This window comes from Pelecanus crispus, chromosome 7, assembly GCF_030463565.1.
Source record: "Pelecanus crispus isolate bPelCri1 chromosome 7, bPelCri1.pri, whole genome shotgun sequence".
NCBI lineage: Eukaryota > Metazoa > Chordata > Aves > Pelecaniformes > Pelecanidae > Pelecanus > Pelecanus crispus.
In genome coordinates this window covers 42,139,897-42,628,545 of record NC_134649.1, presented here as the reverse complement: position 1 = coordinate 42,628,545, position 488,649 = coordinate 42,139,897, and the positions used below count along the sequence as shown (strand labels likewise).

Sequence of the window (488,649 nt, the reverse complement as noted above, 5' to 3'; positions counted from 1 at the left end):
CAAACGTGTTTATAATAATATATTGAATATTTATTTCAGTAGATTGTAACCATAATTTACAATTCCTCTGTTTAACAATGGTTTTTATATATGTCATGTCCATTGCATTTTGACCAGTAACTGCATGTCCATCAGCCCCCCCCCCCTCCAGAGCTATTACTTTCTGTGTAAAATAGTGATCCATCTTGCTTTTTTTGCCTTATACAAGCCGACAGTTGTAAAAGTGTGAGAACTGTGGCTTCTCAATAAATAACTATTCAGATGTCCTAAGAATAAATTATGGAGTCTTTTTATGTCTGCCTTAGGAAAAAAAAAAAAATACAGGCTGAGATGTAAGAGCCCCCACCTCTCAGAATAAAGGCATTTTCTTTTCTCATGGGTGTTTTTACAGTTTATTAATTAAGAAGATGGTTTCCTGATTTGCTCCCGAAGGTCAGGGTGGGACCAGACTGTATATTCCCCAGGTACAAGGACATTTCTGCTGTCACCTCCACGGTTGTTTCCACCGTTACCTGCTCTCTACATCCTATGAGCTGTCTCTGGACGTCCAATTGATGGTCTGCTCTGGTACAGCCCCTGTTGTTACATGGGAATCAGCCTTGCCTGACGCTTACCTTCCACCAAAAGGGCTCAGCTGCTATTTTAACTTCTCCCAAAGCAGCCAACTGCAGCAGCCTGGAGGGCACTTACACACACGGGGCAGACACCTGGCTGAAATTAAAAAGCAGGCTGCTTTGATGGGAAGCATGTTAGGTTGGGAGTTTTCTAAGAGGTTTTGCAGTCACACCCTCCCATCAGCCAGTTCAAACCAAAAATGACTCTCGCTAGCCCAGGTTTCAGTCATTTGAGAGAGAAGCAGAAGAGCTGATGTCCTTCACCCCCCCAAGCACAGCAACCTGTTGCCACCCTGGGGAATGAGGACAAATGCTCACCACCCACAAATAAAAGATGGGCAAATGTTGGAAGAACATCCTGCCTGGATGGACCCGCCTGACAAAATGAACCATTGAACTAAACCATCTTCCGGTGCCCAAGAGCCATCAGACACTCCCTGGACATATCGGGGGAGGAGGGGACCTCTGGAAACAGCCGGTGAAAGGGGTGTTGACTCCTAGATGGGACTGGGATAGTTATGGAGCCTGGAGCACATTCACCTGTAATGCTGGATTTTGGGTCCCTTCCCTCTGTGGCAGAGTTTACCACCTAGCTCTGGAGGTGCTCTGCAGCCCCATCTGGATGGTCATACCCTACACATTCAACACCACCTACCCGTGGTGATCTGCATGTACCACCCCCCTTGCAACAGGAACCTGTAAAGCAGGGGCTTTACTTTAGGAGCGGGCGGTAGGCATGCACATTTACCACCATTTACATGTTGATAAGCCATTTAAAGCACTAGCATTGACAAGTTTTGAACCCTCACTGTAGCCCAGCAGACCACTTCTTGGTTTTTGTCTTGCTCCATGGTGCTGGTAGAGGGAAGCATGGCCAAGAAAAGCCACCTCTGAGGACTTAAGCAGGAACATGGCCCTGTGGCCACTGACACAGGAAGCTCTTCCCCCTTCTTACCCATCCTCCAGCTGTGCAAATACTTGGTCCTAAATCCCCAGAGGAACTGAGGTAGCAGCAGAGTGTTTAAGTCATACTGAGCCCACCAAAACCAGTTCAGGTGCCTCTGCAGGTCTGTCACTGCGACACATACAAAAACTGTCTATATCCTGACATCGTTATGCTTGGAGCCTTCAATCACACCCTGAAGCCCTCACAGGACTTGCCCGATAAAACAAGCCTCACAAGACATAAAACAGTGAACAAACTGCAAGCACCACCTGGTCCCTTCTTTCTAGGTGGTTGAGAGCCACTTGAAACCTATACACATACTGATGTATACGTGTGCTCGTGCCCTCTTCATCCTCTCCCTCAGCTGTCCCTCCAAGAGGAGGCACTGGGAAAGCCTTATCTGGGGTGGTCCCAAGGCTGGTAGCGAAGAGCACTGGGGGAGACCCAAATTTGTAGCTCTGCTCCCAGTCAGGCAGAGAAGAGATGGAGAAATAGTTTGATTCTGCTCTGGAACTGGCTCCCCCTCCCCCTTTTTTTTAAAATGAAATATTTATTGGGTGAAAACACAGCCCACTTCCACCTGCCACCTTCCAAAATAGTAAGCCCTGCTCAGTTTTTTTGAATGAAAGAGTGTGGGCGTAGCCTTCAGGAGATGATCCTTGGCTGTGCATCATTAACACACATAGGTGCCTCCCTGAAACGGCAGTGATGGGCACCCTTGTCTCAGTTTGCCCGTCATTACCAATGACCCTACAGCTTGTGACAGCTTTTCCTGTGTCCTCAAAGCCCAATAAAGCACCCCAGAGACTCCGTAACAACCCTGAGGCTTGACCACACATTCAAAACAAGGAAGCATCAGCCAGCTTCCTTCTTTTAAGGAGTCTGGACCCAAATGATGAGCTTCAAGTTTCATACATTAGTACTAGGGAGAAGAGCTCGTGTGTAAGCAATGCTGCAAAGCAGGATTTAACGTCCCACTCCAGAGCCTGCAGCCTGTGGTGAAGCAAAGGAGCGTGTCGCACCCTGATCCCCACTGCCTTTAACCCTGCAAACGGTTAAGTGGGTGCTGGCAGCCCAACCCTCTCCTATATGGGTGCTGCACCACGGTGCCAGGAGCGAGAAGTGCCAGCTTGGGTTAATCCTGCAGAAATGTTGAATCCAAAATGGTTTGGTTTTGTCTGAAAAACATCGATCTGGTTTAAAGCCCTCCTGGCCACCGACTACACTTTGGACAGGATTCAGGCTACCACAGAGCACAGCTACACCTCGGGCAGCGTCCAAAAGGGCTCGCTGATGGGTGGGAGCACTCCGGCAAACCCAGCCGAGGAATGCAAAGGTCCGCTGCTGGTTTTGCTTCAACCCATTGCTGCGATGGAACGAGCTCCAACAGTCAAAGGACTTTCTGCCAGTACAACTGCACCTAGATGAAGAATCTGCCAGTACAGTTATGTCAATCAGTTTTGGGGAAAGAGGAAAATTTCATTCTTCTGCCAGCAAAATTTTAAATGCTAGATCAGGCCAAAACTTCTCTCATATTTACAGGGAAGTCCAGCGAAAATATCCTTTTTTTGACAGACTTACTTAAAGCATGTGGCATGGAGACTGAAAATGCTATCAACTATTTGACTGACAAGTGTCAGCAGCTGTTCATCCAATTTGTTTTATATTTCAGCAACTAACAGATTCTTTCCCCTCTGCTGTAATGCATGTCTCTTGGCCCATAGGCATCTTAGAAATTGCTTTTCTGCCTCTCTAGTGACCAAAACGTCAAAAATATTAGAAGACAACTTGTGTTCAGAAGCATAAACAGGCACGCAGCAAAGCAAAGATGATTTTGTCAACGTTCAGGCTGTGTTCTTTTGAAAAAAGTCACAGCAAACCTAAGGCAAAAAATTACTTCTCTAAGCTTTAAAAGAAAAAGCTAAAGCAAACAAAGCGCCCGATAAATCAGCACAGGTTAAACCATCAACTACCAAGGGAAAAAGCACTCATCTAACGGCCAAACCAAACCGCAGCTGAGCCGTATTTCAACCTCTGCACTTTGGCTGTGAAGTTCACAACTCTGCGCTACCGCTGCCGTCACCAATGTTTGCTCAAAAACCTGCTCCGTGGTGTCATGATTCAACAGAGCCACCGCTGCGCTGAGCCGAGTCCAGCTAGGGGACTCCCTTAAGTCATTCACAAAAACCAGCCTCCTTCATCTTAGGTCTAGCAATGCTCTCAGAAACCCTTTGATCCCTGACCGCATATAATATAACTTACAATTATTGCGCTTGCCACCCATTCTGAACTTGCTGGACTAAAAAGCCTGCATGACACCTCTCTCCGGTGAGCTGTATTCAGCCGTATTTCCTTTATGTGAGCACGTTTAGGCGCTCGAGCTAAACCTGAAGTGATATTTTCCTCAGCCTTTCTAAAAGATGCATATTCCATTTCAAGTTGTAAATCTGCATTTGTTGTAACTATGCAAAATATGGGAGAAAAAAAGTGCAGAGATTATATGCAATCTGCCAGCAGAGTTGTGTGCCATGAGGAAAATGCCTCACAGGTCAAAACAAAGAAAAACACTGAGCAACAAATTAGTTGCAGGCAGTAGCTAATATGGAGATCAAAAGATTAAAATCAACATGCAACGATGAAATCACTGGAATAATAGGAGCACTTAAGAAGATTAAGTCAATAACAGAGTCCAGTAGTACAAAAATAAGATTTTGATTATGCTGTAAAATTTGATATTGGGAGAGCAAAAGCAATTACAACCACGACGTGCTTCGCTCTCCCCGCCTTAGACCATCTTGGCTCATTTCCTATGCAAGGAATACAGTTGTTGCAATAAACAGAAATGTTATGACTCAAGTGCTTGATTCAAAAACAAACCAGGTGGTCAGATCAGATTGGGGACTGACAAGACAGGGTCTGTAAAACGAGGACTTGTTGCAGATCCCGGAGGATACGACAGCTGGGGGGAACAAAGGCCACACCGTTTAGGACTGCTTTCGGCAGAGAGAGCTCCGCAAGCAGCTGATCTCGGGGGGCTGTCCCAGGCTGTCAGCTGGAGAGGAGAGGCACGCACTGGAAGGGAGGAAGGAGGAGAGAAATAGCTCAAAGGCTTGAAGCGAATGTGGTGGCGAACTCTGATAACAGGGAAGGCTTTTTTCTATCCACCTAAACCAGCAAAGATCGCAAGTTTGGTTCTGCGATGTGCATCAGAGGCAGAGCACACGGCAGCCTATCCGGACCCTCACCTAAGGGACAGGAACACGTCCCATAGCCGTGTTCACCAGTGACTGAGGGTCACCCAATAGCACAGCCCAACAGGGATGGGAAGGAAAACCTGCTGAGGGGCAGCTAATGCTCACCACAACAGCTAATCCCTTGGTCAACCCAGGTGTGTAAGCAGGAAGAGATGAACCTGTGCCTCCAACACATGCTGGCCGTGGCCATGGGACACCAGCCTCATCTGTGGACTGCGGGGCCGAAGGCCTAGAGCTCCCCAGGGAGAAACGGTCACCCCGCTGGGGACCTCCTCACCCGAGAAGTCTCCGAGCCCTTGGTGGACTCCGCAGTGCTCTGCGTCTCATGAGGAAGAGCTTAAGCAGCGCCCTTGCTCCCCAGAGCTGATGATTCGCTTGGGCTTTTCTCTAAATTGGTTTTTCAGCATCACCAACTTCAGCCCCACCCCCACCCCAAAATCACAAGCTAAGCTCATAACTAAATCAAATAAATACATTATCAGCTATTTTTACAGAATTTGTGGGTGTTCTTGAACATTCAGGGAATACTTGGGTCGTGCATTGAAGATTTTTCCTGCAATAACAAGGTCTGGATTTTCAGTTTGGGCTCTGATCGTTGGGGGAGATTTTTAGTGGTTCTTCCAGCTCACATCTTCTGGGGGGAAATTGGCACTTTTCTTGTGCCCGAGTGGCAGAGCAGCAGTTTCACCAGTCAGCCTGGGAGTCCTGCCAGGCTCTCTCCAACCCAGCCACCACCACCACCATGGATAGGGACGCCGCAGCCCAGCCGGTCCCGCGTGGCCTGGAGGAAGGAGGTAACGTGCTGCCGTCCGCCGCCTCGCTACCTCGCAGCCCGTGGAGTCCTGCTCTGCGGCGGATGAGGACATCTGGGATGACAGTTCAAACAACGGCAAATACAAACCTCAAACGACGTAACATGTGGCTTAGCTAGAAAAGCTGGTCGGCACAGAGCGGGGAGTGAGTTGCAAAAGGACGGTGGAAAGATTGGCCTTGGAAAGATTCTTGCTCTTATTTGATTTTATTCATTGAAAAAGCAAGTAGTTTTGAAAATGAGATGTTTTGCTATCTCATTAAGGGGAGAATAATTCAAAACACGTGGGGTTTGTCCCACTTATTTTTTTGGCCATCCTTCTTTCAAGCAAAAAAAGAGAAGGAATAGAAACACAAAACTGAAGTGGGCTTCTACCCGTTTTCACTGCTTTTTGCTCCTTTTTCTGAAACGTTTTCAGTAGGAAAGTGAGAACAAGGCCATCCCCCCATTATATTCTCCTTCTCTACTTCCTCCCACCTTTTCTCCTAAATAGAAAATAAGGGGAAAAAAACCACAAACCCAGGAAAATTTAAAAGCTCCCACTCTTTCAAAACAAAAAAGTACAACATTTCAAAACATTAGGAAGGGACATCTTTCCGTTTCAACCTTCAGAAATGAAATGCAGCATTGCTCCATTACTGCAACGTGAAGAATGACGATTTCCGACAATGAGGATGGAGAACAGCAGCTCACCCCTTCAACAATTTCTTGCTTGCCTTAGTGGCCGGGTTGACTTCAGACATGACGTGGACTCTGCCAACTCCTTGACTGCCTCCTGGGCCAGACCGGTCTCGCACCAGGAGCTAGACTTTGCCTATGATGTCCCTCTCCACTCCTCAAAGGCAGGCAGTGTTTTTGGGGCATAAAGCCTGGCTGGGATCGAGCTGTTAGTTACCATTCCTGTTGACAGGCAAACTAGAATAGGCTCTGGCTCACTTTCTCCGAGCTGCGGAAGGAGGAATGAGCCGAGAAAAGAGTTCATTCAATTGCTTCTGTTTGGCAGCTCTGCAGGACTCTCCGCATAGACAGAAAGAGATGTGGCAAGGAAGGAGTTGCCATTTTTAGAATTACATAAGCCAGTTTGGTTGCCATCGAGGCACTCTGTGCAGCTCCTGCCACGGTGCCCTGCCGGTTGCTCTGCAGTGGGGCTACATTTCAAACAGCTTTAGGAGCAGGTCAGATACCAGCTCTTAAAATTAGATTCAGGTTAAAAATGTCGATGTTACTCTTGCCATCACTGACAAAGTCGACAAGTGCAGCCAGGCAGAGACTCTGGGCCAGCACGCTTCCAAAATCCCACTAACTGCATTTGCTCTGGGACCCATGCAGTGCTCCAAAACCTAGCTCCCCAGTAGTGTTTCACTATGCCAAAAAGAAAATCTATATAAAATAAATTAAAATTATCTGCTTACGTATACGCAGTAATGCGTGCATAACTCGGTGAACCCGATGAGAATAGTCTGGAGGGGCTCAACGCCTCTGCTCCAGCCAAGCTGGCCTGGCCACGCGCTGCCCCTGCCCACGCACAGCCGCGTTGGTCCCCGGTGGGTGACACCCCAGCGGGGTCACCCCACCGCCCGTGGGGGCCGAGGCGTTGCTGCCGCTCCCGTTACAGGAGGTACCGTAGGTTCAAAGGGGTAATGGGAAGCAGTCAGATGGGCAACAACCCCCCTTCACCCCAGCCCCAAACTTTGCTATCCTGATTTCCCCATCCATCGCTTGCTAATTTGTCCAAAAAGTGTCGTCTGTCTCTGACCACTGCAAACTGAACTCTGGCCAAACACCGTGGGGCCATCCCCGCGCAGCGCTTTGAGGGCGGAATTGCTGCCGTGCACCAAACCGGACCCAAACCCAGCAGGGTGGGAGCGGGACCGGGACCAGGGCCTGGGCAGCCCCGCTCCTCTCCCAGCCCGACCCTGGGCCCCTCTGCTGCACCTTGCACCGGCCACAAAGCTACGGAGCCGCCTCAGAAGCTGTCCCCCCCCCCGGCTCACAAAAGGCAGCCCCGTCCTAATTGCCTGGGCTGGTGGCTTGCCCGGTCGCCCATCACCTTCTGCCATTAAAAAAAAAAAAAATATATATATAAAATACATATAAAAAGCAAAGCCGCATAGGAATCAAAGCCACCATTTCAGAGAGATCGAAGCATAATGCTAATAACTTTCGGCAGCTTCCACTGCGGAGTTTAAGCAGCTGCCAAGTTGAATAAGGAGGAGGATCCCAAGTTACCTTCCAGTGGACCGTAAGTGCTCAGCGCCCACGGCCCGGGCGGAGGCGGCCCGGGGAGCCGGGCCGGGCCTGCGGGGCCCTGCGCTCCCCGCCCGCCCGGGACCCACCGGGGACGCAGCCCTGGGAGCCCCTCGCCGAGCGGGTCTGGTTACCGGGGGGCGAAAGGGAAACCCCCGCCGGTTTTCGATGTCCGCGGCCGGGGAGAATTTGGGGCTGGGGCTGCCGGGCGCCTACGGGACGGACCGACGGGGAGAGGCGCTGGGTGAGCCCCGGGGCCAGCCCGGCGTGTTCCGCGCAGGGGCCGCGCCGCCCCGGCCCCCCCGGCCCCGCAGTCGTTTTTCTGGGGGGGCAGCGGCGCCGAAAGAACCGCAGGAGCGATCGCGGCTGCGTTGCGAGAGGCTCCGCGGCGTGCGCCTTCCAGGGGGAAAATCCGCAAGCCCTTTCTCCCCTCCGAACGTCGGGGGTGGGACGGGGCGGGGGGGTGCGAAGGATTAAAACCCCGCGGGAGAGGAGCCCCCACGGGAGGGGCGGGAAGCGGCGCCCCGCAGCCCGCCCGACGTGCAGCCGCCCCGGCCCCCCAAAGCCGGGCCGGGCCACCCCGGCCCCCCAGCCCCGTTCAGCGCGGAGAGGGGGCGAAGGCGGCGCGGCGCGGCCCGGGCGGCCCTCTGGAAGTCGGTCATTTGCAATACGCTTGCCGGAACCGCAGAAGTCGAATCGATAGAGACAGCCTCCAGCTGTGCCTAAACCTGCGATTTCAATTAAAATCCTGAGCTGCGGCGCCCGGGTCTTTGCTGGGGTCCCAAAGCGCCGATGCGCAGGGCCCGCGGTGCCCCCGGCTCCTCGCCGGCCTCGGGCTCCGCGGGGGCTCCCGGCGGGCAGGGGCGGCCCCGGGGCTGCTGCGCGGGGTCCCCGCCGCCGCCGCTCCTCGCCCCCGGGAGCCCCGAGGCCTGCGGGAGCCGCTGCCCTGAGCGGGGCGGCCGGTGCGGAGCGGGGAGCCGGCAGCCGAGCCCTCGGCCGGGGAGGGACGGAGGGAGCCGGCCCCGAAAGCCCCCGGGCCGGAGAAGACCCCGGCAAAGGACGAGGGCGGCGCGGGGAAGCTGGCAGCGAGCTCCCGGCCCCGGCTCCGCAGCCCTCTTTTATCCTGCCCGAAATCATCTCGTTTACAGAAAATATTTGTTTGCACTATTAGTTGGTACTGGAGTTAATTACTCAACGTGTGAGCGGGGAGTAATATGGATAAAAGCAGCCCCAGTGTTTATTGTGTGGGTGAGCTGTTGAGCGGTGCTTGAATAAACTGCAATTAGGGTTAGATAGAGATTAATTAACATGTGAGTGGCAAGGTGTAAAATAGTTCCCAACCCTCCACTCAGTATAATCTGCAGGCGAGGAAAAGAAGTTTGTGGAGGCTAATTAAATACTTTGCTAAAGCCGGCGAGCCCCGGGAGCGAGCGGAGCGCGGCTGCTCGCTGCCCGGCTGGGTGCGGGCTGGGCGGGCAGCGCGGCTCGGCTCGGCTCCCCGGGGCTCTGCCGGGCCCTCCCGCAGCCCGGCCACCGCAGGCGGCTTGTCCCGGTGCGTGCGGCTCCCCGCCGCCCCGTCCCACCCTCTCCCCCCCCTGCACCCCAAAAGCGGGAGGGTTTCCCCCCTCCCTCGCACCGCTGGCCCATCAGACCCGGGAGGATGGAGCGGGCAGGGCTGGGGGGACGCCAGCCCCCATGCTCCGGGCGGAGGGACCCCCCACCCCACCCCCAAAGCGGGGTGTTCCCCCCCCCCCCCCGGCCCCGAGCGCAGCCCCGGGGCAGGGCGCTCCCCCCCGCCCGCCGGCAGCCCGGGGCGGCCGCCGCCGCTTTCAAAGTTTGTTTCTGGAGCGTGTTGTGGTTCGCAGGTGGAAAAGCCTGTCTGCAAACAGCGGCCAGCGAGCTGCCCCGGCGCCGCACAAAACCCCCGAATTCCTCCAAACTTTCTTAGGCGCGCTCGGGAGGCGGAAAAAAAAAAAAAAAAAAAAAAAATATATATATATATAGGGGCCTTTTCATTGCTTGCTTTACCTCTGGCCAGGCTCAATCTAAACCCTTCGCTCCCCCCCTCCTCCTCCCCCGGATAATCCTCCCCTTTATTTTAGAAACACACAAAACCAGGTTCCACGCAGCGCTATAGTGGCTACAAGTGAAAGAGAATTGAGCGCCCTGAATCGCTGGGAGAAAATTGGTTGGGCTGAATAGCCCCGGCGAGGGACGGGGCGGCTAATCAGGGCCCGGGGAGGTGCTGCCGCTGCAGCCGGGCCCCCCCAAAACAGGTGGACACGGGACTCTCTCAATTACCGCGTCCTCGCATCTGAGGGTGCTGCAAATCCTCCCCTCCCGCATCAAGTCATTTTAATTAGAGAGAGGAAGGGATGAACCCCCGGCATCCAGGCGCTATAACGTAGCGTCGCCTTTTTTTTTTTTTTTTTGGGGGGGGGGGGGGCACGACCAGGGCTGGAAGGGGAAGGGAGAGCCGCCCGGCTGCCCCCCGGGAAAGCGGGCACCTTTCGGGGTGACAATTTGCAAAACTCCCGTTCGCAGCGCATGGGTCCTTTTTTATTATTATTTATTATTATTTTTTAAAAAAAAAGCAGCGAAAACCCAGCCCTGGACTCGACTCCCTCCGCGTTTATTTAAGGCTAATCACCAGCTACCCTGAGAGGGGAGGGGGGTGGAATTAAACTTAGTTTAATTAACATTAATACACTGTCCTAATTAATGGGTTGGCTATTAATTTATACATGCTGGGGAGGCTCGCAGATAAGTGACAATTTATTAATTATCCTCCAGCTCGGTTGCAACGGAGCTGATTGCAGATGGGTTGCCAAAATAACTCGAGCATGGTTGCGTGGTAGTTGCTTCAGGAAAAAAAAAAAAAAATTCATTCTCCCCCTTCTTAAAAAAAAAAAAAAAAGAAGAAGAAAAAAAAAAACCCTCACGCTCACTCGGAGTGGTTCTTCTAACCCCAGCAAGAACTGGAGCACTCTTTTCCACCCAACTTGTGAATCGCACTTGCCTTCTAATTTGCCACATGCAAAACGATTCCTCTGCTTTGCAAGTTGCTTTTTAAGAAGGGAGAGAGAGAGGAAAAAAAAACCCAGCTCGCACACGAGCGATTTGTGCGTCTTAAACTGGAAGGAAATTGTGCGTGGGGAGGGGGGGGGGCTTCTCTTCCTCTCTCTGCCCCAACCCACCGCGCTCCAGCCCGGCGCCTCGGCTCGGGGAAGATCCATGGTGGCATCCCCATGTCATTCTGCTCGAAGTGACTTCATGTGATGTCAGCTTTAAATGTACGAGACCGTGCTCTGACGCTCAGGAAGATGTTTGCTATCAAAATGTGACTGTGGCCACCCCGCGCTGCTCGGATGAGCCTCGCCGGCGCTGGGCAGAGGTAAGCGAGCCCCGGCGAGCCCCGCCGCGCCCCCCGCCCTGCCCCCGCCCCGCGGCCATCGGTGGGGCTGGGCTGGGTGGCGTGGGGCCGGGGGAGCTTTTTCTTTCTTTCTTCTTTTTTTTTTTTTTTTTTAAATACTAACAGGGTCTAGCTCGCATGTTACTTTAGCGTGTTCCGCTTAATGAGCAGTAATCTGGTACCCTACGTGCCATTGTTCTTGGCTATGTTCATTTGAATGTAAATAGGGAGGGGGTGCCGCTGGGGGGGGGGGGGGCTGGTGGTGATGGTGGTGGTGGGGGGAGAACAAGGTGCTTATTAAATTGATTTGTCTCCTGGCTTTTCTGGAATGCAGAGCCGAGAGCGGGAGCGAGTCGCTGCTCACACCAAGTTCCCGCACGGCGGAGCGACATGGCGAGCTCGGGGACGCTGGAGACGGTCATGCCTTCCTCCTGCCCCCGGCACGACGGCAGGGCCGCCGCCGCTAACCCCTCCAAGACCCTGGCCTTCTCCATCGAGCGGATCATGGCCAAGACGTCGGAGCCCAAGCCAGCCTTCGAGCAGAGGCACGGCGGGCCGGGGCCGGAGCCGGAGCCGGGCAAGAAGCCGCTGAGCCTGTGCTCGCCCCTGCCCTGCGTGATCCCCATCCCGCCGCTGGGCTACGAGGTGCCCTCCAAGACTCTCCTCAACTACTCGGAGCTGTGGAAGAGCAGCCTGCGGGGCGGCGCGGGGCTCTGCAAAGCCAACTGCGGCGTGTGCTGCAAGGCAGAGCTCGCCCTGGGCCAGCCCAGCGGCCGGCTCATCAAGCCGCAGGTCATCCACCAAGCCGGGGCCGTGCCGGCCGCCCCCCGCTCCCTCTACTACTTCAACTACCTGGACGCCGCGTACCACCCGGCCGACCTCCTGCACGGACAGCTCTTCCCGGCCGGCCTGCTGGGCGCCCCGCCGCCGGGGGGGCTCTCGGCCCACCAGAAGCTTTTCCTGCTGGAGAACGCCAAGCTGGCGGGGCTGGCGGCCGAGAAGCTGCCGCCGCCGCCGCCCTTCGCCCACAAGGAGCGGCTGCCGGGGCACCTGGACCAGGTGATGAAGGAGGCGGCGGCGGCGGAGCGCGGCGGCGGCCCCCCCCAAGGGCCACGCCAAGCTGGGGGGCGGCGGCGGCGGCGCGGCGGAGGGCAAGCCCAAAAACTTCACCTGCGAGGTCTGCGGCAAGGTAAGGGGGGTGCCGGCTCGGGGGGGGGGGGGCGCGCGGGGGGGGGGGGGTCGGCCCCGCCGTGCCTGACCTTCGCCTTCCCGGCGCTTCCCCGCAGGTGTTCAACGCGCACTACAACCTCACCCGCCACATGCCGGTGCACACGGGGGCCAGGCCGTTCGTGTGCAAGGTCTGCGGGAAGGGCTTCCGCCAGGCCAGCACCCTGTGCCGGCACAAAATCATCCACACCCAGGTAGGTGGGGGGGGGGGGGCAGGCGGGGTGCGGGAGGCGGCGGCTCCCCCCCCCCCTCCCCGCAGCCCCCCCTGACGGGCCTCTCGCCCCCCCCGGTGCAGGAGAAACCCCACAAGTGCAACCAGTGCGGGAAGGCGTTCAACAGGAGCTCCACGCTCAACACCCACATCCGCATCCACGCCGGCTACAAGCCCTTCGTCTGCGAGTTCTGCGGCAAGGGCTTCCACCAGAAAGGTGAGCCGGGCCGGGCCGGGCCGAGCCGGGCCGGGCCGGGGGCCCCCGCGGGCCCCTCGCCCATCATTAGCGGGGATTAAACGCGGCGAGCCCTGCCCGGCTGGGGGACGAGAGGGGCGCGGGCAGAGCCGCCGCCGCCGCTCCCAATTACCTTCCCTCTAAGCCGGGCCGCATCGCCGGGCACCGCTGACGGTTCTCCCTAAATGCTTTTTAAATGAGAGGTGCCGGGCCTTGGTCCTAATCCAGAGCCCTCCATTTGCCGCGGGTCACCGGGCTGACCCTGCCTCTCATTTGTGCCGTGCCACTTGCGCGCTGCTCCGCCGTGACGGGCACCGAGTTTGACAAGGCGGGCGGGGGGGACACTTCCTAATGCCCCCCCTGCCCCGCCCTGCCTTACCTGTGCGGCCCGGGCACCCTCGGGTAACCCCCTTTTTCACCTTTTTCCTCTCTCGCAGGCAACTACAAGAACCACAAGCTGACCCACAGCGGAGAGAAGCAGTACAAGTGCACCATTTGCAACAAAGCCTTCCACCAGATCTATAACTTGACTTTCCACATGCACACCCACAACGACAAGAAGCCCTTTACGTGCGTCACTTGCGGGAAAGGATTTTGCAGAAACTTTGATTTAAAGAAGCACGTCCGAAAGTTGCACGACAGCGTCTCCAGCGCTCCGCCGCCACCGCCGCCGCCGCGGGAGCCTGGGCGCAGCGGGCAGAGCTAAGGGCCCGGCGCACCGCCCCACTCGGACCTGCTCCACCAGGCCAGCACTATTTATCCGAACCAGCCTTTCCTTCTCTCTCTTTTTCCCCAGCGAGCTCAGCCGCCGGTAGCAAGCCATCCCGAGCCGCAGTTGTATATAAGAGGAATCTTATTTAACGGCGCCTTGCGCCGCCGGGAGGGGCCGGGCTGGCCGCCCCCCGCCAGGACAGCGCTCTTGATACGTGTCTGTAAATCTCCATTTTAAATGTACGCTCGAATAAGTGAGGAATATATATATATATATCTATATATATCTATCATGGGACAATAAACCGGCCCTTCGCAGGTCTCTCATTTCCCACCTCGGCCCCGCTCCGGGCGGGGACCGGGCTGAGCGCCGCTTCTTTCCGCCCCCCCCCCCCCCCCCCCCCCCGGTGTGAACGCGGCTTGCGGCGCGCCGGGAGCCGGGCCGGCGGCGGGGGAGCCGGGCCCGGCCGCTGCAGAGCCCGCCCGGGGCCCCGCAGGGAACAAAGCGAGGGCGGGAGGGGACCGGGCGGCTTTGCGAGGGCTGCTGCCCCCCGGGACCGCGGCGGGGCGGCCCCGGGGCCCCGGCCGGCGTCGCGGAGGGCGGCTCGGGCTGTCCCAGCGCCGCTCGCCGGGGTCGCTTCCTCCCGGCGTGTCTGAGCCGCTGCTGGCTGCCTGTCTTTCCCCGCATGCAGATGAAATGATCTCACGCTTGCTTTCCGAGTAATGACCCAAATTAAGAGAGAAAACACAGACCCTTCAAACCGCATTACATTAATTTAATCACTCCCAGCAGGCCTCAGAAACTCTTTTTGATCAGAATATGGATAATCAAGCACTTGGATTACGCTAAATATTCCCTTCTCCTCTCCCCCCCTCCCTCACTTCTAATATGCGAGTGTCTATTCCGGCCACGTCGTTAGGAACAATATTATTCTAGCGGAGAAAGGAGACCGAGCCGGCCGTGCGTGTGCGTGCTGCCCGGGCCGGGCTTGCCAATGAAGAGGGGAACGAGCGAGACGCCAAAATGCCTGGGGACGGCGGAACGGGGAGTTCACCTTTCCCCGCTTAATTGAGTGGTTAAACGGTGGGAGGCGAGGAGGAGCACAGCTCCCCGCCGAGCGCAGGGACGGGAGGCGACCCCCGCGCTCCGGCTTGCTGGAGTCGCGATGCGGCTGCGATGCTCCGCGCTCCCCCGGGAGCGGGCCGGGGGCCGGTGGGCCCCGTGCTCCCCGCTGGAGGGACGGGGGCGATCTCAGAGTTTCTCGGGGGTTGCATTTTTAAGTGCCAGAAGGAGCGTTTTGACGATTGGGGTCGGAGCGGGAAAGGATGCCCAGTGATCCCGGCAGCGGGGAAAGATCGCGTCAGAATTTGTTAAAGGATTTTGGGAGAGTTTGAGGTTAAAAGGGAATTTTAAAAAAGAAAGAATGAAAGAAAAATGCAAGCCCCGTCGCCGTAAGTCACCGCTCTGGGAAACCTTGTCGGGGGGGACCCGTCCCCCAAGCGAAGGGGCTGCCGCCGAACCCCTCGCAGCGGGTCGCGGCCGCAAGCGCCCGCCGAGCCCCGCTCCCCCCGCCGCCGCGACAGACGGGGCGGGACAGCGCCCGGGCCGGGGGGCAGCGGGAGGGGACCCCCCCTCCGCGGGGACACTGTGCGGGGGGCAGGCCACGGCGGGACGAGGTGCCGGAGCAGGGGAGCGGGGCGCGGCGGCGGGGCCGGTCCCGCTGCCAGGCCCGGGGAAGCGGCGCTTCCCCCGCCCCCGGGCGCCGGGGAGAGGCCGGGGCTGCCAGCCGGCTGCGGAGCGGGAGCCGGGCGCGGCTGCGGGCCGCACAGGCTGCTCCCCCAGCGCTCCGGCGGGCGAGGGCGACCCGCTGCCGTGGAGGGAATGCAGGGAGCGCGTTCTTTTCGCTTTTTTTTTTTACATATATATATATATATATAAAGCGACGTTGTTTGCAGAGCCGCCTGTGAGAAGGGGCATCCCCGGGGCACCCCGAAGGGCCACGCTGGCCGGGTTTGGTCACCTCGCCCCCCCCCGGGGGTGGCGGGCAGCCCGCCCCGGGCATCGCTCCGGCCTCCCCCGACCTCGGGCTCCCGGGGAAGCGGCCACCGCAGCGCGCTCGCCGCCGGCCGGCCCGGGGCCCGGCCCCCCCCGGGATCTCACCCGGATCCCGGCACACACAAGCGGCGGATGGCGGGGGAGGGGCGGCTCTGTCAGACACACACACGCCAGAGACTCCAATTATCTTCTCCCTCACAAGATGTTTCTGCTGTCCACGACTGCTCACACTTCGGCACCCTTGCCAGCAAGCCTCAATAATAGCACAAAACCCGCACAGAACCCCCTCTCCCGGCGCCGCAGCCGCGCACACAACAGATTGAGCGGTGCCGGTGCCTCGGGGGGGGGGGGGGGGGGGTTAGAGGTGCCTCCGTGCAGCGGGGGCTGTGCCAGCACCGCCGGGCTTCCCCCCTCGGCCCGCCCGGCCCGGCCCGCCGCCCCCCCGGGCAGGCGGCACCCAGGTGCGTCCCGGCGGGGCCCGGCAGCGCGGCGGGCACCGGGAAGCGAACAACCTCAAGGCAGCTGCGTTGCCCTTTTCCCTGCACTACCGCTCTCCAAACGTCTGAGCAACCAGTTTGCTGCTAGAAACATGTTAATTGCCAACGGAGCTCATTAAGGCATGCACATGCAAAACACAGCGAGGGAGATTAAATGGACAAAAGCGCAATAATGAACTGTCAACAATCGGACCCATCTACACGACCAGGAGCACTCAAGAATGAGGCATTTAGAGGCAACAAAGGATTGTCTGGGACAGGAAGAAAGGACGACCTAGACTTTTGTTTAGTCAACACAATTGATTACAAATGAGAGATTAACAGGATAGCTTCAGAGTTTTTTTGAAGGAGGCAGAAGAGAAAAGTCCAATTAAGTGCACCGAATGTTAACTACATTGATTTCCACGGCCAGCCCTAGAGAAATTCTCATTAAACCATCCCTGGCGATCCCTTTTGGAAAGTAATTTGTCTCCCTGATGGAGCAGAGAAAGGGAGCCGTGTAAAGAGAAAGAAGCGCTAGTTCTTGGCACAATGAGCTTAGGAGACACACTGGAAAGAGCCAAAGGGGGAGTTAATGAGCATCTGACAAGCCGCTTGGACCCGGGCCTGGAGAGCAGCGATGAAAAGATGGAATTGGCCAACAACTATTCTTTATATCAAACATAAAAAGGCCAATCTGAAACAGGGCTGCTCAAAGCTGGTGGGGAAGAAAAGAAAGGCCCCCACTGGGGGGTGGAGTGGAGGGCTCAACTGCCCCATCGGGACGGGGGAAAAAAAAAAAAAAAAAAAAAAAAATGCACTGGCATGTCCCTCCCCCGAGCGAGCGGAGCTGCCGGCCCTCGGCACCACCCCCGGGCCGGGCACGGCCGAGGGGGCCCGGCAGCCCCGGCAAACCGCGGCCACGCCGGCCCGGAGGCGTTTGCACAGCCCGGCCTCACCCCACGCCGCCCCCCGGGACGGGGGTCCCCACGCCAGCCGAGCCGCGTACAGATTTAAGAGGTTACCCCGCAGACGGAGATCAGCGGGCAGCCCAAACCACAGCGGCCCGGCTCTCCCCAGGAGCCAGCACCGCCCTGAAAGCCGCCGCCCTCTTCCTCCTCCTCCTCCCCCCCGGGGCTGCCTTCGCCCACCGGCGCCGACCCCTCCCGCTGCCCCCCGGGGGCCCGGGCACCGCGGAGCGCAGCGCAAGGCGCCTCCTCTCCCCTCGTGTAGACACGGCTCGCTCGGAGGCTCTTAAATCAGATTAGAGCTCGTTAATAACAATTTTGGCTTAAGTCTGTATTGACTTAGGTTTAGGAATGGCTTAGCACTTTCGCTTAAGTCAACACTACGGCTAAACTGACACATGCCTTTCCCAAGCCGCCGGGTCCCCGCAGGACTCGTCCTTTTCCCCCGTTTTAAGCCGTTTCACGGCAGCATTCGCATGATTTTTAAGCGAGCCCGCCGGGCCTCGAGCGTGCCAGCCGGCCCCCGCGTGTCGCCCACGAGGGTCCCCCCACGGAGGGGCTTCGCGGGCCCCGCACCTCCCCGGGCCGGGGCGGGGGCAGCGCTCTCCTCGGGGCTCTCGCCCTCCCCAGCCCCCGGCCCCCGACGGCGCGGTCCGTGCCCGCTCCCTAAGGCCCCCGCGCCTCTCCCTCCCCCCCCGCCCCTTCAGGTTTGGAGCCCGGGTACCCCCCCAGAGAGCCGGGCTGCGCTGCCACCCGCGCCCGAGCTCCGCGGAGAGAGGCAGGGGCCGGAGGCGGCACGGCGGGTCCCGGCGGGGGCTACCGGCCGCGTTCGAGCCCGGGAGCAGCCGCAAGCGGACGGGACGCGGGTGGGCGCCGGGGCTGTGCCGGCGGAGGGGGCGAGCGGCGTGGGACGGGCACCCGCGCCCGGGCTGGCAGCCGGGGCTGCTGGCGACACGGCCGCCCCCTCCCGAGGGCTCCCGCGGGCGGATCTCACACCGGGGCCGGCTTTGCCCCGCACCGTTCGCCCCCCGCCCCCCCCCCTCGCTGCCCACCTGCTCCCGCACCAGCGGCCCGGCCGCTCTCCGGACTTTGCCCTGCGACACGGCCGCGGCGGGGGCTTTGGGAAGACGCGTGAAAAGGGGGCAATGCTCTCAGCAGCTCGCCCCTACCCCCCTCCCGGAGCCTCCAGGCGACCCTTCCCCACCGGGTACCCCCGCTCCCGGCCCGCTCTCACCGCCAGCACCACCCTGGCCGAAGCCGCAAGCTCGCGTTATTCGTATTTATCTCATTTATCTCTTGCAACTGCTTAACTGACTGAATCACGGGCAACACGTGCCCTCAATTTAAAAAAAAAAAAAAAAAAAAGTGCATTTGGCTTTCCGTGCCCTCCGTTTTGGGGCAGGCTGCGGCCGGGCCGTGCGGCTCAGCCCGCAGGGAACCTCCGTGGCACCGGGAGCCGCGGCCGCCCGGCCACGAACAGCCTCGGCGTGGGTGCTGAAACTCACCGGGGCTCGTAAAAATCCGCTTTAAAGCGGCTCCGGTGTTTTGTCATGGGAAAGCCTTCTTGTCCCCAGCGGGGATGGGGACAAAATGCTGTCAAACACGGAGCGCAGAAAAAGGGTCTGGTGCCAGAGTTTATAAACTCAAAACAACACGAAACTTGACTTTTCCTACAAATGCTTGCATCTCTGCCGTCCTCTGCGTTTGCAGGAGACGCAGGCTGATGAGCAACTTTCGAAGTGCTCTGGTCCAGCGGCAGGAGCGGCGCCAGCCCATGGGGCAGGAGCGGGCACCCCGCCGGACCCGCAGCACCCCGGCTTCGCCTCCCCCGGCTCCTCGCCGAGCCTCTCGGCGCAGCCCGGCCGGTGCAAACACACGGAGCCACAGCACCGCTTGGGAGGGCTCTGCGGCGAGGACCGAGGCCGCAGGAGCCCAATTATTTCCCCCAAATCAGCACCGCTGCCTCCAGCGGGCACGGCTGTCTTCGGAAGGGCGCGGGCGTTTTAAATCGCAGAGAGCGCACCTGAGAACCCCTGCAACCGCGTTCCCGAAGTCCCGTTTACTGCCCGGTATTCCTTCTACTGTCTTCCTCACCGCTGCCAGTTGCCAAGATATTTCACATAAATAGAAGCTTTCTGATTTATAATCAGCCTCTTCCTTCTGATTCATTATGTTAATGAACTGCGATATTACCAACATTGGATTATCGCATCACTGAATGAATCCAGCAAAAGAAAGCTGATTATAGAGGAAAAAAGCCTCTATTAAAAAAGTACCCAGAAACTTCATAAAAAGAAACGTCCGGGAAACAGCGTCAAGCGGCTGCAGCAGTTCGCGTGTACGAGCCTTTGCCCCGTGGATTTCGGGACGCGTTTTGCACCCTTACGGTCATTACCGCCAGCGTTCCCACGGACCCCAGCCCGGCGCCCAGGGCTCCCCGCCGGCCGCCCGTCCGTCCGTCCGTCCCGTCTGTCTGTCCCCCCGCCCGCAGCCGTCTCATTCCACACCGGGAAAGGGCAGAGACACGCTCTTCCCCCCCCCCCCCCCCCCCCCCCCCCCGGGCAGGCTCGGCAGCGCGCAGGTTTAGACCGCGCTTAGCCAAGGCGCGGCCGGGCCGCTCCAGCAGCCGATCCTCCGGGAGCTTTTGTGGAGCACCAGTTCGGGCACCGCGAACGAAGCTACCGGGAACACACACGAACTAAACGGGTACCGAAGTGCTGGTCTGGAAACCAAAATTACATGTCCAAGCCGCCGCTGTGAGGCAGGTAGTAATTTACTGCGGCTTCCAGCTATGTAATTAGTCAAGGAGACTGTAATTTACTTAAAGGAGGGCAAATTTTTTCCTTTTATTAATTTGCAATATATTTGTAAAATAATCTTACGGCAGCTGGCTCTGCTTGAATCTGTTTCAAAAGTGTCATGTAAATACCGTCTCACACTATTTTGTTGCCTATTAGGGCTTTCTGGTAGGTGATACGACTGAGAGTAAGGAGAAAGAACACCACACGTTTATTTTTAAGAACATCATCACTAGTGATAAAACTTATGGGAAGAAGCGAGCATACTTCCTAGCTGCACGCGTTAAAAAAAAAAAAAGCGTATGCAAAGCAACTCGAATGAAAAAGATACAATTGGAAGACTACGTACACAGCGGGTACAATTTAGGGCATTTTCAAGAGCTGTTTCAGCTGTGTTTAAAAGGAGTAGCAAATTCCCAAATTAAATCACCCTATTTATGGCAAAGACAAAGAGCTTCACGCAGCAGGAGGATGCACTGAAGAACCGTTTTGGGTTTGGGGTTTTTTTCCACCTGTTTTCTCTGCAAGGGTTTAAGTACCTCTATCCATATCTTGCTAGTAATCACACATCTGAAGTAATTTAGCACACAGTTATCGTGAAACAATAGGAAGAGTGCAAACAATCGATCTAGGATGCAGCACATTTGGATTTTTCAGCAAATAAACTTCCGAGATTCTAACCTTCACTCAGCAGATTAGTATTTCAGATCAGTGTCAGAGGAAAACTGAGGAAAATAAACACCAGACCTAAGCAAACTATTTATCCCTGGAGTACTCACTGTCCACACACTTGGCTACAGCAGGCACCGATTTACATCCAACTCATACATGCAATGTAACACTGAAATCCAAGAGGCAGTGACTACAGGATCAAAGCTTTATTTCAACTGTAGCACAGTATATCCGTGGATTATAATCCTTGAGCAAACAGAATATTACAGTAATGAAGACCTCAGCATTACAAATATGTTAAAACAGCTTGCATTTGTGGTGATATTTAAGGTCAAGTTGTATCTGAACACAACTATTAAAATATTATGAAAACTACCATTATGGAGTAAATAATGTTTTCTTTCAGTTGTAACCTCTAAAAGTACATACCATTTCAAATTTGGTTTTCCTATTTTTCAGTACCAACAAGCTCAAACCGAGCACCTACATCCCTGGCCTGCTCTATGTGAATGAAAAAGAAAAACTATAAGCTCAGCCTAAAACCTAGCTCCCAAATTCTATGAAAACACAACCCTGAATAAATACAATCAAGAGGATACCACAGTAAGTGTCAAATTATCGTGCATCTAAACCCTCTTATTATGTCACATATACTCTCAAGTGAAATTAATCGGCTTGAGAAAGATTCTGCAGAGTAAGAAATTTCTTATCCTAGGGAAAGCTAACGTGCCTTCTGCTCCTGCCCCCACAGCCAGAATAACTGAGAAAGGAAAAAGCTCAGGAATGTGATGGTAGAGGTGGCAAGATGGGTGAACAGGCTGTGCTCCTGGGTTAGTACTGCAGTTACTCATCTGTGCATAAACCTAAAAAAGGATGATTAATTATTTCTTCTTGTAAGATACCCAAAGATTAACTTGCAAACAGGCAAAACCTTTGGTTTTCCTTACTGCTCTTCTCTCAATTGCTTTCCCCCCCCACCCACCAGAAAAGCACAACAAGCAACAGGCTCTTAAGACCACTGCAGCTTATGTATACATATATTTTAGCACAAAAGGGAGAGCAGCAAGTCAAGAATGCAGAGTAACAGGTTATGTTCTGAGGGAAAGAAACACTTACCCAAGATGGGTAGGAAATTACATAAGAGAGAGAGAGAATGTAATATATATAAAAATATATATATTTTATATATATATATAAAAGCTTGGGATAAGATGGGGTGTAACTACATAGAATCAATATCTTTGAAGTAACAGCCTTGACTTGGTGAAGAATACTCATTCAAGGACTCATTTAAAGCTGATAATCAGTCTGGGGGATTTAAAAATTTTTTTTTTTTTTTTTGAAACACACTGAAGTTTAACTAACATTTGCTCTCTCAAATTTGTATCTATAGAAAGGCAAGTGGCAAGCTAGCTCAGCCATAGCAAATTAAACTGTGCGCTCAACAAATCTAAGTATAAGAGGAGATACCATATGATTAAGTTCGCTGCCACTGCTTGCCCTGTGGTCTGTGCCAAATGAGGAAATGCTGGCTCCTGTGCCTTACCGGCCCTGCTGTGTGCCTCCCTGCCCCTACCGCTGGGCTGTTTCACAGTCATATGCAATTGCATTTATTTATATCAGACCACAGGCCGACATGAAGGCTCCTGTCTCAGAGAGCAGTCACCTATACACATTTCTGCTTTAAATGTTTTCCTTCGTTTTATCATTTTCTGGACATGTTCCTATATAGTTTTCCATGCACTAGTTGTCCTATTGCTTCTAAAGCTACGCTGCAGAGAAAAAAAAAAAGTAATTTCCTTCTTTGAAGATAATTTCATTTTAATCTTAATCTCTTTGCCCAATAACAACAAAATAATCAGAAACACAGTATCTGAGCAGTTAACTGCAGCACAAAAACTACACCATCGCTGCTTGCAGGTGCCTTTCACAGCACGCTACAAAATCCGCACCCATCCAGCTGCCATGCCCTCACAGTCCCCACGCTTTGCTTTCCTTCCATGGGAAATCAAAAGGGGCAAGGAGATAGTGAGCATCTGCATTGTGTCCCAGTGTTTAGGCGGAGCCCAAAGAGATAAAGACCCAGATTATTCACATGTATAAAGTACTTAGGGGCCCAGATTTTAGTTTAAGTGATTTCCCTTCGGATGCAAAGACTAGGATGAACCCTAGCCTTTGTTAGCAACTAACTGCTCACCCATCCCTTCATTCTGGGCACCATGTGTAATAGCTTTTCGCTTCTTGTCTGCTCAACTGGTTCCAATTATTTGCTTTTTAAATGTGAGCTCTACAATTCTAAGATCCATACACGTTCCCGCTAAATCAGACTGAGCGCCACATTGCGATCTTACAGAAGAAAATATTACCAAGTTGTCTTTGTGACAGAACACCGAGTAGGTATAAAATTGCAACGGTCTCTATGCCAGGTTTTTTTTAAGCTCTCTGCTTGTAAGATGAAAGCCTAATTTGATATTTTTGTAGTTATATAACAGTTCTAATATTTTGTGACATTTTGTATTGTGACACTATAGATGAAATTGTCATCGGACTGACACCCTTTACTGTTTATTCCTTAATTACAACTGTTAACAACACTGCAGAGAAGCGTGCTAATCTGCCATCACATATTATGAAAACAACGTTATTGTTACAAACACCAACACCCACTCAACAGGATATTTCTAAGATGGCAGTTTCTGTAAAAACTTATCAGTTTAATGGACACTTCAATAGAAAAAGTTTTAAATGAACTCTTAATATTCCCGTTGAAAACATACAACAATTTCATACCGCAGCTGAAGTTTTGATTGTATTGTGGCAGTGATTCTTCTGCTAATTTAAATTCAGACAAAACTGAGTGCCTAATTTCACGGAGAACAGCATCTGCAGATGTTAGTTCTTAAAGACTACCCAGACTTCCTACAGTTTTCAGCTGGAAGTTAGTCCCCTAGTTCCGACTGGACCATAATCTCCCCACGAACAGCTAATCAGTGAATAACTTAACTATGTTTAATTAGCTAAATGAACACAAGCCTTTTAGTGCACAGATCCAAAGCAGTCAGGACCTTTATGAGAAATGTTGCTAAAAAGTACCTCAGTTTCAATAAAAGTCATTAAAACATCCCTACCATTAAAAAACCCTGTATCTCTATGTAGCATGGAGATGCATAGATTGCTAGTAGCCCAGCAAAATTTGTAATCATTACATTTTCATATCCTCAAATGCGGGCAGAAGTAAAATTTTTTTCTCCTACTTTCAGGTGGGGGGTGGAAGTATGTTGTTGTATATGAGATTAAAATTTAACAATATATTGACTTAAGGCCAGGTTCTTAATTTAAAAAAAAAAAAAAGATTTTTTTTTTCTAGGCCTCCTTTGCTTTAGGAAGGATTAAATTTCTGCAGGCCAAGTCACACACCTGGAAGGATCTTCCACTGAACTGTTACTTTAAAAAGCACTGCACTACAGCAGTGAAATTTTCATACCGAGTTCACTCACTGTACAATGAAAACTCACTGATACTGCACCTCTGTAGGAGGAAGCTGAGGAGCTGCTCAATGGCTGAAAATGAAAATATTATGTCCTCAACATGTATATGTATTTGGTTGTTTGACAGCCACTGCCAGCTACCTTTCAGTTTGCTGCTTTCAAACTTTTCATGCCTAAGCAAAACTTCTCACTTGTAGATGATGTCAACATAAAGAAAACAGCATTGAGAGCAGCCTAGAAGTAGCAAAAAACCCTAGAGATTTGTTTCCTTTTTCTTGTCTTCACCCACCCATTAGACAGGAAATACAAAGTAGGCAGCAGGTTGTTGGGAAAAGCAGCAGTGGTTACTGGAGTGAGGCGTAAAAGCAGTGAAAGTAGCAATGACAAAAATCAGGGAAAGCAAGATGCGGAAATTCAAGGTGTTCCTTCTACAACTGCTCTCATGAAGGTTTTTACACAGATTTCTGGTGCTAAACCAAGGCTACTCTGTCTGATGCAAACAGCGTGCCCTTCCTGTTAACGGTAAAGTCCTCCTTTCTCCCTCACCCACAGAGAGACATACAGCACAGATGACTGCAGTGAAGAAAGATAATGCATGGATCTGTCTTTACTTATCGCACTTATATGTAGAAGCAGAGGATTAAAAATAACCTAAAACTCTTCTCATACTGAAAAAGCAATTGCCTTGGTGGGTTTCTATACACCAGTGTTTCTCACTTTTGATCCTGAAATCCCCTTTGAGGATTGCTTCTCTACTACAGAATAAAAATAAAGAATGGTAAAGAACGCAACAATGGAAGCAAATTATCCAATATAGTTAATTTTCATTGAAATGATTTACATGATAATTTAATGGCATGCTATTCTGTTGCCTGATCTGGAAGCCATAAAGTACAAAACAAAATGAAACCAGAATGTTTATTTTTGTGAATCTTCTTCTGGGTAGCTTATGTTCTGTTTTGCTGTTTTCATTTTCTTAAAACCAATAGGAACTTCTGCTCTTCCTAAAAGAAACTGTTCCCACTTGGGAAGAGATTCTTTTACTGATGCCCAATAGAGAGTCTGAGAAAGATATAAGAAAAAATAAATTTCAAAATCTGTGTCAACCTGTTTAAAAACAATATAGATATGCAGTGCATTATTAAATCTTGCCTTATGAGTGAAGCAATTCAGAAAAGAACAACGTACTTGCACAAGAAATTTCAAATCTCTTGTATGATACAAAATACCAGCCTGGAAAGATTTCATTCTGCAGCATGAACTGTGAAGTGACTGAATGTGCCCTCTTGTGGTAAGCAACAGATAAGTTTAGACCCTCAGAGTACCTTTAATAAAATATTTTCCATGATAATAAACTTTTCCAAAAGCAGCTTTTATATTTAAGCACATATGTTAGTGGAATTCAATTTTGAAGTGGAAAAAAAATTGTTTAGTGTTATAAACAAAAAGTGCTATGTAAATTGGTTATCCTAGAAAAGTTTGCAGTAATATAGTTCAAAATATTCAAGTAAAATTTTAGACTGATGAAGTAATCGGTGCCGGTATCTGGATCACAAACGAAAAAAGAAAAAAGTGTATAGTTATCCTGCGGTCTAGGAAAACCACTATGGGTTATCTAACCCTTTCTCTGCGTTACCCTGTGCCACTGAGTAATAAATTTTTGTGTTGGTATCCTAAGGATAACTTTGTTGTTTTAGGATTTTGAAGAAAATTTTAAGTGCCATGTATCTATCATTTTTTACCACAAAATACTGTGATTGGAGAGCTGTGTTAAGCCAACACTATAAGCCATCCACCAATGTAAGTGTAAGTATTTTTAGACATTGACGTCCATTCAGAAAAAAGTAATTTTGTAGTAGAAAACATTTATGATACATATGTATTAAGCCTTTTTTTCTTTACTTAAGTATATAAAGTAGAAGAAGCGTAGCACAAAACTGAATATCTCCCTGCAGAGTATTAGATTCCTGGCTAATCATTTTGATCCTTATATGTAACTCAGATATAACTATGGCTCTTGCAGATTTACAAAAATATTTTCTTCAACAGATTTACTCAAAGAATCTTTTTTGACAAGCATATGTGCTGTCACACAAAACTACTCCGACTTAGCAAGCTGGGGATCCATTATAGCCATAACTTTCAAAGTATATTAATACAGACACATACATGGCTGAGTGAAATATGCTCAGAAGTGTTTTGGAACAAAGCACGCACAAGAATTTTGTACCATGAAAGAAAGTTTTCTTTTTCCACTATTTATAGCACTCTTCTTCAGAAGTATAAAAAAGGCTGAAATAGGATCTTCTCCTTCAAATAGTAACTCTGTTCTCTCTAAAATTCAACCGCTGCTGCAGAGTGTAAACATCTCTGCAGCCACAAGCAATTGCTCTGCATTCTCCAATTTGTGCAGACTTTGGTCTACATTCCGCAAGCAGCTTAACACCTAACACAGGACAGAGGGAGAAGCAGTCCAAAACTGATCCAAACAACTCTGGAGGTGCCTTGAAAGTCCTCTAGGAGTCTAAAGCTACTTCTGAACACAGTCAAAATAGGTTCGATATTAGTAGCTTGGCATCTTAGCATCATTCAAGATGTGCAGGTATCCAGGAAAATATGTACCCTTTTGCCTAAAATCCCTAACAACAACAACAAAAAATCACTGAATGGGCATACTCAGCGTGCATCCTGTCGCAGTGATAGGAGTAGGCTATTTACAAAATGCAATGACAGACAAAAACTTTTAACAGTAACCAGAAGTGATGCCTTTCATTTAAGTAATGGCCTAAGCATTAAAACACTTGCCCAGCAGGTGTGAAGCTAATGTACAATACACTTCTCTTCACAGGCTGACAGCGCTAAAATCTATACCTTTCCCCCCCTTTGACAGGACCCCAGCGCACAAACTACTGCGGGACACTCCATGCTACTATGCCTGTGGAAACTAAGCCACCATACAGCAAAGAACCCCCAAACCATTGGTACAAGAAACACACGTGGGAATCTGACTTGGTGGCCTTGTGGTTAAGGTATTTAGTTTGCATCAGGAAGATGCTCCAATTCCTGTTCCCGGGACTGTTTCTGTCCTCATCATTCATTCATCACTGCATAATACTGATAAAACAGTCTTGAGACTAGGGAACTGAACTTGTTACATTGTATCAGGATAATATTTAGTTCTCAGTAACTAGCTGTTCAAAATCTTAATCTTTAAATAATGTTTCAGGGACTACAGGTAGAAAAGTAAAAATCGAGTGTTCCTGCTGTAGCAATGTTTTTCATAAGCTTCCATACAACCATAAGATAACTCTGAGAAGTGAAAATTTCTCTGTTCATGCTGATAAACTGTTGACCCTGAAATGTAAAAATGACAATCTGTGGCAAACTGAAAATGGGATGACCATATAAAACAAACTAAATAGCTCTGACATAATAAACACAGTAATCTTCTGATATTCACAACATTCATTTTTTATATTTGACTTCGTTTTTAAATAGAAGTTCGTATAGATCTGAAAGCTGCTAAATATTTCCACTAGAATGCTCCGGAATCTAGGGACCTTGCCCCAGAATTTAGGTTCAGCTTGCTACACAGTACACAGGCCTTTGGCTATACCAGTCAGTGGATTTTAAAATCAATTATTTTCACTTTAAGAACATGCTTCAGGGGGGGAAAAAGCAAAATATTTGGTAAACAGCAAATGAAAAGACAGAGTTCTAGGACTTACTTCTAACTTAACAGTATCAGGATGTGGAAGTAAACAGACTCTTTCTTGCAGCTTTTTTTCTGCTGCTTCTATATCCTAAAACACAGGCAAAGTACATTTTAAAAACAAACACTGGGAATATTAAAAGGAAAATGCATGCTCACATATAGACATTTAATCAAATGAACTCATTACAGCTAAACAGCATTCAAATAATAACACTGAAGTTCAAATCTTTCTGTTTAGTCATTCTGAAATCCAACTTGTACTAGTAAGACTAACATCCTACAGTTTCTAAATATGTTTGCCGTACCTTTTTGACACAAGAATAAATTTCATTACCACATAAGACTGTTCCTGCAAAACACCATTATTCTTTCTGGACACCAGTGTAAATTACAGTTAAATTCTGTTCTATAAAACTTAAGAAAATAGAGGAGAACAGAATGGTTTTCTCTGTGCTGCATGAAGACTGAAGTATGTATTCTAGCTACTGTAACTGTAAAGTAACTAGGCAAATTATGTGCAAGATCTTTACTCCTCAAGACAAAGATGACTTGCTAATATGCATGCATAACATGTGCACAAAAATGTAGAGCTGCAGCAAGCTGTTCACCAGACAAACTTGGATGACAATGCACCTCACATAGCTTTCTTACAAAAAAAAAAAAAAAAAAAAAAAAAAAAAATCAGTATTTGGGTTTCTGCTTGTCCAGTGGATGCGTGCTGGATTCACAAAGGCCTAAATAAATTTTTAAAAAAAGAAACAACCCAAAAACAACAGCAACAAACAAATCAAAACATCCCCCCAAACTAAACGCCCTCCCCCTCTAAAGTTCTGACCCATTCTTGTGGGCTTAGTTCCATACCCAAACATTGAAGAGATTGAGTGGTGGGCAGATGAAGAGAGACAGAAAGGGACGTGGGAGTGGGGTGTGAAGAAGCCAAAGCTGAACAGAGTGGAGGGGGAAAGAAAGTATAGCAGATGGCAGAGTTGGGAGCAGAGAGCGGGTGTGAAGAGTACAACAGAAAAACTAAATGAGAGAGGAAATTCCCCAAAGGGACTTCCCAAATATTCACCACCACTGCCGCTGAAAAGAAGAGTGAGATTCTGGAGGAGCATATCCACAAGAGAGACCAAACATGATTACTCGTATTGAATAATAGCCAATCTGAATACATCAATAAGTAAACAGTGCTCGACTCTAGTTTAGTTTGGAAAATATGACTCAAATTCAGTAGAGAATGATTAATAAAAGCAAAAACCAGCCTTACTGTTAGCTGAAGTTCAACTTAGTGATACAGATACACTCAGTTCATTCAGTTTACAGTGTTCATCTTATTCCTTTTACAGCATGACTGTATTCTCTTGTACATAAGTACAAACCAAATCCAAGCAAAACTGTTCTCCCTTTTCTATAGCAAAGCATAGAAAAGCTTTCCATACCCTTGTAGGAAGCTAAAAGATGTCTGAGAAAGAGCAAACTAAGTCTCAGATTTAACCAAATCCTCAGAAGTAGCAAGTGGCTGCCCCTTTTCAGGTGAGAAAACACTAACAGGAGAAACATGTAAGGGGGGAATATGGGCAAAGATGGAAGCCACTTGAAGTCACAATGTCAAAATAACAGAGGACGATACAGACTTAACTAACCTAAGAAAGGAATTTCTCTGTTGCGTGTACTTAGAACAGATACACCACAAATTGCAGCAAATGAAGCTCATATCAGTGTGGCTCAGACCAAGTCTTGAGAAGTTACCACCATAGTGAAAAGAAGGATCAATCAGTAATGCTCACTTCATATTCTTCCACAGGATTTTCCTCCTTTCTGATTCCTTCTTCCTAATTCCTGTAGGAATTTTCACAGGAAGGAAGAATACCAATCAAGATCATTATTTCTTTATATACTCAGCTAAGTCATTGGAATGTTTACAGTGGTGGGAAATGAGAGTCTTTCGGGCAAGAAAGGAGACAGCAGTTGTGCATATATGTTTAGTAGAGAAGGTCACTTTGGCATAGCCTAGATTTTGGATGTGTCTTTTCGTTGCTCATTCTAGTTTGTATGTTGTGCAGTCTATTGTCATTCAGAATACTGATTTAATGACAGACAGTGAAAGAAATTTTTGCTGGAAGGTGTAGTATGCATTAGAAAATAACTGGAACTACTGAAAGATTAGATGGCACTTCTTGTGCATCTGTACCATTGGTAAGCTTCGTAGGAAGAAGAAATCCCCATCATCAACATAAAAATAAATACGTCAGCAGTGTAAACTTCTTTGGAAAAAACCAGCAAATCTAATATGTCACAGTACTGAAAAAAGAGAGCATCTTACAACGCTTCCCCTAAAACCACAAGGACTGGAACAAAAACAATTCAAGACCCTTCCCCAGAGGTAAAATGGAATGCATGACACATGCATCACTTTTAGGGGACCAAATTCAGCTGTCACTTATATTGATATCAGTCTGGCAGAATCCCACTTAAATAATTCTAGAATTACATGCCTGTGAAGGAAAGCCAATTTGGTCTAAATTACCTTCCCAATGGTATAGCATATTCTTTATTTTCTATTTCATGTTATAAGCTGTTGCACAGTCATACATATTTCTAAAGACAAGAAATATTACTAACAAACAAATGTCATAAATTAGATTATAAATACTAGTCTAATTTCTGCTTTTATTACAACAACATTATATAAGTACCAAGTAACACAGATTTCCCTAATCTGCAAGCCTCCCTCCAAAGACATCAAGGAAAATACTATGATAATTATGTTAAAATGCTGAACAAGTGCTTATAATGTTAAAATTTCAATTAAAACAAAATGTTTAGTTCCTTGCTTCCTACTGATTTGTAAATAAACTAATTTTGAAATGCTTTCCTGTGCATAAATATCAACTAGCACAGAGAAAGAAAAATGTCTTTTGCTATGATCACATACTGAAAACAACTGATTTTGCTTACACGCAGAAAAACAGAAATGCAAATAAAAAAATAACACTTCATCATGTCCATGTATTTTTGAGTAGGCCAAATCAACAACTCTCCACATGGTAACTGTGAAATGTACAGTGCCTGGTATCAGGAACAATATTCTGAAGCTGGCACATTAATCAGTCTTGTTTTCAAGCTTCTCATATATTATTCTGCATAGATTTTTTTTTTTCCTGTTTTCTTCTGTTATCAGAAAGCATCTGCAGGAGCGCATGCCTGTTAAAGCTAGTATAAAATTAATAGATTTAAACTGATTTATGCTATTTATCCTGCAACAGAATTTGTTTTGATACATATGTTTTTGCTTTTTTTCCCCGTACAAACACCAACATTTTTGACACTTGAAAGGAACAATTTCGAGGATGTGACAGAAGATGGCAAATATCTGTTTAACTGCAAAAATATTTACACTCTGTATATGTCTGAGCTATTGTTAACATTTTCAATACAACAAGCTTTCAGCATGCAGAAATATACCCTGCATTTACTACATTCACCTGTATAGGTTAACTGAGAACACATTTATGAAATACAAATAACATATAAAAAATGTATTTATGAAATAAAAATCTATTATAAAATGCATATGGAAAATGGGAGTCATAATGGCTGAAATTACTAAATCAATGGAGCCCGAACTATGGAAAAACTAATAAATAAACCATCCACCTCTCCCCAGCCTCCCCCTGAAGCACCTACACTTGTCTATATCCACTACAGCGGTATTTGATTGCCCCAGCCCAGAATGCACCAGTTTATCAGAGTCCAAGTTGAAAAATCTTGCTTGCCACGGAACAGTGAAGAAGGCATCCCTGATTAACTATTCTGCCTTGTCTGCCACTCCCTAAAATATAGCTGCCATTTAAATACAAAGAGGGCCTGCAATAGAATTATACCCACCCAAAATGCGAACATTTAAAATCTTGACCAGGCTCTGCATGAAGAAACAAAAAACTTTTGGTGACACGAATTAATCTTGTAATTTTCTAGAGTAAAACTTATTATTTCAGTAAACACAATACATGCAATATGGACCCTTAATAAGTAAGGGTTTAAAGAAAATGCACAAGAGGTATGGTTTTCTGCTGTTTCCTGAACAACAGACAAACATTTTTCAAATGCATGCTCATGTCAGTGGTCAAGTGCAATCTCTTCAAATTCAGATGCCTAAGCTAGGGGTTCCAGAAGAGGTTTTAGCATTCCAGTCCCTCCCATCAAACCTAGATCTTTTTAATTGCCCATTCTCAAACGCCTGCTGAATTTACCTAGGAAACACAAATCTTACCTAAATATGACATATGACAACAAGTACGTAGAACAGCTATTAACATCATTAACAGTATCACCACTAGGAAGAGACAGAAATACCAAACACTGCTCTTACAGACTTGCAAGTAACATTCTTGAAGTCATTCACCTCTTTAAAGAAAAACATTAAACTGAGAACTTCTTCCACAACTCCACACAACCACAGTGAGAGAATATTTCTTACCCTGGACTAAAAGCATTACAGGCTGGTCAGCCCCTATTTCCAAACATACCCCCATATCTTGAACCAAAGTGTAAAGGTGCAGTGAGTCTTGTCAGACTAAGTTCTCTTAGGCAAGCATGTAATAGCATGTGTTGCATCTCTACATGTACTTAAAAAAAATAGTAGCAGCTGCCACCACGAGGCTCATATAAGAAGGGCATGGGAAATAGGTAGTGATGCCATCAGATAATAAGGACTTGTCATTTAATACTTTTGGTCAAGTTCCAGAAAAGGGAACTGTATACAGGAGAATTCAAACGATAACTACAGAGCAAACACTTTTTTTTTTTTTTTTTTTAAATTCTCTAAGCTACATAACCATGACATTTCAATGCGGCTCCTGGTAGTTGCAGAAACTTACATTTAAAAGTGCTGCATTCCTTTTATGAGCTGCATCAGCTGCTTGAGTTTGCCATGTCTTTTTAGTCTTTTTGTCTCCTAGATAAGTCTCCATCTGCTGTAGCAGCTCTGATCTCTGAGACAGTCTACAAAGGAAAACATTTTGCTAAGTGGGTAGAACATTTTGCTCAGGAGCTAGAAAATAACCTTTTTACCTTACCCAGTTTTCTCAAAACTATGGGGCTAATTAAGCCGGCTGTAGGGTGGGTGTGCTGGGGGAGGGAAAAGGTACAGGCAGACACCACCTGCTGTGCTTGTATGAAGCTATAATGTTGCAACCAGCAGTCCTCATATGCTAAGGTGCTTAGAAGCACTGAGTCTCCCAGAACAGGAAAGACAAGGGTGGGTTGGGGTGACTCGATCAGTACTACTCTTGCTCATTGGCAAGTACTAGTTGTTAAAAGAAAAGCAGATTTTTCTGAATCATTACTGTATTTGCTTCACAATCTGAGTTTACAGGGCAACAAAGAAGCAATTCTATAATTGAGGCATAGAGTGAGAGAATCCAATTACCTTCCCCAAATAGGAATTTAACAGTGACAGGAGGTTAACAATAGAGATCTTAAACGAGTACCACCATTGGAAGTAAAAAAACCTCATCAACCTGAATATGGCAATCAAGGATGCTAATTCCAATAGTTCATGAAGGAAGAGTGCCACCTCCTGGAACACCAACCCCTTGTTGAAATACCACTGCTCTGTACAGAGCTCAGATTCACTGTTCACAGGACGGTCGTGTGCAGTGAGGGAGGTCCTGCAAGACCACAACACACACTGCTGTGAGGCAGCCCACAGCGCTGAAACGATTACTTACATCTCTTCATGTCTTCTAGCAAGGTGAACCTCCTGAGCCAAATAGGATGACATTTTCAGCTGTTTCCCCCAGTTTTGTCACTCTATTAAAGGAAAACCAAGTGAAATTAAAATCTTCCAAAGACATATATGAACATACACTTTTCAGTATTAAACAAATCCCTGTTAAAAAGTTGCACGCATGGTACTTGTATATCAGCTAGCTACACAAAGCCTGCTTATAAATTTGAATATCCACAAGACGCTGTTACATTATGCTTTGAATACATGCACTCTACTAATGTTCACAATATGTTTTAGGAAAATCCTACTGTATTCTAATAATTTATGAGAGAAATAAAATTTGACTTTCAAGTTTCAGATTTAGTGTTTTCTCAAGTTTGTGATGCTTACAACCCCACACGCAAAAATACGCGTTTGCATAATTTGTGTATTACTGTTTATGTTAGTGATTTCTGGCTTTTGTCATGTTACTCTGAACACTAAGTTACACTCGTAAACATTTATAACTACCTCTCACAGATACGGTCCCCTGTTCATAGCAATCTATGTTTAAGTAGAGGCATGATTAAATAACTTAAGCTACTAAACCAATTTTTCAAGCACTCAAAAATTAAACTAAGTAAAAACTTCTTGAGCTCAGCTTTTCAGTATTGTAATACAGCACATGACAGAATACACAGCTTAAATTGTTTACATCTTACCGAATTTTTTTTGAGATATGAAGATCAACTGCCTGCTGCATGCAAATCAAGAACCTACAGCACTTTTCAGAAGGCCGAAAGTGTTCCAGTCTAGTATTTTTTCACAAGAGGTGGCTGCATTGTTGTCACATTAAGTAAAGTTCAAGAAAATAAAAAGAACCGATCACGTTCACAGCGTTGAAGTGTGGGAGAACTAAGCGCTCTCACCAACATTAGGAAAGGCCTCCTCTGTGTCAAGAGATTCACACATAACTTTGACGCAAGTTGTTTACATGTGTACTCTTTAACTTCAGCAGAGGCCATTTTCTAGGGATGCGCGTTTCACCACGCTCTGAAAAATACCTCCGTGCAACTGGCCTATCGCTAACGCTTCCCCTTCGTCTCGTAAGGGGCACAAGCCCTCTGCGCTCCTTCCCTCGGCCGGGCAACTGCATGCAGTTGGCGAGACCAGGCGAGACCTCCGCTCACCAGGCAACGCCTTTACTGGCAACGGGAGAACCTGAAGCACGGGGAGGGCAAACGCCCGCCCTTCGTTTCCTGAGGGCAGCCCCGCCTGCCAGCAGCGGCGACAAACAGCCCCCGCCCGCAGCGCCACGGGGCCAGCGCCCCACACGCGGCTGCCCGGGGCGGCTGCCAAGGCGTGAGGCCAGGCGGGCTGGGCCGCCGCACGCAGCCCCCCGCGCAGCCCCTGCCCCCTCAGCAGCCCCTGGAGGCAGCCGGGGCCGGGGGCATGGCCGGGCGCTGGGCCTGAGGCCGCCCCGCCACAGGCGGGAGAACGGCGGCCACGGCGGCGCGCGCCAAGGGGCACGCAGAAGCCGCCCTTAGCCCTACCATTGGGAAAAGGGGGGGGGGGGAGGGATCTACGACCCCGTCGGAATGTACCATTCTGTAGGACTGAGGGAGAATAAGGCGGGAAAATAAAAAATAAATAAATACGCAGACCTAGTTTACCTTCAGCCCCGCCGGCTTCGAAAAGGAAAGCAACCACCCACCATGGTCCCCACGACGCCTTAACCTTCCCCCCCCCTCCGCTGCCATGGAGACGGCCGGAAAGGTGGAGCCTAGCCGTAGGCGCTGATTGGCCCCGTCACTCCCCGGTAGGCGGAATCAGGCGAGGTCGGGATCCGCCTTCGCCACTGGGATTGGAGGAGCGGGAGGCCGCAGGGCCCAATCGTTGCCGGCGGGCGGTCTCGCGTAGGGACCGTTACGGCTGAGGGGCGGCGCCGCCGGCGGCTGTGGCGGGCGGCGGCTCCTCAGGCAGCGTACGAGCTGAAATCCATCGCTTGGGCCACCCCTCTGCCCCACGCACACGCACGCCAGATTTGGCCATAGCTTGGACACTTTGGGCTCTGCAGCCCGCATACACCGAGGGAGAGCGAACCGGCTCTAGTGACGGCGAGTTGTTGCTGAGGGTTAGCGTAGCCTGTTCTCGCTCCTGCCAGGGCCCGCTCGTCCCGGCGCCATCATGTTCTCTAGTGAGGTAGACTTAAGGTTGAAGCCAATTGTTCCTGTTCTGCACAAGGCACAGCATTACATTTTTGGCAGGGGAAGTGTGCTGGGAATGCCAGCCAGATTCTCCGTGTGCATTTCCAAACCCTGTGGTGTGATCTCTCTATATTTGAGAGCAGAATTTCTTCCAGGCCTCAGAGCTGAAGAGTTTCTGAGGCTGACTCAAGTCCTTTATATTAAAATTTTTGTCAAAATGTACTTTTAAAAAAAGACACAATTACTCGACTTTTTTTGGTGAATGTTTTGTTCTTTGCAGAAAACATAAACCAAAGAATTCTAAGCCAAATACAGCCGAAAGTTCATTTTTCTTCATTTTCTTCGCTGTTGCCTGATAGCTTTGTGCACATTTGCAGCCGCAGGTGATTTCTAAAAGCAGCTCCTAAAGAGCTGCTTCCCTGTTTCCTTTCTAAACGTTCTCTGATCCTAGTGTTCTAAGATGCCTCATCACGAGCCTTTCTTACTGCTGATCAGAAGTTTTTTCTTGTGATTCTTCAGCTCTTTATCTTTTCAATTTTTTCTTGTATTTCTGCAACAAACTCATTAATTCACTTTATGACATATAATTAAGTAGAAATTCTTTAACGTACTGTCAACTTACGCCTGTTTATTGCAGCAGTCAGGATAAATAGTACTTAATTTTTTTTACTGTTGTGATTTAAAGACAAGACTTCCCAATAAATGATATGGAGAAATAGGAGCCTCTCCTCATTTCTAATGGTGTGAAAAACTAATGGTTACGATCTCACTAAATTTAACGGAAAGCCTAAGTGTTTTGCATATTCTACTTTGAGCTACACCAGTTCTCTGTAATGGCGGTGATCTTTCTTTCCAGTAGCATTTAATGAATTTCAGAAAGAATAGAGACAAATTGAAGTTTGGTTTACATAAGCCATTATATATGCCATTTGTGGAGAGAATGCAAAGAGCATTTTAGTTAAGCTACAGATACTATCAAGTGTTCAGTCTTGCGGAAACAGAGACAGGATGGAAACCATAATTTCTTAATGACTGCTTTATGTGACAGTGGATGAAACACTCCGTAAGTTCATAGCTAATGAGGTATAAACTCTGCATTTAGTTTTTCAGTATTAATGTTCTTTTTTCATTAGAAGAGCAACCTAACCTACATCAGTTCCCAACTTGTCAAGAATATAAGCTTTAAACTTACTTTTAAAAAAAGAACACTGCTAGTACAGCCAGAAACCCCCAGCAGCAGGCTGGTTTGAATAGGTGGTTCCTTGGATCTGTGGAGCGCCCACAATGAAGTCGGCGAGGGTCATTGCAGAAACAGGGCTTTATAGATAGGAGTCACTGACATGGGGAAAGGCATTCTGTTGCATATCTTAATACACTGGCATCTAATTGTAGCGTGATCTATAGATTGTTATGTCATCCATCTCCTCACCCCCCCCCAGTTTCCGGTTATACTGTGCATCTTACAGAAAAAAGTATTTCAAAGTTTTTATATGTGTGTGTCTTCTTTAAATACTTCTATCATTGTGTGAATTTACTGTTGGATCGCTGGTATAAAAATTTGAAAAACTGTATTTACTGTCCAATTGTGCTAATATGACGGAGGGTATGCTTTAACAGCAGACTAGTCTCTCTCTTGCTCGGGCGCAGTCTGCAGGAGAAGTGTTACGCATGAGATCGTGTACGCTGTGAGTGCCTAAATACGGATTAAGGACTTGCTGTTAGCACCGAAATGTGGGCATTGTAACCCGAGGTATTTCTTAACCCTGCAATTTGGTTTTAGTCTGAAAATTTAGGAGAAAAGGGTTTTCTGAGCGAAATTGGTGAATTGTAACACTAGGTGGCACTTAAACACAGCTAACAAAGACTTTTAAGTCTTGCAACACACAAAACCAGTCCAACACATTCTGTTCTAACATGCAGTTAATTATATCCTCAAAATGATGTCTTGGATTGATACTACTAAACAAACATGTATAAAATGTAATTACAGGCAAGTGAAATAAATACTGTAGGCTTATAATTGCGAGATATGTTTTTTTCTTGTAATATGCTACACACCTGTGCATAGTTTATATAGCTAGTATTTTATTTTGTCATTTTTACTAACATTTAGAATGGCGCGATTTAGCTTTATGTGCTTTTATTTACTGGTACCAATTTTTGCCATATGTCAGTTTTTAAAAAATTGAATGTTTTTATCTTCTGGGATTTTAAACCAGCAGTATTTCAAAGGGAAAACAATAATAAGGGATTTTTTTATATGAAAACACTTCAAAACTTTTTTTAAAATGCATATATTTTATTTTTTTTGTAATTGCTTTGCTTTCCTCTTCTTTCTTTACTTGCCTTTTGGAGCCTCACCCCTATTGCTACGGTAGCTTGGTATCCACTTGGAGGTCCAAAGTCTATCTGCTCATAAACATTTCTTAAGCGATACCATTGGTAAAATATACCAGGCCTACAGGACGGTCTAAGAGCCGTGAAATCCCATCAGAGCAGCTTTTGGCCATCACCTTGGGTTCTGACAGGTTTTCCTGTCAACTGCAGAAGTGGTCGGTGGCATTTTGATCAACTGCACAAGCCCTGTGCGAAGCTGCTGTAAGTTACAAGCTAAAAAGGCGAAGGCGTGCAAGGAAGTGTCCTCCCAGCACGGGAGTGAGCTAATAAAGCATCACACCTAGAAAGTGTAAAAATGGGCTTCTAGTTCCTTTGTCCCCTCACATTCCAATATTCAGGGAGTTGCTCTCAACCTTACTGTTGGCAGGTCCCATACCATTCTCTGTTCAGGGTTACAAATAGTTGTCTTCTCTGTGGTAGTAAGAGTAGAGCTAAGATGAAGCTCCTAAATGGTAGGACAACCCAACACCATGTTCCTGTATTTGCATTTTGTTATTTGGCAGCTAAAGTTGTGTATTCAGTGTGGGAAAGACTGGTACACGTGTGGAAGTCACACTTTGTTGAAAGAAAATTGCCGATGCATGACTGTACGCTTAGACAAACTAACGTGAACAGTCTGTGCGTGCTTGTTGGAATTGCCCCCAGACATCAGGAGACCTGTTTCAGGTGAACTAGGACCCAAACAACAGACCAGGATGGGCTGAGCACCCATCAGCCGGTGCAAAAACAGTTGTCCAAACTGGAGACAGTTGGGTCACGTTCAGGAGACGAGTTGGAAGACCTGTGGGAAGAGGAAGAACCGACAGCTGTGAGGGTGAGGGCACAGAGGGGTGGAACTCCCCCTGGTTTGTGTGCCTGTGAAAGCGTGGTATAAAACTGTGGATCAGGCCAGGCCAAACTGTCTGATGTCAAAGAAAAATATAATGGTTGTGGCAGAAGGACACGAGGAAGAGAATTTTTTCTTTATGCTTCAAGTAGAGATAAAAACCTGGTAAATAGGACAAAGCTAAGAAAATCAGTATTCAGCTGCAAATTATTTGATTTTTTTTTTCCCCCCTGCTTTTGAGAAAGATCCTTTTCGGTTCTGGAACAGTCTTTCCAGGCAGTAGTAGTAGATACAGCTGTGAAATGTAAACTAGCCTAGACAATGCTTGAGACAGTTTACTGGTACACCCATGCAGTATCGTCAAGGGGATGCATGCCCTAACAGGTGCTTTCCATCAGTAGTTTCTACGGCATAGCTACTTCTTTTTGAAGAATGCAAGAAAATAGTTTGGCCCTTGAGTAATAACATTAAGCCTTTTCTTAAACCCAAAAACCTACAGGCCTCGACCGACTTGAACAGAAGTACAGGTAGTAGAATGTTTTACAAGTAATTATAAAAAACTATTTACAGTAATTAGCTTGAATCTAATTGCTTCTCAGCGTGTTAGGATAGTAAATTACAGCTTTATTTCAAACAACTCCTGTTGTCTGTTTTCCCTAAACTGAATGCAGGAAACCCAACAAAAACAAACACTTGGAGAACCACCATTCTCAGTTCCTGTTTGAAGTATGCCGAATGGGGATACTTAGCTTTGATCTTACAAGCAGCACTTCACTTACCTGTGTAGGCTACAGCTTTCTTCCCTTGCACACTGCGAACGTGCTCCTCCTGAGAGCGACAAGAGGATGCATGTGAACAAGAGGGACAGAAATACACCTTTTGGCTCTTAAGTGAGAGAGTCACATCAGATGATTTATACATGAGAAGGCCGGTTTTCCTAGGCTGCCTCCCTAATCAGTGCGGAGAGACAAGCTCTCCTTGGCAGTGATGCAGAGCACGAGGCTGAGCGTTTGGAGTCGCTCTGAAGGACCAGAGGTATCCTTCTCTACGGCCTATATGGGGAGCTTTGAGAAACTGGCTGCCCCAGATTGGTGCCTGTAATTACGTACCTGGCCAGTGCCTGATCACCTGCTTCAAAACCAACCTCAGCTTATGTCTATCACACCTTAGTGGAGGTTCACTGGACTTCCTCGAGGCTGGTCTTGCCAGCTACGCCAACAGAAAGCAAGTCAGCTTTGGCCTGATTTGAGGTTCCTACTTGAAACCGTAGCAAGTTTACTGAGGAGCAAGTCGGTGCCTGCTGATGTTCATGTGAATCCAGTCACATGCAGGCACTGCTGGTTCTTTAAACAGTCTTCCGACTGCTTTCCCACACCGCTTTGAACGGACTGGACTATTTAACTTTGTGTCCAGTTTTGCTCTGGGATGGTGATAGACACCATCTTCAGTTTTAGTCCGTTCGCACTGGGTGTACAAATCAGCCTGTAACTTTTATCCACTGTAAGTAATGCTATTGCCATCTGGTCTTACATTAAAATTGTCTTATTCTGTAATGATGATACATCTACAGAAGCAAAAAGTACTTTGAATTTTAATATATGCATTTATGTGACTGTCAAGATGCCTGATATTAATAGCTTGACTTTTACTGTAAGCAGAGGTAGAAGAAATAACACCACCTTCACAGTTCTGGCACAGTTTCCTTATGAGCTGAATTCTCAGACCATAGTTTGTGTCTCTGGTTTTTGCCATACAAACCTGAGCAGGAGTGTTCTATTTTTTTCTATTTTTTTTTTATTTCAGTTTAGATTTTGAATGCTTTTATTATGAGTTTCTTCAATCCCTGAGAGAAATTAGAGACGACAATGCTTCTCTTATTGCATAACACCAACATTTATTGACAATAAAAAGAACTGAACTTGCACAAGAAGCCAGTTTCTAATAAACCCTTTTACTAGGTTGTTGTTATGAATGTTGAGCTTTCCATTTTTTACAAAAAACCCACTCTTTTTAAAGAAAGGTCAGTCAATCTTTTTAGAAAGATTTAATAAATGACTTTTCCCCTTTACCAAATTTAGTCTTTTGTTGAATTGTTTCAGTTCCTTTTAAAGCTTCACAAAAATGTACCTTCTATTATATTTCTTCTAATAGGTTTCTCAGCCTTATAACTGTAATAAATTTGTCAGTCTAGCTTCACTGAACACCGGACTTGAAAATCCTACCACAACAGATTATAACTATAACCATTTCTAAACCCTTTCAAGAAGTTTTACCCTTTCTTTCAACACATTTTATGTACTCAGCAATTCAGTGAAAATAACCTTTCAGAGTCATTCTTTAAACTCTCTTTCTTGGTGATAGCACAGTCGAGTCATTTGATCAGTCAGTCAGAAAACCCAAGTTCTGTTCCCATCTCTGCCAGGGTGGATTCATAGTCTGAACCAACTCGCTTAAAGCCAATGTTTTCTTAAGTGTTCATTTAGAGGAAATGACCAACTTGACCCATATAGGGCCTGATTTTCAGAGCAGCTGAGTGCTCAGAACTGCAATTTAAATCATTTTGAGTGGTGCCCTTAGCACTGCTAAAAAAAAAAAAAAAAGTCTAATGGCATCTTGTTAGGTAACCAGAAATGAAGACCCTCAGAAGTAGCTTTTATAGCAGCTTTTAAAAGATATACAAATATGGTTTTTTGCCTAATCTCTTCCCCCTATTTTGCTTCTATGAAATTTGGTGGATTTGGAGGGTTTTTTTTGTTTGGTGGTTTGTTTTTTTTTTTAGGCAAGAAGTTACATTTTTTTTAGAAACACAAAATACTGTTTTGATAAATAGTTCTCTTCAGGACACATTTTAAAGTTTGAATGAATGAATGTACACAGAATGTAACAAAACCCTTAGAACATTAATAACCATACTAAAAGCAGAGAAGCAAGCAGCATGATCACATAAATCTAAGAAAAGCAAACAGAATCGAAATATCTCAAGCCCTGTGTCATAAAATGAATCAACTTTGCTTTATAACACTATGTAAAGAATAAATAGCAATGCATCATATTTGCTTTGTATGGATGAATGGGAAACAGAGGCAAGGGTTATCTAAGTAATATAAAAGCGTAATTAATGACTACTTCCAAGGGACACAAATAATCTGTACTAATCCTAAATTACAGCACATACTCCATCCTTCAATTTAAACCCCCATCTCAGGTTTACCCATAATCAGCAAATGGAGGAAAAGATGGACTACCTCACCCCTCTTTCCTTTTGAGAGAATTGTCCAGCTGAGCTCCTTGCAAGCCCGTCGTGGGTCGTTCTACTTATTTGACCAGCTGTGATGGTTATGGTGTGTTTCTGGTCACCGGAGTTTGAGAGAAATGAAGAGGTATATAAAAAGCTTTTAGGATGATCAAGATAGTGGAGTGAGATTGTTTTGTGAGAAGATTTTAAAATGTTTGGCTTATTTATCAAAACAAAAGCAGGAAGAGTATCTGATTGTTTTCTACTAATATGCAGGTAGTGTTAACATCAGAGAAAAAAAGCTTTTTTTAGCAAAAAGATAGAGCTAGCAGAAGGACAAATGGATGTAATGAATAAACCTTCTCTTGAACAGAGGCATTTGAGGAAAGCTCTTAAGCGTCAGACAAGTGAACTTCTGGGACAGGCTTCCAGACAGAATAGAGGGGGAGGGAGAGCAAGAAAATGGATTCATTTTAACACAGACCTTCATCAGATTGTGACTGGGAGTCTGAGACGCAGTTTTCTGCATGACCTTCAGAGGGAAGCCTGACTTGCAGAGCCTTTCCGATGGCAAGTCTTTTGTAGCAGCCGTGTTCTGCTGAGCAGTGCTGGTGAAATTCCAGAGTCACATCACCAGCATCAATATTGTAATCAGCTGCTAGTCGTCTTTGTGGGAAAACTTGGAAATTAAAGCTCCAAGTCACCTGCTGCTCTGTGCCTCTGGCTATGAATACTATTGCAGAGGGAAAATCGGCAATAAACCATGTAATGCAGAACTTCTGCAGTCTGCTTGGCTTCGCCTGCCAAGCCAGCCTGCTTGCAGTTGACACCAATGCTATGTAGGTGTGTGGAGTATTGCCGCACCATTCCGGCATTGGAAGGAGAATGTTTTTAACAAAATATCTCCGTGTAGTGAAGATCTTTCTGTCTGCGTAGGCTTCCTAATGTAAACTGCTATTTGCTGTGATCTCACTGTGAGCTTTATATTACAAAGTCCTACATGACATAATTTGTAGTTAGCTGTTTGTCTGAACCTATTTCATAGCCTAAGGCACAGAAAGGCAGGTGAATTTAAATTTTAGCTTTCAAGTTACTTTTCAAATGCTGTCAGTTTAAAATATTAAAATAACAGCAAGTTCTAACCACATTCTCAGATTTTCTTGCCCAATTGACTGTCTTTGCCTTTACTGAACAGGGGTCTATTTGTGATCAGAGTTATGGACAGCCCTGTAGAGTCCGGGCTTTAAAATAACTGGGTAAAAATGTCAGTGCTGCCATTGACGTGAAGAGGGTCAATGCTTGGTTTTCTGTCATTTCCTTTTCAGCTTAGCAATAATGTAGCAAAGGAAATTTTCTTTGGAAAGATGAAGCAGTAAGTTCAGTAAGTAATCTGAGAAAATAAATACATTCCAAGGAATGAGAAAATTACTTTCCTTAGGGAGTAGCATTTATTTTCTTCATTAAACCATATCACGGAAGGATATCGATTGATGGTTAGCTCTTCACTTTCTGAAAATGGACATGACTGGCAAAAGCTGTAGAGTTACAGGAGTTTATATCAATTTTCTTAAAGAGCATTTTTTTGTAATTCAATGAGGCTTATGCAGTCATGCTCTCTGTGTGTACACAGCTGTGCATGCATGTATGGACACATCTTTCACATCTCTTTTTTCAGTAATTTTTGAAGTTGACCAGTTGCAGCCAAATTCAACACCAAGGTTACTAGTCCCAAAGACATTGCCGTTCTAAAAGTTTTGTGAAAATAAATGGCTATTCAGAGAAAAAGAAAGGCCTTAAGGAGAGCTTACCACTTGCTAGATGTCAGAGGGTACATGTAGGATTTTTTCCTACCAACTCAAATCTGTAGGAAACCGGGCTCCTTGGTTCTGTTATTCATAGAGCTGCTTATCTACTTACAGTTTTTCTGTATTTAAAGCAAGTGAAATGAAACCAGTTTACATAAGCAATCAAACGAGCTGTTGCTAAACTATGGACTGCTGTATAAATCAAGCCGTTAGCGAGATGCCCTAAATTTCCTCTCTGGAAATGGCTCTCTGTAATTGGCTAATCTCTCAAAATAATTTGTGATACCTTTTTACACATTGTGCCAACTGGAATAATCAAACAGGACTGATTAAAATTATGCTTCCCCAGTTCTATTTAAAAAACGTGGTTCATAACTTTTATATACTTTGAATTGTCTTAGACTGTTACAGACGCTGAGAAGGGACTGTTGTCTCTGCACTGGAAGATGCATAGCCAAGTGAAGAAATGGTTATTAGTGTCTGTTCGTGTATGAGAGACTGTGGGTGTTACCTGTAGGAAAGATCATGAAAGCGTTATTGGGATCCATGGGCTAAATCCCACACAGCACGCTGTAGGTAGCAAGGCACATCACCACAAGGGGTGCTGAAGGTACCTCCCAAAAATGTAATTTCTGGCAGTAAAGGATCACTTTCAATGTAACCTGAGTATTACTTATCAAGCACTTTTGAACACTAGAGGAGTAATTTCTGGGGCACATTTCCCACTGTAGATATAGTGTAGAATTAGGAGTAACATTTGTTTAAAATCAGAGACCAGATGAAGAAAAGAAACTATAGGAATTCATTCTGAAAGGGAACTGAGTATTTTTAAAAAAATAAAGAGCCACTTAATTTGGGACAGTAAAGCTGGAATTATACAAGTCAGGAACTATTCAGTCACTGAGTCTTTTTAGAGATGCACTATGAGAGAGAACCAAAGTGAATCAGTAAAGTGAAATTTTAAAGGACTTCAGCTCTACTCCATTGCTTTTGGCTTTTCAGCTAACTGAGCTTTTCTGTGTGCCTTCAGTCTTAGCCAGCGGGGTGGGAGGAGTGGCAAAGAGCACGCACACCAAACCAGAGACCCACGCCAATACCCGCAGCCCATGCTGACCAGAAGCTGCAGCTGGTGATCTGCTTTGTCATTCCACACCATCTCACACTAGTGTCTCTGTGATAAAACCAACATATTGCTCTTGATCTTCATCCTTTTTTGTGCTCTGTATAATACCCAAACCAAGGGAAACCTTACAGGCTAAGAGCCACCAGTACAGTGCACAGCAGGATGTACTTGGGACCACAGCGTGGGCAGCCTCTGGCCAGGCAATCCCTGTTCCTCTGTGGGAGTCTGCAGAGCTGAGTGTGTGACCCCAGGCTGTGTGGCAGTGTCAGGAGCAGCTCTCACCATGCACTTGAACCAGAAGCTACTGCAGAATTTGCGCCTCTCGGCTAAGAGAGCATTAATTGCTAGTGTTTAGAATAGAGCAGAAAGGAAATAGCCATCTAAGGATGTGCTCTCCACTTTGTTTTGACCCCCTGCCCTGTTCTTGCAAGCTGAGGTGCTTTTACCGCAGAACCTAAGTGCTCCTGTCTCAGCCTGATAAGTAACCATGTATAAGGAATTATCTTCTAACGAACCGTGTGTTTGCAAAGCCCACACAAGTTCTGAGAAAAAAGGAGGTTTTCTTTCCCCCTGTAGTTTATTGAGAGTTTTTGTTTGTTTACTTGGTCTTGTTGCGTATGCTTGCAAGAGTATGAGGAAATACAACCCTTGGAAGGCTGGGAAGTTATGATAACATATGCCTGCCTTCTCATCATCATCCTGGTGTAGTCTGTGTTTAGATTTCATTCACTTGCTTATAGAGAAGCAATTGGATTAGTTTTACAAAAGGCCTCAGCATGATATGCGGTGAGGAGGAAGAGAGACAGTGAAAGATCTGACAGCCACAAGATTGACATTTACAATAAATGTGGCTTGGGAAAATTATTTGTTTACTTTGAGTAAAATTTTTAAAAGACATTTCAATTACTAGCTACTTTCTAGGCCAAAATACATGTCTGAAAATCAGATTAATCTCAGTGGAAATGCTAAGTTAGAAATGGCATCATTCTTTTTAAGCTGTCAAAATGTTCTACAAAGCCCCATTTGTAGTTATGGAAAAATAAGGCACACATCATAGAAGTGCTTTAGAAAGAACCATCCATTTGCAGTCAGGGTGCAGGATTCAGATCTGTTTGCCACGACACCACTGATGTTCCAGACAGATCTTCCCAACATAACGCAAGCAGAAAATTCTGTATTACTGAGAGTGTAGGAATATTGGTTCTGTATCCTGTTTCTAAGAAGGGACAATAGAGGATATCCAGGGAAAGTGATAAAGAGCAACAGACATTAATTCTTACCAGGCTCCGACAGTCTGTAGACTAGGCACATCCTGAACCAGACATCATATCCACATCTTCGTGTTTACTCCTCAGTTTAAACCCCTTTGCATAAATGTCTGAGGATAAGGTAAAGAGCAGCATACATAAATAAAGAGCAAACCTGTCTCTTTATTATGCATCCACACACTGCTACTGATGATGCACATGGGTCCACAGCTAAGGTCCCAGGATACTACTAACACAGAATAATTACTATTCATCATAAATATCTTTGTCAGAAGACTGAAATAGATATGCCTAAAATTGCTCAGGAAAATATGCAGTAATGCTGAAAGCCAAGAGATTTAGTGATAAGGTGACAGTAAAAACTTGGCTCCACTAAAGTCCAAATGAACTTTGCCAGTGGCTTCAGTAAAGCCCAGATTTTTGCCTTGAGATTCTGCCCAGGCCAGCTGCTCTTCCTGGATGTCCTGAGAGCATCTCCTGCCTGAAGGGGCTCCAAGGAAAGGTGCGCTGTCATGAATTCAGAAAAATGGATTTTAACAAGCATGTGCGCACCATGAATGGCTATGCTACTCTTTTTGTGAACAGCCTACTCTTTCCAGTTTTGCTATTAATTTTCACAATGTCAGATACTGCAGCTGCGCACTCACGGTTGTCAGTGTTTGCATTCCACGTTGTGAGAGAGAACTGGCATAAAGCATTCAAGTACAGAGGATTTTCTTAAAAAAATGTTGGCTTGCTATTTAGATAGCACTGGAAAGTGACTGCTGTTAAAAAATGAAATACTTGAGCATAAACTACTTTCTTTTTTTTTTTTTTCGCCAAGCTTTCCATCTTCTGTACATACAAATCTGGAAAAAAACCCACTCCCAGCCATTCTTTGGCAATTTCTCCGGCCATTTTACAGCAAGTGCTTCTGCTTGTAGGTTTAGTACTTTATGCTGTGGCCATTTTAGTGAAATAAATCTATGAAGAACATGGCTGACATGGACGGAAAACACAGTTGAGTGTACTGGTGAAGTTGTATCTTCAGGCACTAGACAGAACTCCTGTGAAAGGAGGACTGAAGGTACCAGCTCAAAATGGGGATGACAGTAGAGATGGCCATCGCTGTGGCCTCACCACTGCACTCAGACCCCCAAACCTGTGTAGAGCTCTGCTGACTCTGAAGACTGTTAGCAAACTCTTGGTCTTCTTCCCAAATCTGTCTGTACCGATACAACAGCAAGAGCTAACTAAGCTTCTGCTACAGGCATCAGTTGCCGTGTGGGGAAATGCAGTACATGGATTATTGATAACCACGTCCTAGGAAGAAGTGGAGCCCTCCAGAATATCAACAGCATGTGATAAAATCTAAATGAGGAATGCATAATGAAGCTGGGATTAGCGGCACTGAGAAACTTCTTAGTGCTTGAGTGCTGCCTGTTTGTGCTGTAATCTGTCGCAGTCCATACTATAACCTTATAATGAGGTTAGTTTATAAATTATTGATAGATAATATGAGCACCTAACAGGTAAGAATAATGGGTTACAAGTTCATCAGCAGATAATGCTCTACTACAGTAACAATCAACCTGCTGAACTCCGTAATCACCTATAACAATTGAGACCTATTTGTGAAAATATTAATTCTTACTAACTATTATAAATGGAAGTTTAATACAAAACATGGCAGTAATGGGCATATAATATCAGATCACTTTTTTAATACTATTTTGTCTTTCAGCACTTGCTTATGCTTGACAAGATCCATCTGTAAATAGGAAATGTGTCAGCTAGAACTCAGGTGCGAGGGGAAAGAGAAAACTATTTTTCTTCTGCTGTTGCATTGTTAGAAAGCTCAGGTTTTGAGCTGGGCAGAGGCAATAATGGTTTCATGGAAAAAAAACAGTTTGTTACAACAGTGCATAGAACAGCTGTGCAGGTAAGTTGGGTCACATAGAAATGACATCCTCTGGAAGTCACCCCCCTGCAACAACTATTCCGTATCAATCAAACTGTATCCCCTAAGTGTAGGTGGGGAGCCGGGTATCTAAATGGGGCAATGGCCTCCTGTGCCAGCATGGTCACCAAGTACCTCATACCCACCTTGGATCTCAGGTTCACGTGGATATCTGAGAAAGACTTTGGGGTTTGTGTGCTTAACAAAAAAATCATCATTGCAGGAAGGCTGAAATTCCACTCTCCTGATGCTCATTACTTCCTAAATTCCCTCAAGTCTGGGACTCAAAATAATGTTTTTGGGAAAGCAGGATGTAAGCTAGAATAGTTGTAATGACATGGTGCGAAACCGATCGTCATCCATTTTACACAAGTTGCAAATGAATTTTTAAAATCCACAGCAAGAATTTAAGAGTAAAAATAAAGTATCTGGAATTCTTTTATCTGGAGGTCTGCTGCCATTTAGCTCAGGAAGACTACGGGTGTCCCCGGTGCTGTGGAGGTGCCACCCTAGAGGCGCTATGGATTTAGTGCCACTATTTTCCAAGCCTGGCATGGAGGAGCTGACTATATAGTTTTACAGCTATATGTATCTTCTCATCTCCTGTGAGAAGATGAACTGCAAGGATGCTACCTGCTCTGCACTATGGCTGGGACAAACACTTGGCAGTGTGGATGCAGCCTACCTTTAGTGGAATAACTGCAGGTCTGTCTTCATTCTGCTTTGCAAACGTACTTTGTGTCCTTCGCCGGAAACTGAAGTCAACAAAGGAATGGATAGGAAGGATTTTAGTGAATAAATTGGCTTATCTTCTGATATGATTATAGCAGTAGATAAAATTAAACAGAAAAAAACCCAAACCCACAAAGAACAGGACAAATCCCTTCCCCCAAGCAATAGCATTTTCAGTCATTATACTGGGAATAATATGCAACAATAGGATTATGATGACTGCAAATGTACCATATTGAAATAAAATTAGTTTAAAAGGTAGGAACAATATCATCATCATCAGGTAGCTTTCTTGCAAGGTGGAAAATAGCTTTAATAACTTTATTGTTGGAACTAGTCTAAAAAATATAAAGGCTCTCCCCCACCAATACAACAGAGATTGTGTTAAAAGCAAGACCTCTGGGTCTGGAGGGCTCTTTTCATGTTCCCAGTCTATGAAAAACAAGGGCTATGGCATGCAGCTGAAAATCAGCAATGCAGAGCGATGAAATCTCATTCAGAGATGGGTGTATTTCAGCGTACAGAACCAAACAGGAATATTCATTATATGGAAAGTTAATGCATCATGCTGCCTAGGAAGGATGCTGAGAGGTGGCACAGGAAAATCAATAAAGATTGAAGTCTCTATAAGTGCAGGCAGAATGTGGAATAAGAGCTCCAAAGGCAAGGAATCCGATTGCCAAAGTTAATACTGCTTTTTTGGGGCATGCTTTTTGGACTTACCAAGAAGGAAATAACATAATGGGACTTTGCTCTCTATTTTGGAAAGGAACCACTGTATAGGTGGAGGAAGAAAAGAAGGTGAGAGGTGATTCAGGCAGAAAATTTGGGCAGGGGTGGCTGCATGCTCAGGAAGACAGCCCTGCTCAGGGCTGTTCATTACTGAGGCTTGCCTGTTAATAATAAATATCTGGTCAAAGCACCCAAAGTGGTGGGTTTTGTGCCAGTTGTGAGAGAACAAACTTGCCTCATCTGGTGTAAAGTCTGTGGGGATACAGCTGCCCCAAAACAAATTTTTGAACAAACTGGAAATCGTGAAGAGGGCATTGGACTGGGTCAACATTTTGTGCCATGTGTCTGTGACTTTGTGATCATTTGCAAAATTAGCTTTATCATATTGTGGAGCATGGGCTTCTTCCCAGACACACGCAGCAGCAGGGGCATAAAACCAGCAATCATCTGAAAGAAATAAGGGCATAAAAAGTGGGGGCAGGGGGGCACTACTAATATCCCTTATTTGCGAACTTTGGTGTAATTTGAACAACTTTATGCCATTTATATTAAATCACCATGTTCGCTTGTCATTTTGGAGCTTATTCTTTTTCTTTTTGTCATACCTTTATGTGACAAACTCCAGCTTAATATATTTTTTTGACAGTTACATACTTAATCTTCCTGATTCCTGTGGATACCAGCGCAACAATGTGTTTCAGAAACTATTAAAGCTGATGAATCAGAGACCAGTCATTGATCTTTGCTGGCAACTGGAGGGTGCTGAGCCCTGGCTGATCAGGCGCCCATGACTCAAGCTGGGGAATTAGGAGGAAAATTTTGGCAGACAAACTGTGTTGCGACAGGGCTCTGCTTAGCTGACCAGGTTAGGTTGAATCGGTTGTTCTTCCTACACAGTCACAAAATGTTCTCCCAGTTCACTGGGTGAATGTGATGAAGATCTAATGACCTGAGAGCTGGCTATGGCACTCTGCTCTTGTGGAGTTGTTATGATGCAAGAAAGACACAGGACATTTTTTAACATATGTAAATTGTAAACACAAATAATGAGATAAACAAATGTAAACCTCTTTAAACTGATACCCTACATGAAACCAAGTAGGTATGATAGGTGTAGAGACCTTATCACACTCTACAACTGCCTGAAAGGAGGTTGTAGTGAGGTGGGTGTTGGTCTCTTCTCCCAAGTAACTGGCAACAGGATGAGAGGAAATGGGCTCAAGCTGTGCCAGGGGAGGTTTAGATTGGATATTAGGAAAAATTTCTTCACCAAAAGGGTGGTCAAGCACTGGAATAGGCTGCCCGGAGAGGTGGTGGAGTCACCATCCCTGGAGATGTTCAAAAAATGGGTAGACGTGACACTTCTGGACATGGTTTACTTGGGTTGACGGTTGGACTAACGATCTTAGAGGTCCTTTCCAACCTTAATGATTCTATTCTAGTTTTGCTTTCATTGAAAAAGAATCCAGCCACCAAGCCAGGAAACATGAAGTTAATTATTCCTCTACCCTTAATTGGTTTAGTGGTGGACTTGGTAGTGTTAGGTTAATGGTTCGACTGGATGATCTTAAAGGTCTTTTCCAACCTAAACGATTCTATGATTCTATGTTTGTGGTGGTCCTTTTTCTTTCCAAACACATTACACAGTAGACTACTATGACATATGTAAACCTATCAGATGAATAAAACACTGCCTATTGCAAATGTACTTGTGATGACAACGAACAAAGATTGAGAATAATTAAAGTTTTTTGTTACCCCGTGGCATTATTGACGAACACAGTCATCTTAGCTTCACAATATAAGAGCCTACTGCTACAGACCTCAGGAGCTACGTCATTGCTAGGAGGTCAATAAGATTTCTGAAGTGCATACAGGATCTATAATCTGATGGTAGACAAGCCTGCATCTTTTTATTTCAGAAAAAGAAAAGAAAAGAGGGAAAAAAAAAAAAAGAGCAAAGATTTACTTATGGCCAATTTCACAGGCTGCAATCAATTTATAGGTCACTAGGAGACTTTCAGGCAAAGGCATAACATATGCCTAACAGGCTCAAAGTAAGAGGCTATCTAGAAAATTGGATTTAAGTAATAAGGAAGCTTATTTAAAGCACTAAAATTCAGAAGGCAGAGCCTTTCATAACCTAAGTTACTGAACTTTTAAGAGTTTTCATGATGTTCCCCACACACACTAATGGTGTTTTTCAGCTTGAAGGCTAGTATTAAGCAAAACTAAGGACATTCTTTGCTAGTTGCAAAGTGTGGTAACCTTTCTATACCTACCTAAATAAGGTCTGAAATAGCTTAGCCCTTTTATTCTGTGTCACGTATTTTTATACAGCTTGCTATATTGCAGCTGCAATAGCCAACAACTTGTTTGGTCACAATCGCACCCATGGCATTTGAACACACCGGACGTTCTGCCACCTGACGTTCTCTACAAATGTCAATTCACAATGTCATGAATGAAATTATATTTAATTTAAATGACATTACATGATTTTTTAAATTAAAACTACAGCTTAGAATCAGAGTGTTCTTCTGATGATCGGACTCAGAGTTTGTCCAACAGTTCTGACACTGAGCCAATACCGTCAAAGATAATGATTTGAGCCTGTTAGGAAAAATTCCTGGAGGGCGAAGCTGTGTGGTGCTGATGGTCCCATCAGACTGCATGTAATGAAGGCCTCAATTTACTGTTTTTCTATGGGTTTCTATTCTTCTTGATCGTCTGCTGATGAAACCTGATAAGCACCTTGTTACAGAAAATTGCTCATTTATCTAGTACATGCAGGACACCCCCATTCTATCCCTCTTGTGCACCCATGTAGGAACCTCTTTGCAGAGAGAAAACAGCCAGGCTTTCTTTAAGAGATCATAATTTTCCTCCCGTGCATTGGCTGAGAAAATGCGAAAGATCTCATTTTATCCTGCAATCAAGCTCGTCAGCTCTCCCCTCGTTTTTCCTTCTCAGCAAGGAACTGAAGAGAATTGCAGTCTTCCCCTCTTGCAGAAAGAAGGGGCATGCAGCATCTCGGAGCTCTGGCGCTGAACAACTGAACTTGCTGTGCCATGTGCCAAATGGATTTTATTCGAAATAGAGTTCTCCCTCCCTTAAGTCTCATTCTACAAAATTAATGGCGATTGTCACTGTCACCAGTATTTCCTGCCTGACTAAAGATCTGTGTGAAGGAAGCACCTCAACCAATGGATGAGAACACGCTGACCACCGTAAGTGACTGTGGGGCACGCTGATTTCTTACTCTAGCAGACTATCAAGTCTTCATCTATGTCCCCCATGCAGCCTACTGATTACCCGCTGTGAAGCTAATATTAATCAATAGAAAATGGGCCGGTCAGATGTTGCCGCTGTTTCCACCCAAGTAGTTGCTGGAGCTGTCACACGCTCCATAAGAGCACACGGAGATGTGACAGGCAGTTGGGCGATGGATGGTGCAGGGAGGGATGCTGGGTCTGTGTGATGCATGGCTGGGAAGCCACAGTTTCTGTATCAGGATGTGAAAATATTTTTCAGGAGTCTGTACTAGATTTCTTACAGTGTCTCGGTTTCATTTGGAGGTTCTCTCTGTTGTCTTAGTGTCTCATGCCCCTGGCTCTGCCTTGTGAGGGCTAGTGTGACACCAGCTAACAAGACTGCACATTACCTTCTGCACGCACGTGGTACCTACGACCAGAGCAGCAATACGTTTTATGGAGCAGTACCAAAAGTAGCCATCAGCAGTCTCAAACGCATACTAGGCCAGATTGATGTGTAGGAAAAGCTATAATGCTCTATTCATTCCTGGCATCATCCCCTGATGGACCCAGAGAAAGCTGGGACCCATAGGCCCTAAACAGTGCAGAAAAACATCTCCATAACATATGAGCCTGTGCAATCAGAGCCTGCTGGCCCTCAGCTTTCAGATGGGACATCATTTCAGATCATAAAAACCCAGCAAAACAGCTGGTGGGGGGTTGTGCCACATTCCCTTCTATCAAGCCTTGGGCTTCCAGCCAGTAATGCTATCCTTCCAAGACAAAACACACATACCTTCTGGCTTTCTTCTGATGTTGACTCAGAAACTCTCTCTTTCAGCAGCTCCTTAGATATAGGAACAAAGTATTTATGATTAGATACTGTGCAAGAATATCCTGTGATATGGGAGATACGACCAACAGGGTTTGAATTTGGGAGTGACAGAAATTATGAGCCGTACAGAAAGCATGGCTCACAGACACAGAGACAGTGAAAAATGAAATATTGGAAACCGCTCCCGTAAGAGACATGGAACTGAAATGCAGAATCTTTTCAAAATTCAAAAATGTAACATAAAACACCAGCAAAGCAGGCGTCAACTCCTAAACACGGATTTCAAGACATAAGGAAGATAACAACTTTAGAAAAGAAAAGCAAGCCCAGTGACTGTCAGATTAATTGAACACAGTGTCAGGAAAGATTCCTTTGTGAAGTGTTGCTTCTTAAAGCATTACAAAGTCAGAAAGACATCAGAAACATTGATTGGCAGCAAAGGGGAAACAGAAACCACAAGTGATCAATAAGGCAGCTGCCAGCAGGTGGGGGTGACACGTCAGTGCATGAAGCACTTCGTGGAGCTTGAAGTGGCTAAGTAATAGGACTGGGACAAAACCATTGATCAAAATTATTTTTATGTTGCAAAAGGTCTTGAAAGTACACCTTCTGGCATTTGAATCCATTTAATAAAAATGCTGCTGTTATTTGTGCCTGCTTAGCATGAGTGCTAGCAGCCTCTGGAAGCCTTAAAGGCTAAACTCATTAGCTATTTATTACAGAAGAAGTTGGGATCTCCTGATACCACCAATTAATTCGGGCGTGTTGTTAGTAGTGGGAAGTGCTGGTAAATCATATCTTTGTTGCCAAACCATTAAACAACTGCTTGCTACATGCTTCCACTGGAAATAGGTCTCAGCCAGGCCCCTTCCACAGCACAAGCACAGAAATCCAGGCACTTTCTCCAAGGCTTTGCCTTTCCTCCTGTCCTCCGCTCCCGCCTTTGTTGCTCACCACGACGGCTCGGGAGGACCAGGGACTCAAACGCTGCACTGCCAGAACAGCGACAAGGTCTGTGGTGGAGGGGGCTGCTGCCGAGCTCGGCTCAAGGCGAGGGTAAGTTAGAGAAGAAGAGCCAGCCGGTGTCCTGCAGGGAGCTCTGCCCCGTGCGCTGCGTGTGCACACGATGGTCTGGCCAGCGGCAGGGTGGGGGCTCCACTTCAGAGCTGCTGCTGCTATCGAATGAAAATGCCGTTTTTCATTTAAGGGGCTGCTTTGGGTTGTCCTGATTTCTGTCGCTGCTACAGCCAAATCTTTGTTGCATCACTGTCCTAGGCGACGTTCCCCCTGCCCAACCCCTACCTTCCCCGTGGCTGTTCAAGCTTTCTCTCGTGTCATATCTACCAAAGATGTAGGGAGATTACGCCCTTCGTTCAGCAGTGGTGTTCTAAATACCAGGAGACACTCTCCCAGGCTGCCCTCTCCGGCATTTCACTAGGCAACATCCCGTTTCACCCCGTCTTTGCTCACAGGATTTCCAGATTGCTGACCATTCCCGTTGCTCTCCTTTTGCCTGTCTTCAGTGGGGTTTCACTTTTTTCCTCTGTGGTTCTCCCTCCCTTCAAGGCGCACTTTTTAAACCCACTGTGAGCAGGACGGGAAGCTTTCCTTACCTGGTCCCGGGTTGGACCTGCCAGGCCTGCATTCATCGTTCTCTTGCAGCAAGTGGTGTTGACTCCTGTTCAGCTTGCCGGCAGCTCCATCGGTCAGGCACCTCCCAGACAAGCGGTATTTAAGCGGCTTTCTCACGCTGTTGCTGCGCAGTGCTACCTGCCCGCCTACCTGTGCGTGCAGGGGCTGCCGTCTGCTCCATGGGGATACGGCAGCCAAGCTGGGCAGAGGAGCCCTCTCCGGGTGCCCAGCCCCGGCTGCCTGCCCCAGCCCGAAAGCCATGCGGGGGCACTGGGCTCTTCTTGCCGCTGTAGCCTCCCCCAGGGTCAGGGCAGGCAGGGGAGCCGCTCCCTGCCCTCCCACCTGCGCTCCCCGAGCAGCGAAGCAGGGGAGCTGGCCCATGGGCTGGTGTCGGGCTCTTCCTGGGATGCAACATGGGGCAGAGCCCTGGAGCAGGGGCTGGAGGAAGCATGCTGCGAAGGCAGGGGCTTTGCAGGAGTCAGCGGCCGCGCTGCTAGCGCTGCGGTGTCACCCTAATCGCAGTCCCCGACTAGCGTCCCTGGCTCCCTCTTTCTCCCAGTCAACCAAAATATGGACCTTAGAGGTGAGAATGCAGCAACACGAAAGAAGGCAGTTGCACAGTGTATTGATTTTAACCAGCAATTTTAGGCCAACAAGCCATTTCAGTTATTGATGCTGTTTGTCCATGTGTGGGTACTGCTCTGGAGGCTGCGTGTGCCCAGTTTCCGAAGGCTCCGGCAGCCCGGGCAGCTGCCGTGCCCCCACTGCAGGCAGGCGTGCCTCTGCGGCTCGCGGCTGGCAGCGGATCTGAACGAGAGCGTATCCACAAACCCAAGCGGTTTCCCCACAAGAACAACAAAAAAAAAGCAACACACGCACTCAGCGCAGAATCAGCGCGGGAGGCGGTGTGCGGAGCTGTCGAGGTGTTGTTGCAAAACACCGAGCATCGATGGTGGAACGTGTGCCCGTGTCAGTGACGGCTCCTGGCTCAGATGCAGCGCGGGTACGGCAACTAATGCGCTCCATGGGGAATACTGGCTGATTTATCTCTAGGATTTGGAACATCTGTCCCTCCCGCCCAGTCTGCCTGAGATGGGGATGAGTACTGTTGCTTTTTCTACCCCAGCTCTGGGGATAGTTGAGCAGTGAGTAGAAGCAGGTTATCACAGTAAATCAGGTGACGGTGGCTTGGTGGAAGCCCCTGTTCCTCCCGGCAGACATCTACCGAAAAACCAGAGTTAGAGCTAAGGAAGGGCACACCCAAAGGAGCCGGCAATAAAGCTCAGGCTCCGAGGACCCGTTCTGAATGGAAACAATCCCCTTCCAAAAGGGATTCTGATGGGTCACAACAGCCTGGGGAGGACTGGTGGTGGAGAGCGAAGGGTGTTGCTGGCAGCTCCCTAATAGTCGGAGACAATTAAGAAAGGAATGGTGATCACTGTCAAGTGACTGAGAGACAGCTCCCAGCTGAGTACTGCTTGGAAATTTGAGATCTAATTAAAGCGGGCCTTGGATCTCATCATTCTTCCTGCACGCCTGGGACGATGAAATACTGACTCGCGCATCTGTTCTGTATGTGTGTTTGATGCAAATAAGGAAGAAGTCTGTAAATACATCAAAAACCATACTTTATTTTATGTATAGCAATACAATTTACATATTAAATAACACTATAATAGAATGATTTGATATAGTTTAACATAACAAAAAGAAGATTCTTCAAGTTACAAAAAACCCCCAAACAAAAACCAAAACAAAACGAACAAAAAATCTCCCTCGAAATACTCCCTCCCACCCTCTCCCCAAACCAAACACCACATTTTTTTTTTCTTCTGAATGGATCAATGAGACAAACGTATCCAGTGACTGGCTAAGTCTAATTCCTATTGCACACACTGACAATGGAATCCAAAAAAAAAATCCAACTTTCACAATCACTGCCCCAAAGAAATGACATGTGTGGAAATCTTTTTTGGAGTGTGATGATGGTGTCTCACTACCTCGAACACAGAAGGTATGTATTCACATAGCCACCACAGAACTAGGAAGGAGGTGAAACTAGAAAAAAATTAGCTTTATATGAAAATATAAAATTCTATGATTATATACCATAGATACAAAGTTCCCAGAAGATGCTTATCCAAGCAACAAAATATTTACAGTTTTAATGACTTTGCTATTTTAAAAATGAAGGAAAAGAAAATAGGAGTACACATGAATGCTTCGGTCTTTAGAAACAATGGCTGCTTGCTAGTTTCAAATGTTCTAACAAAACAAAAAAAGTCACTACCCCAAATGTTGGAGAGTTGTGACATTGTATAAAATCGACTATCTCCTCTTTTGGAGACGTTTATTCTTAAAACTCAAGACATTTTTCTTGAAATTAATTATCCTCTGTAGAAAATGCTTCCCTTTGCAAATAGTTAACAAAAACACTAAAAACAGTTTAACAGCTAAGACAAAGTAGAGGCCAAATCTCTTCATTACAGTTCCTTCTCTCTCTTTATTTTTGCATTCCTTCTCCTTTGATAAGTAAAGCCAATGTAGTTCACATTGTTAGAATGGCAACAAAGAGAAGAAGAGCAAAGGGGTAACAGTAAGAGTTGAATTACTTCTGTAAAAAAAAAAAAAAAAAAAAAAGGAAAAAGAAAAAGAAGAAAAGCAATGCAGTGGATTAACAAATAGGCATTTTCCCTTCATATAAAAATTCACTGGCACCATTTGAACATAAACTTCAGAACGCAAGATCTGATGTCAGCAGACATGGATTTGAGAAAGACTGCTAAATCTTTAAGACAAGTACGTTTTAATTTTTTTTTTTTAAGTTGGTTTTGTTTTGAGAATTAGTAGTATGTATCTTTGGTAGAATCAATATCTGTATTTTTTAGCTTTCAAATAAAACAGCTTAAAAAATGATTAATAAGAAGGCAGTTGTGCTGTCATAAAGATTCTTCTCCTAATGTTCCAATGTATCACTCTGGGCTCAAGCAGTCAAACTGGAAAAACAAGTGAAATTTTGCAGATCCTGTAAATGATTCCACTAACCTAGAACAGACCCACCATACAGAAACAGTCGCACCCAAGAAGTAGTTTGGGATTTTTCTTTTTCCTGTTTCTAAATTCCGATTTGGAAACAGACACGGTGAAATACTAAGGACAAATGCTGTTTAAAATGAATGTTCTTTAGAGCTTGGTCCTGCAGAAGAATCAGTGCTTAGCCCGCACGCCTGAGCAGTCCTACCGGCTCTCCCAGACCTGCCTACGGATGCCAAGTTCACGTACGGGAGTGTTTGTAGGATGGGACGTCCGGCTGAGACTGTCACCCATTTTAGATGTTAAGATGACACAGCAGCTTTCCAAGCATTCCCTCTTGGAAAGCTTGGCTGCTCTTATGGGCTCATTGCACAGAAGTTTTTTATGTCCTTCACATGCTCTGTGGGCGCCGTACACATGCAAGACATGGGGAAATAGTATTTTCTAAATGTAGACACACACATGCACGTGTACTTCAGTCCTTTATTTCCTTATTTCTCAGGGCTGGTGCTGAGGACCACGTTTTACAGCGATGGGATATACTCAGGTTCTTTTAATTTGCAGGCCTGCACATTGTCTGGGAACTTCTGATGCTTGAAAGACATCCCGGCTGAACGCCAAGGAGTGGTTACAGCGGGGCGGGGGGGCCGGCGTGGCAAAAGCAAGGTTGCGATGCACAGAGCGGGGCTTTGGCCCGAAAGCCTCACGAGAGCATCCCAGCGGAGCTCTACGAGTGCAGACCTCTGCACACACACTCGCTCCTCCTGCCAGTCTCGCTCAGTCCCAGGGAACGAGGTGCAAATCCATGTAAGAGAGCGGAACTGCAGCTGCTTACAGCAGGACAGATTTGGCTCTTACGCGTTCTCATTCCTGACCTTCACATGCAATTCCTAGCTTCATCCACTCCAAGCCTAACGCGCCATTACCATCTATTGGCTATCTGCCTGTCAGCGCGGCACTTAACACATGGCTTGAGCCCCCTTTAAGAAAAAGTCCATGGAGAACTCATAGAACATCAGTGTAAATTATTTGTCCATGGATTAAACCCCAAGCAAGTATTTCAGGTGTGGGAAAATGCCAATGCAAACGCACGGATTTCCAAAGCACCTCCCAAAGTTCAACCCCCACAGCCTTCTTTCATTGATTTTTAAAACTTGTGAGAAGGTAAGGGATTAAACCAAGGATATTCAGGCAGTGTGTCACGAACCACAGTTATCTTCCATCACGCCAGTGAAATGAAAAGTAATCAGCTGAAAGCACTGAACAAATCCAACCCTCTTGATGCCTGCAGTAATCTTTCTGTCACTTAGCTCTTGTCAGGGTTTGAATTCTTAACTTCTCCCTACACCTCCCCAGGAACTTGAATTCTTCAGATGGAACTGATCCAACTCATCAGAGTCCCTTCGTGCTACCAGCCGGAATTGCCTGAGGCCAGGATCACTACTGGGGGCACAAGGGGGGGTCCCCAGCCTCTAACGCGGGTGCGCACTGGCCAGCAGAGCACTCAGCGGAACCTTCCAGCCCTTGCAGGCAGCAGTACTTGAAAATTTACTTAATTCTTCTTACTGGGCTGTAGCGACTGGAGAGCCAGTCTTAACTCCTACCAGACATTAACTGACTCCCTCCTCGGTGACGGGTTGTCCCAGTGCAAAGGGGATGCAAACTACAAAGCAATCTGTTGAAATATTTTGCACATTTTTTATTTGGACTAGCTGGTGCTGGGCATGAGATTTCCGTACTGAAACCATGGATACATGACACTGTTCAGCATTAGCAGTTACTTGGATCACTTGTACGGAGGGATTCAACAAACTGAGAAGTAAAAGGTAACTGTGGAAAAGGTTGCTGATGAATTCTTAAATACTTTGGTGTTGAATTAATCAGGTGTATCCATACTAAGAAATCTTTCCCTTATTAAAAATAAAAGGCCAGATGTTAGCACATACCAGTTTGCATAGCCCCTCTGCTCAGTGAGGCCGTATCAGCGTGGACCCCGTGAGGCTCTGAATCAAAACACCTACTCTCAATATGGTTTCAAGCAGTTTGCTTTCAGCTTCCTTGCGTGTGAAAATGAACATAACCTTCCTCTCAGCTAAGCTTCCTCCCTGCCCTCCCCTCCAACAAAAGAAGCTGGGTTTTGCCTTGCCAAATGTCTGCATTTCAGCAGGACTGGACTGGCAGAAATTAATAGGTTTATATTAAAATGGAAAATACACTGCAACATTTTGACAAGTCCTGAAAAATTACAAAGCATGTTTTGTGCAGTTGTAATTTAAAAGTAAAGAAACTAATGCCATATATAAGGGATAGTGCCTTTAACCGTATACCAAACGTCAGGATAGCTGAAATGACATATTTCCTTTTCAAGGCAGATTCAATAACCCTTCCCTACTCAGCAGAGCTATGAATGACACGATTAGCTTTAATTTTCAGGAGAATTAAGTACGTGCTTACTTCTTTTGTTAAACAGGGGTGGACATTGTTGAATTGCAACCGAATACAAAGGAAAAGGGAGCCAGTGAGGGTGTATACTTAAACGCTCCAAACAATAATTCAATTATTTGTATAATCTGGGGGAAACCATTTTATTGGTGGGAGGGAAAACACAGTAAGCTAGGTTTGTGCTAAAGAATTAGTCTGGCAAAAAAAAGAGGGAGAATGTAACTTTATAGGTAGTTTTTTTTTATTAGTTTGCTTCACCAGTAAATATGGATCAGTACTTTATGTTTTAGCACTAAAGTATGAAAATTACACACCTGTAAAAATGGCATCTAACAGTTATGAAATTAAGAAACGCCTGTCATCATGTAACATACCATTAGGTGTGAGGTCATATTCAAGAAATAGTAAGGAAATTAATGTGTTTAAGATATTGAATAGCTTAGTAATGTAAAATATTGCTACCTTCAATATATCTGAAAACAGGTCTGATTTTGGGTTGTAGTAGATTTCTCACTGTATTGGCTCTGATGAGAATAAAACAAAAATACTTTCCCATCATAGGGCTGGTTAAAAACTAAAATCAACATTTTTCTGAATACATGGGGAAACTTTGAAATTGTAAATTTAAAACCTCTCACTGCGTCCCACATATGAATTGCATCTAATTTATAATTATATAGTATGTAATTTATATATTCCATGTGAAGCAAGTCTTAGGCCTGTAAGTGTACAAAACAGCAATTTGAAACAATACAGAAATAATTGTTTCAGCTCCACAAGGCTATTACACCTTCACTGTAGCTAATAATCACCTGCCACGTTTTGCCAAGAAAGGATGAACACCGCTCATCCACTCCACTGGAATGCGGAACACCGTTACCAAAACTGTGACATGATCATTAAAATAATAAATATGGTACGAAGGGGTACAGCATCTGTCGTAGAAAGAATCCATCTGGCCTAGCATTCAAGATTTAAGATTTGAGGGTCACTGTAGTTAGCAAAACTTCACTGCATTTAAACAAAACAGAAAAAGCGTACGTTTGTTGTCATGGAATGTCACATCAGGGCTTGTCTTGTATTAGAATATTATAGGCAGTAACACTGATCATATAGTGCAAACTAGATAAAATTGCGTTTCACTGTGTGAAATAAACAGAGGTGCAAATGCTCAGTAGGATACCATTAAGACATAAAATGGCAAAAAATAAATATCAAAACTTTTATCAGTGTAAAAAAGTAATTGGGTTATTGTATAACCTAGAGTCTGGCAAAAAAGGCCTCAAAAAAGTTCACTCAGTCTTCAGAAGTTCTACAAATTAAGTGCCTTTTCAGGTTTCCAATTAGACAAGAGACTCCATGCTTTCTGCGGGATCAGATTCGTCACTGGCCATCACAGCACCATTTTTGTCCAGTGCCATGGGACCGTTTCCATTTTCCTTAGTGCTGACCAAGCTTAGCATTGCCTTATAAAGAAACTGGTACTGTTCCTGGAAAAGAAAAGATAAGTTATTTCAATCCTTTCAGTGTACATAAGCCAGTGGCACTTAAATTTGGCATTTCCAGGGAAGGCCACGGATATTCATTACCATAAGCATACACATAGCAAAGAAAAAGACTCTGTTAATCTAGTTTAACCTTGTCAACCCAAAATTCCAGTTTTGGGTAGATTATATTATTCCTTGTATGTTATTAAACACTACGGGAGGGCAGGACAATACCTGAGCCCAGAGCTCAGCCCCAGGTTGTTCCCTCGTACCGGCAGAGCCACGCACACTGAGACAAGGGTGCCGCTCTCGCTGCACGCTGAGCAAAGAGCCGCTCTCCTGAAGCTTTATCCCTCTGCAGCTCTCCCTGCCCTGCTGCATCCCTTCAGATCGCAACGTGCCAGCTTTAAATAGCACCGCTTAACTTAACAGGGCTGGCAGGGGGATGAGGACAAGCCGAGAGGTCCTCCTCGGCTAGGGCTGCCTGTACGGTGGCCCCCTAACTGTATGAGAAACAAGCTTAACTGCAAATCAGAGACTTACAGTGTGGGTTTGAGGTTTATAAAAAATGACAACTACACAAAAAAAGCCCAAATGCAAATTCCGCTTGGTAGCAGATGCAGTAGGGCTTGATAACATACAGAATGTGTGGTTTAGTTCATGCTTTTGGTCTCAGATGAAAACCTTGCAAACTATCTGTTTATATTCCATTTAAAGACTTACAATGTCTGTAAATACTCCAGGCCGCATAAGATTTATCATCTTTGCCACCTGGAAAACATCGACAGCATTTTCATTCTCCAGCTGCTGGGACAGAGTGGTAAGGGCACATAGCGTTCCCGCTGACACAGCTCCATACCTGAAAAATCACACCAAAATGATAAGGTACTCAGAAACATACCTGGGCATTGACACAGAGCCATGAAAATGTTGATATAGCCTTATTTGATTACTGTACTTCATCTTTGTATCTATTAAATGCTTGTTTTATACTGGCTGATTTTTAGTCATTTTCATTTACAGAAGAAATTTGATGGTACACCAGTCATCTCAGGATATCTGCAGTATTCAATGCAAAGAACTGTATCAGCAGAAGAACGTGAGCCATTTAAAAGTACCTGGCCTGGAGAGTGTAACACTGAAATCAGTTCTCACATGCCACATGTACTGAAAGCATCTGCATTATAGCTGAGCGTATTCTAAATTCATTAGTGGGAGCTCAAGCAAAACATAAACGATTAGAAAGAAATGAGAATTTGCCTCTTCCTCCACATCTGACAATTGTAGAAAACTAACATGGATATGAGGGGCTCACAAGTAAACGGGGCACATCTCAAAGTCTTCCTTAGGTCTGATTCATCGGCAAAAGGCACCATCCCCGAGTTGGGCACCCCAGAGACATTAGGGATTCTGAAGAGTTGAGCTGTGCTGTCACTTAATAAGAACCCCAGCAACAGTTATTCGTCAGCAGCACGAATCAATGTGTCCTTGAGATACTGGTCAGGTAGAAATCTTCCTGCTGCTGAATCTGTGGGTGTACTTGAATCATGCAAGCAGTTGGGGGGCATGGGATAGAGGATCCTAAGCAACAGGGGCTCGTAACTGCTTCTGAGGAGCCTCAACTGTCCTCTGCTCTCCCACCATACCGGAGACTGGCTTTGCTATGGGCTTGCTCTGTGACTTTGAGAAAGTCTGTGTCTAAATGTCCCCACCTGTAAAAGGGGACATTGGTGCTGACTTGCTCTGTAAACCGTTTGGAGAGTGGTACATGGAAACTTAAGTAATCGGCAAGTGCTGCAATGCCATCTGGTATCGTAAGATTACCGCTAGGATTTTTTTACAACATTCCTGTGGAAACTAAGACATATGCTGAGTTAATTTTGTATGATTTTTGCAAAATCAATTTGCCTAGAAATGGGAAACAGAAATCAGATCACAATAGATCTGCTCTATTTGATGAAAAGTCTGAAGAAGAAGCAGCAGAGCTTCTGCAGAGCTATATAGATGGCTGTGACTGACCAGCTACAGAGGCAGTGGACAAAGTGGCCAATGCTTGTGCCCGATGGGACACAACTCAACGCCTCTGAGGGTCTAATGGCCTCATTTTTACTTGCGCTGATAGCCTCCAGCTCCCAACAATCTGAAGGCTTTTCTCTCGGAAAATTATGCAGCAAATCTTTATCTAGTTGCCTACATATGGGCAGTTATATTTAAAAATCTTGACAACTGCCTTGAGTTGGAATTTCTGAACTTCTTTGAAATGTTGTTATCGAGTTCATCCCACCATGTACTTCCTAAATACAACACGCATTTAGTATCTGCAAATTCATATATTTGGAATTAATCTGCAGTTGTAATTATTAGTGGATTATGTGATGTAGTTGTTGCATGTAGTAAAGGGAAATTTTCATTTTCAGCTACATTTGCTTAGGCTCCAATGAAAAGCAGAATCCACATTATCTATTAGGCATAAAAATAAAATCATTGAATACGACAAATAAACCAAAAAAGCAATTTACAGAAAGAATGACTCAGCACTGTTAGGAATGCGATTTTGATTTTTTTTTTTTTGGTCTAGCATGAAATGCCCAAATCAATAATAGTTCTAATTTTGTAAAACATAATCTTAAATACTGCAAGAGTAGCAAAACCTCACTTCAGACTACCCAAAGCATGAATATTAAAACTAGCCTGGAATTAATCAGTGCTGGCAAAAGGCAACAGAGCTTACACTGTGCATTAGCAAGGCAGGAGATGGTGGGAGAAAAACTACTTGCTGCAGCCCAAGGCACCATTTGCAGGAGTCTGTAGGGAAAAACCTGTTGCAGCAGCAACACACCGATGTGAAGTGAAAGCTCTTTCAGCGGCGGCAGATACCAGCATGCAATCGCACGTCAGCACAAAGGCCGATCTGACCACTGAAATACCAGACTATGGTAATGTTTTTGCACAAAAGGTGAAGATTTCCAAGACTTTCCCACTAACTCTGTTTTGCAGCAATGACAAAAGGTCTAATGGACTTGAGTAGGGGGGGTTGCAGGTATAGCAGTTGTTTATGCTGGCTTGGTGTTTGCTCTAAGAGCAACTCAAGCAGTGTCAGAAACTGGCCTTCCTTGGGATTTTAACAGCAGAATGACTCCAGGAAGCGCTCTGCCCGTCAGGAAACAGTCCCTCCAAAGAGATCCTGTTAGACCCAGGCTCCAGCTTCACTATAACGGCATTTTGCAGCTCCATAATGTGTGCAAAGTAATAATATGCAATACAGTATTTAGCACCCTTTATAACTGGGCATTCAAGCATAGCTGGCAAGACAATACTCACCACTGCACTACAAAAGAGACAAGTGTCGGGGCATGCCGGCCCTGTCTTAGCGGGCTCCCTCCCTCCCACTTGGCACCATATGGGCCCCCTGGAGTGTTTTTGGGGAAGCAGGAGGAGGAAAAATAAATCTGCGCTTAGAAAACCTGGGCCTTTTGTCACAAGATACTTCTGCTGCTCATCCTGAGACACAGCTGAGCTGAGCTTGTTCTGCCTTATGTGGCACATTAAACCTGAGCTGTTAGGAGCTCAGGGCTGTTTTGAAACTGGTTTCCATAAGCCCATATCAGGCTGCTCAGAGCCTTATCTAAACCAGGGCTCTGCTGGATCCTGACACAGGTTGTAGGATTTGTTTGGGATAATTCCAGGTGCAGAAGAACCCAAAATGATTACAAAGCAAACACAGCTTCACTTTCTGAGTCCACCTAACACTACAACCAACGTAAAAACGACACTAAGCAAAATGTATTTGGCCTCAGATGCCAACTGAAACCTCCTCCCTGGAAGTTTAAATATTCTGATCCTGTTCCCTAGACCACTAAACCCCATCCACTCCATGCAGGAATGGACATCAATCCTAACAAGTGTCCTGTAGCTGAGCAACTCCTTGTACAACCTGCACAGAAATGGGAGAAAAGAGATGACATACTCATCATGAACTATGGTGGGGCCATCCCTTGTTAAGGCCTCTTCCTTGATTACATTGATAAGCTCAAAGGTACTGCTTATGGGAGCATCTGGGTTTGGCCATTTAGGACACTGAAAGTGGCGGACTTCCAGAACGTAGTCATCCTGCAATGAAAAAGCAGCCTGGGCATTAGCTACTTTAGTTTCACATTTATCTACTCCAGGTAGAAAGAGGGAAGAGCCTCACGACAAACTGAAGAGATACTTTCTTCTTCCAAAGAGTTTACATAGAATGAAGAAGACAGATGCACAGCTCTAGCATCCCTGTAACAGTGAATGTGCTAAAATAATACAACGTAAACAAAATGTTTAACTGATAGATTTTGTATTTGAATTCAGGGCTCATATTCACATAAACCTTCTCTCAGAGCTCTTACAGCTCAAAAGTCAAACAAGAGAAGAGCAACCAAGGAATTAAAATTTAAAAGGGCTTGCAAACTAATGTTTTCCAGCAAAATCCAGCTGCAATCCTGACAGCAAACTAGAGGCAGGTTTATAGCTCAAAAGAAATGTGCTTAAGTAAAACCCCTTAATTAAGACCCCCAAACAATTAAACTATAAATGCTGAATTTTGTAAGCAGAAATAGGACAATAAATCTTGGTGTACTTCACAAAGGATAATTCAATCTACTTGTATGATTTCAAAATGAAAAACGAATGTTTTCACTTTCAAATAAGACAAACAATCAATACTATGGTCTCACTAGGTAGAGGAATCTATCTGGAAGTAGAGGATGTGAGAGGGAGAAGGAGCCAACAAGAATACCTTTCCTCTGTGAGCAACATGCATGCACATGCATTTACAAGTAAATCCTTTTCAAAACTGTTCCCAAACATTTCTTCGTCCATATTTAAATGACATCAACGACATTTTGCGGAAAAGCCAAGAGTTTTATTTTACCTGGGTAGCTTCAAGGATAAAGTCATGGATGATAATTTGCTCTTCGTTAGAGAGGCACAGTCTGTCTTTGCTGATAAGGGTCACAGTAAAGGCCTCACAGTTCATGGATTCCTCGCGACTTGGCCAGTACACAAACTCGTCTTCTGCCTGGAGGAATGAAACAACACACTACTGCAGCCTTTCAGATACCTTGTGTGTGACTGAAAAATCCAGTGGATCAAAAAATTGGTTTGATAAATAGAGAGGATCAGGAGCTGACCTTTAAAAACCATTTCCGTCTAAAACAGATTTACTATTACAGTAGGCAGTAAGCCTGCCAGATCCTTCCTTTGTGTGTCCAAACAGGTAACGTCTGCTTTTTAATTGGTTTCATAGGGAAATGGTTACCTTTGCTCGCTCATACTTAACCTTTGTATTGTATCCCAGGCTTTATTACCTCCTGCCTACACAGTTTTGCATGAAAGTCAGATATCTGTTTAGAAAAAAACTCATTGACCTTTAAAAATTAATTGCTTATTATTTTTAATTTGTATTTGTTGTGGTCTAATCCAAAACTCAACAGTATCAGTAGAAGGTCTGTGGATCAGGTCTAGGTAGAAGATTGATGCATACTTACGTAGGGGTTGAATTTTTAGGAGCAAGAGGAGGAGTGAGGAGAAAGGAAGAAACCCAGATATTCTTAGCCTTGAAAAAACCACTGGCTTAACTTAAATGCAAATTCTCCAGCAAAACTCATCTACTGAAGGGACACTATAAAATCTCAGTGAGACTGTGAGTGGTGGAAGAAGCTCAATGCTAAAGTAGCCAAACTGACAGGGTGTAGATAAAATACTGTCAAAGCTATTCTTTAAAAAATAACTGTGCATTCCTAATTCATTGCAGAGAAGAGAAATAAGGCTCTGTCATCACATACATGCAAAGCTTGTTTCTCCTTCTGGCTTCAGGGATCTACTGTCCCTGCAGCTTAAGCACAGAAGCTACCCTGACAGCATGCACGGCACCGCACGCCTGTGTCTCTGAACAACCCGTGTTTTACTCATGAGAAAACATGAGCTACGAGCCCACTTCATCCCACTGCGGCCATTGGCATGTCTCTAAACCCAGGCTTATCTCTGTGGGCCTGGAGCCTTGATGCACATGATGTGCAAGATACTGGTGAGATTTGGGCCTTAAATGTTTATTCTGAAAATGGGACTTAGGGTCCTAGGTCCTCTGAGTGCTTTGAAAATTCTGCCCTCGGTGTGCAGAGATGCCAGCAAGCAGTGTAATGTTGCTGAATGCCGGGGAAGTGACCTGTCCTGCCAAGTGACAGGTCCCTGTGCAGCAGTAGTGTGCATTATCATCTCATCCTTTGGCATTACACATTCAGCACCTTGACACAGTCTCAGTCCCATGCCACCCCTCCTTGCCAGCCAACAACCCACAGCAAACACCGAGCCAATGCATGGATGCTACTGCGCTGCTGGCCAGCCTCCACCCTGGGAACGGTGAAGGTGAAAGCAGGGACCAGGAGTCCTTGCAAAAGGTGTGGCTGAGTCCAGCGGTCGTCCTTTACCCTTTAATCACTATTGTTCTGCAGAGCTGTTTCATGTACTTGTAAAGACAAGATCAGCCTCTTCATTTCCACCTGACACACTTTCATTTCATTAGTGCTTTCTGATTCGATCGGATTTCTCTGAATGCTCTTCGCCTTGCAGCGCCTGCAATCCCTTTCATCGCGCCGCACACAGGAAGCGTTATCGACTGCTGCCTCTTTAGTAGCCCCTCATGACTGCTATTTTCCTGCTGTAATGAAGGCGGTTTCTCTCCCACTCTCAGCTACAATCGTCTATTCACCTCAGTGATGCGTGCATGAAAAAATGAACCGTTTAGTTCTTAATCCTTTTCAACGCGTCCTCTTGAGACGTGCTAGTAAATCTGGAAGTAGTGATTAGCACTTCACCTGTGTCTCCTTCTCTCTCTGTCTCATTATTTCCACTTAAATTAACATACATGTTTGCTTTTTACTTTCATCAAAAATAGCATTTGTAACCTTCCACAGCCGTAGCCTTGCACAGCCTGAGCCTGAAGCCCCCCGGCAAAAAAGCAAGTATCCTACGGTCCCTGCTTTGCATTTCTGCTCCGTTCAAAGTCCTTACCCATGGCCCTGGCCACCCAGTAACCTCAGTGCCCTGCACCCCACCAGCCAGGCAGCCCTCAGGAGCTTCGCAGAGGTCGTCATCACCAGCATGCTGCCTGTGAGCACTGTGGTCCCTCCAGCTCAGGACGTCTTTCGCGGGGGTGAGGGCAGAAGGGGAGAACAAAAAAACCCACGCCCCACATCTCAGAACTTGTCTTTTTGTAACAAGCTTATGGCAAAGTTTGAGAAGGTGGCTTAAAAATTGGCTTTGCTTTCAACCAGAAAATAGCCACAGCGTGCAACTAAGTGACCCTACGGTGGTGCCCAGCTGGGCTAAGTGACTGCGGTACCGCGCCGGGAGGGCCGCGTTTAACTCACCAGGCTCTGGTTGTCCGGCAGCATGACGATGATCTGTGCGTTGTGATCCCAGATCATTCGCCAGAAATCTTTAGTCGTATGTGGCAGTGGATGTTGGGTTATGATGAACTCGTTACTCCTGTAGTAGCCCTTTTGCAGCAAAACAAACCACACAGTTACTTACTGCCTTCAATACTTCTAAAGCATTAATTTCATCTTCGGGGACACATAATGACCCTATTTCATTTTATTCCACAATATTTTCACACAGACTATAATTTTATAACTTCATTTCCATTCTGCAGAGTCCCTGTTGTTTTCATTTACTCTAAATCCCAGTATTTATTTGACTGTATCTCATGGAAATACACATTCCATCTAAATGTATCTTGTATTTAATTTTTTTAGGCAACAATCTTTAATAAAACACAGTTAATAGCTTTACATTATGGGGAAGGTGTTAAAAGCTCATCTGTTAATACACAGCCATTACATACAGAATTAAGACAATTACAGGCATCTGGTATTTAGCACCTTAAAATTGATTTTACTTTGTAATTAGGTGTTGGCTTCCTCACCATGATATAAGAGGCATTAATGTAATCTGTTCCCTTCATTCCAGGCAGTGGTGCCAAGCCCACTCTAGCACGTTCAGCTATAAGATTAAAAAAAAAAAGGGAAAAAAAAAAAAAAAAGATCAAAGTCTGGTCATGGCACAATGCAGAATGTAAGAATTTCTCAGACGTTAACAAACCAAACACTGTGCAGCTCCCATCTCCCGCAGGAGCAGGCCAGCACTTTAACTGCGTTAAAGCATTGCCTGCTAACGCAGGATATAAAAGAGAACGTTGCACAATATTCCCACAAGGACAAAGTAATTTCAGGAATCAAATTTTACTATAGCAAAGATTTTCACAGCAGGCTGAATTACCAAATAACAGTATATGCAGTGATAACAGGGGATTTCAGGTAATTCTTGACTGTAGTGTTCCATTTGTCTCCAGCAGCACACAAACCCAGCTGATTTATTTTGTTTTCCCTACCACTCCGTAGCACTACCATCACTCACTACTCCCAGCTGGAGGGTGAGAGAACCTCCAGAGACAAAACCCTTCCCTAACGGGTAACCACCCAGAAGCATGTGCGCATTCTTCAGCAGATCTACACTTCTCCGTTTTTGAGGGCTGGATTCAACAACATCCTCAGAGCAACGGACAGGGCCCAAGCGCCAAACTGAAACCACTGCAGCGACATGACGCTAAGTGCAAAGTCGTATAGACTATGTCTGCCCTGTTCACATTTGGTTTTAAGATATATCCTGATGACTTCCCTTTTTATTAACAAACCTCATGACGAACCGTATCTGTGCCATTATTATTTTGTGCTAGCTTGGCTATCATCTGTCCTGTATGTCCTGTACTCTGGGTAATGTGATGGGAATGACGTTGTGCCCATGCTTGGTCTGGTGCAAATTCATACTGATTGGCAGCCATGCGCAGATTCCGTATTAATGACTGTGAAAATGTGTCCTCGGGCACTAAATACCCTCTAATCTGGGGAAGGCTCACACGCAGAAATTGAATGTCATAGCTGAATTACAAACAACTTGTGCCAATCGCACTGGGAGATCTCACCTGAGCTGGGAGTGGTATCAAAGTAATTCTCTCAGTATTCCATAGATTTATCCCCTACCTAATTATTCAAATTCTTAAGCACTTCAAATTAACATTTCACTTGGACAGTGTATCTGGCTGACACTGTAACTATTTTCTTTTGTTCAGTTTCATCAGGCTAATTCTGAAAGACAAGATAGCTTGGTCTGAACAAAACACTGCATTTCTCCTTCCTCGTGGCTATGCCTTTTCATGCATAACACCAGGAGAATTCAGTACAGAAAGTTATGCTACGCAGTAATCAAACCGAAGATGTGATCTTACACGGCACGACTGATGAGTTCCTGTTCTTCTCTTTGTTGCAGTCTTTCTGAGCACTGAAGCATTCCACGTATTTTGCATTACACTGCGTAACCAGCTGAAAGAGAATAAAGTAATAAGTCAGTCCTCACAGCGCTCTAAATGAAGAGAAGAGGTTTCTTTGCCAACTCCTGCGAAGATGCATCAGTAGAAGAATAAACTGCATTGTTAAACTTGTTTAAAGTACTCATGATGCCAATGGAGATCATCCTTTTCATACAACATGTTTAATGGATAAAAAGATCTCTGCAGCTCTCAGCTTCGAAACATCCTGAAAATGGAGTTCCATCAAAATGTATTTCACAGAAGACGACGTTTAGTTATCTTTGAGAATACATTTCAAAGCCTTGCAGATATGTTCAGTCAGAAGCAGCTCTCAAGGAAGAACAGCTAGCAAAATAAAACAACAACAAAACTTTTATGTTTTCTTCTAAAATAAAAGCCAGATCATTCCTGCAGCACGTCTTTTTCTGCCAGGCCTTCGGGGAACCCACCATGCCGGCATCTGAGATCCGAGGCCATGGGTAACACTCTCTGGTCTGCCAAGTTCATTCTGGGCTGCTTATGAGGCACGAAGAAAAGTCAGGGAGGCAGATTTGTGTTTGAGTGTTTCCCCAGTGTATAGGGAAACTCTACCAGAGCTAAGAGGGTAAAGGTGGCTTTTTCATCTCCTGCACTAGCAACTCATTACTCAGAGTAATTTTACTCTGAGATGGTTGAATGTAAGCTATTGTAGTAGGGAATGAGCACAAGTTATTTTCTGCTGGCTCTGTGGTAGCAGCAGAAACAAGAGAAAGATTTAATAATTGCTACTGGCCACATCCCAGTTTCACATGCACTCTAAACAAGATAGCACTCAACTCATGTATGTACTGGCATAAGCCCCATTAGAAGTTACAGCGTTTCTAAATACCTGTGCAACGCTGGTGGAGAAAGTAATTTCTGAAAATGGCACTTAAGTTTTTGAAATTTTGCCATGAGTCGTCAGAAAACATCTTTATACATATAATTTAATATTGTTTGTAAAAGCGCAACACTTTTTTTTAACAAGAAATCTTTTATCCTGCTGCATTTAGTGTGCGTGTGTGCGCACTTGCGCTTGTTTCTTTAATTTAGTAATTAAGCATCTGGAATGTCTTGACTGATGGAGAAGTACTGAGATTTCTACAAGTGAAGTCAGAGAAGAGTCTGTTCATTTTTTGAATAGCTTGGCACCCGGTATAATTTAACAGTTTCAGTTCCTTAGGTAGTTATTAACTGAGCTTAGCTATGAAAACAGATGTCACGTATAATCTTATGATACATAGTCTTACAAAATATTTTTAAATGCATTCAATTAAAATGCAATCAGAAAACCTTAGGTTTCAAATAGGAGATCTGAAAAAAAAAAAAAAAAAATTACTTTGGCCAGGATGAAAGCAACTGTGACATAGCAGGGAAAAGCAGCAAGCACAGTTATTGGCAATGAGAAAGGCATATTGTGTTTCCCAGTCTTAAAACATTTTTAATTCTTTATCCAGTGCTGAAATAGCAGGTGGTGTTAAGAACCTCATTTCATGTCTTTCTCCATATATATGCATGAGAGCCACAGTTTGGAGGAAGACTTCCAGCCAAACTAACCACAGACTCAGGAATATCCAAGCCCCCTCGGGAACAGGGAGACCAGCAGCACTCTCCAAACCAGTGCTGGCGTCCCTCTCCTCACCTCTGACTTCAAGAGTGTTAGTGCTGATTTCCAGCAGTGTAGCTAAGACTATTGAGCACCAAACTTGTCAAGATGCTGTGCTGTGCTAATCAACTGTTCTGGTTTGGTTCCTTATCTATGACAACTGACAGTGAAGACAGGCCATACAAAAGAGAGTAGGGAAATTAAGTCCCTCTGGATGGCAGTGATAAGCCTTACCTTGAACTGTTTTTCTAGTCGTGTCTTCCCTCCTATGCCAGGTATCAGGATGCTGTTAACATAACTGTGCAGCTGGTTTGCAGATACTTCAGTCTCCTTCCCAAGGATGGCTTCCAACAAGGCATCATGAATAAAAATGTACTGCTCCTAGAAAAACAACAGCATGTCACGTAGGCACTTGGAATAAACTAAACAGCTGGCTTTAACTGAGGGGTAGAGCACACTAAAGGAAAGGGTGTGCAAAACAAGCCACCCATGCAAATAGTTCCAAGTCCAGAATAAACATTTACAAGTGTAGCACGGACAACTGAATAAGCCAAAACAAAATCTGAAGTTTTTGGTCTAGAAGAAGAGAGACATTCCAGTGCAAAAAATGCCTGGCGATATACTCAGTTTTTACAGGGATATAACTGAAAAATCCATTTTATTTTTGATTACAACATGAAAATGAACATGGCTTTAAATTCAACCCCACTGCAATCTTTACCTCTGTCTGGACGAGGTAGTTGCGCTGTGTCCTGATATGTTTCAGGAAACCCAGGACATTAACTGTGCTTTTGTCTTTTATCTGTTGCAGCATACTGTCTATCACAATGTAGGTACCAGTTCTGCCAACACCAGCACTACAGAAGACATAAGAGAAACCCATATAATACAGCTGGACCAAAGGAAATGTTCACAACAGCAGAATATAACTAAGCAAATACTCCTGTTCACAGACTTTCATTTGCCTGCTAGCCCCAACCATGAAAGTTTCTAAACAAAATATTTTGGGTTTCTGGGAATTTTACCAGGTGCATATTTCACGATCTGAGACTTGGCTGTCCTGTCTCCACTGCTGTTGTTACTGGTGTTGGCTAGAAGAAGCCGTATAGAGATCCACCCTATGCCAAACTGTTGCTATCCCGGACCACCAAGGTTGTTCCAGGCTGTGGGGCTGTCCTGGTTGGCTTCAGTCTTGAGGTGAGGCTTAAGCTTCACAGTGGAGCTGTAATCCTGCTCTGGAAATGCAAGTGGTACCAGCACTATGGAAAGGCATAAGAGCGGGCTAATCCTGTGCAGGCAGGACTCCTTGAAGGGGAGGAGGGTGGTCCTGGGCCCAACAGAGAGGGCAGAGAGGGGAATTCTTCAGAGCTTCTCGATTTCTGCTCAGGAAGGAGCTCTAACCCCCAACATCCCCTCCTCTTCGCTATGGTGCTGTACAGCCCCCTCACACACAGTGATGAAGACCACATCCCTTAACTCATTTAAGGGAAATCCTCTGTTGACTGCAAGTGCTGGTGAATGTGAATGTGGTTCAGTGGCAATTGCATGCCCAGGTGTCTGTCTATTCACATGGTTTGCTGCCGGCAGAGGTAATCCTGCCCTGCCCACGCACTGCACGGGCAGGCTACAAACAAGCTTCGAACAAGGAACTGCCCGACCACATCGCCGCAATGCTCAGCAGCTCAGTATCATGACACAGGGTTTTGCTAACGCAACTGGGAAGCTTTTGCATTGGAGCTGTCTTAAGATGTAGGCAAAGCAAACTCATGTATACCTGCACTCCATGGGGCTGGCACACTCCTCCTGTGTTAGTAACTTACGGCATTTGTCTTAGCTGGCGTGTAAGAGCACACGCTGTGCACTGGGTATGCTTGCCCTGAAGTTGTTAATCACACCCATCATACCTGCAGTGCACCACCACTGGTCCCATGTCCGGGGTTCTGGCTGCGGAGGATCTCCTAACGAAGGTTAGCACGGGCAGAGCGTACTCTGGCACACCCATGTCAGGCCACTGAGTGTAGTGATACTGAATAACTGTTCTCTCGTTCTGCCGCCCTTTGGGGTTTCCTTTCTGACCCTGTGTGCAAAGTGTGTGCAGAAAGAAGAGAAAGATTAGGGAAGAGAAGCATAGAAAGATACTCAATCCTACTGGCTTGCTCAGCTGAAGAAGTGCTCGACTCTAACAGAAGAAATCTTCTGCAGCTCTGCCTCCTGCTAGGTGGAGACAGAGTTCAAGGAAAAATACATGTGGGAACAGGTAATAACAGCAATAACTGTGACACCAAAGCAGCAGTGAAGTTGAGAAAAAGAAATACAGGCTAAACCTTTCACCAGGTTCCTTTTAATCCTGGCTTTGCTTACTTATTTCCCATCCACCTGCTACTTCAAGTTGCCTATGCAGACGCCGGGTTTTTCTCCTGTGTGCCTTGCATCTCACACAAGCCAGAAGGCATCTGGATGAGAAGAGTGAAGGCTTTACTCACCTTTTTCATCTTTGTGTTCCTGACTGTGAAGCGGCGCACAGTGTAGCAGGCATGGATGTTTGTGCTCTTCAGCGTGACGATTATGTTGCCATACTCCTCGCTGTTCTCTGATGGCCAGTACTGATCACATTTTCTCTGAACAAAGACACAGGGACACAGGTGGGTGGGTTGGCTAAGGGTTTGAGCTGCTTCTTTATATTTGTATTTAGAGGTTTTTAAAAAAGTAAAATCATGGCTAGCTATGTATCCCTCTGTTATGTTAGTTATGTATTATACATCAATATATATCATCCCAAACCATCTAAAAACTAATTTTGCCCATGTGGTTCAGGGAGGTGGTAAGGAGCAACACTTGCTAACTTTGCTAACAAACTAGAAAATCTCTTACTCTTCCTTTTTCAACCAGGTTTGTGATCATGACAATGATTCCAGTATTTTGTTCCCAAATCATCCTCCAGAAATCTTCAAAGGTAGACTTTAAAGGTCCCTGGGTAGCAATGTAGGCTTTTGCTTTGTTGTAACCCTTCAAAGAAAACCATAATACCAAGTGAGATGAAAGCAATATCGCGGCAGACATATTAATATTTTAAAGGTATCAAAGAAAGGTGCCTTTCTCATTCAGAATAGTAAGGACTTTGTAGCAAAATTATCAGGTGAAGTTGGAAAACATGACCACTTCACAAGTGGCCATACTTCCTCCTTGTGGAAGGATTCAGAGTTAGAGAAGAAAACACAATTCAAACAACTTACATCAACATAATTAGCATTAATGTAGTCACTGTGCTTAGAATCTTTTCCTGGTAAAGGCCTTAGCTTCACCCTGCTGTGATCATCTGCAGGATAAAAAACAGAGCAGAGAAGCATTAAAGAAACACAGTGCAGAACTGGAGATAAACATCCCATTTCCTAGGTATCAGAGCAGCCCTTATTAGTGCATGCAAGAAATTGGCCTTGGGTTGGAGTCAAGGGGGAGGTGGGAGTACGTGTTCTTGGTCATCTGCTCATGGTAGCAGGTCCTCAGGCTTACATCCCTTGAACTATGTGGTTTGTGCTGGGACAGCTTCTCTTTAAAGGACACTGGAACGTCAGGAGCACAATCTCTAGGATCATCCACATCACACAGTGCAGTGTGATTCAAAGCGCCGGCCACCCCAGAGGTCTGCGTAACACCATGCGGAGACACCGGCTCAGCTCTCGCAGGCAGTAATGCTGCCTTGGCTTGGCTCGGTGTCCGAGCTCACTACCCTCCACTCGCTGCTGGGCTCAGACAGCTCTACTGGCGCTGGGAGCTCAGTGGATGTCCTCACTCCTTCACCACTCTTATCACACCAAGAGGATAGACTTCAGGCTACCCCCTTTAGCTCCTCTTTTTGTTCTACCCAAATGCTTGATTTCAGCTTAAATGAGAAAAAAATTGCAGTCCTTCTCCTGCTCCACATTTCCATCCCAGACCTGTAATAATCTGCATTCTAGAGCAGAGTCCAGATTTGCAGTTCTCGGAGGAATACAGGCAAAGCCTGCACTGTGCTACAAAGATCACTTTGTCCAAGTCGTACACACAGCTGAAGCAGTTTGAAATACAGCAGATACACTCTGTAAGATTTAGCACCTTTGGGATTATAAGGGAATCCCCAGGATCATCAATAAAACTCTTTGCTCCACCACGCACTTCCCTTAGGCCAGTTTTCAGACATTAGCAGGCAGAAGAGCTCTGATCATCAATTTATCTCAGTTATTCCTCCACAAAATTTCATACCAAACTGACACTTCTAAAATGACACTAAAATGACATCAAACTGCAAAATATTTTAGACCAAAAGCTGGAATGAAATCCTGGCTCCAGAGAAGTCAAAACGTCCGCTGCCTTTAGTAGGGAAATGATGTCCCAGCCACACTTCCACGTTTTTATTAATTACTGTGCAATAATGTAACTTGAAGCCACCTGCCTTTTCCAGTCACACACAGACACACTGTGAGAGGAGAGCGCCTTTTTGGGTTGATTCATTGTGCTTACTTACAGGCTAGGATGTTGATGTATCTGTTCTTGTGCTTGTTGTCGGGGTGGTTGGAATGCTCTGCAGTGATGTTCATGTCGGCCGTACAGCGCTGCACTTCCTAGGCATAAAAATTAGTCGAATGGAAAATGTGTCAGTCCAAAAAATTTAAGCTTTACCTCCTTTTACAACAGCTTACAGAAACCGTGTTTAAAATACCGGTATCTTCATTGTTGGATTGAACACAAAGTCCTTCAGTATTGTCCTGTATGACATGGTCTGCTTAAACTGAGCTGTGTTACCTGCTCCCTGGTGTGTGGTTATGCTTCTCTCCACGGACTTGGTGATAGATGCACTTTGGGCACCCTGAGGGCCGACTGTCCCCTCTGACCAGCAGTCCATCCGTCTTCTGGACTGCATCTCCTGTGATGCCTCACTCTGTCCCCTCTTGGGAAGGGAAGACAGAGTCCCTCAAAGGCAAGAGTGGCCAGTGCAGTCTAAGAAACTAAGCACAAAACCCGCTTCAACAGAAGCCTTTGACCGCTGGACAACTTACCTGCTTATAACCTCTCAAAACAGGGTTTCTGACATTTACGTTTGGCACTGACCTTTTGTTAGTTCTCTGCAGAGAGATGCCTTTTATAAAATATAAATACAATAGATCTCTGAAGATAACAGCGAGTGCTTTAAATACCACTGCTTGGACACCGATTAACAGCCCACGATATAGTGAAAAATATACAAGCTTGTATCCACATCTACAAAGCAGAAAGAGGCCAGGCTTGCCAAGGTGTTCATGAAGCTAGAGGTGCAAATTTCTGTCTAGCTGAGGCTGTAGGTTAGATCCCTAACTTGCATTGATGTTTTTAGTTCTTAACCTACCCCTTACTTACACTGTCCAACAACAGAATACAGGGCTATTGAAAGGGGGCAATGGAGGGTCTTTTCTCTGACCCTAGAGAAGAGCAGCGATTCCCCTTGGCCATACTGTCCCAGAGAATTACACACTTCAGAGACTGTCTTGCAAACTGCATCGCTAAAACTCATCTGCAATACCACCTCCAAGATGTGGGTTTTTTGTATCTATTTAACCACAATCTTCCTGAAAAAACGAAACCCCTTTTTATCTCTAGCATAAATATTCTTAGTTTAAAAACACATTTTTGAAAAATATATCAATGTTTGGAGTTTACAAAGTTGTGGAAGAAACTGCATTTATTCAAATCTTTTGCGAGTCCCAGAAATCGCACCAAACAGAACCAATTTCCCCCAAGGATATAGAGAGAAGTGCCAAATTACTTTGTACTTCAGGCTTTAAAAATAACAGTATAGAACCTGCCTAAGAGGGAAAGTCATTAGGAGCTCACAGCTGCTACAAAGATCACAAGCTAAGTGACAGAGAAAAATTATCAAGAGAAATGCTATACAAACAGCAGATGTAACAGAGTTCAGCATTATGCAGACATTTCACAAAGGACTTGCATAGCAATTTTGATATCTTCCCCAGCACTTACATTTTAAAAGTGCAAAGTATACTAAAACCTTGAACATTTTATAGCTTTTATATCCACATGACACTCCCAAATAACAATTGCTTCTCTCTCCATTCCCCCCTCTCCATAGGGAGAAGCATACTACATTCAAGGAGCTGAGCTGAGCAAAGACAAAGAGAAATCAAGCAAAACTCTCAGCTGGCCCTAATAGAATTTTCATACTTCCATTTCTATCACAGAAATAAAAAAACACATTAAAGTGTGCGTTTCCCCTAATTCTGCCTGTCAGCTCCAGTAGGCAAGGGACTTCTGATTACACAATGGGCAGGATCAGTTCAGCCTAAGTCATAACTGGAAAAGCAGCATTGCTTACATGTTAGGTTGATTTAATGTAATTTCGTTTTACCTTTTTTTGCATTTAGAAATCATATAACATCACTGCTGTACCATTGTAGGTCATTCCTAAAAAATAACCCCTCGCTTCTGAAAAGCCTCACATCAAACTCTACATCCCTGCATCACTACAGAATTCTTTTCAGAAGTTATTAGCATTGAAACATTTATGCCAAATGCCACAGAATTTAATACAGATGAATCCAATAAGGTTCTGTGGAGAATACTCTAAAAAGTTATAGAATTTAATAGGGAATTGCCTCCCTGCTAAGGAATTTTCTCTGACAGTTTAAATACTACATAGTAAATGTATCACTTTCTATTAAATTCTATAGGATTTTTCCATAAGGAATTGTTGGTGAGGTTAATCATTTTAATTAACCTTTTTATGCTGATGCTGACTGTTTTTTTCAACTGTACATGTTCCCAGCTGGCCAATATAAAGTTAATAGAAGAGGAAGATTAAGCTAAGATGGTGAAAAACACAGCAAGGGAAAAGAAGGTCTGATGCTGTGAGAGCTGATCATCTGAAAATGGCTTTTCTTAACACGTAATATTCTAAATGATTTTTAATACTCTGGAAAGCTGCTATAACGGTGGATTCCTATGTCTGCACACTGCAAAAACATAGCAAAAGGAGACTGTTCAAGAAAAGCTTCCCCCTTGCCAACGCACCTCAACTATTTTTGTCTTTTTAAAAATCAACACAGAGCAATAAAAGGCCAGTTTGTCTTCAGCTCTGCCCCGCACCCTCACCGGTCCAGAACACAACCAACACTCTTGAACATTGAAGTTGTCCAACAAGAAGGGGCCTGAGGACATCCTCCAGCTCTGTGTGGGCCACTGACGATGTCTGGCTGTGCTGCATGGACAGATCAGGTTGAGAGCGGAGGGTGGTTATCCGTGCTCTCTTACCCTCCTACATTCATCTCTCCAAATTCTAGTAGCGAATTACTAAACTACAGGCTCACCCCACCAGACAGTAAGGCATAAGCTAACATTCCTTTGTTATTAAAGTCAAGGTGGTTGTCTTTCATCAATGCACAAAATGCTGCAAGAAGACAAGACCAGCTGCAGCCTGTTATCGACGCCTCTCTTCAGAGTATTATTTACCCTTTGGCAGAAGAGGACAGCCCAGTGTTAAAAAATATCATGCTGGAGAAAGTTCCAAAAAGTCACCATCCTAATTATGCCATTTTACCACATTTATGTATATTACATATTTACTTTCCCAGCGTTTTCGATTGCTTATGCAATGACCACCCTGGGATTTCTAAATCTTACTGGCTACCAAGTCCGTCATTTGCATTTAAAACATCACCGTGATTCTACTATTATTACAACTCAAGTTTGCAGGCAGAGCCACCAGGTCAGGTCTGATACGAGGCTGCTCACTGCAGCCTAAACAAACTCCTCTCTAATTACCACAAAACTGCTACTGGCACCTCGGAGTAGGACAGATAGTATCCATACCACCACATCCATCATTCATCCACAAACTTTTCAGTTCTAGAGTCTTTTCTTTGGCTTTCCTTAATCCCGCTTAGTCTCTTCCACTGGCGGCTGGCTGGCACACTGCTGCTCTTCATGTTTAACTTTGCAGAACACATTACTGTCCAAAGATGAATGGATACAGGCTCTTATTCTGTCCTTTCAACTTATCATTGACAACCGAAGAAACCAAAGTACATGGTTTCAATTGACCGTTAGTTACTGTAAAAAGTGTTCTAGTCTATGCTATTATGGCTAATTTACCTTTTAATTATATTGTTCATGCTAATGCTAATTGGAATTTGATACACCCAGGTTTAACGACCCATTTTCATTGCCTTTCTGAAACAAGTTACAGATTAGTTTCTTCTAAACTTCAAAGAATTTCCATTTAAGTGTAAAATCAAACTGCTCCAGTGTCTTGCTGGCAATATAAGGTTCTGAGCAAGAATTTTTGCTACAGTGACTGAGCAGGAACTCGGTCTCTTGATTTGGCCTTATGCAGTGCTGCTGTTGTTTCCCATTACTTCAGTCTGATGTCCTAACAGGGGCTGAACTGTGAAAGCCTATGAATAGCAATGAGGAGGAATCATGAACAAAGAAAAGATCCTAATTTGAAGGACTAAATTAGAGAACATAGCTCTGTTTTGATATTATTGTGATATTTTTCAGCATGAAAGCATTGAGTTCATCCACCCCTAAAATCATTTTTGACCTATTATTTTAATCCCAAATTAGAGAATTCTGTGGTAGTGCTCTTGCTGTTTGTTTTATCACAGCAAACATGAAGGCGGCATACCAACAGAGACAGCAGATAGTATTTGAAGATATCCCACAGGAATAGTGTAGATTTTTGCAATAATTTAGCCCTAGTATAAACTCTCCGAAGGCACTCAAGAGAGAGGTGAGCTGGGGACAGCCTAGAAAGAAGGGGAAAATAAACAAACCAAAAGGACTCAACACAGGAATAACAGAAGAGGACTCATGAATAGACAGCTAAAAATTCATGTAAATGAATGCGAGAGGAGAGGACAGTGGAGGGCCATTTGCTTGTGATATCCCGCCCTTCATTAGGCAGGGAGGTGTCAGAGCCTGACTGAAACCTTGCATTGCCCGTGTCAGGCTACGGCTCCTCCGATCGGGGCTTCCAGGCAGACACTTTGAGTATGGCTGCGGTACTATGGTTAGTAACAGAAAGCCCAGATACATGAAATTCTTTTATTGCTTCTCTTCAACTTTACCTCTTAATTCAGGTAAATGCCAATTTCTTAGCGTTGGTCAAGTGGTGAGATAAGAACAGAGAAATCCAGGAAGACCCTCTTCTGCAGCAATCCTTCCTCCTCCAGCTTCACAGTGCTGCTTCCCTTCGGTTTCAGCACAGCGACGTGCAGGCTGAGAATACCTCTAATTATGGCAGTTTTGGGCCAGGGTTATAAAACATTTCCCAGTGCAGTAATGTCTGCTAGCAGCAAGCTTTTGAAATGGCATCTTTCTACTGCCAAATTCCTTGGTGTAGATGCAGTTATAAGCATGTGCTTGGTGTAAGCTGAGTCTAATCTGTAAGGGATGCCAGTATAACTACACAGTGTTTTTAGTGTCTCAAGAAATGCGCAAAGTGCAGCGTTATCAGTCTTCAATGCAGCCCTTTGCTGGAGAATAACATTCCGGGGTCACCGGTTAAAAAGAGCTAGTGACCCCTGCCCTAAGCAGCAGCAACCATGAGAATAACGTTAGCAAATCCCTGCCACATCACTGAAGATACAGATTTATGTTATTTTCTTACATTTCAGGACATTTAGAAGAAGGTGCCACTGGAGTATAAAGATATTTTCAATTTATGTGATGAGGGAGCTAGACAGCCTGCCTCCAAGTTCAGCGAGCCTGTTCAGACGCCAAATTGGCAATGAATCATTACACTCACACGGCCACAGGCAGGAGAGGTCTGCGGAGATTGCATTCACCCACTCTAATCGCTCCTGCAGCAGCACTGACCAACCCACTCCAGAACTAGGGAGGAGGGAAATAAAATTGTCTGATCTCAGAAATCCAAACACTGCATTATACTATAAAAATTCACAGTTAGCTTTGGGGATGGAGGGTGATTTCTTGGCTTAGTGTTCCTTTCTTAGAGCAAAAGGATAAGACTACTCAAAAAACTTACTGCGTTATTCCAGTAACCGGCCAGGGGGAAGGAGTGAAAAGCTTTATCGTGGGAGGTGGTGCTTCACACTCTTTTTGATACAAGAATTTGGAGGGCACATGCCCTATATAGTCAGGCTATCAGGGGAATAGAAGATGACAAATGTGACATCGGTTTTTAAAATGAGATCCAGAAGGGATTTCAGGCACTACAGCCCACTAAATCTGACTTCTCTGTGGGGCAAAGTGCTAGACGCTGTAATAAATAGCAGAGCTAGTGAACGCCTCTAACACACTGTGGAGAGGTCCTTGAAGAAGTCCATAGGTAAGAACAGTCTGGGAGAGAATAGCATATTTGGATTTCCAGTGTTTGTGAAATGCCTCCCAGAAAACATTACTTTAAAAACTGATCTGTCTTGGAGCAAAAGTAAAACTCACCTTGTATACCAACACTTTAACAGTGGGACTCACCGCCCAGGAATTGTCAGTGTTCAGATTTCACTAGGGGGACCTTATGGGAACCTAATCTGTTCACAAATGGACTGCAGAAGAGAATTATTCAGGATAATTAGAACAAAAGCTGTTTGTGAAGGGAAGCAGAGCAATCTTGCAATACTGAGTGACTGAGTGATAAAATGGCAAATGAAATTCAATGTTGATAAATGCAAAGTGATGTACTTGGGAAAAAAATCCCAAACTATACATACATACTGACAGGTTCCCAATTTGCTATTGCCATTCAGTGACGAGACCTTGGGGTCACAGCTGATAGTTTTCTGGAGGTGTCAGCTGAGTGCTCAGTAGTTGTTAAAAAACAAATAGTGTGTTAGGAAGGAGGAAAGTAATAGAAAACCAAACAGAAAACATCACTGTGCTCCCGCAGAACTCTGCAGTAAACCTGCTCATTAAATACTGTGCACAGTTTTGGCCTTCCTATCTCGAAAAGGATATGGTAAAGGCAGGAGAAAAGGTACAGAGAGAACAAGTCATCATAAGTCTAGAATGGCTTCCACAAATAAACAAATTAAATAGTTTAGACTTCTTCAGATTTGAAAACAGATGGTTAAGGGGGAATATGAGGGAGGCAGACAGAATCACGTGAGGCGTTTAAGTGAACAGGGATGTACTTTGTAATGCAAAAAGTAGGAGGCACCAAAAGAAGTTATTAGGCATGAGTTAAAAGCAAAAGGAAGTCCATTCTTGTGGAACAAATTGTAGAATTCATTGCCATGGGATGCTTTGGACAGCAGAAGTCTATGTGTGGAAGAAAGATCTATCAAAGTCTAATAAACATAATGATGCCAAGAAAATTCTGGCTAGACAAGGAGTAGATATAATCTCTGGCTGGGGAAGCCCCTCCATCTCTGCTAGGTCTTGCCACCAAACCCTGCCCCAGTGCTGCCCTGTAAAAATGTGGTACCTCACCCTGTATGCCATAGCAAGAGGGTGCTGGAACTGCCCGAGCACAAGCCAAAAAACCTCCTTGAACTTTTTTCAGTGTTCAGTTGAACAAATTCCAAGGTGGAATACAAAGAGTTGTATCAGAGACCAGCACTGGCGATGCAGGATCATGGACTTTATTTTAAAAAGCTATTTGTTGTTTAGTATTAAATTGGGCCTTATATTTCCAGTTTATATCAAAAATTGAAAATTCATAGGACTCAAAGGAAATCTTAACAATCCTGTATATACAAGAAAGCCCAGCCATCACCAGACAATAAAGCTGGCTACTTGCACTATGATTACCCAAAGGGAATAAGGATTCATTTTGGATGTACTTTCCAAGGAAAGATTTGTGAGTTCAAAGTCATTTTTTTTCCTCTGCACATAAAACGCTTCCTAAGCACATTCACAAAATATTTAGCTGTAATTACAGCTCGTTTTAAGAGGAGGAGGGAGTAGTCACACAATTTACTTTCAAAAGAATCTTCTTCATGTAAAAACCAACTCAGTACAACCCCACAACGTGTTGCCAAAAACACAAGAAGAGACACCAAAAACTAGCAACAAACGAATGGAGAGTGTTTACCTTCTACATCGGGCAGAGTATGTGTGCGCCTAGCTTCGTCTTTCCTTTCACAGGTTCCACCATAAAACCTCCTGCCACAGAAATTACTGAAAAGATTTTTGATCCTTTTTTCCTTGAAAAAAATCCTATGCGCTGGCTATCTTTGGGAAGATTTATTTATTCTGTAGTATTGATCACATTTTTTCAGCGTCTCGTTGCCATCCTCTTCTCTCTTCCTTTTAGATGTAAAAAGCAGATTTTTTTGTAAAAAGCCCGTATGACTGCAGAACCTAATGCCTCTTTTCAGAAGTTCCCCAGGCATGAAGGGGTTGGAGGTGCACTATTGATGCATACTGCCCAATCCCTCAGCATGTGATCTAGATTGGGTATCAGCACACAATCCTATTTTTGCTAAAGCAGCAAGACCTCACGATGAGAAGTTCATGCTGCTTTTATGTTGTTATGTGCAAGAACGGTAACAGTTGCCCATGGCAGAAAGTTAGAGAGGTGTGGGCAGACAATATCTGGTCCTGGGTGAAGTCTGCTGGCACAGTGGCAACCTGCTAACCTATTTGAAACAAATTTGAGCGTGTATCATGAATTTGCACCCACCCTGCACTTAGCATTATGTGGCTGTGCACCCAGGGCTAGCACCCCTGTAACACCAGATTTTCTGTTGCATCTGGAATCCTACTTTTTCTCCATAAAACGTTAGCTAAGGCTTCATGCTAGCTGGCAGATACAATGCCAGCACATAGACCATGGCTGGATCTGACCAGACGTGAGAAGTTACACCACTAGCCACTTCCAATAGCTGCTGTATAAATGTAACCTCAGGCTCCTCTATCCCTCAGCCACTTTCAAAACTGGGATTCTGATCTCTGAGTCACTTTAGGCACTTGAGAAACATTCTACCTACAGGGTCTGTGAAAAAGCCTGGGCTTCACTCTTCTGTCCCATCACTGTGAACCATAAGGAAGAAAATTAGGCCCACGAGGCATCAGCAGGGCAGAACACAAGCAATGAAAGGGAGCCAGATGGTTTATCCCAGATAGTGATTGTCTTGTTCCTATTCCTTCTCCTTACTCTAGAAGGAAATTTCATGTACTCTTTAGGAAGCCGAGACCTCAACTATGGAGAAATGCATCTGCAGTAGCTATACTGACTTCAAAGGAGACACTCCAAATTTTAAGCCAGCACGGAGAACAGAATTTGGCGTGTGCAGTGCAGTGCAGTTGGAGGAGTTTTACTTCCCTTCAAAGGGGACCCCACGTTCCCCAGAACAGGACTAACTGGCCAAATCCATCTCTCCGACTGACTGCCACGGCGTGGCACTCGCAGCAGGGAGCTCCAGGAAGAAGGGAGAAAATAGGCCTATTAAAGAAGTGTTTTTCTTTGCTAAAACACAGGCAGAAGGTGTCCAACATTTGTTAATAGCAGTGATTTTGTGACAGCTGAAGCAAAGCCTGCTTAAAGCCAGACCAAGTTTACAGATGTGTTGCTTATTATTTTGAATAATTAAATGGTGTAAAACCCAGCTGTGATGAATAGCACTGGGGTCGCAATTCATAAATAATTGAGAAGAGTGAGTCGCATTTGATCATCCTGATCAAATTCTACTCTCTGGAGAATAAATGTTTGTCCTGAATACCATCAACATTGTTAAATGCCTCAATATTCCTGCTCAGCCATCCAGCCAGCAGTCAATTGAACTAAATCACTTTAACACCTTACACATTTGCCTTCCTCATGAATACAAAATGTTTCTAACTTACACAATGGTTTTTGGGCATCAGACAGAGCAGCCACTCTTTATAGACAGTAACCAAACAGCAACAATAAATGTTTTAAATGATCCCATTAAAAACAATTCCTGAATACAGTCTTGTCTTTACTGCAGTAAGTGAAGAAGCCGTAGATATTAGGCCACCGATTTTGGTTCACTGCCTTGTTTGTAAGCAGAGCTGCCTCTCTGATTCACATGCAGCACACAAGCACACCTCCTTTTGCTGGTAGGGATGCCAGTAGCACAGCTCCATGCAATTTCCTGGGGCTCCTCCTGCTTCTCAATACTTCCAAAAGTTCAGCAGTCACTGTGATTAGACTGAATTAAATAAATGCCTAAAAACTAGCCAGAGAATACTGACTTGAGCTTATTAGGGCCTGACTCTGCAGCCCATCCTCATACTGTGTGATGTCTACCGTGCTTGCACAATACAGGTTTGGTAACCCAGAGGTGGAAAACTACTTTCACTTCATTGGGATCACCTCCAATTTATCACACGTTTATAGGCCAGAATCTGTCCTAAACAGGTAACAAGATGCAAACCTTAAAATAGTCACATTAGGTAAATACACGTTAGGTAACTAAATCCTGAAGCTTTCCTCCTTGTTTTACTGGAACAAAATAACTGATGACTTCAACAGCAATCTTTCCTGGCTGAACAGAGGATGACCAAGGACTCCAGGAACTGACACATAGTTTGGGTTTTCATAGAAGACTGAATTCTACTACTCTTACTCATAGTGAGCACTATTTTACCCCTTTTGGGCTACTCAAGGGCTATGTGGCTACTCAGTGTGACTAAGAGGAGCAAATTCTGGGCCAATAAGAGTAAAATAAGCTGCCGATCAGAAGAAAAGCCTGGAGTTAAAAACAACTGCTTGTATCTTCATGTCATTCCTGGGGGACTGCAGGCAGCTTTTCCTCTTTAATAAAAACCTAGAAGGGCCCCCCCTTAAAGGCACCAAATCTGTGGTGGTTAGAATCATCTGTAAGTGTCCAGTCCCACATTGCTCATACCTGGTGACAAATTGGTATTTCCCTATTTCTTCTGATACATTTGAGTATTGCATTTACCGGACGTGACAGCATCACACAGATGTCGCACAGTCCGTAAGTATTAATACACAATTAACTTTAGGAAAACAACATTTTATTGGTGGATTATTAAATCGTACCTCAAAGTCTTCCGAGAACCCATGCTGGTTATTAGAATACAGCTCACTGATGTGTTTAACGAACTGCTTGACTGGAATTGCTTCCATATCATCTGTAGAAAGAAAGATATATTCAGAGTTGCTATTCGTCTCATACATAAAACTTCAGCTACAAACTCAGGAGGGAAAGTCTTCACTCAACATCACTTAGATCTGAGTTCCCAGGGGCACAGCTAGTTCAAGATGTGGTAATAAGAAATCTTGATGAATCTGGCCAATTTTGAGGTAAACGCTTCATATTATATTTCTAATTCTAAGCATTGCAGTTACGAATACTGAGAGTCTATTCCCCACAATGATAATTTACAAAGTCCAACTGAAGTTCAAGGATCGTTTAGTTCTTGTCTGCAGTTTGAAGATGGCTGTGGATGGGATGAAGAGGCCTCCCCTCCTTCCACATTGTATAAAAAGAACAGAAGAGACACAAAGTATGGAAGTAGGGTTGATAATTGCCCCCAGTAAGTTTTTGCCAGGCTGAGCAGATACACAGGCTTTTCTCCTCAAAGTTAGTGACTTTTTCCTTTTTACACAATGATGCAGAATCCAAATGGACTTATCATGAAACGGTCTCCAAACAAAAGAACAGGCAACACAACACCCACACTAATTTGAGTTCTCTCTCATGCCAGACACTATTCATAACATTGAGTATGTATTCCACTGGACCATTTGTTCTTGCTCAGCACAGTGCAAATTCCACCCAATATACTAATAAATCACCCACAGACGTTTTCTTAAAAGAAAGAAGTCAAAGGCTTGAATTGAATTAAAGACAAACAAGACTGTTTCGAGCACCTGGGACTCCGGACAGATTCTGATAAGGCTGGGGTGTAGGATGGCTGCCTTATTTCTCTCTCTTTCTCTCTCTCAAAAAAGGCCTAGATGTTGTTATAACCACCACTGCAGTTGGTAGAAACACTGTGCTTGCCAAGATTCATTAGTTAATATTTTCAGTCTGGCATTTAGAAAACGTAAATTGCTATACAACTGTGATTACTTTCAGCATGTGAAATAATCCATTGCCTGATGGCTACTATTGTCTGATTGCATGATTTTATGGCAATACTCTGGTATTTATATATTCCATTTAATATTCTTCTGAAGATAGCATCCAGTTTGTGTTTACTCCGAGTAATTCAGTGGTGTATTTTTGCTCCCATTTAGCAGCCATATGGTTTGGTGCTACAGCTGCATTATAATCTGGATTCCTTTCCTTTTAAACATCTACATTATGATAGAAAAAATCCAAATATTTCTACAGATACTTAGCAAAATTTAACGATAAATAAATAGATGTGACATTTACTGTATTCAGAGTGAAAGATCTTTGGCAGCTAAAACCTCTAAGCTGTCACATATGCTTTTCTTAGCAAAGGGTATGAAGATCTGTATATGTAAATGAGGTTCTACTTTGGCAAGAATTTTATAGATCCCTGACAATCTGATTTCCTTCCATCTGATGGCAGTTAATATTGACCATGTCATTACTTCTCTACTCTTTATTTTATCAGGTAATGCTCTAAGGTGACTTTTTGCATCTATTGACATTTTCAGATCTCAATCAGCTCCCTTCTATTTTATTTACAAAAGCCAATTGTTAAAGATATGTTTGCAATCTGATCACCTCCCAGTATAGTAATGCTACTTTAATTAACCACATGCTCATTTACTGAATAATACAGAATTCAAAACATTTGACAAGTGTATGCTCATCTTAGCAAAAAGCTGCAGCATGCAGAAATGCTGGCACTTTACAATATTTAAGTGATAACATTTATTCTATGTAATATTGAGAACATCATCATCTCATAACAACATTTGTATTAATATTTTTGCAGCCAAGACACTTGAATGGAATGATCAGCAGTCAATAGAGAGAGCCTGTAAAACAATCTTTCCTCTCCTGAAAAATAACCCACACATCCTAGATTTCCTTGAAAATAACTTGTGCTGTGATAGCATTTTCGCATACTCTCACAAGAAAAGTTCCATAGTTATCATTTGGCTTTTTTCTTGAGTAGTCTAGCTCAACTGAGACCAACTGAGATCAAGGATTCACTGCGGCAGACCAGTGTGTCCAATTTAATTTTGCAGAAGGCAGAATTTAATTTTAATTGTGATCTGTGAGCCAAAAAATACATTACAGATAACGTGCTCTCTGGTCCATTGAGTTCCCACCAATTTCAAGGATGGGCCTGCACCAGAGATCCATGGCAAAACATGGTTAGTTTTCTTTTTACCATCATCACTGCATGGTGGCAGTATGTCTCCACCTTTATAGCCACTGCTAATTCACTTCTCTGTTGTTCACTACCCTTTCTTGTTTCTCCTCCCTTTTTTCTCTTCTGCATTTTCACTTCTGATTCCCCCCAGAAACCTTAACCCAATGCAGTTTCTTACCCTATTTGATAACATAGGCAACAATTAAACAAATAAATTAAATAGGAAATACTGTTGACATATGAGCTCACTGGGTGAGAGGGAGCTTATGCTGCTGAAGCTGCCCATAAACTCAGGAAAACCACGTTGGAGCAAATGTAACTGTTTCATATTAGGAAGATTAAAATCAGAACCACAAATGTTAGGAACTCAAAAAACCACTTATGATTTCCAGCTTTCAAACTGCTGGGTTGGACTGGATGATCTTAAAGGCCTTTTCCAACCTAAACGATTCTATGATTCCATCATAATGTGGTCCCACTGACCGTGCAAGATCTGGCAGCTACGGCGCAGAAGCCAGGTGAAGGCCACCGCCTTGAGGGACTCGCGCAGCCCCGGGGACAGGCGACCCGCAGCTGCGCAGGACGTGGCTGCTCCCCGGCTGCACGGCCCGTCTTGCCCCCTGCTGATAGCCACGAGAAAGGAGCTGTACGTAAGATATCATCTATTACACTAACCAGCGGAAGAGAAAAGTGTTGAAGTAATTTGGGCCTGTATTTTTCTATTCATGACCTCCAACTCCAAACTCCCGCCCAGGAACACAAATTACTTTAGCTGGCGTATATGCATGCTTAGCCGTGGGCAGCTCAGACCTCTGGTAAAATATGTACTAATATACTCAGCACTCTTGAATGGTATCTGCTCTGACGTTATCTGAAAATGGCTGTGACCTTCTCTAAGAAAACCAACAGATGTAGCTAGATGCACAGAATATGCTTTTCCTTGCACTATCGTCAGTCCAAAGGCTTTGGTTAAGCCTTCTTTCCCTCTTAAGACAAATAGACTTCAATGACTATAATTCTTTTAGTCGATTGAAGAGATTAATGGAATCCTATAATGGCTAATTAGTAGCTCTCATAGTCATTCTGCGCATATTCCCTTTTGCACCATATACTTTTTCCCATCCAGAAGCTAGAGTGACGTTTGATATTGTCAGTATGATGCTTACATTTTGCAAGACCTACACATTATTCAAAGAGACGGAAATATTTTAATAACATACCTTCACCTCTAACACTGCAGATATAATTACAGTTCTGTCTAGCTTGGGTTTAGCCATCTGTTTTATCAATGTCAATAAAGTGATTCTGGATTTACGTCACTACAAAATGTGAGCTGAATCTGGCACCATACTAACGTACCAACCCTTTGTGTTATGCAGAGAAAGAAGTAACCTTAAATGGACAGGGGCAAAGGTCTCTGGAACTTTAAAATAATTGCACATATATTTATTATTATAAATAATATAACTTATAATAATATTCTTTACAATCAGACACTACTGAAGCTGACAGGTGGGGGTATGTTTAGTTACTATGCTAGATATTTAACACTTTGGTGGAGTTCCCATCTTCGCTTGCTGGTCCAAGACAAGTGTCTGAGAGGATTATCAAAACCACAAAACTGAAGGGGACCACAACGGAGCTCATTTCCTGCCACAAAGGGAGAATGCCAAGAAGAAAGTCAAGTTTGTTTAAAAAAAAAGATAGAAGAGGAAAACCTTCACTTACACCTCATTTTCTAAGAAATGGCAATTGACAATGCAGAATACTTAATACATTCCTTCAGAAGACAGCCACCTTCAGAAGAAGCCCAAAGTGTATAGAAGCAATAAAGTTAGAACAGGGTTACATTTGAAGTTTGGGTAATTAGTGATCCTACCAGGAAGGATTTTCCCCTATCTCCCACTTAATAAGGTGCCTTTGTAATGTTAAAGCAATAGGGGCCAATTTCACAAGAAAAATGGGGCATCATATCAGAGATGGCATTTCCACATAGTAAGATCTCAGATTCATTTTGATTCATTTACAGCCTGAGAGCTCGCTGGATAGTTTAGTGGCATTGGATTGGAATAGATGGGTTTGGGTCAGGAATTAATCCAGAAGGTCAAAACCAAAGTGCTTCCTCATGTTACCTTTGTCTAGTTTGGAGTGTTGGTGTTTCTGAAGACTAGATGTTTGACACACATCAAGAAGTCTCGGTAAGGGAACTCTCCCATGTCTTTCATTCTGCTTGTAAATGCTTTCTGTTTTTCAGCTATTATCTTACCCAGTCTACTAAATCCAATATACTCCTTGTACCTTATGCCTTACTTCTAATGTGAAGGCTTATTCCATTTGTTTGTTAGTCACTGCACTTCAGTCTCTCATTTGCAAAGCCACCTGGATTCATGTGCCATAGCTGTCACGCTGCTTGGCCCATCTGCTCCAACAGCAGCCACTTACTGCACTGCTCAGCAGCCCTGTGCCATCCCTTGCACCTCAGAAGCACCTCCATCAATTCTCAGCGTGCTCTTCACAGCTGGCTTCAGCCAAAGGACAAGGGGATTCTCCCACTCCCTTTGCCCTGCCTGCGGGGCTGAGCAGTGAACTGAATCAGCCTGCTGATCTGGCTGATGACTGAAAGGATTAATTGATTTGTGGAGAAGGGGAAGAAGGATTAGTTGTCAGTGGGGTAGATGGGTTGATCCTACTCATTACCATGAAGAATAGCGAAGTGACAGGGAAACTGCCCTTTCTGAAGGCAGCACAAACCTAACCTGGCTTACGACAATCATGAAGCCGGTGACGTTGTTAGTGACATTAATCCTGGAGAATCCACTCTCAATAGCATATCCTCATCTTCTGCAAAAAAGTTTTCCCAACTGGAAAGAAATATCTACCAGTAGGATCATAGTAGGACTGGATTTGACCTCTTAACTCACTGAAAAATAACCTATCTGACAAATGTTTTCCCAGATCCCTAGCAAACAAGCACCTTTCTGTTCCCAGCAGCACTCAACCCTGGGATGTCGATTCATCTTCCACCCCCTTATCATCCCCTGCTGGAGAGAACATTGAATGCAATCCCAGGAATTTTTTTGTGAATATTTATTTTATTGTTAACCACATTCAGTGGGGTTCATGGGGTTCTCTTTTTTACGGAGAGGGATGGAAAAATTCTGCGAGCAGCTGGAACACCTAGCACCAATATACCTAGCATCAATATTTAGGATGCACATTACTTAAAACCGAGTCTAACAGCCATTCCATAAGCTACAATGCATATCAGAGTGAAGGCTGCAGAGCTATAGCAAAAGCTTGACTTCACATGCAGCACTGCAGCAGAAGTAACCATGTGGAGTGCGATTCCAACAGATTCACTTCCACAACAAGCAGGGACCAGAAACTTCACATGCAGCTCAAATTTTGGCACTGATTGAATTCAAAATGTTTGAGCAGGCAACTCCACAACCAGATCCTGCCCTAACTCACGCGAATACTGGACTCCACGAGTAATTCCACACGTAAAAAAGGGCGGTGCCCAGCTTTCTTCAAACCATTTTAGATTTAATGCATTGGAATTATATACATTTATATAGTCAGAGTCTTTAATTCTGCAGTATACTGGCTTTCCTTGCTTAACTATTTAAAATAAGAATGCAACTGAAGCCATTGTATTTCATTTGGAATAATTAATTCTTATGACTGTGTCACATTGCTTGCTGTATAAAAAATGGCCAGAAATGTAAGAACAGTTTTATTTGCATAACATGAGTATCAATTAATTTATGATAAAACAAAGTCATTAAAAAAACCCTTAATATTGAGAAGGTGTCTGCTTTCTGTGGAGACCGTATCTGCATAAATATTAAAAAGGCAATACAGTAGGTTTCATTCTAGGAGATTAAACTACCTGCTGAAGCCCTTAAAGGCTGGCATCCTCCTGAAGTCACTGACCTCAGTCATTAAGACAAATTATAAATTAAAAGAAATTGAGATAAATAATAAATTACTAAAAGTTGATTACTGGGGACACTATTCCTCATTAATGTTCACATTTTTGTAATAATGCATTTATGAAGTACTGTTTTTAATAAAAACCGCCTTTCAAAGTGAAAAGGCACAGAAAACACTTTGAATACATTTGAAAGTCCTGGGTAGGTGGGCATGTTGAAAGAAAAACACAGAAGTCCTTTCAGCAAGATAATTACTATCTATTTGTTATAATCAAGTCAAATGAACACAAGGGCAGGCTTCTGATAAAGGGGAGACACGTGAAAAAGCAGAATATGAAAAATCACCTGTGTAATATTGTAGGTACATTCATCTCTCTTGCTTCAAGATTTAATCTACTACAATGCTATTAGCCATGTGTCAGTCAGGAATATAAAGATGTTACTGATAAAATTTTATATGTGTCAAAATAAGAGCTCAGTTTAAATCTGCTTGTACAAATCTTAGATTAGGTTATCATTAATTATAAATGTAATAGCAATACACTTCTTCCCTTTAAGCAAAAAACCAATTTCAGTCCAAGAGAATGAAATAATATGAATTTTCCCTTAGCACAGACATTAAACGTGATCTTATTTGGTGCTGCATGCTAAGGAAGACAATTTTCATCTCACACATTTCCATCCTCAGGTCCCAGTCGTGCCATCAATTACATACATGCCATACATTTAAGCACATGGAGGTTCAACTCCAGGGCTCTACATCCCAGTGTGACAGCTCTCAGAAAAGGATCTATCCGCATGTCACACGGCCACCAGGAAAACATGTTTTTGGGTTATTTAGCCAACTCCTGAAGCCTCCATTACAAGTACCATGATTAGATATCACACCATAAATTCTTCAACATACTGCAGGAGCAGGGTTGGTAGCAGAGAAAAAGGAAGGTGGATGTTCCCTAAAATACCTTGATATTTTCTTGGCTTCAGAAGATGGCTGTGTTTGCAATATTGCATTCATGAATTTAATTGAAGCTGAAGATAGGTACAATTCACAATATGGTGCTGGAACATAAATCTGCAGGGAGCAGAAAGCAGAAATAAAGTCTTAAACAGCTGAGAAGCACTACCTCTGTGCTCAGTGAAGAGCTTCGTGCCCTTGAGAAATAAGGCCTCAGCTGTAGTTAGCACTTTTCCCTGTACCTCGCCAGTCTCTAGCACAGAGGATCACTGTGCTCAGTACACTGTCACTGTAGTGGCCACAGACATGTCCTGGTGCTCTGCTCTTTAGCTATTGGGATGCAACTTGAGACAGCTACATCTTAGCAGAAGACACTAAGATACCAAGCCTCTGTCGGGAGCCTGCAGTTTGCTTCTCAAATGAGATACCTCTTGTTACAGTCTCTCAAGAGAAATGATTTGTCACAGGGTGGGGATGCCACCAGAAGCTGTCAGAAGTGCAGGAACTGAGCTTGTAAGAAACACGTCAAGTCTAACCACTGATGTTCGTCAGGAAAGGTTCAAGGCGACCGTGGTTATTGAAGGAATAAGGAAGAAGGTTTCAAAATTCCACAGAGATTTAACAGAAGCTAAGAGTTAATAAGATGGACTCTTGATGGGACTCCCTCTTCTAACCATGAGAAGACAGAGGGAAATGAAGGAGGGTCATGGCTGCACTGGCCTTCACACCCTCACACGACTGCATGAGGCGGTCAAAATACCTTTTCACTGCAATGTACTTGGCTACTCCACTATTTCCTGGGCTCATGCACCCACACTGAGTCATTCTTGAAGAAGCATGAGAATGTTCCTTCATCAGATTCTGCCACTAGTTATTTTAAATACACTATTCATAAACTCCAGTACTAGTTAAAAAATTAATGTACTGCTATTTAAACCTAAAACTGCTTGCACCTTGATCCAAGAACTGGGAAGTGCTCCTTAGTCTTGTAGTCTAGACACAGCTGAAGTGACTGGCATCACATCTGAGACATTTTACTTATAATAAAAATGGTGAAAGACATGTGGAATTACATGCTAAATGAATCAGCTGCATCGGCCGGTTGTAGTGTTCTTTATGAGCCATGTTTCTCTGGACTGTCGTCATGACTACGCAGAGTTTTGAGTTTTGCCATAGGGTCAAGCCTCAACTATCTGTGCACTGATCTCACAACAAGTCCCGCTGACATCAGTGCCCCAGCGTCCGTTGTGCCCATGGACTGGGCACGGAACCAGTAAAGCCACAGCAAGCTCCAGAACAATGCAACACCCAAGAGCAGGAAAGCTCTGAAAGAAAGAACAGGAGGAGGAAGGTAGAAGTGGAATTTGTGCTAGATCCACTACTGGATGATATCTAAGCTGCAGAGGTGCACTTCTTCACTGCTGCTGTGGAGCAGGTCTTGCGATGAGAACAAAAGAAAACTGACGGGGATGCATTTTGTTTTCCAGTGCTGAAAACATACAGGTCTGCAGCTATGACGCTGCTGTTATTCTTACTTATCCAACTCTACTGAAAAGGATCACGTCCAGAAACATTTTAATCAGATACTGACCCAGCTATGGAGAAAAAAAATCCAAAACCCAGACAGGAACAGGAGCTGGTTTGCTGAGAAAGAGATCTTGCCAAGACCAAATGTTACAGTGAAGAGATCCAGGCAAAGATGATATGGACGTGGCCAAAATTAACTGAGTGTGGAGGCAAAGAGAGAAGATATGGAGAAATAATTTTGTTGGGCTGAATGGCAGGGGACTTTCAGAAATCTGCCATTGATTACAGATGCATTAGTGTCAGGCACAAGGCTTATGTGAGTTTAGATTTATACCTCAGTTGTAATATCCAGTGGGTGACTCAGTTAATGATATCTCCTTTGTCCTGTGTTTCTCTAGATCAAGCAGTGCAGATAATTATGAATAATGATAATGATTTGGGTCTCAGAGCAAATTTGCACAGACAAACACACGCCTATGGGTGATGTGGCTTCATGCACAATAATTAAGCGTGTACGCCATGGGAAGTGAAATAGAAAATGGGTAAAATCATTCCTTTACAAGAAGATTTTTTTAGATTTTGGACCTGAAAAGTTGTACTGTGTGCCTATTGCAGGTAGCTGGCAGATTGATTTTAGAGTTCATAGACCTGAGAAAACAGAGGGTTTGCCTAAAAAAAAGAGCAGAATGTGGCGCAGAAATAAACACAAAAGCTACATCTGAGCATGCTGACACATCATGGAGCAGAGCGGTGGCATGCAGAGACACCAGAGCCTGCTTCTGAAACCTCTTGAGCTGCGTCAGGACACCGCTGCGCCTGGCTCCCACACACCTGGCAGAGCCACCCCACACCTGGGCCAGGACCAGCCAACCCAAACCTGCTCAGCTTCCTCCGACCCGCAGCTCGCTGCACGCTGTAGGTGGGCCCTGGCAAATCTACTAAACGTCTGCAGACAACGCTGCTCTAAATTGCCATCCGTGTGGCTGCTTGCACGTAATTGAGAGTAGAAGTTGGTCTGCTGAACTGTAGGAGGTAGATGCATGGTTCCACAGGGATCTATTCAAATATCTTTTGTAAGGATAGGGTTTCACAAGTTAACAAGGTTACTTTGAAAAACTTGCTTTTGTGAAAATGCCACCTATATTTTGCTTCTAGGATCAACACGGCAAGTAAGACTTTCTCACACCCTCTGGCAGCTTCCAGAAGAAAAGTTCAGAGGCTTATCATTTCATCAGTTGCAATCAGTTCGAAGGAGAATTTTGTCATTTAATTTTTTTAAGGCATATCAGTGGGCTGCCTATGTGGGAGCAGCAGCTGACGTCAGAGAAAAGTGTCATTTAGCAATAGGTATATGGGGGAAAACAGGCCTCTTCTGCATCTCCAAACAAAGAAAATGTTTAGGAGAGCTTCCAGATCTTTTCAGGCAGTATCTCCCATCTTTGGATAAAGCCAACATAGCTGCACTTTATCTCTACTAACTTGGAGCCTCATTACAGACTCCCTGTACAATTAATAGTTAATACACACAGAGAGGCACCTCCAGAGGGTGATTTGGCTTTTGATGGCCTGAACAGCTTTACTGTCAGTGCCAAGATCTTCAAGTTCATCAGTTCATTCTCTCTTAAGACCTTCTGGGCCTGATTCAGCTTCAGATTAAGGTACCTCCATTTGGATGTCTGTACGCAGGTGACTAAATGTCCATTATATCGACAAAAATCTTGTCATTAGATTGGGAATTGGAGGGCTGGATTCACCTTTGCAGCGTACTGACTAAACCTCCGTTCTTCACGTGCCTTCGAGCTCATCAGCAGTTCTTGCAGATTTTGAGCTACAAAGCTTCTCGAGGTGTCTTGCAGCACTTGCTCAGCAGGTGCCTTAATCCACAGTGCCCGTTATCAGGGGTGAGCAGCTCTTTCTTAGCATTACTGAACTGAGCAGACCCCAGCGTGCACTGCAATGACAGTTGCATCCTGTCAATCCCAAAGCTGCTGTGGTCCAACAGCTTGGCTTGCTCTAGTCATAGGAAGATGTCCCCAAAAGGCAGTGTTGTGCTGTTCTCAGCCACTTCTTGTTACGTGCTAGAATGGCTGCTGGAGAAGCATTAGTGTATGTGCTGGCCTTATAGTACCTGCCACCTGAACAGTTTTAATGGAGCTTCTTCAGCCTATATTACATTTTATATGAATGCCATCCAGTCTTTAATGGACTAACCATCAAAACAACCCTGTGAAATAGGGAAGAACCACTGTCTCAACACCACAGATCACAGCATGAAAAGAAGGAGCTTTTTCCTGGTTTCTTTATCTAAGAAAAATTTGACTCAATTACAGTAAAACACCCTATACACTGGCCAAAGACACTTCTCTCTGAGGTGAGAATTTCTCTCCTCCCACTGCCTTGTGTTCATAATCCCCTGGGTTTTGACACTGCCTTGCACAGAGTCCAGGTTAGCCCACCCTCCCCTTCCTCACAAGCTCTGAGAAGGTATCACATGAGAGCAGGCATGGTGGGACCATTAAACTGCCTGCCAAAAGCAGCCCCAACAGGGAAGTGCTCCTCCTGGTTTTAGAGTAGGAAGAACAGAGTTCTCCAACTATCTAGGTTATTTTGTGAAAATTCATCGCACGATGTATAAGACTAAAACCTCTGTCTCATGTAACCCTAAAGAAGGAGGAGGAGAAGGGTGGCTCCTTGCTAAGGAAGTGGCCAGGACGTGCACTTAGTCTGCCACAGAATGAGAGGAGATGATAGCATGTTTTCTTTTATTTTCTGTGGCACATCATCAGACTGCAAGGCCTAACATTTTCTGTAGGAATGTAATACCTAACCTTTCATATTAGTTCCATGGGTATTTTGAAAAACTCTTTCTAGAAAGGATAGCCACACATCTACTGAATAAAATCAAGGAAAATGTAACTGGATTCTTTCATTTTTTCTAGGACACCTGTTTCTTCAGTGTCTCAGAGATGGCTTTGAATGCTTTTTGGTAAAACAAATCTAATTAGCTGCAGATTGTATCCTAGACCAATGACACGTTACAGAATACGACAGGGAAACTTAAAACACCTTGAAGGAACAAGTACAAGCATTTGACAGACTGAGGTCAATACAACATTTTGGGTATCTTATTCTGCCTATGAAACTGAGCAACATCAAACAAGGCAGCGGCTGCAGAGGCCACTGTGACACCAAGCTGCTCTCTGTCATCACTGCTTAAAGGGAGCTGGATCCTGCACTTAATAATTCCGAGGGGAAATGCCTCATGAAGAGAGAATAGTGCTAAACTCTGCTTCCGGCTTCGCTCTCGGTATAGCTGAGGGGAGGATTTGACCTTTGGTAACTTGATTAATACCAAGTTAATAGATGGCTTTGGACTTACTTGAGATTGCTTGCTTATCCCTGTGTCTTGCTTTCCTCCCCGAGACCCAGCAGACACCACGTCTGCACACGCTGAAAGTGGGGGCAAGTCCCCCGGTCTCGAGAGAGCAGTGGAGCTGCATATCCCTCGTCCACAACCTGCCCTGATGGAGCAGCTGGTTTCGCCCTGGATGCAATGCCTTAGTGTTTTTAAGAAGTGTTGCTCATGTTTTTGACATTTTACAAAGGTTATTCTGAAATTTCTATTAAAACAACGTGGGAGAGGTGCCTATGGAAAAATACAGCATCGGCACTCAGCGCCCCATTGCAAAGCACCTTAAATTATATGAAGCAGCACTGATACAACAAATTTCTACGATTTATCACAAGCATAACCTTCTCTTTATGTAATTAAAACAGACTTCAGGTAGCACAAACACAGGAGATTAAGCCCGTCTTACCTGGAATAGGTATAATGGGAATACTTTCATTGGGAACCACACGCGGGGAACTGCTGTCCTCCACATAGAAATGGGCAGTCTGAAAACACTTTCTGTTAAAGGAAAAAGGAAAAAAAAATAGATTCAGGGTGTGAAAAACTGCCCTCTGAAAAAACAGCCCAAAACTTTTGCACATGTTCTGCTTCTCCATTTCTGTTCCATTTCTGCTCCGTATTTTCAGACGTTACAGTTCTAAAACATCGATGCGTGAAAACATATGTGCATTTTCCACAATTACAATCCTAATTCCAGATTCTGGTGTGCTCTAATTCATTGACATCTGACATCCACCCATCATAAATGCCTCTATATTATTGTTAAGTACTACTGAATATGAAATTATACTCACAAAAGTTAGTGGTTGCAAAACAGGTTTCAAATACATCATTCAGAAAGAAACTCTGCACACAAGAAACATATTCAGCATACAGTTCAAGCCAAAATCCACCTAAGACACTAGCATTTCCAGGGAAAATACACTTACTGTAAAAGTTTCTGCTGTGTAACAGCTGACAGACAGTAATACAGCATCTGTAACTGCTGCATGTCGTGACGTTCTGCTATAAAAGTCATCCTTCAGACATTACAGTTTTTTGTTTGTTTGTTTGTTTTTTAACACTAAAGCCATATAACCCTCATCCCATCCTCCTCCTGCAAACTTGTATTACATATGCTGCTACAGAAAAACGCAACAGACACTTAGCTTGGGCCCCAGGACTCCTCTCTGAAAAGGCCTAGAAAGAACAGGAGAACTTAAATCCACGTGACTCTTTTTTACCTGTATTTAATGCAAAGCAGAGAGCACAAGCTGGTCATCACAGAAAAGGTACTGAGCAGAATAACATCAAGAGATCCGAGGAGACTCTGCATGGTGATGTTAACTGAGGCAGGGTTTTCCAACACCAGCGTCACTGCTCATTGCTGACTTAATGAGCTGCTTGAGGCTGGAACTGAATATTTAATGAGTCTTGCTTGGTGTGAGCAGCTATTGTGGCAGGAGAAGGGTCTGCTCTCATCTGTCGGGGCGCTTAACAATAGCTTCCCGTTGCAGAAAGATCCCCCTCATGGCTGCCCTTAATGAACTGCTCCTCAACACCTGGGCAAAGTTTGCAGGCGGCCTCGTGAACTGTGCCTTTTGTCCAGTTGCCGGTTCCCTTGCCGAAACATATTTGCACGTAGTGGCTTATAAGTTTCTGCCTTGCAGTCTGCTCCTCTGTAATTCGGGCATTGTGCTCTCCATAGAGAGCCCACTCCGCAGAGCCGGCTTTGCTGACTTTGTCAAAGTAATTTGTGCTCCCTTTGTTTTCACCATCCATACGTGCCAGAGAGAAAAAAATCAAACCACTCTCTTCGGCAAAACCAGAACCTAAAATAATCATGGGTGCTTGCTTTCTATGCATTTGTACTTTCTGCTGCACAGTCACAGTGCTTTATAATGCAAGCACATGCTATGGCAGCACAAGTACAACTTAAGACAATACAGAAGCACGAGAGAGAGGATTTCACAGCATGGAGTAATTGTCTCGGAGCAGCTTTCTATTTTCAGGCACGATGTCTTGCATTGTGCTGAAGTTATTTATTTAGTGAGCATGCTTTTGTTAAGAAACACCATAAGGTGAATTCACACATGAGGATGCAAGATGTGCAATAGTCTCACAGCATTTAAAAACATCGGTTGAAGTCCCCCTCCGCCCTTGCTCCCTGTTCTCATTTTTTTTTTGGCAGCCTTTATTTTGGACAATGCACACCCTGGGGGCACGCAGCAGAATAAATCAGTCACACACAAAGAAGAAACTATGAATATGAAACAGGCAAAATGTTCCTGATTTTGATGTATTTGGGGCTCTTTCCCTTGAGTCAATACTACAAAAATCCTTGAACGGCTTTTCCCGGTAATGAAGGCCTTAAGAAGGTGTTTGATAAAAAGACAGACCTTTACATAGGGATTTACAGGATTTTTTTAAGCAGATGATACTTAAGAAAAGCAATTATTTTTTGTAATTTGTTATTTTATACTCTGAGCGGTTCTGATAGGCTCGCATTATGGTTTTTTATGCAGCCATAAGACAGCTTTTTCTTAATAGCCTCAAAACATGTAATTGTGTTCGATTGTGTGGTATTGTAGGGCCCATCATGGTGATAGCTGAATACCCAGTCCAGCATATCTCTGCTGAGCACAATGTTGGAATAACAATGTATTAAATGAATATTTCACATACTAAAGTTTTCTGCAATCATTAGTGTCATTAACAGTTCTGTATTTTATTCCTGGAAGACTTTCTGTAGCTGTTTTAAAAAGGCAGTCACCATGGAATTTGACTAAAGGCTTTCTCAAGTCACAAACATAATGCTGAAATACGTTCTTGTTTTATGTATATACATATATAATACAGCATGCTCATTACTTTACAATGCTGGATACTGTCACATTAGGTGAAGACATGCCTCTCAAACTCTTTTTTCACTTGCTTATAATTGCTGTAAATATTCCAAGTTTGGCCTCTACAGCTGAGCTTGCTGCGCACAGGCCATCGCATCCCTGTCCTGGTGACTCCCTCCATGTTTCAGGGGCTCCCAGTGACAGCAGAAGGCACCACTGATGGGACTATGCATGCTCAAAATTGTAAGCAGGATAAAGTGGACTGATCTTTAAAAGACCTTTTATGATAGGTTTCACAACTCGCTGGATGAATGGCTGGTGAAGGGTCTGGAGAACAAGTCTTATGAGGAGCAGCTGAGGGAACTGGGGTTGTTTAGTCTGGAGAAGAGGAGGCTGAGGGGAGGCCTTATCGCTCTCTACAACTACCTGACAGGAGGTTGCAGTGAGGTGGGTGTTGGTCTCTTCTCCCAAGTAACCAGTGATAGGATGAGAGGAAATGGCCTCAAGTTGCATCAGGGGAGGTTTAGATTGGATATTAGGAAAAATTTCTTCACCAAAAGGGTAGTCAAGCACTGGAACAGGCTGCCCAGAGAGGTGGTGGAGCCACCATCCCTGGAGGTGTTCAAAAAACAGGTAGACGTGACACTTCTGGACATGGTTTAGTGGGCATGGTGGTGTTGGGTTGACAGTTGGACTGATGATCTTAGAGGTCCTTTCCAACCTTAATGATTCTATTCTAGTTTTACTTTCATTAAAAAATAATTCAGCCATCAAGCTAGGAAACATGAAATTAATTACTACTCTACCCTTAATTGGTTTAGTGGTGGGCTTGGTAGTGTTAGGTTAATGGTTCGACTGGATGATCTTAAAGGTCTTTTCCAACCTAAACGATTCTATGATTCTAAGGCTACGGAAAGGCATTTCAGACAGTTTAGTATCTGCCTTCTCCCCCAGTTTAGGATGCTCCTTTCTATCTCCCGGCATTTCCCCTACCCATTACATTTCCCTCAGTATACAAACCTGAAGTGGCAGCAGTTGCTAAGGCTACAAGAGGCTGCAGTAAATCTGTGTGCGTATATGGGGAGGGCTGGATAAAGGAAAAGGATAAGACCAGAAAATTGCTTGTTTCAAGTCACTGGAGAAGCAGTCATGGAGAGAGGCAGGAGTGGATGCAGGGCTAGACAAGGCGCAAGTCTACAACTGAGCACTTCAGCCTCTAACTTTTAACCCTAGTGTGTGTACACGTGCAGGTGTTTGCACCTGTGTGCCCATTTGCTCAGGAAACCAACACCATCACCACTAAAAAGTAACAGATTTTTTTTCTGACAGAAGCAGTCCTTAGTGAATAAGCAATCAGGACTTGTCAATGGCATAAATGATTGTTAAAATCTTAACAACTGAAACACTAATTTTAGAATGATTCTTGCATTCTGCGGCACTGGTTGAGGAAAAGGAAATCACAGCCTTGATTTCACTTCCAGAAAATTTCAGAGAGCCCACATCTTTTCTGCAAAATACCAGAGTCTGTTGTCTCTGAAACACGCCTGTGTGCAGTGAAGCACACCGTTTTCTCTAGCCCCATATGTTTTTTTGGCTCCCTTTCCCTCGGGTACAATAACTGTGCGAGATTGTGGTGATCAGACACACAGTTGTCACATATGGACCAAAATGCGGGAAGTAAAACACTGCGAGATTAGCATCTCCCCGGAGAAGGAGCGAGGCAGGGTCTGGAATGCAAAGCTGATGTGAGGGAGAGCATCCCCCTGCCCAGAATCTTTTTGCAGAGATACCAGCAGTGGGTTGTTAAAGCAAACTAACAGGATGCAAAGTCCAGAGCAGAAGCACCTTATTATCAAGCCGGAAGCATAAAAATATGCCAAGAGATGGTCCTGATTAGCTGGGTTAAATGCTTGTTCCATCTCCACTGAGCAAAATACCAGATTAGCTTCTGTAGAAGAGATGCCTCATGAGATTTTGACACTCAAAACAGGTTTTCTTGGTTATTAAGTTAATAAACCTCAAGCAGCTTCTCCTTTATACTCATCTAAAAGCAAGAGGGAGAACCAGATCACATAATGGCCTGAAAGCGTGGATGCATTTTATTTTCATGTAGAAGACAGCGCCTTAGTGTTTAGTTAATACTGGCTCCAATACAAACACACAGCACGCCCTGCAGTTGATGGGAGTGCTGGGAATAGCTCCGAGGGCAGCGTTTGGCCTTTACTCCTCTGTACTCTGTCTAGCACGGGCAGCATCCCCTGATCTGTGCTGACAGGCGAGGGATCTGCGCTGCTCCGGAGCAGCTGAGGCAGGGAGAGAAGGAGCAGGGGATTGTTGCGATGGGGCAAGTGATTGCCTCCGCAGTGGCTGGCTGAAACCACCAGGACAGTGGCTGAACACAGGAAAAATCCAAGGGGAATGCTTCATTTTCTGGGGACACCAAAGAGCCGTGTCCTGCCTCACACGCTGAAGTGACAGGCACATTCATTGCTCCCTTGTTCACTAGGGATCTGCTCCTTCTTCCAGGCATTTCTGTTGGCTGGAGCAGCATGTATTCCCTCTCCAAGGTAAGCCAGATTCATACTACTTTATTTCTGCAATAGCATCTAGGAGCTCTAGGCTCCCGGTTTCTTGCAACTACTCTCTCCTTGGGTCATTACCTCCTAAGGCAAGACCAATTTGGGGGCAGATGGCTTGAAAGGGTCCTGGAAGCCTATTCACTACTGTTGGAGCAGGGCAAACCTTGTCCTCTGGGTACCCTTCCTCCAGAAACAGCCTCCCACAGACAGGAGCTCTGCAGAATGTACATTTATTAACAAAGAGGCCAATGGTCCCTGCAGCCACCCTACTTGCACACACAGTCCTTAGCTGGTGGGCAGAACAGGCAAGATCGAACCGCAGTCAAACCAGGATCTATAATGGACCTCTAAACCAGGCTGCACAGGACACGGCTTAGTCTTTATCAAATGCAACCTGGATACAGGCGTTCATTCACCATGCTCCTCCATCGTGGGGACATCTGCAAATAACTCCCAAACAAGGATCCAAAGACAGGAAACGATCCCTTTCACTACCTCTGCACATTCATTCTCACTTTCAGTAGAAGAAAAGATGCTTCAGATTCTTGTTGAACTGTTTTGCATGTTTTCCAGGAGACACAATTAAGACTGGTTTCTGCTGGCACCAAAACCAGAGTATGTATGCAGTCAAGTGTACTAGTAGCACATGGCTCTGCACTTTAAACTAGCTTCACTATTCCTTGGCAAGCATTTGTCACTGTCAGAATTGGCAATGACTCCTCAGAAAAGAGCCGCAGACTACGGAACAACAGAAGCACTGCAAATCACGAGCGTGTCACCAGCAGAGCAGTGGATGGGAGCCTGGACAACAGCTGTCTTCAGTCTGCACTGCTCTAGCTGGGGTCATCAGTCACTGATTTTTATGAGCAATAAAACTGACTCAAGCGTTAAGAAGAAAAAGAGAAGAGAAAACCACACGAAAAAAGCTGGTCTTATGAATATGAGTAAGTGACCAGCATGGAGCAGTGATATTACGTTCATTGTATCAGAGGGGCATCTGCATTTACTCTTTTTTGGCCAGAAAATGGCTTACATTGCCCCAATTTTCTACAATTATTTTCCTTCCCCGGTCTTAACGCTTAATGATCAGAATTCAAGAGCCGAATTATAAAAGAACCTATGCTACGCTGGAGCGGTAAGGCAGTGAAGGCTGATCGAACTTGAGCTACGGGAGGATATACAAAGCAGGAATGCATAAAAACCAAGAGAATAAAGGAAAGCTGGAAAAGGAGGAAAATTTCCCTACAATAATGCTGATTCTCCTGCATATCCCTCCCAAAGACAATTCGCCTTCTCCCCAGAAAGCAATTTCTGCCTGTAATCTTCTTGAGCGGTGTTAAGCATTGCACAGATATGATAACTGCAGAGCTCTAGATGGTACACGGATAGATTTCAGAAGTTCACAGCATGCCAAGTCCTTGGCATCCTTTCCTAGACAGAATGGTGAAGAGTAGACTGACCCTTTCAGGGAAATTCCTCTGGGCAAGGAGAAATGCTTTTTCACATTAGTGAGTTGTTGCGCACCCACGCAGTCCCACAAAAGCTAAAAGGATCCAAATGCTAATCACCAGTCCAACCACACATACTTACAACCACACATTCTGCAGTATCATAGAGAAATAAAGACAGAAAAAAGGCTGGGGAAAAGCCACATGGAGAAAAAAAAAAAAGAAGCTGGACAAAACTCTGAGACAGTATTTGTGATGAAGAACACACCACTAGTAAAATTGTCCATCTGAAAACCTAATCTGCAGACAAGACTAGGGATTTCTGACACAGGAAGACAGCTAATTTAATATTTATGGCCTAAATTTGCCAGCTGACTACACAGCCCTCCACAAAATTAAAAATCCTCTTCTCCTGATCCTCTGAGACCCTATCCTGCACCAGGGACTAGACACCCATTTGCATCACATACGGTATTGAACTCAGACATTATACAAGAAATAATAATTTTTATAAGGGTATTCAAATAATTAAACAGTTAAGAAATGACAACACACACCAAGATGAGCTGCTTTCAAGTCCTCCCCCCTTCATCAGCTGTGCTGCCATAAAGCGCCCAGGTGGCCAATGCAGAAATGTGCTTAGAAAGCTCTTTAACCGCACATTTTAAGTGGATAAATCTTAGTTTAACTCAGCACAAACATTTTCCACGCTTCCTCGTCCCATCTTCCTGGTGTCCCTGGAGAACAGCGAAGGCGATGGTGAAACCTTATTTGTGATGACACTTGGCCCTGTAGCACTTGGTAGCTAATTACTCTCCTGGTGACCTCTGACAGGGCTAGCAGCCCCAGACCTTCCCCTCCTGCTTTAATCAATACTCACAACAGCTGTGTTGGGTACACTCAGCAATTTTACAGATGACTGAATGGGTTTACTCATCAGTATTTTCTATTGCAAGAGAACAAGCTCCCTGGTTATGTGTGTTATCACTCAAAACTTTAACGTCTTGAGGCAAAAATGTTCATATACACCTATAGGTGTATCTTAAAAAGGCTTAAAAATTAGGCACAGTTTTAAAAACCAAAGGGAAGCCTTATGCATTCATTTCCCTCTCCCTGAGCCAACTATTTATTTAATGCAACATTCATAACAAAGCCTAGAAAATCACAGAGGAAAACAAAGACATGCCTTTTCCAATCAAATAATACCTTAGGCAGTTCCTATAAAATGTGTACTTCCAATGCCCTAAACATCATGTAATATTAAAAAGGAGCCTAAAACTTTCTCACAGAAGGAAGCTAAATTTAACCAAGTGAAGGGTTGCTCTGTAATCACAAGAACTGCAGCAATCAATGAAGATTGCCTCTTACTAGAGAGGAGCTTTTAGTAGCACCTCTAAGAACTCAAAATTGGGCATACTTGATATTATCATTTCAGGACATGAATTCCCTTTGGGATGAATGTCAGGAAAGGGAAGAATAAAAACAGGGTGTCACACTGGGAGGTTAAAATACAGGTATTTTTAAACACAAAGTGTAATTCATCTGGATTGAAATTGTGTTATAAGAAAAACAATACAGAGATGATCCCACCTAAGAAAGGACAGCAAAAACTGGGTCTCTCTTTGGAACATTCACCTAAATGCCCCTAATTACTCCCACCTTATTACTCTCAAAATGGAAGAGCCCTGCTCTTTCCTCTGCAAAAAGATTCTTTCCTTCCTCCAAATAGGACATCAGGACATTCAATTGACAATTATTTTAGGTATCCCAAGCATAACACAAAAATGTGCTAAAAATTTAGGCACAGGTTTTTTCCTCTGTTTTGATGGCCCTGCCCACCTGCAGGCAGAAATGCCAGTTTGTTAAATATAATGAAATACTCAATGGGAAGCTCCCTCTTTCTCAACAGACATATCCACGTGCACCTGGACTAAGGCTGCATGGGAGAACTAGGAAGATTTCCCAACACTGCTGGACATATTTCATGTTTAGCTTATTTGAGGCCAGGATAAAATATTAAAAGTGTGATTATTTCCTTTCTCTTTTCATCACCGTGTATTTAGAGGGTGGGCTTTTTTCATTGGCCATTTCAAAAAGAAATAGCTACTTAAAAATTTTTATGGTCTCTCTGTTAACTCTGTTTAGAACACAATTAGAAATGGCACAAAAAGATACATCTGGAAGCACAGCACAAAGGAAAAGAGCAGCTGGCACCAAGAGCAGAGAAGCAAATTATTTAGTACCTGGCAGATAATGAGAACACTGAAAATACACTACTTAATGCTAGTGCTCTGACAGGGCTGTGTACATCAGCTCATCATGCTAATACAGACAGACCGGGTGGCAGCCAGCTGGTCCTCCTTCCCCACCCATCTCCCTGAAAGCAAAGATTTGTAAGCCGCCAAATAATAAACCTGGACAGAAGTCTTGAGGATCATTAATCTCGCTATCAATCAACCCATTTGGAGATTTGCTTCTTGCTGTCGCTGATACTAATCTGGTAGTGACTCGAGAGCTCTGGGGAAGCCTGGAGTATGCATGTCTGAGGAATTGCTTTAATGAGTTTCTTGCATTCAAAGGTTAACAAATGTGACAAGGAAACACAAATATCGGAGACAATAAACTACCATCCACTGAACCAAACCACTGAGAAATACCATGTTGTGTATTCTGCTGTGGTATGCTGAACACATCTCTAACTAGCTCTGTAAAAATACCCGAGTCAGACCCCAGCGACCTATCTCAGATGCCAGGAGACATTCAGGCATGTTAGTGTGAGCTCTGCCCGCTCCAACACTCCTTATCTGCTGGGCTAAGTACCTTAGGCATAGCTCTGCATTAACAGAGCTATATACCACAGAGAAGCAAGTTGTATTCGCCGAAGTGGTGTTCTGGTTAAATGGGACAATCAGTGTGGTGTGAACATGGCCACTGGGCTCCCTTCGCTAAACACAACAGGCCCACATCAATTAATACATCAGAATAAAAAGCCCCTGCATCAGTAGGATCCTTCCAGTAGCATTTGCGTTGAACCGCGCGGTATTTTCTGTGAGAAAGTTTCTAAAAAATAAATAGCATCAACAATAGCAATAATATCAAACAAATCCCAGGATAATTACTACTATAAGAAAAATCTAATTAATACCAAAAAGCAGTAAGCAGTATTAAGCATACTTAGGCATAATAAAGAAGCACAGAAAATAAAAACAATGTATGTTTTAAACTACCATCTCCACAGACCAAATAAGCCATAAGAAAAACAGTAGAAATATTATAAGCAAATAACGGCGGTAGAATCCAGTGCACCATGAGGGGACTAGAAGGATGATCCTGAAAGTGCTTGAAACGAAGTGAGGAAGAGGTCCCTCTTTGAAATGTTTACTAAGAAAAGGACGCCTTTGAAGTTGCAGGCCTACAACCCATTCAAAGCTCCTTGAATTTTAGTGTCAAAGAATTATGCATTTATTACACAAAAAGGACTCAAAGTATGAGGCATACCAAAAAGGTTACCATGAAGTCTATTAGCAGGCCCTCAATTATACAGAAGAGTCAAGAATTGAAAAATCATAAAGTAACAGATGTAGAAGAGACTTTGCCTTTAAGAAATCAGTCAAAATTATTCTGAAAATTAGAAACTGCTTTCATCCTTATGACAAACTCTTTTTCATAAGTATACACTCGGGCAGATAAACTATTGCTTTCCCTTTGTCTTACTCAGTGTGCAGAAACATCTAATAACAAAACTAATCACAGGAGGAGAACATTTTGATTCAAGAAGAAAGTTCATTGCAGATAAGTGAAACAGGAGAAATTCAGTCAACCTATGTTAATTATTAGATCCCTCAACACCAGATACAGTTTAATATATTTTCTATTTATAGACCATTCTCTTTATTTGCACTGTTTCCAAAGCTTTAATCTACCCTTTATTAAGCTCTTTATAACCTTTCAGTGTTGATAAATGTGGGAGTGGGGAAAATGAGAAAAAAGCCCACAAGAATTGCAGTTTGCATCTTAGCAAAAACATACGAATGCTTCTTAACGTATGAAGAAATGCACCTGGATCCATCAGGCACTTGCTCAGAAGCAGACATGTAAATTAAACACAAGCTCTTGGCTCAGCATTTCCTTTTCTTGAAGCTCATGAAGTGACACGGCTGCACAGGCAGACACTGTCCTCAAGGAACACAGGAGATCATAGAATCATAGAATGCTTTGGGTTGGAAGGGACCTTGAGAGATCATCGATGTCTGCTCCTAGGTGGGTTGTTCAGTCCTGACACCTCTAGCAGTTCAGATTCATTTTCCTCCTACTGTATTTATGCATTTCATTTCCGTGTTCTGGCGTGATCTTTGGTGGTGGTTTTGCTGCCGTTAGTGCAGCAATTAGTAAGCTTGGGAGCAGAAAAGACAGCGGCAATCACCATGGCCAACAAGACGCGTTCGGGCATGAGGAGATGTGCATTGCAAAGGGAGATTCCAGTGGGGACCGGGGTCCTGCTGTTAGATCCACTCCAACTGTTTTCATCTCTGCTTGTAACTGGAAACCGTAGTAACAAGTTCCTGTTTTATTCCAGTATTTTAATTCAAAGAGTTTTGTGAGCTAAAAATGTTTAAATGCAGACTAAACAGCAGAGTATTTTGCCACTATTTCTGGTAGTTTTGTCCCAGACATTTGGTTTCAGATCTGTGATTTCCTGTCGAGAACACACAAGTGTGAAATACTTGTTGATCCGTTTATTCATTTGCCTCCTGGCTGATTGTAGCCATTTTGACAGAACGGATAAATTGACTTGCTCCTTGTTGGTGTTTTTTTTTTTTTCACATGCATCTCCATCAGCCTGGAAGCACTGCCCCAAATTCCCCGATGGTGTGCTTAGGTCTTTATCACTCCTACACCCTCACTTTACATCGTGCACTCTCCTTTTAGAGGCTTGCTAAGGCAATTTCACACAATACCCAGGTTGTCTGGAATGCCACAAACAAACTCTCACTAGAGCAGCTTCTGCAACTCTATCTACCAGATGAAAATGATACATAATATTTAGAGAAACCATTCTTGAACAATTCAAACCCAACAAACACTTTACATCGCTCTTTAGGACATGAGATATATCTGTGACAATTGCACTTGGTTACTCCAGGCAGCATTTAACTATTTATCTATGACACGTCTCAGCCAATCATCTGGTTTTCCAAGTCATGAACAAACACTGCAATTTGGAAAGGGAACAACTCTTGATCATTCTCATTGAGGAAATGGCAAAGGTAACAGCTTCAAGTGATCAGGCAAAACCCTGTAACATCAGCTCAAGATTTTCAATGCAAAGTAATTTCAGCAGGCTAAAAAATGAGTCACTTTTCTCCGACAGACGTGTAGCAGAACACAGTGCATTTAATTGATGTGCCCTTTCATTGCAAAACATACTGTCTCCCTCCGGTTTGACTAGAGCAATGGGATGCAGCATTGCCAGGAAAGAGCTAAAGAATGCAAACTTGGCACCACAGAGTAACTAAATGTTGATTCATAGAAATTATGAGACATTCAAGAGGACAGGTCCCAGGCTCCAAATTATGCTCCACTCTTGTATTGCCCCCATGTGATTGTAGCAAGTTTGCTTACAATTTGCTGCTCACTCTTCTAATTGGATTCCTGCAAAGGGCAGTTTGCTGTGCCACGAGCTTGTCACTTTACATCCAGCTTTAACTCCAAACCACTCAATTAATATTAAATTCCATTTATTACAAAAGCACTTGTTTCTATCCATATGATGCTATCAGCAGCCATCTCATTAATATTTATTTCCACAAAGCAGCCCACTGATGTTAAGATCTCAGATACAGCTAGTAACTTCAAAAGGAGAAAATATGTGAAGCCAAGAAGGTCAAAACAGAACATGAGCTGTAACAGAAAACATCCAACTCATATGAATTTAACTCCTTCTTTGCAGAAAGCTCAGTAAATATAGTAAGGTTGGTGGAGAGCAATGACAATGTTAAAGTTAATTCAGTCACCAGAAAAAAATGAGGAGTGAGGTTGCCAACGCATCTCTCTCTGGGGTGGGGAGTTGCTGTCTGGCACACCAAGGAAAAAAGATGCTGGAAGGAGAACGCTCATCTGCTGCCTTATTCCCCTGCGAGTTGAGCTGTCTACTTTCCAGGCTTCAAAAAAACCTGGGCAACTGTGGATAACCTTAAACCCTGGGCTAGGGTTGGTTTAAAGCCCCTTTTCTTCAGCATCCTCTTCTGTGCTCAGCACACAGGGAATTAGCACAGCCTGTCCTGGCTTGACAATGCAAAAGTCAACGAGACCCCCCACTCATCACCCAAGGAGTGAAGGAGGAGAGGGCTGCAGATGCTTTAAGTGTTTCAAAAAAGCTGGTATAAAGCTCAGGGATTCTGTTGCATACTTTCAGTACAAGGAAGCATTGCTAAAGAAAGAGAGAACATCCAAGTGCAAGCTCAAATCCTATAGACGACACTGCAACCCACTGAAATCTCAGAGTCGCCATAAAACACAGACTTTTCATTTCCCCGTAGGTCTAGCTGCAGCTTGGATTATCACAAGTGCTGGTGAAATGGGAGCGTTTCTTGTATGTTCAGAAGCGCCCAGCTGCTTCTCATGCAGAATGCTCCTGAGAGTGAGATTACACATTCAGACATGGTGAGATGAAGCAGCTGCTGAGAATGTATATCAAATACTGTGATTTCTTCTCTTCTGCTCTCTTACTCCGTGCACCTCGAATAAAACTATGCTGCAGGGACAACAGGTCTCTTTCTAGTAGTCTCCACCTATTCCTTTAAACTATACAACAGGGAGCTTGTTCCATGTAGCTCTGTGGATAACAAAACCAGTGATGTTGAACTCTAACCTTCTGCTACCACAAAGAGCTAAATTAATTCCCTACAGCACATCAGCACTACTTTTGAAAAGGCCCAGACTCTGCAAAAAACAGATGGAAACTAAACTTATGGGCCTTTAAAGATGTCAAGCATTTCCTCGCAGTGATGGCATAAGAATCTTTCTTCTTCCCATCAATTTTTTTATTAATCAGAGCACACATGGCAATTCCCTGTGTGCCACCGCTCAGGGCTCACCCCATCAACATAAAACCTTGTGAAATTATCACCTCGGGTTTACCACTGGGATAACAATGCTTTTATACCTAGAATTAAAAAGATGAATTGTCACAGCCTGGCAAATCAATATGCAACAGCAGACACCTAACTCCAACACTATTTTGTTGGCCCTTTTCTTCCCACAGATTGTTCCCACATTCGCTACAGGATCTGGCTCAGAGACCCAGAGAAAGGACTGCTATCGCACTCTTGTCACCTTTGTGCTTTTGCTTTCAGGTCCGCTGCTTTGCAGATTTTGAAGCACAAATGCATTTTGGACAGCAGCAAAGCCAAGCCTGCAGGCTCCTGCTTTGACAGCCGAATATACTCCAGAGAGCTGCAGAGCCCTTGTGGGTCCCCAAATTCTCATCTCCACCACCACGTTATGTAGAACCGAAGATTCTCGATCGCCCACTTTCTTGAAGCTGTTTGTGTGAGGACCGGAGTCAAGTTACTCATTCTCCCCCAAAGAGCTGAATTGGCATTTTTACCATCAAGAGATTGGTGCGGTTGTGAAGTGCCCAATCATTTCTGAAGAGACATTGGGGACCTGGTGCCAGGTCCTTATTCACAGATGACAATCATTACCGTAAGCATAAGAAAAAGGGTTCTGCCTTCCTGACTGCAGCCAAGTGCTCCACATGAGTTGGCTTTGCAGTGATAAATGTCACGTTTACAATGGGTTTTGCAACATGAAAGTCCATAATTTGCTTTCCAGGGACCTACGCTCGATTATCAGGAGAGTTAGAAGCATTCACTGAAGTCTAATGAATAGAATTAACACATCATTTAAACAGGGACTAATATGTATGCAAATGAGAAAAAGTTAAAAATAAAAGTTCAAGCCATAATTTCAGAAAATGTAGACTGCATCCTTATGAAATATGAATGTTTCAATTCACCTCATATCTTTATGTCTATGTTAGCTGCTTTGCATGTGAACAATAGGGTGCATCAAGCCCATTTTGATTTTTATATTTGAACTTGGACTTATAAAATGGATTATTGAAACATGAATAATATATATGCTAATTAAAGACTCCATTTAATGACACAAATAAAGACAAAGACCAACATAGGCTAATTTCCATTTGCAAATTTCCTAATTACTATATTTTCCTTTGGAAAGCAGAAACTTTATTTCCACAGTCTCAGAAAAAAAGAGAATATTTTCATTGCTCAAATTATTTTAACAATCTTTTCAACTTTTTTGTTCATTAGGATTGATCTCCACAGAGATACAATTGCTTTGCCTAGATAGGTTCAGTATTAAATATCACCCAAACCAAACTATGGTGATTTGTGCATGCAAATGGTGTTAATTATTAATTATTATTACATTTTTCTCTAACAAGGAATTATTGTTGATAAATATAAGGTGTATACACCCCTCAATAACACAAAGCATGTTCAGAGTAACTCTGGCAGATGTAAACCAAGTATATGCCCTTGATGTTTGATAGGCTGTTCATCTCTCTCTCCCTTCCTCCTCCTGCTCCCCAAAATCAGACAGAACAAGGGCGCAGGACAAGCGTATAGTTGTGGGGAGACAAGGCATTAGCAGACTACAACTCCTGTCATGCAAAGCCTACAGGAAAGCTTGCTAAGAAGAAACAGATTGCAGGAAAAGCCCTTTCGGGTTACAAGGCTTGTTTTTACCTGTAACAGTGAAGGAAGTGGTAAAAAATAGTTCATTCAAATGAATATGAAGTCTGTAATGATAGGGCCAGGAGAATCTTTTTTTGCTGTTGTGTAAATGTTGGTTATGCGCATAAAGAAGCCTAGATTCAGCCTTAACTCACAAAACCAGCATTTGCAGGCTCTGAAAAGCAAGCTGCAAAGGAAACCCATTTACTCCCTGATTGAAATAGCACCCTGAATGCTTCAAAAATAAGGAGCTGTATGAATGGGAAGAGACTAACCATTCTGGTACATTTATGTCCTAGGCTTTTATTTAAAAAAAAAAAAAAAAAAAAAAAAAAGGACAGGTATGAAGACTGCATCTTCACAGCTTTCACTTCATGTCTGTAATACCAGCTGCTATTACCAATGAACACTGAAATTTAGGAAACCTATAAGATTCTGAAGAGTAAATGATCACCATTTTGAGTTGTGATGTGGATGGAAGTCCTCGTGCCCTCAGTGCTGCCAGCACTGTACAACGGGTGCAATATTGATCCGTACCTCTGCTGCCAGGGGAGCACAGCCTAGCACTGCGGGAGAAGAGGCTCTCCCCGAGGCCTTCGCAGTGCCCACCGCTCCACACTCCTCCTCCCAGCATTAGTGGAACCAGCCGGGGGAAACAAACACCTTAAGAAAACCTGGAAAGCAGATGGAAAGCTTGCAGGCCAGTTTACTTTGATCACTTCTCTAACAGCGTAAAATCCTCTTCACTGATGAACCACTCAGCTCCTAATAAACTGTGAGGTTGGCAGATGTAATTTCCCGTAACGGTTTAGGAGACGCACTCCCTCTGCCTGCCTTGCAGAGGGCTATTCTCTCACCCCCATTCAAAACTCACATTTATGCCAAATATCCATCAGCAGGGATAAACTCCATTCCCTATCTCCATCCACTGCTAGTGAGGGATTTGCTCCAGCTGAGGAGCACCTGTATCACCAGCCTCGTGCCTGTGCAAAAGGAAAGACGTCCCTTTATACATGACTTGGAGAAGCCCCATCCACAGGGATTCAGCATCATCCAGCCTGTGGCATGACAAAACATGCCTCGATCCATAACGGCTTAAAACGTATTTGACAGGGGAGTGAATGAGATAAGCTCGTGCTGCTACAAAATGTGAGGAATTTTATCAGCACTCAGTGGAAACTTTCTGATAGTGGTTAAAAAACGGTTTTAGAGAGTGAATCACTGCACAGAAATATATCCATTTAACTGATAATTTGATCAGAATGAAAATAAAAAACGAATCTCAGTCTTCACGGAATAGAACATCTGTCATTACTGGGAAATGTTGTAATTTCTTTTTTTTTTTTTAAATTAACAGCATTTAAAAAATTCAAATTGGGCTTATTTCTATTACTTTATAAATATTTGTAGGATATTTCAAAATGTTTTTTTCTACTTTGGAAAAGAGAGGATTTCCAAAACACGAAACAACCCACCAAGGGAGACCCAGGCGTACCACCTACACCTGTTTCTTCTTAAAAGTCAGAGCTCAAATGGATTTTAACCTGTAAGTTGGTAAAGTGAATACATGCTGTTCATAGCAATAGAAGAAATGTTTGCTTTTAAACAGACAGACTCCGTGTTCTACAATAAACAGAATGAATTCACATACTTGCAACATTTGTAATAGCAGCACGACATGCATTGTGCATTCCAAGGCGCTGGTTTTTCCCGAATTGCACAGGTTTTAAGAAAAGTAAAATTAAGTCCACCCCTGCTTGTTATTGTTTTACTAGGCTGCCAATTCCTAGTATTTATCCAACCAGTTAAGATCACAGAATTGATTTTATATTCTTACCCTATAATTTTACACTCAGACCGCATCCTGCTGTGAAATAGCTAGTGCTAATGTTAGTCCAAATGCTGCTGTGGGACTTAGGACAGCACAGGGCCCTTCAATAGCTATATTTTATGGTTACAAGGAGAGAGAAAAAATATAATTTATCTGGTTGCTGTGGTTAATTCACAGTTTCACAGCAGAGGTATACTGTTCCCTCCGGGTACATCCACTTCTATTATAGGATATTTCATTCACAGTTTGTCCAAGACATTCCTCTAGCTCTGAAGCTACCAATTTATTGAGAGGGAATCTACTCCAGAGATACCTGTATACACTTTAACACATACTCTTACATACCAAGAATATTACAGAAAAGATATAAACTAGCAACAGATCAATAGAAAACATAAACTAGCAACAGATCAAACAACTACGGGTTAATAAATTGTTTCTTTGAGCTGCGAAGGGGAGCAGAAAAAGAATGTACCCATCTTCTTAAGAACTAGTCTTCTTTTGTTTTTAAAGGGATTTAATTTCACAAAAAGCATTTGTGAAATTTGTTTCTCTTTTAAAATACTGATCATAACTTTAAAAGCCAGAGTTCAAAAATTTTAAAGTTGTATAGAAGTTTCCTGTAGAATAGCTTACAAAAGACCTAACAGATGAGTAGGAGAAGCCAGCGGTACCTGGCATCCTTTACTGCCTTTCTGCTTACCAGAAAACACATAATCCTCATGGCACACTATTTCTCAGCACCTACCAACCAGTTCTTAATGGAGCTTAACTAGAAGACTTGAATATTTAAAAAACATTAATTCAAATTTACTACCTTTAATCCAGTTACTGCACAGAAAAAATCTTGCTCTTTTTTTCAAAACCTCACCATTTCAGCAGCACTGGGGAAGGCATTTCCAGCAAAAAAAGTCTGCAATTAATCCATGTAATTAGTTCCACAGAAACAAAAGAGAAAGATCAATTGCAGCCACACCACAGATCCTTCCTTGCCTGACCTCAGCTGCCCTTGCCTGCTCCCCTTTGCTCTCTCTGCTGAAGAAAGTATTTACAGAAATGTTGGGGAAATGTTGTTACACCTCTGAACAAAGCGGTGAGGAGTGTGTCAACGCAGTTTTCCAATTTGCTGCCAAGATTTTTGCATAAACTTCATCCCCTTTAATGAATGGGATGGCTTGTGTGGGTCTGTGGGCAAAGCATGGCCTAAATATCTCCACTCTTACGGGACACATCGTATAGCAGATTAAAAAAAAAAAAAAAGTAGACTTTTTTATTTGGGAGTTTTCAGGGTCAACAACATGATATTAGAATTCTAGCCTTCTACAACCGAAGCACGTATTCTCCTGTTGTTTGACTTATGATTGCATGCTTGACATTATCTGTTAAAATAAAGGTGATGCAGATCTGAGCTCCCACTGAGTTCAATGGCCACATCCATAAAAAGCGCCTGCAGAAAAGACGTTCACACAACTGACCCACATGGTACGAACATCCCAGGAGCTGAGGAACACACACGTTTCAGAGTGAGAGTCCTCATTTAAAGGTGCTGTTAAAAATAATCACAATCCAGTAGGCAACCAGGATTGCTGGCGCTGGGACGCGTGGTTTCACGGCTGTGAAATCTTGGTTCTTTGAGCAATCACCATTCCCCATCTCCTGTGCAAGAAAATACTTTCACATAACAGCCTCTCCAGGGATGTCTAGATTCAGTCACCCTGGGTGCTTTGCTCACCAGAGTCTTTGCCCTTGGCACCAGGGGTGGCCTCATGTTGGCACTCACTGCTGATAATGGGGCAGTGTTGACACGTGCAGTACGGATGGTGCCTTAGATAACCCACAACGGGGGCAACAAACCAACCCCTTCTCCCCTGTTGTGTTTTTAAACCTCAATTCATCATTGTACTCTTAACTCTTCCCTACTCCTAGGCTCCCCGCTGCAGGAGAACAGATGGAACAAAACTCCAGACAGATTTCTTTTTCCACCAACCTGCGGGTCTCCTGACTCAGTTGTCCTCTGCAAGCTGCCTTTGCAGTTTCTTTCCTGCCCATTTGTATCTTCCCTTCACTCTCTCTCCAAAGCTAGAGCCCTCCCGCTCTCCTCCCCCCAATTCTTAGATGTGCTCTTTTATCGGCTTCACATTATTCACTTTAAACGTGATGCATTTAAACTGTGTCTTCCAAATCTTTTTCAGGCTTCTAGTCTGTGATTTACAGGACAATTTATCACACTATACCATTCCTCCTCTTTTCTCACACTTCCATGGGTGCTTTGAAGCTCGCAGCGCAGAGCTGTGGAGAACGGGCCTTGAAGCTCCCGTGCAGGATCAATGACTCCTGCGGTGCTCCTGCCGAATGGCTGCTTAACCTTGTTTTGGAACCTAGAAATTATGGAAACTCTGTAGACCACCACTTTATTGTCTTTCCTATCATGAAGCTTTTTCTAATGTCAAACCTAAATTTCTCTCTTGCTGCAATTTAAGCCAAAGGCTCCTCATCCCCAGCACAATGGGTGCAGAAGATCACTATTCTTTGCAGACCCCTTTCATGTACTAGAGCACTTGCTTCCCCTCTCTGCTAACAACGCTGCCAGCCCATCTGGTCTAACCGACTTCCTCATAGAAAAAGTGTATCGCACAAGAACAACCATAGTCCTCTCTTATTTACACCTGGAGATACACCAGCCTGCTATAAATCTGGATCTGCTTTTCATTTACAGGACAGCTGAGAGGAGAACATTGCTTCATGAAATTCAGATGAAGGCTAGACATGTGTGACACAGAAAGAAGCTGGCTTCAAATACGTGGCAAGAAGTAACTTGTTATTGCAATTGCATATTCTCGAGAACCCACACAAGGTGATACAGGTTCTTCAGTCATGCGGACTCAAATTCACAAGGGCAAGGTCTCATTTAGCTGATACTGATTATTCAGGAGTCACTCTGTTAACGTCAATGGGACTGCTCAGGTTTAAACCTGAAGGAAAATCTAGACTGTGCTGTTTCCTTGAAGTGGGTCAAAGTGTGCTTACTGATTTTTGATGCTGCTCCTGATGCTGTATAATTAGGAACAAAAGTACTGTTTTCTGAGGTTTGTAGATATCCCAATAGTTCTGGAAATCACCACTGATCTGCATTTAAGCTTGGCAGATCCCTCTCCAACTTCTTTCCTTTCTCAAGACAAAAATTATTGGTTTGTAAAGTGGCAGCTCACTACTGGCCTCACCAGTGAGGAAACTGAAATCTTGCAGAATTCTGGTTTGCAAGAAAAAGTGAAACTAGTGTTAATTAAAGAAGAGTAAAAGTAACAGGCATATAATGGGAGAACATGCCCCTTTCCACAGTGTAGCTCTTAACAGATCATCCAACATGCTTAAAAAGCAACTTTCCATCTGCAAATCTGTCTCTCTCTCTTTTTTGTCTAATGAGCATGAGTTAGTCTGTTCAAAAGCCCAAATGGGCATCTCAGGGCCAATTCAGCAGCAGGGGGTCCGTTACTATAACAACTGACGACAACTGTGATTTCTGAAAGGCCCTCAAGTAGCCATTTGGGAAACGGTTATTGAGCAAGGAGTTGCGAAGGAATGGCTGTGCAGGGTGCTGCGTCCCGGCCTCCCCTGCGCACAGCTGCGCTCACCTACCTCAGCCCTTCATGCACAGAGAAAAACCCAGTGCCCCACCACCTTTGCAAACAGCCGGGACGGATCCTTGCAAGAGGAGAGGATGAAAGCCCACAAGCCGCCAACGGGAGGAACAGCAGCGGCACGCTAGGATTTGGTGTTAACTGTTCTCCTTCTGGGCTTTTCCCCCCTTGCTCCAGGCTTTGCATTGCCAGATGAAAGAGCAGAGATGCTGTCAGAGTAGTTTTCATATTGATTTTCCTCGTAATGGAAGAATGACAAGCGCTCAAAGAGCAATACCAACAGCTAGAACAAGCAACCGGCAGCTGCCCTAAGCTTCAGGCTTGAAAGCAAGCTGCCTGCCATCGGCGCAAAGGATGAGCTCGGTTCCCCGTGCAGGATAAGAGGGAGCTGATCACAGGCCTGCTCCCCTTTAATGAAAGCGAGCAGCGCTTTGAGATACAGCACACAAAAGGGCCCAATATTTCAGTACCTCTACCTCCTTCACTGGCAAAATCAAATATAACCTGGATCTTCTGCAGTAAAAGCTGAAGTGCTTTTCCTGCATTGCCTGGGTTGAGGCAGGGAGATCAGAGGGCTCCAGATCAGGCTGGGCTGCATCCCACTTGCCAGGCAGTGATCTGCCCCATCCCCATCCCTCTGAGGCTGTTTGTCATCATACAAGACAAGACGTGGCTATTCCCAGGGGAAAACGAAGGCATGCCCTGTTTGGCATGAGCCGGGCATACCTGGTTGCTAAAAAGGAGGTGGAAGCTGCAAGGGGGTTCAGGCACACCCGCTCACCTCCACATTTCCCCTCGTCTCCCTGTGGCATTGCCTGTCTCCCAGCTCAGGGCATTTCTTGCCCCTGTCAGCTAATTCTCCTCACTGCCTGCGATGACGTGGGTTGTGCTCTGGGGCACTGCCATCCCCACGCTGAGCACAGGTGCCTCTGTGTGCTCCTCAGGCATCACTGGGGGCAGCGTCAGCGTGAGCATCCCCATCCCTCCTGCTCATTCCCACCTCGTGCTGGTCCCTTGGTTATGCTGGTACAACTTTGTCTGGTTACTGTATGAACCAGACTGGGAGCTAATCTGGTTTCCCCTCTCTTCTTTTTCTTTCTTTTTTTTTTTTAAAATGTGGATTATTTCTCCATCCAGCTCCTCACATGGTTATACAAACATTTGCATCGGTATCACAGAGGGCAGAACAAGGGCAGGAATGGAGGAGGCTGCTTGAACTGCTGCTGCTGAAATAAATACTCACACAACTGCACCCGAGGCATTCTTAAAATCAACACACAGGCTCTCAGAAAGTCTTACCACCTAGCATCCTTCATGAGTGAGAAAATGAGCGGAATCACGAATATTTTAGAGTAAGCTGAAAGCAGCTTTTATCATTGTAAGCAAGCAATTTTACAATGGTCTGTAAATTTGCAATGTTCCTTTTTCAATCAGTACAGTAGATGAACAACACATTGTATACTCATAAAATAAAACCTAGAGATAGGTTCAAATAACAATTTCAGCACTTTTTACAACCTGCTACTGGCAGAAGTTCTTCTGTTTTTCCCCAATGAAGTTTTAACACTGTCTTAGCTATAGAGCTGTGCAAGTTCCCCAGAATTTAACACCAAAAGGCAGTTTTCCAAGCCATGGTTATTAGACATGGTAACTACAACAGTTCTTGGTCTGATGTTGCAGCTTTCATTTCTATATTACAAACTGATTTACAAATACGGCTCACCAACCTTCTTTGGTGCTATTTTACCGGTGACAGAAACTCAGATGCTGAAATATTGAGCACCTGAGCTTGCTCCCAGTGAGGTCTTTGCCACTGAGTTCAACAACAATACTGTCAAACCATAAGTGACTTGGCCCCGGGTCACACAGAAAATCAATGAGTGAGTTAGAAAAAGAACCCACATCTCCTGGTGCTCAATGTCATTTCTTCTGCACAGAAAGGTACTGCCAGAGAAGTACGAGGCTCTGCCACAGGACCCGTCCCAAGAATTCTGTTAAATTCAACAGGATGCTTAACAAAAACCTAAGAAAACTCTTACTGCCTACTAAATTCTATAGGGTTTTGTGTAAGGAAAATTAAAGGCATCTTTTTCCCAAGCTGTCTCGTATACACACATGACTATAAACAAGCAATGCAAGCTTGCTTGCTCTTTGAAAGGCAGCAGCTGTGTTGTTCCAAAAGTCCCTCCTGAATGTAAACATATTAGCACTGTATAAACAGCTTGATTTAATAAGAAATGCAATACAATATTCCTGCTTTGTCTTTAGGATCACGATGTTGATGGCGGCAATAATTCAGAGGTGAATTATGGTATCTGCTGAAAAGAAAGAAAAAGAAAACTCTCCAGCTATAGTTGTGAATTAATTTCTTCCTTTTAGCTGAAAATGAGAAATGGCTATAATTTAGTTCCCATTTAAAAGTTGCTGTTGGCTAAACTCTAAAATCTTAATTGCTTCTTAATATTCTCTGCGTATTTTTCCCTTTGAAACCACAGTCTATAGCATTGTAGTATTTAGATTAAAAATCAGAATGGAAAACAAACACTGGAAGGTCACCAGTCACTCCTAAAATATAGGTTTTTCTCTAAAATGACAGAAGTTAATGTGCATTGAAGTATTTTAGCTGATTTCCCAACACTAGTCACCCTTCTGCACCTCTGTGAAAAAGAAAGTGGCACTGACCCTGGGTTTCCCTTAAAGTGTCAACACTCAGGACTTGTTCAATTTGCAACAGAATACAGTGGAAGTGCTAGAAAAGATGTTTCAAGCCATATTATGGCTCAGCATGCTATAGGAACTCGCCTTGTTGCAAAAAAACTGAAGTCACACTCAATCCCTAAATAGTTTGGAGGTCACTACCAAACACACTCTGCAATTCTCAGAGCTTGCAGAAAAGGCTGTGAGAATAACAGTGGCAAAGACTGCAGACAATCCAAGTCAAATTTTAAACTGACCTTGAAGAACTGCAGAAGGATCTCATGATACTGAGTCTGGGTATAAAATCGCAGATCCAAAACAAATGCCCAGAAATGCAAAAATAATGTGCTTGGGAAACTGCACCTTACAATGCACATGTTTTAACAGGCTCTAGATGAGCTAGTAGTGCTCCAGCAAAAGATCCTAAAATCCCAGAGAATAGTTCTCAGAAATACTCAGTGGTTGTCCCTACAGCAAACAATTTCAGGAACAAATATGAAAGGAATGAAAGCAGCAGAAGAAATACCATTGTGCCACAGCAGAAGCAAATGGTGAATCTACATGTTGAGTAAAATGAGGATCTGGTGTCCTCACCTTTTCCCTCTGCTAAGACTCAAATTCCCTGATGCTAAAAGAAATCCATTTCAAGCACTAGATGTCCTGGCAGCAACAGTCCCCTTTATCATGCCCACGACAGCTCTAGGATCAGCCAGGCCAGGTTTTCCTCATGAGGAATCAAACATGCACAGAAACGAACTTAAATTACAGCCACCATTGTCCCTCCTGCCCAGGAAGCCCAACTATCAACCAGCTCCAGCCAACTTCCTGGCTCCTGGTCATCCCACGATGGCGCTCTCCTCATTGTTCTGGGAAAAGAGGCAGTGCAATTTTTGCAGCTTCATTATGCTGACCTAGTTTATTTTCCACTCTACCAACTTAAAATCACATAGCCCTCTTTACAGAGCAGTGCCATTAAAAGTACTGAATGCAGGAAACTTTAGTAGAAAGGTAATTCAGAGCTGCTGCTTGCCCGCAAGTTCCCATCCCTTTTCATTACTGAAATGGCCATCATCCTAAACTGACAGAAGTGACCCCTTCTCTTCAACATCAATCATATTTTTTCGCCATTTGTCCAGGATCCACATGGAAAAGGAACTGAGAATAGCAAATTACCTCTGCAAATAAGGGAGTCTCGTTCAGAAATGGCACAGATAATTTCCAAATATATTCAATTACAAGAAGTCTCTAATGAACACAGCATGGAAGCTCAACAGATAAAGAAAGGAAAAGCTTCATCAAACAGTGACTGCTTCCTATCACTCTCCTTTTCAAATAAAGGGAACAGAAAATGACGCTTCCTTACAACAAGACATCATCACAAACCTTATTTCATTGCTGTATCATGGAATGAGTTACGAAGGATCCAAACAGAGATAAACGCTTTGTCAAACCTTCACAAGCAACCTCCCCAACTCCTTATTTTGGTCCCTGGATAATAGGGCATCGATGCAACGCAAACAAGCAGAAGGCTTTGCTCTGCTTCATTGTTCTACTTATGTCACCTCTGGTCTCAAATCATCTAATCCCACAAATGCTCAAAAACGCAAAAGTGAAAATATCATTTGTTTTACCCTCAAAATGTATTGCCAAAGGGTAACTATGTCTCTTCTGCATTTTTGAGTTCTCTGGGTTTTGTTTTGTAATGTTTTTTCTCACACCAAAACAAAGAACTGCTGTGCAAGAAAAGACCCCTTGGTCCAACGCGCCTGTCCCCTGGAGGGTTATCCCTTCATAACAAGTGTTTCTCTGCTGTGCACTTCAATACCATGTTTCCCATACTGAAAAATCTGTCTCAAACTCATTCGCATGCCATTTGCTTTGATGGTGTTATTTAGCAAATTATTCCATATGTTGCCCATTACAGTTTAAGCTAAGTATTTCTTCCTGAAAATCCAGATCACTGTTCCTTTCAAACTTGTAAATTAGACTCTGCGGTGTTTGGGGATCTGTTTTTTCCTTACTTTAAAAAACTCACAGAGATAAAAATTTTATTTTTTCTACAGAAAGCTAATCACACTGAAAAGGGCACACAAAATGCTGTGTTGCCAGTTCAGTGACATGGTCTGCACAACGTGAAACGTTACTGTGGATGATTTGTGTTCTAGTTGCTTGTTGATTTATCCTAAAACACACGTTGACTTTTTTTTATACACTCTCTTTATTTGTTAAAAAAATCCTCAGAACTATGAAGGTAGAGGTTATTTTGAAACTCTCAAGTTCGTTTGTTGTTCCTCAATTTGTTGCTTCATATTTACCAAAAAACTTTGACTGCTACATGACATACTTTCCATGTCTATATTAATTTTTAATCTCCACCTTTTTTTTAGTATCAGTTATACACAGAAAAATGGATCCACTGCTGCCAGGGGTATTAATGTCAATGCTCATAATTTTACCAAAGCTATGGATGAATGTTAACTCTTCATGCCTATTATGGAGAGCAGATAAGAAACAATTGCTGTCCATATGCAAAATAACAAATATTACTGGAAAAGTAATTTGGTTTCAGTCAAAGTCCTTGTTCATGTATCTTCCTTGATTCATGTGCTTGTTTGTTATTACGAAGGAAATAAAAATTTTATGAAGTGGATGGTTAGGAATTTTGAAGATAAAAAGTATTTAACTTTAATTAACATATCTTAATTTTAGACTCAAGTAATATTACGATTTATAATACAAGCCAATTTTTATCAAAAATTAGTCCCTAACTATTGGTCACTAAGCCAGTACTTTCCAACTTTAGTATCTTCTCAGGGACGGTATTGTTACTCTTTGAGCAAATTAAACACTGCATTTGCAATTATTTCTCTCAATCCATTAGTGAAATTGCAGGAAATGGAAATGTTTTCCAAACAATGAGAGGTACCAACATTCTTCTTGATAATAGCTGCTAGCATTTTATTTCAAAACCTTTCCTCCTTAGAAGAGCTATTTGTATCAATGCAAGAAAAATATTACTAACCCCTCATTAGAGTGCTTCAGGATATACCATATCCTTCAAGGGCTTGCCTGGTGTGAGTGTGACCAAGTTTAGTCCTTCAAATGAAGAAAATATATATTGAAGGACAGGACACTACACTACACTACAATGGGATCTTCAGAACCTTTCCAATTTCAGCTTTTGTGCACACATCACTGCAATTTTATTCATTGTCTTACTGCAATGATCTTAATTACCTGCAAATGTTAATAGAAATGAATTTCACAAGACTATTGTCATCTATTTATTAATATCCTTTCAAATGTTCCCAGCCTCACCAATTTGGCCAATTAATTGTCAGCGAAATTGGTGTACTGAAAAACAGGTTGGTAGTTTTTTAATTGATTCTGCAAATATAATGATCAATGGACTGCTATGTCTCATCAAAGCTACTTTTCTGTGTCCCATCTAATCAGATTTTGAAATAATTCCTAAGTACATTCTATGAGGCTAATCCCTGGTTAATTTTCACTACCAGACAAATGAGGTGTCTTTGGGTTCTGGTTCTGGCACAAGAAGGTGCTGCAGGTTTTAATTTACTCTAAATCAAATGGAGGAGGATTTGTTGATGCCAATCCTAGTCTCCCCCACGGAATCAATGCCCACTGGTGTAAAGGGCAGCATCTCTTTGTAAGAGGCGATCTTTACTTTCAAAACCTTGCAGATAGCACTTCGAACACTTCACCAATGCTAAAGAGCTCCTACTCAGAGCATTGCTATGTAATGTGAAACAAATTTACCCCCCTTTCTTGAAGTACAGTCAAAGGAAGAAAAAACTGCTTAAGATCACACACGAGGTCTGTGGCAAAGCCACCCATGGAGGCAAGTCCAGTCTCACTGGGCTTTTCTCCCACAACCACCCTTCCTGAAGGCCAAGACAATGACACCTTTTTATAACTATATTAGAGGGACTGATTGTGAAAATATTTGTCGGCATTACAGCTGGCTCTACCATTGCTAGAGCTCCACCATGCTCATTTTCATGAAACAAAAATCAATATTTAAGACAGCTGAATAGTTAACCAGCAGAGCCGTTCTAGCATCCAGAGAGTTATCTAATGCATCTATCACCATAACATCTAATAAAATAAAAACCACAGGACCACATTAAAAAAAACCCACCTGAAATGCGTTTTAAATCATAATCAGTTTCCAATCAAAAGGAAACAGGCTCACCTCCAGTAGACAAGCACAGCAATGAGAAGAATGAGGCACACAAAGGTCAGTGCTGAGACCACAATAAGCGGGATGATCCATTCCATTTTACCAGGAGAAGGTCTTGTGGCCATGCTGGAGCTGTTCTTGTCAGCTGTGTGTTAAACACATAACAAAAACAATCACTGAATGGAAAGAGAATTACTGTGTGGAACAATGTATAAGCAAAACAAATAGCTTGTCCGTTTTACGTGGTATGAGTAAACAGAGCAAAGATCTTCTAACTGCAGGGTGGGACTCCATTTGTCTTTAGTCTGAGACATGAGAGCACAAAAGTGTGGTGTTTATTGCCACATATGGCTTGGATTTTACTAATGCCTGTAATTACAGTCTTATAGACAATTTTAGGACTCTGCGGTGCAAGCACCTATTATCCCATGTGGAGTACCCCACTTTGCTCACCACGGTAAAAAGGAAACGCTTTGCTCGGTCATCAGCGTTTGCAGACAAACGCGCTCTGTTTCTCAACACTAGAGGACAGCCCTGTTTGCACAGCTCAGTGTAATACTTTGCTTCAGAAATAAATTTCTTGGTAACTATCTTAAAAAATCCTCAACATGTTGGGTGTCATGTCACATCATTTGCGGAATTGTCACAATCTGGTGAGTTACTGCATACGAAAGCACTTTTTAGCATATGGATTGTCAAGATGGATGGATGAATGAATGGATAGGATGTGTTGTAACTGACAGAAGAAATCATTATGCCACAGCTTTTGAACAAAATTAAAGTTGGTCAATATCCTGAGATCTGTCCGAGTAACTCCATTTCACTTTTCACATGACATCTCGTTAAAATAACTGTATCACCTATAAGATGAATATCTAGAGGTCCTGCAAGTACTGGAGCCAATGAGCATAGACACCGTGTCAAGGTATTTCAAAAGACATCTAATCTGTGCAAATTCATGTAGACTTGACAAATAAATTGTTTTAGAAAAAATGATAAAAGAAAAATACAGAAGCGGATCTTGTATCTTATTCATGTTTCCTAACAAACAGGCGGTAGTTGATCAATGCCTGTCAACAGAACATAATGGGAAAGAATTAGTGTAAACAGCTTCAGATCTGAACAAGGATTGAAATGTACACACTTGACTTCTACTTTTTAGCCTACGTGAGTTTTTCCTTACCAATGTGCTTCCTTGCCCTCGTTCAGGATTGTATTATCATATCTTCTGAAACTGCTGCAAATCCTACCAGAAGAACATAATTGCCTTTTCACCGTAGGCAGGCAAAACACAGATAATTGGAAGTCACCAGATGTCACATAATATGAAGTCATACTCTATTTTAATAGCATTTAGATTATACTCCTCCATAGGCAGGAGTAAAATTCAACTAACATGGAAGTAAAGGTTAATTGTAAATGCTTTTGCCTGACTGCTGAAAACAGAGCAAGGCTGCAGGCTGCTGCAAGCCCAGCAAGAAATCTTTCTAGTTTTAAGAACTAGGCTGATGGAGGTAGTGCCCTTTAGCAAGCAGCCTAAATGAGGTGCTAATCAGAGGGATGTTTGGGGGAAGTGGACGTGCACTGAGTATAGAACTGATCAAAAGAGAGATGAGTAGCCAGTTGTCTCCAGCTCCAGTAAGAAAGGCTACTGAGGTTACCAACAGTGCCACTTTGCAGAATAGGCACACAACGTTGCACCTCGAGCACGCGGTGAGCTTTCGTCTTCACAGCGTACTAATGATATACAACATACTAATGACATACAACATACCGTTTTTAAGGCAGGTCTTTGATTTCCTTGACTAGCAAAGAATAAGGAAAAGAAGAAACCCAAAACTAGAGCAAAGGCTTATTCTCTGCATTTGCCAAACTTGCAAAAATCGTAAGCCCTGAGGCATCAGTTTTTATCAGTGCATTTCAAATCATTTAACAGCATGAAAAAATTAAGCCTGTGAGGTAAGTGTTGCTAATCAGAATGGTAAAAGGGACAAAGCAAAAACCCATGCAATGTAATAAAACTTAGTAGGAGAGCCAAGCAGACCCACCACCTTACATCCATTAGGGTGTTGCTTCATTTCTCTCCAAGGACGGTATTCTGTTTAGTTTCACCTCCACATATTTCAACACAAAAGCATATGTTTCTGTTTGCATGGGAAGAAAATTAAATTCCATTGTAAGCACAGCATGGGCTGGAGTCCCAATGCAAACTTATTAAATTCTGCAGTGCTCACGATGCTCCTCTTACTCATTCTACTGTGGAGAACACACTTATCTGACCCTGCCAACTCCCTATACCACCAGTGTGAGGATAAGAAGGCGTTCAGTATGCTGAGTGCCAGAATAGCAAATGCCATTCCCACATGCTGATGGCTGGCCCTGAAATTCCAGTTGGGAATGCCCAAGCAGTGATATGCTTCAGAAAAAAAGAGACCGTTCCTGCACTGACTTTGAAGAAAGTCTTAAGTGTTTTCCACTGCTTAAGTAAAGTGTTGAGAGTGCTTAAACAAACCAATGCCAATAAAAATTGTACTAGAACGACAGCTGCGGCCAGAAGTACAGCAGTACAGCTGGAGTGCTGGCGCTGGTCTCTTGAGTGTCATGGCAGAAGACTCTAAGAAACGGCAGCACACTGGGTAACTTGGAAAAAGGGTTGAAGAAAATACACACACAAAAAAAGACACACCTGGGCCTTCACAGCTTCCTGTTCTCCTACATAACAAAATATTACAAAATAAAAAATAGTCAGCATTTCACTCTTTTCCAAAGCAAGAATGTTGAGCCTTGGTAGTATCAACAGCATATCCTTGTAATGGTGCCCACCATACGCTGTACTTCGGGGGTGGGGGGGAGGGAGGATCTTAAAAAATGGACCAGGAAACTCCATTTTTGCTAAGAAATGTAAACAGTTTCCAGTGGCATATGCCTTCGTTGAATTAATTCAGTTTGCCTTTTACTGGCTTGGAATTCATCCCAGTAGGAAGGAATAAAAATTATTACAGCATATCTGCTTCAGGAGGTCCCACATGATACAAGCCCTGGCACTGCTAAATCCACTCCTGCGTCTGGAAAAATCCGTAACTCCTGTGCACCAACTATTCAGCAGTTCCATCCAGGCCATGGATGGATTAGGCCCTGGCACAGAGAGTATTAGAGGGCATTAGGCAGCGAGGGAGGCTTTGGCAGTGCAACTCTTGCACAAAAAGGCAAGAAAGAGGCATTCTACAATTTGTGAAATATACTGTTTTTCTGTGTATTCTTGTGAATTGGTTCCTGAGAATAGAAACATGTTTATTTCTGTTACGTAGCACTGCTTGCTAAAATAAGCAGCCATAGCTGTAATATATAACCTATCTACCTTTATCATCCATTGCACAAACTGCCGGGACAAAGTCTGTCTGTTATACTGTTACAGATACTGCTAACTATGACAATACACGTGTTCTGCAGGCCAAAAGAAAGCCCCTGCTGCTGAATTGCCCCAGATCATCCGGTCACTTAAAAGAAAGTCACCTGCTCATCTTTCCTTTGAGTAAATGAAATTATGGACTTTATACAAAGGTATCAATTAAATCTGGAAAACAGTATTGGCCATATTATCAAACGATGAAAAGGTAAAACCATGTTTTTAAAAGAAATATTACCTTTGGTACAAGCTCATGCCATTGTGCAGCTATTTTCTCTCTATTTCTTCAAAGGCATTCCTGCAATAGTCATACTTACAGGCTGTGCACAGCTAAGCATGGCTTTTCACTGTTTTGTAAATGGATGCCAATCATATTTAATCCTGATGTCAGCTATCTGAAATTCATACTGTTTGCAAACATCAAATAATTCAATCCTTTTATTTTCAAGCCACTCTGCTGTTGGCTCCTGTAAGTTGCCATGCAGAATGGCTCAAGTGCCACATAAAAATACAGCTTAATAATGCTTGCCACGTATGGAGAAAGAAAGAATTACACAGATGTTTAATTATCTTAATGAGGTTATCTCCAAAAGGCTTTTGTAACCTCAGATCTGGCAAAGACTGTTCTAAAAACCAAAATTCCGTCTCTACTAAAAGCATACACCAGGCTTGAAATTTAACCCCACACATCACAACCTCTCTACAAAGCTCTCTCGTGGGAGGAACTCAGCAGAAGTGGGTGAACGCTGAGTGATGGGAGGACCTGGCTGAAGTTCAGATCAAGGGCCAAACCCACGTCTCCGTCCTCAGTCCCAGCTCATGACTCAGGCAAAAGCCTCAACTGGACATCTATTACTTCGCTCACAACAGCCCATTCCTTATCTCCTGTCAAATACAAAGGATCTGCCTAACTGTCTGGCAAAACAAACCAAAATTCTGTGAGATAATATCTGCTCTAGCCTGATTAAACTGAATCATGATAGGATTTTTTTTTTTTTCCTCCTTTTTTTTTTTTTTTGGTAGAGCATCATTCTAATTGCCGTTTTTCTAATTTTCAGGTTTCAGAGTCGCAGACAATGCTGAGCAGCTGCGTGTGTAACAGTAGCAGATCAAAGGTACAATTAGTCTAATGTGGGCACCAAAACAGAGAAAAGGATGATCAGGAAAATGAAAGAGGAGAATGCAAGCAAGCGTTCAGTGACAGAAGAAAATCATTAGCGTTGGCCAATACCACCAGACAAGAAGAGGCCAATGCCATTTGGAAAATAATGACATGGCCTCAGGAGAGGTGTGTGTGTATGTGCGTGTGAAATAAGCACTAAAAGAAAATGAGCCTTGCTGTACTAATTGGCCTCGCACTTTCCCTGTAATTTCTCATGTGTTCCCTGTTCTCCTCTAATCATCCACACTCATGAGTACTTTCCCATTCAGTTATCTCCTTACAACTGCTAATTTGATGCTATATAATTAATTTTACAAGTGTACATTGTTATGAAACAATTTTCTACTCTTTAAAATGATTAAACTTTCTTCTCACAAAACCACTTTTGAAACCTTGACAGCTTTTTAAAAACTGCTTTCCTGGAGAAAAGATGCATCAAAAAAAGTTTCTGCCTTCTATGGGACACAGTAAGCTGCAGGGGCTCTTTCTGCTCACTTTGGAAGTGGCCTTCACCCTCTTTTCACTGTCCTGATGCTCAGGAATGCTTTCAGACACTTCTGGCAATGTCCTCTTGGCTTCGCTAGTTGTTGTCTTGATTTCAGGTTACCTACTTATGGAAAACCTTTAAGGCCCTTTCTCATAGGAAGAGGTCTTGCTTATGTCTGGAGTTTCACTGAACTCAAGTCCTTGCATGAGCTAGGTCAGGTCTGTCTGTATGAACTGCAGATTTCCATACTACTGTGGAAAACAATTAAGCTGAAGCAACTAGTCTTAGGCTCATGCTAGTGTTTGATTGATGGGCAAATTCACCAGCTGTGGGTTTTGCTGGCATGTGTCTTTGGCAACGCATATCCAGCCTGGAGGAAAGCTCCTTCTCCTGCATTCCCAAGAGTCTTCTCATAGAGCTAGCACTCCCAACAGGCCAGCCAGGCCTTATTCAGACACATCTAGTAAAATATTTGGGCAAATTCCGGGTTAGGTAGACCTCAGCTATCCACTGCAGAAGCGTGGTGACACAAGTAGCAAAGAAAAGAAGGACTTGCCTGAAGAGACTTTGAAGGACAAGGTCCTCACACCTGGTACAAAGAGATTCAGGCTGAAAGTCTCTGTCCCAAAGCCAATAAGAAACATCTCCAAATGTTCTCAGAGTTGAAAAACACTAGCGCTTCCCAGTGTCTGGACAGGGAGTCACCAGGTTTGTGACCAACCTAACTTCTTCCATCTGGAGGTCAAGGACAGGGAATGAACCTCTACCCCAAGGAAAATGGCATAACTGGGCCCTTTTTCATCTCTGAATAGCCTTTCCCAGCCCTTTTGCCGCTGAGTGTCCTCTTCGGTACGCTGAGGGGCCTGGGAGAGGCTTGTCTGGGAAGCTGAAAATATGGTACAGTTCCTTCTCCTCCTCCCGGGTATGTCACCAGAGGTTCAACTAAGATTTAAATAAGGTTAATTTGGGTGAAGCAGGCAACTCTTTCACTTATCTTTTCCCCCAGCTAACACATGCTGGTTATTTCAGATGTCGTTTCCTACACATGGAAGCCATTTTTGTAAGACACAGTGATCTTACTAAGTTATCCTCCCTCCATATATAAGCATGGAAAATGTTATTTGCTGAGTCCTTTCAGGACTGATCATCTTTGCGTGCAGTCTTCAGGCCTCCCTTCAAGCCTCCAAGCCTGTAGGTGAACAGAGCTCTTAAAAGAGGTCGTCTAGTAGGAGGCTAAGGTGTATTGAACAACTTTCAGTGATAGTTCTCTGCTCACTACAGACTAAGGGGATACAATTTGCAGTAACTAGTAAGTACGTCTTAGCAATATTAACAATATTTCCCCATCTCATTGATTTTCATCTTCTTCACCTTAACTTCACCACGGGATAAAAACCAATCTAATAACAATCCCTTTGTCATGAGCTAAGAAACAAGACCAACTACCCATCTTTCCTCCAATTTATTAGGCTGAGAATAAGCCATGAGGCCCTTTCTAGGTCTTATATAAGGGATATTGTACTCGGGCCATCCAAGAAACTGGCACGTGAGAAATAGGGAAGCAGAAGGCAGGAAGAAATGAAGACAACTATTTCAAAGGCAGGTTTATGCAGGCAGATTGAATTGCTGGGCTTTGAACCTGAATGGTGCTGAATGCTTACTCCCAACATTGCAGTGCATGGCTAGGACAAGTTCCATCCTTCCTGATAAAAAGGTGATTAGGGCAAGTCACATGTTGAGACCGCCTGGCAGGCATCTCCGACCATATTCAGTGGGAGCACTGGACTTTGAAGACTATTTCCAGTTGAGGAGTAAGAAAAACAGCAGTGTATTTAAAAAAAAAATCAGCACAACCTGCTGCAGGTTTCTTGGCTTCCGCATTGTTAATCTGTTCTCTTACAGAACAGTTATGATTCACAGCATTAGAGTCAGGTCAGCATTTCTGTAACAAATGTTATTAAAGATTGGATTTAGCTTTGTTTTTTAAATTGGTTCTGAGCTATAACTGAGTGCACAACGTCTGCATTTTTGTGTTTATAAATGTAGGGAAAAATAAATATCTAAGGTTTTTTCACAGTACTCTAACTCTAGAGCAGCTTTGATGGAAAAACAAAATTATAAAACAGTCTATAGATTAGCAAAATAAACAACAACAGTAAACAAAAACAAACAAAAAATGTGCACTATCTTATAAATGCTGTGGTAATACACATAATCACTCAGATAAACTCGTTGTCCTATCTACATCTCAGCCCTCACTCTGCAAATAAATCCATCCATGTGCATGTACTCCATTTGCTCCTTGCAGTTATAAGATCTGTTTTTCTCACCAGTGCTTGGAGCTCCCCAAGCAGAAACATGTGCATATGCACTGGACTTTCTGTACGAGGAGTTGGGAGCACCGTGAGATACCTGTTTGCATAGGCCTGTGCAGCAAATCCTGACTACACAGGGTTTGGTGCACATGCAGACCACCTGGGCATGCTTCCAAAAGGTCATATTTGCTGTGTACATACTGTGGAGTTGGTACATACTTCCAGAGCTGGCGTGTACAGGAGCATCGGTAATTCTCATCAGGACTAATACAGAAAATACATGAGCTCGGCCTGGTGTATTGGGTTTGCGTGGCAAGGTTTTGGTAGCGGGGGTGGGTACAGGGGTGTCTTCTGTGAGAAGCTGCTCTGTCCGATAGAGCCAATGCCAGCTGGCTCCAAGATGGACCCGCCACTGGCCAAGGCCAAGCCCATCAGCCACAGTGGTGGCGCCTCTGGGATAACATATTTAAGAAGGGAGGGAAAAAAAACCTGTGCAACTGCAGCCAGAGAGAGGAGTGAGAATATGTGAGAGGAAGAGCCCTGCAGACATGAAGGTCAGTGCAGAAGGAGGGGGAGGAGGTGCTCCAGGCGCCGGAGCAGAGGTTCCCCTGCAGCCCGTGGTGAAGACCATGGTGAGGCAGCTGTGCCCCTGCACCCATGGGGGAGCAGATATCCACCTGCAGCCCATGGAGGACCCCACACCAGAGCAGTGGGTGCCCAAAGGAGGCTGTGACCCTGTGGGAAGCCCGTGCTGGAGCAGGCTCCTGGCAGGACCTGTGGCCCCATGGGGAGAGGAGCCCACGCTGGAGCAGGTTTGCTGGCAGGGCTTGTGACCCCGCGGGGGACCCACGCTGGAGCAGGCTGCTCCTGAAGGACCTCACCCCGTGGAAGGGTCCCATGCTGGAGCAGTTCGTGAAGAACTGCAGCCCATGGGAAAGACTCACGTTGGAGAAGTTCATGGAGGACTGCAGCCCATGTGAGGGACCCCACACTGGAACAGGGGCAGAGTGTGAGGAGCCCTCCCCTGAGGAGGAAGGAGCAGCAGAGACAACATGTGATGAACTGACCCCAACCCCCATTCCCCGTCCCTCTGTGCCGCTTGAGGGAGGAGGTAGAGAAATCAGGAGTGAAGTTAAGACCAGGAAGAAGGGAGGGGTGAGGGGGAAGGTGTTTTAAGATTTAGTTTTTATTTCTCATTACCCTACTCTAAGTTGGTTAGTAATAAATTAAACTGATTTCCCCAAGTCGAGTCTGTTTTGCCCATGATGGTAACTGGCAAGTGATCTCTCCCTGTCCTTACTTGACCCATGAGCCTTCTGTTATATTTTCTCTCCCCTGTCCAGTTGAGGAGGGGAGCAACAGAGCGGCTTTGGTGGGTACCTGGCATCCAGCCCGGGTCAACCCACCACACCTGGCTAAGATTTTATTTTTTTTCACAGGAAAAAAGAAGGTAACCCTAGTGCAAAAGGTGCCTTGTCTTGGAAGATCAGAGCGTGTAGGTTTTGTGGCGAGAAATAAACCAGCAATGATCCCTTATTTGGGAGAGTATCTCAAAGCCCAAACAGGGAGAATCCTGCAGATAAACTAAATTAGCTTACAGCATATATAGCAACCTTCCCATGAAACACCAGCTCAGCACAGCAACCGCTCTTCCAAATTAATTTCACAGCTATAGTTCACTGCATTCCCCCCCGCCTTTTTTTTTTTCTAAACAAAGTTCTTAATGAAGCATGTTGGGGGTTAACATTTTTCCAAATTTTCTCCTCTAGTAAGCTACAAGGACCATGAATCTGTCTCAATAAAATACAAGGATGACCCTTCCACCTCTTCTTCCCCAAATAACAATTTGTGGGTTGGGTCCTGTGACGACCTGCCCATCAGATGAAGCCAGGCACCACAAAAATGTTGTATCTACTGAAAATCAGTAAGAAATTTGGATTGTGTCATTTTCCAACAATCTTACGCTGGTAAAACCAGTTTCCCTGGAGGTCACTCACCTGGGTTAATGGTGATGAATTTGTTATCTGAGGGGTATTCCTCTGGAAACCTGTCCTCCTTCGGAGGAGTTTTTCTTGTTGTCTCTGGTCGTCTTGGGATCTTCCCCAGGTAAACTTCGTTGGTGAATGCCGGCAGCACTTGGGTGGAAGGGAGCGGCTGGGGCTGAGTGTCTGCTTCGGCAAAGCTCTCCTCCGCGGGACCTCCAGCCGTGGGGGCAACGTTTTGGTTTGGCTCTTCACCCGATATGGTTTTATTTCCTTCCTCCTCGGCAGTCCGGCTGGGGGAAGCCGTGGCCACACTGGGCTCTGTGCTATTGCGTGCCTCCATGGCCGCCGTCGCCCTGTTTTTCTCCTTCTTCTCGGCATCCTTTTCTTCCTCTTCCTCATGCTCCCGCTCCCCATCCTCGCTTTCGCTCTTTTCGTCCTTCTCCCCCTCCTCAGCTCCCTCGCCGTCCTTCGTCAGCGCCGAGTCCCGCTCTGGCCCTGGGGAGGCGGCAGCGGCGGCCTCAGTGGCAGCCACTACCAGCCGTCCCGCCTGCTTGCTGGGGGCGGCCGCCGCGGGGAGCCGGGTGGGCCACACGCTGCTGGGGAAGGAGGAGATGCCACCACCGCTGAAGCCCAGCCCTGCCAGCAAGGTGCTGGTCACCACTGAGGCCACGGTGGCCTGGCTGCCGCTGGAGGAAGGCCCCATCCCCGTGGCCATGGACACGAAGGAGAAGGGGAGCCCCGAGGAGGTCCAGGTGGAGGAGCCGGAGCTGATGGGAGCCATGTCAGCGGAGGAGGCAGGAGATGCTGTGGGCTTGAGGAGGCCACCGGCAGCAGAGGGGAAGAAAACACAGCAGAGAGCATCAGCAGGGGCCCCAACATGCTACCTGGGGTCATTTTTCTTCTGCCTTTCCCTCCCTTTCCATATACATGCCATTCTGCTTGCTGTTCTCTTAAAATGGGAGACTGACACCAGCTGGGTGCAGGGCCAAACCAGGAACGGGACATGCCACAGAGCTACATGGCAAACCACGAAGGGAGGAAACCCCCCTCCATTCACCACTTCCAAACAATCATTACCATCAAAAAACTCTTTATCCTTATCTTTATTTTACGGAGGGACCTTCTCCACCCACATCACCGGTGACTTGTGAGTAATGTTTCCTCTCAGGGATGAGGAGGATGTAAAGGATTTTCACGAGTTTAGCTGCATTACTCACAGTGCTTTAATCCTCACAATACAGAAGTTTAAAAATACAGTGTTACATAATGGCTGTCCCAAAATAAGGGCTGTGCTGCCAACGTGAGCATCCGTGGCTGGTGGGCCCGCTCTGACAGGGAACTCTGGCTCTTCCCACACACATTGTGAGGGCCTCGAATGGTACTATTTTTATTTCCTTAATTTATCCATCAGCATTATTCGTCTTAAGGACTGGTGCTGCAGTGAGGTATCGCTCTCATTAGAAAAGACCTGCAGCACGGCCAGCGGGCACTCATGATGGACTTGGAGAGCATCAGGAGCCCTTCAGCAAGTCACCACGACCTCTACCAGGGCCACCACGCTGCGGCACCCATGTACAGACCCAGCTTTCCCCATCCGCAGGGCTCTCCCTGGCACCACCAGCGACCCAGGGCCAGGGCTGGCACTGCTCACTTCCCTCGGGGAGCTGAGAGGAAACAGGGAATGAACCATGGAATTTGCATCCTCTGCACCCTGCCACGGTTACTCTAATGTCAACCCAGTGCATGCATGCTCGCATGTGGGTCTCTGTGAACACATGTGTATGCTCTACCGGAAATAAAAACCCCTTGGTATATACTTAAAGAACTAGACAAGTCATTCCCCTTCCTGAGTTACACATGGAAAAAGACACTGAAGTGAGCTGACTAATGACAAGGAGTAATTCTGTGGAAGGGCTGGGGTCAGCTTTTCTGCCCGCCCAACCCGACCATGCTCCCTCTCTGACTTACTGAAAATGTCTCACATTACTGAGTTCATCAGCAAGAGGAGCATTAGCTGGGAAGGTACGCATCAGACAAGGACAAAAAAGGGTTAAATAGGTGCTACTGAATGTTGAACGAAACTGTAAAATGTTTATTTTTGGAACTGAAATTTATAACTTAACAGTATTTCTGCATTTCTCTGCAGTTCCTGGTTTCAGTCAGGCCGTGTAGTTGAAATGCTGCAGCAAACCAAGAAAGGCTGCTTTCTCATGTTATTTTTGACCAGCTGCAATCACAGAAAACCTGCGATCTCAAAAGAAAACCTGTGCTTTAGAGATTTCAAGTGAAAACTTTAAATAAGCATCTAAACTTTTTGGATACTTATCAGTGTGAATCCCTAAGGCACTGTGAGATTTGCTTTGCGCTGGCATGTACAGTCTCAAAGCTGGACTGAGTATTAAAATCTGACAGCAGATTTTATATGTCTAGAATAACTCTATACCTCATTAAACAAACATTAATCATTCAAACTCAAGCTTTGTATGTGTTATTTGCTTACTAGGGAGTATATCAAACTGGAACAGAATAAAACTAGAAGCAATGTACTTCGAGTAAAATTCAATAGTATGAATTCAGTCCATAAATTTGACTGAACAATTCAGTACACCGAATGCCAAGAAATTTAGGTTATGAATACTCTATGTTAAATAACCTAATAAGGTGCTTTCAAAACTGAAACAGTGTATTCCAGTTTTACTGTACATGTATCAACATTTCTGATTCTGGAATAGAAAAGTCATCTTCAGTGACTCGTTACAGTCTCACCTGAATTAAAATTAAAACAAAGAGCTTGTTAAGGCTTTATTCACACAACAGCAGGCATGCTTAAAGCACTGGAAGAGCAAAGATGCTGTGCGTGAAGCCTTATTCCTGTTGCATACACTTCTGGTCATACAGTTAATAAAAGACATTAAATTTATTTCCGCAGTCATTAAGATTACAAATCCCCTCTGAATGGGTTGAATACATATTTGGGAAGATTTTTTTAACGCTTGATTCTCCAGTGGTCAAAGCCTCTTGGAGCATGACGCTAGAAAACGGAAACCCTTCCAATATTTTCGGTATAAAACCTTTTGTGGCGGGTTTGAACCACCACCTCCCCAGGAAAGCCCGGTCCTGCCGCAGATTTCCAACATCGTGCTGCCACCTGGTGGGAATGCCGCCCCAAATTACCGCTGCCCATCCGCGCTCCGCAGGGATTTATGACCACCACTTACCACTCCTGTTTTCACAATTCTGGTCCCCTCGAAAATTCGAGTAGTGTTAGCTGAGAAACAAAGAACAACAGCGTGTCAGCGGACTGGGAAGGGAGGCGTTGCTAAAATTGTTAAACAATTGCTGAACATTTCTACTACAAAATATGTATGCAGGTCTCAGTTTGGAGTAGAAGCAACTCTGGTTTTACTCACCTTACTTTGTAATTGCGTCTAAATACAGATTTGTTTGTCTTTAATTACTCAGGCCTGGCAAGGCCGGCTTAAGTGCACTGTCAGAAAATATGCTCTCCTTCAAACCCAAGTTGGATGAAACGTCCTGACTTACACAGGAAGCAAGAGCAGCTGAGGATAATAGTTTTTTCTGCCCTTATGATAACATTATCATTATTTATTGCTATTTATCCCAACTACAACTATAATCAGCCTCTGAAGAATGTTTTGAAAGCTCAAGTGGATTCTTTTTCTAGGTTAGGTCTCAGCCAAAGATTAGAACAGCTGCTTTTTGGGGAGACATGGAAGTTCATACTTTGAACTCTGGGCTAGAGTACCCAAAGAGTATCCAGCAAAACTGTCAATAATGATAACGAAGTTCATATCACTGTGCTGAGACACTAAGAAACTGAGAGCTACATATGAGATATTTCTTGGATAGGACATTTCTTGTCCGATCCCTGCTCTCCCTCAATGCTGCTAACACTGTGGCATGACACCGGAACAGAACTAAATTGTGTCCACAGCCGGAACAGAACTAAATTGTGTCCACAGCTTGATACCCTTCAGATGCTAAGTGCTAACAGAGTAGGACTAAAAACTCCACATTTTCCAAAAACCACACTTAAAAATGTCTCTCTTATTTTGTTCCATACCGAGCGTCAGACCCAAGTGACTTAACTCTTCGCTTCACCTTAAGGATTTAAATTTTTAACTCTCTGCTTGTTTTGTTTTTCCATTACCCATTCCAAGGTTTATAATATCTGTAAACTGGAGTGGGAGGGAGTGCTCTCAGCAGAGGTGATTTTGCCCTACTTAATAAAAAAAATTAGTACTAAATTCCTAGGAAGGAGCAAAACTTCAGCACTTAAAAAAAACTCAAAAAGCATCAAGTTCAACAAAATCTCAGCTTTACCAGATTTCTCCAATAAACTTAAAAGGAAATCGATAACAAAGGACAGCTTAGCATCCAGTTCTTTAGCTTTCATTTAAATATGTATGTTTTGGAAATCACTGAGGTTGTGTGCATGGTAAGACCTGAACATCTCCACATGTGGTTGTCAAGGCAGGACTGATCTCCTTTCCTCTTTACATAAAACAGACACCGATCAGACTCATATTCTGCTATAGCTGTGCCTCTGATGCATAAGCAGTCTCTGATGAATTTGTTTTAGAAAACTAGTACCAAGAAAAGCTTTGAATCCTCCTAAAACCTGACAAACCCTGCCAGCAGAGAGGTGTAGGCAAAGCCCCACCACTAGAAATAGGACTCTGATAAAGTCACTGGCCACAATCTGAAATTAGCATTGTCTACATGCATTCAAACATCTTCTGAAATCATTCCACACCATATTGCACTCTGCAAAGCAAATGTTAAACACACAAAGAGTCATAATGTAAAAATATGTATGTGGGTTTTTTTACCTTGAAAGAGCATAGTCTGGCTAAAGTCACTACGCATTTCATTTCGGCAAACTGCTTGAACTCTGAACAGATAAAGGATGTCAGGTGAGACATGGCTAATGATGGCCTTCTGTTTAAAAAAAATAGATATTATTCAGTTTTTTACCCCCATAGTACTGTCCACGATCAGTTTGAAATATATAAATCATTGCGCTAACACAGGACATTCCTGCCCTATAAGACAAACTTATTTCTAAGCAGAAATATTCGCTGGTCCCCTGGAAGAGGGCAAGGCCAAGGTCAAAGGACTTCCCTGGGGTAAAAGCGATGCACCCAGACTCTGCTGACTCTGCCCACGAGAAAGAAATGAACACATCCCACATCTACTCCCATAACAGTCTTCATGCCTGAAAGTCTCTGCTCTCCTCAGAAAAAACTGAACTCCAAATCATCTGGCCTTACAGGAATTAAAGTGAGATTTTTATAGGTGGAGATCCAAGTCCCAAAACCTGGAATAAGCCCAGAAAAGTCACTGTATGTTCAAACTGACTATTTATTTTGCAACAAACTGGCTGTGGCGATTTGATGTTGATGGCCTGTGTAATATGATGGCCTGGCACCCTGGACTGGGATGTCCCTGCGTACTTTTACACCTGAGACACTGCCTTGCTGCCTCCCAACTACTCTTCTGTGTTGCCTTAGTCCATGATCACATCAGTTCACGTCTTGCAGCAGGTAGCAGCAGTAGCTGTATGGGTCACTTGAAATACCAGTGATCTCTAGCAAAACACTTTGTCTAGCTCTGTTTCAAGACGGGACAACCCAGCTGCCTCTGCCAGAGCACTAAAAGCAAATTGCACTTTCCTCTGAAAAAGAGTTTCCTCCTTCTTTTGCCCCTAAAATAGACTAAGCTGTCATTGCTTTCTTAACCTCCAAGCTCTGCTGCACAGCGCAGGGTCTCATTGCAATTTATTTCCAAGCTATCACTCCATCACATCCCCTGCACTTTTAATTATTTCTTTTACATAAAACAGGATGCTGTCACTGTGCCCACCTCATTTTTGCTGATTAAGGCTCTCCTCCTTACACCTGATTAAAAAAAATCTCCCTTAAGCGTGTGAAGTTATGACAAGAGAGAGGTTACAATACATCATAACCTTGGGTGCCTTTCAGTAGATTCCTTTCTGATTTCATGAGGCACATCGTTCCCTAATGTGACCCAGATAACAATGTCTAGTGGGGAAATTGAAAATATAAATGGAAATGAAGTAAAGAATCTTCATCTAAGGGAATAAGAGAAGTATTATTCTATAACTGATTGAATGGGCCCAAAGGACTGTGTATTTGAAAAAAAAATACGATAACAGTCATTAGGAATAACACTCTGTGCTGCTGCATTTTTCATGTGCATATACAATTACTGATTTCATTATTCTAGAGGCTTTCTTTGATTAACAATAAATGGAGGCCTTTCAAACCTGAATATGTCACTTTGATTTTATATGCAGAGAATGTTAAAGACCAGTACAATACTTGCTTCCACTTAGACAAGAATGACAAGCAGACCAAATCCTAAATGGAGGAGACAGATTGGTGTTTCCATCTGTGCTGGAACTGTCTTGCTCTTCCCTCTTTTTCTCCCACTGCCAGATGTAGGCAGTGCTTGTACAGGGCCACTGTGCAATAATCTTCTAGCCCTGACCATACAACTCCTACTGCTGGCACCACTTACTGCCAGAAACTGCTCCGAAGACTGCAAGGGGCTATGCACACTGAAAAGCCTGAGCCCAGGAACGGATTTTGGGGGATCGGACTTTTAATGTGAAAATCTGTGAGCTGAACACAAGCCAAAAGGTATTCAGAGCCTAACTATTTCCCGAGCCAGCTGCTTCTCAGCAACAGTATATGAAAAAGTGTCTGCAGATTTAGTCCTTAATGCACTCACATAAACTATAAATTCACACTTCAGTGTTTTGGGTAGTCTGTTAGGCAACGTTCAACTAATGCTGAACATTTTAATAGCAATTCATTGCGAGTCAAACACTAGCCTGTCTATAAGGTAACAACTGCTTTCCTTCTCTACAGCCTTCTACTGAGAAAATAACAATATAAGGATAGCTTGATACATATGTCTGGGGTTGATGCTGTGGTTTTACCAGGTCCTTGTCACTGTCCTTGGTGAAAGTCTTCTCCTTTTCGTCTTCATTTTTAGTCCAGCTATATGAGATCATGTAGTTCATGATCGGAGGGTGGTAGATGGTTTCTGGTTGGTTCCAGGTTACAAGTAACGCTGTCCTGTTCACAGGCTGCACTTTCATGTTGACTGGGGGAGTGCTGCAAGCTAAAAAACAGAAGGAAAAAATATGAAGCTCTCCTAAATAACTGAGAGAAAACAAACAGGAAGAACTGCGCCTCACTCTAAGAGCCAGGTTTTTTTTCTTTAATGCCCTTGCCTACAGTAATAGCTTAGACTGCAATCCACCGAGACCAATGGGATTTAATACCACCTGCAGCTGCTTTCTGCTCTCCAGAGTAAAGGGAGCGAGAGAATCCATTCTCTGCAGGCAGGTTGCTTAGTTCTCAACTTATTTTCAGTCCTGACATTTGCATGTACACTTTAACTTGGTCACTTAAGAGCTCTGCTCTGGAACATTAAAAAGTCCAATCAACCTGAGCTCCAGCTTTCCTGGCCCACAGTCTCCTGCCATGTGAAGGGGGTAAATACTCCAGGCCCTGGAAATAGTTGGAACCTCTGAAAATGCGACACTATTGGGTCAGTAAGTATTTTCCTCTTAACCTAGTACATTTTTGCACGCGAGCAGGTTAGTTTATACTCTTCTTTCTATATATTTTCCTTCATAGATTCTCAACTGTGTGTCAGTAATGTATCACCAGCGCAGGGAAGGGTGGCACTCAATGGCCCTTGGCCATCTCATAACAGGCAGGGGAACCCTCCAGCCAGCCTCCGAAAGCCGTGCCTTCCTAACCCTGCCTGCAGCTGGGGAGCCACAAGTTACTTCTCACTCAAGCTGAGGTTGGTGGGGACATCAGCATAGGAGCAGCTTAACCAAGTGGGCAAGAGAACATGGCTTCTGCTTCCTGCAGACACCAAACCCCAAACTTCTCCAGGGAAGACCAAGCCCAGGCGCAAACCCAGCCCGTACACTTCAGGAGTGGGGTGTGCACAGCCCGCTAGCAGCTGCTGAAGACATTGCTTTTCAAGCCATTGAAATGGAAAGGTCAGGGTACTAATGAAGAACACTAGATGGCACTCATATGCTATCGAAAAAGTACATCACGCACTTCCCAACTGTAAAGAGTTTAGATTTTTTCCAAGCTTCAAAAATCATGTTTAAAATACACAATTCAGGACCGATTCTCACATTCTCTTTCCCAATATAAACTCTGATCCAAGAAAAATCACTTGCAATGATACCTAAACACATGTGCTGTGGCAAAGGAGCTTGTCTCTTCTGCCAGGGAAAGTCAAAGTGTCACCCAGCCCATCATGCTGACGCTGTTTGCAGAATTATTTTTCCCAATACGACTTTTCCATTTAAACCAAACACATTCAGCTTGTTTGCACTCTGCAGGTATGTGACTGCACGTATACTTGGCCATTATTTCAATTCTAAAGAGTCCTGGCAGCACTGAAGGGGAGAGACGTCTATTCTTATGCCTGGGCTTGCAGGTTGGTCGTGTAGCTCTGCTGTTACATTACTGAAATAGCTACAGTTCCTAAATAAAAATGATTAAATGCTGTAAACACCAATATTACCAGTACAATAGAAAAATACCTGTCAAATGCATTTGTGCAGTTATAACTCACATTTTGTAGCTAGCCTGAACAAGAGATCATATATTGCAGAAATATGCTTGGGCAGGAAAGATCCCTGGTGTTTGCTCCTGCCATGAGTGGTGACAATCTTGCAGTTTTGCAGTAGATCCTTCTGCTCAGCCCAGAAGGATGATCCAGCAAAGCAAACAAACCCTGCAGTACCTCAAGTTCTTGAAAAAACGAATATGAGTTTCTATTTACACTGAGTTGAAGGGACCAAAACGGCATTCTGCTGGCAATGCCACAAAGCCAGAAGCAGCACCTTGGTCTGCTGTCTGCAGACCCCTTCCCTCCTGCTCCCTCCCGGTCTCCGCAGGGAGCCCGCAGAGCCAGGGTGCTGTAGAGCACAGCGTGAACGCAGCCAGGACCCAGCTGAGAGGGCACAGCTGAAGGTAGTTGCTGTTGTCACTATTTACAGAGCTTCACGATCCTTGGTATGCCTCTCGATGCTCACCTCTTTCCACTGAGATAGTCCGATCAATTCTCACTGACATCACTGCTTATTGATAGCTGCACCGATAAATCATAACTGCCCCCTTTGAAGCTCGTTGTCATCACAGAATTATGCTTCAAAATGCCAGGCCAGCCTTTATCGCTCCACCTAATCAAATCCTATCAGAGATAGGAGCCCAGGGTGAAGGACTACCCAGACCTAAAAGTCTTATCCAGTCCTCCTCCAGGAGAACATGCAGAGATTTATATATTTAAAGTAATCATGCATCAAATTGTTTTAGAAATAATTCACCCAGGTAACCTTCACAAGAGACAGAGAGACCTACCTTAATTGCAGTACCCCCCTGAACCATGACTAGCCAGCTGGTTTGCAGACAAGGACCCCAAGCCACCCTAGGGAGAGGGGACTGTCACACCCTCTGTTCCATGCCACTCTCTGCGGCCAGCTTTGGTGCCATTCAGAATAGCTCGTGCCAACCAGAGGAAAGAAGCGGGTATTTCCCAAGGGTAAATACAAGACTCACAGGCTCAAAGTTAGGAGACCCTCCCTGACCCTGCACCCTGATCCAAGAAGGTCATGAGCACTTTTAAGCAGCTCAGTGACTCTCCAATGGCTTCACTGAGACAAGTTTTGACAAGGACAAACCTCATTCACAGCTAGCTAAAAGGAGACTGAATTTACAATACTGCTATTTCATAGTAAATACTACAAAATTTTCATGACTTGGTCTGACTTTGTTCCAATTACTCCAAGGCACATACATAGCAGTACCTGATATAATTAAGTAATAACCAACCTTTTCTGTTCACCCACTTTTTTTTTTTTTTTAGCAGCTTATGAATGGGCAAAAAAGAAATCTTTTTTATAAAATGAAACATATGGTTTTATTAATTTAAGCAAACCTGCTCAGGATACAATGGAATAAAAAAACATTTGATCCAATAATTCAATTTGATGATTTAATTAAAGTGATACATAATAACGTAGCAAATGTCTGAAAGGCAAGAAAAGTGTAATGATTTGACCATCTATAAAACAACTGGCATTTTCCAGAGATCTAATTTTCCTTTCAATACTCTGTGTGCCTTGGATTTTTGAAAGAAGATTAAAAGAACCGCAGGCTTCTCCCTTTTTTTTTTTTTAGATGCTAATTTTGCAAAACACGCAGCTGAAGGACAAACAGAAATGCAGAAAGAGGTTGGGACAGGGAGGGAGAAGTTTTCTTCTTCCTCTGAATTGAATCAGGACACACTGAAGAGAAACACAAGCTTTTCTTTTTCTTTTTTTTTTTTAAACAGGCTAAATAAGCAAAAAAAGCCCGTGAATTCATGATTGCTTGAGAAAAAAGAACTGAAACCAACAACCAGCATCATTTCACATTGAAATAGCATCTCAGCTATTTTTAGAAAAAATATTACTAATGCTGTCTTTTAAATGCAGATCCTAAGGGGTAACAAAAATATTGAGGGGGCCTTCAGGATGTCTTTCTGTGGTGTAGTGGAACACCGAGCAGATACCTGAACTGGCCCTCCTTAGGTCTAGCAGGACACCAAAGCCACTATGTCCCAGCTGGCAGACAGCCCGTGCCAGGACTCCTGGAGGCAGAAAAGCCTCGCCAGGGCCGCAGGGCTGCATCTCGGATGCACTCAACAGGCACGCGCGTTTGCAGTACCAGGGGCATGCCTCGCAGCAGGCAGCAATGCCCCGAGCGTGGCACGCCTCGGACCTGTCGGAGTGAAAAAAGCCCCTCACCCTCCCGTTGGGGATGACCTGAACTGGGAACCGGGCAAACAAGCTGGCTCTGCCTTATGGAAAAGTCCTGCAGAAGAGGAAGAGCTGTGTGGGTGCATCTGGAGGAAGCCCTCTGACCTGACACAGGGCAGCCTCAGCTGGCGTTTCCAGCTGTTGGCCATGTGCGGGGCTGTCTGGGAGCTTGACAGAGTCTTTTCTCTGCAGACCAGCCCGCTGGGGGAGGCAGGGGGCAAGCCAGCATCTTGGCTAGCCTTGTCTTCCAGGGCTCACTCAAGCCTGGAGAAAACCTGTTTGCTACTCGCAGACAAATGTAGCATGCTAATACAGTCCTAAGTGCTGGCCAGGCCAGCCGTACAGCAGAGAATTATTTTCTTCATGTTAAAAACATTCCAATGGGCTGGAACAAACAAAATTAATTTAACAACTCTGCATTCATCTCTCCCATAATTTGATTTGTATGTTGTATTTGGCTACGTAACCTCCACGAGGCTTTCCTAACTGAAGCCTGATAAAGCTTAATCCAAAAGCTCCTGGCAGCTCCATTTCAGAGAGCTGAAAGACAAAAAGGGGGCTTATTGTTTTGCAAAAATTAACCACTGATATTAAGATACACCCATGAATGCAGAAAAGGCATGTAAGAGAATATTACAGCTTTGTTTTGGTTTTTTTAAGAGCAGCCTACATTTCTCTTTCAAAGACAGAAATGCAAAACCAGCCTAACTTTCCGGGTTTCATCATGCTTTTTGCATATACTACCTGCAGTTATAAAAACAGCTATTTAGGGAAAGTTAGAAAGAGCATAAGAACCATATATTTGGTTATTTCCTGTATACCTTCTCCCTGTAAAACAGGTGCCTCATATGATGGATCCAGTGGCACTGGGCTCAGAGGGATTTATAAAATCCTCTAAAAAATGTTCTAAGTTAGATCTTCCACGCATAAAAATGTCGCCACTTTAAAGGCAGTTATTTCTAGCTGTGCTATGCCCTCTTTTGGAAAATCCCACTCTCTCCCTCCTGCTGCATGTCTCAGCAATGCAAAATTGCCGTTCCTCTCCTTGGTACCGTGGGATACACGTTGTGTGATGAAACCCTGACAATTTTCAGCACAGAAAAGCAACATGCCATGAAGTCCTGAATCCCTCATGGTGAGGTGGGCAGGGATCTTCTGAGGCAATTCACACGTGGAGGGAGTAAACATCGGCACCAGGATGTGCCCACAGACCATTGCTGGACCAGGACTGCTCAGAGGTAGCTAAAAGACAGGGACAAGGGCCTTGTCTTGCTTTGGGCGGCAGCTTCTGGCCGTAAGGTGACAGGGGCTTCACTTCTTTTTCCCTGTGCTCCGGGTGTGCATGGGACGGGTGGCAGGGAACGGTGTTTGTCCCTTACAAAGGAGGAGCACAGAGGACGGTAGATGGGGCATTTCTTCCCACATGCTCAGCAGGAGAGAAACTGAGAGGTCAATATGGGGGTTTCATGCCTTTCTTCCCCATAAGGGCAAACAAGTTGGTGGCCAAACTCTTGGGGGAAAGAGGGTGTTTCTTTCCGCTCTGCCCCAGCACTGGGAAGGAGTTGGAAGGGCCAGTCCTTCAGGACAGACGGACCACTGGCTGCCATTGCTGTAACAATGCCCAATGCAGCCACAAGTTTCCCAGCTGATTTCAGAGAAGCCTGAAAACTGTCATCGATGCCTGTGCTATGGGCAAAATACTGCACCGAGTTCACTCAGCCCTGCAGCCCCCAGGAACCCGACTGCAGGCAAGACAAATGCGATGCCACCAACAGAGAAGGCAAGAAAAATGCTTTCAACTATCCCTCTCTCTCTCTATGCACACACATATATATATTCCTTCTCATTATTAGACACTCAAAACTTCAAATGAGCCCTGAAATGCAGAAATACGGGTTATACTGCAATGAGAAAACTCACACTTGCTTTCAGTGCCATGCCATCAGTGTCATGGTGAGGGAAGGGATACAGTGCCAGATTTCAGGTACCTTGCACTGGCTGACTCAATGGAGACGCCTGGGAAGAGACTCCAATCCATAACAAACAACAGGATTCTTTGGGCTGTCGGATTCAATCTCAGCGTTCAGTGAGGGCTATGCTCCCAAAGGATAACAAATAGACTACCAGGATCATATGCAGAGACAACACAGGCTTCAATACACAGAAAAGTGCTAAAAGGCATACTTACAACATTTTCCCCCCTCTCCTTTTACTAAATGTTTGCAATTTTTTTTCTTTGCTTTACTGTATGTTGTTAACTTCTCGGGGTGCTTATAAATGACATTATTAATATATAAGGATAATTGCTTTAAAGAGAAGCACGCATTTTTCCTTTACCTTTGCCTGCACTTTGCCAGCAGGCATTTGCAGGCTCCAGAGCACGCTGTACACACAAATATTTGTGTTGATCTACTTCAATCCACAGGCAGAACGTAGCTAGGATACAGACTATTTATCTTCCCTGCTCTTACCTTTCACTATGCTTCAAACAGACAGGGCTGTTTCTTAAGGTGTGAGGGACATCGACAGACCCCACGCTTGTTTTATGAGCCCTGTGAAATAACCTCACGAGCAAAGCGGCACGTGGGGCGCTTCCGACGGCGGGGCTCTGGGCAGCCTGGGTTTTCCCCTCTGCTGCCTGCCCATTTCCCGAGGTGAACGCACGACCAGCGTTGGGATTCATTCCTGTATGGCTTTCTTTGTAGCATGTGAGTTTCCATGGCATCACAGCAACAGACCCTGTTTTACTGAAAGGCATGGTCTGTGTGTTTTACTACGTTGTGATTGAGCCCAAATATTTCATATATTTCACAAACACCATTTCTACAGCTGCAGCCTGAATTCTCAGCGGGTGCACATCAACCTTGCTCCGTCAGATGCCATGCTGGGCTAAACTGACGTCTGGCAAGGATCCGCCTCACAAGTTTTGTGTTTATATTGCACACATGCACACACAGAGGGCGATTTGCGTTTAAAATGTACACCTGTGTCCTTATTTATACAGCACATCTGATGCAACGCGTGTGATCGCATTCAGTGGCACGTGCTGTGTCAACAGGGGGAGAAAGGAGGATATGTACGGATATCCTGCCAGAAGACACGTATTTGCCATGTTAGCCAAGCCGCCCTTTCCACTGTCCTGGCGAGGGTTGCTTGGACCGGGAAGCACAGGAAGAACGAGCCAACAGGGCATCCCGCTTTGTGCCTGAGGGGTGCCCAAAAACAGACCGGGAAAGCAGCTTCCCATTCACAGCTTCTGGAGGCTTTTTCCAACACAAGGGATGAGCTGCAGGCACTCATGGTCCAAAGCACTGTCGAGACTGAAACTAAAATCAGGACTTCTCTGGGCCAAACAGCTAGATCGGCAGGTAGGCAGTGCAGAAAGGAATTCCCTGCAGGTGTAAATGGAATAAATCATCGAGTTCCCTTACAAGTACTCAGCTCTTCCAGCTTTAGCAGCAGCTGTGAACCCAAACCATACTTAAACTTTCACACTGAATTCCTCCTGCTCTTTTGGTTTGGGCCCTTTATAATCTCTGAACAAGTGCAAGCAGTTACTTACTGTTTATTAATAAATCTACCGGTAAGCTGTCCGCTACATTCAGGCACAGACACATGCGCTGCTCACATTACAACCACACGGAACTTACTACAGGTGAAAACAGAAGCCTGCAGAACCCAGCCACTGCGAGGGGAAGCAGGAGACCTATGTCAGGCATATGTACCATTTCTTTTTGTACCTGATTCACCCTCAAAATGGGTCAGTTTTTTTCCTGAACCGCTTTGCCTTCCACCTGACTGATGTGAAACACTTCGGAAGGCAGCAGCCTGCCCTTCCCTGCTTTTGCACGACGTGCTCCTAGACGACTACATACACGAGGACCCAGCGTTGCAGAGCAAGACACGGAACAGGTGGAAGAGATGAGATACGCAGAAGGAGCACGCTAATTTCTGCCTAAAATGTGACTACAGCAGGTACTCGAGGTGCACGTCAAAAGAGACTCTTGCAGCAATAGGTGAGTACATTTACTTGGAGCACTGAGGCATAGTGGCAGCTGGGCAGGTCTATAGTACAAAGAGGATGCAGGGCAAGCAATTAGCAGCACGGTGTTACCACCCTCAAGTGCAACCTTTTGCACTGAGCCAGCCTGCTGCGCCAGCAGAAATCCTAGTAATGATACATAGATTCATCTGCACCAGCACACAGTAGTAGGGTGCTGACCTGGTTAAAGGGGAACGGAATCGGGAAAAGATAATCTTCATAACAAAATAAAATCAAAAAGGAAAGCAGGAAAAGTCCGGTTATCCAAGGAAACTGGGAAGGAGTTTTTAATCTATGAAGAAATCAACCTGTAAAACAGATTCTTCTGAAGGACAAGAACAATCAGCTGTAATGGTAAGAATATTGTAAATTAACTAAAAAAGGTTCTTGCTTATTTTCGTTTTCCCTAAGATATTTAAAGAAAATAAATAGTTATAATTTTGCCTTAGCAATTCCAAGTTAAGATGACAATAATGTATCATTGTAAATTTACATTTACAATGTTGTTTTGGATAGATTGCTCTTATTGCTATACAGTATTTTGTGGTCATTTAGGTTTGACTAAAAGATATAAACACCATTCTGTGAGAGTAGAACTTTTCTGCCTAACACCCTTTTTGGCCTCCCAGAGAGAACCCGAGGGCATGAAGAGACTGCAAAGTTGTTTTGAGAGAGTTCTCATAAAACATGGGCATTTAGAAAGCAAAAACAAATTACTGGGAGTAATAACGGAGGCTATAAATGAGACAAATAACTTGTCCTCATTCAGAAACACTGCTGCCAACGCTCTGAACTATCTGCCTCAAAATGATGATGTCACTGCGCTGAATCTCCAGAACTCAGACTTTGGGTGATGCTGCAGTGGAGACGCGCTCCGCCGCCAGGACGCCGCGCCATGCAGAAAAGGCAATACCTTCGCAGGAGGCCTCAGCTTCAGTGCTGATGCCAGGAGCTGTGAAATAGTGAATATGAACTAGACTGCTTTGCTTGAGCAGTGCTGTACCTTTGATTGCAGGTCGATAGCTGGAGCCATGCCTCCAGCGCAAAGCTTGCGGGAGGGAAAATCCAAATCTCTTCTATCCACGTTTTAGTGGCATTAAGTTACAAGGACTTCCAAACTGCGTCTCACTACTGCTTAACAAAGAACAGTAAGGAAAATGATCGCCTGTACACTACTAGAGAAATGTCCCAGCCGTTGATTTGGAGTCCAAAGCTAAGTAAGTTTTACTAGAGTGAATTTATGACTGCTCATTATTTAACTTAGTCTAGGATCATAATTAAAGACAGTACTCTAAGGCGAATTCCCACTGATGGGAAACAGCATCATTTGAGACTCCAGCAAAGAGTAATCAGACACCTTTGGGGAAGTAATCAGGCATCTGCGAAAGAAAACTCTGATGTCAAGAGCCCCTCACATGGGATGCTTGTTTAAGTGTTGCGAGGCTTGCAGCACGTTTAATGAGACAGAAAGGTTAAAGGTTTTTTTTTTTCCTTCAGTGTTAAAAAACATAAAGAAACAACATCTGATGGTCCTAATCAGCAACATACAATGGGCAAATATTGTTGCACCTGGAGTACAACCTAGAACAAGGAAATGAAACATTTTTTTCCTCCTGAGCCTCAATGCCTACACCTTTACTGAACCAGGTAATGTTTTGTAAACACATCCTTGCTTGATGGGACAACATGTGAAAGTAGAAAGGGAACATGCAGACTTGGGTCCTTGAACTGGATGGACTTTTATGTAAGAATTCTGTGTATTTGTCCCTAAAGAACAATGTACACTATTAAACTGATAAATAATCAGGAATCCCTCTAGCATAGCTGCTTGAAAGCAGCCCACGAAAAGGCAGGAGCACAGTATGTGATGTGACAGAGCACCACAGTCCTGAGCCACAGAGGACAGGCCAGAGAAGGAAGCAATTTTAACAGAGATGGTCACGTGCAAAATATCAAACACTGCCACTGTCACTGATACTTACAGTACCTGATGAATATTTTACAAATACATTCCCGGTTTAATATGTCTGTACAGAGAACCTCTAACTTTGCAAAACTTTATATAAATCAGTACCGTAACACTGGTGAGCCCTCTTGTTAAAATTTTACAGGCCTGACGATCTGCATGATTTAACAGCAGGATCCACTGTATATCTTGAACCGCTGCAAGTTTCATCTTCTTAAAAAATATTGTTGTATGATGGTTTATTATCAATCCACCAGCTGCTACAATTGCACAGCTGAACAGTATTTATCCTGAATAGTATATTTCAGAAACAAGATATTTAAAGATGATCTGTATGCTTTCTTGAAACAGCTCCAGGGTCAACTTAAGAATTAAGCTCAGCTCATGGACGCTGATTCAGCAAAAGTCGTACGTGTATGCTTTTATTCCAGGCATACAAGCAGTCCTCAAGAGAACTGTTTTAAATCAGCTTTTGCCAACAGGAGGAAGGAATAAGATAATGGAACCAAAGAAAACTCTTCTTGCTAAATACTAACACAAAAGGAAAACTCGAGTTCTCGCTCCCATGTGAAAAATTAGCCCTCTACACTATTTCAAATTAGCTAAAATATTTTCACCATCTTGTATTCTGATGATTGAAAACACCACCCCTCCCTTCATTGTCTCTTTAAAATTAAAAAAGAGGAGGGAGAGGAGAGCAACTGCAGAACAAAAGGCTGGTAACATTCATATTGGCTAACAAACTGGATCCAAATGCACTGACAGTTTTGGTTGACCTAAAAATAGCCTCTCCCAGAAGATGTTTTCTTTAGCAAATGCCACCACCTACAGGGCTTTGCTAAGGAAATACTCAGAGGACTGGCATAAAGTGAGAAATAGTTTTCCTCCAGTGTATCTGCAGGTTGTGCTACTGGTCACGGTTCTGTGACCTGAGATAGCTTTGATAGCTGGGAGAAAAGACATTCCTGTTTGGTGCCAAACTGTTTAGGATAGCACGTTTGTCAATGGACAACTGCAGAGCTGCATCGCTTTGTGCTGATCTGAAATTCCCTATTCACTGGGGAATTCTGAAAATTATTCTGAACATTATGCAAATTGTTCTGGGCACATTTTCCTGCAAAATAAGAAAGGCTTACATAACGAACGCTACTATGTTTTCTAGATTAGCAATACTGCCCACAGACTTAATAGAGTGTGACAGAGGAAACAAATTGCAAAAATTCACACCGACAAACAAATCCAAACTTCCCCTTCAGAGCTGAAGACCATCACAAACCATATCACCTTGCAGCAAGTAAAAGACACGTTTTCATGACCTTGCCTTTTTCTACAACACACAAATCTAAGCACAGGGAGGGTAGACAGGAGCCAACATGTGACAGCCATTGGGTACATTGCTTAATGCAACGTGGAAAGCATCGAGATGCAACCATGAGGTGTGCAGAAGAATCTGCATAAAACGAATTTGTTATGCTAACCCTACACTCTTACACTTGTATGCTAGACTGTCTGGCTGAAGAAGCGCTCCGTGCACTTGGCTTCTCAGTACTTTTGCATGAATGACACTATATAAAGAGGTACTGTATTTACTAGCTGAATAAACAATAGGTTTTGCTTTCACTCAAGTATTATGACTTCAACTCATTTTATTTATATGTCAGTAGTTCAGAATGTGCACTGGACCAGGCACATCATCACTGTTCACCTTTGTCAAAGAAGGGGCCAGAAACATCCACGTTGTTATATCCCTGGAACAGCTATAACTCATCCCTGTAACCTTTGGAGGATACACTACAATCCATTTTGTGTTAGCAACACTGCAGCAACCTATTTATTTTTAAGTTCATGAAAAAAAGGCACCTATTTTCAATGTCCCCTGGTGTGCGCACAACCCAAAAAGTGACAAGTTGACAGAGCTGGTACAAAAAGACTGGCTGCCCAGCCATTAGCCTCCTATAGCAAAAGCTCAAGGGAAAAAAAATCACTGACTCTAGCATCATCCCTGCCATTACATGGCATGCTGAATGTTGTCAGATCACGGGAAAGGGGGGAATGCGTGCCCCCCACCTGAGGGTCTGCCTCGAGCATGTCGTAAGCTCAAATCCCAGGCAGGCATGAGTACAGAGCATTACAGTACCTGGACTTAATGGGAGAGGACCCAGAGAGAACCTGCTCAGGAAACCAGTCCCCCAGCATGTAAGGTGTCAAGCACCCAGGCACCAAGCTATCTAAACGTGGGCTAACATTTGTGCAGCTCCCTTGCTCCTGTAGACTGGCTCACATCATGTTAACTAAGCCATGTGTGCTTGGTTGAATCTGGGCCTTAGAGTTCTTAAAGATCAAAGTCAATGCGAATTTTTCCAGTTACTCAAGAGCTCCTTTGGTATCAACACTTCCAACTTCAAGATCAGCCCATTAACTACAGACCTTAGTGTTTGTAATGTTCTGTCAAAACTGTGGGTTTCAGCTATTTACTGTGGGGGTGAAAATCACCTAAAGCATTTTTATAATCTTAAAAACCATCCAGTGAGGCAAGGAATATGCAGGCATGTGGCCAAAGCAGTAAAATCTTCTTGAATATTATTCCACATGTACCAGAGGTATCTTGGCTGCACTCAAAATAAAAACTAGTCAGTTTTGTCACTTAACATAATGTAACCTATTAACTTTCATCACTGTTCTGGGTAAGTAATATGTACACCGGATATAACTGAAGAAATAAATATTGACACATGTTGCTGTTAAAACACTGATTGAAAACTGCAGGCCAGAGCATCAGAGCGTAGCAGGGTTTCTTCATTCCCAAGATCTCCTTCTCACTTCTGATGTAAATTCTCCGTCCCAAGGCTGCCTTTAATGTACATGAGGTTTGTGTACGTGTATATTATTTATATATAAAAATAAGCATTCTCGCAGAATAATGAGCCCCGAGAAATACACTCTTCCAGCACTCTCCTGGGAGGGTGAGGTTGCTGAACGCAGCTGTTTTCATGATTCACGTCCTCTAAAAACTACGCTTTCTGTGCCTGGCCAGGTGAAAATGCCAGGTACGAAAGGGAAGCTTGTAAATCTGCTTAGCTGTTTCCTTCTGGCAAACTGCCCCCCTCTTCTTTACCTCTACCCAGAACTGGTTAAGCACCGAGCACTTCTCGAGACTGAAGACTGGGAAGTATACCTCATTCCTCCTACCTATAAATAACACCATTCAATAAAATAAAGGTAGTAAATGATATTTATTTCTAGACCTATTTTATCCAGTATACATTTCTTTCAGAATTTTTGATGTGCTCCTCTAGCCAGGCTGTCTGTGTGAACATGACGACTGCAACCTCCCTTCCACCCCCCTCCATCCAGCTAATTATCCAGTGTCTGACAGAAGCAAAGCGCCAGCTGCTTTACAAAAAGGCACATGAAACACTTCAGCAAGACGTTAGAAAATCACCTGCCTATAAGGAAGAGGTTTTTTTTCCCCAGCACCATTACCAACAGATTGATATGAATGTTGAATTAAAAGGTCGATGCTTCTGCACAAGTCTTGTTACTGTAAAAATGAAACCCATAACCACATCTGGATACTCTATTCCCGTTCAAACACCCAATGAGTCAGTGCTAATGGGGCTGAAATTTTACCTCTCACTTTGTCCCTTCATGTTTCCCTTTTCTCAGGCATCTCTAAGGCCCTGTAGCCAGTTGGCAGAAACAGGGACATCACCAGTTTGAGACTCACACATTCTGGGGCTTTATTGCCATGGCACCTTGAGACAGCGAGTTTCACAAGTAATTGCGGGCACACGCAGGGTTAGTTAATCTATTGACACATACCAGGAAGGAATACCTGCGTACACTGTATTATTTCTTCTGTAGCTCATAGCTATCCTCGACACCATTTGATGACAAAGTAGACAAAAAAAAATTTCTCCCATTAGTCGAGCACAAAATTTCTAAGTGTAACCTACCTTTGGAAGCTTCTGTGCCGAGTGGATTTTCCAAGATGTCTGTCATATCTTGGCTCCAAGCATCCTTCACAGCAGACTTCGACACCTTCCTGTTGTTCAGTCTTTGCTGTGGTCGGAAGTTATTCCTCAGGTACTCCACGGACTTGACATGGTCTTGCTGTTCAGTGGTGAATATGGAGTAGAACGCCTCCAGCTGATCACAGGCATCATGGCAGGGGAGAAAAAGGACATTAATTAGAAAAACAACGTGGTGAAATCCGGGTGGCTGATAAGAAAGTAAAATGGCAGGAAGTAAAATGTTGATGCCAAGACTGATAAACCACATGGGAAGTCAGGCTGCCCACTGAAATCACTGCCAACCGTCTTATCTCGGCACAGTGCTTATCCTGCCCAACAAGAGAGAAGGCCTTCTAGCAACCCATGGATGTCTGTCATGGGCAAGAAAACATTTGCCCTCAGACCCTTGTCTGGAAGGATTTCGTGTGCGACACAGCCACGCCAAACCCTCCTCACCACTGGCACTGTTTTGTTTTGCAGTATTGCGTCAAAAAGCGCTTCCAGGTCATTCCATCCCAAGAGCCTTCTCCAGGACAGGGCAACGCCTCCTTATCTCTGAATGCCTTACGAAGTTTAGCTGCCAGGCTAAGCTTCACAAACAGCTCTTGCGGTACTTCCGCAGGAAGGTCACTGCAGTTGTCACACCTTTACGGGATGGACACCCAAACCCATGAGCTGGCTTGCCCAGGAGCAGGTCAGTAGCAGAGTGGAGCCATCTCAGGACTACCAGCTCCAAGCGCCCTCACCTCCCTACCAACCACTATTTTCTCTGATACCTAACTACAGGGTGAGAAAAAAATAACACAGAATAAACGTATTTAGGCACAGTTAATATATACTCCTCTGGGAATAAGTTTCCTCTGTTGGATTCAGATCTGAGCTGTTTTTAATAAAATGTATTAACTTGTAAGAAAGAACTGTAATTGGAAAACTTTTCTGTTACTTCGTATCTTAGTATTTCTTAGAAAGAAATTTCTAGCAAACTAAGGTGAAAGTATTTTCAGCTGATGTTTTTCTCACAGCTATCAAGGTCAGTACAGAATTTACTAATAGCTTGTTACCATTCAGGTCAAGAACTAGAATTAGTTATGTTGCTGCTGGAAAGAGTGAGCAAGACAGAGCAGAGAATGATTTAGTCCTGATATTGTTTACATCAACATCAATTACATATATTGATAGTATGGATTTCGGGAGCACAGAATCTAGCCCAAGACTTTAAAAAGGGACTTGAATTACACTCACAGCCTAATGACAGGTCACTTGGACAGCTACATCCTTTTCCTTAAGTGCATCTGCTCTAAAAGCTACAGAGAAGTGTGTGAGAGTCCTGAAACTTCCATCTGGGAAAAATTATCATTGTAGCCTTAGTTGATAGTACTGATAAAAATAAGCAAAGGAAGGTGTAACAAAGCAGTTAAGCATCTTCCACTGAACCAAGAGGTGCTCACTACCATTATTTAATTTCCTTTCAAACCAGCAGTCCGAACCCCCTTTTGCTGTTGCTGTCCAGCTCACACAGTCTGCTGGGCTTGACAATCCTAGTCATCAAGCTTAAATCTGTAAAAGTTCTCTGACCCCCAGGGCAGGAGAGAGTCAATTTTTACACACTGCATTTCAAACGTAAGTCCCCTTGGAGTGGGTGGTGCGTTGAGCCGGCTAATGGAGATATATATAGGAATGTTATCGCTGGGAGCAGCGCATGGATAGTGGGAGGGAGAAAGGATGGACCACACAGCTCTAATCCTGAGTTTGGCAGCTCTGCACTAAAACACAAAACCAGGGGAACCGAGTTCCACTACAGGCAATCACCTCCGAGATAACAGCACAACTCAGGCTTGTACAGTTTTAGCAGTAGCTTCCCCCTAATCACAACTACTTTTACTGTACAAGCAGGGAAACTGAGGCAGAGGGCCAGCAGGTGACCAGAAAGGAGGGGTGACAGCAGGGACCAGTTCCCATCGCAGGCAAGGTGCTCAGGTACTGCTTCCAGTCTTGCAGGTACTGATGGTGGGATTTGGATCGTAATTTTTTTTGCATCTCAGATGAATGCCCTATTCCCTGGTTCTCAACTGCAATTCTCTCTCTGATTCTTCAGAGAAACATCTTGAAAAATCTTGAAAACAGTTTCCTAATTACTAGCAGGAGCCCTTCAGAAGCACTGATGGATGAGTTAAGAAAGGGGTAAAGGGACTATTATCTTACACTTTTGTCTTAAGAAAAAAACCCAACAGATGATCCTGCTACATCCTTCTATGAAAGCACAGACCAAAACTCTTGTGAATGTTTATGTATCTTTTGCACTTCATGCACTGGAAGCAGTTTTGATGAAGCCAGCTAATAGGGCTTAAGGTTACTTTAGAAAAGCTCAAGAACTTTGGTAGCAACTGCTCCTCTGAAGTCAAGTCTCTGGGCTTATACTTCCATGACATTAATTGAATTTTTAAACTTTCAGAGAGAACTTTTAAAATATTTTCTTCTGCCATGCTACCTTGGGGAGGTATAATTGCATTTTAACAACTGCCAATTCACATATGATTTTTAACCTTCCCCTTTTTATGTGTTGAAGTATATATAAGTCATTTCAAATTCATTTTTACTATAAAAATATTATCTACCACAAATGAGAAATTAATTTATCTATAGCCAGGAAAAAAAAAAAAAAGACCTGCAGTCAAGGAGCTACATTCATGCTCTTCAAGGAGCACATGAGCTCCAGTTCAGAAAAAGAAATGAAAAGCTGTTGTAAGACTATCGTAGATACAGGGAAACCTGATCTAAAACTCCGAGTCATGTAATTACAAACCATTAAAGCCTGATGTGCACAGTTTTCTAAGGGCTGGATATACAAATGGCAATTAAAAATACTGAAACCGTAATAAGCACAATGAGATACTCTGAGGTGTGCATTATGAGAGATAATGCCATGCTTTGGGTCATTGAATGCACTTAGCTTTACAATGCATCTGCAGGGTGACACAGCTTGTCCTGTTTTGTTGTCTAATTATCGGGAAAGATGACGATGATGGAGCATTGAGAATAAAACAGAGAAGCCTCCACAAATGGACCACTTCAGTACTGTCCTTTTTACAGCAAGGTATTTTGCACAGAAGCAAGGATTTAATTGGAACAGCAACAAAGCTTAAACAATATCACTATCCTCCTCTGGGATTACAGACTGCTTCACGGGGTTTGCGATAAAGAAGGTTAAACTATGGCAATGGATTATGTTGCGCTGTTTCTGTTAGAGGAACAAATAATAATCATAGCAATGGCAGGGTGGCAGGCTCTTAAAATACACCCATCTAGAGCTGCCAAGGGGAAGAATACTATTATTTATTCCACATGTGTTATAGTATCAATGAAAGTCTGTCTACACACAGAATTCCCAGCCCTTCAACCACACATGCATACATAAAGCAGCACAATGCCAAATTTTAAAGGCTTGACTTGGCACAGTTACTACTGTACAGCACAGGAAAGAAGCTATGCCAGGATAAAGTACCTTTATACCATGATAATGATGGCCATAATTGGTATTTACCAGTTTATTTGCATTTGTTAAAAAAGAAAAAGAAAAAAAATGAAGTCATGACCCACCTGATGTGTATACAGGGTATAAAACTGAGCGTGGGCCAGGCCTCGCAGCTACCAAATAATAAACAGTAAACTTATTGATGTAGTGAAAAGCTACAAGGGATTGCAAGTATCCTGCAGGCAAGGACAGAATTCAAAATGATCTCGACAATCAGAGAAATGGCCTGAAAAAAACAAAGGGTCCGATTCAACTGGGACCATGTGCAGAGAGTCCCACGCTTCAGCCAGAACCGTGGGCTGCACGAACGCGTGGCGTGCCCAGCGCTGCCAGGGAGCGCTCTGGGGAAAGCCTCAGCAAAGGGGTTCCTGCTGACCAGGAGCTGAACACGGGCAATAACGTCACGCTTCTGTGAAAAGGGCAAAATAACACCAGCACGGGTGGCTGGATGCACGAATCCTGCCATGGCCCTCAGCCTTGCGAGGGCCGCAGCTGAAGCACTGTGACCGCTTCTGAACACAGCACTTCAAAAAAAGGTGAAAAGTCCACGGGAGAAGCAACGGGATCTAGAAAACATGAAAAAAAGCCTGGAGCAGGGCCATGGTGATTGCCTACCACACTTCTGAAATCGCTGAGAACCAGCATCCGTCAGTCACGATCACCCAGTGAACTATTCACTTATGCTTTAAAGAATTAGTGTTTTTAAAAAGTTTGTTTCAGTGGCTTAAGCCAGATGAATAAAAGGAAAGACTAACTTCAGCAGGATGGCTTTCTAAAGACAACAAACAATGTCAAAATACACTTAACTGGTAAACATCTGATTCCATCTAGCCATTATTTTATTGGGAGCATTCTTCTCCAGACAAATCCCAGACATTGCATCTATTTGCCTTAAAAGCTGCTATGTGCTAATTTTAAAGATTTGTGCACCAGCTCTCTAAGCACATAATGGTAGCTTTACTGTGTTATAAAAACAGTTAAGCATGGAGAATTAATGGAGGGACGTCTTTTCTAATGTAATTAGTTCAAATTACTAAATCTGAGCAGAACTGAAATCACTCACTTCACTTTGAAAAGAAAGTTTCAATTAAAAAGAATAAAAAGGAACTCCATGTAAATATTTACACCATAGCCTAATTTAATCTTAACAAAAACAATACCAAATAAATCACTGAAAGGAAACTGGGTTTCATGTTGTACTGTCTTCTTAAGACTGATGGCTCACGTTCAGAAACAATATTACTTAAGAGAAAAAGAAAAAATCACCGACACTTCCTTTTTTGTCAACAGAAACATTTTTGTTGTCAAAATTAAAAGGGTAGGTTTTGAAAACACTGTCTTAAAGAGTGCAAATCAAGAGATGGACTTCATTAACAAAATAAACACACCTGATGGTAAGAAATGGGAACGGGCTTCCGAAAAACGATCCACTCCACGATCTCGCTACACGGAGGAGTAGTCAGAGAACCTGTGTAGCGGTAGTAACTCCCCAGCGATGTCGGCAGAAGGTCCCTCAGCACAAAGGGATCCAGAAAGGTCTCCTTCTCTGCGGGGAAGATTGACAAGCAGAATTACACTTCTTTTTTTTACGTGTCTTTAAAACAGACATCACACTGATAGGCAGCCTAACAAGGTGTAATGGCAACAACATATTTTATCATATATATATATATAAAATGAAAGATGAAAACACCCTAACAGGAAGGCTCTGTAAGAGTTGATGTGTTGATTATTAAAAGAGCAGCCAAAACGCTAGTCAAACCTATACCGAACACGCGCGCTCCTATTTAGAAGGTGTGCAGGTGTGAAATGCCCTTGTTATCCCACTGGTTTACGTTAGCATAGAAATAACACCGTATCCAGTGGTTTCAGCGCTCAGTAAATGGCTCTTCAGCTTGATGGCAGTGAGTGTTCACCAAGACCCGGCGAGGACACAGCCGAACCCCCGTGCTCCCACTTGCTGCTGCCCAACCGAAGAGCATCGGGTACTGGATCCGTCCCATCCCCACCAGCGGGGGAAAGGGATGTGGGATTGGGGTCAATCCCTCCGCAGGTTGCTGAGATGGAGGAGGTGGAGCCATGCTGCCCAGCCAAACGTCTCTGGGAGCTGCTGGGGGGACGAGCTGAAGAGCAGGGCTGCAGGGCAGCAGGGCACCTCTGAGGTGGAGCTCCAGCTCAATGCGGTGCTCAAAGCAGCGTCCAAGCCAGTGCTCGTCTGGGACTGCCTGCACCCAGCCATGCAGGCATTGCCAGGGCTGCTGCTGCCTGCAGTCAGCACAGCACCAGAACCGTGTTTCAGAGGTAAAACCGCTGCCCTTTTCTCCCTAATCCAAGAAACTCCTTCCCAGGGTCCAACAGTCTGGAGAGAAACTCTTTCCTCTGAGAAGCTACTTGGACAGCCTGGAATGCAAACCTGAGCACTGAAAGCATTTAGCTTCAAGTAACAGTGACAAGCTGGTAATATTTAACACTGTGAAGAAAAATAAATAAATGAAAGGAGGGAATAGCTGCAGGCAAGACAATATCCCTGCCATCCCTGAGCATTTATCCTCTGCAATTTATGTTGACTCACAGGCCGAAGCTCCCTCTCAGTCTGTGCAAAGGTGCTCACTGCCTCGGGGCACGCTGACACGCAAGGCTCTCCCATACATCTCTATTCCTCACTTCCTATATTCTTCGTGCCTCAAACTAGAGTCCACGTTTGGGTAGCAGGAACTCTTCTCTCTCTGTCTCATCAGAGCTGCCAGGCAAGCCCGCTCCCCCGGTAGCAGAGCAGAGAAGCAGGTAGGCTGGTGATTGACACACACATCTTCCAGAGTCAGAAGGAAAAGAAAAAAGGATGAAGTCTGCAGAATTCACTTCCACAGCATCTCACAGTTTTCTACAAGTCTTGATCAAATCAAGAGTTGCCTATACCTCTGAGCAGCAGTCTGATAATCAGGGGGATTTTCTCTTTCCTCCACTGCTGCTGCAAGATGCAAATACCCAATGCACTTCAGACATCTTCTTTCTGTTCTTCTGCACAATATCAACAGGTGTGCAATGTTTTCATAGCCTTCGTTTAGTGTTCCAAAATGTAAGTAACTCTATTAAAGTCAAAGTAGACATTGTAACAGAACGCTGCAATCTCTTCATTACCAATTTCTTTCCTTCTAATCCAAGCAGATATCAACCACTTCTGCATCCCCAAAAAGGAAATAAACAAATAATAAAACACATTTTTTCCTCTTCATGGCATACCTCTGGGGAAAAAAAAAAGTGTGCTTAGATAATAAATAGTAAAATATATATGATTGGCCAAAGTTCAAAGAGATTCTAATCAAGAAGTCATAATCATAGCAAAAGGTCGTATTTAATTTGATTGGCTTATTTTTATGCAGGAAAAATTGGTTAGAAAAACTGCAAACTCCGTCACAGGATTTGATTTCCAAATGCGGCACACATACATCTTCACAGCGAAATGACATGGGTTTTCTATTTAAGAAACTGTCTCTCTCTATATGGAAGCTGAGCACACAGTGGACTGCTATGAATCTGAAAGCGTATCTGAACACGCAAACTTCCTCTGTGCTTAACAGCCAATATGAAATAGATGGGAGGTAGAGGCACGTTTTGAAAAGAGCTTTCCTCTTGTATTTAAGAAAAAACTTTTCCGTTAAAATTAACATTTTAACTATTTTTAACTTTTATAATCTTTTATTTAGAATGATGGAATCACTTAAGGTGCTGGATAAACATTCTGTGAGAAACTGAGAATATGGAGTGTCCCTTTATCAAAGGATGGCAGGAGAACGAAGCTCATTTTACACTTTCAAGGATTTTTGCGCCATATGCTGACAATATTATATTTTAATAATTAATTGTTCATCAAAGGAAAAGATGAAGAACAAGGATGCTAAATTCAAAGTTATTCAAATTGCAAAAATGAATAATGCATGACTTTTATATTAAATACACACTGTATTAAGTAGTCTACATTTCATCCAACTCTGTCTTTCATTTTTAAACATTTTGAACTGCAATATGAATAATCAACCAAGGGAAGCTTATTTAGACAGAGAAATACCTTATTTGAATGCAAACTGGAAGTATCCGACTATGATTAAATTTTGGTTATCAATTAGGGAGGGTTTTTTCCTAAGCATTTGGAAAGTCAGAGTCAGCGGTAAAAAAGAATATTTCTTGAGGAAAAAGTAGCTTTGCTAATACACAGTTTAAGTAGGGCAGGGTGTACTTGATCTAATTTTTCATGGCTACAAGCAACGCTGTAAGTTTTCTTTAATGAATTCCAAAGATTAAAATAAAAAAATACATATAATTGGATTAAAATGACTACTAAAATAGATGATAATCAATTGATTATGCTTTAATAACCTAACACTTTTGAGAACAGATCATTCATTTGTATCACTTTCATCTAGATGCATGGTGCAGAGTTTTAGAAGCCAGAGTCACAAACAGATCTTCACATGAAGCTTAAAGAAAAAGGGACTTAGAAATTCAGGAGTCTACCTCCCATATCCTTCAAGAGCATATAGAAACAGTAAACGCCATGAAGTTATGTTCCTAAGAGCTTGAGACATTTTTGAAAGTGGGATTTTGAAGTCATGTCACTTAAAATTTCAACCTTAAATCGGTTATTGTTGTTGGTAAAACTGTAACAAGAATAACTTGCAAGCTAAGCAACAGCATTCACTGAATATGGTAGAAATACTTTATATACATACACACATATGTGTATACATATAATTCCTACTAAATGGGAAAGAACAAGGTTGGAAATAATATCAACCCTTTCTTCACTGTCTTTTATGACCAGCTCCTATTTCCCATTTTCAGTGCTCGGGATGGGCAAGAGCTGTGAAGGCTGGGAACAGACTGAGCAGGGTCCGGAGCTTCTAGGAGGGAGAAAGCGGACAAGGCTGGGAGCTACGTGATCTGCAAGACAGCATTTGCTGACAGGTACTACAAAAATAACTGGCAGACAAAAGCAATATAATACAGCAGCGAAAACATCTGTGTTCATCTGCAAATACCTGTGAACCACCGCAATCAATGCTGCGAAACCGAACCATGAGCCACCTACTCGTTCTTACACATAAACCGCAGCCCCACTGCAGAGCGGTCTCTTCTGCTGCTCCTTGTCCTACTCCCATCTCAGCACCCGAACGCAGATGGGCACCCAAGCAGAAAAATTAACAGCCAGGAAATCGGAGCCCCAGAGATCGTGCCCCTAACGACAGGCCCTCGAACTAGTGAGCATTCCTCTGGGAAAGCAGCAATAAACATGCTGCTGTGGCCACCACTCCCAGGCAATGCGGAAAAGAGCAGCACCCAGAACATCCACTGCGATGCCCCAGCAATGCAGCACAGCCAGTTTTAGCGACAGTTAAACAGCGATTCTTTGTTTACAGCACCAAGGCTTGTAAAAAAGTGTTCATTCTAGTATTTCCAAAGGAAAAATTAGCAAGTACCGCAGATTGGTTGTTGACAATTAAGACAGTGAATGTGACATTTAAACTACTGAGTGTTCCACAGCAAAAAGGACAATATTGTATTTTAACTCTTACATTCACCAAAAAGATTTAACAGAGCCAGCTGGTAACATTTGACCTACTGATACACCATTCACGTCTACCTCTTGGTCCTTCTCCCGTAACGGCAACGTGAAAAGTAATGCCCAGTATTTTCTTTGTTTGGGCTGGTAAATCTCCCCACTGTTTTGCATGGGACCAAGGGACATGTTCTGTACAACCCAACCCAAAGACAGAGCAATTGCAGGCATGCTTTAAAAAGCTGACCTATTTACACTCTTTATTTGTCAAGGCATCACCAGTAGGTGTGAACTAATACTGAATTGTGCACAATAGTTTTCCAAGCAGAGGAAAAAATCAGGTCTTAAAACAGATACTGGTAGTGGATCTCCACCAACTACTGCAGGTTTCACAAGCTGATGCCAACAAATATTGCAAGAGCCATCAGCTGAATATTTTGAGTTCAAGGTCTGACTTGCTAAAAATATATTCTGTAAAATGCTGGAAAAAGATAGACCTGAATTTTAACCAAATCACTGTAGAGTTAAGAGGCTTCTTGAGATATGCAGGTAAACAGCATACAACTATCTGTGATCAAACCCCTTTTTAAATCTAACAGGAACTTGGACTGTAGATCACAAGAAAATAATTACATGCCAAGTCCATTTAAATCTCATGGAATGCTTTGGGACTTTCATCATGTTTTTCTGTAAGAAAACAGGAACTTGGCTGCATTGAAAACAATATCTTAAAATGAGCTTATTTCCAAAATTAACGTATGTGCAATGCCTGATAGGTGGAAACGTTACCCAGCTACACTTTGAATAACTGAAATCTGCAATACCAATATGAAGAGCTTTGAAAGTCTCCCAAATTTGTTAAACAATGTTACTGCCAATTTCATTTTCACAATGAGCCAAGTCTTTCTAAAGCTTCTGCATTCAAACATTTAAAAAGCAAACACACAAAAATAATCAAAAGGACACCATGCTGCACACCTACTGAGCCAGAACTTCCCAGATAAAACAGGCTGCACACCAGAGCCAGGGACCAGACTCACGGTGGTGATTTTAAAGATGAGATTACAAATACTATATGTTACTTTCACTGAAAAGATCAGCAGATGAGTTCTTGCTGCGTAAATCCAGCATGAAGAGCAGTTTCTGACTGAGTCCTCTGTACTCAGGGTAATTCTTGTCATTTATTGTGCAATCATTTTTCTCACTCTTATTTAGTTTTTTAAAAGCCAGAGCCTCTGCTGAACAATGTAAGGAGCTGTAAGGACACAGAAAGCACAGCATGGTGGGGAGGAAGGGAATGAGATAACACCACTGTCTTGCTGACTAATTTAATCCAAGACAACCAGTGAGTGGTACAAAAACCAGGAGGACAGAAAAAAAGCAAGTCTCCTATGCAAAAAAAAAATTGAACATTTCCATGCCAGGTGTTGGTCTCAGGCTCAATTTTTCTCACTCCCTCTCTTAAAACAGCTTAGGAGGAAAAGGTTTAGCTGGGGAGGAGAGGTCTTGACTCTTTAAAGAAGTCAAAAATAATTCTGAACCTTTGATGCTTAAGCACTGCTGATGAAGAGCTTGGCAGAATGGCTGTTGCCATCCCAGACTGGGATGAGACTTCTCTACGTTTCGCAAAACCTAACTGGAGGCAGAGGTATATGTGGAGACAAGGCTGGAGGGACACAGAAACCAGGAAATACACAATGGGCACCAGTGGTAGGAGGAAAAAGAAATTGCGACAAGGAGTTTAGAGAAGAGGATCCCTGGAGCATTCTGGACCCTGGCAGAGGTAGGGTGAAGCAAGGCAGAAGCGGCCAGAGGAGCGTGGGCTATTCACATCTGCTCCAGCGGAGCCAGAGCAAAACCGCACGTTCTCGGACTTCGCCACCCCTCTCTTCTCAGCAAACGTCCTCAAAACCCACCAGCAAAGCACCCAGCTCCTTCTCCCCGCAGGTCCTTTGTTCACATTCACCATCAACCTTAATTCTTAACTTTCAACAGCAGCAATCTTCTTTTTGTTAGTTTGAATTAGTTTTTCTGTGCAATACATTAATTCTATGTCAGCTCACTGGTCTTTACTCAACCACGACCAGCACTGCTTTTATTTAGAGCAGACAGGTAAAGGACCAGAGATTTCCAACACTTCCATCATTTATTCTTTTAAATGATACAGACCCCTGCAGCTATGCACAGAGCTGCCCTACATAAAGGTGTGAACTTATCACCTCTGCTCTCATCTTCATTTCCCACTTCCCTCCTCCTCCCTTTTGCTCCACAGCAATCGTGTCCTGGCCCCTTTCACACGGCTACTCTGACTGTGAACGCAAGAACAGATCAGAAAACAAAAGAATATATCCAGATCATCCCTGAGGAAAAAGAAATGCTCCTCCACATTTCCTTCTCAGTTTAACACAGCACACTGCTCTCCCTCTGATGGCCTTCCTTGTTCCCAATTGGGCTGCTGCTTTCTTCAAAGTTTTACTTTAAAAGACAGCGTCCCATGGTATCACATCTCACCCTCACCCCTCTCCCCCGCCTTTCTTCTCTACAACCCCTGGATATTTGGTGCAGAAAGCAAACAGCTTGTCAGGCGGTGTTATGGTTAAAGTTAAAAACAAAAGAAAAAACCTGTCATGCCACTAATGGTGTTTTCTTGTTTTTGTGCCTTCTGGTGTGATAGATCCACAGGGTAACTAACACTGTCTGGATTGCTTCCTTTTTAGTGCTGATATATTTTAACAGGTTATTCCCTGCCTTTTTGCCTAGGACAACTGGAGAGATGTGAAACATATTTATTCTCTATCCTTTTTCATTATTAAAGCAATTCCGTTCCCACTGTATTTTGGTACAGTCCCCCCAGCAGCCCCTGAAACTTTGGTGGTCACCACCAACTTGCCTGAACACCTCTCACCCATCTTGAGACCCAAGATCACACTCTGCTCCATGCTGAGCTTAAGTTATGGCATTTTAATATACAATGGCAGAAGAAAAAAGCAAGATTTTTTTTTCCAAACTCCCTTTTAAATAAACAAAGGCTCCTCTCTTCCCCTCACCCCACCCCACGTTCGCAAACAAGCAACAGATGCCATTGATTCACTTTGTACCTAAGCTTTTGATCTAGCTGCACTTTGATTTTCAGTGCTCACTTTTGACAAGGAAAGGAATAAGAGCCCCATTTTTGTGACACTAATAGAGGCTTTTCTGCTGTGGTAATTTATTTGTGCTCTGCTAATAATTTTCTGCTGATCCATGTAGATTCTCGGTGACAGATGCAGAGAACAGGACAGAGTGACAAAACATGGTTTCCATCACCGTGAAAGATTCCCCAGGGGCCTGGGGTAGTTTGGGCTGCTGCTCCCTCTGACAGCCATTTGCCTGCATGGTGAAACGGGACTGCGCAGAGCACCCGTGCCCAGGCTGGGAGAGAGCAAACGCCGTGCAGCCTCCAGCACCCAGCGCTGCCCTCAGGACTGACATCGGGGAAGGAGACTCATTTCAGTGCCTTTCAGGCAGCTGGTAAGAACAAGGAAAAGGCATCTCTAAGAGGCTTACATACAAAACGGTACTAAAAAGGGCAAGTCAAAGACAGCAGAGGTGGGAAAAAGCAATGTTTCTGTGCAATAGCTCCATCCTGCTAGGTGCTCCTCTGAGATCTTGCTGAAGCACGTGGCAGACAAAAGCTTTAGTAGCCATTTTAATGCAAATCAACTGTATAAGACATAACCTGGTATTTCACGTTCCCCTGTTCCCACAAGTGCACAATCACTCTCCCTGAGGTCTCAGGAGCTGCCTCAGCCCTTGCACAAGAGCATCTCCGTCCTGCCCCGTGATCCTCAGCACCATGAGGAAGGAGCAGGAGCAGAGAGGGGCTCAGGGCAGGGCACCCAGCCGAGCACACCAGCAGCAGAACAGAGGCAGAAGTCGGATTTGCAGCACCATGCCTGGGCAATGTGTGGTGCAAGTGCAGCCAGGCACTAGTGACTTTATTACTTTACCAAACGATCCAACTTCAACTAAGGATGTGCATCATTCCCACCAGCACCAGCATTGCTGGAGACCTTTCCCATCAGCTTTCGTGATGAGAAGAGCCTTTGAAAAGGAGCTAAAAAAGACCCCTGCAGTCAGAGCTGAAAGACACCAGCAAGCTGGCATCAGAAAATTCGTTATCACGCCTGCCCGTACTCCATCCCTTGTGCAGAGAGAGGGCTGCACGCTCCCAGCTGTCAGTCCCTGGCGGGCTCCGCGGCAGACGCACGCTCGCCGTGTGCTTTGCGGCAGGGAAAGCAGGAGTGAGAATAGCAGGCACCTCGCTGGCGGGAGGTGTGACAAATCCTTGGCAGAGCACAAAACTGAAAGCAATTTTAAAATCAGCAACAGGCAACTGACAGCTCTGAAAAGAGCCTCCTCGGCGTTCGTGTACCTTTGCAATGCTCTGCGAGGGCAGATGCAGGAGTTGGGGAGCACTGACGTGATGGGAACGTACTGTTCGGCAGGAAGATGCGGGGCAAATCCGAAAGCATCATCATTGATCCAAACGTTGTTCGGCTATTTGGTACACCACTAGTTTTCCTTCCAGCTAAGAAACTTTCTTTGGCGGCTCACGTAAAATTAAGCTTAATGTGGCATTAAGATTCTACAAAATTATGCCTGGAGATGAGGAAACAAAGTGAACTCTGAGTAGCGACTAAGCCTGCATTGATTTTTATGCGTGCACTTCTCCATCATTGTTACTAAGCTGGTGACACTGTGAAGGGCACAATTATTTATGTTCCATCAAATTAGTAAGTAATTCAAATCCCTGACGAAATCTCAAGCAAAAATTGCTTTCACTTCCACAGAAAGTCCTTCTGACACTTAAATTGTTCACTTACCCCTGGAAGGGCACTGTGAGAATACAAGAACTTCACAGAAAAAATGAAAAGCTGTGCAAGAAAAATGAAAAACCAGCTCACCGCCCATCAGTACCATCTCTACACCTAACTGAGGGTCATTGGATCTGTCACCATCATGGGGACAGGCCAGTGTGGGTGCCCTATACAGCGTGGTGCAGAGCAGAGTCCCCACATAGGACCAGGCTTTCTAGTACCACCACAAGGCAAATGAAGAAATGAGGGTGAGGACGAGTGTTTGTGTGGGTGTGTAATTTCCTCTTTGAAAACTGAATGATTGCGAGGAAGCAGTGACTGTCCAGCACAACTCGAGAAGGATGCTCTGCCGGTTAGAGGGAAAGGGATACAGAAAACCAAGGAAATCTTACTTAAATAGGCGTCTTGAGATGAGGCATACGGTAGGAGCAATGCTGAGGGGCTGGTGAGCTCTCCAGCCAGCAGAGGATATACGAACATAGTCTAATTTAAAAGCAAAGTAGTTATCTCAACATTCATATGTATTCTTGATTCCTACATTATCGGCATGTGCCTCTGCATTGTGATGACCACCTAAAAACAACGTGGGCACAGAAATGTTATAAAATGCAAAGAAACTTAAGGTTTCAATTTTCCCTTTCTCCAGCTCCTTTTGTTGGATCCCTGCTTGATCCAACCACTCTATCCAAAAACCACAAGAGTTTTCCACTGTATTTCAGCCAAAAAGTCCGTGTTGCCTTAGGGTCCCAGTTGAATGCAGCCAAATGGAAGGCAGGAAGAACGTTTTCAGATAAATTCATAAAAATGTGCTCACATAAGACGCAAGTAAATTACATCAAGAAAAGAAATGAGTGTGTCTGGAATAAAAAGCTCACATCTGTACTATTATTCTATATAATAGCATTAAAAGAGAGACGCGATATGAGAATTCTTCACTGAAGCCTTCCATCAATATTTAACTTAAAGAGAACAATTTCTTTGAACAACTACTTTGTAGGAGGAAATTCCCTTACTCTAGCCACCAAAAGAGCCTCAGAAAAGGCCTTTAATCAGGGCCTTTGAAACAGGAAGGAAAGCAAGATTTTCCTCTTTTTCTTCCTTAATGTTTTGAAAAGGAAACAAGCTATTGAAATATATCAAGCGATTTCCTTTACTTGAAACACTAGCTGCCTTCTGTGCATTGTGAGCAAAACAAAAATAAACGCCTTTTATCCACCCAGATTTTGCTGTGGGTAGGCAGCACCAAGACAGACTAATCATCATGTGGTCAGGGAATCACAACCTCGGGACCGTGTCACATCCTACCCAAACAATTATTTTTGGGAATGGAATAATACTCTTAGGAGACACCGGTATGATTATCCACTAGTGGCTATTTCAGCTGCAGCAGCACGGAGTAAGAGAGGGAGCAGAAAAAAAAGTGATGAGATGGCTAAAACACTGTTGAGCTTGCAGGGGGTAGAGAGTCTTGAAATAGAAGGCAGGTAGCAAACAAAGCTAAAAAGAGATCCTGGTCCAGTTCATGGCAGCTTGACTTCAGTGTCAAATTACTCAGCCACTGAAAAATCCGTACAGCCCAACTCGTCTTCGCTTTATTTTTGCTGGCCTGTTTTGTTACCCAGTGGGAGCTAGATAATAACATCTATTTTTGTGGAAAACAACACAGTTTTTCAGCTCAGTGTGTTGTTTTTACTTCACAGCAGAACACTGCAATTTATAAACAGCAAAACCTATGGAAAATTCTCTAAATGAAGGACTTTTTGCTATATTATCATTTAACCCCTATTTTTCACTTTCATTGGATTTATTGGTGTTCCCAGTAGCAATGTTAAATGACTCTGAAAGTAGAGCAATTAATCCAAAATCCTATTTGTTTTAATCTAACACTGTCAACTAGTTTTAGGTTTGCAGTCAAGAGAAAAAAAAAAAAAAATGTTTATTAAGCTCTACAGCACTAGCTAATGTCTAAAGACAATCCTCAGAAAAGGTGCAAAGATGTTTTATCACAGCACTATAGATGGGACGGAGATTTATTATAGTACCTAGCACCATTCCAGCAGATGCCTTTTGAATTACAATGAGATTATTAAAACTTTACAAATCATTATATTAAAACCTGACAAGAGTACTTTGGGAACTGGAGCATCTCGATGTCACTGCTAATGATGCATTACCCATGATAAGGTTTCAGGAAAATTCCTAAGTAAAAACTGGTTATAAAAGTATAAAATATATTAATATTTATTTCAGTACCTGCTATAAGTTCAAGGATAATAGGTTTATATGCATCAGAACAGCCGAATGATCGTATTTATGTCAGCATTAGAAAGATGTTCATCTGCTGCAAAGTTTAATTAATTTTCACAGATAGTTAATTTTCTGTTTCATTATCAGCTCCCTAAATTTGAAAGACAAATAATTTATAAACAAACAGAAACTTCAGAGTGGAGTATTTTTAGAGCAAACGGAAGATAAATAGCAGGAGTAAAGCATCAACGCTGCCTTCGAAGTACCAATATGAATGATATATTGTAGTAGGTTTTGATTGATAACTTACGCATTCTAGAGCACTGACTGAAAAGAAACAAATTGTTTACTGTTAACCCCAACCCATTTTCAGGTAACAAATTACTCCGATCTTTACCAATCAAATAATGGCTTTGATGCCCTTAAACATCAGTGAATGAGGAATGTGCAGGCTCACCACGTCCTTCCCGGGTTGACCTGATCCCTTAAGGACAATATTCCTGCCCTTCTCCCCTTCCCGGCAAGAAGAAAGTTTAAGCAGCTACTTACCGTGATGTACGACGCCCTTCAACCCATGGATAATAGGATCCAGTGCTGGATTGTCCCTCTGACTGACCTACACGCAAAGGATACAGGATTGGTTACATCTATTCTAGCATCAGGCAGAACAGTCTCAGTTTAATCTTCTAAAGAGAAAAAAAAAAGATGGTATCTAACAAGCTGCTTAGTTCTCACATTTACAATGGCTCTTCACCAAATGCCAAAGATACATGGCGTAATAAAATAAAGAAGGTTAAATCAAAAAAAAGCATCCTCTGAATTCATTACAACATTAGCCATATTATCACCCCAGCAAAGCCTAAAAACAGAGAGATGATTTTTCTCCAGCTACTTCCACTTTCCTAGGGGAAAATTGCTGTGATAAACAGAAGTTATCTCAGTCCATCCCTCACCGATATGGGAATAAATCTGGTGCTGCCACTGAAATCAGTGAAGCTGGACCCCTTTCAGCTGTAATAGTGTTGGGCCTTGGCATCTTTTTGCTATCCATATTTTTACATTTATTTAATTTAGTGTCACTTGGACAAGGGAGAGGAAAAAAAAGCTTTGTGAGACGATCTAGAAGAAATCCCTGATTTTTGACAATGTGATTGCCTATAGTGCCAGACCAAAAACTGGTATCCTGAAGTATTTCTTCTATCACGCAGCAATCACCCATGTTCTCTGTAGTGGTGACGCCCAGCACCAGAGATAGGAGGGGAAAGCAGCAGGAAGGATTAACCCTGTTGAGCTCCACAACTTCCAAATTAAACCCATCACTTCAGTCACTTGTAACACAGCCAAGGAATTTACAACCAATAATGCAATTTTTTTTTAACCTTTTGCCTCTTCAGAGGTATTGAAGGAGTAACTCAATTTCTGTGAACACGTTCCATTATTTAAGATACTTGCCAATTTACTTTTGGGAAATAAATACTGCCATGTACTTCATTCCCGTGGTACATTTTCCCTTTTTTGCCACCAGTCAGTACCAGAAGCCTGAGCAGTGTTGATCATTTTTGGATGGACTGCTCCCAACGGGCAAACATTGAATGCAAAAGAGCTCCTGTACTTTGCTGCTTGCCCGTGATCTCAATGTCATGAGGAAAAACAGAGTTTAATCACTTTATGGCCATGTATTAACATATGAGGAAAGGAGTGGAGACAAAAGAAGAAATCTGTGAAAGAGGACCCGGTGCCCAACAAGGAACATACTGTCACGTGAAGCGCAGAACCGGCTTGGAGCACGCTCTTAGGAAGAGGACATCATTGACCGCAGCATATCAAAAAAATGTGTTATTGTAAAAAAATCACAAATTCTAATGGCCTGAGGAGAGAACTGGAATCCACTGGCCCAAGTTTCACAAGCACAAGCACGTCTTCTCGTCCTTCCTCCCCATGACTAATTAGGAATCTTAGAAACCTCATTATCTTCTTAGCCAACTGCATTGAAAAAAACCCACAACAAACCACCTTTCTTTTTTCTGTTTATTTGGCCTTTGAACTGCTCTGCTGTGTTCAGGACACATTTTCGTGCTCTTGTCTAGAGACAAAATAGTTTGTTTTGGTTTGGTGTTTTAAATGGAAATTGAAGATCCTTTTCTCGTCACAGTACTTCAGAACTTGCAGTGATCAGGTAGGGCAAGATACGCAATAAAATTATGAAAGTAGCAACAGCAGCTTTGAAATATATACAGCTTAGATGTTACTGGCAATAATATTATTAGCCCTGAAGGCTGTAAGCTCTTTGAAGCATGAACTTTTATATGCCCAAAGGGGTGCTCCGTACACTTTGGATTCTGTATAAATAATAATCACAGTACACTGAATCCAATGACCCACTTTGTAAGTTCTGTCTGGCTTCTGGCAAATCAACAGTAAACACTAAAAATGCAGAGATGTAGCAAGACGTGTTCCTGCATCTTTTCCATTTATTCAGGTTCCTCCAAGCCATGGCTACCACTAAAAAAAAAAAATAATCATTAAAAAAGCTACCAGCAATTTAGTACAGACTGCAAGAAAAACTTGCACTGGACTTGAACAATGTTTTATTTATTGCTGCTTAACCATAAGTTGTGAAGAGTTTTATTTCGTTTGCTTTGTTTTTATTCCTGGTGACAGCTGCAATCAGTTTGAAGAAAGCAAATAGATGGAAAGAATCCTAAAGGTTAAAACTCTTCCTTTTGGGATTTTCTGTCAGAGTAGATCAATTCTTAACCTCAGCCTTGGCAGCACCCTTTTAATCTGCTGAGGTGGTATGCCTATATAGATCCAGCTACGCAACCTTTTTGATAGCATATTCTGCAAATGTGCTGTGTTCTTCAATAGCATGAAATCAACAGTCACATTATTTCTTTGGGGGCTGGAAAGCAAATGCTCCATGCATCTGTAATCAAGTTTTCTCCAAGGGTATGGGGAGTGGGATCTCATGTTTCTTTAAAAAATCACATGCCAACAAGTACCACTTGCGGAGATGTCAGTTCAGACCTGTATGGGATATCGTCTTATTTTCCTTCCAGATGTTATTCCCCTTTTTTCCTTATGCTCACATACTGTTCTCCCACACCTCACTACAACTGTTTCAGGATCTTGGCAAGACCATTAGAAAAGTGCCCCAAAGTTTCCTCATTTTGTGGAATGGTTCAGGCTTCAGAGGAAAACTTTTCTTATATCTTTCTTTCTTCAAGTTCTTAAAAAAACCCCACCTTGAATTTCCTCTCTATTTTTTTGCACTTCCCTGTATCCTTTTTCTGCCTGTGTTCATAGAGAAAAGGAGGTTTCTGAAACCCAAAATGTCAAGTTCTATCCCCATTGCTGTACATCTCTGGTTTAACTGGCCTGCAGCTACCATGCTGGTTGAGATCAGAGATTCACCCATACAAGAATCCTGTCTCTGACAACAGCTGATACTTAAAAGAAAAGGAGGGCAAAAAAAGCAGAAGGAAAAAAAAGGACAAAAATCTCTAGAATAAGAAGTGTCCTTCTGACCTCCTTTATGATTCCATGTCACGAAACTTGAGCTTATATCCTTCTACAAACTGTTGTTATCTTTCTCTGTTATATAATCTATATTACAGCAGTGTATTTTTTATTATCTTATGAATATATCCTGAAGGAAAACAGTAATGAATTTTTCAGATTGACTTTCCATGCCACATTTCTCACCATGCCTTGGCTGCAGTGGTAGAGAAAGACCACACATCTGTAACTGGGTCTCAGCACTGAGGCTTCACCCAACGCACGCCTGCCAAAGCTCCACAAAGCTTTTCTTTTCCTATGAGAGAAGAGCAATGAATTTCCCCCTCCTCATTCAAGAGGCTAACACAGAAGAAACATCACGAATGAAAATTTCTCAAGCACAGGAAGGCATAAACACAAACCTGCTATGCTGCTGGTCATGAGTGTGCTGCACAGCAAGTATTAATGGAACAGATGGAAAACCATCCTGAAATTGCCCTAAAATACCCACAGTACCACTCCTACAAATGTCGTTTCCTGAACAAGATGCTTTTGCTCAAGACTGACTAACACTCTATAGGTCTGCAGTAAACAGGATAAATAATGCTTGCGTGCATCATTTATAATTGAAAAATGCCTGTAATCCTCTTCAGCAGAAATAAATAGGTAACTATCATGCTAAGCACAAGGGAAAAATAAACACAGAGATATCATTAAGCAGTTTCCTGTGCTAACAGAGCTCTCACCATAGGGTAAATATGGGATGAACATGACATGAGGAAGTAAAATCTCTTTGTTTATCATACCCTTTGGGTGACTTCGATACCTGGTGCACATGCCATTCCGAGTAGAACGAACGGCTTGACGTTACCGCAACGAATAAAACAAGCATTTGCAATGTAGGAAAAGGTAATGCACAAGTGACCCCATTCTGTAGTCATAAAACAGAGATGTTCTTCAAGTGAAGTCATGGTGGAAATCATTACCCTAGACAGGTTGCATTTACTTCCAGCTCCCGCATCTAATGTGGAGACTGAGAAATGATTCATTCTTCAGTGAACAACAAGGTTGATCAGTCATGAACTCTATTGACAACAGCATTAACACCTTTCAACGGCACAACTTCTTGCCCCCTTGCTTGAAAATGCTGTTCCTACAGCCTTACCCTCAGAGTCAACAGGGTAGGAGGCAGGCCGGGGAGCTAAGCACCTTCTCACAGTAATGTTATTAATACTCCAAAGAAGAAAGTTCCAGCAAAGGAGCAGAGCAGGAGTGTGACAAGAGGACAGATACCACCACAGCCAGGCTGATCATGCTAGTACAGGCACCAAGCCACAGCATGTAAAAATAGACTTTACTGGGCAAGGTACTACTGTATAGAAAGCCCCTGTGTTACAGCAGTACTAAGCTCAGCATGTCCTAGTAAGTTAAAAAAACCCAACCAGTTCTCATTCTCTATCATTCATTGCACATTAAGTAGCCAAAGCTCTCTGCTCATCTGATTATTTTGTAGGACAAACCCAGAACCTCCTGAAGTCTCTGATTTTACAAAAATCAGCAGAGTGGTAAAGTGTTAAAATTTACATCACATGCGATATAATTTAAACCATATGCTAAAGTCATACAAGTAAACCATGACCTGTCTTTCTGCTGGAAACAGTTCTATAAAGCAGAAAAAAAAGTGTCTCAGGCAAAAATTTTGAGCTTACAAAGGCTTTTTTAGGAAAAATAACAAATAAAACCAGAAAAACAGGGGAACCCCCAAATAACCATTGAGGCAGTTGGAAAGGCCACACAGCAACACCAGATATTACCTCCGAGACCCATGCCCAAAGGCCCAGTCTCCCCCCATTTCCCATTGCTCTGGGCAGCCTCGCCAAAAGCCAGGTTATCCTCCCACCAACCAACACGAGAAGGGCTGGGGGAAGCACCACAGAGCTCGCTAATGATCCCTGGTACCAGTCACCTTGTGAAAAGGAGGTAAACATTAATAGCTTGAACAGCTCAGGAGTAAGGAATACACTTTCCTTTTAAATCCATGTTTAAATAGATCTATTGTATTGAAGAAAAGGGTGTGGGGAAAAAAGAACAGAAGAAAACCCACCTATTGGGAGTGATAAGAAACACAAATTTCTCTCTCATTTCCACCTTAAAAAAAATCTGGCATTTCGACTTATTAAACTGTCATAAATTTGCAGCAACTGCTTTCAAGCTCATTAAATGGGCTCACCGACAGTATTGCAAAGCATCTCAAAACGAAGGAGAATGCCGTAGTCGGCTATATTGAAAGGCGAAATGACATGCATTTTGTGCAAGTCAGAGGAAAATGAATGGCAACAATTTTGTGATACAGTACCTGAGCCTTTCCCCTCCGAATAGTGATATAATTTACTTTTCTCTCCCACTGCAACATTTGGCCCTTGACTTGGAAACTAAATCTTCAATCTATCAAGCCTTACCCATCTGCTAAGTAAAATGGCCAAGACAATCTGCATGCCTTGAATTCGATATAGCCAGCTGCTCCCAGAGTGCTGTGGCATTAACATCCAGAGGCCATCCTCTTGTGCTGTAAAGGACGGTGTCTGCCAAGGATGAATGACTACATACTTAACCGTGGCAGCTGAAGCCAGTGACAATGGCTGACACAGAGAGATGCCAATGTGTCAAATTCTACTTTCAATTACAACGGTGAAAGTCAGGGGTAATGTTCCCCCAACCGCGTGCCTTCAGCTCCCGTTCAGCTTGCAGTTAAGATCTACAGCTCACCAGCCAAATACTCAAGTCTCCAAACACTCTGTACAAACAACTAAGAAGAAAAAGAAAACTATTATAAATTAACTAGGTTGCAGAGATTAAATTGTCCTGTAGGGTTTCAGGACAATCAACATAGTTAAACAATTTATTCTCTTATCAGCTCAGTAGCGTTGGACAGATGCCAGTCCTCCATCTCTACTGGAAAGGACCTGATTTTCACTGTTTTAGAACAGAAATGAGAAGAATCCTATTAACATGAACATTACGCCACACTATGTATTTTAACATCACAGCAACAGCATTTCAAAGAATCCAAGATAATCACAGTCAAAAGAAACATACTTTTCTCAGCAACGGGAAATTACTTGGCATATTGCTTGTGACACTCTTCAAATTCACATCTTTGGGGCCAAATTATTTTAGAGCTAGCTTACAGTTTGGGTAGGTCCTACTCCTAGCCCTTCTGAACGATGATGTTTTAACAGTGCATTGGTCTGCAGCGTTGAGAAAGGATACACATCCTGGCTTTGTGGTATGCTCTCTTTTGCTCTGCACAAAGTCCATTGTCTCACCTCTCTCTTCTCTTCCTTTTGAAGTCCACATTGTAAAAGCTGGTTGTGGATAAATATGTCATTTCTTAAACATTTCTGAATAAAAGGCAGTGAAAGATTTCAGCCAGGTCTGGGAAGTGGATGAACAGATATGAAAAGTTTACATGTGCTTTGCTTTGAAATACAGTAGGAAATATTTATTTGGACCTTTTCAGGAGAACTGATGGGTGAGAAGGGATACTGGTCAACACTACAGCACACTGAGCTAACTGTGAAGGCAAGAAAATGCCTACAGAGCTCCCAACACAATGATAAGCTAGATTTGGTGCTCTAAGTTTTTCACCTTCACAAGTACTAAATGATCCAAGAATGATATATTCCTGCTCTTCCACAGATGATATTTTCTTCCATCTCCCCCATATATGCTATAATTGCACATCTCCTGTGCGAGTCGACGCAAAAGGACAAACCTGGCCAAGAGCCTGCAGCCTGACAGAGGTGAGCCGGGAGACAGAAAGCATTTGCTGGGTAATGAATGGACTGCCCAAAGTAAGTATCCTGCAGAATACATTTGTAAGGGAAAACAAGAAATGGGAACAGCCCCGTTAATACTTCAAGTTGCTGCTCATGTGTAAAATCAGAGCGGATAACAGGTACCCAGACAAGATGTGACACTGAACCTTATGCTGGCACACGCACTATTTCACACAGATACTGCCATGACCTTTGGATTTTTTAAAAAATGTGCATTACAGCTGAGTTCGCCTTTGCCTATGGCAACGGGTTTCAGGTTCAGTGATTTGAAGGCAAATTCTGTTGAGTTAAATCTGGGTTTTGGCCTTCAGGTGTTAATAATCCTGCTATGAATGAAAATATACTGAAGTCACAGAGGTGCATATGCTGGCGGAGGGGATGTTCCTAGATGTCTCATTCACTATGTTGTTTGAAAAGAGAGGAAAAAAAAGTTAATGAGTCTTCCAATGATTATTTTAAATAGAGTAATGGGTGTGCATTGATCCTTCTAGCTAATTCCACTTTGAATAATACATCATTCTGACTGAAAGCTTGCTAGTGATGTATTAACTTCATATTTCATCACAGCTTTGGAGGGTACCTACAGTGAGATATTAACTATCAGTGCCAAAGAGGAAGCTGCACTTTTTCCTTTTTTTTTTTTTTGTAAAGTCCAAAATGGTTTTAAAAGCTATTGAACTGACTTTGGGGTCAGGTGTTCTGGCTGTCCCTCATTTTTGGTAGAGTGCAATGTAGCTGCTCACAACCACAGCTCCTCTCAGCCTCAGCTCACCCCCTCCTTCATTTTGTCCATGCTGCCTCTGGACCTGAGTTAGTTACAGACATCCTGGGACAAGGATGGTACATACCAGCTTATAGGTCAGCAACTTCCACTTTCATTATGTCCAGTAGGGATGCTTGAAATGACAAGAAGCATCAACAGTCACTTTTACACCAAAGGTTGGCTGAAATATCAGTGTCAGAAAAAGAGCAAAGGGACAGCACAGGCTTCCCCAGAACATCATGCAAAAGAATTTGCACCAGCATAGAATCATAGAATCATCGAATCATCTAGGTTGGAAAAGACCTTTAAGATCATCCAGTCCAACCATTAACCTACACTACCAAGCCCACTCTAGACTAATCAAGGGTAGACCAGACTAAACCATATCCCGAAGTGCCACATCTACCCGTTTTTTAAACGCCTCCAGGGATGGTGACTCCACCACCTCTCTGGGCAGCCTGTTCCAATGCCTGACCACCCTTTCCGTAAAGAAATTTTTCCTAATTTCCAGTCTAAACCTCCCCTGGCGCAGCTTAAGCCCATTTCCTCTTGTCCTATCGCTAGCTACTTGGGAGAAGAGACCAACACCCACCTCACTACAACCTCCTTTCAGGTAGTTGTAGAGAGCGATAAGGTCTCCCCTCAGCCTCCTCTTTTCCAGGCTAAACAACCCCAGTTCCCTCAGCCGCTCCTCATAAGACTTGTTCTCCAGACCCTTCACCAGCTTCGTTGCCCGCCTCTGAACACGCTCCAGCACCTCAATGTCTTTCTTGTAGTGAGGGGCCCAAAACTGGACACAGTATTCCAGGTGCGGCCTCACCAGCGCCGAGTACAGGGGGACAATCACCTCCCTGCTCCTGCTGGCCACATGCTAATATAAGAGACTATCTCAAAAAAAGCAAAGAGCGTGAAACTCAAAGGTAGAGTTAAGTACTGCTTAATAACTCAGCTCAGAGTACGTTCTGTTTGTGCACACTGAGTTTCTTTGTTAGCGGATAGAAACATTGATCGGGTATTGTACACATGTTGGCAGCTGACTGATCAGCTCACCCGGCTGAGGAAGACTTTGCGGCCTCCCCCCACAGCATTACCTCCATTCACTAGCACAAGATTTGCAACCACCAGGATGGTAAGAAACAGCCAGCAATGTATTTTCCTTTCTTTTTGTAAGCCACTTGTTTGCCCAAGCTTTGACTCACTCCATTGATAAGGTAGGCATTAATTTCCTCAAAGTATTCTTGCACTTTGAAAGCACGATGCAGCTAATTTACTGCAAGTGAATAGCGCGTTCAATTAACAAATTATTGAAAGAACTTAATAAGCATATATCTGAGGAAAACCAAAAGATATCTGCAGCCCAAAAGCACAATCTGATTAGTAGCAATAGAATATCTAAGATACAAAGTTCTGTAAAAGACAAAAATGTAATTGCAACACAGAGGAGACAGCTTCAGTGGCAGATTCTCAAAGCTGGGAAAGCTTGATTGATAGACTGTACCATCTGCAGCTGCGCAAAAAAGGCTAGAGTAGCTGCAAGTTTATTTAAAGCAATTTTGCTGCACTGAGCCTACTTGTTCTCCTTTGAGAAAATAATATGATTTCTTCATAGAGCATGTAGTCTACTTATTTAAGCAGCAGTGTGCAAGATCTCTCAATCCTACCAGCAGTTCAGCTGGAAAAATGACACACCAGGGGGTAACATTTTATCAGGATGGAGGCTATTTTATAAAAACTGCCATCAGTTATAAACTGTTCTCACCATCTGAGTTTAAAAAAAAAAAAAGGAAAAAAAAATGCATTGGGTCTCTTTTAGAGTTTCGACAATGTGCCCAATTTACAGGAGTTTTTTGGTAAAAATAACCATTTTGACCTAAGTAGGGAGGAAAATGAAATGGTGTAATGAAAAAAATATAACGAGCACTACAGCCAGATCATCCCACAGCACCCACTCTTTGATATACAGCTTCACACATTTGGAGAGGCTAAACTCAAAACTGTGAAACCAAGAATGGAAGTGAGCTTTCATTTTCTTCTGCTCCTGGTTTGAATCTGGTACAAACATGTGCAACTGAGAAAAAAAACCCTTCAGTTTTGTTTTTTGTGTTTTTTTTTTAATAAAACAATGAAATCTGGTGGCTAAACAAGAAAATACAATGTGCTGGGCAAGACGTGAAGGGTGGAAGGGAACAGCTCAGATAGGCATCTGGAACCCCAGCATTTTGCAGGGATTTGTAATTTAATTGCTCCAGCTAAGCGTGCCTAGGATGCAGCAGAGATTTCCAGCCTTTTTCCTCTCTTCCAGCCAACACAAAGGATTTTGGTAAGCGAGGTCACAACAATCACCCCTTTAAAATGAAGAAAAGGAGTCATCTCAGCTTCCCAACATCTTTCATTCATTCTACATGAAAAGTCCTCGGTTTTTCTCTCCCAGCATTGCCCTTGTTTCACTTCCCCACAACAGCAGCGGCTCCCTCCAGCCCGCCAGTACAAGATGACTCAAGCCAGCATCTATGAGTCACAAACACAAAGGATGCAGAAATGTCAATTAAGTTACACAGCCACTTCCCCAATGACAACCACACCTCAGTTCACAATTAAATTAGAAATCCAGTGAAAACAAGTTGTTGTAGGGCAGAATTTTTATCTCCTGCTTTGAAATGTTGAACTCCAACGTAGTTTGCTTGCCATTCCCTTTGCCTCATTTTTAAGGAGGTTGGTATGAACCGATCTACTGAAACTGCTGCAGGAGTTTTTGCTAGACCAGTGGTGTTCATTAATAGCTTTCTGGCACAAGAGGACAACTCTGTCAACTATGATACATTTTTGTATTTGCAATTCTCTTTCAAGCAAGTTCTTCCATTTTTACTTATCTTTTGTAAATTTTCAGTGTCATTTAAGTTCTTGCAGATGTGTGCAGTTTTGCAAAATGCCATGAACTTGCATGGTTCAGCAGTCGTGGTACCTACAGCAGAAAGCACCAGCTAATCCCCAGTTTCCTCACTTCTGCCTCCGCTCTCATTTCTGAGTTGCCTCCCTCTTCCATCGCCCACCTGCCACATCCTCCTCACTCTCTCTTCCCACCCAGTGAGCTGTTTCTGTCTCCTCCAACGCTAGAGCATCCTCTCTTCCCAAACCGTTCCACACACCCCCTTGCATGACTCTGCCACCTTCTCCTCTCCACCCCCTGCCTCCTGCATCACCAAGGAAGTCCCTGTGCCCTTCCACACTCACCCGGACGTCCCTCGCGGAGACAGGGAAAAGAGGTAGCCTCGGCTACTGAGGGTGGTGAGTGGGCTCATCCAGGGGAAACCTGGACATCAGCAGACAGGGTGCCAAGGACTCCAGCTGCAGGACCACCAAGGACTCCATAGCTAGTGGGCATGAAGTGCAGGTGCACTGAGAGCCAGGTCCTTGAGCCAGGGCGGGTACCAGCAGCAGGGCAGTCGCAGCAGCAGAGCTCCGAGAAGCAGGCAAGATGAGGCAGTCCTCATCTCAATCTCCTTCAAGCCACTGAGTTAAGAGTGGCAGGATGTGGCCTGCAATTTTCTTCTCAGCTGCTTCTAACCTACTCAAGTTCCTGCAGCAACAAAAGTACAGCTCAGAACCCCCCTATTTCACCTGGTGTAACACTACACACAACAGTGAGGATCATATGTCAAGCTGTTTATTTTTCATTTGGTTAGAATGACCCAACAACTCACTCGGTTCCTTACAAAAACATTTCAACAAGTATCATGGCTTGTGTTTAGAGGAAAAGGGGAAATTATTGTGCAGAAAAAACAGCACTTGGAACACAAGTGCATTAAAAGCCTGGGAAACATACAGTTTGTGGCAGCAGTCTCTTCCTCTTGAAATACAAAGAAATACAAAAACTAACATGACATGTGTGCTTGTTTCAAGATGTTCTACATTTCAGCAGTGGCAAAGTGAATGCTATTCAATCACTGCAAGTAGATGATAGTCTTAAAGCCACAGAACTCCTCAGGATGCTCTACCCTTCATGCCTCCACTCCACGGGCTTCTTACAGCTTTCCGGTGCTCCTGTGGAGCGTGACCCATCTATGGAGCGGGTTTTCAAGCTCTGTCTTTGGTCAGGAAGCCCTCCTCCTACACAGGATGTAACTGCAAAATTGCCAGAATCTCAAAATCTCAGGGAAAGGTATGAGAGAAGAAATAAAATGCAACGGAATACGATTTAAAACAAAACTTAAAACATGGTTAGAACAAAAGGTGCTCTTTGAACAAGTGTAGTCTGACCCAGAGCAGTGAAGATGCTTCCTGCAGGTGGGTGCATAGAGGAATGCTCTCGGAAAGAGTCTTCCATCTCCTCTCCTCTCACACACTCTCTGAATCTGCTTGCCAGAGAACCTGCCTATTAATTTACGGTGTTTATTTCCTTCTTTTTAACCTCTTCTGTTCACACCCCAGCACTTTAACTCCTGGGTGTCCACAGATCCTGTACACTGGGTATGATCCTATCACCCACGCTGTGGCCAGCCAGCTGGACCACCTGGCCTCCTGGCACATGCTTTGCCGTGACCCCAGTTTTGGTATCCGCCTCGCTAGAAAAGTTTCTTGTCTCTCTTCTCAAAACCTGGCAGGCTGCACGGTCCTTTGATGGCACCACCGTCATATGACCACCTGCGACTGACACCACAACCTACGTTCGGCTTTCCCCTGCCAAATGCTTGAGCTGGTACGGAGCAAGCTAAAAAGCCAATGCTCTGTAAGGGCAATCCTCGGAGGCTTGGCACAGAGGAACACGTTCGCTGCCAGGTTGCACAGGCAATTCTCCTCAACATGCCTGAGACCCAACACAGTTTGAATTCCAGCCCAGCTGTAACATGCATACGAGGAGCACTGCACTGAGAGCTGCTGTGAGGATGAGAGGGTTTCCAGATCTAACGGCAGCAGCAACCAGCGCTTGAAAGCTCGATGCGATAGCATCCCATGTTCTCTGCAGACTGGCCTGTAACCCCAGCACGCTGCTAGGACACACCTGCATTTGCAGCTCTGTCTACACTCAGATTTAAGGAGGGCACCAAACAGTTTAATACATGGCATGATAAGGAAGGCATAAAAAAAATTTCTACTTTTTAGGGGTAAACCACCAATTATATGCCTCAGATGCAACGCATGAATGGAATGAAGGAAGAAAGAATGTAATGACGGAAGAAAGAGGGTATTTCCTAAAAGGCAGGCACAGGCTGGACACTTACAACATGAATGCAGCATTAAAAAAAAGAATTGCTTCTGACAGAAGAACAGCTGACAGAGATAATCTCCATAGATCAGCATGAATTTATATAGCCTTTCAGAGACTCTATTAGACAGGTGTGGTAGCAGCCAGCTGTACTGCATGCACAAACCAAGTTTCTCTATAACCCGAGTGCCCATATGGCCCTGCAGCACACCGAGGTGGTGCCACCTGCCCGGGCATCACCCCCCTCTCCCACCACCATCTGTCCGTAGAGAGGTATCCGTATCGACCCGAGGGGTCTAGATAACGAGCGAGTTCAGACTCAGAAATGATGGATGTTTCCATCCACAACGCAGGGACCACCAAACAGCTCTACCTAGACAGGTTTAAAGGCCAGCTTTACTTCTGGCCTTTAATTCTCTGCCCAAGTTATGAGAAGAGGGAAGTCTAGCCATAAGGTGGGGTGCGCCGCATGCTATTAGAGAAGGTAAGCTTATTAGCAGAAATACAATAAATCTCTGTAGATATCTGGAATAGCAGAAGGCAACAGTTTGCTTAGCCATATCACTGGTAATGAGTTGGCAAGAGGAGAGCATTCCAAAATGTTAACCTAAAGTTTAATTTGACTGGTATGCACTTTGGGAGAGTACTTAACAAGAGCGGTTCATCCAAGATGGGGAACTATCTGTCTGCTCTTGTCTTCCACAAAATGCAGCAGGATATAAAAGCATGTGTTTTTAGCAGTTTAGAATACAAAATGCAGAAAAAAAAAATCTCTGAAAAGTGATTGATGTAGTCTAATCATGTTTCAGACAAGAGCATTTCAAATTATGTTAGATGTTTTTATAGGATCTAGATATGATAAAGGTTTACCAGCTGGCAAGGTAGGCAGCAGGGAGGAAGGAGTAAGAAAATAATTTTATGTTGACTGCTTCTAAAACACAGGCATGTGCATAATGCCATACAAGCCACAGATAAAATACACACAAAAACTTACTAGCTTAGCTGTTAGGGTTATGGAGCTTTGCTTTCTAATCAACGCTTAGCCATACAGCTGTTTTTAAATATTGATCTGGTAGCATGATCCTCAGGGAAAATAAATATCAAAGGGGTGATTTAATTCAATCATCCTGATTCCTGCATAACATGATCCTATTTCTTCAAAAACCCAGACAGCAGTAACTTAAGTGAAGCTTACAGATCAGCTAATACATTTACAGCCTTAAAATAACATGAGACATACTATAAAATACACTGAGATCCAAAGTTAATCTGTTTTAGCAATATTCTTCCAGCAAGTAAAGATGAATTTTACGCTGAAAAAATCCATTTTATCAGGAGCAAGACTGAGCTTTCCAATAACCAAGCTACTTTCTAATGTGGTACATCATTTTACTTTACTTACAAGGAACAGTTTGCCAAATCTCCAGTTAGGCTTCATTTGATACTGTACAGATGTTGCAAAACCAATACCTTCTTTCAGAAAGTCTCTTCACTCTTGATAATGACTACATTACAATGCATTTTTGATGCGCAGAAATGGTATGGTTACAATCAGCAGCTAAATACTTTTCTGATGGTATCAGCCAGGCAGCTTTTCTTTGTCTTCTCAGTGCTCCCAGAGCTGTGAAACAGTTGCAAACACCGTAAGCTCATAGGAAAAATCCTGCTCCATCTTGCAAGCCTCTGAAAAATCACTGCTCAGAGGTGCTGTGAACAGATTTAAGCAATCTTTATTTAACACACATTTCAATTTTCGGCATAGAATAAGATAGTGATTGGCATTCTTGACTCTCATCTATCTCCAGTAGAGCTTAATGTGCATAAAAGCACATCCCAGCTCCTTTGCTGGTTTTGTTCTGGGAACTCTGATACAGGCACACCTGAACTTAAAACAAAGGTGGGGGGGTGTGCTAATATTACTCAAACCGGGACCATTTAGCTCATTTCAGACTCATCACCTCAGCTGGATTAGTGTGCTTTTCAGTGAATCTCAGATGTAGAAGATACATCTGGAATCTACTAAAATTCTATTGAAGAAGGGTTCCCAGGTTTACACACCCTCATCTCCACCCTATGAACTCAAAGATTTCTGATTTAGATTCACGGGAGGTAAAACACCAGATACAAGGATTGCCCTGGGCAAGCCACCATCTCGGCTGCAGAATTATTTTGGGTGGTGATATGCCATCAGCATTATCAGTTAAGCCATCACCCATACATACAAATGCCTACCTCTGTACAGAGACATAAAGAAAGGGACCAGACCAGACTCTGATTTACTTTCCTTGCCTTTCTTTGACCCCTGGAAAGAAAACCACTGGCTCAGAAAACCCTCGATAATCATCTCTCCCACAGTTGTCCTGCAGCACAGAAACTAGAGATGACAAAAGCCAGCAACAATTCAACCCTCTGGCAGTAACCTGTAACACTGGATTTACAGTAATTTAGGATAGATTATAATTAAATTACTGAGGGATAGTTTCCTGCATGCTTGCTCTGCATCATGTGTAATGTATAGGAATCATACAGGAAACCACACATATCATTGGTAATAACTGGGGAGGTGCTCACATGGACACACCAGCCTGACACCAACCCATGCTGTCCCCGAAAGGGCTGGGCAGCACCCTCTGCTCCCAAGTGTTCCTGTTCCCTCCCTTGCGTGCTTCCACGCTTTCACATCACATACGATCTGGGAAAAACATGCTGACATTTCAGCCAGACCTGTTCTGTGACTTGGCTAAGGATGGATGGGGCGCGCAGCGCAGATGAAGGCAGAATTAGGATGACCACGTAACCACCCCACTGATCGTACAAAAATGACATGTTCCGTTTATTTGTACAACACGAGCCCTAAGTGATTCTTACATCTCACAGCAACCTATTAACAACAAGAGAGTTTGTGAATGGAGTATCTGGGTAAACACTTCAAACAAATACATAAATTATGCATAGTCGGTATACTTTTTCTACCTTAGGGATCAAACTGAAATGAGACTAAAGAATTATGTTTTATTTGTATTAAAAATGTATTAGCTGCTGTCCGAGAAGGTTTTCTGCAACATTTGGTATGCTACCCAGGAAATTCTGTCTGAAGCTTGCATTGTTTATTATTGCCAATACTAGGAGAAACTTGGCACTGTTATATCCGAGAACTACAGTAATCATTTTACAGGCAGAGCAGCTTAAATTTAATAAAAATAACTTTTTCATCTGAGCCAGAAGTTCTAAAGGCAAAGGAAGCCCCAATTTTACCCATCTATTTTATATATTCAGACTTCACAACCAATCTCTCTTTTATGGCACAAAGTGAAACTAGGCAATCATTTATGAATAGATCCTGTGCTCACGTTCACTTAAAACGTGCCATAACACTAACTGGTAACCAGAGACATAAGAAGACTCTACAGTCTCATGGAAGATACGGAGGATGAAAACAAGTGTAATTTTTCTAAGGGGTACACAAATCTTGTGCAAAATCCTCCAGAACTGGGCAACATGTGGACTGGAAAGCTGGAGTTTCCTGATTGAAATGTTAAGATTTCTCCATCTACATCCCATGAATGTAAACCACATGTAATATACTTGATTAGTCCTCCGAGAGACAAACGGGGTACGAGTCCTGGATGGCTACAGAGGATGGTTTTTGCAGAAAAAGAAACTGAACTAAATTTAAAAAAGAGGTAGGCAGACAGGCATAAAAAATGATCTTCCTGGAATCCAGGCTGGATGTTCAACAACAGGGAGAAAGCAGGGACTCAGAGGCAGCTGCTGTGTTTGGGAGAGAGGAGAAAGGAAGGGAGATGAACCTACAGCTTTACGCCTCCTTTGATTCTGTATGTAAGACCAATTCTAGCAAAACTCTCTCAAGACTTGGATAGCAAAAAATAGACACTTTATTTCCAGCTTCTCTCTCTCTCTCTCTCTCTTTCTTCTCTTTTTCCTAAACAAAAAAGGTCAAGTCAAAATGCACCAGATTTGGAACATGTAAGAAGGATGGGAATGAAGCAATCGTTGCTATCGCAGAGAGGAGAAAAGGTACTTGCAGCAAAGAAAACAAGACGTGTTCAATGGCTTCTCAGTGCTCAAAGGCACAAAGAGAGACTCTATAAGGGGCTGTTGTCCCTCCCCTGCAGCAGACAACAGGCAAGCGACAGGAGCCTGCGTGAAGGCTGGGGGTCCCTCCACTTTGAGCCTGCTCTCATGGCACCCAGCTCTAGGTCTGCTTTGTGACGTTTGATAAAGTGATGCATCAACAAAGCACGCCAGAATAAAATGCAAAAAGCATTACTGTAGTTGAAGAACTAATTTGTTTTTCAGTCTAATGGTTATAATCAGCAGACTTCCTGAGTATCAATCTTCCTGAACCACAGAGGGGGTGAGATTATAGACCGACGACTGTAATTTTTACATATTAGACAACTAAGTGTCATTTTCAGGAGTCTAGTAATGAAAACTCCACAAGATATTTTTCTATCAATTTCAAGATTTTTACGGCATGGCTACAAAAGTGATTATTTATTTTTTTAAGACAGGATATTTTTAAATCACAGCGAAGTAAATTACTGTGTTTAAGATGCTGACATTAGACACTATAAATATTCCTAAACTGACTCCACTTTTGAACATCAAGGGTGAGAGGAAGGAAAGGGAGGCAAAAAGAATGCACAAATGAATGCTGGTCAAGTTATTCAAAGAAAAACACTAAAATATAAGGGGACAATTATGAGAATTAAGGCTAACAAATTGGTATGTAATTTAATGAAGCAAGTTAATAATGGCATCCCGCTTGGGATTAATCGTAATACATTAATCAATTAAGAAGCACTGGGAAAGCAAAAAAGCTGCAAGTCAAAAACATTTACAATGCTGTAAACTGAAAGATAGCGATCCTGACATTCAAATGAACATTAAACTAGAGGAGTGCAGAGATCTATTCCCCATGCAATGCGCAGAACCAGTTCTCGTTAATGGTTACGACAGAGAGCTCAAGATATTGAGGAGAGACCCCATAAAATACAGAGAGAGTATTTTTCAAATTTGTAGTGTTGCACAACTTTGGAGTCCAAGTCCTCCTAACAGCAAGAAAGTTTACAGTTCCTTCCTAGCATCAATAGTTGTGATGTTTCCATTAAATAAATTGGAGCAACGGACTGTGATTGATCACAAAAAGCAAAAGACACTTGATAACCCATCACTATTGCTAGCCACCCACCTTGCTACTGCATCCAAACCAGAGAAGTGACAGCACAAGTCCTGAGTCACAATCTCAGACTTTGCAGTTAAGAAAGCATTTACAGTGCATTGCGGGGGGCGGGGAAGCATCTGATTTTTACCTTCAATTAAAGTTTTTTCCGACTCTTTGGAAGTTGCATTTCTGTAGATATAGCTGAGATTAAAGACAAAATAAAAGTGAAAGACTCTCTGTGCATTCTGGTATTTCGTTCTGCACTGTAAAACGAACTGCATGACACCGCTTTCTGTACAGCCCATATCCTTTAAAACTCAACCTAACAAAAAGGCTTTAATTGGAAGTATTGCATTCTGGAGGTCATCTGACATAAAATCTGGCTTCCTGCTCTTCTGCCTTATTGGAAAATACCATGAAGGAGTTCATAGAGCTGAAGAGAAGGAGGGAAAGGTCTTCCTGATTGCTTGGGCACTGAAGAAGATAAGCGCACATAAGGTAGATTATCTTTCTACACTGCACAGTCAGCCTGTGGATAGAAAAGTTTCAACGCAGCAGGTTGCAGCCATCATGATCTAGAGACTGCAAATGCCTCTTGGCAGAACACAGGCAAGCAGAAGTGGAACGATGTGTTTGCTTCCAAGAACAATCTGTTTCAGCCGCCCTGTCAGTCTGTCTGCCTCCAAATCCAGCCCCCCTTTCGCTCACGCATTTGTACCTCATTCCTCCAAGCACGCTCGCTCAGGATGTTCAGGCTGCTGTGTGAACACCTCTGCTCTTAGCCATCCTACATTTAGCCACGTGGGCTCCTTCTCATGGATAAGCCATGACAAATGTACAGCCATGTGAAGGAGAAAACCTGAACCCACGGTACCCTGTAAATCAAGAGAAATTTTGCTCGTGTTTGTACAGGATTTGAAATGAGGGATTACCAGGAGCCCAGGCTTTGCACAGCAACCCCAGCAGCACAGGTGTCTACCAGTGCTGCTGTTAATGGACAGAAAATTTCTAGTACTGAAGATTACTCAATGCTGGAAACCCCCCCCCCGACACATGAAAAAAAAAAAAAAAAGCCACAAGGGCCAGTGTTTCTTCGATGCAATTCAGCTCACTAACAAAGTCCTCGCTCCCTGAGCCTAGCAGCAGTGCGCGCACAGCCCCGACCCCTGTGCTCCCCAAAGCGCTCGCGGCTTTTGCCCAGTGAAGTCCCAGGGCTCGCCCCAGCAGCCTGCCGCTGCCTTACCTGCTTCTCAACGATTTTCAAGCAAGGGATGCAGCTCTGCCCATCTCACTCCACAGCTAAAAACATTTTGAATCTTCTCTATTAAACTCAAGGCTTCATCAGGAATTGTTTGCTTGCTACTCTCGAGAGTCAGCCTACTCATTTATGTACTAAAATAAAGGATGAAGAACCTTATTACAAGAAACCTTTATCTTTTAAAAAATCTTTGCCGTAAACAGCGATTTTACTATTAAACAACATCTGAAACATGACCATTCTGGGCAAAGGTATGGATCAGAATAAAGTTAAAGTCTCATTGTTAAGCACTTGAAACTCAATAAGCACCAAAATTGAAACTGGCTATATATATATATATATATATTTTTTTTTTTTTTTTACTCAACAGAGCTATTCCCCATCTGTTCTCCCCTTTCTTCCTTCTTTTACATAAAATATTTAAAAATATTCATATTTCCCAAAGAAACTTTCAACAGAAGTTGAAATAAAAATCTGAATTTTGGGCTTGGTTTAAAAAATTATTTTTGTTTTCTTTAATGGAAAGGTAGAATATATTTTTTAGAAACAGACACTTTCCATGAATTTTTGTCTTCCACCCAAACCCAAATTCCAACCAAAAGGGTTTCAGTGCAAGTTTTTTGTTCAGCATGAATACTTACTATTAGGCAACCCAAACTTGCATGTTTTGGCTAAAGCGACCACCTTTGGAGGCTGTTCAGGGCCATTCACAAACTGAACTCAACCCAAATCTAACAGACTTCAAGAAGCTCTCACGATTTTATATTTAAATTGTCCATGATGCAAAATCACTTTTGTCTTTTGATAATTTTATCTCCATCTATTTACTGGAAAATTAGGAGAAACGTTTTCTGCTCCAGAGATGCTTCATATTACTATACACCATTACAAGTATTGTACAGGGTGTTTCTCAGAAAAATGTACTCTCAGTGCTGTACTGACCTATGTACCTACTCTGACTTGCTCCTCTTTGTATGTCAGGGTAGCTACTTCGTATGTTTATATTATTCTTCAACCATTTAAAGGCCCTAGTACTGCTTTTATTAGTGGCAACCGATGGTTTTAAACAGCTGTGACAATTTCAAAATGCTGGGAAAGTGGACTTGGTGCGTAAGAACACGTTTCAAATAGTTTTGCTTGTCTTCTGCCGCATGGAGAGTTACTAGTACATATGCATACAGTTTGACAAATAAAAATCATGCTTTCCAAAAGCATTGAATAAGTAGCTTTAGCCTGCACACATTTCCATGTTATGAAGATAATAAAAAAAATACCTGTACTAATTACTAAATAATACTGCTAATCAATAAGAATAGTCTTATTATTCATAAGCTACTATTAATAAAACACCATGGGTTCTAATGTAACCATTAAAAGAATTAATACTGTAATTTAATTTTAAGGTCTTTACATGTATCTGAAGCCTATTAAAATAAATGAAAAGCCTCTCAATGACTCCAGATGATGCCCTGCATGTTAATGATGCTATATGTTATTTGTACTACTGCAAATCACCTTTAAGATATTGCCTAAACACTGAAGCACTGATTATGGTTCATGTAGGTGGATATAATGCTTCAGGAAAAGTGCACACTTCCCCCTCCATTCTTGTTTTCAAAATCAAGCTAATTTTGCTCAGACTTTCAAAAAGCATTATAGTAAGGGGAGGTGGAATTACGGAAGTGCCACAAATTGAGATGGGGACTTGGGAACCTGGTCTCCTACCACATACGGTTTTGTCAACAGCTACTGTATTTAAAGGACTTACTGAATTTATTTGGTTATGATGGCAAACACATGAAACAGTTAATGAAAGGGAAGAAGAGGGAAGAAAAAGGCTTCCAGGGAAGTTAAAAGCTGAATTCTGTTATTTGAGAAATATACATTAAAAAAAAGCATATTTGTGCCAAATATTCAATGGCTTTGATGGTGTTCCACTGATTTATTCTGTGTTCAGCTCATTTAGGTTCCTGTGAAAAGTGAGTTATTGATCACCTTCACAAAGCACACCAAGAACTACGACAAAAAAATCTTACAAAAAGCAAGGGCACAATTACTATTTGTTTTACTGGAGAACAAATCTCTGCATACATGAGTTAGTAGTAAATGTAAAGACATTTATGCACAAATAACACACACACAGATCTAAAAGTTAAAAGCACTACAAAGTACTTTTTTCAACAAGCTTAAAAAAATGTTAGTATTGGAAAAGAGAATTAAGAATGGCATCCCAAAAAGCAGCTGTAGAACCCTTGATTTTTATCTCACATAATTTTGAAAATACCGTTAGTTGCATATTTGCTGCCAAGAACCTAACTACCTTTAAAAAAATCTAGCCCTGCACTGCTAAAGCTCTTGAGTGATCGAGGTATCAACATCAGTCATCATTATGAAGATAATTTTAATGATGAAAGCATTGCTAAAAGTTATTTTAAAATTCATTTTTACTTTAACTTCTTTAGAGATGATTTGTTTGAGTACCTGAGATACAAAAACTAATCACTGATGGTTTTCTTTGCAAATAATAAAATAGATTTATATGCCCTCCCTGTAGGAACAAGAATTCCGTCACCTCCTCACGAATTTCTGAGCTATCGAATATTTGATGGCTGCTTAGGGAATCAGTATTGTGTCTTTACACAGCAGTAATCAAGGAATGAAGTATTCTCTGCTGTAATGAATCTACCGCAGGCCCAAAAGATGAATATTTCAAATGCAAAAGCAGTATGTTTGTTTTGAACACATTTAAGTTTGGCTTTAATAAAGCAAGTAGTGAAGTGTGCAATGAATTATATTGTTAGATAGTTAAAACCGAGCCGTGCAATATGTCTGAATGCATTTAATCCAAGTAACTACTCGTTTTAAATGCAACTTGTAAATATGTGTTAGATGTACGTATACGAACGGATGACTCGGGAACCAGTGAGAGACCCGGGCCTTCCCTTCCGCTCCTGGCTTGCTTCAAAACCAGCTCAGCCTCACAATTAACCGAGGCCCGGAGCCAGAATATCATTAAGTACAAGTCGAACCTCACGAGGGCCGAAATTAAGCACATGCACCAACTATTCAAGTCAGGATGATTTAAATCAAGACTGAAGTGCCCTGCTGGACTGGGACCTGCTAGGTGTTTCAGCAGATCGGTGGGGCTCAACGCGCGGCCACAGGCAACTTTTGAGAGGTCCTCAAAGCAGCGAGCCCCCGCAGACGGCCCCGCCACCGCGGTGTTACTGTTTGCAAATCCAGAAGCCTTTACTGCACACCAAGAGGATACTGTTGGTGGGAGGTAATGGATATGTGAAGTTAAACGGCTTCCACTAGCACTGGTTTCCCTTTGAGAAACATCAAGTAACCCCAATACTGACAGGAATGGCCGTATTTTTTTCCTCCTGAAAAACTTGTCAGAAGGCAAAGAGAAATCATTGGCATTACCTCATTCGTCTCCAGAAGATTTGGATTTTTGCTAAAATAACAAGTGAGTTTTCTTTAACAACAAAAAAAACCAAGAGCTTTTTGACTCACATTGCTGTTTCATACTCTGATCCCCCCTCCCTCTTGAAACGTACTGACTTTTTTCCACAGACATTCCCACTTTAAGAAAAAAGCCATTTTTCCCATTGATTCCCCCACCCTCAGGGAAGCACATTTAATGGGCTTTAATAACCATTATACCTGACACCAGTAGGCCGGAGTTCCCTTCTTCCCTTTTCAGCTCGTTCCAGCCGAATAGCTTTTAAAATAATTTGAACTGAAAAGATCAGAGGTTCCTAAGTCACTTTGCTCCTCTATTACACTCACTGTGGCCTCAGTGAGGACAAGAGAGGATCTTGAAGGAAACACCATGGCTGTTTGGTTTTTGCAAAGTGAGGCACCTCGTTCTGCCCCAAATACAAAGATACAGAACAAAAGTCTGCAGGAATTTTCAGCGGCACTCCCCTGTACGTACAATAGTCCCCAGCACGATGCTTGAAGTGATGCTATGGTCAGAAAAGTATCATGGGACCCTTTTCCTCAACATACCTGTTCACTTTACAACTTGTACTCCAATGCAAAAATCAGCTTTCAGAGCCCATCTAGAGATTTCAGGCCAGCCCATCTCATTTGCAAATTGAGAATACCTGCTGCAGAGTCCCCACAGTGCTATTTTATGCAAGACCCCCTGAGTGTCTATCCACAATGAAATACAGAGGTGAGCAATTATAGCAGTTTGTATATGCAAGAATTGTTTCCTGATTTTAACTAGTAATTTTTTTTTTATTTGTCAGGTCAACTGACCTGCAGCATGCAAACTGAAATAGAAGTTATCAACAGAGTTTACAATGAAATCAATGGGAATAGCACAGATTTAATTAGCAATCACAACGAAGTTCCAAGTGCTTCAATTATCCAAGTTGAGAACCAATGTACTTTACCTGGAAATTGCCCCTGAAACAGTGAATTCAATAAGGAAAATTCTTATATAGTCCAAGTTAAATTATTTAAAAAGGAGGAAAGAGGGTTCTTAATTATTTAATGTTTCACCAATAATTATATAGTTCAGTATAATGTTCACTCACTGGAGAACCTGATTTTCAAAGGAACATTTGTGAACATCAGTCAAACAAAAAACACCTGCCAGACTATAAATTCAGCCAGTGCAGTACACATTCATTCCAACACAGCATTAACACATTAGCAAAAATTCAAGTCTTGACTTAATGGCAAATCTATCCAGTAATTTCTGTGTTAAAATATTTACACAGAAAAGCATGCACTATTCAGTTTTCTAATGTATTTGTAAAAAACAGCATGACCTCTATTTCTACCATTTTTAAAAGCTGTGTTCTAGATAAATGAGTTAGAGCTGGGACTACAGCTCTGGAAAATAGCAAACTATAAAATTAGTACTTGAATAGTCAAAGCTGCCAATCAGAATGCGGCCATGGACATCTTAGAGACATCTCATTCAAACGTTACTAAGAATCAGTTTTAAAAGACAGCTTTTAAATTAGTTGCACGAAATACTAGCCACGGTAAGCTTATCCGCGTGGCGTCCTGGGGAGCAAGGCTAAAGGAACACCAAGTATTTCTGAACTAAACTGCCTGTAAAGGTTTTTCCCAGTCATGATTCACCAGCTCCAGCACACAATACGCAGCTGAGGGAACTAAAATGGCACCTTGGTCAAACACAGTATGGATCTGCAAAGGATTATCACCATCAATTAATAACCCTATGTACAAAAACTCAAGTTCTATGGGACAAACTCTGGAAAACCCTCCTGATGGCCAAAATAGCAGTTGCCACTCTGAAGTCCTTCGAGACAGACCAGGATTCAGCACACGCCCTTCCGGAATGGCGAGTTAAGGCTCTACAAATCTTCCTTGGCAGCTTTCTGTCTCGGAGCAGAGCTACCCAGAAGGAAGACCTGGTACACTCAGAAATTTAATGGCATGCCGCTGATTTATCATTTCCACCCAAAGGCAAGGAAAAAAATACCAAAGAAAGAAAACCATTTCCTTGCAGCCGCAAAACAGGCTGTCCCTGCGTCACTTTGCCAAAGCATTATCTTACCCCCACTCTCTGGAAGAGATCAGAGACTGTTTATCAGTAACGGCTTCAGATTTCATGGCTCCTGGAGCACAGGAGCCCGCGCAGCTGCACCATCATCCAGACTTTACAGCCTACTGTCCTGTGGCCTGCAGGGCTAGAAATGATGAAAAGTATAGATTTCTGCTTCCCTGAGGGGACCGCAACACTCGGTTGTGGTCTTAAAGAGCCTGAGGTCTCTTACAATCAAAGATGGTGGTTTTTTAACAGCATTACAGACTATTTTTAGGTTATTTTTAGTGAGTTTAATGGCCCCCTCGGAATCGTGCAAAGTGGGACTCGCAATAAGTGCAGCACCTGGCTTTGCAGGTGGGGAATACAAAACACAGTCCCACTATAATTGTTAAGATCCTCTAAAAACAGGGTTCTTGGAATAAATGTCATATACAGACTAAGAAATGGTGCAACATGGGGCAATGCTTCACATGGCTTATATGAGGCACATCAGGGTAATTTAGCAATTAAATTCCAGGCTCATGATGCCACAACATGTATTGCCCACCATGGCGTAACACATGCTCCTTCTGACACGGCACACGCACGTAATGTGCAGCTCTTCACTGTGGTATAAATCAAGCAACAGTGCCTTTGGTTGTTTTGTTTCTAAACTTCTGTCTTGTAAGGCCAAATTCAATTTGCCCAAATCCTTCCCACAGCACATCAAGATGAAGAAGTCTGGGGAATCATCCTGCTATGCCGCTGTAAATTATCGCAGCTCCACCAACTTTACCCTAACATGAAATGCCACAGAAGTGCTCAGAATTCAGCAGTGATGAATTTAACATGCCTACTCCCACTAGCCTGATGTCAGCAGAGCTACAGCAATTTATGCAATACAAGGATCTGTCCTTTTCTCCTTATCAAAGCATTTGATCAAAATCAGTGACATGGAAAAAGACAACCTTACTTAATTTGAACAGGAGAGTCAGGCTTGTCATTCTAACATCATAAGAAAAAGGGAGGTATTTACATATGGGTACTTGCATATTCTTTTCTATTTGACTTCACAAAGATAACATTTTCTTCCACAGTAAAAACTACTGTGAAACCTCACAGAGGACCGGCATTTTGCCTTGCTCTTCCCTCCCTCCTTTCCTCTCTTTTGAAAAAGCAACACCTTGAGATATTTCAAAGTCTTCATTAGCCACTTCTCTGCTTGTGACAGCCTGGTGGTATGGAGTTGCTCCAACTCCCCCTGTTCAATTCACCCTTGAGTCAAAGGAAAAACTCCATTTCTGACGCAATATGACAGAAGGCCCACATTGCTGAACGCCACTGCCACGTCGCTTGACCTGCCCCATTGCAAGCAGCAGGCTCTACCCCATGCCACAGTTCTCGAGCATGCCGAACCAACAAATGAGCTAACCAAGCAGTCACGCTCCTGAGGATGCGTTTTAGAAAAGGGGATGCGTAAATTCACTCATTCGGAAACCTGGTCTGTTCAAGAACTTGTTACTATGACAATTTAGAAGAAGCTGCTACAGATAAGATTGATGAAACTTATTGATTAATCTTCTCTCAAGCTACGTCTGAATTTTAAGTTTTCTCTAAACAGAACCAGTTCACGTCAGTTTGTTAGTATTCCAGGGACCCCAGCAATGTACTTCAGCAGCGAAGGAAGTTCCATGATAAATGTGTTCTCCAATCTGCATCTGTAAAGTAGCTATAAAATCAGAACAATTCATGCAAATTTTTTCATTACGTTTCTAAATATACTTATTTACATTTTAAATCACACTTAGACAATATGAAATATCTTTCACTTAGACAGGTGGGAACAAGAAAACAGATGCATCCATTAAGCTTGAAACAATTCAATGAATTAAATAGTACTTGGTGAATGCTTTGGTTTATGGATATAGTCCTTGCTTAAACTTACTTGAAAAAACACGGCCATGGCTCCTACTAGTCTGTTTTCTAGAACTGCTGTTCGAAAACTGTCAAAGTCATCAGGATTGTAGAAGTAAATCTGCATCTGTAAAAAATTAATAACAACAACAAAATCACATTAGTGTTGATTCATACAGCTTTCAAATGAGGTAACGCATACACATCGTACGTAAACCCAGTGTTATGAACCTGAGATAAAGGAATTCTGCTGAACAATACTGTTTAACTAGCACCTTGATTAATAGCATGACTGCCCTACTGGGACAGTAACCAGGGAACAGAGTCAATGCAATGCATTTTAATAACAGACCCAAGGATAAACAGTATGGCCAGTCTGTTTAGATGGTAAACTTTGTGCTTTCTGCCAGGATCTCTTCATTTCTTTGCTCACTGCAGGCTCATCTCCTGCTCTGTTAAACGTGCTAAACATATTTATCTCAAAAACCATAGAGAATTTTTGAAAAGGATTTCAACGTTTAGTGTTATTCCTTTACTCCTAAAGCAATTTGTAAGATAAAAGTCTGTCTCTGTAGCAATGCATTTTTATGAGCCTCTGATATTCAGGACTATCAGTTAGGGTCAGACTTCTCCCTGACTTCAGTTAGATTTCATGACTTTTATTTCCAAAGCATTAGTACTCAAAGTATCAGTGAGACAAAACCAGATATTTTGATGTCATTTTAGGACAAATTATAAATATTAATAATTAGGCAAACCCAAAGTGAAAGTAGGTGAGAACAATGATTATCCCAAAACAGCAAACAGCCGAGATATGCGAATATAGCAGGACCGAGAAATAGCTTCCTTCCTATGCTCTGCTGTTGAACAATCCCATGTCACTACACACAAGCCATGAATAAGGGCAACTCAGAGAGGCTGTGGGCGTTACTTGCTTAATTTCCTGTATGGTTCTTGTTCCATTTACTGAATTAGCTGAGCTCCCACTTCTGCAGCCGTCCTTACACACTGCTGCTTCTCCAGCAGTTGCTCAACCTCTCCATTCCCAAAGCAGCCCCTAGTGTTAGTCCATCTGTATCAGCTATGACTTGCTCCAAAGGATCTGGTTTACATCCAAAATATACAACGCTCCCTTCTCAACATTACACCATGCAGGTGTGTACATTTTCATAGAGTAAATTCAGTATTGGTAACATTTATTGTACGTGTGCTCTACACATTGCAAATTAAAAACATGTGCCTGATGGTAACAGCCAAGCACAAGAACTGGACTTTGCCGTGGTTGCTCTTGGGGCCATTCAGGGATCCTCACCGATGGATTTCACAAGAACTGGACTTTGCCGTGGTTGCTCTTGGGGCCATTCAGGGATCCTCACCGATGGATTTCACAAGAACTGGACTTTGCCGTGGTCGCTCTTGGGGCCATTCAGGGATCCTCACCGATGGATTTCACAAGAACTGGACTTTGCCGTGGTCGCTCTTGGGGCCATTCAGGGATCCTCACTGATGGATTTCACAATCCGAACCAGCACCGGCACATCTCTGGGAGCAACACTACTACAGGACGGTCGGCCAACGAGTATGTTCACTCGTGCACATTGACTGCGGCAAAAAAATCTGTTCCTCCCTATGAAACGAACGGACACATGAGGCTTCTCTGCCACTGGCCTCTTGCCTGAACCTGTGCATCCACTCCTGCTTCTCTGCTGCCTGTCACCTGACCTATTCAGGCTTTTCACAGCATTACTAGGTGATAAGAAATAGCCACATGGTGCATAGTTAAATGGAGACGTCAGGTCTAGCTGAGCCTGTCCACACCTCCCGACACACTGCCAGTCTGACCATCGCTCCCTCCTGCAAGTCTGTCTGCAGGCAAATGCTCTGCTGGCACCGATAACTTGTTTGGGGCTGTTTGGGGTTTTCCAAGATTGTGCTGCATGACAAATCCTACCATATTCACAAATGCAAGTATTTTTCCCATATTCTGAAATTTTGTATATTGCCAGATGAGATGATACCCTTTTATCTTGCTCAGGTATGTTCCTACTCATATTTACTGATTCCTAGGCTTCTGACTGTATATATTGGCTGTAATGTATAACACTGGCCAAGTACCTATACATCTAATAAAACATCACCATATAGAGAAAAGGCCAAGATGAAGATCAGTCTTTTCACAGGTAGAGATACTTTTTTCAGCAGGAGGATAAAATAAGACCACACTCCAAATGGCTCACAAAAAATGAAAAAATTGTCTGGCACTCAACTCTAGCTTCATAAAATTTGAAAGCAATTTTCTTCCCCTATTTTGGCCTTCCTATTCCCAGTGTATTCACAGCACGCACAGATGCTGGCAATATCTCACAAAGTTGGTGGTGCCTCCAGGTTCTGACAACTCGTGCTTTGAACAAATGTAGACCGAGGTGGAGCCATTCATTGATGTAGAAATTAGAAACAGTTTGTTTCAGGTAGAATTGCTTAAACTTCAATTTAGCTGGCACAGACAAAGCTCACAAAACACTCACAAATTACAATTTACTCCCCTTTAAAATGAAGCCTAAAATTAGGTATACCTTATATAAAACACTTCACTATATAGTCCTCACAGGAGTTTATGAAGAAAAGTATCACTGAGTGAGTTCAGCATATGTCAAAATCATTTTGGATCAATTTTGCTCATGGCATTTTAAGGAATTTAATTTTTACAATACACTTTTGGATAGCAGTGCAAAGGGCCTTGGTAAAAAAGTGCTTAATTCAGATCCCTCGTCTCAGCAGTGCAATTTCACAGACTAATCAAGAACCACACTCTGCCTTGATTACCATACACATTGAAACATTTTACCACTGCTCCCTGGTGTTTTTCCAGAGAGCGTGGTTCCTCTCTCTGCATCCATCAAGTCAAGGGGAACTGTCTGGTATGAAAAATTATCGTCATCTGTCATAGAGTAGCTTCCTTATGTGTTCATACAGCTAGAAGGAACATTTTAGGAGTAGAATCTCCCAGGAATTGCTATTATATAATTTACACACGCATACACTGCAAAAACAATGTTAAGAAGATGGAAAGTTACATCCTCAAAGCTGCATGGTTCAGGCTGCTCATAAAACCACACCTGGACACTGCTGAGCATTAGTATTATGACAATTTTCTAATTATGTGATCACATATTGTTCTTTTCCATAATACAGTCTCATCTGTTTTCCCCAATTTACCATAAAATGTAAATGTACGTAACGTATTTTTGTTCTTTTATACATAATATACATAATCTTGAATGCATTTATCAGTACATATTTAATTTAATATTTTCTATGGATCGCATAATGTTCTTTATGTACAAATCAGGAATAAGACAGTTAACCATAAAATTAATTTTGCCGCATACTTAAGTGGCCTAAACACGCTAAAAATTTTCATTATTACTCCTTGTTATATAATTAGTATATACAATATATGGTGCATTTTGCATATAAATGACTTCTTGCTGTCTCTGCCTGGTACATACAAAGCAGAAGTACAGACTGCAACAAAGGGGCATTTAAGCTAAACAAAATTCGGATCTTACGCTATTTGTGAAATGCAGAATGGAGCATCATCCAAGCTTGCACATCCAACCTGAATTGCGGCACTGCCTGATTTCAGCACCATAAGCAATCATTTTCTTGCACATTTTTGCACGTGACTTCACAATAGCTTCTATTTTCCAAAATTTAAAGAAAAAAAAGATTAAAGGCTCTGAATCCCTTGGCAGTGGGAAAGCACGAAATACCCTTCGTAGTTTCTGCAGCGTGACACTGTCTGCAGTCAGAATGCTCTGTTCCACACATCCTTGCTGACAGTGCCCCAATAGCCTTCCCAGTGGCATAGGTCTCAGAGGGCATACGAGTCTTGTTCTCCGCGGCACGATATACTAGGTTGATAAGTCTTTCACATCTAGCCCCGTTACAACTAACGAGGCTGGGAAAGGCTTACGCGGACTTCCTTAACTTCAGATGTGCAACACAGCACTATGCTTGCATGTATCTTGTAAAGATCTATTATAAAAAACACGTAGTGTCCAAGCAACTCGAAATTTTCAGCATTTTGATAAGACGGAGACAAACCATCCCTAGCGACACAAAGGCACTTTTCTTGCAGCAAGACACTCCAACCTAAAATGCTACCAACAACTACTGCAGCTACAGAGCTCTACCAAGGCAGGGAGAGGGCAAGAGTTTGCTTTGAATGGAAAAACTTTGTGCTTTGACACTCTTCACACTCTAAGAGAGCAGAATTGCTTTCACTCAAACTTGAGAGAGATTTGCTGTACAGCACAGATTAAGCCTGAAAAAATCTCACTGAAGGGGAAAATCTTCAGAATGTTACAAGTGCCTTAAAACAGAGGATTAGAGAGAAAACCCTCACTCTGCCATAACCCAGGAGGTAATTGCCAGTCACCCTACAAAACCATGCCATGTTTCCTAGTCTATTCCGTCCAGGAAGATCCAGTGCCCAACCGTTACAGTTTCCAAGCACTCCAGGCCTTTTTCCAGCTGTCAATGCTTACACAAATGAATACACCACATACATCGAACTCCTGAGTAATTCCCCAGCCTGGAACATCTTTGCCTCCATGTTCCCACCAGCTACCACAGCCCTCCACCATGCCATGGGGCAGGCAATCCCCTCTTCCTCTGGGTCAACCTACGCTCTGCAGAAACACCTTTCTTCAACCGTGTTCTTCCAGCCTCTACAGAAATCTGCTGTTCTCCAGAGCTGGCAAAATGTCAGGCCCTGCTCCATGCTTAGGAGATTTTGAGTCAAAACTGGGCTGCTACCACGCTGATCTTGTAAGCACAGGCTGTCCAAAATGTGCATGTGTATTACTGAGAAATACTGCCCACCAGAGATCAGTTCTGATTTTATTAAGTACAATTGCCTCTGAATGACTAAACCCTTTTTATGAAATGTCACTGGCTTGCAAAAACTGAGCCTAATTCAAATGAATTACTTCTCTCTGCCACAAATAAAAGGCTCCAGCTCTCCGCTCAGATGCTCCTCTGCTTGGCAAGACAGACATCCAGACAGAAATCACCATTCCTGTGCATGACATCTTTTTGCTCTTATTACCCCACTACAAAGACAGAAAGTTTACATCCAATACAGACTATCATGGCTAAACCCATTCAGCACTTATGAGAGAAAAGCCACAATGAGCATTTGATAGATCCCAGAAGATGTAAGCGAGTTCAAAGCAATTCTAAGAGACTGGAAACCAAGCAAGTACATTTTCCATAGACAGATGCCAAGTATTTTAAAAATAAATAATTGAGACTTTTAAGAGACTAATTGAGACTGCTATCACCCTGTGCAACCTCCTACAGCAGATTTCTCTTTAGATTAAAAAACGAACAAAGGCTCATTGTGCTGTCACAGATGTGAAGTACAGAATATTCAATAGTATCAGGAATTCTGGTGGAAGGGAAAAGATCATCAGAATTAGCTTTCCGCTCATTTCCTTCCAGCAATCCAAGGACTACCATGCAATTTAAAGCTTAAAAAAAAAAAAAAAAAAAGGTTTTATAGGCCAGCCAATTTTTTGATGAATCAGGCGGCAAGACGCAGAGGCAACAGATATATGGTTTATTATGTACTGCTTTAGAGACTATTTTCAGAGGAGCAAAACACACAGGCATTTCAGGTAGATTGCAAATCTTTGCAAAGTGGCGAAACAAAAATTTTGAAATGTTTGCTTTAAACGATGGAGTTAATCACCGAATATACTAATTCTTAATTAGTACCTTTGCTGCTTGTATTGTAAGAATAAATTCTTCTCAGCCACTTTTACAGCTGGATTTAAAACCTCTCGCACAAAAACAAATTCTGTGCTAAGATTATGAATCATACATGGTTTTTCTTAATTGAAAGCCCGTATGTAACTTACTGCTGCTTTAAATATGTGCATAGATTTGTAGCAAACTGGATGATGTGATCCATTTGGCTGGAATAAAAATTTTCTACAGACATAATGTAATCTTCACTGCAGCACTGAAAATTCAGAACAACTGTCCTGTGGTCTGTGTGTTTACTGGAGTGTGAGATGTACACTGGGACAATACAGACTGACGTTTGACTTCTCATTATATTCTCTTTAAAAAACCCATGAAACTTATCATTTATAACATATTCTAAATCTGCTTAGAAAAGGCGGGGGGGAAGAGCGAATCGTGATGTTTTCCAGTTCTCCTACTAGAGCTTGATGTAATAACATAGAGTATACTGCATTCTTTTTCAAAGAGAAAGTTGAACAGGAGCAGATAATGGCATGTTTTTCCTGCCTAGTCTATTATTCATCCGTGAATTTTTAACTGTAGTTAGGCAGGTACAGAGATGTATTTTGAATGTCATAACTTAGTGTTTTACAGTGCCTAAAAGTGTGCTGGGTAAATTGGAAAACAAAGAGTCAGACAGGGTCTTTGCCCTGAAGTAATTGCAACTTGATAATGAATACAATGTTAGGCTGAAAAAAATGGAAGGAGTTGAAACAACAGGAAAAGCAAAGATCATACAAGTGAAATAACAGAATTTAACTCAATTTAGACATTCGCATACCTTAGAAGTATAGTAAATTTCCCTTTAATCTTTTTTAATACTAAACATTAATTATTGCTTTGTTGTCTACAAACAATGCAGTAGGTGTATCTGTGTTGTAACTCGAGACTAAGCTATTTCATACTCATTTTCAACCCGAAAGTTCGTAGTTGTTGCACGTTCTGCCCTTAACTCCGAACAGTGTTGAAACCTGTGAGCGGTCCAGTAACAGCCCAGTAGGAACAGCGAGGCAACACGATGCTCGTAGGGTTGCCCTGGGCTTCAACGCATTGCTGGATCGCGGCCATATCACTCAGTATCTTGAGTGTTAAGTCCTGAATGTTAAGAGAGAAGTACCTTGGCAAACCAAAAACTTCCCCGATTTCTACTGCTAGAAACAAATAGCCCTTAGGCGTGCTCCCATCCCAAACAAGAAAATCCATCTCATGTATATACACTGAGTCATTACACAATGAAGGCATATTTGATGCTAGAAAGCTGTATGTTGCATTCATTTGTATTTCCGTAATATGAAAATAACGGTTTCAGTGTTTATGCTTTCCATAACATGAAACTTTTTTGCAATTGCTTTGTACCCCGAGTAACAGCCATATGATTCACCATGAAATGAAGTCTGGAAAATCGTTTTGGATAAATGGAACTATAAATTCAATAGAATTTCCATGACAACATAGATTGCAACACTCTGCCACAAGTAAAATGTTATAAATCATTCAAAACCAACAAAAAATCAGCAGTAAGTCTTCTCTTTCACAACACACAAGACCCCTGAATTATAGAGCTGTGGTTATTACCTCCCCATGCAGCGCCTCTCATTTCTGATCCTCTTCCTTGTTACAAGTGTTGTTCATATCTGACCTCCTTCCAAACACAGGAAATTATAATACCAACACTTTAATACTAAGATGTAAACAAGAATTGAAGCATAATGAGCAGGAGGATTTTTTGAACCTTTCCTCCTTTTCTCATCTTCTAAAAATGTTTAAATATCTTCATCCTGTGGTAATTATACCTGTGTATCCAGATAAATCACAGCATCTTGTTAGACTCACAAATTTAGGAGGCTCTTTTCCTGGAAACGTGGGTGGTAAGTGTACAATAGGGTGCTCAGTCAGCTCGTAAAAAGGATGTGAACCACATGTCCAAGGGATGGAAGAGATCCAAGGAGAGGAGGAGGTAAAAATAAAAAAGGATAAAAGATTACACCACACAGAATTGCTCATTCGTACCCCTCCATCAGAGGGTTCCTGACGTACGGTTTTTCACTTAAAGTCCAAGGATCTGGACTGAAGTGATTCCAGGAGGACCTTCACTGCAATTTAAAAATCACTGCGGCTGTTGCCTTCACGCCTGCAAGAAAAACCTTGAAAATGCAAAGCTCCTTTCCTCCCAAAAAAATTAAGAAGCCCATAAAACCAAATGAGACAAATAGCTCAGGATTCTGATTTTTTGGTAGAAGTAGCAGTATTTCTTACAAATCAGGTCTTTTGGTAACCTGAGAAGCAGCAACCTTCATGCAATTGAAAAACATGTGAAATAAACTACCATTTGGAGTGGTGTTGGAGAAAAACTTTGGGGTTGCTGTTCATTAGCTTGATATTGCATTAAGGAGGTGTCACACTAGTACCTTGCCTCTTAATACTGGTACCAACGTCTAAACAGCTCATATCTGACCCAGAGCTGATGCCGCGGGAGTTCAGCGCAGACACTTACTGCAAGGCACTGCATCCACATACCCCCGAGGGCATCTTCCCAGGCTCCTGGAGGTCTGCTGGGCTCTTTCACTGGCCTTTAGCTCGGCTACCAGACTCTGACTCTACCAGAGACTTTTTGATTTATTTATCGACTAGTTCTGAGTCTCACCCACAGTGGCGTTGTCTAATCGTGGCATATTCCAAACAAGACATCAAGCGCGTGCGTGCGGGAACACGCAACGCTCAGACTCCCATTTCAGCAAGAGGCAAACTTTGCTTTCTAAAACTGTCCAAACGGAAAAATTAGAAGCAATACTTAGCTGCTGGCGGGGATGAAAAACTGAAACAGGCAATTTAGGAAGTGGCTAAGCACCAAATGCCACAGCAACTGAAAACAAGCCGGATGGACTGACTGTATGAACAGAATAGCTCTGAACTCAACCCAAAAGTGACTGTTTCAGATCTCTTCTTCATCTGTTTCCCATTGTCTTCCTACAAGGAGAACTAAACTACTGAAGGGTTTTAAACGCCAATACCCAAACTATCCATACTTCAGTTCGTCTTTCAAGAATCCATTTACTTTCTTAAATATCAAGAAGTGCTGCCAGAATGGAGAGAACTGCTGGGATTTCCTAGCAAAAACACTCCAGCACTCTTCAGGGAAAAGAAAGGAGCTGCACTTTAAAAATAAACCCTACAAAAGCACACTTTTCCTAGCATGTGTGATTAATACAATTTCATATCCCATTCACTTTAAAGATGCACTAGCGCAAGTATTCATTCCTCTGAGAGCTCACATCTTAGCACAAATTATTCTTTTTGTACTGTGGAATTCAGAACATCCTGTGTGGTTTATTTGTTTTTTTGTGTTTTGGATTATTTTTTTTTTTAAACAGGAGAAGGCGAGCTCTTCCATGAGGTTTAATGATCTTCAAAATGCCTCAGAACAAATTTTGAGATATTTATAGTTTTGTTGCAACTCTGGATTCAAAGCCATGCAGCAGATGGGGCACGTTTTCAGAAGCATTTTGCTGGGCAAAAGGCCATTCCTATCTCTGAGGGGATGTGAAATCCTCCGGGCTGTACACTTGCAGAGTTATTTTTATTTATGAACTGTGAAATGTATGGGCAATTACAGCAGAACCAGCCCATGAGAAGAGCTTACTTAGAGGGCTTCATAACAGAGGGTAAAAATAACAGGGACTTTCCCATATTTTGCACAATACACATCTAACGCAGCATTGTAATCCCAAATATAAAGCAAGCAGGGTGCTCAGCATCAGAGGTCTCAGTAGCTACTTGCAGATTACTGGAGGAAGGTGGGACAGCCCTGCGCTGCAGGGACAGCACTAGTTCTGCCCCAGAATTCCTGTTTGAACACAAGAGGGATTTTTCCAATGCAGCTGTTTAATGTGGATGTTTTACTTCAGGTTTCTCAAAAGGGCTTAATATGCAAGGAGTGGGTACACTATATCCTTTCTAAAACTCGAGATCTCTTGAAAATATCTCAACTTGAAACACCCCACCACCACCACAGGGTGCCTACCCAAATTCCCCAGCCTCTTGGAAAACCTTGCATGTAATATCTCTGTATTCTGTCTCTCGTTTTCTTGCATGCTGCATAGCTTTCTTTACCCTTATCCTCTGACTGTTTCACCAGAGTAGAAAGTGAAGTCTGCACGCATCCGAAGTGCAGTGTTAAGAAATTTGTAAACTTCTTGTCTTAGCGACTTTGTGTACAGACACACACACAGAGTAGCTGAATACACCACCCTAATGGCACCAGCTCGTTAAGGACACGATTCTGTATTAACAGTACCAAATCAAAAAGAACTGGACTTCAGCATAGCAAGAAGCAAAATATTCAAGCAAGCAGCAAAATTGACGGAAAGGTTAAAGTGCTAGAAATTGCGTAGCCTTTTAAAGTTAAAACCTTGTCCACTGTCACAACTGCAAACCCATTTGCAAACACATTCTGTAATGGTCCTTCGCTAAATGTCAAAGTTATTCTTCCGTGCCTATGAAACAGAAACACAAATCTAACTCTCACCCCCTCCCACGCTGGTACCTCTCTGCAGATGCCATGTCGAGACTCCCCTGGTGCATCTGGCTCTGCTGCTCGCTCCTTGCATCACCTTATATAATGTGAATAAAACAACCCCCCAGCTTTAACACTTCCAATTTGTTAAGGGCCCGCTGATGTTGAAAGAAAACCATGTTGAACTTCTTTGGACTCCTGATAAACACAACAGTGCTACCAGATTGGCATTTGAGTCCAAATTTCACAGGTTTTGGTTCAGCACAGCTTTCAGTATGCAGTCCTTGTGGGAGGCATGCACAGTTATGTCCTTGCTCACCCAGGCGCTGTGCCAGCTTCGTCCCTTGCCTCTACTCTGCATTTTAATAATAAAAACGAGTCTGAAGCCAGAGAGTCCATTTCCACCCTGGCTCACATCTGTGCATTTCTGAAAGCACCTCTTCTGCCTCAGCATCTCACATTCGAACAATTCACCTGGGTAATGGACACCAGATAAGTTCTGGTTTTCAGTATGACAGCTGCTGGCTTTTCTCCAGACTGTGGGTGTCTTTGGCTCTAGAAGTGCCCAACCAAATTAATTCTTGCTCATGCCACTGCTGTCTCCACCAGCCCCAGACACTTGGGTTGTGCCTGCAACCATGAATGAATCTGGAAATGCTGCAAAACGGTGCAGCCTCTCCCTATCACATAGCACGGAGACCGTGCCCCACGCTGCCTGGGGCCGGGGCTGGGGCTGCAGCGGGCAGGGAGGGTATCACCTGCGACACAAACCCACACCGTTGTACGCGTTACCAGCACATTCGCCTCTGCTGGCGTTGTTCTGTCACAGCATGAAATGCCTCAATGGAACTTCTGAAATATGGGAGTTGCACAAGTAAAGTCTTTATCATAAATCTGATAATTAACCTGCATAACTGATTTCCCTTCTGGCAGCAGGCATAGGTTGGAATAAATAGCCTATTCAATACCTACTGCGAGAAGATTCCTCTATTTCGTGTTTACTTTAAGCAAGTATAAAAAACTAGGGACAAAGGGCCTTAAAGAGTCAAATTCCTTGCAATTTCAACAGAGTGCCCTGAATAATACATAAAGCAGCTACGCTCTTATCCCTAAAACCACAGGTGTGAACCAGATGTCATGCTTATCTTCTCTTGAGATTACAGCAAACAATTGCACACCTTCAGAATATAAAGTAAGCTTTGGATCAAGAAGCCCGAAATATATTAAAAGTGTGGCACTGAAGTTAAAAATTCAAATATTAACCTACAAATCACTGATTCATTTAAGAGTCTGTTTATAGCCTATGTTCTATAAAAGTTATATTTCTTTTATTTAACCTTTTTATAACAAGATGTATTATGAATCACAAATCTGAGATAAAACTACTTGCATAAACTTCAGCCTTGGTCAGCAAGGTATTGCCAAACAGATTCTTCAAATATTCCACCACTTATTTAAAATACACCATGGCTCAAGGAACAAAATTAAAGCCTTGATTTAATTTTTAAACTTTCCTATTATTGTAATAAAGGTTTAGAAAAAGGTAAGGAAAAGCTGCATGCAAATACTGAAAGGAGATTAGACCCAGAATGGTGTATCAAAGAGAATTTTAAAGTTTACTTACTACATAGTAACAAGACATGGTGCAAATGGTGCTCTAACCACACACCTTTGATCATAACCAACCACCTAAGAGTACATAGCCAGAGGATATTCCAAAATGTCCAGTTTCAAGAAAATAACTATTTTGTCACTCAACTAGCGAACGTCACTAATATGCTACTGTTTGTTACTGGAGGCGTTTCAGAAAAAGAACAACAGGGTCCTCCTCACCAGATGCACAACACAATCGTGCCCCAGTATGTTTTAAAGGTCATATTGCAGTATTTTCTCTCTTAAACTAGGTTCAGGCACCACCTGATCCTGAGTCCTGTGATGACACCGCAGGAGCAGCAGTGCTTGCTGCAGGGGGTGAGGGTCTGTTGCCTCTGATAGATGGTTCATGTCCTGTTTCAGTTTTTTCTTAGCTTTCCTCTTCCACCCTGGCTAGCTTCATTCTTTAATCCAGTGTGCCTGGTTTCCTTCCACGGCATCCCCTGTCAAACACACACACTCCAAAAGCTGTCAGCATCTAATGCTAACGATTCACTAAAAGAAGTCTTCCAGGTCAATTTATGACAGAAATATTGCAGGTTTGTAATTAGAGCCCTAGATAAGAAAGCCTTGTGTTTACTCAGTAATCCCCATATTCACTTAATAAAAGCATGCATCTCACTCTCATAGCTGTAGAGAAAAGGTGGTGAATGCGACCTGAATCCAACAGCTGTAATGTCATCTGCTTAATCTTGAGGGAGTTGAACTGCCCTGTTCATGTAACAGTATTCACCAGTGACCCAGAGCCTTATTCTGCCCTCCAGCAGCGGAGCCTGTTACTCCAGGGGAAAAAGCATCGAACATCTTGGCTCACTCACATTAAAAAAATGGAGTATGAAGAGTCATAGGCTAAGGTGTTAACATGACCCTGTCTGTAATGCTGAACCGTCAAACTTGGTTTGAGTTGAGAGCACAGACCCAGGCTGCTCAGCTCCATGGCAACACTAATGATTTAAACATCTTTATAACCTTTTAATAAAGATATAGGATAAAAGTTAAGGACAGTACAGAAAAATAAAGAATTTCAAATACAAAACTAATAAGTCTTCGAGCTTCACCGTATGTCTTATCCCCACCTCTGTTAGCGAATGGGTTTTTCTTACAAGGAAAATCTTTGGATGGTATTAAATGTGGTGACAAATATTCTTCTTCAGAAAAAACAGGTGAGACAATCTAGAGCTAGTTCTGGAGTCCAGTCTTAACTTCTGCAGAAAAAAAAGTGTAACAACGAGAAGAAAAGAAGCGCACAGGCAGATAACACAGCTTCTGCAACTGATGATTGCAACTTCATTACCGTGGAAAACAGGCAATGAAAGCGGCTGTTATCAGCCACTCCAACACCTGGTAACGCCTGTCAGGTAGCACAGGGCACAGCTTTTCCCTGCCTCGCTGGTCATGGGATCACAGCAGTGCTGTGAAAGGGAGTGTGTCTGGGCTCGCTATGCCAGGCTTGTATTAAACAGAAGGAAGAAAGAAATAGGAAGGAAAAGAAGTGAGATGGAGGAAGAAAAGGACAAACAAAGAAGAGACAGCATCCGTATCTCTCACGCCAAAGGCTGAAGATTTAGGTGAAGTCAGTGGCAGCTCTGGTAGCTTCCCACACTGCTCTGAGCAGGTCAAGTCACATTCAGGATCATGACTGTCTTCCCAGAATACCCAGTCACGTGGTGGTTGGTGTGTTGGTATTATAGGGTCCTGACATCCCAGGAGATCAAGAAATTGCAAGCATTGTATTTTATCTCCTTCCCTCCATCAATACATCATCTGGCCCTTTCACTCTCAAGAGCTTCCTTTACACAGACTGCCAGCCAAGGGCTACGGATGGCACGAGTGTATCCATTAATTACATCCACCAATGATTTACAAAACAACAGTTTTGATCTGCTAGTTTCCAGCTCCATTCCCTTCTCATTTAAGCACATACCTCGGAAGGTATCTCGATGTTTTTTAGATTATTTCAATCCGCCCTCTTTCTGTAGAGTTTCTTAACAATGCCACACACTGATCTTGTCTAGAGTAGTGTTGCCATGGATGTTGTCTGATACCCAAGGCTGCATTAATATAGCGCTGGAGAGCCCTCATAAAAACACTTGGTTCAGGCCACAGGTGCATCTAGCTCTGTACCCTGTCTCAAGTACCAAGCACTAACAGAAAGCAGGAACAAGACAGTGCGTGTTTACATGGACAAACAGCCAGTGTCCCTTTAGCTACACCCCTGCAGCTTCCAGCAAGCCTCAGAGGCCATTCTGAGCTGGAAGCTGCAAAATGACCATCCTTTGACTGGTTCATCCAAAACTCTGTTAAATCCTCTTTCCAACCTGTATTTACTACTGACCACTAGACGATCATTTCACAAGGGGTTCCACGATTCATGCACTTCGATGCCCTGCATGAAAAGTGTTCCCCTCTGTTGAATGCGCACCTTCTGTCTTTCTGGGCTCAGACCCTTAGTTATATCATGAAGCATAACAAGTAATGTCTATTTGACTTCTTTGAGATTTCATGGACCTTTGTAATCATGTGCCCTGAGTCACATTTTCCAAGCTGTCATGACAATTATTTAGATTCTTGTCTCATGCAAGGTGTTTTGTATCACTGAAGGTCCTCTATGTTTTTGGGATGTACAAAGCGTTTTTGAGGTTGGGCAATCAGAACTGCCCAAGTCATATGTACCATGGAGTAAAGATTTTTCCTGTTGATCATACTCATTTCCTAACAATTTCTTATCTTCCTATTTAGTTGCGCACGGAGCTCAGGTGTTCAGAGAGCTCTCTGTAAGGACTCCAGCAACACTTCCTTGAATGGCAATAACTAATTTAATGTTCACTACTATATGTGCATACTTGGAGTCTTCTTTTTAACCTAATTAAACTAGAAAATGAGATTTATATGATCCTGCTTTGTGTGTGTGTCTGCATATGACATGTTCAGTCCCTTGTAATAGCTTTAGAGCGCATTGACCAATTTCATCAAGACCTGAATGCCCACTCGGTTTCTCAAAGACTTTACACCCATAAAAGTTCCTTTGCAATTAAGTGGCGAAGTTAAAGAGAGACCCTATTAGTTTCACCGGTATGGATCAAAATATTGAAGACTCTCCCTGTCCTCCTTTACAAAGCACTTCATCATCACATCTAGCATGGGCAGCAGCCATTTCAGCAGCTGTCACGTTCCCTCCAAACTCAGGAGTGCTGTACACAGGTAAGCTGGGGCTTTTTTGACTTGAGAGTTGTACTGCATTCATTTCTGCACCCAGGAATGTACCAGGACACACAACGTACCTACTTGCTTTTACTTGGTGGGATTGACGTCAGTAGGTGCGGATTCCCATGAGTCATTGAGAAAATACCAGCATTTGGATCTAAGCACACACAATATTAATGGAAATCCACCATTCTGTTAAATATTGTAATATGGTAACTTTAATCATAAAGCCTCTCAGTATTTAAATTCTTCAGGCACTGTAGACATTTATACAACTAGCAGTAGATGAATTTTCAAATAGATACTTCTGAGTAATTATCCTCTTGAGACAGCACCAATTGCTAAATAATGCCTCAGTTTAATAGCACATAGCTCTTAAGAAATGAACAATTCTGGGGACTATTAAATCTCTCAGAAACGTAACAAAGATGGTGATAAATACCTTGCACTCCATTTTAGTCCTCATGTGGATGAGGAATAGGCCATTTTTTTCTCACCTGTTAGCTGGACTTCAAAGACGACTCCTGAGAAAATTAAGGGGCAGTGCCTCCTACTTGCTCTAATAAGGCAGGGTATGTAAATTTGCTCTTCCAGACATTGGCAAAGGTTCTTTACGAGCAAAATTAGTACTCAGACTCACAGGGAAAACTGTCTTAGAAAAACATATCAGAGGAAGAATAACTGGATGGGATAGCTGAGTGGGAACTCCTGAAAATGCCATAATCTTTACAGATTAACTGACAAGGAATAATTGGTCTGTCCTTCCAGAACATCCCTCTGTCGTTCCAGGGAAGAATTGCTGAGCAGAAAAATACAGGGAACAAAAAGAGAATTCAATCCAAACTCACACCAGTGAATTGAGGCATGACTGGGGAGAGACTTTTCAGACGAACCTGCTTTTATGTAACACACAAAGGTCTAGAATATCAGGAAAATGCAGACCTCTTGTTCATATAAAATTCTGGCCTTTATTCATGCTCCCTAAAGATGTTTTTCCTAAAACTCTGCCTGCTTGCATATTACTTACTGCTAATAAAAGAGCCTAGGGAAAGAAATTTGCATTCTCTGGTCACCAGAGGTCTGTGAATAGAGCAATTCAGTGTGTCGCTCCATAGAAAAGAAGGTTTCACAGTCAAGAGCAAAAAGATGGAAGCAAAAGGCATAAAAACACTTGTCTCCTCATCCTGACACCATTTTACCTCTCTGGGCATTCAGAAGCCTTTAGAGATGACGAGGTCTCCAAAGCAAACCATATCAGACTGTGTTTACCTTCATGCTAGTTCACTCAACGTCCCAGCTTCATTTCAAAAGCAGCCACCAATAACACACAGAAGAGGCCACCTCCTTATGCGGAGAAAGCAGAAGTTAAAATTAGTGCAATAAAGCCAATTTGTAGCAGCTGACTATCTGACCCCTAGTATCAAGTAGTTTCATCATCATTTGACCGTGCGTCATGACATGCTCCTGTACTTAATTCTGCTTTGAATGACGAATGAAAATAAGATGAATGATTTGATAACTTGGTGATCAAAAATTTCCATTGTACTTTCTTCCTCGTTAGAAAAAGTTACATTAAAAAAAGAGAAAGATTAATACAGAAGTGCCAGATTTTAAGCAATGATGGAGGACTTTACATAAAAAAGCTCAAAAAGTAAGGACAGTGAAGTATTTTTAGGTGTGCAATAAAACACAGCATTTTAATATATATATATATGCCACTTCGGGTTCAGCGTGCGATAAATTTCCATTAGTATCTCACTGACAATTGAAGCCCGCCTGAATACTAAATAAAGCCGCATAGCTGTTCTGCCGAGTCCTGTTGCGGAAAGGAAGGAAGGTCTGAAAAAACATAGGAAAACCAGTCTGTGTGTGAGGTTCAATCACAAACACTTCCTCTATGGCCACTCCAGAATTAGAACTGGAGGGATACGGCCACCCAAGAGCAGGCTCCCACCGCGTGGTGTAATCACGTGCCTGGACTTAAATGTGGCCTTGCCCTTGGCCTGTGAAGGGTTTCCCTCCAAACAGCTGTATCACACCTCGCTTCAGTTTCTGTGGGTCAAGTCATCAAGAGAAACAGAAGCAGCAAATCCCTGTGTTTGAATGTTTTTTAATTTCCATCATAAAAATTATTTTTTATTAAAAATTTATTAATTTTTATTAATTTTTTAAATTTCCATCCTGAAATTAACTGAGATTTAATAAACGCATAAGATCATTTTCAGAGCCTTACGTGGAAGAGGCTTCTAGAGCGGTTGTGCTGAGACCTGCTGGAACGAAGCTCCGGTGCATTCAGATGTAAGTTTGTACAGATAAAGTCTCCTTCGAACGCTATCTTACGATTTCAATTAATGATGGTTCAGTAAGAGAGTACATGAAGGAAGACTACGTCCTCAGTGAATACAGTGACTTTATTATTCTGACGTCTGGACCCACCCTGTGAGGTTTCAGACCTGGGATTCCTGGAGTTACAGGCCATTCCTCAGAAAGCCACACTCCCATCTGTAGATGTTCAAAAGCTGGTAGCACTAACAGCTTCCACACCAAAAACATCATGCTTGCTATACTATGTGGTATCAAACTTAATCTGCTAGACAAACGCAGGCGTGTTCACGGACACATATACCGAGTCCTGCCTCTATGAAATCACCTTTTCAGAACGTAAAGCATCTCACCAGCGCAACCTGACAAGTGCCAGATGAATGCATTAAGTTACCTCTTAAAAAAGAGGCAAGAATTACGTGGATTTTCTCTGGCCTAACTAGGCACGCAAACATGTCTGGGGGAAGACGGTTTCAAGAAGACCTAATGCGTAACATAACAAAGTATTGGAGCCGACTTAACTTTGGTGAGATTTCCTCCTCCTTCCTTCCACACCACAACCTGATTACAGCCACGTACAAATCTGAGTTTGTAATCACGATCATCTTGCTCTTTTCCATGTTAACAGCAGCAAGGCATAAATAAGGATGAACTTTCCTCCACAATAATAATGTCAGGCATTTTACTAAATCCGTGATATAAAGACATTTCACCCACTGTTAGATCCTCTTTATCACCTGCAGAATTTTGTCATATCTCACCAAGAAATAGTAGCTATATGCATACGGTTCTATAAGATTCAGAGCTTCCACATAAACACACACAAACGTATGCCTACAAGCTTAGGGAAACAATAGATTCTTTTTCAGCAGGATGCTGTGAAAAACAATGTTTATTTCCCTTTAAATGTGTGAAATTACAATAACTGATTGTCAGACCACTACAGTCTACTTATAAAACTCTGAGAAATTTTCGCTGTTTGCAAACTAGTCTGGAATGACTTCTGAAGGCCTTTGTTGGCGCCTGTCCCCAGAGAGGATGGAGATAATGCAGGCATCCCGCCTGCCGCAAGAACAAATCAATATTTTAACATTCTTACTGGATACTGTTGATCCAGACCTCACAAAGAGCCACCAGGAAAGTTAGCTACAGCATATTCTACAATTGTAAACCTGTCACAGACCAAGACTTTGGTTATTTTTGCCTGTATTTTCCTAGCATATTTCACAGATTTCAGATTTTAAAAAAGCAGTGACAGGCAGTCATTTGTTTGACCAGACCTTAACTCCTCAGATTCCAAAATTCGGCTTTTCTGGGAGTTCCAATTACTGGGGGCAAGAACTGAAATGAAGTTGTCAAGTGACAGTAATGGGCTCTCTTCCTCCTTTCCCCTCTTCCCCAAGACTGATGCTATTCATTTAGAGAAGGTCTATACACAAGACCATCTAATCTAATCTGCTGAAACCTCAGTGAGACCTGGCAGTATCTCAACTGGAAAATAGTTCTAAAATTAATAATAAGGCGACCTTTCAGTTTAACGCCTTGGCTATCACAGATACCTAATGGTGCACTTTGCACGAGTCACGCTCAGGCACTGGCAGCAGGAGAGGAACAAAGACAAGAATTAGAGTAGATTCCTCACTGCCATGCAAACGCAGCCGCTTTAAATGCAGAGTTACATACCAAGCAGCCAATTTTATTTCACAATACATTCCATTTCTGTGAGGCTTGATCTCAGTCTTTGCTCATGTAAAAAAGTCTCAAGACAATTCAGTGGGAGCAAAGGCTCCTTTTCCACTCTGTGCATACAGATAAAAATGAGTTGAGGCTTGTCCAGGGACTGCAAGACTGAGGTGACAGGGCACCACTTCTGAACCCCATCATTTCCTACTAAGTAGGAAGAAAAAAATTAATATCTTAATTTGTTAAATTCCAATTAATTATAATTCAATTTGGCAAGCCCTAATACAGGAAAATGTCTTTACTTTCCCATCTTGTAAGTTTTTAGGAGAATGTGAGACTATATGACTGATGGAAGGTTCCAAGTTTTTAAGTAGTGGATACTATAATATTTTCCTTAGATAAATGATTTTCCCAATGTTAAAATGTTAGTTTTAATGACATGAAATAGCCTTAATTGGTTGTGATGGGAAGTAAACCCTGAGACAAACATTGCATAAATAATTCACATCCTTCCATCTGGGGAACTTCTTCCTGAATTGCAAAGTGTCTCCAAACTGAAATGCAATACACATTATTTTAGCAGCAACTAAAAAAAAAATGCAGACTTCTTCCAATACACTGCATCTGGAGTGGAGAACATCTGCTATTCTGGAGTTGAGTGCATATTTTGAGACATAGTTTAGGAAGTTTTTTTGATTCTGGACTAGAACATTTTCTCCTAACACATGGTCTTCCACAGAGCTGGTCTCCGCTGTAACTGGATCTAACTCTAACACCTTGATCTATCTGTGGAAATCCACATTTCCCATGCTGTCCCAACTGGAATATGTAAAACCTTTTCTTCTTTTTCATCTACACTGTGCTGTGGCCAAGGCAGCATCTAAAAGACACGTGGAGACAGAGCTGTAGCATTTTTCATACTGGATTATGGTATATGACTCTAATGGTCTTGTATTGGCACTTACTGGTTCTTCATTTTAAGAGTTGGTTTCCTGTCCCGGAACAGCTTCAGGAACAACTTTTCCCCTAAGGACTTGCTGAAAGATCTATTGCTGGCAAAGGCACGCAAGGTGGGCCCCCTTGTTGTAACAGAAAATACATCTGATTGCAAATTCTCTGCAAAAGTTGTGGCAATTACTGCACCCTGCACAAAAAATGGGGGGGGGGGAGCCGCAGGGATGATGACACATGGAAGCAGTGAAACCACAAAACTCATTTACACTATTTGATACTATAAAATTCACCATGAAGAATGTAAGCAACCATATAGCTTCTATGTGGTGATCTTCCGGGTGTTCTGCAACTGAAATCTAATCATAGAATCATAGAATGCTTTGGGTTGGAAGGGACCTTGAGAGATCATCGAGCCCAACCCCCCTGCAGTAAGCAGGGACTGAACCTGCGAATATCACATCACAAATAATTTTGTTCTGATCACGTCACTTATTCAGGACAGCTGCTGACTTTCCCTGTGCGCCTGAAGGAAACTCAGACATTTGTGCAAGCCATGAAAAGTAAAGGTTTTCTTTAAAGGAATTATTCAGGAAAGATCACTGCCTCTGATGAAAATAGTGTTGATTTAAAACATGAATGTGTGAAACAAATCCCTCCGAAGTGAAAATATACTATCTATACATAACTTTTTTAAAGTGTGTATATATATTTAAATCAACAATAATATTCTTAAAAAGGGAAACTGCTGGAGACATACTTATTTTTTCTGCCTATTATACAAAATAAATATGGGAGCATAATGAAAGAATATATTATGCTTGCTTGTGTTCATTGTCACAATTTTTATAGGATCAAATCAAACAGACAATGGAAATGAGTTTTGCAGTTTCACTATGCCTCCTGGTTATCAAGTGATAAGTTCCTAGCTGACGACCCTTTTTTTTTCACTTTTAATGCAGATTCCAAAATACACAATTCCAACACACAGAGTGAAACTTTTAAAAATAGATTTTTCTTCTCTCTCTGCAAAAGCTTACAAACAATCGCACTTACAGAACAGGATATAATTTTTGTAGAGGATTCACTTGGATCATCTCCTTTTCACACAGCAAAGCACAAGATACCCTGGGACTGGACTCAAAAGGCAGAGTTTCCTAAGTCTGCCCCCACCCACTCTGAAGTCTGCTACGCTTAAAAGGTTTCTCCAGGCTTGGGTAGCTCTTAAACCTTGACATGAAGCGCTACTAGATGAGTCACAAATCATTTAACAGGATTCTGCTCTGCTTCCAGAGACTCACAAGCAACGCTCGCAGCTTTTTATACCTATCAAAGAGCATCAGAAAGGTGCTGAGATTCTCCACCCAAGAAGGGACTAAGAAAGGCAACAGGGATTTGACATGCCAGGAATTTTGCTTGCTTGCTTGCTCCCACTGAAGCCCACGGAGAAAGGCACCTAAACCACCCGAACCTTTCACGTGTCACTCCATGTAATTAGCAAAAGGCAGCCTGAATTAATTTCTCTCTCATGCGACATGGGAAAGGGGGAAAGACAGGAACATGTGATTTTCAAACCACAACACTGAGTCAGGGTGACTCGGAACAGGTACCAATTAGAAACAGCCAGTTCATGTTTTGAAACTGCCTCAATTCCGCTTGGCAACGTCTGTATTAAAACAGCTTGCTGAGAGAGGATGTGCATGGAGTCTCTTTTATGTTTCTTCATTCTCAAGATCTAAATCTTCAACACTCAGAGCTGCTGAGCAGTTTAAAAAAAAAAAAAAAAAGAAGAAGAAGAGAGGAAAGGAGAAAAGGAGAAAAGGAGAAAAGGAGAAAAAAGGAGAAAAAAGGAGAAAAAAGGAGAAAAAAGGAGAAAAAAAGGAGAAAAAAAGGAGAAAAAAGGAGAAAAAAGGAGAAAAGGAGGAAAAAAGAGAAAAGGGGAAAAAAAAGAGAAAAGGGGGAAAAAAGGAGAAAAGGAGAAAAGGAAAAAAGGAGAAAAAAGGAGAAAAAAGGAGAAAAAAGGAGAAAAAAGGAGAAAAAAGGAGAAAAAAGGAGAAAAGAAAAGAAAAAAGAAAAGAAAAAGGAGAAAAGAGAAAAGAAAAGAAAAAGGAGAAAAGAGAAAAGAAAAGAAAGCCTTCCATGCTCAAGAGTGATTTTGCAGAAAATCCCCAAACCACAGAAAAACAATTGCTTAGAACTTACATTTAATGTTAAGGGCTATTCAGGAAATGCAAAATGTCCTTTTTTAAAATGTTTAACCATATAAACAGCGACTGAGAAAGCATTTCTTATTAAGCATTTTTATGGTTACAGCTACTCTGCTGCTGAAAAAGCAACTACTTATAAAAATAAAGCTAATATTTATGGGCACTATAGCTCAGGAAGGGACCTCTTTTATAAGACATTTACTGCAGCAGCCATCGCAGCTGAATCATGTTATTGCACAAAAATGAGGGTTTTTTTTAAACTCAGGCTAACATTTAACAACTTTAAGTAAATTATAACATATGAAATTAACTTCCAACAGTACTAAAAACAGAATAGCAAGGACCAAATCTGTGAGGCGCTGATCATCCTCCCACCGTGTAAGTGCTTGCAATGGGGCCAAGAAGAAGGGAACACTGTGACCACCACAAAAACAGATGATTTACAGAGCTGTGCAGACGATTAACAAATTACTGTGCACAGGACACCTCTCCTTGAGTGGCTGCAACCCTGACGAGTTCAAAACTCCCCTCCTCATTACTCTCCCCCAGTGTCAAGCACTGGATACAACGCATCCTGTTTTACAACCATCATGAAGTCTACAAGGAGAAAACCCCACCACCCCTGTTCTCTAGGAGTTACGTCCTGATGATGTTCTCCTCGGTAACTGCAGGCAGCCTCATTTGTGAAAACTTCTGTTCTACAGCACTCATTACACAAAGACCTAATTACAGAAGTAGGGAGTTACCCTTCCGGACCTAGACGGCATGACCTTTAAAGTACAAGTTCAAGGTCATACTTCAGTTCACCCAAAGTTCCCAAGATGGTTATTTCACAATGTATGCACTAATCAAAGCCATGCTTTAGGATTTGGCAGACAAGCTGTTCTGTCTATCAGAATAACTCACAGATGGTATGTATGTGACACAACATATTCATCATGTTATATTCTTAGTATATGCAATTTTCCCCCTTGCTAAATTTTCCGGCATTCAGCAATGGCTCTAAGAATCTGCTGGTGCCTGGGAAGAGATACCCTTCCAGCCTTGTTGTCTTTAAATTAACTGAATAAAGAAAGAATCTAAAGGTTGAAGAAACTCATTCTCCTGTGTAATTGTAAAACATATTGAATTTGATTTCTTACCTTAGGTACTGTTTTTTAACTTCTATTTTGTAGCTCATGTTTGTTTTCTGCTCTTCAGTTCACATATTGTACTTTCTTTTTACTTGATGTGTGCCATATTGTTTTAGCTTTTGCTCTTACTTCTGCTTATTTATGATCCTTTTTTGACCAAAACCTCAGTAAGATTTGCTTTAGGGGCATTTTTTAATCTTTTTTTTCCAGGTAGTTGCATGCATAAGTGAACCATTAAAATTGAATCAGTTCAGTGAATCAAACTGAATGACAACAAACTAAAATGAGCAGAAACATGCCTAAAGCAACAAGCAGATTACTTATTTTACTTATTTGTAATGTCGCTTTCTTTTTTCCTCTCCTCTATTTCTTCTGATGAAGTACAGAACCACATATTTTTTTAAATACTGGGATGAGTTTTCAATCCTGAATGCCATATAGGTTGTATACAGGAAAAGGCACAAAGGGAAGATGCACCCACACAAGGTTAGGTTTCGGATGCTGGCCCAGCAGCCTATTTTAAAGCTCATCATCTGGAGGAGTTAACCAGCAAGCGCGGGCAAGAGTTCATGAAAATAAACTTCCCGCTCCCAATTTCTCTTGCTCCTATTACATCTGTCTGTCATTTACTCCCACTCTGCTTGTGTTTTAGAGCCTCAAGAACAAAAGTCACCTCTAACGCTGATCTTTGTTTTGTCCAGTGTGCTGGGCTTGGATTAGCCCTTGTTAAATGAGGACAAGAGTTGAGAGAAAAATAACTGAAAATTAGGTTCTCTGCCTTGGAAAGAGCAAACCAACAGGCCAGCACACCACCTACTACACTTTCTGTTATAGAATGATAAATGTCACTGCCATGGTCAGAATTTTTCAGTGGTTTTCCGTGTTTTAGCTTTTATGCTGAAAGCCAAAACATTAATAAAGCAATTGAAGTAGTAGGCATATAAGTCCATGAATGTCAGTAGCAAGGTTTCACATATGTCACTTTGCAGTAATAAAAGACTTCATATATAGTGCTAGGACTCAATGTTACTATTTTTATTTTTTATATGAGGAACTAAGGACAGGAATGCAAGCAAATGGAGGAGAAAAATGAAAGCAATTCCAATTAATCATTTCCCCTAGTGACATTTTAATGCATTATTGTTACAATTATTCTAAAATGTCCTCAAAGGATCATCACACCAGCTTTTTCAGACTTCATTTTTCACCGAGTGAAATTTTAACAAGGGGCAATACCCATTCATCCCTCTCCCTTTGTGGGAAACAGGGCTACCACATGCACTGAAATATCAGGTGTGTTACGTTACAAGGGCCTCTTTTCATTTCCTTATATTTTCACTGGCTTGAGGTTTTCCCTGCTTTGGTTTCTTTCTTATTCACTCCCCAATTACCTTCTTAAATTCTGCATTTTCAGAAACGGACTTAAAATATGGCAAGACAAAATGTATCAGCTAGGCTGTGGGGGGATGGAGGAGAGGTGGTGTGGTTTCTTTAAGCTATAAAGTTACTTTAATATTTTTTCCATTTTACAACATATGAGTAAAATAACCTCTTCTGTCTCAGCATAATTAGTTCCCCAGTCCTGGCATGCCTAAAAGCCTCGTGTTGTTTGGGGTGCTGTTTGCCAGGGAACACTTAATATTCTCATCTATCACATGAATCAATAAAACGCAACCCTGTTTTTCACAAGGTGGCAGTGTATTAGGAAGAGTCATATGGGCTGAGTTAATTTAAAAGTAATAGACTGAAATTGTCCACATTACTTTTATTGAACTGACAGAGCAGGTCCAGTGCTGCTAAGAAATTAATCCCATTTCACGGAATCACAGAGCAAGGCCGTAAAAGTTACTGGTTTATCTTAAAAAATAATAAAAAAAACTTAAACTCGGGCTCTGATTTTTACTTCCAGAACATGGGGATTTTTTTAAAAGAGATTACTCAGGAAGTGAATAGGGGAATTAGAGCTATGCCAAATCAACCATATAGCCATTGGGTTAAACTCATGTTCATCGGGAAAAAAAAAAAGTCTCCCTGCTGATTGCCAAGGAGTCAAAGCTTGAAAATCAACTTCAGGCACCTTCAACGTGCGTGAAGGCGAGGAGTAAAGTTCCCATAGATTCCCTTAATCCTCAGTGGAAGGAGAGGGCCCCTTCAGAGGGCAAATGATCCCAAGGGCTCAGTGACCTTTGGGAAGGTGCAAGTCATCACTGAATGAAGAGGAAAACCAGGGTGAGGAGTCCAAAGTTAGGGATGTTGGTTTGGGCCACCTACCTGAGCTGGTCCTAAGAGGACAAAAGCCCAGCCACAAGTTCTCCCCCAAATTGCAAGCAGGCAGGATGCTCAGTGCCATATCATGTTGGGGGCCTTCTGCCTGCAACGGTAACTCAGTCCCCCACCCCAGCTCTGTTATGGTTTGTTAACATTTTTGTACCTTTAACACGTTTTAAGGTTTTGTCCTGAACAGATTTCTACAGCGCAAGAGACAGAGGAGGCACAGTGCCAGAGAGGAGCGTGGCGAGCACTGCAGGACAGAAGCATTATCAGGATCTGTGTCAGCAAAGCAGGTTTCACCTTTGGTAATACCTGTTTTAGCATTCCTGGACCCTGGATAGGAAGCTACCAGGCAGCAAACCTTCACTGCAGCATATGGTGATGCACTCATTATAGCTGCATCCCCACACCATGCCCTGAAACTTCAACCCTTGTTTTCCTACAAGTTTAGTCCTCAAATTGATAAATTTCCTCAGACGTGAAATTAAAATCTTCAGCACCAAAATATATTTGCATCCAAGGATACATGTCATTTCTCATATCCTGCTATTTAAATCATTTGACTTTGAGTGAGATATGGGAGAAATTTAAGTTTCAGTACATTTTAGTCTCCATCTTGTCAAATTTACAACCCCGGAGTAAATCACACTGCCAAGACAAATGTCTTCACTTAAATCAGATTTGTTGCTTCCTTCCATACTTCAGAACATTAATAAAATTGGAGTTCTAGTTCATAATAACAGTTTCATCCTCACTGTGCCAGGAAAACCACAAGAAGTTCACAGGAACCTTAATTCACCCTCCACATACTCACTTTGCTAGGTTAAGCAATTATAGGCCCTGATTTTTATTAGCTATGTGAACGCGCGTGCATCTGACTCAAATTCTTACAAGTGTATCAGCATGCACACAGTCGGTCCAGATATACTAAGATTTGCTTTAAATGTCTCCTTTAAATGCTGTTCTTATCGTCAGACTTCCTGAAGATTGGAGGCATTAAAAACAACAAAACAGCTCTCTGGGAAAGGGGCAAAGGCACCTGAAAGCAAGCAAAATGGCAGGAATGTTTCCAGCTCACTGAAATTACTTGAAATTTCTCCCCTAAGTAGAAGAAATTTCTAACAATTGTTTTTCACTGTCATCTTTCCAACACTTCTTACATCTGCACTCTCAAGATAATCAAGTCCCTCTTCCACTTCTGCATCTGATGAACAATTATAGGAGCTACTACCGATAAGCATCACAGAGCCAGTCCCTCCCAGTCAATGCAGAGGAGATGATCGGTTTATGTTTCCCCATTGCAGCAACACCCTCAGAGTCCAGTCAGAGGCCAAAGCACGTCGCTTTAGTCTTTATGCGAGATTAAAAAGCAGACCCCCGCAGAGGCACGCAGCAATGAGACAGGGGTGGCGACAAGGGTATAAACTGCGCTCGTGCAACAGCAGTTCACAGAGCAGAAATCTCAGCACATAAAAAAAAAAAGGACATCACTTGAAGCTGGTTTTTTGACCCACCGCTTGCCTGATCATTATTCCTAAACCTAAAGACTAACATAGATGGGGTGAGTGGCACAAACCCGGATTTCTAGCACGGAGTAAGGAACATGAATGCATCTTTCTAATTGCCACCCATCGAAAGCCCCCTTGACACATGTGGCTCCAGCGTTACATATGGCTTGTCAAGACCCCTCCGTAATGGGAGGCACATGTCAGTGGAATGTTGCTGGGAGCTCTGTGTGATTCAAAACGCTTACTGCAGCATTATTACAGTAATCTTTCAGCATGCTTTTACTCCCCAACCTCTCCCCATTTTAACAAAACAATCCTAAGCCTGTATTAACAACAGGGTTTAATGAAAACCATACATTTCGTGATGAGTGTTTGGTCATGCATGGGAGATTTGTTTGGAATCAGGATCACTTCTCTCTAGGAACATGACAAGAGATTAAATCATTAAAAATGTATAGTCTGTAATTAGTTTATCATTGCCAGAATTGCAGGAATATTTTCCAACATAAACCCGGTGCCACCAGCAAGAGATCATTTTGAAAGATCAATGTTGCTGAGATATCAGAAAACAAAGTAATTAGGAGACAGCATGCACGCTGTTCTCCTCTGTACTTTTTTTTTTTTACATACAGAGACACACACACACGTATCTATATAAAAACTATATAACCCCCTCCTCATAAATCCAACCAGTTATGGGATGGATTCTGTGAGCCACAGAAACAATATCAGTGATTGTCTTAACTGACGTGGTGATGTGAGATTATTCTGAAGCACCACCATCTTCTGAGCCTTGAGGATTTATACTAACTGCATATTTCTGGAGAAAGCAGCACAAAGCACCACAAACAGGATCTTGGTATTAGTTAATTATGGCACTGCAATATTTTCACCGGAGGCATTTTAGAAATAAACTGCAGTACAGTGATGCTGTTTGTATTGCAATAGTTAAGGTGGTTTCAGACCATAAATTATAAACCTCATTTTTCAGAGTTTATGACAGGGCTATAAAAAAGGAACCAGCCCTAGCCAGTTTGCTTTTATGACATAAAAAAATTAGCTATTTGAAAGCTATACATTTATGCATGAGTTCAATGGTTTCAAATGATTTTTTCCCCTCCCACACTCTCCTGTTTTCAGTATGCACAAAGCCATGGTCACATTTGATGGCCATTCTCCTCTTCCTCCATACTGTGCCCTATCCCCTCAGATGTATTACTGCTTAAAATCAGATTATTGTGTTTTTCAGTGGGAATTAGCAATCTTATGTGAGTCAGCATCCCTGGACAACTCTCTGTAAGTATTTAGTAAGGAAATATTAAAGCTGTCATTTTCAATATGAGGTTCACAGACCCCTGGGGGACTAATTTAAAGGGGTCTGGAAAAGATAATTAAGAAAAGTCAGTCTACTGTCAGTAGGCTTAAATTCACTGAAAAAGGGCCTACATTTCAACAGGAAAGTGTTTAGGAGACTCACAAATAAAAAAAAAGTTCAAATCTGCACTGAAATACTAGATTATTTTTTTCCAAGGAGAATATGAATTTAAAGCAGCATAGAGGGTTGATGTCAGCTTCCAGCACAGCGAGTTTTATTCAAGAGCAGATGTCAGCCTTATAGGCTCAGAGCTTATATGCAGCAGTCATAGCAGCACATGCCAGCAGCCTTCAAATGCCAGCTCTGCTTCTGAAAGGACCGGTGAATTTGCACCATACCCACTCCTCCACTGCCAAGGTCACCACTTCACCAAGCTGTCACAGAGCACTCCATCTCCTGCTTGTATATACCAGCAAGCGGAGGTAAACATGTCAGCCTAACGCCCTTTTGAATTGAAATGGAGTTACTTTCTGGATCTCAGTTTCCTTGGAGTCGCGTATCAGAGGAAGAAAATGTCCTCCACTTTTAATAAGAAACAGACTCTGTCCTTGTCTCATCTCACCCATCCTTTGTCCCTTTGGACTGTGGTGGGACAGGCTGCCTGGAAGAGATCCTTCTCTTTTTAGATACTTCTTTGCACAAGACAGCTAGGCTATGAACACAAATGCATACCAAAAGGGTGCACGGTGCCAGAAGTTGAGATCAAGTTCTTTCTGGACTAACACTTGTGTTGATGCTTGTGGGCTTGACTTTCAGGAACTGAGGAAGCCACAACATATCGACCTGAAAGCATTCAGAGCCATGTGCCAAGTCACTTTGCAAATGGGACACAGGATCCTAAGTCACTTACACACTTCTTTTACGTTCTACCCACTGCTCATTAATATTGCCAAAGAGCTCTATGATATGCAGTTGGAAAGCTCTACAAATGCATAATGTTCTATGATAATCAAGCAAGTCTTTTAGCATGCAGTTTGGTTTTACACGTGCTTTTCATGCTCATAGTGTTAAACAGCTCCAGGCAGCAATTAGTTTGTTAAAGATAAAACAGTAGGTAACAGTAAAAATATAATCATTTTTCCTGACCCAAAAGCTGATCGCTAAAAGAAACCAGTTCAGCTGAGAGCTTGGGAACCCTCTTCTGCTGAACTGGGATGAAATGCAATAGTTCTCCTTCCTCGCAATTACACTTCCATAGCTAAGTACTCTTTGCCATGGCCTAATCCCGGCTACCATTATATACTCACACGCGGGGGTGCAACTGTCGAGCCTGGCCAGCCTTTCACCCCCAGTCACTCAATGGTTTCTTAGTGTGGTGGTAAATCACTACCAAAACAGCGTCAGCATAGGTAAATGTTGTATCTTCACCTTGCAGCAGTAAGCAACCATGCTCAATTGTCTTACTTGCTCCTCTGTCAGCGGAGACCCTGAAGACCCCTGGGGGGGTTCTGTTTTCAGAATTTGGCATACGCAGCAGTGCCAGGTTTGGTGGCCACAGCGGTGCCCTCCTCTCCTGCCTGCGGGCCCCCCATGTTCAGCAGAGCTCTGCAAGAAAAGGTGCTTGGCAGATATTGGGGGAATCAGCTTGTTTTGAGAAGCCAGATCTCTGCTCCCACTCCCTCAGCTGGTTACCTAAGATAACGTGGACATTTCTAATAGGAATAACTGAAGCCATTAGTCAATTTGTGGAAACACTTGCAGTTAAAAAAATTTACACTCAGCAAGAAAATCCTCCTCCCCGTTGTGGCAAACGCATGACTTCCATTAATCCCAATGAGAGTCACACATGCTTTGAGAAGGGTGAACCTCTGAGTGTTTGGCTACAGCAATATCCTATCGCTGTACGGATACACAAAACTACAGAAACTGTAAAATTTACCACCCCAGGCTGACACTGAATGTGTCACCAAGACTTTCTAGGTGCACTAACATCCTTAATTTGTATATGATGTATATGTATGCATATATGAATGAGAGAGAATGTAGAGCAAAATCACTTATCAGATATTGGTCACAACTTCTTGAAAGGGATATGGTATTTCTGTTTGAACCACACTTTAAGTACTTTAAATGGAGATACCAAAACCTCTTCAACATCATTAACCTGGATTGAAAATAATCAATAAATAATCATTTTGCGTGTAAGTATGAAAGGCAAATGTCTGATACATTAATTGTGAAACCCCTTTCTGTACTAATGGTTGCCATAACCTAAGGGATCGATTCCATTATGGATATTTACACAGTGACCTATTAGGAATACACGGAAGTATCATTTTTTTTACATTGATTATCCATCCTTAAAACAGATAGTAATGTATACTTAAATGCATGGATTGCAAAAGTCATTTTTAACCTTTATTACGTACTCTTTGTTGAAAAGGAAATCGTTTGAGCATCATGGTATGAAGGACACAATTTCAATTTATGTCTTAAGAACAGAGGACAATTATGAATGCATGTAAGGAAAAAAAAAACCACCCAAACCCAAACAACTCTTCTTTGTAATAGTTGGGCAAGTGAGTGCTACGTAGAACACAAATGTTTCTAATCTGAACCCAAGCAAACGATACAGACATTGCTGGGGAACCAGAAAATAAATACAATTTGTAAAAGTTTAATACGTATTGCCTTTCGGAAATGCCTGAAGCAAAATCCCCCTTCTGAATAGCTCCAACATAAACCAGCATAAACTCTAATAAGTATGCCTGACGCTGGAGGCAGTGCTTTTTAATTTGACAGACTTGTCCTTTGTCAAGTTTCCACGGTAAATAGCAGGGCTACCGGGGAGATAACTGCAAATCCAACCAGGAGCCGCACAAGCGGCCTAAAGGTTGCACAGAAACGCACCTGAGGGAAATCTCACCTCCAGCCTCGGCCATCTGCCGCCCCGGGCCACCGCGCCTGCCCGCCCTTCCCGCCCTCCGCCTCGGGGCCCGCGCCGTGGCACCCGGCGCCTGTGCCACCCGGGAAGGGGAAAACCTCCGCTTTGTGCTCCCAGTGGAGGGAAAGCCCATGGGCTACAGGACCAGCTGGCAAAGAGCAGCTGGAAACGGGAGCAAGGCAGTGATGAAAGGCTCCTGGCGAGGCAAAGGCTGCCTGCAGCGCCGACGCTCTGCGCCTCGAGAGGGCAACGGTGATGAAACGCTACAGCCCCGCCGAGGGGACACAAACGTTACAGACCTGACGATGACGATCAGCCCTATCTGGGCATATCTGGAGAAAATGGAGAGAGTTTAAGCCGGGACAGCAGCTCCTTTGTAAAAGTGAGGTCTGGTCGTCTCCAGGTTAATTTTACAGCCAAAGAGGAGAAACAGCTTCTTTTATTTGGCAGTAACTCTGTGTAGAGCTCTGGCCGGGAAAAGAGAAGGAAAAATAAACTAAAGGCTCCTCGTACATTTAAAACAAGCTGTCACTAGGTTAACTGAGCCCCAAAGAAGGTGCGTAGTACCCGCTCTTAGCAAATTCACTTACTGATTATCAAATCAATTTAGCGATTCGCCAAAGTGCCCATCATCCCTCAAGGCTGTCGCCACACCTGTCAACAAAAACCAGGCGCCGGCTCCGCTCTTTAAGGACATAACATGTGTCAAATCGAAGGTCCTATTCAAATCACGGCTTCCTGCCAGTCTCCATCTCCTCTTCCATCTTTCACGCCATAATCTGCTTAAAACGAACAAAACCCACCGGTTCGAAAGCACTGAACTCCCCACCCGCCAGTGAGGCCGGCGATGGCGCGGCGGGGATGGCACCGGCCCCTCGGGCTGCCGCAGTAAAGCGCCTGTCAATACCGACGGAGGTACGAATAATTCCTCCTGGGCGCTCAGAGGGCAGCCACTGATCCTCCCGGTGTTTATCAGAAAAAAGGATTTCTTTGTTGTTCATGTTGTTAGATAAATAGGTCTTTTTCAACACGAGCTTCTCCCTTGCTAGAGACAGAACGTATACGTGGTGCAATCATGGAAACAATACTGCCCTGCTGTACGCCTCCTGTCCTTCACAGCAGCGCTTGTTAAAAACTAGAATTTCCAGTCCCGTTTAAATTCTTCCAGAACGCCTCCATTTGGGGCAATCTGGTGAGTCTATCCAGACAAAACACATCTAAATCTCTCACCGGACTTACGTACAGGGTACTCATCTGCCTGAGCGTTATTTCAAGCATGCACACGCCATTTCTGTGTCCTGGGGTGCGCATCACAATCCCACAAATAATTCCCCACAATGTGAAGAGATGTGGACCAGCAAGATACATTGACAGAAAGAAGGAGCGTTAGGTTTAACCCAGTGACATTTTGGCATTATTAGCCATGCGACAGCCTGGGCAGAATCTCAATCTACAAAAGCAAACTCTCAGCTGTGCCCAGCTCCCCCTCCTCTCCTCGCCATGAGGTCTGCAGAGCCAGCGCCACGGAAGCTTTACGTTCGAAATACCTCTTGCACAAAACACGCTGCCATTGTAAGCACTGCAAACTCTCCAACCTGTTCTGTGTGAGGCCCCATTTTAATCTTTTGAGCACCCTTTCTTTTTAAAGCATAAGCAGATTAAGCTCACTGAGCATCCTTCTTCAGCAATCACGGCAGATGCATTAAAATACTGTAAATGAAGAAGGGCCGATAAGACTGTAATGAATGCATTATCTCAAATCCCAGATTGCTATAACTTTACAGAAGTAAAGAAATGAACCTAAGAACAGACTTTAAATACTGTTTCAAGGATAAAGTATTGATGTATTGATCTTATGAGTGCTATTATCAGATGGCTATCTCTGGGTGTCAGGTGAATCCATTCACTGCTAGAAAGACATGCCAGGTTGTCAAGGCCTGAAAATTATCCTTGCTAATTATTTCTCTCCTACTGCCCTTTTCCAGTTCCAACTTCTGACTGCTGCCAAATTATTCCTTGCAGTGTTACCGAAATGTTTTCCACTTCTATCTTACTTGATCGTGATAGGAAAACATCTGAACTAACTCTGCTAATAATGCAGCAATATTATGTCAGAGATCACATGTGGATGTTTTGCTACCTCAGGTGCTAAGCAGGCCAAAATGGTTTGCTAGGAAGCTTTCTTTGAAATAAGAGCTTGCTTTTCTTCTACAGAAAACATTAATTTCCTCTTACATGGTCTCACCTTCAAACCCCTCAGAGGTGAGCCCCACACTTGAGCTTCCATGTGTTTCATATCTATTTCATAATTGTTTTCTTTAAAATGGACCAACACAACAGCTGTTTGAGCTGCAAGCACCCACAAATTGCGGGTTTCAGTTTCTTGAAAGACAAACTTGTAAGATCGTAATCCTGTATCCTGGAAATACAGCAACTCCCTTCCAGGCTATGCCCAGTAAGGGGACACGCAGCTCAGCACACACATCCCCTACACTACAAAGGGAATAGGAATGGAACCATTCTATCAGAGGCAACATAAGGAAGATCCGTTTTTAGTTTTGACCAATTTGGGTCTTGGTCTTGCTACTACTAAACTGTCTGATAATTCACCATATGGTTCAGTGGGAGGGCTAACAGGCCTTTCGTAAGTGGTATGCCAGCAACAACAGCATGTAGCTTTCAGCATTACTTAGTAAACAGCATGTGGTTTAACATCAGTGTCTGATATGATTGAAGGTATCTACTTCGGGTATTTCCTGGAGGCAAAGGCCCCTAAAATTTTTTCTAGTTAAACAGGGAGCAAGGGGAATATTAGATGAGGTTGAGAAGAAAGACAGGACTATGGATTTGAGGATGGGTGACTCCATTTATGTTCAGGAAATAATGGGTTTTACTTTGACTCTCTTGAAATTTCATCTTTTGAATGCAGCTCATTAAGTGAGCGCTCACATTCCTGCCTCCCAAACAGAATGAGACCTCTCGAGCAAAGAATTTCAAATGAATCTTTTTTAAAACCTTCCTGCTATCTCCAATCTCCTATTTTGAACTGGATGTAATGACATTTCTTTTTCTTAAGGGATATTATGGTCCTACCTGGTATGTGCCACCACAAGATTAAATGTGTCACTCAACTCTCAGCAAGCTACCTTCTCCTCAAGAGCACTAGCCTGCCCTAAGAGGATCTAGTCCTCCGAGAAAGGAGAATAGAATTTCCCACTCAACCAAGGGTGATGAGAAACTAAAGAAAAGAGGCTTCCTCTTCTTTTCAAATGAATTTTGTAATTTTGGCTACTCATCTGTGGGCAGTTTTGCATTTTAAAAAGTTAAACCTGCTACTCTTTGAAAACCCTCGAGTGCTGCATGCAGGCATTGAGCACTGAAATTGTTATCTTAGTTGTAGGCACAATTACCCTGAAGGACGGAAGGCCTTGATGTAGGAATAAAAATCAACTAAAATCACCCTTACAGCAATCTGGTTAAGGTAAAGAGCAAATACAAGCGATGTTGCAGGCATGAACTTCAAAACACAGAATGTAATTAAAAGCTCTATAAAGACAAAAATGACAAAATTCAAGAAATTTAATCTATCCCTGGTATGATCAAATCCCAAATATCTCTCTCCTTTCCTTAACAAATGTGTGATAGATCTTGTGCTAACGCATGGTTTTAATTCTCAAGTTACATTCACCACCTGGGGTGAGCAAGGTTGCCTCTCCACCCTTTATTTGTGTCTGAGAGTCTGTTCAAAAATCAGATTTGCCCCCAGTCCCGGAGAAGAATGATTCATCCTTAACTTATTAGGGAGACACTTTAATCTTCTTTTCCTGGACAATTAACAGCCCCCTCTGGAGAAACTAACGCTCTTTTGGCAGACCAGGTGCCATTTTCTGTGCTTGAATAAACTATTAACAAACTGTTAGCCCACTGCGGGGGGGAAAAGCTCTTTCCCACCTGGTAACGCTACTTCTGTTTCTGGTGGGAAGCCAAAACTTGTATTTCTCACACATGTGTAGATCGGGAGCTATGTTTTACAAAAAACCCCTCCTGAATGGTCAATGGACAACGACACCCAGGCCCTCTTTGAGGGATACGATAACAAAGGCTTTCCTGGCCAGGCAGCGAGCTCGCTGGAGGCAGCTGCAGGCAGGAAACAGAAGGGGCTGTGATTTCCTGGAAATCCGAGCCCGCTTTGCCTCCTCTCTGAAGCCAGAGGATAAAGGAAAGCCCCCTCTGAGGACAGCCAGCCTAGATGGGATGGTGACAGAAAAGGATATTATGGACCTTTCGAGGCATGTGCTGAAAAGCCCAACTAATTAGAGAATACAGAATTTTGCTTATCGAGCTGGGTAGAAAAAATAGGGAGCAGGAGGACAGACGTATTCAGGGATACAACTGTGTTCCCCAAATGGTTTTTTCTTTACAGAAAGATGAGTGTTGTGTGTCTCAAAGCATGAGCAAACACATACCTTTTTTTCTCATTTTCAACCACTTGATTGTTATTTAATTTCTACCAGACAGTAAACTCTTGCTGTGTTTTAGATCCTGTTTCAACTTTAGTTAACCTTCCCATCCTGTCTGGAAATACAATGCCTGTGAACTGGGGAAATAACAGGGACTACACTCATATTGCTGCCTGATCTCTTACATCATGTGAAGCTTTATCGTAGAAAAAACAAAGCAATTCATCCCTGCAAAGCCTGCGGTTATAGCAGCAGCAGCAGCAGCACTGCTGTATCCCAGAGCTGGAATTCCACTGGGGCAGGCGCTGCACAAACCCAACAAAGAGGCACTCTTTGTCCCAGAGAGCTTTTAAACTCATCTGAGAGACAGCAAAGGCATTCAGGTGGGAGGACGAGAACATGAATATGATACTACTGGTCAGCACAGTCTGCAGTGAATGCATTTCACAGCCTGTCTCCCCCTAGAATTAGAAAGCCTTTTGGTGACCCGCATTACAAAATCAATTTTAGCAAAAACCTTTTTGGACACATGAATAACCAGACAGCAAGATGCATCTTCCTTTCTGGTTTACACAAGCTTTTGGTCATCATCCCTTAGAAAACAGTTCTTTAACATGTGATAAAACAGGGGGAAAAAAAAAGTAAAACCTGAATAAATGTACCGAGTTTTCTAACGGAGAAAAACATGATGTCTGACGTAATTTATTCTCTTGGCATGAAATTATAGCAACTGTTTAGAATTCTTCAGGGGAAAAAAAAACAAAAAACAAAAATGCAATCAGTGAAGCACCAGTATAATAGACAATTTAAATCATTTCCTGCTTGCTGCCTTAAATCATGATTAACATTGGTGAAATCTATTCCCACTGTTTGAGACCCAGTGAAATGACTTCCATGGGAAATACTGGCCGACAAGCTACCAACAAGCCCATTAACCACATTAAGGTTTTGTTTTGATTTTTTGTGTGCCAAGGAAACATTATCACTTCTTAACACATTTGTGCAATGTTTCTTTTTTTTTTTTTTTTTTTAATTCCAAATGTTATCTATCTTTGCTATTTCCAGAGGGCCTATTGGAATAACTACAAAGGGTCATACATCTCCAGGGGAAGACGTCCCAAAGTCCCAGGACTGTTAGACTTGCCGGATGGAAAGACAGCGCTGCACACTTATCAGACTTCACGTGTTTTTAACCAATGTCCCAGGACCCTTGTGTGCAGCCACCCAGCACAGTATGGCATGCAAGCACACCCGACCTGCACACTTGGTGCACCCGTACAGCGCTCAGGGCCCGCAGCCCAGGGACACTTGACTGACCTGCAGCTCACATCTCTGTAAGCCTCATGCACTTCATGGCTGGGCATTTGACTGAAAAAATTGCCTTCTTGCGTCTAAGTTCCCAAACTTAAAAAGCTATGAGCAATTTTGGAAAACTTGGCTCCCTGTTTAAGACTGAGGTGGCCATTTCCCCTGAGAGCAGTCAGATAGCCCTCTAACAGCTGCAGGAGCAAGTTGCTTTCCGCAGCATTACTGAAGCCCCCATATCTAGCCATACTAAATGAAGGGGTGCTTCCATCCAAGATGCATTTGCACAGAGGGATGCTGAGGTTCAGTCGACTCCTCATGTCTAGCCAGGGTTAGAAAGCCTCCACGCAGAGCCTCCCCTACCTGCGCTCACCTCTCACCATCACTGCTGGCGGAAGGAGGCTGACATGGACATGTCAGAGAAGAGCTCCTGCTACGTGTTCTTTCAAGTCTATCAAAGTCCTAGCCTGCTCCTTACAGCTCGGGCCAAGCAAAGGCACCTCCTCATAATGAAACACTTTACCTTGTAGAAGCCTTGCCAGATACTCTAACATGGTAGCTATCTAACGTGGTGAAACAGCAGAGGTAGCTATCACCTGCTGTCCTCTTCCTTCTCCTCCCCTAATCAAGTAACTATTCCAGAAGAACAGAATTTAGCAAGCTCCCGTACATACTTTTTTCCCCCCTTTTTTGCCACAATGAGTGCCCAGAGTGAATGCCAGTAAATCCAGTGGCCTAAGTACCCAGTAAGCTCAGCACGTAAAGCTCACCTTTACAGCTGGGGAGAGACAGTCCCATTTTTCTAACTCAGACAATCCCACATTTCAAGTAACAATCCTATTGAATCTGCTACCTTTCATTAAAGTAGCTCTTATAACTCTGTCAAATTCTCCAACCTTTGTATTGATTTTTTTCTCCTATTCAAAATAACTCTCCTTTACAACAAGAGCTGGCTGTCAGCCTCTTATCTCTTATTTTCACCCCATCTGATCCTCCTTCTCCTTGTCAGTCTTTCCAGATTCCAATTAATCATGTAGAAAATCAGGGATTTCTGTTAAGAGGAATGTACAACTCTTAGCTCATCATTAACATACTGTAATTGCAGTGTACTGTTACTGCCTCCGACCTTTTCAACAAGACAGTGTAAATCCTTCGGGGAAAGCAGGACATTCCTAGCCAACACGAAAAGAGTTATATCTGCTTCGTGTTACTGGATAGTTATTTCAAAATAAAACTCTGGATGCATTGTAACATTTGTAACTCACTCTAGAAATTACTGGGGCCTGGCAGGCAGCAGGAAGATGTTGCCATAAAACCAAACTGCTGTTACGTCCCTAAATTTTGTCTGGGTCTCTACATGAACAGTCCCAAGATACGCTAACCCCTCCACTAAACATATTTTAATTTCAGACCATCGTCTCATGTTTCTTCTTAATTATCACGGGGCATTCACAGAAAAGATCAGCCAGATGGAGACTAAATATTTCACTACTACAAGATGAAGCATTCTCCACTAAAATGGAACCTTGATTGCAATAAAGTCATTAATTAAAGTCTCAACTGATTCTCCTGTCAGTATATGGGAGGCACTAAAGACAACTGTGAGGAGACTGTATCAGCTACACTAAGGAAAATAAAACAGTAAACCAGACAGCTATAAGATGATGTTTAACTTGCATTGCTCATCGTCTTTACAGTGCAACATGATGGAAACTCAGCCATGTGCTCAATATATCCATCCATTTTATATTATAAAATTATGACACACTGATTTCCTGATGATGAGAAACCTGAACAGGTTTTAAAAGCGGTGAAGAGCAAAGAGGAGTAAAGTCTGGAGACTCCTGGAGTAAAATCTTACTTTACTGGAGATAAGAAGAGCAGCAGTTTTGGCTTTTTAGCATCTTGTATTTTTAGAGTATTTTATGGCTATCTGGACCCCCAAAGACTGTGGGGAAAGGGAAGACAGAAGGCTGTAAGAAAACAGACCAAAAAAACCTGATGCTAAGTGTCAGGTGGTGGTGGTGGTGGGGGGGAGTGAAAATCCCCAAGCTATCTCTTCGTCTGAATGATTAAGTGAGGGGTGCTGTAAGAGATGTAGATGGAATAAGCAGTGCATGCTAAATTCCCTGGACACTCTACAGCACAGACAGCATGAGTATGGAGCCAAATCTTCACTCAGAGTTTCAGCAGCACATCTCCCATCAAAGTCACTGGGAGCTCTAAGTATCCCCCTATAAGTGTGGATTTGGTCCTTGGAGAGAATATTACAGTAAAATGACTTCAGACAGTCAAAGTCTCTCACTGCGATATATTCCCAATGGTCCTCTTTAGGTCCCTCCATCATTTATTGACTTCTACTTTGCTACATCCTGCCAGATGGAGGCAAGGAAATTTGAAGAGCAACTGGTAAGCAGAATATAAGGAAATAAAACCAATGCTGGTTCCCTGTTTCACAATTAGTCTTTACTTGTGCTTGGAGCCAACACCAGAGATCTTTGCAAAATTACAATTACCAGATATGCTGGATGCCAGAAATAATAAAGCCAGCTGCAACACAGCAACATAGGGTGTTAGTTCTCTCCTGTATATCAAGAAAACATACTGTGATACACTCATCTTTTAATGTCAAAAAGCGTGCACAAATCTAAAGAGACTTACAAATGCACCAAGAGTAAAACGAACGGACAGAAAAGGCCCCAATTCTAACATTAAAAAGTAAATATCCCCTGCCATCCACAGGCGGACAAAAGGCTGGATGTATACTGTGGATGACTCCAGGTGTGATAGAAAGATTTGACATTCAGGATAAAACAAAAAAGCATTAACTAGTCTCAGTTTATTCCCTGTAGTAAAGGGTTTTGTGCACTGAATACCACACACTTCAACATTAATGACACTGATTGGCTTCTGCTTGTGACAATATAAAACATCAGAATTTAAGTGATATATGAGAGGTAGAACAGCACACAGTGATAAACTTTGGCAAGGAGATCTGAGCATTCAAAACAGAGCAACTAGCTGTAGATCTAGACCACACTGAAGTTAGCATGGATATTCAAAGGGAAAAGGAAGAAAATCAAAGAAGTAGCAAGAACAAAGACACCATTAGAACCTGGAAAGTCTTCTAAGAAACACGTTTAAAGAAGAGCAAGAATTGTTAATGCAAATGATTGTTTTGTAATAATAATTTAGTAAAATGAATGTATCAACATAATGTAAAAGCTCGTTAATTGACTTCAAAGGGTGTTAGCTCTTCATTTGCTGCTAGGATGGTTTGTGGGGTTTTGTTGGGGTTTTGGGGGGATTTTTTTTTTTGTTTGTTTGTTTTAAATGGAGAAGAACTCGAGACCTCCAAAAACATGCATGTTGGCACCTGTGGGTACGAAATCACACTGCTATTTCAGGAGCCAAGTTGATGTTCCTATTACCAATTTGGCCTAGACAGTGCAAGTTTCTTCATGTAAGATTAAAGGGATGAGGTCTCTATGGCATATTGCAGTATGGTCCTTGGAATAAGATTCTCATTTACTAAATAAATTAGTGTATATTACTGTATAATGGTGTTCACATTATAACTGACAATTAGCACGATTAAAGAGAAAGCTCATAAACAGCCAAAGCTCACATCAAATTAACACAGTCATGATTAAAATCACTCTTCTGATTTCTCCTCTTCACAGAAATAATCAGCATTTTGCATAAAAATGAGGACGAAGCAGCTCAAAAAAAATCACAGTTATGCTGGGACGGTGGTACCGAACTCCGCCAGCACAGCACAGCCCTGCCACGTCAGCTGTTCGCTTGCCTATGAAACATTAAGCGCCGGGTTTCCCTCCTAGCAGGCAGCCCGCATGGCGTGCCCCGCCTGCCGCAAGCTCTGCGCAGGCAGGGCTGCTAACCGGTGCGGTGACACTGGAGATTAAAGCGCTGCAATTACTCCTCTTGGCTCTAATGAGGGGAACCTGGGTTCTCTCCTGGCCTGAGGGAAGTTCATCTTTTTTTTATTTTAATTTTGTCACTTTGCCATTTAAATGGTTTCTAGCGTTTGCATGTTCATTTACGCTGCTTCGACTTCAGAAAGAAAAAGAAAAACCTGAGTAATTATAGCGGAGAAGAACAATAACAAAATACAAAGGAGTCAGCAATTCATTAAAATCTAGAGAATGCAGTGTCAAAAACTTCTCTTGAAGAAAAAAAGGAGGGAGACTTTTTCTAAACTGGCACAGAGCCCACATCCTCATTAGGATCCGCGTTCCCCTCACACAGCAATACGCTAATGGCATCACTTTAATCTTCAGCATCACAGCACTAGTTCCTGGCCTCACCCAGGTGATGGTGCTAAAATGGCAAGAAGGAGGGAAAAAGAAACTTCAGGCCAATGCTAACCAGGCCTGGTGTCAAACGGGAACCTGGCTGTGGATGAAAGCTTGAAGCACGTGGACACCTCCGTTCACAAACGCTACTTCAGAGACAGCCAAGCTCATAATGACTTCATAAGGCTCAAGTATCACCAAGGCAAATCTAATCAATAAATAAGCAATCAAGACCACATAATGAAAGAATACCATTACATATGCCGTGGTTTGAAAAGGAATCGCAATATGCTACATACGCATAAAAGTACTGCAAGATAATACGACTTTGATCCAACATGCCTTTAAAGCAGGAAACAAAAGGATGTTCTCATATATCTTACCAACTAATTTAACATATAAATCACAAAAAAATATGATCCAGATGGGCTTCAATGAAGGAAACCAATTAACGTAGACAGCCTTACCATCTGACACATTAGTTGTAATAATAAAAACCAAACAACATGGTCAAACAATAATGCTCTGTATTATATCTGACATTTCTAATTAGTTTCTGCATCCTCTTCAAGAAAAAAGACTACCAGCAAGCACTTTGTTTCCCAGAGGAAAAAACATCTAAACTTCATGTGCATGAGCACAGTCTATGGATGAAGCTGATCTATCTGCATTCCCTTGGGATGTGCTGTGGAACTAATGGGTTTTGCATAGTCCACATCTGGTTGCACAATTAGACTCAGAAATTCAGCTGCATCGCCACTGTAACTGCTGCAGACCTGGAATGCCAATACCTGCGCGCTCCTTAAAAGCTTTACCTACATCCAGAGGCTCAGAAGAATCAGAATGATTTGGGCTTTGCTTTCTGTAGGATAGGATTTTGTTTTTTCCTTCCTACAGCCTTCCTAGAAATGCCGCTTCTCAAATGAAGTACAGTATTTCTGGCACAGACCTCCCAGCATCAGGCAATTAGGGTTGCATCAGACAGTTGCAAGCTGAACTACAATTAGCATTACAAATTAAAAGCTCCACCACGCATCCATGTACAGTTACTGTTTGAGAGGTCTAATCCCAACCATGAGGACTATTTTTACATGTATCGGCAAGGAGGACTCGGTTTCATCACCTTAAACCTACTGGACCCTTCAAAATGCACCCATGAAAATCCTTTTCAGCACGACTGAAATTTGGAATTCTTGGGCAGGAGGTAGATAGCATCACAACAGGGAAAGGCTTGGTTTGGAAACTGCTCTTCCTTTAAAAAATAGTAAAGGAAAGGCTATGAGAATTCTGCTAATGCCATCATACCCAAGAAGGCCAGAGAACAGAGGTTCACGTCATTGCAATGAATACAAATTACTTGGAAAATTAAATTTTCATTATTAGGATTAACACTAAATCTATCTGATACAGCAATTTATTTTGCACAGCATTCATAAACAAGTGACCTAAATTCAGAAAGGCAGTCTCCTCTCTTTTAATTTTTAAAGTAGAAAAAAATTAGTATTCCAACCAATTGAAAAGAAAACGAAGAATATTTAAACCAAAGGAAAACTATTTCTTGGGAATCTGTTTTTTTCCAAACAGCTTCCATTCATCAAGCCAGCATCAAATAGCCTTGGCATCATAAGAAAGGGTTTGTGAAGTGGAAATACTATTTCTGACACAAACAAGAAGGCCCAGGCTCATTTACCATCTCCACTCCCTGAAATTTCAAAAGAGGAGTTGACTGGCTTTGGAGACTTCCTGAGTGCTCCTTCTGCCACCCAAAAATAGGGTTACAAATACCAGTATTGCCGACTGAGACACACAGGGCAGCATGACAACGCTTGGGCCTTTGCTCCGTGTGTTCAGGGGTGGCCCCTTGTAAGAAATCACAGCTACATCAAGGCAGAAGGCGTTGGAAAAGCTCGTTAAAAAGTAAGAAAATAAAAACTCTTTGCCTCACAGAACATCCAGTGTACAGGTTCAGAACTGGGAGACAAAAAATGGCTTCTAATTCTCACGTGATGGGGCAGTTGGAGCGGGGAGGTGAAAATTGGAGGGTTTGGTCACGCACCGGAGTCTATGACAACCTCCCTTTGTGCTTTAGAAGCCCCTTCCCACCTCCTGAAAAAGCGACTTGGCTAAAGCCACAGCTGAGGAATTATGGCAAGCTGGGGGCTGAATCAAGTTCTTGCAAGACCCAGCTTGCAAGACAACCATTTCTGCCCACACGGGAGCTTCCTGGGCAAGCAGAGCTCCCCTCAGCCAGCTCACATCCACATGCCACGCTCTGAAAGTGCTTATCTGCTTACCAACAGGTAAAGGTAATCCCAGATAACATCTCTTTTATCTCACCACGCAAAACCTTGACTATAAAGCGAAAAGTATCAACAATCTCTATTGACACAGAAAACATTGCACCGACGACAGAGTGACCTAGGACTCTCAGTCACAAGCCAAGACCCACCCACGCCAGGCTCCACAGCAGCCCACGGTGCCGGGACCCTCCCTGCCATCCGAAGGCACATCCCTGCAGTCAGCCGCAGTCGCCCAGCGCCGTGCTCTGAACACGGCCGCGTTGGCAGGGCGCTGTGCCCGAGCCGGTACCTTGCTCCCGCTGCGGCACAGCACCCTGCTACGATAGCTGGGCGGCTGGCAGCCCGGGGCGGCTCCTGCACAGGCAGAACAAGCGCACGGCTGTTTGCACGCATCCATGTAGGCGCCCTGGTAGTACAAGGCAAGGGACCGCAGCTGAATAGAGGTAGAGAGAGGGCCGTACGCGTGCAGGGAAGCAATACCGATGAAAGACAGCGGTCTCGGCACGACAGCTCCCCGACTGCTGCTATTTGTTTGTAAGCATCATGGGAAAGAAAAGATTTGGAGGACAACGAGGTCACTTGGCGGATATTTGCAAGGAGATCCTCCCACACATGAAAAGCTTATGGGAGAAACGAGAAAAGAGGCTGTTTGCAACTTAACCCATGGGACGTGAGAGCTGGCAACGCTAGCAAAGCAGAGCTCAGAGCTGACATTGCAAAAGCACATAAGAGATGATAGATAGAGCGCTGCGAGGGCTGGAAGGGCCTTGAAAGTGATATGTTCATTGAAGGAAACATTGCCCTATTTCACAGTCGTCTCAAACTACAGCAATACATTCTGATTTTATTTTTTTTTGAGAACACAAGCGCATGTCTTTCCACTCACCTCAACGGGGAACCTCTTGCCATTGATGCTGTGCTCAGAGCCAGCTGATCCGTTGCTTTGACCCCAGTGAAACTCCACTTTCTCTGCCTTGAATCTGCCCGGCAACCCGGCACCACTGACAAAATAATCGTCCTTCAGCAGGATAGCAACTGCACACACAGAAGAAGGAGAAAGATGTTCTTAGCACAGTTTTTCTGAAGCATTTACAGTTTTTGCTCATTACATTAGAATACTTCTTCTAATACAAGTAAAGTGTTGGGTCATCATTTTCCTCTTTACAGGGATTGGTTTAAAAAAAAAGTCCATGTAATGCTGGCTAATTATGGAAGTGATCATGAAGTTACACAGGCTACAGAAAATACCAAAGTCCAAATTTCTCAAGGACTTTTTGCCCTCCTTATTGCACTTTGGTTAAAATTTAAATGGCAAATTCTATCAAAACCTGTTTAATGTGGTTCCAGAGAGTAATGGCTGACCACGTTCCTTGGCCTTACAAACCACTGAAAGTCTGTAGATCACAAGTTAGGAAAAGAACGGATCCTCTGTTTCTTGGATTTCCTCTACTTTGTCGGGGGGCGGGAAACCCCTGTGCCCTGCCCCACCTCTGCTGCTGGATGTGGTGGGTCCTCCCCTCAGCCTCCCTGCTCCTCCTTTCTGTAAAATGGGGAGAGTGACAATAACATTTCTGAGACCCGCTCACGAGACATCCTCCATAAGAATTGGGTTTTATTACAGTAACTCTGACATTATTATTAGCTGATTCAATACGGGTCAAAAGGATCTTCTTTGTATTTTCTTTTCATTTCCAAAAGCCTCTGTATTTTTGGTAACAATAAAAGCTGTAGGTCCAAATAGAGGGCAAAATCGTATGGTGGAAGCTGGTACATGTTACAGGGGAGGTCTGTGGTCCAACCAAGAACTGAAACCAGCTTTCATAAAAATTCCTGTCTGCTGCTCTCACTACAAGATCACCTGCCTTTCTAGCAGCTCCCATTTTTAATGCACGTGATTCCTAAAAATTACTCCCTACAAAATCCTTTCTTCTCATCCCCTACAAAATTGTTGCTTAAAAACAGAACTAAAATTAGAATTTTGTTCTTGTAAAAGCCATTGCAGACCACCGCGTGCTGTGCCCAGAATCCTGTGATTAAAGTTTTTGGGTTGGTTTTCTGGATTTTTTTTTTTTTTTTTTAATGGGAATAGCATAACCCACAAGGATTTCTGTGTGTTCTCAAGCCAACTGTGTCATCACAATGGGAACATTAATATAAATCCAATTTTATTATGTAAGAGGGAGGCTTCTATTCACTGCTGAAAAACCAAAAAAGCTGGTTGTGAAATAGAAGTTATTCCTCTGTTGGTGAATCAGTGGCAGGCTTCGCTGCAGGCTAGGCTTTCTGCCGCACCAGGGCTGCCCTCCACGAGTACAGGCAGTTGGCTACAGCAGCCTCATCTCAGGTGCAGTTGTACCATTTAGACACATAGCAACTTCAAATTGTTTATGTTAAAACTGTCTAAATGTTAAATTGCCTGAGATGTTCAGATGTTTCTAAATTGCGCCGGCGACATCACGGGGCTATTTTCTTCCACGATTTCTGGTTCTTTCGCCACTCCCTTTGCATCAAAGTGTTTGCGCAGGAAGACGGGCGGTGCAGGACTGGCTGTAGGATGCTGCCTGTGTCAGCCAGGGTACTACTGGTGGTCGCTGTCTTCTCACACCAAATCTGTGAAACGTAAGTGACTGAAAGCGCCACTGCTCTCTTCCTCCCTTAAAAAATTCTCAATGAGCTTGGCAGTATTTTAAATACTGAAAATCTCACTCAATTGGTTAGAAATTCCATAGATAAAATTGTAGGAGATGAGGAATACAGGAAAGCAGATACATGTGCATCTGTTAAAAACCTCTGTGGGGATTCAGTTGCATCTAATAAATATTTGATAGTTCCTAAATCATTTATGGCTCTGTCAGGGGTCATTTTACTTGTTTCAGATGAATAATTAAAAGGATAATTAGGAGGATGTACAATCTGAAATGTTCATCTAATTGTTCATTTTACAGTATTTCTTATACTGCTGAGCTGTACGACACATGTTCCCATCACCTTCCTATCTTAGCAGAATCCCCTGAGTGCCAGTGATCTGGGGGCTTTCCTCCCTTCCATGTGATCGCTGGTATTCAGGACTGGAGAAACCAAACACCACCTTCCTGGACTTCGGGAGCCACTGCTTTTATCCAATGATTTCTGTAGAGTGCACAGCAAGGAATCAACCCCCAAAGCCCACTAATTTAGAACACTATATAACTGAGGTTACAAAACCAAAGGAGGCGGTGCGCAGCCACCAGGATCACAACTGCGTGATGCCTTTTGCAGGATCAGGGCTGGAGCTGTATGCCCAGCCCCGCCACGAGCGCAAAAATAAACCTGGATCCAAAGCAGCTCTTCCCCTGCCTCAGCAGAGCGGTTCTGATGGTCAGGACCAGCCAGGGTGATGCACATCACGTAGGAAAAGTGCTTAACAAAGCCACGTCTCTGGCAGAAATGTTAGTAGGTTTCTCTAAGCGGCAGGAGTTTTTAGAAGTTCGCAGTGACCTAAAAAGGGGTAAAGTGGCAACGTCTGTGTAATGCTGGCGAGGGTACTGCTCCCATGGGCGCTCTTCCCACAGGGCAGGTGGGGCTCGAAGAAGTCTCGTCCTCCTCAGGCCCGGCTGACACCAGCTAACACTTAATTATGAGGTGGCATAAATGAAAACAACTAATGCAAAAACAGCTATGAAATGTGCTTATAGTCTCCAAGTGATCTTTACCACTTGGGAAACAGCTACTACGGTGATGAAATTGAACCCACATTGGAGCCTTTGCCAGTGTAATCATGCACAAAAGCGTTTCTAGTTAAGACAGGGGCTTAATGAATCCATTTCCATTTTCTGAATGAAATGCTGTTTTCTGTACATTTTCTGCCCTTTACCTGATGGGTGTGTGGGGGGGGAAACAACAAGAAAGAGCACAACAAATCTAAAGAGCAATAACCTCTTTACCTTTTAACATTTCAGAGCATAAAAATAACTAATTGTTCTATCCTAAAACAAAAGATTAGTAGGGCCAGTAGCACTAACAATAACCCAAGTAACACATTTCCTGCCAGTTAATGAGCGTCAAGGTTAAGGGCCTTTGGCTTTCCCTCAGACCCCTGTCTCTCCTAACCAGTCATTAAGTGCTGAGAAATGCCCTCTACATCCGTCATCATTGCTTAAACAGATACTTAGTTTACTGTCTCTGTCAGTCTGCAATATGAAGGTCTCATGTGGCCATCTGCTCCAAGACTCTGCTGCCAAAACGCATCGCAATTTATGGCACAACCTGCCTCTATGTTCTACCCACAAGCCAAAACATCCTACTCGGTTTGCTGCTCTACCACTTACCACCTTAAAAATTAATCCCAGGCAAGTTTCTTCAAAAGGTCAGAAAACCAAGAAAAGGAACAGGACTTGATAAAATAAGGGAGGAGTTAAGAGCTCAGCAGAAGAAATCGGGGATGACAGCAAGGCAAAAAGAGTCTTCATGTTACCAGTAAAAGGCCGTAAGTTACCAAGAAAAGTGACAGTTACTGTTGCTCCGCGAAGCAATAACTTGTCAGCAAAAATCCATACCCCAATGGGTGAGGAAATCAAATATAGCAGCAGTGCTAAAATCACCCAGCAGAGAAGACTGAAGATACAGCTTCCATTGCCAACTGCGTGGAGACTGGAAAATTTGCTGGCACATTTTGGTTCAACATGGTTTCCTATTATATGCAGCAATATGTTCCTATTACACATCCAGTATAGCATTAGCGTCTTTCTTAGAAGAACAGCACCATCACTTTTTCATGGTATTTCTAATTACGTTTATTGCTGGCTACTGCAAACATCCCTCTGTGACCAAAAGGGCAGGGTGCATAACATGAATAGATTAATTAAGCACCAAATTTCCATAGCATTCAGCTTTGCCTGAACCTTATGTTGCTACAAAGGGCAACAAAGTCAGGATTTCAAAGCAGACAGGAGCATTTCTTAGCGAAGGTGGAAAAAACCCTCAATAATGCATCAAAAACCCACGCCATGGCTTGGCGGTGGTTTACGTTAACTGCATTTGCTTTGTGGCGAAAGAAAACAGGACCACAGCCTGTCACTCCATCTCATCTGAGGGGCAATAACTCTCAGCTCCTGCTAAGATCCTGAATTGCTGGAACTGGATCTGAAGCGCTTGCCGGACTCCAGGTTGTGGCTCAGATCCGAAGGCCCCTGGAAGCAATGGGTGTATCCGAGGTCACGTTGCACGCACAGCTGCGTTGCAAACTCCCGGAGCAGGTACATGCCCTGGGTTTCGCTAGCAGACCTCTGAGTAGGGACACGTTACATAAAGCACTGGAGAGATGCATGTCGAATGTTAATAAAGATAAAAATATACTTCCAATAAATAAAATTGAATTAATTAGTGGTTTAATCCAATTCCCTAAAAATATTTGACCTTGTCAAGTGAAGAGGGTGGCCTTATAATTTCTGCTTTTTACATTTTTAGAATTAAAGAGTAATCAAATGCATGCGGCTTTGTATATAAATCAACCTTGACCTTTCGGTGAACTGTTTTGGTAAAAATAAGCAGTACGCTGACTGTTCTTTTCTCTAAAAGCCAGAACAGACAGAGCAGAAGAGGATTCAGTTCAGTGAAGAACACAGTGCTATAATCATATCAGAAACACATTAATAAGCCCCCACTACTCCGAGCAGTTATTGCTCTTTCTTCTCTAAAACCTTCCAATTTCTAAGACTTCCCCTTTCCTACAAAAGTCCGAGCCTTGCATCTCAGCATTCTTTTGGATTAGATGTTACAGCCTCCCAAAGCTGGTAATTCAAGGTTACACCTTGAAACTCTTATACAGCCTTTTATTCTGAGGAACAACTGACTACCAAGAGAATTATTTTATACTGAGAACCTAAAAAAAATTCCCTCAAAAAAAAAAAAACAAACCACCCTTAAAATCAATCTGCAGAACTAGTTTTGTACAGAATGCAGAGGCAGAGATAGGTGGCTGCTGCTGGAAAATTATATTAAAAAAAAAAAAAAAAGCAAAACCCAAACAACAGAACAATGAAAAAGGAGGAGGGTGGAATATGGCTTGAATTTTTAATTGACTGCAGGCAGGCTATGGAGACAAACAGAAAAGAACATACCCGTTTTTCCTGTGTTTTTCATCCAAGTCTTGTTCGAAGATTCATTGTCAAAACCATCAAGCTGCAGTTCTTCATACTCATCTCCAACATGGGCCTGATGGTCTACAATGTCTATGGGAGACTGGTGGGACCCTCCACACTTCTCGCTGGAAGTAACCCAGTGCTCGGGACCATAGGTACCTGTAAAAAAATACGAATGCCAGTTAACACTCCAGTGGCTCAACAGATCTGGATAACTCTTAAGTAAGAGGATGAAGCACTGAAGTTCCCCAGGTAGCTCCACTGCAGTTACACTTCTTGTGTTTGAATGAGGTTAAGACTTGTAAACTTATGAGAAGATTGAAATCCATTAGCTTTGCGCAGTACTCCAACTTTGCCTCTAGCAGTAATGAACAATGGCCTTTTTTTTTTTTAATTACTATTTTATAAAACTATCTGCAATTCCCAAGTTCCCCTCGTGCGTATGTTATCAATTAGCATGGTGTTACAAGAAGTTTCCTAAAGCTTCAGCTTTAATATATTACTATATAGTTTACCTTTTCACATGAGACAAATAATGTAACAGCTACCCATTAACTCGTGTTTGTGCAATACTCTGCTTAGATAATATGATCTTTATTAACGATCTCATTTCTTTTGGAGGTTCTGAAGCCAGAAAAGATAAAAAGAAAGAATTAAGCTAAATGTGCATCAGTAAATTTGAAGAAAACAACAAAGAAAAAAAAGAATAAAGTACTCTGGATGGAGGAAGTAAAGAGGACAACGACCGGTTAGGAAAATACTGTGACTTTCTTTTGCTGCTCTTCTTACATGAGGTTTCTGTTTTCCTTATTAGCACAGTCTGTTCTCACCTGATGTAAACTGCTCTCTCCAAACAAGTCAAGTCAAATATCAGCAGTAAATGAGAAGCTCCAGGGACTGCTGGGCAGAGTCTTGCATACGTGGCTGTACCTGGGCACATCAGAGCCATCCGTATTACATGACAGCTAGCCAAAAGCAGACACAGAGCCAAATACTGTCACCTCCCCTCCCCTCCACACCCCTCTACTCTCTTTTTTTTTTTTATTTTAAAGAATTGCAGGGAGTAGTTTACGTTCTGGAAAGCAATATAAGCTTCTGTATTTTGTGAGCCCGTCACTAGCCACCGTTCAAGGTCAGTAAGAGAAGAGCATGCTACAGCTGTGAAATGACACCAGCAGCCTCTGTCCCCGGCACGTCAGGGTCCTCACAGGCTCAGCATAACACTTTGAAGTATTTTTTAGTAGTTTAAGATACTCGCTGTTATCACAGCTGTCCACCCAACTCACAAGGCAAAGGAGGAGGAGTGCATCCTGCTCCTGTTCTGAAGCCTTCGCCAGCTCCGGATTACTTTTTGGTGTATTAATGAGTCCTCAACCCCCAAATCGTTTAACTAAATTTCACAACAGGATTGCGCCAGCACTGCTGCTGAGACAAGGAAAGCAGCGGTGTCGTACGGCGTGGCGGTGGAGCTGCGAGAGGCAGTATCGCGAGCCACCACTAAATCTGCCAGCGGTTGCCTGCCGCAGCCCTAACTCACCCTGCCCATTCTGTGACTGTTCTGCACAAACACTCAATAAAAATAAGACGTGAAAATAAAAGGTTTCAGGCAAAGACTTTGTCATCCCCACCACATACCAGCTCTAGATGCACGGTAACACCAGGGACCCTCAACAGCACAAACAGACCTCCAGTGAATTTTAAATTTTTCTTACGACCTCCCTCTCCAACTCTTAAATTGTATTAACAGAGACTAAGAGATTATCTTCCTATGAGTGCAAACAGTGGTTTAAGCTCCTGAAATAACAGCACAGAGTTCTTGTAAAGCACTTTTCGCTCACAGTTCTTGAAGTGCTTTACAGCAGGGATCAGCAACATTATTCTCATGTAAAGACAGGGAAATTGATGGCCTGAGAAGGGAAGCAATTTGCCCAAGCTCATTTACCAAAACTAAGTTACAACCCAGAGCTGAACTCTGCTCTCCTGAGACCCCTGATGTCATACCTGTATCGTACCTCCAAACTACACAGTCAGCATGTCTGTTCGATAGGCAGACAGCAGTAAATGATGCACCAATATGCATTTATTACCCTTGCACCCGAGAAGCATATGTAAATTCAATTAGTGCCATCCAAACGCAGCAGTTGTGAAGGCCATTTTCTTTGGCCCCTGGGTTTTAATCTGTTTAGTTGTAAAATGCATTCTTCCTATCTTCCCGTGGGCTAATGCAGGACACTTAATCAATAGTAAGATTTTGCGCTACACTCGTCGCACACACAAATGCTGTAACCAAAACAACGGGAAGGTGTTTTACTTTCAACTACAATCAGGCAAAATTGCAACATCCTTTAAAAATCAGTTACATCACTGAAAACCAGTTACATCATCTGCCCAGGTTAAAAATCCGTTTCGTTTGTCTCACGGTTCAACTTGTACTGTCAGCAAAAGCCACTTCCAGTTGATTTCCCAATGTACCACGGCCAAGGAAAACAGAATTATTAAAAACCCTACATGGGGAAAACCTAACGTGTTCCACTCACACACAGATATTTTTCCTGATTCAGGATGCTCTTAGTGATTGGTTTGCAGTGAATTAATTGGCAGTGCCAACTTACTTTTCATATAACCCCGCATTTACTCCATGAAATTTGGGAATTTGCTTTAAAATGTGTAGTACTACACATAATCATCAAACCTGCCAGCTCTCATTTTTTGGCTTTGTTATAAACATGGGGTTAGCTTTTCAAAAGCACTCTGCTCACAGAGGCTATCACAGTGGTTTCAGCTGTGCATTCAAAAGGAGCTGTGCACTCAAATTTTTCTTTTTTTAAGTATTTTGGTGACCGTTCAGTCAATGGGGAGATTTTTTTTTTTTTGAGTAGGCAGATTTATTTTAACAGGGACTGTAGGGTTCCTTCCATGCGTCTTGTCACAAAGACTGTTTTTTTTTTTTAAAAGTATAGCCAGCTCTCAACCAATTTGCAGTGAAAACTGTCTTGTCAAAATGAATAAAATAAGCCATAAGGGTAAACAAACAAACCACCATGTTGAATTAAAACCTTAAGTGACTTAGGTACCTGGACTGACTCTTCACTGAAATGTAGTTTTTGACAGACCTTTAAAGGCTTGTATAGCTTTGTATAATTTTTAAAAACACTAAGTCTGCGTTTTTTTTTTTTTAAATTAAACGTGTTTGGATTAATTTAATAGCAATGCATATCTTTCTACAAATACGATAGCTGCGCTTGGTTCTAAATCTATAATTTACCAAAAAAAGCCTACCAGTCTCTGCTCTCTTCATGTGATAGTATTACTTTTTATGCATACAATGTTTCCGTATTGGTGCTGAATTATTAAAGAAAAATCTAATGCAACGAAACTCAGCAATTCAAAACCCCAGCTTAGTGCTGGCGCAGTGACTCCAAGTCCTGACATCCCGAGTCACAGTCATAAGGCTAAACTCTGATTTAGAAGTTCAAGACCTGCTAGTTATAATCAGCACAGGATTTTATAAACGGCTAGGTTTTCCATTAATTTCTTTCAGAAGTTTTTGATATGCAAATTATTACATGCAATATGACCTACACCATTATGGCTGCAATTCTAGACAGTAACAGAGGCTGTGACCCCAACATCTCCGTTCCCAGCTGGGCAGGACTGGGGCCATCCCAGCTTTAACAATTAGCGTGAAAAGGCAAAGCGGAGCTAGGGGGGCGAGAAACAAATTTGAATTTTTGAGTTGAAGACCAAAGTAAATAAATTATATCTCCTAGCCAGAAAAAATAAGCTCAACAACCTATAAAATGTAATCAAGAATAGTGCAGTGGGATTCATTTCTTCACTGGGAGCCATCAGAAGGTTTAAGCCTAACTGCCTGCTTTTTTCCTTGGACATTCAAGTGCAGTTTTAATTGAAACTGATCTTCCACTACAGATTTCAAATTAATTCTTCTTCCAAGTGTCTCATGCTCCAGACATCCTTGCCTTGCAAAAACCCCTATATCATTAGAGGAGGAAATAGAACACTTTTTCCAAGCTTGCAGGTATTGATTACCTATTCCTTCCATCAAAGCACAATTGCCATTCTGCACTGTATAAATCTCTTCAGTGTTAGACACTTTATAAAGTACTGAGAATTATATCATTAATCATTTGCAGTTGCACCTGTCTTGCTTTATTGAATTCTTTGTTTTTTAGAACTTTAAATAAATGCTTTTAAATAAAAACATGACACTAAATAAAGACTCTGTTTCACTTAAACCTAGCAAAAAAGAAACCCCTTCATTCTGTGTGTGACATTTACCCATCTGAAACAGAGTAACTTACGGCTATTTGTATTTCATTTTTCCAACAGTAAGCATCATGGCTTTAATCAAAAAAGAATTGGAATGAATTTCAATTGGCTTTTTAAGGGCTGACAAATAATTTGGTTACCCAGACAAGTTAAGAACCCTTACCTGTGCTAATAAATAATACACATTTCCATTGAGATGGTGGGACAACCTCCAAGCAAAGGTAAACATCAGACAGCCCCATCCTGGAGCTGGAGCATTTGATGCACGAGCAGTAGAGATACAGGACAGACTGATAATGTTTGGCATGCTCAGATATTGAAATCGGCGTCCTGCCTCCCAGAAATCATGCCGCCAGGTCCGGCAACTCGGTGCACACGCTGGGGAAGGAGGGCTGCGTTCACCCCCTCAGCCAAATGCACGGCAGCAAGACGAGACGGCAAGCGGCGAACGCCTGAGTGATGGGATGGGGCTAAGGAAAGCAGCGAGGAACGGGAATTTGGCTACAGCGAGCCCCTGAACATTGCAGAGAGGCGGCCACCCTCTCCCTGCAGCCGTGGGGTGTTTTCTCACGCAGCCCCACCACACAGAGCTACCCGGGCACGTGCTCTGCTCCCCGGCTTGCGCTGGCACGCAGGACAGAGCGCTCCTCCACCGCAGCCCCAGTAACCCCCACCCAGCCCCACTGAAATCCTGCCCCGCATCCACCCACGTGCCGCTCGGGGAGCTGCAGAGCCCATCGACCTCGCGGGGCTGGCAACCCCGCCAGCGCATTTTGGATTGCAGCCAGGTCTCTGGGGACTTGACCTTATCTCCACCGAAACCAGGGGCACAAGGGCCGCCGGCTTCCAAGGCGTGAAAGCAGAGCTGGGGTCAGGAACCTCAGCAACACCGCGGCTCCTTACACGCGACGTTTCGAGCAACATGTAACGCCAGAGATGTTATCACCCATCTTCGTCTGAAATTGCTTGATGCTTCCTAGATGGATTCTGCATTCTTTTCTCATGCAAACTCTTTCTGTCAATGACTGCAGAATCTTTTATAGCTTTTTAATACACAGGCTGCTCTTTAAATAGAATCCAAGATTACTTTTTTCTTCTTTTTACTGTACAACCAAAACAATGAGCTGTCTTCATTAATGAAAAACCATTAAAATAATGTATTCTGCCAAAATCTAATTAAAGCTTGTATAAAAACTTCCACTTAAAAAAAAAAAAAAAATCAAATATATTTATTTTTCTTCCACAATCTTTCATTTAAAACATCTCTTATTAAAACCACTGGAATTTCCTGGATTTTAAATAATTTTCCAGTTAATGGATCAGCTACTCTGATACAGACTGGTTTGTAACACATATGCCTTTACACAACATCCACATATAGTTTAACAGAGATTAGCCATTTTTGAGTAACGTGATTTTGAATTTTGATCATTCATGTACAAGTTGGGAAAAAGGTAGAAATATCCACACTTCCCCCCCCCCCCCCCCCCCCCCCCCCCAATTTCACTTGTTTTTAACATTTTCACAAAAATCTGTCTTTAAATCCCAGGCCTGGCATGCAAAGAACCAGTTTAGGGGGGTTTAATTTTGGAAGGTTTTTATTATTTGTTCTTGTTGGGTTTGGGTTTTTTTTTTTTAACAAAATTATCTCAGACAAATCTTTGTCTGTATCTGATGCCTCTTAACTTTTCATTTTTGAATGGAAATGCCAGTAATGATTGCAAAGCAATCAAAACCCCTCAATTCTGCAATTAAAGCAAATTAGCTTGGTCACTTCATGGGGACATCCTATCCGATCGTCTTAATAGGGGAGATCATTCATCCGTGATTATGTGCAAGGCAGATATTTACAGAGCCATAAGGAAAAGTGCACTGCAGAAAGGCTTATATCCCTCGCCCCTTTCTAGCCCCACTTTGTCCTCACTGCCCCACACGCAGACGGCTCTCGCTGCTCACTTGCACGGTCAGGTTTTTTAACGCCAACAGAAGCTATCCTCATATGAAGACATGATCCATACTAGAGGCAGCATGGCCATAGTTCATGTAAAGTAGCAAAAGCCCTTTTCTTGCCGGGTTGGAAGGATGTGGGACCAGCTCATCCAAAATAGGACAAAAGACCTGCTAAGCAGTGGCTTGGTATCTTCTTGGATGGCAGTGGTGTTTGGTCGAGTATGTTAGTGATGCCAACCAAGCTGCTTGTCTCTAGCATCTACCACAGGCTGCCTTCCTGCTTAAAGCACAAAAAACAACATCAGAAAGGATTCAAGTGCTTAAAAGCCAGACCTCACTTGGAAGTCAATGGGGACAGCCTCTGACACACAATTGCCAAAAGTGTCTCGCTATTTCAGGTATGTGACAGTATCGTGCCATTCAGCACAAGTGGGTATAAAAGGGAAAATTCCAGGCTTCTCTTATGGCAAAACCCAACCAATTATTAAGGATGGATGGCATGCAATAGCATTTCCTCTTCACACAAAAACCTCCCAACCTTTGCTTGCACAGCTCTGGATGGGTAGCTTAACTCAAAGGACCACAGCAGGTAAGAACAAGTTTTACAGGCTCTGGACAAACAGGGATGCTTTACTTTGCACGGACTGGCAGCTATGACCTGCCCAACCACCTCAGCATTTAGCAGAGCAACACTAAAGATGTGATTCTCTGCGAACTCTGAGTCCCGTCGTACTTGAACTGCTCCATCCCGAGCCAAATTTCAACAATCACTGAAAAGAAATGTCACCACCAGTAAGCAAAACCGGTTCCTTTTTTCACACTGAGAAAGAGCAAGGAAGTGATGCCCTTGCTCAGTTACAAAGCAATGAACTTCAATAGCAGGCTGAGTTTTCAAACAGAAAAAAATAATTTAAAACAATTAGTGAAATTCACTACGGAACTGAATGCATTTTAAGATCCTTCAAAACTCTCAGTCTGGGACTTCCCTCTGTTACCTGGGACAAGAAGATTGAAACTGTTACTTGATGCCATAAGCTAAGACTTCACTATCACTTTTTGCCATTTAAAAAGCAACTCTATCAGTAAGTCCAGGAAGGCACCAAAGGAAGGTGCATATGCCATGTGAGTTATGCCAGGAGGCAAGGCACGCACTGCAGATCCAGATCAGCTGAAAACTCAGTCTCCCTTCACCCTCTCCTCTCACCTCCAGTTCCCTCCTACAAAGAAGAAATAAAGTGAACCCTGTAGGATGAAGCTTAAAGACTGCATTTAGATATAAAGGCAGAAAAGTATGATTTGAATGACATATCTCTTGCTGAGTGATTTACCATGAGGCTGCAGGGGTAAAGGTATAAAAATCCCTGAACGCCTTGATAAAAATCAGTGGCATCTTTCAGGGGCCTTCCCATTGCAGAGAAAGCAATCAAGTCGTTGAATCATTATATTAGGGGGAAAAGTTGCTGAAATTATACTGTCTTGCTCTAAAATGATGGCATACCAAAATCAAAGAGATGGAGAAGGAGAGCCTGTAGTTAGAGTTCACAGTGCTGTATTGAACAAAGATTTCAGGATTTCCTACCCCGAGGGAAAGGGGCTTTTCATTTTATTATTCTCTGTCATCACTCTGTTTAACATGAGACGCTCATGCTTGAAGAAAATTCCAATTACTGCTTGAAAAATGAGACCGAATACCAAGAGCAAGATCCTGAAGAGCTTGCTGAGACCCAAACAGGTCTAAGCATCATCCAGTCTGCAAGCTCAGTACAGAAAAGTGCATGTAAGACATGTGGGAGTCATAAAGAGCCAAGGACAGGTTTTTTGAGAACTGAAAGAAGCTGAAAGAAATTTTCCCCAAGAACAATCTCTGATAAGGGATATCTTAACCGGCAGTTGTTGGAACAAACACAGGTACAGGAAGACGGAACAAAAAGGGTTTGGATTTAGATAGCCTTTGAGCAACTGCTAGCAGCAACACCAGAAGCACCAACTCCTTTCTGCACCAATGCCACCACACCTACAGAAATGTCCAGCCATGGGGCTGTAACAGCAAAGCTGATCTTCAAAACTGATTTTGTCAGTGGTACTGTCCCACTGCCAAAATGTGGCAGATGCAACGAGAGAAAAAAAGCTTTTAAACCACGCTCCTACATATAAACTATCCTATAACGGCTGCAGCTTTTAAACCTGAGGACAGTGAGGTGCATGTTCTCCTTAAATTTTCATATCCACAGATGCTACAATTATTGTTCTTTAATTAAACCTTCTAACCTTCAATTATCTTCAGCAAAAATTTTTATGTATATGTTTTTAAAACCTTTGCATTCCCTAGTATGTATGTGAACATCTGTACTACATAGTCACAAAGACATTGGGGTTTTTTTAATATATATCCCCCATACATATACATACTTTCCGCATCCTAATTTTGTTCCTCAAAAAAGTATGAAGCTGCCATGAATCTTGTATGAAGCTCCCACTGAACCTATCAACCTGCCAGCAGCACAAACGTATGATAAATATCCAACATCAGGAAACACCAGGACCTTAAGACAAATGTTGCAGGAAGCTCACAATAAAGCGGAGTAAGTGTAATTACTAAAACAAGCTTTTTCCATAAACATTTCAAGTTTTAGCATTTGTGAGCTGAATAATTTACCACCACAGAAAAGTGAAAATGGTACCAAGTTTAGCTGTGCTGGCAAAACAGTTTGGGGATTTTTAAGGGGTGTCTCACACAATAAACTCTTGATAGACACAACTAATGAGCTGTTGAGTTTTTTACTCTAATATTTCAAAAATATTTATATTGAGCATAGAGCACAACAATATCAATGTAATCATTATGCAGAACTCACAGAGTGGGAGGATAAATTGTGGTATAGAAGGTGCCTGCTGGTGGCAAGTGACTGAGACAATATACATCTCCATCCTCTGTTTTTTATACTTTTCTGCATTTTTAATAAATGCATCTGACATCTCACACCATTCATTTCATAACTGTCTGAGGCCTTTTTAAAACTGCTCACCCCTGAGCTGCATATAATAAACGAGGTGATAACTTACAATATAAGGAGAAAACAGGAGATTAATTTATATGAAGACATAGTAAATTAACTTTCTTCTATTTCTATACCAGTTGAGTAAAGCTCCATGAAGACTAGGGACAGACATAAAAATAGATTTTTTCCTAAATATAATTTTTAAAAGTATAAATCCTAATGGAAATTACTGAATGAAGATGTACTATGAATCAATGCAGTAGCTCAACGACAGCACTTTGCCGTGCTGGAAGACATGCATTTCAGTAATGAGTGCCTCGGACAGGGCACGCGTGCCTCGGACAGGTCATGTCCGGGACAACTTCCTCTGTGGAAGGGTCTCTCGCTCACACTAGCCTTTCTTCCTTTACAGGGTAATAGCTCTATAATGATGGACCTTGACAGCAGAAATACTTTGCTGCTGCAGTGCCCAGATACTGCAGAAGGAAGAGGGGTCCATTCTTCCATGGACAGAGCACCAAACAGCTCCTGCCTTGAAAAGCTTACAACCAAACAACGCCAAGACAGAGCCGCAAGCAACCCAACATGAAGAACCTCAGATCTGAAAACATGCAGCCCTCCTGGGCTAACCTTCGCTATTTTGGAACAACCTTGCCTCATACTCTTCTCCAAAGCCATCTCCCTGAGCTGCATAACCCACTAGCACAACAGAAAGGTGATCGACCTTCCCATGGGACAGAAGAGAAAAGTAACACCAATTCTTCTAAAGAGCAAAGCTAAAAGAAGATATTAGTCCGGTGTTTCATGGAATTAAACAGATGAAGAAGGAGCACAAGCACATATAACGCTGATGTAAACCATGGTCCCATCTGGGCTACTCCAAGGAGAAAGGACAGCGTGAATAAAGGTCTGAGAAAATAAAACAAGAGGAAACAAGAGGAAGAAACTGGGCAGGAAACTTTCCCGCCCAAGAGCTGTTAGATGCAGATGGAGGCCTGGGGGGCTTCAAGAAGACTTTGTTGAAAGAAGAGGAAGGAAGAGGATCTGAATTTGGCTTGGTGCTAATTACAGCATCCCTTGCCAACAGCCAGAGCAGGCAGAAGCGAGGGGGCCGAGCAGAGAGCTTGCCGCTCCGTGCCTCTGACCTTACAGCCGGAGTGTGAGCGATGGCCCCGCAGGACCCAGCCCGAGCTGAAACTGGGCGGCAGCCTGGGAGCGGCTGCTGAGCTGGAGCTGTGGTAGAGAGACCTCAGGCTGTAGGAGGAGTGAGGCAAGAGGAAAACCTGCCAGAACAGGCATGGTGGGCTAAGGAACCCTTTTATGGGGACATTTGGTCTTTAAAGCAGAGATCTTGGCTTGTTTGAGGGCTTGACTGAGACCCTGCTGAAGCATCAAAGTTCCCGTGCTGCTGAACCTGCCCAGTGGCTCAGAGATGAACGCTGAACGGCAGCGACCGTAATAAGCCGTGACATTTAAGTCAGGAAATCTCAAATTCCCATCTTGCTTCTCCGTCTCCTTCCTACCACCAGGAGCTACACGCTCCATTTCATTCCCTTCCTTTATAAAGGGAGAAGTTCACCTGTCTCATCAGAGCATCTGCAAGGATTGCTCAGAACTTGAGAAGAGCTGCAGAGATAAAAAGCGCAGTAACTGTGCAAGACTCAACTGTCCTACTACAGACCTTGGTACCAGGCTGCCTGCAAACACATTTAGGAAAAACACAGTTCCAATTATTTCTCAAAGCACCGCAGACTTGAATCCTACTGCTTCTCACATGTACCCTTAATAGCCTTGATCTCACCAAAGAAACTGCTAACGTAAATGATGCCTCACTGTAACTTAATTACCTCCAATTTAGGTGGGTACGGGAACAGAGAGTACCTTTTCTTGATTCCCATCTGTTCCTCCTAACTAACCAAAGGAGCCTTCCCCAGAGCTCCGTCTCTGAAAGCCAGCATGAAAAAAAAGAAAGAAAAGGAGGAAAGAACGGAAAAATTGTATATTTTTATTGAATTTTTGCAGGATGCAGGTTAATAAAACACCCACAGAGAGCACAGCGCAATATAGAAAGGGAATAAAGGGAGGGAGGACTGATATCAATAAAGCCTATCCAGAGGCACTGGTGGAGTGAAAGTACTCATGATTTCAAAAGAAACCTGCTACAAAAATGATTTTCACTTGTTGCTTTGGCTCAGGTTTAAAATTTACAAAAACCAGAAATGTCCTAAGCAGAGGGTGGCTTAAAAAATAAAATCAGGAAGATAAAATTATCTGTTGCTGAAACACATCACCTTCAGCTTTCCAATACCCCTTGTTGATCCTAACCTGACCAGAAGACGGCCACCACGCTAGGACCTGATTATTTAATTATATCACAGACAACACTGCAGTCCCTGAAAACACTCATTAAACCTTGACAAACACTGGCTTTGCTATGATATTTCCTTTTTAGGCAAAAATCAACTTTTGCCCAACTAAGTTCTTAATGGCATCCCTGTTACAACTGCCTTCTCAATCCAGCTGTCCCTTTCACTAATATGCACCAGTAAAATAGCTCCCGGGAGAGGTTCTGGGAGATTGCCAGCTTTTACTTAACGACACATCGTGAACCCTGGCCTCAACTTCCATTAACATTCAGTCTATGTTTCTACCATTAATTTAAGAGCATCAGGAGTAGGAATAAATAGGAAGACAATAAGCAGCCATAGCGTCCAGCCTGAGGTACTCTAGCAGACAGCACTGCTTCTGTAGCTGAGACAGAGAGCACTTACAACCGGTTTTCTCATTTTTGTTCCATAGCTGCCATTGCCAGTATGTTATGCTAAGTGGCTTAAACTAGTCAAAACTGGCTTTAGTTTTCCAACTAAAGCCCAGAGCTTCAAAAAAAAAAAAAACAACCCCAAACCCAAAAAAACCCCAAAAACCCAAGCCCCAACAAACCAAAGTTATGAAAAGGACCTGATGTTCCTAAAGTGGATCTTAGCCCATCGCGCCCCTCCCGCCTGGATGAGTTTTAGGTAGAAGCACGGCAGTGCTGTAGAAGAGCACCAGCAGCAGCCCTGCTCCTGCCCTGCTGGCCCCTGGCCCCGCAGCCCTGCCCGGCCGGGACAGGCAGAGCCTCTTTCCTCCTGCCGGCGCTGCCCTGCGGAGGGTAACCTGCACGCAAACGGCTGAGCAGCTGCTGCGGGGAAAAACCAGCTGCTGCAGAGAGCTGGCAGCGAAGCGACTGCTGTGATGGATGGAGTCGGGGCGAGCATTGCAGGAGATTCACTCCCGCAGTACCAGCGGTGCACATTCAAACACCGAGTGAAAAAAAAAAAAAAAAACCAAAACCTAGGATAAATGGATAAATGTTCTTTCCTCCAGCACCGCACGAACATTTTGTTTAGGGACTGTCACTTTAGGGACGGTCACCCCAGTGTGCAGCTTGCAGGCTTTGAGCCACAGCTTGTCACCGAGATGAGTTTTACCCAGGGCAAGGTAAGAGCATCACCTGTCCCTTCACCTCCCTGCCTGCAGCTCACCCAGCTGCCCGCTCCGTCCGACGGGAGCGTCTTCACGCACCACCGCCGAGGATGCTCGGGAGCAAGGCAGGTGCATTTGCGCAGCGCTCCCCACCCCTCCCGGCCCAACGCAAGGAACGCAGCAGCCAGCTTTGAACACGCTTCCCCGTGCTGTTTAGTCACAGCAGCATTTGGGCAGCCCACGGTGACATATAGCATAAAATGGAATCTGGAGTGTATCACTTAACTGTGAAATCTGTAAGATATTGGATTTATATGGTGTCTGCAGAGCACATTAGAAGATCATCATCATCATGTCTTTTCAAGACAGCCATAATTATTCAGGCTGTTATTCTATCTCACTGGTGCTTTTGAAAAACTATTTAATATTAGCAAACCCTCACTAAAAACAATGTTTTGGTTGAGGGACTAATCTTCATATCAGTACACAGCCATACCTGGTCTTATCTACATTACCAATTCCCTGCTGATTGAGCGGATTCATTAACAACACAGTCTCTGGCGACTGAAATGAAGTCTCATTCTTCCTATCACTGGTGCCTTGCTGTTTGCTTTTCCTTCACAGTATGCACACAAGTAATTAACTTACTATGCTCCGCTAGCTCCTGACACATTACTTGGCATAGAAAAATTCACCAGCAGGTAGTTAAGCATGCAAAATATTTTCAGTCAAATGAACTTCACAACAAAGCGCTACTTAGGAGGAAGGCAGCTCTTTCTGATGCAATGCTAACACCCACCATACCGCCCGTAAGGAGCTTCTCGAGTGGTAAGAAAAAAATACCTCATTTTTATTGCTTTTGCTCAATATGTAGGAAGTTTCTTTAGGGGGAAAAACTGGCAAGCAGTAAAGATGCTCACCAAAAGGATGCGCATGGAGATCAACCCGAGTGGCCCTTGTGAAAGTCTGACTTAGCAAGGACAGGCACAAGATCCATATGGTATAGAAGAAAAAAGGGGAAAAAAAACCCCAAAGCAAACAGGAGATTCACTTCAATGGGCATTGCTGGGATTACTGGTGTCTGGAAGTACAGAAGAACAGTGCATTTCAACCTTTATATCAAATAAAAAAAGGTAGTTTGCTCTTTCAAGCATAGAGTGCTTTTAAGCCTAGAATTCAATGACAGTGAAAACTCCTTAAATAAAAACATGCAATTTATTATACACCCTACCTAAAAGACTCCACCCAGGACCATGACTTGAAATACACAAGTCATCTCAGTAATGTCAAGAGGTAAAACTGGAGCAAAGTTACTCCTATACTTATTTTATCTGTAGGATGAAAGATTGTGGTACAGGTAGACGGTGAATTACTCAGCGCAGCAGCAGTGCAGGGATACGGGGCCGACCCCAGTGCAGACTGGCAAGATGAAGCATGAAAGGCGGTCTTTGCCTGAAGTGACAGGACTGGCACCAACTTTGATAACACCAGGACCTTCCCTTGGGAATACAAAGACACCAGAGCCTTTGTGGACTGCTCCTCTAATCTGAACATGCTCTTAACTATGACTTTAGTTACCTTAATAATTTGCACGGGACCAGAGACTAGGAAGCGTGTGATCTTCGTGCCACGCTGGTGCAGCCTGGCTAGTGGCGTATAAAACAACGTCACTTGCTCTACCCTGTCCTGGTCCTTCCTTTAAACCAAAAGTAGCTGAAACTCCAAAGTACATAAAAATACTTGAAAAAAGCAGGAACTTGGCTAGGATAAAGACCCGTTCACAGTATTATTAATCCCAACTTTGACCTTTCGTGACAAATTCTTGCTCAGAAGTTCTATGACTGTGTTGACCTAAAACAGTGGAAATTGTGATCTTTAAGTTTCCTTCTACACAAGGAGAAATCCTTCTGAAGTCCTGGAAAAATGAAACTTTTCTTTTGCCCAGTTTTGTCCAGACGACATTTGTTCCTTTCCCCTTCAAGTGCCACAAGGCATGTACCTTTGCCAAACTCAGACTGTCGTTTGGGCTCGTTCGGTCACAGAAGTTAGTTCCTCATGTTCCATCGCAGCAATTTTTGCTTGTGACAAAAGAAACAGATCTGCGGAGGACAGTGAATTCTGCGATTTGTGTCTAACATTTTCCTCTATTCTCACACTGCGTTCAACTCGGCTCATTTAAATATAGCTCCTGTCATAGCCATCATTTTCAGTTCACCTGCTATGCAGAACCACACACTCCATCTCCGACAGAGCAGTCTTTGCCTTGGCTGCATACTTTATACAGATCCTCTGCTCCAGGCCTGAAATCCTTATTCATTTACAAACTAGATCTTCCTTAAACACTATTTCCATTTGCTTGACAGGCATATTAATGCACAGAATAGAAACCAGGTTTTGTTACTTCTCATTTTCATCAAGAATGAACTACCTCACTTAACAGCACCACCATCTTTGATAGTTACTCGGGTCTGTAAACAGTTCACTACATCAAACAAAACCTTGCTGTATTTCCAAAAGGCTGCTGAAACCTGCTGCGTTCCAGGGGATGGGATCTCAGGTTTTGTTTCATTTTCCATGCTTACAGTGTCAGTAAAAAGTAATAGATTGGATAACACACGCTGATATGATGAGCATGAGTCATTACACTTCATAAAGTTACCTCTCTACAGAGCCTTAGAAACAGTTTTCACCTCTTTCAGAAAGTATTCAGCATTGAAGAAATCGGGACTTGAGAAGCCACTGTTCAGGATTTTGTTTTGGTGTTTTTAAAAGATTGTTTCAGCGTTCAAGCGCTCTCCAAGTTTCAATCTGCAGCTTACTTCCAATGCCAGCTCATCAGGTTTCCAGCAGTCTTTATTTGCCTGCTAGAGGTGGACTGCAAGACGTCTTCAGGAGACAGCAGCATCTCTTTACGGAGATGCATGCTTCTCAGGTAACTTATCCATATACTTGCAGAGAGTCTTGATTAGTAAATGCAGTTGGGGCTGCACAACTTTCCTCCTGGGAGAAGGTTGTACACTGCCTGGAACTATTGGCCAGTGAGGAAGTCGGCCGGGCTGGAAATTCAGTGAAAACACTGAACAGACCTAAGCAGAACCCACCACTGCCTCAGTTAGACGACGTTCCTTGGAACAAAGATGAGTAAAGGAAGACTGTCCCTCCTAAATCACAGATATCCTCCAAAAGCCAAGATGTCTTCCTTTGGCTCAGATGGAATTAGTGAATGGAGTTGCAGCAGCCAAAGGCAATGGCGGGGGGGAGGGATGACGCGACACACACCAGATTAACAGACCCAGACTAAGGATGACTAAGAACCACTTACAAATATTCACAAAAATTCTTTTTTCTCCTTTAGGTCAACCCTTAATAGTTTCACCTACAAAAATCTGGCTGTCAATTAAGCTCGCTGCGGGGGTGAGATCACTTCCCACTGCGCTAAGCAACGCTGTCCCACCGCGCCGTCGCACTTGTCTGCATTCCTGCGTTACCTATTCTCTTACGCTGAAGCCAAGAGATTTCTGAGGAGCAGACTGACTTTCTGTTCTTGTTTTGTTCAGAGTAAAATATAAACCAGATTTCAATCCATGACTAGAATTTCTTGCCAGTACAAACCTATAGGAATGAGTTAGAGTATTCTGAGTGTTATAAAGGGTAATCGCAGAAGCAGTGTTTGGGAACACGGACCACAATAAGTAATTAAACACAACCTTCCTGATTATAGAGCACGGCTTAGATAATTTAATGCCTTTATTAAAGCTGTAGTTGGTGGACTTGAGAGACTGCAGCCTTGGTCTCATGAGAATGAATTATGTCCTGCTTTTTAAACTAGAAAGTTTCCAGGCTCTGTGGCTTCAGAGGAAAAATTGAAAACACAAAAGAAGAAAGGTCCAGGAGCCAGAAGGCAAACAAGAACCTTAAAATTACTATCTTTTTTTCAACCTCCCCTGATTTGTTTTGGTCAGTCTCATTATTTTTGAGCAACTGATTCTGGCACTACTCCAGGGCACCTGAGTTTATCGACAAATACCAAACAGAATCTAATGCCAGGGAAATAACAGAAAGAAACCAAAGCCATCAATACCAAGGGCTGGGCTAATACAAGCGACCCACACAGGTGCCCAAATGCCCACCACCCTTCAGTGCTCCGCTCAGAGCCACTTCCATCATCTTTACAAGCAAAAGGGCGAAAAACCACAGACTGGTATTTACTTCAGGACGCCTTTATTCTGGATGACAACTATATACTTCATACTGTCTAGTAAGAAAAGGTCAGGGGTTTTGGTAAAATCGGATTTATTTGGATCTTTCCCAGGCCTTCTTTAAATGAATATTTTAGAAGCGCATATAGCACTTCTGTTTCTTCTCTGGCTGTTATGTATCCTGGACAAGTGCCTGCTCTTGTAAATAAAATACAACCTGGTGCACACCTTTGGGCGGAGAAGGTTATTTTCTGAGGGGCAGAAGCTCATGCAAACAGTAAGATTTTGGAGAGTGGCTGCACCAGGGTTTTTTTGTGTGTGTCTGTATCAGCGACTGACGCTAGCTGACTTCTGCCCACATAATGCACCTTCTGGTCTCGCTGGTCTTGTCAGGTTTTCACAGCAGCAAAAAAGCAAGCAGAGCTTATTCTGAAGTAAATTCTGGATGTAACCACTTATAACTCCACTAACACACAGAAGCTAGTAAATCAGTAATAGAAGTTTATTAATTTAGTAGTTACCGAGACAGATCTTATTGATCTTCTTTACTCACACTCAGCCTCTAGAGTTTACCTCACAGCTCCAGTTTATGCCTCGATTAAGTGGTTCAGAGAAGCCTCGCGTTTTATGGTACGCACATCACGTAGCGTAACGCTCCTGGTACGATGACTTGCAAACTAAGCAGTGGATTTATCGCCCTAGCAGAGACTCCAGTTTTACTCACCCAGGGCAGCCAGCACAAACGCTCGGGAGCAAAGCTCCCAGTCTAGAGCTTTGCTGAGACGTACGGCGCTAACTCAGCCGACAACGGTCTCGTACCCAGCTTTAGTTGGCGTGCGTTTGCGACACAATATCAGTTAGCTAGCGATTAGTTTCCATTTTCAGCATTCACATGTTTTGGTGAATGCTTCTTTTTATAGGCTCTGATTCAGCAGAGTACTTAAGCACACGCTTTACTTTAAATAGCTGAATAATCCAATGTCTTTTCAGCAAATGTTTAACTTGAATTGTGTGAATAGTTCCAGTTCAAGGGCTCCTCATATCTGGGACACCGAGCGCTCACTCATGTGCTCTGTTCATCGCACAGATACAATATTATTCATGGGCTTCACATTACACGTTTACTTAAGTGCTTTGCTAAACAAGGTCCTAAAGCAAATATGCCACAGTCAGAGTTTATTTAATAACGCTTTTACAAATTCAGTTCTAAACTGTCAAGCATTTTAAAAAGGAAAACTAAATAACCATAGGATTTACTGCAATTTCTTTCATATCTGCACCTTGATTTAGCACCGACTACAATTGTGGCAACATGGTTCAATAACGCATTAGGATTTCCCCCCCACACACCCATTTTAGATGGGTTTGCTCCTTAAACCAGGGGGGGAGGGCAAGGGGGGACACGACACCAAAAAACTTCAAAATCCTGGGTTCAGACTACCCCTGCAGAGGCTCTCCCCCCAGGCCAGGCAGAGCCACGCTGGTGCAGGGGGGCTGCAGCCCGTGCTGCGGCAGAAGAGGAAGGGGCCTCTTCGGAGAACTGGCCTCTCCATTTAAAGTATCCCCAGTCCCATCACGCATTTCAGCCTCCAAATAATAATATTTGATTACAAAAATACGACCAGAGCGTTCTGAAGGTCTTTTCATATGACTTTTTTGTTTTCAGTCAGAAGGAAATACTTGGGACAGACTTTTAAGTTCCTCTCCCATAACCCCTGCTGCATTTTTACATGGAAACTGATGAATTTTCCTCTCATTAAATGACTCCAGCAGCTGTGGCTTTAAGAAAAACACCAAATAATGTGAGACTAACAATAAAACTACCAGACCTGGCCGTGCTGCCTTATCCCTTTGGGCCATTTCCATTCTGAGCGGCTCCCTACTGAACCACACAATGCAGGGCCCCTTACTGGTTTGTTAGCTACTGCTTCAGATGTTTCAAAACACGGTGGTTTATATTGTTAGAAGAAGGCATGCCAAAAAAAAAAAAGGCCGCCAAAAGCACAACTTTCTGAAAAGCCAGCTCTCTAAATTTGTTAGATAAAAAGGCAAAGAATGAAATTCATACTATACAGGCAGCTGCTCGCAGAGCAGAACACCTCCCTTGCCTCCTTGGCCAGCATTAATTCCCATTGTTTCAGATGAAAGCCTGTGCCCCGGGCCTGCAGGTAAAGCAAGTTTATATTCTAAGCTGGCTGGAGAAGCCAAATTAAAATGGGTAAAAAAAAAAAAATGTAAACGACCAGATGCACCTGAGAAAGAAAGAAACTAAAATTGCCTTAAAAGATAAAAGGATTAAGCTCTTCTGTCCAGTAGCTGTAAAACGTGTAATGAATTTAGACATTTCTTTTCCAAAGGAAGAAAGCTATTTAATGAGATAAGTGTTATTAAGATAGAGCAGAATAACTATAACGTAGAAAACTGCTCATTAGTTGGGGCTTAATTGCTCTTATAGTTGGTGAAGAAGCAGTAATTACAAAAAAAAAGATCTATATTTAGAGATTATTTGTTTTTATGCATGGAACAAGAACACTACTTTGATATTAACCCAAAATTTAGCCAGAGCATATCCAGTGTCATCCCACTGGAACTGAACACCTATAACTGTGTAACTCTCTGTGAAAGGAAAAAAGAAGTATCGATTATAGCAAGACATGTAATTGTAGTTTACTCTGAAACAGGACTTCGATACATTTATAGTTATTTATTCACTGTGGTCTCACTGTTTGCCTATTTTGTTTATAAATATTTACCATGTACTGTCTTAATAAAATAATTATTATTTGGTGTGTGAAGAGAAGACATTAGAGATCTGGCTGTGTGTTTTCCCATTCTAATCTGTATGACGATATTTTAATTCAGTTTTAACACGCGAGTCCTTACAGCTGGACGTCCTGAGCTTCCTCCCTGCGTGCAAACATTTACAGAAAAGCGGTATCTGCTCCTGCGGCTGCCCAGCTGACACAGCTCAGGGGATGGCGCACGGATCCCTGCGGGGGTTCGCCGGCTCCTGTAGGAGAGCGACGTTCTACGGCATTTTGGTGACATCATAGAGGATGCCAGCGAATGCAACATTTTCAACCCCTACAAACAGTCAGTAATTCTTTACTGGGGTATTGAAAGAGTCACTGAAAAGGTAGCTTCTTAACTGATACGCAAATTAAATGTGCATGCAAGTACCGAGCCAGGAAAGGCTTCGCCCTGCGACGCTCCCGCGAGCAGCTCCACCAAAGTTCAGGATGAAGGGGTCCGTCGTTCCCATGCTAACGGGGCTTTCGTGCCAGATTCACGTGGCACAACGTGCCTTCAAGCGACAAAGAACCTCGTGCTTTGGTCTGCAAAGCCTGCAAAACCCTAGGCGATGGTCTGCGCTTAACAAGGACGGCACGGGTCCGCCTTCCCTTGCAGACTAGCGAAGATTTGGGTAAGCGCTACAGACGCCATCCCTTTCAGGCCTCCAGCACTCCTCACAAGCTGCAAGCTTCCTTCACAGATGTTACAAGGACATAAAGCTTAAAAAGCATACCCCTATCCACTCCTGTCCCAAACAGCGTCCGACTTCACTAATTCTAAAAAAGATAAAAGGAAAATTTCTTTGGATTTATCATCAGTATCCAGCTGGGATCAGCAACACCACGATGAAGTACAACCAATTTTGTGATGTATGTATCGCCTCATTCTCTCATAAATCATGGTTATAAAACAAATACTGGCAGGACAGCCAAGGTTAGAAACAATAAAAGACTTTTAGGCCAGTTTTTATTTCATTTGATTGTATTTCAAGATAATGATACCCCTTTAACTATGGGAAACATGCTCCATCTGTTCTCCAGAGCCTCTATGGGCTTGCAATTTCCTTCCATGTGCAATTCCAGATGTTAACCGGGACCCTGAAAGGCCCCTACGACCCAGGCTCCTTGTTCCCACTCCCTCAACAGCGATGACGACTGCATAAAGCCCCAAGCACCACACCAAAGATTTAAATGAGATTTCAGCAGCTCAGAGGGTCTTTTGCAAATCCTCGTCCGGTGCGAGCAGATGAGCTGAGCAGCATTCTGGCGTTCTGAACCCAAGGGACTGAGGCAGGGTCTTCTAAAAGCTGGAGCACCAAGCCCCGATCTACAGCACCCAGTTTTCCTTCAGCAAGTCTAACCAGAATAACCTCACAGACATGGCCCAAGGCTCTGCCTGACACGGAAATACATAAATATGTTCGTTGGAGGTCTGGAACTCATGTGAACAATATGTCTCTGAGCCACTTTTGGTAACTGACACCACACAGGTACTTGTTTTTTCTTTTTTTTTTTTTTTTTTTTTTTCTCCTAACCTTGGACATATTTTTATCAGTTGGAAAAAAATGTTCAAGAAAAATGAAAGGCCGGAGATTTCCTCTGTGATGATATATGGAAATGCATTAATATTATACCCCTTAAACATCATTAAAATATTTTTAATGTAGATTTTGCAATCCCTCCATTAAAAAAAACCAAAAAAATCAAAGCTCTGATGTGCAGAATTGAATTTTAATTCCTGGAAGATCATTCTGTGATAATTACTAATCCCTTTCTATTGCTCAGGTAAACTTAAGGGAAGAATATTCCAAAGGAATAGGTAACTGCAGAGCAGTTTGCTATTCTAGTTTTACAACGTTGGAAGCTTTTCTAGCTAGATTCAGCATCCAAACCTGCATAAAAATAAATTCCAGTCCAAACAGATTCTTTATACTGCTTGCAACTTCATATTGCTTGCATAAGTCACAGTTATTCCTTTATATTTATAGAGATTTTTTAACAGAATCACCATTAATAGCATAGCAGATCAAATATTATTGCAAATTTAAATAAAATCTGTTCATCATTATGTTCATTAGCTAATGGTTTTATCTTCCTTTGGGACCATAGTAAACATTAAAATTCAATTTATTTAACATTTACTTCTCATAAAACAAAAAAGAGCATCATTTCCTCGCTACAATAACAAACTCCTAGGGTCACAAAACTCATGAGAACCAGGTTTAAAAAAAACAGCCCACACTTTTGAAGACTAATGAGGTACTGAAGAAAGGATGTAAATACACACAGGAGCTCTCACATGGGCTGTGTGCCTAATCCTGCAGCTACTAATATTCCTACCGCTGCAAACGCTGTCAGGCCCGGGGTTTTCAACCTTTTTGATTTGTACACTGCAAAACATCTCCCAAGGGGGTGCAGATCCCCGTAATTGTGGATTGAAGCCCATTGATAATCGGTTTTCTTTCCTTAGGTACCATTCACGGACACCTTACGAAAAACGCCATGGCCCCTCGAGGGTCCACGATCCCAAAGCCGGGACAGGTCACAGCAGGCACATCCGCGCGTGTCCGGTATCGCAGAACATCCAGAACACAGACGCCGGCGCACACAGCTGTCTTTATGATGACCACAACTTTTAAACAGCTGTGTGAAAACCTTTGTTTTCCCTTTGATATATTTGCATCGTTTAATCAAACTCTGATAAATGCATTCTTCTCACCTAAATTGTGTTTCTTGTCAAAGCTCCTTTTGTCAGCTGATTTGTTAAGTGCTAGAGGACTGCACATCTCGCTGACTGCTGCTCCCCTGTGTATTCGTTCTCTTCACAGGTTCCCCTGCAGGACTACCATGATTTCACCGATTATTTTTCAGTAGACACTTTGTTGGACTACTTATAAACATACTGACCTAATTGCTTTTAATTATTCCAGTGGAGTCTGCCTTTACAGTGGCTATTTGCTTCCACACAAAAGGAGAAATACTACTGTGAGAAGCATTGAAAAATCCATATCCCAGGCTTCTCTCTGAAGCCTAAATCAATCAGAAGTTTAATGCACATTGTAAATGTTTATGTGCATGTGTATCTATTGTGCATGTATGCATGCATTATATAGGCCTATTTTACATCTATACCCATCTGTATATCACATAAGCCAAATGGGGCTAGGAAGATAGCAAACCCATTTAATTCTCAGTTTCAGAGACGAAGTGTTTTCTTAACAGCTCCATGAAGGATCCAAGCAAATTTGGTGTTTTCAATTTCTTTCCTAGCACATATTTAGAAAATTATTTAAATCTTAGATATCCATCCAGCCTGTTAGTATTCACATATATATTTCTTGTATGCTACCTGTATTAACAGTGCTTCTTGAAATACATGAAAAGTAGAGCTACACGGAAAGCCAGTTACTCTACATCTACCCTTTTAGCAGACAACCCATCCTCAACTGCTGTAAAATCTGCAAAATGTCTCCCATCAACACCAGGATGGGTTGGACTGTACCTAAGTGAATAGCTTTACAAGAAATAGTTCACCAGCAAAGTGAAGATGATGGGCAGTTCAACAGGGAAATCCATGAGGGACAAAACTGGGAAGAGATGATACATGGAAGTCTGTCCCATACACACTCCAGAGTTAGCAGCAGGGAGAAATCTCAGTATATTAGGAACTACCCATTAAGAACTTTTTTTTTCCCTTGGTTGAAGTTTTAAAACCCAAATAGTAAAGGCAAAAAAAAAAAAAAGAAAAAAAAAAAGAAAAGAAGTAGAAAAGTGAAAATTATAGCAGATGGTAGAGGCACCACATAACTTTTTGCTAACTCCTCATTTTGCTCTCTAAGGACTGTGCAGTACACACAAGACCACAAGAGCTAAAGAGGAAATACCTATGCTGATAACAGTTTGCTGTCCAGAAGACAGCAATATGCTGAAAGCAAGCCCAAGCTTCCTTCAGATTTTATATTCAAATACCAAAGGAAAATTGGTATTGTCCATGAATAGAAATAAGCTCACTTTTGAAAATCTTTTTCAGCCAGAGACTTTTGTGAAACGAGCAGCTTGTGTGTTATTCTTATAATTCAGTTAAATGTTTTTCAGCAACAAAAAAAGAGGCAGAATGTAGCATTTCAATTAAAACAAACAAATCGAAACAAAACAACGCTCACAAGACGTCTGTGAAACTGTCCCTCCTGGTATGGAGTAAGATAAGGTTGAAACAACATACTAACTAAGGTTTTCCAAATCCCTGTTTAAAATGTTTTACAAAATAGTTTGCTCGCAACAAAGCAAATTCTTATCTTGACAATTACTAAAGCGTTTTCATAGCATTTTAATTCTTAAATGATATTGTTCTGGTAAGAAACTTCTATTAAAGCTGCAAATAAACATTTCAGCACAAGACAGTATCAACAACTTGACTATTACATTAGTTAGCGTGCCAGTCCCACTGGTTGGATTATTCCCTTCGGTGTGGCGATTAATCCTATTCTAAGCACGTAACTCAACACCCTGGAAGAAATTTCCTGAAACTCAACCAACGTCATTCCACATCCTTAATATTCAGAAGAGGTGCAAGCCATGTCGAAAGTGTTTGCACTATTTATAGCCATATAGTAGATGGCTTGGATCAAGCCACCTGTACAGCTCTGTTAAATGATGAGGGATAAAGGTTCATACCTTCAAGTATCTATAGCGAGGGGATTTCTTGGAAAGTCAGCTTCTGAAAGCTTTGCCAAATACTTAACTCTGGACTGAACATGACCTGACCCCAATCCGCTCACTCACTGTGCAGTCCCACAACACTCGAAACATCCTCAAAACCAGTTTTTCAGCAGTCTTGCACTTAGGGTCTTAGCCTCGGTCCTCAATTTTAGTGTCTGACATGATGCAAGATCAACTGAATAGAAAAAACGTTTCCCTTCACCAGCACTCAGGCTGCAGGAGCATAATTCACATTTAAGATGCAAAATGTGCTTTCCCATTAGTGAATCTTTCGGGTTAAGCCTTTCATAACTCCTGTTATTGTACTATTGATCACTGCCCAGCACTGTAATATATAGTGATCCTTCAGGTTTGAAGAAAGGTATGTGCCAGTCAGGTTTATGAAGCCTATAAAACTTTTACTGTGCTTGTAGCATAACCAAAAAGAAGAAAAAAAAAAAGTAATCCGTAAATTTAATTATTCCTGGCTTCTGTTCTTGGAGACATCTCTCCAGGGCATAGTCGAAGATTATTGAATACCACTCGGTTTCCTGGATCAAGGTGATACAAGTTTTTTAAAACCTCAACGGCAATTAATAGAACAATTTCCTCCCATACAGGAGCCTTTCCTAAACACAGTGCTGTTATTCCCTGACCTCGCTGCGAACAGGCAGACTCAGAGGTGGAAGAAATGCCAACAAATTCTGCGGGGCTTCTTCGCCACGGCTGGCTCTCATCACCGTCCACTGCCTCCGCTAAGCCACCGGCAGACAGGGACTGATGCCTTTTCAGGCGTTTCTTGCAACCCTTCTTCTAATGGGGGAACAGATGGTTCCCTTTGACTATAATATTTCCACCCTGCTACCAAAACCACCTCCACCTGATCTGCAATTAGAAACACAGGGTTGCTGAATCCCTCTATCCCACACTGTACTTTTCACTTGGAACTTCTTTTTTCCTTTTTAAATGCTACTTTAAGCAGAAGACAAAGATAGCAGGATTTGCCATGGATGCACACAAATTAGTCTGTGGGGTTTGTTCACATACAGAGTCTATTTGCTTTAAAAGGCCAGTTTTGAATTGGACTCCAACAACTCCCATGCAAACTAGTCTTATCTCCTGAGTATTTTCAGCTAAAAAAAAAAAAAAAAAATTTAAAAGCTAACATGCTCACTTTGACCAGCCTTAAATTAAATGTTTTGGTTTGTGTTTTGAAGAAATACTTATTTTTGCAGTGGAGCTACATTTTGGAAAAGGATTAAGAGCAGCCTTCAAAGGAATATTTTGTTGAGCTGAAAACTTTTTGGTTTGTTTTACATTTCAGCATGAATAAACAGTATTCTTTTAGGATCGATCCAATACATTTCCCATCTCCAACCTCCTCTCCTTTATTTTTCTGTTTGGCCACTGTCTCAAGAAATGAACTACTGACACAGCTACCCAGAGAAGAGATAATCCCAACTGTAAAAATTTAGTCTAAAGACACAGCCAGATAAAAGATTAGGGATCTTCCTTCAAAAAAACAACCCAACAGGCATTATGAGGAATTCGCACAGCTTTCCTACATGGATTACAACAGATTCATTTTAAACAGCCTTAGTGTTTAAAAAAAGAAAAAAATCATAGGGAAAACATCCATTAAAGTCAGGGATTATGGAAGGAAAGCGGAGTAGGAGACCACACATTTGTTGCACTCTGAGGACACAGCTGACACGGTCCTGTCCTGGTGGGCTGCACTCCTCCTTCCCATCGACCGGACCACAGCCTTCTCCCACCAGTTACACAAGAGCCAGAGCCTTTTCCCCTCATCCCAAAACATGAGTCATGAGACCCAGCACCAAAAATGTACAGGTTTCTACTATGACAACTCAGTAGCAGATGAGGGTATCAAGCAACAAACAGACACACCAGATCTACAGTAATTAACAACTGCAAAATTGCCGCTAGCTGCAAAGTTCCCTATATTTTGGCTTTCTGGTGAAACTTAAATCACAGTTTCCAATAAAAAAACAACCTAAAATAAGTTATTCTGGCTCACTCTAAGTCTTTCTGTTCGTCAGCAACATTACCAATAGTTTAATCTCATTTCCTTAGAAATAATCGCCAGGCTATTTAAAATATTAGCTACAGGAAAATATTAACACACTGTTGGAGAAATGAGACAAAACTGATCCCACACCCAGTAAAGCTTCCTGTCCTTAAACAATCCTAAACCCTATTACACACAAACCAGGATTCTGAATTCTCAGAAATGTACCCAGAGGGCAGTTAAATGACCCAGCAGAGCTCATCTGGCATCTGGGTACTGTCAAAAAAGGCGGCCCCATTTCTCCCCCCTCCCAGTCCCTGGACATTTGCTCCTGCCACGACAGAAACCCTGTACGTGTCTCCTGCCCTTCCAATCTCACAGAGGCATCTACGTCCCTTAGTAACGGGGAAGATTTCTGACATCCTATTGCATCGAGTCTCATCATGTGAAATCCTTTTACAACATCAGATTCTGATTCTCGCATAAGCTCCTCAGGTATGTTCACAGATTAATTGAAACTGAATAAATTTCCTTGACATTTTAAGCCTAGGTACTTCATGTGGCAGTCTTCCGTCGCAGCTTGCCCAGCAGAGCACAACCAAGCTTCCCACCAGCAGTCAGCCAAGGACTCCAGCCTGGCTGAAGACTCCTATTTAAGATTCCCCATACAGTGAGAGGCTGCAAGAATAGCGTTGCTCTTAGGGCAGCCATGATGTTGCTGTCCTCCTCTTTACAGGAAAAAGAGCAAAGAAGTCTGGGGTGCAGGACTGCACAGGTGGTAGACAACTAGGAAGAGAGCCAGAAGACTGTGGCAGAAAGGGAGCCTTTCAAAGCTGGGAAGGAGCACCTGGAAATGTGATACTAGCATGCAGAAGATGATGGGCAATTCCAGAACAGAGGTCTGATGGGATGAGGTCTGTTTTGGTGGGGAAAGGGGCATCATCAAGAACGGGGGGGAATGCTGAAGTTCAGGAGGGATGAATCTGTGACCCCAAGCGGATTCTTCTTTGTTCTTTGAGTTGCACAGGGTGAAACACAACACACCCAAGTCCCGCTACTACCTCCCTGCTTTACCCCCAACACATCTGCCCCAGACAAGGAGCCAAGGAGGCGACACTCAGTGTTTGTCGTTCCTCTGGGAGCTGCATTATCGTCTGAGCTTTCCAAACTCCTCTTCCTGCTTATTCTCCAGCAATGATTGTCTCACTCATATTATTATTAGGACACATTTACTGTGTCCAGTTTTGGGCCCCTCAGTACAAGAAGGACATTGAGGTGCTGGAGCGTGTCCAGAGAAGGGCAACAAGGCTGGTGAAGGGTCTGGAGCACAGGCCTTATGAGGAGCGGCTGAGGGAACTGGGGTTGTTTAGTCTGGAGAAGAGGAGGCTGAGGGGAGACCTTATCGCTCTCCACAACTACCTGACAGGAGGGTGTAGTGAGGTGGGCGTTGGTCTCTTCTCCCAAGAAGTTAGTGATAGGACAAGAGGAAATGGGCTTAAGCTGCGCCAGGGGAGGTTTAGGCTGGAAATTAGGAAAAATTTCTTTACGGAAAGGGTGGTCAAGCATTGGAACAGGCTGCCCAGAGAGGTGGTGGAGTCACCATCCCTGGAAGTGTTCAAAAAACGGGTAGATGTGGCACTTTGGGACATGGTTTAGTCTAGTCTACCCTTGACTGGCTTAGGGTAGACTTGGTAGTGTAGGTTAATGGTTGGACTGGATGATCTTAAAGGTCTTTTCCAACCTAAACGATTCTATGATTCTATGATTAGTACTTATATTTTTCAGTCTCGCATAGGTGGCACCATACTGTCAAGTTTGGCCTTGAAGATGGGAGGTAAGGCCCTCTTTCATAACATAAATGCCATGAGGAATTCTCCTTCAGAAGCTTCCAAGATGAATTCTCTCTCTATGGTCCAGAGAAAAAAGGTTACCTGACAACAGTGCAACTTGTGTTTGCACATGTTGGTAGGAAAAGGGACAGAAATCCCCATCCAGAAACAAGCAATAGCTATTTTTGGCCTACAATTTTCCAAGTTATAACTGCTCAGGCCAACAACACCAGTACATACTGGTATGAACAACTGCTACCTCCACCAGAGGCAGTTTCACAGCAGAAGAAAAGCACACAGTCCAATATGTCAGGATAGCACTTCGTATTTCAGAGGTTCAAAGGCTCACATAAAACATCATCAACACAAATTCACACCAGCAGTCCCTTTGAGAGCTAGTTTTTTTCTCATCGAAGATCATTTCTGACTTACTTTCAAGGTCCTACGAGACCAAAAGGGCACACACACAGAACATCATGTAGTATCAAGGCTCAGACCTTCAAAAAACCTCATAGCCTTAGTGCTGGAAAGCAGATCCACCCCAAGCTTGCAGATGTACGTATTTGTATGCTTGGAGGAGTTACTAGAACAACTATCTGACCTTCCAAAAAGTGCTCAAGATGCAAGAGAGGAGGAAGAGATGGGGACAGGAACACTGGGTTTTGTTTCTGTGACTCCACCTTGTTCATCAGACATATTCAAGCCAGCGTATCTTTCTCTCCCGAGTGAAATCTGTTTCTACAATTTTGCCAAAACGTTTATATATGGCAGTGGCCAGCTGGCTGCTTGGAGAGCCATGTGTCAGTGGTCCTGGCGAATGCTTAATGTGTGATATGGATCTGCGCAAACTGCAAGCACTTGGTTTGCAAACATTCCTGTTTTATGCATTTAGAAAGCAGCTAGCGAAAGGAGAGGCTTCTGAAGCAAAGTCATGCAACATGGCAGACAGCTTATATGTTAAGGCAATTCCTCAATATATAAATATATTGTGGTAACTCGTCCCTTCTCCCTGGCATGCTCTACCCCCACGGGCTGCAGTCAACCTGTTCTGTCTCTCCCTACAAAACACCGTCACCTCCTCCTCCACTGCCACCATTGTTTCTACAGAGGCAGGAATTCAACACTGCCAAGGTTTCTCCAAGACGAGTTGTGGGAAACCTCTGCAGCCTCTCCGCAGCCCTGCAGGATGGTTGGATCCCAGGAGGGGCAGTGCCAGCAGATGTGACCACGGGTGAGGTTCCTCCTATACTCCTATACCCCAACTGACAGCACGCTGGCTCCTGGGCTGCCGCTAGGGATCTATCCGATGAAGCCGACATCCACACATTGAGGGGTCAGCAAGTCAGTCCACACAATTGTGGGAATCAAAGGGGGAAGCAGTAAAGCAGGACAGAAGCACGCTTTGAGTCAATGTATTTTTGGGCTACATAGTTCTGACTACCATCCCAGAGCAGGTGTGAGAAATGCATGAAGTAACATGGGTTTTACGGGGGGCGGGGTGGGGGGAAGCAGAAGCTGGCTATACTGAAAGAGACCTGTGGCTACATTCCATATGTATATAAAAAGTGCTCATTAAGTTTAAGGCAAGCCATCTATTTAGGGATTTGTTAATGCATGATCCCATGCGGTCTGCAGGCCTGTGTACAAGAATATATATGGCTTATTGACTAGTGTCAGGGAAAACAGACTTCCCACCCTAGATTAAGTTTATCACAATCTCTGCAATCAGCCCAGTGAGCAAAAGCACCGGTGATAAATGAGCCTGCCAGCAGATACCAGCTGACAAGCCACCAGGGGAAGGTAATTCCAAGCTAAGGCCACTTGAGTGAAGGGACCCTCCTTCTGACATACAACAAACAGGCCTCCCATTGATCTCCTCCGTCCTGACAGCTCTTGGCCCCAGCAGCAGTCTCGCCGGCCAGGCCCCAAACTACAAAGACCACCGCAGATCAGTATCAATACCGTGACTTGTCCCTAGAGATGAAGGGGAAGCCAGGCTGGTCTCCACACCGCTGCCAGGACAGGCTCCGTGCAGCTGCAAACAGCTGCCTTTGCACTTCCACCCAGCCATCACGTCTGGGGGCTTTACCACTTGAGATTAATTTGGCAGATATCTTGACTGGAAGCAGTCAAGGGGAAGCTGGAGAGGAATAAACCTTCTCCCTTTCCCCACAAGTAGAATCAGTTGACTTTAACATTTTGACTCAAGGTATTTCAACGCTTCAGGCCAAAATTATGTATCAATTACAAAAGCGTAAGAAAATCATTATGCAAAACGGAAGCCAGAAGTTTTAGTTTGTCCCAAACATTGCAGCCCAAATCAAAGTTTCACAGTCTGTGCACCAGGGTGGTGCTCATGTCTTCTCCTCAATATTTGCAAAATAACTATTCTGGTGACACTTCCAGTGAAACTCATAGATGTTTCCAAATCCACCATAAAAATCAAGTTAAATCTAAAACATAAGAACCTAACAGTAACTGTAAGGACATGGATAAGCAGTTCATATAAATTTAGTACTTGCTGCAAAAAAATCCGTTCTTCCTCAAAATTAAGGATTCCTTTTTTTTCATTATATTGCCTGGAAGCTTCTTAGTAACACCGGCAGTTTGTAAAGATGAAAAGATGTGTTTAATCGGTAATTGCAATGCGTTTAGGAACTGCTAATAAATACACAAGAAAGCCTGGAAGAGGAACACTCACTCATTCAAAGCCACTAGTGCCACAAAAGGCAATTCTATACATAATTGTCAGCCATATGACCAAACGGATTTGTCCCAAAACTGTTATTATACAGAAAATGCTATCTGTTGAAATTTAAAAAAAATCCAGCTACAAATAGAGGCTGGCAAAGCAACAGTGTCTAGCGTCAAGGTGGTATTTCAGTCTCAAATCTAAACATTTCATTGTTCCTACATTACAGTTGCACAAAATTTTGGCCGATACCACTACAAGTGTCAACCTGATAAACACATTCAGCACTAAATCCAGCTGTAGTCTCGAGAGGAGCTGTAATTCATGATGTTTATGAGTTGTATCTATTATATGACATTCTCAAAGCCAAAAGTAGAAATACATGCAGAAAACCCAAAAGGAGGCTCTTGCAGATTAAAAATGACATTCAGCTACATAGAAGATGCGTCGTTAGAACTGCGAAAAGTACAAGAATGAGCTACATAATAAAACGGATCAACAGTGGTGACACAGGCAGTGGGGATTACAGCTGTCTGCTCAGTCTCTGCTATTACATCTGGTTACTGTTATGTGCCCTATGGAGGAGAAAGGAAAAAAAAAAGTCTACATCTGATATGACTGCTTTGCCTGTTTAAGATTCAAAAGCTCCACTGAAAGCTTTCACAGAACTGAAGGGAGCATGATTTATATAAAGAGCTACAAGCCTTTTACAGTCCATTTTGAGCAGAATGGACATCAGTGCTACCTGTCTTTTGAGAATAGTGTTTCCTATTTTATTTACATTTGCTTTTCATTATGCTTTTAGAGTAACTTACCAATCTGGCCAATCAATTCAAACTATTTTGCAAGCATTTCAAGTAATTTCTTAGCATCACCCCGTAGGCACTTGCTTCTATGTAATTATAATCATTTTTCTGCAGAGATTTTCTTCATTCAAGTGGCTTTGCCAAGCAACAAGAAACAAAAGAATAACCATGTCTAAAAATAAGTGGGGAAAAAATGTAGGAATCCCACAACTATATTGAATAGGGTCATCAGGAAGAGAGCAGGGGATAAATGTGTCTCTCCATGTCCTTCATGTCTTTGCTGACAGCTCAAAAATAGTGCTGTTCAATGTTTGAAAGGTATGGCTCTGTATTATAGCTTAAACTTATTAAAAATAAAAAAATCTATCTCAAAATTCAGCATTTTCAACTCTTCTTGGGAGACCAGAAATAATCTGGCTAGTTGGTGCTTTTTATCATCCTTCTGTTGCAGAAGCAAATTTAACTATTTCTTTTAAGAAAAAAAGAACAAAAATGTGTCATTACAAAAAGTGTCTCATACAGAAAAGTATTAAAATTTTGCCTTGTTCAGGTATCGGAAAACTGTGATCTCTTTCTTTCATTTTAGCAGATAAGGTGGTATTGGACTGGAAATAACCTGTCTGTTGAGAGGGGCACTGCTCCAGACCTGCTGCTCTCACACTTGACCAAGACACTGAAATACAAAGACAGGGATTTTAACAACGTAAGCCCAGAAAAAGGGGACTCAGAAGAAAGCTGGAAGCCTTGAATCCCAACGATCTCCCAGTGGAAACAAAAGATAATTCTTCTTTAATTTAACAAATGTGAGTTCTCAGTTGCCCCATGATAATTTCATGTCCAATGTTTTTCTTAAAAGTAAGAGGTACTATTTCCTCGCCTGCAGCTCCCCTCTCTTTACTACTTTCAGATTTATTTGAGACTGACCTAGTCAAAACTGTGTAAACTATCGGCAGCACCCAAGTATCACACAGCACCAGCCTTGCCATTAGTTTTAGGGCTGCCTTAAAATAAAAGCAATCAGAGCACTTCTTAAAACTGAATCTCCTTCCCCCACCCTACATGTTGACGTGGTCACTAAATCCCATTGGGTAATCTCCAGAATCCATCTGTTCCTTTTCATTCTCATCCCGAGAAGCCTCCCATAGCCCCTGATTATTTCTCAACTTGTCTGAAGAAATATCCTGTCTTCTGACTTCCCAGACGCTTGCTTCACCCCCCTCTCCCCAGAGGTTTGCTGAAAAAGGCAGCTGCAAAGATTATCCACTCCAACGTCGTGCCCAGGCTCTCTTCAAATCCCTTGAAGGAGGAGACATTTTCTCTAAAGGGAAAAATGTTTAACAGAGGAGAACAAATGTCCTTCAAAAATGAGTTTCTTCCCAGTTTCATCCTGGAAGCAAGATCCAGCTACAGATACCTTTTAAGCAAGCATCTCTTAAAGCGAGGGTAAGATAAGTGGGAGTTAGAGTCCTACACTGACCACATCTAGACTCTCCACCAACAAGATGATGGACCATGCCTGGGCCACGCTGCAGTAAAGCACCGCATTGCACAGCAGCACGCATTAATGGGCCGAGAGGTACTGGGAGCATTCACCAAAGGTCATCATCAAATAGCAGATGTAGGCATAAAACCGATGACATTTTCCTAATGACCACAAAGCAGCTGAAATTACAGGAATGCATATCTTCTCCTTTTTCAGGTCAATACAGCCAGCATGTCTGTGCATTTAATGTATCAAACGCAGCTGCACAAAACACTCTAAATGCTTCTCAGTTAACTTGAGGGTGGAGGAAAAAAACCATACCTCTCTATTACTTGTGTTGTTGCATAAAATCAAAACACAAGAACCAAAGCCACAGAGGACTTGATATTTAATTGTTCAGTTGGATTTTGTTATTGCTTTATTTGTAACTTGAAGCCCCGCCAGGCTTACAGCTATCCTACTCTTCATAGATTCCCGCCAGCCCTCTACGTGCTCCTGCACCAAAGGTACCAAAAATCTAAACAGCAAACGGTAGTCCCCAGAAGGGTTTTGGTTTCCTAACAATTTCAACATTACTGCTGCTCAAGTTTAATTCCAAGATTTATGGGGATGCCAAAGGGTTAACTTTGCTTGAAATTTTCCTATTTATCGTCATTTGCTTCAAACAAGGCAAGTACCGCAGGAATTTATGATGCCCAAACCCGACAGTCACTGACTGGCTAACAAATCTTTCCTTCTGTTTTCAAAATAGTTTTGTGTTAATCTCTCAGGTCACTATGAAAGACAGTGTAGCATCTAATTTATCACCTTTTGGGCAGAGATCCATGCTGAAAAATTCACATCCAAACTGTAATTTGGTTCAGTTAATGGTCTTTTCTCAGAGGAACTGGACAATTAAAAACATATGGAAATGGAATAAGCTACTCACTTTTCAACTAAATGTTTGCTCTATGTCTTGGGAAATAAATTGAGGACGAGCAAGCTGAATTCAGTCAATGGACTAAAAAAGAGGATTGGACTACTGTTATAAATCAGTCGTCCTCCTTTCACAAGCCACATAGCAGTATTCTATATTCTTTTTTTTAACAGAACATCATGTCCAACAATGGAGAAAAACCTTCAAGAAATTGCAGGTTCAAACAGGATTAGTGCTATTTTGAAAAAAAGACAAAAGCTCTTTATGCACTATAAACATTTGACATATTTAGGCGCCTGGATACAGTAATCAGAAATGTCAGGTTAAACAAGACAAGCATAAAGGCAAAAATAGTTTAAAATGTGTACATCAATGTACACTGGCTTTCATTATAGTGGCAATCAATCACAGACTTTTGGTAGAACTATGACATTCTATTATGTCTGGGAAATATCATGGTACAGCTGACACCTTTACAGAAACACAAAGCTTGGAAAAAATATATATGGCATTTTTGCAGTGTTTCTTTCTCTTTCCTTCCTTGCTGAGAAGTGCCAATGCCTGTGTAACAATTCATAAGTGACACAAGCCCCCGATACACGTCCTGCTGAACTTCTCCCATGGGCTTTAGTGGGTGCTGCATGAGGACAGGAGGAGAATATCAATGCCACTGACATTCCTTCTCTGGCCAGTTATTTTCCTGTGTTCAGTACCTTGAATGGCTGTCTCTAGCCATTAGGAAAACTAATTTGTGAAATTTGGCGTTAATTTCATAGAATCATAGAATCATAGAATTGTCTAGGTTGGAAAAGACCTTTAAGATCATCCAGTCCAACCATTAACCTACACTACCAAGCCCACCTAAACCAATCAAGGGTAGACTAGACTAAACCATACCCCGAACTGCCACGTCTACCTCTTTTTTGAACACTTCCAGGGATGGTGACTCCACCACCTCTCTGGGCAGCCTGTTCCAATGCTTGACCACCCTTTTCCATGAAGAAATTTTTCCTAATTTCCAGCCTAAACCTCCCCTGGCACAGCTTGAGCCCATTTCCTCTTGTCCTATCACTAACTTCTTGGGAGAAGAGACCAACGCCCACCCCACTACACCCTCCTTTCAGGTAGTTGTAGAGAGCGATAAGGTCTCCCCTCAGCCTCCTCTTCTCCAGGCTAAACAACCCCAGTTCCCTCAGCCGCTCCTCATAAGACTTGTTCTCCAGACCCTTCACCAGCCTTGTTGCCCTTCTCTGGACACACTCCAGCACCTCAATGTCTTTCTTGTAGTGAGGGGCCCAAAACTGGACACAGTATTCCAGGTGCGGCCTCACCAGCGCTGAGTACAGGGGGACAATCACCTCCCTGCTCCTGCTGGCCACAGCATTCCTGATACAGGCCAGGATGCTGTTGGCCTTCTTGGCCACCTGGGCACACTGCTGGCTCATGTTCAGCCGGCTATCTACCAACACCCCCAGATCCTTTTCGGCCAGGCAGCTTTCCAGCCACTCCTCCCCAAGCCTGTAGCGTTGCATGGGGTTGTTGTGACCCAAGTGCAGGACCCAACACTTGGCCTTGTTGAACCTCATACAGTTGGCCACGGCCCATTGATCCAGCCTGTCCAGGTCCCTCTGCAGGGCCATCCTACCCTCCAGCAGATCGACACTCCCACCCAATTTGGTGTCGTCTGCAAACTTACTGAGGGCGCACTCGATCCCCTCATCCAGATCATTGATAAAGATATTGAACAAGACTGGCCCTAAAACAGAGCCCTGGGGAACACCGCTCGTGACCAGCTGCCAACTGGACTTAACACCATTTACCACAACTCTCTGGGCTCGGCCACCCAACCAGTTCTTTACCCAGCGAAGAGTATGCCTGTCCAAGCCGTGAGCTGCCAGCTTCCCGAGGAGGATATTATGCAAGACGGTGTCAAAAGCTTTGCTAAAGTCCAGGTAGATGACATCCACAGCCTTTCCATCATCTACCAAGTGGGTCACCAGGTCATAGAAGGAGATCAGGTTGGTCAAGCAGGACCTGCCTTTCGTGAACCCATGCTGGCTGGGTCTGATCCCCTGGTTGACCTGTACTTGCCTGTGGAGTTCGCTCAAGATGAACCTCTCCATAATCTTCCCCGGCACCGAGGTCAGGCTGACAGGCCTGTAGTTCCCCGGGTCCTCCTTCCGGCGCTTCTTGTAGACGGGTGTCACATTGGCAAGCCTCCAGTCATCAGGGACCTCCCCTGTTAACCAGGACTGCTGATAGATGATGGAGAGTGGCTTGGCGAGCTCCTCCGCCAGCTCCCTCAGTACTCTCGGGTGGATCCCATCCAGCCCCATAGACTTGTGAGCATCCAGGTGGCGTAGCAGGTCATTAACTGCTTCCTCCTGGACTATGTGGGCTCCATTCTGGTCCCCATCCCTATCCTCTAGCTCAGGGGCCTGAGTACCCTGGGGATGACCGGTCTGGCTGTTAAACACAGAGGCAAAGAAGGCGTTAAGTACTTCAGCCTTTTCCTTGTCCTCAGTGACAATGTTCCCCCCCACATCCAGCAAAGGATGGAGATCCTCCTTGGCTCTCCTTTTATTGTTGATGTACTTATAAAAGCATTTTTTATTGTCTTTTACAGCACTGGCCAGATTGAGTTCTAGCTGGGCTTTTGCTTTTCTAATTTCCTCCCTGCAGGACCTAACAAGATCCCTGTACACCTCCTGAGTTGCCCGCCCCTTCTTCCAAAGGCGGTAGACTCTCCTTTTTTCCCTGAGTCCCAGCAAAAGCTCCCTATTCAGCCAGGCCGGTCGATTTCCCCGCCGGTTGGTCTTACGACACACGGGGACAGCCCGCTCCTGCGCCCTTAAGACTTCCTTCTTGAAGAGGGCCCAGCCTTCCTGGACCCCTTTGCCCTTCAGGACCGCCTCCAAAGGGACTTTCCCAACCAGGGTCCTGAAGAGGCCAAAGTCTGCCCTCCGGAAGTCCATGGTAATAGTTTTGCTGCCCCTTCGCTTAGCATCACCCAAAATTGAGAACTTTATCATGTCGTGGTCGCTAAGCCCGAGACGGCCTCCGACCTCGACATTTCCCACAAGCCCTTCTCTGTTGGTAAACAGCAGGTCAAGCGGGGCACCTCCCCTGGTAGGCTCGCTTACCAGCTGTGTCAGAAAGTTATCCCCCACATACTCTAGGAACTTCCAAGACTGCTGCCTCTCTGCTGTGTGGTATTTCCAGCAGATGTCCGGCAAGTTGAAGTCCCCCACAAGAACATGGGCTAGCGATTGTGGGACTTCTGCCAGCCGTTTATAGAATGCCTCATCTACCTCTACATCCTGGTTGGGTGGTCTATAGCAGACTCCCAACAGGACATCCGCCTTTCTGGCCTTCCCCCTCATCCTTACCCATAAGCATTCCACCTTGTCATCACCACTGTCAAGCTCTATGCAGTTGAAACACTCCCTAACATACAGAGCCACCCCACGGCCTTTCCTTCCCTGCCTATCCCTTCTGAAGAGCTTATAGCCCTCCAGTGCAGCACTCCAGTCATGAGAGTCGTCCCACCACGTTTCCGTGATGGCGACTGTGTCATAGCCATCCTGCTGCACAAGGCCCTCCAGCTCCTCCTGTTTGTTGCCCATGCTACGTGCATTGGTGTAGATGCACTTAAGCTGGGCTATCGATTTTGCCCCCAACGTTGTCGTGCTGCCCCTGGGCTCCTCATTAGCGGGCCCGTGTATATCCCCTTCCCCCTTCAAACCTAGTTTAAAGCCTTCTCAATGAGTCCCGCCAACTCATGGGCGAGAATCCTTTTCCCCCTTGGAGACAGCCGATCTCCATCAGCCGCCAGCAGGCCCGGTGCCGTGTAGACCTCCCCATGATCAAAAAACCCAAAATTCCACCGATGGCACCAGCCTCTGAGCCACCTGTTAATCAGGTGAGTTTTCCCATTCCTTTTAGCATTCCTTGCTGCCACTGACGGGATTGAGGAAAACACTACCTGCACTCCCGATCCTGTGACCAATCGCCCCAGTGCCCTGAAGTCCCTCTTCATTGCCTTAGGACTTCTCTCTGTAATCTCATCACTACCCACCTGTATAACCAGCAGCGGGTAATAATCGGAGGGCCTCACGAGGTCGGCGATTTTCCTCGTAATGTCCCTAACCCGGGCCCCAGGGAGGCAGCAGACTTCCCTGTGGGATGGGTCCGGGCGGCAGATCACTCATAAAGTGAGGTACAAAATTTAATCCTGGTCTCCTTCCCAGCCTTAGAAGCATCCCAAAGTGGTAAAGTCTTCCACCATATACTAAAGGTGTGCTGGGTCACACCCCTTCCCCCTTCTTAGTAATACGCCTGCTCGCAGTCACCATGCCCTGTGCTTTGCCAGCTTCATTAGCAATTAAAGCTACTGAGCACAGCTCTTTCCACCAGCGGTAGGAGACAGATCCAAGGACCTCCCAAGCGAGAAGCATGCGCTGAAGGTGAAGGCCCTGGGATTGCACATGGTTGCAACTGAACATTGTCACCATTACAACAAAAAGAAACTGGAAAAATAAGTGACGCTATCACACTATTTTGCTTCTAACACTGCTTTGGCCAAAACAAGGGACTGAACTGGTGACTTCCAGAACTAAAATGATTATGGGTGTGTATCCCGAGCTAAAGACCTAATGATTCTGGTGCACAGCTATGGCAGGCCAATGTTCTCCAGGGGCATGGCAATGGGAACACACCAGCGCATGGGTCATACTGAATTTTTCAATTAAAACCAGAAAACATAGCTCTTAGAAACAACAGATGCAGGATAAAAATGAATAATAATTAAAAGAAACCACACAGGAAGAGAATGGAAGCTACACCCTTGAAATGCCTTTTGATGTTAATACACTGCAGTGAGTCTTAGCGTAATCTGCTTCACGAAATACTGAAAGTAAATAAAAAGCCAGGAACACAAGCTTATCTCCCCCCACCTTTCAAGAATACCTAATTGCCTTCAGTCCTCCTTACCACTGCATGGTTTTTTTCATTTTAGCCAGTGTGAAAAGGCCCTCAAAATACCCTTTTCAATTCTTCTCTTCAATGAATTGCTGATAAGATCAATTAAGTGAGATGAGAAACAAAAACCCAGGCTGTTGGTTCAGTAAGTCCTCTGCTTACTGTACATTTCATAAAGACCAAAGGTTTGATGTTAATTTTCTGTGACGCATTTTCCAATAATCCATGAGTATGAGCTTGAGCACTGACAGAAAGCAGCGTTGTATTTCACAGCCACACAGGAGCAGACAGTTTTAGGATCATTTATTTAATTATGCAAATGCTACTCTTGTGACAACAAGAGACAGACTCAAGCTGAAACCATACATTGGATAATAAAGTTCATATCCAACTGAAGATTCATTACCTGCTGCGTCAAGTCCAGCTATTACCACATTATGATAGCTTATGCTACTGTGTAGTTAAAGTTGAGATAACACCTCCAATCTAAACCTCTATTTTTAGGACAGTTAAAAGTAAGTGTTCATTATGTATGTTTTCTTTAATTGGCTATTCTATGAGAGACTCTGAATGTACAAATTAAAAACAAAACCCAACCGCTGCTCGGAGGCTAATCACCATTGAATAAACAAAGAGGCTTTTCAATCAACATAAACACTTCTTTCCTGCATTTTACAGCAATGTATACCCAGAAGCCACGTAGTGTTTTCCCCAGTTCTCACCAATAGGTGTATTCAAAGCAAGCACAAAATACCACCTCAGCAGAAGACTCGTGCATCCCCCACTATACACATGATGCAACCAGTACCCCATCAGGCAGACTCTGCTTGGCTGGCACACTGATGAGCAGGGAAGAAAGCAGCAGGTGACAAGTTCATTTTCCAACCAGTGTTCCTTCACTCCGACAATCCTTTTACCACCTTTCCTAGAGCTGCGCTGCCGTCAGTAGCAACAAAAAGGCCGTGCTGCAGAAATGCTACTCCTTGGTCCTACCCTCTCCTCTCGAAGCATTATTCTGACTCAAACACCAAGCAGGTATTTACAGCATAAAAACTCCGCTTGCTGTCAGCTCCACAGGGTTCCAAGCAGAGTGATGAAATATCAGCCATGACAAAACACCGAGCCAGCATGGGCAGCGGTACCTAAGGGTGAGACTCAACAACATGGCTGAGCCACCCTAACCAGGGACTGCTGTTAAAAGGGCTGGACCTTCCTCTCCTATGCACCCGCCACCCTCTCCCGTTGCTCTGGCTGATCCCACAGGGCCCGGAAACTATTCCCTTACTTTTTTTCCTAAAGTGAATTCTTCCTAAAGAGACTACAAGGGGGTCAGACGAGCCTAGCCACCAGGGCCCAGGGAGAGGCAGCAGCACGTGGCTGGGGCAGAGGACAGAACTGTGCTTTCCAGGAGTGGCACAAGCTTGAATTAGCTCAGGTGCACCATAAAACTGTGACTCTAAGGTAATTATATTTTAAAATCTTCCTGCTGAACAAAAAAGCTTTTGCATGTAATGGAACACTCCTTTGCAACTGATGGACCAACAGAGGATAGGAGGCATGTTTCAGCTACACTGTTTAAGACTTAAAAAGCTAAAGCACTTCATCTCAGGTACCACATATACCATGAGACTGGGCAAGAAAACTAATCTAACATCTACAGCAAAATTAGTTTGTCCATATTAAACAGCTATCTCTATCCACAAATCTTGAGCTGCCTAAAATACAAGATCCAGGGGTACTCTAACATGTAGACTTGGCATCTTTTTGATTAGTATATTAAAATACTACTTTTCAATATCTCACTGTGTATAGTGTCATGCAATAAATACTTGCACTTGCCTTTTTTGTTGTTGTTTTTTTAATAGAAAAAGGATTTTCTTATCAAAGTGGGTTTGGTAATATTGCACGCCAAACACTGTGCATGAAATACCTTCTTGGATAGGAAGATTAATGTGCTTACTGTTATTCTGTGGACAGTTTCTTTAATGTCACCGAGGAATAAGGCAAATACTTAAATACAAAGCACCACAAAAATCTATCCCAGACCACATTTTTCAGGGCTGAGAAAATGTTATTATATGCATGTATGTTTAGATACACAGTCAGATCTAAGGTACTTAAAAGAAAAACCTTTCAACAAGATGAACGATATACAGAACACACGTCTGATCTCCCCACTTGAAAAATGCCCTCACTGCCGAACTCCCTTCCCCATTTGTTACGAGCTCCTCATGTCCCTGCTCCGCCTGCTCTGCACAGCAGCAGCGCAACAGCTGCTTCAGGATGCAAGCGCCTGTCTTCATGAAATCCAAAGGTAAGCAGATCCAAATCTCACCAGAGCTAATGGATTTGGCCCTTATCTCCCCTTGCTAAAGCATCCTGAGTGCCAAGAGACTTATCTAAGCATTAGGAATCAATATTAGTATTATAATGTAATATTCATGTATTATTCTCTCATCAGTGTTTTAGCTTATATACAACACTTCAACATAGGTCCATCTACCTTATTATGGGTTTTCTACTGAATACAAGCAAAAATATCTCTATGTGTCGGCTACGTCATCTGCCAAAGTTTGATGAAGAAAAGAGTTATTTTTAACCTGGGACAGTTCCCAAATCAGTTCATTGCAGAGCTCAAAAACTGACACAAGAGGAATGCACATGGCTGGGTATGAGCTGGGGGAGGAGGGGTAAAAACCACTCATACCTAATTTGTCACCAATAAATACAACCAAAAAAAGACATATCCTAAAGCAGAGAGAAGCTAAAGGCCCAGCATAGATGCCCAACGGTACATACACACGTCTAGTTGGGATTTCAAGTGCACCTCTGTAGCTCAGGTGCTGTTTCCAACCAGTCCATGGGATTCAAAGGCCTAAAATCATTCAGGTGGTTTGTGAATTCCCCTACACGCCTTATTGTATCTCTTTCAAACCTGCCCTCTGTTGACTTTCAAAGTCTGAGCAAAAGGTCAACAGCAAAATTCACAGCAGAACGCGTGGCTTCCTGAGCCTGGGATGGGAAACAGCCCGGCTTAGCCCAAGCCAGCAGTCACGCCAAATTTCACCAGCCATAGTGCTCACATCCCAGCACAGCTATTTTGTCTGCCTCAACCAAAAAAAAAAAAAAAAAAAAGCTTAGAAAGTTTTACAAAGGTGAAGCAAGTCGGGTCTCTCTCAAGACTGTGGGCTCCTCATACATCTTCAGATGAAAACGCAGCTTGCAACCAAGGGCTGAGCAGACGCTTCCCTCCGTAAGCATCAGGCACCATTTCAGCACAGCACACGAGACTTGCAAGACTAGGGGGAAGCTATAGGAAGCGCAGGCGCCTGTACGGCATGCTCATCGCTTAAACACTCTATTTCATCCCAAGGTTCCAAAATTATAATAGACTTTATTCTAATTGGATTGTCTGCAATGAGCCAATTTAAGTGCTAAACGCTGCGAATTATTCAGCATGACATAGCAATGCAATGATCTGAGCCACTGCAGGGCAGGAGGCTTGTTGAAAGCTACAGTTCCTGAAGCATAATAAGGAGCTGCAAGTCTTACTTGGCATGTCTCCACCAACCAAATTCATATTGTTTCAACAGCTGCAGCATGCCCGCTAAGCATTAACTAATGCTTTGACCTAGAACGCAACCACTATCAGCCAGCACACCTGATTAGAAGATGATTTTTCTGAACACACCTTTAAAGTCCATATCACTCTAATTGCTGGCTTTCAAAGCAATTTTACCTATGACATCCTATGTACGCTACGCAGGGCTGTGAAATACTGATCTAACCACAAGCTTTAAAATATTTAACCAACTGAGCCTGTTCCTTCGTCATCAGGGTAAGAATGTCACATTTATTCACAAAGATTCAAGGGACAGGAAGAGGCAGACATTTAAAGCTTTAGATTTTATTCTGGTGCAATTACAGCAACATGAATTACAAATGCAAATGAAGGACTCCAGTGTTACTGCTTAGTCCTGCGCATAGCACACAGTTCAAAAGACAATTATTGTTAGTAATTATGTGTAAAGTGGTTTTGGACATACAGTTTCACTGTAAAATTTATTAAAATTCTGTTGTTCCGTTAGCAAGGAAGAGGTTCTATAATAGGGTTCTAAACTATAGGGTTCTCTTCTGTTTTAGAATTTCAGATTCTAGCAGCAATTCACAAAATGGAGAGAAAAGAAGAGAGGAAGAGGAAAAGAGAAAAAGTAACCCATGAATCATATTCCCAACTTTTAAAACAATACTATCATTCTCCTGCACAACCACCACAGGAGGCCATCCAGAATTCCCCCAAGACTTGAGAGTTTTATAGGACTCGAGGCTAGCTGCAGTTAAAGTCCAGACTCAAACAACAATGCCTACACTGTTGCACTTACAAGGTATGGAGTTTTACACCTCATTTCTGGTCACCAAACTCTGAACCTGAAACACTGACCTCCGATCCCACAAAGCTGGAGAGACAAGAGCCTCAGAGCAGGAGAGACTAGTCTTACGTCTTGCCTCTCAGCTGGGTATGGATCTCCTTCAAAACAATTTAGCAGCACTCATCCTTAGTGGAAATCAACTCCTCAGCTCTGCAAGAACTCTTGGATACAAGTTATCTGTCCACACTGATATAAAAATGACAGATTTTAATACCTTCTGTCCAATACCATGCCTACTTGTCAGTGTGACGGTACATAGTTAATCACCAACATCTAATACGAATACATCATCTGATTTACTGCACAGAAATATTTATTAAAAATTTCTACCCTAACTTGACTTTGCTTCTTGGCTTCTGGATTTATTAGAATTAACTCCAGTAGATGAGCAGTTTACTGTATTTTATTTTCCCACATATTTTCTAATCCACAGAGGCACAGGAACATTAATTCAGGAATTGGCTGCAATTATTTTTTGCTATTCAGCTAGGGGCAGTAAATGCAAACAATTGGCTGCAGTTCAATGTCATTGCATAACATTTGCTCTATTGTTCCCTTAGATGCAGATGTTAGGGTATATAATGCGAAATCAAAATAGTGACAGTGTCATCCTATGCACTTTCTACTGCGTTCCCAGTAGGTTTGGCTTTCTTGCTGGAAAATTAATTTCCTTTTACCTAAAAACAATCACAGAATTACAGAATTAAGACCATTTCTTTCATCACCGAAATTTGAAAGGAAAGAATGCCTCAGCTGTTCATTTTTCATATAAAGCTCAGACTGCACTGAGAAACGAAGACTGCAAGCTTCATGCATTCACCTTAATCATGAAGGCAGTGAAAATGATAAGATAAATAAGATATTTCACATTGCTATTTAAACAATGATTCTTTCTCTTGCAAATGTCAATTCCTTTCACGCTGAAAGCACTGGAGAGGCTTGAAAAACTTGTGTGTTAATCAGGATTTCAGCGCAATTCTCCGGGTTCTCAAACCAATCATCAAGAAATTCTCTCGCTCTTTGGAAACGCTCAGGGCAACAAAAAGAAGCGGAGGCAGCCTCTCCTTTTCTGCTGTGTTTGTTCAAGATCATTGTTTTGCCTTTTAAAAGAAATGCAGATGACACACTGCTACTGCTGCTTTTTTTGGGGGGTGGGGGTGGTAGATTATCTGCAGATCGATATTATTGCTGTTTATCACACAAAAGCCTCTTCTCCAAGGAGCAAGCTGTACGGGACAGCACGGGGACTGAACAGATACTGTAGGTTCTCACTGCTGTAGATGCAACCACAATTGAAAATAACAATTATCTTCCCAAACAAAGCTCCTCTGTAGCTGCAGTAGCCCAAAGAGGGACATTAGCACAACACCCCTGAGGGAAGTCAGCCATCTTTTACTCATTTCTGTTTGCTCATTTTAAATGCTGGGGAAAAATTAAAGGAGGAAATGATGAGATTAAAAAAGGCTTTCACTGCTTGCCCCTCCCCACAGAAATAAAGATACAAACAAAATCCATCTTCCCTCTGCTGGGATGCTCCCGACAACAGTTATTGTAGCTCCCAGGTGGGAGCTCACTCTTCACCACCTTCTGAAGACTGTCACAGCCACAGGTTCCTATCACATTAGCAGGAGTAGGAAAAGACTCTCCCAAAATTTCGTAGAGCGCACCGTGTGTACAACCCTTCACACGCTGGCTGAGCACCGCAAGGCAGCTGCGAACAGCCCAAGGTACATCCCCAATGTCAAAAAGACGACCAGGTAAAGAGATAATGAGCTCCCCAGGGAGGAATCGAACATCCTAGCTTGAAAGAGGTCCGCCAAGAATAAGTTTTTATTTACACTCATTTCAAATGTCCACAGTTTTACTGTAGGAAGCTATAATCTTGATATTCTCAGGTGTCAGCTCCCACCTTTCCTAGCCTTTTACTACTGACCTTCAGTGGCTCTTTAATTGCGACTAGCACTCTTGAGAAAATTAAAATATACATTTTAATGGATCAATCTAGCTTTTTAAAATGAAGATGAAAAGCCACACATTGCAATCGAGAATCATGGCCTGGCTGCCCGGTCCGATCTTCTTGGTAGTTATTTTCCACTGCAGTAATGCAGAGAAAGCTAATGCTTTCAATAAAATTTCATTGCTGCTTTTTACTTAAACTTTAAAAAAAAAAAAAAAAAAAAGCCAAAGATTGGGGTTTGCAAGTGGCTGCAGCCCGAGCAGAGGGGAAGGCAGCAAGCCTCCCTGCCCTGCGTCAGCCCGAGCCGCTTCCTCCGGAGGAGCACGGCAGCTGCTCTCCGCGCACAGGATCCTAGGACAGCCCCAACGCACGCCCGTGAATTCCGCCATAAGGACTAGACACCTCTATACCGCAAAAAATTAAGTACATATCTTGCATGTCATTAAAAGGTGACAGGGCACAGCCCATTTCAGGACTAGAGTCCTGATCGTCCCCTACAGACTTTTGCAGCTCTAAATTGTGCAGAAAGGGGCTACAACTGTTCAGTAACTTCTAGCTGTAGCTGAAGCACAGGGAAAGTTATTGCAGACCATGCAGAAGAGGAGGAAGGGGAACATCCAAGAGGAAATCACCAAATTCAGTAATTGTGAAGCCAGATAAAACTCACACTAACAAGATTAACTTATTACACTACATGAATAAACTACCTCTTAAGAGTCTGCTTATTATCAGACTATTCGAGGAGAGGCAATTTTTTGCATGCAGCATGTTCCACTTCACCAGGACATTCAGCAGGTAATAACACAAAGCTGTTGGTTAGAAGTGGCACTGTGCCCTTCCATGCAGTTCTCTTCCCTGCATGCTGCAAGGGTTTTTCATTTGTTTATTCATTTCTTAAGTCTCAAAAAGAAAGTGTGTCCACCAGGCAACAGCATAGAATCATAGAAGTGTTTAGGTTGGAAAAGACCTTTAAGATCATCCAGTCCAACCATTAACCTACACTACCAAGTCTACTCTAAGCCAATCAAGGGTAGACTAGACTAAACCATACCCCGAACTGCCACATCTACCCGTTTTTTGAACACTTCCAGGGATGGTGGCTCCACCACCTCTCTGGGCAGCCCGTTCCAATGCTTGACTACCCTTTCCATAAAGAAATTTTTCCTAATTTCCAACCTAAACCTCCCCTGGTGCAGCTTGAGCCCATTTCCTCTTGTCCTATCGCTAACTCCATGGGAGAAGAGACCAACACCCACCTCAGTACAACCTCCTGTCAGGTAGTTGTAGAGAGCGATAAGGTCTCCCCTCAGCCTCCTCTTCTCCAGGCTAAACAACCCCAGTTCCCTCAGACGATCCTCATAAGGCCTGTGCTCCAGACCCTTCACCAGCATCGTTGCCCTTCTCTGGACACGCTCCAGCACCTCAATGTCTGTCTTGTATTGAGGGGCCCAAAACTGGACACAGTATTCCAGGTGCGGCCTCACCAGCGCCGAGTACAGGGGGACAATCACCTCCCTGCTCCTGCTGGCCACACTATTCCTGATACAAGTCAGGATGCTGTTGGCCACCTGGGCACACTGCTGGCTCATGTTCAGCCGGCTGTCAACCAACACCCCCAGGTCCTTTTGGGGAAGAGCATCTAGCAAAGCAGGAACAGTGCTTCAAGCGGGCAAGTACTCTGCAATATGTGCCCAAATTACCTATGGCAGAACCAAAGACTTGCTTTGGGGAGCAAGGCATAAAAGGGAAGAGATTACAGGCAGCAAAGGGTCAGACGTTCCCACCCAAAGTAAATCTCAAGCAGGGACACGCAAAACACTAATAAAATGTGAGTGAGGGTGCGAACTTGGAAAACATCATTTGCCAGTGCTTACAGTCTTTTCAGAGGCCAAGTGCAAAGCAAACAGGTCCTCCTTCACTGCTTCCTAAATACACCTCATGGTTACTGTAAGGGCTGTAAATATAATAAAACCATAGAGCAGATGTCTTTACCTGGGCGTTTCCTTGTGCATTCGTGCCCCGAGTTTCCAAGAAGCCCTGTTGTTACATACTGGTGGGGACCAAATGGGCTAAGGCTATATTTTACCAAGATGATTATGCAGATGCTAAGAAAAATCTAACCAAGATAAAGAGAAACTGTAACAGTATACAGAGGTAGAGTAACTGAAAAACCAATGCTAATAAACAGTGTTTATTGAATAAATGATAAAGTGACTGAGAGCTTAGCTAAACATAATTGTCAGAACAATCAGATCAATGTGGGACTCCGCATCTCTATGCATTTTGCTTAAGAAACTCCGTTACGTTCTGCATTGCAGAAGCCATTCTGACTGTATGCTCTGCCAACTTCTGTAATGATTCAGAACTTTATAGATCTATGATGATTTGTTAAGTAGAAAAAAAGAATGATTACAAATGTTTATTTGTCTTTAAGCTTCTAGTCTTGATTTAATGTTAAGGATACGAACAAAAGAATGAAAATTGTCTTTATTGTTTTATGCACCATTCTAAGAGAAAATACAAACATCAAAGTGTCTTCAAATATCAGTGGTTTTCAGTACATTCAAGTCAATCATAATGACAAAAATCTGTAATCTGAAATTAAAGGGCAATTGTTTTGTCCTTTTGTGAAATTTGTGGTTACAGTTCCGTAAGGCAAAACTAATGCTAACAGATGACAAACTCTGGAATGTGAATCTGTAATTGAATTTTAATTAAAAAAAGGAAGCAAGAAAAATATCTATAAAGTACCCATTTGCTTTACAGACAAATTAAAAAAAAAAAACCCACAACGCATTTATTTTCTCAGTAGTGCAACAGCATCAACACGTAAATATAATCACTAGCTGGTAGGTAGTTAGAAGCAGCATGAAATTCTGCAGTAAACATTTCTCCTCACTTAAGAAGAAAACATCCCTAAATTCTTCCCCTGAACACCTTGCTTTCCAATATTGAAGGAAACCTCTCGAAGAACATTAATACATAAATATTTAAGATTTAAATGCCACTGGGTCAAAGGGTTAGTGTAATACAATATTACTGTTACACTTTGCATTATCATCGTTATAGCTATGCTTGGTTTGCGTTTTTACAGCATATGAAATCAAATTAGTTTGCTCTTCTGCTAAGTGCACAGTTCCTGGTGGCCATTAGTGTGACTTACAGGTCAGGAAGAACCTGGAATTTGGCAAACGTGTCTTATTTCCAGAGGCTCCTCACCTATAAATCTGATTGAAAAGAGTGAAAGGGAGAACAGCTCAACATATTTTAAAATTAAGCTACTGCTAACCGAGAAACTTGGAACTGTAAAGTTACTTGGAGCTGTTGGATGAAAAATGAAACAGATTCAAAGCATCGGAACCCTTACAGAATGAGCATCTCTTACTTATCAGAGCAATGAAATTATCTGGCACATTTCCTGATGAGCTTTCTTTGCATATTGTCTTGCGGATAGAAATGTTGTAGAATTCACAGAACCCTTGCTACAAAAATTTGTGGCAGTTCCTGCCGAGTTCTGTAATGAATAACTACCTAAATACAAAAAGCCTAATCAGACCTTGTGAATGCACCATACAACTATTCCATCTCTGCCTGTCCTGCCGGAGATGAGCAGATACAATGGTATGACCTCAAAAACAGTTTAATATTCAGGTCACACTGATATTGCTAACATTATTTTTATATCAGTATCATTCATTTTTAGGTAGATTAATTATAATAAATATGTGCTATATCAACAGACTTTTCATTATGGTCCATTTAACCTCATAAAACATAATTGATTCCTATTTGCTCTATCTGATCGATGCTTAGGGCTCATTGCTGAACTGTGTTAGTAAAAAAGACATGGCAGAAAAGGGCCATCGCTCTGTAGGATAAATAGCGTGGTTCATATCCCATGTAGCTCTGATTGTCTGCATAAATATATGTCTATGCACTTATGGAGAACACAGAAATTAATACTGATGCTTTATTAACTCAAAAATCACATCCAAAAAACCCGTAATTTATAAGTCTCTAGTATTGACTAGCTTGCATCTTCGAGGCATGAGCACTAGAACTGGACTTCCCACGCCGCATAAATAAAAGGAGTATTAGTACAACATTTGGCTTAAAGAGCTCCTGTCTTTGGCTCACGTTTCTGGCAGTGCTTGGGAAGATTGGTTTAAAAGGGGGTGCAACCTTTTGGTCTTCAGAATATATCACAAAAAGCAAGATGGGAAAGGGAGAGGAAGGTATCTGTTTCACCCTACTGTGCCATGCCCCTTGCTACAGACTGCTGTGTTCTCAGTAACTGAAAAGCTCCAAATTTAATTTATGAATAAAAGAAGAGCAGCCACTGCCGTACATGGGCCTTCAATGCACAGACCCGCACTGACAAGCAACGGAAGGGATCCCGTGAATGAACGAACCGTGGGACAGGATTCACGCAGACTGCGTTACTGAAGCCCTTCCTTCCACATTTGGGTTTTTCTGACAGATGTTTAGATTCTGGGAAATCAACTCAGTGTCGCAAGATGAGCAATGCAGAAGCTGATGGTAGATGTGAAAAACTACTCTGATTCAGGCAAGGCTGAAAGGTATTATTTGCAGTACTAGGATCACAGTCTGACTTTGACATAGTCATAGACACACGTATGGAAACGTGTATAAAATCTAAGTGCTTTTCCTGAAAGCATACAACAATGGCACATCCCTTTGATTCCTCAATTACTCAAGACCATGTATAGAATTCAGCACTTCTGTAGCTATTAGTAAGATAATTGTAATGTATATTAATGCAATCTGCTGGAAGTAGAACCTTCCAAAAATATTTCACTACTGAGAAACAAGACATTAACTTCACATCACTGAAGTTAATTGGACATTCAGCTCACTTCTTTAAAAAAAGAAAGCAAGCAAACATATAAAGTTTGAGATGAAAAACAACTTTTTCTAAAAAAACCAAAGATGTTAGTATAATGTTCTTAGTAGCAGGTAAATAATTCATAGCCAAGTTCTTAACATTCATATTTAACTATGAGAGAGGACTATTCAATATTTTTAGGAAGAAATAATATTTAACGAAGCCAACTAATTTACTACTTGTTGCATAGTTTTAGTGTGACAGACAGGAACAAAATGAACAAAGATATATAAAAGGAAAATTTCAGAATTCTATTTCCAATTGTTGCTTTCCATAATATCTTGATTATGGAAAGAGAGGAGGATGTGTATTTCTCGTGCCAACATTTGGAGTGGAGGTTTGCCCTTTGGGTCAGTTAAAACCCACTTAATTAAAATCTGAAATAATTTTTAACTGACACTTACATGAAGATGCTTTACCAACAAAGACTTGCAGTTAAACATGTATGTCAACCAACTCATTCTCAGTCAGTTTTACCACATGAAAAATAGTCTCCAGCACACATAAAATATACTTAATGTTTCTGAGAAACCATAATTTGAAAGCTCACCTGCCCTGCATTTCTCTTACTGGGTTTATCAATTTTTAGAACACCCAGGGTATAGTAACATGTAATACTACGTACTAAACGTTAAGCAACATTTCAAAGAACAAAAAAATGCCAAGAGACAGTTTCAGATTTCAAGATGCCAAGCTTGTCCAGTCAGCTAATCATCTCACAGCACAAGAAAAACAACAGGAAAACGGCTATGACACCGGGACGTGGCGATTAATTTAACTCTTCCAGGTAAGCACTTCAGGAAGAAAGTCTAAAGGCACAATTAAGGGATGCTGAAGCAGGATTTCTGAAGGATCCTTGCTGTGAGATGATGCTAAACCAAAAAGCTTTTACTTTTCTCTCCACCAAGGCAAAAGCAATGTCCTTTGATTAGGGACTCCGACAGCCCCTTAGGTCAAGATGAAGGATCTATGGTTTTTTCTGACTGAATCTGACGGAGGCCAGTCAGCCTCCGTGGAATAACATTTGGCAACTAAGGCACAAAAAAGTAGACACAGGCGGCCAACAGCTCTTCGGGGGGGAGCCTGGGCTGGGTCTGGAGCCAGCCAGCCCTCTCCAACCACGACGATGCCTGCACACCCCCCCAGCAAACCTTCACTGCAGTTCACAAGGGCCACGGGCAGGGAATTAGCAACAAATCCTGCTGCTGTGAAAAGCCTGGGCAGGATTCGCTCTCCTAAATTGGGAAATTAGAGTTATTCTAGCAAGATGTGAAGATCAGGTTCACATCTCTAGACGGCAGAAGACAACAAATACGAATTTCACGTTTGCTTTTATAGTAGCCGGGACTCTAATGAATGAGCAAGAGCTACCCACAGCACCCTTTCCTTGCTGCAGTCACAGCTGCTGTAGGGCATTAGGGCTGTAGGGCGCAGGGTGCTCGCTTCAGTTTGGGTGCTGAGTTACTCTCACATGCGAGAGGCACAAGTTACCCACACGCACACGCTAGACTCAGCCAGCTGCGTGAACTCGGCAAGAATCTACTACACATCTGCACGTATACTTTGCTCTTAACGACTCAAACATAGGTTTTACCGTTTTACATCTGGAGTCTGAATAGAGCGGTGCTTCACCAGCAGAAAGCCTTCTATGGGTTGTGAAAGGCAACCTCAAAGGTTCCAAGGGGTTAGAAACTGCAGGTGTTAGGCAAGTGAAAAAGGAATGCCTCCTCTCCTCACTGCTGATCTGCTCTTGCCCTTCAAGAAAAGTATCTCCTGCCAGCTTCTCAAAGCACACCCACAAATAATTCAACACCGTTATTACTGAGATTTTTTTCCCCCTCCAATTTCTTATCTAGATACGCATGTAAGGCAGCCTGTACTCCAGCATGAAAAGGAGAGAAAAGCCACTGATAGTTTGGGCTATTCCTTCCATTTCCCTCTCTCATCACTGTAGAGCTAGTTATCTTCCATTACTTATCCCAAGAAAGTCACCCAGCTAAAGAACTTCCATCCATCACATAAAAATAATAATAATAAAAAAAAAAAAAAAGCAGCATTGCCACCCTGTGGGTCCAGCGCTGTCCAGAACGGTCCCTGCCTGAGAAAGCCGCTTTGCCGCCAGAGACAAGCAGCACAGCAGGGCTAAGTCCAGGTCTCACGGCATCTCACCGCCGGGTGCCTGCCGGGCTTTTCGCAGGCTGTATTTGAAGTTTCCCATATCCAGTGGGTGTGGGAACCACCACCAGAACTCATCTCCCGGCATCATTTCCCATCTGCATGAGGTCAGAAAGTTGTACACCAGTATATGGGGTCATAAAACTGGATTTTATCTGAATCTGCAGGGATTCACATCTCGATCTGCACAGTCTATTTGCCCTAATTGCTGCTTTGACTCAGAGATATTCCAGCATTTGTCAGTTTAAACAAAACTTTTAACATTGTTTGAACGTATCTAAATGCATTCAGGAATGTAATGAAGTCCTGCTTCCCCCAACAGTCTGTGTCTATTGCCCCTAAATAGTTCAGCTGAGGATTTATTTGAATTTATAAGCAGCAACCAAGTCATATATTGCTTTCTTAAATGCCTTATATAAGCAAAAACGCATAACTGAGACACGAGGAGTTCAGCATAATAGCAAACCAATGCTTCATAAAAAGCAGTAATTTTATAAAGCATCTTTTTAAAAAGAAGCTTTCAAAATAAAATACACTTTTTTTTTTCCCCTTCAATAACTGAAGATGATGAAAACCAACCTAACGAATTCCCTGAGCTACAGTATTTCTCACAAAGTACTGTTTGGCTTTCCCCTCTACCTTGCCGTATATCCCGACACCCATTACGGACCTGCCGCTGGAAAGAACTGAAAGCGCCACAGAGTCCAGAACTTAAATTGTAACAAATTTACTGTGTGTGATTTTCTGTCAACAAGGCAACATGCTAATGTTCTACCAAAATGAAGTCAGCTCTTGAAACATGTTCTACATTTTCTAGGCTTAGGACTTTCATTCAGAAAATGCAAGGTCGTGCACTGTGGTTCAATTTACAATTTATCAAAATTGAGAAAATATGTGATGACTCACATCCATGCATCTGAAAGCAAGAGAAAGCCATAGAAAATACTTAAATTTAACATCTACAAAAAGGAACAAAATACACAACAAACTTTTGATTATTTTCCAAGTTCATGATAACTTGCAAACATAAAAGACTTGGAGATGGTGTGGGAAGTTAAATAGGACATTTAATTTTACCAAATTTGCCAGCTGACTTTATGTAACATTTTCCAGTGTGGGTATTTCATGCAAATGAATACATATGCTTTTTCTGGGGAGGAAAAAAAAGAGACGAAGAAATAAGAAAGGGGGAAAAAAAAAGGGGGGGGGGGCGGGAAGAGTCCTAATAATTCAGATAACAGCTTTTAAATTTTAAACACACACAGACGTAAGTATGTTTCAATGAAGGCTTATTCACCTCTACAACATCATGTCCCTCGGGTATTAAATGCTCTTAATCAACAGTTGTTGATAATGATGTGTCATGTATCAAGATGAAAGTATGAATGCAAAAACATCTGTTACATCCCTTTGTTAGAAAACTGGTAACACATAAGTTTTTTTGAACACATAAATTTGACTTTTAATTACCCTCTTACACCTTCTGTTCAGTTATTAACCAGCATTAACCCATAAGGACATTTAACATATTAAGAACTATACAATTTACTCCTATAATGTTTCCATATGAACAGAGAAATTTTAATATAAAATCAGTGTTATCTATTTTGTAAATTTTTAAATCAAGTTATGACTTCTGCTTTTATGTTGGACAAAAGTAAATTGTGCTACCTTAGGTAAAACAATTAAAAACAATTGGACAAAAACATTGTACTAAATTGTAATTGAAACAGTTTAAGTAGCAGCACATGCCAGTAATTTAAATAGCGCAAGGTAACTTTTCATAGTTTTCCTTAGTAATAAAGACACCTTTTAGAAACATATTCAGCAAGCAGGAAACTAAACAACTAAGTACACAAATTAAGAAGTGATGTATGTTATAATCACAGCCCATGTCATTCTCTTTCTTTTTACTCGGGCTGAATTCTCCATTCATAATTATAGTGATAACAGATAGATAACTACAGAAAACACTTTTCTTCTCTTTCCAACACCTGCTGCACAGAGTAATGTTTCACAAAGAGGTCAGGAAAATGCAATGCCTTAAAAAAAAATAACTTTAAAAGCACAAATGTGTCTTTCAACAATATGATGTCTTATAGTAGTATGTGAAAAAAGATTTGCTATGCTGTTTGCTTCACATGCCCGCCAGGACAGAACCATTCCCTAGGGCCTCTTTTCTACCACTCTCTTAAACCCTATTCTCATGTGTCGCGAACAACGTGACTTTTGCCAAAGACTTATGACTTGGGCTTGCTGTTACCCAGAACACATACGGCAGTCTCAGAAAATGGCATAGTACAACTTACTCTTCCATCATGTCACCATATGCAACAGTCTTTTTGAAACAAATACATATATAGAGAGAAAACTACCCATTTGGACTGTAGAGACATACTAATGTTTAGATTTAAGGGATAAAAATGTTCCAGAAAAAAAAAAAAATTACAACAACAAATACTGCACACAAATATAGCATTTTCCATGTTGAGGTGCCAGCCACTCGCAGTCACGTCAGTGCTGTAGTAATTAGGCAGCAGTCATTCCATTCTGCTGAGTGGGGAGCGGCTCACTGAGAGACCAAATCCACGCTTTTCCATAGCCCAAGCGGCGAGGGTGCCCCACAGCCGGATGCAATTGTACTGCCTCAGCCCCACCTCACAGGCAGCAAACTGGGGTCCAGCCTCACCTGAGCTACCGAAGAGCAGCATCTACATCGGTCACCTGGGCTTCTTCCCAACCCAGCAGGGAGAAACAGGAACCTAGAAGGAGTATCTAAATCTATGTTACCTTAGGAAAAAAAGGCGTTTCCATCATTTCCTGCTACTATGGTAACACCCAACCAAAATGCAGTCAGCTCCAGTTACTGTAGTTGGCTATTTCAAACTCTGATACGTCCGAGACCTTACATTGGACAGATTTAACATTCATCAGTCTTAAGCCCATGGATGCATATGAAGAGTGGAAATAAAAATTGACATAATTGATAACGACATTAATCATGCTGTCTTTTTTTTTTTTAAAGTGGTGATAATATTGTTACTAACCTCCTCTCCATGCACAGCAATTCCATCTACTGATAGCTCCTTCCTGCTTGACAAAAAGCACAGTACACTGCAATTTTAAAACTTACTCCAAGCACCTAATCCCCAGTGATTTCGTAAGAAAAAAACAGCGACATTCCACCATTACCAGCCAAAGAATGCACACAGGAATCATCTTCCACAAGAGCTGCTGAAAGGATTGCTACACTGCAGGGAACACAGCCCACAACAACCCAAAGAATCTACCATCAGCTGTGCAGCAAGAAAAGCCACAGCATTACAAGTATGAAGTATCTTGAATATATACATGCCCGCTTTTAATAATAATGCAAAAACCATGCAAGCCACTTTTGTTAGCCTTCACTTATTTTTCCCCAAACTCTCAACAATAGAAGTGAATATTTTTAAATGTTGGAGCATTACTGTTAAGTTTCCACCACCAGCTACAGCAATAGTCTAACACCTATAGAACCATATACACTTTTCATCAAAGCTAAAATAAGAAGGAATATTACCATGAGATTATGAAAGGACATAATTTAAAAGTGCACTGCAGTTATATTTCTGAGCGGAAGGCCAGGAAACTACTTCTTTTGTATTAAAAATGAAAGCTAACACTCCTGTACAGTCACTTGACTATACAGAAGTGAGAGGTTGCAAAAAACAAGGATCAAAATCCTCACGTAAGTGAACTACTTCTAGTGAGAGATATGAAGGTGCTTATCCACTAAATCCAGACAGGGGCAAGAGGGGGTCATCTGCTGGACTTCCAGATACAGAACAAACAAACAAAAAAAACACTGTGAAGAATTTGGGAATAGCTAGGCAGAGCATAAAAAGTTGAAGGAATTTGTAAATAGTATTTTTTTTTTCCATTTTAATACTATCTGGGATAATCAGTAAGAAGATAAAAAGGTTTTGTATTTAATACCATATTAGTTCTTACAGGACACATCTATATCCCAGCAGTCTGTGGCTGCTCCCCATGTTTCTCTAAGACTGCAACCTTAAGAATTCACAATCTATTTGCCGGAAACAAAATGATCAAAAAGTGTCAGAAAAGAGTAGTGAAGAGGTCTCCAACTTCTGCTGTACCTTCTCTGTCAACCTCTCTGCAGACTGCAGTTCCTGTATAAATCTCAGCCCTACGTAATCCCTTTCGGAGTTCAGTGGCTCATGGCCAACCCAGTCCACATTACCCAGCGAACATGACAACAGATACATTCTTCACCCTCACAATACACTTAAACTTGGGCTCCCAGTAATTTGGCCAAAGGAAGGCTTGCATTCATCCAACTTCTCAAGCAACTCCTTGTCATTTTGGCACAAGCACTTTACAACTCAATTTACAAGAAAAGTGGCAGTTTAGTTCCAGCTGCAAAGCTCCAGGAGTAATATTAGGAAAATAAGAACCGTATTTCACCTCTTATTGGCAGGTACGCATAGCATTTCATTAGTTTACTTAGCACCCAGGAACTGCATGCATGTATCGATTGGTGCTTTGATCAAGCTTTCACTTATTTAGAAGAGGCCAGTCCCTCCATAGATCAGTTTTCTAGCACACACCAAAAGCAGGCACGTAAATAAACGAATAAAAGCCCAGAAAACTCAAAAAAAAGAAACAGGCAATCACTTATTTACACTTAATTAAGCATAAAATAACTCCCCTCCTCCTTTGGGAAGGATATAGATAGAATATGAATGGAAATAAGAGAGTGGCTGAGTAATCACTGCAGTTCAAACAATATTTCACAAGCAAAACAAGTGTGATAAGATTCAGTAGCCTGTGGCAGACGTTTGAGTGAACAACAAGATCGTATTTTCATACTTTTGGCCATCTCTGTAGTCCAAGGCAAACCGCCAATTCCTACTCTCTACTGTCAACCCCCAGACCTAATGGAGATGAAAGGCAAAATATAGCTCAGCTCCAACTACATTATTGATTCCAGCAGGGCCAGATTCAGGCTGACAGGGCTGAGGCCATAATTTAGCCATTAGCACTAGGAACGGCAGGTTTCATCTACCCAGGACTGGAGGACTATGGGCCATGCTCTCTCTTTCACGTCTAATCAATATTGTATTTTGCAGTTGTCTCGCTGGGCTAATGGAAGAACAGCTGCAGCACTGGTTTGAAGAACAGTTCTAGCAAAAGGCAAAGACAAGATTCTCCTTTTAGACAATCAGTAGTCACAAACCTCGTCCCACTTCTGTTTTTATGCTAGAATCCCTTGGTCAGATTAAACTCTGTCTTCTCTCTACAAAAATAAAAAAATAAAAAAATAAAAAAAAATTGTGCTGGTAAGAACAGCTCTACCTACACCTTGGAGTTTTCATACCTTCACAATGCTGCAGGCAGCTTCTTGTATCTAAACATGAAAAGTCTCAAACATAGAATAATATAACCCAAAAATAAACCCTATTGTTATATAATATTACGGCATTTGTGGCACAAGAACAATTTATCACATGATCCTGCAATTTTTTACTCGCCTGTGGACAGCCAGACCTATATTTTCCCTGCAAGGAGCTGTTTCCACAACCGTTCCCACGCTTGCCATGTGGAGCAGAAGGCCTGCAAACCCACCTTCAATGATTTCCTCCTGGAACTATATTTACCTTTTCATGTTTTCCAACAACTTTCAGGCGGTCATTATAAATTTGTCTAAATGCAAGCTACTACAAAAGTATTTCCTTCCCCTTTTAAATGGACCTTCCTTACCAGGATGTCCACTGGAGGTGGGAAGTCCCGTGGGACAACCACTTGCATTCATACCCTCTTTTACCCTCGGCCTTGGACTCGCCTTCTCGAAGGACTGCTAAGTGGACTATGTGTACTGAGCTGGACCAAGGTAGGGAAACTCAGTTTTTCACTTCTACAAACTGTGAGACGATACCTGGTTTTAAGTACCCACTTAGGATGGAAAGCCGTATCTTCTTCACAGCTCCTCAACTCGCACAGATTTCTAACTCTGCAATTTACTTCTGTGATTTCTCTGAGGACCTTTCATTTCCCTCCCCAACCTTCTTAGATCCAGTCTGCTTCACTGGCTAAATCAGAGCCTGTAAGCAGGCAGAGCTGAAGATTTTAAGCATCCATGTGTCACTCGTTATTTTTATTTGGTTTTGGTTTTAAAATAACTATATAGAATGACCAGCATTATCCTGACTTGAAAATTGGCTGCTGTCGTTCATTGCTCTTAATTATTTGATGAAGAAAGAGAGATCTCTAAATGACAGCTTCTGATATCCTTAAAAAACACTATATGGTAGGGTTTTATTAAATGTTGAAATATTTAGCTGAATTCAGTGACTCAGACAAACCTAGAGAATATAAATTCAGAGCTGTAACTTTATATATTAAACAGCTGCCTTAAGGCCCCAATTTATTTAAAAATAAATTTTATTGATTTTTTTGCACATTTTGGAATTAAATGTTACTGTCAGCTCCACATATGCTCATCTCTGTAAAGGTTTCTCACGTACTCTGATATCAACTTAAATTAAATTCTAATCCATTCGCATTAAACTGGTACACATCCTGGTAGGGAAAGTATGAGGGTGAATGAACTTAAACGTGTTCTCACTTAATTTGCAACCATATAACCTACTTTTACATAAAATAAGCATATCCTAGCTGGGGCAGCACTAATGTATCAAAATAAATACGTGTTCACGTAGTGCGTTAAGTTGATGCAACCCTGTTTAAAAAGAGGAAAAAACAGTGGTAATAAAGGAACAGGTTTTTCCGTAGAAGGAAGTTGACAGTGAAGGGATTCCCACTCAAGACAGATGCTCAAATCTTAATTTAACTGGGAAAAGGAATTTAAAAGTTATCTGTGAATAATTTAAAAATAAATAAGACTGGTGGATCAGCAGATCTTGCCACCAAAAATGACTGCAGAGTTGTACAAGGATCCCACAACACTGCGCAATAAATAGCAGATGAAATTCAATGACAATCAATGCAGAAATCAACCCTAATTATATACACAATGATGGACTTGAAATTAGCTGTTAATATTCAGGGAAGACTTCAGAGTAAGCACTCAGGCCGGCAGTTCTCTGTCTGTCACCTCCATGCTCCACAGCAGCCTGAAGGCAAACACAACCCAAGGAATTACTATGAACGAATTAGAGAAGAGTGAATCGTCATCGCAACCATCTTACAAACCAGCATCCCAAACGGTGGGAGCAGTTCTGCTCGCTCCTCTCAAAAAGGACGGAAAAGAGCTATCAGGAAAGGCATGAAGGACAAGCACAGATATGCAATGGCTTCTGTTTCGAAAAGCGAAAAAAAACGTCCGGGGCTAGAAAAGAGATGATTCAGGGTGGAGGGAGAGGAATACACTAGCAGTCTTTAAAAAACAGAAATTGTGTGGAGTGGATGAACACAGAGCTACTGCTCGCGCTCGGTGCCAACACGAGAGCTCCAGAGCATCAGGTGGAATTACAAGGCAGTAATTTTACAGCGAACAAGCGCTTCTTCCTTCTGCCTAATGCACGCATTGCCACAGGACACTGCAGACGCCAAAAATATTAAAATGGTGCAAAAAGTCAATTAGACAAATGCTTGGGAGAAAATCCAGTCAAGGGCTATTAAAAGCAATTACGCAGAGACAAGCTGAGGCTGAAGAAGGCCCTGAGCCACGGACCATCGCCACAGCCCGCAGACGCGCCGCCGCCGCACGCTCATTCCCTAACCCGTAGCCCGTCCTATTGGGTTACCAAAAGACACAAAATACTGGGCTAAACAGACCTCTAGTTTGACCTCTACGGCCATTTTCCTATTTTTTCTAAAGATGAAGCCGAGACACGTTTAATTGTGGTGCAACGGGATCACGCACTAAAAATACTGATAGCCACAGCTCCATCACCTGCACTGGAATAAGCAGAAAATGTAAGGAGCCGCTTTGAGGCAATGCATAATTCACGCAAATTTTGCCGTCTAAGCTCTTTAGGCTTTTCTTAAATAAACAAATAATTCATCCTCCACATCCTTCTGCAGTGTGAAGCTGGTGCTAATTATGTTGATATTCTGGCAGAAGTTAGAGGCCCAGCTGAGCCCAGGGTCCCATTGTGTCCTGGGCAAACAGAGGAAGAGACAGTCCTTGCCTCACAGAGCCAGCAAGTAATATTAAAAAAAAAAATAGTAGAAGGATCACAGGAAGAATAGAAGCAGAGATGAGGCAGCTCTTCCTCCTCCAAACCAGAGTCAGGAACAGAATTCAGGTTTTTTAAATTGATGCCTGTACACTTCTCCCAGACTGTCTCAAAAAGAGACAAGACGGGATTTTTCCACACAGGCATACTAACTACCGTGGAGAAGCATTTGAGAATCTCGTGCAGATAATGTGCCACATCTGAAGAAATGTGATCTACAGAAACATTTTTATTTATTTCACATATGCATAAACCATGACGGACCCCAACGGTAACCCTCCTGTACGTTTCATGCAATTTAAATGGAAACCATGTCCATTAGTCTTGGGCCAGAGCTGTGAAATCTCAAGAGATAAGAAACACGAGTCAGTACAAAGAAGTACAAGATGTATATGTAAAGACGTCTGGTATAGCTTTCTGAAATTTCAGACGTCAGCACTGTCAGCAATGAGCACAGTAAGTTTCTGTACTCGAGGGGTCTGATTCTTCACTGGTTTTTTATCATATAATTTCTACTGTCCTTAGACCATCACAAAGAACATGATAAAGGAACAGACGCTCTTCTGCTCTGTAAGTCAAAGAAGAACAGGCTTCCGAAAGGAACAAAATATCCAAACTCAGAGAAAAATAATGGGGTGCGTAGACATGCCAGTTGTTTTTTGAGCGCCTTTTTTCCTTCACATCAGCTTGTATTTACTTAGCTATCTTACACCTTAAGCAACAGGCAACACGGACAAGGTCCCAGTGATGTAAAGAAGCATGCAATTCTGCACAGAACTGGCCTCAAACTCTGCAAACACGCTGGTTGGCTTTTGATATTTTTCAAACATTTTTGGTACAGCCTTTGACATCTAGACTGTTTGAAACTAGAAGTGACATGAAGCAGCACTGTTAGTATTCCAATCTGAAAAAACAGGAATATGAGATCCATCAAGATGATGCAGTCTAGCATTGCTTTAATTTAGGTGACAATATGAATGAGTCACAGGTAATTGCCAGGTAATACGAGGAACACAATTACCCTCAGTCAGCAGTGTAGTCCCACTGCCAGCTATATGCATCGGAAATAGTTTTCTGCAGTGGGAAAACGACTCAGAGAAGCAGAAGAGAGATAATCAGAGTCAAGAATTCATATGAAACTGAAGTTTAGTATGAGTGAAAATATTTGATGAAAGGATTTAATTACAAATAGATCACAATAATATTCACTGTAAGGGCTTCTATTCTCCAGATTAAGAAAAGTAATTATTTTGCAACTATCACCAGCAAAAATGGATACACACCCCTCCTTGTAAATATTTTCTTTCACCGCTCAAGGCAGTACTAAATGCACACTGGTTTTGTCCCAGTTAGCTCTGAAAGATCTGCTAGATTGCAGATACATTTCTGAGCAAGGTGTGAAGTCCATCTTCTAGCATCTGCTAGAAAGAGGCATCGGTAGCTCTTTAAATATTTAGTTTCCTGCCTAAAATTAATACTGGAATATCAAAAAGAACCCTGTGACACCTCCAGTGAAAACTCTCTCATATAAGAGTCCCAGTTTTAACAACAGAGATCTCAGAAACTACTTCTCTAACTTAATGAGCCTTGGCAGCCATTCAAATTAAACACTCTATTGTGCAAGGAGCTAATTATGCTGAGATTAAACCCAGAGAATGATAGGGACATTTACTGTACTTCTGGCAATTATAAGAGCTCTCAGTATTGGAGAATACAGCTTGTATTTCATAATTCTGAAAGATGTCCCTGCTAATCCAACAAAAAAATTGCACGCGCATGCACACACATACAAGATTAATTAAATTTTTAAAACATTTTTCAACTAATTCCGACACTTATACCTTCACAAATTAAATTTTTAAAACATTTTTCAACTAATTCCGACACTTATACCTTCACAAATTATTATTATTAATATTATTTGTTTTGCCCTATTTCTCCCGTATCTGAGTGTTCATCCTGTATCCCACATATTCATTTGTCATAATCCTCCACCATTTCTCTGATAGGCAATTAATGTTAAGTTATCTCTTTTCCTAGGAAACCTTAAGTAATGACAGTAAAATATTTGCTCATTTAGTATTCTAATTAACTTTTCCAGTATCTTCCCTGATAATGCCCCTTTCTTTCCCAGAAAACCAAGTGGTCAGTCATCTTTTTCATTGCTACCCAAAGACAATGCATGCAAATATATGGAGCTTTCCTTACTTGGCACACACAGGCAAAAGCACTTTTGAAATTTCGTGACTAAAACCTGTCATAGGATGATTTCCCACGTCCTCTTCACTAATGTCTACTCAGAAGAGGTTCGATTATGCAACATAAAACCCCTCAAATCCCCGTACGAGCCAGGAGAAGCTGAAGGCAAGTGCACAGCAATGATCAGACTCTTCTTCAGCTAAAGGCGTTCAGCATCTTACAGGAACAGACCTTTGCACACACAGTGGGAAGCTGGGTAGCAAAACTAATGGAACTTGGATTTCCAATGGATTTTCCATCACGCAGTTAGCTTCACCAATGTCGAATAGAGTGTGTAATCTGATTTAAGGTTCCCCTATCCCAGTGTCAAGGCATTCGCAACAGCTGTTTCCCCAGGGGATTCGCTGATGTGTAATGAAAGCACAGTCCCTGCAGCATCATTCCTCTCAGGGAGAGGCACTGACAGAGCTGTGTTTCTCTACCCTGGCTTCCGTCTTCATGAAACTTCTCAAACTGCAACGCATTCAACTCTCCTACCCTGCTTTTTCTGTCCCATCACATTCAGGAGCCTTGCCAGTAGATGCAAAGATTTTTTGGGAAGACAGACAGGTGGACAGAAGCATCAGCCTGAGAAATTAAGCCACCTGATCTGCGCTTCAGGCTGTGAAATTGGTCAAAAGCAATTTTTCAAGTTTTCAGCCAAAACTGATCACCTAGCAGAAGGCAGGCAGTCCCTATTACCTTGAGCCAGCAGGGATCCCTTGAGGAAGACTCGCCAGAAGTTGTGAGGTAAAGTCCTTGTTCCCATGGGCAGCTTTCATACACAAATCCGGCAATATTTCTTTTTCATATTCTGTTCTCTATCAACATATTGTTTTGCTTAAAGATAGAAAACACAAATGTGAAAGGCCTGACCTCACTGGGGCAGAACGGGTGTGAATCAGGGCACAAATGAGCTACATCTGCAAGTAATTATTACTTAAGCAAGTCTCTGGAGGGTTGGAGGCAAAGCAAGGTTGCTATTATTAAATGTAACTTACTGTAAAACAAGATAAATCAGGAAGAGTTACAGGTAATTATTAGTATGTTCTCATTGGTCAATCAACAAACTGCATTTAAGAAACTGTGATAAAGTGATTTCATAATTAACTGCTCATCACCAACACTTTTAGAGAGAATAGTGGGGGTGAGCTAATTGTTTCAGTAAAAACAGAAGATAAACAAATTACAAGTGTCAAGAAAGATACTACAGCAATACACTGAATGAATGCATTTTCTGAGCTTGCACTTTGCTCTGTTCTTTATATAGTTTTGTTTCTATTGCAAAGCAGGCACATATAATGCATCCACTAAATCTCATTCCACTTATGAGAAATATTCACGCTCAGAAGCATTCAGGAAGCAGTGTCTGCATTTTCTCCACGGTGGCATCTTAACCCAAAGGACATTTCACATTTACTTTTGCTTTCCCTCACGTCACCTCCTGCTAACCCGCTGGTTCCCGTATTCCTGATGACACAAGGTGCTGGGAACAGAGCAGGGACAACCGAAGCCAGGTGGCACGACCCTAAGTGCGATACCGTTTCCCATTCCAGTCTGGGGCTCAGTTACAAGGGAATCAGTAATTCCAGGAGCAGCATTAAGCCTACTGCACTATAGGACAATCTCCTATTTTAAATTTGTACCTTTTTCATTTTGGAAGAGCCACATCCAAGTGGGTGCAGAGCCACTGTCGATACCCCTTCTGCTCTGCCAACAGCCTTCTCAGGACACACATTTCAGACCCTTTGGCTGCTGTTATAATCATCATCTTATTAATACCACCTGGAAAACCCTGGCCACAAAACTGTCTCAGCTGAATATACAAGTTTTGCTAGTTTCTCCCCTCCAAGGTTTTAAATGATTGCTTTTAAAATAAAGATAAATGAAAAATGCATAACTTGATGAAGACAAGTATCTTAACAGGTTAGTTTCACAAAATCTTTGTTACATTTAAAGAAGGCAAAGACTGCAAAAGAACACCACCTTGCAAAACTTTCCTCTCAATCACGTAGTCAAAAGCTTTCAAAAAAGGAATTAATTTGGTTAATTAAAAATTTATATAACTCTTCCATGTCACCATTCCCAACAGATGTTTCTCCTGCCGGGATGCAATATCTGTGTTTCAAAACCTTTACATAACTTCTGAATTTTTTCCATCTAGCTCCAGCAAGCTAATATAGTCTAACTACATAGTCTTCTATGTCCCTGTGCACATACTCGCAGTGAAGTGTGAATGCTGCATGGGAATAGTTTAAAATATTTCTTTAATATTTTATCATAACTTTGGTTGATGTTCATTTGTGTCCTCTCTGATCCCAGGTGTTGGCAGATGGATTTTTTTTCCTTTTTAACTACTAGGAGATGGAAGCTTCTGGTTTGTTTTCCTCTACAGCGGATGCACTCACATAAATATATTTCAGTAATTTTTCTATTCTCACCTCTTCCTTGGAGACAGACCGCTTACCTACATGGTAGTTTTTAAATAATAATGTTGGTTGTTTTTTTTTTTCTCCTTGGATGGACAGACAGGTTCTAACATTCTTTTCTTTATGTGGCTATTATATGTCATTTGATAATTACCTAGTAAGAGAAAGGTAATTCTCCTATATCAGTATGTGGATTTTCAAATAATTTCATTTTTTTAAAGGACAAATACATTAGAAAAAAATACCAAATTAAGTAAAACACCTATATTCTATCACAGCCATATGCCAATAAAACTCATCTCTTCATCTGTTCTCCAGTCTTCTGTAATTGAAGCACAGTCTCCCAGATTAATAGATACAATATCACTATTTAATCCTCTCCTCAGTGACAGGGTATAATGATCTGATGAACATGCTACTTAATGGACTACCTGAAAGTATTCAAATACTCTGGTGATGAACACAGGCTAGAAAACTATAGAAAATATACAAGAATAGAATGAGAATTAAGAAATAAATCAGCTTGTAAGGAACAAGATTTATTCAAGGATGTATGGGGCTTTTCCTTTCCCATAAGCATTCCCATTTTTAAGTCCTTTATTAATAATTTTTATTGTTCCCACAGCTGCATGTGAATGCATTGGAATTGTACAAGGAATAATCTAAATGATCGTGCAGATCAAGGTTGATGTCTCCCACAAATTAATATTAGCTCAGTAACTTGGCAGATTGTGTGTATAAATCACCAAAGATACATGGTGCCTCCCTGTTTCAGTATAAATATAATTTCCCATGAATTTATTACTTACATTACGATGGACCATCACCCTGTAGCAATTATTTATTTGTTTTTAATTTCAATAGGGCAGAAATTAATTTGCCAACCATACAGGCTCCTTGAGCAACAGCTGACTGGTGGGCTCCGAACGCTCCTGGAAGCCACCCAGTTTTAACCTACCCCAGAGTGGCTGGGGCAGAACTCAGCTTAACCTAGCGGCAGGGGGAATTAACCAAGCTATTGTAAAGTCAGTCTGCAGATAAAAACTATGTTTATGCAAAGGACAGACATCAGCAAGGACTTCTTGGCTTTGAAAGCACTGGATAGGTTTTTATGCCTACCCTACACAGTGGCTCAGACTACACAATACTTCCAGCATCCCTAGAATTCAGATGAACAGGAAGACACTGGCATCCCGTCCCTTATGCGACAACGCAGTCCTGTAGAGTTCACTACACAACCACTTGCAGCCATCTACTTCGGGATACCACCCACCAAAAAACACAGCTTCAAAAAAACTTACACAGCTTGCTGCACGGCACACTAAACACAGTCAGACCTATGTGGATCTTGCCACCTGTATGCTCAAGTCAAAATCCCTTTACCCAAAGGAAAAAAAAAAACTTTTAGAAAACCCCATGGATGTAAGATTCAACTTCTTGGAATGACTGTGAAATGCTGACATAAACCAAGCCCCCAAAAGTTTACTGAGAGGGAAACACTGAATTACCAACATCCTTACATCTCCATCAAGTACCAAGTTAACTTTGGTTTTAATTACTGATGCAATTAAGACCATCAGGACTGATTTAATACACAAACAGTGCAGAATCCCTTCAGGTTTTGACTGCTCCTATATAAAATAATAAAAGGCCATATAAAATAAAGTCTTTACACCCAGACACTAATCAAAAGCAGGAGAGAGCTTATGTAATAAAAATCTAATCATTAGAAACATTTTGTAAACCACTGCTCATATAAAAAGCCAATTTTTTTAACACATTGACAATCAGATCATCAGCATACATGCACACACACACACTGTACTGTGCAGAACTCCTACCCACGGACTGCTGTGTGTCTTAGCTTCCGATTCAACCTCTGTTTAAGAGGAAAGACGTCCATCAGTTTCAGTGGACACTATACCACTTCCTTGTGTCGTATCCTTACATACTTCACGCATAAAATATCCCCCACTTTCCCCCTGACAGCCTCAGAGGACTTCATAGACATAAGCGAGAATCCATTTTACCAAAATGAGAACCAGGACAGGGAGCAGAGAAGAGGCTGGAGGTCAAGGTCCCAAGACACCTACTAGCAAATATGCCTCCATCAAAACACACCTTTATATAGGGCACTAAAACATCATCCTTAATGCACGTGACCCACGTTAAACACTCCTTTATCGTACTTTTCCAAATTAAAAAGCATCAGCAAAAATATTCATTTAAACAGATGGGCAAAATATTTTCAAATTATAGATCCTACAGTTGAAGGTTAAAAATGTTATATAGGTGATCTGTACTTTGTACTACAATGAATGAACAGGAATAACGTGTAACTCAAAGCATTCAATTTAAAAACTTTTACTCAGTTCAAAACAGGACTATACTTGCATGGTTACATCTACGTGGTACTTTCTCAACATAATCTTCACTTTTCTGTTCCAAAAACTTTAAAAAAACCCCAACCTAACAAAACAAAAAAAGGAAATCCATCAAAAAAGGCTAAAATCAACGAGGCTTTCGAGCTACAGAGGTGATGAAAGTCTGCTATCATATTAACCTCATCCTTTCCTACCTTGTAGAATGCACTGGAAGAATCAGCATTTTAGCCAAGTTTATTAATAGAATAAAAACATGCTTTGCAATTTGTTTTTTTATTTTAGTCACTAAAACACATAATTATACTAATTCACTTGCAAAAAAGGAAACCGTAGTGGTTTCCAGATCCTTTGCTTATTAAAAATACCATAATCACTTCACAGCTTTACTTAGAGTAATTTTGTTATAAATAACTGTGTTTAATTTATTTTGCAGATACATAGCCAATGATAAACCACTTAAACATAGCCATGGGTATAAGGTTATAAAAAGTTACTGTCAATAAAGTATCTGGAACATGACTCAATACGCATAGTCATGTTATTTGCAAAGAGACAGAGGGCAGAAATTAAACTGTACAGCTGGCCTGGCATACAATTTATCAATGATTAACAGCAAATGCATGATGCTGAATATGGGTGTGAATACAGGCAATTCCTTCATGCGCTCAGCGTCTGCATTATGAGGTGAAGTTGCAGCAACAGGGTTGTGTCCTAATGCAGAAACGTAAGATACATTATCATGAAAATGCTTACAGACATGAGAATTGCTTTTTGTCAGCTCATATATATTTGGTAAGTTAAAATAATGACAACTCCAAGTTTTATTTCCAGTAACAGATGCAGCCTGAGGGCAACAGTACAAGTTGTGTCTTATGCCTTACTATCCCGTTTACCAGCCTCTACGCTGATCTCCATCTGCTTGGCCCTTCCATTAAGGCTCTCTTTAGATTTTAATTTGTGCCTTTCAGTCAAGCTTCTCACCAGCTGGCAAACAGACAAAGAAAATCCCAGACACTACCATTGGTTCAGGACCTAAGCAATCCCACCAGGCAGCCAGCTCACGCGTCGGGATTAGATAACACAGAGCTACCGGTTAATAAGGAGGCTTCTTAGCTCAAGGGCTTCACAAACAAATGGTCCTAAACAGGAACGCGCTCCCTAAGACTGAAAAGAGCTGGGAAGAGATACCCAGCTCCGTTCTGCATTGAATCAGCTGAGGTAACTTTGCAGACTGTTCCCTAGTTCTTCCATGCCAGGTACACGGCACTGCTGGCACACCGTCCTTCGGTGCATCCATCACCAAAAAGTGCATCCAGAACCCCGACACAGCTGCTCCTGGAGAGATGACATAAGAACTCAAGGACGTGAGAAATGCTCAGACCAATGGTCCATGACTGTGCATCTTTTTTATTTGTGAGACTTCAGCTTCTGAGCACTAGTTCTCATTCCCCCTCTCACAGATTAAAAGGCCTGCAGCGTTTCCTCCCTCAAGAGCTGCGTTCATGGAAAGTTATGGCATGCTCCTTTGGAAAAGGGACTAAAACATCACCCCATTTCACACAAGTCACTGAAAACGTCAGAACAGCACAGCTAACATCAAGGCCAAAATTAAACCAGTGACAAAGAGACAAGAAATACGTGATTTCCGTACAAAGCAAAAAAAAAACCAAAAACCAAACCAAAAAAAAAACCCCAAACCCCAAACCTATCATCATAGCCTGCTATAGGATCACGTTTCATTCCGAGAAGTTTGAAAACATCTTATCAATACATACCAGATGACATTAAGGTAGCGCATTTCATACAACTCACAGTTTCGCATCTCATAAAAAAGACGACTCTGTCACAAACCCCTTTTGATCAGGGAACAATGGCTTGAACAGAAACAGCTTCCAGGGCTGTTTGTCCATATAATTAGAAGACTTAACTCAATTTTCAGTCAGCTGCATTTAATGACAAAACTTGTGTTCCTGTTCAGCTAGTTAATAACTCAGATTATCTTTGCAAAAATATTCTGAACAAAGGTTGCTAGTATGTTAACCCACTCTGCAATATTTTATTTAATTGGTAACCCCAATGGTTTTGGGTATGGCATGATACCATCCTTTGAAATCAGATGCAGAGACGTGGAGATAATTGGGATTGATTACAGCACTCAACAAAGTAGGAACAAAGGCAGACAGATTATGATCCAAGAGAAAAAATTGGAGCTTTTTCTGACTAGACCATGAAGTCACACAGAAATGGATTGTGAAAGATCACGTTTTTGTCTAAGAAGCATTTTCTGCTGTACAACTGCGTGACTGAGGTACAGCAGTATCATTTTGTACCTGTAACAGGGATGCTATTTATTACATTTTATTGACTTGAATCGTATTTATTTTTACTTACACGGACTTTAAGCACAGCCAAGTCACTGCAGTGAGCAAAAAATATGTATGCCGCTCCAAGTGATTCTGCAGGGTGTAGAGCAGGTAACTGAGGCAGATCAGCCATGCTCAATGGCCGAAGAAGGGTACGATATTCCAAACAACGCAAGAAAGAGTGGGCCAAGACAAACTCCTATATATGCTCTCTAATTTCAGTAGCATTTTTAGACTAACAATCTACCCTAGGAAGGCAACCAGAGGATTTGTTCCACCGCACTAGAACTTGCCTGCATGCACAGGCTTTTCAAATCTGTCAAGAATGGGCTAAGCTCAGTTTGACCCACGTTTGGTTAGGTGAAGAGCATAACTTGTATATCTTGAGCATGAGGCAAGGATAATTATTTCTTACACACACTGTTCTATCCAGATCCCCAAGTACCTGTGCTTTTGTTAAGCATTCCTGATCCCTTCTCAACTTCTTACAGGAATAGTTTCAATTGTAAAGCAAGCAAATATCACAAATAAACAGAACAAAGAATAAATCCATCTCTAGCCAGCTTCACCAGTCATACTTCAAGCAAACAGCTACAGAGCAACTCAGCAAGAGTGTGTCTGTCAGTGGGAGGCCACCACTCCTTCCAGACAGGTACAGTCTTCCATCTGCCAAATTAAATTCTCGGGTAGTAACACTTCAGCTAAACTGCAAAGAGGAGGATATTCTGAATTATGAGAGATTTGCAGCAGTTTAACTACAGTAGTATGATTAAGACAAGTAAAACTGCTGGCACTTTCTTAAATTTGCTAGGCAGCTCCTGTTGTGTTAGCCATGCTACAGGAGGAACACGTGCTCAGGATGACAGCAACAACCCAAAGACTAAGACAGCAACTAGTTCCCAGGTTCCTCCAGCAAACCGAGGAGCGTCAGAAGCTTGTGTTTGCAAGGACTGTTTCAGCAGAAACGCGGCAGAAACTTGAATAAGGCACATAATCAGCACGAGGATTTCTTAAGCTGAGTAAGTCTATCAGAAGCTATCATCTCCCTCTCCCCTTCCCTGGCTGCTGAACTGAGTATTTTTCCCTTGGAGGATCAAATATCAGTGACCTATTTCTGACTTAGGATATCAAAGATACTAGACACATTTCATCTGTGCTGCATTGCATAAAACATGGCCTGAAACGACAGAGATTGGGAGAGGGAAAGTAACTTAGGTTTCTAATGCTGGAATCGGACCAATGAACTTACTCCAGATTTATAGCCACATAACTACAAATGAAATTGGACCGTTATCTCTGGTTTTATAGCCACTGGAGTAGGATAGCAGGTACCGGGCCAGCTGCCACAGACCATATTTGTTAGGGAGGGCTTCTTTCCCTCATAAACCATATGAACCAATTTCACTAGTCAGAAAATAATTATATGGCTTTGCATACTTCAAAAGCCCGTGGAAAAAATTATACGTTGGCTGTCAATTTAGAATTTGAGTCTATTGTTTTACTTTATTTTGCTCGGAGTATAAAGCCATTACATGACTGAAATTAAATAAAACTGTTTCCTTGAGAGCTGTTTAAAATATTCTAATGTATTTGTCTTAGAGCTTCATTAATCCATTTCTAATTCATTCTGCAGGTTTACTCAACAGCTGTGCCTGATGTAAACTACAAATCTGGATAAAATTAAAGCTGCTATACCACCAAATGACTTTATTTTCAAAGACTTAACAAAAATCTTCTGCTACTTCGGATCACAATGGCTTGCAGGTTATTCCACCTATAGGCAAGAAAAAGTATCTTTGCTGTAACCTAAGAACAAACAAGCACAAATACTAGAGTTTAAGAGTGAAATTAATTTAGATATCAAGTACAGAAAGTACACGACGCTCTCCTACCATCTATGCCTTTTTTTAGGTGGAGATCAGTTTTCATTTTTAAGCTTCCATGTGCAGGACTGGAACAAAGCTGGAACTACCATTTTATTAGTATTTATAGTGTTGTAGTAGCTATCACAACCTGCAGTTTTTCTTAAGAGAAACCGGATTTCAAAGAGCAGTGAAAAGCAGCTGTAACTAAGTATTGTTTATGCCAAAGATGATTTACTGTAACAAACACCCATTCCTCTTTCTGTTTAAGCAAAAATATAATTAATGAGCCTAGTTATATAACATCCTCTAAATAAGAGGAAATGCTGCCTTTCGAGCATTTTTGGCGAGTCCCAGCACTGCAGTACCTACGACAGAAAAACCACTCTGGGCTCACCATTCAATAGTGTCTTGGGGTACCAGTGTTCAAGTAACGAGTGAGGGTTGTTCATTATAAATTGCATCTCTGCACCCTTCAGGCTTTGCTATAGTATTACTGTATGGCAGAGCTCCTTTCCAATTTAGGAAATGTTACACTAATTGAGTATGCAGGCACACACTCTCCCCATCTCTGATTAATTAGCACCACTCTAGCTCTTTGCATCAATCTTGTGAAAACCACTGTGACTGATCTTGTCTCACTTGGAGCTGAAAATTACTTTGCCAATAGCATAACATAATACTTGGGTATAAACAACAACAAAGACGGGACTCTTTGGTGGCCCCATGATCGTTCCTTTTATGTTGCACATCTCTCCAGTGCTTTTGAAGACAAAGGACAGGACTTTACTAACAGCAGACAAATGCAAGTCAGAAAAATTAAGACGGCATACTGGATGCCCTTTATTTTTACAATGGTGCCTCTGATCGACAGCGACGCATTTTTTGCAGCCCCTGGTTTGAAAAGATCACTTCAAAGGTCACTTTTGTCTCCCCACCCTTCCTTGTGACGAGGAAAAGGCCCGTTTAGGAAACCGTTCAGGAGCTTCAGGCATTCCAGGGTAACTCCTGGAGGATTACTGCTAACGCGTAACACAGCCAGACTACACAGCATGACCCAGGGCCACTCTGCTGCGTTTCCCTTTCTTAAACTCTGGAAAAAGACTTTCTCTCCCTTGCCCAGCAGCCATTTTGAACGAACGCAAAGGAACAACATGAATTGCAAACTGTTTTTTCTCACGTTGTCTTTTGCTACTGACAAGTCAAACCGTTGAGCCAAGGCATGCCAGCAATACAGAGATGAAGGCTGATGATTTCAGGGCAGAAGTGAAGTTTTCAGGCAGAATTTCCCTACCGGACCAGGCTGCTTTCATCACACGTATCGCAACTCCCAGCCTAGCCTAAGGCTGCGCAGCGCGGCTCCCCGCGCGCCCAGCCTGCTTCCAGCCCCGCTGTTTTACACGTTCTGCTCTCCCAGGCATCAGCCCAGATTTCACTGCCCATATTGTCCGCCTCTGAATTCACTTACTAGTTTCAACCCAGAATTTACTAAGCTCCTCAAGCTGTGTGTTTCTGAACAAAACCGCACGAAAGGCTTTGCAGCTAATACCAGCCTTTCTCTAATCTCTTCAGAGCTGCAGCCTTCCAGCTGAGCGCCCTTCTATTGTAGGCTCGTGCTCCAAGATAGGAAATGTGGCAAGTCAAAGGAGATGAGATCTACCCCAGTTCTTAAACCACCACATCTTAGCAACACTACCAAGAATTTCTGCGTGGCTCCCTGTACGGGGAGATGCGACGGTGCAGCACACCAGTGGGAGCCACGGCAGTCCTCGCTGGTTCACGAGCACCGGGTTACTTCTGTGCCTGCAAGCCCTCTCCCTCCCCGCGGTCCCAGTGGGGAGCAGCTCATTTCGGGGAGAGGATGTGCGCTCAGCCCGCAGCGCTGCAAAAGCAAACAGAGCTCACTCCCAAAGAGGCGGCAGGGTCTCAGCGAGGTTGTCGCCGTGATCCTGTTTGTGCTTGCTTTGGCTGCCTCCCTTGCCCAGTACTCCAAGGAAAATTCTACGTTCCTTTTATAGTTGTAGAAACTGGGTGAGAAAGAGATGTGCCATTAAGTTGAAACTGAAAAGATTTTAAAACCAGCCATTACCAGAAGGTTTACAAAGGCTGAGATTTTGAAGGTGTCCTCAGGGAAGCAAAGAACCTCTCAGAAATTAATCGGAATTAAACGTCCAAAACCCATGGGCGATTCTGAAAATCCTATCAAAGTATCTAATACTTCTATCTGCCAAAGACACTAACATTTAAAACAAAAGTGATTTTATCACTGGCTAAGAATCAGTTTTCTAGTGAAAGAATTGCAAAAATATTAAACCAACCAGTCTGTTTGACAACTTGACGTGATTCTTCCCAGATGATGAGAAGGCTGCAGCATGGCAGGAAATATTAAGATCATGACATAAAATGAGAAGTAACTTCTGAGAAGTATCAGAAATCTATAGGTCCGAGCTCGGACCAATGGATGAAGAAATAAGCATTTCTTTGTATTTGGCAAGTACAATGTGGGTATTTACTACCTAGGCAGAAGATTTACGATCGCCTTAACTACTCATTAACTTGCTTTGAAGTGCTTAGGTTTTATAAATGATGTGATAGCTAATCACTTTTTTTGTGCTTCTATCTTCTTTTTTTGTCACCTAAAACAAAGGTCTCATTATGTTATATGGATATTTTAAAGTAGTATATACTACCCTTTCTTAGAGCCTTTTCTCATATAACTAGCTCCAGCAGATTACTCACTCGAGGCATGGATACTTGTTCAGCTTGTGTAAGACCAAGCCATGCCAATGTGAGTGGTACAGGAAATTTAAATTTAAGCTTCATTTTACATAGGGGAAAAAAACCCACCACATTTGAGAGCTACATAAAAGGTCACATCAGTAAACAACAGGGACTCAGAGACACAACTGTTAAGTGTTCCCTATGCAATATAACACATAGAGTTTCTAAAAGAAAAGGAAAAACGGTGACATTAAGAAACACATTTCCTACCACTTCAAACGCTACGGTTAAATTCAACCTCGCTTCCTTATTTGACCTATGGAATTAAGCTATGTGCCTCTCAGCCCACACATTTTCATACAGTCAGGGTTGATATGAAAATGCCTCATTTGCTGTTAAGAGTGACTCGCCTACAATTGGTTTCATGGGGACCCAAAGCAGGATCATCACCAGCCCAGCCCGCCAATGAGAAAATGCCAAAGCAGCATTTTACCACAATTCCCCAGACCTCTATTTTCGACTACTCTGACGTTGTAAGAAAGAAGATTCAATTAAACAGATTCTTTAGGCTTACTCATCCAGCATTTTATGAACCATCTCACCTCTTATCAGGCTAAACCAGATATTTATTGTAACAATAAGGAGATTTCATACTAATGTTTCACATTCACTGAAGCCCAGAGATATTAAACAAGATCATTTACCGCTGTCTGCTGCCATTTAAAAAACTGCATTCAGAAAACGTGAGGTGTTCAAAGGTTAATTTGGATTAATGTCAATGGATTTTGCTAACTTCTCCCAGTCCTTGATTCCTGTACTTCCTCCAGGCCATAGAAGCCTTCCCAGTTCATGTGGAACAGAGCCCGGATATGCAGAGAAAGAAACGCCTCTGCTCCTACCACGTGCTGTAACGCTCTCGTCCAACCCAACCCACTCAGTCCTTCCAAGCAACCTCTACATAGGACCTGAATTTTCAAGGCATTCATGTAGAATAAAGCAGAGGAGACCTCCGGGTTTCTTTATAAGCCCTCATTACCCGGCTCCCCCCGCTGCACCATATCCCTCCTGCCAGTGCACCCAGAGGGGCTCAGCCCAGGACCCATCCCACCTCCACACACCACCCTCTGCTCTGAAGGGTTTGTATTGCAGCCATTGCTCTCCCCTTCCCTGCGCTACAGGGGACTAAAGGAGGTTAACACAGCCCCCAACATGGGCAAGTGCCGTCGTTGCCTTGTCCCTGCAGAGGGGAGTCACAAGGAAACCTCTCAGTCAGGAGACTTTCTGGGATCACAGCTCCTGAAAACCAACAGGCGGCTCCGCGCAAAGACCTCCCCCAAGGCTGGCCAGTCTACAGGCTGCAGCTGTTGAACTCGTGCTCAAGCCACAGAAAAAGCATTAAAAAAAAAAAAAAAAAAAAGTTCAGCCAGCAAGCAAAAAACAACACCCCATGAAGTGCACGAGTTTCCTCCACACTAAGCGAGCAACCATCAGCAGGCGCTAACACAGGCAGGACCAAGTAACATGTAAAGAAATACAAATTAAACTAAAATCTGACTCCAAATAGGGAATGACTAACTACGCAAAATTAAATATGGAATTTCTTTGTCTCCCCTTCTTTAGAGAAAGGTAGGCTAACAATATACAACGGGCCAGATAATGAGAAAGCCAGATGGCTGGATCTCGTGGAATTTGGGAAATGAGAAATAGGAGAAGCGTACAGAGAGGGAAAGGCAATAGTATTTAAAAGACCTTTTGCTGCTGAAGACAAATTTTAACATATTAAAACCATATGCCTTTTCTTCCTAAAACAGTACCAGTCACTAGGCCCCTGAATATAAATCATGCTATACATGCTTTAAGTACTAGCTTGACATCTATTCTTATAAAATATCAAGTATCCATGTGATAAGAAGGGACTATTTCCATGTAAAGCAATCGCTACCTTTATATTTATTTTCCTTTTGCTAAATCTTCTAATGTCATCGTTGCTTTCTGACTATCAAACAAAAAAATCAATGTATAAGCACCCATAGTATCATATGCCCCACCGTATCTTGGTTCTTAGTAGCGCTCCTGTCGGCACAGCAGTCTTTTATGGGAAAGAGCACATTCTTTTTTCCTCCAGCTGCTCTGCCACAGCACTGCAAACAGGCTGTAGGAAGGATATTATTCACAAAAGCTGGTTTCAGTTTAAAAATAAGCTGCACTTTACTACCAGAACACATAACCAGTTTACAATGGCAATTAAACTATGTATTTAGTAACAAATAAACAGAAGTGTTTTTCTAAGTTGACACTTATAATTAAGTACGAGTTTCTTCCATGGGACATACTCTGGGTCAGGCTGCCTGTTCGGGAGTGCAAGATCATCACCATCACTGTTTTATAGCTCCCAATGCACACTAAATTAATCACAACAGGGAGAGAACCGAATGGCGCTCTCCTCGCTCGCTTCGCGCCCCGTGGCACCGTGCTATCCAGCTGCTGCGGGTGCAAGCTCAGAGCGCTGCTAACCTCAACCGAGAGGAGCAGTGGGAGAGCGAGATTCCTTCAGGAACGAAGGTCACTTTTGCAGATGTCTCTGGTTTGAAAGCTTATTTCATAAACAACAAGAGTAGCTGGGGAGTAGATTGAAGGAGGAAGGTGGGGCAATACACAGGATTTCTGTTTTGCGGGGAGATCTGCTACACAGCAGGGTGCAGGAAAGAATGCATTTGGCTGCCCAGTGCATAAATTGCTTTGGTGGCTCCTGAAGTGCTTAAACCATGGAAGTGTCCTCAGACAGCAATGCAAATTACGCTAGTATGCGAGCGCTGTCCCACTGTGGCAATTGCAAAAAGAAATTCATGTTCAAAGCCCTCTTCCTGAGCTAGTGAGCAGTGAAACGAGTCTCACTTTTGCAGGGAATGGAATGAGGAAAGCAGGCACTTAAGTCGCTTATCTGGCTAAGAGGGTAATTCCATAGTACAGAAAACATAACACAGATGTGGTAGCATGACATCAACATTATTAATATACTGTGGCCTATATGCCTCCATTAGCATTAGGCTTCCATGGGCCAGATGCTCTACAAACATGCAAAAGGAAAACTCTGGTACAGCAATGAACTCTGCAGAAGGAACTGCAAGTGCGAGGTAATCTATAAGGTATTACTCTTTTATTCAGTGGTGGTGTCTTTTAGAAGTCAAGAAATGAATCATGACTTCAGAAAGCATCTAAAAACCAAAGTAAAAACAGCTTCTTCATTTCAAAGCCTTTCCCTTCCCCATTTAGAAACAGTCTTTTCTTCCCCCTTCTGCAGAAATGCCATAGTATACATCTATGGCAGCAAGACACGCGTGTGGCCATCCAGGAAGGAGCTCAGCCAGCACAGCAGCTCAACCACCACATATTCCAAACCCATATTTTTCATTCTTAACTTAACCATCAAATACTTTCCAATGCCAGAGAGCATTTACTGCCAGAAAGCTATTTTCTGCATCGTTCAAATAAACAAGAGAAGAAGAAAAGAAAAGGAAAAAGAGGTTAGCATAAGGTTCTAGAATTCCAGCAACCAGCACAAAAATGATATGCTGGTTTTTTAACACATGCTTATCTAAACATCATATAATACATTTTAGTGCTTTAGGGGGGTTGTTTGCTTTTATTTTTTAAACTAACAGAAAGCAGGGACTCTCCATGATGAGTCTTCCATGGAATACGATGAACCAAGAACATACTGGAGGCAAAGTTCAGAAGATTACATTCCACTACTCCCAAAACTGGTTCTTAGTAAAATGTTTCTGGCTTTCTTGGGCCAGTCGGATATAGCTAACTCTCTTTTTAATAAAATAGTGCAATTTCTCCAAACTCTGCAATCCTGAAGTTTTTCAATAATAGCACTTTTATCATCAAATCATGCACTGCATGTCCTGCAATCTTGACCTCACACTTCATCATCAAGGGCATCCACTTTGACTAAAATTGCTAGTCCAAACTTGGCAGATACTAGGAACTTGGCTTAAGTGCTGAACCATCTTATTCTACTGCATGGGCTAAGAAAAAAGGCATCACAAAATTATTTGTCATCCTACTGAGTGAAGACAGAAGTTTCAGTCTTGGTCCCTGTCTAGTCACCCATAGTCCTCCACACCCAGAACAGCAAGAAGAAACACGAGGTCCTCTGCCCATACAATACCGCTTGGATGACCGTGTATATTGGTGTGCATTACGTGTACTTATTACTCCTCAGATACAAACTAAAGTTTTTAGAAATTAGATAGGCATTTATATCCTTTCTCAGACCACACTGCCCAATTCCATGTGCAAAAATGCTTTGATATTTTGTGAAGTTGTGGTTATATTTAGTCTGTTAAGTTGTGGTTATGTTTAGTTTGCATTCCTGAAATATTTTTATGGCCTACACTCATCAGCAGATACAAAATGAAAAGATTCAGGAGAAAGTTCAAAATGTCTTTGTGCAACACAACTGTAAATATTTGTTCCTTTAATTCCATCGCTTCTTTTCTTAAGGGCCCATACTATCACCTCTAACTGAAGATATTACCTTCTTTCTAACCTATGCTTAAACCTATTACTCTCAACACTGACTAAACACTAGGTCTACTCCCAGACCCATTTCTTAGGAATTTTGTTTTTACATAAGGAGTTGGTTGTCTTAGCCATTCTTTGTAACAAAAAAACTTGCAAGTTCAAATACCATATGTTCGGTAACAAACTTCAAGTTGGACAGTGGACTAAACTCATTCATATAAAAAGGGTAAAAGGGCAAAACAACTTATAAATTACTATCATAATCTCAAATCATTAATTGCAGCTAGTAATTTAAAACAGGAGCGTTATCTATTTTCATCTTGAAGAAATTTAGGAGAAGCCATGGTTTCCTGTTATGGGGTGTTGTCCAAAACTGCTCAACAGAAGTCTGCAAAAATAATCTTTCTACTTCTGTTTGAAAAGAAATGCTTGGAGCTTTTCCCATTAAAAAAGGAAATGGGCTTGTCTGAAGTGCAAAACCTTCATATTCTTCAAAGGATACAAACAACCAAACAACTTAAACCTTTTCTGGGGGAGTCGAGGGAAGAGAAGGGAAGTGCTTATAGCATGGGATGACTGGATTTTTATCTTGATGCCATAAGTAGACTCAAATATGCAGTCTGACTAATATTTGTTTAGCTCAGCTTCATGAAAGTAATTAGTTTAATATATAGCACAGTTAGATGACAAAGCAGCAGGAATGTTCCGTTTTAAACACGACAATGAAATGAAACTTTCCCATATAACTCCTAATCTTTAAAGATAAAACTGCTATCTAGGTTTACGCTAGCAGAATACAAAATGGTTTCCTGAGATATTCTGGACAGTAACTATGTGTTATAAAGGAGCTGCTAGACAAGAGCCATTTTTTATTTTAAATTACCCCAGCCAGTCACCTCTCTGCATTCTGAGGTTTCTCTTGTTGCTATTCATCCTCTTGTTTTAAATGCTGTAGGAGGTTTTCATCATTCTGATGCTGCTCTTCAGAAACACAGGATGCTGCAGCCAGGAATGGAAGATGACCCCAAGTCTGAAAAGTGGCCACCACCCATATGGTCCTAGAGAATCTGCTGCTCGAGCACAGAAGAATTGGTCTATGTACATAGGTGTCTAAGACAGAGGGGATGAAACAGTTCTGCCTTTCACAGAAGCATGCATAGGTGAGGGCTATGTGGTGCAAGACAAGACTCAAGACGCACTTCAGATTTCTCATGAACTGTTCTCCCCAGTTCACACTCCCTTCTTCATTAAGAAAAAATGTACACATTCTCTGCCAGCCACCCTTTCACCCAAAGGAAACCCCCACACATTCATACCGCTACGTAGGAGAGATTGGGTCTTCCACAATCAAAAAAATAACAGGAAAATCTCAGCAGAAGGAGACTACCTCTGTAGGGTGTAAAATGACTAAAAGAAAAGCTAATGAGTGCCCAGGAAGAGGGCCAGCTATAGCTGAGAAGTATAATCTGGAACTTGGAATCAGGGGTACTTCTGCTGCCAAACATATGTCATGAGCTGTTCCAATGACTGTCTGTCTGTTCTTCTATAGGAGCCAGCTAAAAAAGGCAGTCAGGTCCCTGCAAACGTTCTTCCAGTTTTGACCTAGAGACTGCAAAGCAAAGGGGATTACTCCATTTGCATGAATATCGTGCTTGAAGCAGTCATGAAAACCTGCAGCAACGAAATTCTAATCTGTTGATGTATTTATAGCTGAAACACGGCTTGCAAATAAGAATTCCAAAACATTTGAAAAGAGTCTTGCAAACAAGGACAATTTCATACATTTCATATGATTTCATAAAGACACAGCACCATAAAAATCAATCATAAAACCAGCGACAAAGACAACCAATTAGTTCATCTTCTTCATTTCCTGCTATGGCAAAATTTTTCTCCAGAGTATATTTAAAAGCACGTTCTAGAACTTAACGAAATTAGTTAACCCTACAACTATGTGCAACATAGCAAGAATAAGCTGTTTTCTTGCACAGAAATGGTCTAAACATCAAGGGGGTGGGGGGGGGAAGTAAAGATCTTGCTTGCCATGGATCTCTTTTTGCTATGAAATCCCAAAATGCACAATTGTGGGATATTGCAGCTGCCAGAAAGTCTGTTCAGGTTGCAGAGCCAGACCATTTCACAAGGTCACGAGAAGCACGACAGAGGACACTGAAACAGCAAAGGACTTTAAAGGACTCCAGTGGCTGAGGAGTCTAAAATTTTCAGATAGCAATATATTGAAACTTACTTGTTTTAATCAACTGGTCAGACTTCTACACCTAAGTTCAACCCATTACTCCTAGTATGTATTCTAATCACTAAACAACTCTTTAAACAACCTGTAAAATCCTGGTATTGTGTAGTGCCCCTTCCTGACCTCATGGTCCACAGAAGTCACAAGTCTACCTCTTGCACCCTTTGTATGCCACTGTCTTGCTGGGAATAAGACAAGGTTCTAACACTATGTGTATTTACTCACTTCACCTGTAAGTATCTTACTCATCTTCTTTGCATTGTTTCAACCTCCCCTGCGCTGCTATGCAAGAAAACGTTATCTAATAAATGGATCGGACAAGGTCTCTGTTCGCTAGGGCAATGCACAGCAGATGTCCCCACCTTGCTCTCCAAATACTTCTCTAGGGTGCCCCTGCCCTTTCGGCAGAACCCATGAGATCAATGAAACATGGTTTGTACTCCACAGCTCCTTCCTTAGGCAAAAGCTGTAAAGGAAAGGGCCCATCCTGCCTGAATTTGAGTCAATAGGAATGCAACTGCTTCACTGGAAGGGAAAAAACCACAATGCCAGATACATATTCTCCTCAGTGCATTTTTGACAGCGCTCTCATATGTGTTTATTGGGTTTCCACCACACACAGAAATGATCTGGAGTACTCTGGAAATCCTGTAAACAAAGTAGTTCTAACATTTTGGCTTTTATTGTGACAAAGCAAAGTGAGAAGACAGGCAGCTAAAAGAAGTTAAAAGTATTTACAAAAGAGGTATGTCTGGGATATTTCTGTTGTCAGCTTTCATTTAAATCCCTAGACACTGTTAAATAGCAGGCATTCCAGTATGTGAAAAATACATACAGGATATGAATGTTTTTCCTAAGCGTGTAAAGGGTTCACACTCTCTTTCTGAAAAAGAACATTCTTGCTCTCTTTGATGTTGTAAATCTTATTATGTAAAACAGACTGTTGTGTAAAATAAATGATGGTGCATGATCCTGCAAGAAGCTTAGTACCCATAAGTTGTTTTAAAGCCAACAGGAGTAAAGGGCACTCTGCATCAAGCGGATTTCTACCGTGAACTTGCGCTAGCCAGTTACTGAATGAAAAAACCTTCCGAGAGAGTAAAAATTAATGTAAACACAACTTGCCAAATCATGAGTTGGCATGCTTGAGAAAAAGCTTGCGCTCTGGAAAAACTGCACAGATCTTTCAATTGCTTAGGAAACATCCGAGCTAAGCGGGAAGACTGCTCCTCTTCAAAACCAATGCAGTAAGGAACCAGCACACCATTAGCTTTGCACTGTAATCCTTAGAGACCCAGTGAGAAGACATGGGTCCATGAACACGTGTGGTATATTAAGTTGCCGCCAGAAGGAGCTCACAAAGTGAGCATCATTCAGCTCTATCAATAGCTGTTTGATGACCAAAATGAAAGATCTTGAATTCCAGATCCATGGATGCCAGTGGCAAAGCTTCCTTTGGCGCACAGGGGACCAGGAGCCACAAGAAAAGCCTTTCAAGGAAGCGCTATAGCGCCTGTGAGAAGTGATGGATTGATTGCACTCTCACTCTCAGCGAATGCTGAGCTTGAAATACAAGCTGTTGCGTGGCAGTCTTGCCTCCAACATGCTCATGCTTTCCTCAGAGTCAGTTACTTCCAGTGGCAGAAGAATAGTTAATCCTCTATGTTCTGCCAAACATTTCTTCTCCATCGAGCCTACAAAAAAGGCACAATTAGAGCAAGTTGCTCTATTAGGAGCTGGAGTAGAGCCATCAATTCATTTTTACTATCCCCACAGAGCCAGCACCGATAACAGCTGTCCCCTTCTGCTGCAGGTAAGCTAGTGGCCCAACATGGGAAGACTACTTGAACAACGTACCACATCGTCCATCTTTTTCTCTTTCCTGTAACAGCACCCCAGACACTTGCTGAAATGATAAATATTGTGAATCTTCACCTTTCAATCTGGGCCACAGCAGGAGACCGTGACCCTGCCACACGCAGCAAGCTTGTATTTACCCTGCTCCATGGAAACGACGTATGCCAAGCAGATACTTATTTTTAGCTGGTCACTTGGCATAAAAATGATCACACTATGTTTATTTGCATTTTTAGCTTAATTACCTCTAGCCTCCTGTTATACTTGAGAGAGTTCTAATAAGATGTTAAGAGAGAAGCAGTTCCCTACATACATTGCCTCAGGTTAGTTCAATGCCCCATTAGCCCATCTAATGGCTTCTCATCTGCAAGCTTGTGTGTGGGTGTCCTGAAGTCAATGTAAAGAAAAGCATGGAAGCTGAGGGAATATAACTCATCTTCCTGGACCTTACCTATTCAGTCATGCATGTTTTAGCTACCAACAACGTCGTGATCCGAGTTAAAAAACTTACCCCAATTAAGATATTAATAGAAACCACCTACCCAGAAAGACAGAGTTGCAAAAAATTGAAGTAGCTTTTGGGGAAAAAACAGAAAACCAAAACATAATACATCACTGATCTTAGTAGAGTACCTTCTTCCATGGTGTTTTTACTAGGTGATAGAAACTACCATATTTTGTTATTTGAATTCTCACATGGAGCTGCGTTTCGTTGCTCTCAGATGTAAGAAAGGTACAGTTTTTTTCATTGCTTTTGGTAAAGGAATCCTCTCTGGTTCTGCTATGGTAACAGATCCATTCTATGGTGCTTATGACCAAGACTAAGCTGCTTATAACTGGTAATTCCCCCAGAGAAGCACAGCAGGAATTCACTTTATTCCTCATCGATTCTGATAGCTCTGCAAAATAACTTCCAACCCCTACCACCTTTTTACCTTTCACTGTACAGACCAAGTGGGCATAGCGGAAAACATGGCATGTTTAATGTCCACTGTCCTACTGTTCAGCAATGAGTAACTGAACTTGTGAGCTCAGCTCTGGAATGAGCAAGGAGGAGGTTCCTTGCTCTGCAGCCTGCAGGGGACTAGAACATCCTTGCTATCAATCACCACAATGCAAAAAACCAGAGCTGTGCTCAGACTGTTGTCCTTCTGCAACGATTAAGATGTTATTGCACTGTCCCTCAGCTGGATGTAGGAAGAAATGGCAAGATGGGACAGGAGCCCAGGCCTCAGTACTCCGGTTCGTGACTTGGCTTGTTAATACAAATATGCGCTACCGCTGCCAGTCAAAGCCCACGCGCTGTGGAGCAGCCAAAGACTAGTTCTGCTCCCTTCTACCAGGCTCTGGGACAGTACTGATGGTCACCAAGAGAGGAGAAGGCACAACCATGCCTTCAGCTGCCATCTCCACATTTAGGGAGGATATCTGTGCAACAGCCCACAAGCCAGAACAGCGAGAGCTGTGGTTTCCACCCTCCGCAAACCCATCCGTGAGAAAGCAGACAGAGGTATGCGGCAGTGAGCAGCATGCTGGCAGGGAACAATTTTCTGGAGACAAGATCCAGTGGTACGTATATTCTCTGTATTCTGACAAGGATGGTAACACCACCCTGTTTCCCAAATTACAATATACGTATCAGTACATTCCCTTATTTACAAGCTCCCTTGATTTCAAACAGTTTTTAAAATAACTATGATCAAGAATGTGAAAGTGCATTTCTGAACCTAATGAGATGCTTGCCCCTCTTTCAAGGCGTGTGTATTTCCAGAGAATTCTGAGTTTTACTGAGACATTACAAAGAATCAAAGCAAGCAGGGACATGGAACCCCGCTTTCTTTCATTCATTTGAAACACCACCACTTCCAGAGTCACATAGTTAAGCATCACTTGTAGAACAACCCAGTTCATCCACATAAAACACTTATTAACTGCTGTTAAGTCAACAGATTTATAGATTACTAGTTCATTATTTATTCCAGTAGAGAAAAATAACAATCAAGATGCATTTAACAATCAAGATACATTTATTCAAAGCATAATTGCACACATAGGGTGTGACCTTCACAATAAGAGGCACCTCTAACTCCAAGTGGTTTGGGTGTGAGCACAGAACAGAATAAATAAAATCAAAACACCCCAAAACACCAAGCCACCAGCAGCATGACTTCCCCCTAGCAAATATTTTTCCTGTTACAATCAATTATGAGGAAAGAAATAAAGCATTCACTCAAATCATACTGAGGTTTGAAAATACATACTTAATATATATCACTCCAAATCATCTCTCCATCCCCGCACAACCCCAGATATATCAATATAACGCTTTGTGTTCTCCCACAAATCTTGCATGTTACTTTCTCTTGAGTAATTTATGATGAATCCTAAAAGGATATAGAGTATTTTGCTTCATGCAAACTACCTCACATACCCTGAGTAATGTTTTGGTAAACTGCAACATGCACAACCCTCCTGAGACAAAACCTAGTAATAGAAAAATATCCCTGTTCCTTTTTAATTGCCCATTTCTTCTGACTCAGGAGTAGAGGGAAAGGTGTTCTAAGAGAAACACTTCCTAGACATCCATTAATAATGTCATTTAACTTTTTTTACAGTGTTTTTGAATACACAAACACTTAAAATATTGAAAATAGAGACTAGTCACATTATCCAATGCATTTACTGAAAAACAAGGCAAAAACTAATCCCAAATAACAGTTACTCAAAGGAAAAGTAAGTGAAACATTAAAAGATACAGTTAGAATACAAAATACTTTCAAGTTTCTCTTTCTTGAACCAGCTCTGCTGGATATTTTTGCAGTAGTAGCAGCAATACAATTTAACTTTAAACATGGCCAAAGAAAAATATTGGGGTTTTTTTTGACAAATGAAGGAAAAAGGGCTCTGTAATAGATGTTACACAAATTGAAGTGAAGACAGTATAATACTATGGTTTTCTGCAATATGTAGCACCGAGAGGCTTTAAGTATAATACAAAAATCACCAGTTTAAACCAATGAATATAAAGCAGCAGACTTGTTGAGGTTGGCAAAAATACGCGTAGATGAAGTAAGAGCCAAAAGCTGTCTGTTTAGTTCCTGGGAGCTGGTCAGATATTTATGCTAATATAGAACAACCTTGGCTATGTGAATGTCACAGTGACACAGGATGTGTGTGGAGAGTTGAGGTTTTGGATAACCGAGGTAATTTTCAGAGTAATTAACTAATGTCAGGGGACATGACCGTGTTCCAAATAACAGGGAAGGTTAGATAATCGAATGCTGCTGTCTTACCACTTATCTTACTGAATACTGTAAAGGTTTTTATTGAAAAGCTTTTACTGAAAAGGAGTTCAAGATCAAATGAGCAGAGAGACCATTAATTTCACATGCGAAAAGCACTGCTACAAGGTATTTTGTGCCAAACCACATACTGCTCATCTGCCAGACAACAGAGAAGTGGTTTGTACCTTGAAAAGTGAATTCCTCCCTCTGACGAATTTACCATGCACCTCATCCCTTCCACAGCAGAAGCTATGGCAAGCACCCACCCAGCTCCCCGAGTCCCAGAGCAAGGTCCGAGGATAAGAGCCTACCATCTTTCTTTTTCATCGCCAGAACCAAGCCTCCTTGCGTCACCTCAACTGCAAGTGCTGAATTGGCTGGACTCAGCCTCATAGTGTCCTTCAGAAACACCCTGCAGAATCTGGAATTTGCTGGTCCAAGGCTGTAAATGTTATTTAGAATAACAAAAGCTTCCCAGGAACAACCTGGGTGATACATCTTTGCCAAAAGGCAGGCAGTAAAAAGTTTTCTTAGTATCTGCTCTAGCCCTGCACAAATTCAGCCTGGACCATGCATGCTGCTGCAACTGCAAGCATGGCCTCGAGACCAAAATTCTCTCGGTAATCTTTCCAATCCAGCGGTCTGTGTTGAAAGAATTGTGAGTGCCTCCTGGGTCATGTTCTTACAGTAGAGAAGACACTCCCATCCGTGTCTTTACACACGTGAAATGTTTTCTGTAGTTCTCAGTTCACTTACATGATACAGGGTGAATGCTGCTCTGTTGCAGTCTTCCATCTCTCTCCGCTTTTGTTCAGCTACCTCTCTTGTTCAGTATTTCTGAAACATTTGTAATAATAGCAGCATAATGGCACCAAAACCATTGTGCCTATTTTATAAGGCAATAATCCACTTCCCTCCTTGAGATAAACTACTAGGGGGAACAAGAGCTGGGTTATTGGCTTGTAAAACAGTGTGATGATAGTATTATTGTCTAAATTAATGTCATTTAACGCTTTATACCACAGTTCCAGAGGTCCCACCTCAAGCATTAATAATGCATTTTGCTTTTTAACATGCCATATGGGAACAGACCGACTTCTGACATCCAGGGATTGCATCAGTAAAACATAACTAATTGGTGCAATCTGCAAGAACAAAATAGGAGACCTTGACTGTTCCTAAGAACAGTTCAGTTATTTCACTCTCTCACCCCATCCTAACCTCTCCCCTGCCCTCCCAAATACAATCTTTTTTGTTCTTAATTTATTCGTTTCTGAACAGTATGAGGAGCTAAAAACATAACTTCTTCATATACGTTTTCTGTGCTAAAAAGTATATGCTTTACCTCTTCTGAGCTACCTCGTTCTCATTCATATATTCTATCCCATTTATCAATGTAAGTAATTGAAGCTTTACAAAGGAATCACCAACAAAAAAAAAAAAGACAACAAAATAGGCCCTGCATTGCTAGGACACTGTAAACAAGCCCTTGGCTGATAAATTTGCTTATGACAATATTGGCAGTAATTTGATTCAAATTCCAGCAAAGTCAATTTTGAATTATAGCAGCCAGGGATAGAAAATAGCTGCTTTTCTTAGCTGTTAACCCCATAAAAGCTCCTTTTTTGAACCATAACATAAGTCCAAGATATTTCCCTGGTGGTGCAGCTTAAACCAGTGATCAGTATAAGTGAAGCATGATAAATAGCTACTGCACTACACCCCCATCAGCTGAAGTCTGCACAGGTCTAGCTGTGGAAACAGAAAGGTCATTCATTACTCAGTGTGAACAAACAGACGGCACATTTGTGATAAATAATAGCTATTACAGAGCTACAAAACACACTGAGGCTTTCTGCTCCGTAGCCACGCATGACTTCCCCTGTATTACTCTTGAAATATAATTATTCAAAATCGGCTTCCTTGATAAAGACCCCCGTACCTCTATGGATTAAACCCGCAAACTTAAATATGCATATACATATACATGTGTGTGTGTGCATATGTATCTACACACGTATTTTTTTAAAACCATTTGGTTGCTTATGGTAAGCAGGGCACAAAGTTGTTTGTCTCATCCACTACAAAATAAACAGGATACAAGTGGCATATTTGCCTTTATTTTCATGTCCCTCATCAGTCATGATGTGGATCTCAGGACCGTAATAGAAACAGTAATTAGTAAGCCAACCTCTGGTCAGGAAACAGGATCCTAAGATGTCAGTTCTCAGTGGCTGCTTTAAAACCCGCATCAAGCAAGCAAACAGCTTCCACAAGGTTTTCTTTCCCTGCCACCATGACCAGAAGGGCAGGTTATGCCTGTACCATTTTCACTTGCTGGTCAATCTTCTAACTAGAGCATCATTTCTTAAGAGTGTGAAAGGCTTTAGCGTTAGTTCAAACCTGGGAAGCAGGGCAGGTGCAGAGAGTCGTTCTGACACGGAGAGCGGACGGCTCGTCCTAACTCGCACAATACGAGCAACCGCAAAAGCCACGGTCCTTAGCACACTGAGAAACACTGTACTTCCCAAGCGTTTCTAGTAAAACAAAGGGATTATTTGAGACCTTTTTGTGAAGGAAATCACTGCCACAGAAAGTGAATGTACTAAAACTCGTTTTCTACTTCTCGACCTTTGTCCAGTATGAAGCAAGCAGGAGCGTCTGCAGCGCCTGCTGCCTCTTCTCCCTTGCTGGGGGACAAAGAGGGAAGCTCCCCAGAAATTATAACAATTTCATTTACAACTCTGCTAGCTGTACTGGCTCCCTGAACGCCCCGCCTTGCCGGGCTTCTGTCTGTACCACAATTTCAGCCTTTTGTGGCAAGGCAGGATTATAGGGTAGACGGACAAGTAACTTTTTTCAAACCCTATCAAAATTTTGGAAGGATTTTTAGAAGCGTTTAGGATCAAATTGTTTTCTCTCAGCAACATACCTAGTTGCATGTGTTCAATCTCACAACACCGCTTGTACTTAAAGCAGCATTAAGTATAATCTTGCAATCTCTGCTGGTTTTCGGCCCCGCACTTCTGTTTGTTTTCGGTCGAGGACGATTTGCCCTGCTCATGAGGAGCACCTCCAGGCACACGCGTGCAAGGGAAATTAACTGGTCACCGCGTGAATGCAAGGACATGAACGCTTGAGTGCATGAATCTGATCACAGGAAGACAGTCCAAGCAGCTCTGTGCTCCAATATTCAGCAGGAAATTAACTCTCCTGCTTTTCCATCCCAGGTCTCTGCTGAATATGCAGCAGTAGCAATTAACTTTTACAGAGGTGGGGAGGGAGGAGAAAAGGGTGAGAGTTTTGAACTTTCACCAAACTTGTGCCATTAATCGCAATCTGTAAATTCAGATGAAGAGACCAGAGAAGCAAATGTTTCCCTGTAAGTTTCAATTCTTCATTTACATGGCAAACAGAAAACACAGGTCATAACTCACAGCAACTGGAGTGCAAAGTATCAAATTAGCCCAATAGAGTATGTCATTGTGCAGCTTCAGAAACAAACAACAGCCAGCAACGAAGCCTCCTGAAAGTCAGAGATATTCAACTGAGCGTACTACACAGTGTGCTAGGATGAGTGTGGTGATTACTGGGAGTAATGACATGAATAGCAAAATGATACACAGCATTTATTTCAACCATGGAAATCAAGGAAGCCTGCAGCAATTTAAATTTTAGGCTTTACAGCTAAAGGCAAAGCAAGCTCTATAAAAAAAATTCCCAACACAAAGAAAACTAGACCTGCTTACTTTCTGTTAGGTATATATTTCTCTAGTTCTCTGTGGAAATGGTACAAAAACTTGAATAACAGCCTTCAATTACAAAACTTGCCCATCACTACATACAACATTTTCTATCTATATGCAGCATATACATGTTAGATATACTACATGCATATAGCATCTCTGCATATGTGTGTGTGTATGCACACCAGTGTACACAACTGCCTTATTCTCATAACTTTCTTTTTTTAAAAGCAAAGCACATGTTTTTGATGTGTAACTGATGGAAAGGCTTTCAAAATGTTTTTTCTCCTGGCTTCCCTTCTGCACCTCTCTCCAAATGGTGCTGTAACAGCAGGTTCAAAGGAACAGGAACATTTACCCAAAATATGGATACTTCCAGGTCCATATCGGACCCGATGATCTTAAAGGTCTTTTCCAACCTAAACGATTCTATGATTCTATTCAGCCCCTACAGCCTGGCCTTGCTGCTGAGAAGGCAGCTAGCACAACACCCGACTTTAAACGCCAGAACTTCAGGAGCCTGAGTGTCCATTTCTAACATGATTTGTCCTGCAAAAAGGGATGGCTGCATTGACAACAGCTGCGGCTGCAGCCACCCGGGCCGGGCAACAGCTCTGACGCCCTCAACACTTTCACAGCTCACCACCCACAATGCCTACGGCAGAGTCAAAAGGCAAAAACCACTTAGTTATCGCAGTGGGTTGGTACCTCTTCCCTGACGCCTTAGCCCCAACGCGTTTATGCTTGTTGGCGAGAAGCACATGGCACTTACCCTGGGCCATCCAGTCAGATAAACTGAAAATGAGAAGGAAAGGCTGGATCCAGCTAGAGCAGAAGCTGTTGCCAATGCAGCCATCCCTTTTCAAGGGTCAGATCGTACCGGCAAAAGAGCAGAAGCCGAGAGCGGCTCCACTGATTTGGCATTCAGTGGGGAGGGGTCACTGTGACAACCTCATTAGCTTCTACCCAAAACCAACCCCCTGCCCTGTAGGCACTGAAAACAATGTAATTGGTACATTGAGAATTCTCCCATTGAAACTCAGATTCCTTCAACAGGAACTGAATTTCAGGAAGCTTTGTTTTTCTGGCAACAAGATCCAACTGTCTCACTAGTTCCAGGCAACTGTAGCAGGGTGTTGCTCACTCTAGTTCAGACCCACAGCTGAGAAACCCAGCTCCGCATCCACTGGTAAGTAAAGCCAAAACATGGCATTTTTTAGGACAAACGTATTACTGCAGGAAAAGCACAGATTATTTGTTGTTCTAGAAATGCCTCTCCTCCCTGCCCCCTTTTCTTAAAGCGAGCTGTAAAATTATCATGGGAAAAGCAAGAAGCACAGGGGCTAAATTATTTTTCATGTGGCAGGTCAGCCAGCAAGTGTTCCACCTGTCAGGAGATATGAGGACTGGGGGGAAAAAAAAAAAAAAAAAAAAGCACCATCAAATCACCTCTTTGAACATCTGAAAGGCAAGTTAAACAACCGAAAAACTTCCAAGGTTTGGAAAATAGTCTTCCACATAATTTAAGAGTAACAAATCTCTGGACCATTAGCTCTAATGGCACTCATACAATATAGAATACCTTTAAGGATCTCTCACCTGAACTATCTTCTTTCCTGTGAATACCTGATTTATATTTCTTGTCTGATTGGTCCATGGAAAGATTCCTTGGAGGCTACAAAGGAACCTCCTTTCATTTGCTTAAAAATGTAATTTCCAGAAGAATGAGATGCCGTTCTGAGACTTTCTTTTTGGAAAACTCTCCGAGGTACAGCTTTAGGGGTCAGAGCTGCAGCCCTGATACACACTTTGCAACCACACTGATTACAGTAAGCCTCAGGCACTAAAATGCAGGGAGCAGGCTGGCGAAGTGTGGACCTTAGGGTAGGGCTCTCATTTATATTAAGATCATTTTAAACCACTCCCAAAGGGCAAAGAGCAATGTAAATGGCTTCTATGTGGGAGTAAATTACATGTGTATAAAGGATCACAACAATGCCTACACTATGCATACAAAGTGACACACTTATTCAAAATTTGAAATTACTTTAATTTGTACCTTGCTTAAAAATTCCTTATAACAGTCCTCTTTTTCAAAGGAACTGCACAAACCCTTATTTAATGAGTGTATTCACTTGGTTTTCCAATCTTTGCTAAAAGAGGGGAGCTGAAACATCCATACAAAGTTTCTGATGGTTCTCTGGATCAAAACAATATTGTTCTAGAAAACTAAATCGCCTTTCAAGATATTGCTCAGCAACACAGCCAGAGGCATGCTTATAGACTCCAAAATACTAATTTCATACCCAATTTCCACATACTCCAAGTCTCGCAAAGTTTCCAAGCTTTCACACTTGTTTTACAAACCTGTTTTTTCAAGATCTTGAACACCTCAGCCATGCTCCGCATTAAAATAAACTGTTAAACATGAATCCTAATTAAATTAATTTATTCAGTTAGCTCAGTTTTTAGTTTGCAACATGGGCAAAGCTGAGAGGACTGATTCCTCTGGCCCCCAATTCAGAGACATCCTTCTAAGTATGCATTTTGGCTGTAAGCGTATGAGCAGCCCCCTTAGCTCACCGGGATTTGGGATCACCACAAACACTTGTTTACTCACACAGCTGAGGATGAGTCAATTTAGCTACTTCAAAAGCCAGGGCCAGAATACCCAGGTGAGCCACAGGTAATAAATACACTGGAACTAGGTTCTGGGTTTTCAGTCTGATCTTAATGACACAGTTACAGGAACACAAGCATGGAAAAGTGAACAGAGACAAAAAAAAAGGAAAAAAAAAAAAAAATTCCTGGGCCATCCAAAAACGGAAAACCATTTTCTCCAAAGAAGGTAGGTGCATGCCATGAAATTTAAGTGGGTTAGGTTTGCTTATTCCCAAATCCTCTTTCATTCAACAATCAAAATCTTGAGGAAAGAAGCTTTTTTGTTTGCCATTAGTGGGGGCGGTTTGTTTTAGGAGTAAAATAAATTACACTGTGAAGAACAGTGCCTGACCACGAGCTGGCACACCACCAGCTTTTAATGGTAGTCTGAATGGCTCACACGCTTTCCTTTCAGTCCAAGTCTCTTGATACTCCTTTTGGAGTTTGTTCACAGATTTCTTTACCAAGGGGGAAAAAAAAAAAAAAAAATAAAGCCTGAGGATTTAAGAAGTTTGCTATCTGAGTCATCTCGACATGATTTGGGTGAGTGAGTCTTTCATTTCCAGTCTTTTTTAGAAATAAAAACTCCCTAACGGAAGGCGGTTACATCTGGAGCGGAATTTGCCGTTTGATCAACTAGAGATGTAGAATAGGGAAGCCTGACAATGGCAAATTGACTTTCTCCTTGGGGTAACTCAAAGTTCAAGTTAGCACTGAAAGAAGCTGAAGGTGCAGAAGTATGGTCTACTGGTTAAAGCACAGGCCTGGGAGCCAGGCCTGCAACGCGCCATTCCTAGCCTTGCCAATGACTCACTAAACCCGATACCGCAAAGCGCTTGCAAATGCTCAGGATGTGGATAAAATTATTGCACTCCCTAAAGAACCTCACCGGCTCCAAGCCTGGATGACTTGCATTTGATTTAACTTCTCTGTACCCCAGCCTATGTTGTATGCAGTAATTCATTTAACCTGTAATACGATTTGAGATCCCTGAATAAATATGCAATTCTCATAAATATTAATACTTTATTAAGTAAGTACTTCTTGCTTGTAACTGACCTAGTAAGTTCTGAAATGTCTGTTGCTGACATCAGTGGGGAAATTTTTAAATTTATATGAAAACCTGTTAGCAAGTTCAAAAGGTATAAAAAAATCCACCGCTTCGCTCTTTTTACAGCCAGTTTTACTATACTGATGCAAACCCCAGAAACGTCCATTTTCCACGCTGCACTTTTTCTCAAACACCCTCAAATCTAATTCTAAAAACCCAAGATGCAGCAACAGTCCTGGCCCTCCAGACCACCAACAAATCTGATGAACAGCCAAATCCGTCGGCACTCCTTGCTCTGCCCAACGCACCACGATGTCCCAGGAATAAAACAGCAGATGAAATGCGCCGACAGTTTCATTCCCCTCACTTCACGCAGATTTCCAGAACAGGACAACACGTTTGAGCAGCAGCTGGAGGGTTGCTGGACATGTAACTGCACTTCAGAAAATAGCATCTGACCTCCTACACTCCCACCACTAGAATGCTCTTAATTAGCTGCAGCCTGGGAATGGCTGGAGATTCCTAAAATAGTCAGTTAATGAAGACTGACAGGCAGCAAACTGTAACCGCGAGAAGAGCGGTGAATATGGAGCTAGCTTGGGATTAATGCATTGCACATGTCCAGGACTGCTGTCAAAGCTCCAACACTTTTCCTGAGTTATATGACCTCCATAAAACTAAAACAAACAAACAACAAACCCCCCCACAATGAAGTTTATTTCCTAAGTTACTTTTGTGACATTAACAGTTTATGTATAATGACTCACTGGGTACAATGAAATCTCTTATAGCATCCATGTGTTTACAGAACAGTCACTCTCGAAAGCGTGTTTATTGCCAGAGGTAACCAAGAACCTTTATCTTAGTATCTCTTACAAAAGGCAGCAGATTTAAGCAGTACCAGTGTAATCCACGATCATAAAGGCAAATAAACAAATGAAAATAATTAAAAAAAAAAAATCAAGGGCCACACTGACATGTACTGCTCAAAATTTCCCTAGATTATTACAATTCAAGACATGACAGCGCATAAAAAGAAATATATAATTTCAAAGTACTGCAACTGCAAAGTGTGTTAGTAACAGACACAGTAGATGAGAGAAAAAGGTCTCTGTTATTAATCAGAATTCATATTTAAGAAACAGTGGTTGTTAAGTAACTCCTCCGAATCCTAATCACAACCAGGAAGGTACCAATTATTCTGACTCTCTGTTACTATTCATTAATATCACGCTGAAATCTTATTTGCTTTTACAAGCTGGGGTGGAGGGTGGTGGGTGTAGGAAATCAACTTTGAGGGGGTTGCTTTTCTTTTTTTAAACTGCATCTGTACCTGAACCAGCAGAACCCACTGAGATCAGGTAATCAGGATACAAACAAGAATCCACATTTGACTAATTGGAAGGTCAGGTAAACAAAGTGCCATTACCATAATAACAAGAGACGTACTTCCTTGCAGGCTTGCCATTATTTTTATGCATCTCTTCCCCTGACAACAAATAAAATCTCTACTGAAATGAAAGAAATATTGTAATACCGTTCCCTACATATTACTTTATGAAAGGCTTTCTCCCCTCCAAGACTGACCTAATACTTAATTAAAGCTACACAGAACAGCAGAGAAAGATCTAAAGCTCTGAGCCAGTGATGACTAGAAACTGTTAGATCTGATCTTCAGTATAATGATATTCTCTTATTGGCACAAGAAAAACAAACAAACATGAGCTGTAATAACGGTCAAGGTGTGTTAACACACTCTGGGAAAGGCTTTTTGGGTTTGATTTTAAGCCTCTGCCATTCTGGAAGGTAGCCAAAGTGTAATTCTGCCTCCCTTGTTTGACAAAGCTTGCTATACCTTTAATTAAATCTGCGACCGTACACCACCTTTTTCAGTAAGAATAAGGAATTAAAAAGTAATTTTCTGGAGGAAGAACCCCTTCTCCTTACAGACAAACAGTATAATTTTTTTTTAAATATATATCTATACGACATGATTAGCTGAGATTCTGTGTATGGCATTTCCAGAATAAAACTAATCAGTGTTACCATGCACTCCATCACGCTGCTCTATTTGCATTTTTTCCTGGAAGGCTTCCAAAGAAAGAGGAAAATCTGCTTAGGAAGAGGCAAAATGCCCTGAACGTACCGTGAGAGGGACAACCAGCAGAGAACCACAAAACTGGAGCCTGCTAGACCTAAACCCTCCCTCCACGTTACAAATTATGCCTCTCTGACTATTTTTATGAGAACATCGCTGGAGACAGGCAGATGATCTTGACCTGCAGAGCACGTGCAACGACCGCAGATCCACTGCCGTGGAGGGAGAAGTAGAGCAGGCTGCCAGCTCACAAAACACTGACCCCCTCCCTCCGGGGGATGTATCCATGGAAGAGTCCGCCAAGGGGGGGCTTCCCAATGAGATGTGGTCCGAGGGCCACCATCTGCCCAAATGCATGGCAGACAGCAGTCACGGCTGTGAGCTGGCTGCCTTGGAAGAGATGAGGACTGGGCCAACTTCTCAGACCTTCCTATGGGAGGATCTGATCAACTTCCAGACAGAAAATGGGGCAGGGGAAACAAAAGTCAATTCTTTCAGGTTTCACAGAAAAGCTAAGGAAATACCACGCAAAAAGAATTAGAGAAAAACTCAGAAGAAAAATCAGACGATTATTTTTTTCTTCCTTCCTCTCAATAGTGTGATTTTTAATATCAGTCTCCTGATAGATTGGGCTTTTCAAGGATTAGGGCTGAGAGACCTTAAAGGTCTTTTCCAACCTAAAAGATTCTATGAAAGAACTGCCAGAACCTGAATACTTTCAGCCTCACTGGAGAGATGGGAAAATACCAGAAGGAAGCAGTTTTCAGGCGTCTTTCACCTTTATTATGGGATTATCAGGTCTGCAAAGATCCCTCTACTTCCACGAGTGCCTAAGGGAATAGACAAGCTAAGGACAGGGCAGGAGAATCCTGTTCTACCTAAATTGTCTCAGAAGAGAACGTAAGAAACCTCGTCGTAAAGCAGCAGTGAAGGTCACGAAGGAAGCAGAGCGAGGCCTCACACCTGCACCTCTGCTGCTGCTGGTTCTCTAGAAGATGAAGCACTAATTGCACTGGACTACACTGCAGCCTCAAAGGCAGCATCTTTTGGGGGCAGAATGGGACAAAGGGGAACGGGACAAAGCCTGGTGCTCCAGCCATGTCCTGGCAGGGAACATTTCGCTCCTACAAGCAATGACAAGTGACAAATATGCTCGTGAGGATGAAACGTCAGATTCAAAGGGTGTGAAACAAACCTGACATAAGCTTTAAGTATGAAGTTCCCTAAGGCATGTTCTGGGGGATCTTTTGAGCATTAGTTGCTGAATTTTGAACCAAAGTACTGCTCTGGGAAGCTTTAGAGGATGCATCGAATACAACTTGTACCTGCAAAACTGTTCTCACTGAACTGCAGCTACACTTCTGCATAACATAGAAGGCAGGATTCAAAATCAAGCTCATACAAAGGGAACCTTTGTGATTTCAACACTAAGTGCCATTCCTCTTTGTTAAAAGTAGCATAAAGTAACATTTATTTACCTATCCCTGTCATGAGCTTTGCTACTGTAGGATATGGGAGCTTTTCCACAGAACAAAACTGCTGCAGACAAGTGGACAGGAGACTTCGAAAGCATTTCTCCCTTTTCAAGTTTCAGCTCTATCTAAAGCAGAATCTTCTTGGCTAGGGAAGAAGGAAAGGTCTGATGCAACTGCTTTCTTGGTAACGGCGGAAATATTTGAACAGAGAGCTGTGCATAAGATTTGAGCACGGCTGGACTTCAGGTTTCTCCAACCTCCTTAAGTTTATCAAGTTACATATTCAGCTGCTACAACCAAGATGCTCATCTGAGAACTGCAGGGAACTAAACACACCGAGGTCTAGACTAGTTAAACAAAATTACAGTTTATCTGAGAAACTTAGTACTTGGCAGCTGAACAGAGAAAGCAACCTCACACCCCTTTTTTAAGGTGGATAGGAAAGGGCATAGGTCAGAGGGAGGAGGACCACACACTCTCTTACAGTACATGAACTGTGAATCAAAAATACAAAAAGTACAAGAGTTGAATTCTTCCTCGTCTTAGTATCCTGATGAACTTTAGAAGAATTTGCTCATCAACTACATTTACCCTCAAAACTCACAGTGATATAATCCTTTATTCGTTCTCAGGTATTACTTTTTTTTTTTTTTCTTTAACTGATTGTCAAATTCTTTTATTTCCAGATATTATGCTAAATTATTATTTTAATTCCTTGAGAATCTGAGACACTTTTATTTTGATCTTCAGTGTAAAGCAAAGACAGTGTTTGTACTACTTCATACGTGATACAAACACACAGGAATGAAGAAGCTAAAACGAGGTAACCAAAATTAAAAACTAATCCACAGAAAGGGGGCAAAGAACTTCAGTTCTGTTCTCTAACGCATCCTTACTAATATCCACTGAATCACCCCCATTCATCAAGATTCTGTGCTAAGCCTAGCTGTGCTGATCCCACTGAACTCCACGGCAGCACACCACTCCGCCACCATTCACCAGTGAATCCTAAACATGGCTTATTTTCATCCTAACAAGGCTGATTACCTGACTCCCTACAAGCACCTTTCTTGGGAAAGAGGTTGCCAGCATGGTGCTGAAGATCTGACCATCACCCATGCGAGTTACGCAGAGCTAAGAGATCCCACCAGCTTACACGGGTCCCTGAAATGCAGACTGTGACATCGGCATTCAGAACAGTCTCAAAGCAGCAGGAAACTGTATCCACATAATTCTCAAGTCAAATGTTGTGTCAGATGTTGCCTAAAATCTAATAAGCTGGACTTGCACATCTTGCTTCTCAAGGAACCAGCCACCACATTTTCCAAATGATCTGACAGTCCACCTTAATATTCAATCCAACATACATAATTAAATTCCCAATCTACTCTCTGGGGTGACTAACCTCATCTACTGAAGCCTGCAATGATGTACAAACTACAGGACATACCAAATGTGGAAAGGCTACTAACAGACCGGTTCTGGCAAACGTTTTTTCCTGAAGATAAGCCTTTTGAGACCCCAGTTTCCATCCCTTCTCTGTGCTGGCAGCTGTCATCCTTGCGCACTGCCTCCAAAAGATGCAGACTTCTGTCTAGATAGATAACACATCAATCTAATAAGCAGCAATGACAAATACTAACTTGTTTCATTACCAAATTAATATGCACATTTGTGAAGCTTAATACACATCCTATCGCCATGTCCAAGCTATTTCTGGCAAGTTCAAAATAGTCAGAGCAGAGGATCCACTGGTCAGAAGGACATACAGGAGAGAGACAATTAGCCCCAACACTCCGACTCCCCTATTACCACTGCAGTTAATGTCAGGGCAATAAAGGAAACAGATTCAGATTTCATGTGTCTCATCATGTACGCACAATGCATAATGCAGTCCACGCAACTCAGGCGAGCAAAGTGGTACAAACACTTGAGAAATCCCAGGATCAAGCTCCTAATTAGCAACCTGGCAAGATGAGATTTTATGTACTAGTTTCAACATTTCCCCCCTCCATTCCACTTCTCTTCTGTAAGCTACAATATTTAAAGAATAAAAGTATCTCTTCTTTCACTCAACAGCTCATCACTACAACGACCTGTTATAAGCAATGAGATTCTTCAAACAGCTAAAAATGCCTCTTTTCAAGAGGTTGGCAGGTTTTGATTTTTGAAATTAAACAATTAGGTTTCTACCAGTAGTCCTTTGCACACAGGAAGGCAGCCAGCAGGTCATTTAATTATTTATCTGCCAGAGGTCTTTTAAGGTGACTCTTGGAATATCTCCATTTGAGAAAGTATTGATTAAGACAAAGTCATTAACAAGTGAATGTGTAACTGCAGGAAGAACCTTGGCAGGTCTGTAATGCACACTCAGGCACTAAAAAGAGCTCTAAAGAGTATTTTAAAATATGTAAACAAAACTATTTCTCTTTAAGTATAAGACTTTTTAAAAAATAATAGAGTTTTCATTCGGTTTTTTTCACCTAAAAATTGTGACATAAAACTCCTTAAAGTCAGGCCCCTACGTCTACACTAATTGCCAAGTATTATACATTACATCATTAATCACCCTGAATGTTCTGAATTTTTCCAATGTGTATATGACTAGGTAATGATTTTTTTTTTTTTTTTTCTGGAATTTACTGAGAGCAGTCTCCTTTCTATTTCCTTAACGGTATTGATGAATTAAATCAAGGGTATCTTCAAAGATAGGTCTGACATACAAGCTAGGATACTGTTTTTCACATTGAAAGACATGGTTTCTCTGAAGCTGAAAAATGTCTTTAATGTGTGGCACCACTTAAGACCAAAGCTAAGAGTCGAACCAAGGAAAAGAAAAACGTTCCAAAACAGGAAAAACACTAGGCTTACATCCATTAGGTAAACACCTAATTCTTATTTACACATTAGTTGCTGAAATACAGAAAGGATTTAGATTTCAGGGACCAGCTGGGAAAGGGCTACCAGCAGCTTCCAACAAATACAACGCTTTTATAAACATTCAAGAAAACATTGCATTGAGTTTTGTGTAACTATGCATTAGAGCAGGCTGCTTTTTATAAATCCTAACTCATGAACATATCCTCATTTCTTAAGCTGTCAAGTAAGTGGTGTAACCGTGCTCTCTCACTGGTGACAGTGTAGCCTTGACTACTAGTCATGAAAAACCAAGAGAAAATACAGGATTTCTAAAAAATGTTGTGGAAACTTGACAACAGGCCAGTTTGAGACAGAAGGGGGGGTCATGTAAAGGAGATGCAATTTTCCTGCCCAGATTTCCATCTGCATGTGCAAAGTGTATCAAGAAGTGCTCAAAAAGACACAAGTATTTTGGGAAAATAATGGCCCCGCTTCTTGCAAGGACTTCGGAGGATACTGCAAGGGGGGAAACGCAGAGTTTACTGAGGCAAAACAAATATTTAATATGATGTTGTCTCTATCTTTCGCATCCCTCAAGCTTAGCTTTTCTGCTGCTTTCATGCCAAGTTCACCTCATCTAGCACATGACCTCCACCAGAAGAAACCTAAACTCCCCTCCAGCCTGCCCCGGCAGCATCTGTAGATGAAGGACTCGGTTCTGTGTTGGGACCCGTAAGTCATCGCAGCTCAGGTCAGAAAGAGAGGCCTGTTTGTAACAACTCTCTTCTGCTGTTCCTTCATTTTGTGTTGCAATTTCCTGGTAATCAGTGCTCTTCCCTTCTTTGTTTTAGGCCTTTCCTATCTGAAATGGGGACAGGTAGTGGGTGTGCTATGCATAGGAACCATGTGGGGTATCCACCCATTAGTGAAGAGGCTTTTCATCAAGAACAAATTGTAATTACTGCCATATTTTAAAAGATCCTCCCTTTCCACCCTAACAGCTTCCTTTGAAGACAACGGACATTTAAAAAAGAAGATACAACTCTCAATTCATCGAAAATTGACAGAGTCTTAACTGCCCATGCAGATGCTCCAGGATAGGGTGCACGATACCGCTTGTTACCACGTATCTCTTGATGATTTTGTTCATGCAGCCAGTCAACCAATTTACCAGCACATCCTGCAGCCATCTATTTTAGGAAGATGTATTACTGTCTCCTGACACACAGAGGCAGCATATATAAAGGTTAGAGAAGGAGACTGAAAGTCACCACTGCTGCGCTGCACCAGTAGCTTTCTTGCTGCCTCTGTAGTGGTAGCTGGGTCAGGTATCTAAACCAGTGGTTTTAAATTGTGGTCGGTGGAACACCAGTTGCAGAAGGAACATTTGCTGGTTGATGTTCGGAGAAATTGGCTGGCCAAGTACTGCTGGCTCTCCTTGTTCCCACACATGTATGTGGGATTTATTGCCAAGGCAAAGGCAAAAAGGCATCAGATACTTTCCTAATTATACTCCACATAAACAGCTACTATTGTTGTTTGAAAGAGTGTCACAAAATGGCAAATGGCTAACGCCTGGAATATGGGACGTGTGAACTTGTACATTCAGTCATCAGAGAAAAGATCACCAATCTTCTTCTAAAATATTCCAAGCTTCAATTTATTTGTACAGAAAAAAAGGGTACATTTCTGACATGCCTAATGGGAAGCTATCATTCTTAATTGAGTTCTGTTTGCTCTATCCTTTGAAAACCACAGGTTTTGCACACAGAAAACAAGTGTTTTGTGACCATAAATGCCTTCCAAAAGCTGAACTGGGAAATAAAGCAAAGATTCAAGTAGGATTCTGCTGAGCTGATGTTACACAAGGGCTCATCTGCGCTGATGTGTATCAGCAGTGCTCTATTGATTACATTGATTTTACCCAGCTAAAGGTTTGACCCACAGTCTCCGAGGAATAGCTAAAGCTAAACAACCTCTAACTAACTAAAACCAAACAATAACTATGGAAGCAATAACCATCTTTAAGAAAATAAGAGGGATCAAAACCAACGACCATGCAATAACAGCAGCATAGGAATAAGCAATACACATGCCTAACCCATACATACGGACCCAAACCAGAAAAAGCTCAAAGTGGGAAGAAAATATAATACGCTGAGAAAATGTCAGAAAACTCTGAAGGACTTGGAGGGGGGGAAGATGAAGAGAAGCAAATGACTAACACGGATCCTGAACCAACACAATTTCATCTAATACTGAAGTACAACATACATCTTTATTATGTTTCTCATTCAAACCAGGAAATCGAGACTAAGGACCACAGTCTTTAAAATCCCTTTTGATACATATTTTAAATCCCCAAATTACTTTCCATCTATCAAACTTACTGCCAGTATGAGCATCAGTTTACAGACATATCCATATCCTTTCAGGGCTCTAGCCTAAGCAGCATCTACTGCTGTGCCCAACACAGCTCATTCCTTCAGGGCTTCGCCCAGTCCACGCCAACGCTCAGGACTTGCCCAAGCCAGGTTCAAGACTCCCAGTACTCACTTTGCAACAACAGCTTTTAGTTTAGCTGTTACTTCACTACTAGTGCCTAACTGTGGCCTGGAGGAGTTGTGGAATGCGAAGCAATTTGGAGAGTTTTTCCTTACACATATACAGGCCAGTTTACATACACCAACAGTATAGATATGGTAAGAATGCAGCTTTACACTTGCATGCAAATGATTGTCCTTGCTCCTGCTAACACATAAATGCTACAATCCATGCTGTTATCCTGTAAAAAAAAAAAAAACAAAACCAAACCAATAAAACAACCACAAAAAACTCTGAAAAACCCAAACAACCCCCTTCAAGATTCCCCAAAACCACTATCTATACTCTATTCACATTTAATCTCTCTGTAATACAACAGAATTCCTTAAAACACATCTGTACATGAAAACATTTTCTCCTAAGACAGTGCCATATATCTTTGTTCTGAGCTGAATAACTGATCGTACCCAAGTTCTGTTGCATCCCTTCACAGAAAAAGGCCTATCAGTAAAATCAGCCTCTATGCTATGCTCCGTCAGCATGAAATGACATTGCCAGACACATTTGCTGACCATACAACTATATCTTCAAAAATACCGAGATGAAATAGATGATCAAAGCAGCCTAATGTTCAAACATAAGTTACTCCCTGCTGTTTCTTCTCATTTGGCTTTGGTCAAAATTTTACTGTGACTGGGTTCCAGCACGACACTCTTTAATGGGCTGTATGGACAGAAGGGATGTCCTGGCAGGTCAGAGCGATGCCCAGCAGCCCACTGTTATCTCTCCATCAGTAGCAACTGAAGGAGCTATTTAGGAAGTGCGTGAAAGTGTGTTGGATCGGGAACGTCAAAAGGTGCATCTCTGACAATTCCCATTAGCTCTTCTCCACAGGTCTGTTCTTTTAGTTAGGACTATACCTTTTCTTGAGGTGCAAATACCAGAATTCATAGAGCATTCAAGATACAGGCACACCAAGGTTTTATGTAGCAGCAATGTAAAGTAAACATACAGATAAGACTTTCAGAGACCTCCTAGGCTGGCCATACTTTGCTGTCAGGGGATTATAATTATGTATATAGCATTACTATGCTACAATAATGTCTATCAACTCATGGCTCTACTGCCACCTGATGAAGATTACTGGCACAAAGAACAGTAACCACTTTAAGCCCATTGCATCAATCATCTTCACCTTAAGGGGTCTCGGAGAAGAGCCTTTAACAGTCCCACAGGACAGCGATGCTGTATATTCTGCCCCTGAGCCAGATATTGAGGCATTACCATTAAGGATCACAGGAGCTCTAAAGGCGCTGTTCCGGTCCACGGTCTCGGTGATCTGGCATTAGAGAGTTCCCAGACAGGCCTTAATATGAGCTTTTAATGAGCAAGTCACAGGTTGTTGTGTCATATCCTACTTGGGGACACTTTAGTTCACGGATCACTTAAGTGAAAGGCAGTAGAGGCAACTCTTCAGAACTTCTATCAACCAGCCATCCATGCACAAATGCCAGCTCCTTTAACCCTTACAGAAAAATGTAAAATCCTCCCTGTTCTTGCTATCCTTTTTGTGCTGGTAGAAAGGAACCTATGTTACAAATGAAGCATCCGTTTCCCGCAATCCTCCTTTAGCCACCAACAGACGACAAGAATGTAAAAATACCATTAATAACTAGTTTGTTCACTGTAATTAACACCTTCGCAGTCTTCTTACCAGGGAGAAATTGGCACACTTAAATACAGCTCAGCAAGGTGTTATTTACTTAAGGAAAAAGAAAACATTAAAGCTTTATGTGAAAGAAAATTACCTGTTATCTCTCATGGCTCTCAAATACATTTACAGCAGTGACTTTTCAGCCTGCATTAAAAAAAAAAAAAAAAAAAAACACCACCCCAAAAAACTCCTTTTTTTGAAAATCCATTAGGAACTTACGGTATTATCTATCACTTTGCTACACTCTCCCTATTGAAACTGCCAACAAGAAATTCACAAGATTGTTTTTTAGGTTGCTTATTTTTTTTTTTTTTTCCCTGTGTTGATGACAGACAAAAAGCACCAACCATTGGTGTTTGCCATGTCGCATACACAGTGTCAGCCTGCAGGAGGTCCCAGCTGCCCCCCCAGGCAGAGACAGCCCATTTGCAGAGGTGGGACACTCAGCCTCCACTACGGGGATGAGAACGGCGTCTGGGGTGTGACGATTGCGATGATGGGTGGGACGAGATCCTCCACCACCGTGGGGATCCTCACCGGACCACCAGAGAGGCACTGGGAGAGCACCACCAGGCTGGTCACACCGAAGACCCGGCTCCTGACTGCACATCAGTTTTCTCCCTGTGCTGCGATTACAGATTAGTTTTGTTTACAAAGTGAGAATGGAGAAATCAAAGAGAGGACACTATTGATCTCCATCCAACATGATCCAGCAGATCCCACTGGAGGCTGGACCTTGAACTCTCATTCCTCACAATAACTGGGAGAAGGAATTTCCTTATTCTAAGGGTTTCTTACTTTCCGTGAACTTTTCCCTGTTGGGCTGGAATTAGCATTCCCTGTTGTCACAGGGCATACATCTGCCACCAACTGAGACCCGTCTTTCCTCTGTGCCACGGGTGTGATGGACCTCACATGGTTAGTTATTTATACAACTTGCCTAAGCCCAGGATGGACATCTGTTAACCCTTTATGAACAAACAACAAACAGGAAGATGACAACCCCTCACATCTGAGCTTCCACCAAGGCAACCAAAGCATCAAGCCATCCAAAATCACGTACACAGCCTTCCCATGGCTTGGAGCAAAAGCATGCATGTCATGAACAAGCTAAGCTGGCAAACCAGGGAGCCTGGAGCAAAGCTGCTCATTTCTTCCTTCTCTACTGGTCACCAGAATCTGAAAAGGACATTTTAACATATCTGTTGTTCTTAGTTTTATTTTAATTCTGTCTTTGCTGTACAGAAAAATAGCTTTTTAAGAGACAGAGGTCTGTTTATATAAATCCAGAAGATAAAGCCCCAGAGATTATTATAATTTCAAAGGTTGTTTTTAAAGTAGCTGACTGTATCGTTTTGGAAAAGAAAACACCATCTTCCTCCAGTTGTACACAAAATATAGAACATTCAAATAATTTTTTCAACATATTAATACAAATATGCAATTCCATACTAGTCTCAGTAATGGCATGAAAGCATAAAAACTCCCCCCCACCCTTTCTGCTGCACAATTACAAGTGACAGGCATTTGATCATTATTGCAACCACCTGTCAAATACCACAATGAGTCTTCCCCCATTTCATGAGTTAAAAGGGCTTAGAAACTACAAAACTGTGCAAAATACGAAGTGCATTAAAAAAAAAAAATCAATATCTATTTAGATATCCTCTTAAGGAAGCTTACTTTTGATTAATTTTCTTGACTCTTGAGAAATCTGGTAACAGGAACAGAGGAAGAACACTTGTATTTATAAATTGGTTTGTCTAACAAGTTTGAAGATTTTCTTTTTTTCAGCTCTCATTTTGCATGTAAGTGCTTCTCCTCCTTTGCGGAAGATCCTCTGCCATATGTTCCTGTAAAAGGTGCTCTTTTGCAAGCCAGAAAAAATAAGCCATCTCCTATTCAGGCAGTGGATTAGCTCTTACAGACTACCCTTTTTGTCAAGATAGCAGAGAGGTGTCATGTTTTTAGCCTGGCAATGACCACATTAATGTGGTTTGCAATATATCTATGGGAACGGTACATAGAGACATGGGATTTTAAAAGGAGCCTCGAGACCTCCCAAGTTCACTTCCCAAATTCCCCCAAAAAACCCAAACCAAAACACCAACAAAAAGACCTCTCAACATAAGTTCAACTTTTGCCCTGAATATTTAGAAGCATAGCAAGAAAGGGATATCAAATCCTGATCCCACCACATCCAACTCAGCTAACCACTACAGCTCCTCTCTCAAGAGATTTCAACTCTGCAGTTCAGGCCTTTGCTTGTGATGCAGAGTAAAGGACTAAGTGCTCTTTAGGAGCAGCACAGTATAAATGCATACAGACGGTTCATCTAGCCAACTACAGGTTGTTTACCGTTAATTCAGGTGCTAAGTCTACTTGGGAAGCAATTCACTGGAGTTTGTAGATAAATGCTAATTTTGGTATGTTCTTCCCCAAGTAAATGTTTGCAAATACAACTGCAGTCCCTCCTCATTCTTTATCTGGTAATCACAGGATCCAAACTAACCCTGTCCTATAGTCTCAGCTTACGCCTCTTTAGGGCAAGGCATGCTCCTCTCTTAAAACCAAGAGGGCTGATCATCTTCATTTAGCTGAGAGATAACAATTCACAGAACTTATCACATCTTCTCTTTTAGGATGACAAAGGATAATCAAGATTTTGAACATTGTAACTTGAAAATTTCCCTAGCCAGGCAACGTAGCTCAGAGGAGACAGGGAGATATAGCAGCCAATGAACCAGTGGCCAAGAAATCCTTGCCAGCACAAACCAGACCTCTGACTTGTAAAACATCCATGCATGAATTTTTGCTTCTCGGACCTGGAATAGATTGAATGCTGACCTGTATTAGGTTAGTATTTGGTGTTAGTGTATCCATACCTCATGCATCGTGTTTGATTTGGTCCTCCAAATAGTCCTCCATTTGGAGGGGCAGCAATGATTTTTCAATCCTTAGGACACATTTTTGATTTGAGAACTAAGCCCACTAGAAACAAATCAGGTATTTTCCCCCTTCCCAGTTCAGTGCTTTTTTTTAAAAAAGAGGCATTAATCTGGTGCACTGAACCAGCTGAAGGATGGTCCAGGCAGTTCTACTGTGGCAAGTATTGACAGCAGGTAATGCTTAAACAATATAGTTTGCTTTAGTCAGAAGAGAATAATGGTTCATGGCCTATGAATTCTTTCAGGTGCCTCACTCCTGAATTTTCCTATACATTGTCTGTATATTTCTCCCTTAGATATTTGTCAGTGCACAAATGCATTTCTACCCTATATAATCATGGCAGACAGGGACAACATATTGATATACAGCACTACTTTAGACCAAGGTATGAATATTACATTAGCTGAGTTATCACTATAGGGTTCTGACCTTCAACTATCCAGTTTTATATTCATTCATTTTCAAACTATTAAACTCTTCTCTATCACATCACAGAAATCGACACCATGATGGTAAGTTTTCCTGACAATCTTTAAGTCAAAACAAACTATGATGTATTAGTAGAATTTGTAAAAATATGTTTGTGCTATTAAAAATCTGGAAGGACTCTGTAGCCTAGAGTCATGGTTTGACCCTGAGTAGTCAAGCAGAGAGAAAGTGTGTGATCAATTCCTGTTCTTCCGACCCCACACGTGATTGTGGATCAGGAAGCTCAGCTGTTCTGCCAAAGACAGAAATCTGGGCACCATCGCCATTCCCTGCTCCTCACTGGAATGTCTCTGATGTGCGGTGGATATGCCCCGTTCTCAGGGGTGAGTCCCAAACAAATGAACAAACCAGATTAAGAAGAGGGCAAAGGGGAAAAGTTAAATGGCACTTTTTCCCAACGCATTACTGGCAAACAGAGGGAGGATCAGGGAACTGAGAAAAGCCTTCTTCCTCAGTTTGCTGCCCTCAAATCTCCTAGCAAGTTCCCAACCTGGTAACGTGTCTCAACGTACTCACTTTTCCCCTAAGACAAATTAAAAGGCAGAGAAGTTATTTCTCACAGAAACTGACACACACTTCTGGCACTTAGCTAGAAGTGGCTATTTTATCTTTCTGGCCTACAATGCATGAATTTAAAATGAAAAAGCCAAACCAATGTAAGATCTCTTTCAGAATAATACCGACCGCTTGCAAACCAGCAGCAGGGAAGCATTCGACTCAGTCGTCGGCAACGTGAGAGTTAAAGAGGAAAGGAGTAGCAGCATCACCACTTAATACAGGGGGATCTGCCAATATAGCACTTAAATACAGCTGCGCATCCCCTTGGCTTCTCAAGCCCTCCTACCTGTGCAGGCCACTGAAGCTAATTGTTTAATAACAGCAGGCTGCCCCGGCAGTATGCAGACATCCCTACGAGGCTACACAGGAGATTTGCACAAACATTTAGATGCCAATTAGAAAGATTTTTTGCCAGGTTTCTAAACGTGCTTAAAACAGCCAGCACCTACATTCATCAAAAGTTTAAACAGTGAAAGCCTAATTAAAAAAAAAAAAAAAAGTATGCAAAATGCAAGGGATTGGATAGGAAGGTGTGGCATAAAATGCTCTGACAAGCATCGGAACAGTACTGACAGAATCACACAAAATTTTTGCTTCTCTTCCACTTCCAGAATCGAAAGGACTCAAAGACGCAAGTTACAGGGAACAAGCCACAACTGCTTTCAGCAGCCTTCTGCTAAGGGCCATAGATCTGATAACCATTTCCCTCTTTTCAACAAACGGTGCCTGGAAAACAGAAATACATCTGTATGGGAACAGAAGCCATTATTTTATCAAATCAATTACTGCTGAAACCTTTAGGCTTTAAACAAGTCTTCACTAAAGTCCTATTGGCATCTAGGTTAACAATTATCTTTTTACAAGTTCTGAAGACATACTGAAAGTAATAGCACCCCCTGGTTAACAGAGAGCTAATTGATGCAAGAAAGGAAGGCAATGGGATTCTGGGATGTGGATACTATTAAAAACAAATCAGTCAATCAGTCTAACTTTGTTCTGAATAACAGCAGAAGGAACGAGATTTTCAGGATTGCCTTGTAAGGAAGATACCACATACGATAGCAATGGGAAACCTTATGAAATCCTAGACAGCCCAGTGAAAAAGGGAACCAAAACCAATGGAAATGTCAGGCTATATTAATTATAAAAATAGAGAACATGAACTCAAGAGAGGGATTTCCCTTTAAGAATTCAGGCTCTAGGCACAACAGAGCTCTCGTCAGGTTTAGGTGGGTGGCCGTTTTCATCAACCTGTTTAGCATATATTTTGCATGTCTATATTAGAAATATGAATTCTTCCCAACCGCATTGTGAAAAGCTCTTTTAATTGAGACAGTGTCTCCTCTGCAATGTCTTCTCTCAAGAGTCAAAAGTCAATGCCCTAGAATTACAGGAATCCAGGCTAAAAAAGAAACTCTTCTACTTAATGCCTTTCCATAAGCACAGGAACTTCATCTCAACTCAGAAAACAACAGAGATTCTTGAACTTCAGTGTATGGCAACATAAATTTCTTGCTCAGCTGAAGATTTATCAGCTCTTAAAACCACAAAACTGTCTTCCTCAATCCACTCCTCTCTTTTTCAGCATCTTTCTCAGACAACACAGCTTCTTCCAATTTTTATAACCTTTTTCTAAGGGGTCTTAATTTATGCCAAGAAAAACACTGTCTGTTAAATGGCAACATTAGACTCACATGATTTCTTGTGGTGCATGTGAAGTTTTTGGTCTCCTGCATACCAAATGATCCGTACAGTAAGAAAGAAATTGGTATAAACAGCTGCTTTATTTTGTGCTCTGATAACTGAGGAAAAACAGCCCTCAGTGAAGAAGTCATCCTTCGCTTGGGGGAAAGTAAATGGGCAAGTAAGAAGTACATGAATAAAATTAGCAGATTGGGCACTGATTTCTTCACCAACATGCGTGTGGTCTGAAGGTGGATATCCCAGCAGACGTTTTCACAAGCAGAGCTCTACCGTTTCTCACAGATTAATGTAAGATAAGGCTCTTCACCTGCTTTATTTCATTGCCCACAAACACTCTGTAGATCAAGAAAGAGACAGCAGAATGAGGAAACACAGATTCAGATTTCTTTTGCTTTCTGTATTCAAATGTAGGATGTGTTGACAGCAAGCCCAAAAACTTCCATCCAGCCACAAAGTCACAGAAAATGGGTCAACAGCCAGGTTATCAGACATCTAGCAAACAGCCTTGTGGTGACGTCCATTTGCAGTCTGATGACATAGGTTCATAAAGATTTGCAAGAAGTTTTCAGGGTTTAAATAAAAATAACTGGGGAATCGCTTCCATGCGTCACTGCATTATACATTCAGTGCCAGTGAGCAAACTGGGAAAGGAAAGAAGTGAAAAGTGGGAGCACAGAGGAAGGAAAAACATGAAGTCAAACCATTACTTTCTTAGGAGACTAGAGGCGACAGGCAGGGAAGAAAAAGTAGTATTTTCTTTCTACCTCTTCTGAGCACAGGAGCACACCAGAAATTAGGGGGACAGGCCCAAACTTATCTGCAATATTCTGCTGCCAAGCATGTTTCTCATAAACATCTAAACTTTTTTTTTTTTTTTTTTTTTTTGGGCATGCTTTGGGTCTGATCCAAAAGCCTGACACAGCCACTAGAAATGGTTATTGGATTAAATTCTTAGACAGCACAGAAAATAGAAGGCTAAAGAATCTTAGCAGACTTTCCAAGAGTATTCATTCATCTCTGGCTTGGGAAAAGCTTGTGAAGTGTCAGACTGAAGGAGAATTTTGCCAGGAAAATCTGGGTTTGAACCACAAGAGCAGCTGGCTGTAACAGTATTGCCCAGAGAGGTATCAAACAGGTTCTATAACCAAAAAATGACAAGTAAACAAAACAATAAAACAAAATTACTTAGTGCCCTGTAAGTAAGTTTCTCCACCATGCATAACAAAGCAACTTCTGAAAGGCATAAATGTCAATTCAGCACCCCGCTCAGGCTGACCTTTACAAAAGAGTTTTTCATTTTCACAACCATTTTCTGCAGGAATAGAGAACTCCTTTGAAAAACGAGTCCTCCTGGAGGCTACCGGAGAAGCACAAGCCCTGGAAAAAGAGTAAGATGGCCTAATAGCCCTAGTAGTCATGAATTTCCAAATCAGCCCGGCTACTTGCAAACTCTACTAGTGATTCGGGCAGGGAAGAAGCAAGCCTCCCTCTTCTTGTCCACCTCTTCAGCTATCCCAGTCTCCGTATCTGCTAGGCACCTCGGTGTGGCCGAGCAGAGTTACATCCCGGGAAGAATTTGCTCCAGTGAGTCACGTTTCTCCACAATTGCTAGCAAAGGGTGAAACAACGACAGCTTTCAAAATTCCCATGGCAACAGCTCCTTCCTTCTGCAAACTCTGACTCCACTGGCAGCGTGAACGTGCAACAAGGTAGTGGCACACAGAGGCGATTCGAAGCCTGTAAGTCAGGTAGCGTTACTTTTATTTAATAACAAATTCACCAGCACTAACCACTGACCACAGCTGGAGGTGTAACCTTGAACTAAGGCACCTAATCGTTGCTCCAGTACGGATCCTTCTGTGTTCCTGTCTTTGCAATAATGGGCTTATCTGAAACGTTGGAAAATGGGTTTTTAAGGTCAGTAGGAGACCTTTAAAAGCTCTCCAAATAGAACCGAGGTCGTGACTACTTGTGGTCATTGACGTTACAGCAATTTTTGTAAGTACAGAGATATTAATCCCAGGAGCCTGACAATTTCAATTTTAGTAATGATGTTCTGTCCACCTAAAACTTTTAGTGAAGTTTAATATTTTTCACTTCACATACTGATCTGTTTTGTGCTGTTCTTAAGTGTTGTTAAACGGTTGTTTCATTTCACTGTGGAGTTGGCTGACCAAATTTCAGCTGTGCATGGAATGAACTCTGTATACTGTAGCATCATTACTCTCAGAGGATCCTAGGTAGTTGGAAAAATATTGTAATTTGATTTTGTTTCTTTCTTTAAAGCAACTACATTTTGTAAGAGCAATTATTTCTCTCCCTGGAAGTAATACAATAAAAAAATTAATTATGCCATGCAGTGTTTAATTTAATTTTAAAATGGAAAAGGGCCACTGTAAAAACACCTACTATATCAGTAATGTTACTTGAATCAAGAATTTTTAAACAAGCTTGAAGAGGACTACGACAGCATTCTTATTTATTTCCTGCACAGTTGGCTGCTAGTGCCCTGACATTATTAAGAGCATATATGCAGTGTAATTCACATGAATAGTTTCACAGAATTATCGATACGTATTCAATTTCATGATTGCTTAAGTGACTGCAAAATTTGGGCTCACAAATTTATTCTATATAAGTAGTATATGAACCAAAATCTGTAGAAATTTTTCCAAATTTAAATGCTTCTGTTCTGTAGCAAGAAACACCTCCCCCGAGAGACATATTTGGCTGAAAAAAAGGTGTCCTCAGCACAGTTAACAGCATCCGCATGGGCATCTAATCTCTGTATCATGCTAAATATTTTCTTCTTTGAAGTGATAAAGATCCAACTTTCAAGCATTGCTTGATCTGACGTAACGCCTGGGGAAAGCTCATCAAAAGGAAGTCTTATAGGTTCCCCCTACTTAAATCCACCCACCCAAATAAGCACCAGTTAGAATTTTTATGAGGTAAAAAAACCTCTGCTGTCACAGCCCAGTGTTAATTGGCACAAAGGTTTGAGAATACCTTAGTTTTACTGAACTGCTTTGATTTCAAGACTTCTGAGCTGAATTTCCTTGCTTCTTTATAATCCTGTCTTAACTATCACTGAGTTTGAAGTGAGAAAGGAGCTCAGACAGATCTCTATCAGTGTTCATTCATGCCAGACTGTTGCATTTTCATCACAAACAGGGTTTAAAGCAAATTCAGACTGAGGGCAGGAGTAGCAGGGGGAGCACAGGGAATGCTAATCCCCTGTTCAGCTCTTGCGGGAGCCACAGGTGATCAGTCACTGGCCCCCAAATCAACGGCCTCTCGTTTTCTTCGCTGACTCTTCCAGACAAGGTGGGGGGACACACCAAAAAACCCCCTCAGCCCCTTCCCCTCCCTCTCTGGGTCTGTAGAGCAGGTGCAACGCTATAGACAGTGTGCACTTGAGGCCTTTGCAGGACCATCTCCCAGGACACTTCCCAACTGCTACGTGAAGTAGGAACATTCACAACTGAGCGGTGAAATCAGCCAAAGACAGAAAAAGAAGATGCAGCTCTGGTTTCCTTCCATCCCCCAGTTTTGTTCCAGTGGCCCTTTATCTCATGCCTCTAGCCTTCCAGCATTTCATGTACTTGTGTTAAACACTCCTTTGCTGCTTCAGTTCCCAGCCATGCCAGGGTACCTCAAAAGTCTGGATGTCCTCTATTTTCACCAGGTGAAAATATTATTATCAAGATTGTAGAACATAAATCACCGCAGGTCTCCACATCCTACTGAAAAGCAAAACCCAAGATGCAAAAGCAGGGGTACATGCTACACCCAGCGGTGTGCTTCTATCTGATATTAACTGGCTTCAGAAGAGGTGACGAAAACCCGAATTAACCTCGCGCTACACTATGAACAGGAGGAAATGTCACTGCTTGAGGACTGACGGATGTTTTGCAGATTACCTGAAAAACTGTCAGTGATGGATAGAGAACCGTATTTCACATGTAGCTCTCAGTTTCAAGAGCTATCTTGTTTTTTTCCTTTTACATTTTCAGCCACATATAGACATTTTACAGTACAAAATTCCCTCTGCAATTACAAGTAAGCTAATGCCACTTAGCCTGATTCTCAACACCTATGACTAATCAATGCACGATTCAAGCCACCCCTAGGACTAAGAATAGCATTTGTAATTTTCATAATTTTTTTTTTTTTAAACTTGAAGTATCTGATGAAAGGAGTTTAGTGGTCACATTTCATACCATTTACCACGTAGCTTTCAGTTTGTTTCAATTTGGTTTTATTTATGCACTGAAAGGGATAGATTTTCTTTCCCCTTATCTTCATAGAGCTGCCTTTACTAACAAAAATATAAGATCCCAACTCTGCTGGCCTTGCTTATCAAATTAGAGCTACATGTAATAAAATGGCTGTTGGACAAAGATTTTAACAAGATACCCAAACACTGTCATTTTCGTAACATTACACTCCACTAATACCTTTCTCCCAATACTTTCTCAAAAACTTATTTAAGCCATAAAGCCTTGCAAAGATTGCCCATGTTTTACAACACACAGTACACAAACTTGAATCTTATTTTACCCCTTTCTTTGTAAGTACTCCTGCAGCTTCCAGTGTCTAGTAAATATTATGTCTTGCCACAGATAACCAGACATTCAACTAATTGGAGATTTCTATTAAGATTTCTCCTAAATTCTTCCTTCCAGTAGCATTTATTCATCCAAATTCATCGCCCTGAAAATGAAGTCCTACACACTTTCTCTGTATTATCAATTTCTGTAGGAGATACTGGAATCATTTTGGATTAAACGAGTAAAAAAGCTTTAAGTCTGCAGAATTTATTCATACTGTAAGGTCTTGAAAGCACCTTCTTAAGCCATTGAAGACAAAAGTCACAATCTATTTTAGTGCTGTGGAATACATATTCCTCTCTTCCATCAATTGGCTTTGCTTTAATAACCATACTGAGTTTAAAAAAAAAAAACACCACACACACACACAACAGGGATCACTGAATATTAGGAGAGAAGCTGACTATCAAAGGAGGAACTTCATTTAAATTAATGTATAATGCACTTCCTACATAAAAACTGCAATATTTAGTTCTTTATCACAGTATTAAACACAGAAAACCTCATTTCACATTCATACATGAGTCACCTGTACAACAAGAAACAAGATAAGGTGAGCACAGAACTAAACAAACATGCTTTCACCGGCTGTCTATCTGGTGCCTTCCATCCACTGTGGCAATGCTACATTATACCTCTGTCAATTCTATCAACACTAATTAATCTAACAGTAACCTTTTCCTGAATCCTCCCTTCAGTATTTTAAAGGTAACCGTTATCTCATAAATCAAAATCCTTGTCTGATTGTCCTGGAGGTCCGTATGTAATAAAATTCCGCTTATAGAAGTTGCCCGCGGGAGATGCTTCTTCCTTTACCTGTCCTTTTTGTAAGTGAAGATGGACCCAGTTTCTGACAGTTCAATCTGTGTGCCGTTTAAGTCTACAGTCTAACAGTTTCATGTGAACCATGCAGAGTTTCGACTCTGGGTTTTGGGTTTTTGCCCACCTCCACGTAGTGGAGGGAGTGAAATACTCCAAGAGCACATCTTGACACCGTCCCACAGCCCAGCCTACCGTAAAACAATCTCTATCAGCATACATTGGCAGACTGCACAGGTTTAAATCACACCAGGAAGCAGTCAGGACAGGTGGCTGCAAAAATATAGGCTTCCAGGGAGCCAAAACCTGACTTTTTGGAACCGATTTTGTTTAAGAAGTAAGCTTTCCCTGTCAGCCTCAAGGAACGTAGCTTGCTTGAGAAACACCTCTCAGAGGCACGGAGACAGGCAGGACACCCTCAGGTTGCTTCCAGTACTTTGGGTTTAAAATCATACAGGAACGGCATTTATAGTTTCATTGATTAAAAATATTTTTCCCTTCGTTTAGGGGGACAATGTCTTTGCATCAAGATGATGGGGTCTAGCGTCAGCAATACATCCTTTTGTGAAAGCAAGTCTTGGGGAGAAGGGCACAATTATTCAAAAAAGTGTTTGCAGGAGAGACTGAACAGTGCAACTGGCTGGAGATCTCTGCCTTGTTAGGGATATTCAGGAAGAAAGATGTGTGGAAGCAAAGAAATTGAGGATTGACGAGAACAGATAATGAGACCCAAGTCGGTCGCCTCTCGCTGAAGTCTGACCTGGGCTGAAAAGCAGCAGAAAGCAGGACTACCACACGCTGGGAAACGGAGGTCACCTCAGCTGATTCTGCTAAGCACCCTCATCCCGAAAGACATCAGCAAGGCCCAGGAGGCCCATCTGAAGTCTGACCTGTCTCTCTGCCAGATACGGAACCTCTGATTAGGATGGGGCCTTCTGATGGGGCTACGCAGCTGCCGCTTGGACTGCACATGTTGTACGGAGAAAGGATTCCCGCACCCGTTTTTTCTTCTTCCAGACTTGGCAAAAATGTTTCTTTTCACACATGCAAGCGCCTGAATGGGTGCTCCCTGCTTTACACCGTCACTGCTCTCCCAGTATGGGTAAGTTCACCCAGCAGCACATTCTCATAGAATCATAGAATCGTTTAGGTTGGAAAAGACCTTTAAGATCATCCAGTCCAACCATTAACCTACACTACCAAGTCTACTCTAAGCCAATCAAGGGTAGACTAGACTAAACCATGGCCCCAAGTGCCACATCTACCCGTTTTTTGAACACTTCCAGGGACGGTGACTCCACCGCTTCTCTGGGCAGCCTGTTCCAATTCTTGACCACCCTTTCCGTAAAGAAATTTTTCCTAATTTCCAACCTAAACCTATCCTGGTGCAGCTTAAGCCCATTTCCTCTCATCCTATCATCGTATTATTTATTCATGCAAACACTCCACTGCAAGGGGTCACAGAAGTCATGATCCTACAGAAATAATATGAGACTGTGCCCGTACATGGCCATTGGCATGAGGGGGTGTATTTGCTTTCCCCAGACAAGCCAGAGGATGTTGATATGGGTACAAGGCTTTTCCAGGGACAATAGGAAGATTGGGGGCTTTATTTTTATTTTTTAAAGGCCTGAACTATGCAAAACCTCAAGAGTGATTTAACGAAGAGGATTTCTAAGAGCCAACCGGTGCCCCAAAAATGCTTTTAGATAAAGTTATTAAAGTTCAGTGATTCGCAAAACATGGATAGATTTTTCTAACCTGCATTTCTACAAGGGAGCCACAAAGTATTTTGGAGCTTAAAATTAAAACCAAAACCACCCCAACAAACACACCCTAAATATAATATTGCGACATCTTATAAAAGAAGCTAAAAGTATTGTGAATGCAAAAGCAGCCCTGCCCTGCCTGCAGAACCACCCCAACTCTTCTCACTTCCACAGATCCAACACTAACAGGCAGGTAGCATCCTCCTGCCTGCTCTGCAGCTTCAACAAATACCGCACTGCGCGAGCAACAGCTCCTGCTCCAGCCGGCTCCAGCCTCACTGATTAGAAAATACACACAGCACCTCCCGCCCTGGGTGGATCAGGCAAGTGCTACCACATAGAGAAGTAGCCTGCGCCTTGAAAGGGATGAAGCACATCTACAAACCCTGATTTTGATTCTACTCTCAGCTTTCTCAGCCTTCTGGATGGCTCAAGACAGCTAATGGCTTTCTTTGCTCCCCTTCCAGTGATGGGGGGGCAATAATCTCTGGCCTTACAAAAGTGCTATGAGTAAGGATATCTTAGACATTCCCTCAATGAAGTCAACGTTAGACATAACAAATGCACAAGCCACTGTGAGCTCAGTGTGATTTTTATGCCGGGACTCTACCTGAAGATTTGATAGTAAGAAACAAATATTTTCCTTGTAAAGCACCACACTGGAAACAGAAGTAATGGATGCAGTAAAGATCTTTAAAACAGCATCATTGCTGTTTTCTGGGTTAATCGGGCCCACACAATTTGGTACAAAATTAATCATCTAGGACTGTAGTAATAAAGTCTCGCTTGGAGGCTGCCTCTCTGCTTGGCATAGGCCCAGGCATGCACACTATGTCAGATTGCTGAAAAACCATGGGGAAGAAACAGAAATAGTCATCTTCCCTACCCAAGTGCCTCGGGCATTCTCTCCATCACACCAAACTAGGAGACACAACATCTCCCATCACAACTTTGCTGGATTTAGTGCAGGTACAAGACATTTTTCTGTGCTCTTTCAGTCATGCAGCAACTAAGAGTTTCATTACAATAACGTATCAAATTTCTACCGCAATTAGCTTTATTTGCTCTTAGTTCCTGTTCCCAAAAGGCACACTAGATACTAAAATAGATAAGACTGGTCTAAAATAAAACATTAACTCTTATTGACTGGATAATTTTCTCATTGACAGTGAAACAAATGCAAAGTACATAAAGTTAAACAGTAATGGCTTTTCTGTAAAACTTCTAGTAAATGAGTATTGGTGCTGTTAATTGCTATTAATTCTAGCTTAGTTTTAATTTGTGGTGTAGGCAGTTGCAGTACTTTTCACCAAAAATGCCTCAAACTCAGACATGCTCCGTTTCCTATTAATGTCATCTCTGGTAGAGCTGGGGGCACACCCCGACCGGAGGCATCTGCTACACGCTGAACAGGGCACCGCACGCTGCCCCGGCTCGGGCAGCCAGCGCGCAGGGGGAGGCTGCCGAGGAAAAAACGCATTTCAGTCTCACTGTGCCTCTTGTTCCCTTTCAGCTCCACTGAGGATGCCAGAACGCCCTTGCCTTTGCATGTCGGGAACGTCAGGAGGACGAGACTGCTCTCAGTTATCATACTGCTAACAAAACATTTGGAAGTAGAGGAGAGAGGAGTATTCATGCCTTCTTCCTTTCTTCTTCTCATCATGAGCAGGACTAGACATAGGCTAGTCCCAGATCTACACAGTAATTTAAAATCAATATAATCACAGTGAACTTTGTCACCTCTGCTTCAGCTGAGTAGGTTTTTCATTCGGGTCCCTTGCCATTTTTCTCCCTGAAAATAAGTTCTTCAGTTTCTAGTCTGCCTTGAAATGAAATAAAGCCATCCTTGGCTTCAGCACGGCACATAAGCACTCTCTGAAGAAATGCGAGACACAGAGCAAACTTCCATCCTCTGCACATCCCTACATTGAAACACAATGATTTCCATTAAATATTTAGGACTCAAATATTTATATCTAGTCAATTAAATTGAGCATTACTTTTCCTCCAGGGAATTCTTACCCTCCGTCAGCACAGAAGAGAGGACCAAAGTGCATTTCCTATACTTACTAATAACACAGTAATACCTATGGCTACAAAAAAAAATCCTTCCCACTAGATGCAAAGACCTTGGAAGCAAACATACACAGCTAGTAAAAAAGAAGATATAAAGATCTTGTTGCTAGCCAACATAAACAAATGACCGCCTCTGCCCCAACAAGCTTACAGTGTAAGCTCCAAGAGACAGTAAAACGTGGGGAAAAAAAGAAAAGGTGAACGACATAGGAGACCTTTTCCACAGATGTACCTTCACCCTGGAATGCAGGCAACTGGACAGTCTGACAGGCTACAGAGTAATGCCCCAGGAAAGGAACAGTTACTAGTACCAGAAAATCCTAGCACCAGAACGTCGCTGTAGGTCCTAGTGGGAGGATTTACAGCTAGCATTTTGTACAGAAGAAATCACCAGCTAGACTTTGTTAATCGTGTTATCATGCGCGCTAATTCATACATCTCTCCTACAGCAAAACCTTTTTATTACAGAATTTCAAAAACCAATACTTGAATTTTAAACTTTAATATGAACTTACATTTTAAAACATTAAATTATCCAGCGAAGCGGACGTGAACGTGAAAAAAGGCCATTTCCTCCATCATTTCATTAAATTTGAAAGTACTTATTTATTTTAATAAGTCGAGATGTCCATATGCCAGGAAATTAACATCGAAGAATGTTAAATATGCCCAGTATCACTTAAAAGCCTATGGAGTATTATGCATTTTCAAAAATAGCATAACTCAGCAAAACTACTTTCCCGGCAGTTACTTTTTATTACAGTTTCCAATAGTACTTTGGGGAAAAAGCTGAAAATGTTTACCATACTCTGCACTCCAATTCATACAGAAATCATAAGATGCAACGTTGAATCGCATGTCCAGGCACCACACCACAACCACCTTCCCTAATTTAAGGTCTTCTGTTAATGGCAAACAGATGGTTGTCTACCATGCACTCTTCCAAGGGCTTCTGTGCAGACCTCCTTCATTGGCACACATGATCAAGACCATGGATGGCCTCAAACAGAAAGCTTGCCGGGACCTGGACTGTTTCCTCTGAACAGTTACACTTCACTTAGCACAACAGGACAGAATTATGACTAATATTTTGATCACTTGAACTGCCCAGATGTTCTCCAGTCTTAAGAGCACATCTGCTGAAATTGCAGGGACTTCCTCACAGAAGAGGGAGTTAACTGGCATGTACTCTGAAAACCTACTCATGAGAGCTTGCAATTTCAAATAGGGGCCCATAATGGATTAGCCCGGTTTTCTAAGGAAACAGGCTTATGCATTTGAGCCTTCTTACTGCATCTGGTCTGTCCCACCACTTTCAAACCTGCTGGCTAACTGACCAAATCTGAGAGAAGTGGGTGATCTTACAGATACGGCATAGCCACCGGTTTTGTGAAGTGCAAGCGTCAACATGGGGAACAGTGGCAGGGAGCACTACTGAAGGCCACGAAAGGAGCTCAAAGCTTCTTAGGCATTGGGGACTTTACACTGGAATACGGAGCACTTAGCTGCTCATAGAGCTACGCAGTTCTGGTTTTTTTAACAGCAGCGAGAGGGAAGGCTCTTAGTACCTTCTCCAGCTCATAGTCCTCACCTCATTATACCCTGCTTCAGCCATTCACGCGTTTAACACCAAGCCATCTCTCAGACGGCTTGTACAAATTTGAGGTAGAGGAAACTTTCCTGTGTTTGCACTGAGAGCAATTAAGTCCTGCAGACATCTGGGGAGCCCTTGTGCAATATAAACAGTAACTGAACTACATACACCAAACCCTTCTTTACAAAAGACATGCAATTCTCTCTGCAAACTTTCTTCACGTAGCAAATCCCCTTCCTCAGAGATCAACATGAAAATACTGTATCATGCAGATAAGCGTTTCAATTTCAAGTTTCCAGCATCAGAAATATAAATTAAATACATGGTCTGAAGTGCCACAGAAGCTTCCAAGTTGGAATCTATCTGGAAAGTTCATGTCACCTCTGGTTAGGAGCAGACTAGCATCTGGCATGTGAAATGGCTTTTCATACCCCAAGGGGCCAGGCGGCTTCGGCAGCAGCCTGAGACACACCACCACACCTCGGGAGCAAAAGACAGCAAGTAAAACTGAACATGAATTGATCTAAACTCTCCGTGACTTCGCTGCCATCGTTACCTCAGGGTAAATCTTGTTTCTGTACTTGAGAAATATATTCATGCAAATCACATAACATTCAACTCTTCATCCCGAGTGCATCCACTTACTAGTTTGTTTGTACAGAAGCTCGGCACATGAGATTGACCCCAGTGCTCAAGGACCAGATGATGTGAATTACAGCAAAGGAGTCCTGTAAGATCCTGATCCAGCACGGTGCAAAAGCACATGATCAACATTTAAGGGACCTTCGTCACCTCAGCTCTAGCTGCAAGGGTATTACAGGCGAGCTGGGATGGAGACAGGAGACATTTGTTTCACTATTCCACATAGGAAAAGCAACAGAAACTGCAGTCCACACGCCAATACTCATCACCTTCAGGCATTCAATTGCAGGAACGTTTCCTCTTTTGTTCGTTTCTGAGGACATTTATACACCAAGACAGTTGAGAAAGTCTCGGAAGTGAGTCAGAAATAAGGAACCCCATGTGAAACAGCTCCTCCTGAGCATTCTGGCAGCTGGACAACTTAGATGTTGGCCTGAATGCTTTAATTACAGCAAGGTAAAAAAAGCTGTACGGGCCAGCTTCAGAGACCTCAGTTCAGCCCTCTGCTCAGCCACACTTGGGTAATCTGAGACACGGTACTCAGCCTCTCCGCACCCTTCTGGTCTTTACAACTGTGACCACAACATGACCTTACCTTATAGCAGCTATGTTAGGATGGGTATGTATCTGCGTACATGCCTGCAAGGCTGTAATCCTATAGCAGTGTGGAGCAAACATGCATGAAGCAAGACTGCATTCAAAGAGAAATGTAGGAGAGGAAAGGTTTACTTCAGCCATGGGTAGAACAGACTGGCTTCGGTTAAACTCAGCAGTACTGTTTGGAAGACAACAGGCAGGATTTTCTTTGAGATGGAGAAAGATAGAAGGCCTAATACTGATGGCAGCAAAGACTCCTTTGGCGGAAGAGTTGCTTGCTGTCAAGTCAGTCCACTTAAGTATTTTTAAAGCAGTTACATGTCTCAAAGGTATCTCACCCTACCGAGGGTTCAACCATCAGGACTCCCTGAGTCAGCGACGCCCACCCGTCCTTACTATGTCGGCTCAGGTTGCAATCTTCGTTTCTCTGCAACAGGGACATAGGGCTCCTAATTCTTCACAAATTAAATCGGTCATCTCATTAACTGTCTTGAAAACATTATCGACCCGCAGTCCCACTCACCTCAGTGCTATGAGATGGGAGTGGGTGGGAACACAGGAAACATTCATTAAGGGTTCAGTTGAATTAAACCTACTTGCTTTCCCAGCTCTACAAAAACAGAAGCTTGATGCTCAGGTTCTCAGTAGGGCTTGACATTACTCTCTTACCGCAGAGCAACATACCTCTTCAATAAATCATTCCAGTGCCAATAGCCTCCCTCAGATAGGAAGGCTACAGAGATGACCCTTAAAGAGTTCAGAGGAGAGTTAAAAACATTTCCAGAAAATCATTCAAGTGCTGTTTAAAGATGTAATTTATATGCACAGCTCTGCACACCATTGCAGGATTTCATATTTATTTAATTTGACGGTTAAAAGTGTGCCCATCCAACTCTTTGGGCACATGCAGTCTTTAATAAAAAACTTTGTAATTTAGACCCAAATGTTCAGAGTATTGAATAGGAAAAGAATGTCATCTTACTCAAGCCCAACGTTGTTCCAACCCCACTGGAAAAAACTAAGAGCACCAAACAGACCGAGAGCTTCAACAAAGCAGCCAGCACAGGGAGAAGTTCAGTTTGCTGCTGAAGGAAGAATTAAGCTCCATAGCTGGATCACCTCCAGGAAGGCCTCCTGTTAGCTCAGGAGCTTCACAACACCTGTGCTACTGCCATGGTCTCCCCCAAGAAGAGGCAGTCTCCAAGGCAACCAAGATCTCTTCAATTACCATTTGATAGGGTTGGATGTGTGGCACAGCACTGAACTCGGGCTGAATTTCTAACTCTGCTGTACAACGCACGGGGTGTAGCAAAGAAGTTACTTAAACTGCCCTGTCCTTCAGTTCCCACCATGTGAACACATCTACCTCAGAGATATTACAAGAACTCCCTCAGCTGTTAAGCACTCATAGTGCAGTACCAAAGGACACCTCAGAGCATACACAGATGAGACTCTCTTTCATTCTCCGCTTCTCTAATAGGCACGTGACATTCAACGTCGAAGAAACGCATGGCACCTCCACCCGCCTACGGCAGACGCTGCCCCAGTGGCAGCTGACGCGGCGCGGGGTGGGAATGCCCTGGCAGCAGCCCACTGCAGCACTGCTGCCGCGCTCTCTTCCCTTCGCAAGGGAACCCAGCGGGGCAGACGGGCAGCCTCTTGCAGGTAGGGGCTGCTTTTTCAAGGGTCATAATGATTAAAAACTGCAAGTCTTCGATGCCACATTCTGCAAGGTGGAGACACTTCCTGGGAAAGGGGAGAGATGGGGCAATTCCTGGAGCAGAGATACTGAGAAGATGATTGTCTTCTGAACAGCGACTGGAATGACACAAAGCAACCATCTGACATCATAAAAATAGCAGAAATAATTCTATATCTGCTGCATCAACTGCAGTCCTGGCCTTGCTCAGCCCTTTCATACAAAGGCTCCACTTACATCCTGCAACTAGAATTCTGATTCATTCCTTGATTATTTCATGCTTGGACTATTGCAATAAGATTTGTGCCAAGCTACTTTTTTTTATCCACACACTACAAGGCTATTCAGAGCTTCCCTGCTTGCTTTGTTTCTCACTGCAGTATCCTTGCTGTTCACATACTTTTTTCCCCATTGTTATTCTCCTATATGCTTTCAGTTACATATGAAATCAAGATTGGAATTTCAATGTATTACTGCAAGCATTCAAGAACCTCAAGGCAACAGCAGACTCCAACCTTCTGTGTATTCTCCAGTCCATTTGCTGAGTTTGTATCACAGCTGCTACCCAAATACTCCATTTTTTTTGTATGTTTAAAATATACGCATTTCACATGTTTTTATGTCTAAAGCGCTTGAACTATTTTATACTGTTTCCTACTTCAATGCCTAGAAATCAGCTAAATTGACAACTTTTTGCTGCATTTCAGCATACTTCCAGTTTTATGAAACAGTGCACTGGTTGTTGTCATTCCAGAGATTTTCTACAAATGTCCCAGTGTTCACATTGAAAGAAAATGCAACAAAAAGCACAGTACGTTTAAAGAAGTGAGAGGTCCCCCCTCCCCAGCAAAAGCAGCTCTTTGTGCTTCCTGTTTTCAGCATAGATAGCCAGAGCTGTGATTGCAGCAGTGCAAAGTAAAAATACTTTGATGTAGTATTGGAACAACTGTATCTGAAGCTCTGAAGATTTCATCTAGCATCCGTTGAGTTATTTTACATTTTTGTGCTGTGGTAGGGAAAAACTTCCTGAAAGAATGAAAGTTGAGGGAACATCTGGTTCTTTCCACGTCTTACATTTAAGCTTCTCAAAGCTGTTCACCTGCCAATGGCCTATCTACTCAAAAACAGTAAAGAAAAAATTGAGAGCATTCAAAAATCAGAGATTTGCTTTAATGTGTTTAAATCATGAAAAACAATCAACTTCCAGAAAGAACCTTGCCAAAAAAAAAAAAAAAAAAAAGAAAAAAGGCAATTTCACCATAACCGTGTCCAACATTTAAAAAGTCAGTCAACCATTTCATTATAGACTGGATACCAGGATTGACTATGACAGTACTTGGAATAAACTGTAAGCGTGGCACACAAGAAAAGGTGGCAAGAAGAGTGAGAAAACAGTATTAATGGTATTCAATAAGGAAATCGTGTCTGTGTCTAAGTAGAAACTAAATTACTATCTGAGGTTTTCTTAGCAGATTATTTAGAAACTTGCCAATAGACAAACAAAGTAAGTGACAAGACTCTCAATCAGAGCTGTGTTCCCCAGCAATATGGCTCAGTAAAAATGATACAGACTACTTGCACAGCTTCTCTGGCAAGGCTGGCTCTCCTTAGAGGATGGCTAATGGTAAATACTCAACACAAACATGCAATTGTGAATTCCTTATTCACGCTAGCTTATGGTTAAGAAGATATATCCTGTTCTCAGGGATAGGAACTTGAAAACTTGTTTCTTCATTCTCATAACAAAAACAAAAGATAGTATTTTGTATTTGTTACTTCACAATGCAGAATAGCTACAGAAAGATAAAAAGCATTCTCCTTGACATCCTCCTGGTAAGCGCATATTTTATTACAGATTCTGCTGACAAGTACGTCTCTAGTCCACATTTGTACAGTGCCTAGCTCATGGGCGTGAAGGCTCATGACCCAGTACCGTCAGAATACAAACAATCAAAATATACAGATGGTATTTCCTGTTTATTTGACAAAACACACAGCAGTATACCACTTGCTTTAGCTGTGCACATTAAAAATCAGGTTTCATGCTTAGACAGTAACAGCAAACTCTTAAGCTATGGTTTTCCAGGTTTCTTTTATGAAAGAGTGTAGCACTGATTTCTGGAACAACTGTTACTCTAATAAGGTTGAACATGGAAATGAATGCATCACAGCTGGTTTCAGCAGGGTTCAGTGAAGACTACCATTCATCTCTGATGAACGCAGATAAAATATTCAAAGCTCAGTTTACTGATCAGATCAGATATTAATGGGAATATTTTTCCTAGTTCTCTCAGCTTAGTTCCTCTTTAGAAAGTCAGCTTAAAAGAGTGAGGAAGGGAGGGAGAACCAGAACCTCCTCATTTTGACCATCCTGCATTTAACAGAGATGAGAAGTCCTACAGGGGAATGACAACCATGCACACGGTATGCCAGAGTTTTGGTCAATATCAAGATTTATTATTCTGAGGGACAGAAAGAGTGAAATACTGACCACGGCAAATAGGCCATTAGTTACCTCTCAGTTCAATAAGTCTTGATGCTTTCCTTACTATGTGCTGATTATTTCCTGTCCAATTCACATTAGCAGCTTATTTAATGAGAACAATCTAAGCAAAGGGAGAGAAATTCACACATTTACAAAGGACATCACCAAGTTACATTTCATCACAGTTAACACCATTTGCTATTCTTTCAGGAAGTAACCTTTACTGATCTCTCCTGTTTTAATGCCAGCAATTGCTTCTGAGAAGAACACACAATTCTTATATTCACCACCGGTTATATTTTAAATAATAGCATCTTAAAGGACAGCAATAACTGCCTAAGTGTTGTAGGACAAAGCATTCACACACTGATAGTGTCCACTAGCATGACAGCGTGGCCACAGTTCCTGTTCTTAATCGACACTTTTCCCCACTCTCAGGGTCATCCCTACTCTCGTGAACCCTATTTTTCTTCTATTAACTTCTGCTAATGTTCATGGTAGTTGCACAGGATCTTGGAGAGAAAGGATCCAACACTTTATACAGAAAAAAACATCAGTAAGGACACATAAAGAACAGAAGCATCATAAGTAGCGCTAATAATTTCACACAGAAAATGAGATCAAAGGTACAAAGAGGAAAGAGATGCCTTGAATACACCATAAGATTAAAGAGAAAAAACAACTGTATGCATTTTCTACATAGGGTTCTCTTTACAAAGCCGTAGTTAAATAAACAAGTAAAAAGAACATGTATACATCCTTGGCCAGTGTCTGCTTTTTTGTTCTCCGAGAAGCCCAAATGGTTTTGATTACTTAAAAAAGAGTATTCCTTGAATGAGTCAGCTTGCAACACTGAGGCTGATCAGCGGAACAGCCACCAAGAGGGCAGGGTACAGCAGCCTCGCCAGTGCCAGCACCGCAGCTCAGCTGGGAAACTCCAGTGACGAAGGCACCATCGCCTACAGCTTCCTGCCCCAGGACAGTGCAGCCTCCCATTCCATACCCATTGATCACACATGCTAATACTGGGAATAATTAGACATCACATCTTATATCTGAAGACTCCAAGAGGCATTTCCCGATTTGAGTAACAGAGTAATGAACAAAATTTCCTTATAGCCACTTCTGGTTTTCCACAATCTCATGCAATGATCGTCACATTAAATTTTACATAATAGTTTTTCAGAAAAATAGATATGAATAGGTATAGGCCCTTTAGAGCTACTATCATGTGAGAAACAAGCATCTGCGTCAGCATCTCATATCGTAATCTCCTCCTAAAGTCCTGACCCTCTCACTACCCATTTTTTGGGCTACTGCAAGGCAAAATGGGGTCTGCTCAGGTCACCAGCAAAGTGTTCGCAGCACTGACAGATGCAACACTTGACCTTGAAAGGCATCTTTAAGTGTCTGGAATATTATGCTCTGTGAAGTAGCATACATTACACAAGGGAGGGCCAGCCAGAAAGCCCTGAATCTGGTAGATGTTTCAATTGCATATTTCTGTAGGATTTCTTTTCAAGTTTTATTTTGTTTTGTTTTTTTTTAAAAACAGCTTATGTATTTACAAAAATGTTTCCACACAGATGACAAGGCACCTGAACTGTGATCTGTCACTATTACAGCTATCAGAAACATACTGAGTTCCATGGCAATTATAAGGATGTGCTAAAAATCATTTCAAACTTGCCCACTCGCTGGTTAGTCTAACAAAAAGATTATTGTGAAAAGAAAAAGACTGCACCGAAGCACATTCAGGATCCACACCTATTTCTTGCTTTGACTGTGCTGCGCCTATTCCACATTCCTGTTACACTGCAAGTGATGTGGCCAGTCGCAATTTAGGAAGTTTTTGGCAAACTGTAAGACACGATCATGGAATTAATACTTTGCCAAAACATACACGAATATACACACGCAGAGAAATCCCCCTAGAAATGTAGTTTGAGCTTCCTGAAAAATCCTAAAAAGAACATCTAGGAGATCTCAGTCTCTGTTCAGTCTTGCAGTTCCTATTTAAAGACAAGTTAGTCTTCTGTTTTCAGTGTTTGCTCACTTCTGAATTTGGTTTAAAGAGCTGCTAGCACAGACTTAACGAAGTTTCTTCTGAAAGGCTGATTGTGTTTCCTTCCGTCTTTTTGACAGAATCCATTTAAAATGGGCCTTCTTCATTTAATTATCTAGTCTTTATTTTTGTGAGTTTTATTTTCGAACTGGAATAAATGTTACAGTCAGAATTGTGTCTGTAGACAACCGGCTTATTTTATAAGGCTTAAAAATGCTTTCCCTTGCAGTCAGACAGTGAAGCGAGAGCTCTGTGGCGCAGGCTCGGTGGCTTTGTCCAGGGCACGCGCAGTGCGCGCACAGGGCACCGGTACAGGGACGTTTAGGTATGGAGGTGCCTTATAGAAATGTTACAGGCCCAAGGGTTGTCTGACTCCTGATCAATAAGTGAAGTTCATCCTCTCTAAACTCTTGTGCCTGAAAGGAGCAATATTGCCAGGCAGTACATGGTGATGCCATAGATAGCTCATGAAACCAGGAAAATTCCTGATCTCTGGAGTTGAAACCAGCTCCTGGACCATTCGCCCTCCACAAGAGCATGAAGCAGCAGTAGCGTTTCCTACAGGCTACAGAGGAATTCCTCTATAAGCACAGTATAGTACAGATATATCCTGTGGAAGATAAAGGCTTGAGGGCTCTCTGCAGTATGGCTGTGTCCTTTTTTCACCCCCAGGCAGGAAAACCGCAACTGCCTGGCTGCTTTCAGACCTCTCCAACCCCACCTCAAGATTTATTACAGAACACTTAAGCCCCAAAATACAAAAGCTCTGCAAGCAGGCAGGCACAGCCATAAACGCAGAGAAACCTCTGCTGCTATAAATCAGTATAGCTCAATTGAAATCAATATAAAGCCATCGTCCCTAATGTAGACCTGCAGAGACGTGGGCACGCTGGTCAGTATTGGGGTTCAACAGATGGCTGTCCACTGACGGCTGGCAGAAGCTGTCCTGCTCCTGTTTACTCCAGTTGGCATTCCCTTAGAAGAAACTTCAAATTCACCAGCGCACAGCCTAGCATCATTTTCTTCTCTGCCCATAATCGCTGGGGCTGGGCCAGCAGATGTTGTACAACTAACTGGAGGGGAGCTGGCCTAACCATTCGAGGATTAGGAAGGGAAGCAGCCTACCAGATAATGTCTGTAGAAGAGCTTGGAAACCATTGACACAGACTAATTGCTTGCTGCAGACTAAAGTTTCCACTCTCTGTAGGCTCATTTGATGTAAACTTCCTAGTCATGTCCAAAACCCTTCCCGCAGGACAAACATTAATACCTAAACTGCTTAGCCAAGCCCTGCTCAGGGTTCCTGGGAAATATTCTGGGGAATGGAAAAGCAAGGAGAAAGAAACAGGTAACACGATCATCCTCCTCACTGTGCTCAGCTAGAAACTAACATCTGCCTGGCATCTGGGCTCTGCCACCCCCCATTTATTCCCATCTTCAACCTAAACACAGAAGCTAGGCATTTTCATTACCTCTGGCCCGCTCAGCGAGCAAATATGGACAAAAGGCATCAGATAAGAGAGGCTGAACTGGCTGAAAAACCCACACGTTACTGGAAGGAACCAAGGGAGGGGAGGAAAGAGAAACTCCCACATATGAAAAGCCATGACAAAGCCGCAGCCCGTAGAAACACCCCATTTCTAACAGAGCACGGGCTCCTTTCCCCGCCTAATTGCTCATCTTGACTTCCTCCCCTTCTCAGGGAGATGCTGGCAATACGGAGCCTCCTGCAGGACACAGCATCAACCCTGGAAAATTCCTTTAGAAATAACCACGTCTTTCCCGAGTCGCTACCAGCCTTTGCCTTTTCCCTCTCAGACACAACCCAAATCGTTGCCCGCATCGCGGCATTCACGCTCCGCAGGCGGCCCTGCCCCTCCTGCTCCGCCGCAGACCGGCGGGTGCTCGCTGCGGGGCAGAGCTGCTTCTCCTCGCAGACAGGGACCACAGCAAGGCTCAGGAGAACACCAGATCTCCGCCTGTTTCCAGGATGCGCTTGCTCGGATGCAGTACATGCACAACCCACACAGCCGGGGCACGCAGTGCTCACACCTCTATTTCATGTCACAAAGCCTTTGGTGAAGACTCGCGTCCTGCAGCTGGAGTACTTGGTCCCAAGCCACGTTCCCCTGGAATGTCACTTCAAGTCACTCTGTTCAAGCAGTAGCCTGACAAAGCATCCTGAGAAAACGATATTATATCCTTTTCTGGTTTCTTGACAAGTGCTGGTAGATATATCATTTCCACCTTTTTTATCAGCAGTAGTGACAAAAAGGTTCTAATTAGATAGCACTAATCAGGTAGGATGGCATGTGATTGACAGCTGAGAAGTCACTATCTGCTCTCTGAAAAACAGATTGGCTATTTTCCTCACAGAAGCTAGAGATTTATCAATAGACAAAAGGATGCAAAACCCCAAAAGGTAAGGTATAATTACACATCCGGACTATACATTTTATTTTGACATAAATCTAAAAGGATTCATAGATGGTAAAAGCTTTTTTGGAGGGGTGAACAAGTGATATTACTCATACAGGGAGAACAACATCATCACAAAAATAGAATTAGGAAAACTGTCTAAGCATAAACTGGTGTGTGGTGGGTTTGGGGGTTTTTGTTGCTTTGTTTGTTTGGGGGTTTTTTGGGAGGGTTTGTTGGGGGGATCCTTCCGCCCGTCCCCCTTGTTTTTTTAAACCAGGACTGGTTAAAAAAAGAAGAAAAAAAAAATCCAGTAACTGAAGCAAAGAGTTTTGACACATATGACAACAGAAACACACTAGTGTTTTACCTTTTTTAAAACATTTTCATTTAACTACCTGCAATAATAAATATTCCAAATACATTTTTCAGTAACAGAAACAAAATAAACCTGCCAAGTGGCACTTAAGTTTTAATATTTTATACAAGACAGCAGATAGGAACAGGCCATTCATTCCAACACACAAATTTTTTCCTCCGTTTGCTTATTTCTACTCTTTATGAGTTTGGGGGCTTAAAAATCTAAAAATGTTATTTTAAGCTGCAATATGGAAGTATATCTTGTGGCAATATTTGTCCATCTGATAATCTCAAAGTTTAACAAAAAGTGGTCATTTGTCCCACATTACTAAAATGTTTCGATTTATTTTACTTGTGTGACCTCATTTGCAAATGCTTGTATTTCGAGATCTAACAGAGAAAATTTGTGACATCTGGTATTTTGTGTATTAATGGAAAAAACTCTCAGCTTACCTATAATCATTCATTTCCAATGAAATTTATGGTCTGTATGAAAGAGTGGAGCTGGCAGTCAAAAATTAAGATTTGCCTGTTTATCTGGTATCAGCATTCAGACTTCTCAGACAGTAATATTTTTCCTACAGCTAAAACTAGGCCTGCACAAAACTCCTCTTGGACAAGCACCAAATGTTTGAAAAGCATCTCAGATCTTCCAAAAAACACACACAAGTTCATTGTGATGCTTGACATCTTCATAAAAACTTTCTAGATATTAGACATTTTTCCACAAAGTCAACATAGCTAATAACATGATTTCAGGTTGTTGGGTTTTTTAACAACCTAAAACACAGACCTGGAATTTTCTAGACCTGAACCAACTGTCAAACCATACAAAGACATTGTTCTGAAGTATATTTTGATTTGCGGCCTTTCAAAATTGTGCAGACACATCAGGTTTTCCATAAGCCTTATAAAAGCAGTGGGACAAACAATAAAATACCCTCCCAATATCCTGCCTTCTCAGCATCACATCCTGGTGTGATGCTGCACTGACAGGTCTCATTGTCATCATTACACACTACCGCAAAAATACACGCACCCAAAGAAATAACTGGAAAATTTCTAGGGCTTTTTTTATCTGGATGTGTATATGGATGCTTACAGTCTTCCTAGAATGCTCGACAGGGTAAGCAAATGGTGAGCTTGGGAATGTACTGACTGGACAGGGAGAGTAAAGAAATGTTCATGGGAGTATGCCTTTTTAAGTGTGTGTTAAGAAACTAAATTAAGACTGAGAGAAGGAGCAGAGTAATAAGGCAAATCCTGCAGCTAAATGTCAGGAACACAAGAAAGGAGAGGATGTGTGTAGAGGGAGTTTGCAAGGAAGTCAGTAGAAGAAAATACACTGTAAAACTAACTTTAAATATTTCTGAGTGTTGTAGTAACAAAAAACAAGTAAACAATTTGATTTTGGCCATTATTTCATGTTTCAGTCCTCTGAAGAAGTCAACTCACCCGAGTATGCCCAGTAAGGATCCCCCGAAGCCTTTCGCCTCCGTATCTGCACAGAACTACCATGTCTGTTTTCATGCAGAGTGCCAACATAACCTTCAGTCAGAGCTGGGAAGAGAAGCAGGAATCGTTAGGAAAGTGGTATTTACTCCCTCGAGTTTACACGGTGAAGCTTAAATCTTTGCTGAGCAGAGACTACAAACGTGGCATTGCTTAAAAAACATTTAACAAGCATGTTCCTCACCCATGAAAACTCACCATCCAAAGATGATTCACAGAAGCCAGGACTCACTGATGCCATTATTCTGATCTGGCACACACCTGTGTAACTCCAATAATTTCCGTAAGGAAATTCTGATATACACAAGCAAACAAGTATGAGCCATGATATATGACCAAAATTTCTCCGTCTAGACCCAAAAGACAGCTTGCTTTGCTAGTGACTACCAAACTACTAATTGTAATACAACGCAAAAATTATCAAGATCCTTAAAAGAATACAGATGCAAGCGTATGGAATATGTTGGCACAGTGCTACCCTGGTTAGCATAATTTAAGCTACATCTGAAAATCCCACACAGAACAGTTCCACTCAGGACCGAACGCATCTCCTCCAGGCACAGCCTGAAGACCTGAGCCCACAGCGCACCGGGTAGCAGTCCCAGCGCAAGCAAGGCTCGAGTAACATCGCCGCATCCGATTCACTCAAGCAAGGCAGACACACAGCGCTGCCTTCTAGCCAGGGGAAGGTTGCGTATGTCAGACAAAATACCCCCCGTGCAATACCAATGCCTCACGACATGAAAGGGAGAGACCGGGAACGAAGAATTCTTTGTAAAACTTCACAAGCTAGAAGGCATTAAATTCACCAACCAAAACAGAAAAGAACGCATCCTACATTGCATCCCAGGATTTGTCTTTCATACCTCAAACATTTGTATTTTTTTTCTTATAAAGGAATGCATAGCTTCCATGAGGACATGGGTTGTTTGGGTTTTTTATGTGCAAATTTTGCTTATTGTTTCTATGCTTCTGACTGAACTAAACTGGAGGTGTGTGAATTCACAAATGTCAGTAAAAAGTCCGTAATAAATTCAACTACCTTCCTCAGAGCACCACAGCCAAAAACTTTTGTGCTGTAACAAAAGCACACAAACAAAAAAACCCTCAGAACCACAAACACAGAATGTGAAGAACAAGTATGCACCAACCAGCTCTTTGGAAATTTAAGTCCAACTGATCCCAAACCACTTATTTGATCGGTAAGAAACTAGCTGAATAACTCAAATTAAAACTTTAGAAAACCATGTAAAGCACTGCCACCCGTATGCAGTCACCAAGCACTGTATTCCCTTCTATTCCCAGGCCAATTACAGCTGGGCTGAAACAAAGCTTGTAACAGGACTTTATTGAACATCAAGCACCAGTACCTCAGAATTTGGCTCGCCTTCCCTTTAGAAAAGCTTCTGGGTGACACCCCCTTTGTACCACACTAGCAGAGAGCACGCTGTGTCCGAGGGCTATCCATGTATGCTAAACAGCTCTGCAGACAACCTTCAGTCTGCAACGCGGATCATGGATTTCTGCAGATTTTGGAATCCTGACGTGGAAGGAAAAGTCCTGCAATCTCAGGAAAGGCATTACAGGTTTGCCCCTGCCAAATTTTCTCTTGTGCGAGCAAAGGTACTAATTGTGCAATTTATTATGGGCCCCTGATTTGAATGAGTTTTCCAGATTTCCTGGCAACTTTCTAAATGCTAATTCACTCCAGGCTGCAAACTAGAAACGCTGGAACACATCATGCTACCAGGATTTGTAGGCAACACTATACGACATACCTTATTTTCCTCTTCTGATTTACCCTTATACGTCTACCTGGTTGGGAGGCAACAGGCACTCATTTCAACAGAAAAGAACAGGTAAGGAATGTGGAGACCCAAACCCTCTTGGCAAAAAAAAAAAAAACCTGAGCAAAGATCAGAGACCATGAAAATCCCAAGAGAACATAGAAATAACCTAAATGGATGGCTGAAAAGGCTATCAGGAAAAAATGGCCCAATTATTCACTTAAAAATCCCATGTGCTGAGAAATACACCTAAAGTCCCTCCTTATTACAAAATGAAAGACAAAAGCAGCTTTCTTCTGAGCATCCTCTGCGTAGAGGAGGCAAATAGTTGTGGGGGTTTTGTCACCCAGAAAAATTGATTCCTGCAGGCAGAAGGAAGATTTCACCCTGCCTCCTCCAAGGAACAATGTACTCCTGCAGGTATCTCCTCAGTAAGCCATCCTGTGTGCCTTACCATCAGAAGAAAGAAACTATGTCTAAATAATCTATATTGTTGAAGGAAAAAAGGCTCCGAGTCAGTGAGAAACATCTGAAGTTGTAAACCCCTTTGTACTCCTAGCTTGAACCCTCAAAAAGCCACATGGCAACCATGGTATAGCTATGAATCATACCATTGATTTTCAGTATCCTCTGTGCAGAAAATTAAATTATGCAAATCCAAGCCTTTATGAATGCCTAACTTTAATGTGAAATTGAACATTTGCTTCAGTCAGCATCTTATTTATGCAATTAAAAACCTGACATTCTTGTGAAAATATGCAGTTTTAGTTTTCTGCATGGACACTTAATAGATTTATACATTTATCTATACTTATAAATGGTGAAGAGCCATGCTGTACACAAACTTATTTCCACCAAAAAGGATGTTACAAAACAAGAGGGGAGCTCAAGTATTTGTCATGAGAACTATGGGAAGGAACTTGCTGGTTATACCGCTAAATATCTTCTGTAGGACTGAAAAAGAAACACACTGGAACATCCTGTTCTAAATAAAATCCTCCATCACTGTGAGGCAGCCCAACATTAATGTCAGTAGTCCCCTTACAAACGTGCAATAATTCAGTAGTCATTAGCAATTTAGAGAAGACAGATGTTTACTGGATTGCTGCAGAAACTTTGGGGAAAGGATGACAGGTCAAGATCTCTGGCCATGCTGTGAACTGGAAAGGTAATGGTCTGTCTGTATCAAAAATCATGACACCACCTTCGTCCCTAGGCGGGCTCAGTTCCCCAGCCTGTTCACAGTACGGCCATGCATTTCTGCATGGGGCCACACAAACACTCCAAGAAAACCCTGTGGGAACAAATAGCTATTGTTGGCAACGTCTTACACTGGTAACGTCATCAGGAAACCACAGACTCAATCTCATGGTGCTTTTGTTCTGTGGTGTCAACTGGGGTCAACCGACTCTCATACTGGAGAGGCGCAAGGTACAGAACAGAGCATACAGTGGCTTTTCAGATAAAGTTTGGAAGAGCCAAAGCATTCAAGTCAAGTTATTTCAAAAAAGAAACTGCTTCATAAATCAAAACCATCTTATGTTTCAGGCAGAATCGTTACTTCTTCCAGATTTTTTGGGGGGCGGGGGATGTACCTTCCAACCAACACAACTTGACTCTACCAATGAAAACTTAACAGGCATCTCAGTGTTGCCAAATCTGCTTCTTTCACTGAAAATATATACAGCTAAAATATTTCGTTCAGCTCCAGCCATTAGAGTACATTTATTCACTTTTGTGAAATGCCTCAATTCCACAGCTTCAGAAGCCATACATGCAAAGAAGTGACTCAAAATCAACTGACATCTTCCAGTGTTTCTAATATCGGAACAAGTTTTGGAGAAAATATTTAAGAAAGTGAAGCTACATTAGCACCTATCGCTACAGGTTTCCGCAAGTTGTTTTCAGCTGGGAGACAGTTAACAGCTCATCAGAGAGCAGCTCCACTCCTGCACAACTGGATGCTGGAGAAAAGCCAGCAATTAGACGGGGTGGTCCGGCACGGAGCAAACATGGGGAGGCTCCTCTCTTCTGGGAACCCTGGAAAAGCTGGGGAAGTGGAAATCGGGACAATAGGAGGGACAGTAGCATGGTCCAGGAAGGCTCAAAATGGAGCAGCCAAAACAGAGGGGTGGGGTGGAATATAGGCACCCACAGACGGCAGGAGACAGAGAGGAAGAGAAGGGACAGCAGAAGCCCTTGCCCTGCAAGGTCTCATTTGATACATCAGCCAGTGCTGATGGCAGAGGAGTAATGAATACCGTAATATATGGTCTGAGACTTGCAGATACACGATTAAAAGAGAAGGGGACCAAGCTTACACTCAGATACACAAGCGTGAAATTAAATCCTGAGCAACTCCTCTGGCTGCTGGTGCAGTATTGGTGTGTATGAAGCGTAACACCTGCAGTCAGTGGAGTTGTGCTGTGCCTATCAGAACTACTTCTGCAAGGATCCTTCAAAGCTAACATGGAGAAATCTCTTACACACAATTTCATATAATTTTAATCGGTACTGAACGCTACATGATTTTAGATGATGTGCTAAATGAATCAACCCATGCCGCATATCTGCAGACAGCAAAAGCAATGCAATGCTGGGATATGCCTTAGCATTCTGATCAGCTTTCCATTCACTGTCTCAATGTATTAACTTTCCCATAAAAATTATTTGATAAGTGCCCTCAAAGGTACGATAAGGTAATTCCTGCCTGAATGTCTTACTGGTATTCATAGTTCACATGAAAACACAAAATTTTATCCCCAATCTACCTTAAATATAAAGCTATTATACTATTCAGAGAGATTATACCCTCGGCATTAGTGTTTAAAAGGTATCAAGCCATCAGCTATGTAAGAAAAATCCTTTAAGGTCGATACTTTATGTCTGAATGGTGAAATCATTAGTTATGATGGTAGATTAACTAGATCGTGTGCCAAACTCGGATGCTTTTGAGCCTTCTTTGAAGACAAGGGTTGCACACAAATCTGTTTTCAGCTGTTCCAATTGAAATGGTACAAAGGTACACATATTGCCCAGCTCGTAATCATTCTGTGACTTGCCACTGTGGACTATACTGGCAGCTGAATCAGTTTTAGTCCCGGTCCCTAACGTGGGCACACCTCAACTGATGTAGTTCAACCTGGTGCTACTGGTGGAAAACAAGCCAGCCTCTGGAGACAAGAGACTTGACTACTGGAATGCGGAGTAGTGTCACACTAGGAAAACACTTAAAGTGTCTGTGTGTGGGAGGGGCGGGGTGTAAAAATAAAATCTTGTAAGTGTGCAGCAAAAAAGCACTAAATCATAAGGAAAGCTAGCAATCAGTTCTGTATCAGGTCAATGCCTGTAGAAAGGAAACTTTTGAAAAAAAAGAAAACCACCATTTTCCTGAAGACTGCACAACGCCGCATTTTAAAAGGAGAGGGGGCACAGAAACATTACCTGAAGGGCTTTTGCATCATCTCTTAAATGGAGTTTAAGAGGTCAGTGAGCCAAGACACTTAGCCATCTGCAAGCCTAAAGCTTCAAGTAAGCCTCACCGATAAAAAGCAGCATCTTTATGTAGGTGCATTTACTGCGTTTTTAATTGGACTGTGCTAAAGAGAAGCAGGTAAGCTGAAGACACTGCAGTGCTACACGCTGCAACACATGCTCTGCTGAAAAGAGTTTAGGCTTCCAGGCAATTTCTTCGAATAAATGTTGTCAAATGGGCCAGAAAGGAAAAAGAGAGGAGAGGAAAAAAAACCTGATAGGAAATAAATTTATAATATTAAACAATTAAAATATTTTTGAACAATTAAAATAAATAATGGTTAAATTCATCTCTCTAGGCTCTTTCACAGACAACTTCTAAACAAAACTAGGCTATTTGCCTTAAATATTTTGCCACCCTTTGACAGCAAATAGATGTAGAAATATTTCAGGCACAGCTAATCCATTTTGATAGTGCATTGCTTTTAAACAGACTCTTCAGCCATGGATTCCCATATTTTGCAGATTATTTTATATCTTGCCAAAGAAGGATGAAAGTTAAAACAACATATGGTGGTCAGACAGCATCAACAAATTATATTCTGAATGAGACTTCTTCCTTTGATTATGCTGCAGAGATTTCTTCTGATTATCAGATAAAAGGCAAAATCTATTCTCCTATGAATGCACATGCAATTTTCACGGCTTTCCATTAATGAAATATGGGAGTTACAAACCGCAAGTTTCTCGCGACTAAGTGAAATAACAGACACCCGGATGCTACATCTGCCAAGAGATGTGTATCCCTTTCCCAGATGACAGTCACTCAGGCAGCCCCTTAATTCCTGTATGAGCACAAGCCACAGGTCTATTCCTAAAAATGACACGGGCACTTTTCATACCATTCATTCTCTGTTGTTCATGCGTCTGATAGATGATGTGGTAACAGCGCAAGTCCTAAGAACAAGAACATAAATGCAGAGCACAGCAGGCCTTTACAGGAACTAACCAGCAGACTGCAATTTGAAGATGAAAAATAGTCCAGGGAACACGCTGTCAAACTGTGGGGATTAAATTAACTAGCAGAATTAAAAGCCCTTATCCCAAACATGAATACGGCAGTCACTAGGTGCATTAACCCTTGGTAACCTGTTGATTTCAAAGCCAGCGAATTAAGTGTAATGCAATTTTGTATTACTCCAATGTATCAACACAATGCAAGTCCCAAAGCATTAGAGCTGATGTAGACAAGCAACAGGAGAAAGATTTTCAGTGCAGTCTTTGCCTTACATTACAAGGGATGGCGTTTAAGGGTGACAGGAAAGTCTCCAACTTTAGAGCAAGCGTTACGCCAAACCAGAACAAGGACACGCAAGTGTGCCGCAGTGCCCAGTGCTATGAGCCGCTCTCCAGCAGAGCGGAAGCCCTCCGAAGGAAAAGCAAACCAGTCTCCTCAGTCACGAGTTCCTACTGATCCTTCTCTCAGCCTGCCTGGCTTTAGAAGCAAGATGAGAAAAGCTCATTAGCAAGACAGTAAGGCAACTTCAAGTTGCATTAATGATGCCCCATTAAGGGGACTCAGAAAAAGAAGCTTGGGAGGCCAGGAAGAGACAGATGCTGCTGGATGATTAGAAAGGGCTTGATTTTGCATTTTCACAGCTTACACTCTGCTGGCATCAGCTGTGCAAGATATGACATAGCTGGTGAATTCGGGCCACTGATGTCAACTGGCATCACCTGCGGCACTTCTGCTAGGAATAAGCAAAGTCAGCCAGATAACCAACAGTGCCAACAATTTCCATCTCAAGATAAAAATGCACAAATTAAACCAACTGCAACATGACCCCTTCCAGGAGGACAGTGCCCTACAGCAAAGCTTCTGCCAGAGAACTTGGGGAATACCCTTAGACTAAGGGTTCTCAGAATGCAGTACATGAGCACCTGTGTGTGAGCAACATGTCATGAAAAAAAAACCAATCCGTTATCTTTTCCTCTGAGAAAACGGAGAAATACTGAGCAGAAAAAAATAGCCCAGACAACTGCACTCCTCCTCCAGGATGAAGGGGCTGCTGTTAGTGACACACTGCAAACAGCATGCGATGGCGATAGCCACGGAAACAAAGTTGGAGGACCCCAGCTTCACAAAGACTTATCCCCCATCACCGAGAACTGCAAACACATCAAAGCCAGCTGCGCTTGATCCAAACCCAGAGTAAAACCTTTATCCCACTGAACTGTTCCCTGACACTTCCCTGCATGCAGAAATGCATTCCATTTACCTTTAAGACAAAGTTTTCAAACAGACTAGTATTCTAGGCATCTAAGTTGAGATACCTTAAAGAAGACTAATGCACATTACATCCTAAAAATCGGACTCATTTTAGACACTTCTGATTTGGGTAGTCAGATAGAAAAATAATTGGGAGCACCTGAAAACTCTGTAACCTTGAAAACTCTTGGTCTGTGCATCCTCCACAGTCCCTCAGACTTCTGTTAATGATCGTTATCTGCCTTTCTTAAAAGGAGGACTCCTCATCCTTGTTCATCACCTCTCCATGCTGTACTTCAGAAGGGTCGTGTCACCTCTGAATTTTATTCATAACAATGTGAGATGCAAACATAGAAATAAAACTTCAGAGCAGAGGTTCATAAGCAAGGCTGACCTCCACAGGAAAGCTGATGCTCTCTCAGCCAGCGCTGCCTGAATCACAGCAGATATTAGGGAGAAAACATAGAAACTCAATTCTCCAATATCTAGGGTAGCCTGGTCAGAGTGAACGAAGGCAATGAAAACCCAGCTATCAGGGCAAAATGACCACTCGCACGGCCCGCTCCCATGTCTCTGCACTATTTCCCCAAGGGCAGGCTTGAAGTCAAGCTTGGAACAAGCCGGAATCCAGGCACACCGAGAAGGGACCATCTTGGTCACCTCACTCATGGCACGGTTTATCTGGGAAATGTAAAAAAGACACATGTATAATGGAGACTTGTTTGTGCGATGAATTAACAATGGCAAAAGGGGGCTTTAATGGGATGATGAACCTTAAGGGTTTTACAACAGAAAACACCGCAGCAGGAACCACCTGTCTCACTCTTATTCTCACATAATCAGGTGCTGCAGCATGCACAGTGTTAGAAGAACAGCCTCTGAACAGCAAATAAACATGACCTTAATGGAGTATTTTGTACGTTCAATTCCCTGTTTAATGCAGAATCATACAATTGTCATTTCACTAAACCCAGCAGTACTCACAAAACTACACAAAGTCATGCAAAATCACCAGTTTCACCCCTCTGCTCCGGAAATAATTTGCTTCTATCCACTGCCAGCATTTGTCCTAGTACAGCCTTACTGTGTTTTCAAAACAGATTCCCCTAAGTCACATAACAAGAAGTCTCTTGGTGTAAAAGAAAAAAAATTTACTAGGTTGATCCAAAAACCATAGGAAGGACCTTGTGATGCAGCCCTGCTCTGTGCATGACTTCTGCCCACCTGGGCTGCCATCTTGCCAGACGCATTCATGCTTCCCCGTAGGTAGCCTACAATTTCATTCACTCATGTCATCATCCCATTAAAGCCGCATTTGCGTTGTATCAGTAAAGACAAGCATGTATCTATAAACCAGGGCCTTCCCTGCTAAACTTACGCAGAGTCCCCAGAGGAAGACTCTGCTCTTGTGAAGAGCATGCCAGGTCTCTCCTGGGGAAGAGTTCAGCGTTGACACTGCATGGAGCCCTCACTCCAAGGTATCCCTGCAAACTCACCTGCTTCTGACACCGAAGGAGCAGCAAGCCCAGCATTCATTTAGCAGAAAATCCAGGGCACAGGGCTGATTTCATTCACATGGAGAACAGCGAGGCACTTTATGAAGCCAACAGAGCTGCTCCCACTGCATGGCATGAGATCAAACTTGCCCCATTATAAAGTCTTCAGAGACAAGGGCTCTGTCAGCTAATAAAAATCCCTCATTCTTTATACAAAATGATTTTTTTTAACCCGTGTCCTTTGGCCCATTTAACAATTTATTGACTGTGGGAAATAAAGTGAGGCCACATCAATCTCTTCCTGGTTATTTGGTTCAGGCTCTCAAATTAATGCAGAAGGTGGAAAGCTCAATAAAGAACTATTTAAGAAAAGGAAGGAGAAATGCTCTAGTCCCACTGTGAGGTATCTTCCTGTCAGTTTGCAGTCAGGTCTCACCATCTATAGCTGCACAATCTCCTGGAGGAAAGATGGAAGGGCATAAACCAGCATGCTCCCCCGGATCAAGCAGAAATAACTTGAGATTTGTATCACTCTGCACTGAAACAGATCAGTAGCGCTCAGGTAGCCAGATTTAGTGCCTCCAGCATGTGACAGCAATTCCAGCCCAATCCACAAAAATTATTTTAGGATCAAACTTAAAAGCTGAGTAGAACCAAGCAAGCAAGCATTCATTTTTATTTGTGTAGAAATGTATTTAATTTGGCTTATGATCTACAAAACAGGGTTTTTTCATCTTTTTTTATGCTGACAGCTTGCATTACACACAGATTTTGTAGCAAAGGGTTTCATCCACATTTATTTCCCAAAATATAAATCTAAAGTGGAAACTGAGATAAATAGAGATTTTTTGTGCTGACTGAACAAGTTGTTAGTCAGGGATATATGCCCCAAAAACGTGACCTACCATTTTCAGAACTCTCTCCTTCCAAGTAAGTTGCATTGTTCAAAGGGAAAAGACACTATAAATACTACAGAGCTGATCTGTAAAATGAATCAAACTTCCATCTTTGCTTTGCAGTTCACCATTAGTTTTTCACCCAGGCAAGAATTTTTCTGGAAATTTCCCAGCAGAAGGGTCTGGTGCTGTTTAGGGTCCAAAACTAATACTCGGTTCCTTGGTCATTTGTCTCCGGAGAATGCAATAAAGATCTCGACACAAAACCTCATACTACTAAGAGCAAGAGCACGAAGGCCTTTGGCAGCAAGAACAAAAGAGCAGTAATAGAGCTCAGATGAAGTAAATAGATAAAAATTGCCAGCAATGGTGCACACTTTGTAATCATACAGAGATGGCATGCAGCACAGTCTGAAAAGGCACAGGGTCACCGTTCTTTCCTATCCAACCAATTTAACCATCTGGAGGACAAAGCTAACGCCACTCTCAGTAAATCTAAATGATGCTAAACCAAGAGGAGGAGAAGCAAGCAAGAATGCCTCAAAAATATTCAGCTGTCTGGCAAGCTCAGCGAAATGGGCTGATGTAAGTGAGACATTCCACCGAAGATAGATGTACGGCAATGCAGTTGGGGAGAAATAATAATCAGTGCAGGAATGAAGTGAGAGACTGCTGTTTAGAAAGCAGTAATGCAGAAAGACTTGAGCATTAGGGTGGATAATGAATTAGATGAAAGTTCATGCTGCAATACCACTGCAGAAAAAGGCAATTGCTATCCTGGGGCACATGCACAGAGATACTGGAAGCAATAACTCAGTTTTAGACAGTCTTTGGCAAGACTGTCACTGCAGTGCCACATGCTGTTTGAGGCCCATTACTCAGGAAAGAAAAAAAAAAAAAAAATTTAACCAAAAATCTAAGACCTGGAGTGGGGGAGGGAGGGACGACAGGGGATGACACACGACATGCAGAATGAATCAAAACATCTTTACCACCAACCTTGTGCCCTACTGCGTGCTGGCCTGGGCAGCCCAGCCATAAGCTGCTCAGCCCTGCCTGGCCTTGCCTTGGTGCGCTCATGCTCATACCCTCTCAAGTCTCGAACGCTCCGCTCCGCTCTCTACCTCCTTGTTTCATACATCAATTTTCATAACAAGCCTCATAAAGAGTTAGATTTTAGAGCGCTCAGAAGTGTTGATCTTCAGACAAGAAGTGCTCTCACAGCACAAGAGCGAAAGAGGAGGAGATGAAGAGCTCCATAAGGAACAAAGGGATGCTTTCACCTTGTGGCGGGCGCGGTGGGAGCTCAAATGCACACCATCTTTTAAGCAAGGGGCAGGTTTGAGAGGAGACACTTAGTGCACACAAGTGCTGGGAACAACACATGCTTTGCTTAAGTGCCACTGCAGATCAGCACTGGCTGAGAATAGAGACCATAGCATAAGTGATCATCAGCAGAGAGGCCTACAGCCTTCCCAACCAGTTTGAACAGGTCCCACACTGCCAGGCCAACAAGAGAGAAGTCAACTCTGGCAGGGGTAGAAGACGGAGAGCTGCAACTCAGTGCCCAAGCTTTCACTTGCCCCAGAGCACCTCTTCTCGGGAAGGCTGAGGCACAGAAGCTTGCTCCCTTCCTATTCCAGTCTCAACCACTCTGCAACCTTCCCCAGGTTCCAGCGTTACTAATCCTACAGTTATTACAAGCACTTGAATTAGTAAAAAACACAACAAAAGCACTGTGCCATGGGAGACGGGTCTAGTGTACAGCCCACAGCCTGACAAATGTAATTGTTTTCTTAAGGATCACAAGAATCCTCGTGAAGACTTCAGCCCACCTGCAGAAAGCAAGGTTGTTGACTGCTGCAGGTTTCTCACTTCCCAAGCAGATTGGCTTGGCTATTTAATTACAATACAGCTTTGTACTTAGGCCCCACTTGACTCAGAAAGCCCCAGAATGGTCCTCAATACCCACAGAAAGTTTAATTACTCAAGAAAATAACAACCCCCGCCCAGGCGAGTTAAGTCCAAAGTGTGTGCATGTGTTGCGATTTTCATATTTTATGCTTCTCCTTTTATGCTTCCACTGTGAACTGTAGCAATACTCCATCTCCCATATAGCTGGTGCCAGTGTTAAAAACCAGTTTCATCCTTTTGTGCAATGCTTAAAAGATTTCTTTATGGCACTATCCTATGTTCTAGTTTGTCCACAAAAAGGAAATTAGTATCACAACAGATATTCTCTCTTACTCTAAGCAATTTAAAAATACATTATAACAAGGAAATTACTTTTTAAATAACAAATGCATTAAACATTGACAGCATATCAGTGCTTGTTCTGTGACAGCATTCATCCTATCTGTGACAGGGATCTGCAAAGCTGCCTCTTACAACTCTAAAGAACTTCTATCAATACTGCACAGACTTTCAAAAATTTTTTCTCAAAAAAGTTGTTCACCATTAAATATGCTTTTATTATTATTCTTTTTTACATTCTCCATATACATCACAGTCTTTGCTAGAGAAATCAAAAGTAAGACTATTCATAAGAAAACCTCATGTTGTCTTTCTTTTTTTAACCCCCAATTCGTATTTTGTAAACAAGAAGCTCAAAGCAATCAGTTCCAGTCAGGCTTTTCAGCTTTGGATTTAAATCCTTTCATGACTTCTTCAAAAAACATGCATCAAAATTTCAGGGAGGGGGGGAGAGAGGACTCTTGACATTGTAGTTTTCTCTGATGAACAAACTGATGTATTACAAAGAAGCATCTATATACTCAAGCTACTTGCCAACCGACAACCAAATCCGATTTGAACACAGGACTTTAAATAGCTATAAAAAACGTTCACAATGATTAGTAAAATATCATCTACTCTATATGATTAGATTTAAAGCTGCAGGAAAATAAAAATTGATGTAGACCACATTCGGCAATTGATACCCATGTTAACACAGCGTGTACAAAGACCATCTTTGCTCACATGGAGCATATCCCTCTCATTACTGCACTGCTCTGAAAGGAACTAAAAGATACAAACATGAGATAAGAAGTTAGTTTAAGCAGATCTGCTGAAATACCAAGAAACTGCAAGAAGCTTAGCTGCCAGCAGAGCTGGCTCTAGCCATTATCCTATTAAGATGGATACTAGGACTTGCCAGGATTTGGGAAGTCCAAAACACAACCACCCAACACCCACAAAAATCCCAGGAAACAATCCTCATTTTCACCCCCCAAAACCACAGAATGCACAGAAAAGGGGCGCGGAGGCTGAGGCTTCAAAACTGAACAGCAGCAATGGGCCAGAGTCAGCTTCAGCCGGAACCGCGTGTCCACGGGACAAGACTGAGCCACAGGGAATGTGAAGGAGGTTGGTGCAATAGAGAAAAAGCTCCCAGGCTCAGAGAGACAGGCTTGAAAACCAGTCTTCCCAGCAGCTTTCTAAATAGGCACAAGACCAGCAAAGATCAGTCAAACTGCTCAGGGACAAAACCCTGGGGAGGCGTGCAGCTGGGTGGGCAGAGGAGGAGGACAATTTCTTAGAGATGCCGTGCAGAAAGAACCCCAAACGCTCAGACACAGCATGGCTACGCAGAGAAAGGTCTGGCTTGAGGAACACATTCAGGTGGCAGGTCTGACAGGGCAGCAGGACAAAAGCACTGCTCACAGCAGTCAAAAAAAAAAAAATGTTTTGAGACAGGAACACAACAGCCTCTTCTGGCCCCAGGTAGCTGGAGCAGAAGGGCAGGCAACATGAAGCCAAGACTGCAGAGAAGCACTGCCATGGCAGATTGGAGACAGGGCAAGGAAGAGAGAGCCCAAACCCAGGACAAATCAAATAGTGACAGAAACATCACGTAGCCTGGTATTCCACGTAGGGCCAGGGACGGCCAAAGTTATTGCCGAGTACCCTTCGTGAGCTTCTGACGGCACCGATTACTTTCTTATCAGTAACCCACTCATCTAAGTCTAAATAATATAATAACAAAAAAGACACAGAGCAGAAGGCTGCTTTTGCAATTTTCAGCCACTCCACTGCAGCAGAGCAGTGTTACGTGCAAACGAACCAAGCCCTGACTAATCTGGAAACACTTCATTTCAAAATTTTATTGTAAGTGTAAATTTATTAGAGCCCATTAAGCAACATGGAATCAATAACTATTCGTTATTTTCTGTATGGGTAAGGGAAGGAAAAAGGTGCTTCTCAGGTCACAGTAAGGAATATGTCAAGTCGGGAGGAAAGAAATCCTCGAAAGACCTGAAAGTTCTTAATTGCCACTGAGTCTAACGCAGCTGAGAGATCCAGCACACTCTGCCTTCATGCCCCTTAGAATTAGATAAGTGAGGTGGTGTTACACATACACTGTCATTCACAGCCAAGGGCCTTGGGTTGGTGTAAGTTTAGTTGTTCTACATAAAAGCCAAGTGACAGTCAAAATGAGACTTTTTACAATAATTTTGTTCTTACTCCACACTCACAAACAATACAGATTACAATTACAGGGCAAAAAGGGAGCAGAAAGAAAAAGAATTTCTTTATTTACATCTGAATAAATTTTAAAGCGCTTTTTTAAAAAAAAAAATTTAAAAATATATAGTGGTGCCAGAATATGCTAGCAAAAGCTTGGTGCTATCCAAAATTGGACTTCTTTAAAATATATCTACTTTAATTTGCTTTTTTTAAAAAATGACTATGCCCTAGTAAAAATCTGCAATTTCCAGCCAGCTGCATTAATATTTCAACTTGGTAAATTATTCTTTTTAAGAAGTTTCTAATAAAGTAGCACTTGCTGCATGTCTTTTAGTAAGATTACATTTCTATTTATGATGTTATAATACATTGTATTAAAAACAAAAGAAAGATTACCATGGGAGGAATAGAGATGTCTTCCTTCATTTTAAATTTAATTTAAAGTGAAGGAAAAGGATTTTTCTTTTAAATTAATATTTCCATTGCAGTGTTATGAATCCCAGCTTCAGCTATTGAATGAGAAGCAGGAAAGGAAACTTCACCATTTTCATGCAAACTCAAAGAAAACGCAAAACTGAACTTCATTAAGCCTCAGAGATACCAGAAAGGCAAAACTTGCATCTTCGTGTAGTCTAAGGGCAAAGGTCCTAAGCCAAGATGCACGTTCCTCCTGCTGAAGTGGAGGATAACAGGTGGACAACAGTCTATTGCTCTGTGTTCTTACAGCCATCCTTGTGCCAGGTGAGGCGCAGAGCAAGGGCAGAGAAGTCATCCTCACATGAGTCAGGCCAGTCAGAGGAGAAGCAAAATACCTGCAGTGCCTGTCCATCCTACTCCCTCTTCCACCTGGAAGGCAGGCTTGTCTTGCCTGCAGCGCCAGCAGAGGTGAACTTCCCGTATCCGTCAGACATTTACACTTTCTGACTCTGGAGGACGAGAGCCACGGGAACACACTGGAGCTTACAGACTGGGAACCAGTAGCAGAAGGCCACAGAGTTTGTTTTACTCTACCGCTTGGTCAGAGAAGCAGAACCCAAAGCAGTCCCGTGCAGCACTCCGAGACCTGGCCCACACTTCTGCTGAAGTGAGCAAGCATCGCTGTATTCCGCACAGCTCACGCTTCTCGCCAAGTGGAAAGTCTCACTCCCTTGCTCCCACTAAGTCATGGAGGTTCTCTATCACAGCCAGATAAAACTGCTCTTACATAGTCCTGTACGACGTTAGATACCATAGCACTTTGCAAAGATGGTCAGCATTGAAAAAACAGAGGTGCAGAGAAGAAAAATCATTACTCAGTATCATCTGATGGCTATCAGCCAAATCAGGATTAAAATGCAGGAACGCCAGTGGAATATTCCATCCAGGCAGTTGCACGGATTTGTCCTTCAAAAGTTAAACACAGGGTGATGACAGAAGTTCAAAGACTGCACTAGTTCAGAAAGTGCATCCAGGTATTGAACCAGAGAAGAAACTGATAGAAGATGTACATGAAACAACTGGGGTTTGGGCGGCAGGGGGATAACCTTATGCTGCGTGTACTTGTGTAACGCTTGCCTGCAAGCAGGAGAAGCATTTCTTTGTATGTTTGCCATACTGTAGAAGATTATGCCTTTGTTTTCTTCTATAAGGTCCCACTATAGTTTCCAGGAATCTTCCAGCCCAGATTCAAAATAAAATAAACCTCTGTTAGACATTCAAAGGCAAAAGTACATACTAAAATAATCACCTATAGCCTGAAAAGGCGCAGAATTAGGGTCTCCGAGTAGAAACTAAACCAGCCCCCAAACTCCCTTCTGAACAACTGAGAATTCCCAAAATAAAATCAGCAAGTGTGCTCAGGAGTTATTTAGTCACAGCAATATATTCTTGATAAAAATCAATGCCCATGATATACAACATACCATGGAAATGACCTTTAAAGAGCCATGGTCTTGGACAGCAGGCCACAACCATGCTTAAGAGGGGGCAGGAGGGTGGGGGAAGTAAGAGACAAAAAAAAGATGTTTTTCAGATAGGTCTTTACTGGTCCTTGACGGTCAACAAATTTATAACAGATGTGCCTCATTCTCAGTGTGGAGAAATGAGTGCTGGTAACTGTTATTGTCAGGACAAATCAATTGGAGCCATATGTCTGCAGCGGCTGACAGCATCATGAAAATCAAGCAACACACAGACATTAGGATGTTGCTGAAAATAAGAGCTTTCCCGTCGCGTAAAGGGCCTTTGGGAGATGCCTCGCTCTTTGAGATAGGTTTGTGGGAATTAGCTTATATATTTTGATTCTTTCAAATGCTTGATTGTATATGAGACTTTGCCCTCTCTTACCGATTCCCCAGACAGTAGGTTATAATTAACAGGAGGCAAAATGCTACAAATTAATCATAGGACACATCTCATTAGGATTCTTATTTTATCTAGATTAAATAGAAAACTGTCATGACAGAGAACGGGGAAGTTTCCTAACCTTCTCCACTACCCCACGCTCCCCAACCAAATGTCAGCCATTATTCCCAGTGATAGAACCCAAGAGGAATGCACAACCCACAGCAAAATCATAAATGATAATAAAAAGGAATAAAATGCTAAGATCCCATTCTAATAAACGGAAGTTATGCTTTCAGAGCATTTCCTCCAACAGCGCATTTCCTAGATTTTTGAGAATACAAACTAGCTGGTGGTTATCAAATAGCTGTACTGTCAAATAGGAATAGACATAGTGGAACAGATCTATGGCCCTTTTTTTTTTTTTTTTTTTTTTGGCCAGTGTGCTACACCAAAAGCAGTGTAACATGCATTACAAGAAAAGGAAATAACTAACATTGTCAAGTCAGCAGGGTCTCATGTAGGTTAAAATGTAATGCAAGATCAGTGCCATAATTATCCACACAAAGCAGTTTTTTAGTTTATTGACTATGCTGCAGTTCCTGAATTTATTTCTTGGGGCTTAAATTGCAAAATATTATTGCAACGTGTCAGATATTATAATCCAGATATTGGTAGCTATGCAGGAATGCTCAGTATTTCTCTGAACAGCCAAGTTTCTCCAAAACCACTGCCTTTCTTTTACCAGTATTAATGAGCAAATGTGCCAGAACGCAAGCATGTGTATTCCTCTGCAAAACATACACCGAAAGCAAAAAGACCAAGATTTTTCAAGGAGGATCTTATTTTCAAAAGAGTTGTAGATAGCTCACAGACATCCAGCACTCTGCACGTTCCCAGCTTCCCTATGCCCCTGCCCTGTCCCTTCTGTACACCACAACTCTTCAAGGCTCTCCCCATTTAGGTCACCATTTCCGACTCAGCCCGGGTCCACCCAGCTGACAGCCTTTACCATGAGATGGCTACACGACAACATCTGGTAATAAACAGCGCTGATGAGCATTCGTTGGGTGTCTCGGCAGGGAAGCCAAGCACACCTTCCACCCCTTTGGGCCAAGAGGGCCTTCACCCTTGCCTTTGCTGGAAAGCCTCCCCCCTGTGCTACTCCACAATAACCAAGTAACAGATTTCAGCAAAAAAGGAAGCGCACTGCAAACTATCCTATCCTGCAAGGATAGGGCCTGGACATAATTAAGCACACACTTTGGATCCTTCCTAAAATTTCAAAAGGAGGGCGAAAACACAGGCTGACCAGCCCCTTGATCTGAGATCAGCCTGAAACTAAATGCAAGCCAGAGACAGCGAGACAGTGACGCTTAGAGGACTTGAACTAATAAAAGTTCACTAGCAGTGACTGCAAGTCACTGTTTTCCCTCGTGGAGAAGGAGTACCTCGTTTTCCTCATGAGTAACAGTGCAGGTAAGGGTGAGCAGGAGAGTGTTTGAACCCTGAAAACGTTAACAGCTACCCAAGAGCCCACAGGGGACAACAGCACCAAAGTGAAAATGCCGTAACATTCACTGGATCATCTTGAAAGCAACTATAAAGATTTTGAGAACAAAAATCAGCATTTTGTTCTTGACTGTTCTCTGCAAGTAAAAAGACCGTGTTCACACGTCCCCATGGAAAGCTTGCTGTAGCCGTAGGATGAGGCTTGGTTGGAATGCTAAATGTATTCTCAGCCTTCCAGATCTCTATCGGGGCAATTGCAACAAAACACGCTGCAGTTTTTTGCCCTATCATTAAGCAGCGATGGGGTCAGAATACCGAGTGCCGCATGCTGTAAAGCAGTCCTGAAACTTGAGGCATCTACAACACGTATCTGCTTCAAATGTCAGCCTGATAACACAGCAGTAACGGGGCAGAATTCTCTGGTCTGTGCTTTACAGGAGGTCAGACCATAATTTAAATAATCCCTCTAGCCTTAACTTTTAGTTATTTTGTACTCAGGCAGGCATGTGGGGATATATCATGTCTCAATCTTGCCAACAAAAAAAAAAAAAAAGAGGGAGGAATAATCAGAAGAGACTCAAGACATTTTGTGAAGAATGAATCCACACAAATAAACATTTGGCACAGAGAAAAGACCACATTCGTTATTAAGAAACTCAACCATACATCTGCTACAACCAAGTTTTCCTTTCCTTAGAGGTGGAACTTTCCATCACTTGTGCTGGAGCTTGGGCTATTGACAAAGTTATTTTTCCTCTGTGTTCTTTTGTTGACATATGGTTTCAATGCTTTACTGCTGCATTAATCCTGTTTTGTCTTTCAGATAATAAGGATATTGTTGTTAGTAAGTACTATGCTAATTGTTTTTGTCTAGTATTAAAAATACGCTGCACTGCCTTATTCTAATTAACTTGAGATTATTATTGAAATAATGGTTTTATTATTTTACCACCAGCATTTTACTGCCTTGGAGTCTTAGTTGTACTCAAGCTATTACGACTTTGTAGCAATTGCCTAACTACAATTATTCCATTATCCAGCTTCTAACATTTAATTGGGTGAGTGCAGAAAATACTTTCCCATTACAAGATCTTTGCTTTCTGATTTATTAGAATTAACCTTCAACATACAGAATCTAGATTCAGTTCATTTTTCCCTCTTCTCAGGAAAAAATCCCATGAGGATCACCATAAGCTTCATTTGGTTTAATTAGGAGGGGAAAAATTTAAAATATATTACAAAGTTTATATTGATCCCCTCCAGCACACATTCTTCATTTCACACTTTATGTAAGATTTCAATAGCCAATACACTTGCCTCCTCCCCGAATGAGGACACACTGCAGGGCAGGACTGTTAAATGTCATTAGCATGAACTATTTTTTATATTGATTTTTGTTGCTCTGTTTCTTCTCTGTCCATTTGATGTGTTGCAGAGTTCAGATTTAAGTTTTAATTGAAATACTTAGAAGCCTTAATACCTTACCAGGCTGCATTTTTCTCTGAGTTCCAGCTCCAGAAATCCATCAGGTTTCACGGTGCTGTGTAGGTACCAGCAGCAGCCGCAAAATTTGGCTCGTCAGCAATTTAAAAGCATTTGCTGTTGTTTTTACTGATCATAAGTACAGATATTCCGAGAGGCTCCAAATAAGACCATTCAACTTGGTGTGCTCTTACGCCCAGTGGAAAACCTGGTAAGGTACCAGCTGCCTTTTAAATAAAGGAGTGATTGGCATGCTATGAGACAACTCAATCACCGATTGCCAACAGGGGCAGGGCAGGCGCTGACTGTTGGCTGGAGCAGCGGTGCAACAAGCAACATGCACAGAAGGTGCCCAAAGAACAGCACAAACTGGCAAAGGAGATCAGAATATCGAAACATTTGTGCACTGGCCATGTGTCCGAGGACATTTCTCATCCTCTCATGTGTGAACAGCTAGTTTAGAATCTGGGCACAACGTGTGCTTTTGCATACAGTCTGGTGTAATGCTGGGGGGGATGTTTTAAATAAAAAAAAAAAAAAACAAAACCCCAAATCAGTAAGCAAACAAATAAACCAACCAGAAAGACTGAAGGCTAAAGAGTACTACACTTTGTACTCCTACGCCCTCATTTCCTGCTTTTATTGGCATTAAGTTAGGTCATTAACATTTTATCAATATATTATGTGTATATAATGTTACTGAGATTAATGGACATAGGCAATGCCGTTCTAAAGGCAATCAGAGTTCTATAATAAGTTACACGCTTGCTCTTCCAACAAGCTGCTCAGTGGTAAGGATGCATGGATTTTTAAACACCTCAAAGTTTAATATGTTAGAATTAAAAGTGTGACTACACTGCAGAAGTAACTTTAACAGAACAGCTAGCTTAACCCAGATTTGTATGCTGCTCCTGACAACTGAAGTTTCAAAACCCAAGTAGTTCAGACTTCAGCATATGCTCTAAGTCAATATGTATTGAACTCCAAGCCTCTGCTGCAGCTGATTAAGGACAAAGAAAGGACATGATACAATGCTACAGGAATCAAGACCGTTCTTTTTTGTGTTCCTGAAGAAAGAACATTGCTCATTTTTATTAAGTCTTAAACTTTCTGTTATCTGGCTACCTAATACCTGGCATGTTTATTGCCCTCGTTCCTGGTTTTAAGCTTGAAGTGCATAGCCTCAATTGTCATTCTGCTCATCTACTCTCATTAGAGGCTGCTCTCATTTAGTACATATTCAATTATACAAGTTTTATTAGAAGCCCAGGCAAAAACCCACTGCCTTCCTTTTCCTCCTCCTCCCCGCTCTCCATCCTGCTGGTGTAGGTACACTCCTACGAAATATTTTTAAATTTATCATTAGGATAATTTACAAAACCTAGGGGACACCCTGCAGCTTAATATGTTGACATCGAAGCAGTTAACTATTAAAAGCCCCACAGTAGCATTTAGGACTTACATTACAGAAATGAGACATAAGCTTGTATCTCCTGGTTAGCTTCCAACCACCACTACAAAGGAAGGGAACACCTCTAGTCACGGTGATACAGCATAAAAGGAATCTCATGTCACACTATAACAGGCATCAGCATGATGTATTAGCTCTTTTGAGAAAGTCACAGACTTCTCCTTTGACCACAGTACACATTCATGGAGAAACTTTAATTCAAAACCCTAGGGGAGGAGACTCACCATGCTACCAGAAATACTTACTTTACATATGCTTTTATGGCTGCCTTAACAGCAGGAACATTCTCCTCATTCCCACAATACTTGGTGACAGAAATGCTGAACAGACTCCGAAACCTCACAGAGAGCTGTTAATCAAAGCTTCCTAAATAACAGACCACAAATATGTACTCATTTTATCCAGAACTGCCTGCAAACCCCACCTGTGCTCCTCCTCATAACCCATACAGGCCTACTGGTTCACACTGAAGATACGTGCTGATGCTAGCTTTGGGGGGGTTTTGTTTGGTTTGGTTTGGTTTTGTTTTGGGGGTTTTGGGGTTTGGGTTTTTTTTTAACAATACTTGACAGTTATGCAACTCCGCACCACCATTTACCCACAACTATCTCACCACTGTCCAGCTTGTCTCCAACTTGCCAACTGGCTTATTCATGCTTTTCATCCACTGCTATGTCCCATTATATTAGCAGGGAAGGAGAGGAAAGAACTAGCTTTCAAGTCAAAACTGTTGCTTGGAAGACAAATTAGGATACCTTTCCCCGCCGCTTCAACACCCTAGCCCCATTCTGATTCACAAGCTGCATTCCCTAAAATGAATCATGTTGGATAACAAAGGTTCCCAGGCTGAGTCAGATAACTTGGAAGAGGCAGTCTTCCCCCTCAATGTTTTTAGAGGCTGAGTTTTAAAATAGCAGTTCTGTTTTTTAACTTATGATTATCTTAAAGGTTCAAGAACAGTTGAATCAGTGAATTGCCTGATTGTACCAAGTAAATCACCTAAATCCCATCATCAGCACTCTCGCTGTCCTGAGAAGTTTTTCTCTGGAAAGCATTGTGAAAATCAGATTGAGTTTTCAAAAGCTTCTGGGAAGTATTTCCTGTAGTTTAAGAAATTACCTCAAAACACTATCCAATATAACACTGATTTGAGAAGATCCACACAGGGCTCCCAAGCAGCCAGTACTTAATCAGCACTCCGTAATTTTACCGTCACAGTAACTCCCTGATAATGGCTGGGTACTTTTTCTCCCCTCCCTTGGTTTCCTCTAAGAATGAGCCTCCACTGCCTCTCACCATTTAGTAGTGCATCTGGCATCCAAGCAGCGGAGGGAAGGTCCCTAGCATCTGAAACCACAGCACAAGTAGCTGGATTATTTTCTCTGCCTTGTCCGTCATAATCCCTAGATTTCTGACTATGAAAGAACAAGGAATAAGCAGAAGCAATCAGTCAATGACAGCGCCAATGTATCTCCCCTGTGATCATTATGACATAGTATCTAAATCTATTCATCACGGCATAGGTGCATTAAAAATACGCACAGATGTGTCTTTCACACCACCACTAGCAAGATACTCCCCCTGTATTTGCTACATTATGAGATGATACCAATTTGCATTTATATTTTGATTACATCTGACGGAATTCTGTGATGTTCAGCAATTTGCAATGGATGAAATCTGACACCACCAAAATAAGTGGGAGTTCTGCCATTGACTTCAACAAGGATGTGATTTTGTCCTAAGTGCTCTGATAAGCAGAGCTCTAAAGAAATAGGGGACCATAGCTTTTCTAAACTGCACAATTTTGAGTCAGAATAACCCCACTGAAATCTACAGATTTATACCAATAAGAGTAGAATTCCCCAAACCATTGTTATACCTCAGTTAAAGTTTATTGCATTACAGTTGAATGATATTTCACTGCTGTGCCTTCTTACTATGTAAAATGTCATCGACTGCAAGTGCAGCTGGGGGCTCCTTTCATACCTCCGGCCCCTCTGCCTTTGCATCTACCGTACTTTGCAGTTGTCTTTCCAAAATCTTGGAGGATTTTGCATTCAATGCCAGTTGAGGAAACGGGGGAGGGCAACATCGGAGTTTTTTGTTAACTAAATCTTGAGTCCCTGAGGCCACTGATACATTACAGCCAGGGCCAATCCTGCTCTCCCAGTACCTGCTTGCAAAGTTCCAGGTTAACTGTAACTCATTTTTAGAACATGTTCAAAGTATACTACCCTGACATAGTATCAGCCACTTACCACCATGTAGGTCCAACACGGTTTTGACTAGCTGCACAGATCCTTTGGGAACCTGAGCCCAAGGTCAGACAGACTAAAAGCACTCTTGGAACATTTCTGTTTAACTAAGAATTAAAAAAGATTAAGATGACTATGCAGCACCTCATGTATCTCACACTTCAGTACAAGAGAAGGTTGACAGACTTTTTCAGGAGTATATTCTTCAGTGATACGCTGGGAGCTCACCTGATAGCAGTTTACCTGTCCAAGAGACGGGATCACATAATATCCATTACCAGCTTCCAAGAGTAGCAACCTTTTCAGATACCCCTCTGCCATCCCCCACATTATATTTTTATATATATATATAGAAAAAGTATATCTATATTTATATATTTTTATGCATACATATATACACACAGAGATAGACATATATATATGACATTCCCTCATCTTCCTTTACTGTACTTTTCAGCAGAGCCTTTGGCAAAGGACAAAGACTTGAATGGTTTTAAGTTCTGCTTTGTTTTGCTTTTTTAACCTCAGAAGAGTTTTTCCCTACTCAGACAAACACACCCTCCAGAAGAGAACCACCCTAATTGCCCCAGGCAGTTAGATCCATTCAAGCTTAATGCCTTGCAATTGCTGGTCTTATGACTGAATCCACTTGTCAGGGGGAGAGCTGAAACTGTCTGCTCCTCTCTGACAGCCCAACACATCACCTCTGAAATCCAATATATACACCAGTTTCTGAGACCTGAATCAATAATTGCCATCAAGCATTCACCACCATGTTGCACTGAGCAGCTCACCTTAATGCCCAAGTCTTCTGTCCCCTTGAGACTACTGCTGGCTAATTCCGAAGTCAGCCAGGTTCAGCCAAAGGTCTAATTCCTCCTATGCCGAGTGCCCCATAGTGTACCCACCACCCTGCTGCCCTCCCTCCCAGCTCTCCCTGACGCTTCTTCCACCGCTCCTCAATCTCAACTAACCTAAATCATTCTGCATCATTTCCTGTCCCCTTTTTCAGCTCACACATTAAAATTGAATGCACTGTCACAAGGAGCACAAGGGATCCCTGCTATTTACCTTTTCCCAGATCTACATCTAATTTTCCGTTGCTTGGCCAGGTTTCAGTCCTGAGCTGTGAGGTAAAAACACCATGAAGCTTCAAATCTCCTGCAATATTTAACAAGGTGGGAGTTAGTTGTTGGGGAAGAGTTTAAAAGGCAATTAGAGAGGCAGAAACTGGACATCAGCTGGCATAGCAGTGCCTAAGTAAAGGTGAAACAACTTTTCAGCATAGTTTGACAACATCACGGGGAAAATCATCTTCGTTAATAAAAACAAAGTCAGTTATCTGGGCAGCTTTCAGCAATGTTCATGTTGAAGTCACAGAAAGCAGGCAGCACTCTCCTGTAAGTCACAGTGTTGATCCCATTCCTACGTGACTTTACACAGAGGAAGATGAGGCAGAAGGGCTGCCCTGTACCAGACCAAAAGGTCAGCATCTTCCCAGGAAGCTGCACTGCATTCGTTTATGTTGGAACAGCTCCTGGAATAGCTACTAGGACTGCTGTTACCTCCATGTGGATTCTTATTCCAGACTAAAACCATTTCAATGGGATACTGGTACAACAGCAGCAACATAAATAAACCCATACAATTGTATTGTTTCATTTCCTTGACAGACCTTTAAAATGATAAAAGCCTTCTTGTCCTCCAGAGGACAAGAAGCTGGTGTCTTTTTTTAATACATTATGTAAACAGAATATTTCTGTTTGGACATTTAGACATGTAGAGAATGCCTACTTGAAAAAAGCTTCACCAGCTCAAACTCAATACACAGAACAGCTGTATTCTATTAAGTATGGAATATAAATATGTTTTTCTAGTTAGGAAAATACCATGTCAAACACACTCCTCTCACAGGTAACAAACACATGGAAACCAAGCTATCTAACAGGGCTGGGACATCTGGGAAAAAAGCCTATCTGGAGAATAAGCTTGTTTATGAGAATAAAAACCTCACAGAGTATCTCAACTAAGTTGGCGAGAAAATTAGGACAGCGGAAAAAAAAACACTGGGATTTTTTTCCCCTAAACAAATGGCTTCATCTTTCAAACAAACCCAGGAGATGCCAGGGGGCTGGTGACAATCATCACTGATGCGAATGATGGGATATGTCAAGGAGAGAGAAATGTCATGTGAGAAATGTAATGAACCACTATAGAAGGGGGGCCGACACCTCTCCATCTACTCAGATGCCAAACAGAAAAGCCCGAAATTTATTAGTACAGCTCCCGTTCACACATTTGCTGTTCTATATTCCTGTACCAGACATATTTATAAACATATCAACCTCTCTTGGAGCACCACAGCATTCCAGTTACTTCCAGTCCAGCTACAGTCACTGTTCATTTTACCTGAAGACACTTAATCTAATGGCAAAGGGACACAAGCTGATAAATTGTTCCAAATTTGTTTGGGTTACTCTACAATAAATAAATTTCTTTCCTCATCAGGGTAGCTAAAAAGGCAAAATGTGTCCATGCCATGAAATTTAAGGGATTCTTCCTGTGCAATAGGTTTTTAGACTTAGCTGATGTTACCCACTCATTAACACTGTCAGATCACATAAGCATCTTTAACAGCAACGACAGTGACAGGTGCATTTTCTGTATTAAAAACTGCTGGCCAAATATTCTGATGTAGATTCAACAGGTTTGTAGACAGACAAGAACGTGGCATCCTTTGTATTTGCTCTAAACTATCTGACGTTCATGGAGCATAGCTGAGTGTGACATACTCATATTTCCATGTCAGGATGAAATGCCAGGGCGGGGAGGCAGGGGAGAAGAAAAGAGAAAAGAAAAAAATACAGATACTGACCTTTCAGAGTTAAGCTAGAGGTGCGGGTAGAACTTTTTGCCAAGATGCTTAGGAGGTATCCTGGAATCAAGGTATGCACATAAAGCAGACATGTGCTGACATGACCTTAGAAGAAGGTAAGGCGAGGACCCAGTGGCAGTCCATTGCAACTGTGCATCTGATAGTTGTCACAAGCTCTGTAATCCCTGGCCCTAAGCCAGTTCCCAGGCAGACCCACAGAAACTTAACAGATTTAGTAAAATCATCGTCTCCAGCATCACAAGAGGATTAGCTGCCATCATCCTCTCTCCGCTTCCCCTTCCTGATATACTAGAAGAAAATAAGGTCTGAACAACCTCCTGAATTCCTCAGCAGGTAAGCAAGCCCTCAAGTCACCATAATACTGGTGCACTAAAATACCTATTGACTTCTTCAGTGTCAGCTTTGTTAACCCACTATGTCCCCAATGCTCTTAAGATTTCTGTGCAGAAGATGCAATATGTCTTTCCTGCACCCTATTTGTTTTAGCAGGACCAAACTCCACCCAAAAAGATATCCTTAATATTATCTCAGAGACATGCAGAAAACGATCCTTTCATACTAGGCACTGTAGTATATACAGAAGGGGACATGCTCCACCTTCCACGAGTTTACAGTCTGAATAAAGGAAGAGGCTTGTTCAGAGCTGCCCAAAACCCAGGAATTGGCCCAGATCGTTCAATCTCCATTAAAGCAATTGAGCCATCTTTTCACCCTTGAAACTCATCCTTCCTCAAGAGCACCGCACGCTCCACAGGCACCAGAACACAACATTTCTCTCACTGAGCCTAGGTCAGATTCATCTCTCACTCACTTCCTGAACGTCCCTACAAAAAGTAAAAGCTCAGTGGAAGGGGTATCGCAGTGGCACAGACACCGCAGAGGCGATGCTCCAACACAGAGCAGCTCAACCCCCTGAATGCTGTGGGCGTCTCAGCGCAGAACTGCCTCTGCCCTGGCGCGTAATGAGAAATACGAGGAAGGGGAAATCATGCATAGCCACTTTCAAATGTCATGCAAGTAGGCTCCAGCAGCACAGAGAAGAGAGAATTCAGACAAAATTTGTTCTAAAAAGGTGCCTATAGTTTTCATCTCTGGGGAAAAAAGCGTGTGGAAATTATCTAAAGTACTCTTCAAATGCTTCAGTGCTTGTGTAAATGGGGTAAAGGTGCACTGCTTAGCAACATCAATACACTGCTATTTAATCACTTTTTCCCTTTTTTAAGTAGAGACCTTTGACTATTGTTTCCATAATTTTTCTCCTCCTTCCTTTGGTATATATCTGTCAATGTTAGTTGATTCCTTCAAGTTTACTTATTTGGGGTCATATTAATTTTTAAATAATGCAGGGGGAAAATGACTGTAAATAATGTCCTTGTAAATACATTTTGCCAAGAAACTGATTACATGCACCCACGAAACATGCATCCAGCCATAAAAACTAGTTCTAGAAAAAGATCCAAGATGCTTGAAAACATATATCCACTCTAATTTTTTTTTTTTAATTGTACAAACCACATTGCTCCGTTTAAGTTCTGCACAATTATGGTACTATGCTGTCTTTTGGGCAACTTGTTATTCAGTGGACATAAACGTGAGAAATTGCCTATCGAAACGCTGCATGTTCTGACAAGACCACAAGCAAATATATAGTCCCCAAAGATTCAGGGGCCTTTGCATACAATCCTATTAATTGCTAGAGGAAGGCAACCATATGGCAAGACAGTAGCGTGCTCTATGAGTGCACAGTGGGAAATATGTAGCTTGCTGGGAACTTTTTATAAAGGACAAAGGGAAAGAAGACAGAAGCTGCTAAATCTATAGATTATTCATTAGAAATTCAGTTATAGACTAGTGCATTTCTAATTATTGAGGTTCATTAAAGAACAGGGCTTTTTCCAGATAAACTAGAAAACTTTCATCCTTATCATTACAAGAATAATTGAAATCTTGTTTCCATTAAAGTTTAGATAGCTTTAAATATCCTCCTTCAAAACTATAACAGCATGTAATTTAATGCTTACATAGGAGACAGAATACAAATTACATGTTTGCTACTTGACAGACAATATACCTGCATGCTACATACAGCCTCTGTGGCACACCCGAAGTCAACAGCTTCCAAAGGTGTTGTGTTTGAGCCATTTGCTCCAGGTGTGGGAGCCTTTGGGCTGTAGCGAGGCATGCTTTTTCTGGCACAAGTAAAAGTTCAGGCATCCTCCAAGCCCTCCCATTCCATTCATTCCTCTCCCTGCTCAAAAAACCCACTTGGACTGGTACAGCTGTGTATGGGTTCAAGTGGGGAACCACACTTAAGCCAAAAAAAACCTTCAGCAAAATAACAGTTTTCTTTAATGGTTACATCTAGTTTAGCTCACTTCATTGACTCAGGTCACTATGTGAGTCTATAAACATCACGTAGTGCCTAAAGTGGTGCCAACACAACTGAAGAGGAGGCAGCAGTAGAAATGAAGATGCACTGCCACCATATGAGAGAGGCAGCAAACCATGCCCTGAGCAGGTAGGTAATCGACTCCTGCATTTCCTCTTGGCATGCTTTCTTGGAGCCAACGAGAGTTCCCTCCTACACCTTCATAGCACCAATCCCAGCCACAAGTTCCCAAGGCAAGAGGTGGCCCTCACAGAAACCACAGACACAGGCACACCCTTCTCAGCACTCCAGCATGTAGGTACAGACTCACCGTGATGTCCTTGGATGCACGCAACAGCGGGAACAGACAGACACACAGATTTTATAAATTCTTTCAACACAACTGATTGTATTAGGATCGGACAAAAGTATGGATATAGATAAATAAAACATGTACCCCCTCATCCCAGTTTGCCCAGCGTTCACAGCATCGCTCCTTGAGCCCCCAAGGGAGTAGGCTTAGCGAGCGCGTCTAGGAGGCATGACACACCAAGCACTGCTAACAGGTAGCTTTCATTCACAGAGAGGCAGTGATTCAGCAGGGCTGTCACATCAGCTGTAATTCACAGGGAACACTCAAAAGGCACCAAGCTTACTGTAAACCTAACAGACTCACCTGCCTGTTGTTAAAGGCTCTCAAACAGACCCCATGGCCTCTCAAACTATCGAGCCCAAATCTTCCCAAACTTACCATTTGGCTTTTCCTTGTACCTGCCACTTGCTTAAATTAAAGCTTCTTGCATCAGGAATACAGAGAACAGATTTCTCTCTTGAAGCCTGTTAGCACACCTCCTGGCAACCTTCTTCAGGGTCAGCAGCCTCAAGTCAAGTCAACTCAGTCACCCCACCTTTTCCCTGGAAGCTCAGTGCCCGAACCAGCCACAACTTAACACGGGTCTCAGGAACAGCGCAAAGCAGCAGGAGGATGCCAGGTGACCTGCAGGCAGCGCAGCCAACGTGACTGCTGCGTTTCTCACAAGGAGTTTTGATTTCTGTGAAAAGTGTTCTCACAGCAATGGCACTGCTGACTCATGTTCAGCTTGTGACACACCACAGCTCCAGATCTTTTTTTGCAAGCCTTCTGCACAAATCCAAGTGATTGTTCCTACATTTGTCTTCAATGAATCACATCCAAAATTTTTTTAAGATTATTTACGTGATGTATTTATAGCCCGTCCCAGTTTCACGTCACCTGCAAGCTTAGTAAGTACACTCCCTTCTGCATCATCCAAATCATTACAAAACCAGAAATACTCAACAGAACTGGTGCCAGGACAGACCTTTTCCAAGCCGTGCTCAGTACATTGTCCCATACGTTTCTGAAAATAAAACACCGATAAGTAAAACTCTCATCACCGTTATCTAGCCAGGTTGGCATCCAACACCCACCAGTAGTTCCGCAGCAAGACACTGAAGTCAAGATGTGTAACAGCCGCTTCTCCTTTATCCACAAAGGATATTATCCTACTGGAGAAAAAAAATGAGATTGGCTTGACGTACGTCTGTACTAGCAAGCCATGATTACTGTAGTACAGATATAAGTTAGTTATGAAGTTACTCTGACAATTTAGATGAAAGACAAATGGCCAAAGTATGGCAGCTCGCAGCAGTCTCCCACGAGCGGCCTGGGGCACAGTGGCACTCCAGCTCGCCCCGCTGCCTCACTGTGCGGAGATGCCACCTGATCAACCCTTTTATCTCTGTCCTTCATGCCACCACAGGAGAAGGGCAGGATCAGCAGGCTTACTATCACTGCTCTGGAGTATGTGCCGGGGATGCCTTTTCAAGGAAAGGGATGAATTAATTACACAAGTCTAAACATGAGGTTCGACCATCCAGCGCCCCCACCTGCAGCATCACCACGGACTCCAAGGGCCAGCGCAGGCAGAAAATCTTGGTGCGAGCCTCAGTCACTCATTTGCCATGCGGCTCGTCATTTCTTTCTATATGTAGTTTGCAAACTTAAAAACAAAGCAACAAAAAAGCCCACCACAAACACAACATTTAAAGAGGAAAAGTACTCCGGTCAAGCTACTCTTTCCCATTTTCATAGGGAAAGTGGAGTTCACAGCGTGTTTCATGGAGCGCTGCAGTAAGGTCCTGGCGAGTCTTTCCATACTTCAGCATAATACTGTAACACGCAGATTCACGTCCTGTGTTCAAGTCTAGACACACAAATATCACTACAGGAAGCCTAAGTGTCTAAGCGTATGCAGGATCAGGGCTGAATTTCTGGAAATTGAGATAGCTTGCTACATCCCAATAGACAGTATGTCTTACAGTCCTAGAAACTATTCAGCTGGTTGATATTCACTCATTCATTTCATATCCAATAATGAATATTTATAAACAATTTAAGAAATGAAAACAAAAATAGGAATCCTTAGAGACTGCAAGGGCTAGACAGAAACTTTATGTGACATTTTAAGACTAGTAGTGAGCTCTGGCTTCCTGACAGTGCTACTGCCTCCTAACTGTTTCTCTCAAAAGGCAACCATGTCCTTTCTCCTTGAAAGGAAAATAGTTTCTAATACCATTGCTTCACCTAGACACCTTCTCTTGTGTCATCTTTTGGCCTAAGCCACGCCTTTAGCACTAACTGAAAACAGGGGAAGAGCAAGATTAGCCAATGGATCCAGTTTCCAACAGAGGAACGAAAATAGCAAGAAATTGCTAATAGTGGTCAAAAATTGGTTTGGGCCACGTCTGCATCACTTAGCGATTCTTCCCACTAAGGGATCTCTTTCCTTCTCTGCCCAATGAGACTTTTGGATGGGCATGCGGCCCCAGATGCTGCCTTCAGAGCCCCTCCTTGGCGAACAGGAGGGTGGCTTTGCTCTAGAGCCCACGAACCCGTTCTCCCATGCTTGCTACCACAGTACCTGAGCCCTGCTGCAGAAGGGAAACACCTCGGAATCTGTTCAGTGTATTAACCTTATTTTAGGAGCCCCTTTCAAGTTGTTACTTGCATGGAAATCACTGTGCTCTCTTGTCATCAATGAGACTCTTTGCTGTTCTGATGCTTTTCCCCCTTTATTCTCTTTTTGTTTCAGTGAGTTGAGCTTATCTTTTGCTTTTGTTTTCCTATAGTAGTAAAACTCTATTATGATGCTTGGCAGACAATTTAAGCTACTGTGACAATCATCTTTGAAAAGGGAATCTGCTTTCATAAACCCTTTCTACATGACTAAATATTCATTTCTGAGCTAGAAGCAGGCAAATATTCCGCCCTCCTCACTATTTAGCTCATGATTTTAAAGCTACTTAAAAATAAAAAGAGTAGCAGCTGTTTGGAGAGGAATGTTTTTTGGGGGTTGGGTTCCCCCCCCCCCCCAGATGTGCACAATACCCCCCTCTACAGCACTTCACCTCAAAGGTTTCTTTGTTATTTCTCCCCCCTCCTTTTTCTTTTTGGAAAAGGGGTAAAGCAATACAAGAAGATACAAAGCTTCAGGGTCTGTTCCACGCTTACCTCCCAGTGTACGCTACAGCCCAGACCTTTCACAAACACACCTTAAAACAGTCACAAGAGGATTTTTTCTTGTTGTGTGTTTTTATACAGAAATAATACATTATTTTTTAATTTCCCCTTCAGGTTTTGAACCTTACTGGGTGACATTTTTTAAACTTTTCTCTAAAGCTCTAAGGACCAAGGGATCTATTACTAAAAGGCAAATGACTCGCACACAAATATAAAAAACCCAGGCAGGCTTCTCGTATAATCCCATGTCTCCAGGAACTAGGGCTTTCAGGGAAGCAGTACTATAGGTTTCTGATTAAATATCACAAGAATTGGCACAACCAATACAAAGGAGTCAAACCACAGCAGGTCATTAAACCCTGGAGCAGCTTCCTGCACGTCCCTCTGTCCTGTTCATCTACGGCGAATTGTTCTGTAGGAACACACAGGAAAAGCGCTGTGTAGCATCATAAACACCACACCAAGGACCTCCCAGGAGACCATGCAACAATTTTGGCACCAAGGGTGGCCCAAACTTGTCTCCATGACTTAGAAAGAAGCAGCAGCAGCAACATGTGGTAAATAAAACTGAACACAGAACCAGCAGAAAATTAGTTGGACGTAGGGGGGTGCAGGGAGAATAGAAATGTGTCGAATCCCTGCTGGTAGCTTATACTCGAAAAGATGGAAAGCTTTGCTTAGTGCTGCACACAACTGGCTGCTTGCACACCAGGCCTTTTCTCAAACTGACAGAGGCGTAGTTGTGGGAGTACTGATCAGATGGACAAAAGGAGAGAAACAAAACCAACGGCAATGGCTTTTACTAAGCCAGAGACCTAAGGCAGCAAATAAGGACATACCAGAGCGGCAAGCAGGGAGGGGAAGGTTCTCTAAATTTGAGAGTCCCACATAGCCTAACTTAGGTCGCATATGAATTAAAAAAGGAAAAAAAAAAAAAAAACCAAAAACCCAAGAACACCCAAACAGGCTAACCCTGCATGAACAAACAAGGACCATTAAAAATTAACACTTCATTATACAACTGCCAAGAATTTCTCATTATGGGGGGGAAAAAACAGAACTGTCTATATTGAAATATTAAATAGGCAAGGAAAAACGAAGAAGGATTATCCATTTTCTCTCCTAGTAGTACTTTGCCACTTGTTTTTGTTCCATCAGTTTTATTCCTACTAGTTATTTCATTAGTGAATAAAACACATTCTTAAAAATCAAAGCTCGCAGGCCCTGCCCATGACCAGAAATCCGCCAGGCTCAGTTTTACATGGCCACAGAGACACTCAGGTGTCCTCCCAAGGAGTTATTACTCTACTTTAAAAGGAAAGGTAATAGGTGAGGATGCCAGAGGGGAGCAGGAACAGAAGACCACATCATGCAGTTATGCAAGTGCTCAGTTTAGGTTACCAAAGCAGGGGAGAAGGTAAGGACTTGAAGGACTTGCTGAAAACGTTTGGCAATATTAGCTGGAGGTTCAGATTCAACAGTTGATGAATTACAAAGGGCAAAGTCAGAGGTCACTGAAAAAAAAAAAAGAGAAAAAAAAAACCAGGCTGAACAAACATTGGTACAAACCTGTCAGAGGCGACTGCCTCTGCAAAAACCCCAGCTCCATAATTACAGTGTAGGTTAAATTCCACTCTGACTAAATTTACAGAGCTGTTTCATAAAATTTCAGTAGACGTCACTGGACACTGCACACTGATTACTCAAAACCTCAGTACCTTTAAGTTTCTACATGTTTATACAACCATTCTTTCTCCCTAGAGTGAATATTATCCTGTCTTAAAGGTTTGATGTGAAATCAAACAACATGTTGTTTGGCTAGGCTTTGGTCTTCCTTTTAAGACTGCTGTTTCTTAAAAAGCCATTTCAAAACACAAATATACCAGGGCATCTAAATATAACTGACCCTACTTGGACATAAGTTCTCCTCATATCTGTCATCTCTCCCTCAGATCTTTTTAAATTGCACCTACTGGGTAATAAACTATGCTGTCCCGCTGTACAAAGGCACTGCTGCTTCCTTCCCCCAGTTTGGCGAGAGGGTCGGCCATAAGCTGTACAAAGACTGTCTGCTGAGTGTATGCTATGTAATCACTCCAGCGAATGCTTGGCTTAGCCAAACTCAAAATTATGTTTAAATTCCCTTCAAAATGCCCCCTCAGTGTCATGGTTTTCTGGGCTAATTCTAACCAGCAGCAGAGAGTGCTAGTAACCAGCAGCACAAACCTGCTAACGCTCCTGGCTCAGGGAGAAATTTGCAGCTAGAAGCAGCCCTGTACCCCGAGCTGACTGTGCCACAGGACGTGCAAAGCCTTCGGTCTGAAGTCCCAAGTTTGTGCACCAGGCAAGATCCTGAGCAAAGCTGAATCCTCACCTTCCAGATGACCTGAGCTTCTCAGCAACGAGTTTTCCCATTACTTTAAGGATACTAACCTCCAAAGCATCAAAACAATGCACAAAAACATATGCTTGCTGCTGTCTGACAGACATCTCTTGAAACGGTAAGGCACGAATTAAAAAAGCAATGAAGCAAACCTGGGAGCATCGGAACTCACTGCTGGCTCTAGAAAGCTGTTTCTGATGCACCAGACTATCAAATGTTAATACAAAACCAGGATAAAACTGAACTGCAGTGTGAAATACCTCATTGTTGCTCTGTATCACTAGACCTTTCATAGCCCAGGTCCCACACTGGCATGGATTTGAGCCAACTGCTTCAAGGCTTTTACCAGAGATGAGAAAGTTAAGCTTTCTTATTTGCTGAGCCATTTTATCAATTGATTTGTGAGATTACATCATATACTGCTGAACATTAATATAATACCTCAAAACTGTTTCTGTAATACTCCCCTCTGTTGTATAACATATATTACGGAGCAGATCACCTTGAGTGCCGTCACATGGCATGTACAGGACAACCAGGTCATCAGGCCCAGTCAGCATGGGTTTATGAAAGGCAGGTCCTGCTTGACTAACCTGATCTCCTTCTCTGACAAGGTGACCAGCTCAATGGACAAGGGAAAGGCTGTGGATGTTGTCTACCTAGACTTTAGTAAAGCCTTTGACACTCTTTCCCACAGAATTCCCCTGGAGAAACTGCCTGCTCATGGCTTGGACGGGCATACTCTTTGCTGGGTAAAAAACTGTCTGGATGGCCAGGCCCAAAGAGTTGTGGTGAATGAAGCCAAATTCAGTTGGTGGCCGGTCACAAGTGGTGCTCCCCAGGGCTCAATACTGGGGTCAGTTCTGTTTAATACCTTTATCGATGATCTGGATGAGGGGATTGAGTGCACCCTCAGTAAGTTGGCAGACGACACCAAACTGAGTGGGAGTGTTGATCTGCCGGAGGGTAGGATGGTCCTGCAGAGGGACCTGGACAGGCTGGACCGATGGGCCGAGGCCAACTGTATGAGGTTCAACAAGGCCAAGTGCCAGGTCCTGCACTTGGGTCACAACAACCCCATGCAATGCTATAGGCGTGGGAAAGAGTGGCTGGAAAGCTGCCTGGCCACAAAGGACCTGGGGGTGCTGGCTGACAGCCAGCTGAACGTGAGCCAGCAGTGTGCCCAGGTGGCCAAGAAGGCCAACAGCATCCTGGCTTGTATCGGGAATAGTGTGGCCAGCAGGAGCAGGGAGGTGACTGTGCCCCTGTACTTGGCGCTGGTGAGGCCGCACCTCGAATACTGTGTCCAGTTTTGGGCCCCTCAGTACAAGACAGACATTGAGGTGCTGGAGTGTGTCCAGAGAAGGGCAACAAGGCTGGTGAAGGGTGTAGAGAACAAGACTTATGAGGATCGTCTGAGGGAACTGGGGTTGTTTAGCCTGGAGAAGAGGAGGCTGAGGGGAGACCTTATCGCTCTCTACTACTACCTGAAAGGAGGTTGTACTGAGGTGGGTGTTGGTCTCTTCTCCCAAGTAACAAGCAATAGGACAAGAGGAAACAGCCTCAAGTTGCACCAGGGGAAGTTTAGATTGGATATTACGAAAAATTTCTTCACCGAAAGGGTTGTCAAGCACTGGAACAGGCAGCCCAGGGAAGTGGTTGAGTGCCCATCCTTGGACATATTGAAAACATGTGTAGATGTGGTGTTTAGGGACATGGTTTAGTGATGGACTTGGCAGTGTTAGGTTAACAGTTGGACTTGGTGATCTTAAAGGTCTTTTCCAACCTAAATGATTCTATGATTCTAAGAGTGCTAAAGGCATTAAAAAGCAGTCTCAGTGAACTGTTCTTAACACTTCCTAGTACTCTGTGCCAAACAAGTTTTCCTACAAGCATTGACCTAAGAATTCTTCAGACTTTTGTTAATCTGGTAAAAAAAAAAAAAAAAAAAAAGAGAACAGTTTTTCATTATTTTTTATTCAAATGAAGAAGCTCTACCACCTGAATCTAAGTTGTTCCACCTTTACAGATACTCAACAGTTCTTGACTAAGCTCTCTTTAATAAACTCATTAAGGTCAAGCAACTCTACTAAGGGTCTGGAAAAAGAGCTGAGAACAGAAATCCAATGCTTCCCGCTTCCATGGGGGAGCCGTGCTTATTATCCTCTGGAGAACTACCATGGTTTATTAACAGACAATTGACTGCTTATTGGATAGTCTTGGTTCTTAACGAGTGGTCTAAAGTGGTAAGATACAATAAATTTTCTGGGTTACTTTTCTGGAGGATGGTCAGAGGAGAAAACAAAGGACAAAATCCCCATTCCTTTACCATGACAGCTGCTTCAGCTCCGTACAAGTGTATTATTAGAATTCTGGTTTTGGCTGAAGGCAAGGTTTAACTTGGGATTGGGGAATAGTTAGCTTTAAAAGAAAATGCTTAGTTAAGCTTCAAAAGACAATGTTTCAAAACTTGCCAGCTCTGACCTCTCTTCCAGCTTAACCAAATCTAATGAATTAGAGATGTGTTTTGGGAGGGGTTTTCCTTGTGCCTCTTGTTTCCCACCCCCACCTTGGCAAAACAAGTCAGAATTGCTGTTAGTTTCAGCCAAGATAAATAGATATTCTTCAGAAGAAAAAGTTTTCTTCAAGTCTTTTTGATCTAACAGAAGACATACGCATTGTATCAGTGCTTTCTTTTAGTGATTGATGAGTCTGATCCACCGATTTCAATTCAACGGTATGCAGAAAGAGTAATATGCTTACTGGTATGTTTTATTGTTTCCTGCAGCATTGCTAAGGAGATGATTGCCAGACTTGCTTGTTCATGGAGGTACGTGCTTATTTGCCAAGAAACATCTATATTCACTGCCATTAACAGGAATAATTAATAGACAGTAAGATAACAGGTTTCAATCCTGAAAGTCCAAGACTAGAGTGAAGAATATTAGAAGACTCTACCCTATCATCTGATGAAGAATAATTATGATTGGCAACAAAGACAAGCAATTTTCTTATATAATCAAGACATTTTCCAAGACGACAAGCCCTGTGGCCTATTGCAGCATGCTCTGCCATGCACTCTCTTTCATCAGATATCTTGGGGCTTTACAAACCAAGTAAACCAAAGTAAACCAAGAACCAAGTAAAACAAAATCCCACACAAACAAGAACATTGCTCTGTTACTTTTTCCTCAGAAGTCTTTTTGTTGACTCTTTAACAGTTCAGTACTAGCCAGAAGTGTTTGCTTGACAAGACACTGACATTTAAATGCACCTACATACTAGAACATAAAGCAGTAGCATTAATTAATTATTCCTTTTGCATCAGCTAAGAATATAAAATAATAGAAAAAGATTAGCTACTCCTTTTCGATCTAGTGTCTTTTACTTCCCTCTTACTACTTAAGAAAGAAAGGGGTTATGGAGAAGACATTAATGACTACAATGGCATTTGACTCCCTACAGGTTCTTCCAGCATATCAGAGACACCAAGTCATGAATTAAGCAATATAATTTAAATTATCATATATGGTGCATTCTAATTTTCATGTTCTCAAAAAGAAGTGCTTAGAGTATATTGGAGCGTTTCAATCTTACAGGTTTTTGTGTTAGCACTTCCCTGCTCTTCCAGGCTTATGTAGAAGTAAGGAAGGCCTTAGAAGTACAGGTGACTCCAGTAGCATGAGATCCAAAATGGTCCTTTTCAGTATTAAAGTCACTCTTCCTCCTCCCTCCAAGAATTAAAAAGACAAAAATGCAGTTTTAAATTAATGAACAATTTTCTTCCTTAACTCAAATTTAAATAAGCAATTATAACATTCACCTGGAGACTAGCGGATTTAAAAATCCTTTCTAGCAGATCTGGATCTCCTACTCACCAAGTGCCCTTACACGACTGAGCTACAGAATATTCTAAGGACAGACCATCACAAAACTACTCACTCTGCCTAAAAACTACTTACAAAAGCATGTGCTGAAGCTCTAGCATCATCCTGTTTCCCCACTACCAGTAAACTATAGTAAGCATCAGCATATGGAGTTATTCCTGTTTGCTCACTTGTTCTCAATTAATATACAGCAAATATTTGTATAAAATATTTAAATATTCATTGGATCAGAAAAAGGCTCAATTGTCTGGTACTTAGAGAATTTGCCAGGGGCAGAAAAAGGGGAAGAGAAAAGAACTCAAGTTCCAGGTTCTGCTAAAATGAGTATTTAAATTAAGCAGAGTAGAACAGCTTCAGTGGAAAGTAACCAACAAAAGACCTAACTTGCAAGAGCAGAAGATGGGTTTGGTAGGCTTGAAATACTTCATGTCCCTGGAACACTACTGTAGCAACCTAGGTTTTATATGGATGTGCTAACTTACGCCACCTTCATCCAGACAAGTTGATGGCTTACTTCATCCCAGTAAGTAAATTTAAAAAAAAAGAAAAAGAAAAACCCAAAACCACAAACAACAGACACCTGTCAAAATACAAACCATTTCTTGTCCCTCTGCCATAAAGAGACCTCAAAATCATGCATAACCCAGATGGAAATTGTGCCAAATCATCACAGCCAGTGAAATCCGCTGAAGCTAAAACGCTATTCTATACAGCCTTTCCACAATCTGATCAGAGACCATTCACATAACGGGGTGCCGCAATGACAGCACAGAAGGAATAACAGATGAGTGAAAGGGTGAGTTTTAGCGCCCAAACTGATTTGCAGTACCCTCTGAAGTAAGAAAAGAGACACCCTTCAAAGCTCCTGATTTTGACAACAGGTATAAGAAGAGAGCAAGGGCAAAGAGAGTAAGAAAGATGACTAGTCAAGTATTTTGAAAAACAGAGCTAAATTATTTGACTTACCAAATCACATATGGGGGAGGAGGGCAACTTCCCTTGGGACCAAGGAAGAGAGGAAATATCCTTCACTCTTCAAAGTATGGCCAAATTGTATTTTGCATTCGCTTTTCATTTCTGTCACTGCATGTGGTGCAGCTGCTCACTGCCCCATGAACTCACAAGCAGCAATGAGGCTTCTGCATGAGGAAGCAGAACTGATCCAATGGACAGTACTTGTGCGTACTAGGAACTGCATTAATGTACAGGCTCTTTATTATCTTTCCATCACCAGAGCCACCAGAGTTCAGCCACCCACAGCACTCCAGCTGCTGGAGCGTACATCTCCTGTATTCAAATCACTGGGAGCCACTGCACTTGCCGATGTGGTTACTCGCAATCTCTCAAACTTGCACAGTAGACTTTCTTCTAAAAGAGGTCACTGGCACTGCAGACGTGAGGGTGGATTTTCCCTTGCTATGAGACAGCAAGCCCTCAATCCATGTACGTATTTAGAGGGGGGGGGGGGGGGGGGGGGGGGGGAAAGATATGCAAAATCTGTCAGGAGGCAAGTTTAATATCTCTTTCAGTCTCCAAATTCTTGTTATTCTATCAGGAGAATGCATCCATTAATGTTGCATTGAACAGTCATTGGTGCCCCAAGGAAGACTTTGAAAAAACATTCTATTTACAGACAAGCCTGTTAATGTGTCATCTACAATATGCCTCTCTTACTCCTGGGAAATTTGCATGAAAACAGGACTGTTACTGCTCTGACATTTTTCTGTTCCTAGCGCTTATTTCTCACTGGAAGAGGCATGCTACCTGCCCTGCCATCCCTACATACCCAGGCTCCCACCAGAAAAAAATTAAAGGGAGTTTTAAGTGCAATCCCACTGCAGTTTCAGCTCATGTTCCTGAAATCCCAGTTTTAGTAGCAGGGAAGCTCACATGCCAAAGGAAACAGATGCTATAAAAGCCAATAAAAAACAAATAAACATAAATAAATAACATTTTGTCACCATTAGTGAAGGTTTGTGATTATGTGAGTATTCAATAGGAGCAAGTACATTTCCAACAAGAAAAAAGTACCAATGCAAAATACATCCAATGAAATTAAATGGAAAAGGCAGATGAAACACCAGCTCAGACAAGAGGGTAACCGACTGTCATTTAAAGCTAATATTTCCCATGTACATGATTTCTTTACTACTGTGTGCCGCCACACCTAACTAAAGTCCTTCTCTTCAGGGAGGGGAAGGAGAGCACCAAGAAGATTTAAGGGGAGTTAAGTTACAAGGACAGTGACAATTTACCTAAGCTTGATGGGTCAGTACTAATGGGACGCTTCCATGCCTCTTTCCTTGCATTCCTATCTGTCATGAATGCACGAATGTCACTGTTAACACGTTAATTTTTCTGCATTTTCAAAGACATGCATTCACAACAAAAAGAATCACAGAAGGGTTTATTGTTTAAGACTTCATTTGAAACAGACTGATCCGCAACGTCAGTGCAGCTGCCTCATATGCAGCATCGCATTCTAAAAATCCTTATGACATTTCTCTTTAGACATGAATCAGCAGACTAACAGATGTCTCATTCACACCATGTTTGAGTTTCAGTTTTACTAATGAAATTAATTTAGGGCCAAATTGCATCTTGAGTCACACACAGAACTCTTGTTGACTTGCATGTCAGCCAAATACGTGCATGGGAGAATGGAAATCTGACCTTAATTTTAATTTGATCTTTGTAACAGATTGCTAATTTATAGAGACAGATTGTGATGTCCCTTCCTTGCGTTACATTCTACCTTACATCACAAATAATCCCACTGAACGCAGCAAGACTTCTGGAGTACCATATACTCCCAGGAGGGTCAAGATCTCACAACGTGCCTGTTACTAGTGCCGACTGCCTCTGAATCTTAAGAGGTACCAGTATGCAGCCTTCTGAGCTCTTTTTCTCTTTGCGCAAACAAGTGTGCAGTCCTGGGAAGACCTGCTGTGTTGTTGCTGGGTTTTGTCATGCAATGCTCAGTACAGGCAGTAGTTCTCAGAAAGGGAGATGAAGCAGCAGCAGGGAAGCCTGCTCTTCCCCACAGGTTGTTCACATAGTCTTTTGCAGGCAGATACAAGCTTGCCTGGACCAGAGTCTGGGCAGCCACGTTGGCCAAACTGGACTTACTCACTTTGGCCAATAATCCACTGTGTTAACCGCATGATCACAGCTACCTGTGAGAGCTCAGAGTGCAGCCACATCTGTTTGAAGCAGAGCATGAATTCACATCTGCCTGCAAACACACTCTCAGTCCCTGCCTGAAGTGATTTCGAGAAAGAGAGCTGCTCCAAGAGAAGCAAGCCGTTGTACTCGGGTTTTTTTAATCTCTCAATTTTCTCAAGGGGATGACGGAACCATGCCCTGAGCAGATCTGCTAGTGAGTAAACAAACAAACAAAAAGATTAAAATCATAATGCGTTATCACCTCAAATACCTTCCATAACTTGGTAGAGAAGAAACTTCTGTGCAAGTAACACTATGTTTAAAAAAAAACAAAGCAAAAAAACCCAACAAGCCACTGTTGGCAGAATATTCAACAGTTCCCACATGAATGACTTCAGATCCCCAATCACATTACATTTCATAGTGCTCCAGGAACACATACACATTTCTAAGTCCCATACTGTCTCTAGCAGTGACATGCTTATTTGGAATCAAGAGAAGTGTTTTCACTTTTATTTTTTTTTTTAATGAAACTTTTGACTTCACAGCTAGCTCTAAGGACCCAGTCGTACAAAAAGCTGGTCATGTTCCAGCAAAGTGAAAACAAGATTCCTTAATAGGCAGGATGCAACAAGAGCCGAGGACAATTTCTTACTTGAAAAATAAGCACCTGGAGGGCAGTAGGTTGTAACTACTGATAGGGCTAAAGATAGTAAGTAGTTAAAGTACAAGGTCAGTGAACTCCATGCATTCAGCATCTTAAGTCTCTAACTCTCTCAGGAACATCAGTGGGGTTTTTTTTGCTTAAGCCTGGCAACCAGATGTTATTTCTATACTTTCACAGTAGGTCTACTCTCCCCATGTTTGCTTCCTATCTAGCTAATGGCCAATGTTTTCTCAGAGAAGACATATCCATCCCCTGTTCTGGCAAACTATATAAAAACATGTACCAAAACCTAATCCTGATATTAAACAACATTCAGAGCGTGATTCTTGATTCTCTTACTCAATAGCTTAGGCTGATTCACTAGCATTTCTCTGGCTACCTTCAGTTATCCTCTACACCTGCAGAGATCACTGAGCCATATTACTGCTCCTTTTCCATAATATTCTGAGGTTGAATTCAACTACGACACTATGATAGATAGCCAAAAGCCAATGGCACCTTGAATTTGTGGTTGGGTTATCCATTTCACCAGCAGATCCATTTCTGCTATGATTACATAGTTAAAGATGCAGAACATATTGTATGGCATTCGCCTTCCAGTTACTTAGTGATAGGCTATTTCCCTAACCATATGGGTTTTACCATTTTAGAAAATTATTCTTCATGGTACGTCACAAGAGAGGAATCTATGCATTGGTAGCCTATAAGCTGCACTACTGCACTGTGCAATTTAAGAATACGAAGCCAGAGGAAGAAAAATGTACAAGAAATCCCAGGAACAAAAAGTCTTAACAGTCTGGCACAAAACCAGCATGAGACTCACATGTGCCCAGTTTTCGTAGTGTTTTTGTTGCACCCTTTCTTCCCCAAATTGCCTTTCATCTACTATAACCTTCACTTCAGTTTCACGTCCTATTTCCCATTACATTTTGAATTGTTGCATTTATATTTAAAATCAGTCTCAAATACTTCCAACATATTAATGATCTCTTAATAATTTAGGAGGCATTCAGAGCATAAGGTGCACCTCTACCAGATACTCCAGAACTCTTTGACAGAAGGTCAAGACTTTGGATGGTCTAAGCAGATACTGTCTCAACTTCTTCTTTTCCTTGGCCTGTGTTAGTTCGTAAGTGGTTGACATTTGTCTTTGCTTTTGTACTTTTAAATAATATGAAATAGCTTTTGTATAATTTTGAACAAAAGGAGCTGAGAGTAGTGTTACTTTCTCAGCTGCCCCTGGGCAGACTCAAAGACATAACATCCAATTTCAAACTGTTAGCTGATACTGTGTATCTGTAACTTGCTTGGACTTTACACACCACCTCAGACATTATGCACACATCACAGAAATGCAAAGCACAAAGAGAATCTTCTTAAAAAAAAAACATAGTTGCACATACATGCCTATACGTGCCTAGGTAAAGTAGAATCCTTTGAGTGTTCAACGCTGAAGCTGTCTCCAGATTAGTGGAAATTTTTTTTTCCTTAGGAACTCCAAGAGAAGCTACGAATGTATTTTAGACTTAAGCCAATTTTAGGGACATCACAAGCAAAAATAAATAAATAAAATAGGGAAAATATAACAAGTGATCTATCTGAAACACAACTCCACACGAGCTGCACCTTCATCCAAGCCCATCCTGCCATTAATGTGTAACATCCCAAGTACGCTGTTTAGGATTTAGTACACTTCAGGCTAAAAGCTGTTAGTTGCATGCAAGGGAGCTGTAATCATAGAGCAAATAGCTCTAAGTCGTAAGCATAACCCTGTCTAAGGCACAAATAGCTCCCTACAACACAACTACCCAGATGCATAAGACATGCAACATCAAAGTTTTTTTCCGTATTATCAATGAATTACTTCTCACCTATTTTTAAACATGTGCTGCACATAACTACCACTGCCTCAAGCCCAATCATTGCTGTTCATTACTGCTGATTTCTAGCACATAAGTTGGATCTTTATCATCAGCAAGAGAGCACAGTTTACTGGAAGATGGCTTCCTCTCAAAGTACACACATAGTACTGTTTCAGAGGGGCTTATGGGCAAGGAGACAAGTGGTTGTGATTGCAGTGAGCTGGTAAGTCCCCAGGGGAAGAAGCCAGGTATTGTGCTACAGGATCTACTCAAAAATCACAAACATAGCCTTATGGGCATAGTGAGAGCAACAGGTTGGTTTGTATTAACAAGTATTTGAGATATAGCTTTGGTTCTTGACAGTGTTCCGTATGCATAAAAAACCCAAGAGTTAAAGATGTTGGGTTGCAAGCCATACTGCTTCCCCAAGCCAACAGCAGGGAACATGTCCCCATTTTACAACGTATCCATAATGCATGATCAAGCTGTAAAAGCCACAATAGACGTGGCTGCGTTATAAGCTCTAAGCTGTAACACACCAGATTTGTCTCTAAAGTTCCAAGCGTATCCTGTAAACTGTTTCAAAATGTGCCCAATAAAAGTTAAATTTTCATTTACAGTTTAATTTTGTCAACAAATCATGATTTACTATATCTATCTGTCAAACACTACACTACTCCCTTTCAAATATTACAGGAAGTAAAATACAAGTTTCTAATTAACTTCGTCATATGAATAAGAGTTGTTCTAAAACTTCTCTCTTCAAAGTACCGAGATTTAAAGTAATAAATATTCCTTCAGAAGTAGGCCAGTTTGAATTTAATATGCACCAAATAAATATTCCCTCAATTAGATGTGTGCAAGTAAAAAGCTTTATGTTATGGCTTATAGCAATTTCAGATAAAGAGCTTGTGTGATGGAGTGAATCCAGCTACAAAATGATTGCAATAGTGCAACATATTTTTAGCACAGGATAGCACTCATCTCAAAAATAATTCTGAGAATTTTTGCAATTTTGAGATCACTAGGTTTTCAGCAAGACTACCATGCTTAATAGATTTCACAAATTACTCCTAAAAAATTAATAAGGCAAATTAAGGGTCCTTGTAATGAATCATGTAACTTCTCATTTGGCAGAATTACACCCTTTTTCTCTTTGTGCAGGAGCCATCATCTAAGTTGTACCATTAGCCACAAAGCTGACTAAAGAGGAAAAAAAAAAAAAAAATCACCCATTACTATGATAAAACTTCTACATTATCACTACTTTGATATTCCAAACAAAATTTCTACATGTGAAATCTAATTCCGTCTTCATAACTAATGAGGAGTACTGTTGTTACTACTGCAGAACAGCCTTATCACTGACTTTTTTTGATTAAAGGGTGCAAGTTCAAAGAACGCTTATGAAAGAATCTTAAAAAAAAGTAGTGTATAATCCACAACTGAATCTAAGACTTTTCATATATCAATCACCATGAAACTCCCTTCTGTATTACATCTTAGAGCTAAATGCTGACTATAGTATGTCAGATACCATTTGGACTAAGTTTGCTTCTAGCAAACGTTACCAACTATTTTTTCTCTGAAGTGCTGTGGCTCTGTAAATAAGAAAGCACTTGTTCAAGGGGTTACACCGTCCCTATCGTACATATAACCAAAGGTCAGCAAAACTGCAATTACTTAGGGCATCTGCAGGTATCGGTACACAGCATGGCTAGTCTGGGCAGGCTGTGCTGCAAGCCACTGAATTAAGCAACGGTTCCACTAAGTCTTGTCAACAGATCCATAGGCGTTGACAAAAATGAGATCTTAGTTAGAAAAAGTGTCTACGTCAGAGGAAAAGCAGTGGCAGAATCCTCCAAAGGTCAACAATGGTCTCTTCTAGAACACAGAATTATTCAAAAGAACAGTGACTACTTCAAGCCATAAGTGTCAGTACGTGGCCGACTGACTTCAGCAGAGATACACTCATTTTTCCATGGAAAGAGATGAAGCGGTCCTCAGCCAACACAGCCTTTGACAGGCAGTTGCTGCGGGGAGCAACTGGGCAGCTATTCCCAGCCAATACCTTAACTGCTGTGGGAGATGCAAAACATCTGGACAGACTTGACTGATCAAAAAGACAGGAGAAAGCATACTGTACCTCTTTGTTTTCCTATATTTTTCTCCAAGATCTGTTACGCTGGCCCAGATCACCTTCTCCCTGCAAGAGCTAGTACCAGTTTTGCGTGTTGAAAATACAGCACTGAGACAATGCAGCCTTCAGTTGATTATTTGCAAACGTGCGTTGCTGACTGTCAAAGCATCCCTTCATTTTGATATCGGTTCTGCTTTCAGAGCAAATCACATGAAGACTGAAAGATAATTAGTGTCCTATATGCTGGAGTATGACATCAAACGAGTGCCGATACTCTGCGTTTCCCCTAAAACAGTTTAGAGAGAACCACAGTTTTGTAAACTAGTGGAGGGGGGGAACCAAGAAAAAAACCTAAACGCATGTCTGCAAGGTTAACTGTAATAAATGGAGAAATAACATCATTTAGTACTTTCAGTCCTGTATTATAACCAGGAACAGGTTTGTAACTTACCCAGGCACTGCAGACTCCTGCATTTCTCTCTTGAATGCTAGCAGATGCTGTGGGCTTGGACAGTGGGGACTGCTACCAAAGTCACCCACAGTTTGCAGAGGTATCACTGTCAGTAAACATTCCTAAAGCACACGGTTACCAGTATGGTCCCTTACTTCTAAAATACTGAATTTATTCCTCCTGCAGTATCTTCCTGAATTCACAGTTAATGCTGTTTCTTCAAACATCAAGAAACTTTGACACAGCATCTAGTGCTGGGTTTGAAGATGTCAGTGGAACAGCTGAAGTGAAAATGACAAGTGGCTTCGGCATTACTTTGGACCAGGGCTTCTGGGTAGAGGCAGAAGATGAATTTCTGGCAATGCTTTTCAGTCCCTTCACAGCCTTTTGTTCTGGGGGATCACTGCCTGTTACTAGCCTAATTCAAGAAATTCAGCTTTGTCTCATTTACTCTTAAATGATTTAAAATTCATCTTATAAATGGAGTATAGTCTGCTGTGATTCAGAGCTGCAAGTCTACATCTATGACAGTAAGAAAGATATGACACAAAGTTCAATCTTAGGCCTGCTCATAGCTTCACTTTTTGTAAATTATTTACCATCTGTTCACAGTACTGTCTATTTAGACGAAGATGATTCAGCCATCCATGCCAGGAGTTACAAGTGGAGAAGTTGTACCAAGAAGTCAGACTGATTTCCACTTCAAGTATTATTGCTTTGTGGGCGCTGCCAGCAAATATAGATGTGAGGCGTCTTCCAAACACTTTACTGAACCCTGATTCAGGGAACAGTCAGCAATTTGTACATCTGTCAGCTTGGTTCACTGAGCAGCACGGTACATGTAGGTCTTCAAGAGGGACTTAGAAAGCAGACAGGATAGGACCTGTGCAGATGAATGCATGGAGGTCACAAATTAACACATAGGGAGCCACAGAGAAGGCAGCACAAAGATGGATCATGAAACATCTGACAAGCAAGTAGCAGAGCAGAAGTGACAAGAGACCTTGGAAAGCCTAGCAAGTGAAGCTAAATGGAGAGGGTCACAGTTACGTATAGCTTTCAAGTCTGACAAAAAGTATCCATCATATACAAGAACTGGATGAGAAGTTTACAGGGGATTTCTAAGAATGGAATTTCATGGACAAGTACGTTAGTAAAAGTGTTTTGGCTGGACCAACAGGAGTAATGAGTATGACTGAGAAGACGGATTTACTTAATATATGTTAATCAGAACAGGTTAGCAGAGAAATGCCTGAACAAGAAAATACCCTGGAGACATGGAGGAAGTTCAGAATAACCTGCCTGGTGTGGTCATGAGCCAAAGGAGATATTGAGCCTGCTGTAACACTGTTTGCTCTGAGAAGACATTTGTAAGGCATTTTACAGAAACAAGCCAATATGCAAGAGAGAAAAGCAGAAGCTTAGCAGAGGACAGAGACACATTTTCACAAATCATCTGCACAGATATATTATAGCCTCAGCTATCATTGATTCAACTATGAATTGAAAAAATTACCTGAAGATCAAGGTGAAGGGCAAAGGGGCCAAGAACAAAGCCTTAAGGAACAACCTCTTCCCTCCCAAAATCACTGGGGAAAGTAGCAACTGAAAATAGCAGCATCTCAGAGAAGAGAAAAAGTGTCAAGGACCAAACGCTTGGCCATTCAAAACAAGCCTATTATGATTTTTATTACAACACATTTAATTAGCAGAATTAGATGCCTAGTACTGTCAATGGCAACAGAACATATGACTACAGCTGTCCTTTCTGCCCTCAAAAAAAATCCCCACACCAAACATAGCATAAAGGCTGACCTCTAAACACTAAGAACACCCTTCCTCCTGGAGGCACTATGCAGCTTTGTAACGTGGTGTCTCCCTTCCCTTTGCCTAGTTCTAGTACATCATTACTAATCCCACTACTACTAATCCCACATAGAGAGCCCAACAGCAGCAGCTCAGAGGCTGATAAAAGGAGATAGCACATATCCCCTCAAACACAGCATAATTTTCTCAGGAGTTTGAGGTTATTTATTAGGCATCCTTATGCTCCTGGGCGATGGCTACATCTGCTGTGTATTGCGGATCTGACTTCTGTGCTGAAGTGTGTCTATCAATTGTTGCAAGTTTTTACATTTAAATAAACATGGGGTAGAAGTGTTCTTCCATCTACTAATCATTGAGCAGACAACAGAGAACAATTCTAAACAAAGGCACATTATCCTGTCCACACAGGATAGCAGTTGTCACCACGGCTCCAAGTTTTCTACAGGCAAAGAATCATACTAATGCAAGGAATCACTCCAATTCCATATATGCAAAATAGCCTCTTGCAGGTCTTGTCAATTCCTGATGGCAAATACAAAAACATGCAGACACACCCCCCTCTTTCAAAATACCAACACAAAAGTGTATTGGGAGTCTACATGCACAAAAAATTGACAAGTTGCAAAGTTGCAATTGCACAGAAAAATAGGACATGATTTACTGATGCATATTCTAAATTCCTTGGGGACACTAACAAAAAGAAAAAAAAAGATAAAGAGAGGTCTATTATATAAGAACAAGGAATTCTGCCTCGGCAGAGAGCAAGAGGCTCCCTACCAGCAAAAAATTTAAAAATTTCAACAATCCTGCCAGAAACAAAGCACAAAGAATATTCTTTCCCCGTAATAAAAACAAACAAACAAACAAAAAAACAAGTTGAAAGAGACACTGAAAGTACAGATACTCGAGAAAGTTCTTAGAGCAACCTGCCACGGGCAAGAAACAAGCGCCCATGTAAACAGAAAAGGCCAGTAAAAACATGTATAAATTGACAGTACTTCCTGAATAGGGAAAAATAAAGCTGGAGTATTAACCAAAATTATGCCTTGAGTTAGTGGCCCGTTGCCACCCAGATGCCATCAACTGAGCAGCAGAAAAGCAAGCTGCCTTGATATGAGATGCTGTTCTCATTTATGAAATGCTGATATTGGTACCAAAGTTAATAAAAGTGAGCTATGGATGATGAGATCCAATTTTGCTTGTGTGGTACCCAAAGCTGTGCCAGGTTCATTCTGATATACAGATGAAGATATTTCCTGTCTCCATCAGCACACAACCCAGAAACTGCATGTCTAATGTGGGTGGAAAACACACGAAACTATGTAGTTTCTCATTCACGCGCCATCCGAGATGCTCTAAGATAACTCACCAGGGCTCCAGAGGCTGCTTCAGAAGGACCTGGGTATCCCCTAGGTCCTGCATCAGATTTGCTGACCCTGAGGCGTTGTCTCAAATGCCCTACGGCGTTTTGAAAGGTACTATATGCAGGTCTATGCTTATGCAGCAGAATTGTGCCCAGACTACTGATTAAAACAGTGTACACATGGTTTAAGACTAGCTTTCCAGAGCGGATTAAAATAAATTTGAGAGCAGCCCCTCCCTCTCCTTTTTCCTTCCAGCCAAAAGAAGCGGAGAGCCAAATTCCCCCTCTGGCAGCCCAGGTGATGAGAAGGTTTCAGAGGCTACAACACAGACTCCCAGCTGAGACTGCGCCCTCCGCACCTTTTTGGGTGCTGAAGCCAGCGTTAACTACAGCATCGCTCTTCGGGGAGTTTCTCAACTGAACTGGCTTGACCAGCGTTCAGCAAGGGTGGGGGGCGGGGGAGTGGGGGGAGGCATTTCCTACTTTCAGCGTACGGAGCTTTTTCTTGGCAGGCACTTCGTTTTGTTTGGGTTTCTTTTTCTTTTAATCTAGAATCATCTTTAGAAGATGAGAAATACACCAGAAAAGTAGACAAGAATACTTAGCATCGCATTAGAGCCATGCCTCAGAGGGCACTCGCCAGCTCGGAGCCCTGCCGCACAAGGTGCAGGAGGAACAGCGAACGCCACCGCTTCCCTTCCAGGAATTCACTGGTTCCTGGCCAAGCCAGGCCATAACCCACAAGGCAGACAGGACAAGCTGGAGACTAAACACACAGAAGGGGTAAGAGGTATTGGGAGGAGCAGGAGGAAACAATAAGGTGAACAGCATCTAACAAAAGAATAAAATAAATACCGAGAAGAAAAACTCATAGTAGTGAGCGCTCAAATCTATTTCTGATCTTATTCAAAGGATGACAAATATTCTCAAGGGAAATAACAGTTCCTGACACCACACCCACACATCATTATGCTAAAGCTTTAGCATTTTCTGGCTGCTCGAAGTCGTGCCAGTTTTAAAGAAACACAACCTGAAAAATTCAAAACACGAGTTGGAAGATTCCGGCACTATCTTTTATTTATAATCCCACAGCCCCAGCCAGTTCTCATGTTTCATAGTTATGTCACCCTAATTTCAAATGTCTTTCTCCACTGCTGTACAAGACACAAATACCACTCTAAATGGACCAACTACAAAGAACATTAAATGAAACAGAGTACCTAAGCTGTAAATAGACATCTGACTCTTGCATTTTGTAGTACCGTTTTAAACTATAATATTGACGATTACAATAAAACTTTTTGTGGCTAAGGAACTGTCTAATGTCGGTGGCACCCTTCCGTAGCAAGCCAGACAGGTTCCAAAGCTCAGCCCATAATCCTCCAAGCTTTACTTTGTTTGCAATAACCAGGCAGCAACCACTTGTACTACAAATCGACCCAGCAGCCCAGCCTATTTCACAGATCACAGGACACCAGAACTTTTCAGTATCGTGTCTCACATCAGTCTGCCAAAGCACAGCACTTCCAGAAGCCATCGGTGACTGAAGACAAGACCCAAGTCTGTCCACAACATCTAAACTTCCCATGTATCAAATCCCCCTTTCCATACAAAAATCCAGCCCCTCCACCGTTAACCAATGCCTCCCTGAAGAAGTCAATGAAACTGTTGTGCCCTCTTTACAAAGGGATGGGAGAGGAAAAAGAAGTGAGAAAGCACTCCTGGGAGGCACTCCTTGCCTACCAAGAAGGACACCCACTGCCTCCCAGTATGAGGCCAACGAGTCCTACGACGGAGAAGGACTTCCTCAGTTCACCTGCACCAGCTGCTCCACTAAATACAGCAGTCTAGTCTACAGAACCAAGTTACGCACTATTTGCTGTAGTATTTCACCCAGATGCATGCATTTCCAACAAACACTATGTAAAAAGGACACCCTGGGGAGAATTCAGAGTTGATATATTGGAAGCCATTGCTCAAAAAAAATTCAGAATTGTTAACATAATCAGAGGTGCATAGCACTGGTTTCAGCATTGTTCCATATGCACAGATGAAGCAGAAGCAGACTGTTAAGTGCTTGTCTCCAGTTCCATCTATTCTTTACCATCTGAAAGACAGAAGTAAATTTCCAGTCTAAAGAAACAAAAATACTCTTGCACCCTAAAGAGGATGGAGAGAAGTTAATGCAGCAAAACAGTATGAATTAACTTGGATTTTATACCCTGTAACTTGCATGTAAATAAAGCTAACTTTATTATGGCTCTTGTGTTAGCATACAGACTCTGAATACTTCATCGTGGATGAAAATGGAAACAACTTAAAAATCCCATGCACATGATAATAAGGCTTTGCAACGTACTCAAAGAATACATATTCACAGATTTAAACTCCTTGTTGAAAGATTGGATATAAAGCTGGAACAACTTAGAATTAAGCATCAAGTTTTAAGGAGGAAAGAAAACCATCATTCTTGTTTGGGATTTTTGTTTGGTTTTGCACGGAGGTTTTTTGAGGGTTTGTTGTTTGTTTGTTTGTCTTAAAAAAAAAAAAAAAAGCATTAGTGTCCAAAAGCAAAGGTTAAGTTCAGGTTTTTAAAGGTAGAACGATACTGAAGAGTCTGAATTCATATTAATACAGCTATTTACTAATCTAAATTGCTCTATCTCCTTCACCCCAAAATCATGCTGGGGTAGTCTGTTGAGGTCCAAAAGCAGAATTACAATAACAACAGTAATTACAGCAGTAATTACACTTTGGATGGGACAGAATTTCCTTGCATTCCCTCTATTGCTAGGCAGAATTGCTTCTCAGATGGGTCAGTTTTGCTCCACTGAATCACAAAATAAAGCTTCGCATTTTACTTGACATTAAAAATAGGAGTAAAACCTGCAGAAAAAAATTCAAAACGAGATCCTGGAGTGTTTCCCACTGTTGCCACATGTCTTTTTGCAGCAATTAACTATAATCAAACAGCATTCCTTCAAAAAAAAAAAAAAAATTAAAAATCTAGGTATGCATTTTTTTTCATTCACACACGGAGTCCAAGATAAACATGATATCTACTCTAAATGCAAGATACTGGGGCGGGGGGGATTTTTTGTTTTTCCCATACATTCTTACTTTCCATGCACACACTGTTTATTATATCAACTTAAAAATTTGTGCATGTGCTACCAGTAACTTGGGGAGCAGAAAGAGATTTCTAGCTCCACATTGAACAACGACTTATATAGCTAAATGGGAAGGTCAGATTTTTCAAACACACTCCACCTCACTTGAAAATGGTAATTTTTACTCTGGGAAAGCTACCCAAAGCTGTAATCAGATTCCCTGCGGGGCTAATATATTCCATGTGGAAGCCCGCACTACCGAAGTTCGTGCTTAGTGGTAGGTGTGCTAGCTACATTAGAGCTACAATGTAAATGCCCACACATACTGCAATCCAGTTTTCAAGTGCAGCATAACCACAGCCTCCTTAAGCAGCTGCAAGATTCTCAGCTCATTTGCAGAACAGTCCCTGAATATTTCAGAAAGCATCTGTATTAACATTGCAAGGCTTTTGTATTTTTGGAACTAACACAGTTTTTGATTCCATCTTAAGTTTCAACTCAAGAACTGAAAGAAAATGACGTATTTTTTTTAAAAGTGAGAAATGTGTTGCTGCTGGCACTTATCTGGAATCTCTGCTCGATGCTGGCTTTAGCCAACACCAACCGAGATTCCAGATGGGTTGCTGAGTGTTTTTGGTTTTTAAAAAACATGGCAGCCAATGCACCCATCTGGCTGCATATAGAAGTGATGTAGGAAAAGAGATCAAGCTCTACCCCTGTAATTGAGGTTGATAAATCAGGCGCTAAAATTGTGCACAGCAGGGAAGAAATATAAATGTATATACAGAGAGAAGAGCAAGCACAATTTATCTGCATCATTAGAGTAAGTGTTACCACTGAACGATTGCCACCATGTTCCTCGCACACACACAAAAAAGAAACTTTAGACTGCTGAATCACAGTTCTTATGCGAATGAGTTTTTAAAACCTTTGGACTGGTATTTTAACATAGTTCACAGCAAAGATTAGAAGCTTAGATGTGCAAAGTTCCTGCACAAAGAGCAAAGCAGCAGACAGTACAGGTTCCCGACTTTACGCTCCAAGGGAAATCAGAGGAAAAATTATCTTTTCACCTTGCATTATTTTCAACAGTGTTAATATAAGATTTTAATTTTTTTAAGCCAGCTTACATTTACTTGCAGCAATAAGCAATTCCAAAATGAGCACAACAGTAGAAAGCCCAGCAGGTCTAGCCAAGAGTACATTAACTCAATGGCACAACAGATGAAACCAAAGACCTCAAACTATTTCGCTTTGTACCCACAGCAGTAATTCTCAAATGTGGCCAGATACTTCACATGTGGCCACCACAAGAAAAAAAAAAAAAAAAAAAAGCATTGAGCATATTTTGTCATTAATACAGCCTCTAGGTACCCTCTATTGCCAAGTATTGGAAAACTCTTTTTAGGCTCTCTGAAGGTAAGGAAGGTGAGGTCTCAAGGAGAGAGCAGATCAACATCCACCCGCAGTATGTTTAACAAGGCCACTGGTGGAGTAAAGATGCTCACTAAAAAGGTCTCTTCCTGAAGATGACCCTGTCCTGACTGAACCCAGATTTTTTTCAGTTTCACCGGTAAGTGTAGAGCAACAACAAAAAAAAACCCTGAACAAACCCCCAAAACCCCATGCCAGTAAATGTCACTGGTCTTTGACCTTCAGTTTTGACAATACTTCATAGTCTGAGGGAGGTGAAGTTAAGCCTGTCATTCGGTTTAACAGGAAAATGTCTATTCTCAGTTGCAAATTACCAGACCTCCTATTTTTCAAAGAATTGTGTTAAAAAAACCTAAGGTTTTGTTATTTTTATTTGTTTAAAAGCAAGAGGCACAAGTCTAATTCTCTTCTCACTTAACACTGATTTAGTTACTTCAACTTCAGTAGAGTAACTTCTAATTTACAGTGGCATAAGCAAGAGGCAAGCGAGAATGACAGGACTCTCTGGAGGAACACTGATTAAGCGTACTCTTGGAGAGGTCTCTATGGGTCCGAGTTCACCGTCAAGGCATATGACCACCAGAGTGTCACATTCCTTCAGCTGCTGTGCAGCACAATTGCCGAGTGACAGTTTAAATTACGTAGAGTTTGCTTGCTCTTCTCCTTTCCTTGAACAGTTCATCGCATCATTGATAGGAGGAAAAAAAGTCATAGCAACCACAACACAGAAGGAGAAAGCCCAGGCATATTGAAATCGGTGGGAGTTCTGCCATCCACTTTGCTGGAGCCAGGATTTCATGCACTGTCTCATTCTATTAATAATAAAGAAATAAAGAGTACAGATTCACCCAAAAGGACATCTCATGCAAACTCTTAGATCACTGGCATCTTCTAAGCAGCCAGCCAGATGTTCCCAGAAGCACATGTCCTTTGCATCCTAAAGAACAGAACCATCTTATGCAGCACCCATCGGAGCATTGATATAGAAAGGTTCTGGCCATACTTTTACCAAGAATCATATGGTTTTGTCTCACTAAAATGGCAGCTTGCTTTGAGGCTGCACGTGCAGCAATACAGGGGAGATTCACGACTATCAGTAGAGACTACTCTCTTTTCTTTACAGTTTTTTAACAAAGCACCAAGGAACAAATGAAATTCTGGAGTCATTGACGGCAATAACAAAAATTCCTTCTATTTTCCATCGAATAAATACTTTATGACTAAAAGTAATATATTACTTTCCTAGAACCATTAAAATTAGAAGCTAGACAAATACTTGAGTGATAAGTCAAAGTAACTGTATGATCAGGCCTAGCTGGGAGTCCTGCTTCATCTCCCGGGCCTTTTGTTTGCTATTTCATCTCCACCTGAAGCAGGACCCTGCTGCTCCAGCTGTGCCCGCCTCATCCCACAGTTCAGTAACGCACCCGGGGACTATGGCCTATCGTATTTGTCAGATAGCGCTTTTTCTTCCCTGCCCACCCCCCCTTTTTTTTTTCATTTAAATAGTATTGCTTGTTAACCAGGATTCAAGATTACTAAATATAGATGTTGCTGTATAAACAGAGACAATTAAATGTTGAGTCTAAGTCACATTAGCAGCCTTCGCAGTGCTCTTCCAGACAAAGACATGGCATTGGAACCCACTGTGCTTAGCCAGTTAATTTTTTTTCTGTGTTAATAATATTTTAATATACTTTATCTTCAGCTAGGTCAGGGCACTAACAATGTCTTGTAGTTTCCAGGAATTTCAGCAGATCTTTGTAAAAGATACTTCAGTATCAATATTTATCCAAGATGAAAACGGAATCAATCTGGCATCTGTGTGCCTTCTCCACTTTGAGGTCACAAATGGATATAGAGACATGTGGGATGTTTTGGGTTTTTTTTTTTTTAATTGATTTTTAAGTTCCAATAAGCCTTAGGTGCTCCTTTGTAAAGCCACCAGACAACGAACAGCAGTTCAAAGGTGAACTAGTAACTTTACATGAAGCCAGTCCAGAAATAACGGACTTCTGCCCCAAATCATTCCTTTCACTCTGAGGGTATTGTACCGTATATATAACATAACTAAGGGTTTCTGCTCCACAGACATCACCCAAGAAATCTCTGCTGGCACTAGAAACTCATTGCAGCATCTGCAAACAGCTTAGCTGGTTCTACATAAAACAAAACCAATAAAAAGATGTGATGAGGTACAATAATTAAACTTTTCGTCCTGCTCACCTCCGTGATGTGTATGGTGAGGAGGGGGTCAGGGACCTCATGAAGGAAGAAGCACTTTGTTCACTATCTTCTGTAATCACTTCATACCACTCAGAACACTACACGCACTACGCTCACATGGGTGATACTGTTAGGATCTCGTATTACATGAACAAAGAAGTGCAATTATCATGGAAACAAATCTTAAAAGTCTAAGAACTAAAAAAAGCACAAAACAGTCGAGGCAAATAAACCTACACTGGCACAGATATTATGAATGCACAGGGCAGAGTCTGACTCAGTTTTGTGAATTTGGATTTGGAAGTTCTGGGCTTTCCTTGGAGGAAGAGCCGAGTTTTCACCTGATGTGAATGTGTAAGCTTTTATACACACAGGCTTAAGTGCATGAAGTCTTGTTTTTAAGTATATTAATGTTTATTTCTAGGGCTCAAGACACAGGAGCATTGATTTCATTTTCATTACATAACACTACCATTAAAACCTAAAGTTAAATATTATATCAGAGAAGAAAAAAAGACACACACAAAACATTTTTCCACAATATCCTGCAGACTTTAGACATATTTATGTACGTGGAAGATGATCAAATTTCTTAGCAGTTGGTGGACTACTCGGGCTTTCATGAAACATCTATGAATTCTGGTGCAAAGAAACAGTAAGTCAGCTCCTCAAATACCCATTTCTTAACTGTTAATTGTCCAGAAGAAACCGGAATTATTGTCAGCAGCAAGCTGAGGAACAGCTGGGCTCTTGGGCTGTTCTTAGTTACCCTTCCTCAGTACATCTCCGATATTTACATTCCCAGTAGCCAAATCCTGGTTTAGCATCCAGAGGGTGTTAAAAGCAGACTCCTCCATACCAGCACTATCACAATAATCCAGTCCCAGTGCCGGCACAATACAGATATTGTTTGAGTGGGGAAAGAACAATTCAAGTGGGATGGGATTTTCCTCAGTTCCCAGCTAGCTCTCTTTGCTATGGAAATAAAGCAACTGTTTGAATTCACTACAGCGTTTTTATTGGGGAATAATAACACTAAAAGATATTAAGTAATTAGTAGCCAACAGAAATTGTTCTAAATAGCGGGCATGGTTTATTTTACCCTGCTCGTGCAGAAGACTAACTCTGGTAAAGCAGTTTCTCTGTCAGCTCAGATGCTAAAGGTGCATCCCTCTGCTGCCATCCACCTACTGAATAACAAGCCTCCGTGAAAAACAAGGGCTTTGTACTCAAGGTGCTCCGCAACAGCACTCTCAAGTCTGGTGCACTGATTGAGAGAGACTCCTCTGCCTGGCCTTTCACTGCTAGACAATCCCAACACGATCCCCAAAAGGCATCTGCGGAAAACATACAGTCTCCCTTGGGGTAAGCTGAGAAAGGTCCTTACACAAGGGCAGCGCGCACAGAACTGACAAACTGCACAATGAGAGAAAGTGGATGAACAGTGTGAGCTCGATTTAACAATGCTTTTACAAATCGAAGGCTGAAGAGCCAGAGGCAAAAAAGGCACATATTAGATGACTGGGTCAACCCAGCCTGATAGTGGGCAATTTCACTGTAAGAAGAAAAAGAAATAAGGAGAACTGTTGTGGAGGTAAGATTTAGTAACGTCTAGTTCCCGCGCTTAAAAAGAACAAAATCTATCTGAAATGTGTAAGCACATAAAATTTGTCCACCAGACATACAGAAAAGAAAATACTTAAGACACATCAAGTCCTTTATGCGATTTATCTTCAGCTGAGGCTACTGAAGTCATGTATCAAACCACTCACAATTATCAGGATGCTCCCATATGAAGGGGACTTACTGACATATTAAATACAGTTACAAGCCAGATAAGAATCATCAGTTTTGCAGCACAGCTTTTGCTCACAGAAAAGAATTTATTCATGCGTGCGCGCGCACACACACCCCCCAAAAAAAGCCCTGAACAATTAGAGCTACTGACATCACTTATAAATTCTGCTATTCATCATCCCAAATGTTACATTTGGGAGCTGGGGGAGGAAGGAGCCTACAACCAGTCAAATTTAATCATAACATCTGCTAAGAACTCCCAACCTTCGATTTCATTCCAACAAGAAGTAACCTTTAAGAAGAACACACAAAAAAAGCTACACTCCGTTCAACAAAACCCACTTGAAATATTTAATGTCAAGACACTGATAAATTTAAGAGAAAAGGTTGGGATGTTTCAGTATCTGCATAAGGCAGTTGGAGCAATTTGCAGATTTACAGTGTCTGGCCAGAGCTGGGGGATGTAGCATTAAGGATAAAGAGGCTCAAATCCAATGTGCTGCTTAAATCCAAGCAAGCTTTGATTTACATTAATTCCTTCTGATTTTAAAGATTCTGTGCCCATCTAATACCTGTAAGTACACTAACTGGCTAACTCATCGGGGAGACGCTACAAGGTGGGAGGATGTCACGGTGGGGAGAGTTATCCTCAGCCTACATAAAGCTTGAGATACTTGTCAATAATCCAGCCCACATGCAGGTTGGCTACTATCAAGTAAATCAATGACGGGGCAGAAAAAAAAGTACGCAGGTGGCTACAGCCCCCAGCTGCACCAGCCTTGCACTGACGCTTACCACAGGCTTCCCCCCTGCCCCGTAACTAGGAAAAAAAAAACGTTCTGCACTTGGATTGTTCATGGAGAAAAGGGGAGGAAATGGGTTTAAAATTACAAAGGAAGGAAAGGTCTGCAGACTGAGAAGAACATTTTTTCCCCCCTTCCAAAAAAACATACAAAGCTGAAAATATACAGTTCAAAAGTTTCAGAACAGCTTGAACCCCACAAGCTTCCTTGCACCCTACTGGAAAGGGACATTCCTTTAACTGAAGTCTGTAGCAACAAAGCACCTCCATAAACTAGTCACATTTCCTCTAGAAATATGTCGGGATACACTGCAAATATGGATTAACAGATTAACAAGAAAATCCAATAAAGTCACTTAGATGGCAACACACAGTTTCAGCTTGAGTTAGTTCAAACCGGGTGAGGCCTCCTGCGGCCACCATTAGGTTCAAGGTCAAACACCTTCAACCCAGGCACATGCAAATGTAATGCCACCAGCACTTGGAGGCCGATGGAGAAGACCTAATGAAGCTAATCCAGATTCACCTCCAAAAGATTTCACAGGTTTTTCCCCATCACATTACATTTCCAGTTTAATTTTGTTTCAACAATATGCTTCACAGACTAAAATATTACACTTAACATTTGACACTAATGTGTTCTAACAAAGTTGACGCATTAAAAGGATTACACATTTACAGATTACTGAGCAGGTTCTTCCTGGATGTCTGCCGAAAAAATCCTGCAAATATTCTGGCTCTAGGCTCTCCTGGTTACACCCAGCATTCATCTTTAGAGGTTAGTGTAATCCGTTTGCATGCCACTGAATGATCTGAAGCAAGCAATTGGGCTGCTTTTACTAGAGCCAAGCAGAGTTATAAAACATGAATAAATTAAAAAAAGAGGTTAAACATCAGCTAATTCTACTCGCAACACATTGCTGTTTATTCTGGTGCTTTGTCAATTTAGTAATCCAGCAAAACCATATCTGTAACTGTTATCTTGTATGTGCAAGCAAGAGATTATTAGGAGGGAAAGGAATTTAAATTGTACCAACAAACCTTGAACATTCAGAAAGAAGAGAGAAAGGAAGAAAGGAGAAAGTTACCAGATAAACTGGGGTTGCAAAACTGAAATAAAGGTTTCCTGTTTGCTTAGTCTATTTTTAAGCAGTAGAAATTCACATGTTCTGAAGCCAACTTGCTTCTGCAGATTTAAGTATCGAAAATGCAATGAGACAGAAGTCATGCAGTAGAGGGGCCTGCATGTATGCCTCGCAAGCTGCCGACTGAAGGGTCTCTTAGAGGTAAGGACGGGACTGCAATTCTGAACTATTTTAATATATTACAACTCTCCCGAGGGCTTTCTGCATTTCTATACTTGCCGTTTCAAACTTTTAGTGTTAATTTGAACTTCTACTTGCTTGGGGGGAAAAACGTGAATTTTGAAATAAGTCTTTAATCACGCCAGGATACAGCCACGTGTTCCACCAAGAAATAAGTGTTTCTTTCAAACCTGGTACAGGGCAGGGGGGCGGAGGGGAAGTAGTGTTTTGTGTTAGTAACTCATCTGAGAAATAATTATGAAATAGTTAAACTTGTACACACCCTTCCTGCCTCTCTGGGAAAGGAAGAGTGCATTTATTTATATATTCCATTCAGCAAGCTATATTTGAAAGCTATTTTAAGGCTGCAGATTGAAATGTTCGAGTGGCAACATTAAAGCAATTTGGACAAAAGGGGCTTTTTAGCCTGCTATATTTGCATGACACTATAGTCTTTAGATGAATTATCAAATGATATATTTTCAAAAGATTCATGCCACAATCAACGCACAAGTGGAATGGGAGCACTGAAGAATACACCATCACACGCTAAACTACCTACGAGTTTTATACCTGTAGAAACAACGTATTCTAGCAGAGCACTCCAATGCTGTTTCAAGCTATGCTGCATTTTAGAAAGCTCATCCTTGATAGACCTCACGTTTTTGCTTCTTTTCAATTAGTTTTATGACCTTATCAGTTGAATTTTGACATAGTTACATATCACTTGAAAAGAAGAAGTTTCTAAAGGCGCTATCAGGAGGCATGAAGGAGGAACTGAAATCCTCAGCGTTTGATGAAAGTGTCATCGATGGGAAAATGATTCCTTTGTACAATCCAATGCAGCGAACTGCTCTCTTCAAACACGGAATATTTCTTTCAGTGGCACATCAAGTGATCTTGGCAGATCCAATGATCTTGAGTAACCAAGTGATTTTCTTTTGTTTCTAAAACATGCAACAAGTTCCAATTTGACAACTTACCAGCCCTTGGCGTTACCTTCGGTGCAACCAAAACACCCCTTCCCTCATTCATTCCATTCACTAGCCTTTTACTGCATCCTTCAATTTTCAGCATACTGCATCAAACAAATTAAAAGAAGTGTTCAGAACCCAAACTGCTAATCACCTGCTTGTACTATTGATCAGCAGCTTTTACAACCTAGTACATCTGAATGAGAAACAACCACAGAAATTTAACAGCATGCTACATTTAGAGGTTTGGAAGCAGACATCCTCCCACGCCTTTCCAGTAGTTAATTCCCCCACCGTTTTAGCACAGCAGTTTGAACAGCTGTGCAGTGCACCAGATAGAAACAGATCCATCTGGAAAAGGATGCATTTCTAGAGGTTTTGGTGTTTCCTCCCAAAATCTGATCACTACCCTGACATGGGGAACACTTGTGCCAACACAGCATGGAAGATTCCAGGCAGAGCCAAGAGTGAATAGCCAGCACTAGTCAGAGCAGCAAAGCCTCCAGCAAAAACCGCACAGAACTACAGGCTGACAGACACTAAAGAAAGACCATCCATCCACTCCTCTCCTTCAAGACACAAAACAAGAAATTTGCAGCAATAACTGCTGGAGTCTGCGTTGATCAGATACAGGGTAATCAACTTTAAGACTCCTGGACAGTCAACATCCATGGGGCTTTGTTTGGTTGGTTTTAATTGTTTTCTTGTTTTCTAATAGTCCTAAGAAGGCATAAGCAGAGGACTTAATGGCCACATCATTTTCCTCTCATAGACTGCTGTTACCTGTCATTGGTTCAAGAACAGAAAGCTTTCAAGTGTGCAGTGTTCGCCCACTACCTCCAGAATGACACCAGTTAAAAAAACAAGCCCCACAAAAGAAATTGTGGGTAGGAAAGGGAGGACAAACACCCTTGCTTGAATACCTTCCCATGAAGTACAAGAGTCCTTCCTATCATTTCCTCTCCCCTCCAAAGCAGGTTTTTTTTAAAAAAAAACAAAACAAAACACTTAGAAACTCACATATTTATGAAAAAAGGATGCAAAATAGTTTGCATTTCTTAAAACATACACTCTCTTCTTCTATAGCTTCAAAAAGCAGCCAATATATTTTTAAAATTCTCAATGTTATTCTGCACTAAGCACAGATTTGTCAAACTGGTACCCAAAAGAAGATATAATGCCCTAGGAGGGGCCATTTAGAAGGAAACTATTTACAGAGCCTCAACTGCAGTAGTCGCATTGTACCTGGGCTATCGTGTATTGGAAAGCAAACAGTTTATCAGTGAGGAACAGACTACATGCACTTGTTTCCCTGAACTCATTACCCTACCAAAACCTGTGAGGGAATTCTTTTCGGATGCAGATGACAAAACATGAAAATCACAATACAATTCAACCATCTAAAAAAATAATAATAAAAAAAAAAGATTCACTTCATATATCTCATCAGTCCCTCCTCCAATAATGACAAAAAATGTTGGTTTACATATATACAGCAGGTAGGGAAACCACCATGTAATATCAACATAAAACTAAGCAGTGACCTGCCAACAACAGGCAGACAGTGATTTCACATACTGTTAAATAATTAAAGCTAAGTGTCCAAAGGATTCTTGTAACCACACGGTTTGACAGGTTTCAGGAAGCAGAACTCAATATTTCACTGCATATTCAAAAAAGAGCTCATGTGTGTTTTACAAGGTCTCTGCACTCCTGTGAACCTTGTCCATTATAAATACAGGCTTCAGATATATTCTCACTTTGAGATAACTTACACAGTTGACTATTTGCAGGGCAAACGAATGCAATCAAACACTAAAGCTTCAAGGAGATTAGAGAGCTGCCAAGGTCTGAACTATATCAACAGCTTGAAGTCAGCTCATTCAATAAAGCTTTGACAGTATTACACTGGCAAAACAAACAAACCCATGGTATTCGCATCGGACATAGCTTCCTGTTGCACTAGCTCCTTCTAGTCATGTAAGGGGGAAAAAAGCATCTATTAATTGCCATTTCTAGAGAAAGAATGCGATCCTACTATCACAGGAATACTACAACAGAGTGCTGTTGGACCAGCACCCAAACTCAGTTACAACCCAGTGCGGATACACTAAGTGGTTTTGCTTTATTTCAAGACTGAATTTGCCCAATTTTGGCTATTGCTCCCCCTTTCCCCCATCCTCTTTTTCAAGTTAAGCTGTCACATGGAACTAAATCATATGTCTTACAGAAATCAAAGTACATCATATCACTGTGTTTCAGTCAAACTTGAAGCTCCACTGCAGAAAGCCTGACTGGTTCCCATAAAACAGTGATGGCCAGCACGAATTACGTTACTGTCTTTTACTCACACTATTCATTGCTTCCCACATCCGCTTTTCCTTATTTTGCCTGGAATGGATCTCAGATCAACACACTGACCCTGGTTCATCCATATTTTAGCCACCTGAAAATAATGGTTGTTCTCAAATCCCCTCATGCTTCTCAGTGTCCTAAAATGTACTAGAAGTCTTTAATATTTTGGGTGTGTAAATTACTATCTAAAAATGTTTATTCTTAATAGTGATGGTTTAACATTCTCTTTACTTACTGGAGAAAAGTCATATTATTCTTGCAATACAGGAACACAGCATCTGGTTCCCCTCTTACTACAAAACAGACATTCATTTAGTATGATATAGACAAGTGGATATTGGCAAGTGTACCATCCTCATTCATAACATTTCATATTTGGTTTGGCTCACTTCATTCAAAACATTTCTTCTCATTAAACATAAATCAGTTGACCAGCAATTCCTCATTGTCACTTACCTTCCTTTATCAGCTGCTTTCACTGCTACTGCCTTGTTTATATTTTTTTTTCCTGTAAGTTTCCCTATTTTATTATTTACACTTTCTAGTTCCTCTAACCAGGACTTCTATTTTGAAAACACACATTATTGTTTGTCTGAAAAGAACGTTTGGTTTTGAAGGGCATATAACAAAGCACTTTAAATAGTTTCCAACTATTTCTGCTTACGTTTATTTTCCTCCCAATCAGTAAATTCTTCATGGCTCTTTTTAAGTATAGAAATAACAACCCTTCTAAAGCCTTTTCATATTACTATATGCATGTGTGTATACAAACACACACTCAACATCTCTAACTTGGGTTAACATTTTATCTGCACGTAAACTTAGTGGCTTCAAGCCCATAAGACTTGAAATTCATATACAGAACTGGAGGTGCTCTTACCTAATTTCTTTTGAAAGGTCTTCTATATGTCCAGCAGATTTGCAAATGGCTGGAAAAATCTGCGTTCTACCTCCTTCTACAGGTTTCATAGATCCTGTCTCCCTAGTTTTTGTGCTCAAGCACTAAAAAAACCAAACTAGGCATTAGAGTACCTCAGCTGTTCTCGAACGCCATACAGCAGCACGAGGACCAGCATAGAGCAATGTTTAGAAATGCAGCATTTCCAAGCAAACCTAAATCGCCTAAGTTCAGTTTTGATTCAATACCTCTTGGCTTAGTATTTTCTGTATGCAAGAATCTGCTTACTAGAGTGCTGCAGTTTTATGCATTGATGACAAACCAACTATTATTTTCGAACTACTAGAACAAAACTGCAGGCAGCAATAGCAAAGTTGGGAGCTGGTGAAGCTTTGACCCCATACAACATAAAAGCAATACACTGAACAGCCGTAATCTCCATGACCTATAACAAGTCATTTTACTTACATTGTAGAGAACACTTTCATACTTGGGAGAAGGCAGAATCTCCATTTCTATAGCTCATTAGTAAGCAATTTCCATAGTTCATTAGTAAGCAAAAGGAATGTAAACCGACACCTTGAAAAATTGTTCTGTGCTTAGTAATAAACTTCTATTCCTTTCCAGGGTTAAGGCAAATATGCACAGTACATACACTTCAGATTTGCATTTCATGAATTTAACACTAGTGTGGCAGAACAAAAATAGAATAGCTTTATTCATCTATGGAAGATAATATACTAAGTTCTAGCCTTCACTAAAAAAAACCCAATCACTTCCCTATCAGATTTTGGACATTTTAAGCGCTTGGGAACTCACAAAATTGTAATTCTTTCCCCTGGAAACTACAAAGCCTAGCAAAACACATAACCTACTTAGTATATCATACTTTTTATAAAACTTTCCTTCAGGGCTCTCTGAGCAATTGCCAGGACAACAAGATTAAACCTTTGAGCATTCCTGTGAAGGACAGAAGCACTGGAAACAGATCTTGAGGTAATAATAGTGCCAGGCATGACTATTAGACCATCTCCTATGGTCCACACATCCCTAAGAAACTAAAATCTGTTTATAAACAAACCTCCATGATTATTTCTTAAAAACTCCCCTTCTCCATGTAACTTTTTTAGCACGTATGGGTTCATGGAAACTCACGGTGCAATTAAGTAGTATTTCAGCAGCAGAGAACACCAAGAATGTCCCCCCCTACCCTCCATACAGCACCAGACACTTAGTACAGTTCATACCTGAACATCAAAAGCAAACCATCTGCCAGTTTCGTAAGTAGTGAAAATAAGCACAACTCCACTGCCTTCAGCAGAAACGCGCTTATTTTGGCTGATGGTAAGTTCGATCAAGGCTCTGCGTGCAGGCTCTGTATTCAAACAGCTGCTTATTTTCAGCTTATCACCATGTTCATCTAGCAGTTGCGAAGTCAGTTGCCCTCCACTGTAAAAGAACATATATAGACACATTTCCTCCTTTCTTCCACTGAAAAGCACCCAAGCCAACAGAATCATCACTAGTAACAACACACCAAGCGATCCTGTCACTTTGAGGAAGTGATTCATGGCATATTGTGGTTTTAAAACTGCTCATCTATACCAGCTGAACCAGACAGTTTTTCTTCTACCATTTCCTAGCAGGATTAATTATTATTTTAACATTTTAATAATAAATTCTCATCTCCCCTTCACTTAGAAATAATATTTCTGCTTTTAATGCTCCTCTGAATCCTTAATCTTGTCTTCGAGAACATTATCTCTTCCATTAAAATGATGTGTGTGTACATACACACAAACAGTCATTCAATCATTCATTATAGTTTTAAGATCACTATTCTAGAGATGCTCCAGAAAGGCTCTTTCCATAGCTGAAGTTTTCAGGTAAAGCAGATTCTTGACAGCACGATGCAACATGATCCATTTGATGAAGCGGCCAAAAAGCTGAAGTCATTTACTTCCATAACACCAGTTAACATTGGAAGTCTCACTGAGATCAATTTTAATCTGCCATTTATTACTACTCCAAGAACTCTACATGCTTTCAAGAGAATCTACAGTAAACCCTTGCCCTTTTTATCTCCTTCACACCTGAGATCACAAAACTAATATAAGTCACAAGCTTTAAGAAGATATTGCTTTCCTGTTGACCCAGATTGCTTCCAAGCAGCTTTGCACACAAAGGTATCATTGCATTACATCACATGGACCTTTTAAACTTTCAGTAAGAGGCAGCAATAACGCATACAAAACAGCTAAAGAACAGGTTTCATTTCAGCAAGACATTTTGGCGATTCTCTATAGAGGAAAACCTTTGTCTTCCTGTTAATGGATTGCTACCATAAATGTTTCATGAGCATAATGTTTTATGCGGGTGCTAAGTAAGGAAAAGACAAAAAATACTTGCTACTTCCAGTAAAACAACTGAACCCTGAGCCATTGAATAAAAGTATTCAGAACAAATGTCTGAACATACATAGATACACTATAAAAAATACTGTCACTGATCAACCAGAACACTACTGGGTTACACTTGACAATTCAATCTTTTCATCCAGTATCACCAAAACACTTCATAATGGAGCTGTAGCAGTGTGAACCTCTACTGAATTGCAGGAGACTGAAGATAAAAGACAGCCCACCTCGGAACAAAACAGAGACTTCACAAGAGTTCCATCCGAGCAAATTTGGTTGCAATGGCACGTCAATTTTCTTCCCTTTGCAGCGTGTGAAAGGGCATTTGAGGTGCACACGCAGCAAATCATTAGAGCAACAAATATTTATTCTGCCAAAACAGAAGGGGAACACCAAGCAGCACATTCACCTACAGAGCTTCAGAAAGCATTTACTCATAGTTTTTGTAAAAAAATTTCAGAGAACAATAAGCTACTTGTTTAGTGAGAAACTTCTCACTTTCACCATGTCAGCTCCAATTCAATAACACGCTTAAAGAATTCAAGAGTTTAGTTCGTGTTTAAGTATGTTCCCGAGTTAAAGCCAAGAGGTGAAAAAGGGCTGTTGAGCCCCTGTAGAAGGAACACAGCATCAAACCAAAGGTACTGACGGTTGCAACGTAACACACCTAGCTGGGCACGCACAGAGTGGGAAATTTAGTATCGTGAAGCGCGAGTCTCTCCTGCAGTAGCCAAGAGCTCCTGCGTCAACAGCGTAACGGCTCCATCCACCTTTACCCGGCTGTGCCTTGAGCACAGTCACAATGTCCCACAGGCTGTAGGCGGGCTTGTGTTCTCTGCGAGCTCTCACGGCTTCCACCAATGCCTGCAACCACGCAGCTCCTGAAGAGACACCCACAAACCCCGTGGCAGCTAAGCTTTACAACTGCTGGCATCTGACCTTTCACACCACTCGCTGCACTGGGGTGGAACTGCAAAACAGCTTTTCAGGGGTCCACCTCCCCCCAAGACTATGTTCATTAAAAGCGCCAATTACATCACAGTCCAGGCAGTTCTAGAACACTGCTTCACAAATGTGAATTATTATATAATAAGAAGGATTTGGCTTGTTTAGCAGCCAGTCCTAAATAGACAAACAATAAGATCAAGTCTCTTGCCGAAAATATACTCCGTTAGAACCAATGCAAGAGGTTAAAAAGGTACAGTAGTATTTTTAAAGTAACCATTGACAAATCTAGTTTTACTTTAACTGAGAGGGGAAACGTTTAGCAATTTCACAGTCAAAACAAAATTCTTTGATTCTTCTGGCACTTATCCTTTAAGCACTCTTATAAGGACAGACCCAGCACAGGTTTCCTGGATTCAAAAGGGACTATTAAAGAGTGGCAGGCGTGTCTTGGTATTTGCAGCTTTTTCTTTATCATTGTGCAAAACAGGTCAAAACAATGGACCAGGAGAGGAAACTGCCATCCTTCGCAAAGGAAGGAGCCAGAAAAGTACCGTCCCTTAATGCTATTTATACTGCTGCAACACTCGAAAGCTCTGGAGAGGTCTGCAGTGTGTTGGAGACTGTACAGACAGGGAAGCAGTCTCTGCCCCAAACGGTTCACGCAAACGGGATGTCGGACTAACGCGGCCCACATTAGTCTCGCTCGGTGACAAAACAAACCAGCAGCTTCCAAATGACGAGATTTAAACAAACGAAACCCCACCCACAGCCCTCTGAGCCGCCTGGCTCTTTCTGCCTTTAGCTTATCAGGATAGCAAAGCCAATTAAAATAAACAGACTTACGATGCTCACAGCCCTTCTGCATCAGGACCATTCATGGAATGCTTACCAAAAAAAAAAAAAAAAAAAAAAAAGAAAGAGAAACACAAAAGCAGTAAGGCCTGTAGCCAAAATAGCTGAAGTTACATTGACATTACATCGCAGGAAATACTTAGGCGATTCTGCTCGCAATAGGCAGTTTCCTGCCCGCACCAGCAACCCTCTTGGTGCCTGCTCTCCCCCGCAAGGCCCCACACGGATCGCATCCCGGCTTGGCTCCAGAGCTTTAGCCAAGCTCTTTTTCAGAAAGTTCAGGCTTTAATCAGCGGCAAGAAGAAAACAGGGGCAATGGTAACTACAGGTAAATCAGCGCCGGTTTCCCCCCCCCACGCTCCCTTTTTGTCTTCTACAGCTTGAGAGCAGATTCCTTCACGTGGGCATGCGCTTCAGCTTTTGCATCTGAACCACTGGCTGTAGTGATTTTCAATGGAAAAATTTATAACAAGGAATAAACTTCTAAAACCAGAGGCACTTTTCCTATACTCCAGAATTACTTCTATTCATACTTTTAAATTATATGGCGTTTAACAAGGACTATACTCCAGTTAAAATGGAAGGCAGTTTACAAGTGTGACGCTCACTGGTCCAAAAAAAGAAGGGAAAAAATAGAAACAAGAGGAAAAACAAAGCCAAAAATCCATCCACACCGTTAAATTATCATTTTCCTGTCACCACCAGCTTGTTCTGACCATACGAACACTGGCACGTCATTGTCCCCTCGCTTTCACAGGAGGGAAGACAGCACCACTGAAATCAGACCAACGTGAAAGTCACCGTAAGGCACAAAAAACTGCACCCAGCATATACAGAGGATTCTGCAGTTCCCCTGGCAGCCCAAATGACAAATTCAGACTACAGGCTCGGGGCGGGGCGGGGACTGGCACACAGGTACAGCTACAGCTGACAGGAACCCAAGTATCTAAGAGCACCTCATTAGTTTCATCAGAGTTAGACCGGAAACTCTTCGGGGCAAAGTCTTCGTTTATCTAGACATTGCGCAAAGCGTCTCCTACATTGGCTGTGCTGCATAAAGCATTCACTGGGTTGATACTACACATCCATACATTTTCAAGAATTCATGTCAAGGTACATTTTCTTTTTATTATTTCTTGAATCTCACAAAGAAGCACTACCCCGAACATTTTTTCCCTTCTTAGGAAAATAAATCACGGCATCCCTTCCTTCACCTAATGAAGTCTGTGGGAACAGGCTCAAGCTCAGACTTTGCATACTTATTATTTGCCATTAGCTATTAACTCCCACTCAGAGTGAACCTATGCTACTTTCATAGTCACCTGCATAAATATGTTTTGTCAAACCACAAAACTGCAGAAAAAAAAATGAATGAATGACCATTACAAATCAATTTGGGCTACATCATTATCATTTCAGACTACAACCAAATCCCATTTTCCCTTTGCAAATTCAATTCCCATCAATAGCCCCATACATCAGTGGCTGCTCGTGTTTGTGGCCTCATTTTTTACATTAAAAAACCTGAAAGATTACTGCCAGTGTATAATAGGCAAACTGCATTTTCAATTCCCAACACATGTGCTTCAGGGAGAAAAAGAAACACAAGGTAAGGGGAAGAAATGCAAATGAATGCACTGCTATCAGCTGTATATTACCCTAGTGACATTACCATACTTCATATCTCTGGTTGCATACTTCAGAGGGGAAAAAAAACCCACTACGTTGTCATTCAAGTAAATTCTTTTATCATTTTACTGAATATTAGTTTACTTCTTAGGTTTCTATTTTATTTACCCAGGGGCAACAAAACCAAGCACAGATGTGTCTTTCTGCGTATATAGTTTTTACCTACTTTGGCAAAATTTTTTCCCATGACCAACACGGGTAACACAAGCTAGATTTCAGCTGAAGCTCTGCTTTCCACATGACAAAACAAAAATCCAAAACAAAACCAACCCACCACACACATACTGAAAAGGTTACACAACTCCCCAGTATGCCAAACCTTCTTTTCCACCCATTCTGCGGGCCATCACAGAGCAATGAAATCTGCAGGAATCAAAACTCTAGACTTCTCAGAAAAAAAAAAAAAAATTGTAGTGCATCTTCATTACAGCTACGAGTACCTAGCACACTGCGTAGCTTGCATTAAATTTCAGTATCTGTGCTGCACGGATAATTTGGGCATGCTAGCTGGTCGCTTCTGGCAAACACTCGTTTGATTTGTGATGTGCTGCAATGCAACAGAGCAGCTCTTTAGGGAATTAGAGCAGGCAGGTAGTTCTTGCCAATCACTTTGAGGGTCCATTCTCACACCAACAGACAGAAGGTTCAGATACAACTCCAATTAGCGCTAATTGTAGTTCTCTCCAAGTCCCTCTGCAGCCAGAGATGACAGAGACTTCATACATGGTCCTTAACATAAGTGGCAACGCTAATTTTGTTCGCTTCAAAATCCTTTCTGGACGCAAAGCTCTAAGCTTGGTAAGTAAGTTTACCAAGCTTTCAAATGGCAGAAATACTCTCTAGTTCTAAGAATTCTACACAAATACTTTTCTTTACCTCAGGTGTCATAGCTATCTGAATAGGAAATGGTTGTTTCGTAGGTTTTCATGCTGCATTTCCCTAAACACAAGGTTGTAAATCTTAAGAGACCTTGACAAAGTTTTAACAAGAGCACAATGATGAAGTGCATCCTGAGAAGTGCTGTGCCCCCCCACAGCTGCCCAGTCTCAACCCCCCCCAGCCCATTAGGCGCGTGTACTCTGGTGCTGTACACGGGGCCAAAGGACATCTCCAACAGTGGCAGCACCCAATGCTGCTCAGAACATGCTGTGACCAAAATACCCTTGGGGCACAGCAAAATAGCAGGGCTGCTTCTGCACAGACCTGGAGTTTCTTTCCCTCCAGTACCACCATCTTCTTCCCTGGCAGACTTTTGCTGGACGCACTGCTCTGTGGAGCTACAGGAACCCTCCCAGACATACGTAGGGGTTTTGATGATAGGAGACATACACTCGAATTTCTCCTTCCCTCCTCTGCAGGCACAGATCTGCTCAGCTGTATGAAGAGCTACCCACAACTTCCTGAAGGACCACATTGGTTAACCACAGGCACAGCACAACAGATCAACAAAATCTTGCAGAGTTAAATTCAGGTCAATATGGTATTGTCATATTCGTCAATGGAGAACTTTAAAGGCAACACTCATTTGGTACAAACAACGCCTCATTTTTCTCCAACGAAGTATCTCCACCATCTGTGAAACCCACAGTGAAAGACAAACATGGTTTAAAAAGGACATTTTGGGAATAGAGTTTTTACACCACAATTTCACACCTATCCTGCAATCAGCAAAGTCTGTCTACCAAAGATGCTCAAAAGTCCATCCATACAAACAGACCCTTTCAAGTAACTGATACAACTCAGACTAAAACTGTGTTTGCTGCCAACGTTTCATGCCTTAATCGTTGTATGTTTAAATACACACATCTACAAAACAAATGTCAGTGTCCACAGACCACAAGCTTATAAACAAAAATGAAAAATTTTAAGTTTTAACAATTAATTAAACCAGTTCTCATTACCTCAATTTCCATCTGCAATTATAATCATTTCCCATTTAAAATATCTACCACATTTTATTCTTAATTAAAAATGACATCCTTGCAATGAAGTGTAATATGAATTAACAATTCAAATGTTATCTATGCAAATTTGTTAGTCCTTTGATTTCCCCCCCCCCCTTTATGCAAAGTCATGTGTAGGTTTATTTTTATTAAGCTTGTATAACTTCACTCAAAGTCTTCTGCTCTGAACCCTACATATAGTATTTCAATTCAAGGACGCAGAAATAAGTTGTAAATGGTGCAATTTCTTTTCAAGTCTCATACCATTCATTTAAGAATCAATACATATGTGAAGAGGCATCTTTCCTAAATATTTTTTAAAAAAATTCTGTGCAATTTTAAGATTTAAAGACACTTTACATTTTCAATGGTTTTAACAACAGCCATTTCTTCAGGCCCTGCTGTGTAAAGCCAATGGAGAAATTACTACAACACAGGAAAAACCCATCCTTAAATCAGCTTTGTCTACACCTAGAGTTTCAGTGACTCGATTCCTCAACGTGACTCTCTGCCCTCAACCCTCCCACAGGCATCTCTTATCCAATTTGGTTTTACCTCCCTCTGCAGTGTTTTGAGCTTTCACCCCAGATTTAAAATTTCTGCCTGCTTCACCAGCCAAAAGCAGTCTCATCTCAGATTCTCTAGGTGAACAAACTCAACATGTAGTGTCAATGCCTTAGAACATAAATCGTTTGCCCCCATTTTCTGCTGATTTCAAGGGAGTTCAGCAATAAAGTAGCACAAAACGGTAACTTTTTTCCAAGTCTGTCTAGATGGTTCAGCACCCATTTTGTACTGAGGAAACTCAAGAGTTTAAAACCCATTTAATAAGAGAGTGTCATTAGAATAATATATTAATCGTTACATACACATCCTACCAACACTCGCCTTGCCCAAAACTACTCTTCAATCCCATTCCAGCAGGAAACACACTTTGAATAAAGGACCAGCTGAAACAGTGCCGTACACACAGAACGCCAGGGGATTTTCTCAGTGAGGATCAGCCAGCTCCTGACACGAAGATGCCTGTGACTGCTGTGCTCTGGCTTCCCTGCCAAAAGAGGGCATGCTGCAGCTGGGAAAAATTCAGGCATCATACAGTAAGTTTTCTTCAGCTGTATGATAGCAAAACGAGGTTATTCACAAAGGCAATTAGCTGTGTATCCTTCGTAAGGAAGCAAGCAGATGTGGCCAGCTGCTTCACAGATAAGATCCATAGAGAGATTATCATTATGGACTGGAAGGTGAATTTCTCAAGGTCCAGAGGGCAGTGCAATGGCTTTAAACTGAGAATATACTTATGAGGCAATTAGATGTGTCAATATGAGGCACGAGAAAAATGCGATAGACTGGAGCAAGATCTGCAGTTTCCCAAATTACAAGGACATATCTTGAAGTCAAATTATACAAACACAATTACACAAATTACACTGTAACCTTCAAAGGAAGAGGTCTTCACTGTATTCCAGAAACCTCATTGTGTTTTAATAATAAATTCTGGCAAGCCAAAGTTTGAAGTCATACATTTATTTCACTGGCTAGTTAAAAAACCCCTTTATTCAATGATCTTTTTCTGTCATAATCTCCTTATCTAATTTAAACACAGCACATTCTCTCGCTATGAGTGTAATTTTCATTTAAGTTGCTATAAGTTGTGCACAAAGGAATATGTCAATTCAACTCACCAGCTAATAACATTCTTCTGTGCTATACGAGAGCAAAAAGTAGACTATTTGTACAGCCCAATATGAGGGTTGCTTTTTTTACTTTTTCTTACAAAAAGGCCAGATGGCATCAAGCCCCACAGAGCACACCTGGGAGAAGTCACAGGAAGCTTTTACACAAATACTGATTCTTTTTTCTTTCTTTCCCAACCTGCAAAGACTGCTTGAGGTTAAGGCAACCAGAAAGGACTAAGATGTCTGAAGGCAGTTTCCTGGCACTGTCTTCTCCTTACCCCTCTCACTCTTTTAGAAGCAAGCACGTATGAAGTCTCTCTCTCCCCCTCCAATTATGTCATTTGTCCTCTGCTAACTCTTATCCACATTAAAAAAAAAAAAAATCCCTCTATCCAACATTGTAATTGGAGGAGCTTTAAATAGATCATTTAACCTTGGGAGGATGTTAATTTTCACTGAGCATATCTCTCCAATCTATGAAACAGACAAACCCCTTCACCTGAGCACGCCGTTCTTTAATTGTGACAGCACTGTGAGAGAATTCATTTCAAATAGTTGATCAACCCAGGGGGAGTATGAATGCCCAAATACTTAACAGACAATGATGCCTTTTTAAATGAAAACTCAAGCTTGCAAAGATGGTTGTTGCATGATCAACAGCATACCAATACCGTCACCCAGAGACAATTTATTTTACACACCAAAAAGAATTGCTTTTTCAGAAACGATTCGGTAATTAGTGGATGTATCATTTTTGATCTGTCTCAGCCACTGCACATCAGTTTATCAGCTCCTAGCCTCTCTCAGAAGAGAGCTATCTGATGAAAGAGAAATGGAAAGACTATTGCTATTTGTCCTCTTTGAAAAATTCCACCAGCTCAGTACCAACGCTGACTTCATGGTTATGAAGCTCAAGAGCAAACCACATTTATCCTGAAGCCAGCCTTACAGGAGCTCAAAGGGTGAAAGTGTAGCTGTAATGCCCTCTAGGCCAGAGAAACTCAGAAAACGCTGAGGAAAGGCTTCCTTTTTTTTTGAAATGTAGGGTGGTCCGATAGACAGATGCATCCAAAGGAATTCAAGCCATTAAAGAAAAAAAACAATTTCTCTGTGGAATATACACCATCTCTTCTTCGTTGTGAAGGTACTCGTACTCAGCGCTGTCAGACATTAGGACTCTTTAAGGATGTCTCCTAGTGCCATAAACAGTGCCCACACAGATACCAGAGAGTCCTCACAAGCATTTTGGATCCACTCAAACAGATCAAGCTATTGCTGTGCAACATATGCTTCTCCTTATCTTCATTCCCAAGGAGAGAAATCAGCTAGGCTGACACCTGCATGTATAACTCCCAGGCCGAGAAGGCTGTCTGGCAGCCTGACTTCACTGATGGCATGGCAATGCACCAAGATCCCCAATTCCCCGACAGAAAGGTGCTCCTGCCTCCCAAGATGCAAAGAGCTCCACTGTACCCTGGCTGCTCTCTCGCTCTTTGTCTGCACAGGGATTAAAGCAGAAGGAAGTCTTGCCATTTGATACCTAAATTCAGCTAAGCCCCACAAACCGCAGCACAGGAGTTCACCTTCTCCTTTGCCACAACAGCGAGAAGCCATCCTGCCTTCAGCGAGCTGTTTCAGTCAGCATATGCCCAGGCACGCAACTTCATCCTTGTGCAGCAAGTCTTGAAAGCACCATCAATAACTTCGCCAGCACCCTGCTGAGCCAGAGTCTAGGAGGGAAAAGGCACAGCCACCTCCTCAGAGCTTGTCATCCACACATACTTCTTCAGTTATCCAAGCTCCCACATTAACCAAACCAGAACCCTCAAGCCACACTCACACAGATGGGAGAATGCAATGAGGAATCTCACAATGTTTCTCTGACCAAAACAATCCATGTCACTGAACGCAAGGCAACAACTGGATGCCTGCCTTAGTGTCTCCTTTCACTGCAATGTTTTAAGCGTTACACAAGATACAGGAACACAAGGAGCCAGGACAGACTGTGTGTATGGGTATATTATGATGAACATGGTCCAAACTGTTCACGTTTAATTATAGAATCATAGAATCATAGAATCATCTAGGTTGGAAAAGACCTTTAAGATCATCCAGTCCAACCATTAACCTACACTACCAAGCCCACTCTAGACTAATCAAGGGTAGACCAGACTAAACCATATCCCGAAGTGCCACATCTACCCGTTTTTTAAACGCCTCCAGGGATGGTGACTCCACCACCTCTCTGGGCAGCCTGTTCCAATGCCGGACCACCCTTTCCGTAAAGAAATTTTTCCTAATTTCCAGTCTAAACCTCCCCTGGCGCAGCTTAAGCCCATTTCCTCTTGTCCTAAATTAGATTTAAATGCCTCTCAATCAGGAGTGACTTTGGTCTAAGGAGAACAAAGGAGTTCAGTTTGCCAGTCACAGGTGCGACGCGTTCACACTGGCCTTCACTGCAAGGAAGACAGGGCATCAGATGCAGCTCTTCTGTAGCTGTCGGACACAACTCCAGTAACAAAAGCTAGACCAATTCAACCTGGTTCAACATCCCAGAAGTGATGAAAATGCAGACTGTCATCTGAGAAGTGCTGGTTACACGCAAGCCAACTTAAGAAAGTATTTTTAGCATGTTTGTCTAGCTTCGTTATTTCAAAAATAGCTATGGCCCAGTCCATTGGTGCCCTTCTCAGGGATACTGGAACATCAGGAGACATCAAGGTCTTTAGGGGCAACACACCCCATAGCTCTTAAAGGCCTACGTTTCTTCAAAGTAAGGTTCAAACCAGGACACTAGAAACCATCAAGTTTAAGATTCTACAGTATACAGTCCCCCAGAATCAGGGGTTTTTTTCCTTCAAAATTATCATCAGATCCCTCCAATTCTTTTATTCCTTGAGCAAATCACCTGTGATCTGGTATATTATACCATGCAATTTCCTTATAATTATCACTTGCAGAATTCTCACGTGTTGCACAGTAAGAATTCTGGGCTTCACAAACACTCCTGGCATGGAATGGAAAACAGTTGAACTGGGGAAGAAGTGGCAAACAAAAAAACCAGCTGAAGTTTATGTTAAAATACATGCTAAAATTAAACTGATTTTTAGAACACCAATATGTGTTTTACACAGACTCTTGCCATGGTTTCTATTGCTTTTTCAGTCTTCTTCTTGAAATACTAAAGAAAATATATAGTTGGTAAAATGGAGCATAGACAGGAAAAGGGAGCAATCTGACTGCGAACATGATTGTACAAATAGCTTGCTTCTTCACTGGCTTTACTCATTGAAAAAAAAAAAAATGTGTCTATAGGCATTAGCGTTTGAAAACAAGCAATCTCCACACACCTCCCCTCCATGACACTAACTGCCCAAACTGATGAAACAACATGTAAACAATAAAACATCAATGCCACTGTAGCTTTTCAGGGAAGGAACTGCAATGAAGTATCATTGCCCTCCATCAACATATCCTGTAGTAGATAGTTTTTTCTTGTCAACGTTGCAATAAATCACTCACTAATCAGATTTCATCTGATGTTGCACCATCACACTTAAGGTGGAAACCTCCACTGAACTGAACAGGGAGGGCTTTTTTCCAGACCAAAACCAACAGTCCTGTATAACTACTTACCTGCTACTATGTAACATAGGCTTTCTCCATACCACTTCAACTCCGGTGCAAAATTAACAGATGCTATCAGTTTTTATATGCATACATACAACTCTGGCTTCAAAGTTTACAAAAAAGCATTAGCCAAATACACTTCAGCCAAAGGAATCACAAGGCCATCTGACTTCAGTATCACCTACCAAAGAAATTTCCTGCCCTATAACGTAGCCTCGTCTGTTCTTTGGACAAGACTGTTCTTCCAAAAAAATCTCATTTCGCAATTTTGTCTATAAGCATGGATTCAGACACACATTATGAATCCCCAATGTGAAGTCAGTTCTACTCTACTACTACAACATCTGCTGAATATTTGTTCTAATCCACCTAACTGCCTTACTGATGGAAGAAACCTATTCAAGTATATAATTCCTAAGCTTAATTATTATTATGCCAGGTTTTAAAAGCAGTAGTATTCATACATAAATATATATATAGCAACAAATAGCAACTTGAATGCAAAATAGCACCTCAGAAGTGCTCAACAGACCAGACAGAGCAGACTGTCAGAAAAGAGCATCTGATTCTAGAGCATCAGAGCATCCTCCTTGCCAGTAAGGGCAAGACACAAAATATCCGAGAAATCAGGTCCCGAAGTCCAGAAGACTGCTCCAACCGCTCAGCCACAAGAGGATGAATGACACAGCTAGCCTCAGCTTACGCATTCAGGCACTGCTGAATCCTGCTTGAAGCCCACATAAGGTCTCGATAACAAACACTGCATAAGCATAAGGGCCCAGCTACACCAGAGAGGGATGGGGCAAAGAAAGGAGCCCCCGGTCCAAACGGGAGTGTCCATGCAGATGAGAGGCAACCACCTACAGCAAAGACAATACATCAGTGCTCAGGAAGGCAGCACTGCACCTCTTGCTGGATTTTGGTTTTGCAGCAAGGAGGATGGCTCAGGAACCCACATGGCAAAGACTACCAGAATAACCGCAAAGGTCAGTGACCATCCGAACAATTCACCAGCAGAAGACAGTCAAGATGAAAGAGCAAAGGAATGGCAAAGCAGCTTTCCAAAGGTATTGATAGTTCTGAATAATAGACAATTCCTCAGTCTAAGCTCTTTCTGAGAAAGGCTGCAAATATTAAAGACACTAACAGTGTATTATCCTTACAGTCCAGCTGAAAGACCTCTGGAGCTTTTGGGCAGGGGGCAGGGATATATACAAAACCACAGCATTAGCTCCTTCACACCCAGCTTGGCACCACTGAAGTGTCATCCTGGAAAGCAGGACAGCAGGGTCACGTAATAAAACAAAGAGGTAAGCAGACCTCTCATAGAGCACATGTGTGAGGACAGCAAGGGCTTAAACAGCAAAAGAAATCGAGTTTTCTCCACTTTACTCGCAAGCATGAGAGCTAGCAGAAGGGTCCAATTTTTGTGGATGCTGCTTATATCGATCACAGCAGAAGTCACTGAAAGGCATCAAGGGAAGCACTGAACAATTCATCAGCTTTCCAGGGCAGACAGGACAGTGCTACTGACTTTGATCCTTTATTTCGCTCAGTATTACACGGCCCAGACAGTCAATGAGAACAGAAATGGTGTTCACCAAAACAATGTATTTTATTTCCAGCTCATCAAGAAAGAATAGTCTCAGTAAGGCCCATGTGCTTCAACAGTATTTCCAAGGAACGCAACCAAATGTAGCAAACTCCAGGATGGCCTCTATTTCACAAATAGAAGCAAAAAGACAAATCCAACTGTAAGCCCTGTCTGTCATACTCAGTGTATGTAGTTTAGAAACATCTGGTTTTGCAAAGAAAGAGAGCACTGCTTTATTACAGCGGGTGCTCATAGTCTCAGTTCAACAGAAAGCACAACTGTCAGGTAAATTAAAAACTGAAGATGAGAAGAGAATTATTTAGCAAGTGAACTTGTTACTAATAGAGTGCAAATGAGACAAGCTGGAGTTGTTACCCATTGACAGCATGCATCTTACAAGCCTCATCTGGCTCTGCAGACACAGTCTGCAGCCAAAATGCCAAATGATGTCTCCCAAAATACAGAAGCAAATAGGGGAATGCAATCTCAAACTACAGAAATGAAGAGCTGTTGATCAAGCACACCCTCAGTAAGTTTGCAGATGACACCAAGTTGGCTGGGAGTGTCGATCTGCTGGAGGGTAGGAAGGCTCTGCAGAGGGATCTGGACAGGCTGGACCGATGGGCCGAGGCCAACTGTATGAGGTTCAACAAGGCCAAGTGCCGGGTCCTGCACTTGGGTCACAACAACCCCATGCAACGCTACAGGCTTGGGGAGGAGTGGCTGGAAAGCTGCCTGGCCAAAAAGGACCTGGGCGTGCTGGTCGACAGCTGGCTGAACGTGAGCCAGCAGTGTGCCCAGGTGGCCAAGAAGGCCAACAGCATCCTGGCTTGTATCAGGAATAGTGTGGCCAGCAGGAGCAGGGAGGTGATTGTGCCTCTGTACTTGGCGCTGGTGAGGCCGCACCTCGAATACTGTGTCCAGTTTTGGGCCCCTCACTACAAGAAGGACATTGAGGTGCTGGAGCGTGTCCAGAGAAGGGCAAGGAAGCTGGTGAAGGGTCTAGAGAACAAGACTTATGATGAGCGACCGAGGGAACTGGGGTTGTTTAGCCTGGAGAAAAGAAGGTTCAGGGGAGACCTTATCACTATCTACAACTACCTGAAAGGAGGCTGTAATGAGGTGGGTGTTGGTCTCTTCTGCCAAGTAACCAGTGATAGGACAAGAGGAAATGGCCTCAAGTTGCACCAGGGGAGGTTTAGATTGGATACCAGGAAAAATTGCTTCACCAAAAGGGTTGCCAAGCTGCCCAGGGAAGTGGCTAAGTCCCCATCCCTGGAGGTACTGAAAAGACGTGTAGATGTGGTGCCTGGGGACATGGTTTAGCGGTGGACTTGGCAGGGCTAGGTTAATGGTTGGACTTGGCGATCTTAAAGGTCTTTTCCAACCTAACAATTCTATTCTAAAGATAGCAATCAAAACTGTAAAGCGTGAAGGTGTAATCAAGACTGCTACGAAACTATAAGACTCCTCAGATCCAATGAAAAAAAAGTTAATTTTCTTCCTAAGTTGGTTTTCACCTTGAAAGCTAATTGTGGAAAGAGAAAAGGTCACGCTACTTAATAACATGAAACAGAGAAAGCAGTACATGCAGATAGTGTTTGACATGAGGTATTAATTACCTTTTTGACAGGGAATCTGTTTGTGCTGTAATGTATTACTCCTTGTATTGAACTATGGCTTGGGATTCACTTACAATAGATGTCACTAGCATGTGGACAAGTTGCTTTTATTTTACATTACTGGAACACTGTGTACCAGGTCTGCTCATATATTTTTAAACATAGCTGGCTTCTTGGCACATAAACATAAATTCCTGTGTGGTTTTAAGTGACTAGTTAAAAAGAAATGGTTTGCTGGTTTGATATCAAATTCAAGCAATTCACGCACAACTCTTAAGTTGTCTTCAAGGATGAAGGAAATGTGCTTTTCATTAGTGTCATCTATCTACTAATTATGTTTTGTTCCTACAAAACACTGCTTTGACAGTTTACTTAAGGGAACAGACTCTTGCTTTGATTACCAGGGTAGCCAGATCTGCCTCTTTTTGCCCTTGGTTTGCCCTCTTCTTTGACTCATTAACATATCTGAATCAAAGCAAGTGGAAGCAAAAGAAAAGGTGAGAGAAAATTGAACCCAAGAGATTAAAGTAACAGGAAGCTCATAATACTCAGGATCTTCAAAGGAAAGTTAAACACAAAATGTGATTTAGACCATCCAAGAGGTTCTTGTATTCAGAATTAAGAATTCCAGGAATTCTTAAACATTTCTGAAATTATGAGAAGCAATGGGCAAGATCACAGCAACCCAAAGAAGCACCTGAGAACGATACTGGCATTCACTTTTCCAGGGACTAAAGTTTCACCTTGCACAATTTAGAACAAGATGCAGAAGAATATAAATGCCCATATAGACACTGGCCCAACATCGCTAGATGCTGAACTTCACTTCAGCCAGAAGAGGTAGAGCAAACACTTTACCAAAAGCTGCCACCTGAGAGCCAGGTTCTCCACCACAGCGTCTGGTCTACCCTTTATGGAAATGCTGTTTCTTAAAAGACACAAACCAGTTCTTCCAACTGGATACCTACGACAGCGACAGGAAGCCTTGCCAGTGAAAACTGAACCTCCATAAACTTCAGAAACATAGAGGACAATCATTACACAGTAATGTGTCCATCTCTGTCCATTTGGGCAGCCTGTACTGCAAACTAGAGAAGATGATTTCCTGCGCTCTGTGATCAACTCTCCAGAGCAGCAACACATCCTATTTTGGACGCTTCATCAGATATTTACTCTAATATTATGCTATGGTTCACCACTGCCTTATCTAGGAAGAACCAACATTGCTTCAGTCTGAATTCCATGTTGAATTTAACCCAGGTTAATTGTTATTGCTGGCAATCTGCTGACTGCGTGGTAAAAGCCAGCTGACAATATGACAACAGCTTCTTGCATGAATTGGTCTGATGCAGATATATCCAAGCCAAGGACTGAAGGCACAGAGACCCAGACTCTGCTTTTTCCACTCAAGTCGTCCCTGCAGAACATTGCCCAAATGTGCCAGGGGAAGCCTGTGCTACCCTGCCAGTGCAGGACTCCTGCATCAACAGCATTCACCAAAGCCCCAAGCATATGCTTCCCCTCAAGATGTTTTTAAACTACTAACTGCCAAGTATTCTTTACTGCATTTATTTCTCAGTGATGATTTAAAATAAATGTTTATTTTTAAATCATATTTGACATTTTGTTAGGTACACTGGAAAATAAACCCATTCCTACATATGCAAAAATAAGGAATTAATGAGGTCTGGCAATTATCTTGATGGAAAGAACCAAGTGACTTAGTTGAACATACAGAGGTTTACTAAAAAAAAAAAAGCCTGCTCTAGTAGTTAAAAAACAAACGAAATTGCTTCTTATTGATTTTAATTTAGGTTGAAACACTAGCTGTCTCTCCAACAAAGCCAGAAATGGAAACAACTATAAATGAGTACAAGATGTGATAAGATAGACAGATTCTTAAGCAATCTAGTATAGAGATGACCTCCAGTTTAGACAGTAGTTAAAATATGATATCATATGTATGGATCAATAAGTAAGTTTGCATTTGCATTTGTCTCAGCTCCAAAAGCTGGAAAGCTACATGTCTTTTTTTTTTTTTTAGTTACTGTAAAACGTTGTCCAATTAAGCTCTACTGGTTTTTTTTTTTCCTTACAGGTCCTCTAGATTCTAATTTACAAATAAAATCAAGAGAAGCAATTAAATGTTAAGTACTATCAGCATGTTTCCCCAAGTGATGCACATGTGCAACAGAAGTAGTCCAATCTCGATACAGAAGGCCAGGTTACAAATTGAAATACATTTGTATTACCATTACTTGCAGGCTTCACGCTCTAGCAAGTAATAACATCGGGCATCGTGCTCCCCTTCTGCGCACAGCAGAGGCTCTTTGACCACGAGCCTCTCGCAGGCTGCGGCAGCCGCAGATACGTTTTACTCCTCCAGTCTCCAGGGCGAGCACGGACACGGAGCAGGGGCCACCAGAGGCTTAGGGTGCACAGTAAGAGCATGTGCAGCACAGCACAACGCTGGAAGGAACTTCTGGTGATGGCCATCTAGTCCATCACTTTAAAGGCTAGTTAAAACCTTCCTGGCAGGCTGCCTGGTGACACCTCCCAGCTCCCCAGGCAGCACGCGCTGCCAGGGCCTGCCTGGCTCATGCTGCACTCTGTTCTCCTGAAGCACACGAGAAGCATCAGCATCGATCAAGCACGATTAAGTTTACGATCCTTTCGGCACGCCAGAACTTGATCCAATATTAGCTGATCACGTCTTCTCAGGGTTTTTTGGCGAAGGCTCTCACATTTGGAAGATTGGACTCCCGCTGTGCTTTAGTCATAAGGATCTCTCCACCTTCTCACCTACCTTCCCAGACAGATAATATTAGCTGGGGGAGAAGGGACTGGTTTTCCTCATTTGGTGCATGGTACAAGTTCGTCCAAAACGAACACAATTAAGGCGGAAAGCTAAAAGCATCCAAGGGAGGCCACCCTAATGGAAACAGGGCCACAGTAACAGCAGATCTTCTAAATTCTTGCACCTGGCTCAATATCCAGCCCCCCCACCTGCATCCAGCAGCAGAAGAAAGTGAGGACACTACAAGAAACCCTTCCTACCAAAACCAGCAGCATGAATAACAGCAACAGGGTGAAGGAATGGATGGGGGAAAAAAAAAAAAAAAAAAGACATATTCCTAAGAAAACTATTGCCTCCTTGGGGTTCCATCCAAATGGTAATCCCCACTCCAAGTTTCCAACAAAGTTCAACTGTTAGCCACATCAGTGTTACCACACAAGGGTGATCACTGTGACCAGAAGGTTCCATGTGCTGGAACTGTATGAAGCCTTCCAGTTTACAATGCTTAACAGAAGCCAAACCCTAAGATACCCATTTTATATAGCGCTACAACAGGCACCTGGACTATTATGGGATGCACTGACTGCTACTGCCTTAAAAACTGTTGAGCTACAAAAGGAAACAAACAAAACGGGAACAAAAAGATGCATCTGAGACACTAAGATTGCAGAGGACTTAAGTCGAAGAGGCCTGCCTTTCTTTCTACTGCTAAAATCGCCACTATAGCTGTATTCAAGTCACTTAAGAAAAAGAAGATCCACTCAAAGAGTTTATTTTAATAAAGTTAAAACCCCTAAGAATTAGCGATCCAGGCCACATGCGCTGAACAGCAGACTATTCTGTTCTGCCCTGACTCCAATAACGATCTAGAAGTCATACTAGGCAAACAATCAACACCAGCTTTCTTGCTGTGGCAGAAAAATAGGCCACTGAAAATCCTTGGACAAACAGAAAGGGCAATAGCATCGCACATATATGATATGAATAAGACCAGTGTTCAGATGTGGTGTGCACCTTTCTAAAAATAAGTTGAAAAAAAAAGAAGTAGAAAAGGCAAAAAAAGATTGTTACGAAAATTATTCGAGGATGGATAAAAATCTGATAGCAAAAGGCTTGGGGAGTTCAGGTCACCGAGTTAACCAGGATGTTGTGACATGGTTTTATGGTTTTATTGTAATGTGCAAGTACTTTCATGGTAACAAAATATCAGAGGGCTCTTTAAACTACTAGAGAAAAGTGAAACAGATACAAGACAGTTGTTAACGTGGCTGTATATTTGCAGTTTGAGCTTCACAGCTACAGTGAATAATTCAAACAACTACTTTTTTTTAGTGGTTTGTTTATTTTGGTAACTACTTTATTTCCTGGAAAAGAAGTTGGGTATCGCTTCAGAATGGGCATCATACAAACAATTGATTTAAAAAAAAAAAAAAAAAAAAAAAGACAGCTGTTGACATTAAACCTCACGAATTCCTTTGCAACAGCCACAGCTTTGGTCAAAAAACTAGGTACAACCGAACAGAACGATTCCAAGGACCAATACACATGACAAGCGTCCCTCCAGAAAGCCAGAATTTTAACAGGACACCTCTGCTTCACAGCGAGCAGAATCGTGCATAAAGGTGGTTTTGCATTTCACCACACAGTAAAAGAAAAACCCTCCAAGAAGCATAAAGACAGTATCAAAACTGTGCACCTTTGACACAAAGCCAGCCTGTGGCAATATTGAAAAGAATATGCACGGTCATTTTTCAGAATAATGCTGTGATGAGGGTTATGGTGCAAATCCTCACCTGACAAAAGCTGCCACAGAAACAGCAGCATCACTCCTGCTATGACAATTTGCAGCAGCTGAGGACCTGCCATTATGCCAAGATAAAACATTATAAACTTGCACATTTTGCACCCCAGGTTTACAAAGGTAACAATGAATTAATTCACAGTAAACAAAAGAGAATCACTTTACAATGCATAAACAATGTAGTAAGAAACAATTTAAAAAGTCACAGTTTCTGAAACTGCTGTCACTGAGCCCATACTTTTAACACTTACTTAAATAGCTAAAACCGCACAAAGGTGTTGCTTTGGAACACAAACAGTTATATCGAAGCCATATAATCTGATGCAAAACCCTTGGGCAAAGAAGAAAGGAAAAATAAACAACTAATTTTAGAACCTGAACACTCCATTAGCAAGTCTCACCAATTAAAATATGATGCAACTGCTGTCAACAGGCAAATTTTAGTTGTATTTTAAGCATGGATTAAAATACAAAATACACCAGCTACTGCACTGTAAGAATAACAAGTAAACTAGTTACAAGTAGCATGGAGGCCAACAAGAAGAAACATTCGACTGGTTCTCCCTGCCTACCTACTAAATGGATGCACAATGTTTAAGGGACAGTCATGGTGCACAAACCCTCATTTCTACTTTGACTGCAGTAAATCTATACCATGATCTCCAGAAGTCTGAAAGCACCTTAGGAATCAAAATACCAACGAAAGACTATCGAAAATTTAATCCCTAAACTCACTTGTGATAGCAGTGTAGGTCTGCACTTAATTATTTGAAAGCTACTAAGTATTGTCTCAACTTGGAGTTTCCAGGGGATGGGGGACAGACGGACACAACAGTCTCATACTGAGGCCCACTAAACTGAAGCTTATATAAACATCCACCCATTAAAAAAAAAAAAAAAAAAATACTAACCTTGCTCTAAAAACCTCTTAGCCAAGACTTATTTATTTTGAGATATGTATCACTAACTTCACTACCTCCTAAGATATAAAATGAGTTATTTTAAAATCCAGAAGGGGATTTAAAAAAAAAAAAAAAAAAAAGAAAAAAGAAAGTGGGGAAGATATTTAAGAGAAGAGCACTTCTAAGCACACCAAACGGACCCAAAGGCAGGCACTGGTCCTCAGCGGTGTGGGGGTTACTTCACAGACATCCTTGTTTTAAAGAAATGGAATGAGACTCAAAGAAAATTACTTGCTTACTGTTTAGGATCAGCAAGGTTCAGGACAGAACTGTTTCTATTTACCTCTGCAGTAGAAAAATGGCTTATCCGGTACATTGGCACAAGTGCTTTTTACCTTCATATCCCGCTTATTCAGTGTTCATCACTTGTTACCGTGAAGTCCTCTTCCACTCTGGGACAACAATCACTGCTTTTCAACCAGTCTGACAAACTGACCAAGGAACTCCCAGTATAAGCCTTCAGACTGCTAAAAAACAATAATCTAAATTGTAGATGCTTTTATAGGAGTAAGGAAAGGGCAAGGCACTGCTTTGATTAAAGCAAGTATTATAGCATTTTATATGTCTCTTACAAGCCTCCTGCAAGGACAGAAGATGGAAAAAGTGAAGTGTGGGAAAACTGAACAACTGGCCGCTTTGCCTGCGAGGAGTTATCAGATAGCTGTCCTTTACTGTCAGCAGAATAAACCGATTCCCAACAGAAGAACTTTAACAGCACTCTGTCAGGGAGACAGGCACATTTTATTTAAAAAAGAAAAAAAAAAAAAAAAAAAAGGAAAAAAAAAAAGAGGACAAAACAGCAGCCACAAGACCAAATAACATTTCACATTTTGCTCCTAAATACCAATGCAGCTCTTCATGGCTCAAGGTCTCATTCATTACATATCTGCAAGCAGAGAAAAGGATTTTTCAAAGCAGCTTTCCTAAGTTAAGCATCCAAGTCTCAAAACACCTAGATTTTCTTTAGAAAGGCCTCCACGCTATGAATGCAAAGTCCCTCAAAGCAGGCACTGGCACAGGATAAACATATTCAGGCATCACTGCAGCATTATGCGTAGAAAAACTGCAACACCCACATCAATTGAAATTTTATGTGTCAGTATTGCTGGCAGGTGCACGATGCGGTCAAGTCTTAAGTTCTAGAAAATGGTTCATCATTATTCAAATGACTTGATAATTAAGAACGCTAGTACTTCAACTCCCAAGCAAACTTAAGAGATGCATAATAAAACCACATTAAAAAAAAACAAGGCCATGTACTAACTGATTTTATTTTAACCGTAGTTCACTCGAAGAGTAATTCAAATTGCTGTAAGGTGAGCCCATTCAGTGTAATAAAAACATATCTTAGAGTGATTGCATGAACTTCTTAGTTTCCTTACTGTCCTGTGTCCTCCCTCCTCCTCCAGTCAGCTGGGGAGTTTATTCACCACCACTGCTTCCTTCAGCTTCCCATCATTACTGCTAGCAATCAGAGAAAGAGAAAAATGAAACAAGAACAGCAACACCACGGAGTATCACAGCATCTTCACTGCTGTGCTTGCAATCTGCACCCTCATTCATCTGTTCACGTTCTGGGTGGGAAGAGCCTCTGCTTAGGCTACAAATATGTGACAGCTCAAGGCATAAACCAGGAATCCACTGTGTCCCGGCAGCCGTGCCTCAACACGACAACGGTACATTGAAAGGCAAGCATTTGAAGACATGACCAATGTAGCCCTGATTCACCTAGGAGTACACCTGTCCTCACTGAAGCGGGGCAAGATCACTTTGCAGAGCTGTACCACGTCTTAGCAGCATTAAAATAAAGATGGATACCATGATCATCAGCTCTACCACAAGATACTGAGTAATGAAAAATTAACAGCAACCAAGGATCTTTTTTCTTGTGATTTTTTTTTTTTTTTCCTACAGGATTATTTACACACAAGTGTAAAAACTAGCTGTTTTCATCAAAAGTTATTCTCTAGTTGGGCATCTCCAGTTGGCCACGCCCCAGGTTCCTCCGCTTAGTATGAGAGCGTGCATCAATTTACATCTTCCTTCTCTGCTTTGCTTCCAACCCCTGTATGTCTCCACAAAGCTGACACGGGCCAATTCCTCCTGGGAGTAACTCTGGCAATTGATGAAGTCACATTCTTGTCAACCTGGTGCAAGAAGGTGCAGGTCCACAACTTTCACTTGGAAGGAACATTGACAGGAGTTTACCTCCTGAAGAAGGGAAAAATTTGTAAAGATACTTAGGCACCTAAAGCAGCAAGCAGTCCCCAGAAGGGATATACAAAACCATAAATTAACGCATTTGGTGCATATCTGCATCCTCAGATGACTCCGTATCTTTTAAGAACAGTTGTCTCTACTGATGAGATTCCACTTCCTAAAATACTTTAAAAAAATACTGTTTAGAATTAAACTTTAAGTAGCATGGCATATAAATATAAGTAATTACAATTTCATCAACACACAGGAGCAACTCTGATCATTAAAAATGGAAGCACAGTAACTTATGCAAACAGAAATTAGTCTCATTTTTTCCATAATTTCTCAGATTAAAGTTATATATTAGCTAAAGTACAGTGTTATTACTATACCCTTAGGCTTCAGAGCACATCATGCTACACGTTCATTTGGCTGCTAAAAAGCAGCAACCAAATGATTAGCATTTTTTCCAAGGACAGTTGAGATTAATGGTTTGAAGTAATTTCTTTAATTTAACCATGAAACTTGAACATTGAAATTAGAGTCAACGTTAATAACATTTTATTTCAGAAAACTCTAAGTATGGTAGTCCTTGAGCACTGATCGTAAGATGAATAGAGTCCCCACTGTTATCTGTCTTTTCTGTCATGGGAAGCAAAGCCCAACTATTAAACTTGCACAACTTGCTAACACTACAGCTTTAACCGAGTGCACGTACATAACTCCAGACAACACTTGTCCCTGCAAACACCCAGGAACTGGGAGTGAAACCATCACCCTACTGAAATCAATAAGTGGTTTTCAGTGATTTTTATACTATCAGGCAGGACCTATTTGTTCAGCAGAGGTTCCCAGCACCGCCGCAGGAGGGACAGGTGAACGACATGTCATCTCACACAAGTTCCTCACCGCTCTGACCAAGACATCCATTTTCTGAACAGATTCAAAACCCCTTTCGTCCCCACTTCCTAGACAAAAAGGAGAGGAGACAGAGGATGAGAGAGCAGTAATAGAAATCCTAACTCATACACACAGGCAAAAATCCTCCTCACTCCTCCAAGAAGAGCAACATCCTCAGGCCGAATACAGGATTTTTAGACACTGCAACCACCCCAATATGACTGAGGGAATTCCAGTTACCCTCAAACTGTGTTCCTTTCTCTTTTGGATATACCGAAATCCCTTCCTTCCGTGATGCCTCTTCCTCCCCAACTTAGGAAGCCTCTTCCTCTGGCTGCTAGTGCCGACAGCTCCTTTGACTACTTGAAGACTTTTGAAAGCTGTGTCCTGGCTCTGTTAACCACAAATCAGCTCCTGTAAACCTGCTAATGGAGAGCAAAGCTCTCCCTTGAGTCTTCCCCCCCAGAAGCGCACCAGCAAGCTCAGCTCTTACAGCCTGGGAAAGCTCACTTGACATTCTTTATCTGCAAGGACTCCATTAGCAACTTCCTGTAACATAAAGCATATTTTAAAAAGCCACCGAAAATAAGGGATAATTAAAATGTAAGAAGTGTCATCTTCATAGAAGCCACAGGACTAAATAAAGTCTTGGAGGGCCCTCTCCTGTACGTTCCGTATTCCTCTACGTGCACAACGCACCTTCCTCTGTAAAATCTTTAATAAACAAAGCCGGTCTTCTCTGTACCTTTAAAACTATCTGAAGTAGCATTTGATTACTTCACAGGGAAAAAGCTCCTACTATATTTTTTTTTTCTCCAAGCAGAAGACAGTTACATGCAAAATTAAGTCTCAACTCAGAACTATGAAGACTCAAAATCCAAAAGCCATTTACAGACAGTTACCAGGTCAGCAACGCAATTCGATCCACTACGAGAGACAACACTGGATTTAAGAAAATTACTTTCATTTATGCATCCAGCCTAAGAAAATGCTAACAATTGTCACTCCTTAGATGACAGGATTGTCACAGCAACAGCTAAGAACTGCACAAATGTGTACTTTTTCCTTTACAAAAAAAATATTTATCCTCTCTTGGCAAAGCACTGAGAAACTATGTAGTAAGGTTATCGCAGTAATGCTAATATTTATGTCTTACTGATTTTTGGTACTGTGAATTTAGATTAATGAGCAAACAGACCCCATGGAAACAACCTCTCTTACCTTGTCTTAGTTTGATTTATTAAGCCATGCAATTACCAGCGACAAGCCCACAGAGAAATGCACTGAACTTAACACTTCAGAAAGAGCAAAACCTTACCCACATATTTTTTGTGCAAGAATGACTCCTTCCTCTTATTGCAACCAAAGGAACAGCAACCAAAATATCTACTTAAACAGTGAAAACCTATTATAATCCTCCTAACAAAGGAATACAGCAAAGACTTATTTTCTACATGGTTCATTTATCGTTGCTGAACAAAGAAAAAAAATACTCTTTATTTTTCTTCACAAAGTAAAGTGATTTGCAGGGGGAAAATAAATAGCCACCTCTCTTTCATTTAAAGAGAGCTAGATATGAAGCAGAGGGAAGGAAGATGCTTGTATGCTTTTTAACGCATCAAATAACAAGTACCTTAATTCTCTAATCCTCTCTAGAAAATGCTACAAAAAGGTACTGAAGCATTTGTGGGAGATACTAAATGGTTAATATCTGGTCGGGATTCCCCGCCAACACAAATTCCGATGATTTGCCATTGGATGTTTTCGGCACCAATGTCCTGTTATAGTCCACTGAGATCCCCCCTGCAGCTTTCCTGCCTGGGGCATCTCTGATGTGCCATGCCCGGATCAGAGTCCGGAGCGTCCCCGTTCATCACGATGTTGGGCTTACCACCCCCTTGCACGCACACGCACCAGCTATCGCTGCTTTTCAGAAGAAGGCATAAAAGAGTAAGCAAGTCACTGAGGTCTAACATGGTAGCTCTGGACGAAAACAAAATGCATAGAAGCCCTTCGGGAAAATAGTTTGCTTGCCAAGCAAACCTTTAGCGATGCACAGCCCTGAAACATTCCGAAGTATTACACAGCTGTTTTACCGCTTCTAGCGTTGAAGAGTTTACCTACACACAGCAAATGTCCAGAGACCTACTACTCTCTGCTTGCATTCGTCTTTATATTCAAACCATAATGCAAATATTATCTGGCTCAAACACCACTGATCTAAATCAGCGAGTCGTACAATACTGTCATATTAAACCTCCATCACAGCTTGTTTTCCTGAAGCGTTCCTGGAGCCTGCCTTCCAGATGTAATTACTGTACAATATATATCAGAACCAGAGAGAAAGGCTTCACTCTGAGCACCGAAACTGAGAAGAAATCAATACAAAGAAGATAAATGTTTCTTCAAGAGCTGCAGAGGTATTAACCCTCTCTCCAACTTATTTTGGTTTTCTTCTTCAAATCACTTTACAATGTGAGAAGCTGCTGGAAGGGCCGGGATAGGATGGGTATATCTGCTTATCCCCGTGTTTGGGGTTAGGAAAAAAGAGTTATTTTGGGGGGGGGGGAGAATCGGAAGTGGAAGTTCCTATAAAGCTTCCAGAATGTGCTGCTTTCTTTTCACACTTGCACACCTGGACGCAGCCGACGACGCGGGCCCACCAGGAGCCCACCGAAGGGCCAGGAGGAGCCACGGGGCGAGGACCTCAAGGGGGAGGGGGGCGGGGAGCGGGGCTCGCCCTGCCCGAGGCCCCCCCGCATCACCCCCCCCCAGGTCGCAGCCCACCACTGCCAGGAGCGGGGGGAAGCCCAGGGATTTAAATAAAGAGCCGCACAGAGCCAACCCCCTTGCGGGGCGTGCGGGGGCGCCCGGCCGCGCCCGGGGGGGCAGCGGAAGGGGCTCAGGCGGGGGCGCGGCAGCGGCAGCGCCGCGGGGCCTCAGCGCGAGCTCCCGGCGGGCCGCGAGCAGGCGGGGCCCGCGCCGCGCGCCGGCGGAGGGGCGCGGGGCGGCGCGCGGCCCCGCGGGGGCGCCCGGCGGCGCGGCAGCGCCCCTGGCGGAGGGCCGGCGGCACTGCGGAGGCGGCGGGAGCCGGAGCCCCGCGCGCGGGCGCTGCAAGTTCCCCCGGGCCGGGGGCGCGGGGGGGGGGACACGGGGGACACGGGGGACACCGCGGGGCGGGCGCCCGCCCGGCCCCGTCGTACGCGGCCCCTGCGTTTCGGTGTGGGGCGATGCAGAGGCGCAAGGCACGGGGTGCGAAGCGGGGGTAAGCCCGGTAGGCGCCGGGAGCCCCCCGCCCGCGCAGCCCCTCTCCCACGGGTGCGGGGCGGCGGTCGCACGGAGCCAGCCGCGGGTGCGGAACGGGCGCGCAGCCCCGCGTCCCCCCGTCGTCCCCCCCCCCGTTCCCCTTCCCCCCCGCCCTGCCAAGGTCAGCGCGCCGGCACGGCGAGACCCCCACGGCGGACACGAGTGGGGCGGGGAGGGCAGGGGGCCGCGCGCAACTAAGTTTTTGGCGGGGGACGGGGGCTGCCACAAGGGACGGGAGCGCGGAGCCACGCTCCCCGCGGCGGGCGGGCGGGCGGGCGGGCGGCAGTCCCGCAGCACAAAGGCAGCCCGCAGGCAGCCCCGCGGAAGCCGGGCAGCGCGCACGGAGCCCTCGGCCCGCCCCGCGCCGTCGGGGGCTGCAATGCACCGGGGCCGGGGGACGCGGCGCCGGGCGCGCGGAGCCGAGCCCGCGCCCCGCGCACGGCCCCACGCGCGGGCAGCGCTGCCCGCAGCCGGGAGGGTGCTGCGGGAAACCCCGCGCCGGGGGCAGCCGTGCAACCGGGGGGGGGGGGGGGGGGGGGGCCGCGGTCCCCGGCGCATCCTCCGCACTCGCGGGGGGGGCCCCGCCGGCACCCCAGCGGCGGTCGCGGACACGCGTGGCGGAGGCACCGGGAACCCCCTGACCCGCCGCGCTCACTCACCGGGGAAGCACACCACATCATGGAGCACGGAGCTGGTGATTTTCAAGAAAAAGATCCACCAACACGGTTGCAGTAGCCTCCGCATGTCCAAAGCCGCACATCGAAAGGGGGAGAGGGGCTAAAATAATTAACAGACAGGGGGGGAAAAAAAAAAAGGGGAGAAAAAAAAAAAAAAAACTTGTTGAAAATAAGTTTCTCCCCGCGCCTCTCTCTTCCTGCGGGAGAAAGCGGGGGGCTCCTGCTCGCCTCCTCCACGGGGGGGGAAAAAAAAAATGGAAATAAAAAATAAAGCCCGTCGCGGTGGGGCGGGGGAGACGCGGGCGCGGGGACCCCCCGCGCGGGGCGGCGCGGCTCAGGCGGGCAGGGGCGGCGGGGCGCGCGGCATGCCGCGGACGGGGCGCTCAGAGCCGCCTCCGCGCGCGGGCGGGCGGGCGGCGGTCAGCCGGGGCCCCGGCGCGCTCCATCCTGCCCCACAGGAAGTGGCGGGCGAGCCCGGATCCTGGCGGAGACTTTAAAGCGGGGCGAGGGAGAGGGAGCGCGGCGCGGCGCGGCGGCGAGGCGAGGCGGAGAGGAGCGAGGAGGAGAGGCAGAGGCGGCGGCGGCGGCGGCGCGCCGGGCGCCCCGGCGGCGCGCCCCCGCCGCCCTTAAAGCGGCCGCGGCGGCGGGGCGGGGGCGCGCGCCCGCCCGCCCGCCCGCACCCGCGGCGCTGCCCGCCGCCCCGCGCGCCCTGCGCGCGCCCTGCGCCGGGTCGGCGGCGGCGCTGCCCGCCCCTTTGCCGGCGGGGGGCGGGGGGGGGGGGGGGCGCTGCCCGCGCCCCCTTTTTGGGGGACAGCGGGTGACTGAGCCCGGGCAATTCGCCGTTTGTGGTTCCGCCTCCTGCGCTCTTACCCCGGCGGCGTGTGCCGGAGTTACTCGGGCACTGTGCCGCCGCCGTGCCCGCCGCAGGGGGCCGCGGCTTGCTCTTGGGTGCCCCCCCCCAAAATGTGCGCATCGTTCTGTGCACTGCCAGCGAGTGTCCGTGCCCCCCACCCCACATCACACGGTTCTCCTCTGTCCCTTTCAGCGCCGTGTATCACACTGCGTATTGCCGGGGTACCCCCCAAAATCATAACATCACACCCCTTTTTTCCCCCTTTTTTTCCCCCTTTTTTCCCCTTTTTTTTCCCCTTTTTTCCCCCTTTTTTTCCCTTTTTCCCCCCTTTTTTCCCCCCTTTTTTCCCCCCTTTTTTTTCTCTTTTTTCCCCCCCCTTTTTTCCCCCCCTTTTTTCCCCCCCTTTTTTCCCCCCCTTTTTCCCCCCCCTTTTTTTTTCCCCCCCCTTTTTTTTTTTTCCCCCTTTTTTTTTTTCTATTTTGTCTAATGCTGCGCTGGGTATTGCCAGAAATTCTCACCAAAACCACACAGCCTTTTTTCTCCCCCAGTACTATGCACCATTTTGGGTATCGCCAGAGGTTCCCCCACAAAATTGTACAGCTTTTTTTCCCCCCAATACTGTACTGGGTATTGCCAGGGACCCCCTCTGCCCCTCCCCCCCATCACATAGGCTTTTTCTCCCCCAGTAACATGCATCCTTCTGGGTATTGCCAGAGGTCCCCCACAAAACTGCTGGGGTTTTTCCCCCAGTATTGTGCATTATACCACACAGTTCCAGAGACACCCTGCCCCCCCCAAATGAGACGGCTGGCTGGTGGGTTTGCGGAGCCGGGTGAAGCCTGTCCCGGCACTCTGCAGCCAAATCTTGATCCACAGCCCCCCCCCGCCCCCAGCCCCAGCAGTTTCGGAGTGATTGATAACTTTGCATGGGAAACAGAAACAGAAAAAGGTGTGAATGCGGGATGAAGGGATGGTTGCTTGTGCTTGGCGTTTCCTGGCGGTGCTGAGGTCTGCTGAAGCTTAAATTTCATTCAGAAGTAGTTTTTGTCCGTTTCTTCGGTAATTATTTCCATTACGGGGATTCTGCTTCAGGAGGGAAAGGGTTTGGCAGGGGTTTATCAGTGCGTGCCGTGCTCAGCTCTGGCTCTGCCATTCCCTGTGACCATCTCCTCTTTGCCTACCTGCAAACCTTCCACAGCTGTGGTGTTTCCAGAGGAGATGGGCGGCAGGAGGAGGAACAGAGCAGGAAAATCCAGAAGAAGTCATATTTATTCGGCGGAATGGCAGTGATTTTCTCTCCCCCTGCCTCAACTGAGGCATCGCTTAGAGCAGAGCCCTCGGGGCGTGGGTACTTACCACTGACTTACCACTGCAACACTGACTTGCCTCTGACTTTTTCTAAGAGGCCGTGGCTTTGCGTCTCTCCGGGTTTACGCCACGCAGCACAGGGTGCCGGCTCAGTGGACTACGTGGCAGCCAAAGGGCCCCTAATGAGGAGGCATTGCCTTTTCATAGGCTTTCCCTTTACTTTCTCTCCACATCCCAGGTTGTGCCTGCCAAAAATCAGAGTTGGAAGTTAGAAATGCAGTCCTTGCAAGGCAAAACTGTTTATCCCAATAGGGATTTTACCCATGTAAGGATTTAAGGACCTCATTAGATGTTCGCTGGCCTCCAGGGCACCACCCTTTGGGCTGCGCAAAGAGCGGAGAAGGCGCTTGCGTAAGGATTTATCTAAAACAAAGCAAAAAATTTATAGGCCCTGAAGAAGGTTCTTATCCGACTTATTGTTCATTAAATCATTTCCCAAAACAGGTGGGGTTTGGAGGTTGGTTTCAACTCTCATAAAAACAAAGATAAAATTGTAAGAGCTAAATTTCCCAGAATTTTTTGTTCCTATGAAAAACAAAAACCAAATCCCCACCTGCCTTGACCTTTTGGATTCTGCAGTGACATCTGTGCTCCGTTACTTACTGGGCTGCTCCAGAAAAACCTGCAAAATAGTCCCCTTTCAGCAGCCGATTCCTAACGTTACTGATCTAACGCAACAGACGGGTGGGTAGGCAGGTTCTCCCCCAGTACCGAGACGTCCCTCTTCAAATGATGGCTCCCTGCTATTGTGAGAGGCAATCTTAAAGGGAGTTTCAACAGGTCTCATTACATCAGAAAAGTTACTAAACACTATTGCAATCTCACAAAAGAAGACTAAAAGTAACGGATTTTTTTTCCAAGAGCAGTTTGCATCGGTTTTTTCCTCACCGATTCAAAATCCTTTGCAAAAGCTGTTAATTACACCATTTTATAGTTAAAATTCATTTTTACATTAGTTTAGGGTTTCCTATCCTGGCAAATGACAAATCTTAAACTGCCCCCATATCTTGGAATTGGAGGAATTCTACATTTTCCATCCTCCGAGCAAACATGCAAGTGAGATACAAAACACATAAGCAGAATACTGTCTCCTGAGGAGCACAGATGATTTCAGACCCCTATAAGCTCCTAGGGGAGATTTTAGAACACCAAGTGCTCCCATCAGAAACCAGAAGTGTTCAGGCTGGATATTCACAGTAGTCCCCCCAGGTCTGAACTTCTGAAAACAAATCTGTGAAACCCCAATGCCCGCACGGGCAGCTTGGCTCAGCATGCTGTGGCACAACATGTACAGTGACCCACTTTTCCTGGAGTGGCAAATCAATCATCGCATCATCACACATCAGTTTAGGAGCCGCAGTGACGGAAGCAGCTTTGTTTCACATTAGCAGTTTGGGTGGGCAGAGAAATGGAAAGATGTATGATGGCGATCCAGAGAACAAAATTAAACACGGTTAAATGAGAATCCATTTCCTGCAGTATCTCTTTGCCTGCGGCACACAGTCTATCAACAATACACAGGTACAAATTGGCCTGGAGACGTACCTTTAACTACCCAAACAGAGGAAACTGCATTAGCAGGATGCTGCTCTGCTGGGCTGGTGCCACGTGACTGGAGAGGAGCGTGTACATTAGATAGGACAGCTGATCCTTTCCCAATGACTGAAGTACCACAGTGTGATTAAAATAACTGCTACTCTATGAAGAGATTGTAAAGGGACATTATAATACAGTGCAGCTAAACCAGATTGATGGGTGTTCTGCAAATCTTGCAGTATTTACTGTTAAACATGGTGGGCGCTGTCAAGGTGAAAGGAATAGGATCAGCATCTCTGCTTTGCATGGAACAGTGAATAAAAGATAACTTTTATCTTTTTTCCTCCTGTTTGAACAGGTAATATTTTTATGCTGCCTTCGTCAACATATGGGCATCACTCCTGGGAAAGAAATGAAAGTCTCTTAATTTATTTGATCAGACGTGAGAAATAATAGAAAACTGAAACGAAGACTCACATTTGTCATACGTTTGAATTAGTGGAAAGCTGAAGAAAGCAGAAAAATATTGCAAGGAGTTCAAAGATGAGAGGGTTTATTGAATTAGAAAAATATTAATAGCATTAATCATTTCCAAAACAGGCTTCTTAACATCTATAATGACTATATAAAGGATTGGGGAAATAAAAGTAAAATTTAAAAAAAAATCCAATATAGAAAGTTACACTTTTCTGTGTTTAGAAAGAAAGGGATGGGTTTTCACTGATTTACATCCAGCCAGCCTCACTGGAATGGTTAACCTGTGGGGAAAACACCAAGTGAGGATCTAGCCCTGAAAGGATAAATCAACATGAAGCACCTGAGAAGCAGCTACAGCTCAGATTATAAGCAATGTGAGGTATAAACTGCCAGGTTAATTCAGCAGCCCTAGTTCCTGTCTAGCTTTGCATAGAAAGGAAAAAAAGGATGCTGAACTTGGAGTTTCATAAATTATATTATTGCAGAGTTACTTTCTCACAGCCTCAGGATAGATGCATTCTTCTCAGAGTATGCTGTGAGGCTTTTGAAAGTCTTAACAAGACATCTGAGAACCTGCTGAGAAACAGAGGTGGAGGGCAAGCAAAGTAGCTGTGCAAAAAAAAAAAAAAAAAAAAAAAAGAGAGCTTTATTTCAATATAATCATAGCAATGAGCTGTGTTGTTTGATTTATGAAGACATAAAAATAGATTAAGCCAGGGAGGCAGGTAAAGCAAAATGTATAAAAAATGTGGATGGGTGATGCAAACTCTAGGTAAAGATACAAGCTGTAGGTCAGAGATTACTGCAAGTATTAGCAGGCTGCACATCTGTAGCACTACCAGCATTATATGCATGAGGGTATCTAAGCGTTGACTTGAGCGATGCTCCAAGGTGTCCTGGGTGGGCAGTGTCCCACAGGGTTTTGCACAAGGTTCTTTTGGAAGACCAATACATTTATTTTCTTGTGGTCTATAAAAGGAACCTCCACCTTAGGGTACCCTTAGGCTAAAGCATTCAGAACGGACACTTGGTCATATGCTGAAATACCTACTTGAATGCTTCATCTTAATCCTGAGGTCATACAGCTTTTTTGTCTCCTGAAATGGCCTCAAAATGACCGTGTTCTGTAAAAGTGTGTGTTAGTAACGGGCATGGTGGAGGGTCAGACTGATCAGCAGAGTTTCTCTCTTTCAAAAGCAACTGTAGTTCAGAGTCCTGTCGTATGACCTTGCTAGGGCTTTAAGTGTGTGTTTAATTCACAAATCCTCTCTTGTTAAAAGAAAAGAAGAAAAAAAAATCTATTATCAGTGTAGCAGTGAGCAGAGCAAGCATGTTAATGACTGGACCTGAGGGATGAGCATGGAAGACCCAGCTCGCTGTCCTGCTTGTCTGTTACCATGTAAGTAGCTCACCAGTACTATAGTGTCTTTGCAGAATTTGAGGTGGAAACTAATGAGACAACAGACTTATGAACTTGCATTGTTGATGAAAAAATTCTTTATAGGTTTCAATAATGTTTGAGTTCAATGTAAGTCTTGGGAACATCAGCTACAGAAAAGCAAAAATCCTTTTGACTGGGAAGGCTCTATCCAGCCTCGATGTTTTTAACACTATCATGCAGCTTGCCGGTGAGATAACTGCAACTGTCAGGTTTTTTTGTACACAGTAGCTTTGACATGGGATGTGTCAAAATTCTGCCAAGGCAATAAGCAACTGAGTTAGGCGTGTGCAGGAAGTTGTATGTGGTCTAGTCTTGTGGAGCCTACTGTGCCCACACAAACGCGTCCTGAGAGCCCTGGAGCTACAGCAGACAGGCATTGGAACGATCCACATGAAGTAAGTGTTTCCAGAGATGGACGGGTTTTACTGTTTGCTTAAAGAGTGGGGTGGCAACTTAAAATCTAAGGGCATTACGAGTTTTGTGAGCAGATCGTTAGGAAGGCCCTAAACTGCTCTCAGGAACATTTCATAAGAAGCCAAAAGCTTTGAGTGACTTTGAGTCTGGAGGATGTGGTCACCCTCTCATGATCAAAGCACTCTTCCCAAAGTGTTTGGCTGGCTCCATGTTTCCTAAAATGGTCTAAATATGTTTACACAGTCAAGATAAAATTATCTTACTAAATAATAATGGATGGATGAACTGTGCACCCTGTGAGGCTTCTAGTTTTCCCTGCTTAGCCATTGACATCATGTAGTATCGATGAGAACCCAAGGAACTTCCTTGAAAGTATCTTGAGACCCTTCATAGGAAAGTTGACTCAAGGACAGGCAGGGTTTGCAGGCAGCATGAACTCAGGCTGAATATAAGCTGCTGTAAGGAACAGCATGGGTGCAGTGTGCTGGACCTAGACATATTATAGACACAGTTAATATGAGCAATCTTCTAGTCTCTAACAGCCTCAACTTCCAGACCCCTTGTCTTCCAGAGGACTCCAGAAAGCAGAATCACAATGGGATATCTGCTCTTTTAAAGGCCTCATGCATTACAACCAAAACATCAGACTCCATCTTTTCCCCTATAAGTAAATTGAATAAATTTATTGAAGGTGGAATTTCTGCTGTTCCTTTCCCCCTCTTCCATTTCACTGCTGCTTTCTGTCAAAGGAGTTAGTGCAACGTGCTCCTGCCTTCCTGCATGGATGTCAAAAAGATGTGTCAGAACCTGCTTGTGAAGGGTAAAGTCACAGGCGTGCAATTGTCCCAAGGGGGAGAGGCAATAACAGCTCTGTAACAAGACACAACCTTCTAATATAAACCCATTGCAAATGGGGTCCAAAGCCAGGCCTCTGAAATTGCTCCACAATGAAGTCCAATCAAGCAGACTGCAAAAAATACTTTCCTAGCCAACCCCAGGAGAGAACTTTAAGGAAAAAAAAAAAAAAAAAAAAAAATCTCTTCTATAAGTAGTAGAACCAGTCTCCAAATCTGTTTAAGGAAAGAAGAGAAAGTTAAAGAGGAACATTTGCCCAACCCATATTCTGTTGGAGATACACTCGTTCTGAGTGCAGTTATATAAGATGATGTGCAAACTTGTATGTTCTGGCTGCCTTTTCTGGTTGGTAATATCTTACAACAGTTTGTACAGATGTGAATAATTACATTCCAGAAATGAATGCAGCCCCTGGTGTGTGTGTGGGGGGGAAGCCCTTGACAGAACAAGGGAAGAAATAACATTTGTGTGTTACAGGGACAAGTAACTCTTGCTTTATTTTGGGCCCTGTGTGTTGCAATAGAGAAATGCAGGTTGCAGACTGCAGCATAGTTCTGTCTTTACCATTCCTCTCTGGATTCACAGACCTGTGTTTGTTGGGTTTGGGTTTTGTTTTATTTTGCTTTTTTTCTTATAATATTATCAGTTGCTCAAATATGGGCTTGTGTAAAGCACTCGGGATTTGAGTGTGGACAGGCAGTACATTAACTAATATGTCCATTAAAAAGGGATTCCATAGCCAGTGCCCCAATTAAATGAAGAAGTGTCAATATTAATAAACCTTCCAAAGAAAGGGAGAAAATCAGACACCCACAGTGACCCCAGAGACATGAGTCCTAGTCAGATCAATACGTACCCATAAGCACTGATGGAAATAGCTACACAACAAAAACGTATCTAGGCCACTGAGATTTGGCAGTACAGCATGCCCACATCCATTCCCTTACTCTCCAGCCAAAGCTCAGTGTCAGGAGCACGAGATACCTGTCTGCAAACAGATTCTTGCTGGAGTTCATCCTGTCTCCTCTCGATGCCTCATCTAAAAAGGGTTTCTTGGAAGTGTAAAGATGCTGTCCAAAAAGTTGGATAAGCACTAATCCAAACCCCCGCCAGCTTACATCCCTAATGCAACTGAAATTATTTTAATTCATCTTTTCAATCGTCATCAAATATAGATCCACTGTAGCTGGGCACAACTCCACTGACGTAAATGACTGGGCATTCACTTTCTTGGAACTACACCTACTTGGATCCAAGTCAAAGTTTTGCCAATCCAAGGAGGGATGTGACCAAATACCACAAAAATGCAGTTGTTACTTTCTACAGCGTTGTGCTACTTTGGAAGTGTTGCAAGACTGTGCCTTTATCTTTTCTCCCCAGATTTCATGTTCATGATGCATATCTTCGTGCCATCAAGGTCTGGTGGTTACAATGCACTGTGCTCACAGCTACGGTACAGGAGGTTTAAAACATTTCAGAATTTCAGCATCTGTTTTATGTTGATTTCAGGAGGAGAATGGGAGAGGAGGATGCCAAGTTCCAGAGAACAATAAACACTTCGGGCCAAATTCTCCCTTCGTCTACGCTGGTGTAAATCTAACGTCTCTTCATGCAGATGACAGGTAGATTTGAGCCAGTATAATATAGGGCAGAGTCAAGCCCTTTAATCTGGAAGCACACAATTGCTTCCTCTGGCCCATGCCCAAGAAAATATATTTAAAATATACAATAGATGGTAGAAGAAATTTTAATTAACAATTTTTTATGGGGGTGTTGGGTAAAAGCATTCCATTCTGGGCTGAAAACGAGGCTTTCAGAACTGAGCCAAAAAAGGGAATGTTTATCATGAATGCCCTAAAGAGGAGTACAATTAAAATGTGTTTAGGACTTTGAACTGTTCTGTTAATCAACATGAACTTATAATTACGGTTTTAAAATAACTAGTGATGTCCAAATAGATTTTAGCATCTATTAAAGGTATCATCTTAAGACACATTGTGGGGGGAAAAGGAAACTGAGAATAAAGTTTTAAGACTAATTCATGGTAAAGAAATATGAGACCTCATAATTCTTCCCAAAGCATCACAGTTAGTAAAATATTACACTTTTTTTCTACAGCAGAAACACAACAGAACAACATTATTCTCTAGCGGTCAACATTAATTGCAAACTGATGGCCACTTCTGAACATGGGAGTCTTCGCTGGGCCACATTTAATTATGTTAACTGCCGACATGTCAGCCTGCCCAGCGCCGGCAGCCCCGCGACTTGAGCCACTGTCAGTGGCATCGGCCAAAGCAGTCGTACCACACGGGGGAGTCTCTCTGCACGCACGGAAAAGTTCATGTTTCATAAATCACTCGC

General features: G+C 42.6%; 3 protein-coding genes across 3 annotated transcripts; 1 reads left to right on the top strand and 2 right to left on the bottom strand.

Annotated features, from left to right (window-relative positions):
• The first annotated feature begins 11,674 nt into the window (after window positions 1–11,674).
• FEZF2 (FEZ family zinc finger 2) lies at window positions 11,675–13,663 on the top strand. Its single transcript, XM_075714406.1, is given in 5 exon segments — window positions 11,675–12,382; window positions 12,384–12,473; window positions 12,571–12,705; window positions 12,807–12,939; window positions 13,395–13,663. Coding segments are annotated over 5 exon segments (1,335 nt in total).
• An 11,367-nt stretch (window positions 13,664–25,030) lies between these two features.
• Window positions 25,031–35,268, bottom strand: CEP15 (centrosomal protein 15). Its single transcript, XM_075714396.1, has 5 exons — window positions 35,228–35,268; window positions 33,574–33,655; window positions 32,722–32,845; window positions 27,855–27,929; window positions 25,031–25,188 (listed from the first exon to the last, which is right to left on the bottom strand). Exons 2-5 carry the CDS (start codon window positions 33,624–33,626, stop codon window positions 25,045–25,047), a joined length of 396 nt encoding a protein of 131 aa, XP_075570511.1. The 5' UTR covers window positions 33,627–33,655; window positions 35,228–35,268; the 3' UTR covers window positions 25,031–25,044.
• A 27,089-nt stretch (window positions 35,269–62,357) lies between these two features.
• On the bottom strand, window positions 62,358–479,408 carry PTPRG (protein tyrosine phosphatase receptor type G). The gene is made up of 29 exons (XM_075714254.1): window positions 479,324–479,408; window positions 385,385–385,489; window positions 252,199–252,378; window positions 246,987–247,135; window positions 202,233–202,328; window positions 175,570–175,636; window positions 163,749–163,906; window positions 158,772–158,964; window positions 144,908–145,092; window positions 142,773–142,881; window positions 141,138–141,187; window positions 137,932–138,730; window positions 128,577–128,709; window positions 100,984–101,075; window positions 88,488–88,579; window positions 78,027–78,123; window positions 76,759–76,841; window positions 76,397–76,531; window positions 76,009–76,143; window positions 75,430–75,602; window positions 74,247–74,382; window positions 73,760–73,906; window positions 71,821–71,914; window positions 70,462–70,538; window positions 69,905–70,033; window positions 67,408–67,554; window positions 66,469–66,611; window positions 63,225–63,360; window positions 62,358–62,504 (listed from the first exon to the last, which is right to left on the bottom strand). Exons 1-29 carry the CDS (start codon window positions 479,406–479,408, stop codon window positions 62,358–62,360), a joined length of 4,272 nt encoding a protein of 1,423 aa, XP_075570369.1.
• Between the last annotated feature and the right edge of the window lie 9,241 nt (window positions 479,409–488,649).

Coding starts and splice junctions, on each gene's coding strand:
- PTPRG (XM_075714254.1), bottom strand. CDS start 479,408: ATGCGGAGGCTACTGCAACCGTGTTGGTGGATCTTTTTCTTGAAAATC. Junction 252,379..385,384: donor TCCTTACTGGGCATACTCGG/GTGAGTTGACTT, acceptor ATTTTTTTACAG/GTACCTATGGTCCCGAGCAC. Junction 202,329..246,986: donor GCAAGAGGTTCCCCGTTGAG/GTGAGTGGAAAG, acceptor AATTTTTTACAG/ATGCAGATTTACTTCTACAA.
- CEP15 (XM_075714396.1), bottom strand. CDS start 33,626: ATGTCATCCTATTTGGCTCAGGAGGTTCACCTTGCTAGAAGACATGAA. Junction 27,930..32,721: donor GGAATGCAGCACTTTTAAAT/GTAAGTTTCTGC, acceptor CCTGTGTTTTAG/GATATAGAAGCAGCAGAAAA. Junction 25,189..27,854: donor CTGATACTGTTAAGTTAGAA/GTAAGTCCTAGA, acceptor TATCTTTCTCAG/ACTCTCTATTGGGCATCAGT.